The 576716-nt window shown below is 41.6% G+C and overlaps 18 protein-coding genes and 22 non-coding genes across 50 annotated transcripts in view; 21 read left to right on the top strand and 19 right to left on the bottom strand.

The window, feature by feature from the left end:
• Positions 1–9094, top strand: part of LOC119735276 (adhesion G protein-coupled receptor E3-like) — a 20090-nt gene extending 10996 nt beyond the window's left edge. Inside the window, exons 9-21 of the mRNA XM_038208976.1 lie at positions 936–1126; positions 1486–1541; positions 2243–2369; positions 2645–2751; positions 3260–3362; positions 3779–3929; positions 4108–4174; positions 5019–5085; positions 6307–6392; positions 6721–6850; positions 7236–7277; positions 7438–7567; positions 8740–9094. Coding sequence (XP_038064904.1) covers positions 936–1126; positions 1486–1541; positions 2243–2369; positions 2645–2751; positions 3260–3362; positions 3779–3929; positions 4108–4174; positions 5019–5085; positions 6307–6392; positions 6721–6850; positions 7236–7277; positions 7438–7567; positions 8740–8804 — 1322 coding nt within the window. The 3' untranslated portion in view covers positions 8805–9094. The remainder of the gene's footprint in view (positions 1–935; positions 1127–1485; positions 1542–2242; positions 2370–2644; positions 2752–3259; positions 3363–3778; positions 3930–4107; positions 4175–5018; positions 5086–6306; positions 6393–6720; positions 6851–7235; positions 7278–7437; positions 7568–8739) is intronic.
• Positions 9095–15909: 6815 nt separating this feature from the next.
• Positions 15910–50816, top strand: LOC119735924 (sushi domain-containing protein 2-like). Of its 2 annotated transcripts, none has more exons than XM_038209878.1 (20): positions 15910–16154; positions 22407–22534; positions 22965–23048; positions 23871–24128; positions 25548–25655; positions 27478–27649; positions 28286–28570; positions 29301–29637; positions 30159–30260; positions 30988–31200; positions 32112–32377; positions 32846–33004; positions 34844–35014; positions 35866–35990; positions 37615–37750; positions 38815–39084; positions 40252–40452; positions 41213–41374; positions 47981–48090; positions 49823–50816. In XM_038209878.1, the coding sequence occupies exons 1-20, from the start codon at positions 16073–16075 to the stop codon at positions 50369–50371; spliced, it is 3918 nt and encodes a 1305-aa protein (XP_038065806.1). In that variant the 5' UTR covers positions 15910–16072; the 3' UTR covers positions 50372–50816. The 2 variants fall into 2 exon arrangements, with proteins under 2 accessions (XP_038065806.1, XP_038065807.1); XM_038209879.1 differs by lacking the exons at positions 47981–48090; positions 49823–50816 and adding exons at positions 44057–44195; positions 45018–45142 and having other exon boundaries at positions 15913–16154.
• On the top strand, positions 48890–48971 carry Trnas-aga. The gene has a single exon. It is a non-coding gene; the product is annotated as a tRNA-Ser (tRNA).
• On the top strand, positions 49059–49140 carry Trnas-aga. Its single transcript has one exon. It is a non-coding gene; the product is annotated as a tRNA-Ser (tRNA).
• Positions 49227–49308, top strand: Trnas-aga. Its single transcript has one exon. It is a non-coding gene; the product is annotated as a tRNA-Ser (tRNA).
• Positions 49396–49477, top strand: Trnas-aga. Its single transcript has one exon. It is a non-coding gene; the product is annotated as a tRNA-Ser (tRNA).
• A 5272-nt stretch (positions 50817–56088) lies between the features above and the next one.
• On the top strand, positions 56089–94099 carry LOC119735715 (sushi domain-containing protein 2-like). Of its 2 annotated transcripts, XM_038209611.1 has the most exons (22): positions 56089–56312; positions 69398–69522; positions 69649–69726; positions 70559–70783; positions 71139–71273; positions 71734–71908; positions 72898–73170; positions 73903–74090; positions 75049–75170; positions 76634–76942; positions 77407–77427; positions 79507–79754; positions 81038–81193; positions 82035–82202; positions 83108–83253; positions 84343–84472; positions 85608–85758; positions 86740–86834; positions 87153–87341; positions 89031–89207; positions 89376–89485; positions 90742–94099. In XM_038209611.1, the coding sequence occupies exons 1-22, from the start codon at positions 56249–56251 to the stop codon at positions 90979–90981; spliced, it is 3525 nt and encodes a 1174-aa protein (XP_038065539.1). In that variant the 5' UTR covers positions 56089–56248; the 3' UTR covers positions 90982–94099. The 2 variants fall into 2 exon arrangements, with proteins under 2 accessions (XP_038065539.1, XP_038065540.1); XM_038209612.1 differs by lacking the exon at positions 77407–77427.
• Positions 94100–95565: 1466 nt separating this feature from the next.
• LOC119735121 (sushi domain-containing protein 2-like) lies at positions 95566–118069 on the bottom strand. Its single transcript, XM_038208814.1, has 19 exons — positions 117845–118069; positions 116964–117101; positions 116227–116389; positions 115585–115851; positions 115076–115281; positions 113650–113762; positions 112797–113111; positions 112151–112280; positions 111110–111242; positions 109660–109812; positions 108763–108918; positions 107952–108097; positions 106799–106925; positions 106218–106475; positions 105587–105669; positions 104182–104314; positions 101292–101567; positions 100358–100461; positions 95566–96303 (listed from the first exon to the last, which is right to left on the bottom strand). Exons 1-19 carry the CDS (start codon positions 118055–118057, stop codon positions 96028–96030), a joined length of 3390 nt encoding a protein of 1129 aa, XP_038064742.1. The 5' UTR covers positions 118058–118069; the 3' UTR covers positions 95566–96027.
• Positions 102359–102430, top strand: Trnam-cau. Its single transcript has one exon. It is a non-coding gene; the product is annotated as a tRNA-Met (tRNA).
• Positions 102525–102596, top strand: Trnam-cau. Its single transcript has one exon. It is a non-coding gene; the product is annotated as a tRNA-Met (tRNA).
• Trnam-cau lies at positions 102856–102927 on the top strand. The gene has a single exon. It is a non-coding gene; the product is annotated as a tRNA-Met (tRNA).
• Positions 118070–124724: 6655 nt separating the features above from the next.
• Trnam-cau lies at positions 124725–124796 on the bottom strand. Its single transcript has one exon. It is a non-coding gene; the product is annotated as a tRNA-Met (tRNA).
• Positions 124797–124887: 91 nt separating this feature from the next.
• Trnam-cau lies at positions 124888–124959 on the bottom strand. The gene has a single exon. It is a non-coding gene; the product is annotated as a tRNA-Met (tRNA).
• A 96-nt stretch (positions 124960–125055) lies between these two features.
• On the bottom strand, positions 125056–125127 carry Trnam-cau. The gene has a single exon. It is a non-coding gene; the product is annotated as a tRNA-Met (tRNA).
• A 93-nt stretch (positions 125128–125220) lies between these two features.
• Positions 125221–125292, bottom strand: Trnam-cau. The gene has a single exon. It is a non-coding gene; the product is annotated as a tRNA-Met (tRNA).
• A 93-nt stretch (positions 125293–125385) lies between these two features.
• Trnam-cau lies at positions 125386–125457 on the bottom strand. Its single transcript has one exon. It is a non-coding gene; the product is annotated as a tRNA-Met (tRNA).
• Positions 125458–125550: 93 nt separating this feature from the next.
• Trnam-cau lies at positions 125551–125622 on the bottom strand. The gene has a single exon. It is a non-coding gene; the product is annotated as a tRNA-Met (tRNA).
• Positions 125623–125715: 93 nt separating this feature from the next.
• On the bottom strand, positions 125716–125787 carry Trnam-cau. Its single transcript has one exon. It is a non-coding gene; the product is annotated as a tRNA-Met (tRNA).
• Positions 125788–125880: 93 nt separating this feature from the next.
• Positions 125881–125952, bottom strand: Trnam-cau. Its single transcript has one exon. It is a non-coding gene; the product is annotated as a tRNA-Met (tRNA).
• A 257-nt stretch (positions 125953–126209) lies between these two features.
• Positions 126210–126281, bottom strand: Trnam-cau. Its single transcript has one exon. It is a non-coding gene; the product is annotated as a tRNA-Met (tRNA).
• Positions 126282–126372: 91 nt separating this feature from the next.
• Trnam-cau lies at positions 126373–126444 on the bottom strand. Its single transcript has one exon. It is a non-coding gene; the product is annotated as a tRNA-Met (tRNA).
• Positions 126445–126540: 96 nt separating this feature from the next.
• On the bottom strand, positions 126541–126612 carry Trnam-cau. Its single transcript has one exon. It is a non-coding gene; the product is annotated as a tRNA-Met (tRNA).
• Positions 126613–126709: 97 nt separating this feature from the next.
• Positions 126710–126781, bottom strand: Trnam-cau. Its single transcript has one exon. It is a non-coding gene; the product is annotated as a tRNA-Met (tRNA).
• Positions 126782–126876: 95 nt separating this feature from the next.
• Trnam-cau lies at positions 126877–126948 on the bottom strand. Its single transcript has one exon. It is a non-coding gene; the product is annotated as a tRNA-Met (tRNA).
• A 90-nt stretch (positions 126949–127038) lies between these two features.
• On the bottom strand, positions 127039–127110 carry Trnam-cau. Its single transcript has one exon. It is a non-coding gene; the product is annotated as a tRNA-Met (tRNA).
• Positions 127111–138850: 11740 nt separating this feature from the next.
• On the top strand, positions 138851–168003 carry LOC119735275 (protein mesh-like). The gene is made up of 26 exons (XM_038208975.1): positions 138851–138863; positions 139036–139134; positions 140039–140163; positions 140807–140905; positions 142878–143108; positions 143539–143676; positions 144593–144758; positions 145297–145563; positions 146142–146347; positions 147146–147258; positions 148385–148699; positions 150212–150344; positions 151124–151256; positions 154018–154170; positions 154367–154522; positions 154905–155050; positions 155796–155922; positions 156894–157151; positions 158363–158445; positions 159688–159820; positions 160776–160955; positions 161949–162079; positions 162326–162559; positions 163678–163728; positions 164182–164336; positions 165311–168003. The coding sequence occupies exons 1-26, from the start codon at positions 138851–138853 to the stop codon at positions 165372–165374; spliced, it is 3909 nt and encodes a 1302-aa protein (XP_038064903.1). The 3' UTR covers positions 165375–168003.
• Positions 168004–170678: 2675 nt separating this feature from the next.
• LOC119735475 (helix-loop-helix protein 1-like) lies at positions 170679–185733 on the bottom strand. Its single transcript, XM_038209176.1, has 2 exons — positions 185340–185733; positions 170679–171639 (listed from the first exon to the last, which is right to left on the bottom strand). Exon 2 carries the CDS (start codon positions 171329–171331, stop codon positions 170894–170896), a length of 438 nt encoding a protein of 145 aa, XP_038065104.1. The 5' UTR covers positions 171332–171639; positions 185340–185733; the 3' UTR covers positions 170679–170893.
• A 14896-nt stretch (positions 185734–200629) lies between these two features.
• On the bottom strand, positions 200630–321781 carry LOC119735649 (dynein beta chain, flagellar outer arm-like). Its single transcript, XM_038209442.1, has 94 exons — positions 321651–321781; positions 319830–319998; positions 316692–316932; positions 315313–315435; positions 314405–314530; positions 312377–312598; positions 311181–311329; positions 308536–308647; positions 307791–307912; positions 307041–307244; positions 305815–306046; positions 304329–304616; positions 304005–304187; positions 302819–303109; positions 301714–301949; positions 301287–301365; positions 298821–298964; positions 297685–297867; positions 296470–296565; positions 294486–294670; positions 293321–293465; positions 292330–292470; positions 291284–291619; positions 290623–290772; positions 288223–288284; positions 286876–287095; positions 285760–285913; positions 284336–284499; positions 282275–282451; positions 281156–281182; positions 279193–279402; positions 277058–277193; positions 276690–276833; positions 275474–275628; positions 274264–274459; positions 272462–272691; positions 270287–270401; positions 269199–269411; positions 268388–268565; positions 267171–267279; positions 265617–265760; positions 263733–263862; positions 261531–261875; positions 261212–261316; positions 259979–260101; positions 259263–259322; positions 257348–257539; positions 256242–256453; positions 254864–255021; positions 253899–254124; positions 253041–253370; positions 251652–251822; positions 250822–250950; positions 249754–249914; positions 248839–248965; positions 248109–248317; positions 247111–247201; positions 245784–245947; positions 244101–244272; positions 243508–243744; positions 242584–242826; positions 241169–241374; positions 239740–239906; positions 238487–238637; positions 237630–237786; positions 237060–237164; positions 236232–236406; positions 235717–235783; positions 235324–235491; positions 234912–235026; positions 233933–234058; positions 231463–231682; positions 230313–230630; positions 229622–229828; positions 228817–228967; positions 224170–224318; positions 223448–223704; positions 221707–221811; positions 221308–221532; positions 219953–220115; positions 218744–218933; positions 217965–218074; positions 217103–217342; positions 216417–216742; positions 215911–216091; positions 214981–215199; positions 213776–214047; positions 212501–212754; positions 211471–211762; positions 210275–210476; positions 208464–208663; positions 208019–208158; positions 205584–205855; positions 200630–204099 (listed from the first exon to the last, which is right to left on the bottom strand). Exons 2-94 carry the CDS (start codon positions 319931–319933, stop codon positions 202025–202027), a joined length of 18516 nt encoding a protein of 6171 aa, XP_038065370.1. The 5' UTR covers positions 319934–319998; positions 321651–321781; the 3' UTR covers positions 200630–202024.
• Positions 321782–322016: 235 nt separating this feature from the next.
• LOC119735978 lies at positions 322017–337755 on the top strand. The gene is made up of 9 exons (XM_038209955.1): positions 322017–322154; positions 324509–324593; positions 325729–326026; positions 326811–326958; positions 327628–327954; positions 328260–328563; positions 330346–331341; positions 332737–332866; positions 335854–337755. The coding sequence occupies exons 1-9, from the start codon at positions 322123–322125 to the stop codon at positions 336018–336020; spliced, it is 2487 nt and encodes an 828-aa protein (XP_038065883.1). The 5' UTR covers positions 322017–322122; the 3' UTR covers positions 336021–337755.
• A 575-nt stretch (positions 337756–338330) lies between these two features.
• On the top strand, positions 338331–344666 carry LOC119735389 (homeobox protein Nkx-6.1-like). Its single transcript, XM_038209087.1, has 3 exons — positions 338331–339456; positions 342791–342984; positions 343953–344666. Exons 1-3 carry the CDS (start codon positions 339003–339005, stop codon positions 344109–344111), a joined length of 807 nt encoding a protein of 268 aa, XP_038065015.1. The 5' UTR covers positions 338331–339002; the 3' UTR covers positions 344112–344666.
• A 7969-nt stretch (positions 344667–352635) lies between these two features.
• Positions 352636–372989, top strand: LOC119735445. Its single transcript, XM_038209143.1, has 4 exons — positions 352636–353203; positions 363379–366267; positions 369444–370607; positions 370866–372989. The coding sequence occupies exons 1-3, from the start codon at positions 353050–353052 to the stop codon at positions 369893–369895; spliced, it is 3495 nt and encodes a 1164-aa protein (XP_038065071.1). The 5' UTR covers positions 352636–353049; the 3' UTR covers positions 369896–370607; positions 370866–372989.
• A 3314-nt stretch (positions 372990–376303) lies between these two features.
• LOC119736110 (transcription factor Ovo-like 2) lies at positions 376304–378835 on the top strand. Its single transcript, XM_038210124.1, has 3 exons — positions 376304–376383; positions 376828–377091; positions 377949–378835. The coding sequence occupies exons 2-3, from the start codon at positions 376908–376910 to the stop codon at positions 378308–378310; spliced, it is 546 nt and encodes a 181-aa protein (XP_038066052.1). The 5' UTR covers positions 376304–376383; positions 376828–376907; the 3' UTR covers positions 378311–378835.
• A 5651-nt stretch (positions 378836–384486) lies between these two features.
• Positions 384487–433415, bottom strand: LOC119735274. Its single transcript, XM_038208974.1, has 3 exons — positions 431805–433415; positions 389606–389855; positions 384487–386239 (listed from the first exon to the last, which is right to left on the bottom strand). The coding sequence occupies exons 1-3, from the start codon at positions 432955–432957 to the stop codon at positions 385876–385878; spliced, it is 1767 nt and encodes a 588-aa protein (XP_038064902.1). The 5' UTR covers positions 432958–433415; the 3' UTR covers positions 384487–385875.
• On the top strand, positions 406360–406431 carry Trnaa-ggc. The gene has a single exon. It is a non-coding gene; the product is annotated as a tRNA-Ala (tRNA).
• A 4471-nt stretch (positions 433416–437886) lies between the features above and the next one.
• LOC119736253 (sodium-dependent phosphate transporter 2-like) lies at positions 437887–460115 on the top strand. The gene is made up of 11 exons (XM_038210297.1): positions 437887–438331; positions 440852–441271; positions 448731–448871; positions 449956–450041; positions 453221–453317; positions 454302–454421; positions 455718–455819; positions 457008–457124; positions 457820–458123; positions 458950–459135; positions 459686–460115. The coding sequence occupies exons 2-11, from the start codon at positions 440908–440910 to the stop codon at positions 459921–459923; spliced, it is 1755 nt and encodes a 584-aa protein (XP_038066225.1). The 5' UTR covers positions 437887–438331; positions 440852–440907; the 3' UTR covers positions 459924–460115.
• Positions 460116–466717: 6602 nt separating this feature from the next.
• LOC119736252 (glucose-6-phosphate exchanger SLC37A2-like) lies at positions 466718–506810 on the top strand. Of its 7 annotated transcripts, none has more exons than XM_038210291.1 (18): positions 466729–466825; positions 468471–468591; positions 473672–473896; positions 475104–475185; positions 477956–478061; positions 479269–479347; positions 484981–485116; positions 487275–487351; positions 488954–489120; positions 491779–491822; positions 492172–492285; positions 495811–495901; positions 496856–497004; positions 497146–497194; positions 497458–497531; positions 498276–498461; positions 499149–499249; positions 502763–502933. In XM_038210291.1, exons 3-18 carry the CDS (start codon positions 473829–473831, stop codon positions 502800–502802), a joined length of 1563 nt encoding a protein of 520 aa, XP_038066219.1. In that variant the 5' UTR covers positions 466729–466825; positions 468471–468591; positions 473672–473828; the 3' UTR covers positions 502803–502933. The 7 variants fall into 7 exon arrangements, with proteins under 7 accessions (XP_038066221.1, XP_038066219.1, XP_038066220.1 ...); XM_038210292.1 differs by having other exon boundaries at positions 466737–466825; positions 468537–468591; XM_038210294.1 differs by lacking the exon at positions 466729–466825 and adding an exon at positions 505140–506810 and having other exon boundaries at positions 468370–468591; positions 499149–499218; positions 502763–502815.
• A 274-nt stretch (positions 506811–507084) lies between these two features.
• Positions 507085–514962, top strand: LOC119736251. Its single transcript, XM_038210289.1, has 4 exons — positions 507085–512434; positions 512832–513008; positions 513536–513757; positions 514186–514962. The coding sequence occupies exons 1-4, from the start codon at positions 510366–510368 to the stop codon at positions 514745–514747; spliced, it is 3030 nt and encodes a 1009-aa protein (XP_038066217.1). The 5' UTR covers positions 507085–510365; the 3' UTR covers positions 514748–514962.
• A 9593-nt stretch (positions 514963–524555) lies between these two features.
• Positions 524556–525999, top strand: LOC119735273 (E3 ubiquitin-protein ligase TRIM71-like). Its single transcript, XM_038208973.1, has 2 exons — positions 524556–525829; positions 525933–525999. The coding sequence occupies exons 1-2, from the start codon at positions 524556–524558 to the stop codon at positions 525997–525999; spliced, it is 1341 nt and encodes a 446-aa protein (XP_038064901.1).
• A 137-nt stretch (positions 526000–526136) lies between these two features.
• LOC119736103 lies at positions 526137–534898 on the top strand. Its single transcript, XM_038210114.1, has 4 exons — positions 526137–526345; positions 532551–532727; positions 533215–533442; positions 534125–534898. Exons 1-4 carry the CDS (start codon positions 526146–526148, stop codon positions 534654–534656), a joined length of 1137 nt encoding a protein of 378 aa, XP_038066042.1. The 5' UTR covers positions 526137–526145; the 3' UTR covers positions 534657–534898.
• An 11503-nt stretch (positions 534899–546401) lies between these two features.
• On the bottom strand, positions 546402–573884 carry LOC119736102 (igLON family member 5-like). Of its 3 annotated transcripts, none has more exons than XM_038210110.1 (13): positions 573732–573884; positions 567361–567501; positions 566250–566429; positions 565203–565332; positions 563520–563674; positions 562184–562352; positions 555017–555114; positions 553917–554074; positions 552836–553040; positions 552079–552105; positions 548641–548697; positions 547971–547997; positions 546402–546840 (listed from the first exon to the last, which is right to left on the bottom strand). In XM_038210110.1, the coding sequence occupies exons 1-13, from the start codon at positions 573862–573864 to the stop codon at positions 546722–546724; spliced, it is 1599 nt and encodes a 532-aa protein (XP_038066038.1). In that variant the 5' UTR covers positions 573865–573884; the 3' UTR covers positions 546402–546721. The 3 variants fall into 3 exon arrangements, with proteins under 3 accessions (XP_038066038.1, XP_038066040.1, XP_038066039.1); XM_038210112.1 differs by lacking the exon at positions 573732–573884 and adding an exon at positions 572524–572943; XM_038210111.1 differs by lacking the exon at positions 552079–552105.
• Positions 573885–576716: the final 2832 nt, after the last annotated feature.

The raw sequence follows: 576716 nt of genomic DNA, 5'->3' as shown, positions 1-576716 counted from the left end.
CCAGAATAAGACCCCATAAGTTTCCCGCAAAAGATAAAAACAATATTTAAATTTTCAAAACAAAAGCAAGCAAAGTTCTTTTCGAGGATTCCTTTGAAAACGCTGTCGAATACTCGAAGTACCTTAACAGATCCTGATAAAATATGAGTCCCATACGTGTTTTCAACCCTCGGTGTTTCGTATGCAGCGAAAACAAATTACTCTACTCTTCACCGTGAGGATAAGATGTCCCATTTTGGCATCTAACAAATCGAGGACACACACGTGCAACATCATCGGTGAATCGAGGACAGGAACCAAATCGAGGACTCCTCGGTTGGAAAACGTGTACAAAACCAATGAGAGCTGTTGCGAAAAAAAGTTAATAAGTACAAACAAAGGAAAAGGGAAGAGTAACAAAAGAAAATCCTCGATTTACACCATAAACAAACGTGTCTGTACGTGTGAATGTACTTGGGCTTTAGACGATGTGACATGTGTTTGCAAACATTGGTGTTGTGGTCACGTGATGCCAACATTCAGCAATCACTTCTCTTCTGCACTGCATGTATATCTCTTGAAATTCTGAATGGTTTAAATGTGTTGCCATAACAGTGTTTAATGTGGGCCAAATAACATGGAAACGATGCTTAAAATGTTTGGACTGCCCAGTGGTTACATATCGGCATGACGTCACAGGGAACATGGCCGATAGACCAATCCAGTCACGCGATCAGTTCTATCAAGAAGGCCCCCTTCAACGGCGAAAACCTTGTGTTAGCTATCGTTCAGATAATCCGTCACGAAGCAGTTGCTCTGTGCAGATGCTTTCTCCATTGAAAGGGGCCTCGGGAGTGTAGGGTGATCCCGTTCTCGGATTCGTCTATAGGGAAAACAAAAACGCCGCAGAGACATTTAAATTCATCGCCATGTCCGAATTTGTGTCGTGTATCTAGGAGGGTACATCGGTGTTGGTATTGCCTGCGTTCCGGACGACACCATCATGTTCCCCCTCGGTGCTGATGAGCTGGACGGACCAGAGTCTCAGCTGACCAGTTGTGTGGTCACCTTGAATGCCGTGGAGGGAGAGAACCACACAGTGGTCGAAGAGGGAATCAATGCAACCATGATCATCGCAAGGACGGAGGTGAGTGTAGTTCACTCATACCAAACTATCTCTCCAATGGCGCTCTCGGGGGACGGCATTGGTTCCAAGAGATCTCATCGAATGGGGCCTGCATCACGATTAATTACGTGACTCGGAGTCGAATTACTTCAGTTTGATTTTGTGATTTATAGGACGTTTCCCCATGCGTATTTCTTTGCTTTAACCGTTTAAAGGCAAATGGGAAAAGAGCGCCCCTGGCGTAAAATGAGGCCGAGCTCACCTCCCCAGACCCCCCCCCCTCCCCGGGCGTTTTAGGATTTTTCAAAGGCCCCCTAGAAAATGTAGTTCTGGGTCCGCCTAAATTGTCTCCTCTGTGTCTTTCCAAATTACACTCACAGACACCTGTTAATGACGGTCAGCGGCCTGTTTGTGCATTTTGGAGGAAATCCACGAAGTAAGTTTATTAAAGTTGAATTTTGGATACTCTTTCTATTTGATGAGACAATTTCTTGTTGACAGAGAAAATAATTAACCCCATGGGCCCGGGAAGCGGTCATGGCCGCGGCCGCTAATCCTCATTGGAATGCAGTTGCCAGCTGTGGTATGTCGTGGCACACGGCTAGTGGGTAGTTCCACAGCTGCTGTTTTTGTGCAGTCCCGCTACCACACAAAGGCTGTGCAGTCATGCGGGCCACTTGCTCTATGTGTGGAGGAATGTCCCCATTATAACCCGTGCTTAAGGGGTTAAATTAAGACTCAATTTAAGAAAAACAAATAGAATCCAATGTTTGTTTAAATACTAGTTTAAAGTTTATTAGAGAAATGTTTAGGCGTGACACGCTATGGCAGTTGGACGTCTGGTCACGAGTAGGTCGTGGTAGTAGGTCGATTTTCCTCAGACTATTCACATAGCTACTAGGAAAGATGTTCCAGTATTCTACTCAAGAAAACACTGGTTCAAAATAAACTTTGCAGATTTGGTTAGAATCTTAAACTTTCTTGAAGGAGTTAAGGGTTGTTTTGTGGGTTTTCATTTTACGTGTTTTTGGGAGACCTGATGTTTTGCCTCACTTTTGCAAATACGGGCGGGAAAGTCATTAACGATTCCTCTCACTACAATGATTGTTTTCTCTCACTTCATCGTCACAACAATAGCGTATCGATGGGTTCGTGGTCCGATGACGGATGTCACCTGGTCGGCAGTAACGAGAGTCACGTGATCTGTTCCTGTAACCACCTGACCAATTTTGCCGTACTTGTGCGGGTCGTGCCCGGTGTGGAGGTAAAAATCACAAAATCATACATTACTCCTTACAGCTTTCTGTTCGAAATCACTCTTGCCCCAAAGCGAGGCAACATTATTGCAAATGTACTCATGTTTTTAAGGATGATTCTTAATTGGGTTTTATTGCGAATCAGTAAAATAATACCTTCTATGGCGTATTTCGCGGATTCAGGTTTGAGCGAGCCATTGAAGATGCCACCAGACTTGACTAGAATTACATTCCCCATGTGGAAATATACGGAATTTGAAACGTTGAAATTTAATTTCTTTAGCCATTGCCCGATGTTCACACCAATATCCTGAAAATCCTGAGCATTGTGGGCGGAGTTACGTCGGTCACGTGCCTCAGCATCACGTTGATCGTGTACATCTGGTTAAAGTAAGTGACGTCTTTGATCTTGAGATCAATCAGGGCCTAATTTCAGCTTGATGTGCTTATAGCGCTGCTAAGCACACGATGTTCTGCTAATAGAGCCTCCGTCTATTTCATGGAAACTGTAAGCAGTTAGCACAGCAAAAAACATGCTTATACCTAAGAGAAAATAGTGCTTAAGGTTAGCCTTTGTGCTAACTGATAAGCAGCGCATTGAAATTGGGCCCAGGTCGTTTTATGCATAGTATCAAAATGTATTATTTTAATTCACTCCTCTTGTTACCTCTGTTGTTACGAAATACATGCAACATTATAATATTTTCCACGTTTGTCACATATGCATATTCCAATTTTTAATCGAAGTACTGCAGCTCAGGTTATTTCTGCATGTTCCCCCCCCCCAAAAAAAATGAAAAATTACAAAAATAAAAATAATAAATACAAAACACGAGCCAGGCTATCAGACGAATCATAAACAGGTGTAATTCATTTTGTGTTTTTTTTTACTTCAAAGAGTCTACCGAAGTCAGACGCTCGTCATCCATGCCAATCTAGCAGTCAGTATCCTGATTTCACAGATCATCTTTCTCGTGGGGATCGATGCTACAAGTAGCAAGGTACCAGACCCACACAGGGTATTATATGCATGTCCTGCTAATGGATTAATACATTACACACGGAGGGCTGAAACGTAGGGCTAATCTCAAGACTGGCAAAATGCAATATATCCCGTCAACGCAACATGGTGATAGGACGTTGATACCAACTTAAATCCTGCGGCCATGTGATTTTTTCCCAAATGACGTATTTTTTAAGGTAGATAATTATTGTTGGCCTGCAAAAACAAATACAACATTGCCGATTTTTCCCCGTTTTTCTTGTTTCCCAAAATGTACTGTTTGTTTGATTTTTGACAGATCCCGTCCATTCACGTGGCTCTATTTTGCGCATGCGTTATGCCGTTCGACACATCCTTCTCTCCGTCCATTGCCGCCATCTGCTTGAGGTCTTAACATTTTCGTTTAATTCACAGGCGGTATGCAAAGTCGTTGCGGCGCTGTTGCACTATTCCCTGCTGGCTTCCTTTTCCTGGATGATGGTAGAGGGCGCCAATCTGTACCTCAAATCAACAAACATTTTCCGAACCACCATCCACGTGGGGCTCCTATTTGCATTAGGATGGGGTAAGATGGCAGTAATCAATTTTACAAATATTCTTCTAACTGTTAAACAAGTTAGTTAAATTCTACGAAATGCTAATGCAATAGTACACATTGATACATATTCGTGGTTTGTCAGCTGAGAAAACCAATAAAACTATTCAGTTAACGGTTAACTCTTTTCTCCATTATGTAATTCCAGTGACTCCGTTGCCCATTGTCGGACTTTCTCTTGGAGTGCTATTCAACACCTACGTGTCTGAATCCTAGTAAGTCTTTGGTAAATTGAGATAGGCATCTGCTTTGACTGCCACCACGGAATGTAGGCATGCACACAGGCACAAGAGACGAGAAACACGACTTAACCGCAGAGTCCGTTAAATAGTACATGTATTGCAAATCTGCGCCTCACCATTACTTTTTACACCCACGGTACTCAGCAGCGTAGCCAGAGTTCTCATCCTAAGGAGGGGGGGGGGAGTGGGGGAGGCTGGATGTTACAGCGGAGGGGCGCTAAATTTCATCCGTTCTGAAGGGTAGACAGGTCTTTTCACCGGACACCCGGCCTCTGTAAAATGCAAAAAGGAAAGTGAGGGGAAGGTGGGGGAAAAGGGGCTCGACACCATCTTCCCATGGGGGAATTTTCAAAACCGACAACATTGCTTCTCACGGGACGTTAAAATAAATAGCCCCCTTTCACGAAAAACACATTTTACCTTAAGAAATAAACAGAAAACGTGGCCAAAAAAGACACTTTATGTTAAACTCGCTAATCATACTTACTTTTAGGACGGTACTTTTCTCCAGTTGCCAAATTTCCGTGGGAGGGGGGCGACGATTATCTTTTTATGGGGGCGTGTCCCCTTCTTCCCCCTCTAATCTAACAAGTCTAATAGTGGACCAGTCAGTCCTCTTAAGACAGCTTGGTAACGACTAACCAACAGACCAACTAACACGAATCTAGCCATTCCAAAGACCGACACAATTCCTACCTAAAACGTACCACGGACTGACAGACGTTCTTACACCGCATGCAAACTGAGCAAGCAGAACGATGGAAACAATAATCTTTGTTTCGAATCTGTTAGTGTCGTTGTTTCTTTACCCTAACAGTTGTTGGTTGTCAAACGAGAACGGCTTGATTTGGGCGTTCGTGGCTCCCGTCATAATCGTGATATTGGTAAGTTTGCCTCACAAATGGTGTTGACATCAAACCAAGGCTCGGAGACTCCGGAGAAAACCGATTCAGGGAAAGTGGTGCGAAAGTGCTTTTCCTGATTTGTTTGTTTAACTATCTCCCGATGCGAAGAGAGAGAGAGAGAGAGAGGACGAAGTTGAAGTATGTCAACACCGCAGGACCAGTGATTTCGCAGAAACCTTTCCGAAATAAGCCATGTTGTCTTTGCTTTATAACACCTCATCCATACTAAGCTCCAAAATTTGACAATATTCCGTTGAAAATCTCTCCTACGGAATGTGTTTAATAAGTCATCTATAGTATAGGTTTAAGAAATTAAACTTCTAGCTGCAGTCACTATAGTTGCATAGTTGGGAGTCAAGGAGTCGCACTTGCGGTACTATTGTCCTAGTACCTGGTTCCTGGTACTAGATTCCTATTGAGGGATAGTAGGTGCCTTGGTCGCACGGATCTATTGAGGACTGTGCTCGAACTTCTTTAATTGATGGCTTTTTGCACGAATTAACATTTTGAGGGGACAGAAGTGAGGTTCCACAGCAAGACAAGGGCATATGTATTTGGTACCAATGAAGGCTGCTAAGCAATTACACACACAAAAAACACATTAACATGGGGACTGGCCTCACTTTCAACTCAGCTGGGCATCAAAGTGTTTTACTGCAGACAAAGTCATTTACCATAATACGCATGCGTGAAACATAACGTAATTGAATAAATATGTCATGCGATCTGAAATAACTTTCTACAGCTTAGATTCCACGGCGGATGGCGTGGCATCATGTGGGCTGCTACGCTATGTCGGCATTCAATTGCTGCTGGTTCATTGTGGGTTCAAATCCTCGAAAATTGCATTTTTTTAATTTTTGGTCCCCAAAAGTGCATCACATTGTGTTTAATGTAATTGTGTTTGTAATTGTGTTTGTTGTTATTCATTTGAAATATTTTTCTTTTACCAATATGCGATTTGGAGGATTTTTTTTTTCAAGGGAAAATAAAGTCCGAGAACCTGACTTGCAAATCAACGTACTTCGAAATACGCCCATGCGTACGGAAAAAATATCACAACCGGGCATGGGCCCATACTGATCTCACATGTTTATTGCTGTCAGTCGTATGACGTCAGAGAATGCGACGTTGAATTCTGCCTCCCTCGGTGGCGCAATCTAATTGAAAAGGTGACTTCGTTTGTGTTTTCTCGAGCAGTTGAATTCCTGTGTTCTTCTCAATGTTATCCGCGTGTTTCTGTCACTGGAGGCAATGGCGGACAAGCCGAAGTTGAAAAGAATCAAGTACGTCATCAATAAACTTACTGTGTAAAACAAACCTATTAAAGCACTATAAATCCCCGAAATAACATGACTGACATACTTTATTTGAGCTTGTTCAGTTTTATTATTATGTAAACTGCTGACAAGTTCAGCCATATTCTGTTCATATCCCACCACAGGATATTACATGTTTCCAATGTGTTTTAAAAAAAAACCAATTCGGTATTCCAATTTTGAATGAGTCCAGTTTGAAGATGAAACGTTTGATTACATATCAAGAGGTTTCTATTGTTTGACTAAAATTGTCATTGTCATTGGTGTGGCTCTTTTCCCATGATGCACTACCAAGGGCCGGCGCACGCGCAGTTCTGTTGCTGACGCCCCTGCTTGGGATCACGTGGCTGATAGGTCTGTTCGTTAACGTGGATGGAGCGGACGTAGTGGTGTCTTACATCTTTGTCATACTGAACTCCTCACAGGTATGTCCACTGTTAAAACTCAGGCCGCCGCCATCTTTGAGTAGAGGGTTTTTCTAACGATTGGTGGCATGCATATTTTCCCCCAATTCAATATGTAGTCTCATTCATGCAAATTACTCATTTTTTTGTGATAAATTCAGTACAATGCTTTGTCGGATTCTTGAAAGCAGCTGAAGGGACTTGCTAAAACACACCTTTTTTAATGATGTTAATCGCTGTGGTCCCTGCGTTATAGTAATGCACACCAACTACATCCAATCCCAATCAGGCTATATCACCAACCTTTATTTCTGTGGCACCTTGATTTCTGTGACCTCATAATACATTGAAATCGAATGATACTTATGCCTTAATACTGTTTTCCTCCTGTCTGTCCTCACCATAGGGCGTGTTTATCTTCGTTCTCCATTGCGCTCTCAACGAAGAGGTGAGATAAATTCCACCAAGTAGTCTAGATATTAACGCAATCCTTCTTTTACCGAATAAGTCAAAGAAAAGGTTATACTTGACACACAGCTTCCACAACATGGTTCAGTGCAATATATCAAGGCCAAAGCCTTCAAGTTCCTCTGGTATAATGTTGTCAGGTCGGGAAGGCGTTCAAGCTGAAACGTGACAAACTGCGCAAACTCCACTCGTCCAAGGTCCACCCCAACACGGCCGGCCGGACTAGCAAAACCAGCACAGACTCCCAGCAGAGCAAACCGGGGAAGAAAGGTAAAATTTAACACCCTTTTAAGAAAACGCCAGTAATGACCTGCGTGATGCGCAAGCACGCCCTCAATCGTATACGCATAGGCCTATAGCCCATCAGTGTCGTCCTTCGTGAGGCGTTTAGTCCTACGTGCTTCGTCCATGTGCCACACAGGGATCTCTCATGTGGTGTAACTACGTGGGAAAGGTGTGGGGATCGTGCGTCCTCCAGCGGATGTAGGTACCCCGGGTAGCCCCCATTTGATATCTTGAATTGATAAAAAAAAACAAGATTTAAAATGTAACCAACAACTTAAATGGAGACGTCAGTGTTATGACATGCTAAACAAAAATCCGGAGTGTCCAAAGTGGAAGAACGCAGAGCAATTTAGGAAGCTACCTACAATCTGACTACATTCATAGACAAGTTATACCGAATCCAAAATTAACACCAGATTCTTCCTTCATCCCACTTCAAACCAGAAAGGATTGTTATAAACATTATTCCGTCATCAAGGAAACAGCAACTGTCGCCGGCTTCAAATCTGGATTACGAATCTTGCACATGTATCGGATCTTCTCAACTGCGCTATAACCCTATTTTGCTGTTTGGTGCCAGCACTGCACCTGTGTGTTGATAACCCTTTATAGGATGTTTGCATACTATGAGATCAGAACCAGAACCTGATCGTACTGCACCGTTGAAATGATTTTATTTGCCTTTTAGTGCCCCCTTAAAAAAATGATGCGCCCTCCAATGATCATGAAGCGTCATCTGCTGTTCATGAACAGAATCAATATAGCACAAACAAAACCGTCATGCAGCTACTAGTTCGTTATTAGCATAATTGCTTCTGTAATGCTTAGCAATATTTCAGTTAAAATGCAATTGTGGACCTTTTGAAAGTGCAGGGACAGTCGAGAGTGCTGTGTGCGCAAGTTACGATGACAACCATTTTTTCCTTTAAATCTGAATTTTATATATCATGAAATGACAAATTATTAAGCTAATAGTTTCATTTGATGGTGTCAATCCGTTGCCGTTTTCACAAGCGAAGGCACGGGTATCTCAAAAATGACATTTTTTCCGTGTTTTGGTTGCTTTTTTTTTGTTGCTTTAAAACATCGTACCCAACAGCTCAGGCATATCTTGTTTAATTTAAACTTCAATGTCGCTTGTTTTTTTTTCGCCCCAGAGGTTGCGTGGGGACCCAGTCTGTCAACCGACAAGACTGGAGTTAATTCCGATGCGACCAAGTGAAGTCAAGAGCGCCACCACGAGACAAAGGGGTCGGAGTGAATAGCGCCGCCACGAAACATAGGGGGACGGATGGAAAAGTCTGATTATTTTTTAAATATCTTTCTATTTCTCTTACAAATTAAAGTAAAATTTCTAGCAAATACTTTCCCATTGCTATAACGTTAGTTGAAGTCCACGTAGCTAAACGATGAAAATATTTAATGACGGTATTGAAATAAGGGAAGTTTTCATTTTTCCTTGGTAAGCAGTTGCGTAGCCACGGGGGGCTTGAGCAGTGCCCGCCCCCGCCCCCCCCCCCCCCCCCCCCAAAAAAAAGAAAGAATCGTCTCCCCCAGTCTCCCCCTACTGAAACTTTGTAAGTCCTATAAGTGACCATGGTTAACGGGTTTAACATAAATTGCCTCCCCCTTCCCAACTTTAACATCTTTGTAAGAGCGAGTATCCATTTCTAATGCTTCAAATTAGAAGTTTTCATGATAAAAGAAATACGTTTGGTATATAAAAAGGGCTAATTAGGTGAACTGTATATTAAACGTTTTGTAAAGTTTGATTTGACTTGAAATTATTTTGCTGCACAAAGTGGATATGCGAAATACAGAAATTATTTATTATCATTATTATAAATAAAGTAACAAGTAGCGAGGTTTGTCCTAAGCATGTATTGTTCTAGTTGGTGATTATTTAAAAATTGCAAAGTAAGTACATTAACAATTTTAGGATCACTTTAACTCCATACTAGGATACTCAAACCTACTGAATTTAGCGGGGTTTGAATCTGGAACCACCAATAATCCGTATTTGCGCTCCGAGCACTAAGCTACCAATAAGTGGGCTCTCTGATGGCTGTCTACAGTGACTTGTATCCAATACCATTAAATTCATAAGCCGCCAAATAAGCTCAGTTAAGCCCGCCGCACATGAGAACTACGTTGCCGAGCAAAAAGTCATTCGAGGCCGTTTGCTCAGCACGTAGCTCATTGTGCGGTGAGTTATCTGCCTCGCGAGGCCGTGATGTAAATATCTCGCCTGTTTGGTATATTTTGCCACGCGAGGAGAAAAACTCACTGTGTGCTCAACCTGAGATACGTGCTGAGCTAAAAAGATTAACCAGCCAAAGAAAGCACATTAATCGTCTTTGTCAGTCGCCTGTTTTAAAAAAAAAATGGGGACAAACGCCTTTGCACAAAAATATCTTAAAATCAAGCGTGCAGAGTACGTGAATTCATCGGCTAGTAAGTCTTTTTTTACTCTGCACGTAGCTCACATTGACCGCACACGGTGAGTTTTTAGTTTCACGAGGCGAAAAAAAAATAAGCAGGATAGACGTTTGCCTAACGGCCTTGCGAGGCAGAAAACTCGGCAAAAAATTATTTTGTGTGCTACGTGCTGAGCAGACAGCCTCGAATGACGTTTTGCTCAGCACGTAGCTCTCGACGTGTGCGGCGGGCTTACGTCTCTCACCGGGGCGGACGGGTGATCGAATGTCGCAGGTTCCAGTCCCACTTCAGTCAGTTCATTGCTCAAAAATGGCCGTGTCAGAAACGAGTTCCAGAGCTACGGCTCTGTCTATTCTATACATTTCACCGCGTAGTTGTAATGGAAGAGGACCTAGACAGCATGGACGTCAATCGCTTCTCAAGAGATTGAGGGTAAATACCTTATATGTCAATGATACCCTTACCTAATTGGAAATGGAACAAAGAAAGGGGGATTCCCCTACCCAAGAATTTAAATCTGAAGTTTATTTTAATGAAGTGTACATACGGGTTCAAATATTTTGTAGGATAGTGACGTCATTTAACTTCATACGCATGCGTGAAACAAATACATAGTCCCCAGGGAGCTGAAATGGTATTCGGAATGACATATTGGCCCAATAAGCAGGGTAATGTTTATGTACCCTTCCCTTTTGGATCTCTCCTAAAAGACAGCATAGTATGTCTTGCACTGTAAGCTATATGATATAATTCTGGGTTAACTGAGCTGCTCTCATCCAATTGCCGCAAAAAAATGACCGATTAAACCTTATTTACTAATTGTTTGAACCTGCAGGCGGTGGCCTATGTCGGCCCCCATCCCAAATTAGTAGTGTGAGATATTGAGTGGGTTCTGACATATAATTCGGAACGAGCTCACCTGGTTTATTCAGCCATGTTGGAAACTGGATTGTAACTGTGTAACCTCACTTAAATATGGAACTGCAATAAGGTCCATAAATCGTCACCGACACCACGAACTGACACCCAGTGGTCAGCGTTGCAGAAATACAAATCGGAGAAAAACGCTTTTAAAGGTTTGACACGAATTTACTCAGTAAAATATTCCATCTATCTTGGAGGTTTTAGTATCACATAACGTAAAAATGCTTTCACTACTCAATTATAAACGTTATATTGTAAAAATCTGCTTAGTTAATTAGCAATTAAATGATTAAGATGGGTGTCAGTTCGTGAAAACCAAAATTTACGTGTTTTCGGAGAGTGCGCGCATGCAATAGCGTTAGTGAGTGTCAGTTCGTGAAAACAAAAATTGATGCGTTTTGGGAGAGTGCGCACACACACTGCGCATGCGTGCGCGCACTCTCCCAAAACGCGTCAATTTTTGTTTTCACGAACTGACACTCACTAACGCTATTGCATGCGCGCACTCTCCGAAAACACGTACATTTTGGTTTCACGAACTGACACCCTGTGCAGGGTCACTTCGTGGTAACCAAAAATACCAGAATTGACAAATTTCTTGAAAATTCATTAGTAAAATTTGCTTATTTAAAATGATTTCAGCAATTATAACCTCGTCATGTTAAACTTCATGATACAAACTGCTAATATGTGCCAAAAAAAAAGAAAATTTGGATTTTTAATTTTGTTTGTACCTGTGATGCAGAGGGTGTCAGTTCGTGGTGTCGGTGACGAAATGTTTACATTATAATTAGAGTTCAATTTCCAGTTCAAAATTGTCCAATTCAAAGTTCACATGAGATATTACTTGCAATAGCTTTTGGCATATCAAAACAATTACCAATGTTTTTTTGTTCGTAATAAACTGCAAATTTCTTTTTGATCTGGAATTATTTGACTAGTGAAGTGTCATTTTTCTGTTGTCTTTTGGACTCATGAAAAGTGAGTGTTTGGGTTGTTCCTTTTTTTCTCTTTCTTTTAATGAACACATGCTCTGAACACTAAACTACAAGTCTAATAACTTGAACACTAACTACTAAACACAAGTATAGAACACAAGTATAGTGGCTACCCAAGCCCTTTGGGACCTTATGTGTGGCAGTGTAAAGGGTTTAGAGATCCAGTCTATCCGGTGGTTTCCGCTTCCTCTGGGGGTAGCGTCTCTCAGTGCTAGGTGGTTCTGTTGCTGTCTCGGGTACAACAGATGGTTGCTCTGCGCTGGGCTGGATGTCGGTAGGTGTATGTGTTGGTGAAGTAGGTACTGGACGATTGGGAGTCATCTGGTCACTGGTATCAGGGACAAGTGGGGGTACAGGATCTGGCTGCTGGTTGAAGAAGAAAGGCTTTCCAGTGTCAACATCAAGAAGTTGGTCGATGTGTCTGCGCCAGATGGAGTCGGGGCCAACTCGAACTTCGTATGCGAGTGGGCCAGTTTGGGAGTGGATTATGCCTGGAATCCACTTCTGACTGTCTCGGTAGTTGCGAGCGAGCACAGATTGGCCTGTGTGTAGGTTCCGAGTCGTCTTCCCGGATTTGTGATAGATTGACTGTTCCAGTTGTTTACGAGCGACTCGTTGGCGGATATCTGGTTTGATGATGTCAAGTCTGGATCGGAGGTTTCGTCCCATGAGAAGGAACGCCGGAGAATGACCAGTGGTAGCATGTGGTGCATTGCGGTAAGCAACGAGAAAGCTGCACAATTTTTGATTTACTGACCCTTTCTCCCCTTCCATCGATTTCAGTAATTAAGACCGGCCAAGCACATTTGTATTCCCTTATTATTTGCATACTAATGGCAGTTTTATGAGTTGGTTTTCCCGTATTCTTCTTGCAGGACGAATGGGAAAGTACCGGCTCAAAATTGGGGTTTGGACGAGGAGGCGACGACCGCGGAACCCGACATTCCATTATCTCCCATCAATTGAAAAAAATCAAACCGAAAAGTTAAAATCCTAATGAAGAAAAAACCGACTACCGGTAATGTGCAATCCAGGTTTGACAAAGCAAAGATTTTTCTGTCTTAGAATTGGTTCATTTGTAGAAGCTAACGCTTTTGCTCTGAATTCATGATGCCTAGAGATTGTATCTAAAAGCAGATAATCCCGGTTCGTTTAGTTGTTAAAAAAATTTGTAAGGGGAAATGTTCATGCAACTGCAAAGTTTTTTTTATATACGCCTATATCTCGAAATCGCAATTCACTTCAACCTTATTTTCGTTATGTAAATATAGACTACTTCTTAATGTATAAAGGTAATACGTACAAAAACCAAAGTAAGTACATTGTATTTGCCCATTTGGTAGGAAATTTTTATACCTTTTACAGTTACTGTAACTTTAATTGAGTTATCTTTCCTACTCTGAAAACCTCTAGTTATAGAATATAGCCTGTGTGATATCAATCAAAAATAGCGCTGAAATTCAGGTTGAATAACGTGAAAAAAAAGTATTATCCTCTGATATGCAGGTGGTACGTAACAAGGGTGCATTCGCTGAAAACGTATTGAGGGGAGGTGAATAACTTTTTGGAAAACGTGTTGGTAATTATTTATTTTAGCGTTCTGAAGATAGTCGGATTTTTTTAACTTAGGCAATTTTGAGTAGGCCTACACTATTTTCTCAGCGCCGTTTTAGGATTCACTTTGAAAAAAATCGGTGCTTATTTGCAATTCTTTATCGGGCGCATGGTTCGATATTTTTTCCCACGTGATGATACCATACACTACATTGTTGCAGTTTAGGAAATGAATAAATGAATATAGTGAGAACCATTTCTTTTTTTAAAGTGTTTTTCATTTTGTCTGATGAACACTTTCCAATATTTCTTAATATAGCATTTGGACCCTTTTTGCGATTATTTCGCCTTTGCACGGAATAACACGGTGCATGATACACGTACTGGCTTACATAATAAGCAGCACAGCGCCATCTACAGTTTATGTGGATCTCAAATAGTGCAGCTGAATTTTCGCGACCAACAAAATCACCGAGTCCACACTGCTTATCTTGATATGTGTGCGTACTGGCCAAAGGTAAACAGATATCCTTAAACAACTTCCTCCTTTACACACACCCTGAAAAATACGACACTGCCTTCAAAATAGTTCAGTTAATGATTAATAAAAATAGGCGGGCTGGGCATTGCACGCCAAATTCCTGGCCACCGATTCATCTGAAGGCGATAGTGCACCCTGGTACACACTATGCATATATAATTATGCAAACATCCCATAGAGTGCAGTTGTCCCTGTGAATGATTAACCAGCCAAGTTTCTATTCACACTGGTGGTACAGAGATATAGTGGTTATGGTTTCGGGTCTGTGAACGGTCAATGCTTAATTCCAGGAACAGCCAAATCACCATGTTCTTTGTTTTTCCTTGTAGGACGTAAACTGATGACAATGCAGCCGTGACTAATGTTATGATACTAGTAAATTGGGACCGAATTTTTATTGGATTGCTTAAGTTCCAAAAATTTATATTGAAAGTGCCTTAGAATGAAGGAGAACGCAACGTTGGGTTCAAAAGTTTCCGGGGCATGCTCCCGGCATGATCCCCAAGCAGAACGTGCCTTCATTCTACACCCGGCCTTCATATCCCCCGTGTCCCAAAAGCTAGCTCCGCCCACGGATGAGATATCGTAAATCAAGAGATTATCGTAAACCAAATGTCGGTACTAGTGTTTAGTGAAGTATTGCATGTAGCACTTTCAAAATCTAGGATATGAAAGCCGAATTCATAAGCTTTCTTTTAGTACAAGAATCATTCAAATCACTTATGTGCTTTCTAAGTTCACAAAAGGAAAACAATTCACACACATTATTCGTATTTGAATGATTTCGTTTTTGCTGAAAGAGTACTTACCTTCTTGCGATCCATGGACAGAAACTTAAAACGGTGCTTGTGTTTAAAATTCCGTAACTTGAAAAGTACATAAGTGGTTTTAATTATACTTGTACTAAAAGAAAGCTTATGAATTCGGCTTTCATATCCTAGATTTTAAAAGTGCTACATGCAAAATTTCACTAAAGCAATGGTCCCGACATTTGGGTCTCTTTTTTTTTTTTTTTTTTTTTTTTACTCGCCCTGTATGTCACTGCCCTTGGTATTCGGATAATGCGAACTGTGCACCTGTTCGGATTAAAGAAAGCTCAAAACTACATTATTTTGATTTATGTTGTTTTGGGTCTTTGCCCATTTTTTTTTTTTGAAAAGGCTATTTGCAGCTATGAAAAGCAAGCTTAACTTTGATTGCAATGTCGGTACTTGGCCCAAGCGCCTTAACGTTTCCGGGAAATCGAAGGTGAGGGGGGACTTTGTAAAGGTTATTTGAAATAATGCGCAGTAACAGAGAGCAACCACGGTCGTAAATAAATTTCCCAGTGGAAATGGATTTCAGTTCCCAATGGGATGCTTTGGTGTGTTTACTCCTTGTACTATTTATAATTTCTAGATATAAAGTAAATTTGGAACGGACGAAGGGAAATCGAATTGTTATACTTAAGGGAAGTTAATCGGTAGATTGGGATAAAACTTGGGTTCTACGTTACTCAGATGAAGTTTAAGGGAGGCATCGGAAGTTGTTGGCTGACCCCTCCCATTCTGTGTAGCTCAACAAAAATTCAGATATAAAGAGGTGACGCGTAACAGTCTAAACATGTGCGGGCCCGACTGTGGCATTATTCATAATGAAACTAATTCTTTTCTAATGACACGTTTGTGCGCGGGGTTATAATTCAACGACCATACAGCAAAGTTAGTTAATAAGTTGCAACAGAGACCTTTGTCACTCATTCCCTTTTTATAAAATGGTACGGACCACCCACCTGCTTCGTGCGCCTTGCCAGCCACATACGTCGGGTGACCCCATTACGTCGGGACAGGTGAGGCCGTTGATATCTTTTACGATGTTTGCACTTCTTCGATAAAATAACTGTGGCGAACCTTTGGACTCTCCGCAACCGTCCATATTGAAATGTGACCGATTTGAAATGCACATTTTTTGGATAGTGATTTTACGCGCGTCTTTTTTTTAGTGATTTTGTCTGATGATGGTCGGTTGCTGATTTCAGAGGGAAACCGAAAATTCATGGATTATTGTAAGATGTCTGTCAGATGGATTTATGCTGTTTTGGCGTGGTTGCTGATAGCGACCAGGGAAGGCGCCGCATGTGAGTACACTCTCTTGTTGTCTTCACTAATCGTGGGGTGTTGTTTAACCAAAATATTATGAATAAATATAATGGCGGTTGCAATCCACGTTTGAATTTGGGGGTGTATTCGATTATTCATCATATTTCAGTGATTGTGGTACCTTTTTGCCGTTTCCAGTGATGACTAGATTTCAAGAAGCATTGCATGATACCGCTGGCATTTGCTGTCTGTTTCTGTGAATGCGTGACCCAATTTGTGACGCCACCATTGCCGTCTGTAGGGGTGTGGCGGTTTTCGTAGGAACAAATGTACGTGCCGCGCAGTGTATGCAACTCAAAATTTAAACGGATACTCTGAAATATGCAGATATACTGAATGTTTGTCAATCTTTGTATTTTTAAACTCGTGTATTTAGATTATTTAAAAAATGAAACCTTGCAAGTGACTTTGGATACATGCAAAAGAGGGACAGCCTTACTAATTGCAATATGCATCGCCCTCCAACATGAGGAAATATATATATTTAATTGAAGGATTGTGTTTTTGATATCTATTTGGGTTGATGACTTCAACTCATTCCATGATTCCAATATCGTACACATTTATATAAAAAAAAGGTTTTACTACAGCCACGTCTCAATATGTTTCAGCGTATATTCAAAATTAGTGTTTGTGAATGACAGAATGATCTTAATGTTTACAAACAACATTCACGGAAAATATACATGTACAAATTTGTAATGCCTCTGAAAATATTGCTGAACTGAAATCCGCCTCAATATTTATAATAGTGCGAAGCGTTATATACCAATTGGAGTCGGATAGGCATATATGTTAAAAAAAAAATCCCCTGTCAATGAAAATGAAATAGTATTGCTCGGGAAAAGTTTTCCGATTAAAAACAACTACGTATGTTTTGATTTGTGACGCATCCAAAACGAATGTTAAAGGCTAATAAAAAAAAACTAGTTTCTCGCCCCTACCTGCTTCCTTTTTTTCCACCCGCCTCCTTTTTAAAGATGTGTTCCAGTGCTATTTTCGAGTTTCACCTCGAAAAAAAAACCCGATTTTTTTTTCAATTGCCTAGTTAGGCCTATATAGGTTTTCCCGGCTATGTTAAAATGTTTATCATTCGAATTCACCGGTTCTAATATTCAAATTCGTCCATCAGCATCGATTTAGTGCACTTCCAATGTTTAATTTCGCCTTTTGTCAGACAATTTCAAATTCACTTCAAGCAAATTCAAACAATGAGCACACGTTTTCGTCCCAGAGTATTCGATTTCGTCTTGTCTATCCCAAACCTTGTCATTTCAGTTTAAGAAAACTGCTTTCCAAAGGAGCTCTCACAAAATTGATTGATTCATATAAGACGATCTCTGAATGCTGCCACTGGGCAACAGTTTAGACGAATTTGATCTGTAATGACGACTATTCTCGTCCCTGTGACTAAAGATTACTATAGAGGGTGACCAAACTTTGAAATTGAATGGTAAATGGCTAAGATGGCTTTTTTTAAAGCGTGTGAAATTTTTCTCGGACGAAATTGAATGCTACAGTTGGTGAATTTGAATGAAAAATGATTTAAAATAGCCGGGAAAACCTATATATTATTAAGAAATACTGAAATATTTCCTAGTAATAAAAAACGTAAATTTACTTTGGAATGAGACATCGAGCAAAGAAAAAATCCACCTGCGGTTAGTTATTGAAATTGTTTCTTCACAAAATTCGATTTATTGGCTGGCAGAATGTATTATTGTATGCAAAATGAAAGCCGGTTTTCAAAGGGTTGCAGATGCCCAAAATTGGAATTAAGTAGTTTTTGTTAAAACAAAACATACACATTGAAAAATTGTAAGCCAGAGGAATTGTATACCCCAATTATTCAGTAGCGAGTTGTTTATTTGTTTTACCCTGCTGCCCATGTTTTTAAATCAGTTGTCACTATTTCATATTTTTCTTTAATAAGACAGAAGCAAAATAAATGCTCTTCTTATGCGTTATTCTGTCGTTTCGTGAGCTTGTTATATACTGCAGCATATTTTCAGTTTTTCCCCGACGCTATCTTCGACCTTTGAACGATTCCATCCGCCATATTTGTTTTGAACATGTCTGTGTTCATCACCGCATTTTCTGCATGGCATTTGAAACAAGAAAGAATACAAATAGTGCTAAGAATTTTAAGGAATGTGAGCTTAGCACGGTTTGATAATTTTACCCCTGTTTTGTTCAGACCCTTCTCAAAGCTGGGGTTATGATGTTGCTGTTTTTTGTTACAAAGTACATTTTAAAGGCGTGTCAATGGTATTGCGTGGTAGAGTTCCATTAGCATCTGGGTACAAAGTCTAAACTGTTTTATATCAACGACATCGTCAACTGCCGCACTATAATAGTAGGTTTTTAATGGCCAACGAAAATCCTCCATTGACTATGGAGGTCAAGGTATTGGGTCGCTCTGTTATCATGTTTCATTAAAAAAAAAAAGTACTGTAGCGTCGAGTTTCACCCCGAAAAATATGTTTTGTTTTCAAATAGCTATTTTCTAGTACAATATAAAAGTAACTCACCGGGGAATGAGACAACTACTGAAAAAAGTCTGCCTACGTTAAGTTGTGAAGTAAGAACATTAGAAATATCCACTTATTTGCGGCCCTGCCCACAATAATTAAGTTCTCACAGTATATACTGGTTGCAGAGCGTATCTGTTTGTGCAAAGAAGAAACCCAAAATATTTCCTTTCCGTAAAAATAGAACAAGCATGATGAAAAATCAAATCAGAGCTCAGACAGTATATTTTTTTCTGTAAAATATTTCACACGAAGACAAAAGCCAGTCTCTTTTCTTGCACAGAGAAGAAAAGTTACCCCGGGCCGACGACATTTTTTAAAACATGATTTACATTCGCCGATATTTTGCTCAACACTCTCGGCTGCCTACAAGCAATAAAGATAGCCGGCATAGAATTCCAGGGAACGCGGATATTTTCGGGTAAAACCCGGTGAGTCTTTCTGCATGCTTAGGGTCGAGACGGCAATGTATCTCAGAAGTTTAGCTTTTTTTGTGCAACCAATCATCGTCACCGTAATATGCATGTCTGAAAGATATCACGTGATTGGAATAATCATGTATTTTGAGATTTAGATTTCGAGTAAATAACAACTCGACACCATGGCCTAGTAGTTATTTTTTTCTCCAACACGTGGATGTCTTTCTTTAATCTTGTTTAATTAAAGGGAATGTACATCATTGGCTTTTGCTGGTGTTTTTTTTCAAAAATGAACTATTTGAGGGGTTCAAGTGTAACAGATCAAATATTGTTACACTGACATGTTTGAAGTTTTGTGTTCGAAAATGCTGGAAAAGCCAAGAAAAACAAAAATGTTCAAGTAGTCTGGTTCCCTGACCCCACTAAAGATGACATGGATCAATTTATAGATGACGGAAAATTGTAAGGTAAGGCAACCAGTCTAGCTGGCCTGCACCCGTTCATGAACATGTAACCAATAGCAAACACAATTTCGACTAAAAAAATTGTAAATTTGGAGCAGTATTTTAAAAAAAGTTAAGTTTTTCCAACGGTGGTCGGCCGACCACCGTTGGAAATGTATACAAAAATACCATTTTCTTGAAAATGACTTCACACCAGGTGCCATAATTTTACAGGATGCTTTAGTCTGTCATTAACCAACATCCTAGTAAGGTATGTCGTAAATACTTGGTAGTTTTATTTGTTCATGTTTGCAAATGTTGTATATTCCCTTTAAGTCCAAGATTTCAGTGAAATGAATTTCAATTCCGTTGACAACTGACACATGCGCAGTATGCTCAGTGACTATACTTGGTTGGAGAAAAACAACTTATCTCACAACCCACGCACTGTGTCCTCAATTTCATGGGTCACCTCACACATTGATATCCATCTGAATGTGTGTATTCGGGGTTTTTTTTTTGTTGTGTGTTTTTTAGTATTTGTTCAGTTTGTGTCCTTAACGTCAGGAAATCAGCTGTTTGTCTCGGACACTGAAGACTATTATCTGCGTCACTTTGGTGCGCAGATTGCCGGTGTATAGTGTAATGTCCTCACGTTATTACCTTGTAAATGACGGACTCGTAGTCTAAAGTTTAAGTAAGACTGTGATTTTGTGTTGTTCTGTGCACTGAGACACATACTTTACGGTTAGTAAGTTGGTATAATTTGCAACCTCCGATACCACTGGGATTTTTTTTATTACTAAATATTTATTGACATTCTGCACTGGGGAATACGACGCATAACCGAAGAACGCTCTCTTGTGATCTTAAACTGAAGTATTTCTTTAAGCCCCTCAGGGGCCGATTCAAATTATCACTGTTTTCAAACTCCCATATATTTTTTTGAAAATATGGGCGCGTGGTCCAGATAAATAATTAATAATCGGAGTTCACTTTTCAATTAACAAACAAACAAAACACCCTGAAAAACTTACTATATCGACTCGCCAGTATCGCGCGAATGCGTTTCGATTCGTTCCCCCAACCCTTCCCCAAAATATATAGAGACAGGGTAGAGTTTGCGACACTTAGAGCATCATGGAGACGAGGTTGTATATGGTTGCAGACCAGTAAATAAACTTCCATAGACCCCAATGGTAAATGTTCACACTTCAGAAATTCGGGAAAAATACTCACAACTCTCCAAGGTGTTCGAGACACACATCAAATTAAAGCTTATTTCATCATTTTTCATTTTCTTTTCAATTTTTGGGGGGTTAACTGACGACTTTTAAGAGAAATTTCCATTCGAAGATGATCACCCCTGAAAATAGTCCTAACGCCCATCGCCATGTTGAAAAACGATGCCTACACTCCATTGCAAAATAGAGCGCTTTAAGGTCCCCAATTTCATCCAAATTGAACGGAACTACAAGCTCAAAGTCCTGTGCACGGCTTCCACCCATATTTTTTTACAAACCCTCACGTTCATGGCCCGCAGCATTCTCAAATACTGAAGATTTCGAGGGCATGCAAATCGTGATTTGGCCGGCGCAGGCAATTTCGGACCGATTTAATACTGGTCTGCAACCATTGATATCAAGCTAGGCGATATGATGTAAATTGTTGGAAACGATTGTAACCAGTCATTTGCAACATCTTACCAACTGCATGGTGAAACGCGAACAGTTTTGGAATGCATTGAATAGCAACTCATTTCTTAAGATCGAACATTTTGGGCTGGTGGATGGGTCAAAACAATTTTGAAAATAAAATGAAATTTAAAAAAACATTGATCACTTTGAATTGCCCCAAGTGTTCAGCTGGGCTCGAAACATTTGTACGTAAAGAGACCTACTGGACTACATAACATTCTTTCCTCCATTTCTTGGGGAAGTATAGCTCAGATAAGGAACACATAAAAACAATACAGCATTTAACAGTCAATATGTAGGTTGTAAGGATAAGGCCTAAAAAATAAATAAGTCGGTCTCTGGTCAGCGCGCGCGTCGATTTTAATCATGCGCGTCAACCTTTTTTATTCCTTCAAATTATCCGCGGTAGATACAGCAGCGCCCTCTATTGCCGCACCTCCTCAAATTTTTGTACCAAGGAATGGGGAAATTGCACCAAGGCAAATGATGGAGATCACCGAGGCAAATTATGGAGGTCCCCAATGTATATGAGGACACAACAAAAGCAAACTAGTACCCACCTTGTCTGTACAATCCAAGCTTCAAAAAAAAAAAAAAAGGCCCCCCCCCAAAAAAAAAAAACCGCATCGCCACATCAATTCCGGAACTTTGGTCTGACCAGAGACCGACTATTAGTTTTGGTCCAAAGCTGCGTGCAAACGAAAAAATGAACCGGCCAAAAACAGATATTTTTTGGGAAAATTTGCTTTTAATGGAGGGCGCTGTTTCAAAGAATAGAGTGCGCTGTTGCTCTTTAATGCAACATGTATTTCTGTCGTCATATTAAATGAGTTGTTGTGAAACTGCTGTAATAATGTACCACGAACACGTAACATTAAAATAATTTGCTGAACTTAAATCTTTCACTGAATTTGTTGAGACGTGACAAGGAAATTTAATTTGAAGAAAATTATTTCGAGAGGGACAAAAACCATGTAGGCCTTTACAGGGGCTGAAAAATCCAATCCAATTCGAGCCCGAGTCACAAGAGGTAGAAAATGCCAGAAAAATTGTGCAATAATTTTTTTCCATAAATAAACAAAACAATGACCCAACAAAATAACATAAAATAACCCTTCGACAATTATTATCATTTTCCAGATATGTCAGGTTTCGACCCCGTTACCGATTTATCGTCTTCGGCACTGGAGGCAACTGACGAAGTCAGTTTGGAGGTCCCACTGACTGAACCTTTTCCATTTTACAATAGGAAATATGACAGCATTTTCGTAAGTATACAGAGTAGAGTTATGTAACAAAGTATCAGGTTGAGTCCCCGGGAAAGAGACTTGATTGTAACTCATTCATTCTTTCATATTTAATTTCCACTTAATCATTTTGAAAAAAGAAAGTTCAGACAATAATTTAGATAAAGTGATGGGCTTCTCCGAAAAGCAAGCTTGTCAAGTGGGGAAGTTCATTATGTGTAGGAAAAAATTATGATCAATACATACATTTGTTCCGTTAACTAAGCTACAGAATGAAGTACGCTTTTGCTCATTGCTTCTCCCCGCCTAGAATCAGATCAATCCTCTGTCAGGCTTTCCAATTGTTCTTTTTTCCACTGTTGAGGTGATACTTTTGCACGGATGCCCAAGTAAAACCACACACGCGTATGCAAGTTTTACACATTTCCCCCCTATTTTTTCTTTATCATAGGTAAACGATGATGGTATCCTAACACTAGGAGCACCGCTACCCGCCTCATTGCCTGGCCCCGTTGCGCTCCCCATGGGAGATGTGGTGAGTCAAATCAGTGCCAATTAAAATACTTCAATGACAAGACGTTATATTTGTTATACGTGATACTTATTATGCTTCATTATCACGTTTGACACAATTTCATGACATCCCTGTCACTCGAATAGTGAATCCTCTGCCGTGAACGTTTTAAGGTGGTACTAGCAGCAAACTGGTCTGCGGTCACTGCTCAGTGTTGTTCAGTTAAGTTGGGAGCCGGAGTTAATCTTGGCTTGCTACTTTTACTTTCTTGACGCGGTAGTAGTAGTACGAAAGCCCACAAGTGCCAAGAAGTATACATTTGATAAAAGTGAAGTACATTTTTGTCTCTAAAAGAATTTCGGGATATATTTTTCCAAGTTGGTTTTTACGACATATATCTTTTCAAGTTCGTTTTGACGAGATATTTTTTAAGCTCGTTTTGACAAGATACATGTGCGCACAGTCGCGTCTGATAAGTTTGAACAGTCATGTTTCAAGAATAGTTGCGCGACAAAGCCCAATATTTCGAAGAATACTTTGTGATAAAAGCATGAGTCAACCTCGCGTGCCATAAACAACTTTTTTTCAGATGTTCGGTGACCTTTGAGAAGACTATGAGTTATTACCCTATTTGTAACATTTTATCCATCAAAACTTCTCTTTAATTTAGTCTATGTTTACCACAAAAAAGTACACAAACTTACCAGTGCGCTTGAAAATCTTGCGTGCACGCTTGGTTAAAAGCAAACGTTTACAGGAAGTTTCAGTATGCGGTGAAAGCCTCAAAGGAACAGTGAAAACGCGGTTCTCGATCACTACTATATGTATCATGCTGATCTGCAGGACTTCTCAGGAGACGCCAACTTGGACAGGGAGAAGGCAGTGGTGATAGCGCCCCTGTGGAGCGAGGTCAACACGGCAGACTCATCCAGCGCAGGGACCGTCTACTACCGAGTCGGCTTGACCAGGAACAGCCAGGCAGTGCAGAACGCTGAAACCATGGTCAAGTCATGCTACATCAACCAGGAGGGCTTCACTGCGACAGCTGGTGCAGTGTTCACATGGGATAAGGTCTCAGACGTGCCGGATGGCAATGTGCAGGTATACAGCCTTGGATGTATCATGGCAGTTATCATACACTTGTTAAGGAAGGGGGACTTCTATTGTGTTTATCCCTTAAGCAGTGGCGTAGCAAGGTCATTTTTATTGGGAGGTAAGGGGTTAGTACCATCTGTCGATGGGGGCGCTGTTCAAAACCGCATAGGGGTGCAGACCAGTAAATCGGTCCGAAATTGCCTGCGCCGGCCAAATCACGATTTGCATGCCCTCAAAATCTTCGGTATTTGAGCTTGCTGTGGGCCATGAACTTGAGGGTTTGTAAAAAATATGGGTGGAAACCGTGCACAGGACTGTGAGCTTGCAGTTCTGTGTAATTTTGATGTAATTTGGACCCTAAAAGCGCTCTACTTTGCAATGGAGTGTAGGCATCGTTTTTCAAAATGGCGATGGGCTTCAGGACTATTTTCAGGGGTGTTCATCTTCAGATGGAAATGTCTCCTAAAAGTCATCAGTTGACCCCCCCGAAAATTGAAAAGAAAATGAAAGATGATGAAATAAGCTTTAATTTGATGTGTGTCTCGAACACCTTGGAGAGTCGTGAGTATTTTTCCCGCCTTTTTGAAGTGGGAGAATTTACCATTGGGGTCTATGGAAGTTTATTTACTGGTCTGCTACCATAGTAATGCAATAATATTGTTCGTTGGTATGCTTACTACATATTATAGTATATCATAGGTTTCTGTTAAGTACACGAAAACAAGGGAATGTCCACACAACGTATGTAACGTAAACATGACGTCACCGACACCACGAAGTAACACAGCACGTGTTAAACCATTTTTTTATTTTTTTTATTTTAAGTTTTTTACATTTTTAAACATTATTCATCAAGACCTACCATTAGTTGCACGAAGTGACAATTTTCGTTTTCACGAAGTAACACTCAGGTTCCATTTACCATTGCAATGCATGGCGCGCACTTTGCTCAAATGTAAGCAAAATTGTTTTCAAGAAGTAACACTCTCCTTGTAATAAGTTGTATGAGCGCGAAACTAAGAGTGTAACTTCGTGAATACGAAAATTTACAGTTTCGCTGCTTTTTCGGTTTCACGAACTAACACTCACCTTTTTTCTCTTATTTCTTGTGGTGATAAACAGCAGATTTAATAAGTTCAATTCATCAAGTGTCCACAACGAGAAACCCAACTGAAAATACTCTGTCGTTTTGACGCAAAGTGTTGTTTTAGAAGGCGTTCAACTTTAGGTGCCGTTTTCTCCGATTGCTAGTTTTTACTGGTATGTACATGAGTGTTACTTTGTCGTGTTGCTGACGGTGTGTGATATTATGTAGGTGCAGGGAACGTATACGGTACCCGAGTCGGTGGTAGTTTCTGTGGTGACGTTGTAGATGGCAAGGCGACATTAATGAATTTATTTTCCCTTGTCGTTCTCTGTCCACAGCCAAATAGCTTTCAGGCTATACTCGTCTACGACTCGCTGCGTTCCTTTGTCATATTCTACTACAGTGAGCTGAACTACCTCAGTTCTACGGTGACTGGCGGAACTCAAGTAAGATCAGTAATTTTCAAGACAAGTAATGTAATACAAGGAGTGATCCTTTCCCAGTGTGCTGATTGCTCCGGACTCCTTGCAGAGTATGCCCTGAGTGGTCAATGTGCTAGAAACGATTACTGTAATTGGAGGAGAACATAGGGGTGCACCCCTGTATTAAAATTCCCATAGACACCAGTGCTTAATGCCCATACTTCAAAATTATTTTTAAAATACTCAAAACTCTCACAGATATTTAAGCTGCCCCGGAAAAATGACGATCAATGTGTCATCTGTCATTTTCTTTTCATTTTTGGTGGGTTGACCGTTTAACTTTTCGAGGAATTCTTACCCAAAGAAGACAACCCATAATTTTTCCAAAGTGGACAAAGTAGTCATCTTGAAAACGATCCCTCCACAACATGGCAGAATAGTGCCACTTTCGAGCCGAAGTGCATCCAAAATGTTCAGGATTCGAATTCAATTTCATTGCCATATTTCTTCAATTCCCCAATGTTATGGCTCTCAGAACTCTCTAGTATAGAATATTTTGGGAGTGTAACTTTTATTCAAGAGCTCGGCGGACGGATTTTTGGCCTTTTTACAAGCGTGCGCCCATAGACCCCTCTTATAGACAGCTAGTTTCGTAGGAACATTAATACAACTGCGTCTTCAACGCCATTAGGTACGTGTGCGCGCAGTGTGCGAAATGTTCTAAACACGCGTGCATGTTGCTCGCAAGATCTTGCTCAAATTTCGGCAAAGCCGATGCGCGTCACGAAAAAATAATGTGATGCCTAAATTGCCGTTGCACGTGACAATCTGTAGGAAGTAACGTCATTTTGAGAGAGACCTATATCTTCAATGTGTGCATAACGTCTTACGTGTCCTTCTTTCATTCACGGTCACGATAAGACCACACGAGGTGGATTGCAGTTCCTGAAGGAGATAAAAACTGTTGAAAGTGTGTTTATCACCTAGCATCAAATACAAAGGTGTGTATTGCAAGGGTGCCAATTGGCTTCCTTGAGTTCCACTGTCTACTTAATCACGACTTGTTACAAAACAAATGAAATCGTAAGCAGCTTCATTGGGTGATACCTATAACCTATTATCTGGTGGTGTTGATATGTCATTCTTTGAACCCTCATTGAATGCAATTTGTTCAGCATGCGACGACCGACCTGGGCGCACGACCTATGTGCAGCCCGCGAAAGGCATGCGTACACTTTTCGGCGATAATACCCTGCGACGCCTTCGTTTTCTTTCACAAGACTTTGTGATTGAAGTGAGCAACCACCTCCGCTCATGAAAACGACGGAAGCGGTTTCAATTCTTCATGGGCTGTGTTGGGCGTGTGTTTTATCGAGTCAGTACCAAGAGGAAAGTGTGTTGGACACGCAGGGACGTTCGTCCATTCACAATGGTGTTCCGGTGTTGCTCCAAAACAATGTGAGTGAGTCAGTCGACTCCAACCAAATTTTGCGTCAAACAAGCGAGCTTAATGTACTTTGTTCCCATCGCGACTGTACTACCGAGTCTTCGAATAACTGAAACGCTTGGTCTGTCACATTGTAGTCGCTCCTAATGGCTTTAGCATTGGTACAGATGCAAGGAGTGTGTACAACGTTCGCTTCTCTCGCGAAGCCTGTATACTAATCAGCGACATAAGTGGAAGGTCATTTCTGAGGTGGAACCACGCTCTCTCCCTCAGGTGGCACGCACTCACTCGCGAGCCTCAATTTAAAGCACGCGTGCGACATCCACGAGAGTGTTGTACCTCAAATAACCCAAAACGAATGTGCGATTCTACAGTAGTATTCCTTTCTTGTTGCGTTAGGTGGGTTTCAATGCTGGTGATGTCTGGGGAGGGTTTTCATATCCGTACCCAAACAACGACTTCCAGAAGCTAGTGGATAACACCAACTGTGAAGCTGCCAATGAGAACGGTGCCTACGTGTTCCGAGTGGATACGGAGATCATGACCAGTCCTGGCTGCAGTGTCAATCAAGGTGAATTATTGCCCTATCCATATCCCTAACCTTAACTCTAAATATTAAACCAACCCGACTCTTTACCCTCACATGGGAAGCAAATGGGCTACAATAATTATGCCAGAAACTTCTAAGATGGTCGTACATAATGTGGTATCCTGGGAACAACTTTCTTGTACAGACATATGAGAGTAACTTACGGAGGAAGAAGTTGCCGCATGGAACAAAGTAACCTTCTAAAAAGATGTTATCTTTTTAAAGGATGGATCTAACACCGTGAAGAGAGTGAAACTTTATATTGGAGAATGCAACGTGCCGAATAAGTAAATTCAATGCCATTTAAAAGTTAATCCTCTCATTATGTGGAAAAAATTTCAAGATAAGCAAGTTGAGTAAGATACAGCCACAGATATAGTCAATTAAAACCCAACTAAATATCAAACCTCATAAAGAAATTCGACTCACAGTGAAAGGAAGACTTTACTGTCAAAATACCCTCCAGAAGAGTAACAATCTGGACTTTAAAAAAAATGGCTCAGATTTACGATTTTGTGCGCAAGCTTCAAAGTTAAGAAACTGATTGGAGATCTAATCTAATTTATCTAATGGTAATGGTAAATTGTCAGTCAAAACGTCTTGTTGTTTATTTTCCAGGGTTTTATGCTTCGCAAGTGTGGCCCACCTCGGGCCCCATGATGGGCGGCAACAGAATCAGCCTCGCCCCAACCTGCGGCCTGGGCGTCACCACGGCTAACTGCGTCTTCAAGCAAGGAGACACCGTGCTTCAGGTCGCGACGGAGCAGCAGATCGTCGGGACTGTGCTGGTCTGCATCCCCAGCCCGTTCTTCGTAACTGGGGACGTGTCCATTTTGGTTTATAGGATCGGTGACGATACCGATGTTCCCGACGATGCCGTCTATACGCACAAGTACACAGTCGGTAAGCCACGGCCAATGATCTGCTTAGCACAGACTTTTTTGTAGTTAGCAGCATGTATACTGATATTGGATTCCACCACGTTGATAAGAAATGGTTAGATTTTTTTGAGTTTTTTAGTTTTTTGATATTTATAAAACAGTACCCTTATACCATTACGATTTATCTTTCAAATACCACTGCCAGCTAACGCGTGTAGAGGTGAAACTTCAGAGACCGCGAGACCACTTCAATTAGCCGACAAGCGTAACGCATTCGTTATGCTTTGTAATGTACATGTAGATGTATAGTACATGTACACCGGGAACGTAGAGTGAACATGTATCCTTTTTGGATTGCTTAGGTGGAGGGGGGGGGGGGTCGCAACCACTGCGTATGCCATGCATGCAGGGAGAGAAGGTCTAAAACTGTGACGTCGGGATTTCGTGTCTACGTACTTTATGAACAGCCACACAGTCTTTCGAACTTTTTCCAATGGGGTCCCTTGGTAGAATATGTGGAAGGAAATTGCAGTTCGGGAAGAAAACCAAGGATGATATTCCAGGAAAAACCCACGGAATCAGGCAGGGACTGAAATCCGATCCACATATTGGCCCAGGCCGGAATCGAAACTGGTTTACAACGGTGGAAGGCCGATAATGTGCTGCTGCAACACCAAACAGATCCCCGTTGATTCAGGACTTCAAAATTCGGATCGACCCTGCTTTCACACTGTTCCGTATCTTACCCACAGAACACCCGGACGACAGTACAGTCACCGTCGACCGCGCCTCCTCGACATCCTCTTCCTGGACAACAGCTGGCTCACCGCTGACCATCACCTGGCTCCAGAGTCTCTTCAATAAGCCGTCGACGCTACCAACTACAGCCAATCCAGGTGCCGAAAACCTGCGAATCTCGGTCATGCAGTACGACGAGGCTGTGGCCAACCAGGAGCCGACCTGGAAGGATGTCTACGATCTTGGGACGAACATCCCGAACACGGGGAGGTTCTCCTTTACCCCGGGACCCCTGGAGAACATCACGCAGGACAACCCATGGGGAGTAATCCGTGTGCAGCGAATGGACGGGTGAGTTTCTATAGGTCCTTTTTTTCTGAAAAGGACTTAGTTGTTCACGACTTAGCCTTCGTCAAGGCGTTGTCATTATCCGTCTGTAGAGTATTGTGGCGAAATGAGCTATACATCCTTTGTGGCGGAAATAACTAGGTAACATGACAGGCTGAACTGATCGCAGGATGGAATTGGACCTGGCCTTTACCCACAAAAATATATTAACCTCGCGCAAGGATGAGCGGCTACCCAGACGCAAAAGGATATAGTTAACGAACGGCGGACTAAGCCTAGGGGCTGTTCGTTTGGCGGAAATATACCACCGATCTGCGATTAAGTATTAAACTGACTTATTTGACAAGAGAGCGATATAATTAACTCCAATATACCTCACAGTGAACCTCAATAAACCTCACAGTGAACCTCAATAAACCTCACAGTGAACCTCAATAAACCTCACAGTGACAGGTGATTCCAATAGTGTTTACGTGCCCAGATTCTTGTACATTAACAGAACGGTATTTTTCTCTGCGTTTTAGATACCCAGTGGCACTGTACAGTGATGCCCATATGCTAGGATACCTGCTTGACCAGGATTATCAGGACGACCCGACACAGTGGGCTGATGCCGAGTGTAAAAGGTATAAGTGCTTCCCACCCAAGGGGGAACATTCACGAGCACCCTCGCATCCCCACCCACCCGACCCTTAATCCCACCCCACCTACCCCACCCAACCCCACCCCCACGTTTATTATTATTTCACAACCATCCCAAAAGTAGTGTAACAAATATATTTGGGTATAGTCTTTGGGATGTTTGACTATACTATATGTTAGGGTACGGTAGCTCTAAGAGCGGGATAAACGATGACTACGACGAATACAAAGACACACTGGTAACGACTATGAGTTCAGCTTTGTGGAAAACTATTTTATTTTCAAGAACTCAATATTCTACCGGTATTGTGTATGTAGAGAACTATAACCTCAGACCATACGGCTGAGGTGAAGGCGAACGCGAGTATTCGCGCTGCGAATTAGCAAAAGTAAACCACGTTTTAACTTTGTTGTCAGTTTCCAATACCAATGTATTGTGACGTCAATTTCGCTTCACATTCGTATCAGTGATTCGCATTGGCGCCTACTATGAATCGGCGGTATTCAGTCGCACGTGTGCGTACTCAAGTTCTCTTTTACCAATGAAGCATGTACAACTTGCCAAAAAGGCACGCCTTTCTCAATTTTGAAAACATACATGGGACATGCGTTTGGACGTGGTTACACGTGTGTTGCCCGGAGAAACGGTCAGAAACAATCTCTGGTCATTGATGTCAACTTTTTTTTCTTTTTCTATTGCTTCTCTCGAAGATGGGACGTTGAGGAGGACAAGTCCAACGACAACGACGATCTGCCGTCCTATCTAGCCAACGTGCCGCCGTGTCCATGCACGTTGGAGCAGGCGCTGATCGACACCAGCCACTTCATGCGGCAGCGGGGAGGCTGTGCGATCAACGCCGACTACCAGTCCTGTACAAGGCAAGGGGACAGCAGAAGGACATGCTTCATGAGCGTAGGTTCAGCGTAAGTATCTATAATTTTCCCTCAGTAAGGATCACTTGCAGTTACCCAGAAAGTTAGCTCCCATTAAACGTTAATAACAAAAAGCTTGCTCAAAGTGAAAAAAAAGGACTGAAACAAAAAATGCCCTGTGAAATTATTCCGCCTGAAATGGTTCGTTTAGAAGACAAACTATAGCATTGGAAGGTGTTTCTTAATAGGCTACCCGTCAAGGGCGGATCCAGAACGAAATTCTTATTTGGAGGAGGCCCAAAACAAATTTGGGTCCCCCAAAAAGTGAGTCCAAAAAATTACGGCGTGTGGATTCTAGATCTGTGGTGCGATCTGAGGCCATTCCTGGTCACTTTGACCAGATCTTCTTGAGGAAAACATGGTGTACGCAGTGCCTGCCTTAACTGCGACGTCACTTAACAAATATAAATAATTGGGTTCTTTTATTGGGGGCGGGGCATCGCCCCGTCCCCCCCCCCCCGATCCCTCGTTGGTGTCCGTGGGCACACGTTTGACAAATATTGTGCATTCCTTTTCTCTATTGACTCAATATTTAGAGTACCAAAAGAGGGTTAAACTCCAACGTGTTACGATTTTCAGCCAGTTTGTTACTTCGACCGAAAACAATGCACAAAAGCATGTGATTCTACGAACCTTTAATTGTATCCATCCCCCTACCCACGGTCGGTTATGACCTCAAGTTTCTTTGAGTATCGATAACCACATGATTTTATTCAATACATTTTTGTTTTTTTATTGAAATATACGAAATAAAAAGAAATCTGGGCAAAAAAAAAGGACATGGGGAAAATTTTGAAATAATAATGAAGAGTATACAATGTTCGGAAATTCCACTCAAAAGTTGTCATATCATTTTAATACTAATGATGTGAATAAGATTATCGTTTTTGTGTGTGAAACAGTTCAGGTGCCGAATGTTGTTACGACGTTGACAACAGTAACCTAGTCTTCTCTCTGGACGACCGAACGGGCGGCTCCTCGGACAAAGCGGCTATGTTGGGAGTTCCCCCTTACGGCCTACCGGGCCGCACCCCGTACTTTTCCCACTGGACGGTGGATGTCATGCCGTACCAGGTGTGCTGCCGTTGGGGCGACGACGACGCTTGCCGGCTGTACCTGGAGAACCGACGGCCCAAGGGCTGCGCCGATTACGGCGAGCGACAGTCGGGTAAGTTGGAAAGGCTATGTTTTCGAGCGTTGTAAAGACGCCATACTATTGTTACCATTACTAGGCTGATCTTCAAAATTATTCGATAGCAGTTTGCATCAAAGCTATTGATGTAAGTCTCAAAGTGTTTGGTCACTACCAACGATTCCAGGCATACATGAGAATGCAGAGGCGTGAAGTTTGGCAGACCTTGAGCTTGAGGTCAAGATGAATTTGGGGGTATTTAGGAGAACATGTATTTACAAATACTAAATGATATTGACATAAGATTTCTTGATTTCATCGTTCAAACATTACAGCTTTACAACTTACAAGTTCTTGACTGACTATATCCGAGTTATGGAATGTCTTAAATAAAAGCGATATTTTTATGGTTTGTACACAGAAAATGGTTTCGTTATAGCGCCCTCATTCGCTCACAAACTTAAACATACCACGTTCTAATTTTTTTGTTCTTATATCTCACAGGTTTTATCTTTGGCGATCCCCATTTTATCACCTTTGATCAAAGGCGCTACACCTTCAACGGCATTGGAGAGTACCGGATGATGGAGGTCAGCGGCCCGGAATTCAAGTTGTTTGGCCGCACCACGGTGGCCACCGACAATTTAAAGGAAGATGCCCCAGGTATGCGCCCCCTAAACGGTGACAAAAAAAGCAAGGCGAGGGCGAGGGCCGGGTCTGTGCGAGCGATGCGGCGTGATTAGGTACTTAGAGACTGACACGACGGGCAAATGTGACTGCAGTAGAATTACGTGGCTGCGGTTTCACATGCGCTTATGGAAATGGTTTAAAGCTACTCATGCAAGTTTGTATTTTCCTGCAATCGAGGACCCACAATTGTCCCTCTTTTTAGGCCATCAGCGTCGGTCCAAAATATTGGCCACCGGTATCAAATGAGGGAAATAATCGTCATAACAATTTTGGGCAAGGTATACAGCTCCAGAGTTGGAAAATATGTGATAGCATTGCAGCGGTGGCAGCTTTTTGTGTGTTATCACCCTTTTTCAAAATGTCCATCAAAACGCTTGTTACCACTCTATGGGCGGTTTACCTTGCGCATGCGCACTATGATCATTTATGGCCTAATTTGATACTGACCAAACCCCCAAGCTGATGGCCTATTTCTGTGTACTGCATTTTTTAAGAAAGACCTCCCATATGTTTTGAACACGATCGCCAAACTGGGGACCTTCAGGAATGGGGACCCGATTGGACTCTATTGTTTAAAGGCCCCTCCTGAATGCAGACACAAACTCTCCATGTGTATGTGTGATACCTTCGGCCGTCCCGAGTAATTCCGAAGCAGCCTAATCGGCTCTTATATCACCACTCTGGAGAGGTTCTCACCTTCACAGTCAGAACCATAATTAATGGAAGGGGAACCAGACCAACCGCCCTGGTTGGTAAACATGGATTTGATATATGCGAAAGCGTTGAACAGCGTGCGAGTGCCAGCGAATGAAGTGCAAGTGTCCTTCCCACAGCGTATCAATGCATGGGCTACTACTGCACACTTCCCTGTTTTTGGAAGGAAATTTCATCAACTGACGTAGTTTTGTCGGAAAAAGTAGTTCGCCTTTTGTTAACATCTTCAAAAGCTTGGGTTTTTTTCCGAATTAAATATACTGAAGGAAAAAAACACCTTTTCATATGTAATGAGCAAAATGTTAAGGGCGTGATAATTCCGTGGGCTTTCAGTGTGACTTTTTAAAATGGATTCTTATAACATGCACGATAATTTGGTCGTATGGGGGCGCTCTCCAAAAATGATGTATACATTTTTTTGGTATTACAAGATGGAATTTTTGCATCGGGGTGATAAATCAAATTATAGGTTTTGCCCTTCAAAACCTACATCAGATTCCTACATCAGATTCCTACATCAATTCTTTCAAACCTACATTAGATTCGAACCGTAAGCTCGGTGGTCGAGTGGTAAAACATCTGCACTAAAAAGCAGGAGGTCGTGGGTTCGAGTCCCACCCGAGTGATTTTTTCCAACTTTCACTCGGGAGGGAACACACTGAGTATAAAGTGTTTAAACATCGGTGAAGGGCAAAACCTATAATTTGATTTATCACCCCGACGCAAAAAATCCATCTTATAATAGTTTATGCGGTACCCGCTGCTATGTACATCAGATTCGAACCAGCCAACCGATCCTGTTAGCTCGGTGGTCGAGTGGTAAGACATCTGCACTAGAAAGCAGGAGGTCGTGGGTACGAGTCCCACCCGAGTGATTTTTTCCAACTTTCACCCGGGAGGTAACATACTTGATATATTTTTTTTGAATTAAGCAGCCATTTTTAAGGTAATTTCAATCCAGTAACAAACACTATGTACAAAATCTACACATGCAAATGGCTGTAGAATAAAAAATAGTTCAAATCCTCACAAAAATGAAACTATGGCCAATATCATCAGTGACCTTTGACCTCAGTTCAAGATTTTACGTCCCTACAGTTGCGAGCTTCCTGAACGCCGTCGTGATGCAAGAGACCGGAAGTGACATCGTCCACGTCGAGCTGGGTAATCTGCGATCACTGAACCTCTACGTCCACCAGGGAAATGCCTTCACACAGCCCGACCTGTTCTTGAATACTGACATCGAATATGACCCGCTGTATCTAAAAGGTATCTAGCTTTGATGAGCTGATCTCCAGACATGACCGAAGCCCGAATCAACATCTAAATCTAAACCCAGATAAATTTTCAGTCCAAACTCAAAGTTCATGTAAGATCAAGCATAATCTCCCAGGTCTGGAACCCAAACTCAAGCCCAGCGAATTCCATACATCTGTTCGAGAACCTGAAACAGATGTTAAATGAAGAAGCCAATTCTTAACCTCAATCTCAATGAAATCGCCAAACACAAACTAACAAGACAAGCCTAGACAAACTAAAAGACAAGGTAAAAGTGGTCTATGTAGCCATCTGAATCAATATTTCAGTGCCAAGGTGAGGCCATAAGCAAGTCCAATTCACAACCGACAGTCAGTCAGTGAGGCCGTGAGATACAGAGAGGATTGTAATTTGGTCCTTAACCCCTAAACACGGATATAAATCCATATCAAAACAGAACCTTAAAACGAAACCAAGCCCTGAACACAACTTTCTGTAATACCCACAACCTAAACCAATACTCCATCCTAAAGTCCAAATAAAATCGCAAAGAATTCATAAGCAAAACTCAAGACCAACACTGTACTCATTGCAAACGAAACTCCATATGCGATGGGTCTCTAAAAATGAAAAATTGGTCCCACGGTCAATTTGACCTCTCTTTTTAAATTACTCATAACTCTGTCATAAAGTATGAGATTTTGACGTTTGACGTCTCATTTTAAAGTGGAAAGGTGTATCTTTCAAACCATTCCTACATAAGGCCTACCTCACTTAGTTACTCATTCTCAGTCTGGCATTCCGTTGTATTTTGTTTGCATTTTTGTTGATACACACTGTAAAATTCTCGTTGTTATACGCAGGGGTCACCGTGTTTGTCAATTCGCAATTCAGCCGGATCCTGGTTGCCTTTCAAACATCCAAGATACTCGTCGACGTGGCCGCGTGGACTCAGGGCATATCGGCCGAGGTCATTGCGCTCAAGACGGTAAGCTTCGGCATGAAATCCTCGGTCGCATCAAAGACGCTGACCGCTGAGCAAAAGTGATACTGTCAGCCAAGTATTTATTTAATAAGACATGTCATATAAGGCCAAAAAAAAAATAAGTCGGTCTGTGGTCAGCGCGCGCGTCGATTTTAATCATGCGCGTCAATCTTTTTTGTTCCAAAATGTTCCGCGGTAGCTCCAACAGCGCCCTCTATTGCAGCACTTCCTCAATTTTTTTTTTACCAAAGAGCACCAAGGAATGGGAAATTGCACCAAGGCAAATGATCGAGAGCACCAAGGCAAATTATGGAGGACACCAATGTACATGAGGACACCCAAAAAGCAAAATAGTACCCCACCTTGTCTGTACAATCCAAGCTTGAAGAAGAAAAAAAAGTTAAAAAAAAAGAAAAAAGCCGCGTCCCCGCGTCAATTCCGGAACTTTGGTCTGACCAGAGACCGAATATTTTTTTTTTTTTGGCCTTAGGGGAAATTCTTCCCAGACAGGAGCAATCTGCATAGAATGCCTTGGTTGGCCTGATATGTGGTAAATAATGTAAAAATTTGCCGCTCCTTAAGGAGCGCCAGAAGAGTGCCGTGGTCTTATGGATACAGTGTCCGACCCCTTTGAAAGGTTTACATTGGTTTGAACGCTGACTGTGCAGTGTTCTAAGGTAATATAATGTACTACGATTGCCCCTTTCCGATCCATCAGAAGTATAAATTGGTATCTGCGATGGTAAAGATCTGATTGCGCTGATCTCAGCTACATGCTGGACACAGGGCCCTATTTTACGGCGCTGCTAAGCAAAAAAAAAAGTCTGGCTCATAAAAGCAGGTTATCAGCCAAAACTCCATGTAATCTTCATGCTAAGCAAACAACAACTGAATACTACTCACGAGCAATGTACATCACGTGGAGTATTGGCCAGTAACATGCTTTTTATAAGAAAGACTATTTTTGTGCTAAGCAAATGTTTGGACCCTGGTCTCGTAGTCTGATAAACAGAGGTGATAATTGTGAGGCCCTTTGCGATATTCGGTGTGAACCACGCTCCTTAAGGGACACTGCCGCCAGCGCGTCCTGGAATACGCCCAATTGGGCTACAAAACGCGCTTTGAACGAAGTGATGTTGATCGGAAAGAACATTTTAAAGTAGGATCCACACAACGATCCTTAAAAAACCTTGGCGTGTTCGTGTTATTCTTGTGTTATTCGTGCGAGAACGAATTTCGGGGTCCAATCTGCGATTGGTCATGCTATTTGTGGTTCCATCCGTGTAAGAAACTGCGGACGTAAAAAACCTTATTTATGCATTGGTGCTGTTTGTAATTAAACACAACTTGTATCGTACATTGACTAAAAACGACAGCAAAAACCGGTATGTGTACTCCATGGTGTCCGATATAAATGACCGGTGTTTTGTGGTATTTTCTCGGGAACGGTAAGACATATTAGGTTGGGTTCCTTTCAACCACATGTTTGAACATTCAAAAACATAAAATTTCAGAAATTAGTGCCCCTTCAACCAATAAATTAAACAACAAGAATAGGCATTTTAATCGCGAAGTTTGATAAAGCTGAGTTTTGATTCAGACGATTGTTTGCTTGTTTCATATCCAGGACTTTCCCGCCTCTGCAATAGTGACTGGTCTGCTGGGTGACATGGACAATGATCCGGATAATGATATCAGACAGGTCAATAATGCCGTCTATACCGGGGACGATCCACAGCAAATATTCGATGTCGTGAAAGAATGTAAGCATGACCTTTGTTACACATGACTGTTAGCCTGTCTCAAAAAAGAAATATTGAATGAGCAACAGTGAGTGATAAATTATAAAGTTTGCGGGTAACACCATGTGGACAGAAATCTCTTCTTGTAAGAAGTGTGGTTCTGAAAAGAATCGGTTGATTGAGTGTAGAACTCGACGTGTCGGAAAGTGTGCTCTGTCCGAAACGTCGACTTCTATACACTCAACCAACCGGTTCTTTTCAGAACCACACTTCTTTAATACAAGAAGAGTTTTTTTCACACATGGTGTTACCCACGAACTTTATATTTTATCTCATCCGCCATGCAAAACTTCAAGTCCTATATAACCGTGAATGACATAAGTGCATGATGTAATCGTTGATATGAAATCACGGCTTGATTCTGACCTGATTATGAGGAAGCCATAAAATCAGCAAACATCGGTGACCTCAGTTACATAATTGTCTGGCTTTTTTTTTTAACAATCCCCGATCATTCAAAATCTAACAAGAGACGTGCGAGGACGTCGAATGATCACGAGAGGAGATTCCATCCACAGTTACACTGCACATGTTTATTACACAAATTTCACAAAGTGGAAAAACAAATAATGTGCATTTTGTTTTCTATGAATGCAGAATTTTTGTTTACGAACCCAGAAGGTTTAAGCAAACACCCCAGGACTGACGCTATTTTTTTTGGAGCTTTGGTGGATACAAATACACTGTAAACAAAGTTGGGTAAACTGCTATTAAGCAGTGTTATTTGCCCGACTTAGAAGTTACATCAATTGTTAGTCAATTTGGGTAACATGTGGACGTTTCCCGCAGAGTGTACGCAGTTTAGTGCATAATTATGTTGACCAACTTGGGGAAAAATGCAATCCATTTACCCAATTCTTTTACAGTTAACTTAAAGGAGCGTGCTAATTTGGAGTGGAAAGTCCTTTGTAATTGCCAAAATTTACCAAATCCGAAATGGGCCCTCTTGTTGTGGCCGCCATATCTAAAAAAAAAAAAAAAAAAAAAAGCTAATTATTTTTCTTGGTTTTTTTTCATTCTTTTAGGGGTCACCACGAGCGCAAGTGAACCCTCTTTCCACTATGACGGGAAAACGAAGCACAAGAACTACCAGAACACAACATTTGTGCCCGTCCTCGTGACACCCGACTCTAGCACCCTGGACCCAGCGATAGCACCACTGCTCGAGACCACGTGTAAGGGTCTGGAGGAGTGCATCTACGATATGTCTGTCACCCAGACCGTGGTGGCCGGGCAGAACTGCTACACGGAAAATCTGGAGTATGAGGAACGGCGTGACCAAGTCCTGGCAAAAAGTAGGTGGATTGAGCAACCTCGTTCCAATGTCGTTCGGGTGGTACGCTTCCCTCTCACCTTAGTTTGCATCAATCGCGCGTCCAAAACTTGGGATGTAGGCCTAGTGCGGACTAAAATAATATTTTAGTCAGCCTATGGTACTGCATTGACTTAAGGTACTGCACATATCTTGGTCAATTCCGCACCAACTTATAAACTGCAAGTTTTTGATGCAACAGACAACAGTACGTAAGACTTGAGGCTTTGCAAGGTAGAGATACTAATGGATGCAACTTCATTCTTCATCGATTTTGCTTTTGCTACTTAAGTGTTTACTTTCTTAGAGTTTAGGCACTCTCCTGAAGACGGTCAGAGCATATTAACCAGAACGGCGAGTTTATACCTCTGGTTCTTTTTCAGAGCCATACTGTTAGTTGAGAAATTATTCGCACATGGTGTTTCCGCAAACCTTTCGTTCATTAGACAAAAGTACACCAAAACAAATCGCATTTTGGTCTTCGTCAACTGGCCAGTGACTCCCTTTGACACAATATCGCCTTAGGGATAACAATTATCCAGCCCGAATCGGCCTGCCTTGCAAATTGAGGTCATAGGTCCTACGCAATGAGAGGCTTCGCAACCACCGCGTTTGTTTTCCAAAAGCTTGCCGTCAAAATTTAAGCTAGAGAAAATGAAATGAACCACTCCAGTTTTCTTGACGCACAACTAAAGAAATTAGAGAAGGTTTTCGGTTTCACCGCGCACAAGAAAACTGCTCAAGCGGAGCCATGATAAGTAGAGGTTGAACAGTTTACTGATGTACTTGGTTCCTGTAAGTATGACGTGACTCCTTCCAGTTCGGAGCAGCAAACTATCTGGGAAATGTGAAACAGGTGTTTAATTTAATGTATGAGAACACCTATAGGACCCAAGATTTTCCATGTTTCGTATGTACATGTGTGGACGAAAGTCTCAAGATTTTGGGATGGGGATTTTTTCCATGTCGTGCTAGGTGAAAAAAAACGGTTTTCTGATGTGCGGATTTGGGCACTTCTTTAACGCGCAAGGACTTCACCCATATTGGCCAAAGTTTTGGTCTCACGTATTCAAATTTTTTCTCAGGAAAAACCGAGGATTTTATCTTGTTCCCCGTTTTAGTTTTTGCATTCCTGTATTTTGTTGTTTAGTCGAGACCTGTGCGTACATACCGAGTCCTGCGAAGGGGAAGGTCGAGTACTCAAATCCGAGCGAGAAATACGCCGTGGGAACCTCCATCACTTTCTCCTGTGTCGACACTAAATCCATCCTGATTGGACCTTCAACCCGTACCTGCGAGACAAGCGAGAGCGGTCCTACCTGGTCGGACGCAACCATGCCCGAGTGCTCAGGTAAAAACCAGAAATATCTAGATTATTTTTATTACATGCCACGTCCATGCACGGAATTTTCTCAGGCCCAGCACCCGAAATCTATTTGTTATGGTCCAGTGGTTACGGTTTTGACTAATGTACGATGGTGCATGGGTTCGAACCTTACCAGGAACAATGTGTTTGTGCCTTTGTGCCCTTGAGCAAGACACTTTACTACAATTGACTCTCTCCATCCAGGAGTATAAATGGGTACCTGTGAGAGTCGAGGACCGATTGAGCGCTGATATCGGCTGCTGCGTGGTCCCATGGCCCGATGAACGGGGGAATAATTGTAAAGCGCTTTGAGATCGTTGATACCATGGATGGAAAGCGCTACGGAGGCACAATTACTAAATTATTATTATTATGCTTCCTATGTATTCACTTCGAATCAATAATGTTCAGGATATACGAAGTGCATGAGATTTTATGCCCTTACCAGTCGCCGTGCACTCTCTTTTGGGCAACTACTTTCCCGACATTGGGATAAATATGAACTCCCTGAATTATGTTTCGAAAGAGGCGCTGGGTTTTTTTGTTAAGCCTATTATGACAAAAACAATTGTGGCAAATCAGTATTAACCAACTTTCTTTTACCAACCACAAGCGCATTTCTCCTCTCAAAAAAAAGAAATCTCAGAGAAATCACTCTTCGAAAGCTATATTTCACATCATCCCTGCCAAAAATCTTCCATTCAAAATGTTTTTTTCATCAATTCGGGGTTTACTCCACTCTCAGAAACAAACTGCAACACTGACGAAGTGGGTGGAGCCGACGTCATCAGCACGAGCTACGTGGATGGCAATCTGCAGGTCGTCTTCGGCTGTCCGGGCACATCAGTGCGTTACACGCTGACCTGCATAGGGGGCAGCTGGGAAGGCGCCAGGATCGACTGCTTGGGTAAGACGACCGTCTGTTTCTTCCTTATAGGGCTCGTTCACTGACGGCCATTTCTGTAGGAAAAGTGCAACTGCGTATTTTACGCAATCGAGCAAGCATTGCACAGTGTTGAAAATGTTTCAAACACGCGCGCTTGTTGCTCGAAATGTGTTCGAAATACGACGCAGCTGACATGGGCGTCGCCAGGATTTTTTTCTAGAGAGGGCAACATTTTTTGTTGCCAAAAAATGCTTGTATTTCTCAACACATTCTCGATTTATCAGTTTTAGAGGGGGGCAGGGACATTTTGACCCCCCCCCAACTCATTAAATTTTCACCACTTTGTCTTCGCGCCTCTTTTTCTTTTCTTTTCTTTTCTTCCTTTTGTTTTGTTTTTGTTTTTTTGTTTTTTGTTTTTTTTGCCTTTCCCTTGCCCCCCCCCCTCGCGACGCCCATGGCAGCTGATGCCCATTATGCAAGTTGTCGCACACAATGCCGATGCATGTGGATGGTCTGTAGGAAATGACGTCATTTGAACGAGACCTATTGGAATGGGGTTTGAAGCTGTGACCTTTTGATTGCCGGAACGGTGCTCTACCAACTGAGCTATCCAGCGCTATGTTGGCAGTTCCTCAATTTGTCAATGTCGTTGTTATGGTGACGGAAGTAAAATAAAATCCAATTAAACTTTTTTCAATCAAAAAGATTAATTTTCCCTGTGTATTGTCTTGCCCCTAATTTCCACTTTTTTTTAATCAATGCTTTCGCCACCATAACAAATTGATTATTTCAATGTTTACATTGGCCTTGGTATGTGTAATTTGAAGGGGGAAAAGTGAATACCAATAACTGTAAGAAGGCTTGCAACAAATAAGAATCAAGTTTGGTCCTTTGAAATGAACGCAAGGGTTTAAACCCCGGTGAAATAGGAGATTAAATCAAACCATATTTTTATACTGAGTTGGGGGGATTGTATGGTTCTCCTTTCCAATATTAAGGTTAAACAAAGAATGTCGATCGCGACAACCTTGTCAACATGAGCACACGAAATGTTCAGGTATTTTTTGAAAATATGAAAACTAACAATTGAATATCCAGGCCACTAATAACTTAAAGTTTAACTGACATGCAAATCGCCGGTAATGGACGTAATTTGATGGTATGAACACAACCGTCTTGTGCCTGACGATTTTTAAAAAAAAAGAGCCTCCGTGCCGCCACTGTCGTCGAAGATGAAAAGTGTTCATCGATTCGCGAAAGCTTGCCTGTACAAAACACGTTGGCGTGATAGTAAAAACAAGTATGTATGTTTGCATTTATTTTTCATGATTAGTATATACCAGGCAAAATGCCTAATTGGTTTTTTTTTTTGGTTTTTTTTTTAGAACAACTTTGGAGGAGTATAAATTGTTCTAATATCTTCGGTTATGTTTGCATTTATTTTTCATGATTAGTATATACCAGGCATTCTTCGGTTATCGTTTTGTTTGCAAGGCCCGTGTGTTCTTACCTTGATCCAGTTTCAAACTTTAAGGTATACATGAGATGTAGTAAACCGATAGTGGTTAACAAAAAGGCAAAGGCATCGGCAGATTAAAGGGAATGACACGCGATACAGTCCATCACAAGTCCCCACAAGTCCACACAAGTCCTAACAAATCCTCTCCAATCCTCACAAGTCCTCACAAGTCCTCCCGAGTCCCACAAGTCCCCACACGTCCATTCCGAGTTATTCAACGATAAGTCAATTCAATAACTATTCAAGATGTAATAATTCCTTCGTTATTGTACATCGTTTGTGTTTGTGACCGAGCTATAGAGACCGGTTTTGTGAATGGACTTGTGATTTACTTGTGACATAACTTGTGATGTCCTCGGCGACAACACATAGGTTGACGATAATTGAACATGAGTCCAGGCATAGCTTCATGCTGTATTGAATACAAGGCCAATTCCGTAGCTATGGACTCTGTGATTTGTTTTTGTGCAATATGATCAACACCCGATCAGTAGGGTGCAACAGCCGTAGGGTGAATTCCAACACTGCCCAGTCGCTTCGCATTATGTGAATGTAAGATGAGGCTCGCCAGACGACTGTTTTCTCGTTCAAACCGGAGTGTTTATGAAGAAAAGTAGAACACTGGCAGTCTGCGCTCTCAAATCGCAAAAATTGTGTGGAAATCATGTAGCGAGAACAGACATGGAACACTTTGTGCCTTGTTCGCCATTATCAGAGGCGTAGCGAGGTCATTTTCATTGGGGGATAAAAGGTTTGTGAAAAGGTCACTCGAACATCCGTGCTGAAAAGTAGACAGTGTTTTTCTCTCAGGACGCTTGGCCTCCGTAAAATCAAATGGGGGGGGGGGGGGGAACTTCTTCCTATGGGGCGTTGTTCAAACCGGACAATTATGCACACTATCGGACAATAAATGGCGCTTTTCAGGGCGGCACAATTGCAGCCGGTCGAGCGTAATTCCAAAAAAGGGCACTCCAATAAAGGCGGCTGTTAAAAACTGGCACTTTTTTTCCAAGGGCACTTGTTTACAAGAAAAGGGCACTTTTTACAAAAAAAAATGGGGGGGGGGGCGGAGAAAACGCTTGTGAAAAAAGGGTAATTGAATGGAATAGGGCAGTCCTTACAAAATATTGGGGTTTTTTTTAATCTGCTTTGCCTTGCCTTTTTGTCATCCATGTTATGAACAGCGGGTGCTGGGGGGCTAAGCGGAGGGGCGATCGCCGGGATCGTCATCGGTTCCCTGGTCGGGGTGGCTCTGATCGTTCTCGTCGTGGTGTTCTTTCTGAGACGGGGAGGTTTTGGCGAAAAGGACTTGGAGCAAAGCGGGTAGGTCACTTTTTTGATGATAAATGTCATAAAATTTCACCGCGAGATAATCAAATAAATAAAATTAATACAAACTTCTTTACTGAATGGATTGACTAGGGTAAAGAAACGAACGAAGAGGAGACACAGACATGCATGGGTGAAATGAAAAAAACAAACAAACAAACAAACATTGCTGTTGGATCACCCAGTTTGTTCCAAACTTGATTGCTGCTTCTAGCGCTATACTATAATTTAAACAGAACAAACAACAAATGAGTGCGCAGAAGAGCCACAACATAGTAAAGCAGCCTGATTTGCATGAGCAACTGATGAATGCACACACCCTACAAAATCCGAGTGTAGAACATTGCAGTGATATCACACTTGTTGACACAGTTGCACGTTGTCAAATGATGATGATTATAGAGAAAAGGCATTTCGTTCTATTCTATGGTTTGTGTTTTAATTGCTTAAATCCAAATGTTGGTGGAATTGGAAATTATGACTGGAACTGTTCAATTTATGTACAATCTGAGAAAGACGCTTTGGCGTTTTTGTTTTTGTCTTCGGCGTCATAGTTGACATTGTCTGTAGTCTTGGTAATTTTGCCCCATTCTATTTTGATTAACTCCTGTACATGTCCAGGCATTAATTTTTAACCACGCCCATGCACAGTCAATGATTTTCTAAGACAGATTTCTCAAACTGTAATTTCTGTAGAATACCAACTATAATGTTATCAAGATCCCCACGAATGAATCATCCACGAACATGAATGCCATGCTAACGGCTGTTTTATGAATTGCATATTTTTCAAATTTTTTTTAATTTTTTTTTTAGGACGAAAGTGAACGCGCCGGCCGAAAATTGGGGAATGGAAGAGGAAGGGAAGAACGCCTCGGCCTCCTTAGGAGGCGTAGCGGGTCATGCCTCGGAGGTCTAACGGCTCGGAGATTATTGACAAATGAAATAGTCGTCGAGGTTTGGACAACAACCCTTTACTTTAATATCTTTGGGAAGTTACGTTTCTGTGCTTCAAAATTGACAGTGGGCATTGTGGCATTGACTTTATAAAGAAATAAATTCAGTTTCAGTTTAGCTACACTATAATTTTATGAATTTGGGGAAGCGAAAGGGAAATAGAGACTCATTACTTACTCTCTAAATTCCAAAGAGTGAAATTAGGGACTATACGTTGTAGAGTAAAAATCACTCTCATTTTCGATTAACATAGTCTGAAAAATGACCCACTTCAGTCGAAGCTCGAGTGAAACCTCGATCTTTACGATTGAAGGAATTTCACTTTAAAACGTCTAGTCCCTAGTTTCCGACTGTGGGAGTGAATCTTCACTCGAATGGAGTGAATTTTCACTCTTTAGAATTTAGAGATATATATATATATACACTGAAAACCAGAATTTGGGATAAACAACCCCCCATAAATGGGGTTTAGATTACCGACAGCAAACATACCACTGTCTTCCATCCAATGAAAGTAAAACGTGAAGTCAAAATGCGAAGTCAAAATGTACACATAAATACAGGATTTGTTTGTTTTCCAATTACATAATTCATAGAAATGCCGCTTTTGCTTTGTATTCATGATGTCTAGAGATTCTTTTTCCATAGAGATATTCCCGCCTCATTTAGTTGTTTAGGATGAAGTACAAAATAGTTCAGATTAAAAACGTGTACCCAACAGCAAAGCATTTTTATATATCTGATAACCATAGTGCACTTGAATATACTATTCTTTATGTAAATGTAGACTTACTTCTTTATGTATATAAGGTAATAATTTACCTACCGAAACCAAATTGAGAGCACTGTGTTTGCCCATTTGGTGTAAAGTTTTATACTTTTTAAAGTCATTATTCTTTAGTTTTGTTTCTTAATCTGAAACTTCTAGTGTTATGAAATGTAGACTGTGTGATATGAGTCTGTCCTATAAGCCATCTAATAACGTGCAAAATAATCCTTGCTCTTATTATGCAGACGATCATGTACGTACCAAGGGGTCACACGCTGAAAATGTATTGAGTGGTTTACCAAAAAAGTAAATGTTTGTAAGTGCAATGGTAAGAATAATTTAATGAGTTGACAGATGGAATGTTCCATTCAACGAGGCGAAGACGAGTGGATGGAACATTCCATCTGTCACCGAATAAAATTATTCCTTCGATTGCGCGAATGTTTAACATTCATTATTGGTTTGATACAACGCCTGAATAGTATGACCGTGGAATGGAACTTTTATTTGTGCGGTGCGACCGGACCATGGTTTGGGACAGTTACTTGAATGCCACGTGATCAACGAATCACCAATCAGATGACGGTGATGTATTTTGGCATTTTACATGAATGAATTAACATTTTGAAAAAAAATCGTATTTGTTATTGTTGGTAATTGTATTTTGTACGTTCAGAGAATACTCTGTATGCGTGCTGAAGATAGAAAGTCGGATTTTTTTTTTTAAATTATGCAATTCTGAGTACATTCTCATTCTCTAAAATTCACTTCAAAAACGTCGGTGCTAATTTGCATGTTTTTATTGGGGGATTTGTTCCATATTGTTCACTGCATTTTGCAGTATGTGAATTCATGACTTTATGAAATTATTTAACTAAAAAAGATGCAGTCGGAATAATTTCATTTAATGTTTGGAAAACAGAGATATGCAATGATTTTTTTCCCTAATAAACCGGTTCCAGTGTTTTTCCCAATATAGCATTTGGACTTGTTGATAGAAATTCAAATTTAATTTCGCAACATCCAGTTATATTCCTCATAATTCATGTTAACGTCATCACAAACACCATTGCAAGCTCATTTTATTCACGATCGATCTGCTAAGCCGGCTAAGCATGTAAATACGCTGTTTGTATTATCCCTCCTTGTGTTCATTGGGAATGATATTTCAATAAATAAATTTGAGAACCACATATTAATGTTGTAATAAAGAAAAGTGAACTCTCTAATGTATCAAACCTGAGATTCCACTTGTCTTCTTTTCTTCTGTACTTTGTTTCTCAGAATACTTGCAAAATATGTCAAAAAATAAGGCACCTCGCTTTTTTTAATCATGGGACGGGAATGGAACGCGTATATATTAATATCATTTTCTATGAACTATGAATTATTTTATTATTTTCAATTTTAGGATATAAATGAAAAATTTGCGCATCTCCCTCGCACGCCGTCAGCTACACTTACCTTTAAGTGTTAATATTGCAAAGTGGAAATAGCACATGCATATATGCTTAATCTCCCTCACCTGTTTGCGAAGAAAAGAAATCGACCCATGCAGCCCTGCCCCCCCCCCCCCCGAAAAATTGGTTCTGGACCCGCCCTTGAATGTAGTGCAGCTGTTAGTAGTTAATGAATTCAAATGAGTCTTAATAACACTTAATTGTGTCTTTGAAGTGTAAATTAATATTGTTACAACATTACTTTGGATGGTTCGACATTATGAGTTGTCTAGTTTTCATGCATTTTTGCAGGATATTTTGATTCGTTATCAAAAATCCTTCAAAAATTACATGGAATCTACACGAATTTCTAACTCAGATTTTTAGTTTTAAGAAGCAGATAAAGTGCTTCAAACCCAAATATGAAGTAGTAAAACAGTCAAGGGTTCGACCGGCACTCAACCCCCCAAAAAGTTAAGTTTTAGTAGTTTCCCAACTGGTGGAAGTTGGTCCCAAGATACAGAGGCGGTCCGGTATCTTAACCCTATTTACGAGGCGTACTTACCCGTACCTTTAAAAAATGTTAAATACAAACCTTTTTTTGTTTTTGGCAGATGACGGTAGTCGCGGTAGGACCATTGGAATCAGCATCGGTCTAGTCCTGGCGGTTCTCGTCTGTCTGGGCGCCATATTGTGCGGCATCATGTGCTACAAGAGAAAACCGGTAAGGCTATACGCATAGTTATCAGTTGCGGCGCCAGACTCTAAAATTGGGGAGGGGGAAGCAAAGTAGGGGAGGGGGAAGCAAATTCCCCATGCCCTCCCGTAGTGCCGCAACTGAATATGTCTCAAACTGTCCAAGTTGGCTGCAGAGATTGGCCGCGGCCTCGAGCGAAAGCAAATCGATTTCTATTGGCCATTATTTTGACGAGCGAGGGCGCTGTTGGCGGGTTCAAATCCCGGGTTAATAATGACGTTATTTTACATGCTGCAGTGGCGGAGGGGGAGGGGGGTGGGTGTTATAACACCCTCGAGCCGCAAACAAGGAAAATCATGCAGCAAAACCTAGCACCTATCTTCTTCTCCCCCCCCCCGACGCCCCCCCCCCTCCAGCGGTTACAGCCTACGTGCCACTGTAATCCATAAAATAATTGTTCCTATCTTTGATTTTAAGATTTCAATCAAGTGAGAGCTTCCCCATTAATTTTGCTGTGTGACCCATATCTGGAAACAACATTCTCTCATATAAAAAATATTGTGTTTATGGGCAAGACAATTATAGCTAAGCCTATTTAATCATCCGTCGTTCAACTGTCATTGCGAGCACTGATCTCATATTCTGGACTAGGAATTTTCAAATACCGAGAATGTCAAATCCCGTTCGAGTCATTTTTTTCAGTTGAATACTTTTCTTAAGGATGACACGTGTGATATGGATAAAGAAAGACTAACCGAAAAAGCTGACATTCATCAGCTTTTACTAAATTACTGTTTACAAGTGTTTCGGGAAGGGTAATTACCGCGTAGTCGTGGCCGAGCGGTTAAGGCGATAGACTAGAAATCTGTTGGGGTCTCCCCGCGCAGGTTCGAATCCTGCCGACTACGAATTTCTTTTATCAATTACTGGAATAACTTCAAATATTACCTAAACTAGAGTTTCATCTACAAACCTTAGGAATTAAAGATCGCGCAGTAGTCGTGGCCGAGCGGTTAAGGCGACAGACTAGAAATCTGTTGGGGTCTCCCCGCGCAGGTTCGAATCCTGCCGACTACGAATTTCTTTTATCAATGACTGGATTAACTTCAAATATACCTAAACTAGAGTTTCATCTACACACTTTTGAAATGAAAGACCGCGCAGTAGTCGTGGCCAAGCGGTTAAGGCGACAGACTAGAAATCTTTTGAAGTGTCTCCGCGCAGGTTCGAATCCTGCCGACTACGGATTTTTTTTATCAATTACTTGACTCACTTCAAATATTACCTAAACTAAAGTTTCATCTACAAACCTGTGATAACATTGATCGAGAAGTAGTCGTGGCCGAGCGGTTAAGGCGACAGACTAGAAATCTGTTGGGGTCTCCCCGCGCAGGTTCGAATCCTGCCGACTACGAATTTCTTTTTATTAATTGCTGGACGCACCTATTAGATTTCAAAAGCTTCAACAATTTGGACCGCGCAGTAGTCGTGGCCGAGCGGTTAAGGCGAAGTTATTATCTCGATCAATTTTTATTCAATCTAAATGTACTTGTATTCACTTCAAAATATCATCTTTGATAGAAATGTGTTTTGATATCTACAGGGCCTATGTGCTTTGTTAATTGTCTTGATGTTATTCGTGGATATCATTTAGCCAGTCGCTGTAATTGTTTTGTCTGATTGGGTCATTTGAGGTTCAGTTTTACTTTGTAAGGTAACTTTTTGATTCCAATACTTTGTTGCTCTTTGATTCTTGCAGCGAGGGTGGTCACCCTGGTCGAGACAATCGTATGACGTCGTGGCAATGACCGAGAATCTGGGCATCGAGAAGGCAGAGGTCGGGGAAACAACTATCGCCGACCCCGAGGCTGCGCATCGGTCGAAATCCGCCTCAGGTGCACCGGCTGACGGCCCGGAGGCCCCCATGCCGGACGTGGTTGCGCGCGGTGCTGGTGACGCCGGCACTGATGACAATCCGGCCGGGATCTGGCAGGGGCCGGACGTCAATTCAACGCAAGGATATGACGAGCCCGATGACCTGGCCAATGACTCCGCTGATGACAAGCCAACAATGTCAGATGGCCAGAAGGTACCGGCGGAGGGCGCCAGTGCCAAGCCTACCCCTCCCACCAAACCGTCCAGAAAGGACCGGCCGGCCTCCCGGATCGGTGCCGGTAACACACAACAGGGAATGAGCAAGGGAGCCAGACCAGGCCAGGAGGAGGGCGACATGCCTTCTTGGAGCGATGGCGGAGATATTGCCGATCTCGGAGATGACAAACCTCCCGTAAGGGAATTATTCATCTGAGTCAAGATGAATTTCGGGTACAAACCATAAGTCCTGACTTGCAGCTTCAACGGTAAGCAAATCCGAAACAAACATGCAAACCCACCCAATACCTATTTTGACAAAGAACAAACAGCCCACAACTTAAAAATAACCCATATTATTCGTTATTTCTTATCTATGTCTGAGGGAACTTCGCTTGAAAACATTTGACAAGAACAAGTACTGGACGAGTCTGTAATAACCGTACTATATAACTATCTATCGAACTTTTCTTTGGTTTTATAAGACTTTTAAGGTTTTTGTCATATCAAACATAAAGTGTTTGCATTAAAAAAAAAAATAAAAAAATACTGATGTGACTGCACTGTTTGAAATGCAGTCACATCAGTACGCGGTTTCAATAAATTTGGGGCCGTGGTCAGATTCTTTTTATTGTGTGTTCTTTGCTAGTGCTTTTCTTCAGTAGTACAATGGATATACATGAAACTTTCACCAAATATGTCCAAAATACCAGCTTGTAACATATCTGATTTGCACTTGTTTTGATAATTGCTACATATTTTTAATATTTTCTTTAATTTGGGTCCAGATCATTCTGATTCACCCTGAAGATATGTTCAATCAAAATGTAAGATCAATGAAAACAAGTTTGACAGAAAGAAAATGTTGAAGAAACTTAGTGTGTTGACTCAACAAGTGCACTCTTTATCAATGGAACGTTTCTTTGCTTTTATTCCGAGATGGTTTCTAAGTTATGTTGTCTTAATGTAAAATGTGTGTATAACGAGAACAAGGAAATGTATTGTAATAAATAGACTTTTACTTGTATGAAAAATCAGTTTGTTAATTTAGTTTGCTTTTGAATATTTCGTCACCATTTTCACGAAGAGCCACATATGTCAAAATTTCCATTTTTTCGATTTTGATTTTTTTTTCAATATTATGCTTTAAAACAATGTACTTAACCATTTTGACATGTTTTTGTAAGCAAAACATCATTAATTTCCAAGTTACATTAATGTTGCAAGGGGCCAAAATCTCGATAAATGAATTTTGCGTTTTCACGAAGAGCCACATACATTTTGGCCCTTTGAACGCGTACAAAACCCATTGCACGGAAATACGTAAAAGTAGGTCAAATGAGATTTGCGTTTTCACGAAGAGCCACATATCTTTGTTACATTTTCAGCTGCGCGCGCGTACTCACGCGCGCCTATGGAAATACACATTGAACAGAAAGGGCCAATAGACCGCTTGCAGACGCGTTCGATAATCGACGCGCGAAGGCGTGCGACGCCATGTTGTGGGACAAGCGCATATCTATCCATGCACATTTTGTCCCACAACATGGCGTCGCGCACCTTCGCGCGTCAATTATCGAACGCGTCTGCAAGCGGTCTATATGTCGGAAACCTGAATTTGCGTTTTCACGAAGAGCCACATATCTTTACTAATTAATTTTCACTAATTAACTGCTGAATTAAGTCTTATTACTGGGTTCATGTAAAAATCCAGCTCACACAGAATAGTGTGATGGTTTCCTTGCTTCACAAAGTTGTTGCAAAGTGGTATTGTTTTGCAGTTTTAAAATATGAGAAACTTCTTTTGCGATTATCTCGAAAACACTTTTTCTTCAAAATCGACATATGTTGCTCTTCGTGAAAACGGTGACGATTTGTGCCCCTTTTTTTCAATTTTGTTTAGTAAATTGTTCTTGTCTCATAGGAAACGTATACTTACCTTATCCATTTTGTTTACGTTCAGGCTACTACTTAAAATCGCCGAATACTCAGTTTTCACTTTATTCTTTAGAAGAAGGTTCTTTATTTTACATATTTATCAGCATTATCGTCAACAGATTCTGAATTATTGTACATTTGTTTGATTCACATTAAATAAAGCAACGCTTATTAATATGTCGTTAATATATTTTTTGCGATAGTTTTAAGTATCATAGCTTTTCATAATTTTGAATTTGTTTTAAACGGTTTTTCGTGCTTTCGATTCTTTGGATGATATTCAGTGTTCAATCCTGATTATGCAAGTAAACCAATCAATGCAACGTTTGTTAATAAACCTTACAGTAATTTATATTTAATTTTGTAAATGAATGCTGAAATGATTATAAAATGCATAAATGTCATAAAGATTAGGGTGTATTTTTAAGGGTTTTGCTTTCCCCTTTTCAATCTAATGATTGATGTTTGTGCCTTAATGATGAAAGAACGTAATATCTATCAATTCGCTAATCAATTGCAGTTACAAGTGAAGCTCTGTAATGTATGTTGAAGAAAACCAATGAGGACAGTCAATAATATTAATTTACGGGGGTTTTGGGTTCAATTTGGATGTTGTAACCAAGAGGTATATTTTGTTATAGACTACGTTACTTTACATTGTGCTTTATACTCCATCATCAATAGACTACAACTTGCCCTTGCTCTCCCTTTATACTGCTGTATTTAAAAAAAAAAATAAAAAAAAAAAATAAAACAGATATCAAGTCTTCCTGAAGAAATTTTCACTCTTCGTATTCATAATGAAATCTCATTTTGTGTAAATCAGTGGCTGTCATATGTAATTATATCAACAACGTCGAATGCGGTCTGTTGCTTGAGTTGCAACAAAACAAAAGACAACCCTGCCCGGGCCTGACGCCGCGCCATGATGTTTCAAATCCAAAGCTGAGCAGATACTCGGTGTTCTCCTCATATTTTTATTGGAACCCCGAGCTTGGCTTGACTGAGGCCCTCTGTCCTGTTATCAATTAGTCAGCTTCTAGAAAAAAATCGTTTGGTACAAAATGCAAAGGTTAAAGGGCAAAGTTAGGAGATATTGTTTGATCACGGGGCTGGGGGTGTGCCTTCGCGGTAATAGCGCCATCACTCGCTTTGCGGCCAATCACGATGCAGCAATCAATCAGGTCCCGGCAGTTAAGAAATTCTGTCCGATGCGGGCGCTCTAAAGACCAGCCGGCCATGGTGGCGTTTATGAAGTTGCGATTGCGCAGTACACCAAACCCTTCACCCAATGCAAGTCATCCATTTGGCATTTCTCAAAACCCGATTTGTCTCCAGATGCGTCTTCAACTCGACACCGAAACAATGCGTGGCCAATAATATATGCAAATACTGGAAGACGCAAAACAGTGGCTGCTTTCGTGGGACTCAAGTCGGTTGCCACAAATCACGAAGCTGCAGAATGTAGCCTCAGTCTGAGGTGAGGTCGGGGTTTCAAACAATGGCCCTTAATTGTGCTCAGCGCCTCTGCGGCAATGCAATGAACTTTGCCCGGTTGGGCGCGTGGGTAGCTTGCATCAACATCGTACCATAAGTCAATCATTAACTCCGAAACAATAACTGATCGGACATGGACGCTTAGGTGACAAAACAAGCCTTAATGTTAATCGCCGCTCCGCCTTCAACGATCAGCTCTAAGTTCTCTTTCGCTTTGTAATTCCGGTGTAATCAACAGAATAATAATTGATTGGAATAAATGGAATACCAGAGGGATAGTGCGTTAATTGAATTCCTTTTAGATTATGTCACAACTGCTATTTGCCCATGACTCACCGCTTACTCCACTCGACATATCTTCATTTATTCAAAAATGATTAAAAACATGGGCATGTACACACTTTGTACTTAAACAAAACATGAGAAATAAACAAAATTCCAGTGGTTATTACTCATGCCACGTTTTATATTTGTTTTTCAAAAAAACAAGAATATGAGTCAGAAAATTATCAGAAATTAAAAACTAGTTAAAACAATATAGTTTAGTTCAAGCAAGAAGATGAGTCAAACTTTAATGAAAGTCGACCTTTAGCGTCAAGGCGGATTCGAGGGGCCATAGTATTGCATCGCTTGTACATGCATGTGTGAATATCCGGACGCGTGGTCGCTGCACACACACGGGCCCCTTTCAATGGACAAACCATTGTGCATGATTATGATTATACAAAGCAACTGCCCCTTGACAGATTTATCTGAACAATAGCTAACACAATACTTTCGCCATCGAAGGGGGCCTTCGTGATAGAATTGATACCGTGCCCTGATTGGTCTATATTAAGCCTACCCTCGGAGAAACTTGAAACGTATTATGCGGTCTATTCAGACGTAAACCTCACGTATCACATGCCACATTCAAGGGTTGGGGCGGGGGGAGGGGGGGGGGGGGTAAACGCTGTTAAAAAAGGGCACTTGAATAGAAAAGTGCAGTCTTTACAAAAACATTGGGGGGGGGGGGGACACGTCACAATAAGCAAACCTAAATACCCCTCTTAAATCCCCCTCCCGCTTGATACACCCCTGTGCATGATGTTCTCAAACCATACGTGTAATGTTTATATCTAATACATGTATTATATAATTTTAGGTTTTTGTTTTTAATGACTAATGTGACAACTATTAACCTTTTTATATACTTATTTAATTGCACATCGAACCACAATTCGGCCTTTTGGTCGCGAGAGTTTGATAATAAAAACAATAATAATAAAAAATTACTAATTATACATCTACATGATTTTTTTCTGGGTGTTTCAGTTCACGGGTATAATGTTTAGTATCAAGAAATCATCGTCATTGTCACCATCTTCACCACTGTCACCACCATGGCCGGACTATCATCACCACATCACCACGCTCACCTTCCCTTCAAGACCAAATATAACGGGATTCAGTGCATCACTACTGCGCATGCTTGGAACGTGTGTTGCCAAAAGAGATGACAACGAAACTTTCTGTCCATTGATAAACATGTTTATCCACAACCTTGCGATGGAAGGACAATTGTTTTATTGCATTCAAATAACCTTGTCAATTTGTGTTAATTTTTTTTTTTTAAGCAAAGAATCCTGAGAAACACATTATTTTATCGTTCCGGTTTGCGGTAATATGTGGTTATAACTACTGCTTAAAAAAATATTATTTCTGAAAATAACTTATCCTGCTTATTATCATTTTTCGCTATGTAGTTTTTGTTCTGATTAGAACAGTCCTGCTTTAAATTCTAAAAGAACTTGTCTTGGTCTCCATTAGTTTAGTTGATTCTTTGTTTTCTTTTACAAAGAGCATGCGTCTAAAATGTCTGTAAATTCAATTTCGCGAGTATTACATCACATAATGCATAAGAGAATACCTTTATACCTGAGATATTTAATAAAAAAAATTATCACGAACTTAAAAACAAAATTGTATCAACACCTTAATGACTAACACTTTAGTCGAATAATATGTCCCCCCCCCCCCCTCCCCATCTCGAATCTGAATGAATACTGCAACACACACACACACCCAATCCTGTATATTGATATTCTAGAAACAAAATTGTATTCAGGGTTTTTCCAGATAAGCTGTGTACACGTAGGAGGGGAATTACGCGCTCAAATCTGTTTGTCCGATAATAATGCGAGTGGTTGTTGCAATATTAATAATGTTCCACGTTGTCTGCCGCGAACGTGGAATTTGAACCGTGGGTCTGGCCCGTTCCACTTTGGGAACAGGGGTGTGGTTATTGTGCTCCAAAACCATACTTTCTTTCCAAGCATTGTAAAGTCTCATTCATGCGAATTTATGGAATAATCTTCATGCGGAGCTTGTGTGTGAGTTGAACCAGATTCGCCAATCTGGCAACTTTGCTAGTATTTGGATGCTTTTACCTAATGGGGAATTAATTTGCATAAAACGCCCCCACCGCCGGCCGTCTCACCGCGCCCAAAACCAACCGATTTAAGTTCAAAGTCGACGCGTCGTTTCCCAATCAGCCAACGCTATTACTCTGAGTAAGCCTGTTCCTCCCGCTCTTTTGCAAGGCGGGAACGTTAGCTAACGTGGATATTTTTTCTGACTTCTCTCTTCAAAGAAGAAATCTGTTGTGAGATTTCACAGGATGGAGACGACATTCGTAACAGTATTGCTCGTGCTTGCCCTGGCTGTTGTGGCAACAGTAAACGGTGAGTTTAAGCTCGTCTTTGTGTGGTTAATTTGTCCAAAGAAAAATGGGAGGGGCAGTACTCCCTATCATGAACTTACGTGTAAGCCCAATCGTATATCAAGAACCAAAAACTGCATTATTATTTTGAGAAAACGACCAAATACAAATTATGGTTGTCATGACTTGTTCGGCAGTAAGATCCGCCATGGTACCCAGCTTTACAGAAGTGGAACAAATCCATTTCCTTACGAGGATACAGCCGACATTTTTCCCCATTATGTCTAGGTCCGTAATTTATGATTAATGTGTAACGTAACCGCGTAAATGGTTAATTCCTATAATTCATTTAGTTTTGCCATTCGAATATAATATTTTTTTATACAATTTGTAGTCATTATTGCTTCCCTATATCTTTTTATCGTTTGTATCTTCAAATTTGAATGCTTGATATGATATATGTGTTCTTTCACATTAAACAAAAAAATGTCATTTTTTCTTAATAATTTCACGAAAACTAGCGAAAACATGTCCACAATGGCTGTAAAAAAAATTCATTATTGCTTCCTTATATCTTTTTATCGTTTGTATCTTCAAATTTGAATGCTCGATATGATATATGTGTTCTTTCACAATAAACACAAAAATGCCATTTTTTTTCTTAATAATTTCACGAAAACTAGCGAAAACATGTCCACAATGGCTGTAAAAAAAATTTGGGGGATATTTCGTGAGAGTACAAAGAAACCAAATCAGGCTAAAATTTTCCAGACAACAAAAAGGAAACGCGGGGCTGGCCACCTGCAGTCTGGAAACTACTGCACCTATTTGTAGTTTCATTCAACTTGTCACGAAGGTATTATGTTTTCCCGCCTTTTGTGTGCCAAAAAATACCTTTTGGGTTTCCATTCACCTGCCTACAGCAGGTGAGAAAGGTTGAGAGTTACTTGTTACTCCTAGTACAGTAATGCTAGAATTATTGGTCGGCGGGCTGGGATTTATCGGGATATGCATATAGTCAGTTTGGGGATCAAACATGGATTAGCCTCACCAAAGACTGACGCCCTCCAGTGAAGTAGGCATTGATAAAGATGAAATTAAACTGACATGAGCCTGCCACTTAGGCCTCATATTGTATCTTAAATCTCGATGTGAAACATTGCCCAATTCACGTGGAAATGTTCCATATCAATTTAATGACTAACATAATGAAAAGTTTGAATTAGCTTTCATAGCAGCAACGTCTTCGTCCGATACAACCTCATCTTTGCATCTTGTTAAGTAATTGTAGCTACCCCAAGTTAATAAGTGTATGTACATTTTCCACGTGTATTGTAATAAGTAATTGAAGCTACCCCAAGCTAATTAAAGTATATGTACACTTTCCACGTGTATTTACCTGACTAACACGGTTGCCAACCAACTTCAGTCAACCATGGCTTATCTGCATCATGTTAATCGTAAATACAAGGCAATTTATATTGCCCCACTACGACACAGTGCAAGTGAGCTTAAGTTAAAGCGCGTGTATGTTGGGCAGTAAATATACTCAGCCCTATACCCACTACAGCTCTATTAGCAGCGGGAATGTGCGCCAGTAATTGGTTAAAGCTCACAATGGGTTAAAGAAATTAATCAATATCCTTTAAAACAATCTCAAATTCAACCTGCTTTGTTCAGCTTAATATTTTTTAACAAAACTTCACGTTCCAGCCTTAAAGAGTTCAAAAACACGAATAATTATCCATGCCACTTTTTCATGACGAACTTCGTGGTTTTGCGCGTCAAGTTTAGATAACAAAGTACTGTAACAAATTAACCTTTACCATATAGTGCGTCCCTCACAATTTGATTCGCTATACCCATTATTGTAGCGGTTTCCAGAACACACTTTAAGTGTTCAAACAGCGTATATTTGCTTAGGGTCGCGATACAAAAGGTGTCGGTTGGTGAATTTTGAATGGGGTGTTTACTGTCTGAACTTGAAGCGATGTGCAAGGCTTGTACTGGGCTTGAATACCGCTGGCTGTGAACCTGCACTGCGTGGCATTGCCGGAAGTTTAAGCTTTTTATCTCGAAAGCAGCGGGGTTAATGGGGCACGTGACGCGGTGCGCGGTGGCTGCAATCTTGCAGGTGTCATGTTAAACTTTTTCCACCTTTTGTTCTCATCAAATGCGTTGTAATTTGCCAACCAGCACTAACAAATACAAACCTGTTGGATAATTTGCTTTAGGCTATGTTGAGTGGTGTTTTGAGAGATTTAACAAAAATCACTTGGTTTTCCAACAGCGCAGGCACATATGTGATGCGATCAAGCTAAATGAGTCGTTTGTCTGGAATTTTTATTTGGAGATGCAGGCCAAAATAGGGCCACTTCATCACATCACTTCATCACATCTCTTGGTGTCCCGACTTCCATCATTTTTGAACTAAAGATGGTATCAGCATGCAGTGTTCACAGCAGTAATGCTGAGATTGTACCCTTTTGAAATCTGTAATAATTTGTTTAACCAGTGTTGACAAACGACTCATGTAGCTTGATCGCATCACATAATTATAAAAATTATGCCCCTTTTTTCTTGTTGGGGTAAAGAGCAATTCACGTTAGTTACACTTAAAAAGTCACGAAGGGCAGCAATAGACGTGAAGAAGATTGATTGGTTTTAATTACTAATATTCAAAGAGTTTGAACGACACCATGTTTGAAAGAGTTATTGCCGTCCTTTTTTAACATTCGATAACTGCTGTCTCGAATAGACTAATACATGTGTATTTTCCATGTTTATCCCTGTGTGGTAATCGTCAGATCTTGATGCTGAAATACAGACAGCGGAAATCAGATCGATACGTCGAAATATTCAATTATATCGTCAAGGTTGACGACATCCTTATAACAATAGTGGCCACAAAGGAATCACAGCTCATGGTATTCTGTTTAACTTTCGATTGGTAATCCAATTTTGATGACATCTACATGTAAAACAAGGGATTATCCTAAGACACTGAGGAACGCGTAAACATTCTCCGTGACACGTACACTAGAATCAATTAATAATTATCAAATTATTAGTACCTGAAGTGTTACCGGAAGTCAGATAAATGGCCACTTTATTAACTCGCGCCTCTTGAGATTTTGGCGCGAAACCACGGTGTCCGTTCATCTTTAACGTTTGGTTTGATAAATAAATCGACAGTAACAAATATTTATGACCATGAACAGATAGGAAAACCACAAGGTAAACCGCAGCGGTAAATATTATCTTTGATGATTAAAAGGTTACCAATGTTTGACCTGATAGCGAGGTTATTGCAAAATGTTTGCGGTGGCGAAGGGCTAAGATTGTAGGTTTAAACAGAAACGCACACGAGAATCGGAAACACCATCTACATGAAGGCCGAGTGATTTATTAAACAGGGAATGAAACGAGTTGTAGACGTCAGAGCCATTACGTGTGGGGTAAAACGTTATCAGCAGCCGTAGTTTACGAGTATTTTCAGAATTTTGAACAATTTCAGACAATGATTGACGCTGAACAATGTACTGTGCCACACTATTGCCATTGATATTGAAAATATTTACTTGGAAGAAACATACAGTTAAATACCACACTCTGCCAATAACGCGGTGTCAAAATAACACCATGACGGATCTGTAATTATTTTTTTTTAACGATAAACGACGTTGGCAATTTACTAAAACAGGTTGAGCAGGACAGTATAATCAGACTAACACAAGAGTAAAAAAGATGGCAATTGTAACCTATTGTTTGTGAATATGTATGAACTCCAGTCACGTTTTTTTTTTTTTTACTCAAGTCGTGGTTGTTACTGCTGAAGTCCTTCAAGAATTGAGAAACTTGAGTACGTTTTAATTTATCATTTGTTAAATAAAGAGATTATTTTACAATATCATTCAGATACAACAGAGTAATAAAAAAAAAATTATAACGAGGCTGCATGTATAGAGTTTAGTTTCAAAATGCGATATATCCATCTTTAAAAAAAAAGTGGGGAAAAAAAGATGCACGGTTATGCAGACTTATAAAACATTCACCTGATAACTTTGTATTCTCAAATAATATTATGATTAACCATAATTAAAACCGTTGAATATACAGACCCTTAACATGAGTTTGGACATGTGTACACGGTTGTGGGCAAAATGACAATATGTACTTAGATGTACTATATTATGTGTAGGTGTTTGGGCCGATGTGGTTGATTGTAATCACGCTCATTAGCATAATTAATATTTGCATTTTCGGAGAGTCCGTAAAATTACGCCAAAAATATGGAATATTTCACTTTACGGAGTCCGTAAATTTACGGGCATTTTTAACAGTGTGTGATAACTATAAAAACCACATAGAAATTGTAAAATGAGTCATCTACAGTTTATCTCAACCCTGGAAATTTACATTGATAAAACATTAATCTTGCGTTCAATGCTGCGGAGCATTCATTACGCAGTTTATGATTAACGACAGTGTTGATTCTGTGAGTGCCGTGTTAATCATTAGCATAAATCCAAATTCACCGTGAAAACATCTGGTGTTGGGCAGTCCCTTTTTTTTTAAGTGTCATACAAATGTTTTTTGAAAAGAGACCAAAACTATTTCTGTTCTGGGAAAAACCAGTTTCTTATCTGCAATTGGTTCGGAATTCCCCTCGAATGAGTCACATTATTGCAGGTGTAGGCCTATACATTTATTAAAATTTTGCATTTTGAATTTGAAGACGGTTATTTTCATTTGTTGTTTATCAAATTCTGAAGGAAGGAGTAACAATTTGTAATTACATGTCACATTTGTAAGGCGAAATAGAGATGATTTTGATTTTGACGACTGTTTTTTTCGTGTCCGTTGTTTCTGTAACAATATGTACTATGCACCCTTTAGCCAACAGAGGGCGCTGTGTATTGTCAATCTGTGAAACATGGCTGCTTCCACAAAGTTATGATCTGTGTCAAACTCGTGTCATTATTTATGCTCTACCCGCGCTTGAAACATGCTGGCAGCGGTGGTAAGCTTCATGAACATTTATAGAAGTTTCTGCAATTAATGTTTGTTTGCTGTTGACAACATTATTGGCACAAATGACAAGATTTCTGACTGTTTTATGCCGAACTGCGTGAGTCTCATTTTCACTGCATACTGCGGCATTGTACTGCATGTACTGTACTGTACACATGAACATGTTGAACAGTGACATTCCCGTGTGACTACTGCTGGAAGATTTGTCATCTCTCTCTCATTTCAACTTGGATAAACTGTCCACCGTTCCAAAGTGTGATTCTGCACTGTGTTTTTGCTCATAGAATACATGTACTTTTGCCTACACCATTAACTGAATAACTGACAATCTACTGTCAAAATGCCAACTACTCCTGGAGCCACCCAAACTGCTTCAAGCTCTAATGTTTCGGAGCAATATAAAAAGCCACACATCAATCCACCAGCTCATTTTAATGCAAGTGCTAAGGATGCAGCCGAAGAGTGGAAGATGTGGCGTCAAATGTGGGACAACTACTGTGTCCTCACAAACCTTGCAAGCCAACCTGAGGCTTACCAAACTGCTCTGCTGCTCCACAGTATTGGCACGGAGGGTGTACGCATATACAATGGGATGAAATTTGATAATCCTGCGGACAATCAGATCTGCTCAAAGATTCTCGAGAAATTTGACTCTCATTTTCTCGGCCAACGTCAAGAATTTTTTGAGCGCTTCAAATTCAACCGTCGCAACCAAGACGAAGGTGAGCCTATTGAGCAATACATCTCTATACTCCGCACCATGAGCAAAACATGTGGACTCTGTGCCTGCATGAAGGACAAACTCCTAATGGACCGCCTCCTAATGGGAGTACTAGACGACAAAATGAGAGAGAAAATGATGGCAACTCACGACCTCACACTGACAAAGGCCATTGAGATCTGCAAAGCTGTTGAGGTTGCAACCGTGCAGATGAAGGCGATGAAGAAGGAGGAAACTGTGCACAAAGTGAGGCCAAAGAAAACTGACAAAAAGCCACGACAGCCGAAGCAGCGTCCTCCTCGTAAAGCCCCAGTGAACGAAGGCGGGAAGCCTATCTCTAAGCGATGCAAGTTCTGCAGTGGGAACCACCCCATGAAAAAGGAACTCTGTCCAGCCTGGGGCCGCACCTGTGATTCATGCGGTGTAAAGAATCACTTCAAGAAATCCAGAGTTTGCAAAAATCACCGTGTCCATGCAGTAGATGAAGACGGCTACACTTCGTCTTCAGGAGAGAGCGTGAGCTGTGTCACCACTGACATTAACTCAGTAACAGACGACAGCAAGCCAGTATACTGCACCATGGAGATCAAGGGTGAACCTGTGAAGTTTCAGGTTGACTGTGGCGCAACTATCAATCTGATTCCCAAGAAATATGCCATGGAGATCTCTCCAGCGCGAATTGAGCTCAAGATGTGGAACAACTCCTGTATGACTGCTGTCGGCAGAAGCACCATAAAACTTCGCAATCCAGTGACGCTGAAGAAGTACAAAGTCAACTTCGTGATCGTGGACAAGGACCTCACACCTCTCATAGGTCGTAAGGCCGCCGAACAGATGGGTCTCATTACCATCAACTACGACAAGTTCTCACAAGTCCATGGTGTTACCCCAACTCATGCTGATTTCGTCAGTGAGTACCCTGATGTTTTCAATGCGTCCGTCACTGGCATTCTGCCTGGCCAAAGAGTGCACCTTACGGTCAGCTCGGATGCCGAACCTGTCATACGCCCTGCACGTACAGTTCCAGAAGCACTCAAGCCTGCTGTCAAGGCCGAGCTCGAGAAATTGACAGACCGAGATGTGTTAGCAGAAGTGGATGAGCCAACTAACTGGGTCAGCCAAATGTCTGTAGCCAAGAAGAAATCCGGCTCTGTCAGAATCTGCATTGATCCTGGTCCCCTGAATAAATACCTCATGAGGGAGCACTACACTCTCCCAGTACTGAACGACATCCTGCCAGAGCTAAATGAGGCTACTCATTTCTCCATCTGTGATCTGAAAGATGGCTACCTGCACTGCGAGCTTGACGAAGAGTCCAGTAAGCTGACTACTTTCGCCACTCCTTGGGGCAGATACCGTTGGAAACGGTTACCATTTGGCCTGAAGGTGAGCAGCGAGATCTTTCAGAAGAGACTGCATCAAGCCCTTGATGGTCTTGAAGGCGTCCGCTGCGTAGCAGACGACATCATCATATGGGGCAGAGATGTCGAAGAGCACAATCGTCGTGTTCGAAAATTGCTGCAACGATGCAAAGAGGTGGGAATCATCCTCAACAGAGAGAAGTCTCGCTTCACTGTGCACGAAGTGCACTTCCTGGGCCATATAATCTCTCACGATGGCCTAAAAGCTGATCCTTCTAAGATAGAGGCTATAATCAACATGAAGCCCCCGACGAGCAAAGATGACGTTGACAGGCTTAGAGGTATGGTGAATTACCTGTCCAAATTTCTCCCTAGTCTGTCACAGGTGATGGAGCCTATAAATGCACTAACCCGCAAAGGTGTCGAGTGGTCATGGAATGTCTGCCATGACAAAGCATTTGGTAAGCTGAAACAGTTGCTGACCGAAGCTCCAGTCCTGACCTACTTCAACCCTGAGAAGGAGCTCGTTATTCACACTGATGCTAGTGATAGAGGAATTGGGGCTGCTCTTCTTCAAAATGGAAAACCCCTTGCTTATGCCAGCCGAGCCCTGAGCGATACCGAAACCAGGTACGCAGTCATTGAGAAGGAGATGCTAGCTGTGGTGTTTGCACTTGAGAAGTGGCACCAATACACATTTGGACGACATGTGACTGTCTACTCTGACCACAAGCCACTGGAGAGCATCGTGAAGAAACCCCTTGACAAGGCACCCCGTCGCCTACAGGGAATGCTCTTGCGAGCATTGGCCTATAACGCTGATGTAAACTATCTTCAGGGAAAGAAGAATCTAATAGCTGATCCCCTCAGTAGATCGTTCCTACCCTATGAGTCTAGCCAAAAGGAGTTCGAAACGGTGAATGCACTCCAGTACCTGACCCTACCTGAGGAGCGGATATATGACATCAAACAGATGACTGCGAGTGATGATGTTCTTCAACTCTTGAAGAAATCCATTCAGGAGGGATGGCCAGAACATAAGAATCTGCTTCCTGCGCAGATTACTCCATATTTCTCCGTCCGTGATGAGCTCTGCGTCCATGATGGCCTAGTGTTTCGGGGTGAGCGACTTGTGATCCCGAAAGCCATGAGACAGGTCATCAAGCAAGATCTGCATCTGGGCCATATCGGTGTGGAAGGCACTTTGCGAAGAGCAAGAGAATACGTCTTCTGGCCTGGTATGACAGATGAAATCCGTCAGTGGATCGAGTGCTGTGAGACATGCAGAGAATACGAGGTGTCCCAAGCTCCACTTCCACTGATGTCCCATGACATACCCGAACGACCCTGGGAAAAACTTGGCATTGATCTTTTCCACCATGATGGGAAAGATTACCTCATCACTGTGTGCTACAAGTCAAACTTCTGGGAGGTGGATCGTCTGCACAGCACAACTGCCAGATCAGTCATTGGCAAGCTCAAACATCATTTTGGCAGATACGGCATACCAGACATCATAGTCAGCGATAATGGTCCACCATTCTCTTCAAAGGACTTTGGTGATTTCACACGAAAGTGGGGAATCAAACACAACACCATCTCCCCATACAACAGCAAGGCAAATGGAAAGGCTGAGTCTGCAGTCAAGTCTGCAAAAAAGATGCTGAAGAAATGCCTTGCCACAGGTGAAGATGAAGACCTTGCCCTGTTGAACATCAGGAACACACCAACTCAAGGCGTTGACTCCAGCCCTGCTCAACGATTCCTTGGGCGGAGAACAAAGACACTGATACCAACATCACGACGCCTACTCCAAGCCAGAGGTTCCGAGGGCAAACGCGAGATGAAACAGTTGGAGCTGAACCAGAGGAGACAAGCGAAATACTACAACCAATCCACAAAAGACCTGCCCTCACTGATACAAGGTGACACTGTGCGCATGAAACCGTTCCGGCAAGGAGAAGACCGTTGGAAGAAGGCACTCGTTCTGCGCAAACTTGATGAGAGATCCTATGAGGTGCTTCAAGATGACCAGGTTTACAGACGAAACCGAGAACACCTGAGGAAGTCAAAGGAACCACCCCCAAAACAACATAAGCCTAGTACTGGAAACACACTGCACGTCCCAGAAGGATGTCCCAGAACCACTGACTCCCAGAAGGAAGTCTCCATCAAACCAGACATGACTCCAGTACCACCCAATCCTGTCCCAGCCGCACCACCTACTAACTCCAAAATCCCAACATCGTACGATCCGACAACCACCCCCACTGAACAGCCCACACTGCGAAGATCCACTCGCACTCGATGTGAACCAGTTAAATTCCAAGATTATGTTCGATTCTAATCACTAGTCCAACAACTACCAAAAAAAAGCACACACAAAAACACCAATCTTTCCACTCCGTTTTCAATCCTTTTCCCTCTGGAACCAAAAACAACCATCTTCAGGAAAAGTGATTTTCTATTCAAGTTTGGAAACCAAAAGCAAAAAAACAAATAGTGAAAGTTCGTTTTTGCGTTTTCAAGTGTTACTCATGTTGCATTTACTCTAAAGTTTTTTAGATGTTGTTGCCTAATCATATTACTCTTTAAGCCATCTAGTTCAAATTGTTGATTCAGACATGGAAGCCTGCATTTTGAAAGCCTTTTGAAAAGAAAAAAAAAATCTCGGCACTATTGTTGAAAGACAGCTAATATCCACTCAGCACGTGAACTCTTGAACTTTGAACTCAAAGTTAATGGACTATTGTAACCATCAGACTGTTAAATGTATAAGGAAATCAATGTTTTACATGTAATTTGTGAAAAAAACCCAAATTGTATGCATTTTTCCACAAACTCAAAAAGGGGAGGATGTAACAATATGTACTATGCACCCTTTAGCCAACAGAGGGCGCTGTGTATTGTCAATCTGTGAAACATGGCTGCTTCCACAAAGTTATGATCTGTGTCAAACTCGTGTCATTATTTATGCTCTACCCGCGCTTGAAACAGTTTCATTAGGCCTACTGTCCTTATGTTCTTCTAATGTTGCTAAAACTTAAGAAAAAACAAAGTGGTGCAAAAAGAAGGAAACTCATTTTTTTACAGGAATTTTAACATACTTACTTAACGTATTCGAACATTTGTTTTTAATGCAGTGAAGTATAGCTCTTCAACCACGCGATGTGAACAAAAATATATAAAAGAAAATCGCAAGAATAGTGTTATAATGCTTATTTGAATGCAAGTCACCAAAATCACTGTTGTCTACGTGTAAGTCTAGTGCAGTGGTTTTTGTCTTCAAATCAAGCTCCGGAGCTCAGTCAAGCGGATGGAAAAAAGCCGTCCGTAGACGAACAGGTCTGGCATATGAAATTTTAAAACTACCATATCTCAGAGACAAAATATTCATTTGCAATCATTTTTTTTTGGTCACTTATATTAAGGATCAATATTTTTATTACCATTAAATCAAATTTCTTCAATGTGCTTAAGTAGGGAAAAATTGCTGTTAAAGTGCGTTTCCTTCTTTTTGCACGACCCTGTAGCATGTGACATTTGTCCTTCCAGGCCGAAAAGCCCGTTCTAAACCGTAATCCGCAAAGTTTCATATTTATAACATCAAACTGTTTTAAATCTCATTGTGTTGAATCGATATTTGAGTGCGTTGTTCATATAACACACATTTCTGTAAAATTTAACTTCAGTGCCAGTCTTTGTCGGAATAGACGAGCGGGACTATTTTTAATGTTTGTCCTTAATGCTTTGTACAATATTTCCTCATGGTAATATCGCAAAAGTTTGGTAGGCATTTTCATTGCAAAAGCGTTAAGCTGGTCCGCCGGAATGCGGGGTATGAGTGTAGCAACTCACCGAAATCCAAAGTCCACGTTAAAGTACTCACTTATGCGAACAGTTTAATTCTGATACAAAGAAAATGGAAGTGTGACGTATGTATCGAAATATGTTAATTAGCGGGGAATTTCCTGTTCATTATTGGCCTTCCGAGAATGACGCATATAGAACCAACCAAACACTTGAACGTGGCAGTTAGTTACTCACTATCTTTAGGTGTTTGAACTTATTGATGCGGTGCATGTGAAATAAGCTTTTGTAGATGGGCACAGTAATAGGTAGCTCAACCTAACGGAAGGAATTCATCACAAACATGTTGTTCAAAACCTTTTTAAGAAAAGGGGTAAAAAACACCCACAACATTGTGTCTTTCTTTATTCAGATCAGTGCTCAACAATATTTGTGTGTGTTCGACGTCGTTTATCACATTGTTTAAAAATAAGTTATGTGCTACTCCGATTCGACATCAAGCAATACGAATGTAATCATCCGAATAAAAATTGAAGGGTTCAATACCAGGCTAATAAGCAACAAGGGCGTAAATCACGCGCGTTTCAGTGGGTATGATATCGACACCCCCGCCCCCCAATTTTGACCTGGGGATTTTCCTTTAGATCACCCCCCTCCTTTAGAGTTTTGAGAGGTACAAACAGCCCATTTTGAGGTCATCTTGTTACTTTACACTGCTCAAACTTTATCACACATTTTGAAAACTGTGAAAAGACAGTGCGGAAGCTTTCAGTGCACTGTTTTTAAGTGAGGTGAAGGATCGAAAGTATGCCTTTGCATTTGCTTTACATGAACAATTGCATCATGAACAGCGACCTGGTATCATGACGTGAGGCCCCCCCCCCTCGAATTTCCAGGGCTAGGCCTTTTTCATCCTTCCACCCCAACACTAACCAACACGGACTAACGCAAATGTAAAGCAACCTTGGTAGCGTTACTGGTCGACGCCATAGAAACGAGGTTGTGGCTCATAAATGATTGACTTTTCTGGGAAGGACGGCTCATAAAATCCGTAGAATTGTAACGACCTGTTCACAATGCACCCTCTTTATGAAAATGTGACCCACTCAACAAAAACGAGTCTGATTCACTGATCTCTATTATACTGATAGTCAGTATAATTGAGATCAGTGGTGTGATGTCGCATAATTTGAATGCAAACTTCCGCCATTTTGAAATGGAACCGGTGAAAATTTAATGCAAACTTTTAATTTTTATTTTTATTTTGGTTGTTTGAGAGTTACATGTGGTTGTTATGTGTTACAGAGAAAAAAATATTGTTTAAAAAACGAGTGACAAAATTATGATTTGTTTTGCTTTTCCTGGTTAGTTGAAGTATAGGGTTGTTAGTCATTTTTTAAACCCTTTTTTACTCCATACATTGAGACGTTTCTAGCTAAGCGAAAACATGGACAGAAAGAAACAAGTACAGCAATGTACCCAAATGTCCCAGAGAGGTCCATAGTACCAACTATTTCATTCCTGTTTCATTAATGTAGTTAAATCAAGATGTCAGTTTTGCTACAACAGATTCATTTTTGCTGAGCAGATCGCAAATATCTTTGTCCCTCAGTGATGTTACACGCAGCGGTAGACATTTCGTACTTTCAGTGTGACTGAATGTTCACTGTAAAACGGTGCTTCGAGTTTAAACACTTTTTACATTCACTGTTTAAATATGTTTAATCTACATGTTTAGATTTCTATTGCACATTATAACTTGTAAAAACCACATTTATATTGTAAAGTTCTGGGCGTTTACTCCGAGGCGGGTAATAAAAAGAGTGATAAGTTATTTTTGTTCACTTTTACAATTTATTCTAATATGATTTCGTCGTGTACCTAACTTAACAGTTCACACACCCATCCATAATGTCGTACTACCCACCCAAACATGTCGTAGATTCAAACATGTGAAAAAAATACAGATCAGTGTTTAGAAATGTGTTTGAACTCTAAACATAGTTTTTATAGTGTAGATGAAAACCGTAAATAGTGAGGGCGCTCAAAAAAAAGAAGATAAAAAGTACACGTTATCAGTGAGGGCGCATTAAACGGTTATTGGACCCCCCGGGTCTATAAATTGATCCTTTATTATATCTTCATCTTCCACTATCATTTTTCTTTTTCACTGGACTCTAGGCCAAAAGCTCTTCCCGTTTGGGCAAGAAATTGATTCTCGGTTCCCAACGGAGAACGACGTCAGTGTCAAGGTAGACTTGGGCAGTCCCTTCACCTACTACGGGAAGAAATACTCGTCAGTGTTTGTGAGTAGAAACACATAATAATTAAGAATTTCCTTTTATTGTACATGAAGTCAACGAAACGGATGTTAGTGAGGTTCCTATATTTGGGGTTGGTGTTCATAATTTTACTGTCTCTCATTGAAACAGGTCAACGACAATGGTGTTCTATCATTCGTAAATGACCTTGCCCAGTTCGGTCAATGGGAGCAATTGCCGCTTAGCACAGTGAGTAACCAAGCTTTTTGTTTTGAAGATAAACTAGATTTACGAGTTCCAACTAAATAGCAATATACAAGTACATAGACATGTTTAATAGTTGGTATTATGTTCAACAAATCATGGTAAATAGACTGGTTTTTCACCGGTTATTAGAAGATCCATAAATATGTTTAAACTGGACCTGGCCTGGTTGACTGAATCTAAGCAGTCCAAACAGATAATTCAGGAAACCGGACTTGGAGGGAAAAAAATAATATTTGACAAATGTTAGGTTTTTCCCTTCAATTTTTAATAAATATTTCATTTTTAAGTGGCCGTGACACCAAAAATGCCTAGCAAATTTTACAACAGTAAAATGTAATATGTTGGGCCGACGTGATGTGATCAAGTGAAATGAGTCGTTTCTCGGCTCTGATCGATTTGTTTTCATGACATTTTTGAATAGAGATATCTTTCCATTTATATGGTGAAAACCCCGTGTAAATTAAAACTTAAAACACAGGCAGATCAGAAAGAAGAGAGCAGAGAAATCGACGATTCAAAATAGAAGTGTTTATAAAACAACAATAAACACGAAAAACTCCCTTGCAAACAAGTCACATTGCAACTATTTTATCATTATTTTTACTTGGAAAAAAAGTTGACATGAAAGAGGACATAATTATGTAGCCTTCCGATTTTATAAAAAAAAAGGCAATTTTGAAATGGCAAACCCCACAAACCAATTTTTGGCTGTATTTTAAAGTCATTAATGCTGACAAACGACTCATTTAGCTTGATCGCAACATTGACCTCTATTAACTATGATCATTTGTTGATTTTTTTGACGAACATTTAGCCGGGCGAGCAGCACATTCTAATTGCTCCGTTTCTAGCCGACGTGGATTTGACAGTAAGGGGCGCTATCTTCTACCGGGAGGCGACAGATGAGGCCACCAAGCAAAAGGCGAAGGACAAGGTCACCGAGTACTTCGTCCGGCACAGCGATTTTAAGCCCAAGAACGTGTTCATTGTCACCTGGGACAATGTTGGATTTCAGGGGTCGACGGCTGACATACCACAGGTGAAAACATCATTAATTTGACAGTATGTTCTGCATCAGGAGCATCAATAGGCCCTAACTGTGGAATGTCATGGCTTAGCGGTTAAGAGCACCGGGCTCATGTTCTGGTGTTTCAGAGGCATTAGTGACGTGGGTTCAAGCCCGCCGGTGGACACTTGGGCATATTCAGACTACAGGCAAAAGGCGATTTCCACTAGGTCTATTCGATAGGGGAAAAGGAAGTTGTGTATCAAAACCTTAGTCTCTTTATTGTCATGTAAATAGTTGCGTAGAAAAAAAAACATTCCTGTAAAATTAGCGCCGTAGTCTTCATAAGAGCCTTCGCTTGATTTTTCTTCTCCATCTTGTCATTCAGACCAACACGTTTCAGTGTGTGGTGACGTCTGATGCTGTCAACACGTTTGTGTTCTTTGTCTACCAAAACATCGCTTGGTACGCATCAGTTTCGGCCGGCGGCAACGAGGCGGGCATTGGAAGCAACATGCCACAGGTAGGACGAATTGAAAAACCCCAGTCCTGATTAGCGCCCCCAACGGTGGACATTGTGCACCGAGCTGTGACCTTGAGTATCGAAGCTTCACTCATTTGTTGCATTATGTCTGAAGAAACATCTGTGTCCAATTTGAAAGCATTTTGAATGTTAATTGAACAAATCAAAGTCACAAATACCGTTTTCAGCCAATATTTGGTGGCACTGATGTCAGAACGCCCTCTCGTGAGGGCTCAGCGACGTCAAATGACGTCATCTCATAGAATATTTGCCCACCAACATTCCTGGTAAGTTTTTGGAAACTAAACGCCTGCAGCATTTGGTAGATATCACCATGGGGGACACAATGATGTGTTCTGACCATCACGGACCTCGTCAGGCTCGACATATGATAAATCGAACACTGCGTATTTCTTTTATCATTGTCCTGAATCTAACGCCTTCCTCTCTGCTCTTGAAGGTCGGCTTCGAATCCGGCGACGGTAAAAACAACGAGATAATCAACGTGGAACGCGAGTACGGCAATCCCACCGAACTCCCTAAGGTGTCAAACGTCGATCCCGCAGACCCACCAGGCTTTTTCATTTACCAAGTGTCCGGGTCATCTGTCAGCGCTCCGCAGTGCACAAAGTTTGGTAAGTGCTTCTTGTTTCTTTTTAAAGAAAAATCAGCAAAGGCGTGATCGAAAGCCAACGAACGTTGGTGCAAAAGTGAGAAATGAGGAGTCTGACGAATTTAAAATACGTCTCTATGCGTTTAAATACAGACATTTTTACATCCCGTTTTCATCTTAACTCTAAAGGGGCGGGTCATTTTGACCATCTCACAGCCGGTGGAGGGGGTAGACTTGTCAAAAAGTTGCGCAAGACTCTAGGTTAAAAAAGCAGGAAAGCTCGGATCGGAACAACTTCTTCTTCTTTTTTTGTTTGGGTATCGCGGAAAAGGTTGAGGGGGGGGATTCCGCCCCGGACCTTTTGGCGCTCCCCATAGAAAATATGACATGAGCCCCCCCCCCCCCCCCCCCTCCATTGATTTTCGGAGGCCTAAGTGTCTGGAAAAAATAAGCGGTCAACATTTTAGCACGCCTCCCTGAAAAAATTCTGGATCCACCGTACTAGCCCCCCCCCCCCCCCCCCAAAAAAAAAAAAAATATTGGTTCTAGAACCGCGCCTGCTAACACCTATCCATAAGATGTGACAAAGCACTCCGTTGTCATTGCTTACCCCTCGTTCGTGACTCGGCATGGGACGCTTTAATAGACATTTTATCATGCTGCCACCATATCAGCCATATTTCCAAAATATACAATGACAGTACTGAGTGAACATTTTGGGGGGCAAAGAGAAACCAGACTATTTTTTACACCATTGTTATGTCGGGGCCATCTTGATTTCCCCCATTCAAATCAACGTAACCAAAGCGAGGCAGGAAGAAAAATAGTCTGGTTCCTCTTTGCACTCAAAAACATTATCTGTCAGTACTGTTATTGGATACAGGGAACATGACTGAAATGGTGGAACATGATAAAGGTCTATTGACTCGACACTGGACTTGCAATGGACTGGACTACAATGTATGGTCCGTGGACAATAGAAATAATTTGTTTTAAATCACCTTCACGCAGCTGCTCCGCAGGTCTACCCAAACCACGCAAGCATGCTGGGCGGTTCCAAGCTCACCTTCGGCGGCCTGTGCTTCGGTGAGAACGACGACATCCGCTTCCGGTTCAGCGACAAGGACGTTGTCAGCCTGGCCCTGTCGGAGGTCGTGGGCTGTGATTACGTCAGCGCCTACCAGGCCACCTGCGTCATGCCCCTGATGGACAAGATCGGCGACGTCAAGGCCTCGCTCTCCACTGACGGTGGCAGTACCTTCAAAGACGTGGACTTCACATTGAGTGAGTCTCATCGGGTCTACCCGATGTTCCCCAATACCTATGTTCCCAGAAATCCTTAGGATTAGGGTTAGGGTTATATGGTAAGGATTTCGGGGAAACATCGGTATTGGGGAACATTATAGTATTGGGCAACATAGGTATGCACCCAAACTCATCACTCGTCAAACAACATTGTCAACAATGCTGACACGTTTATGTACTTCGTGATATTGCTTGCAAATTTCATCGTTAGCGATTATTCGCTGTAGATTTTCCGGTCTAGAAACCTGCTCAAAAACATACTCATTTACAACGACTTTTTAATGACACAAACCGACGACAAATGACAAGTTTAATCTTTCTCCAGTTCATCTATAACAATAAATCTTTTTAGAGTGTATATATAAATAGGTAGTGCTATATGTTTGAGTTCAAAAATACTGAGTCCTGCAACATGGATTCAGACTGGGCTGTTGTCCCCCAAACTGACAAAATGAATAAATTCCAGTAAATCTGTGGTATATCTTTATCAACAAATCATTTAAATCAAGTCCCACACGTAAAAACAGTTGTTGGGACAATGCCAAACTTGGAGTTCTGTTATCTATTGTTTGTGGCCGGGAGTATCGTTTGCGGTCAGGAAGCGTTATAGAGAGAAACTGCAGAGCTCTCATCAAAAACAACTAATCATAGGTATAGCCCCACGTGGATGAATCCACCTAAACTATAATGTGTTCACTTATTCCTCTCCAGTGCCTATTGACTCAGTTGCTCCTGGAGTGCTACAGAAAGACGCATGGACTATGAAATGGCTCAAAGCCATCGAACCCTTAGAAATCTCGTGGGACAAATCCATGTTCAATGATACCAAAGTGAATATCACTATCATGAGCTACAGGGAGGAGAACCAGACAACGAACGAAGGAGCATATGAATGGGTGGTGAGTATATCCCCTGTGTCGACAGGGTCTTGCAGCTATCAATGAGCTCTCGCAAGTGCTGACTAGCTCTCGCGAGTGTCGACAGGCTTTCGCGACTGTCGATGAGCTCTTGTGAGTGTCGACGAGCTCTTGCGAGGGTCGAGCGGTCTTGAGAGTATTCACAACCTCGCGCAAGTGTCAAACAGCTCTGGCGAATGTCGACGGGTATTTGCAAGTGTTGACGGGCTCCTAAGAGTGTCGACGAGCTCTTGCGACTGTCGACGGGCCTGCACATGCCCTCGCAAGAGCTCTTGCAAGGGCACTCGCGTTCTGCTGTTATGCACGAAAACCATTACATTTACATACACAAGACAACAACAAAAATTATTCTGATATGGAAGGTAACATTTCAAGACACTTCCCTTTCTGATAAAAACGGGAATCGCAGACGTTGCACCTTCAAATTCATTTGACCGTCTCAAATGGAAAGATTAGAGTAATGTGTTTAGTAGCAACATACGGTTTTTGAGCCATATCAAGCACAGACAGAAGAGCACTGTAAAATGCGATGCAATCGAAAGTGATTTTTAAGTTGTATTTACGTTTAACAATATGACCTCTTTTTCAATTTTGTCGATTTCGTTCTGCATGAGGTGCATGGTGGTAAACCCCGAAAGATTAACATGAAATTTCGATATGTGCAAGAGCGGTTGAATTACCAAAGTGGCTTTTCTGAGTCAAATTCTTTTCCAGCTGTATATTGTTGCTGTTCTTTAGTTTTGGTGTGTTTTTCCAGGAAAAGTACAGTTGGACAAAGTTTCAAAAATTTAATCGTTTTTTCCCCCTGCACTTCAAGTAAAATCTATAAATACCACTGGGTCTTACAATTTGCGACTTTATCTTGAAGTTATGAGAATATGGTCTTTGTTATTTCGTGGAAAACTAAAACTCCTTGTTATTATGGTCATTATTTCCTTAGAATACAGTGATTGCAGCTAATGTCGCCAACAGCGGAGAATATACCATCACTGTCGGCCCCAATCCCGCCATTACTAAAAATAATGTCATGGGCGTCATACGGGTGACTGCTGCCTCAAAACCGTAAGCCTTTTTGTTGTTCATTTCAACTCATGACGCAATGTACAGTTACTTCCACACAACTTGGTTGCTCAAACATATGCAGGGGAACTTTCCAATTGACATTAATATTTGATAGAGTTATTCTAAGCATTCAACATTGTAAATAAAACATTTCTTATATTTTAACAAACAAAACCTAAAACCGTAGTGCAGCTATGGTTTGGGTAATTCCTCCATTAGGGTATCCCTTTAAAGTTATTTGGTTCTCATGTCGGACCAACCCTTTTTAGGGATCTCAACCCAATAAAAAAACACCTTTTTTTGTGCTGCTGCCAACACTGTTCGGAGCACCATTTCCGACCAACCCTATTTAGGGATCCCGACCCAATAAAAAAAACACCTTTTTTGTGCTGCTGCCAACCCTGTTCGGAGCCCCATTAACAAAAAAAAAACAAGTAATACATGGAGAAACAGTCAACAAAAATTCAAGCGAACGGGCTCTGAGTTTCTGGTAAAGCTGTTGAAAATGATTACAAACTATTTAAGCGAAGTATGGCATACAACGATGGAATACAGAAGGTGAGCGGATGGTGCCTCTCATCATATTAATTGTCTATTGTGCACAATTACTGCTATGTCATGTCTGTCACTACGGTAATGAGCTGCTGGGTGCAAATATATTCAGAATATTTTAAGCCAAGTACATCTTGCCAAATATGGATATCCTATCTTGCCCTGGTCGATTCATTTCTTTTAGCAAAACTAGAGACCTACGCACTTGGCATCATTTAACCCTAAAAGGGCCGGGTTATTTTGACCATCTCTCAGCCGGGGGCGAATTTCCCCTAAGATCTCGGCCATCGAGTGACGAAAAAATTGAAACTCGTTAAATGCATAGAGCAACTCATCATGAACATACCCAAGAAGTTATATTACTATAGGTTAAATGGTTTTGGAATTATGGCTTATTAATTATTCATATATACGAATAGTAATTCTGCTCTGTGTACACGACGTATTTGGGAAAGTTCAGTTTTCATTGCGCGCAGCGCCGGAAAACCTTCGCTTCGCGGCAACCCGTGGTCCAGTTTTTATGTTTTTGGTATCAAAAGATGCGCAAGGCTCGAGGCTAAAACGTCATAACAGCTCGGATCGCGAAAAAAAACATTTAAGGCTATCGCAGAAAAAGTTGAGGGGGGGGGGGCAGATTCTGCCCCAGCCCTATTAGGGTTTATTAAGCCATCTCTGTGGGTGCAACTGCATTTTTATTCCGATTTCGTCTTCGACCGATCGACCCAGCTCAGAGGCAAACAAATATGAGAACCATAGAAATAAAAAAAATAAAAATGACGCTCTTAGCGAAAAGAAGGTAGAACACTTTTAAACATTGGCCTAAAAAAAGTACCATACTCAACTTCTCTGAATAAAAGAAACACAAAGCAAATCAATCAAACAAAACTCCTGGTACCATGTACTTAATACAGGAATGGGATGACGCTCACCAGTGGGATGCATTTCCTTGGCTACCTGCTGGGCGAAGACGGTTACCAGACGGACTCCCAGACGTGGTCCGACAACTACTGCAAAGCGTGGTATGAGAAGGACAAGCTGAAGGAAGACTTCATTGACGACCTGAACGCCTGCCCCTGCTCACTGGAGCAGGCACTGGCAGACCAGGCCCGCTTCGTGGCCAACCCGTACTGTGACTCCACCAAGCAGCCCGCAGGCAGCCCCCTAAATTACTGCTTTGCCCGGCCTGAGATCAAGCACTGTGTACTGGGCATTGTTAGAAAGTAAGTTCTTGGTACTTAGTGGCTAGCCTGAGTATACAACCATTACCGCCGGGCATATAGTTAGATATAGACAAGCTTGTGCGTTTCGCGTAACAAGAGCGCGTGATCACAGCCTTTGTTGCTGTGTCTAGGTTTTTTTTTATCCATGTCTATGACGCGACAACCGGGTGAATGACTGAAGAGCCGATATAGAAAGCGTTCGCTGATTGGTCAAAATTTAGAGGTCATGAAGCGGTTATATCTTGCATAATTAAGCAGCAAATCTGCTCACATATTGTAGACCATGGCCTTTGCCATTTTTTTACGTAGACTACTTAGTGGCTTGTATAGACTATAACAAATTTACATTATTATTGGTTAATCCCTCGCATGTGACCAGACGTTCTCCTAATTATCATACTTACGCATGCGCAATACTATCAAAGATATAGAAATACTGTTTTTACTCATTTCCCTTCGTTTAGATCAAACGGAGACTCCACCAGGTAAAACACCTCCGATGTTCCTTCATGCTACCGCTGCTTTAACATGAAATTCGAGTTCTGTTTCAGGGCCAGCTTTTTCTTCCAAATAATTATCATTTTTTGTCTCCTTTGCGGCTTTGTGCTCTAAATTCGGCTTGTACACGCTCTTCGATGCATATTTCCTTTTTTTAGTCACCTGAGAACAAAATTCAGAAATTACAAACCAGGCTAGGCTCCTGATATCGACCCTTATCGATTACCGTGAGATGTGTTATCTTTGGTCAGTAGGGTAACTTTGGTCAGCACCTATATTTTAGTTACAAGTGAATATTAATCTCGGTGGAACAAGATTTCTTCAGTAAATTTTATATGATTAGTTTCAGAAAATGCCCATGCAAAGTTGAATGCACTTGTGGATTTGAAGTGGATAATTATGTCAGGTCAAATTTCAAGAGATCAAAGGTCAAGGAACAAGAAGGTCAAAGGTCAAATGGCATTAAGGAGGCCTTTGGAAAAAAATGGGTTTTATTAGGAATCTAGGGTCGAATGTTCATTTTATCTACTTTTTACCTGGAAGGAAACAATTTTTTTAAATTTTTAAAAATGTGATATTTTGTGTCCATAGGAATTATTAGGGCTGGCTAATGTTGCCCCATATAACGGAGGTAACTTGGTCACATCTTTTTGGGGCCCCACCCCCTTGTTAAATACTATTTTCTGCAACCAAACACCACCATGGTGTAGAGTTTAGTCTAAACGTTCTAAATATTAGGGAAAATCCAATTCACCAAGTTTGTTATAAAAGCAATAGCTAAATATGGCTAAAAAATGACCGAAATTATCCCATTTGACGGGGGATTAAATTTTTATATTTTTTTATTTTATCTAAAATACCATTTTCATCGTATTATGGCATTTGCTTGTTTCTTACGTTTTTTCTGCGTAGATTATGGTATATTCCTTCTTGTAACATTGACCAAACCACGAGATTCACTTATACTGTTCTTACGACAGGCAATGTATACTTGAACCTTTCAACATTATTGATAATATTAGCATGGAAAAACTGCTGCAAACTGCTTTCTGACGGGAGTGACCTAGCTGAAGTATACTAACTAAATATTCGACTCATTATCGTAAAATAATTAGTCATTTTGTCCGTATAGTGACACACTTTGGCTAAAAGTGTCTCACTACACGGACAAAATGACTCAATTATCATGATATCGAGCCTTTGTTCTTCCTTCCATCGAGTTCCCTGTTATCTTCGCCCACACTGGTGTACGACAGCCCCCCCCCCATGAAACCTTGTCGCCCCCCCCCCAGTCGCCCCCCCCCCCACTAAGATTTTGAGTTTCTAAAAAAATTATCATTGATCTACGTGACGCCCTACCCCATGAAATGTTCCAGCCCCCCCCCCCCCCCCCCAGCGCCCCCTTCCCACTGAAAAATTCCTGGCTACGCCACTGTGTGCCCCCTCCCCCTGAATTAATCCCCCTTGGTATGTCCCCCATTTAACATGTCTTTTGTTTGTTCTGTGGGCTTGTTAGTCGCTTCATGTTTGTTTCTTGTACCTCTGTCATTTTGCCTCTGCAGCAGAACTTGTTAAGTTAGAAAAGTCAGACCGCTTTAATTGTTTAGATTTATAATATTACAACAATATTGCTGTTCAGCTGTTAACATGAAATGGTGAGCATGATAAGATTCATTATAATGCTGAAAATCACGTCCGTTTTAATATTAATTATAATTTTTTTTTTTTTTTTTTTTTTTTTAATTTCTTGATCATTCATTCCTTTAAGGTACGTTGTTTTACTATTTCTGTTTAATTAATGCTCACAGTCCAAAATAGAACAAGGTAAAGTCTGTAAAAAATACACCAAATTGCTCTCGACAATCCAAACATTAAAACTTACAAGGAAGTCAAACTTCTCGATATTGAACTCGTAGTGCTACGCAAAAGTATGAGCTCAAAATATGCAATCACTTATATGTTGCCCTGAATGCTTTTTAAAAAAGATTGCATTATGTTTTCATTGTCACATTTCGATCTAATGAAGGACATCAGTAGCTTAGCAAACCACTTTTTTACCACTTCAGCCCAAGCAAGGCCGACAGCGAGTGCTGCTATGACGGCGACGGTAACCTTGTATACGCCCAGGACAGCGACTATGGTAGCTTCTCCAACAGAATCAGCCGGTTCTCAGGGGCCGTACCCGGGCTGTCTGGAGCGACTACCGATCTCGTGCCCTACATCTTCTGCATTGTTGTGGGTGATGACCACTTTCACTACTTCCGGGAGCAGAGACCCACCAAGGACTGTAGGGAGTATGAGCCGGTTCGACCCGGTGAGTGGTTTCTTGTGTATCTCGTAAAAACCTGGAATTTCTTTTGATCTCTGTCTTATTCAAAAGTGAATAATGTAATATTACTAGGAAATAGCCATGACAAAAAAGCGAATCGACTTTCGAGGTGAATCTCGGAAATAACACGCGGAGCGCATCTTTAATTTGAGTGATTCAGCAAACGTTTTTCAATCCAAATTTTTTTTTTAATACAAAGGGACAAGAAAATTAACCTTGGATTCATGTGTGTTTGCCCCCCCCCCCTCCCCGGTCTGCTACACGTACAACCATGTAATGTTAGCGCTCCTATTAGGCTCAAGGGCGGATCCAGAACACAATTTGGGGGGGGGGGCCGAAAAAAATTTTGGTCCCCCAAAACAAATTTTGGTCCCCCCAAAAAGTGGGTCAAAAAAATTACGGCGTGGGGTTCGGGGCCCGCTTAAGGGCCCCGAAAAATTTTTGGATTCTAGATGCTCTGTGGTGCGATCTGAGGCAATTTCTGACCACTTTAACCAATGTTTTTTTTTGAGGAAAAGATGGTGGTGTACTCATTGCCTGCCTTTATTGCGATGTCACATAAAAAAAAAAATTGGTTTCGTTTTTTTTTTGGGGGGGGGGGGCCATGGCCCCCTTTGGCCCCCCCCCCTGGATCCGCCCTTGATTAGGCTATTTAAAATATAGCCTATTACAATGTTCAGAGGTAGGGTACTCTTCTTTTGGGGGGGGTTTGAATCAATCACTGGGCAAGATGCACAAAATTAGAGCAGAAAACTTTTAAACTGAACAGTGTCTTCCTGAAATGAAATCACCATAACATATACAGTGCCCTCATTTCAAGGGCGGATTCAGAACACAAATTTTAGGGGGCCAAATTGTTGGTCCCTACAAAAATGGGTCCAAAAATTATGGCGAGGGATTAGGGGCCCGCTATGCTCTGTGGTGCGATCTGAGGCTATTATTGACCACTTTAACTAAATCAATTTGAGGAAAAGATGGTGGTGTACGCAGTGCCTGCCTATATTGCGACGTCACTTTAAAAAATAATAATAAATGGGTTCGTTTTGGGGGGGCCATGGCCCCCGTTGAGAAAAGCATGGACAATTTGAAATATTAAAAAAAAGTGCACTTTCCAATATACTTAAAGGGATGTCAACAGTTTTCAAGCATTTAAAAGGAGTAGAAAATGCACAAAACATGAGCCCAAGTAAAACTCATGTCATGGTCCTTTTAACCGAGCAAAACAACTCCGTCTGTTCACGTCTGTCTCATTCTTTGGTTGCCCGTAGCAATGATCTATGGTGATCCGCACTTTGAGACTTTTGACGGCACTGGCTACACCTTCAACGGACTCGGCGAGTACGTCCTGGTCAGGACCGTCACGGGCGCTGGAGCCACGGCCATCCGCGTGCAGGGACGCTTTGAAAGGGTCGACGATGAAAATGGTACGTATACCTGATGGGAGTTGGCTAACATTTCTATCCTAACATGGCCTTTATTCATAATTGATGATAAATGCTACGTTTCAAAAGTGTACATTTGAGAAACCGTTCATTGCGATCCCGGGGGTAGCTTTTAAGGATATCTTTTGCCGTATATCTCAAATAGGAAGATGTTAAAAAACAGTTTACGAGGCATCGTATGCAAGCATGCAACAGAATTCGAAAATGGATATTATATGAATTACGCAAAAATACTAAATCTCTCTGACCTTCAATCGATATTAAAGTTGAAACCTTACCATCAGAAGCGCATACTATTGAACTATTACAAAATCAATTAAATTTAGGTTGCGTGTAATGCTAATATGGGTGAAAACCATTTAAGAAATTACACAACATCTTCTGGTTAATAGAGGGCCGATGTCCGGTGACGTAGCGGTACTTTCTTCGCCTTCCACCGGTTTGACCCGGGTTCAAATCCCGCCTGGGCCAATGTGGATTGGGTTTTCAGTCCCTACCTGATTCCATGGGTTTTCCCAAGAATATTCTTTTGGGATTTTCCTCCCACCTCTAAAAAAAAATTGTAACTATTGTCTTATCCCACAGGTTTCTTCATAACAAGGCCTGCTCTACCGTTCACATGACGCTTTTGAGGAATTATTGGTTTCATTGCCAGAAATGATTAATAATAGTAATTCCGTGTGGTATGATGACTCAACGAAAGATTGACCTGAATGGCTTTTTGCACATGTCTCAGTGCACTCAAAAATCAGAACGCGTCGGTGCCCATGGGGCTGATATTTAGTCCATTTTTTCATACAACACTGGATTTTACCCTTGGCAGGTGTTAAGCGTAACGCCACCGTGCTGACCACTCTAGTGATCATGGAGAATAACAACCCCCAGAATAAGATCCAGATCGAGCGGGACGACATCACCCTGATGACGCTGAAGGTGGGCCCGTCAGCCACGCCGCAGGACATCGGCAGAAGCGCCTACCAACAGTACCCAGGTATGCGTCTTTTGCATTGCCATCAAGGAACTAGTGGCGGCGCTGGCATTCCCCATGCCCCCCCCCCTTGCCCCCTCCCCGATTTCTCCCAACATGTTATCAACATATAGATTAATTTTGTTTATTTTCTCCGCTGTTAAGGTTCATGAAACGTGGACACATTTGGGGCAAATAACAGCGTTATAAACATTGGCACTTTAGACGGAACACGCCACACATGCATTTATGCTGCCGTAGGTAGTATGCAGCCAACGTCTTTGTACATTTGTCATACATTAACATCTCATTCGAATAAATGAATTCTGCGGTTTGATACATTTCATTAAAACACTGCACTTCTAACTTGCTCTATTTGATTATTTTCGGACCATTGACAATGGGCACGCGCGCGTACACAGGCTTAAGATTGTATTTTTACTCCCCCCCCCCATCGGTCCTTGCCCCCCAATTGCTCCCCCCCCCCCAAAAAAAAGGGGAACTTTATTTCACCTGCCTGAAACTATACAAACAAGCCAGTTAAAAAAAACAGTCAGTCGATTTGATCAAGTTTTACTTTTAATTGAATTGATAACTCTTTTAAAGTATCGTTCTAAAATTGGTGTGGTTTTGACTCTAAGTCGTTTGATCTCTTATGTAACTTTTAATCTTTAAAATGAAACATTTAAACTCATTTTGCCGCCAAACACGACAGGGCAGTACCGTGGCCACCGTTTTTTCTCTAAAACTTTCCAGTTGCAAGAGACTCGAGGCCTTCCATTTTTTTATTACCAATGAGTGAAACTAGGGACCACACGATTTACAGTGCCAATCAATTTGGTTTTAGCATGACGCACTTTGAATTAGATTCACACCGTGGCCTACCATTTAAATAATCTTGTTTGATTTGCTTTGCTGTGGTCTGGTAGACTTCTTCGTGAGTTTCCCAGAGAACACCGGCAACGGTGTCGTGCCCAAGATGATCTTCCTGTTCAGGATGTCTAAAATCGGGCTGATGGTGGAGGCTACGGAAGGCATGCTGTCTGCCATGATTCTCCTTCCATCAGAGTACAAGGTAACTTGCGTCCCTCTTCATTTTGTCTGTTTTGCATTTTAGGATCTAAAGTCCACAGTAGGATGTATCCCTTTCCCAAGTTCCCTCTTCTACATTCCAGTTATCCCTTGCTTGATGTTTCCAATCTTTCTTGAAGTCGCTTTAGCTCGCCTCTCTACCTCTTCGTTGGTCTACCTCCACTTCTCTAGCTGTTTCTTGACTACAAGTCTACCAACCTCCATGCCGATTCTGTTTTCATACGATCTGACCACGTGGCCCTGCCACAGTCACTTCCACTTGTTCTTCACGATATAAAAGCCCACCATTTTCCATCTTTGCTTTATTATAACCTTTTCTTCTATCACAGTTTACAAATCACGGCAGCTTCAGAAACTAGATGTTAAATAAGTCAATGGAATTGTTGATATTGGAAAACGCAAGTTTCATTGCGAACTCTCATCTGACATTCATTGTCCTAAATCATTGGTAGGGACATAACTATTTCAATGGGAAAATGGCAGTGTGATGTAAAAGAGGGGTACAATGTGTTTCAGGGACAGTGCTTCCGTAAATGCTTACAACATTCAACTGGGTATTTTTACCAGAAAAAAAATACAGCGTTCAAACGTTTGATAGGCCCTCAGTCATAATTATATTGGCTTATAGTGGTTTTTTTTCCATATTGAAGTGGAAAAATGATCGGCTGGTTAGATTTATGCATGCGTTTGGCGCAACTACAAATAGTAAAGAGAGATATTTTTAGGCCTGTTGCTACCAGAAGTTGTCCAAATGTGAAGTGGTTTGAGAGGGATTGCTTGTTAGATCATGTCGTAGTTGAGACACACAGCTTATCATCTGTACGACTTGATTAAGCAAACAAGTCACTCTGCCACTGAACAATCTCAGATACGTGCCATGCGCATGCGTGCTTAAGGTACCGAGGATATAGAAACATAACTCCAAATTTGACAGACAGAGTGACAGACAGACACAAAGAGAGATTCCTGGCATTACACAGTAAGATAGAGTACACCTCAGGTCCCAATGTGTGGGTCAACAACCTCCAATAAAAGAAGCTAAACCTGGATATCTGTGTATGTTTATCCACAGGGGAAGACCAAGATGGAAGGTCTCTTTGGTAATTGGGACGAAGACGAGTCGGACGACCTGAAGACACCCAGTGGCACCGTGATAGACGACACATCAACCGAGGCCATCTACAGAGACTTTGGACAACAATGTAAGTCCTCACAAGTCTCAATTACGAGCTCAGTTCAAGTGGTTGAAAGGTAATACGCACCTATGTTCCGACACCCCTATGTTCCGACACACCTATGTTCTAACACACCTATTGTTCTGACACGCCTATGTTCCGACACCCCTTATGTTCCGACTGATCATATTTCTATCCCTTAACCTAACCCTTGCCCTAACCCTTAACCTAACCCTTAACCTAACCCTTAACCTAACCCTTAACCTAACCCTAACCCTAACCCCAACCGGGAGTAACTCAGTGTTATGTGTGGGTTTTCGGAACATAGAGGTGTCGGAATATAGAGCAGTCACCGTTCAAGTCGTCTGGTGCCAAGTCAAGTCACAAACTATTCAAATGAACCACGACAAAAAAAACATTCACTGGTTATTGATCATCCACTGGACGTGTGAAATGACAAGGAATGTCTTTAATGTGAACAGACTTAGTACTCGTTATGCACAACACTGCTTATCTCACCAACGCCACTAAATCGACAGTGGCTGCTAGTGTATCACTGTAAAAAGTGACTCCACGTTATGCACGTGAATGCAACAAGTTGATGCATGTGAAGTGTCCACGTTGTGTAACACACGCTTGAGGTACAGCCGACTGTCACCCCATATGCTTCAAGTACACCATGTGATAGATAACTGGCAACTTCCTGACACTTCATGCACTTGAGCTTCACTTTTGTGTTGTTGCAATTATAACCTCAACTGCCTCAGTTTCCTGTCAAGAGCCTCGAGTGTTCATGATTTTGGGACAAACATGTGCTAGTGCACAGGTGCATGAGGTGCAGTCAGTTTTTACAGTTTTGACCGCAGATCTTCCTACGAAATGTGGTGTAAGCTTTTCCATTGTTTTATAGTTTTCGTATGACCATGGAGGAATAAGAACGATTCCTACATGGCATGCCATAACAACTCTTGTTGAAGTCTAAACATTTGAAGCTACACATTAATCAGGAATAAAAATCGTTATCAAACTTGTGCGAGTATACTCCAGCGGAGGTTTTGCACAGTATAGGAAGATGATGAGATGAACTTGACCAATGGTATTACATAAAGCATTGGTTAATCGTTTTTGTTTTATTCTCTGGACCGATCCACTTTGTTCGTAGGGGAAGCCGACGATCCTATATTTGTCTATTACGGTAGCGCCACCCACCAAACTTACCAAGACAACAGCTTCCGGCCTATCCTCGAGCCGCCGACAGGGGGCGTCTCCGAACGAGAGCTGGAACGTGTCTGCGGCGATGACAAATTTTGCCGGTAAGTCCCAGGCCAAAGAGGGCGCACTCTTTGATATCTGCCTGTTACAGAATTTCTGAGGAAGAACCGTTGTTAACCGTATTTTTTATAAATATATTCATTTCGCAAGTACAGCAGTTCAGCAATGGTTTATTGCATCACTACACAAACATTACATCATTACAAAAATACGTTTGTTTTTTAAAGGGAACATACAACATTTGCAAACATCAAAAAATAAAACTACCAAATCATTTTGAAATACCTTGCTGGACTTTTAGTGAATGACAGTGTTAAGCATCCTGTAAAATCATGGCACCTGGTAAACTGTCATTTTCAAGAAAAGTGTATTTTGGTATCAATTTCCAACGCTGGTCGGCCGACCAGCGTAGGAAAAAAACTGGCTTTTTTTCAAATACTGGCCCCAATTGACCATCGCACTTGTTTGCAATCGATTACACACCTATGAACGGGTACAAGCCAGCTAGACTGGTTCCCTGACCTTACAATTCCCCAATGTTTGTAAACTGATCTGTTTCTTCTTATATGGAGTCAGGGAACCAGACAACAGGAAAATGATTGTTTTTCTTGGTTTTTGTAGCATTTTCGAACCCAAAACCTCAAAAAAGTCAGTGTAACTATAATTGCTATATATTTCCAACCCCCCAATTCCATCCATTTCTGAAAATTACAGCAAAAGCAAATGATGTATATTCCCTTTAATACAACACACACATTAAACTGCTTATGTCAATCACACTTCTAGTGAAACACATGCGTTGAAAAAAAAAACAGTTTGCTAAAAAGCATAACGTCACCAAACATCTAATTTTTAAAAGAAATGCAACATGGTCTATACACCAACAGGAACTTTTCGAAACAATGGTATTATAAGACCGTTGAACAAAAGGATATTATTTTGACTAAAATCGTAATATATTACGAATTTTTCGTTTAATCATAATTAATAGTGACCGTAATTTTTATTAATTTCCTTGAAAGGTTTGACTACGCCGTAACAGAGAGAGAGGCCGTTGCTGCTCAGACAGCCAAGGACTCGAAGGCCATGGAAAAGACAATGTTGGCCTCAGACAAATGTAGGTCTTGTAAAAAAAAAATTAAAAATTAAAAAAGGGATTATAATGAAACACATGTGATTTGAGATTTCATCGGACGGTCCTTTGTTCCCGGGAAACATGCAGGTTAAAAATTGCATGACAAAATCTAAATATTGTTGGGCTGAACAAAATTTAAAGACTTTTTTTTATTCAGTACTAACTGTCGGCCGACCTTATCCATTTAATACAAGAGATGGAGCCTTTGCATTGCAGTAATCAGTTTTAGCTTTGAAGCTATTAAATTTGTTTTCACTAATTGAATTATTGTCTAATGTTTCATTCTTTGTGTTTGTTCAGTACTGATGTGTCCATTCCCACCGACCCCATCACACGGCGAAAAGGAATTCGTGGGCGAGGCCAGGCACCACGCCCCGGGGTCAGTCATCCGCTACACCTGCGGCGACGGCTACATCTTCTTCGGCAACTCGCAGCGGGTGTGCGACGAGCGCGGTGTATGGTCAGACACCACAGAGCCCTCTTGTGAGGGTGAGTTTTACAGCTATCGCCGCAGCCTGGGGCAATTTCGCGCAAGAACTCAGTGGCGTAAATCTGTGCCGGCGAGTGGGTGGGGGGGGGGTACGGGGATGATCCAAATAATAATGATCCACTTTGCAGTGGTACTGAATACATTTTGGTTGTTGGGATATTCGAACTTTTTTTCTTATCAAGTAAAAAGGGGGATTCAATAGCCCATCCCCCCCCCCGGTCAAAGAGTTTTGGGGATATATACCCCCATCCCCCGGGATTTACGCCCCTGGCAAGAACTATTGCTGACCAATGGTTAACCATAGTTCGACTAAAGTTAGCCTCAGCTTCGTCTCGTCGACTCTAGTCGACTATTTGGAACCAGCATACTGGTTCTGGTTGCATCGCTGGTAACCATAGCGGCGCGCACTCATAACGTACAGCGGGGAGTCAGGACCCAGAAATGTTGCTATTACATTCGCAATGGTTATGAAGTTCGCAAGTTGCTTTAGTGCGTAGGCGTGAATGACGTCACAAGTCAACCGCTAGTCGACTAATGGTCCTTGCCCTGATTGTTTTTCTGAACACAGACTAGCCGGCAGGCGCGTCGATTATAAGAGTTGATCTATAGAGTACCAAAGTGTGACGTCAATTTTAGAACCAAGAAGTGTAGTAGTGCAAACGAATGGAGTACGCGCGCGCGCGGGTTAGTTCACCGGCTGAATCACGCGCTACTGTCTTTTACACACATTTTGCGCGTGATGTATTCACTTCAGTAATCATGACGTAGGGGTCAACATAACTTATCAATGCGTGTAATGTCGTCAATAAATATCAACGCGTGTACCGATAGCGTCCTGGGTTCACATACGTCACGATTATATCGTGAAGCATCAGTGTCCAGGAGAAGTCGCCAATCAAACTGAACGGCAAATATCCGAAGCCGAAGCACGATACCGTTCCTGTCCTCCATGGGCGTCGCGAGGGGGGGGGGGGCAAGGGGGGGCACTTGCCCCCCCCCCCTGGAAAAGCAAAAAAAAAAAAAAAAAAAAAAAAGGAAGAAAAAGAAAAGAAAAAAAAGAAAAGAAAAAGAGGAGCGAAGACAAAGTGGTGTAAATTTAATGAGTTGGGGGGGGGGCAAAATGTCCCTGCCCCCCTCTAAAACTGATAAATCGAGAATGTGTTGAGAAATACAAGCATTTTTTGGCAAAATTTTTTTGCCCCCTCTACAAAAAATCCTGGCGACGCCCATGCTGTCCTCATGTACACACGGTTAAGACGTTAGGTCTCCGTTGCACAAAATGGTGCCAGGCACGAATAAAACTACAGTGCTGTCAAAAATAACATCGGAAATACACACTTACATTCAGTGACACAAACGTCTATCAAACACGTTTCGAAGCTCCTGTAAAGTGTCAACAAAATTGACCCTATTTATCACCGGATGTTACTATCAAGGCAGTGATATAGGTGTTGAGACAAGATTTAGTGATCGAGTCACCGAATTATTAGTTTGTGTGGTACCGTCCATGCGTCATTACAAATTTACCTGAAGGTATGGCGAGTAACTGAGGAATCGTGGCTACGTATTGGACTCAAACGCCACCTGTATACAACAGCTTAAGAAAACAATTAGTAATTGTGCAAGTGTTGCAATTAAGTTTGACATCTTTATGTTCATTTTCCTGGTTGTTTGGGTTTTTTCCTCAGAGGCCAAATGTGGTAACCTGAATGCTCCAGAACATGGCAGTATGGATGTGACACAGGATGGGGACGTGATAACAGCCACTTTTAAGTGTGACGAAGGCGCCCGGCTTGAAGGCAGCGAGACCAGAACTTGCGGAGAGGACAACAAGTGGACAGGACAGGAGACTAAGTGTATAAGAGGTAATCACGTATAAGAAATACTATACCTTGAGTGGCATTTCTTTCCATTCCTTTGAGATACAGGCCTACCATACAACCTGTTTTTGATAGGCTTAATACCACCCTACTGAAAAGTACAGTACAATCCCGAACTGTGAAAAAGAGTGTTATCATGATTTTTTTCAACAGGTGACCCACGGGGTGGAAACAACAATACTGCCGTCATTGTCATCGTTGTCATTGTTGTTATTATCGTCCTCGTCGCTCTAGCCGGTGGAATTTACTATTTCTACAAAAAGGTAAGAACAAGCTTTATGGAGGTGATCGACTTTTAACATTATATATTTGCATAGTAATATTATGTCAATTTCTCCGAGTATGAACTCTAAATTAACCATAGTTGTAATTATGGATCCCTCAAGTCATAATGAATACAGGATTAAATTGATGTGGAGGACGCTGTGGTCCAAAGGTTACGATGTGCGACTTAGATGACGTGGTGCGTGGGGTCGAACCCTGACGGGGAGCATGGTGCTTGTGTTCTTGGGAAAGACACTTACTAACAATTGCCTCTCTCCACCCAGGAGTATAAAGGGTAGAGACCAGAATGCGCTGATCTCGAGCTGCTGCAAAAACTGGTCTCGTGGCCTGATGACCAGGGGTAGTAATTGTAAAGCGCTTCTTTGTGACCTTTTGTCTAAAGCACTATTATAAGCACCACGTTTCTTTTTATTATTATTAATTGTGTCAATCACAAGTCAGTCCTTGTAGGTTTCCACGACTACATTACAAGGCATCTTATCTCCAGTCAAGTCCCAAGCTAGTCAAATAAACTGAGAAAAAAAAGCAATCTTTTTTTTATCATCTGTTAGTTTCGATTTTGATATTAAACATATGTCTGTTTTTTTTTATGGGCTTGTGCTGGCCTCAACTACAACGCTTGAAAAAATGGCGTGCAAATTTAACACTTAATCCCAAAATAGAGATATCTCTAATTTTAGACTTGCAAATGTACCATTGGTTTCCCCAAAATAGATATATCTTTATTGTAATAGAGATATATCTATTTTTAGACTTGCTAATTAGCATATTATTCCGAAATAGAGATATCAAGATTCAAAATAGAGATATTTCAAAAAGAGATAAAACTATGTTTAAAAGACTGAGGTATTCCTGTTTCCACTGGAGATGTCCCTATTACAAATATAAAAATCTCAATATATCTTGATCTTAGGATTAAATGTTAACCCTTTCCTGACCACATTGACTTGGCTCTCCTCCTTATTTATTGACTTGGCTCTCTCCAGGACCAAATTGTTTGCTCTTAAATTTGCAAGCCGTCGAAAATAGCAACGTGAAATAAGCAACCCAGTGGAGGATCTGCGTGAGGTTGGGGTCTAAAAAAAAAAATGGGCAACCCCCCCCCAAAAAATAGTAAAATCATACAGTAAAAAGGGAGCACATTTCTGCTAACCCCTCCCCCCGCAAAAGCTAACAAAAGAGTCAAAGTTCGATTCCCTCTGAAACCCCTCTTTATTTGTGGATGGTTCAACAGAGGTCTAGCAGCGGGGCCGGGAAGGTGACGCGACCACCAGACAGCGCCTACCAGCCCGTCTCGGGGGAAGTAGCCGATGTGGAGTTGGGAACCAAGAAGGACAAATCCTCGGAAGAGGACGAGGGAGGGTTCAAAGACAAAGATACAGACAAGGACAAGGACAAGGACAAAGAGAAGGAGAAGCTGAAGGATGAAGCAGATGAGAAGGTAGACAAAGACATAGAGAAGGATTCTGATTAGGAGTTTATCGATAGTTGGTAGCAGCAGCTGATTACCACCTTGTTATTCTAGAGGACGGCAATGAAAAATGCAACGTGGTTTGAATTATTTTCTCTGTTGTGTGATACAAAGTTTGATAATAAAAAGATGAGAGAACAACAGAAAGATGGTAATAAAAGCATGGTTGCCACGTAATAGATGACAAAGATGAGGCAAATAGAAAAAAAAATGAACAGAAATTGCCAACCTTTCCTTTAAGGAGTTTTGGTACGAAAGGTTCAGCCCTTAATTACGTACACTATCAAAGGTTACTAAACTTAAGGCTATGCTGTGTTGAAAGATTACAATCGTAGCCAACGAAATTGTTGGAAAGTTCGCTATATGATTTGTTTTATGGGGGAATATTGCTTCGTAGCAGTAGCGTATCCAGCTTTGAAATTCGGGGGGGGGGGGGCAACCGCACATCCGCGCCGAAATGTAGATAGGATTTTTTTTCTCCGGACACTTGGCCTCCGTAAAATCAAAAAGCAGGGGGAGGGATGGTACTAACCTTCCAAATTGGGGCGATCTTCAAAACTGACTATTATTATGCATACTGTAAATCATCCATTTTCACGGCGCATTGTAATGGTTTTTTTGAGCGGGTTCTCTTTTTTGGGATTGATGAAAGAACTCTCTAACCATTTATTGAAATGATTGCCGATCAAAAAATGTTATGAAAAAAATCTGCCGGGGAGGGGGAAAAGTGCCCCCTCTGCCTCTGCCTGGATACGCCACTGCTTCGTATGAATTTCGTTTACCTGTTTGGTGCATAACTTTCCAATGTCCTTATTGTGCATTCGTTTTCAAGTTTTAGGTTTTTTTCTCAATTTGTTTATTTGTTGAGGTAATTATTTTAAGCAAGGGTTTTTATTGTGCTCGTTAGAGTTATCTATAAACCTTATTTGTAAATAATCGTATCTGTTGTGCTTAAAGCTTATCGAGAAATATTCTCCGGTTTAATGCCAAAAAAAAATGTAGGGCTAGTAGTAGCAGTTATACATGTTCTTAAATATATTGTGGTAATGTAAACTCCGAACAGAAATGGTTTTCAAACTATCTAGCCATCGGCCTATTTTGCATGCTGACTGCTTCGTGTGCTGGCCAGTGTTGTGGTTTACGATCAGGACAATGTGACCAATGAGATATATTGCCCTTGCGATGTTGGCTGCAGCCTGCAGGCAAATTCTGCCAAAAGTGACCAGGCAGTTGAGGGAAAAGTATACAGGCCAATGTGGCCTTGGGGGGGGGGAAATTAATTGCTTCGTCGCCACTGCTACCACCAAGTGATAATATTGGCCACATTGGTCAGGCATACACGTTCTCGGCGGCCATGTTGGAGGTGCATCTGAAAATGGCTTCTAGCACAGGTGTTATTGTCTCCGGTCCAATCCGGCCCTGTGCTAATGACCTACTGACCAATGCAGCCGACTGAAGTATAGAATACATATATTAATCTTCAATCTTCATACCGTTTGGCGTTGACGCTTATGCAATTCTCGCCAGAATTCCAAGATTGCCAAATGACAGACTTTGTTTAACCACAAAAAGGGCCCTTTCTCAGATCCCATCTGGCAATTTTTGATGTGTCGAAAACCTAATGGCACGATTTGAAACCTCTTATTTCGGCCTCAATTGTAGGCTTCTTTTAAATTAGTGCTTGGCTTAGTTGTATATTGCATTATTCACGTAGACTATAGCTATTCAAAAGGAAGATTTTTACTCACTTAAATGCCAAACTAATTTCAAACTACTCTATTATTCTTTAAAAAAAAAAATTGAGTTGGTTACTCCAAATGTCTGATTTTAAGCAACCTTACTGTACTGTTAATCATTACGATCGCATTGTATACCATGTTGTATTTGTTTGCACATTGGATGTTGTGGTAACGTGATTCCAGCTTTCAGCAAACTGTCCTCTTTTACACTGCATGTGCATCTCTTGAAATGTGATTGGTGTAAAATGGTGACGTCAATTTTTAGCGTGAGCAAAATAGCATTCAAAATTTGCTTAACTGCTTGGATTTCCTGTCGGTTGGCCGTTAGTCTATAGTCACATGTAGCATGGTGTCCATGTATTTATACACGAAACAGATTGTGAATTTACGGTGATGGTCCTGATAGCCATTACTGGGACGCTTCCATGCCTGAACGCCCATCACATGTGGGTTTTGTATAGGTCTGTACACGTCACTAAAGAAGAGTGCATTGAGTGGAATACCGCAGCGCGCTTTGGAGCGTCCCAGTGTGGTGGGTAGCCATACCAGTAAATCACACAAATGGGCAACTCAAGTTGGTAAATACCCCAGTTAGTGTTTCAATTTGCGTGTAAAATAGCTTATATTTGCCTTTAAACATGTTAACATTTTTGGAAGTCACGAATTTGTATTTAGGACCAAAAATATTGATTCTACTAATCATATCATAATCATTAAAAACAAAGATTTGAATTTCCATTTGGTTAAACATTTTACAAATCTATTTATATTAATATTCATTGCACAATTTCTTGATTTTGTCATGTAATGCAGTTCGTTTGGGTGACACAAATCGCGAATTCCTAATGTTTCAGTCTTTTCTCAATACATTTCTTTATTGATGTGAAAAACCGTCGACGGTCTAACTCATTTCGTTTACATCGTGTTAAAGTAAGTCATGATAGCTTAATGTACCAATAAGGATTTTGTTAACACACCATTTTTTGCATATTTTTTTGTTTTAATTATTCGCTATACTCCGTTTAACCACCTGAGCTCTGAACAAAACTGAAATCTTTGATGAAAACTCTTGGAAACATATGTTAAATCAGTTTGATCGAGATTATGAATAAAAAAACCCAGAATGAGGCAAGATGATTGATTTCTAAAGAGTACAAAATGAAATATTTATTTGTGTTAACTTGGACCCATACACCATTGTTCACTTTACTCTATTTACTTATTTTAATTTTGTTTTCTCTTTTCAATACCGTCATTCCAATTTTCCAATTTTCGTTTGGTGTTTTTTTATAAACATTTGTCAAACATAAACTAAACAGTGTGAATCCTCAGCCACTTTGTAGCTGAAAGTTTATACTATCCATCCTATTTATATATTATTTTTTAAAAAAGTACAGGTGTTATTATGGCATGCACTTTCACTCTGATACATCAATGTTATTAACAATAAGCTGCTTTAAAATTGCAAAATACGAAAACACAACATCACTACGAAAATAAAGAGTGGTTAAAAGCAAGATAGATTGCAAATGTCAACAGCATGTGGCATTACCATCGATGCTAACGATTTCCTTAGAATTATCACTTTAAAACTGCTCAAGCATGTTTTTGAAATAATAAATTCTGTACAATGTTTAACGTACTGTCGCTTCAAAAAATACGCAACATTGATTTAAAAAGTACTGATAATGAGCTTTACATCTAAAAAGCTTTTGCAAACCAAAGCCTATACCATACCTGCATCTGCGATGCATTAAGAAGAATATTGACCGACGTACTAAGTAAATCTACATTTAAAGCCTTTTCTCTTTATGTCCAGGGCTTCTCTGCTAACTAAAATATGGCATTTACATTAACCTCATGATACTTCCTATAATTTAGCAAACGATACTCCCCACAAATATCTCTACCAGGCAGAGGTGGCATCCCCCCCCCCCAAAAAAAATCAACTAAGTCATGCCCCCTCACACTTTTCGACTTTTCCACGGCTAGTGAGTTTTGTATGTTGCCCCCCCCCCCCAAAAAAAAACCCAGACATACAAGCAAATACAAATAAAAATTGAGTCCGGCGCCGCCACTGCCACCTGCCTCAATCTGCACTGCATTTTGAGATAGCATTTCCCTTACAAAAAAAACCTAACTATTTGCCACATATCCCGAATTACGACAGAAATTAAAATACACACGTCTATTTTTCACTGAGATCAGGATATTATGGGGATGAATTATCATCGGTCCCCCATGGGTTTTAAGGTTCTTGATTTTGTTTTAAAGATTTTTAATAAATCTATATTTATTTAGAATAAAAGAATGCACACAATACATCAGAACACGGTTTTGAAAACCAAACAAACATGCAGGCTGGGCACACAACGACTAAACAAAATACACATACTATACAATGAAATTACTACGTTGACCAAAAAGGTTCTGAAAAATTATTCTGTATAACCAGCTTTACAGCATGTCTACTCTTGACTAAATGTAACCTGCCATAGCATAACGAGGAATAACCCCCACCTTTGACTTTTCAAGCTATATATATCATGTTAAAGCACAAATCATTGGCTTTTCAATGATACCCAATTTATTTCTGTAGCTGAATTTATTCCAAAGATATGCCTCAGGAACTTCAACAGTGTCCCGCCAATCTTCGCCAACCTCATTTCGAGAAAAACGGCTTTGAAAAATAAAAAATACGCATTGCGCCGCCAACGGCAGTGATAAGCATTCTTCAGTGTTTCCACTTTTGGGGATAATTATGTTTCCCCAATAAAAGGCATAGTGTGAATCTTGGATACCTTGACTACTCAAAAATACAAGGGTTTGGTGTTTTTTTTTTGGGGGGGGGCATTCTTCATTTTGGCACAAGACCCTTGCATACAAGCAGCCATCTTTCAAATGTTTTCTTGTTCAATTCGGCAACAACTGTACGCACATGAAATCTAGATGCGCGTTTCCCTACACAAAAAACAGACACTTTAAGAAGAGTTCAATGCAAATAATACCAATCATTTTACATTTGGTTGCATATCGAATGTTGTGATCACGTGATTCGATCTTTCAGCGGAGGGTTCTCTTATGCACTGCACGTTCATCTTTTGAAATAATTTTTATGGATGGTTTGAAATTGTTGACATATACTCTAAAGTAATGGCTGTAAAAGATGCTTAAATGTTTGGGTTGCCCAGTGGTTGCCTGTCGGCGTGACGTCACAGTTAAACAAGTCATGGTCTAAAGTCTATCGAATCCGAAACAGCGTTAAATCAAGTCTATGAACATAACTTCCTTCGGTTTTTCTTTACCGAATTTATTCACTATCACTGTCGGAGGTCGAGGATTCCTCATCCTCCGACTTTTCTTTCTTTTCGAACACACCGACGATGTCTTTTAGATCCAATGCCTCGACCACGTTCACAGCGTCCGTCGAGTCAGGCTCGATGTAATTATGCTCCCCTGTCCCTGTGTATTGAGACTCCCCAAAATTCATGTATCGAGGCTCCCCCAGGGCAATGGAGTCGCCCGGCTGGACGGGGGCGTCCTCGGGCTGCGGGATCGTGAAACTGTGAGGCGTTGACGAACGGTTCTATAAGGAATGCAAGAAAATTGGGTGAAAATAATGGCCGGACTTTTTTTCTTGAGCATGGCTATGGGACTATTAGACATGCGTGCGACTCAAAATAGGTTGCGGATGACACCACTATGTTGTGAGCACTCTTAAAAGTCCAGGTGTCAAATGGAATTTGGACTCCTTTGAAATCTGGGTTTTTTTACGTAACATTGATTCTAACCCTGTTACTGTCCTAATTATCTTCACTTAGGCATGCAGAATACAGCCAAGGAGTCCGCATTTCATTTAGTCCGATTATAACACTACACCAGGTCATTCGACCAGGATCCGAGTCAGATTTGACCTGCCAGTTATCGGGTCAAAATGACATATGTCTGAGTCCCCTTTCTGGGCCATTAGATTTTGTCCGGAACATATGTCATTGTGACATGAAATCATTGTCATTTCGACCGACGAAAGTGCCGATTTGACTAGGCAAATTGGCATCTAGACCAGTACAGTGTCACGTCAAATCAAACCCTGATTCACAATCGAATCTGACGTGGGACTTGATTATTTTACCAGGCCAAATGATCTACTCGTTTGCAGTTTGAAGTGAGACGCACATTGCCCATTAGTCTATGAGTGCGTTCGATTACTTCCCCGAGCTTACTCGCGCCTGGCTCCTCGCGTGATGACAGACATGCGCAGTGTAGCTTAATAAACGATTCGCTCGTACCCCCCCCCCCCCCCCGCCCTGCAAACAGGACGCTGGGATACTCTGATGAGCTTCACAGAATTTTCTGAAGGAAATGGACTATGACCTATGTATAAAGCATCTGGCTGCAGCTGTTCAAGACCGCATTTAGACAATGTGCGCAAATGTTATCCGAAAACTTCCCATAGAAATACGCACATTCCATACCGGATGTGATTTCTGTTTCATTGCGGACCATGTGGACAAAATTTTGAGCGTCGCATGATGCAATCCGTCCGTTCGTGATCCGAAACGGAGCCTGAGCAAGTGACGGGAATTGTAAATTTACAACACAGATAAGTTTTACAGAATTTCCTACATAGTTACGCTTTTCAACGAGAAAAAAATCTCTAAACTGGAATAAAAAAGCAATGAATCAGTCTTAACGGCCGTTTCAAACCTTGCAGAGTCATGACCTTGATGACGCGCAGGTCGCTGGTCACCCAAAATCCGACCAATCAGAGCGTGACTTCATCAGAGTATCCCAGCGTCCTGTTTGCAGGGCGGGGGTACCAGCGAAAATAAACGAACGGTTCGGGTAAAGTTTCGTGCAAGAGCTGGAAAGTTGAACTTTGACATGACACTGAAGCTGCATCCGAATCAACTGTCTACAGCTAGGGCTATGTCCATGCCAATTGAAAATACGTGACAATAGACATAGCCGTAGCTCTGGAAGCTCTTGATGCGCTCGCCAAACGCGATTTTTTTCCATACCACACGCTCTCTAGTATATATAGAACTGTGCAGGAGGGCGCTATATACGCAATGATATAATGTTTAAAACAACCACATCGTTCGAGTCACTCCTGTCGTGTAGTGGATACCACGTTGAATTATGAATCCGGTGTTGTGAGTTCGATTCCCAGTGATTTTTTTTTATTTCTTCTTCTTTACTTCTTTTTTTCTCTTAAAAAGGTTTGTTATTCATTTGGAAAATTTTTCTTTGACCAGTATGTGGTTTGGAGGATTTTTTTTCAAGGGAAAATAAAGTCCGAGAACCTGACTTGCAACACAACGTACTTCGAATTAAAGAGGTTGTGGAATGCTCGAAGACATTTCCGTCATTTTTCGGGTATATGTAGCCTAAGGTGTGATGAAATAAAAACGACTATTGTTTCTGTCATGAAATGAGTACAAAAGGTACTTTTGAGAGCTGTTTTTTCAGGTCCAGTTTCGACCCGAACGTGCAACTGTGTAAAAGTCGTCGTTGCGGGCAGCAAACAAAACACAGTAAATCGTGACGTAATAAACAGGACTCGTGTATGCTACTGTGCATCGGGAGTCCTGTTTATTACGTCACGATTTACTGTGTTTTGTTTGCTGCCCGCAACGACGACTTTTACACAGTTGCACGTTCGGGTCGAAACTGGACCTAAAAAACAGCTCTCAAAAGTACCTTTTGTACTCATTTCATAACAGAAACAATAGTCGTTTTTATTTCATCACACCTTAGGCTACATATACCCGAAAAATGACGGAAATGTCTTCGAGCATTCCACAACCTCTTTAACAGCGTGTGGTACGGAAAAAATAAGCGCTCACCGGACGTCACGTTGGCAGCCATGTTTATTGCATGGCCTTATGGGATACTTACCCAAGTAACCAGCTCGCCGAGTCGATTACTTGGGCCAGGTCGAGTAAGCGCGAGAAGTCACGTGAGAGGTCAATCGAACGCTGTCGAGCATGCACGAGTAAGCGTGGGGGAAGTAATCGAACGCACTCTTAGTAATATACCCTGGCCCTGGCGAAGCTGACCATGGTCTATTGTACGTAAACAGATTGGGCGATTAATAATGCAACTAGACTGCGTATCACCTCGAGAAACTGACCAATCAGCATGCGCCTTCTATACGCACGTAATTCAAGCTCCCCGCGTGCGTAAACATTACGCCCACGATGAGTACCTTTTGGTACAGGTTGTTGTATAACAAAAGCGCCGCATCGAAATTGACCAATCACAATCTTAGTCCAGAGTTGGGAATAAAATGACGTCAAGCATGCTTAGATACGACAGACGTTATACAGGAGACTTGGCTCCGTGGATAATGGGTGATACTCAGACTAATTGCCCATTATACCAAACGGAATTACCACGAAACAAAAAAAGGAACATTTCCCGAACAGCACACAATAAAAATCCCCGGGTCAGATTTGAACCGGAATCCAGGTTCTATTTGCCCCTGATAGTTTTCAGTGTCAAAATTACACTTTTCTGGAGAGCTGTGGGCATGGTCTCGTGGATAAGGGCTATGGATTCGTGGTCTGCGGGTAAAGCTGCAGGTTGTTGGTTCGAGTCCAGCCGTGGGTCATGGTGCGTGTGCCCTTGGGCAAGGCACTTTGTCACTCATTGCTTCTCTCCACCCAGGAGTAAATGGGTACCTGTGAGGGCAGAGATGGTTATTGTGATTGAATTAGCTTCCTTGCGCCTAGCTAACAGGCTGCATGGAGCTGTATACTCCCCAGGAAGCTGAGATGGTAATTGGAATGTTTAATTGGCCCAATGTTCAGGGGTAATAATAACGTAAAGCGCTTTGATCTTAGTAAAAAGCGCTATATAAGATAAAAGACATTTTTTTTCCAACTATTGCCGGGTCAAATTAACCTGAAAAGGGTATCAGAACAAATAGAACCAGGATCCCAGGTCATATCAGAGTGCATACGTTTCCCGCACGCGCACGAGTTCTAATGGTCCCTATTGGTCCCTGATGTGCCAGGGTCTCGCACTGGTCATATGCGTGCACTAAATTTTCCTCTGGCCAAAACCGCACGCGGACCTTCCCCCAACTTTAGAAACGCGTGTGGCACGCGCACAAACACTCAACAACAACAAAAAACTGTTCCCTTTCCAAACCTCTTTGTCCAACTCAAAAACTACCGAGCACCTCTCGCTCAAATAACGACTGAACAGGACAGAAATTCCTTAGCAATTTAGCCATACCCTTTATTTGGCCCAAAACAGTGATAATGTGTACGAATGTATGCAAGTTATGACCAACGATACCTGAAACAATTGCACTTTTGTCTACGTGCAAGTTGTGGTTCACATTACCTCGCACGTATACAAAAGTGCAACTCTTTTCGTACCATTTGTCATCAATTGCATAATTTTGTACACAACAACACTGGCTTGAGCCAAATAAAGAGTATGGCTGGATCGCTAAGGTATATCTTTGCTGATTAGTCGTTATTTGAGCAAGATGTGCCTAGTAGTTTTTGAGTTAGACAAAAAAAGTATTCAGGGGGACTTTCGTTTTTGGTTGAGTGTATGCGGTTCTACATTAGTAAGGGCCTCTATTTTTGTACGTCAGATATGTCTATCTTGGAAAGTCTTACCACCAGGAGGAAGTACATCCCGGCAGCTAGGAGGATGGCCAAGATGATAGCTCCGATGACCGAGCACACAATAATGACCACCCTGTTATCGTCTCCAACGGGTTCTACAATCAAAGAAAACATGGAATGTAAAGCGTTAAAGTCACAATGCAATAAAAGGCGCGACCTATTTCTTTAGTATGAGGCGAATATATTTATTCTCTCGTATTCACGGCAGCTATAGATCATTATCATGTTGCGGTCATCTTGATTTTTCCCAATTCAAATTAACGTAACCAAAGTGAGGCTGGAAGGAAAAATAGTCTGGTTCCTTTTTGCACACAAAAAAATCATTCAGTACTGTTATTGGATACAGGGAACATGACTGAAATGGTGGCAGGATGATAAGGGTCTATGGGCTATTCTGAGACAGAATATGGCGTAGGAAACACAAAGCACTGTGGGTATAAACAAAATTCACGTGCGCTTCACGTGCACACAAAGTGCGTGAACACCTTCGACCCGTGGGCTTCCTACTGTCCTTTTTGTTTATACTCATTCAAAACTAAGGATACTATTCAAAACTAAGGGCTTCATTCCAATCGTGGACCAGACTCGTGTCCTATATGTTGTTAAAGTCCACGGATGAATGCTTATACATAATATCAATTAAACGAACACTTTCGTGGTAAACAAAAAAACCGTAAACAATGCACTTGAATAGGACGGCGGATTAAAATGTATCCGGGCACGTTATCACTGTACACGCACGTGGCCCCCTTCAATGGAGAAACCACTGCGCACACTATTGTACAAAGCAACTACTACCCTATGACGGATTTTCTGCACAATAACTAGCACAATGCTTTGGCCACAGAAGGGGGCCTTCGTGATAGAAATGAGAGTGTGACCGTGTTGGTCTATAGACAAGTATTAACCACTACAAAGATCGTACTTTCTTTAGTTGTTTGGGGGTTTTTCGTTGGCGTGAATACTTCATCCGTCGTGTGTGCCGCGCTCTCAGTGTGTGCCGTGCTCTGCTCCGGCGTAGTGATCGCGACGCACCAGGCCTCCCTTCCAGTCCATGTCATATTCTCTGTACATATTCTGGACGCACTCCCTTCCAGCCAGTAGCCTTTTTCACACTCAAAGACGGCTGTTATCACGCCATCATTTAATGTGTACACTCTGGTTCCGTGGTGTGGAGCTGGGAGCTCCTCGCACTTGATCTCTGTACACATGGAAAGAAAGTCTTTAAAAATATGGAGAGGTCATGATTCACCAAAGGTCACTACCGTTGAGGGCGCTGCACAACGCTAAGTGATGCAGGTTTGTTGTCAAACCTTATGTCATCTCATCTTCACAAATTATTTAATGAAAACGACAATGAGGCTGTTTCGCTGAAGTAGACAGGCACCCACTGATTCACACACACTTAATCAGTTTCACCGATTAGGCTTCTACATGTACTTGTTTATTTTTGTGGTGCTAAAATATTTAGTAAGGGAATACCATCCCATTTACAGTGTTCTTATAACAAAAAGGGTTCTTTCTAACAAGAAAGAAAAGTGGCGCGTTGGAAGCGTCTTTGGTCCATAACACAACGATCCAAAACCTCGCTCTGCTCATGAGGGATTTTTGTATTTACCTTGAATTGGACGCAATAAACATGTACGCTCAAATGGCTCAAATTTCCAATAATCAATGAAAGCAGAGTGGCGCAGTGGAAGCGTGCTAACCCAGAGGTCCGAGGATCGAAACCTCGCTCTGCTAACGAGGATGTTTTTGTGTCTACTATTTTATTTCCTTGAATTTTGTCACAACATACACTTTATAATTTCTTCAGGGGCTAACCAATGAAAGCAGAGTGGTGCAGTGGAAGCGTGATAGGCCCATAACCCAGAGGTCCGAGGATCGAAACCTCGCTCTGCTAGCGAAGTTTTTTGTTTGCTATTTCATTTCATTTTCCTGAAATATGTCACAACGTACTCTTTATTATTTCTTCAGCAGTGAACCGACGAAAGCAGAGTGGCGCAGTGGACGCGTGCTGGGCCCATAACCCAGAGGTCCGAGGATCGAAACCTCGCTCTGCTAACGAAGTTATTTTTTTTGTTTACTATCTCAATTCATTTTCCTGAAATATGTAACAGTGTACACTATATTATTTCTCCAGCGGTGAACCGACGCAAGCAGAGTGGCGCAGTGGAAGCGTGCTGGGCCCATAACCCAGAGGTCCGAGGATCGAAACCTCGCTCTGCTAACGAAGTTTTTTGTTTTATTTACTATCTCATTTCATTTTCCTGAAATATGTAACAATGTACACTATATTATTTCTCCAGCGGTAAACCGACGCAAGCAGAGTGGCGCAGTGGAACGTGCTGGGCCCATAACCCAGAGGTCCGAGGATCGAAACCTCGCTCTGCTAACGAAGTTATTTTTTTTGTTTACTATCTCATTTCATTTTCCTGAAATATGTAACAATGTACACTATATTATTTCTCCAGCGTTGAACCGACGCAAGCAGAGCGGCGCAGTGGAAGCGTGCTGGGCCCATAACCCAGAGGTCCGAGGATCGAAACCTCGCTCTGCTAACGAAGTTATTTTTTTGTTTACTATCTCATTTCATTTTCCTGAAATATGTAACAATGTACACTATATTATTTCTCCAGCGTTGAACCGACGCAAGCAGAGCGGCGCAGTGGAAGCGTGCTAAGCCCATAACCCAGAGGTCCGAGATCCGCGTTCAGAATATCCAAAGACATCTACATTGCACTATACAGGGTGGATAAAAAAAATTAAACAGAGGTAGGGCACACGTGAATCAATGGGAGATATCCTCTGTTTAAGGTTAAATCAATCTCCTCTTCACAATGAGACCCTGATCACGTCATTACATTCATTATTGACTGAGCAGGGACCAATTTTATGAAAGTGTCTATTTAGAGAATAGCGCCACTTTTCAATCGGTTGCCAATTAAGGCAGTTGGGGACAAAAAGAGATTTCACCATGAAAAGTGGCGCAATTCTCTAAATAGAGCCTTTCATAAAATTGATTACTGCTCAGTCAACCGTGAATGTAAGGACATGATCAGGGTGGCATTTTAAAGAGGAGGTTCAACCCTAACCAAGGATATCTCTCCTTGATTCACATGTGCCCTACTTCTGTTCCATTTAGCAATAATATCTCGGTTTCGTTGTTTTAACCAGCCTGTATAACACGGAGTCGCTTGGTCATCTGAAATCACGTGATACAATGTTCAATGACGTGATATGTTTCACACATGCTTAATTTTGGCAAGATACCATTTGGGTGCAAAACGCTTAGTAAAAAATGACGAAAGCCATTTTCACGTGTTCTTCTCAGTTTGCCTATGATCGTCTGGCTTCTAAATGTTTTCAGAGTAAAAAAAAAAAGAGCTACTCGCTTTTTCAGTTATAAATCTTTATAATAATTTGTTAAATTGGGTTTGCCCTTCACCGACGTTTAAACACTGTATACTCAGTGTGTTACCTCCCGAGTGAAAGATGGAAAAAATCACTCGGATTGGACTCGAACCCACGACCTCCTGCTTTCTAGTGCAGATGTCTTACCACTCGACCACCGAGCTAACGGGATCGGGTGGCTGGTTCGAATCTCATGTACATAGCAGCGGGTAGCGCATAAACTATTATAAGATGGAAAGATGGGGAAAAAAATCTTTTTTTTCCATCTTTCACTCGGGAGGTAACACACTGAGTATACAGTGTTTAAACGTCGGTGAAGGGCAAAACCTAATTTTATTTATATCACCCTGACGCAAAATTCCATCTTATTATAATAATTTGATTGGCCGTCCATAGCTTACCGATACATTCGTTGACGATTGAGTTGCTACTCCAATTACCCTGGAGGAACTCTCCTTGGCTGTCCTGGGGTGGCTCACACACCCGGTGTGGGGAACCGATTAGGAAAAACTTATCTCCGCAGGAAAATTCCACCTGGATTATTCAGAGTTGCATAGAAAAGATTTAGGCTTTTGTTTTATACCGAATACCCAAAGTTTTAAAGATTTTTTTTTCACCACGTACGGTGGAAGAGCTATACTTCCCTACATTATAAAAAAAAGTTTTAATAAGTGAAGTAAGTAGGTTAAAATTCCTGTCAAATGTGGGTTTCCTTTCTTTTCAATTCAATTCAATTTGCTAGACATTTATTCAACGTTGTTCATTAATACACAAAATTAATGTTACAATTATAAATCAACAATAATGCGTGGTTCTGAAAAAGACAGGTTGGAGTAAGTTATTAAGCCAGTGAGTATGTCAGTGAGGTACAAAGATGACAAAAATCATACGTTCGTTAAGATCAGCCCCTAATATAGGAATGGATAAACAAGTACCAAGTGGTATAACCCACGACGGGCGGGTGACGTGTGAAGACGGCTTTAATACGGCACGGTGACCCGAATGAGTCGTGATCTAATATGCAAAAATGTGCAAATTAGACACATGCGCATCAGTGTTTTCAAAAGCGGTCTTCGAATACAAAGCTGGAAGACTCGAGTTGCATGAATACAAAGCATGGCCGAGTAAACTGTCCACCAACCAACCTACCCACCCACCTACCCACCACACCCGTCGTGGGAAAACAGCATGAATGTAACGGTGTAGTAAGAACAACCTGCTAAGTTTTTCAATTGGGGTAATTCCGTGGTTTTGTCAGAAGAGCCAGATGTCACGCTTTGCACCCTAGATTCATAGAATGACCAGTTTGTGGTCTCTTCCGTCCACGCGCATGATCGATGGACGGAAACCCAATTACAGAAGCAAACACAGCTGATTTTATTGTTCGTTTTTTAGTTGCCTCACAGTCGTGATGAAAATAAGCATTAGGCCAAAAAAAAGTCTCCGGTTTCTGGTATGGAGCTTGCCCCAAAAGTGGTGCGGCGACGCGGCTTTTTTTTTTTTTTTACCTGTTTTTTTTTTTTTTGGCTTCAAATGTCGGCTGATGACTGCAAATGGTGCCTGACTAAACTTAGTGCAAATATATGGGAGTCCAGAGAGGCCACATAAAGTTTATTCTCGATCATAACCCCATCTAAAAACACGTTAAAATTGTGCAGCAGCAGAATTCCAGTCAAACCAGTGAGTTTGGCGGTTTCAAGACATCATCTTGTATTGAAAAAAAAACTTTTTCATTTTGCCGACGCGCATGGCTACGGCGACGCGCGCGCATACCAGAAACCGGAGACTTTTTTTTTTTGGCCTTACCTCCGATCCCAGCTGATTGTGTGCATTGCCCAGGAACGTCTTGTTGCCGTTTTTAGGAGTCTCAAGATTGGCACAGGTGATTACTGTAGGACAACCACAATTAATTTCTCATTAGGTGACAATGGAAAGTTTTATTTTTGAAAAGCTGGGGTAAATTTTCTCAGTCCGCACTGCTGGTTAATACATGACAACTTTAATCCTCAAGACAATCAGGCTACGTCCATTTGAAAGATGTGCTCAACTTCAAGCCGTGCCAACAATATCAAAGGGACAATACGTCCCGGAAAGCAACCAATTTGGCTACAAAACGCGTTTTAAACTAATTGATAATGATTAGTCAGAACATTTGAAAAGACAATGTAAACGTCCACACAACCATCCTTTTAAAATTGGCGGTTTTTGTGTTATTCATGCGAGAATGAATTTTGGGGGTCAACATTTTGACTCAGAAACGAACTGTTTGGGTGTTAGTCGTTATTGCAGTCGCACATGTTCCAATTGTGCACAGTTGCAAACATCATGGCCAAGATTAAACTCTGAAACAAAGTGTGAATAGATTACAAAACACTTTTGAATTTGAACCGAAATATGGCTGTGGATATAATATCCCATACATCAAGACAGTACTTACAATCGAAGGAAGCTCCGTAGGCTATCCAGTACTGCTCATAGGCCAGCATGGTGACTTTAGCCAGCTCGGTGATCCCCGTGGTCAGGAAGTCATACTCGCAGTACGGATTGGCCTGGCAGATCCGGTCCAGTTCCTCCGTCCCATTCCACTCCGAGTCCGTCGGTGGGAAGAAATCTGGCACGAAGCTAGGGTCCTGGTAGTAGTCGTGGCCAAGACCCTTATCGTAGTGAAACAAGGATTGGTCGGGAACTATCTCCCCTGAAAAGTGGACGGAATAGTGTCATCAAGGAGAGGTGTGAGAGAGAGTCGGTGGCCTAAATTTATCTCAATCGTGTCAATCATTCTCGACGCAAATTGCAAGGTAAACTATGTCACACTATAAACTGTCCTGGTTCATATTTTGATTTGTCAAAATGACCTCGAAAATTTTGACTCGACAATGTGTGATTTTTTTACCCTGAAAGCATCCTGCCAAACAGAACCCGGATTTTTTTGTCACACTGAACGTCACTGAACGTTTTATATTGAACGTTTGGATTGACGAGTTCGGGTAACAGCAGTTTCCTAAACATGGCACCTACAGGATTGACCAAAGTCGCTGTAGAGGGTCTCCGGTGGGTCGTCGGGATCGAACAGCGTCCCGGACCTGGAGCGAAGATCGTTGTCCCTGTTGTCGTCCCACGAGCCGAAGAGTCCCGTCGAGCAGTTCTATACCAAAGAGACGACAGAACGGAGACGACAACATGACGATGACGCAGAACATGTTAAATATCGATTATATACATGTTTGTGGTCAGTATATAGCACAGTTTGCTTAGAATGAATTCAATACGTGTTGGAATAATTAGCTTGATTTACCAGAGGATGACGCAATGGAGGCGCCCTTGCTGCATGTGATGTCACTTCAGGCACACATTCGTCAGTTGAAAGATTGTATTACATGTATACACATTGTGAACATAAGATGTGGCTTTTTGTAAACATTCTTTGTACCCAATGTTTGGGGAAAAAAGTCCGGGAAAAAAACCGGCAAGACAAACATCAGAAGTAAAGTGAAACAGAACACAAGGAAGTGTTTTCAGGACTGCAGTAAAATGTAAGCATGAGCGCTATCAATCCTTATTCTTCCCTTCTCTTTGTTGGTGTCCCAAGGTTTCTCTACGAATACGTCACTGTTTGTCAAAAATATGGACGGATAATTGAAGGATGGTTTTACTTAGAATAATGACGTTAATGTGACAGTTGTCTGCGATTAGAACACGGATGACCAAGGTTCTCCTACGAATAAAGCATACATAATCGTAGTTCAACCTAAGCAGAATCCCAGCATATCCGGCCATATCCGTAGAGATTTCTACCACAAATGAGCTACGAATCTCCACGAATATGTACGAATAGAAACGAATAACAAAAAACGAGTTGGTACGGTTGTCCTACGGATGTCCTACGGTTGCACTACGATTGATTTTCATGACGATTCTCAACTGAATTTTGGAACAGTTTAAAACTTCCGTAGCCCCTCCACGAATACCCAAGGAGGATGACGGATAACCACTGATGTACTAAGGATGATTACGGTACTCCAGTTTACCACGAATTTTAAACCGTGGATATCCGTAGCTCCAAACCGTGAATATGTGACCAGAAGCTTACATCTCAACCAGCATTTGCCTTCCGACTTCGTGTTTATTAGGGTTTTTTTTTTGCGGGGGGGGTTGACTGTTAAAATCCTACCTTGAATCGGTAAGGCACCAGGACCTGCGCGGTCAGCATTTCCTGTGTGCCGTCGACGACCACCGCAAACTCCGAGTCGATAAATGTCACGATGATCTGGGTCAAGTTCCCCGTCTGCTTCTCCTGGGGGAAGGTTAGAAAGAAAGCTGTGGAAGAAATGACAAACAGGAAAGATGAGCGGAGACAAAAAAACAAGGTTATAATCGTTAAATGTCTATGATGGCAGAAAACGGTTTGGGGACTGGGTCAAGAAGCTTTGCGCCGAAATGGCAGCATCGAGATATCACTTCCTACGGAGCTGAGATGGTCTTTGGAATGTTTTATGTGCGTCAATGAGAAGGGGGAAATGCTGCACAGTGCCATTAGCAGTATTCGTACCCTTTCTAAACACCATGTTATAATTCTTACTTTTTTTTGGCTGGGGTGATTCCAACTAAACATGTATTTGGGACTGTCTTAACCTATGTTGGGGACATAGTTGGGGCGTATCATTATCAAAGGTCATGGGCGTCGCGAGGGGGGGGGCAAGGGGGGGCACTTGCCCCCCCCTGGAAAAGCAAAAAAAAAAAAAAAAAAAAAAAGGAAGAAAAAAAAAGAAAAAAAAAAAAGAAAAAGAGGCGCGACGACAAAGTGGTGTAAATTTAATGAGTTGGGGGGGGGGCAAAATGTCCCTGCCCCCTCTTAAACTGATAAATCGAGAATGTGTTGAGAAAACCACGCATTTTTGGGCAAAATTTTTTTTTGCCCCCCTCTAGAAAAAATCCTGGCGACGCCCATGTCAAAGGTGCTGGATATACAAAAAGATACCCACGGCCATCGCGTATGGTGGTCTGGTCGTCGATCTCCAGGAGCTCGGTGTCGATAAAAATCTCCAGGACGGTCCGATCGGACTTGCGGATCATGATCTTTTCCTTGTCGTCTTGCTGCATCCCCACAGCTGTCAGTACAGTTGCATTCCTACGTACGCCTTTTGAAATGAGAGTCAAATTTACGAGTGAAGTCCTTATGTTCGATTGGTTTGTTTTTATCAGGGCTCGCACTCGTTTTTGTTATAACGTCTGGAAAAACTGTCTAGTACAAATATTTATTGGACACAAGGTGATTAGTTAAGAGCAGTAACTGCAAATAAAATTGTTAGAGCGAGTCGCCATGTTGGACAGTTACACTACATTCTACATCTTACTCTGCAGACTAGGGTTCAGAACCTGTCTGGAATTGAATTTATCGGTCCCAACTTGATCGACTAGATCTTCTCACGTAAGGTGTCAATAGATTTGTTGCCCCGTGCCAAATTGACATCTACAGGGATGGGAGTCTCGGAAGAAATCATTCATTGAAGGTGTTTTTTAAAAGTGTGCCCGGGGCCAATTTTTTTTTGTTGCGTGCGTTAGCAACCTTAACGGATCCAATTACGAGAGACTCCCCAAACATGTCGTCAGCAACAACACGAAGTAACACCCTTGTTCATAGCATTAAAAACTAGCAATCGGAGAAAACGGTAACTAAATTTTCTCGTTTTGGACACTTGATGTATTGAATTTATTAAATCTGCTGTTTTTCACCAGTTTGTATATAGAATCAACAAGAAATCAGAGAAAAAAGGTGAGTCTTAGTTCGTGCAACCGAAAAAGCTGCGAAACTGTAAATTTTCGTTTTAACGAAGTAGTATACTTCGGGTCCCTGATATATCACGGAGCGATGAATTTACCATTTCGGTCGAGGATTTCCTCGAACCGTCCCTGAAGTCTGAATTGTGTCTGGGATGCCGACGTGGTGTCCAATAGCGTGTACTCGCCCTTAGCATTAAAGGTGTACTCAACACCGTCGAAGGTCGCAAAGTGAGGGTCTCCGTACACAGTCGCTACAATTAAAGACAAATAAACAAAAACAAAAGCAAAAGAAATTAAACACACTTTTACGTCACAACACAGGTATCCTCGGCTTTTCGGGTAATGAACCCAAACTTTTTTTTTTTAATCCACATCAAAACATATTGCACCAATCCAATCGGTTAGCAGTCTTCAAAAGTCGTCTTGAGTATATGAATACTCTCATTGATATTCTGATACCCAAGTCGGTGAGTCGGTGAGTCGGTGAGTCGGTGAGAGCGATTCTGGAGTGCTTTGGCCTCGTGGTCTGGATTATTAAATTTGCGGTCTGCGGGTAATTCCGTGGGTTCTGGGTTCGAGTCCAGCCTGCGGCTACGTTGCGTGTGCCCTTAGACAAGGCACTTTGTCACTCATTGCTTCTCTCCACCCAGGAGTAAATTGGTACCAGTGAGTGCAGAGATGGTTATTGTGGTTGATTAAGCTGCTTTGCGCCGAAATGGCATCATGGAGCTTTATACTACCCAGGGGGCTGAGATGGTATATGGAATGTTTCATTGGCCCAATGAGCAGAGTAATAATAAGCGCCTTGTATCTTTTGGCAATTTGGCGCTCTATATGTCCAGTTATTTTTATTATATTGATATCCTCGCACGACTTATAATATGCAGGCCCTCTTCTCTTATATATATACACATATAAATGCTACCGGTTTTGTATAAGTTAAACATTCCTTTAAATTAAGTCCACCTGACTTAAATAATGGAAATTCGTTAAAGGAAATATCATCATTCTATTCATACTGTATAAACATTTATGTATTTTAATTACAACAAAACATGGATTGAAAGGTCCATTTTAATGACAACAGATGATAGACTTTTCAGACTTATGTTTTTCATTAGCAAAATGAACCGGCCGGTTCTGGTTCTCTAGGCAACCAGTTCAAATGAGGTCGGTTTAGTATTGTTTTAGGGATAAAAACCCTAAGGTTAATTGTTTTTCTTTAAGGATAACAAAGTTGTGAGTGAATACTATCCGTTGTTTTCAGTTAATCACAGTATTTTGTAATGCATGATGCGCTGTTTAGCGATGCTACCTTTTGGGACCCGCACTACCAAAATTCAATTCATTTAAGCTTTTATCAACTTATCGTAAATCTTGAAAAACCAAACTAAAAAAAATGAAATGTTTCACTTGCAGCCACATGTAATACATGTAACCTTAAATTCTAGTCTCTTTGTATTCCTCAATGGCTCAATTATGGTATATTGACTTCCGAGGGCGGTGATGAAGGGCGTACCGCACGATGCGGTGCTGCTGTCTACCTACCTGGCCGGACATTACGGTACCACGCGCAGTCACGAGTAGGTCTGACCTTCTGGTAATAGTCGCAGTGGTCGCCCCATATGCAGCACATGTAGTATGGGGCGAGGTCGGCGATCCCCGAGGACAACTCGGGCACCTGCAGGGATGAAATATGTGTGAACCTGAGTCTGTAGAGTTCTTGGCGTGCGCTCCAAAAAGTCTCTAGTCAGATTGTTGACCCCTATTCCGGGTCAGACTTTTTGATTCAATCTGATATATAATGACTCAATAAAGGGTTACTTTGTTGACCCAGTGTTGTGTCAGATAGTCTCTGGGTCAAGAGTGACCCGCTTTCCGGTTCACATGTAGATTAAACCTTCTACCGGGTGAATTTGACCTGTTTTGGGGGGGTTACCTGTGGTTTATCGGTGTATGATCCGGTATATGGTCAAATACAAAAAAAATATTTCCGATTCAGAAATGGTTAATATATTAAACATTATAAAGATGATCCAGGAAATGTACTTGAGCGGGATTTGAACATCCGACCGCCGGCGCTCTATGAGGAGCTATCAGGCCAAAATGTGATGCTTATTTACACTCTGAAAAGTCCTATAGGCATATCGACGTGGAATCCGAGTTCTATTGGGCCTGACACTTTCCGGGTTTTCTGCAGATGACCCTGATCAGGTTTTTTTTTTCTTCAGGCGACCCAGATACGTTGTGTTCAGGCGATTGGGGTTATGTTTTGGCAAACCAGATACGGGTCCAAAAAATCTGACAAGCTCTCCGGGTCAAACGGACCCGTAAAGAGTGTGAAACCCTAGGACTCTTCTCCTGCATGAAAAGATCTGACCCAAATTGGGTCGGATCTGACTCAGATTGGGTTAGATCTGACCCGCAACTTTTTAGAGTCTAGAGCCGATAAACTGCTTCTACTTCTGTATGATTGCCGGAAACCTGTTGTTGCTGATCATAACTTGTCTTTGGGAAATGCTCTTTTTAACAGGAAAAACGAGTTACTTCAAATAAAATTAGACGAAGGAAATCTTAAAGATATTATACCTTTCCAGATTCGTTATAGAGCGGAATGCCCTCCACGGTGACCCTTCGCGAGAAGCTCCCTGATGAGCTGTCTCCTGCGTAGACTAGATTCTCCCACTCATCGTAGCAGCAGGTCGAGTCGTGGCCATCGCTTTGTTATGACATACAAAGAATACGCAGGAAGAGATGACATTCCAATGCACAGGGATATTACAAGGAAAATGTCGACTTCGACTGAACCAAATGAACTTATACGTCTGCAAAGACATCCATAGTTTAAGTCGTGGAAAACCTAAACCATTATGAAAAAAAAAGAGTTTAAATTGTCCAAAACAAGAACCATTATGAAATGGGTCATTGGGGAGGCTCCCAGATTTTTACAGGTCGCTGACATCTTGATTTGGTGCAAATGACAAAAAAAAAGAGTTGAACGTCATCAGCATAGCAAACGAGAACCATTGTGAAAAAAAAAGAGTTACGTTGATGAAAACAAGATCCATTAGAAATCAAACAGAGATAGATTATCTTTTGACAATTCTCTGCATTTTTTTTTGGGGGGGGGGATATAATATTCCAGGTCAAAGAACAAACAAAAAAGAACTACCCAATATTTAGTGAAATAAATAGTAGTTGTCCTTCTTTGAAAAACACTGTTGACAACACTCACGAAGGGACGATGCTGGTGACGCAGTGAACCACGTCGTCTTTGAAACGACAATACTCCTGGGTACGGTTTTGCACGGTGTCGTCCATGTTGCACATGGGGTCGGGCTTGAAGCGCCCCCTGTCGGCCAGTGCCTGGGTCAGGTTGCAGGGGCAGGGACGCAGGCTGTTGAGGAGTTCCTTATCGACTCCAGCCGCCTTCTCCCGTTCGTAGAACTCGTCACAGCGGAGGTTGGAGTAGGTCGATGTGTCGTTCTGGAACATGCCGTTCATGATGTAGCCAAGGAAGTGCAGGTCGCTCCAGAGTGCCAGGTCGTCACTGCACAAAGTGGATGGAAAATGACATCATAATCGAAAGCTTTAGGCTACTGAGAGTCATGGTAGCCTCTCGCCGGCGAAAATGGGAACAATGCAGTCGATTGTGGCGATTACTCTGACTGATTGCAATAACGCCGCAAACCAGCCGAAGTGCTCTCCACTGGTTTGCGTTGTTCCTTCATAAGGCTAGAATGTTATCCAGACGGGGGACCTCCACTATCCCCTCGCAAGGCTAAACAGCGCCCCTGTTAAGCCTGCCATCAGAAGCGAATTTTCTTACAGTTAGACTTAACAACAAGCCCTGGTAACTCGGAAAAGATACCCAAAACTTAGGTCCGTGTTGTCTAACAAATTGTCAAATCAGCCTTTTTTGAGAAAAGTGGTTGCAATAGGAGGGCGATGTTTTTATCCACAAATTTACCCAAAACCACAAAGCGCCAAACCTCGAAAAGCCAATGTAGTCTGATGAGCAATAATACAAATATCAGTTCGTTTTCCTTTTTTTCCCCCAGCCTCACATCAATGTGCCTGCAACCTACCGTTGAAAGCTTGGCGTGACCCTGATGATACCGATGCAGTTCTTGTCGCTCACCTGGGAAGCTGCCCGCGATGTCCACGTGTACATGCCGGTGTTCGGCACAGTATAGGACACCTGACAATTAAAGTTGATTAATTAATGGATTAACTGAAACTTGACGGCTTTTCATTACACATTGCAAACGTCGCTCGAACCTGTAACCTCACAGTTTACCACACTCCTTTGCAGTGAAGAAACATTACTTGATCTTAACAAGAAACGCATAGCAGATCCAGTTCAACGAAGAACTGCTTAGTCAACAACCTCGTCCCCAGTGCTTATTTTATTTCCAACCTCGTTTCCAATAGTACCAGGAAACTTTCTTACTGTATCCTGATTCGATACCGCCCTTGGCCAGTAATGGATTCATATCGTGTAGTTGTTGTTATTATTTACGTGCAGTACGTGTTTTCACGATCATTGCAATGATAACATCCTTCTCAAAAATACCCCTGTCCTCTCCAATTCCAATATGAAATGCGATACTGCATATTGGCAGGATAATATTGTAACATTTTAACTTCGAAAACAATCATGTTTTCGTAACTCACGGCGCGAATTGATTGTTTTTACCCCAGACACCGCATGCAAAAACAAACGCTAATGTAGCGCACTGGTAGGCACCAGACTATTCCTCATTTGCATACTAGTTCAAAAATCTTGCACATGCAAATGATCCAATACCAGGATAAGAGAGCAGGTAGTGGTGGGCGCGTACCGCTTGACATCCTGAAGACGAGGCTGTTTAGTCAATGACAAAGTGATCAGAACAGATAATTTTTGAACCTGTTCTACCCCTGGAACACACTTTTTCAGATAATCGGATGCAGGAGGTAATGGGGAGATTAGTAAAGATCCTAACACTCGTAAGACAAAAACAAATAAATCTTAATTGCTTTGAGAGTTATAATTGTTCACGTTGGCGAGACACCTGTCGCTAAACGTAAACCTGTCTTCAAATAGTTTGTGCTTGTCCTCATTTGTACGATTTTGTCAAGATCCATGAAGTCCATTTGTGCGACGTTAGTCCATCACCTATCAGTATGAGGACTTTCAAAGTTTGCACACTATTTCATGAGTAGACCATCTCGCACTAGTCATGGGTAGTTTTGAGTCACTCTCCAACCTCGAAAACCGCATGCTGCTTCACCATCTTTCCCCCATGGATTAGTCTGCTTGCGCGCAAGTAGAGCAGATCTGAGATCATTCTTGCGAACAACTTCACAAGTTCTCACAAGTCTTCCAGATGTTTCAACAATCCCCAAGTCGAGTCACAAGCCATCAAATGATCTGAGACAAAGGCATTTTTTATACTGCTTGATATACTTGTACGACGTATTCGACAAATACACACTGCTCTGGGGTTTTACAAAACGATAATTGTGTACCTCGTCAATCTCTTCCCAGGTAGGCGGTCCGGGCAGGCCAGTATCAGGGTCTATTGGCTCGCCGTAAGCCAACACGTCAATGCGGACCTGGGTGAAGTTGATTAACTTGGGGTTCCACTCGATGGTGACTGGTCGGTCGGCGCGAAGCCACGCCTCGCTGTCCGGGTTCACACGGGTCACGCGCTGTGGCGTATCTCCAATTTTCACTGGGTGCAATAAGAGGATTACAAAATGTCGACATAGTTTCTATAGTGCAGCCAGTTTGGTCATCCCTGCGATAACTAGATAGTATCATCATTTTTAACACTCGATGGAAAGTTGTTTCAGTTACAGTTTACGTTAGGGAAAGATTATAAGTCGTGACAGCATGGGAATATTGGGTACCAAAATAGGTAACACCCATCACCCCACTGAAACAAAAATTACAGTGATAGATCAAGAGGGGGTTTGGGGTTGGAACACCCCCCCCCCCTTCTGTGCCCGAGGAATGAGTGAGTAAGTTTACTCACCTATTTCAAACAGGCCGGTGTAGGCCCAGTCCACGCCTTCATTGTCGGACAGTTGAATTGGCATCCGGCGGTTCACCTCAAATAAGGTCGGTGTGAAGCAGTACACCATCCACTTGGTGTGGTAGGTACAGTTCTGGATGGCCTTGGGCTCGTTCACGTCACCGAAGAGTAACGTGTAGTTGCCTGACGGAAGGAAGCAGGGTCCGGCCACGAGGAGCAACGATTGACCCAGCATGGAATCGTAGCGAGGGAAGGTTTTAATCTCACCTAAGGTGCGATATAGTAAAACGTTGGTCATTTTGTAAAATAGTTTTACCGGATGGCAGACAAGATTCATCTATATTTAATGACAATTGACCCAAGACATTACGAGTCATGCTTTTTTATAATGACTCTCGACTCCACCTGGCTCTCATAGGCAAGCGCAAATGTAAAACAAACCATGACGCAATTCAGATCCATGCCATCATCCAGGTGTGCTGTTTTTACCGAGAAATCGTCCCCCATGTCAACATTTTAAAAAGCCCCCAGTCTCCCCCATGGTGAAAATGCTGCCTACGCCGCTGTGCCCACCTCAGGCACGTGGCTTCCCTCTAGGATCAGCCCCCCCCCCAAAAAAAAAAACTTTTCTTAATTTCTGACCTCTGCAGACCGGGTACTGCACGTTGATGCGACTGATTTGATACACGAACATGCCTGTCTCGTCGTTGTTGGTGTTCTGCGGCAGTTTCTTCAGTTCTTGTGATTGGCCGCTGTACAGATTCTCTATGTAGTAATTGTCGTCATCTCCCGCATTGAAACCCATCTGTAATGTCATATTTGTTTTCTTTGAAATTGAAATTGTTCATTGCATTTTCTTGTCTTAATTACATTCTTGTGCGGTCATTTAGTTTGAAACAAAACACCTGGTGTTTTGAAATAACATAGATGTCTCAAACTGTGACAAAGAATTTCAAAAATAATGGAACCAAAATGTGCCCACTGTTTGTATAACCCAGTACGAGCACTAACACACACGGTGGCCCCCTGCAATGGCGTAATCATTTTGCCAGCTATTGCTTAGTTTTTCTGCCATTCAGCAGTTGCTTTTTGCTTAAGCTGGCTGATAGATGCTTCCACCATAGAAGGGGCCCCTTGCATACACGACAGCGTGCATGTATAAAACAGATATACGGATGTCAGTGATTCAAATCCCGTTCCCAGTCATGTTTGTTTTTAAAACCAAATTCTTACACAATTTGTTTTTCTTTGAATTCATTTCTTAGCTCGATAGTTTCCAAAGGCGTCGTTGCACATTTTGTGCACAAATTTACAAGCAAATTCAAGGATTTAAAAAGCTACGGAATCGTTTAAAAACGACGGAAAACGATAAGACTCACGATCGCAGCATTCCCACCGAGACCAGTGCTGGCTGATCCTCCACTTTCGACACCGGTAGTCCACTGAATACTTTTATAACGGAAAAAGGCGAACGTTTCAAACTCATCGGTTGCCAAGACAACCTGGAATGTATTCACCTACATAAAGTAATCAATTGTTAACGATAAATGACAACATTTTGATAATCAGTATAATAAATGTTCTTATCGATCAATCGATACGTTTCTGTCATTGTGCTGATTTGTAAATCGTTTATCTAGCCGGTTAGTCTCCACGTTAGGTCCTAGTAATCTGGTCGGTTTTTCGTCGGTTAGTCGATCAGTTAGTTGATTGATTAATCGGCTTACCAGTGTTCAATCAGTTCTTTGAAATTGTCGGTGTCTCGGTGTTTTGTTTGCTTGGTTGATTGCTTGGTGGGTTATTTAACAGGTGAATCGGTCAGTGGCTGAAGCTGGTTCATAGGTAGGTCGGTTGCTCGGTCGGTAGGTATGTCGGTTGACTGGTCGGTTATAGTCTAGATTTGTTAGGTCAGTTGGTTTAACACAGAGGAATTCCTCCTCATTTCTCACCGGGTCAGCACCGGCTGTGTAGCCGTAGAAACTAACATTGACCTCGGTTTTTTTTAGTTTACATGTAAGTCGATCAGGCAGTTGTTCGGAATGTCGGCTTGCCAGCCGTCAACCGGTTCGTTGGTCTGTCGGTAGGCTTGTACGTTTGTGAGTTGATAAGTTTGCTGATCATTTAGCAGGTGAATCGGTCAGTGGCTGGAGTAGGTCGGTTAGTCGGTGATCGGTCGGTAAGTAAGTTAGTTGGCCAGTCAGTTTTAGCCTGTTTTTGCTAGGTCAGTTGGTTGAAAACAGAGGCCTTTCAAATTACTTACCGGGGCAGAACCGCCTTGGTAGCCGAAAAAGCTGACCCCATCCCAGGTAGCGATGACCATCAATTTGGTCCTGAAGTCAGCGTGGTAGATGAAGTACTGGTTGATTGCTCGATCGCACCGGTCCATCAGATCCTTCTCAGTGCTCTGCCGGTAGAAGATCTGTCCGCTCTCCATGATGTCCACGTTGGCGTAGAAAGGAGCTATCAGGATCATTTGTTGAGGGACTTCACCCTGCGTAGAGATATGATACGTGGATCGTGGCTTGGTCAAAATCAAGGACTTTCGGTAAAGAATCTGGTGAAGCATACAAACAACTGGGTACCAGGTAATCTCCTATGATTGATAAAATTTTAACTGATGCGGTAGTTAATGTGACTGAAGTTTGTGTCTGCTTTTGCTGCTGTGAGTTGCTGCTGCTGCTGTTGTTGGTGTTGTTGTTGTCGCTGTTGTCGCTGTAGTCGCTGTTGTCGCTGTCGCCGCTTTCGTCGCTGTCGCCGCTGTCGCCGCTGTCGCCGTCGTCGCCGTCGTGTTGTGTTGTTGTTGTTGTTGTTGTTGTTGTTGTTGTTGTTGTTGTTGTTGTTGTTGTTGTTGTTGTTGTTGTTGTTGTTGTTGTTGTTGTTGTTGTTGTTGTTGTTGTTGTTGTTGTTGTTGTTGTTGTTGTTGTTGTTGTTGTTGTTGTTGTTGTTGTTGTTGTTGACGACGACGATGGGTACATTAGAGTAAAAATACATTCTTACGGGATTATTCGCTGGAATTGGTCCGACTGGGAAAGATTCCTGTGGCTTGGAGTGATCGTTGACGCCATTTTCAAAAGACAAAACGCCGTTGTCATTTACCTTTAAAAGATATTCATTGAGTACACTTTTTATATCTAAACATTATTCATAAAAATGAATCAAATAAAAATTGTTCTAACTAACCATTAATCATGGAAGGTAACAGTGGGGCTGAATGACGATTTTTTTTATCTAAATAATTATAAAGGGAAAAATAAAAATTATTTATTGAAGAAAAATTACATCAGCGAAGTTAGCACAAATTGTCACGATTTAAAAGTACGTGGAGTGTTCAAGAATATGAGGAACATATCCACGCTTAACGCAATTGAAAACGATTCCATGTTAAATCAATCCCGGGACATTCCGTTATTTCGTTTTACCGTTTTGGATTTCCTCAAAAACAAAAACAGTAAACGAGCCATTGACCTTGTTGTCGTTTTACAGTTTTGTAAAACGGTCAAACGGTATTAAGTCACAAAAAGCAATTACCTCTTTATTGTTTTTGTAAAGCGTAAAAAGCGATAAACGGTTAGTTGCTTTATTTTTAGAGTGTTGTTTTACAAAAACATGACAATGTCAAAACGGTCAATAGTCTTGTCGACCATTTTTTTTATTCAGGTTTAAGTTGGCAATTATAGCAATGCACCTTGGAATGTTAATGTGTCCTTGGGAAGGTCACTGCCTGTGAAATTGCCCTCCTTCCATTTATGTCGTTCTAGTTCTCGCGACAGAATTTGAGAATATTGGCTATTGAAGAGCCGCGCTGGACTCCAATTTCCTTCAACATAATATCTGCAACCTCTTCATACGTCTTACCATCCTGTATCCATTGTGAAATGTCCCCCTTGAAATTTTCCAGCGCCATTTTTGCTTGCAACTCTTCAAGCCGGCCCCACAAACTGAATCGCAGTAGATGGGGTCAGGGTCACGCCAGGAATCACACCACGCACGATTTATGCCGAGGTAACACTTCTTCGTGCACGGCATGGTCCCCTTCCACCCCCGGCCGGCCTTGCCCACCATAAGTACCGCCACAAAATGCACTACGGACTGTTAACTATGACACTGAAGTAAAAGAAAAAAACAGTCTGTATTGAATACTGACCGTTTTGCTGTTTTTCAAAGTTATTTGTGTAAAACTGTAAAACAAAAATCGTTGATCGCTGTAATGAAATTTATGAAACTAAATAAAACGGAATAACTGTATTTATCTTACAAAACTGTAAAACGACAAACCGGTCATTGGTTCGTTTACTGTTTTCGTTTTTGAGGAAATACAAAACGGTAAAACGAAATAACGGTCTGTCCTGGGATTTAAATCCCCACGATTGACTTAGTATTTAAAGCCACAATTCACATGACCCACGGGTGCCGGTATCGACATTGATAACATCTACATTTTTTGCTGGTGCCCAGCAACGTCCACTTCTGCATGTTATCACTGAGGTGAATTCAATGTCAATTTATTTTAGAAAAGTAATTTAAATTGACGGTATGTTTTTTCACATCTCATTTCGTTTACATTTATTTGCTTGTTATATTTAGTTAGAATTGCATCAAAAATTGGGGTGTTTTTTATTTGATTGTAAGGAAGATAAAATATCCTGATCGAGAATTGCAAAAACTACCCGCTACGTTAAATCAACATATTAACATGGGGATCTGTTATTCATGCAGATATACCATGCGATGTGAAACCAACACCAGAGGTTTTTTTTCATTTTCCCCACAAATGCAGCTGTGTGGTTGCGAAGGCTTTAGCGTCCCCGTTGTTAAACAAAGTTTATCCGATTACGTACTTAGACGCTGTAACAGAGCAGTGAGATTCATGCATCCTAAAAAAAATGTCCTTTTGAAAGTTGGGTTTGTCAGAAAATATGCTCAGTGTAAATGTTAAATTATAGCGGAAGAAGAAATGCTAAACTTTATGTCAGAAATAACAAATCGTCGTCATCGATGCCGTAAGGTCAATACTGGTTTACTGGTACAGCTGACCTTAAAGTCCGGAGAAAATCGTTCAAAAAAAGTCCCGAGATCTAAGTACTTATCTTAATCTCTAGGAATCTCCTCGAGTTGTTATTTCACGAGAAGTTGAACACTTATATCGTCTAAGTATATCGGAATAACAAAAATTATGTTAGCATTTTCATTAGCGTCACTCGGTGTGATTTCTCGTGGTTCTCGATATCGACCAATGGAAGCCAGCAAAAAGGGTGATATTTATTAATTAATAACTCGTGAAAGATGGTATTCTGCCAATTTTCAATGCAAACCATAAGGGATAGGAACCTTATGATTATTCATAAGGCTTGTAAAGATTGACAGATATTGCAAACACCAGTGTTGAAACTTTGAAAATACACATAATCAGGCCTATTTTTTTCAATTTACATGAAAAGTTCTGAACAAAAATCATATTTTTAGCAGAATTTTGGATCACAATAAGGGGAAAAAAACCTAAAAGTTGCAGGGAGATATGGTCTTCCAAACGGGAGAAATTAATTTTCACAGATTTCGTCCTCCAACGTGAACATGTCTGTGTATATGTTGTTTCATTCAAAATAAAGTATTACATAACCTTTATAAATCGGCCTTTGCAACCACACGGTTGAATGAGCTGAAGATGGGACTCACGTAAATGCTCCAGAATTTCCTGTTGTAGAAGGGCAGGCCCCACAGTAGCCCCAGGGGCGGCGCGCTGATGTCGTTCCCCATCGGGAGTGATTGGTCGTTGTTATCCAATCCATATCGGAAGAATCCTGTTGAAAAGTTACCCAAAGTTGAAAAGTTTCCAAGACAAATGCTGCTCACACAAAACGCCCGATATTTTCTTCGTTTAAGACTACAGAATATATGTGAAGAAATTACATTGAAGAGGTTGGAGGAAAACCTTAGAATTATGTTCTAAGGAAACCCACAGAATCAGGTAGGACCGAAACCCAATCCACAGATTGGCCCAGGCGGGATTAGAACACCTAAATAAGCCTACCTGTTTCATAATATGGTGGGGGTGGTTGCGCATGCACTGCTATCAGGGTTACCAAAAGTAGGATTCCTACCGAAAGCGAAAATCTAATATCCATTTCGGTTTTAAAAATAAAATATCCAAAGTAAACATCCAAGATGGCGGTTGTCTATCGAATCAAATTCTAATCTGTACACAAACTGATCGACGCTAAACCCATTGGTTCGCTGCGATATGTAGTAAGCCTACAGAAAGTAGAGTCCAGTCTGAAGGGCGCGTATCATCGCTTAGCTTTTGGTGTTAATTATTAACCGGTGGACTATGTATAGTACGGAAGCCCGTTAGTACGGAAGCCCGTTAGGGACAGGTACGTCTTTCTCTTTCACAACGTGTGTCTCCCTCTTTCATGGTAGCTAGCCTCTCTTTTAGGAGGTGCGTCTCTCTCAGTCCATTTTCACAGGGGTGTATTACTCTGAAAGTGTGATTATGTTGCGTGATTATGTGCGAGATAAATAAGTCGCGGCCGCGAAATAAATAAGTCGCGGCCGCGAGTTAATCACACTTAGAGAGAAATACAACCCTGTAAAAATGGACTTGCCCCCTCGAAAGAGCTAGAGAGAGACACACATTATGAAAGAGAGAGACACACGCTGTGAAAGAGAGTTGTTAGCTGCCATGAAAGAGAAACACACCACCGTGAAAGAGAAGCGCACCGATGTGAAAGAGAAAGACGTACCTGGCCCTGACGGGCTTACTTAAAGATAGGACAGATTACTTAAATTTAATAAAAACATCGGATTTTACTTATCGAGAACTTGATACAACCAGGATTATTATTCTTGCACGCCAAAAGGTGTCCCTCGTTGAATATACATGCACTGATTTTCCTGCATCCTGGGCAATGATGTTTTTCTTGAATGCAGTATAAAAAAAAAAAACATTTCACACTGAATTACAGCAGTATAGGCAATCAGTTAGCGTACTGAAATCAGCAGCCTTACCCATATAATCGGTATCACAGGGACATATTTATCAGACTACCGTGCCGTTGGGAACAAATGAATGAATGATTGTATTATTTCGACGTAGAAACCTCGATTAACAACGGTGGTAGTCCAATGGGCTGGATCGACGCTTATGAGGCCATTTAAATAAGAAACATTAATTCTGAACATAGATCTATATATTGGGTTTCAAAGACCAATTTGGGAATTAATTTCCGCTCTTTTTATTTTCTTTTGGTTACTGCTATGATTAGGGAGATCATACAATACAACTACCGGTACTTTGCCCTGCTCCAATAAATTGCGATTGAATTGTGCTTCAGGAAACAGGAAAAGTGCTTAACCTGACAACAGACTAACCTACATGACAGTACATGTAGTATTAGAATGATTGCTACAGGATGGAGTCGATTTTTGAATTCAGCCTTTTGGCAACAGGAAAGACGAATTCAAACGGTGTTGACGAATATTTGATGAGCAGGTGCTTAAAGGGCTCATGAAGTGAATATTTCTTAGGAACATATTTTTGTGTTAATTTCTAATCCATAGTGAACCGAAAAAAATGCTCATTGAAAACATTTGTGAGAAAAATTGCCCTGTGGCTTACTGCCATGAACTGACACGACAACGAATCATTAATGAAAAGAAATGTTACGACAGCGAAATATCAAACATTTTGGCAACTTTTTGTGCATAAACTAATTGCAACTTTGAGGTTGTTGCCAATGTGACATCACACTTTTGCTCATGAATATGGAAATTTGCATTAGCATAAAAACCAAAAAGGCACCAGAATACCCTTGAAAATGGCAAAATGGAAATTGAAAATAAGGTTATAAGGGACACAAAGGTGCATTTTTAAGGATTGCATTAAACAAATTACATTTCATGGGCTCTTTAAAAAAGGTTGACCAAATTTTACAATAAAATGATAAAGAGAGTGATTTTAGCAACTGTATCTAAATGTGTTAATTGTTCAATTAATCGAACAGGAATACTGGAGTAGATGAATTTTATCGTAACTCTGAAAACGAATTAGCCAGTTAAACCTTAACTTGCAGGTTGTTGACCTTACAAATGTATATAAATCCTTCGAGGCAAAAGCTTGCTTGAGCGCCAAACTGGGATTCGTTCAATTTGCGCAATTAAGATCGTTCTAATGCAGCATTCGCTAAAAAAAATGTTTCCCACTACTTTCAGAACAAGACGTCATGGGCCAATTTCACGGCGCTGCTAAGCACAAAAATTTGCTCAGCACAAAAAAGTCTGGCTTATAAAAGCAGATTACCAGCCTAAACTCCATGTGATGTATATTGCTCGTGATTAGTATTCAGCTGTTGTTTGCTTAGCATGAAAATTACATGGAGTCTTGGCCGATAACCTGCTTTTTTGTGCTAAGCAAATTTGTATGCAGGTCTTCTCGGTATCTGGGATGATGACGACACGAATGACCAGCAACAGTTGGGGCCAGTCACGCCAACTCCATCTAACATCGACCCGGAAGTATTTTCTTCTGACCCGGACGTATTTTCTTCTGCTTACAGACCGTCGAGTAGACCCACGTCTTGCTTGCTTTTTAAACTAACCTCGCTTTATAGCATCCCGACTTTCCCTTCTTATTGACATCTTGTGGTACTTGGGGCATGGGGATTAAATTGGAGTGTCGGAACGGCTACATTCTGCGGGGTGAGACGGAACGGATCTGCCAAGACAACGGCGAATGATCCGACAACTCTTGCGAGGCAGGTGAAGCAATGGATTCTCGCCATTGTATCTGTTCATATATAACCGGCAATGCCTTATCAAAGGCCGATGATGGCCGCCGATGGCAGCCAATGTCGTCAACTTGATTTTGGCAAAGGAAATGCAAGGCACTCTTGGTAGTCTCATACCACTGTGATTAACGCATGCGCACACAGCGTGCGCGCTCGGATGTGTTAACTCCAAGTCACCGATTATGAAAAATTAGTCCAATTCAATTTAATATAACATTTATTTATATCTAACCATGAACAAAATACAATTCATATAGCATGTACATTAACGTAAAATAAATATAAATTTTGCATTGGAAAAACAAATAAGTAAAATTGCGCTACTCTGCTTACCTTGAATGGCTATTGAAGAAACGTTAGCAGAGCGAGGTTTCGATCCTCGGACCTCTGGGTTATGGGCCCAGCACGCTTCCACTGCGCCACTCTGCTTTCATTGAATCGCTATTGAAAAAAATCAGAGAGTGTACATTGTATCATATTTAAGGAAAATGAAATAGCAATAATAGAAAACAAAAATCGTTAGCAGAGCGAGGTTTCGATCCTCGGACCTCTGGGTTATGGGCCCAGCACGCTTCCACTGCGCCACTCTGCTTTCATTGACTGCTTACGTAACACAAGAAATATTGAGAGTGTACGTTGTGACCAATATCAGAAAAAAGATATAGCAATGACAGAAAAAAATCCTCGTTAGCAGAGCGAGGTTTCGATCCTCGGACCTCTGGGTTATGGGCCCAGCACGCTTCCACTGCGCCACTCTGCTTTCATTGATTACTTACGTAACACAAGAAATATTGAGAATGTACATGGTGACATAGTCAGGAAAATGAAATAGCAATAACAAAAAAATTATCGTTAGCAGAGCGAGGTTTCGATCCTCGGACCTCTGGGTTATGGGCCCAGCACGCTTCCACTGCGCCACTCTGCTTTCCTTGATTACTTACGTAACACAAGAAATATTGAGAATGTACATGGTGACATAGTCAGGAAAATGAAATAGCAATAACAAAACAAATCTCGTTAGCAGAGCGAGGTTTCGATCCTCGGACCTCTGGGTTATGGGCCCAGCACGCTTCCACTGCGCCACTCTGCTTTCATTGATTACTTACGTAACACAAGAAATATTGAGAATGTACATGGTGACATAGTCAGGAAAATGAAACAGCAATAACAAAAAAATTCTCGTTAGCAGAGCGAGGTTTCGATCCTCGGACCTCTGGGTTATGGGCCCAGCACGCTTCCACTGCGCCACTCTGCTTTCCTTGATTACTTACGTAACACAAGAAATATTGAGAATGTACATGGTGACATAGTCAGGAAAATGAAATAGCAATAACAAAAAAATTCTCGTTAGCAGAGCGAGGTTTCGATCCTCGGACCTCTGGGTTATGGGCCCAGCACGCTTCCACTGCGCCACTCTGCTTTCCTTGATCACTTACGTAACACAAGAAATATTGAGAATGTACTTGGTGACATATTCAGGAAAATGAAATAGCAATAACAAAAAAATTCTCGTTAGCAGAGCGAGGTTTCGATCCTCGGACCTCTGGGTTATGGGCCCAGCACGCTTCCACTGCGCCACTCTGCTTTCCTTGATTACTTACGTAACACAAGAAATATTGAGAGTGTACGTTGTGACCAAGATCAGGAAAAAGATATAGCAAAGACAGAAAAAAAATCCTCGTTAGCAGAGCGATGTTTCGATCCTCGGACCTCTGGGTTATGGGCGCAGCACGCTTCCACTGCGCCACTCTGCTTTCATCGAGTGATTACACAAGAAATATTGAGAATGTACATGGTGACATAGTCAGGAAAATGAAATAGCAATAACAAAAAAAATCTCGTTAGCAGAGCGAGGTTTCGATCCTCGGACCTCTGGGTTATGGGCCCAGCACGCTTCCACTGCGCCACTCTGCTTGCATTGAATCGCTATGGAAAAAAATCTGAGAGTGTACATTGTATCATATTTAAGGAAAATGAAATAGCAATGATAGAAAACAAAACTCGTTAGCAGAGCGAGGTTTCGATCCTCGGACCTCTGGGTTATGGGCCCAGCACGCTTCCACTGCGCCACTCTGCTTTCATTGATTACTTACGTAACACAACATATATTGAGAGTGTACGTTGTGACCAATATCAGGTAAAAAATATAGCAATGACAGAAAAAAATTCTCGTTAGCAGAGCGAGGTTTCGATCCTCGGACCTCTGGGTTATGGGCCCAGCACGCTTCCACTGCGCCACTCTGCTTTCCTTGATTACTTACGTAACACAAGAAATATTGAGAGTGTACGTTGTGACCAAGATCAGGAAAAAGATATAGCAATGACAGAAAAAAAATCCTCGTTAGCAGAGCGAGGTTTCGATCCTCGGACCTCTGGGTTATGGGCCCAGCACGCTTCCACTGCGCCACTCTGCTTTCATTGATTACTTACGTAACACAAGAAATATTGAGAATGTACATGGTGACATAGTCAGGAAAATAAAAAATAGCAATAACAAAAAAATTTTCGTTAGCAGAGCGAGGTTTCGATCCTCGGACCTCTGGGTTATGGGCCCAGCACGCTTCCACTGCGCCACTCTGCTTGCATTGAATCGCTATGGAAAAAATCTGAGAGTGTACATTGTATCATATATAAGGAAAATGAAATAGCAATGATAGAAAACAAAACTCGTTAGCAGAGCGAGGTTTCGATCCTCGGACCTCTGGGTTATGGGCCCAGCACGCTTCCACTGCGCCACTCTGCTTTCGTCCAATGAAATAGGTTTTTGTTATTTAGGGCACATTAAACAGGAGCAAGCAATGCTCGGGTACGGTTGACAAGCTACCTTTGACATGCTAACAGGTATTGTCACAGTGACGATAAAATTGCTGCACCATCAAATTGAACAGGTAGTAATAGTAAGGTGTGGTAGTTTTTCTTCTGAAATATATCACTGCGCTATTCATAATGTGTGTGTATATATTATGTGCCTGCCTACTTCAGCGATACAGCGTCCTCATCGTTGTCATTAAATCTTTAGTAAAGTTGAGATACCGTACGACGACATCTGACAACAAAGTTTTTGACAACATGAAGTTTTTAATTTTTCCATCGGCTTTTTACACAATGATATTGACCAGATTAGGAATCATTCACAAACAGCTTATTTCGAGACAAAACATTGTACTTTGTTTTAACTGTTGAGCCTCTTTTCACGAAAAGGGGCTATTTTATTCACGCCTCTTTTTTTCACGACTCAACAGAGACGTAGAGCGCAGCCCAAGAAGGTGACTCAACCGCCGGCTAGCGCTTATCAACCCGTTGAGACTACGGCTACGGAGGAGCCCGCAGACACTGAGATGAAAACGGACAAGGTGTAGGCACGCGATGAAGGATGCATGCAGAACGAAAGGGGAAAATAACAATAAAGAGCGCCACCTAGTGCTAGACGGTATCCAGTCCTGATCACATGACCAGAGCCCCATGGTGACGGATAATGTCTAATTGGTCACAAGTAAAATCACATGTCAGGTCGTAGGTAATACGACACAAGAAAAACGATAAACAAGAACATTGTGTCACAATTCACAATGCAGTGCACAACCAAGAGTTTGCCACGGAGAGTTTCTTCTTCCCAGTGCATTGTGGGAGATGGTCCACAAAATAGTTCGCAGCGTATGATTCGAGTATCTGCTTGCAGTGCCCTTTTCTGTTCTTTTATCGATATGGTGTTTTTTGTAAGGCGACAGAATGCTATGCCCCAATCTCTAACAAATTAGCTCAAGTTGTCTACTGACACTCATTCAAATGGGCAATATTTTGTCGACCGTAAACTTGAAAAATGGACTCTCCATGGCAAACTCCTGGCGGCGCACTGCATTAATAATCGCCCGAGACTCGTTAAAGCGAATTTTGTCGCTTGACTTGAGGCTAGATGACTACTTTACTGATAAGTGATTTGTGATTTAAATGGGTTTAACTAGGCATGATTAGATTACCAAATTATTTTTAATCTAATCAGTTGAAATCATTTTTATCCAATCAATTGAAATTAAATACAACAATTGAATTCAAACAGTTTTACGATAAAATATGTTGATTTTTCCCCGGTGATTGCGCATAAGTGAATAGTTTTCTCTCAGCTCACCGGTCCTTTTTCTGCATGCTCCGTCATAACATTTGTAAGTTTTTTTTATCTTGTTGGTCTAAGGAAACCTATTCTGCGTTTGTACATGTACTTTGATGCCTTGTTTTCTTGTTTTAATACCACATGGACCCTTGTTATGAATATGATTGGTTACGCGGTTAATTACTTGGTTAGCCTAATTAACTTGGTTAATTTTATTATTTAACATTTTAACTAATCGAGAATGAACTTGTAAATACTAATTGAATTTTTTCACGGGTTTATCTTATTTGGGATGCATCTCAGGCTCGCAATATGTATAACAGCGTGGATTACAGCCTCTATACTGCCTGAACTAGCATTAATTATCAGTTTTAGTGTTGCATGAAATAAAGAAACCAGAACCTAGTGAAAAAAAATGTAATGGGCTACCGAAGTAAAATAAAGAGGGCGCTATTTATCCTTACTGGGGCCTGTAGTTAATCCGTTTGCATTCCTAAAGGGTGCACACCGGTAAATAGGCTTAAACCCATCTGCCGAGCTCATGAATAAAAGTTTTACCCTCAAAAGATTCTATATTAGAGAGTTCTGAGAGGCATAACATTGGGGAATTGAAGAGATATGGCAATGAACCTCTGACCCGGACTTGGGGCTTCATATTCTGAGCATTTTGGATGCAATTGGGCTCGAAAGTGGCACTATTTTGGCATGTTGTGGAGGGATCGTTTTTCAAGATGGCTACTTTTCCACTTGGGAAAAATAGGGGTCATCTTCTTTGAGTGAGAATCCCTCGAAAGGCCAATGGTCATCCCACCACAAAATGAAAAGAAAATGAAAGATGACATGTTGGTCATCATTTTACTGTGCAGCTGAAATACCTGTGAGAGTTCTGAGTTTTTTTAAAAGAATCATAAAGTATGGGCATTAAGCACTAGTGCATATGTCTATGGGAATTTTATTGCATTGTTGCACCCAGAAACCGTATATTTAGTGAAGGCGTGGTTTAGAACAACGGCGAGAGGGGGAATAGGCTGGTCTTGGAATGAGCGGTGGGAACGAGTTTAGCCTCGACAGGGAGGCACCGCTTGCATGCTCAGCATACAGAATCGGTGCATAATACAAGGCTAGTTCACATTGGCAACAAAGATACACATTTTGGCTTAAAATAACACAAAGTTCAGTACATAAATATGCTCGATTGCCCCCCCCCCCCTTATCCTTCTTTACAATGGCACGTCACTTAGTCCGTGCACAGGTACTTGAAGGGTTTGTTGAAATGGAGGAACCCAGCTCTGGATCAGACTTTTGGCATGTGTGAAATACTACCTCCGAGTGTGGGGTTCAAATCGTGCAGGAAAGTCGCTCTCGGATTTGTTTTTGCAATTGGGGATCAGGTACGTGTCAATGGCGAGGGGCTTCAGGGAATACATAAAGGAGTGATTTTCTCAATGGTGGGAAAATTTACCCCTTTGAATAACAAGTAGAAGAGAGCAAATCAAGCTTTAATGTGATGTTTGTCTGGAGCACATTAGAACGTTAGGTTGTGAATTGTTCCTTTTTTGAGTGAGACTATTATCAATGCTGTCTATGCCAATTCATTGAATGGTCTGCACCCACAGTTTCAGTTAATAATTTATGACGATGCCTTTGCATTGTCCGTGGAAGACCCCCCCCCCCTGCAAACATCACACTGCGCGGTATTGGTTGCGCACTAGTGATGAATACAGGACGTTGTGCAAACATACAGCAGGCGAGATAACGGGTACACAAAGCCCGCCCAATAATGCCCGTCCGGTTAATATTCAACCTAATGCAAACAACGCATCATGCCAATGGAATGAGTGGCGCAGAAAAATAAGGGTGCGCTTTTAAACATGTTTCAGTTATATTCTAACTAAAATGTTTTGAAAGGCGTCGGGATAGTACCGCTGACATAATGGAGACCCTGTTTTTCACAATACCCTCGGGAGTGGGCGGGCTAAAAGTTCACGGCAACCATCACAATTTCGTCGTATGCGTGTTGTTATATTTTCTCATGCTAAAACCTCAATCTGACTTCAATTGTCTGACTTCAAGAGCAACAGCTTCACAATACGAATTCTTCTAAGTATTGTTTTTCATCAAGGTTTCTTAGCTTGGGGATTGGGATATTGGAGACCGTTTTTTGCTAAGTTGCTAAAATGCTACTTAGAATTTAAACACTTTGCACCCACTTTTTCACCAGTTTAGTATTAGCAATGTTTAGGTTTTGTGCAAAGTATGACAGTCCGTTATAGACCGGAATATTTGCAGAAATAAAGGATTATTTACGAGTTCGTTTTCTGAGACGTTTGAGACGTTTAGTAATAAACGTTTTTCACAATACCCTCGGGAGTGGGCGGGCTAAAAGTTCACGGCAACCATCACAATTTCGTCGTATGCGTGTTGTTATATTTTCTCATGCTAAAACCTCAATCTGACTTCAATTGTCTGACTTCAAGAGCAACAGCTTCACAATACGAATTCTTATAAGTATTGTTTTTCATCAAGGTTTCTTAGTTTGGGGATTGGGATATTGGAGACCGTTTTTTGCTAAGTTGCTAAAATGCTACTTAGAATTTAAACACTTTGCACCCACTTTTTCACCAGTTTAGTATTAGCAATGTTTAGGTTTTGTGCAAAGTATGACAGTCCGTTATAGACCGGAATATTTGCAGAAATAAAGGATTATTTACGAGTTCGTTTTCTGAGACGTTTGAGACGTTTAGTAATAAACGTTTTTCACAATACCCTCGGGAGTGGGCGGGCTAAAAGTTCACGGCAACCATCACAATTTCGTCGTATGCGTGTTCATATAAAACATATAAATTGTGATGGTTGCCGTGAACTTTTAGCCCGCCCACTCCCGAGGGTATTGTGAAAAACAGGGTCTCCATTATGTCAGCGGTACTATCCCGACGCCTTTCAAAACATTTTAGTTAGAATATAACTGAAACATGTTTAAAAGCGCACCCTTATTTTTCTGCGCCACTCATTCCATTGGCATGATGCGTTGTTTGCATTAGGTTGAATATTAACCGGACGGGCATTATTGGGCGGGCTTTGTGTACCCGTTATCTCGCCTGCTGTATGTTTGCACAACGTCCTGTATTCATCACTAGTCTGTGCGCAAGCAATACCGCGCGGAGTGTGATGTTTGCAGGGGGGGGGGGGTCGTCCACGGACAATGCAAAGGCACTGTCATAAATTATTAACAGAAACTGTGGGTGCAGACCAGTCAATGAATTGGCATAGACACCATTGATAATAGTCTCACTTAATAAAGAAACAATTCACAACCTAACGTTCTAACGTGCTCCAGACAAACTAAACTGTGACGTTTAGTTTGCAAACAACGCATCATGCCAATGGAATGAGTGGCGCAGAAAAATAAGGGTGCGCTTTTAAACATGTTTCAGTTATATTCTAACTAAAATGTTTTGAAAGGCGTCGGGATAGTACCGCTGACATAATGGAGACCCTGTTTTTCACAATACCCTCGGGAGTGGGCGGGCTAAAAGTTCACGGCAACCATCACAATTTCGTCGTATGCGTGTTGTTATATTTTCTCATGCTAAAACCTCAATCTGACTTCAATTGTCTGACTTCAAGAGCAACAGCTTCACAATACGAATTCTTATAAGTATTGTTTTTCATCAAGGTTTCTTAGTTTGGGGATTGGGATATTGGAGACCGTTTTTTGCTAAGTTGCTAAAATGCTACTTAGAATTTAAACACTTTGCACCCACTTTTTCACCAGTTTAGTATTAGCAATGTTTAGGTTTTGTGCAAAGTATGACAGTCCGTTATAGACCGGAATATTTGCAGAAATAAAGGATTATTTACGAGTTCGTTTTCTGAGACGTTTGAGACGTTTAGTAATAAACTCAACAAAGTTGGGGAAATTGTAATTACCGTCTTTCGACCTGAATCTATACTAAGAAGTTTTCTTCTGCCTGAACAGGTCACGCACATCCACAAACTTAAGCTCGTCACGGATTCACACATGGGGATAAAAGTGTTTGGAAATGCTGTGTTATATGATAAACATATAATATGATGGAAAAGAAAAAATATAGTGTGTGGTTATATTTTGAAAAGAAAACAAAGTTATCGAGTCATGGATCCGATCCTCAACACTGACACAGATACTGGCGAATTCTATCAGCATGAATCAACACAACACACGAAATATTATCCATTGTATAATGATCGTCTACCGACAATACTTATAAAAACCTAATCCACCGGTTAATGATTAACACCAAATACCAAGCGAAGATATCGCGCCCTTCAGACTGGACTTTGGAATATTTTTCCAGTTACTGCAGGCTTACTACGTGCGCGGCCAGACCGCATATTGCAGCGCATACCAAATGGGCCAACATTGAGTAGCGTCAGTTTGTGCGCAGGGCGGGATTTGATTCGGCGGCCCACCGCCATCTTGGATTTTTACTCCGGATAGTATATTGTTTGTAACCGAAATGGATGTGAGATTCTCGCTTTCGGTAGGAATCCTGCTTTTAGTAACCCTGATAGCAGTACATGCGCAACCACCCCCACCATATGATGAATCAGGTAGGGTTGTAAAATTATAACGTAGGCCTATAGTTTTGATAAATTCAGGACTTAATACTGAATCATGCATACTGCGGTGTTGTAAGTTTATATTGGAGGGGTAGCGGGACTCAGAGGAGATTGAGTCGAACTAAGTTAGATCCGATTGAAAGGTTCGGACGACTTTTTTTATTGTTTTCGATGGGCCGTTCAATTATGTCTTCACTGAAAATGGAATAGGGCTAAGCCTGAAATTCGTTTTCTGCTAAGCGACTATAGTTTATACGGCACAACTGAATGACATCTCTCATCGGCTTTTTGAAATCGAGTACCGGTCGAATTCATTCGGTTCAGCGTGTGGGTAGTTCAATAGATGATACTCACGCAAAATGCCTAATATAATCAGCAATTTGTTTGTTTGTTTTCTTCGAACGGCATACTATTCCGTACGTGAACCATTGATTTTATGTTATTGTACGTATAATTTTGCCACACAGGGTGTCTCAAAGTAAAATATACCCCTTTTTAAATGTAAATGATCAGAAATGTACTCAATATTTCAGAAAGAGGCAACTACAATGAAAAGCCTAGGATGTCCTTTATCCAATTATATTAAGTTCATTACGTGATTGTCATGGATGAATGGGTAAACACGGCCTTTATGAGAGGTCAAAATCAGCACTGTAACAAGTCAATATCCAATGGAAAAGTGGCAATAGGGACAATGCTAGTGCTTCATTGAAGGAATAAAATGTGACAATCAATGATCACTCAATCTTTTAATTGATTGTGTGGTAAGTTAGAGGATAAAGGTATGGCCCTGTGGCCTTAACATGACCGCCATTTCTGGTAATGCACATCTCACATCGTCGCATCATGTCTCCGACTGCACGTCTTACCATTCCGTGGTATTGACGCTGGTTCACCTCATCCACTATCTCAGTTCTTAACTCCTGAATTTTAGCTGGGGGCGTGGAATAAACGTCGTCTTTCAAGTGACATCACAAGAAACAGTCACCTGGGGATCTTGCGATGGGGCCATTCAACTCGGTGGAAAAAATAAATCACCATATCACCAAATGCTCTGCCAAACGATGCCACACAGCCAGGGCCGGATTAAGTGTTCCATAGGTCCGGGTGAGGCACCAGTGTTCGTAAGCCCTACTCCGCACTAGGCACCCGCACCAATTTCATGTTGATGTACTAAACAAGACATGCCAAACTGATAGTTCTAAAAAAGCATGTTGGCATACTGTGGTGTTTTGTAGGCAATCAAAGTTTTCGTACGCCCAAATGTTTTCGTAGGCCCTAGGCACAGTGCCTACATTTGGATAAACCGGGCCTGTACACAGCAACAAGTCTGTGTGGCGGTGCCTGAGCCCACCACACCCACCGTGAAGCACCAAGTGGCTGTCTTTGGATGATCAGCTTCATCCGTGGTACCATCAAGTAATTGGTCATATCCTACATTAGGCGGGCCTTTGTGCCATAAATTCGTAAATAACAAAAGAGCAACGTACACCTGTCCGCAATTTGTCACCCTGGTAAAAACTTGTCTCAGTGCTGATTTTGATCTTTTTCGTAGAGGCCATTTTGCTCAGTCATCCATGGCAATAACATAATAAAATTAATACCATCGGAGGACATCCTGGCCTTGTTCCTTGTAGTTGTCTCTTTTTGAAATATGCAATATATTTCTTATCATTTACTTTATACTGTATTTTGAGACATTCTGTGCTGTTGCAAAAACTTTTTTTTTCTTTTTTTTTTCAGGATTTATTATAATACAGGCGATAAAAAGGGCATGAAAATGTCTTTCAAACATTTAAAAATCATCAATCATTAACATTTTGCCCTCACTTTAAAGTTCATTTCCATACTTGATGATCCTTACAGAAAAAAAATTGTAGTATAAACATTCAGTAATTATTTATTTGAATGCCAGCCACTATTGTAGACATTTTTGCTGGTCATAGTGACATAAACTTGTGTAGACCTCTAATATTATTAAACACAAGTCAGTGTTTGAATTTCTTAATCTAAATCTGTTCAATTAAGTTTAGCCGGTCAATAAGCGGATGGCGGGGACAAACTCATTCTGCAAACGCAGGAGGGCATGTCATGCGCTCTCAATGGAATAAATCGCTTTGAACGTTGGATATTTTAGTCGTACTGTTTTGTCCCTCCTAAATTGCAAAGAATTATACACGACAGCATTCTGACTTTGTCCCTTTTCCTTATTACAGTATTACATATTTACATGTATTTTTGTCCTGAAATGATTTTCATTCCGGTGTTGGTAGATTGCTTTAGTTCAAAGCTACATTTAACAACGTAGTGTGTAGGGTATGAACATTTGGAGTTCTGCTGTGCTTTTGTAGTCATGTCCTGCTGTAATTTTGTATTGTATTCTCCGTGATTATAAGCAGGGACAAGTTCGAACCAGCTGTGTGTTCTTTCAGCAAAACGAAAACTATTCACACACATATCTATCTGAAGTGCTTTCCTTTTGCTGAAAGAACGCACACCTTTTTTTTGTGATCCGTGGAAAAAACGTTGAACGGTGGTTGTGTTTAAAATTCCGTAACTTGAAAAGTACTCAAGTGATTTGAATGATTCTTGTACTAAAAGGAAGCTTAATAATTGGGCTTTTATATCTTAGATTTTGATAATGCTACATGCAGAACTTCATTAAGACATTGGTCCTGCCATTTGGGTTTACTTTTTTTTTTTACTCACCCTGTATAGTAGCGACTGCAACTGCTATGCAGAACTTCATTAAAATATTGGTCTTGCCATTTGGGGTTTCTCTTTTTTTTTACTCACCCTATATAGTAGCGACTATGTATGTGGTATGGACAAAAAAATCTCACGGGTCAATGTTCCATCGCTGGTTACCAATAGCCGTGCACATCGCAATGCACAGTAGGGAGCCAGGATGAAGTACTTACGTTATGGCGTTCGACTAGATGCGTTCGCACGTTGCTGTTAGTGCGCATGCGCAAGTTTAACTCCACGAATCAACCACTAGTCGACTAGTGGCACTCCCTTGAACTGGCTACAGTTTGCAAGTTTGCAAAGGCCTACAGTTGGCCTTAGTCGATTTAAAGAAACTATCGTGGGTTGTTTGGTTGTTGATATTTTGGAAGTCAGTAATTTATAATAACTTTTCAACCCCGCCGGCAGGATTCTTCCGATATGGAGTGGAGAACCGCGACCAAAAATTAACGAAGGGGAATGACATCAGCTCCCCGCCCCTTTGGCTACGGTGGGGCCTGCCCTTCTTCACCAAGAAATTCTAGAGCATTTATGTGTGTGCAATGGGGCGATTCAACTCGGTGGAAAAAAATAAATCACCATATCACCAAACGCTCTGCCAAACGATGTCACAGCCGGATTAAATGTTCCGTATGCCCGAGGTACCAGTGTTCGTAGGCCCTACTCCGCACTAGGCCCCAGCACCAATTTCATGTTGATGTACTAAACAAGACATGCCAAACTGATGGTTCTAAAAAAAGCATGTTGGCGTACTGTGGTGTTTTGTAGGCAATACATTTTTTCGTAGGCCCCAAATGTTTTCGTAGGCCTTAGGCACAGTGCCTACATTTGGATAAACCGGGCCTGTACACAGCAACAAGTATGTGTGGCGGTGCCTGAGCCCACCACACCCACCGTGAAGCACCAAGTGGCTGTCTTTGGATGATCAGCTTCATCCGTGGTACCATCAAGTAATTGGTCATATCCTACATTAGGCGGGCCTTTGTGCCATAAATTCGTAAATAACAAAAGAACAACGTACACCTGTCCGCAATTTGTCACCCTGGTAAAAACTTGTCTCAGTGCTGATTTTGATCTTTTTCGTAGAGGCCATTTTGCTCAGTCATCCATGGCAATAACATATTAAAATTAATACCATCGGAGGACATCCTGGCCTTGTTCCTTGTAGTTGTCTCTTTTTGAAATATGCAATATATTTCTTATCATTTACTTTATACTGTATTTTGAGACATTCTGTGCTGTTGCAAAAACTTTTTTTTTCTTTTTTTTTCAGGATTTATTATAATACAGGCGATAACAAGGGCATGAAAATGTCTTTCAAACATTTAAAAATCATCAATCATTAACATTTTGCCCTCACTTTAAAGTTCATTTCCATACTTGATGATCCTTACAGAAAAAAAATTGTAGTATAAACATTCAGTAATTATTTATTTGAATGCCAGCCACTATTCCCACTTGATCCACCAATTGGTGGATCTGATCCACCTTTTGCCAAATTGCCGGATCAGATCCCCCAATTGGTGGATCAGATCCGGCAATTGTGTGTAGTGGGAACGCTAACCGTTATAAGGTGGATCAGGATCAGATCCACCTTTTCTGATCCACCTCTGGACCAGGATACAGATCCCCCAATTGGTGGATCAGATCCGGCAATTGCCGGATCACGATCAGATGGGAACGCAAAAGGTGGATCTGATCCGGCAATTTGACCTGTTAACATCCGCCCGGTGCACGAGTGGCGCGAAAATGTTGCGGTCTCATGAACGAAGAAACACGTTTTCAGGCGTGTAGCTCATGTGAACATTTCCAGCGTATACAACATGCACAATAAACAACCGCTGAACTACGGGCTAGCACCGCGCATGCAAAAGCGCACGTGGTATCCTAAAACTACACTATAGGCCTTATTTTTGTTGCGTGTTCGTCCATTACTAAACCTTTTTCATTCCTGAAATTTTACTTATTTTTCCATCCATAAATGACTCTGAGTCCGCACTCACCAAAAGACTTCACTTTGGCACAGAATCATGGAAAAGCTTACGAGTATGCGATGAGAATAGTGCCGATAACGCGGTACGTACGGAGGTGACAAATCTGAAGTATTGATTATAGAAAATTGGAAAATGATGTCGTAGTACATCATGTGACCGTTTCTAACCAATGAGAAGCTTCAGAACCAGGGAATCCCTTATCGATGCATTGGTTTCTGCCGTGATGTCACACAATGAGCGGCTCTGTTGGATTTCACCTGTTAATTTATGCACGCACGGATCCTCTACGGATCCGTGATTTATGTAGGTAAATTCGCGTAATTTTTGTCTGTGAATTCTGATAGTGCTGTTTGAAAACTGACCCATCCTGGCCTAGCATGCAACCATGCAACAATGGCACTCACACAGAGCGCGCGTAATTCCGAACTCAGTGACCTTTCGGACCCAACATTTCCGTACGAAAAGGTGGATCAAGCATAAGTGGGAACGCGACTTGCGGTTTCGTTGCGGTAAGATAACGATCACATCAAAATGCCGGATCTTGATCCACCTTTTTCCAATTCAAGTGGGAACGCGGTGATTTTTGCTGGTCATAGTGACATAAACTTGTGTAGACCTCTAATATTATTAAACACAAGTCAGTGTTTGAATTTCTTAATCTAAATCTGTTCAATTAAGTTTAGCCGGTCAATAAGCGGATGGCGGGGACAAACTCATTCTGCAAACGCAGGAGGGCATGTCATGCGCTCTCAATGGAATAAATCGCTTTGAACGTTGGATATTTTAGTCGTACTGTTTTGTCCCTCCTAAATTGCAAAGAATTATACACGACAGCAATCTGACTTTGTCCCTTTTCCTTATTACAGTATTACATATTTACATGTATTTTTGTCCTGAAATGATTTTCATTCCGGTGTTGGTAGATTGCTTTAGGCGGGCGGGCTAAATACCCCCTGTTCATTTACCGTGGGACGGTATTGTTATTGAGGAAGTGTGGGACCCTTCAAGCCAAAGCGGGAGACGGTCCACGCATGAACGCACACGGTACAGCCGTGCATGGTGACGGTTTGCAGTGGGGCTTGTATGTTTAGGGCAGACAAAAGATCAGAGGATTAGCAATGTACCAGGTCTTTGCGGTCGGTGAGTAGAAGCCGCCACTGATGGGTATGAAACCGCAGGATTCATTGTTACAAAAATGGTTATTTGTAGCGGGAGCCGGGAGTGCCAACCGTGGGACGGTTTGTAGAAACAGGTCACCCGCTTTCTTTTCAAGCGGGAGCCGATAAAAGAGGGGCTCCATTGAAAGCGGCTCCCGGTAAGTGAACAGGGGGTATTTAGCCTGTCCGCCTTAGTTCAAAGCTACATTTAACAACGTAGTGTGTAGGGTATGAACATTTGGAGTTCTGCTGTGCTTTTGTAGTCATGTCCTGCTGTAATTTTGTATTGTATTCTCCGTGATTATAAGCAGGGACAAGTTCGAACCAGCTGTGTGTTCTTTCAGCAAAACGAAAACAATTCACACACATATCTATCTGAAGTGCTTTCCTTTTGCTGAAAGAACGCACACCTTTTTTTTGTGATCCGTGGAAAAAACGTTGAACGGTGGTTGTGTTTAAAATTCCGTAACTTGAAAAGTACTCAAGTGATTTGAATGATTCTTGTACTAAAAGAAAGCTTAATAATTGGGCTTTTATATCTTATATTTTGATAATGTTACATGCAGAACTCCATTAAGACATTGGTCCTGCCATTTGGGTTTACTTTTTTTTTACTCACCCTGTATAGTAGCGACTGCAACTGCTATGCAGAACTTCATTAAAATATTGGTCTTGCCATTTGGGGTTTCTCTATTTTTTTACTCACCCTATATAGTAGCGACTATGTGGTATGGACAAAAAAATCTCACGGGTCAATGTTCCATCGCTGGTTACCAATAGCCGTGCACATCGCAATGCACAGTAGGGAGCCAGGATGAAGTACTTACGTTATGGCGTTCGACTAGATGCGTTCGCACGTTGCTGTTAGTGCGCATGCGCAAGTTTAACTCCACGAATCAACCACTAGTCGACTAGTGGCACTCCCTTGAACTGGCTACAGTTTGCAAGTTTGCAAAGGCCTACAGTTGGCCTTAGTCGATTTAAAGAAACTATCGTGGGTTGTTTGGTTGTTGATATTTTGGAAGTCAGTAATTTATAATAACTTTTCAACCCCGCCGGCAGGATTCTTCCGATATGGAGTGGAGAACCGCGACCAAAAATTAACGAAGGGGAATGACATCAGCTCCCCGCCCCTTTGGCTACGGTGGGGCCTGCCCTTCTTCACCAAGAAATTCTGGAGCATATATGTGAGTTTCTTCTTTGAACCACTAGTGGGTGAAACATATCAAAGACAAAAGTGTTGGTTTAAATCTCGTGGTATTTACATGCACTTTGATTTACATCTCATTTTAATCTAGCAGGCGTTATTGCAGTTCGGTTTTACAAGATATGTAAACCATCCTTGGAACCAAATCAAATCCAATATGCAATTCTAGCTAAACACAGTAACAAAATAAATGTAAACTAGAAGATGAGGTAAGTAATATAATATACCGCCAAATTTAAATCACTTTTCTAAAAGAAATCGACAATGAATTCATTTCGTTGTCAATATTGATAAAAGCACCATGTCTCTCGGTTGTGAGAATGGTTCTGAGTCAATGGTGGGGATAACATACTCGTTTTAACCAAGTGGGATTGGGACATGCCCCCTACTTTCTTGATCAGTACATGATTGTGTTTACAGTTCGTGACAATTGGTGTTACATTGGCTGATGCAATTTTACTTCAAAACAATTAAATGTAACAAAAATACACATCATATTCAGCCCTTTTGTAACATTCAATGACCGATGGTTAGGTAAATAACGATTTCTATATGTTTAATTTTATGCACGATGGTTTTGATATAATATTATAAAGTGTATACACAACTTATATCTTCTCCAGGTGAATGACAACGGCGTTTTGTCTTTTGATAATGCCGTCAACGATCACTCCGAGCCACAGGAAACTTTCCCAGTAGGACCAATTCCTGCCAATTCTCCTGTAAGAATTATTTTTTTTCTTCTATCTTCCAATCATCATTATCAACAACATCATCACCAACAACACCAACAACGCCAACAACAGTACCAACAGTAACAGCAACAAAAACACCTACACGAACACCACCAACAACAACACCAACACCAGCAAAAAAAGGAGTTTAAACAAGGAGATAGTGTACGACATACATTTATAAATCAATACACACATTTTCCTAGATTAAAATAGTACAGGTCGATGAATTGTAATTCACTCAGATTCGCTTATAAAGGAACGGAATGCAAAATGTACAGTTTGTTGCATTTGGATGGTGAGCAGCCCCAGGTCAAAAATGAATAATTTAAATATGGCAAAACAAAACAATTATTCAAAGTTAATAAGATTCTACTGGGGAGATAATATTATTTTAAACGATTCATTAGGCCAAAAAAAAACACAAGTTGCAGGTGTGCGTGCGTCGCCGTAGCCATGCACGTCGGTAATATTAAAAAGTTTTTTATTCAAAGAAAGATGATGTCTCAAAACCGCCAAACTCACTGGTTTGAATGGAATCCTGCTGCTGCACAAGTTTAACGTGTTTTTAGATGGAGTTACAATCGAGTATGAGCTTTATGTGTCCTCTCTGGGTTCCCATACATTTTGTACTAAATTTAGTCGGACACCATTTGCAGTCATCAGCCGACATTTGAAGGAAAAAAACAAGTTAACATAAAACAAACAAAAACGCGGTCCGGCACCACTTTTGGGGAAAGCTCCATACCAGAGACCGAAGACTTTTTTTTCGCCTTAGGCCAAAAATAAAAATAAGTCGGTCTCTGGTCAGCGCGCGCGTCGATTTTAATCATGCGCGTCGATCATTTTTTTTTCCAAAATGTTCCGCGGTAGCTCCAACAGCGCCCTCAATTTCCGCACATCCTCAATTTTTTTTTTACCAAAGAGCACCAAGGAATGGGAAATTGCACCAAGGCAAATGATCGAAAGCAACAAGGCAAATTATGGAGGACACCAATGTACATGAGGACACCAAAAAAGCAAAATAGTACCCCACCTTGTCTGTACAATCCAAGCTTGAAAAAAAAAAGCCGCGTCGCCGCGTCAATTCCGGAACTTTGGTCTGACCAGAGACCGAATCTTTTTTTTTTGGCCTTATGCCAATTTTTTTTTTTTTTTTTTATGGTCGCTATATTGTCAATATGTTTTTTTCCAGGTGAGGTTCTTGTCAAAAGGAAATTTAGTAATTTTTACTTGACTTAGACTTGAGTCATTAAAATTAAAGGAACCGATCCAGAGTAATTATACTAAAGGGCATACAAAAATCATATTGTTCGATTTCAACAAGTTAATACATAGTTTGTTGCGAGATTCAAGACAAAATCTAGAGGAAGAAACAATAACAGCAGCAACAACAATATCAGCTAAACACTATCATCATCAACAACAACAACAAAATCAACAACAATATATCATAAGCTATATGATCCAACATGTGCAAGAATTAAAAACAATAAAGACAAAAACAACAAGAGGAAACAACAATAGCAGCAACGACAACAGCATCAATACCACCCACAACAACAACATATCACAAGCTATGTGATCCAACACGTGCAAAAATCAAAAACCAAACATTCAAGATAAATACAACAAGAGGAAACAACGATAGCAGCAACGACAACACCATCAACACCACACACAGCAACAACAGCAAAAACAACAACATATCACAAGCTTATATGCTACAACACGTGCAACAATCAAGTAAGAAACAATCAAGTCAGAAACAACAACATCAACAACAACTACAGTTACAGCAACAACAAACTTCAGTCACATTAACTACCGCATAGGCCTACAAATGTATGAATCACAAGAGATTCCCTTTTCCCCAGTTGTTGTTATACTTCACCGGATTCATTACTGAAAGTCCTCGATTTTGACCAAGCTACGATCCACGTATCATATCTCTACGCAGGGTGAGGTCCCACAACAAATGATGCTGATAGCTCCTTTCTACGCCAACGTGGACATCATGGAGAGCGGACAGATCTTCTACCGGCAGAGCACTGAAAAGGATCTGATGGACAGGTGCGATCGGGCAATCCACCAGTACTTCATCTACCACGCTGACTTCAGGACCAAATTCATGGTCATCGCTACCTGGGATGGGGTCAGCTTCTTCGGCTACCAAGGCGGCTCTGCCCCGGTAAGTAATTTGAAAGGCCTCCGTTTTCAAACAACCGACCTAGCAAAAACAGGCTAAAACTGACAGGCCAACTAACTTACTTACCGACCGATTACCGACCGATCACCTAGCAACCGACCTACCCCAACCACTGACCGATTCACCTGCTAAATGATCAACTCACAAATGTACAAGCCTACCGACAGACCAACAAACCGGTTGACGGCTGTCAAGCCGACGTTCCGAACAACTAACTGATCGACTTGCGTGTAAACTAAAAAAAAAACGACCGGACCACTGACGGTGAGCTAACGTGGGGACTATTAAATTGCCACGAAACATGATTTACATATCAACTTAATAGTAATTGGTTGAGTGATCGATCGAAACAATAATTACTGCTCATTCAAATTTAATTATTGATCATTTACACATGGTTTATTGTTTGCAGACGAATACATTCCAGGTTGTCTTGGCAACCGATGAGTTTGAAACGTTCGCCTTTTACCGGTATAGAAGTATTCAGTGGACTACCGGTACCGAAAGTGGAGGATCGGCCAGCACTGGTAACGGTGGGAATGCAGCGATCGTGAGTCTTATCGTTTTCCCTTTTTAAATGATTCCAGCTTTTAAAAATTTGTTGATGAATGTGTGTCCAAAATGTAGAGTGACGCCACGAAAGAGTATCGGTCTATCCATGAAAGGAATTTAAAAGGAAATACGAATCGGTTTGGAAACAAACATTCACTAGGATCGGGACTTGAACCAGACTGTGACATTGAGTGGTGAAAAACATGCAAAACGAAATCAGGCTTACTCACTCTTTATAGCCAGCACATATTCTGCAAAATGTTCATTGAGCAAAGAAAACGCCTTCAGTATTTCATCAACCAAGTTTAAAGACTCAATTCAGTTATTAAAGGAAACTTTTCTTCAAAATTTTGCACATGAGTGGGCGGTCAAGTGATTTCAGCTCTTTGAAAAGACTGACCTCTTCATTGTCATCAGTCTGGCGGATGACTGTGGAGTAATGTGTAGAAATAGAGAAGAGTACCACAGGTGCCTAATGTTTCTTTTGGCACATTGATGCAGTACTGAAGGGTTGTTGAACTGGTTTTTTTTAGGTGCCAGTCTATTTTCTTGTATTTCATGTTTTTAATACCTAAAGTTTTATTTATTTATTTATTTATTTATTTATTTATTTATTTATTTCAAAATCTGTATACAGGATACAAAATATCAGCACAAAGGCTGTTTTACATTGTGGTCCTGTAATGAAATAAAAACATTTGAAAATAGTAAGAGAAAAAAACAGCACTTAAAAATGATGGAAAAATAAAATTAACAATTAACAATGAAGATAATATGAATAAAGAATAAACCATTATGATGGTAAAAGTGTACATTAAAAATGTATTAAAAAAAATATTCACAGTGTATACTCCTGCATGCATGTTATTTCAAAAAGTTGTAATTTAAAAAGAAAAACATGTATGACATTACAGATGGGTTTCAATGCGGGAGATGACGACAATTACTACATAGAGAATCTGTACAGCGGCCAATCACAAGAACTGAAGAAACTGCCGCAGAACACCAACAACGGCGAGACAGGCATGTTCGTGTATCAAATCAGTCGCATCAACGTGCAGTACCCGGTCTGCAGAGAAGGTCAGAATTAAAATATATATATATTAATTTTGGGGGCTTGTCAAAGAGGGCAAGCCTGACAGACTGACTGACAGACTGACAGACTGTCACTTGTGAGTTACCTATCTCACTGACTGACATTCGCTTGTGACGTGAGGCAGGTCTAGGACCAACTTTGCGAGGTTTACCTATTCTTGATTTGATTTAGCACTCACATCACAATTATGCATTTAGTCTGGCGCCGCTTGTTCATATCTCCATGCGAACGTCAAAAGTGGATTTCCACCACTACAGCTGCGATTTTTTAGCCATCAATTGAAGCAATTTAATATAATCTGGAATCATCTGTCTTTGGCTTGTCTTGTCTTCTTTACTCGTTTTCTCTCATTGCAAAATTGTAGCATAGCACTGGGTATCGTAAAATCCAAGCGTGATTCATACCGTCTTGGATCTATTGTCACAAAAGAAAGTTAGGCTACATCTTGTCCGCCTCCTCGTAAAAAAGACTTGTTTTACGAAATGACCATTATTTTTATTTTTTTACTCTATCCTACCTTAGGTGAGTTTAAAACCTACCCCCGCTACGATTCCATGCTTGGTCATTCCTGGCTGCTCTTGGCAGGACCCTGCTTCGACCGGACCAGAGAGCATTGGATCCTCTTCGGCGACGTGGATGAGCCCAAGGCCATCCAGAACTGCACCTACCACACCAAGTGGATGGTGTACTGCTTCTCGCCTACCTTGTTTGAGGTGAAGCGCCAGATGGACGTTCACCTGTCCACCAATGACGGCGTGGACTGGGCCTACCGAGGCAACTTCGATATAGGTGAGTATTGCAGTGTAAACAGGAATCACTGACGCATCCATGAATGGCCTTGGTCCAAGACTCGATATTGGATAGTTTCCCCTAATACAGCCGGTCCCTGACAATAGACCTTGATCATGCTGCCACCATTTCAGTCATGTTTTCTGTGTCCAATAACAGTACTGAATGATATTTTTTGTGCGAAAAGGACCCAGACTATTTTTCCCGTCCAGTCTCGCTTTGGTTACGTTGATTTGAACGGGAAAAATCCAAATGGCTGCAACATGATAATGGTCTATTAGGACAAATCCGCCACGGTGGAAGTCGCTATCAAAAAAAGGGTGAATCAAATGCAGTCTTGGGGATTTCGGCAGCGCTACCCAGGGAATTCCGAGCATACGTCAAGCTCGCTGACGCACGCGCATGGGGTATGCTCAGTATATCCCAAATTTTCTTTTAGCTCTGACGACCAAATCTCTCTTCCTAAAGTAAATCATAATTCTAACGTAACTGTTATATTCATGCAGATTAGCGAAATGAGCCCAAATTGCTGCACTGGGACCTTTTTACACATTTTTTAACCGTCCTATTTCACGCAGTGAAAATCGGAGACGGACCCCAGCTCGTGAACCGAGTGAACCCGGACAGCGAGTCGTGGCTTCGCGCCGACCGACCAGTCACCATCGAGTGGGACCCCAAGTTAATCAACTTCACCCAGGTCCGCATTGACGTGTTGGCTTACGGCGAGCCAATAGACCCTGATACTGGCCTGCCCGGGCCGCCTACCTGGGAAGAGATTGACGAGGTACAAACTTTACGTCTGTTAAACAAAACAAAACGAAAATCAGCAGACTGTAGTTGTCGGGTCCATCCCATTGATTGAATGACTTGCCAGGACTTGTGATTGGCTCAACCACAATACTGCCCCACAGACACCTCAGGAGTGACTACATTACTCTAGCTAGCATCTCCGTGGAACGATCTGTTGGAAAAAATGATGGTGAAGCAGCGAAGGCCTACGTTTTACACGTGTAGATTTACTCAAAACCACACCCAGTGAATTCTGTGTTCCAAAAAAACAGCTCTCAAACTTATAGCAGATGGTTTACCAAAAAGACTCCAAAATCATGACAAAATCGTACAAATGAGTACAGCGCATAGTATTCGAAGGCAGACTTACCGACATGTGTCTGATCAACGAGAACAGAAAAAATTCTAGGAATTAGGATTTTCCTCCAGGTTTTAGACTCTTTACCAATCCCCTTTACCAACGACCCTTGTGCTCGCTTTTGTAGCCCTTGGTGAGTGGCTTTTAGCCTTATAATAGGCGATTTCCCTAGCATGATTTACTAGGAACATACCCATCCTGGCAAATTCCAACACCGTATGGGAAACTGCACACACATATTTCTGACTTTGATTCTGGAGGTGTGCCATCCCAATGTAAAAGTCAGTTTAGCGTACCTTTCCTGACAGATTCCAACAAAACATGCCGTTGGGGTTCCGATGCGTTGAGTTCTGGAAGGGTTAAGAATAAACCTGTCAAGTACCAATATGATGACATTTTTTTCCTTTAATTAATTGATGAACTTTCATTTATAAGGTGTCCTATACTGTGCCAAACACCGGCCGGTACACGTGGACTTCGCGGGCCGTCTACCAGGTGAACGACCGGAACTGCATCGGTGTCATCAGGGTCACGCGACGCTTTAAACGGTAGGTTGCGGGCACATCGAGGAGAGGCTTCAAAACATTAAACAAAATACCGAAAAACGACTGATGTTTTGTATTGATGCTAATCAGGCTACATTGGCGGTTTGGTTTGGGTAAATTTATTGGTAAAAACAGATTTGCTGTATAGCAAGGGCTAAACCTTAGAGCAGTTAACAGTACTTATGCAATAAGCCTAAAGATGGAAAGATTTGTTTCCGAGCGCGGACTTAACAGGTCGCTGTGCAGCCTAACTTTCGGCAAAGGGCAATTCAATGATACCTGCGCAATGTTTGCTTGTTTGTTTTTGAAATCAATACACGCTGTAAAGAAAGCAAACAGGTTGACCTGAAAACGAAGCGCGAGGGAGTCGGGTTGTTCATCGTCTCTAGATTGCATTTTAATCGTGTATAATAGATTACATTTTAATCTAGATTGCATTTTAATCGAAACGGGAACAAGACTCAGTTTGAGCACATTCGCTGGTTTGTGATGTTGTGCGCTACTGCTCAGATACAAGGAATTGCCCATGTTGACGGCAATCATTGTTACTGTTGCCGCCGCACTGCCAAAACTGTATCTTGCAATTAAACACTTTTCTATACACTTTCGTGCTATCGATTTATAAACATGTTAAAATTCTTAATATGTTTATTAGAGTATTGATGGATAGTCATTGAACATTGATATCTAGGAATTGGACACCCAATGTTTAGTTTCCAAGGGTGGATCCAGAACACAATTTTTGGGGGGCCAAAAAGTGGGTCCCAACAATTACGGCTAGGGGTTCGGTGCCTGCTTAAGGGCCCTGAGAAATTTTTGGATACTAGATGCTCTGTAGTGCGATCTGAGGCAATTTCTGACCACTTTAACCACCACTTTAAAGCTGGTGGTGCACGCAGTGCCTGCCTTTATTGCGACGTCACTTTAAAAAAATATTTGGTTCGCCTTTTTTGGGGGGCCCTCCCCCCGGATATCGCCCATGTTACCTTCTAAACATGTTTACAAAGTGATAGCAACTTGTGTTTAACTGCTAAACACAGTTTTTAGAGTGCAACGAGGGGATACCATGTTGCTCATTGGCCTTAACTTGTTCGATAATGAATTCCCATTTTCTCTGTGTGTTGTACAGTGACGACCTGGCACTCTGGAGCGACCTGCATTTCCTTGGCTACATCATGAACGACAAGTTCCAGAACGACCCGTCGACCTACTCCAACCTCCGCTGTGACGAGTTCTACGAACGGGAGGTAGAGGCTAAAGTCGAAGAGGAACTCCTCAACAGCCTGCGTCACTGCCCCTGCAACATGACTCAGGCACTGGCCGACAGGGGGCGCTTCAAGCCTGACCCCATGTGCAACATGGACGACGCCGTGCAAGACCGTACCCAGGAGTATTGTCGTTTCAGGGATGACGTGGTCCACTGCGTCGCCAGCATCGTTCCTTCGTAAGTACTGTCAAGACAGATGTCCCTTAACTATCCGGCACGTACGTGTCTGCGTCAGACACGCGCGTGCACCACTGATTAACAGCGCCTATTTGCTAAATGCGCCACTTCACAGACACTCTTGTTTTACTATACTCCCGAGGACAATGCTTTGTGTTTTCCTTTGTCCCAGTAATATAACACTCTCCCATAGACTAAGCACACAAACAGAGGACCGTTTTGAACAAAAGACCCAACTCCCGACGACTGAAAGGATCTGTTGTTCTCCCTTTGTGTTTTTGTCCTCGGGGGTAATGTAGAACAAGTCCACTATTTCCGGTCCCATTGGTTCCACAGCTACATGTTTGTATGCAGTGCGCATGGTTAAATTGAAATGATGCCACACTTACAAATTGGAATGGGCAGCTGCGGGTATCGTTTAATTATCAGGTGCTATGTGTTACCATTTAGGACTCCAGACTCCACAACCGTTCAGTTTTATGAAAATGGGTCTGGGAACGAGATATGATTGCAGAAGTTCCTGGATGTCCGCGCAAAACTATTCCACAATATGTTGTACTATATGTAACTGGTAAAAAACAGCAACATTTAGTTTCTTTTTCAAACAATGAAAAATACTGATTGCTTTAATATTGCTTAGAATACCGGCCTGGAATCGGTAGTATTTGCTGAGTAGTAGAGATTTCTCAATGGATCGTCCATTGTCCATGGTTCATCAATTTTTTCCGCAATGAGTGTTGGTTTACACAACTTAAACACGTCACCGACACAAGCATACTCTGCATATCAACGCAGACGTTTATTGAAGTCGGTTATAAATATGTTACATTTTTTCCCCAGTAATATCTCTGTACATTGAAATGCCATTCCTTCCTTTCTTCCAAAAAGTGCAAACTTCTGCGATGAGAAGAAGAATCTCAACAAATTGTACTCCAAAAACAATACACGCACTTGACTCACTGTGCCAAAAATATAATATTATATACAGTGCAGGGGTGCAGGTTAAAAAGAAAAATCTTGAAGCTGGTGAATAACATCCCTCAACGCTGATTTGAATGTATCAAGGGAGGGTATAGCTGGCTGGGTTCATCTGCAGGGAGTTCCAGTCCCTGCAAGTTTGTGGCAAGTGCCCTGCATTGGGACACGAGAAACCGTGAACTGTGATCTCTAGTACTGCATGTAGCTTCAGTGAAGAAGGAACTGTAGTCTATGTCGACCAAGTTTTACGGATCCAATCGCTAGAAGGTTTTAGAGACGTCTGGTCTTGAGTGAACTCCAGTGCAAGTCATAGCATGGATGTTACACGGCAGGTGCGGTCAAAGTTACCAGTGACATAGTGGCCGCTGCTGCGCTGAGCTTGCTCCACATTTATGGTTTTCTTTGTGTGTGGATCCTAGCTAGGCTGGAGCGGCGTAATCAACAATGAGGCGAACGTATACCTGGGGATCGTTATGTCATTAAATAACGTCATTAAATTAATAACTTGGTTCTTTATCGTTTCCACCTGCAAAGACCCGCCGGCCATGACTCAACCTGCTGCTACGATGAGTGGGAGAATCTAGTCTACGCAGGAGACAGCTCGTCTGGGAGCTTCTCACGAAGGGTCACCGTGGAGGGCATTCTGCCGTATAACGAAGCTGGAAAGGTAGATTAGAATTTAGAACTCCACACTATAATCTCTTTCAGTGCCCGCGAAATTTGAAAAGTTTAACCCTAAAGTACCCAACTTCAAGCATTTTTTTTAATTGTTCAAAATTCTGTAAAAAAAAAAAGGAAAAAAAGGTAAATATGTTTTACTCACTAAGTTTCTTATTGTTGCTCTCTGGTATATCCTTGGTACAATGGAATTTTAATAGTAGTCACGCACATAGTGATACACCCTAAAACACTGTCCTGCACACAGGGGAATTCCGCACTTTTTGCCGAAAATGGGCTGTAAGTGCTGCGCCCTCTCGCAAGAACTCGAATGAAACAAATAAATACAGGTCGTACCTGAATGAAAATGCTATTATTAGAAAGAGTGAGAGCGCCCCCTTGGATAACATGCTTACTCTACCTCGTATATGTACGAGGTTTGGCGATTTTAAGTACGAACATTACCTCGTACATGTGCGAGGTTGGCAATTTCGAACTGACAAATGTATCTCGTACATGTACGACCTTTGGCATTGAAAGAGTTTACGAACGCTGCAACTTGCAATTCATGTTAAAATTACAGTTTCAGCCAAAGAACTTCGTGGAATTGATACAATCACAAAATGTATAAAGGCAAGTTACGCTCATCAGGTTTCCGGCAATCATACGGAAGTACACACAGTTTAGCAGCTTTAGGCCAGGTACAGGCTCAAAATCAGTGTTCATTTGAAAGACGAAACTAAAAGGGCCAGATCTTTTCTATATCCAACACACCTTTATTCCCTACAGGTGCCCGAGTTGTCCTCGGGGATCGCCGACCTGGCCCCATACTACATGTGCTGCATATGGGGCGACCACTGCGACTATTACCAGGAAGTCAGACCGACGCGTGACTGCAGGGGGTACCGTACTGTCCGGCCAGGTAGGTAGATAGCAGCACTGCGTCGTGCGGTAGCGTACGCCCTTCATAACTGGCCCCTTGGCGAAGGCCTTAATAATCTTCAGCCAATAACGATGCCATTTTGGGTGTCTAGGGTTGCAGGCCAATGAATGGAACAAAAATTGCCAGCAACGCTGGCCAAATCAAGATGTGCATGCCTTCAAAGTCTCTAGAGCATTTTGAGGGCCATGAACTTGAGGGTTGTTAAAAAAAAAAAAAGAACGGTGGAAACAGGACAGTGCATTTCTGTGAAATTTGGCCCTGAAATTGCACTGGAATGCAAGCATCATTTCTCAATGGCGAAGGGAGTATCGTTATAGCTCAGTTAGAATTTTGAGGAACTGCAAACCGATTGGATTGTTGCAATTTTATCTTCATTTTAATTGTATTGTATTGTATTAGTTTATTTCCATTTGTCACAAATTAATATAATGCAAATGCAACAGTTTATTTACTACAACAATAACTAAACTTAATAGAATGCTAATACATGTACAACACTTTGATCAATTAAAAATAAATGGTGACAGATGGGGAAACTAGGAAAAAAGCCTAAGCTTATACAGAGCCTGGTCCCGTTTGTGAATAACTTAAGAAATAAACAACAATTAAAGCTATAGTTTAAATCAGTGGTCAATAAATTAATTAATTAATTACTTGGCATAATAGTAGAAAAACTGAAGGAAATTGAAATGTACATGGGATTGTACTAAGTTACAATATAACATTTGATTATGATGGAGTGTGACTTATACAAATGTGAATTATGGGTGCACGTCTTATATAATACCGGAAATAAGTAGATTTTTTAGATATCTTTTGAATTTATGCACAGTCCGGAAGAAGGGTATAGGGGTAAGCTGATTCCAAAGAAGAGGGCCTTGGTGTCTAACTGTTTTCATGAATGATGCGGTCCTAGCCTTGCCAATGTGAATTTTTTTGGCTGATCTTGTGTTATATAGATGGACATCTAGATTCCTCACAAACTTGGACCTGATATGTGTAGGTAGAAGTTTACCTTCGAATTAAAACATAAGGATTCCTAGATGGTATTTGTACAGTTCAAAAATATTCAGTGTTTTATATTGTCTAAAAAGGGGCGCAGAGTGTTCTCTGAAACCGGAGTCTGTGATGATTCTCATCAGCTTCTTCTGTACTATTAATAATTTATTCAAATAAGTACTATGGGTATTTCCCCATGCTAGAATTCCATATTGAAGATGGGGTAATGCAATTGTATTATAAATAGAGAAGAGGACATTTCTAGGTAGTATATGTCGAAGTTTACGTAGTACACCCAATAACTGGGAATGGATGTGTGAACCTTTTGGCACTGTAATTTCCATGAAAGGTTACAGTCAATTATGACACTTAAAAATTTGGATTGATTTACTTGGCTTATCTAAGATTTATTAATATAAGGATTAATGTCAACATCATTGTACTTTTTTGAAAATAACATAAAACATGTTTTCTTTTCATTTACCGACAATTTGTTACATTCAAACCACATGGAGACATTCTTAAGTTCTTTGTCTATAATTAAAACAAGCTCATTTAAATTAGAGTGACTACGGTTGTGTCATCCGCAAATAAAATAAAAGATAACAATTTCGAAGAGTTACAAATATCGTTTACATATATAAGGAAGAGTAATGGACCTAAGATTGAGCCTTGTGGTACGCCACAAGTAACTGACTTAAGGGTTGATTTATTATTTTTCCATTCAACAAACTGTTTCCTGTCACAAAGATAATTTCTAAACCAGTCCAGGGTCTTTCCCCTAACACCATACCTATTAACTTGTCAACAAGGTCAATAAGGGCCATCTGAGTTGAGAAATTAGCGCGGAAACCGTACTGAGAGTCACATAGAATATTGTACTTAGTTATAAAGATTTCGAGGCGATTTGCAACTAGTCTCTCAAGTACCTTGGAGAGACATGGTAATATTGAAATAGGGCGGTAGTTGCAAATTAACTGAGGGTCACCGTTTTTGAATACAGGCATTACTTTTGCAATTTTAAATTCATTTAGTACAATTCCAGTCGATAAAGATAAATTAAAAACTTTCAACAAGGGCTCAGCAATAAAAGCGCAAATTTGTTGAATGAGGTAAGTGTCTCAATTGTCGTGACCTGGACTTTTTTTAGCGGGCAACCCGTTGATACACTTCAAAAGTTCATCGTTTGTTATTGGAGTCATAAAGAAAAGAATTTGGGAAATCACCTTCAATAAAATCAGTAGGGTTTAATTGGGAATTAGGAATCTTGGATGCTAAATTAGGACCAGTGTTTGTAAAGAATTCGTTAAAATGTTCAGCAATTTGTTCTGGATCATCTAGTACAATATTATTTATAAGAAATGAATCGGGACCCAACGACTTCTTTTTGTTTTTGTTTAATACATTGTTAATAATTTTCCAGGTATTTTGAATATTATATTCTACATTTTCGAATGAAGCAGAGTAGTAGTTTTTCTTTGCTATCCGTATGAGTTTTGTTAACCTGTTCCTAAAGTTATTATATTTCTTTATATTGCTTTCGTTTGGGTTATGTAAATAACACTTATAAAGTTTGTTTTTTCGCCTAATGGATCTCAGTAATCCCTTTTAATAATGTATCTAAAGCCCGATGTTTAAGATTCATTACCCAACAAGCTGACGAAACTTTGTATTGTGACGTTGGATTGTGTCTAATTGCTTTTGTCATTTTGTTTTTGTTTATTTTTCTTTTTTATTGTAGCGTCTGTGTACGGAGACCCTCACTTTGCGACCTTCGACGGTGTTGAGTACACCTTTAATGCTAAGGGCGAGTACACGCTATTCGAAACCACGTCGGCATCCCAGACACAATTCACACTTCAGGGTCGGTTCGAGGACATCCTCGATCGAAAGGGTAAATTAATCGCTCCGTGATTAATCAGGGTCAATACGAGAAGCTTAACATCGTTTCGTGGTTTTTTTTTTTCAAGTGAGTCGAATACATTTAAAACGTGCTTCGGTATAGGCCTATGTTAACGTCATCGAAACATCTGTATTAAAGGTACTTAGATCATTTTCTTATCTTTCGACGTTTCTTCTCGTTCCCAAAGGCATACGTAGGAAGGCAACTGTACTGACGGCTGTGGGGATGCAGCAAGATGACAAGGAAAAGATCATGATCCGCAAGTCCGATCGGACCGTCCTGGAAGTTTACGTCGAAACCGAGCTCCTGGAGATCGATGACCAGACCACCATACGGGAAGAAAGTGGGTATCTTTTTGTATATCCAGCACCTTTCACAACAAAGTTACGCCCCGACGAGAGCAATGGCACCAACCTAAGCCAATGGCCCCAACAGTTGGAATCATCACAAGTGCAGTTTGTAAATAAGAATAAGAACACGGTTGTTAGAAAGAGCTGCTGATGGCACTGTGCAGCATTTTCCCCTACTCAATGAGGCACATAAAATATCGATTCCAAAGACCACCTCAGCTCCGTGGGAAGTGATGACTCGATGCTGCCATTTCGGCGCAAAGCCTCTGAGCACAATCCCAGCGAACCATTTTCTGCCATCGTAGATATTCACAGTAATTGTAAACTCCTTGCTCTCCGCTCACCACTCGTGTGTGTTATTTCTTTCCCGTTCAGATTTCTTCCTAACCTTTCCCCAGAAGAAGGAGAAGGGGAACTTGACCCAGGTCATCGTGACATTCATCAACTCGGAGATGTCGGTGGTCGTCAACGGCACACAGGAAATGCTGACTGCGCAGATCCTGGTGCCTTACCTATTCAGGGTTGGTTTCCAACGTGTAGTTGGTGACTTTTTCTTACTTTTTTTCTTACTCCCAAGTCCTGATAAAAAAAAATGAATCCAATTCTATAAAGCCAATTACTACTGGTTGTAAGTGTAGAATACTCCAGTGAGTTTGGTTTCAACCATGGTTTCAACCATCGTTCGAGTGGCTTTGTAATGATACCGAGTTCCTAAATCTAACACTGCAGTATTTTAATGCAATCCTCGAGAGGCGTTCTTTTGTTCAATTTAACTTAATTTTCAATTTATGTTTTGTCTGCTAATACAAATTTGCACTATGAGCAAAATCATATTTTTTATTTCCCGCATCTCAGCCACGTTCACTATTTTTTCGGTGATAATTAACCATCGTATCCCGCACGGGGCTAGAGAACGGCACTGTGTGACAGGGGCTACAGCGTTGGTATCTCTACTCGCCCCTTTTTCAAGTTCATGCACATAAAGAGGTGACATTCAGACAATTTCACTCCGAATGAGTCAGGGATACGTTCTGGGTATTTTTAATCAGAAAAGCGTTCTTCGTACCTTTTTTTCATCCAATGCATATTTAAAGCTGTATCTATGCCAACACGTACCGATTTCATTCTATGCAAACTATGGTGACCACACACTTGTAATTTAATGACTCGTAACATGTTTTGCATCATCGTCAATTTGTCAATCATCGACGATGTTTTGCATCATCGTCAATTTGTCCTCTCCGTTTTGTCGTCTCTTTGGTATAGAACTGGGTGACAGGACTCTTCGGCTCGTGGGACGACAACAGGGAAAACGATCTCCGCTCCAGGTCCGGGAAAGTGTTCGATCCCGACGACCCACCGGAGACCCTCTACAACGACTTTGGTCAATCCTGTAGGTGCCATGTATACATGTTTAAAAGCTGGGTGTGTTTGTAGCAGATATTCTGGGGTTTCTGAATTGTGTGACGAGGTATCGCGAAGTATGCAGAGTGAAATACTTCACAATATATTTGCCCAACCTTTCACAATTAGATAGAATATTGATTTTTAGTTCTTAAAGGTATATGGACACCATTACATTCGAGAATGAAACTACCGAAATACTAAGGGTCAAAATGTCAATTTTTTTTGCCGAGGGTTCCAGGGTCAAAATGTCGCGGAAAATGATCCGAAGAGATGACTTTTTTACCCGGAAGAGTGGCACTTTGTCCCTGAAATGTAGGTTATGACGCGGATTGAAATATGACGCGGATTCCGAGCATGGGCCTCAATTCTGGGGGGGGGGGGGGGAGGGGACAGGGGGACATCCCCCCCCCACACTTTTTGAAGGGTGGGGGACACAATATCAAATGTCCCCCCAGATTTTTGAACTTGTGTCTGATTTACAGGGCCCTACTACTATGTATCTTTTGCTTAGAAAATAGTGGTTAAAGTGGGCTCTGAACCACACGCCTATAGCTCAGAATGCCGGTAGCTGATTCAACGACTCGAAAACAATGTTAAAATAATTATCTTTTGCTAAGAAATAGTAGTTAAAGCATGGAAGAAAGCGGTAAGTAATTGCCTCAGATCACACAACAGAGCACCTAGAATCCAAATTTTAGCGGGCCCCTAACCCCACGCTGTAAGGGCTTAGCGCTTCGCGCTCGCATCAGTTCTGATCAAGGTATGTCCCCCTACTTTTGGGAAGCGATTGACGCCCCTGATTCCGCGGTTCAAATCGGACCCGGGACATGTCAGAGCGTGACTTGGTTTTCCTTGCAATTTGCCTCGAGATTGGCTTGCGATTGAAATTATCTTACATCACTGACTCTCTTACACCTGTTCTTGACGGGAATGTACATGTTACCATCCATTTTTCAGGGGAGATAGTTTCCGACCAATCCTTGTTTCACTACGAAAAGGGGCTGGGCCACGACTACTACCAGGACCCTACCTTCGTGCCGGATTTCACCCCGCCGACAGACGTGGAGTTGGACCGGCCGGAGGACCTGGTCCGGATCTGCCAAGGCAATCAGTTCTGCGAGTATGACCTGCAGACCACAGGGAACATCGAGGTGGCCAAAGCCACCATGCTGGCCTATGATCGGTACTGGCTCGCCTACGGAGCTTCCTTCGACTGTGAGTACTGTCTCGATAGGGTACATACCTATATGTTCCCCAATTCTATCCCTAACCCTAATCCTAAGGATTTCGGGGAACATTGGTATTGGGGAATATAGGTTTGGGGAACATCGGGTAGACCCGGTATCGATATACGGGATATTAAATCCACAGCCACATGTAACAAAAGTGTTTCAAATCAAAACACCTTTAGAATTCAATACCCACTTTCTTTCACATGTTTCATCTTAGCCATGTTTAATTTTTTTGCACAGTTTGAGAGTCCGTTAGTGGGTTCAGGAATCATGTGGAATAAAGTCAAGTTTAATATTTTGGAGCGTTTGAGACATTTGGTGATAAAGACAAGAGTTTGAGTCATTGTTTTGTTTACTTGTACAATACTTCCTGCTGTACTTATAGGCTTAAGGTCAAAATACACCTGGTTCACCAATCATTCCTGATAGAAAAACGATAAGCCCCCCCACACGCTTCTGAGTGAAGCGGGCAACAATACAGAATGGCCACCAAAAACCCTTCGCGGTTGGGTGCACTCAACTCCTCATGGACTTCGCTCAACAATAGAGAGCTTTTAGAACGATGCCTGAATAATGACACAGACATCCACACATCAGAACATGTCGTAGCTTCATATAAAAATTATGTAAAAGGTGGATGCAATTCAAGTGTTAAGAAATGTAAAAAGCAAACACAATTAGACGGGCTAATGTTTGGATCCTAACCAAAATCGTGGTCAAGGGAAAAATGTGTTAAAGTCTGAAACAGTTGTACTCGCATGATATTTTGTTCTTACTCATCATTTGCTGGTAACGTTATCAGTCTGTTTGATAAGAACAATAATTGCAAACGTCTTTGAAACTGAACTAGTGTTTTGGTGATGATGTTAATTCAACAAAATGTATTGAGGCCGAAATGACATTTTGCCGATGATAACCTTGAGTAATAGCCATTCAAACATGGGAATGGACAGGGATATGCCATTTCTTTTTTTAATTTCATATACTACTCAGCTCCAGACTTGTGTGTTGTATGTTTACTATCGTTGTGGCGGCTTGAAGCGGCGCACAGTTTTGAAAGGATGGCGGAATTCAGTTAAGGCTTGAGCATTTTAACTAACAATGCTGATCAGGAAAATCTAACCAAGCTGCATGACTAAAAAATAAATCTTCCCATCGTTGCTCATTGAAAAATTAATTGTGTTTTTCTTGCAGTAATCACCTGTGACTATCTTAAGACTCCCAAAAACGGCACCAAGACGTTCCTGAGGAATAAAAACCACCAGATAGGATCGGAGGTAAGAATTCATTGTCATCTAGACTGTTTGTAAGAAAGCTGGAAAATGAACAATAAAATCAGCTGGGTTTGTTTTTTGAATCGGTTTCCGTCAAACGATCATTCGCGTAGATGGAGGAGATCACATACGGGTCATTCAGTACATGTAGGTTCCAAAGTTTGACATCTTGTCCTGTCCCTGTTACCTTGGTACTTTGTCATTTACAATTCAGGCTTCCTTAGGAATGACTTCAAACGATTTCTTTTTTTCATTTGTTGGATAGGTATAGTTTGCTATTCAGAATTACTCCTGTATGGAGGACGACTGCTTTAATTAAGGAGTGCAAAAGAATTATATAATATAGACGTCAGATGTAACAGGGACAAGAAAAAAAGCGGACCCCAAATTCATGGCATGGCCCATATAAAAATAGTCAGCAACAACAGTGACTGCATTTGTGCACTTCTCTGAAGGATCCCTATTATACTGCACATTTCATACGCACCTGATGCAGCGAAACGCATGCTGAGTGCTTGCTTTTCCGACAAAACCACGGAATGATACTCCGTTGGAAGCCTGAGTACGTTGTCATGAGTACACCGGTTGCTTTCATGCTTTCTATAAAGCTCTGTTTTTCCTTCCCTTCTTTTTGTTTGAGCTAGTCCATGAGACGGCCGGTTGATAGACCTCATTCACAAAGAAGCCATTTGTATAAATTGCAAACTGTTGAATAGGATGGTGCCAGACTGTTTATGCGTTACACTGAGCCTCACTTTCATTTTTTTTGGTTTAAATGTGCCTTAAAACATTTGGTTATATTTAATCACATATCATAAATTATTCATCAGAGCAGATTGGTATTAATTTGTAATTTACTTTATTTCATTGCTATCATTTTTATTCGCTTTCGATTAAATATGGCCAACTCGTGAACTTAAAAAGCATATTTCTCCTCGTTGTACGTCACTGACTAACTTCAACTGACTCATTCTCGCTTGTGAATTAGGCTGGTCACCAATCCCACTGATTTTTGTTGTCAGTAAATATGCGAAAATGCGAAAAATGTCTAATGCGAAAAATGTCTACTGATTGTGTTTATTCACAGCGTATCTCTGTTTTAAAGGAAAACTGTTTGATTAAAACTCCTACAAGTTTTCTCCTACATTCCATTTTCTACAGTCTACTCTGAAAATTAACAGAGAATATTATGTAACATAATTAAGAAGCTTCAAAGACTTTTCTTTGCCACTCTGAATTATCCAGGTTGAATTTTCCTGCGAAGATAGTTTCATCCTCATCGGCTCCCCATACCGGGTGTGTGAGCCACCCCAAGTGAACCAAGGAGAGTTCCGTCAGGGCCAATGGAGTGGCAACTCCATCGACAACGACTGTATCGGTAAGCTATGGACGGCCAATCAATTTAAAAAAAATATATAGCCACAGATTGTCAGTCTTTGAGGGCACGTGTGGTCTACCAGTATAGAGAGCGTATAGGATTCACGGTCGAGAGGTTGTGGGTTCGAGCCCTACCGTGGCCATGCGTGTTGTGCCTTGAGTAAGGCGCTTTACCTCAATAACTTCTCTCAACCCAGGTGTTAAATGAGTACCGGCATTATTCAATGCTGGGACGGTAACAGACTCGCTGTGGGGGAGGTGTGGCGATCCCCCCACAGCAGCATTTCATAAAATACGCTAATGTCTCTTAAAATATACGGCAGCAAAAAGACAGTAGGCTAACAGAGACGAACACGTGAAATTGAAGAGTCTTTTCTTCCATTTCTGACCAATTGTTTTTGCTGGACTCGATAAGGGCCAGCCTGAGTCACTGAGGGAGTGACTGACTGACCGACTGACTGACCGACTGACTCTCCGTCTGACTGACCATCACTAGCCCGGTTGTTGGTTGGTGAAGGAATGTCCCGCAATGGGATCAATCTGACCCATTGTGCACACCAGACGCACGAAAAGACTTCCAGAGAGCCATTCTGAATCAAGGGCGGATCCCAGTACATATTTTTTTTGGGGGGGGGACCCAAATTTGGCCCCCCAAAAAGTGGGTCGAAAAAATTACGGCGTGGGGTTCGGGGCCTGCCCAAGAGCCCCGAAAAATGCTCTGTTGTGCGACCCGGAGGCAGCTGACCACGTTAACTTTTTTTTTTTTAGGAAAAGATGATGGTGTACGCAATGCCTGCCTTTATTGTGACGTCACTTTAAAAAAAAAGGGGGGCGGGGGGTCGTTTTCTTCTTTTTTGGGGTTGCCGCCCCCACCGGATCCGCCCTTGTTCTGAATCGAGTGTGCGGTCGAAAAACCAACCTTGCCAGACATTTCATGTTCTTTTTGGTTGATTCAGAGAGTCAAATTTGTGGCGGACTTCCAACCCCAAAGCACGGCAGCATCGATGTGCAGGGTCCCCCAGAAAACATGAAGGTGATCTACTCCTGCGACGAGAACTACGACTTGTACGGGCGAACCGAGCGCTACTGTGATACCGAGCGGGAGAACTGGCTGAACATCGAGCCGTACTGCTACCGTGAGTACTGACATTATGAAAGCTACAATCCCGGCCAAAAATGGTTGGGACACTCCTTAGCCTCCCACGGTCACCCACTCCCCCGCTCCCCCGGTCAAGATTGTTCTCTCCTGTTGATGGAGCACACACTGCGCAATGAGCTAGAGACAACATTGAGCGGTGGCCTGGGGGTCGGGGGCCCAGCGAGATTAGACCAGGATTGTATACTCCTGTTGTGTAATGTGGGAGGGTATACTGAAGAACTTTGTTACCTAGACGCTCCTAGACGCCGAAAGCCAGTTCAGACGGTTGTTCAGTTATATATCACAATTTAAGAAAACATTAAAGGGGAAAATGTACCGTTTGGGAAATAAGATTTATACTGTACATGTTCTGTACGTTTTCACAACCGCACAACTATTTTTTTTTCATTATTAAATGGATGTATAACATTTTGGAAATTAACTCTTCAATCGTTAATTTTGCAATACTGCGATTGCACGGCTACGTGTTTGTTGTAAATCCTTGTTCATGTTTTCCCACACACTTGGGTCATTTTGTTAAACGTGTACCACTTTTAGGGATAATGTGGATGTAACTAATTAATATTTTATTGATTTGAGTTTATCAGTAAGCCTGCTCTATAACTTATATCCTATATTTCGGGTGTAAATGTATGTGGATTTACTGTACATTATGACTGAGGTATATGCGTCAAGGTTCAATCGACGGATTTACAATTAATCCCGACCGAGATAGCAGGAACTGAAATGGAATACTAATAATTTGGATAATAAGTTCGTATATACCCTTTATATCAGTGTATAATAATTGTGTGTGTGTTCTAACCGAATTGACATACAAACTAAACCCTACCGAGATAGCGGGAACTTTCATAATGTTAATAATTCGGATAGAATTATGCCGAGCTCATAATATCGTGATAGGTGCATAATCAGTTCATATGCCCCGATCAGCGTATAACAATTGTACGTGTCTTGATCCAATCGACAGATAAACTGAACCCGCTCGAGATAGCAGGAGCTGTGATAGGAGGCATCGCTGCCCTGGTCGTCTTCATTGTCCTCATCGGTATCTGCTGCGTCCTGCAGTTTCGGTCTCGCAAAAGGAAAGCCCAATTCCCGGTAAGAGCCCAAGTACATTTTGTTCACATCAAGCTGCCATTAGGGAGCGCTTTGTCATCGACCTAATTATGTGTCCTAAATAGCAACATCAGCAGCCACAACAACAACAACATAACATCATAACACTGCTGACAAATGAGGAAAACCAAAAACAAGTTCAGCAGTAAAAACTGCAGAAAAGAAACGGCATCTCACGCAGCCAATTTTACTCCCCTGACCTGCTCCCTTCCCTTAAACAATCACCAGGGAAGCAAGAAAAGCAAGAAGCAGCAGAAACGGCAGCAGCACAAGGATGACATGCCGGACATTGGTGGTCGTGAGCCCGCGTATCAGGTCAGAGACACACCCGTGGAGGTCCAGCGTAGCCATGAGAAGACTGCTGCCGAGCCGCTGCACAGCGAGGACCCGTACGCCAGACAGATGCGCCAGCAGCTGCAGTCGCGTCCTCAGTACACCAACGTGCCGGAGAAGGCATACAGGGTAAGCAAGACGGGACGCCATGACATAAATTAAACAACCCCCCCCCCCCCACACACACACACACACACACACATTTTCAACACCAAGGGCGGATCCGGGGGGCCAACGGGGGCCATAGCCCCTCTCAAAACGAACCCATTATTTTTAAAGGTATAGTCCATCATTTGTAATTTGTGCATTTTGTTCGTTTGAAGCAACAAAAGTGCACAAATTCTAAAGAAGGGTACTGAACAACTAACCTGACGACGTTTCAGCTTAGCTTCAGCTGTATATTCCGAGAAAAACTGCATTCTAGGATCTCAATTTCAAATCAAACGTTGCTGAATCATGTTTTGAAGTGGGCCTGAATTCAGCATCCGAGACACGTTCTCACTGAGCCGATTGCAGCTACGCCGATTGCAGTGCGCGAGCACTGATCCGACGAATTATAGCAACCACGCGCACGTGTGCGTCGTGCAAATGCTGGCGCGCACTTCGCCGACTAACAAAACGAACTACTAATTTGAATTTTCCTACGGTGCGTCTTAAGAAGCACCGTTGGAAAGGCCTTCTTTTGTTGGTTTCTTCAAAATGACAGCTTGCCAGAAAGAATAATTTCACAGGGAGTTTAGTCCCCTTTCTATCTTTCAACCAAGTATGTTTTTCTACAATAATTACGCCAGTTAGTTTTCGGGTAGCTGCAAATGATGGACTCTAGCTTTAAGTGACGTCGCAGTAAAGGCAGGCACTGTGTACGCCATCTTTTCCTCCAAAGATTTGGTTAAAGTGGTCAGAAATTGCCTCAGATCGCACCACAGAGCATCTAGAATCCAAAAACATTTCGGGGCCCTTAAATGGGCCCCGAACCCTACGCCGTAATTTTTGGGGCCCACTTTTGGGGGATAAATTTGTTTGCCCCCCCCCTCCCGAAAATGTGTTCTCGATCCGCCCTTGTCGAACACCCCAGCAAACAGACGCACCATTTCTTGTACAAGGTAAGAGCTGCACAATGTAATATTAATCTGGCGACCTAACTCTATCAAAATTCTTTCTTGTTGTCCTTTTTCTCATTTTAGCCCATTTCTTACCTTTGGACCTTACGTTTCTGGTTATTTGTCTTTTCTCCCTCCCCAATCCAGCCAAGTCCCCACTCCTCTCAGACCCTGGCTTACCAGGAGAAAGCCTACAGGGTAAGCAAGATGGGACGCCATGACATAAATTAAACAATCCCCCACATTTTCAACACCCTCTCAAAACGAACCCATTTTGTTTAAGTGACGTCGCAGTAAAGGCAGGCACTGCGTACGCCATCTTTTCCTCAAAAGATTTGGTTAAAGTGGTCAGAAATTGCCTCAGATCGCACCACAGAGCATCTAGAATCCAAAAACATGTCGGGGCCCTTACATGGGTCCCGAACCCCACGCCGTAATTTTTGGGGCTCACTTTTGGGGGGATACATTTTTTTGCCTCCCCCCCCCCCCCCCCCTCGCGAAAATATGTTCTGGAGCTGCACAATTAAATATTAATCTGGCGACCTAACTCTTTCAAAATTCTTTCTTGTTGTCCTTTTTCTCATTTAGCCCATTTCTCACCTTTGGACCTTACGTTTCTGGTTATTTGTCATTTCTCCCTCCCCAATCCAGCCAAGTCCCCACTCCTCTCAGACCCTGCCTTACGATGAGAAGGACCCGTACAATGCGCCCAGCAGGATGCCACCGCCTGAGATGATCTCACCGGCCGAGCCTCGCTACGGCTACACCGACCCTGACAGTGACTTCCCTCCACCACCAACCACACCGTAAGTTTGATAACTTGATAAAGTTGATCCAATTAAAGCAAAAAATAATCTTATGCCGTCGCTTTGCGTACATTGTAAGCTCTGTGTATATTGCTAATACTTTAGAAATATTGAAAAGTTATGAAGAGACGCATGCTTGGTTGGTGCTTTTGCCTGTCAGAACCAACAGGCATGGCACCACTAGGTATGGGAGGGCGCCCTCAAGTTTGGAAATGTCAAACGGTGAAAAAATGGTTCATTTAAACAAAATACTTGCACCAAGTGTAAGACTATGCTATCAATCTCAGTGCACACCTTTATTTTGAAACGGGAATATAATGCATGACATATGACTTATACTTGGATTGACAGACAGATAGATAACGACAGATGTGTGTTTCAATGGGACATTTTCTAATCTGGGCCATGTTTTGGTCGACTTCGTCTCTGGCGCTGCTTAACAGTTAGCAGAAAAGTTGTGCTTAGCATAGCAAAAAGAATTACGAACCTTAAGCACTATTTCACGGCGTGGACGTGCTAACGGTCGCGCGTGCATGGCGATTTATATTGTTACGTCACTAAGTTAGGCAAATATTTCCTCTGAAGTAAGCGTGCCTTTTGCTGTGCTTATGCTTAATGTCTCCATGAAATAGACGGACGCTCTGTTAGCAGAAAATCGTGTGCTTAGCAAGGCCGTGAAATTGGCCCCTGTTCTAAGTGCGCGTTTGCCGTAATATTGAAAGTAAATAAAGGACTTCAAACGTTGGCTTTCTATTGTAAAATCTGATGTGCCTGTTCTAGCAGATGGGTCATATTTGGCCAAAAACCTCATATCTCAGAGGGAAGAGGCCTAAACTCGAGATAGCCGAGGTTTAGAAAAAAAAATGATAAATCTGCCCTGGCACAAATTGGTCTCATGAGGGCGCTAGCTATTAAATTTCACAATAAATCGGCACTTATCATGAACACATTTCTCTGCTGCTTTGTTTACCTAGGATGGTTGGCGAGGAGATCGAGTTGGAGCTGCAGCCCGGGAAAAGCCTGGAGAGCTGGGCCTAGACTGGCCACAAGTCCTCCCATCGTGTACCAACCATCCGTTTAATCACCTGGGTCTTGACTGGCCATTCGTCCTTCCATCGTGCGTCAACCATCCACGGTGACTCCTTTACCTTGGTCTGAACTGGCCACTAGTCCTTCCATCATTATGTCCATGATACTCTTTTGGTTTGGAAGCAATGCATTGTAGAAATATTAGGCTTTTCAGTTTAGAAGTCATTTAGCCAATGAAGCGGCTTGTAATTCAAAATACAAAATAACAAAGCTAAAATCATTGAGGGCACACTCTGATTATGATTGATTTCAGAAGCCTTGCTGCGGGACCTTAGATTGTTTACAGTCGTACAGATCTCTATATATATTTGAAATATCCCATCATAATTTTTGTCACTGAGTGGAATTAAACAAAAAGATAAACATTATTTGCTGGCTAATCTATGCAAAATATTGATCAACTTCATATATACATTAGTGTCACATTTGAATCATTTTTGTTTTATTTCGTTAAACTTTCCAAAATTATAGTAAACTTTCATTTAATTGCCTAACTCATAACAGTATAGGAAATGCGTATCCGAAGTTTTGTTATTTTCGTTATTTTTCTTTCATTGTGTAAAACGTGTCCATTTTTCCCAGTTTATACCGTAGGCCAAACGTGTATATATTTTGCTACTTTTAAAGTTCATCAAGAGTTCATTTAGAGTGGAAAATGGGGATTTTTTTCCCGTTTTTGGAAGTATAGTTAGCAGACCTATACAATATTAAACATCCTTAGAGTAGCCTAACCACAAAGTAAAGTTTGCCTTTGAGAAAGGGTTTGGTCCTTGAGTTCTGCCCGGACCGAAATGTTAGCCATAATTGTTTTATTTCTACATTCAAGTCAATCCAATCAGTGCAGTAGGCAGTTTGCAGAAGTTTTATTCAGTTTCGTGTTTAAAGGCTCAGCCTTGAAGTATGATGGGTAGGCCTTTAGTTAGGTTGAACATAAGTTGGGTGTTATTAGAACTTTAATGTTATTAGAACCGCGCTTCCGGAGATTCAGTGGTTCATTAAAAAAGTTCAGTGAGTACTCGAAACATGCGATTCAAACTATTTAAAAACGTGTGCGCCTGCCAGTACTTTTGAAGTAAGTCTAGTAACTTGTTTGCCACACAATAGATCTATTAGCTTTGTATTTGAAGTCATGGCACCATTCGCGAAATAGATGGTCGTACATGTACAGCATGTTAGTTCACTGTTCTCCATGGGATTATGTAGTCTGAGGATCGGACGGTCACGTGTGCAGAGCCACACTTCAAACTTGTAATAAATCCGTCCACCGCGCGCCAGCCAAACAGAGTTGCGACCGTATTTAGAGCAGAATTCGGCCAATGTTGTTGATTGGTCAAAAGCTGCTATTTTTGTTTCGTCATACAAATTCGGGTAACCGAAGACACGATAGAAGGAGCCCGCTGAAAGGTCAGAATCTGCAGGTCAGGACGTGTTGTTTTGCATAATCTGCTCGAATGTCGTAGACTATTGATTTAGTTTAGGTTCTGATATTTTGTTGCGAGCTTTTTGAAGAAGCACGTATTCATTGCAGACTTTTGAATATTTTGTGCAAAAAATGAAGAACAAATATTATATTTTAGAAAGAGAATGCATCCTCGTTTCTCATGGATGGATTGGATTTTCGTCATCAGCTTCTTTCTTAGTGGAATGGAGCAGAAGATTTTGGGTAGGCTACTCGCGTACATAAACTGACATTGATTTTTTCCCCTGTTTCTTGTTTGGTTTCTTCTCTGAGTTTTTGATTTTGTTGCTTTGCTTGTTTTCTAGCCGGCTGTAGTTGATAGCGTTACAATAGCATTACTTGCAATTAAAAATAGCTTTGTTAACGGTTTGACTTGGCTAATTGACATCTTCGCCTAATTTGAAATGATGCATAAAACAGCCGTATACCATTCTGAACTCTCACGGGTGATTTGTCATGACCTGATACGCGGGCTTGCGACTACGTCACTGTTTGGCATTTATATTATTACGTCAACCACTAGACTTATATGATTAGCAGTTAGATTTTCGCATTTGTTTTTTAAAAAAGAAGTTGTAAATACTCGCATTTCTTAGCGCATTCCTAGAGGAGAGAAACTAGTCGCTCAGTTTCAAATGCTTGTGTTATTAATTTTTGCCTCGAATTTTGATTTTTAATGTTATTTTTGCTCACCAGATTCATTTTTGTATATGGTTAAATCAACATTAATTAATAGGGATTCGGACTTTTTGCGCATGCGCACAAGTCAGCACACGTGATGACTGATTACACATGCGCTACTTTGGGTGACCAATAAGGGTTGATATTGCCATGGTATCAAAGATACTGAAAACTCAGTTGTACCAAGTGCCTAAGTAAATCTTACAATGGTGTCAATGTTTCTCATTAATATGATATGATTTTCGTTACTAGATGTAAAAAAGAATAGAGACTTGAGGATTAATTTCGTATACTTACATAAATAATGGATGTGCGGAATGAAATATTTTGATAAGTCAGTTTTTTTTTATTTGGATGTAATTTTGTGTATATTTCAATACAAATGATAAGTAATGCATCATAATGAATAAAGGTTTTGAAATACCCCAAAAATTGCAATCACGAGTTTTTTAACATATTGTAATCGAACGGCTATTCAGTCAAAAAGGGACAGTGAGGTCTGTATTTTTTTTCCATTATATCGTATTTAATGTGATGCTTCTTTTTCCTTGTATCTTTCTTTGGGGGGCGTGGTTAAGGATAAAGGAGACTGATGAAAAATGCTTTCAAATATTGACGAATAGCTAACATAATAAACAGCGAACTATAGAATTTTAAAAGATGTGACAACAACAATATTACCATACTACGTTCATTCATTGTTTTTGTTTGTTCATATATGCATCTGATACATGACATTTTATTTACACTCGGCTGCATGTCAACAGTTCCGGAATGATGTCATATTCCATGCTGTGCATTCATACACGAAATATGCGATGCAAAATGCTTTCGTTGGAAGAAATAAAGTTATACATGTGTCAATTTGAGCTGAAGTAAGTTCCATTTGTGGTGCCTTCTGCCAAAATCAGACTTAATTAAAATGTGACGTTGAATACAAAACAGTGCACACCAAACAGTCAAATTGTTGGGGGAAACGAAACAAAACGAACTTCGAGTTAAAAACAGTTCTTTTTAAAATGTGAAACAGCACTTTCAATAAATTCATCATTTGAGGTTTATCATTATGAAGATTTCGAACTAAATAATCTTAAACATTTTGCCTTCCTTTTTAGGACTCTTTAATTACAAAAAAACACTGTTACAAAGTAAGAAACTTAATGGAAATCCTTCTTGTTGTTTAGTTTACTTTTGAACCTAAGACGACCAGCAATGTAGATTTTCAACAGAAAGCACCGCCTGCCCCAAAAGAATAAAATCCTTTTTTTAATGGTATAACTTTAAACATAACTGTAAAACACGTCCACTGAATTTACTTGTAACAGTTGAACCATAAACAAAATCATAAAGTTGGACCCTGCAAAGACAATACTTAGAAGTGTATCACATATCAAAACACAAATCGTGGTCTGGGGGTTTGAGTAGAAGGAATAACGACTCATAGTCAATCGTCAGTGCTAAGTTGTTGAAGGCGTTTTTGTAAACCTACATGTGGTCATACATTTTTAAAGCAACTCCCGCCGCATTGATTTATGCATAAACCAACCGAGAACAGGTTGCCAACCTATTGCTCTTGCACACGTCCTCGGTGTTTACCATGAGAACATGCATTATAAACACAGCGAGAATTCGCCTCTGAGGACTCGGAGTTCCGGGAACTCGGAACAACGGTTACCTGAGATAATCATTAGTTCGAGTCCTCGGTATTTTTCCTGTACAAACCTGATGGGATATGTCGAGAAAGTTTTGTCTCAACAATAGGAACAAAATAAGGCAAAAGAATGGGTCCTCAGAATTACAGACTATTAAAACCAGACTATGTGTGAGGACTTGAGCCCAAGGAATGGGGGGGGGGACTCCGTGTGTAACGAAAGCCTGGATTCTTAAACGAGCACAGAATGTCTGATAACAGGATGTCGGTGACAAATTATAAAGACAGTTTGCGTTATGGAATTAAATTGTTAATAAATGAAGACTCCTCAAACTCAAATTCTGGGTGCATGATCTGGGTTGCCACTTTCTCCATCCTGTATAACACCATGAATAATTGTGGTGAGCATTTGTACATGGAGGGGGGCCCGAAAATGTGGAAAACTCCGGATTTGTTGCACCATGTACCGTCAAAGTATTTTCTTTCCGTTGGGCAAACCCGCTTCGTAGACATTTTAACATCACTATTGTGCATTTATAAAAATTAACAGGCAAGACTAGGCATTACATTTTGGTGTCAATTACATTGGAGCCATCTTTTCAATGATTTGAACACCAGACATACGATAAATCTTAAAAGGTTTGTACAACTTTTTGAATGCATGAACGCAAAAACTTTTCAGAATATATATCTCTAAAAATTCAGACACAAAAGTAGCCACACACGTGGCATTGCCTTGAGCACAAGCTTAAAGACCCAACAACATTAACTTTACCTGGCAGGTATGGCATGCAAAGAACAAGAAACCAATTTTTGTGTAACTCGAAGGGAAAAAAAACTACCAAAACTTTCCGAGCATACTTTTTTCTGTGTGTTTCAATAGCTGGGAAGATTTTTTTCTCACACGCTCCACAAAACTGAATCGAATACTTAACAGTGTCAAACACACGTAGCGTGTTGTATATAAGCGAACAAAACATCAAGTTAAACAGAAATTGCCTATGTGAGAAGCCCCCCCAAAAAAAAAAAACAAAAAAAAAACGTAATCTACTAGCCAAGTCAACACAATTAAAGATAGTTTAAAGAGGTTTTGGAATGCTGAAAGTCGTTTTTTTTACATTTTTTTTTTATTGTAGAGTAGACCCATATATATCAAAATGACAAAGTCCCATTCTTTTGTAATGTGCGTTTATATGTTTATAAAACTGAAATTCATCGAGTAATTTGTTGGTCGGCGAGCGCATAATTGAAATCAACAGTCGTCGGGTTCTTCGTAAAATGAGAAAAATCGTGACGTAATAAACAGGTCCTGTTTATTACGTCACGATTTACTATGTTTTGTTTGCTGCCCCCAACGACGATTTTTACACAAATTGCACGTTCGGGTCGAAACAGGACCTGAAAAACAGCTCTCAAATGTACCTTTTGTATTCATTTCATGACAGACACAATAGTCGTTTTTATTTCATCACACCTTAGGCTACATATACCCTAAAAATGACGGAAATGTCTTCGAGCATTCCACAACCTCTTCAATGGATATAACTGACTTGTTCATTTTAGTGGAATACTGTTTACGCTTGGATAAATACACAATGTGTTTAGGACACGAATCTTGTGATGTGCTGCGTCAAAGTCATTGCATAATGTGGTTCATTCCTCGTACAATAGTGAGGGTCATACATCAAGCACATGGTTAAGGTATGATATATAGCAAATGGCGAGTCTAAGAATCTCGATTTTGGAGAGTTTCTTGTCTGGGGGAAGCGTTGGGAGTAGTTTGCGAAGCTCACCAAACGCTACGTTGAAGGCCTCGACCCGGATGCGTTCCCGGGTGGCGTGGGCCGTGCGGTACTTGGTAGTGGCTCGCCGTCTACGGCGTCGCTCCTCCCGGGATAAGTGAGCGTCGGCCCGCTGCTGCTGCTGGACCACCCCGCCCCGGCAAGTAGTGGTGGTGGTGGCGGCTGTAGCATGGTTCAACAACGTACTCGCTTTCATGTTCTCGTTCTGCTCGGCTCCTAGCTCAGCCCCGCACGAGAACTCGCGTGGCTCCTCCTTGACGGCCGCCGGTAGAGGGAGCACGATGCTAGGGATGGAGGACCGTGTGGCTCGCATTACAACGGTGGCTTTCTAATGAATATGCAAATCCTTCGTGACGTATAAGAAAATTTCTTCCTGATGAATATGCAAAGTCCGTTCGAGGAACCCTTCCTGATGATAATCGATTGAACATCAACAAAATTGATAAAATAGATGTCAAACCACCAAACAGCTCGGCCACTTTGGGTGAATCTACTGATTTTGTTCTCTCCAAAGTGCTCTCAACTCTAACTGAGGATTCCTGCGTCTTTTATGGTACTTCGTGCCAATTCGTCACTCCGTTCATTTCTGTCGTGAGATAGGGCTGAAGTGAAGGGTCCGAACTGTAACAATAAAAGAGAGGGAGAAAAAAAACCTTATAAATCACAGATAATCAAGAGGGCGGCATATATAGTTCACAGTTGTACCAAACTGGCTTCAGTGTTGGTAATTAGCACTTTTGTGAACTAAGCAGTTTTATTAAATTGGCTTCGAGTGTTTGTGACAAGTTCTCTATTAGCGTGTTACAATTTGTTTGCCACCCAGAGGAAAATATGACACACTTAAATCGTTCAATATTTATTTTATTTAGGCAGGTATAGGCCTACCTTACTTTATTTCCAGGAAGCACAACACAATCGAGGATGGATTTATGAGAGTCCTCAGTTATACCCTCAGGCCAAAAAAATGAAGCTAACATCATCCAACAAAACAGATAACCAATCATCCACTTCGTTAATATCAATAACAATATCAATAGTGAATGGCGAGATGTTTGCATTATCTCTAATAATTCATCATCTCTACACCGGGCCGAAAATACAAAAATCTATTATGCATATATGGAGCGCGCCTGCGGCAAAATTGACAGTTTTCGGTTTCGCTGTTTTTACATTTTGCAGAGCCGAGCGGGCCCGGCCGAGTTACCCGGGCCGTGCGTCTCGGGGGCCTTGCTCCTGATTTCCCCCCGCCGCACGGGACTCGATCAGCAAGAGTTAATCCGATGTAATATCATACACCTCCGCCTTGCGTCCCCTTGGAGGAATCGGCAACATGGAGATTAATGTATATGGTAAAATGATATTGAGTCTGTCGACGGCTGTTGCATGTCTTGATAATTACTGGTGGTGTACACAAAGTGGTGGGCAGCCGTGTTAGTCAGGCAAAATCAAATGGAAAAGTAACGTAGCATTTTTAAAATTACAAACTAAGTTTGCATAAGCTTTGGTGTGCAGTAAGCCTTTAAACATAACATGTCATATATAAGACTTGCCACAATTTCAAATTGGTGATAATAACAGTGAACTTGACAGACATATACTTGGATGGTGCTTGAATTTGCACATCAGTCTGACCCCTATTCGCCAGGCAATTAAATGGACCCAGAGCATTGTCAACCTATAAAGACAAATTGCTTTAATTGTATTTGTAAGTTGTATTTGAAGAAAGGTAACTACAGAAAACAAGCTTGACCGCTGTTATAACGCTGATGAAGTTACTTACTACATGCATACGTAGTTTAACTAGTTGTGCACGGAATTAGTAGCGAAGCTTTAGGAACTCCATGTTACGCGTAATTTAATAATAATAATAATAATAATTTGGGAGGCTAATCATCCTTACTCGCAGCTGGGATGCTGAATTGCGAAGGACGCGGCTACAACGTGGTCGGGCCGCTGGCACGTAAAGGCGCCTCTGGCTGCCGGCCACAATGAAAATCCCCCCCCCCCCCCTACCGCACATCACGACCAAAAAGGTTTTGACTTCACTCTGGGCAGATTTGACGGTAAAACGGTTAAATTTCACCCGACATTTTGGCCCATTGTAGGGTGCATCTGAAATCAGTCGATGTAACTTTTCGAGGAAAGAGTTACGACTGGTAACCTATACGCTGTCGTTGGAGAGGAATCTAATCCAAAGCTAAAACCAGAGAAACTAGACAAACAACTCGGTATTTTGACTTGGTTGGTCAGGTGTTGCATGCTACACCTGTCGGGAAAAAAAGTGCAGGGACGGCAGGGGAGGGCATATTCTTGCACACAAAAAATTAATCACCGTGGTGATGATACCCACTGACTCATCAAAAGAATGGGATTGAACGAGATGTGGCGTTGATGTCTTTTCGTCCCCTCGCTCCCCAGTGCAGCAGTGTCATTTCATTAAAGTTTCATGGGTGAATTATTGCACAGCGGGCATATAGTACATTATATAGTGGCGGTATTCTATTCCCAAGTGTGTCTTTTACATAATATTCATATACCCCGGATGATTATACAGTGAAGTTCAGTGTCGTCGTGGGTCCGGTGGGCGATTAATAAAGTCCCGTGTAGTCATTATGATAGGGGTAGGTACGGTTGATTATACAGAGGGAGGGGCCAAACACACTAGGGGAGTTCACGAAACCTCGGTTGGTTTCCAGGTTCGGTTCCAACTTCATGATTTTAGGGACCCTGTATTTGGGGATGCCGGCTTGGTACAGAAACACCGAATCTTACAACATATAGCCAAAGTTTAGAATATTTTCATTAAGTCTTAGATGCAATTAAGGTTTCTGAATGATTTATGAACCAGAGCAGGAGAACATCCAAGGTTTGGCAAACACCCTAGGACTAAAAAAAAATCGAATCGTCGATCATGTTCAGAAATGTAGGGCTCAAGGCAAATCGAGGGCCCAATTTCACAATTTTCAGGGTCCTCCGTCAATTTCTCTCAGACAAACATAAAAGGAACGAGCAGTGCACGCAAACTTCGAAGGAAGAATTTTGTTCGAAATATTGAAGTAAATTAAAGTAATCAGCATGTCTATGTTTGTACATAAATTTTGTGCATCTATATACGCCTATACTATTATAGCAGATTTTTTTGGCCAACGGAAATAAGCTTTCAGGATACTACTGGCCCAGGGTTGGATTTCGACAACGTTTCTGATATAAAGATGGCTCCGTCAATGCCCAGTGTAAGTCAAAGACAGCTCGCTATGAGAAGGGCACATGGCGTTTCAGATGGCGATCTATTGTTGCTATCTTGAGAAAGTGACTTTCTTAAGAAAGTGACTTGTTGTCTGTGTAAGCAATTTTGTTGGAAAGTAGTGCTCTAGTGAAAGATCATCACTACTAATTAACACAGAAAACCAATCGAACCAATACAACGACGTTTATATCAAAAGTGCATATACATTTACCTTTTGTAATGGCCACAATGTTATCCTTCACACTGTTTTTGGATGTTCATTTTTAGTGGATAATGTTTAAAATCTAGTACATCATATCAAATCATTTGGCTAGAGACAAAAAAGTCCGAACACAATACGAGAACTTGGGAACGTGAATTTGTGAAAATCATGTCTATCCCTTTCACAAAAGGCAAACGACTTTAAAATCTGAAGAAACAAAAATCCTAAAAAAAGAAAAATCTACCGGCCATTCTGGTAAACCATTGCTTCACTCATGCCTATCAATGCCAACTGTCAGTCATCCCGGGGGAGGAACTCTCTGAACCAACACGGGTAACCCCGGGGGCCCACCTCTCCAAACTCGATACAAGCGCGTGCCGCCCGCGAGACGTGCCGCCGGGGTCTCGCGTTGTTGACGATCCGCTGTCAGCACCATTTACTTTCGTCGTTTAAACTGACTGCCGCGTCGGCTCGGCTGCCGTAGACTTCTTACGAGCCGGCGGTATGTCCGCAGGCAGGCTACTCGATCGAAACTAACTTGAGAATTGTGGGGAGGTTAAGTTCATCTCACCTATAGACTGTTAAATTCCGCTGGAGGTAAGATCCGTGATTTCGAGGGGGGACAAGTTGACTTTCCTTTGATGATTTCTGTTTGGTGCATGTGTACAAAGAATCGCCCCGTGCTGCAATACTTGACTTGTAAATTCCCTATAGTTCCCTTAAAAAATGCTTTCTTTTCTTTCCGGCTTATAGTGAAGATGTCATGACTATTTCCCTTTGTTCACACGCAGATTAATATTCACTTTAAGCAATGATAAAGGGCTGTTTCTGACACATACAACAGGTCCCTATATACGGAAGCATAAGCCGATCAACCTGTTCATTTTCTGAGCAAGTTACGCTATCCTTTTTTGTTCTTTTCTTTTTTTTAATCATATTGTTCGCCTAACCAGGGTTGTTAATAAATATATTGTGTTCTACAGTTGTTGACAGTTGTTGAAACAAGTATTCTGTGTCATTTCTTCGTTGTTCCAAACAGTCAGAATACACAATAAATTGCTTCTTTTGGACAAGACAGGTTTTAGGGTCATTGCGTTTAAATGGTGATATTCTTTGAACGGATTGAGCAATTTCTGTATTAAAAAAAAAAGTAGCTGATGAAATTGGCTTTCCAGTCATTATTAATTTTGGTGCGACATATTTTTTAGAATATATAATATATTTTATGGGGATTGGGTTCCGCTGTTTTGACTCACCCTGTACAATGACAATCAGCATCCGTTATTGCGGAATACTCTGCAAATTGTGTTGGTTTCGTCTTCTTTTCATTTAAAAAAGAAAAAGTAAAAGGTAAAATACAGGGGAAAAATACCCCAATCAAAGTTGTTTCTGAGATTCTGATTAGAAATGTAACGAATTAGGTCAGCGATTTCTAGACTGGAATCGAGTCTAACCCTCCATCGTCGGTGGTGCGACACAAGCAGCGGTGTACGGTATACGGTTCCTTGCCCAACGAAAACAAAGATCATCGGGGAAAACATTGTCTGATATTACGGGCTGTGGACGCGCGTCTTGTCGTCGGGGGTCGGTTTGCAAAAGATGTCATGGGGATTGGGGAGGTTTCGCGCAATTGGTTTCAGGGTCGCGCGTAATGACGATTTGAGTGTTGATGTTTCAACAGTGTCGAATTACTTTTGCCAAACATCATGTCACACGTGAATTATCGTTCATGTAATTGACTCCTGTGAAAAGAATTAAGTCAAGTTACGTAGGTGTAGCTTCTGAGGAAAAAAAATCTTAGATTTCTTCTTCTTTTAAAACATTTAGGGGTCAAACTGTGATCAAACATTAAAATGTAAGGGAACCTGAATAATGAAGTCGTGAAATATGGAACATGTTCAGGCAAGGAAGTAAGTGAAATATTCATGAAATGTAACGCTGCATCACGTTATTTGACACAGTGACGTAATTAGGGTTAAACTTCTGGAATTGGGGGGGGGGACACCTGTGGTTGCACCATTTTTTCAAGGGGGAACTCTAGGCAAACTATAGATTATTTTTGTTCGATTCAAGATTTTAAATTGGGGAGTCGGGGTACCGACATCCACGGGGGGGGGGGGGGGGCACGTGCCCCCCGGGCCCGCCGTAGTTACGACACTGTTTCAGGCCTATATTTTCGGGGGCGAAGGATCGTAGTTGAAAATTCCTGAAACAGTGATTACTTGTTTGGCATTCGTTTGCAATTTTTTTTTCTGAAAGAGAACACATGCCAGAACAATGGATCATATAAATTCAAATTAGTTTCCAACCTTTTTCATGTCATTAATGATTTTCAAGTTTTCGGACAAGTTCTTGAATAATTAGGCCCCATTTCAAAATTTGATTGATCTTTTTAAAAAAAAAAATGAAAAATGAAGCATGCCGTAAAAAAAAAGAGAAGAAATGCATTCAAGAGGAATAATAATGAGACTGATCTACTTTACTGGAAAGAAACCGTTTAAAATATCGAGAAATAAATTGTACTAAATTTGAGAGAAGCATATTTTCTATATACAGTTTATCCTGGTTCTATATTATACAGGAAAAAAGAAGAAACCAAATCTTACAATCTCTAGTTAAGTAACCCCATTAAAAATCGCATAATTACTCGACTCGCCCGACTATTAACTACGCGGCCTTGAAGGGGTAAAGTTTAATTAGGACAGAAGGCTTATTAACACGGGCCAACAGACGAAAACATTTTGCACTTTTATAACAACACGGATGCAGCGGGAGCGGGACATCGGGTACCGCCGTTCGAGGTCGCCTACTTACGGCCATCTGTCGCGGCCGAGCCCGCTGAAGAAACCAATTACGGGCCCCGCGATATCGCGCAGTACATTATGAAGTTTTTGCGCGTCCGGGTGCCTTATAGACTTTATTATTCATTGGTTTATGACAAGTCGTTTCTGTATACTCCTTTAAAAGTCAGGATTATCGTACGATAAAAGAGGAAAAATGAATGATTGATTAAGTAGGTGAAAAACTATATAAAGAGATCGTTTGAAATAGTCAAATTACTCCCTGATATCTCGATTTAAGCAGTCTGCTGGGCGATTTGCATTTTTGTACTGATTCCGCTCATGTTGTTGAATTCATTTTAAAATTGGGCCACCGAATAAAAGCTGAAAAGCGATAAAATTCTTTAACTACTTGTCAGTAAAGGAGTAGACTGTGCTGTTTAAAAGTGCAAATGCACGCTCTTTTAATTATGAAGTGCAATAAATAAGAATAAATAGCGTAACGATTAAGAAGAAAAAGGTTCAAGGCTTAATTAAAAATTTCCAACTTTTCAAATAATCATCGAGAAAAAAGTGGGAAATGTGCTCTTTTCCGTATTTTTGTATCGTAGACTCCCCACTCCCCCACTCCTCCCCCCCCCCCTCCAAAAAAAGATGAGCGTTAACAAAAATGTTAAAGAAAAGAGCAAATAGTGACTATCCCCACGAGGGGAAAAACACGCGTTCCGAGTTATCCCGTGAGCAAATTCAATTTGGCACTGTGTATACAGTCAAAAAGTCAGACGTCTGCACAGCGATTACACCCGCGGACACCGACCGTGTCCGTACGGGCCACGGGGCCCGGCTCGACCCGGTGGCTGACGGCGGGACCGGGCTCGCGTCTCGCGGCACGATACACCGGAGAGACCGCGGTACGGTCTTGTTCAAACCTAATTTCCCCCCAGTTTTTGATTCAATTACGCTCATTTCCCCACCACTCATTTTATTTGATAAGGGGTGAATTGTCAGCGAGAATATGTGTGATTTTTTTTGTTTTTCCTGTTGGAACAGTACCCCCTGGTGGATAGGACTGTTGCCACAAATTGGAGGTTTTTATACTGAAAGTGGTAAAAAAAAAATATATGGTCAAATACACAAATAGAAAGCATTAAGAAAAGAAGAGATTGAGAGAAAATGGAAAAGTGCCAAAAGGAGACAAAAAGGCCCTTCTTCGTTGCCTGGCGGTTCTTATACATTGCTTAATTTTCTTAAGATTTTTTTTTGGGGGGGGGGAAATTCACTGTTTTTGTTTAAATTATACAAAAGGTGATGACAGAGAAATGCCATTTCTACAAATCAGTTGACCAGAAAAGGGCATTAATTTGCATTACAGCGAATGATTTTAATAGACAGGATTTTTTTTCTTCGTACTGCAACGACCTGAAACATTTAGAATAACTCAAATACAAAAACACCACTCCTCATTCAATAGACCGATGTGAGTCCGGGTACTCGGGAGCACACTTGGCCGTAAATAAGACCAGATTGCCCCTCTTTTCCGCGGCAGATTACACATTTCAGTTTTCTTGAGCGACATCTGTCACGAAATCGTTGTCCGGCCGAACGCGGCGATCAGCGGGCGCGTGCTGCCCATACTGGCGGGGACTACGGGTACAATAGACGGCACGTGTGCCCTGCGCGTGGCACGGTGAACTGAGTACACGAGTATCCAACTGCTAAGCTATGCACTGCCTGAATGCATTGCCACACACGGTGCACTTTTTATGCGCAACGTAACAAAAATAGAGCCTTGAGAATTATGCATAGGGGGTAATTTATATCCCAAGACTTGAAATACCAATGTGTCGTTCCAATGAAGAATTTTGCGTACTAATGTTGCAGAGTGGATTTGCCATTGTGAAAACTGATGTAGTTTCCTCCAAGTAATTTTGGCGCTGACATTCATGCGTTGGCAGATACAGCTAGCTAGCAAAAACTGCATGAGTATTTATTCATTACTAAACAATGCAAAATAGTCAATTGAGAGCGTTGTCGGTTTTTTTGTAAAATCTATTTTATTATCATTTTTTTAAATGTTTTTTTTTTCATGAGAACGCTGATATCAGATTTCTATCTGTTCATAAGGTCGGAAACGAGTTTGCTTAAATTATTATTGAAACTAACGTGCTATAAGCGGTGAACTGGGATTCTTCCAATGCTTCCATTTTACCGCGCGACCGGCGCAAGTTTACACTCAGTTGTAGCTACGAAAGTTGGCCTGTTGGATTCGTGAAGCGAGAATTAAAGTGATAGGGAAGATTTCAAGTTTTTCCAAAAGACTTAATTCAGCTAAGTATTCTGTTCTTTCGATATTAAAAAAAAATCGTCAGAAACGTTTTCACATGCAGAGCCTACGCAAAATGTGGTGCCATTCTTGAAATGAGAAGTCACAATGTAAACCTATAAAACATCGGCTGCGGAAACGGAGAGGGCTCTGTTTCAAAGCCGAAGGGGTTTCAGCTCTGACTCTATGATGCGTGAGTTGTATCTTCCCTGATTTACAGCCGTAGCTGCCTATTACATCCCGGGGCTTCAAATCAATGAAGTCATAGCCTGAAACCGAATCCGAGGTTTCAGAAATGTCCCCCTTCTATTTTTTTTTCCTGCCATGATGTATTGCACTCTGTAAAATTTCCAATCTTCAGTCGAGCATGCACCGCTGTAGTTCGTTAACCACAGATATCATGAAAGTTTAATCATGCCAGGGGCCGAGGCAGCCCCCCCCCCCCCTCAAGTGGCCGACACGTCGTTCCTTATTCACAACCAACCGGCTAAGAAATAATGAAGAAATTAATAAAATAAATTCGCCGTCTTGTGGCGTTTACCCGTCGCGCGTATCGCATGACGGGCATGCCTTGACAGCGCAGACGTGTTTGACATGTTAATTAGCCACAGGGACGAGAAATAAAAACAGTTTATCCCTTTCGTAGAGTGCGATAAAAACCACTGTTTCTTTTTAATCAAGTGTGTGCGTTTGAAAGTGAGTGCATCGCATCTGATTTCCTCTGTGAATACAAAATCAATTCACGTGTCAACACTGGGACCTGACCCCTAGTATGTGATCTGGGGGGGGGGCAACCCTCCCGTTCAGTGGAATGTTAAAGTTCCTAAATATATAAATATATTCTCAAATTGCCTTCGAATGTAGGAGAAAGCACCATAGATTTCAAAATTTGCCGGGGACCATCCCCCATCAGACCCCCCCTCCCCTAGCAGGCCGCACTCAACCGACCCCCAACCCCCTTTCATATCATCCCCTCCATCCACCCCACCCCCGTTTCTTGAAATTTAGATCCGCCCCCGAACCCGGCAACATTTGGATTTACTTCCAGAGTGAGTCCATTATGCCATATTTTCCGTTTCCGGCCTTACTTGGAAACGTACGCACAACAAAATGAAGACTTTTTCAAAGTTACATGATTAATAACTAATTAACTAATATCAAGCGAAACCTATCTATAATATTATTCTCACAGGTTCCAAGTGTAGATAAAGACACACCGCTGACCCATACTGGCTCCGTGATTATTTGAGATGGTATATAAACTCTTTCCTCACATCATCTTGTCCACAAGATATATTGGTTTCTACGCACTGACAAATTGGCTCTGATTTTACAAAACCATTTTTCGATCAGCCTTTGCCAGTATGAAAGCGAGGAAACGTTTAACTACGGGGATGCAAAATGTAAGCGTTTATTGTCACATCCAAAACGAGGCTCTCAGTGCTAAGCTACTGTAGCACCTTGAAGACCATTTCATTTTGAATTCTCTCGACAAAGATGAGCGCTGTGACCCTCGATGTCGATACTAATATTTGAAATTCGTAACCAGTAACTCTGGAGTCACCGCCCAAAGATAACTGGTCGCATAATGTTCGCAATAGAATTATCCAAGAAAACAAATAAGAACCCTACTCCGAATTGTCAGCCTACGTCCTACAAGAAACAGAGTTTTATTTGTGGAGGGCCGTGTGAGCTTTGTCTACAGCATACTTTCACGGTTGGCGGATCACCCCCGAGGGTAAAAAGATAAGGAGGCTGTAATTCCAGGATAATAATGTTACACCATAAAAAGTAATTAACATGCAGGCGGACGTGAAACAGATCATCATTATTAAGACATGCATAATTGTGAGTCTTTTGGTATGAGTATGTTAATTTCTGGGAATGTATCCATTAATTTTCTTCTTCAAGGGAGTCAGGTTGGCGTAGCGGTACTTTCCTCGCCTTCCACCGCTGTGATTCGGGTTCGAATCCCGCCTGGTCCTATATGTGGATTGGGTTTTCAGTCACTGCCTGATTCCGTGGGTTTTACCCAGAATTTTCTTCTGGGGTTTTCTTCCCACCTCTAAAACTGTAATTGCGTCTCATTGTCTTCTCATGTTTCTTCAGGCTAGCGAACTACAATGCCAAGGGCGCTTTTGAGGAATCCTTGGTTTCATTACCAAAAATAATTAAGAATAATAATAATAATATTCACAATTTAATTCATTATAAACATTTCATTGATGTATTTACTTATTTGATTGCAACATTTTGGTCAGTTTCAAGTTGAGTAACCTCGGATATCTTTTTTTTTCAAATTAAGTAAACATCAAAATGTGCTTATTTTAAAGAATATATACATATACACAAAACCAAAACAAAACAAAACGTGATAAAAATTATTATACTTTGTCGTAGTTCTACAAGTTGCACTTTTTCTTAAATCTTATCTTCAATTGTATTTCCAGCAGTAGACATAGCGATCTCTATTTTAACAACGCGTGCCAACAAAGATTTACTCCGTTCACTATACTTGAAGAGATTATTATTTAGTGTTCCTTTTATCCTAAATATTGTTTATTTATGCGCGCGTCCTCTGAAAAGGTTCAATTATTCAACAGAAAAAGTGCATCGCGGCCTGCGATTTTTTTTCCTCCGAATGAAGTTGCTTCTGGCAAAATGAAGATGCGGTAGATAGATAACGTGCCAGCTTCTACGCACACTTTCTGTGACTAGTAACAGAGGATTTAAAGATGCAAGTCGAATTTCATCCAAATGTTCGTTGTAACTACTAAAATCGACACAGACCCCAAACTCACAATAGATGGATGGATTGATTGATTGATTGAGGATTTTTTTCAGGTTCAGATTTCTTCAACGATTGACGTACGGTTGTTTCTTCTTTTGGGGGAAAGGGGGTGCTTGACGTTAGCAGACGCCACGGAAAATGTCAGCCCATGTCAGTTACTGACAAAATAAAATACATTTCTTCATGCAAACAGTGGCCCGGGAAGAGCAAACTTACGAAAACTATAGAAAAAGCAAATGTTGTATACTGCCTTTAAGTTGTGTTATGAATTTATTAGCTCCTTGAAATTGACCCCGGATGTTTTGAAGTTCCGAATGAGTCTTATTCAAATCAGTTTCCTCAAAATTAAACATTATACTTGTCTGGTTGGGTTTCTAAGGTAAGCCCACGACTTAATCCCAAGCAGACGAGCATGGGAAGCTGGAGGGGGGTCAGGTTGGCGCCGTGGCATCCCCTCCTTCCACCTCATAGGCCATGGTTCGAACCCCGCTTAGGTGGGTAAGTGAATTCAGTTTTTCAGTCCCTGCCTGATTTCTTGAGGTTTCCCCCTCTTTTAAAAATGAACGTTTCTCACAATGTGGTTCTTCGAACTCGCGAGCTACTACGCCACACTACTTTTGATGAATTGAATCCATTCCCCATATACCAGATAGTGTTATCATTAACAATAACTGAGAGATTTTAATATTCATACTTCGGAGAATCATCTATTGATTCTGTTGAAGACACTCAAAAAAATCATCAAAGTGGTACTGATTCGCCGTTGATTGCTATCCGTCGTTGGATCAACGCTAGCTTAATGCAATTAGCGACTATCACCATGCCAGATCGCATTACCCACACACCGGTCGACGCACGATATGATCTCCGCTCTGGCTGACGATGGCAGCTAGGCATTTCACAGGTTGTACTGTTGGGGGTCTGTCGAGGCTACAATCCCGGCCAAAATGGATGGGACACTTGGAAATAATCTTAGCCTTCCACGGTCACCCACTCCCCCGCTCCCCCGGTCAATGTTGTTCTCTCCAGCTGATGGAGCACACACCGCACAATGACACAACATTGACAGGGGGCCGGGGGGTGGGGGCCCAGCAAGATTTGGCCAGGATTGTAGTCTTCAGAAAACGTGAGCTCAAGAGAAAATCTTGAAGTAACTACAGCTACGTTGTACTCTCTAAATTCCGGTGACTGCTCTGTCGAAGTTCCGACACCCCTATGTTCCGACAACCCGCACATAAGAATGTATAACTCCCAGTTAGGGTTAGGGTTAGTGTTAGGGTTAGTGATAGGGGTAGGGATAGGGGTAAGGACAGGAATATGTGCAGTTGGAACATATAGGGTGTCAGAAGATTGGTGTGAAACCCTACATTCCAATGAGTGAATCTAACATACGATTTACTCTCATTTTGACTCAAGGGGTTGAGGGTTGGATGTGAACGGGTGCCACTGCCAGAGGAACTCGCGGGCCACCAAGGCACGCCCCAGCTAGCTAGGCGCGTCTGGAAACTGCTCCCCTGGAAATATTTGAATTGTAGATATTTTTCCTGCGTTCTTGGGCATAATTTAGAGAATTCATATGAGCGGATAATTTTTGACTCACTTATTTTTGCCCTTTTTTGGCCGCCAAAGAGGGGGTCCTATACCCCCTCCCCCTTCACTCACATCATATCCGCAATTGAAGTAAATAATTTTCAAAAATAAGTTTACCGATACTGATAGTACCGTGATAATTATTGCCGTAATCTGTTTTGTTTGCCACCGAGTACACAATCAAGTTTGGTATATCTTGCAATGCAAGTATTGCATGATGAACGATATTAAGTACCGGTAGCTCGGAAGAGCTCTAGATTATGTTGTGCGTTACGTTCATGTTCGGGCCCAAAAATGTTGGAGAGCCCCATTTTCCCAAATGCCTAACAAACTTCGATGGATCAACGTGTTTGGTGACTGAAATTTTGTCGGACAAACAAATCTGAAAATTCTCAACTCTAAACCACTTTGGTATGGCTTCTATCATTATGCTTATACTTCAACTCCAAGAAAGTTTCCATCTGAAACTTAACAAGGTATCTTACCAGTCGTTTCCATGGGGAAGCTATTAAGCCTCATACTATAAAGGCAGAACAAACCATGTTGCTCACAGCTTGTTACAACTGATACCAACGGATAACATATCACCAACCGATAATGTAACAACAATTGACTGATACTGTATCACTAACCGATAATGTAACAAATATTAACCGATAATGGAGTAGAATGTACTACACTATCAGTCAAGACTGTTGTTAACAGAAATTGGCTGATGGTGTAGTAAAATTTACTACACCATCGGTCAATAATGTGTTACATTAGTGATACAGTATCGGTCAATTGTTAGTACATTATCGGTTGGTGCTACGTCATCCGTTGATTACTACATTATCAGTAACAAAGTTCACACCGCGTACGATGAACGTCCTTATTACAAAAAACGAAATTGCGTATTTCATCGCCTTGTTGCCATTTGAAAATGCAATATCTGAGATTCTAAGATTCGGAAAGTCCTCATTTATTTGCATTAAACTTACTGTTTTATTGGTCCCTCCTTATTGGCTTTGGTAGATTAGTGTGTTTTCACCTTTTGCATAAAACAAGTGCGAGTGCACAATAAGCTCTGGCCGTTTGCAAGAAGTTTTGCATGAAAGTCTTGCATCGATCAAAATGATCCCTGCCAGAGCTGGAAAATGCGACGCCGAAAAATGTGAAGCCGGTGGCACATATGGAACACCATACTTTTGGTCAATTTCCCGGGGACAGACACACCGACCACCAAGTCCCATGTATAAAAGCTCCTGCCAGGGCTTAAAAAAACCAACGCAGCATTCAACGGAAGTAAAATATTGAACCATGTCTTGTTCGCTGATGGTAAAAGATGAAGTTATTTTAGTTTAGGAAACAGGACTCGTAAAGCAGAAAAAGTAGTCGGACACACTTACCTTAGTTTTCAGGAGTCCGCAAACGGTTATACTCCATAGCGAGCGTTCACGACCCAGGTTTGACGCGGGAAAGATCAAATGATCACCGACGAAACAGACCCGCAGTGTCCCGGTGAAGATGGATAGTTGTATACCACGCTGAAGACAACACAAATGACTGGATGGCGTGCAACGAGTACTCCGTAACATAAAGCCCTTGCCCACGAGTATTAGTGACGATAAATGCTACACCGATAAAACACATTCTCATCAAAAATTTAACGGTAGAGGGAACATCTCCGTGCTTTTGTGGAGACAGAGCATTGTGTATGATCTACCGGAGATGAAACACTACTCTTCACGAAACACGTGGTGGACCGAACATGCTTCAACCTTAACTGCTACTCCCGTTGCTTCCACTAATCTCCTCTCCTACAAAATACGCGCAGAATCTTATAAGAAAAATTGTCCATGTTTTAGTGTGCGTGTTTTATGCGGCCGATATGTAACGCGTGCTGCCATTGGTTGACACGGAGCCTGTGCGCGTGAGTGACGATGTTTGATTGGCCGGTCATGCGAGCCCCCAAAAAGTGTTGTTTGGTGGGGGGTTTTACGCGCGGTATATGCACGCAGGCTTGCTTGCATATAGCGCACCGAGGTGCGGTGAAAAATGCGCATTTTTGGTCTCACGGGGTTCAGGCTGACCCGGCCGCGCCATCTGTCGGTTAAAATCTCCAACTCGTCACCCAAGAAAAAAAGGGTTACTTTTGGCTTGAACAACAGGCCCGGATAATCACACTGTTGAATCAGACTGTAGTAAAACGAACCTTGCGTTAAAAAAGTGGAAATTTTCTATTGTAATCGTCATTGCATCTACCAGGCAGAGGGAACAATAATTGTCACCAAATTATCTCAAAAATGTATGAGGGGAAAATGTATCTCTGTATGCATCTGCTACTGTTGACTGCACAGATGCCGGGAGGGGAAAAATGACGCGAAAAAGCCATCAACCATTAGCTAATTGCTGACGTGCATTTTTGAGTAGTGTCGTTTGGTATGAACCTGTTGTTTTTCTTTCTGGTTTTTTTTTGTCTCCAAGAAGAACAAATTTATCTGAAAAAATTACGGCAGGGAAAGACAGAAAGACAAACACAACGAATACAGTCACAGTGTGGAGATGGTTCGGGTAAATGGCGGGAAAATATTCTTGCATTGTTGTTTTTTGCATATGGTAAAGGAAATATTAATCAAGTCTCTGTGAATTTTTTTCTGTGGCTGATTCCTGGACAGCGATACCGACAGTTCGAAGACATAGAATGGAGTACTTTGGTCGTTTCCAACGGGCTTATAAGAGATGTAAACTAGATGTAGACTTCCTTGTCTATTTCGAGATATGCACTGTCTGTATCAACTCCAACATATTTTTTTTTCATCGTGAAGCTGATAAGAAACTCTACAGAACTGGATTAAAATAAAGGATGTCGGCGTATGAAATTGAAAGAAACTGATAGTTGAATATAACTGATGAGCAAGGGCGGATCCAGGGGGCCAACCATGGGGCCATGCCCCACCCCAAAAAAAGACCCAATTTTTTTTAAGAGACGTCGCAATGAAGGAAGGCACTGCATACACCACCATCTTTTCCTTAGATCGCAACACAGAGCATCTAAAATCCCCCCCCCCCCCTAAAGCGGAATTCGTTCAGTCGAAAAAGATCAAGTTTTCACTAGATTTTTCCACTGAAATTATCCTTTATAAACGTCTTTGCATCTTATTTTTAAAGTGATCTTCGACCTAAACCGGCTGATTCTCATGTTCACTCTTTAACCATAGTGGGGTCTGTACGCGTCTTGTTTCGCTTACACAGAAAAGCCAACAGCCCGACAGACAGACGGACGCAGAGCTAACTAAAATCCCACCTATTCACTGAACTACTCCTATAAGACTATAAACTCTAGCGTTTGCAGACAGATGGGGGATTAGTACAGTACGGCATTGGTCGTATATAGAGTAAAAAACCGCGCAGGCTGGATGGCAGAAACGGACAACTGTTCTATGACAGAATGCTGGCTGTTGAGTGGCCCGGCGCGCGGTAATCATCCGCCGTAATTACGCTCCACTCAGACCCAGGAAAGAGCTTTTCTGGATCGTAAGTGCTCGAGCTAAGAGGCTTGATGCGTCGTTCACTGAGCAATTCTACCCAACGGCTGATTCCATAGTCAATGCGGACTTCATTCATCAGGACCTGTAAAACTGAATAGAATGAGGGTTGGTCTTTCTAAAAAGGCTTCCTAAAGATTAATAATAGCTTCAACAGGGTTGCGTTGTATAGAGAGAGAAACTAAGGAAAACAAAATAAGACTCGTGTTAAGCGCCATAAATACGTAGGCAAGAGTCTCCATAATTGTTTGGGGAAACAACCTATTTTTTTTTTTAATAATGAATTCTTAAAATCAAATTATCTTTTAATATATGATATTTTTATAAAGAACATTATGGTTTGCGTTTTCAAGAGGCCTATGGTAGTGTCCCATTATAAGTGCATAGTAAAAAGACTGTGCATTACATGCATTCGGTATAACGAATAATATCCCCAACGTCTGATTTCACCTACTTATTCTCAAATATCGACGTTTACTGTATCTTTATGGAAGGCTTTGGACAGGCATTGCCTTCCTGGAAACTATGCGATTAGCAAAACGGGTTTTTTAAAAGGGATAGTAAAGAATGTTCCATTACATCTCCTTTAAAGGGACCGTGACATGAATTTTACCTACATTTTGTGCAACTTTCTACTCCTCTTAGTGCCTAAATGTAAGAAAACTGTCATCCTCTTTGGGTTTATCTTATGGAAAGGTGCACTTCCTTATTAACATTAATTTTAAACATTTTCCATGCTTTTCCTGACAACTGAGGGCGCTGTTGCTGTGATGTCATATCGGGAAGACACTGTTCAGTTTAGGCCTTTTTGTGCTCAAATTGTGAACCCACAAATCTGCTCATGGACAACATTTTGTTAGAAAAGTTTGCTCATTGACTTACTGTCATGTACTAAAACAACCAATCACCAAAGAAAAGAAAAGAGCTGAAATAGCTGTAATAGCTGTAACAGCTAATAGCTGTAGTCAGAGGTTTCTGACTTAAATGACATCACGCTTTTGCTCATAAATATGGAAATTCGTATCAGCAGAAAAACCAACAAAGGTACCAAAATACCGTTCAAAGTGGCGAAATGAAAATTGAAAAATGAGACACTCGGGTGCATTTTCAAGGAATGCATTAAGAAAAATACAATACATGGCTACTTTGAAGGTTTTGTGATTGTAACGTCAAATTTAATCATCACCTCGTTCCTGGAAACCGTTATCCAAGGGCCCTGTTTTGTTTTGTATTTTTCATCAAATAATATAAAAGGACTCCAAAGCATTGTGGGTAAAACCACTGAAAATGTTGACCCTGGGTCACATGTTAAAAAACCCATCCAATCAGAGCTCGAAGAATTTGGTGGTAACTTGATAGGGGGCAGTGGTGGGTACTGATGAGCGAGTAATCATTACACGCAACAGCCGTCGTGCGCTTGCCCATTCGTAAATCGCGGGAGCTAATATTTGGACTGGTCCCCAACAATGTCATGCTTCGCCACGCATCCGCTACATGTGGGTGTGTGGCAACATTTGCCATGATACCCACGGCATGAAATAGTGACAGACTGCCGCCTTGCGTCGCACAATATGGCGCGTGCAAACCTGGCTATTCCATTCATAAAGTGGAAAGGTTGGACTGGGGTGACAATAATATATTGTTATCTGTTTTAGTGCTGGTATTAAGTTAAAAAAAAAAACTATTATTTTTTTTCAATGAAATATACGAACCAAATATGCTAGTCAATTGGTCGACCGCCATTCAATCATGGCATATATTGCGATATGTCGGGAAATAAAGCTAGGTTAAAGATGCATTCCTCGTGCTAGTTTCGAGTTTCATCCCGAAAAATAGATTCATTTTTTCAAAGTCGTATCATACTTGATAAGTGACGATCATCCTAACACGGTGCAGTTACCGCGAGAGGGCGTTGTGGATCAAATGCTAATGAACCTTGACGAGATTCATCTTTAAAAAAAATGACGAACGCGTGCACAGTAGTGTTGAAAGTGAGCAGCATCTAGTACCCGAGACCTGCTGGCATGGCCACACTATACAATTATACCCAGCACGATATGTGAAAGGGGGGTCCCCCGTCTCCCTATCAGTAGACTATTGTTACCTAACACATCCCCTAGATATCTCAAAAGATTTCCTGAGATTCTGGTATCACAATAGCCACCACAAAAGAGGGGGGGGGGTCCCTCTGTCACATATCGTGTTACATAATTATGACACTATAGAGTCACAGTAATGAGATGTGCAGTCTTTAATACATTAATTACCAGCGAGCGCGTACAATTAGTCGGCTAATTTTAATGAATGCTCACCGGGTATTCGCGTGTAGCACAATAGCCTTTATTCACGAGTTGGCAAAATTAAATTGAAAGCGAGGTAAACTCTTCATTTTTTTGGAACTTGCGAGTAGAAATGAAAGTAATGACATACAGTTCATTACAAATTAATACCAGCCTGCTCTAATAAACAATTCAACAAATACGCCCTTGTGTTTTAAGTCACATTTGAAAAACAAACTTGAAAGTGAGGCTTGGAATGCACCCCAATCACAAAATAGTCTGGCACCATCCCATTCGACACTTTACAATTTATAAAATAGATTCAGGGAACACGATCGAAAATGGCTTCCTGGTGACTATTTGGGCGAGTGTGTGGACAGCCGACGACTGCGTTAATTGCTTCACTATGACAGGCTAATCTGCAGGCTGGCGTTACGGAAGGCACACATCATTCTCGGTGATATGCGGTTAATCAGGTTGTTGTCATGATGTCATCCCAAAATGAGAAGCCGTAACAAGTCAGGCGAGGTACCTATTTCGTTTCGGCCAAGAGCCGAAAACGAAGAAGAGAGATGAAGACATCAGTGTTGCTGCAATACAGCCAGGTGTTTTTTTTTAAGAATCCAATGATAAGGCATGGGCGTCGCTAGGATTTTTCTAGAGGGGGGCAAAGCACATTCCCCCCCCCCAAAAAAAATCCCTGTTCTTTTCCAACATATTCTCCATGTTATCATTTTTTGAGGGTGAACAGGGACATTTGCCCCCCCCCCCCCACCCCACCCCACCCACTCATTAAATTAACAGCAATACGACTTCGCGCCTCTTTTCCTTTCTTTCTTTCTGTTTTTTTCTCTCCTTTTTTTCGGGTGGCTTTTCCGGGGGGCGCCTCCCTCGCCGACCCCTCCCCCCTCATCCCTCGCGACGCCCATGCGATTAAGTGCTAGGTCGAAGTCCAAGAAGTGATCTATCAGAAAGAAGCAAGTACTGCGTTTAGCCTCAGAGATACAAAGAAAACTCAATGTGATTGGAAACACTTTACAGAAAACTAAAATATTTCTGCTAAACTATGTATGATGTTTAGTTACAGACGGTGCTGTAGTCCAGACAATCACAAATCCCTGCCAGTGCTCACAAGCCCATCACATGTCACCCGGTCCCTAGTCAAATCACAAGTTATTCGTAGGAACTTTTACAAAAGCATTGCGTTGCTATTGCTCATTCCCTGTTGCTGGTGTGTAACTGGACTTGTGAATGGACGTGTGACTTGCTAGCGACTGGACTTGTGATGGACTCGACAACGGCACAGTTTCAGAGGAGCAGGAGGCAAACTAGTTTCGTCGAGAAGAAAATCCGGCGTGGCATGCTATAAACAATCAAACCCCATTACTCATACTAGGTAGCCTTTTCAACTATTTAAACTGCTATTCTTAAGTGCCCTGATAACATTACAATAAGTTATTGAACGAAGTTAAAAATGTATACAGAAACCAATAAAAACAGTAAACAGACCAAAATTCTTAAAATAAATCAAAAAATAATAAAAAGAATGCTTGTAACCAAATCTGAGCCGATCAGCTAAGGAATACAACTAGTTAAACCCGTGGTTAAGCAAATTAAGTGTTGAATTTGAGTCCTGTCCTTGAGCAGGACACTTTGCCGTGATCGGTATTTTGATCAACAAACCTCCTTGCCGCACATGGTACATGATATTTAAGCTTGATTTGTGGTTGATGTGAGTGTGACTGCAGTAGCACATTAACTTATAAGGTCTTAGAACTGACCATTCAATCATGGGTAATGCAGTATATAATCACTGAGTAAAACTCCAATGGGTTCTAGCCAAGGAACCGATCTTATTCTTCATTTCACTTCCCCCCCCCCCCCAAAAAAAAGGAGGGATCACAGCCTCTGACCAAAGGAGAGACTTTTTAGGTCTCCTTATCAGCATTGCGGCTAAAACGGGCCCAGTCGGGGAAAGACACAGTTGGTCTTCAAAAAGAATATTAAGTTTATGATGGCCTGTCTAGCGCCCAGTATACATTCACCTTTGTATATTTAAATTTAGTCATTTGCACACAGCGAGAAAAACCGCACAATTTGCTTATTAATTGGATATTCCAAACTCAACCCACCCCCTCCTTCCACCAACGCAAGGAAACGAATTAACCAAGTCTTGACAGCAATTATATCCTAACGCGTGTGGACGATATCTCGGCAGCGTGCATACGGATCGAAAGGTGTCTCACCCCCTCGCGCATCGACACGCGCGGCCCGTCATGTGCAATTACCGATACACCTCGCTACCCCATACCGTGGCTCGGCGCTAAATGACGGCAGGGTGAGCCCTCGGATTTACGCCTCGACACCGGAGCCGGAACGATCCTACCGTTTGTTTATGTTGTAATAAATAGTACAGGTTGGCTTACGGACTTAAAGGTGTTAGCTTGGGGCTTCTCGCTTGCTAGTACTTCCCTGGCAAGTGTAAGAAGTAATAGGAGAAAACTGTCAGTGACCTTCTCATAGGTTTTCATGACGCTCAAGTTAAAGTCTTGGAACGCTGAATGGAATTGCAGTTGATTGGATGCCACACAGGCTAATTACCATAATTGTAACAGCAAAAAGCGCAGCAGCACAAGAAGGAACTGTTTGTACAATTTGCATTTTCTTCAATTGCTTATTGTTTTATTTTCATAAATGCTTTTTTTTCTCGAAGCAATTTATAAGATGCAATTCTTCATCAACCCCTTCCCCGTTTTTGTCCTTTCTCATTAAAAACTGTGGGTTTTTTTATTAGATAGTATTGTTCCCAAGTGACCTCTCAAAAAATTAACATCGGAAAAATTTGTTATTCGCAGTTCCAGCTCAACAGGCATTGAACAAAATCTTAAACGGAATTTTTTCATTTGTTTTTGTAATTTTAAATGTCTTATTTTTTGAACTTCTAAAAAACGTCTTATCCTTTTTTTGTAATTTCAAATGTCTTATTTGTGAACTTCTCAAAAACATCTTATTTCGTCTTTGAAATTATACAACCGTTAAACTTCACTTACCATTCAATTAAATAAGATACATAATCAGATCATTAAAAAAAGTTACAAGGAAACAGGAGAAATCCTAATTGCTATACCGGAGCGGAAAAGTCACCGAACTCTTTTCTAATCGGATGTGATCGGCCACCTGCGTAACAATTAAATCATCTAATGAGGGACGCAACTTCCGAAGTCCGGACACCAAATTGCAACAAACCCACGTTTTCCCGATTTTCATGTTTTTCCGTTGATTGACATATATTTTTTTTATTACCAAATCCTGCGCACGTGCGAACTATTCTTCGAGCAAGGTCGAGATGGGGCTAATTACACGGCTATCACCGGGGTCATCTTCCGATCTGTCCCATTGTGTCGTCTCGTTTTCTCCAATCACTTCAGGTCTCTCTCTCTCTTCCAATTTCCCCGCATCCCGTCCTGGGTTCTGTAAGCACAACGAGCCTCCTTGAGGGGGAAAATGCCCGGGTAGCAGATGCGATTTGTGCCCGTGAGCTAAGCGACGCGACTTGGTTAATAGCGCGGCCGGAGCGGAGTGGATTTTTTTCAGCCTGTGTTTGTGATTGGAGGCAGGCAGCGCGCTCGTGCCTTGAGTTTGCATCCTCAGAACAATTGTCACTTGCTTAAACAGCCAGCTCGGACTACATCATTAGCTCTCCTACTAACAGATACGGAAGGGACAAGGTTGCAAACTGCCATTCCTTTACCGGCGGGTTACTTTACCGGTCATTATATAAGATGACGTGTGGCTCCACAAGTTCTGGGCGCACAGTTACTCGGGTGAAGTGTATTTTTTTCCAAACATGTTCAAGATTTGTTTTGAAATGTATGTTTGCAATGAGCCGTAGACACAATTGTTATTTAATTTCTGACAAGGCCAGGAAAAACGTGTACGGGCTCATACGAGGTCATTAGCCTTTTGGGATTTGATAGCACAAAACAAGAGTGTATTTTCAAAACGCGATATATCCATTTAAAAAGAACCAATATAACAGCTGTTTCTAAATTGTTTTTATTTTATTGTCGCCATTGTGGTCAACTATAAAACCCGTCGAAACTGAAGTTTGAGCAGCCAGGGGAGAGCGGGGTGCTGAAAGAAAACAAAATAGCGGCGTTTTGGAAATCAGGTGCTACAGACCTTTCTACGCTTGGTTGGCAAAGTGCACTTTTGCCAACCAAGGGTTACAAAACTATGGAAGGTCCAACACTGCAAAAATGAAGGAGTGTTATTACAAATAACCAAAATATTATTTAATTGTTGGAATTACAACATTGTCAACAAAGCTACAACACAATTCCTACACATGCCTTTTTACTATGAATTGATGGCGTTATGAGGACCGTTTTGGGAAAAATATGTTGCCAACCACGGCTTCAATAAATGTGCTTGCAGCTGCCCATATAAAATGGCGCCAATGTTTACAAACAAAAGAAAGGTCTATTCGGTTTGGGTAAATTATTGTAGCGCCCCAACCAAAGCGCCCTCAGGTTATTGTGTCCGCCAACATTTCAAAAAGATATGGAGGAGAGTTGTTTTTAAAATATGTAAGTTCGGATTCGCTGACAGTCTCAAGAAATTGTATCATCTACCGGCGGATTTCTTGTTGGCTTGAACTGCTCTTTTAACTGAAATAAAAAAAATATACAACTTAAAACTCGCAATATAGAATGCCATGGGCCAGTGCCTGGTTATTGGGTTTGACTCGCGTACGATGGTGCGTGGGTTCGAACCCTGCCTGGAACATGGTGTTTGTGCCCTTGGGTAAGACACTTCTCTCTCCACCCATACAGGAGTATAAATGGGTACACATGTAGGCCAAAGGGTAGAGGACCGAATGTGCGTTGATATCGGTTGCCGCGTGGTCTCGTGGACTGATGAACGGGGAATTGTAAAGCGCTTGGAGACTGTTGATAGTGATGGGAAGCTTTTTAATAAACGTTACAGTTTATTTATTTTTACAAATATTTAAAACAAAACAGTATGGGACTATGGGAGATTTACCCACCAAAAGTGTCATGCGATGTATGCTGGTTATGATCGTTTCTGTTTTACTCGGCGCTTTATGCTTATCTGATCAATTAATGCAGTGTAGAAAACACCCCTATCGGTAAAAGAACAGCCAAACTTTCTACCATCTGATGAGCTATATGGTGCCCCATATGGCTATGGGTTGATCAAATTACTATGAGCTACCGTAGATGATGATAATGATGCAAGCGATGAAGATGAAGACGACGTAAAAAGCCATGACGAGTGGAAGTATCGCGCAGTGAGATTTGTACGGATGCCCGCACAGGACGATAATGTGATTTTTTTTTTAATGCCCTCGAGTTAGGCACTCGAGTTGGACATTAAGAAAAAAATATATATATTGTTTTCTCTTTTTCTCCTCGGGAGAAACTTTTCTTTATTTAGAAGAAATGATTCTCTTGGTTTTACAATAAGTATAAACAAACACGAAAGTAGTCATCACATAAAAGAGAAAATGGATCCCATTTCTACAAAATTACCATTGAAATACATTTTTTTTTTTTCAAATATACGTTTTAACTCGTTTTTAAATACATGTACTATAAAAGATGGGTTACTACCATTCGTCTTCACTTTATAAATATGGTAACGGCACTGGAGAAGACTTTAGTTAAGGGCGCTCCATTTTTTGCTAAGTATGCATACCAAATAAAATCGTCTCGTAAGAAATATTGTGACAAAGAAAATAATCCGAAAAAAATGCGATTTTTTTTTTTAAATAGCACAGGACAGCAACCTGGAAGAAAGACAAGTTAAAGGCGACTAGAGACCTTCCCTTTGTGGTTTATTTGTGGGAAAAATATCACACAGAATCAGTGCTGAGTTCTTGATAAAAGTCGCATTTGAACATTCATTGAACCATCCAAATTTCACAAATTTCCCTTTTCCCTACCCGTTCCGTAGTTAGGTCAGTTTCCCGTCCTGCAGGACTCTCCTGACAAGTTCAATGATTGAGTGGATGCGTTTACCGTCAAGCGCTCAGTAATCTGACCTGCTCGACCTTTCAGTCGATTATTCGCGCCGATTTGTTTAAGAACGGTTGACAGTGGCTGTGATAGGGATACAGCGGCTGCAGACATGACACATCTTTAAAGCGATCTGTAAAGGATTTTAAAAGCGGGCACAAAAAGTGGACAAAAATCAGACATCACTGCGCAACTTCGCGCAGGCGTATCTTGCCAAATTTAACATACTGGAACATCATTCCACGGGCTTATTCCATTCAGACGTATGTCCGTTCAGGGACACTGTACCCAAGAGCTATAATGACGGGCCGCACGTGGCGACACAAATCAGTCACGGGTCGGTATATAGACTCATACAATGAACGACACCAGACTAATTCGATCAAACCATGGAAATCCCAACCCGTCGACCGCAATTAGATATAGATTTGATACAAACACGCCCCGTTGCATGGACATGCCAGAAATTGGAATAACATGTTTTTGTAGGGACGGTATAACGAGCAAATTCAATTTGGTTTCACTTACACTGCGCGTGTACATGTTTCTTACGCGGTGCGTGGTTGGCTGTTTCGCTTACTGGGACGTCACTGCATGCTTGTTGTTTTTGTGCATTGATCATAATTGTCAGTTAATTGTCGTCGTGGACTTGACGGCACACTTGATTTGCGGTTCGCAAATTGTCGGGTAGGCTTTTCTGTTTAATAATTTGATTTAAATTATTTTTTTTGAAAGAGAACATTTTACTGGGCCTCTTTTGTTTTCTCGCAGGTCAAAGTAATAGTAGGCCGACATTCAAATTATCTTACATTGTAAAGTAAGGTAATTCGAATCTTGCATTCTTAGACACGAACTGGACAACGATGTTACGTCGCTATGATGTGGTTTCTATACTGAATTTAAAAAGAAATAAGTCGACCGACCAACATGCCCAAGCAATGTCAGGTTAGACTTGAAGGTTTGCATGGTGGTCATGATAGCAATAAGGTTAAGTTTACGGGCAGAGCCGCACTGTCCGAAACGTTGAGTTCCCGGGTTCTTTTTTCAGAACGGCACAAAAAAGATATTTGTCACACGACGCTACCGTAATAATACCGGAGTCTTATATAGCGCACGTATTTACCAACAATTAGGTACTCAAGGCGCTGGAAATTATGTCTATTAGTAAAGACAGGTAAACGAAGTTTATGAGAAATAAGAGACCCATTTTGTAGCACTTTATAAGGGTTAACAAGGTGCTGCGGCGCATATTGCAGCCACTGCCAGAAACACTGGGGCAAACTCCTTCTTTTAGCGATAAGTGTTACTGGGTTCTTTAACCCTAAAGGGGCCGGGGGGCGGAATCCGCCCCCCCCCCCTCAACATTTTCCGTGATAGCTTCTAAAAAAAATTTTTTCGCTACTCGAGCTGTTATGACTTTTTAGCCTCGAGCTTTGCGCATCTTTTGATACCAAAAACATAAAAATCGGACAACGGGTTGCCGCGTAGCGAAAATTTTTTCCGGCGCTACGCGCCGTGAAAACTGAATTTTCGCATATACGTCGTGTACACAGAGCAGAATTGCCATTCGTACATATGAATAATTAATTAGCCATAATTCCAAAACCCTTTGACCTATAGTCATGAAATTTCTTGGGTATGTTTAGGAAGAGTTGCTCTATGCATGTGCGAGTTTCAAATTTTTCCGTCACTCGATGGCCGAGATCTTAGGGGGGGGGCGGAATCCGCCCCCCCCCCCCCCCGGCTGAGAGATGGTCAAAATAACCCGGCCCCTTTAGGGTTAACGTGCATTACACAACACACATGACCCACGGCTTTTACGTCCCATCCGAAGGATGAAGCAATAATGGTAAAGTGCCTTGCTCAAGAGCACAAGCACCATGTTCCCACGGTCAGGATTCGAACCAATGTACCACGGCACACGAGTCGAACACCGTAACCATTGGACCACAGCACCCCAAACTTAACCTTATTCCCAAGCAACCTTCTCAATTCTCAACCAAGCAAGCAAAACACAAACTAACAATCACCTTCGCTGAAAACCAACGAACACAAACTCACAGAAAAGACCACAACAGTCGTCTTCAAAGTACTAAACGACTAAGTTGGTAGACTGAGCACATTTTGATGCTCCGGAGGTCGCAGGTTCAAATCCCCACTCCGGTCCGTTGTTCTTAAAGGGGCACTCACGATGTTATTTGGCTGTGTTTGAATGGGGAACGAAAATCGACCGAAAATTTTCGGAGTAATTGAACAATTATTATGAAAACCGGACTGTTACTTACAGCACGATATCACAACGGAGGGAATCTAAATAAGTTAAAATATTTATTTAATTAATTAACCCCTAATTGATTAAAAACACAAATTAAAAAAAAACCACATTGATTGAATCACAGAGCAATGATTGAATTAAAAGTGAACCTAGTAATTTTTCTCACTTCGGTTTGTTGGATGAAAGAGTAACCCCCCCCCCCCAAGAAAAGAAGGTGAAGAAGGAATCACAAAACACTCAGCAGCGGAAACAAAATCAGATTCCAATTTAAAACCCTGCGGCGGTAACTTAGAGGGAGCCAACTTGAGTACAATCTGCGACATCGTGTGCAACATGTGCGCACCAAGACACCGCCGTGGGAGTAGCCCGTGCCTGACGGGAGTCAACATCAATTTTACGCTCACGTAGTCTCTGTAGCGTCTTCACTCTACTTCGGTGTATCTTCTTGGACCGGCGATCTCGAGAAAACAATCCCCTCTCGTCAGTTTGCCACGGGTTTTGCACGGCCTGCGGGCATCGTCTCGCGATCGACGTTGAGCGTGATGACTGAAGGCGAGATGACGGGATGTCGCTGGCAGTGTTCTTGGGTGGTTCTATACGGTGTATTTCTGGTCATGTCCGTGTTAGGCCAATGTCACGGGGCCTCCGAAAGGTTGAAAGAGAGGGGGAACTACCAAGCTACGGCTAGCTGAATGAGTACAGGCCATAATATAGACCATTATGCCTATAGCGGTCGTCTTCAGAGGGCATATTTTGTTATTTTAATTCAGTAACAATGAATGCACAAAAACGTTCACTCATGCGTATCCCAACAAAGGCATTGCCCTTTGAGATGGCTGAAAGGCATGAAGTCTACAGCTTGGCAACAATTGAACTACTCCAAGTTGAGTATAAGATCAGCTTATTTTCTCACACGGCATGGAAAAATTTGAAAGTGCACGTATAGTCATCAAATCGTGCAAGCATAGGGAGGGGTACTACATTATTTGGATATGGCCTAGGTGTTTATTTAAATTCTTCCAACATTTATTCAGCAGAGGACTTTCTATGGCAAGAATAACACTAACGAAGGAAAAGAAATGTAGCTGACGCGCAAAATAAAACACAACGTTGCAAATACGTGCATGCGAAGCTTTCAAGCTAATGACAATACATTTAAGTTGGCAGCCTTTCTGCGCTATACATTTGTCATGTCAGCCTCTGATCTTAGAGCAGCACCTTGGGGTAAATTAATCATGAAGGCATTGTGCATTGCGATGTGAGGTGTGAAGCTAGGTCTAATGTTTGACTAGGTTGGTGGGGGCGGGGCCGCTGAAAACGGGAATCGATGCACAGGTTAGTGCACTAATGCGAGATTACAAATATGAAAGTTGCAAGTTTACTTCGGGGTTGGGCTTGCCTGGCTTTAAATATCACAGTAGCTGCGCTGCATGTATCATTCATGCATAATCCCTACACCTATACTTCTTGATCCACCGTGACACAATAGCTCCCCCTCGCCCGGCGCAAGCGTTCGCGACACGGCGCAGCTCATGAAGAATTTACCGCTGCTCGCGGTTTCATAATATCGTGCGGCGGACTTGGCGGCGCCGACTAATTAATACGTTTGGTTCCAGGAGAGCGCGCGCGGGCCGGTGTCCCGGGGGAGAACTAGCCGGGGTATACCGGGGGAGAGAGCTCGGTTGGGCCTGGTCGGTGCGGTATAATGACCGGAATGGAGTCTCCGAACACGGACGGCGAGTCCGAGGTAAACATGGATTTGTTTTGACAGTAATTGGATGACGAGGTCCGCCAGGAAATGGAATAAGAGAGACGGGGCTGGAAAGGACGTGTGCAGTGGATGCCGAGGGACTCGCGGAGAAATAATTAAAACAATTCGGAAGCAGGGAAGGGTGTTTTAGTTTCTCTTAATTAGTGATGGAATGAGCAGTAGGACTATAGAGATACATGTAGTTGGTACAGAGATGTCAGGATGAAACAGTTCACTGGAGTAGGCGTGTCACAAGACGTACTCGCCAAATCGCGATACACTCAGGATGTTTGCATGCAATGGGGCCAATTTCATAGAGCTGCTTAAGCACAAAATTTGCTTAAGCACAAAAACGTCTTGCTTAATAAAATCAGGTTACCAGCCAAAACTCCATGCGATTGTTATGCTAAGTAAACAACAGCTAAATACCAATCACAAGCAATGTACATCACATGGAGTTTTGGCCGGTAACCTAATTTTACTAAGCAATGTTTTTTCGTGCTTAAGCAAATTCTATGAAAATGGGCCCTGGAAAGTTTTTTCTGCAACGGAAATCCAGTGCGTTCGTCTGAAACAGGCAAGCGTGCTGCAAACACATTCGAATGGTATCCAGCTTTGGCCATGATTCTTGGTAGAATATTAACAGGTAAAATCCGGTCTAAAATGATTCACGGTTGTCAAACTTTAATGAAATTCTTAACAGAATTGAACTGCGAGGAAAAAAATAATCAAATGTATAAGTAAATTAAGTCATATACCAAACCCTATATCAAAACAGATCAGCGAGAAAACCATAAAAAAACCCATTTTTTTTAGATCCAAACCTTTTATTTACACCTTTGCTTTCACGGAAGTTAACAATCCTTAGAATTTCTTTAACATGGACGGCATATGTAGGAAAATAAAACTAAGTACAATTGTTAGTTGAACGTACACAACCTTTTAAGCTTTTCTATGCAACACACATACAAAGCTCCACAGTGGTGTTTTACCATTGGCCGAGGATGAGACATTGTGTTTCCCTTTGTCCCTATAATTTAACACTCTCACATAGACCATGGAGCCATAAAACACATAGCTCCATGCATAAACTGAGCACACAGACTTAGGCCTACATTCGAGGACTTTTCAACAAAAGATGTACGCTCGAGGACAACAAAGAATCTGTTGTTCTCTCTTTATGCTGCTGTCCTCGGGATGTATGTAATACAAAAGCATATTAATGCCCACAGTTCGTGACATATTTCAATTATTCAACATCATATCACTCATCTCAATCAAACCATATCATACAAAATTGACAAACAATTTGAGATCTGACAAACTAATCAGTTCGATTAGTAAGAAACATCAGATTAGAAAAATGTATTTCCAATACCCAAACTAAGCATTTTTAAAATAAAATCTTAATGAGTGCCTAACAAGGCGATAAGCATTCAAAATTGAAGTATTCATTTTCATAATGAAACAATTCGCAATGAAGCTTTTCTAGTGCAGATAAACAAATCCGAACTGTTTTTTGCTCTAAACGTATGACGAATCATTACCGCTCAATATATACAAACTCTAACTTTCGATTCATCAATACAATCTTTGGCAGTGAATGTATAGACCTTATGCGGTACAGCCATCTTAGAGGGCAATGTCTTTGTTTTGCTGCGATATGCGTGTGTGAACCATTTGTGCATTAATTACTACGAAATTGAAATAACAAAAGATGCACTCTAAGATGGCCGCTACGGATAAGGTCTATTACACTATTAAAACTATACATACACACCCAATAACAATTAAAAATCATTTCAATAACAAAACAGATTTGTTGATTTGAATAAATGGACGGAATCCTTTGGAAGAAATCCTTTGGACGGAATGTAGAAAGGCACAATTGGCTGTAAATATCATTTTAGTATTTTACACAATCGTTTTTGATCAGATTATTATAAATCAGTAAAGTTTGTGAATACACAAACAATAACAGTATTTTTGTTACGAAGGTAAAACTTCAAGCTCAAAGGAATGTATATAATACAAAATAACTGTACAAAAATCAACTCCAAGCATGGCAGATAACTACTGTGCTCTGGAACCCTCTCTTTGACTACAACTTCAAACAAAATCGATATTGGCACGGACACCTTTGTGGAATCATAAAAGACAGATGAATGTCATTTAGATGAATAAACATTTGTTTTGTGGCATTAATACTGAGGTTCATCTTTGTTGGCAACTCCAGTCCCAAAGAAATCATCATCATCTGGAATGTTCTCCTTTTCAACGTCTCCATTTACTGGAGGATCTTCCATTGCTCCCTGGGGATCTTGGTTAACGTCTTGATTGGTCTGCTCATCGTCCACACTTCTGCTAGGTTCTGCATTTTCTTCTTTCAGACTCGCTACACTTCCTTTGACTGATGCAGTTTTAATGTCTTGATGAGCCTCTGCTGAAGCGTCCTCTTGGACGGATCTGTGAGAGGTTTGGCTATGGGGACGGCTGCCAAAGGGTTCTTGCGACTCTTCACCTGCATTTTGGTCGTTAAATAATCTGCTCCCTTCCTGATTCGAAGGGTCTGCTTCCACAGATCTTAGAGACGTTTTGCTTTGAGGACGGCTTCTAGTGGCTTCTTTGACATCGACTTTGCTACCTCTGTTGCTCTCTCTGTCCTTCGAAAGATTACTAGGGGACTGTCTAGGAGAGGACCTTTGAAGATCCTTCTCTGTTACGACAGATCTTCGTGAGGAAGGTCTACTGCCTTGTTTAGAGTCTGGTGGAGATGGACTCTCATGGCCATCACCTTGAACAGATCTCTGAGAGTTAACAGACGGACTTCTGGCAGGTTGAGGAGCTGCATCTCTAGTGGAGTTCAGTGTTGGACTTGGCGACTTCTCTCTTTGGGACTTGATGGAGCCAACAGGTGAAGGTTGCTCCCTTGCAACAGATACCCTGGAGGACCTAGAGTTAGCAGCTGGCGATGACGGTTTCTCTCCATGTCCTTGCGAGGACCGGTAGGAGTTTGCAGATGATTTCCGACTTCCTTCTTTATTAGCAGACCCTGCAGACCGAAGGGATGCTTGTGACTGGTTCTGTTGAGGCCGATCGGCTGTTCTGGTTGTACTGTAAAGGGAGTGAGCAGATTTCAAGCTCTGTTGTGAATTCCTAACACTGCTGTTTTTACTAGTTACAGATCTGTTGGATTTTCCAGACTGTAAGCTTGTCCTGGACTGTCCAGTGCCAGTCTTTTGCTTCTTGTCATCGAGGCTTTTATGCAAGGAGCCAAAGCTTGAAGATCTGTAAGCCGTCCCTTGATTTGCAGCAGCTGTTGATTTCTGTGAGGAGGCTGACACTGTGCGGTTAGATCTTGCTGAAACTTGACTCTGTCTGGTGTGACTTGCAGCAGTTGATGTCCTGCTTTTTGCCGAATACTTGGACCTCTCAGAAGCTGCAGAACTTTTCCTTGATGTCTCTTTTAATGGTTGCTCATGCTCCTTATTGTCCATCTCATCCTGATCAGAGAAGCTGTCTGAGTTATACGAATGATGGGAAGCAGAGGAGTGGCTGTGAAGGGAGTCTTGGTCATCATTCTGCTTTATCTTACTTCTTCCATCGTCACTGATCCCACTTCTGCCACCTTCGCTGGCTGCATCATCCTCCTTTCCTTCAGGATCTTGCCTGCCGTTAGCAATGACCAAATCTTGCCGGCTGTCACCAACACTGTAGTCTTCATTCTCGCCTTTCATCGAACCTTCCATGTGTTGGCTAACAGCATCATCCTCTTCCCTGCCTGATGGGTCTGCATTTTGATTGACATTATTGCTGTCTGTCTGTGGCCCAGTCTCAGACAGTTCCCGGTAATCGAAAGCTGAGAGTTGGTGCCTCTCACGCTCAAGATGAGCAGAGCGAGCCGTCATCTTCAACTCCAGATCCTCTTTGGCTTCCTGGCTCCCTTCTTCCTGTCCATTTTGGTCATCCTCACCAGGACCCTGGTCGGAACCATTCTCTTGTTCTGGGAGTTCCAAGAGTTGCTCAGAAGTAGGCAGTAGAGGTGTGTGTTGCTGGTCGGACTTGAATGACTGCCTGGAGCGCAGCGAGCGCTGAGACTGAGACGAGTGTTGGCCTCGGGGGTCTAGGGGATCCTGGCCATGCGCAGCTGCTGAGAGTTTGGAGATGACGGAGGCTGAGCGATCACTCTGAGTGTCATCCTTTATCTGGGGCTGGGATTCCTCGAGTTTGCGTGGGGATGGCTTGGGCCACTTCTTCCCACCATCTTCTGGGGCCCCTGCATAGGAAAACAAAATATTGAAACTTAACTAAATTACACAAAAAGTAAGCACTTCACTCCAGATTCTATTTGTTTTTTTCATTCATAAAAATGTTGCTTTAATAGTCATTTCATTTTAACGGCTCAAGCGAGACAAGTGCTATTTATTTTGAATAAACTAATACAAATAAAAAGGTCATCCATCCATTTTCAACTCTTCAGGAAAAAAAACACTTAAAAATTGTCCACTTTTCTCATGCAGTGGGCTCGTATCAATTGACAGTGTACAGAAAGTGCATAATTATAGCTGGGGGGGGGGGGGAGGGGGGGGGGGGAATGGACCAAGGCAAGCATCTATGTATCTGTTCCTTCATGCAGAAGTCTACCTGAGCTGCTGCCACATTTATTTCTAAGCACACACTGTAAAAAGGGAAAATATTCTGGGCAGGAAACATTGGGGCCACATTGCTTGCCAAAGATGGAGCATAAACATGTACACAAAGGGAACACATTTAGGTATATTATAAAGAAACTGGTGAGCCACAGTCTGTAATCATGCAATTATTTTGCAATGCAGTGCGCCACCAAGAGTTTGCCACAGACAGTTCATTTTTCCTAGTGCACTGTTGGAGATTCGCAGCGCGGCACATTTGAAATTGTTAGTTTTTCCGGTCAGTAGTTTCGTAAGCGTATGATTCTAGTATATGTTTGCCCTTTTTTAAATGATTAAATATGGTGTTTTTGTAAGGCGGCAGAACGCTATGCCCCAATCTATAACAAATTAGCTCAAATTGTCTACTGACACTCATTCAAATGGGCCGATTTTGTCGACCGCAAACTTGAAAAATGGACTCTCCATGGCAAACTCTTAGTGCACACTGCATTGTGAATCCCCCGATTAGGCCATCACAAATTGAATTGGGTTGGAGTTGGGTGCAGTTGGGTGGCAGGACAGTTTTCAGTTATACATACTTAATACCTACCACGCAAATATAGTAGTTTTGTTTTAATCCCAAACTGTGTGCAATGTCAGGACAAACACAGATTATTAACATTAGTATGAAGAGAGGATGATCACGTTATACAGCTAGTATACAATAACAGTTTGAGAGGGACATCAATGTTTAATGAGGGAAAAGTGCCAGGCGTATATCCCCTTCCGCAAACCAAAAAAACTTGGCAATCTGTTTTGTTCAACACAAAAAATTAAACAAAATAGGGGGGGGGGGGGTTCTATGCACGACAGATTCAGCAAGCTGCACTTTCACAGTTTTAATAACAATGACCAGCGTTGTTTTCATGTTTTTCTAGCACCAGTGGACACAAAACATTGAACAGTCAGTGGAACGAAGTCTGCTGTAAAATACAAGCACTAATAAATAGGTCCATTTCGTATCTAGTAAAAGTGGCAGATTTTGGAGGATTCAGGAGAAAAGAAGTTGAGAGAAAAGCATCTTGCAGAGAAAGAGAAGAAAGTAATACATCAAAGAAGAATAACCCACCAGGATCAAGGACGAGTGCTGCACCGGCCATGATCCAGTCCTCCACAGGGGCGGGGCAAGGCAGCTCCAGCGTAAAGGCGGAGATCTGACGGGACCGGTTCATGAACACAGGGCAGGTGAACCTCAGAGACGCTGACGAGTCGGAGCTTGGCTCCTCCCCTGCTGGCTTGGTAGAGCTGCCACTGGCTGGCCGGCTCGGGTCAGAGTTAGGGTCAGGGTTGCTGAGCCGAACCGGCCGGATGTAGATGCTTGGCATCTTGGCAAGACAGGACCTTCAAGTTAATAAAAAAAATAATTGGAAGTGTTGTTATCAGCTGTTGGTACTTGTAATGTTTTTCACTTAGTGCTGGCATTGACTCTATGCATGAACAGTATGGTGCTGTGTGGCAACTCAGGAAGGGCTGTCCATTTTAGAATAATTTACTATTCGATTACTCGAAACTGCGTTGGACTGAATATTTGGATATTCGAAACTGCCAGCTGCAACTGCATGCTGCGCTGGTCAAAAATTGCATGGAGACTATGCCAGTTACAATTTGTGTGCGGTGATTGATATGGGGATTTGATACACGGTGCCCTCTGGAGACATGCACACAATAGGGAACAAAAGATTGTATACGTCTCCACAGGGCAATTTCTATAGATGAATACGTCTCCACAAGATTTTCACGAAATAGATATATGGATTTTACTCAAAAACTAGGAATTTCCAAGGTGGGTTGATCTGTCGCAAATGGAAGAGTTTTAGAAAAGGGATATTAAATAAGTCCAAATTTTAGCCAAGGAAATTAATTCTGGGTAAAATAAAAGCATTTTGAAACTTCACTTTCAAACTTGAAAACTTTACTACACGAGAACAAAGAAATGTCTCTACAAGGATACAAATTTCAGTATGTGTGCGCTGGAGTGTTTTGCAGTAAGTATTTTAAAACTCTTTAGGGCCCTGTCACACTTCTGCGTATCCTAATTCCTTATGAGTTGCGCATTGACATTTTTTTCATACGCAGTCGTACGCACAATACGCACCTCATATGCATCTCTATCGTTTTGTGTATGTGTTATGTACGCAGGCATATGCATGGTACGGCCCAGTACGCTGGATAGTTTTGGGCATGCACAAAACTACGCTGCGTACGCTGTTACGCAGGTCATAAGTTATAAATACGCAGCGCATCGGTCACGCGTCTGTCGAGCGCGGTACGAATATGCTATGTGTTCATGGGGAATAAGCCGTTCATACGCGGTTAAACGCTGACCTCCTATATACATAGCGTACTTGCAGCGCAGATACAACGCACGCTGAACGAACTCATATCAAATGCCGATGTATTGCACAAATTAGTACCACTCGTCCTTCGAGCGGGCAGCGCATTGTACTTATTCGTATCTTATCTTAAGTCAAAGAAATCACAAAATTTCGATGTTTTTTATCATACGGCTGCGTATTGAAAAATTTTGATAAGGAACTCATAAGGAATTGGGATACGCAAAAGTGTGACAGGGGCTTAAAGGGCTTTAATCTGCTAAAAGTTTTTTATCAAAATGCACGTGGAAGATCCAAATGGAATTTTTGTCCGAGCAGTTCATCTCTATCGCATGTCTGAATTACTTGGCTAGAGTTGACGGTAACACACACACCCATGGAAGTCAATTCAACTGCTGTCATATAGCGCCATGGTTCAAGGGTGTTTGATCCACGTGCCATGGTACCTGGGATCGAAACCCTGAAGAGGAACATTGTCCTTGGGCAAGACACTTTACTACAATTGCCCTTCTCTGCCCAGGGGTATAATGGCTACCTGCAGGCATGCAACTGGGAATTTAGAAAAAACGAGGAAATTTAACTCCAAACCACACAAGACTTGGTACACGTGTTTTTCAATTTGTAATGGTATTCATGAGAAGTAAAAATCGAGGAAATCAGCGGATCCGAGGAAAAGTTGCATGCCTGTACCCGTGAGGGTAGAAGCCAGATTTTGCTGATCTCGGCTGCAGAAATATGTGATCCGATCAAGATACATGAATCGTTTGTTGACCCTGGTCAACAATTTTTTTATTGCAGATTTGAAAAGAGCACAATCTCAGCATTACTGCTGTGAAAACCGCATGCTGATGCCATCTTTATCTCCAAATCAAAATTCCCGACAAACGACTCATGTAGCTTGATCGCATCACATATGGTCTCATGGCCTGATGAACAGGATAAACAATTTGGAAGAGCTTTGAGATCTACTTTAGCAAAAAGCGATATGTAAACTCTAGACATTATTATTATCATTATGTGTAATTGCCGTCTGAAGCCAAGTAATTTGAATGTGGCCGAATTTCACCCTCTGGATGTGGTGTGCAAGCAAGTGCTGTAAAAAGCCACTCAAATCTGACGTCAGAAAATGCTGTCTACTGTTTCCAAATTTCAGTTCAGATAAGCAATTTACCCAGCAGGAGCGAGGCAGCCGTTTTCAAGGTCCCAGGATGCACCCTCCAGGAGGATGTCACGGAGGTACATGCCACCCTCATGGGCGATCTCAAAGGTGTCTTCATCCAAGGATGAGGAAATGTCGCAGGCAATGCCGATCTGTAGAGTCAAGACACAAGTAAAGTTGAAGGATTTTTTTAATGTTGATTCTTGCTTTGCCCTGCAGTTCCCAGATTCACAATTTCATTTAATGTATTTTTTGAGTTTCATCCAGAAAATAGATTTCTTTACTAAATTGCTATTTTCCAAGCAATGCAAAGGTTATTCACTTTTGAATGAGACATCGAGCAAACAAATTTGTACCTTATTAGGTATTGAAATAGTACTTTACAATTTCAATTATTAGCTGCCAGACAATAATTCCTTGCAAAGTTAATATCGTGGGAAAGTCTTCAAAATCTTACCTCTGAGATGAGGCATCCTTCCAGCGCCGATTTCTCCTGTCTGAGAGCCGTGATGACGGCTGTGGGATTGGCCAGTCCTCCCATCCACACCGACAGCAGGTTGCCCTTGGGTGGGGAGGGTCTGTCAGGGTCATGGGAGGAGCTGGGCACCTTGCCTTCCTTGATCCAGGCCCGGAGCTGGCTATAACGCTTTAATATATCTGTCAAAATATAAAACAAAAAGCGATAATTTGGTTAGAGTGGTGATCTGTGACAAATTTCATCGAGCTTCTTGGAGCAAAAACTTGCAACGCACTTGAAGTAGGTGCTTAGGCGAGCCCTCAGATTAGAATCCCTCCCCGGACCGTTCGGGGTTGAGCCCGCCCAGTATGTTGAAGGGATTGGGACCTTGCATGGAACCGATCGGCCTGGATTAACTCCACCAGGCTTCTGCACCATGGCTCTGGCTCATCACAAAGGAACCAATTTGCGACGCACTAAACCTCCAGTAGGCAACAATGACTGTGATGAGCTTCATAGAAGTTGCCGCTGGTAATCCCAGCAGGCCGAATAATCCTCCAATAATGGCCAGACTTCAATTTATGTTGCCTATTGTGAAACCCTGAGTCACCAGTTTGGACCGATTGGGGCGTCACGCTTCAGTGACCGGGTGGCTTCTGGCTTCGTACCGATTGGGGTGAAAGAAATTAGCATACCGGACCCGGTACCCGAACGGTCTGTTATCTGATGGCTCGCCTTAAAGAAAAGAAAGATCACCTTTTTTTGTGTTCAGTTCAGTTCAAACATACTGAAATTTGTATCCTTGTGGAGACATTTCTTTGTTCTCGTGTAGTAAAGTTTTCGAGATTGAAAGTGTAGTTTCAAAATGCTTTTATTTTAACCAGAATTAATTTCCTTGGCTGAAATTCGGACTTAATATCCCTTTTCTAAAACTCTTCCATTTGCGACAAATCAACGCACCCTGGAAATTTCTAGTTTTTGAGTAAATTCCATATATCTATTTCGTGAAAACCTTGTGGAGACGTATTCATCTATAGAAATTGCCCTGTGGAGACGGATACAATCTTTTGTTCCCTATTGTGTTCATGTCTCCAGAGGGCACGGTGCATCAGATCAGTTCAGTTCTTTAATAATATTTTCCACACATAACAAATTATACAAAATGAAAATATGCAAGTACAACAATAACCTTATGAGGGTTACATAACAAATAAATGCAAATAAGCAAAGTAATAAGATGGAGAGAAATTAAATGCGTGTGGAAGGAGGCCCTTAAGAAGCAATGCTCGTCTAGGAAGGACCACCCAAATAAATGAAGAAAAAAAATGGTGAATAATTAGGCCTATATATGGAGTTAGATATAAACAAACAAACAAAACATTGTGAATTAACTCCCTAAATAGATCACTGCAAACGATGGTTTTTTTTTTCTACGTGGTTGTCAATATTAAAGTGCTTCTGTTATAAGCCTAATTGCCACTGTGGGCCCAGCGTTGTAAACTGGTTCCTGGTCTTTCATTTAATGTTCTGGCTATTGTCTTTATAATAGTGGGAACCAGTCACCAGAACTGCTAAATAGATTTTGATAAACTTTTTGACATCCAAAGGTAGTTGAGAAGCTTTTTGGTTTAGACAAAATGGACAAAAAGGATGCACTTTCAAGAAATTCAGAAATTTTAAATATTTATTTGGACATAAAATGTGGGACCCAGAGGGAAAGTTCTGTGTTAAGGATTTGACGTTTAAATATTGAAACATTTCAACGGAATGCTTTATAGGCCTAACAATCAGGGGTAATACTTTCCACCCACCCGTGACCCAGGAATGCAGCGTGTGGCCCAGGGGCTGTCGATTGGGATGCACCCAGGAGACTGGCACCAGTTCACTCTGTAACGCCCTGGCGCATTCGGCGAGGCAGGGCACCATACCTCTCTCCCCTCCCAGCAGGTGGGACTGCAGCTCATGTAGGGTCTGACGGACGTGGCACAGGAGGGAGTTGAACCAGTGACACTCCTGTCAGGGGTTACAGAAAAATAATCCACCCTTTCAATTATCATTAAAGGCATAATTCACGCAGCAAAATTGCTCAGATTCGTAAGAAGGGTGCATAACAAGAAACTTGTTGAAGTTTCAGCTCAGTGGATTTTCAGAAAACAGAGAAAACTATTCATATTTTTGGGTTTCATAATGGATTCAGTTGCTAATGTACCTAAAAACTGTGCGCACAGGCACACTTTCTAAACCAGTTCGCGCCGGGATTATTTTTGCTGAAAATTTTTGATTTTCGAAAAAGGCAAACTATAGCAGCAAACTTTTGATATACAGCCAAACGTTTCACATACTGATTCATTTAACAGTATTTGTATGATATTTCTTGCCAAAACCTGATATGTTTCAATACTCTAGGGTGTGGCCATGAAGTGTAAATTGTACCACAACAGGCCGTGCACAGCGGCCTTGTTCAAGTACAACACACGGTCTGCCTCCACAGACTTCTTGTACTTTGTGTGTGTGTGTGTGAGTATGTAAACACCGGCAATCGTGGACGTAGGACAAAAGAATTGGGGCGCAAACAATACGTCCACGATTGACCGAACGTCCACGATCTCAAATCGTGTACAAAACCAATGAGAGCTGTTGCTAAAAAGTTCGAGTACAAACAAAGGAAAGAGGATTAGGGACAATGGGGCGTCCACGATTGCCGGCATTTGCACACGTGGGTGTGCGTGTGCGTGTGTGTGTACAAAACAAATACGGGATTAGAGTGTTTGGACGTCACCCGGAGGCGAGTCGAGGCAATCTTGACGTTTTAACCCGTCAGCCGTGTCTGTGAATAAAAACAGCCAGATCGTGTTAACACGTCATCTGACCAAAACTGGTTTAACCACCTTCAATGATCCTTTTCTTCCAACTTATACCATTTCAGGTGGAATAGGGCATTTTACAGGGTCTTTGGTACCAGTTCTATCTAAACTTGAGCAAGGAGTTTTGATCCAAAGGTTCTAACCTGCAGCAAGACGTATCCGATAGACTGCGGCATCTCCGCACTAGCCGCGCTCAGTAAAGACATCAGCGACGGGGCGTGGTACGGGAACGTGTAGCGTTCCTTCTCGTTGACCACGTGCAGCGGCAGCTCGCCAAGGTCCAGCATCGGGGGCAGCTGCTCTGAGACGCCGTCCATGGCCGACTGGACCTTGGTCATGTTGAGGGCGCCCTTTGTGGACTCGGCGTTGTACGCGACCAGGCCCGTGTGCTGGAGTTCGTAGAGGGTGTCCAGGTGGCGCAGAAACTCATCTCCACTGTCAATGAAAGCAACAAATAATGAAAACTGTCTAGATTTTCAGTATGGTATAAACCCAAGTAGTAAGGTGCGATTTCTGAGTAGGATTTGGTTTCTGAGATTGTTCCTTGGTTGTGTACCTCAGGCAATTCAGAGGAGCCAGCTGAGCTGATCCAGCCAAAATTCAAATTCCCAATCCCTTCAACATGATCATTAGGGCCATCCCCTAACAGTCTTGAAAGGCGTCTAATCTGAGGTCATGCCAAGAGGAAGAGCAATTCCTGTTTTGTCAAAATTACGGTAGCTATAATCACAAAACTAATTACAAGCAAAAGAAGAAACGTTTAACAGCTTAGAACATCATCTAGTCAGTCAGTTTGTCAACAGTAAATCAGTGACTCTCTCAGTCGGAAGATAAAAGGCCAAATTGGAGTGTCATGGCCTAGCGGTTAAGAGCACCGGACTCATGTTCTGGTGTTTCAGAGGCAACAGTGGCGTGGGTTTGAACCCGGGTAGACACTTGTGCCCTTAAGCAAGACACTTAACTATTATTGCTTCGTCCTTCGGATGGGACGTAAAGCCGTAGGTCCTGTGTGCTGTGTAATGATGCACTTAAAAGAACCCAGTAACACTTATCGCTAAGAGAAGGGGTTCACGCCGGTGTTTCTGGCAAGTGCATTTATCCTCATACACATGAGGCTGCACTTTCAGGGAAGGAAGGAAAGAACCAGGCAAAACAAAACTCCCCAGCACCAACCTGATCTTATTGACCACTTTCTGGATCCCCTCGTCCAAGCTCATCGCTGCCACCGTCACCCCACCGTCCTCCCACTTCTCCTCAAACCAGCGGGCGTAGTCCGTGGGGTCCACGTTGGCCGGGGGTGTGGGCAGGGGCACGCCCCCGAGGCTCAGCGTCCCTGATTGGCTGGTGGTGGTCAGGAGGACGTGCCGGACCAGGGTGGCGAGGTAGAGGTGGTCCCAGTCGCTGGTCAGGCTGTTGCCGTATACAACCTGAGCCAGATTGGAAGACAAATATTGTACTTAACCTTTTAGTGACTTTTGCACCAAAAACCGCCCCGCCTATCACTCACTGTAGTGCCAACACCTGCCTGATAAGTCTATGGTTTTATTTAGTCTTCAGTGAATAAACACAATGTAATACAATGCACTACAGTACAGGTGCTAATTGGTTACTGACATGACAAGAAGTACAATCTGTCGCTCGTCGCGTCAGTGCAACAAAGTCGTATCTCGTGCGAAGACGCTCCTAGCAACAAGGTCATATCTCGACGTCCATTGACTTTGCGTGTACATCAGGGTTATTTTAAGCGAGATACAACCTTTTGACACTCTAAAACTCGCGTTTTGCGTTCATGCCATTTTAGGAGATACGACCTTGTTGCATTGAAGCGTCGATATGGCTGATCAGGTCAGCATTTATCTTTGGTTTTCTTGGCATGAAATGACTGAGAACTTTTCCATGCCCCCTGGACGGGATGCCAGTCCATCACAGGACACTCTGCAGCTAATGCTCGAACCCATTCATACTGGGGGGAGGCAAGCATGGTAGAGTGGCTTGCCCAAGGACACATCCTGTAGCAAGTGGCAGGATACAAACCCCTGATCCTTTAATCATGAGTTCCAAACCCTAACCTTTAGCCGACGCTGCCGGGCAATGTCACGAGGAGTCTAAGGAGTCTAACTATCAGTAGTGTGAACTGAAAGTAGTCTGGTTCACAGATCAAAATATTCTGTCTACTCTGAGGAATCTAATGTCAGGCAGGCTTCAGTATCATGCAACCAAAAACAGGCAGGATTCTTCCTTCTTCAAAAATCATTTTGAAGATTCCTTTCACTATTTTAGATCATATTCCATTTTATACTAAAACATTCTGTGCAAATATCTATGCCCTGTAGCGTGTAGAAAGCTTTACAATAACATCAACCAAAACAATCGGACCACAATAAGTTTTAAGCAAACCAAATGGGTTTCAAATTTAGAAGTCGTCAGCATCCTGACAAATCCACTTACCTCTGTCAAGAGAGTGCAAAGTTCATCCACCCCAACCTCCTTGCTTCCTTGACCCTCCACCTTTGACCCCAAGATAACCTCGACAGCATGGTTGGGCTGGACGGCGGAGAACGCGTACCAGCGCGACAGGCCGCGGGTGCCAAACAACTGGCGCGCCGATAGCACACCGTGGACGACGCAAGCACCGAACGCAGCCCCCCGCACGTAGGTGGACATCTCTTGGATTCTCTTCCAGTTTTGAGGAGTGACGGCATTAAGAGCCGATACAATTGCTGTTGGAGAGTACGGTAGGTTTAGAAAATAAGGCTTGCAGAATGATCAATACAAGATGGAAATAAATAGCATGGGCGTCTTAGCCATACTGGCACCACTGCTACTCACTAAAATTTGTCAGTAAATTAAGAACCACAGTTTTTTTCATCAGAGTTGAATATAAAATTACAAAAAACAGAGCAAAATAAACAAAAACAAACAAATAAACACCCCAACAAACACCCCAACAAACACCCAAAACAAACAACAACACCTATACTCTGACACCCCCCAAACCCCCCCCCCCAAAAAAAAAAACCCCACAAAAGCAAAAAAGCAGAAAATTATGTACCAAACTCAGAAAGTCCCTTGGAAATTCCATGATTTTTATGAAAGAGGCTCAGAAGCAGAGACTTTTAGAACACATTTCTCTCAGAAGAATTAGTACCTGCATTTTTATTCTTCTTTCAATTTTGTAAATCATAGTTGGAAGAGACCCGAGAGACTAGAAGTGAATTCAGAGTAACTTAAAGCAGTATGGGGAAAAACAAAAACTAAACTAAAAATTGAACATTATTTTGTTCTGCACGTCTTCTATTAAAACCCTCCTTTTGTTTGATCAGTCACAGACGGTCAAAAATTCAATCCTGTTCCTCCGCCATGTCTTTTTTACACAGGCTAGTCACCAACAGTCAGATCATATTTCGTGTAGGCACTGTGACAGTCAAAATTCCATCAACAGACAAAAGCAGGTGACTGGTAGGCACAGCTGGCTTATCAATCTCCTGCAGTCAAAGCATAGCTATATCTGGTTTCATAACAATCACAGCCAGTCAATCCTGCTTTATGAAGGCAGGGAGCACTCAACTGTTAGAAAACAGTCACTTGATTTAATTTGACTGCTGGGCTGGCCTTGTTGAAATTGCCAGCCAGAGAGGGAGGACTAGACCTACCTGTCTTCAACACATCATCCAGTGAGGCGTCACTAGCAGGCACTTCGGCTCCGGCCGAAGCGTCGTCTGCATTCAGCAGTTGCTCCGTCAGGTTGTCCCATGAGACGACACGCAGCGAGTGCAGCAGGGCGTCCGAGAGCTTGGCGCTGGGCTCGCTGGTCAGCCAGACGCAGAAGCGGGACTCAGAGTCTCGGTTGATGGGGTTGAGTCCCAGGGGTCCTATGTGGATTACAAAATGCGAACAAGACAAAGGTAATGGGCTGGGCCTAGTTTTCTTGCTGCAAGTTGGTAAAGTTTTAGGTTAGAAAAATTTCAGAGGGGTGGAAGGTGGAATTAAGTAATTCTTGAGGAAGTATTTTCTTAAAATAGCTGAAACTATTATTCCCCCCCCCCCAATAAAAACAAACAAACTTGATTTGAGAATTGAGCTTTGGAGAAAAAAAATGGAGACGTTTTTGGTAAATTACGACCAAAGGAATATATTAATGACTGGAAAAGAGCACAAATTTAAGGATCCTTGATAAACGATAGTACATTGAAAGGGGCTCTCCCTCAATCTTATTTACCATCTTTCTTATTTCAAAGTTGAACAAACAATTGACCGTAGCTGGGTTTGAGCCTGCGCTCTCCTAACAATGGTTCCGGTGTTACACTGAACACCTCCACACTTCTAGAAATGCCAACTTGTTTCAGCAGATGTCACAGACAAGTGACCTGGACAAAAGCTCCTATAGTCCCGAAAACCAGTCACAAATACCAATAATTGGTATATTTCTGATATTCACACCTCAAATGATCAGATTTCTGATATACACCTCCAGACAGATCAACTCATATCAACTGGTAATGGAAAGCACCCAGCAGAACAAAACGATAAATGTCTCAGAACCAGTCACACATACTCGTTAACACGTAATTTCTGATACACACCTCCAGTATTGCCGACTCGTATCAGCTGGTGTCGGAGGCCATTCAGCAGGTTATCGGATGCCAGGTGCAGATCTTCGATGACTAGCCATCCGTCGTTGTCAGCGGCCGTGTCGATGGCGATGTTGACTCGTGATTCCGCCCCGTCGCCCAGTGTGATACAGTCAAAGGTGATGTTTTTACTCTGAAAAAAATTACCAGAACAGTAACAAATTGAATAACAACAAAAGTACACAGATAAAAGAATCTTGGTTTCAGGCAATGCCCATTAAATTGATGTTTCAGTTTCTGTGATGGAGTTTCATCGAGTTAGAAGTACACAACCCAGGACCTAAAATCTTGAAGCTGAAGCCTAATGCCAGAATCCAAGCCAAGCTTCCCCCACTCCCCCTGTTGGCACCCCTCCCTACCACCTCTCTCCCCCCATCCACTTTCCACTGCAACATCTCCTTTACTATAATCATTGTCAGGGTATACTAAAGATCTGACATTGCCATCAAGGTCAGTACCTGCGCTATTGCCCTGAGCACGTCCACGGGCCTGGCTTTCATCTTCATCCCGCTGCCCAGCTGCTGGTTCCCAAACGCCGGTGTGGGAGGCAGTAGTACCAGCACTCCCAGCAAGCTTGCCGCACTGCCCAGCAGGCTGCCCACTGAGCTGGCCAGGGGCTTGACTGAGGTCAGGTGTCGCCGGACGTAGCGGGCCACGGCCGCTGGGAAGCGGTCGGGACGGAGCAGGCGCAACAGGATGAGCTGATGGAACTCGGTCAGGCTTCCGAGGTCGGGGCTGGACTGGGCTGAGGTCTGGCCCTCAGCATCCACTGGACGGGGTTGATCTGATGGGAACAGATATGACATACATGTCGATTAAAAATGGTTGCAGAAGTGGGATAACAGTTTAGTTAACACGTCTTGACTAGACTGGCTTACTCTCGGCACTGGGAGAAGATGTGACAAAACGGTTTCAGAAGTGGGATAGAGGTCCAATTGTGGGTTGATTTACAAATTCCCGCAAATTTTGATCTTACTTAATTTAGCTATTTCTTAATCTCATGTGATTGTATTTATTTTGTAAACATTGCCAGAAACGGGTGCTAGAATCAAAATCTAAAGTAACACAATGGTATCGGTAAGGGAAAATTCATTTAGGAAGACTTCAGAATTGTTTGGAGAAAAGCACCGTTCAGATAACTGACCTTCTCCTGAGGTCGCCGGCCTATAAGGCAATGGCTCATCTTCAGGGTTAGCAGTCTTGTACCACGCCTCCCAATCACCAGGCTGCTGAGCGAACTGAACACACAGCCCATCCAGGGGACCGGGCAGGACAGACACGGCCATCAGGTCTTCCCACTTATCATGGGTCAGGAAGGTGGGAGCCGGTGTATCGCACTCAAAGTCGGCCAGGGAAAGCTCCATGTTCCCAAGGCCTGGGTTGCCTGTAGGTAATAAGGATGAAAAGTCATGTTGCACAAAACTTTGATGCACTGTTTAACCCATTAGCCCTCCTATGCAAACATACATTCCGTGCCCTGTGTAAAAGGCATGACAGGTAAGTGGATGGAACTTTTGACTGTATGTGACTGTTAAAACAGTAGGAGGGTTAGTGTTTGTGTTACATTGCACTACACTGTATTTACTCCTTAATGAGCCCAAGAACCCATATAATGCTGGGTGGTTTTCGGTAATCAAGAACGTAACATGAAGGTGGTTTGGGGCAGCACTTTACAAAGGCTGCTGCCTGCACTAATGTGTGCATTTATGGAAACTGAAAAAATCAGAATCAATTTAAATGTCTGTGAACATAGAAAAATTTGTGAACATAGTGTGATTTTAATTCAGTAAAACATTCAACATCTGATCCACAGTGGGGAAAAACGATCTTTGAGAAAATGATTTGCAGCTTTGGAAATGAATTCTTTTCTTAGGACGCCACAGTGCAAATGTTAATCTTTTGAATGGAAAGTCCTATAAAACTCTCCAGAGTATGAGACTTTGCACATCCTTTCAATAGAAATGTGAGATGTTTTATTTCTTCAGTTATTTGGGATGTCCACAAACCTTGGAGGAGCAGCGCCAGTTCTTCCTCGGAGAAGAGCTCGGTGGTTTCATACTGGATGTTGAGACAGAGCAAGGAGGAGAACAGCAGGCGATGCTTCTCATACAGAGACCTGCAAAAGACGTAATCAAAAGATACCACAATAAGATGACATAAAGTAATCATGGCAGCTGGCACAAGTGTTAAAAGGTAATATACTTTTTTTTTTAAATTTTGCTCCAATTTCCAGAAATGGATGGATTTGGGGTTAATATTTTTATAGCAAATATGTAACAATATTTGCTATCAAATACTGACCTGTTTAAAGTTTTGTGTTCATATATGATGGAAAAAAAAAACCAAGAAAAAAATGTTGTTCCCGTGGTCTGGTTCCCTGACCCTATTCTTGATGAAGCGAAGCATTGTCAGGTCAGGGAACCAGACTAGCTGGCTTGCAACCGTTCACGGATTGAACTGATTGCAAACAAAATGTGTACTAACTGAATTTGGTACACTGGGGCAGTATTAGAAAAAAGTCAGTTTATTTTCCAACAATGGTTGGCAATTGATACAAAAATTCCACTTTTCTTGAAAATGACGGCACACCAGGTGCCATGATTTCACAGGATACTTGAGATTATCATTCATTTACAGTCCAGTAAGGTATTTCATAATAATTTGGCAGTGTGGTTTTTTGATGTTTGCAAATGTTGTATATTATCTTTAAGGGATACCAATAACTACTATCCAATGAAAGCAGAAACAAATTTAGGGAGATGGGTATGTGAGTTATGGTACTCACTGCCTAACGTTCTGGAAGATGGTCTGCGTCAGGCAGTCCACCAGCTGCTTGACCTGATTGGCTGACAGATTGGAATATTCCACTCCAGGGGAGGGGAGGTCTGGGAGGTCCGGTACGGCAATCTGTGCCATGATGCGCTGCTGCAGACTGGCTTCTTGTGATGGCGTGGCTGGGTTGGCAGGCTCCTCACCTTAAAAAGAAAAAGACATTCAAGAAATTGTAGGATAAGTCAAATTTGACAATATTTTCTTGTACTGCATGGTTACAATACTCATTTAAAGCTACAGTCGGTTATTTGCAGCTATCCAAAACGTAACTGACGTAATTATTGTTGGATAGCATAGAGGGACTGAACTTCCTGTGAAATGATTCTTTTTGGCAAGCTGTCATTTTCAATAAAACAATGAAAGAAGGCCTTTCCACGATGCATAGATGCATCGTTAGAAATTTCCGTTACTAGGTTGATTATAATTTAGCGAAGCGCGGGCAACCGCTGACACGAAGCACACGTGCGCATGGTTCAATTTCAATTTCAATTTAAATTTTGACTTTATTATCCCTGACGGGAAAATTCCATTGGCCTTTTACATTTAAACACGTTAATGAAAAAAGTTACAAAATTATAAATAATCACAATACAGTACTCCACAAAGAAGAGAGATACAAAAAGTTATTAAAATTCAATACAGATAAAATACTGCACATAGCCTAAAAAAGGCCCGTTTAAAATTCCATGTGGTTACAAATTAAAATCCAGACTACTCGAACAAATGTTCGTGTAATTAAAAAGACCCTTCATATACACTATTTCAATCCCATAAATTGTGTTAAAACATAAAAATACTGCACAAAACCTAAAAAATGCTATTTGTTGGTTCAGTGTGCGACATCGCGTAGTTGCAATTGCCTGGATGAGAACATGTCCCGGACTCTGAATTCGGGCGCAATTCAAAACATGACTTTTGATTTGAAATCAAGATCCTAGAATATTGTGTTCTCGGAATATACAGCATTCACTGAGCTAAGGTTAGTTGTACAGCACCCTTGTTTAGATTTTGAGCACTTTTGTTGCTTCAAAGAACATAATGCACAAATTACAAATGATGGACGCTACCTTTAATCTCAAATCAGGGCCTAAAATTATCTATAAAAACAAAGCTGATGCTTTGAACACCCCCCCCCCCCAGCCAACATGACTCTGCAACTCACCTGTAGAGTTCTGGGTCTCAGTGCCTTCCTGAGTGATACTGCTATCCTGTGCATCTTGGTCCACCTGTTGGGGCGCGGTCTCCTTGAAGCGGGTGCTTGCGCTGGTACCGATGCCACGCAACGGGGAGGTGTGGCTACCTGCCTCGGTGGCGCTATCATCGTCCTTGGATAACAAAAACATCGTCAACAAATAAGCAGCATTGACCGATAGACTCTGTTCATTCAGCTGCCATCTTCGAGGCTTTTGTTATTGTAATTCAGTAACGTTTAATTACCGTAACGCATTGCCAAATGTAGTTATATCCAGAAAGTATTATCCACAGAATGAAAGCCAGAATGTTCTATCTATTACATTATCAACAAAGTATTATAAGAAAGTAAATTGCAAAATGCAGTATTATCACGATATTATTACCCAGATGTTATTTTCCAGAAATAACGATGAAGTCATGAAGACAGTATCATTTTCCAGGGAGCATACATTTAAAGGATCATTTGCATTTGTCATAATTTCATGAAATGGACCGCTATTAATTTACAGCAGACATCGTTCCACTGAGCTGTTCAATGGTCTGTGTCCATTGGTGCTGGAAAAACATGAAAAATGCCGGTTGAATTTCAACTGTCAAAGTGCAGCTCAAGGAATCTGTGGTGCATAGAACCCATAGGCCACAGGGAGTGCCGGAGTGCCAGCTCTGTCATGGCAAAGTAATACATGCATAGACCTACGGTAGCGTACCTGAGCGTACACATGAAGTCAACAGCTGGCTTGTGGCCGTTTTACGGATGTTGTATTTGACAAGACCGTTTGTTCTCAGCGATGGTTAGGTCCTAGTACTGATACAAAATTCCTCTTTTCTTGAGAATGACAGCATACCAGGCTCAACGATTTCACAGGATGTTTTATAGTATTATTTACTTTCAATCAAATGGGCAGTTTGATAATATTTGGGCAGTTTCGTTTTTTTTTTTTTAAGTGTTTGGCAAGTTATCCCATATGCCTTTATAAAAAAATTAATAAAATACACGCATGTCCTACAAATATGAACTCAAAAATCTTTGAGTACCACCCGAGTGATTTTTTCCAACTTTCACTCGGGAGGTTACACACTGAGTATACAGTGTTTATACGTCGGTGAAGGGCAAAACCTAATTTGATTTACATCACCCCGACGCAAAATTCCATCTTATGAATACTAAGTTAAAAATGTCATTGAAAATCTTACAAAATTACTTCATCTGAACAACACAAAGTTAACTTTTAGGAAACAAGGCTGAACACCTATTCCACCATACCTGTATTGAATACCCCCCTCCCCTCAAACCCCCCCCCCCCATTTATTTTACTGACTCACCTGTCCCTCGTCCTCATCTTCTCCATCTTTCTGGTCCTCCCCGACGGCCTGGTCAAACATCCACAGGAAGAACGGCAGTGAGAACTGGTACTCATGCCGGACACCAACCAGGCTGGCTACGATGCTGAACAGCATAGCGCCCCGCTTGGCTACCGGGAGGAGCTCCTCACGAATGTTCTCAAGGGTCTCCAAGATGCGCTCTGCATCCAACAGCTTAGCATACACCTGACAGCGAGAAAAATAAACAATGTGTACATACGGACTCCTTGGACAAGTACCCCTTCAACGGTTACAAGGGGAGAGTTGGGGAGACCACTGGGAGAGACTTGAAAACATGACTTGAAAAAGTCATTTGCTGACCATGTTTCATTCAAAATAAAAGTAAACTTGAAGCTATACCTGTTCCTTGTTGTCTACGATAGCTGAGACGTACTCAGTGTGAGCGGTGATGTCTCCTGACCCATCCTCTCCTTCTAGGGTTTGTAGCAGCTGCTCCTCAAGCACCTAAACACAGACAAATATAGCAGTGCTGTTGTCAAGTCCATCACAAGAAAATCACAAGTCCATCACAAGTCCAACACAAGTCCAACACAAGTCAATCACAAGTCTAGTCACAAGAAAATCACGAGTCAATTACATGTCTGTTCACAAGAAAATCACAAGTCAATCACATGTCTGTTCACAAGAAAATCACAAGTCAATCATATGTCTGTTCACAAGAAAAATCACAAGACCATCACAAGTCCATCACAAGTCTAATCGAAAGAAAATCACGAGTCAATCACATGTCTGTTCACAAGAAAATCACAAGTCAATCACATGTCTGTTCACAAGAAAATCACAAGTCGTTTCACAAGTCCAGTCACAAGTGAATGAAGGAAACGAAATGAACGATAACAAAGGAATGTCACGGTTCATTTGAATAGCTTGTGATATGACTCAGGATTAGATGACTTGTGACTGACTTTTGATAGACTTATGGGGACTTGTGATGGACTAACAACACTGATGTGTAATGGAGGCACGTTCCGGATGATTTCCAGCACAAAATAATTTGCAAGTGCAAACTGTTTACGTTAAAGTTTTGTGCGAAGAGAGGCAGGAGTTTATATTTTGTAGTAGAACCAATTTACAAAAAAATGGAAGGATTAGTGCTCCTTGCTGACTAATAGATTGCGGCGTAATTATAATTAACAAAAATAGGGAGATACATGTAAAAGTGTTATGGAACTTTCATAAACTAGAGGTTTATAATTGTCAATAGGAATCTGGTGCAATGAAATGATTGCATCAAAGATTGACAGACTCTTGACTAATCAGAGTAGTGGACCTGTCTGAGGTATTCACAATGCTCCAGAAAATAAATTGTAACGATTAATAATTTAGGTATATAACTCCTGCATATTTATATTAACTCTTTCAGTGCCAAAATCGTACATGTACGAGGTATTTTTGTTAGTACAAAAGCGCCAACCTCGTACATGTACGAGGTAATGTTCGTAAATGTTCGTACTTAAAATTGCCAAACCTTGTACATGTACGAGGTAGAGTAAATATGTTATCAAAAGCGGGCGCTCTTGCTCTTTCTAATGGTACCATTTTCATGCATGTACGACCTGTATTTATTTTTTCATTTGAGTTCTTGCGAGAGGGCGCAGCACCAAATCTCGTATTTTCTGCAAAAAGTGCGGAATTCCCCTGTGTTCAGGCCAGTGTTTCAGGGTGTATCACTATGTTTGTGACTACTTTTGACTTTCCAATATATCAAGGATATACCAGAGAGCAACAACAACAAATTTAGTGAGTAAAACTTATTTACTTTTTTTTTTACAGAATTTCGAACAATTAACAAATACGCTCGAAGTTGGGCACTTTAGGGTTAAACTTTTCAAATTTCGCGGGCTCTGAAAGAGTTAATGTATAATAATAATAATAATTTATGAATAAGTATTTATGAATATTGCTCCAGAATACAAATAGTAATGAGTAATTAATTATGAATAGTACCAAATATTAATATCAATGAATAATAATGTAATAAAAGTACTCAAATATGAAAGTAATGAACAATTTAAATCTATGATTTGTACTGATGAATATTTATATCGATGAATAATAAATAAGGAATAATAGTATCTACCTGCAGAGTGGCCCTGTGTTGCTGTATGGCCCTAAGCACCTTGCGTCGCTCAGCGTGCAGCTGGGGAACCACCCTCTGGAATGCCCTGGCTAGCAACTCTTCCTTCAGACCCTCGGGGGAGGGGCTGTAGTTGACCAGGGTTGTGGTGGAGGCGATGCGGGGCGAGAACTTGGGATTGGGCAAGGAGGTTGTCATGGAGACGCAGAAGTCCTGGTGGCCCAGGAGTCGGCGGCCGCAGTACTTGATCAGTCTGGCGTCTAATTGGTTGGTTAAGTTGGGGGAGATGAGGAATAGCGTTAGAAATGCAGTGATGACAATAGGACTGAATGCCAATATACATGTATTGATCCACTTTGAGGGCAATAGTATTTTGTGTGTATATTTAGGGAATTCAGGATTGCATAAAACTGCAGTGACAACACAACTACATGTTAGTGACATGTTTTTTAATGTTTCAGGTTTTCCTGAGGTTTTAACATTTCTGAGGTTTGAGGCTTTGCTGCGGTTTGATATTTTCCTGAGATTTCAGGTTTTCCTGGGGTTTGAGGTTTTCCAGACATGAGAGATTTACCCTGGGTTTAAAGTTTTTCTGAGGTTTTAAGTTTTTTTGAGTTTCACTGTATTCCTGAGGTTTGAGGATATTCCTGAGGTTTAATTTTTCCCAAGAATTTAGGTTTTCCTGACATGTGAGGTTTTCCTGAGGTTTGAGGTTTTTACCCTACCTTCAGCCGTACTATGCTCATTGCCGTGGTTGGCGTGGTGGATCAGCGGCATGACCATGCTGTCCAGTCTCTCATCACAGTTGACCAGCAGTAGGGGCAGGCCAGACAGTATGGCCTTCTCTATCTGGACCACAATGGACGGGTCAAACCTACAGAGTGAGAATAGGGTGACAAAATCCACAGAGGTCAATTTCTACAACTAGAAACCTGTCATTGAGAGAGGAGACTGTTTCTATGTACTTGCAAGTAGGGTCTAGTAAGTCTCTGTAAACCTCCAAATCTTATGATTTGAAGATTCATTCGTGAGTAAGTGTGAAGAACTGATTACAACTCTCGCATAGGAGGTCTTTCATTAGGGGTGAATCATGGATAGCGTCAGGTGTGTACTACACCTGTAGTTAAATGGTTTTTCACACTTATGAGTAAAATGTTCATCTTTATCAAAAACTGTCACTCACATTGCTTCAATGCATATCAATGAACAAGGATTTTTACACCACTCAGCTACAGCCTTTCTGTATAAACATTACCTCTTTGTATACACATTCTTCATTGTTTCTAATGTTTTTTTTTTCATTTTGCTGCTGGTGTAAAACACTTCCAGTCCTAAAACTCTGTTTGAGCTGATAGCCATGTACCTGTACTCTAGTGCATTTAACCTGAAAGTCCAGCCCTTTAAGGGGACTGGTGAAGCTGAGTATACCATCATTTAAACCACCTTGCCCTAGATTCCATCATCATTTGTCATGTGTTACAATTAAAAGCAGGTTGAGGTCATGGGCGTCGCCAGGATTTTTTTCGGGGGGGGGGGCAAAGCAAATTTTCCTCCCAAATTCCTTAACTTTTTAGAGATTCTTGAAAAGCACTGAATGCATGTCTCAATTATAACCTTTCGGTGATTTACGGAACCTGCGGGAATCGATTTTACATCAACCAATATTTTTAGCCTAAAAAACAAAACAATGGTGAGCTTGAGAAAAGTATATTAAACCTGTGTACTTATACCGTACACCACCATCACACCTTCTACATACCCTAGTTTATCCTCCATGCGACTGATGTATGAAGCATGCATGCAAACAAATCAATGCAAAATAAGAACAATAAAGGCGGTAAGAAAAGCTGCATTGGGTTGTTTGACATTCTGTGCAAATTCAACAATTCAAATGTTCATCTTTAAAAATGTGTTCCTCTACCCCTCCCCCTCCCCGCCCCTTTCATGAGATGGGGAATAAAAGGCATGAGTAATGACCAGGGATTAGCTCAAAAAGTTTCCAGTCACAACATATACTACACTTTTATATCAGGATGCTTATGAAAGGTTTCACAAATTCTTTTGTTAACTTTCAAAAGCTGCTACATGTATCTTTATTTTGTGTTCAATGTTGCACAGTGCACCCATAAATAGCCTGAAATAGCCTTAAAATGAAATGTCTGGAACTTCCACATTAGTGATCATTTGCGGTGTTGTACAACTGTTGTCTCAAAGACAGACTTTCTGAATGTTTCTGTGATCACAGTGTTTGGGCATGCACTTTGGTCCTTTTTGTAGAATGTCGTCTTTTTAAAGTAACCCAACTCTTTGTTTGGGGACGAAGGAGAGGTTCCCAAAATGATGGCAATGATTACAAGCTGACAATTTGCACAAAATGTATTACATTGAGTCACACATATACCCTGCTGGGCCACACAAAATGATGCAGTGTTAGGCTGTTCACTCTGGCAAGGTTAATGCAAAAAATCTTTTTTAAATAAAAAAAAAAAAATTCCATAATAATAAGAATATCATAAAATATCAACAGAAATGGTAAAACAAGTTTAGATACATCAATATTGGTTTGAGATACATATAATGTGGGTGAAGAATAAGCCTTTGTACTGATGACGTCACACTTTGTTTACATGTGTACTTTCCTATCCTACCCGTTCCGTTCACAAGTACCCCCCTCACCAGCAAAGAAAGTACAGTTGGGGGTGACCGACCGACGCCATCTTGTCTGACTGCAATTTTGCCGCGACGCACAGCCGGGCCGTACCACTGCGAGTACAAATCACCTGATGTACATGTACGTGCATCACACACAAGGAACGGTGCGCGTCAACCAGCTAAATGTCCCGCCCATGGGACGTCATTGCTAGGTAAAAGGGCGCCCTCTTTGGTTGGCACACGGAGCCCATGAAGCCATTGGGGGCCAACGGTCCACTGAGCACCATAGGAAATTGCACATGTAAACAAAGTGTGACGTCATCAGTACAGAGGCTTATTGCAAATATTAACCAAACAGTTTTATAATTATTTTTAAAAGGTGAACAAAGACATTGGCGAGGGCAGGGCTAGAACCTGCGACCTCTGTATTGCCGTTCCAGTGCTCTACCAACTGAGCTATCCAGCCCTATGTTGGCAGTTCCCCAATTTGCCAATGTCACTTTTCAAGGGGCGCTAGATATCTAATAAAATGTCCAATCTGGGTGGGGGAGGAAGGAAGCTGTTATTAAGTGGGTTGCAACACTTCAAAGAAGAAGAAAAACAAGTAAAAGAAGCGTAGTTCTGCAGTCTAAGGATCACTTTTCTAGTCAATTCAAACTGTTATCAAAATGGCAACACAACGTGACTGCATTAAAATGTGCCTGCAAAATACCCCAAAAAAAGCAAGTGATTTGAAGCCCACACGAGACACAGCACACAAAGCACACCACCTTACAATTCAAATGTCTCTTTAGAATACACAGTGATTTGCTGATGGCGCCTGCACAATAAACAAAAGGTCCACGGTATTGAGGTTAATTGCAGATATATTATGCAAATTAATTCAGGAAGCGACATGAATATTCATACATGAATCTGTATTTGAGACATGCAAATTTAAGCAGCCCATCACCAATACGAGATCATTTCATTTTTAAAGACGAGTTTAAAAGCACAAATAAAGCTGCCCCACGGCCCAAAATCATGCCATAAATGAGAAATGCAGTAACTTTCATACATTGTAACCAAAACGAGTAACACAAATTTAAGTAACTAGCTTTCTACGTTTTGAAAATGTCAAATTCTCCTCTTTCATGAAGTTACGTGTACCCTGTACCTGGAAAAAAGGAATACGAAAAGACCCATTGAAAACCCCTTGATGCCCCCTTTTATTAAAAATATAAAAAAAAGCGTATCACTGAACAAAGACTTCAAAATACTTCAAAAAATTGCCAAAGCCAATTGTCAAACCAGTTTACACGATTTGTTCTGTTCACTGAAATTTTCAAAGAATTTTTAAAGGCATAGGATCGTTTGCTTTTCATGCGTTTTGTTCATTTCTAATAATTATTCCACTCAAAATCCAAAGATGAATGTTCAAAGCCTAACCTGTTGAACTTTTCGCTCAGTGGATATTACACTTTTCAAGAACAGTGAAAAATATGCAAAACCCTTTGATCATGAAACACGATTATATCAGTAACACTCTTTATTTCCAATAATTGGTCAATTGACAGATCGTTGGAAATCACCTACATTTCTTGATTTCTCATAAATGACAGCAAGCGAGACGAAATAAATTCACGGGATGTTTAGTACCAGTATGATAATCCAAGTAAGCTTAGTGATAATATTTTGGAAATTTACTTTGGAATAAATGTAAATGATCTTACATGCCTTTAAATATCATAATTGAACTTTATAAGCTGTTCAAGATCACAGAGGTTCAGATTAGTAGCCTCAGCTTTTCACCATAGCGGCAACTCTTTCACCAGCGATATTCCCAAATCAAAACAACAAAATGAAAAAGTCAAAACCCCCAAAATGCTGGGATTCTGAGAAACACTGCAAACAACATACCATCTGTTGTGTTGTGAAAGCATGCAATCCATTCAGGGAAGTGTGTTAGAATGGAGAAAAGAAATAAATAAATAAAGCAATTGTCATTAGTAAAAAAAAAAAAGTTGATTTCAGATCACTGGGAAAAGAAGAGGATGCATTTCAAAGTATAAGTTTTAAAATGCGACAAATTCTCCTCTGTAATAAAGATCCGTATAGAAATCAAACACAGAAAGGGGGAGAAAATACTGTGAAAGTTACAAGGAATTGGGGAATATGGACTCAATCCACAAAAGCAGGCAAAGTGTTTCAGTTTGTACCAAAGACACCACATTCCAAATAAATGACAATATTAACTCGTGAGCCTCTGTACCACCCAAACTGTTCTGCCTGTTACTTTCTCTCCTTCCCACAACTCACCTCCAAGCAATGTATGGTTTTATGAATTCATATGGGAATAAATACAATGTAATACAATGTAATACAAGGTAGTACAATGTAGTACTGGTGCTGAGGATGTAAATTGAATAATTGTGTTTTTTTGCCTTTCACGGACCTAAGGGCAAAAGATCGTAACAAATTTAGACCTCCAAGACAACTATGGTATATATATGGTACCCGCTGCTACGTCAGATTCAAAGCAGCCAGCCGACTCTGGCAAGCTCGGTGTTCCAGTGGTAAGACATCTGCACTAGTAAACAAGAGTCAGCTTGTGAATTCTTTCAGGCAAGTCCTTGGAAAGTGCTTACAAACGTACGTAAGTGAAGTGCAAAAAACCTAAATTGACTATTGGAAGATTTGTTTGGGGTTGCATGCGTCCGAAAAGCAGTGATTGCTTATACCTTGTGTGCATGTCGATGTTGGTCAGCTTGTTCCTATGGATCATACGGCGCAGCCAGCGTACGCCCTCCATGTGGGGGTCAATCAGGAAAGGAGGTCGTTGCCATGACGACTTCTGAATGGCCAGATTCTCCATCTGCTGCAGGCAGAGACCTGAACAACAAAAGAAAAAAAATAGTCAAAACCAACAAAATAAGAAGACAAAAATTGCTAAATATCAATTTTAATTGATGAATTTTGCATCTAGGTGTTAAAAAAATTGTCAAGAACATGAAGCATGTTGTAAAATTTTAAAAGCAAATTTTTTTGGTGTCAGTTAAACTGTCAGTTCTATGGACTGGCCCAACAAAAGTTGGAGTTAAACATTTTCGCGATGTTGTTTACGCTTCTTTGTGACTGTTTCGGCAGCGTTCTCTATGGACAGGCCGAACAAAAGTTGGAGTTTAGCATTTTCGCGATGTTATTAACCCTTCTTTGTGACTGTTTTGACAGCGTTTTCTATGGACAGGATGAATTAAAGTTGGAGTTAAACGGAGGTACCGGTGGGGGCATTTCGAGTTACAGGGGTACTGGCGAGTCAAGTAGTTGCTAAGAAAAATTGTCCCGGAACATGTCCAGGACAAATGCAGAGTTTCTTCCGGACGGAGTGAATGATTCTACCCGCAACTTTTCTAGAATTCGTCCCAGATATGAATCGAGATGGGCTCAAGGCAAATATTATTCTGTACTCATAAAAATCTGTATTTAGTAGCTCGATGAACATGACCCCAGGTCACAATTTAAGGGTCAAGGTTCATGTCTCCTGACCTTTGGTCATCCATTCCTGCAAGGTCCTCTCTCCGACAAGCAGCTTGACCAGCGCCTGGACGTAGCGGTTGAAATCGCTGCTGCTGATCTGGGGGAAGTTGTCCACGGTGTAGTTGTACTGGCTCTCGGTGGCCGTGTGCAGGTCCGGAGACTGGGCACCGGTGTCACCTGCTGGTACTTCATTCCTGGGTGTGTCTTGAACTGGACCTTTAAAATGGTAAATAAATCAGGACGGTATTAACAATTGCCTAAATTGGAATTAGATCTTTTTTAGTCAAGAGGCAAAAGGTCTTTTGCTTAGAAAACAATAAAAAAAAATCCAGCCAAATATTTTGAAATTTGAGATGAATTTGACAGAAGTGAAAAGGGATAGTTTAACTTGCTGTACAGAAAAATACTGGCTTTGAAATAACTTGTAAACATAGCCCCAATAAAATGTTACTTTAAGTTTCATAACTGGTTAAGGCCTTCAAAAGACAAAATGTAATGAAGCAATTTCAACTCCGTGCTTTCCAAGAACTTGTCAATTGTTCTGTGCAAAGCTGTAGTCTCTGTTTTGGGACTCAAAACCCCAAACCGGCAGCTTACTACTGCAGATGTCAAACAGCATTGAGGATACATACAGCTTTCGGTGAAGCCTAAAACCTAATTTTCAAAAAGCAGGCCAAGGTTCCAACAAAAGACATCTCACCTTTGTCTTCAGCAACAGCCACTTGCTGGTCTGCCTCGGTCCCAGTCTCCGCCTCCTCCATGATTGTCTCATTGGCCCCGCCCACTGCTTGCGATTCCTCCGCCCCTTCCTCCTCCCCTCCTCCAACTTCCTCTTCACCTGCCTCCTGATGTGTGTCTTGCTGGGCTTCTTCGTCTTGTGGCTGCTGCTGTGGCTGTGGCTGCTCTGCCGGGGCGTCCCTCGGTGTGAGGCCGACCTCCCCCTCATTGCTGTGGACCGAGCTGGTGACTGTGTTGGAGCGGGTGCGGTTGGTGTGGATGGCCCATTCCACTATCCAGCCTGAGGGGGGGAAGGGGGTTGAAGAGGGTGAGGTGCAGAGGTTAACAAATGTTATTAACATTGATTTTCCATATATTTGTGCCGCACATGACTGCCTGAAAACGATGAGTTATTTCCAAAATGTGATAACTGCCATTTTGTAAGAATCCAGCTCTCTCCTGGCTGCCCAGAGTTAGCTCGACAGGTTTTATATAGTTAAACATAATTTAAGAAGACAACAAAGCAAACAAACGAGTTTTAGAAACAGCTATTATTTTGTTAATATTCTTCAAACTATGATAAACGTGTACATTTTTCACTTGTTTTCAAATGGATATATCACGTTTTGGACATAAACTCTTTTTGGTCTTTAAGTACATTTTCACACACATATTAACTTCAAATAATCATGTTGAACTGAAAGATATTTTGACACATCATGCTGATAGGCCAAAAAAGCCAAAAAAAAAAAAAAAATTCAACAAAATATTTCTCAACTGATTTTCCTCACATTGAACAGCACTACCTGCAGTCAAGTTCCAGACACCACCGTTTACTTTTTTGAAGTTCCGTCCACAAAGTTGAGGCATAGCCGACTTTAATCGAATCCAGACCCAGAATGTCAACACTTTCAAACCACCCATATTTCAAGAGGAATTTACAGTTGAATAGCTTGTATGGTAGAATAGTTGATGAAAGGCAGCATCATGTGACCACAACATCCAACTTTTTAAGCAAGTGTATTAAACATTGTCTTGTTGCCTTTTCCAGCACATATGACAAACCAATAAGAAAATAAAAGCCTTAAGACTGACTTTGTAGGATCTTGTCACAAGCTTGCAAACAACTCTACCTTTCATTGGGTCGACGGCGTCAATCAACAGCGGCACGCCTCGCTCCTGCAGACACATCGGCCACTGGATGGTCAACATGACCCGACGGAACTTGGGGTCGTAAGCCCCGAGGTAGGAGGCAAAGGCCGCTGCCATGGCTATGGCCCCCGGGATAGCAAAGAGACGCTGGGGTAGGGAGCGACAGATCTGGATGCAGTGCTTGTGCTCTGTCTCCAGGATCTAGAGAGGAGAAACAGAAATGGATTGAAAATGAGTAAATTAGCTAGTCAATCCCACGACCTCCTGCTTTCTAGTGCAGATGTCTTACCACTCGACCACCGAGCTAACGGGATCGGCCAACCGATCCCGTTAGCTCGGTGGTCGAGTGGTAAGACATCTGCACTAGAAAGCAGGAGGTCGTGGGTTCGAGTCCCACCCGAGTGATTTTTCCAACTCTCACTCGGGAGGTAACGCACTGAGTATACAGTGTTTAAAAATGTCGGTGAAGGGCAAAACTCATTTGATTTATATCACCCCGGCGCAAAAATTCCATCTTATAATAGTTTATGCGGTACCCGCTGCTATGTACATCAGATTCGAACCGGCCAACCGATCCCGTTAGCTCGGTGGTCGAGTGGTAAGACATCTGCACTAGAAAGCAGGAGGTCGTGGGTTCGAGTCCCACCCGAGTGATTTTTCCAACTCTCACTCGGGAGGTAACGCACTGAGTATACAGTGTTTAAAAACGTCGGTGAAGGGCAAAACTCATTTGATTTATATCACCCCGGCGCAAAAATTCCATCTTATATTAGCTAGTCAATGTCGGAAACGGCTGTGCTCTGAAACATTGGGTGAGTAGAGGTATAATTACAACACCTGTGCTAATCAGCCCACCCTTGGCCAAATGGTTCTTCATTGATCATGATCTGGTGCGAGTCCCTTGTGCGTGCTTTCAGATTACACCATGCACTGCACACACCTCTACCGCACAGCTTTGTTGAGCTTTTAGGGTAGCAACCCCTGTACCCATCATATGTGACCTGTTCTGTCAAAATCAGACTTTACTGGGCATAAGGTCGAAAATCATATTTTTACATATTGTTAACATATGTTCTTTTTCCTTTTAATAGGTGGTTTAATTTTGGAAACCGGTCATTCCTGGGCAGAGTTATGCTATTTTTAAGTTCATTGTGTCGAAAAGTAGAAAAAGTAGAAAACGGAGAAAATGGCCACAAACGTCACAAAACAGTTATTTCTTTAACTGATTTACCTTATCAAAATCATCATAAATAGTATATGTAGAGTTCAAATTAGGGTTTCAAACTTTTATAATATATTTAAGACATGTTCAGGATTACAAATTTGCAAAAATTTGAAAATCAATAAAAATCACCTTTGCGTTTTTTGGCCCTATCTCAATTTCAACCTCTGCCCAGAAGCGTCTGCTTTTGACAGAACAGGTCACATATGTTAACAGCAATTTACTTCGAGTGGTTCCAGCCTTGTAATGAGAGACTGCTATTAAAGAAACAAAACGCCACGTTCCAAACTGAACATGCATTCCAAATTTGGGGTAGTCTGACCCGATACTGAAACATTACTGCGATAGTACACAATATCTTCTCAATACATAGTTTTGAATATTAAATAGTAAAACACAAATATAGGAATTTGATCATGACATGCAGCTATAGCCAGAGTATTGTCTCAACTACTGGTTTATAAAAAAAACTCAACTTTGCATACAACGTCCAAAGAGTTCACTTAAAGGGAATATACAACATTTGCAAACATCGAAAAATTAAACTACCAAGTTTTCACGAAATACCTTTCTACCATGTTGGTAAATGACAGTCTAAAGCATCCTGTAAAAGCATCCTGTGTGAAGTCATTTTCAAGAAAATTGTATTTTTGTATTCATTTCCAACGGTGGTCGGCTATTTTTTCAACTACTGCTCCAAATTTACCTTTTCTTCAGTCCAAATTATGTTAGCTATTGGTTACATGTTCATGAATGGGTGCAGGCCAGCTAGACTGGTTCCCTTACCCTACAATTTTCTGGCATCTATAAATTGATCCATTTTATCTTGAGTGGAGTCAGGGAACCAGACTACTTGAACATTTTTGTTTTTCTTGGTTTTTCCAGCATTTTCAAACACAAGCTTTCAAACATGTCAGCGTAACAATATTTGATCTATTATACTAACCCCTCAAATAGTTCATTTCTGAAAATTACAGCAAAATCCAATGATGTACATTCCCTTTAAAGTGAACTAAAAATGTTCAAACCCTCAAAAAGTAGCCCATAATCAACTGTTCCATATTTGGCCACAAACCCCGCCCACCTTTGGTTTGTTTGACTGAGCTACCATGATCACCTGACCAAATCTCATCATCTGATTGGTCAATGCACGCCATTTGATTGACGGGCAGGGAAAGGTTCATTATGAAATTAAAGACTTTGCTTTCGATTTTACTTTTGCACTTTACCTCTCTGAATTTGTTAGCGGTTTTGAGCTCTCTGCTCATCTTCTTGGATAAGTCTTCCTGGTTGTTCTTGTCCACCGTCGCTTCCTCAAAGCTCTGGGATAAGTCTTGAAGGCGCATCTCTAGAGCCTGGCGGAGAGGACGACAGATTAAAACAACTTTTCAAATAAGACTAAATTCTCTTTTTTTTTCAAGATTACGTATTCCTGGAAAAATTATTTGGAAAAATTATTTGAGTGTTCTGATCAGCAAAACGAACACAAATCTCATAGGGATGTGTGTGAATTGTTTTCGTTTTGCTGAAAGAACGCACACATTTTTGTGATCCGTGGACAGAACTTTAAAACGGTGGTTGTGTTTAACATTACGTAACTTTAAAAGTACAGGAGTGATTTGAATGATTCTTGTACTAAAGGAAAGCTTATAAATTGGGCTTTCACATCCTAGATCATGAAAGTGCTACATGCAGAACGTCACTGAAACAATAGTCCCGACATTTGGGTTTCGCTTTTTTTGACTCACCCTGTATTTTCCTTTCATACGTGAGAATTTCTCTGGGTTTTTTTCTTGTGTTGTGGAATAAAAGTGTATTTAAGGAAAAACAACTGGCATCTTTCATTTTCACGACTACAAAACTCGGAACTTTAACGGCCTTTTTCTCAGCGATGTGTTCTTTGATGTGTCGATAAATGCAAACTTTAAACAGCCATAACTTATCGGCGTTCAATTGTTCAATTGAAGTGCAACAAACTTTACTGCAAAGAGAATTTCACTCTTTCCTAATACCCAGAAACCCTCATCTTGACCTCTGCCCAGTTCTGTCTCATTGTGCCAGAACGCCTCACATTTTTCCTCTATGAACCTGAAAATCAAATCCTCACAAATGTATTTACCATCCTGAAAATGTGAAGAGGTCCACCAAGGTTGTGATTGATCAAAACAAAGTTTCGACATCATGTCTTTTACTGTCACTGCCACTTACCTTCTTTTTGTTCTCCAACGTTGCCAGTCTGTGCTCGGCTTCTTCCATGGCGGCCGTGGTCTCCTCCACCTTGGTGTGTAGAGGCTTGACTTTGGAGATCATCAGACGATGGTACCTAGGTAAAGAGAGAACCATATACTTCTACAGACTTCACGCACTGGGAAAGTTGATTTTATACATTGTTCAGAGAAGTCACCTCTTGTCATGAACACAGAAAACTGATTTTGGTTGAAAACCTTTGGAATAATTTAGTTGCGCACGACTCTCAAACATCAGTCTAAAATGGGTGGAACAGGAAGTATAAAGTTTGGGCTGGAACAAAAACTAAAGAGTTTAGTCAACAAAGAAGCTGCTTGAGTGAGCACGAGACTTTGTAAAGCACTGGGGTTGGGACTGCAAAACTCTTACATACCTGACTACACCCCGGACCCATTTACAGAGCGACGCGGCGGCCAGGTTGTTGGTCTTACGCTGCATGTTCTGTGGCTGAAAGGAGGCTTTCTTGAGGTATGGCTCTACCAGGTTCAGAGTGCTCTCCGGCAGCTCGCTGTCATCAAACTGCATCATCTCCTCAAGAAACCTGAAGAGAGAAAGATAAGAAAGAAGAAGTACATCAAAAATAAGTTTCCATGAGGAAAAACCGCAATGTAAGACCTTCAGCAAGTACTTTCTATAATTTCTTCACAACCCCTCAGCCTAAGGTATTGCCACATTTCCGCAATTGTTCATCTTGTTACAATTACTGCGTCAGGTTCCAGAAGGCAAAGATAAAATTTATTTTTTCATCTTCTGGGATATGTCTTACCTTTCAATGTTGGCCATCTGTCTCTTGGCACCCTTGCTCCAGGTCAGGTCTGATGACGGACTCTTCACTGTAAGGAAAGCAAGGAATGGAAAACAACATTTAACCCTAAAAGGTAACTGAAATGTCAACAACAAAAAAATACTCTTTGAATGGTAATAGGTATAAATAAGTGGCATTACTCATGATTTGCCAGTAATTTTTCCCCCAATTTCAGCTTTTCCTCCCTAAATCTCATTCAGGACATTCATGAAGCAGATCACAGCTACAAATATATCAATTTACTTCATGTTAACATCTTGTTGGGAAAATGTAAAAAAAAAAAAAAAAAAAACATTGGATAAAAAACCCAAACAATCAAAACAAAAACACAATAAAAATATCTGTAAAATGTAATTGCTTGTTTTAGCATTAATGGCAAAATAAAACGCCACATATGGCAACCTATCTACAGGCTGTCAAAGCCAACAGCTAATGAAATGTCAACTTATAATCAAGCAATCATTACAATCCCTTACATATCATGATGATAGAGGCCATCAGATCCTCGATATCCACGTCAGGCTTCTGCATTCCTCTCAGCTCCCCCAGGGAGTTGATGTCCAGCTCTTGAACAATCTTCTTGGTGTCTTGCACCACAGCGACCGTCTTGTAGACGGCACGGGCGTGGGCCAGCGTGTACTGGGGCAGGGCCTATGATATCCAGTAAACGGAACACAAGTTTTAGATATTTTGTGAGAGCAACATGAACATTGTTTCTGCTGCATCTGAAGTGTCATAGCCTATGGGCTCTGTGCACAAGTACCCTCTTAACGATAAGAAAGAGAGAATTGGGGGAGACCACTTGGAGAGACAATTCGAACGCCTGATGCACACACGAAGACGCTATAGGCTTTGTGAACATTCAGAATAAGATTAACCCGCTCTTCTTTTTTTCTGCAAGGAACCCATTCTCACTGACTGACTGACTCACACACTCACCGACTATAACTTATGGTGTAAACTGAGACGTTCTGATACAGCTCGCTTGAGCAACCTAGACTGGATTCGAACCCGAGCCCACTGAAAATGCAGACAAGCACTATTATTTTCTGAATCTTGTATTTGCATATTATTTCCTTGTTTCTAGATGGCATAATATCTATATCTATGAAAACCTAGACCAGATTCAAACCCTAGCCCACTGATAATGAAGTCAAGCACAACCACCATACCTTCTTCAATTTCTGCATACTATTTCTTCACTACTATTGCTTCAAGAAGACATATTATCTACATGTAATGCAAACCTAAACTAGATTCAAATCCATGCCAAATGATAATGTAGTGAAGCACAACCACCATACCTTCTTCAGTTTTTGTATCTTCTCCATCTGCTTGTGCACTATCTTGATCTGTTGCTCAGCGATTGCTTTGTCCTGTCCAATCTGCGACAGAAGCTTGACTGTACCCTGTAAAAAAACACAGAAATACACAAGAATTTATGTTTGATAAACGCTAACCACGTAGCAGGGAAAATTTCAACTCTTTGCACAGCGTCAATTTTCAAAAAACTCTTCTTAGAAAGGAAATGGGACAAGTACAATTTCATGAAAGTTTCATAGTGCGTACGTCTGTGACTTGCGCGACAAATTATTGTATAACTTGCTCAATCATTTTAGGTGGCGTAGGCCGTGGGGTAGTGATTGAAAATTACCTATTTTACCAGCAAATCGTGATCGTCGTGGAGCTTTTATTGCACAACTTATCAACGTTGATACAAGACACTCACAACTTTTTGTTTGAAGTAAAAGAAATACTTTTCTACTCATGAAAGAGTTTTTAGAGTTGCCGCAAGATTCCGAAGAAGGTTGAACAAACGTTTCGCAAAATCTGCTGCTGGTGCTTCATGAGAAATGAGTAGCATCATTCGTTACCTCTTTTCTCTCTTCCAGCACCACCAGTTCATGTTCGAGCTGTTTCTGCAGCTTGCTGGCCAGCTTGTTCTCCTTGTTGATGTGTTTCAGAGCTCTGGTCACCGTCACGTGTTCCTCATTGATCTTCTGTTGCCGCTGATGGTACATCGACAAGAACCTGCATAGCGAACGTCATCAATTTAAGCCGTTCAATATTTCAATTGATAAACATGAGGGAAACGCTCCACTAGAACAAGAGGCCAGATTACCACTGCCTTTTTGCTATTGACATTTCAATACTCTTGCCAGTCTTTTATCTTTGAAATACCTTCATCGAATTCGATGAACAATAGTACACCGCACTAATGACGTCAATTTTTGCTCTGCGCCGTACGTGCGCATGTTGGACAAACTTTGGAACAATCACACACGCACATGCATGCACACCTGGCCACATACATTCGCATAGAAACGGCACTGCAAGCATGCGCGCAATCTTCACACGAGAAGTTTGTACAGCATGCTTGTCTGAGATCCCGGTACTTGCTTCTATTTTGAACAATAGTGTGGAGTGCTATTGCTTGTAATCCTTAACCAACCGGTATCTGTAGGCACTACTTGCAAGAGGGACATTACCGTGTGCGCACAGTGGTTCGTGCGCATAAAGCGAAGTATACACCAGTTTATTCTGAATGTGCACACATCTATAGGGTCTTTGTATAAGCACCAGGTGCCATAGGCAATGCGTTCCTATGCCCCTCTGATTTGGTGTCCCCCAACTCTGTATTTGTAGCCATGAGAGGAACATGTGCACGGAGTCCGTACTTAACCCCAAATCTTTACAATGTAAATTATAGGTCATACTGCAATTGACTGACCTCTCCACAAACTTCTCATAGGTTGTATTGGTCAGGTGGTTGTATTGTCCAGCTCCTTTCTCTTCTCCATCCAGCTGTCTGATGGCCAGGTGCATGGTGGCCAACAGGTGGGCTAGGTTCTCCTTCTGGACGTGGTTTAGTGTTGCTACATCTGTGGGCAGAGAGAGTAGTGGATGAACAAATAGTCAACAAATGTGAAAAGTGGAGATTAAAAGTGAACACAGATAGTCCAGCTGCCTGATGGCCAGGTGCATGGTCGCCAACAGGTGGGCTAGGTTCTCCTTCTGGACGTGGTTCAGTGTTGCTACATCTGTGGTGAGAGAGAGTAGTGGATGAACAAATAGTCAACAAATGTGAAAAGTGGAGATTAAAAGTGAACACAGATAGTCCAGCTGCCTGATGGCCAGGTGCATGGTGGCCAACAGGTGGGCTAGGTTCTCCTTCTGGACGTGGTTTAGTGTTGCTACATCTGTGGGCAGAGAGAGTTGTGGATGAACAAATAGTCAACAAATGTGAAAAGTGGAGATTAAAAGTGAACACAGATAGTCCAGCTGCCTGATGGCCAGGTGCATGGTCGCCAACAGGTGGGCTAGGTTCTCCTTCTGGACGTGGTTCAGTGTTGCTACATCTGTGGGGAGAGAGAGTAGTGGATGAACAAATAGTCAACAAATGTGAAAAGTGGAGATTAAAAGTGAACACAGATAGTCCAGCTGCCTGATGGCCAGGTGCATGGTGGCCAACAGGTGGGCTAGGTTCTCCTTCTGGACGTGGTTCAGTGTTGCTACATCTGTGGGGAGAGAGAGTTGTGGATGAACAAATAGTCAACAAATGTGAGGAGTTGAGCTTTAAAAAATTAAGATGTAAGAAGGTAGCAGTAGCAACTAGCTAAACTACAAGGTTCAGCTAAGTTTTCTGGCTTGTGTATAAGATTATTCAACTAATCAACTAAACTATCAGCTTACTGTTGAGATGGAACAGCGCGTGGTCCACTAATCTCTCCCTGGACCAGTGTTGATACCAATATCAACTTAAACCACAAGGTTTGATTAAGTTTTCTGGCTTGTGTATTAAGGTTATTCAACTAATCAACTAAACTATCAGCTTACTGTTGAGATGGAATAGCGCGTGGTCCACTAATCTCTCCCTGGACCAGTGTTGATACGAGTAGCAACTTAGCTAAACTACCAGGTTTGGCTAAGTTTTCTGGCTTGTGTATAAGGTTATTCAACTAATCAACTAAACTATCAGCTTACTGTTGAGATGAAACAGTGCGTGGTCCACTAATCTCTCCCTGGACCAGTGTTGATACCAGCAGCAGCTCAGGTGGGCAGTCAGTGCTGGATACTGACGGCACCTATCTTGGAATGCTGCACCACTCGAGGAAGACACCAAGACGACTCGGAAATTGCTGCTGACAGCTCTGAGAACAGATAACATAATGATGATAACTTTAATAATTGATGCATGAAAATGCAAATTCTTAGCAAATACTCAGTAAACGAAACTGAATGTGAATGGTCTCAATCTTAAAAGGAGTATATAAATCTCTTAACAATGCTACCGGTTTTTGGACGTACAGTGGAACTCCACTATAACGAATATCGCGGGATCCACAGAAAATGTTCATAATAGTGATCGTTCGGTATAGCGATTTTAAGCTGCCAGTGCTCCGGTACTCACTTTCCAATATATGGCACCCTTCATAACTTCACCCTGCACGCCCTGGTAGTTACTGAAAGACGACTTCGAACACGTCCCGACTACTGAATTATGTAATTACACAGTTTTGAGCTTTCTACCTACATCGATGGGTGGCTTTCCCCTCCTATGCCTTGGGGAAATAATAGCCACTTGTCGCTCTTCTGTTGACGGTTTTCTACAACAATGTTCTGTTGGTTTTGTATACAAAAATCGGGAGCCAAGGACAATGTTCGGTATAGCCGAATGTTCGGTATAGCGGTGTTCGGTATAGCGACGTTCCACTGTAATATTAAAAACCTAATAAGATTCTTTTCGTGATGTTGTAATTAAAAATACTATAGTAAAAGGCGTCTAAAGTTTAGCCCCATTAACAGAAATGAAAATAAAATTACGTTTTTTTTCCTTTTAAACTGTCTTCAAAAGATTGTAATACAGGGTGCATGGAAAAGGGTAATTTAAAAACAATGGGTAAATATGTAAAAGTTATTGTAACTTTTAGACTGTAAAAGTGGCACCATCTTAAAGGGTAGTTCATTAACTTTTCATTGATATCTTATTTGCATCTCTTTAGTCACAGATGACCGAGCAACACTGATTTCAAAACAAAAGCGAAAGAAACCTCTTTTCCAAGTTTTCTGAATAACTGGTGAGTCAAGCTGTCTAAAGAATGTGCTGTCTCTGTGGGCCATTGAGCTAACAGGGTCGTTGCTTAAAATGGTACATCATGTTGTCCATGAATAATTAATCAATCCTGATTTTGTATAAAGGGTAACACTGATTTTTTTTCATATTAAAACAGTCTTTTTTCCACCAAATGGTTTGTTTGCAAACCTGGTGTGTGGCCATTTTGGTCTGAATTCATGAAAACTCATCACATTTGCCACCGAAGTGGAATAAACTGCTGCGGAAAGTAGTGAAAAACTCTTACAAGTCAAGGATTAAGGGAAAAAGAAAATCAGAATGTAAAGTGTCTAGACTCACTTGAGGAAGAACTCCCAAGCGGTTTCTCTAGTGTAGGTCAGACCGGCTGCAGTCACCTCAGTACGAATGGAGTTGATGATCGACGTCTGCTCCTCCGCGGTGAAGAGATGTGTGATTGCACCGGTCACCACAAACTCACCCACGTAGACTAGGAAGTCTTCGTTTAACAACTCCTCGTCAGTCAGGAGCAGAAGGATCTTCTCTCCCTTGGAATGAGAAGGAATTGTTTTTATGAATTAAAATAAATTGGAACTGTAACAGTTCAGGTGGTAAGTTAAGTACTTTGGAGGGGTACAGTAACTGAACGGATTACTAGAAATACAGGGTGAGTAAAAAAAACGAAACCCAACTGTCGGGACTATTGTTTTATTGAAGTTCTGCATGTAGCACTTTCAAAATGTAGGATATGAAAGCCCAATTCATAAGCTTTATTTTAGTACAAGAATCATTCAAATCACTCATGTACTTTTCAAAACGAAACCCAAATGTCGGGACTATTGTTTTATTGAAGTTCTGTATGTAGCACTTTCAAAATGTAGGATATGAAAGCCCAATTCATAAGCTTTATTTTAGTACAAGAATCATTCAAATCACTCATGTACTTTTCAAGTTACGGAATTTTAAACACAACCACCATTTTAAGGTTCTGTCCACGGATCACAAAAAAGGTGTGCGTTCTTTTAGCAAAACAAAAACAATTCACACACATCCCTATGTGATTTGTTTTCGTTCGCTGAAAGAACACTGAACTTTTTTGTGATCCGTGGACAGAACCTTAAAACGGTGGTTGTGTTTAAAATTCCGTAACTTGGAAAGTGCATGAGTGATTTGAATGATTCTTGTACTAAAAGAAAGCTCATGAATTGGGCTTTTATATCCCTGATTTTTGGGTTTCAGTTTTCTTTACTCACTCTGTATTTGGGTACAGAATGACTTCTGCCTTAATTGTTGGCAAAATAACAACACACTAAAATGTTCAGGCCAGAATATTGGCTTGTTATTTCAATATCTTGGCTTCCTGTACACAAAGATCAAACCAATGTTGGGTATTGCAATAAACTAAAGGAATTTGGCTGGGGGGGGGGGAGAGATCAGCAGTATTTTTCAAGGGGGGGGGAGGGGGAGAGTGAGAGTGTTGATGTTACTGTTATTGATGCTAGAGGCGTTGTTAATACATATTACATACAATACGTTGCCACATTTGATCTCCTTTCTGGTAATTTCTTAATGCATCTTATACTGGATAAGGGTCTCCTCTTTGTCACCTTTTTTTTGTATTTTTTGGGGGCTGGGGGGAGGAGGGGGAGGGGGAAATCAAGCCCCGAGGGCCACACCCCCTGCCACTGTATCCCCACTCCCGCGGCACCCCTGGGCACAAATGTAAATGCATTTGAGGTAACTAGACTGCAGTATACCTTGACTCCAGCCTTGGTATACGCAGCCACCAGGTCAGCCTTGAACTGATCCAGCTTGTAAGACACGGAGGCTGACATGGGCGAAGGGTTGACCTCAAAGACGCTGAAGCCACACAGGTGGGCTGCCAAGCGAGCAAAGAGGTTACTCAGGCCCGGGTTGCCCTCAGCGATGAGGGTAGCATGGCCGACGTCGTGGGGGGACATGATGTTACGAGCCAGACGACAGACGCGCTGGATGGTTTCCTGATGAAAGAAAATAATCGCATTTTAGAATTTTTGAGAAAAAAAGTACAGGTTAAACAAAATAAAGTGACTGAAGCAGGGTTCAAACCTTGGACCTTTGGTTTATCGTATCAGTGCGCTACCTGAATCCCAAGCCATATGTTGGCAGTCTCTAAATCTTATATCACTGTTTTTGTTAGAAGGGTACTGGTCAGACATTTTGGCTTCAAATGCTGCTCAGGACTTATTTGTTCAACTGTTTTACATTGATTTAAAAGTGAACCCAGTAGGTTTTCCATTGGTTTATCTGACTTTCCGAGAATCAAATTCTTTTGAGAAGACCTTTCCAAGCATTGAACTAACCTGTAACCTTAATTTGCAGGAGAAAATAAAACGTGGTAGACATGTCTCAGTAGGCAAGTCACGACAGGAGTGAATGCCAAGAGCAGATTGGGTTTATTTATTTATTTTTTTTTTAATTTTTAACATTTCTTTTTTTGGGGGTGCATATTTGTTTCTGTTTACAAAAAAATACCAACATTTTTTATCAATCTTGAATGAAAATGGAAATACAGATGGAAAAGTTGACAGTGCCTATTACCACTGTGTCACATTTGTTCAAGGACCTGCAACTCAAAACTTGCTCCAGCACAATCATGACTCATTTTGTATGGTTTGGCAACAAATTCCTTATCGACTTACTCTGTAGAGAGCCAGCTTGATCTTGGCATGAGACTTGTTGTATTCCTCCACCGCGTCCTGAAGAAGAGTCCTGACTCCCTCCACGTCCTCACAGGGACGGTACTGGTCGGTGGGATCGTCTTCTCCGATACTACTGCCCGTGGACGTGGTGCGGTACCCGCCGGCCGTCACGATGCCGGAATCCTGCTGGACTAGGTTGCTGAAGAGTGGCTGGGAGGGGTTGATGACCAGCTGGAGCTGTTGGAGCGGCAAAAAAAGGTTTTTGGCAGAGCTTACTTGAAGGAACATTTGAGTTGTCTTTTTCTCACCCTGTTTCAACGTGTTCCCATTTTTTTAATTTGATGGTAAAAACGAATGGATTTCATGACCTGTGCTCAGTTCAGTGTATGTTGAGTAGCTATATCCCAAAGAAGAAAAGGAACAGCGGTAAATTCATGAGACCTTGGCAGACAGTGAAAAGGCACTGTTAAGGCAACATTCTAAAGGGTAAATTATACTATAATATCCAATACAAACTAAGCATTTATGTTGTTTTTATAGTTAACGTGTTTTTCCGGCCATGGAGTAAACATTCGAGTGTGAAGACATCTTACCAGTTCCTCACTGGAGAACTCTTTTCTGGCGGCCGTCACAAACGCCTGCTGGTAGCGGTCAAAGTCGACCGGACTGACCAGCCGCTGGCCGTAGATGAACTCGCACTCGTGTCGCCATAGCAACAGCAGGTTCTCCCGGATCGTATTGGGCCGCAGCGACAGACATATGTTCCTGTATCGGTAAAAGATTATATGTTTATAAAAAGTCCTCGTAAAGACGGTTCTGTACAACTTTTACTTAGGTGGAATTACACTGGGGCGCTGGTTGCACGAAATCTTACAGTTGAGGCTAGGGCCCAATTCCATTGCTCTGCTTACCGTTAGCGGGAAATCCCTGCTTACAGTAGAAACAAATTGTGTTTACGGTAAGCGTGTTTCACAGGTTAGCGAGGAATTTAATGTGCAAATTTTTGGCAAGATCTTTTGCCGGCCAATGGTGCTCAAAGCTTACAAACAAAGGAAAGGTCTATATTATTAGTATTATTATTTATTCAACCAGGATAAATCTTACAAACAAATATGACAAATAAAAAACAAGCACATGAACATTAAGGAAAACAAAAAAAGAACCAATAAAGAAGTAAACAAACAAACCATCAAACAAATCAATAAGTAGACAATAAAAAAAATTTAAAAAACCATTAAAGGGAATATACATCATTTGCTTTTGCTGTAATTTTCAGAAATGGATGGAATTGGGGGGTTGGAAATATATAGCAAATATAGTTACACTGACTTTTTTGAAAATGCTATAAAAACCAAGAAAAACAATCATTTTCCTGTAGTCTGGTTCCCTGACTCCATTTAAGAAGAAACAGAGCAGATTACATATATTGGGGAATTGTAAGGTCAGGGAACCAGTCTAGCTGGCTTGTACCCGTTCATAGGTGTGTAATCGATTGCAAACAAGTGCGATGGTCAACTGGGGCCAGTATTTGAAAAAATACGCTGATCGGCCGATCAGCGTTGGAAATTGATACAAAAATACCACTTTTCTTGAAAATGACAGTATACCAGGTGCCATGATTTTACAGGATGCTTTACACTGTCGTTCACTAACAGTCCAGCAAGGTATTTCAAAATGGTTTGATAGTTTTATTTTTTGATGTTTGCAAATGTTGTATTTTCCCTTTAAATAACATATTAAATACCAAAAAAACCCAATAGTACAGAGCAACTAGGGGCCGACTCTGACTGGCTGAATAAATGAATGAACGAATGAATGAACGAATGAGGGTGGTGTATGCAGGAGGGGAGCTAGACCATGAAAGGGGAAAGTATTAACAAACAAAGGACAAAACTAACGAGGAAACATACGGGCCAGGGACAACAAAAGTAAACTGAATTACTGTTGCTCGGAAGCATGCTGCCCCACGTATGATGAACGATGAAAAGCGGACTAAATCAAACACAAAAGACAGGGACTGGGAGCATAACAAGGCCTATATAATCACGACTTGCATACACCAAAACTGAACACCTAGGAAGCAACGGTGTTTAAACAGTCGTCTTTTAGTTATTCAGTGTCGTCCAAGAGCTTGAGAACAAATTTTATCACACAAACTATTCATGTCTTCTTGGTCTACTTTCACCAAGTTCTTCCCAACTACTTCCTCTGTGCACATTTTGAATAACCTTTCCTGATTTTATGGGAACACAAATCAACCAAAAGATAGGTGGTACCTGAATATTTTCCTCATGTCTCGGAGAGTGAAGATGTAGTGGCATCTCTCTGCTGTAGGGAGATACATGGCTCGCATCCTGTCCTGCACTTCGATGGTAACGTTGACTACCATGGACATCAGGGCACGTAGCTGCTCCTCCTCCTTGTCAACGATGTGATGACGCTGCAAGAAAGACAAATACCCACAACTACATATCTCTGTGTTTGTTTTTTTTGTTGAGTATCATGTGATGTAATTGTGACCAAAAAAGGAATCTGGCGTTCGATTGTCTCTCCCAGTGGTCTCTCCCAACTCTCCATTTCTTTTAGTTGAGAGGGTATTTGTGACCTATTCTGTCAAAATCAGACTTTTCTGGGCAAAAGGTCAAAAATGAGATTTTTGCATATTGTTAAAACATGTTCTTTTTCTTTTTAATAGGTGGTTTAATTTTTGAAACCGGTCATTCCTGGGCAGAGTTATGCTATTTTGAAGTTCATTGTGTCGAAAAGTAGAAAACGGAGAAAATTGCCACGAACGTTACAAAACAGTAATTTCTTTAACTGATACACCTTAACAAATCATCAAAAATACTATATTTAGAGTTCAAATTAGGGTTTCAAACTTTAATAGTATATTTTAGACATGTTCAGGATTACAAATATGCAAAAATTTGAAAATCGAACAAAATCACCCCTACAGCATTTTTTGGCCCTATCTTAATTTCAACCTCTGCCCAGAAGCGTCTGCTTTTGACAACACAGGTCACATTTGTGCACGGAGCCCATCCCAGAAAAAAAAATATCCGAATTTTTGAGAACAGATATTAAACTATTGTTATCCCCCATTTTAGTTCTTGATGTCACAAAGGTAGAGGATATTCATAAGATGGAATTTTGCGTCGGGGTGATGTAAATCAATATTAGGTTTTGCCCTTCACCGACGTTTAAACACTGTATACTCAGTGTGTTACCTCCCGAGTGAAAGTTCAAAAAATCATTCGGGGACTCGAACCACCCTTAAGGTAGAGGGGTCGCGCATTTGTTGATCTACTGGGAATACACCTCTAAAAATAACTTTTAAAAACCTTAAGAGGTAAAACTACAGTCTAAACATTTTACAGTATACTTTAGTTGTCTTTAGGATCACAATTAAGGAAACAAACTAAAAAAAAAAAAAATTATAAAATAACCTCCAGAACTGTCTCTATTCCAAGCTCTGCCTAATTGGTTTTGAACATGTCATGTCAAGTGCAATTCCCTGTGCATAAATTGTTTGGTTTGACACCTAAAACATTTGTAACTGTTGTGTTTTTACCAATCCATCCTGTATAAAAACTCAAATCTCACCTTGTCTCTTGCTGAAGTGGAAGAGGTCGTGGCTGGGGTCAGGAAGTGGGTGTTCAGTAAGGTGGTGAAGATGCTGTGAATCTCACTGGACCTGCAAAGATATGGACAGTTCACACAATTCATGCTTTGTAATTGAAGACAGGTGTTGTATGTGTTGACTTCACTTTGACTAAAGGGTACAGGCAATCACATGGGCGTCAATCGGTGGGGGATGGGGGGGAAGTCCAAGTGGGGGGGGGGGGGATATCATATTGTTTGTTCCCCCCCCCCACTTTTTCGTCCCCGAATAAAAGTTGTAGCCTATTATAATGATTCTATAGCTCAGAATAGCTGATTCAATGACTCCAAACTCAAAAATGATGTTTAAAGATGATCTTTTAGTTTAAAAGATGATCACAGTGGTCAGAAATTGCCTCAGATTGCACCACAGAGCGTCTAGAATCCAAAATTTTTCGGGGCCCTTAAGCGGGCCCCGAACCCCACACCGTTAGGGCTTCGCGCTCGCATTAGTACTAATCAAGGTATGTCCCCCCCCCCCACTTTTGAGAAGTGATTGACGCCATTGGGCAATCATGAGTATTCAAAGGATTGACAGGTCAACACCCCTCTAGATCATACGTACTGATGAGATATCGCAAAAGTTTGTTTTATACCAAATTAGATCCAAGGCCCGATTTCATGACACCACTTTAAGGTTTAAATCTTGTGCTAACTACACCTGAAAAGTTGTGCCAATCTTGAAGATAGTGTGCTTGGAGATTTCCATTCTTGTGTCAATGTTAAAATGCTGAAAAACTTGGTTTTGACAATCATGACTTGGACTTGATGTCAAGACTCGTGAGTCACGTATTTTTGTACGATAAGTTACCTTTGAAAACTATAACTCCAATGTTTATTTTCCAAAACTAATGTTACAACAATGCTAAGAACATTAAGCACAAGAACCGTAACAGTGGCTAAAGCTGGAGACAAGGCCTAGATTTCGAAAGAAACCTTACTTGGGGTATGGTACTCCAAAGACCGAGAAGTGTCGGATGAGTCGTGGGCTGGGCCTAGGCACGCTGGCCGGGGAGTTAGGGTTGATGGTGGTGACGTAGGTCACATTCTTGACTTCTCGTAGTCTGTGAGTGTCAGGCTCATACATGCCTCCGGAGTCTAGGTGCTGCCGGATCATCTCACAGGCAGACTGTCGACCGTATTCATCCACCTGATAAACAAAAGCAATTAAACAACAAAGAAAGCGTAGATGAGGATTGATGAAATGAACATCAAATCTAGACCTGCGGCCAGTTTGGCGCATTATGGCAATGCGTGGCATGTGAAATTGGCAGGAGTAAGTTTGAGTTGCGTTCGGAACGTTTGTGAATTCCCTGTGCATTCACTTGTCAGCTCAGAATGCAGATGGTCAATTTTCACCTGATTGGCAAGTGCGTTGTGGCCAAGTCCAACACAAGTCTTCATAAATTCATCGCAGGTCAATCACACTAGTCATCCAGTCCTCAGTGCCAAGTCAATTCACAACTCCATGTGCAATGTGAAAAAGGCATTTCTATGTCTCGGTTTGTGCCCTGTTTCTCGCTGTCTCAAGATGGACCAGTGATTGACTTGTGATGGACTTCAGCATAACACTCATGTGTGCATACCCAGGCTGCTTTGAATAGCAAGACTGCACCAAGGCATTGTCCCCTGTTAACAACAGTATGTTCATTTTTGTCCCTATAAACTCACATGTGCAAGGTTGAGATCGTCCACATGACACATTAGCTTCTTGCTTCCTTTGGGTACGTAGGTGCGGCCATGTTTCCATTCCAAACGCTCCTCAAGTCGCTGCCAGAGCACTCGACTTGTGGTAAACCTGAAAAAAAATGAGGAGTCAAGAAGGATAGAAAATAAGAAATCACCTTATTGAAACATAACACCATTTCTTGCATAAGACAACTTCTCACATACAGACTCAAACAAATAGACACATTCCCAGTTATCAGCATCATCGCGGCGCGCGGAGGGGGGGGGGGGAATTGACGACAAGCACAGTAGTAGCAAGTGCAATTAACGGCGCATAGCAAAGGAGCAAATTGAGCTGATGTGCCGTGGTTGCGCTTGCGTTCACTAGTGCTGCGCGTCAATTTTGCCCCCTGGTCAAGGTGGTGCCGATGACCGTGAACAGGTCTATTCAAGGTTGAAAATGTTTTTGTGTCGGTGCCAACATTGGAGAAATAAGAGAGTCAGGTTGGCGTAGCGGTACTTTCCTCGCCTTCCATCGCTGTGACCCGGGTTCGAATCCTGCCTGGGCCTACATGTAGATTGGGTTTTCAGTCCCTACCTGATTCCGTGGGTTTTTCCCAGAATATTCTTCTGGGGTTTTCCTCCCACCTCTAAAACTGTAATTTTCTTCTCATTGTCTCCTGCTCATGGAGATTTCTATGTTATATCACTAATTTAAGGAACTTTTTCTTCTGAGGTAAGCATAATTTTCGCTGTGCTTAGTGCTTACGGTCTCCATGAAATAGACGGAGGCTCTGTGAGCAGAAAATCGTGTGCTCAGGTGCACCATGAAATTGGGCCCTGTTTTTGCAGATAAAATATTATCTGCGTTTAAAAAACTCCTTGTTTTTGTTTTTGCAGAATGTGTTTTCAACTGACCTGTTGGTTGTAACAGACAAGGATAGCACCTCAGCTACCTCCCCAGAGCAGACGGTTCGAATCCTGTCATTGACGATGGCCGTCTTGCCGCAGCCTCCTTCCCCAGTGAACAGCACTGGCCTGCCGGCGTCGGACAACAGACTCAGCAAGTAGGAGGTTTGCTGTTAACAAAAAAGAAAACTTTATCAGAGATGCCAACTTTACAGACTACAAAATAGTAATGATTCTTCCTGCAAAGAGTAATGCTAATGTAAATACATAAGACAACAGTCAAGTTTAAGAGTAACCACAGTACTTGTCACAGTAACCACAATGTTGGCGTATAGGACAGCTGGAAATTTCAAGAGTAGTAACATGCCTCAAAATCCTAATAATTACTCCACAAGAGTAATGGTTGGCATCTCTGCTTTATGCTTAAAAAGGAAAAAAATTGATTTGTACATTAACAATCAATTTGTCTACTGCACCCCCAAAGTGAGGAATACGATAGTTTTGCAGCACCATGAAACGACAGAGTGTGAATATGCTTTTGTTTGCAGTTTGTCACCGAGTGAAATTTATTGAGTCAAAAGTCACAACCAAACAAAACATGTATGAAACAAACGATGAGATATTGAGTAAAAAATATGCCCACATTAAATTATGGAAGATTAATGCACAAATACTGAATTAAGAGGCTTTGTTCGCCCGCTTCTTGGGGAGTTGGTTTCGCTTGGTGAACACCGGCGCAATCGCGTAAAAAAGAGCGGGATCAACCATGACCGTGGACACACACATACACGCACACACCCTTTGCGCTTTACAGTTTAGTTGTTATTAACGGCCTTGCAATAATTTAGACAGATCTTTTTATGCCCTGAGGCACAATAACAAGCACTAATAGAGGCCCTCTTTTTCAGAGAGTTGCAGTTGCCCCCCAAAAATTATTTTTTTTTTTTTAAATAAAACACTTTGAAAATGTGTGTCGCGATAAAATGTGAATTGGCTCAAGAGCATGAAGAAGCAACCTGGTTTGTCAAAGGGATTGAACAAAGAGTGGACCAACATGGCAAACGAATGAACACGAACCTCCACGCTGACAGTGTGCACAAACGCATCAGGTGGGATGCCCTCGTGTGGCGGCATGCTGTAAGGCGGTACGGCCTCGTTCCAATGCACAAACTGCTGGGTCTCACCGTCTACAAAATACTCAAACACCTGCAAAAGGACAAATTTTTATAAAAATAAGACAGCAAGCAAGGGCAAGCAAAAACAACAAAAGAAATTATTTTTTTTTACATTTTTAGGAAAATTATGGGGACATGACACTTTTAGACAAATTTAAGGAGTTGCTTTATGGTTTGCAGAAAATTTTGCTGACAAACAAAAAATCTTTTCATTTCAGTTTTTATTTTGTTATACTTGGATTTGCATTGAGATTTCTATTGTAGTATCCTTATTTTATTAGAAATTCTGCACATAAAGATCTCTGCAGTGTTAATTGTTGTACTATAATTGCTTACAGTCTAACAGTGACGGTTGAAATTTCTGTTTGTAGGAAATCCCTTGAGTTCTACTACATGACCTAAGTACATGCATATTGTAAATTCTTTGATAAAAAAACACTTGTACAAAGGCTTATTCTGTAATTTGGGGTCCACTTTTTCCTGTCCCTGCTACATCTGACATCTATGAATTTCTAATTCTAATGCACTCCTTAATGCAGTCATCCTCCAAGAGTGATTATGAATAGCAAACTACCTACGTAACAAAAAAAAACTTGTTTGAAGTCATTCTTAATGATACTTGAATGGCAAAGTACCAAGGTAACAGAGACAGGAAAAAAGTCACACTTTGGACACTAAATTTATAGAATGATTCATAAATGATACTGCAAATAAAATTTTTATGACACGTACATCTGCTCCCTCCGGGTAGTCGATGGACTCCCCCCACTGGTTGAGCCACCAGGTGCTGAAGGCAGCCCGGTAACCCTCCTCCAGGGTACCAGCGAAGGCCCAGATACAGGCAAAGTTGACGTAGCGCTCGTACTGGGTCTCCTCCAACTCCGAGCTTTGGGAAATTAGGGCCTTCACAAATGTAAAAAAAACGATAAACAAAAAACGATGAAATGTGGCAATACTGATATTTCTCACAGCACTTCTATTCTCCAAGGCTTATGGGTAATTACAAAGATGAGAGTCTGTAACTAGACTAGTTGAGTGGCCTCGTGGAGCATTGAATTTGTGGTCTGCGGGTAATTCTGCCGGTTGTGGGTTCGAGTCCAGCCTGCGGCTTATGGTGCATGTGCCCTTGGGCAAGGCACTTTGTCACTCATTGATTCTCTCCACCCAGGAGTAAATTGGTACCTGAGAGGGCAGAGATGGTTATTGTGATTGATTTAAGCGGCTTTGTGCCAAAATGGCAGCATGGAGCTGTATACTCCCAGGGAGCTGAGATGGTATATGTGACCGGCTCAACAATTAAAAAAGGGTATTATGTCGCAAAAAACTGAAATTGAGTTATATCTGGTTCGTATTAAAAACGTCATACAAGCGGGCAAGCTGCGCACCACTGATTATTCGCGCCCATTGGATATAAAGTTGCGTTAACTTCCGGTTCCATTCATGCTATGCTACACCATGTGAAGTATGCATGGTTGAATTGAGTTGACGTCAGACTAACGAACCCGATACATGGTTGGAAAGCCCACAATGTAAGCTTTCATTTGGTATATAACAGAGCTCCATGGCCCTCCCGTTCTGGAGATATGACGTATTTGCATATTAATTACTTCGTTGGAGTTGAAATTACACAACTGAGAAAACAGGCTTTGAAATAGCTGGCTTTGTTGTAGAACAACAGAATGATGTACACAAAATGGTTGTTTTTTCCACATTGTTCATCAAAATCGACATTTCTGTGAATGAAACCTGAAACTGTAGGTATTAAAGATGTCATTCATGACAAAAAAGAAAATCACATTTTGACGGAATTTTCACCCTCTCAATGTTGAGCGGGCCATTACACAATGATGCACAGCGCGACTTAATACCTGTTTTTGTGGAGCCGGTCACATATGGAATGTTTCATTGGCCCAATGAGCAGGGTAATAATGATGTAGCGCCTTGAGCACTGATGGTGGATATATGCGCTTTATAAATGCCCATTATTATTATTTTTATTACTAGCCAGTGTTTTGTGCCAAGAGCCTCACAAATTATAAAAATAAATGACTTGCATGTTCTATCGCTCCCAACAAGAGATTCAGACGTGGCCTTATTCTTCTTAAAAACCTACTTATTTACCTCCAGCAGACTACAGAAGGTCATGACCATGCTCATCTCGGACACATCGATCACTCTCCTCATCCGCCCCTTGTTCTTACTAGCCCCGCCCCCTCCTGCCTTCTCCCTGTTCCTTGCCACCATCATCTCTGGCTTGGTGCAGCGGTCCAGGTACTCCAGGGTGGGCCCCACGTAGCGGTCAGTCAGGGCGGTCAGTATCTCCTGGTCTCGCTCGGGACAGCGGTCAAGCCAGGACGCTAGGACCAGACGCCAGGACACGTCCGAGGTGTCCATTGAGAGAAGACCGGCCTGGGAGAGGACTGCTGGACTCAAGTTGGCTGCGGACTCCATCTGCCAAAAAATGGAACGAAATGTTCCTTCATCACAAATTCCTAGGGAAGCTTGCTAGCATTATTTAGAATGTAGCATCAGAGAGTGCATTGTACGAGATGTCCAAAGCCCCTATAGGATTCCAAATTTAACAGAAACAAAACAAAATTCCAAGTTTGTTTTACACTTTCCGTCTTAAACAATCATTTAAATTCACATACACGTACATGTACAAGATTTATTTTTTCAAAAAGGGGTAACACATTTTTGATTCAGGGCTGTATATACAAAAAGTACGACATGAAGGGTTATGGGATGCCATTTTTATTCTAAGAATGAGGTTATTCAAATTGTATTGTCAATGGTGAGAATTGAATTGTCAATAGTGATACTTCGAAAAAATGGTAACTGGGTAAAAAAATCCCACAGTACTACATACACTATACAGACCGAGTCCCCCCCCCCCCCCCCCAAAAAATAGAGTTCAAATCAATAGTTGTCGCAACTCTCTCTATATACAGTTTTGACCAATATTGCAGCGCCCCCTACCTCCCAAAAGATGCGCAGGTTGTCCGGTATATGGATGCGCTCGTTGTTAGCCAGCACGAGGGCGCTATCACTGTGGAAGACGGAGCTAAAGATCTCCATCTGGACCGGATCGATGCGGCCGTCCAGGTGTAAGGTCTTCATGACGGGCTTGCTTTGGGTGAAGTCGGTGTTGTGGACCAGACAGAGCTTGCGGAGCAGCGAGGTGAACAGACCGTCTCTCCATTCCCTGAGGGGGGAGAAATTGAAAATATAATTTGGCTATTATTCATAAACCCTTAATAATAATAATAATATCGGAGTCTTATATAGCGCACGTATCTACCAACTATTAGGTACTCAAGGCGCTGGAGATATGTCTATTATTAAAGACAGGTAAATAAAGTTTATGAGAAACATGAGACTCATTATGTAGCACCTTATAAGGGTTGACAAGGTGCTGCGGCGCATATTGCAGCCACTGCCAGAAACACCGGGGCAAAACCCTTCTCTTAGCGATAAGTGTTACTGGGTTCTTTAACGTGCATTATAGAACACACGGGACCTACGGCTTTACGTCCCATCCGAAGGACGAAGCAATAATGGTAAAGTGCCTTGCTCAAGAGCACAAGCACCATGTTCCCACGGTCAGGATTCGAACCCATGTACCACGGCACACGAGTCGAACACCGTAACCATTGAACCACAGCACCCCGCAGAATTTTGTAACAATGCGGAATTTTGTAACCCATTCGCACCTGTACTTCTTTGTATTACATTGTATCTAATTCTTGATGAAGCCATAAAACTATACCATGCCTGGGGCTGATTTCACGAAACTCATCTCATCTTGCAACTCATCTTAGGACTAAAGACAAGTACCCCCTAGCTAAGACGCATTATAAGCAAGACTCATCAAAAGTGCCAAAGTCTGATGGACTTGACTACAAAAGTCGACTACAACATTAGAGTTGAACATTGCAACGTACTTGGTCTTAGGGTCTGCGTATCCCAGCAGTTCTTGTGACTCCACTGCCTGGGTGAAGACTCGCTGTGCACTGACGACGTTACCCATCTCCCTCTGGGCACCGACTAACGTCTTGATGCACTCGCTCTTGCCGCATCCTGCTGGACCAACGATGACGACCTAGAGACAATATAAAGACAAGGTCCAATTGTCGTGAAACTTGGTGGGTGCATAGTTTGTGAATTACGAAGTGCTGTAATGATGACATCACCACGTGTTTTTATCTATTCTTAAATTGTTTTCCTTAGAAAATCCCTGAAAAACAAACAAATGCAAACGAGTCTCAAAATATACAGGCACAATTTTGAGCACTGAAAAACTATTTTTTTAAATCATGATGACTGTACAGACATATCCGCTGCCCATGGCCAGAAATTATTCTTGAGGTGGCATCACACATATGGATGCATGGAAAATGTGAGGCACACGCCCATTTTGGCAATTTGTTAGGGAGCACATGTCTGGGAGAATGTGGTTTCTTTATAATTTATAATTTATAATTTAGGAGGCTAATCATCCTTACTCGCAGCTCGTATGCTGAATTGCGAAGAACGCGGCTACAACGTGGTCGGGACGCTGGCACGTAAAGGCGCCTATGGCTGCCGGCCACATCGACCCATATATGACCACGGAGCACAGCCTGAGAATGAAAGTGTTTGATTTTTCCGGAGGGAGGAAAACCGGAGGGCCTGGAGAAAAACCCTTGTGGCACAGGAGAGAACCAACGCACAACTCTACTCACATGTGATCCGCGGCCAGAATTTGAACCGTGGTCACCTTGGTGAGAGGCGAGCGCTTTACGCACAAGCCACCCATGCCACCCATGTATGCTGTGCTGGTACTCTGGCGTTAATCCCCTAAGGTAGTTGGCTCATTCTTAATGAGCCCGTAGGCCAGGACGGATGACCACTTGCATATACAAATATTCATGACATGAGGTCAGTCTTTTCAAAATGCTCAGACACTTGAAACCTGTCAAAAACCACCAGGAACTGTCGGTTGGATATATCTGTACTCCGTTAACGCCCTATCAACCAAAGCAGAGTAGAAGTAGTGGCAACAGTGGCGCAAATTCCAAGCAAACCTCACGTGAGGTATGCTGAGGTGTAATTTGTGGGGTCCCAGTGCCAAAGTTCTCAAGACTCCATTTAATCCTGTTGATAGTACCCTCCAGTAAGGGACGGCTTGCAAAAGGTAAAGAAAATCAAAATCCAGTAATTTGAAAAAGACTATAGGTTGGGCTCGACTTTCAATTTTAAATTTTTTTGGGGGGGGGGGGGGTGGTTTAAATAAAATGTAACAAAAGCTATGGAAAATACAGATTAGATCATCCAACATACTGTTTGATGAGTGTCCGTAAGTTGAGCCAGCTGTGCGACACGGGCCTGGAACGCAGTCCCCGGTAGCAACCCAAGCTCGTTGGTTGCCACGGCGATGGCAGAGTGGATATCGTCCAATGGCTGTTTGTCCTGGCCTCCGGCGGGGCTGACGAGCTGGGTGGCGGTGGAGGCTGGGTGGGTGCTGACCACTGGCGTGTTCAGGCTCATCTCAGCTACAAGTGGGAGAAAGAAAAAAATAGCTCAAACTTCTCGTTTCTCATTATAGAGATGTTTTGTACACATCAGGCCATTCGATGCAAATACTCAGACATTCCTAATCAATTCTGCACTGTACTAATTATGTACTAATTCTACTGATAGTCTGAGAAGTGTGTCTTTTCTGTGTAAAAACATCCTTTCCAAACTTCTCTACACTCCTGATACCCCTCCCAACAAATATTCTTTAAACATGACCTAGAATGTCTTAAACCTGAGAAGGGCTGTTGGGCATGTTGGGAGGGGTTGACAGAAGGGGGCCCTCATTCACTAACAGAAGCGTGGAATATTAACCCTCCTACTGTTGAACAGTCAAAGACTGTCAAAAATTCCATCCACTTCCTCTGCCATGCCTTTTACACAGCCTGGTCACCAAAAGTCAGATCATATTTTGCTCAAGTACTCTGACAGTCAAATTCAGTCAACAGACTAGGGCAAGAAACTGGTGGGCACAGCTGGCTTATCAATTCCCTTGAGTCAAAGCCTAGCTGCGTCAAGCTACATAAACAGTCACAGCCAGTCAATCCTGCTTTATGACAGGGAGCAATTTAACCGCTTAAAACGTTTGACTGATTTTGACTGAAAGGACAACTTTGCAAAGAATTAAATGAAACTACAAATTTGCATTTTTACAGAACATGAAGTATTCTGCAAGCCTACCAAATTTCATTAAAAAAAATTGGTCGTTGCACTTCTGAGTTCAGAGGGGAAGGGGGAAGGGGGAGGAGGGAGGGGGAGGGGGCAGAACACCCCCCTCCCCCATTTTCCCATCCATTACATTCAGATAGCAAAAAAACCCAGCAATACGTTTAACAAGATGCCTGTGTCAAATCTCAAACAAGAACCCTCACCTTTGGTGTTTCCTATTTCATCCTGTCCGGCGAATCCCATGGGGACATGGACATCAGGGAAGACGTCTTCCACCATACTGACAAACATCTCGGCATCGCTTCCGTGCAGACGAGGCATGAAGTTATTCCGCAAGGCCGTCACCACGGCCTCCATCTCGTACTTGGTCAGGCTCTCGGGTAGCTCATTGGCACCTGGTAGGGAAAAAGTTAACATGATACATTCTATTTGTTTAAATTGATACTGTTTATTGATCATATGATTATTTTGGGAGATTAAGTTATTGCTAATTGGCAGACTTGTATTCGAGTCACGAAACATGGAGTCCAAGTCCGAGTCCGAGTCACATTTCTCGAGTCCAAGTCCGAGTCCCGAGTCCTCCAGGTCGAGTCCGAGTCCGAGTCACGAGTCACAAAGGTCGAGTCCAAGTCCGAGTCACGAGTCACCTCTAACATTGTATTGGAAAAACGTACGTTTTTGGGAATTCAGAGATTCAGAGTCACCTTTGATATAGTAAAAGGTGGCGGTCGAAGTTTGACGTAGTGCCGGTTTTCTCCTCTATTTTCCTCTTGCAGAACGTGCATTCTGCACTTGATCTTCCATTGGCATTTCTCTTGAAGTTAAGATACCCAAAATTGACAATTTTTGGAGTGGATGCCATCATGATCTACGTTGCAACTTGCATGTAACGTTACCGAAACGGGCAGATCAGCAGACTATTCATATAGCGTTATCGCGATGCGACAGCAATACACGTGTGAACGACAGGACGTCTGACAAGAAAAGTCTGCTACCTTACCCTATCAATCTTGCACCAATGCAGTATTACGTGCGGATGGCGGGGTACAAGTTTCGGTACATTGATTTCTTTAATCAATATATCGGTAACCGGCCACGGCCACGCACGCACCGCATCAAGCGCCCTGTATGTGTATTGCACAGTAAAGAAAACGATCGACTTACGTATGAGCGCGTGTGCAGTGCGGTAATTTCCGTCGAGTCACAAGTCAGTTCGAGTCCGTAGCCCCGAGTCCGAGTTGTAAGTCAAAGTGACTCGAGTCCGAGTCCGAGTCATTAAAAATGTGACTCGAGTCGGACTCGAGTCGGAGTCTGAGTCACACAAGTCTGCTAATTGGTTCCAATCGTATGACATCAAAGTACCAGGTGAGCATCCCCGTGATCGGCCACCGTTGCAGTAGGCAAGCGTTTGGTTGGCAACCACGTCGTGCGATGTAAACCGGACAGTAGTGCTCATTTTCACATAAAATAACCGCAGATTCTTATATCAAATGACATAAAGGCTTGTTCATATCCGGCGCAAAAGTGAACGCAAACACAAATTTCTGACATAACGGCAAGTTTTATCTCAAAAGTTGAACACATTCGAACTCTGACAAATTTCGCTGCGAATGTTTTGTGACGTCAAGTTTGCTTCATATTCGCATTCGCTTGAAGTATGAACCCACCATAATGGTCACAACGTCTGCTGTGTCTGGTTGTCATAAATCGTGCCGACGTAGCATGTGTTGGCTTTCCGTTTCTGGAACAGTTTTTGCCTTTCATCACAGCTGTGAAGTCTTGCCCACTACGTACTGCAGGGTGCGCTACAGCATCTATGACTATAGACCATTATCATGTTGCGGCCATCTTGATTTTTTCCCCATTCAAATCAACGTAACCAAAGCAAGGCTGGAAGGAAAAATAGTCTGGTTCCTTTTTGCACAGAATATAGTATCATTCAGTACTGTTATTGGATACAGGGAACATGACTGAAATGGTGGCAGGATGATAAAGGTCTATTACAATGGTAATGCTGACTTCTGGTATCTGGATATACACCGGTTTGTGAGAGAACACTATGAATTTTTTTCTTGTCAAATGAATGGCGTAGACAACTGAAGTTTCTGAACAACTCACCTTTTTCAGGCATGTTGCTTTCAACTTCCTCAATGTTTTCCAAGGACTCTGCGTTAAGAGCTGAATAAAAAGAAAACAGACATTTATATTTCTCGGTAGGCTGGCCTGAAGTTAAACCATTTGGAAAATGTACCCCTTAATCAACACCTAAATTGGGACCCAATTCCCTAAATTACAGCCTATTACTTCCATCAAGAGACAAAATCCTTGATTGGGAGACAATATCCTGTGTCTCAGTCACTAACCCAATATGGAAGCAAATTCCCTTACTGAGTAACTACCCTTATTCGGGGCATAATAACCATTATACCCCGAGTTGAGCTAACTACCCTTTATTAGGAGACAACATCTTCAATCTTGGTTGTTACCCTTATTAGAAGGCACTATTCTAAAAACGCATAACTACCCTCATCAGGAGACGATACCCTCAATCTTGGTCACTACCTCCATTAGAAAACAATATGCTCATCCAAGGCCACAATCCTTAAATGTGCAACGATACCTTCAATTGAGGTCACTGCTCTCAATCTTGTACAGGAGACAATATAGCTTAAAGTACCATCAATTGGGAGACAATACCCAATGTCACCCAATATAGGTCACTGCCCTTGAACAGAATACGATAGCCTTAAACTAATACCCTCCATGGGGTATTACACCAGCAACCAAGACTAACACCTCCATCAAGAGAAAATATCCCCCAATCCAACCCCTACCTGCTTCGTGATCCTCGGCTAGTTGAAGCACAAGCAACTGATCCAAGATGGCTCCTGCCTCTGTGATGATGCATCGAGTGCTCTGGATGCTCCAACCACGGGAATCCTCACAGAGATCGCTCCCTTGATGATGAAAAAGAAAAGACTGACAGTGTTAGCTTATAGCAGAAAGCTTTGTTTTATCCACAAACGGTAAACAGAAACTACAGTTGGCGAAAACTGTAGAACAACTAGATACGAGTCTGTGCTCAGAAAAGACCGATCTATTTAAGCCCTGCCCCATGACGACCCGTCCCAGCTGTGATAAAGTCTGAAATGTGTGCACGTGCGTGGGACATGCAGTTTTGCATTGAAGAGGCACACGTGTTGTTTGCCATGTGCATAGTGGGTAGGGGCTTAATTGATCGGTCTACTGAAATGGGATTATCCCTTCTGTGCATGAGCTGTAGATGGTACTGGTGACCTACTAATGGGAGCCCAGGAAGGATGAATCATGTATATGCACTAGTTCATGTTATATAAATGACATACAGATCCTTGTCATTTGATTGGTGGAACTCACATCACGTGACATTCGTTATTGCTCCCATTCATGCCACGGCTCAAAAAGTACTATCTACCCATGGGGATATGGGAAATACTATTGAACAGTTAGGATCACGACGCGGTATTTGTGTGCAAATGCATGCTGGTGTGTACGTTCAGCGTTGCACGTAGCGCGTATTGTTCCAAAGAGCCAGCGCTACAACGTTGGGTTCAAACATTTTCGTGAAGGGGTGGTTTGGAAGAGAGAAATACATTTTCCTCCAGTTTTGTGTTGAAATAAAAGTTAAAATATATCAAATGATAAGGATCTATATGTCAGTTATATAAAACAAATATTGAGTGGCTTTAAATTGTGAAATGGGAGGAATATTATCGCTTGGTAAAATCTGGACTTTTCCAGTTCACTCGTCTTCGCCTCGTGAAATGGAAAAGTCCAGATTTTACCTTGCGATAATATTCCTCCCATTCCACGCTGAGCCACTCAATATTTGTATACTGGTATATTTTGCAGAGTACTTGTGACAAAATTTAAACTGAATGCGTATAAAACCGCAAGAGAGCATGACAAAAATGGGCACATTGTAGAATATCTGTGCAAGTGATGTAAGTACAGAATGGCATACATGTAAGCACAAAAATTCCATGGTTAGTAAAGCCGTGAAATTGGACCCAAGTTTATTTTAATACCGAGTTTGACATCCTGCGTTGCGAGGGACGTGTTGGGGATCATCTGAGTGTACATCTCCCTCAGTGACATCACCTTGTGGGATAGCTCAACAGCTTTAGTGAAGCCTGGAGAAAAAAAAGAAATACAAGTCATTCTGTAGAACTAAGATTTGAGTTCCAGCCCATAATGGGAATTAGACTTGTAACACAGTAACTTGAGCTTTACTTTCAAGGTTTTATGTTTTTAGGGTTTTTTTTGGTTTTGTTTTTTTACATGAGATAGCCTTATGAATTTTCATTTTGCACAGCCTTCGTGTGCGTTTTTAATGGCAATGCCTACCTTGACTAAGCAGCAGAGACTCCAGAGCCACTCTGAAGTCCACGTTGACCACCGCCACTGTCCTGAACAGCTTGGTCAGCTCGCTGGGCAGCAAGGCAACGGCCGAGTTCAGCAAGACCCGCCCCTCTACCGCTGCAGGCGACGCGCCCGGGAGGGAGATGGAACTGTCCAGGGTGGCCAGGCATGCCCCGTTGGCGTTGACTGCTACCTCTTCTGTCTGGAAGGGGAAGACGGTGGCCGACTTGCCCTGCCGAAGGGCGTCCAGGTAGTTTTGGAGGAGCTGGGCGAAGATGCTGAGGACCGGGGGCGTGATGTGGGCCAGGTTGTTGAAGCAGACCCAGGCACCTGTGAGAGAATAATAATAATATCGGAGTCCTATATAGCACACGTATCTACCAACAATTAGGTACTCAAGGCGCTGGAGATTATGTCAATTATTAAAGAAAGGCAAATAAAGTTTATGAGAAATATGAGACCCATTATGTAGCATCTTATAATGGTTTACAAGATGCTGCGGTGCATATTGCAGCCACTGCCAGAAACACTGGGGCAAACCCCTTCTCTTAGCGATAAGTGTTACTGGGTTCTTTAACGCGCATTACACAACACACGGGACCTACGGCTTTATGTCCCATTCGAAGGACGAAGCAATAATGGTAAAGTGCCTTGCTCAAGAGCACAAGCACCATGTTCCCACAGTCAGGATTCGAACCCATGTAATCGGGAAAAGAGTGGACCACACCAACAGGTTTGGTTGGTGTTGAACCCTTTACTGCCATTTTACCACTAGATACCCGCAGTTATAAATATGTGGCATCCTTGGGCAAGCCACTTTACCACAATGGCCGCATTTCATTAAGGCGAGTACTGGCAACCGGGGAGCAACCTGCAAAAGACTAGCAACCCATGCATAGGCAATGGAAATATTCTCAATTTTATGCCTTCGGTACCGAAGATAGCCATTGGCCTGGTCAGCAATACTTTGTTTCTTTATATAGTACAAAGTTTTGAGAAGTGCATGTATGTTTTTATCCATATTTTACCAAGGTAAATGGTAGAGTGTCATGGCCTAGCGGTTAAGAGCACCGGACTCATGCTCTGGTATTTAGAGGCAACAGTAGCGTGGGTCCGAGCCCGCCGGCGAACACTTGTGCCCTTAAGCCAGGTACTTAACCATTCTTGCTTCGTCCTTCGGATGGGACGTAAAGCCATAGGTCCCGTGTGTTGTATAAGGCCTAACGCATGTAACAGAACCCAGTAATGCTTATCACTAAGAGAAGGGGTTCGCCCTGGTGTTTCTCCAGCGGAGGTTTCTGCACAGTATAGGAAGATGATGATGATGGTAGTACAGATGAACATTACTTTGGAGGTACGAGCAAATTTCTGGTATGCTGTCAGTAAAGCAGGTCAATTTTAGGTCACACTATCACATGTCCAGGGTTAAATGTATTAATTGTATAAAAGTTGTTGCACTGTTTTGTAGAATTTTATTTGTTTTTTTGGCCACTGGCATTGGAACTGAAGGCCATATGTGACTGGCTCCACAAAAAAGCGTATTAAGTCGCGCTGAGCATTATTGTGTAATGGCCTGCTCAACATTGAGAGGGTGGAAATTTTGTCAAAATGTGATTTTCATTTTTTTTAAATCATGAATGACATCTTTACTACCTACAGTTTCAGGTTTCATTCACAGAATGAAACCTGTATTTTAAAGCCTGTTTTCTCAGTTGTTTAATTTGAACTCCAAGGAAGTATTTAATATGCAGATACATCATATCTCAAGAACAGGAGGGGCTATGAAGCTATATTATATACCAAGTGAAAGCTTACATTGTGGGCTTTCCAACAACGTATATAACTCTCCTGAAGACGGTCAGAGCATACTGACCGGAACGTCGAGTTTATACCTCTGGTTCTTTTCAGAACCATTCTCTTAGTTGAGAAATTATTCGCACATGGTGTTTCCGCAAACCGTTCATTATTTAGTATATAACTCAATTTCACTTTTTTGCAACAAAATACCCTTTTTTGTGGAGCCGGTCACATATGGTCACAGTCATTGAGTTAACTTGTTCAATTCCTGGCATTTGCTGCTGGCTTTTGTCAGTTTCAATTGTATCGAACCATCCTGTATATTTGTGTCTTTTTAATGCCGAACAAATAATAGTAATAATAATAATTCTTTTGACCTAAACATCTTACCTGTTGAGGCAAGTCCTCTGAAGATATCAGCCAACATCTGTGAGTCGGTGGTGTTGGAGCAATTGAAGAGATACAAGGGCTGGCCTAGGGTCCGCGCCATCTCCTGAACAAGCTCCAATCGACCATTCCACTTTAAGGAAAAAAACAACAGGTTTCTGATAACTGATAGAATTCGATCCTGGCAGAACTTTTGACCAAGATTCTGTCAGGATCAAAACGTTAGGATCAAAACATTACACCGTCTAATTTTGTTTGATTTGTAGATTTCGGGTCAATCCCGACAACAAGCAATTTGCAGCAGTTTTATTCATTTTTATTATAAACTGGTAGGATTAAAGGAAAGATACAACATTTGCAAACATCAAAAAACGAAATGATCAAATTATCACGAAATACCTTACTTAATTATTAGGAAATGACAGTCTAAAGCATCCTGTGAAATCGTGTCTCCTGGTGTGCTGGCATTTTTAAGAAAAACTGTATTTTTCCATCGCTGGTCAGCCGACCAGCGTTGGAGAAAACTTGCTTTTTTCAAAAACTGCTCCTAATGTTTCATATTTACTTATTCCACTTTTTCTTTGCAATTGATTACACACCTGTGAAGGGTACAAACCTGCTAGACTGGTTCTCTGACCCTACAATTCCCCAACGTCTATTAATTGCTCCGTTTCATCTTAAGTGGGGTCAGGGAACCAGACTTCAAGAACATAATAGGTTTTCTTGGTTTTTCCAGCATCTACAAGCCCAAACCATGAAACAAGTCAGTTTAACAATATTTGCTAACATATCAATCCTCCAAATCAATTTATTTCTGAAAATTGCAGCAAAAGCAAATGTTGTACATTCCCTTTAAGAGCAAAAGACAACAATTTTGGGGCAGATGAGCACATATTTCTGAGACAAAATGATGAGGCATGTATAAGTTGTTCAGTTCAATTAAAAGGTAATATACAACATTTGCTTTTGCTGTAGTTTTCAGAATTGGATGGATTTGGGGGTTAGCATTTAATAGCAAATATTGTTACACTGACTTTGTGTTCATAGATGCTGGAAAAACATTGTTCTTGTAGTTTGGTTCCCTGACCCTACTTCAAACAAAATGGAGCACTTTATAGACGTCAGGGAATTGTCAGGTCAGGGAACCAGACTAGCTGGCTCTCGTCTGTTCACGGATGTGTAACCGATCGCAAACAAAATGTGAACTAACTAAATTTGGCATTAAAATTGGGAGAAGTATTTGAAAAAAGTCAGGGTTTTTTTTTCAAACGATGGTCGGGTGACCTTCCAAGACTTGTAAAATAAAAAGACAGCTACTGGAAGAGTTCTAATTTGTTTAATAGTCCCATCTGAATAGATTGTTAATCCTGCGCGGAAAGATACAATTAGGGATAAAGTGTCTTGCCCATGGACAAACCCCAATGATGTAAATTCGGGCAATTCACAATGCAGTGCGCCACCAAGAGTTTGCCATGAAGAGTCCACTTTTCAAGTTTACTGTCGACAAACCATGGCCCATTTGAATGAGTGCCAGTAGACAACTTGAGCTAATATGTCATAGATTGGGGCATACCATTCTGCCGCCTTACAAAAAAACACCCTATTGATAAAAGGAAAAGAAAAGGGCAAACATATTCTCGAATCATACGCTTAGGAAACTACTGACCGGAAAAAATAACATTTTCAAACGTCCCGCGCTGCGAATTTGTCGACCATCTCCCACAAGGCAATGGGAAAAATTAACTCTCCATGGCAAACTTTTGGTGGCACACTGCATTGTGAACGTCCAAATTGTCAGTTAGGGAATTATTCAAACTTTAAGCAAGTGATGGTCTTTTCGAAAATTTTTTTTTGTTATCCACGAGAAAGGAAGTGCACATTACTAACCGAAGGTCCGACGCACAACCCTGCCATATGTGCCTTGATGGACTGAGCCATACTCAGGAATACTCTCTCAGTGCCTGGAGTCAAGACTAGTCGACTGGCAGAGCCCATGTACTCAAAGCCGTAGTCAAAGGTCGTATCCAGCAACTGCCAGGAGGGAAGAATATCAAACTTTGTGAATAATTCCGCTATGAAAGAGATTGAATCACCAGTTTATGCTTGAGTGAATGTGAGTACCAAGCAACTTTGATGCCATGAACAGGGTGAGTAAAAAAAAAAAACCAAATGTCGGGACCACTGTTTTAGTGAAGTTCTGCATGTAGCACTTTCAAAATCTAGGAAATGAAAGCCGAATTCATAAGCTTTCTTTAAGTACAAGAATCATTGAAATCACTCATTTAAATTTCAAGTTACGGAGTTTTAAACACAACCACCGTTTTAAGGTTCTGTCCACGGATCACAAAAAAGTTCAGTGTTCTTGAGGCTAGACGGAAACAAATCACATAAGGATGTGTGTGCATTGTTTTCGTTTTGCTGAAAGAACGCACACTTTTTTGTGATCCGTGGAAAGAACTTTAAACCGGTGGTTGTGTTTAAAACTTCCTAACTTGAAAAGTACATGAGCGATTTGAATGATATTTGCACTAAAAGAAAGCTTATGAATTGGGCTTTCATATCCTAGATTTTGAAAGTGCAACATGCAGAAATTTACTAAAACAATGGTCCCGACATTTGGGTTTCGTTTTTTTTAACTCACCCTGTATTATTAAACACACGTGGCAAACATTTGCCAGATTGGATGTGTTCAACCATTGTGTGGATTTCTAGTGTGCTTATAAAGACCTGTTTTCATACACTGCGGAGGGTAACAGGATTCAACATGGGGGAAAACCATGAGAACAGGATGGTGTCGATAGGCAAGTTACAATGTGGCTTACATGCTGAATGGTAGAGCGAAAAACTGCAATTCTTTAGAACCCTGATTGATTTTTTTCAAAATATCGCACAGTGTTTCCCTTGAAACCTTTCACTAATTTGCATACATTAGCATAACACCATGTAGTTTCTGACCATGTGTACATTTTTATTACTGCATACATTCTGGAATTTGTATCCTTGTGGAGTCATTTCTTTGTTCTCGTGTACTAAAGTTTTCGAGTTTGAAAGTGTACTTTCAAAATGCTCCTATTTTAACCAGAATTAATTTCCTGGGTTGAAATTTGGACTTAATACCCCTTACATAAAATACTTCAATTTGCGATGGATCAACACACCTTGGAAATACCTAATTTTTGAGTAAAATCCATGTATCTATTTCGTGATAACCTTGGTGAGACGTATTCATCTATAGAAATTGCTCTGTGGAGACATATACAATCTTCTGGTCCCTACAGTTTACATGTCTTCCAGAGGGTATCGTGTACTAGATCAAAAGAGTTGTTACTTTTCGTTTCCGCTTTCCATTACCACCCATCCTGTGACAAGGATTGTACAAATTCAAACCAATGCCACTGTCTAAAGTTGAGGCATGAACAAAATACATCAGTAGATGAATACCTTGATGGAGAGGCTGCTGGAGGTCTCATTCCAGACGTAGCGGAGATGAGAACGCCAATCAAAGGACTCCAGCAGAGATCCCTTGATCTCATCTTGCCTGTCAATCAGTCTATACACAAGTTTTTTGGGGGAAAAAAGAAGAAAACATTATCATTTTTGAATGGGGGAAATTTGAACATTACAGACGGTTCAAAATTAGCAATAAAACCTTAGATAATAGCTGAAGGCTGTGATCACGAGGCACTGTCACTAAACCTGACCTGATTTGACCTGATATGACCCGACCTGGCCTGCCGTAGACACAATTGTCAGAGTTCATACTGCAATTACAGCAGCAGGAGCAGTGTGATTATCTGCAGGATCTGGTGTCAGCAGTGTAAAGGTCTTATCTGACATGGCATGACCGGACTTGGCCTGGTCTGGTCTGATCTGACCCGACCCCGCAGTGAGTGAGGAAGACAACCAATCCCTACCTTAGCAAGAGGTACCTCTGATAAGTCAACGGCGTGATCAGGTTACTGATTTTCTGGAACTGTCCTGATCCAATACGACCAGACCAGACCTGACCTGATCTGACCCGACCTGACCCTGCAGTGTCTGAGGATGTCAACCAATCACTGACTCTGCAAGAGGTCCCTCTGGAGTGCTAGCAGCATGATCAGGTTACTGATTTTCTGATTCTTTCCTGACCTGACCTGACCTGACCTGACCTGACGGTGACCTGACCTGATGACCCTTCCCAAACTCTACCTTTGCAAGAGGTCCCTTTTGGTGTGCCACAACGTGATCAGGTTGCTGATTTTCTGAGTCTTTCCTAACCGGACTGGACCTGACTTGACCTGACCCGAATTTGACCTGACCTGACCCAACCTAGCAGTGAGTGAGGAAGTCAACCGATCCCTACCTTTGCAAGAGGTCTCTCTGGTGTGCAAGCAGCGTGATCAGGTTGCTGGTTTTCTGAATCTTGCCTGACCTGACCTGACCTAGCTGACCTGACCTGACCTGACCCGACCCGACCTAGCAGTGAGTGAGGAAGTCAACCGATCCCTACCTTTGCAAGAGGTCCCTCTGGTGTGCCAGCAGTGTGATCAGGTTGCTGATGTTCTGAATCTTGCCTGACCTGACCTGGCCTGACCTGACCTGACCTGACCTGACCCAACCTGACCTGACTTGACCCGACCTAGCAATGAGTGAGGAAGTCAACCGATGATCCCTACCTTTGCAAGAGGTCCCTCTGGTGTGCCAGCAGCGTGATCAGGTTGCTGATTTTCTGGATCTGTCCAGGGAACAGCATCAGCTGCAACTCGCTCTTGTCAATCTTCTCCTCAACTTTGACCTTGACCTTTGGCCTCTCGGGAGGCAGCACCACCTTCATGGTGTCCATGGGTTTATCAGCTACAAAAGGTGGGGAAAAAAATAGCTTTAATATGGCTCCCTTGATGAAACAGATTAGATTTATAGTTTTGTTTTCCATATGAAGACTTGTATAAAGGGGAATAACAAAGTGGAAAAAAACCCAAATAGGTGGACATTATGACTCCCAATAGCTTTTTTTGGGGGGGGGGAATTTTGTACAATTCCCATTTTTTGGACATTCGCTTAGCTTCATTTGTGAGAGGTTCTAGCACAATGAGACAAAACTGGGCAGAGGTCAAAATGAGGGTATGCAGGTATTAGAAAAGAGAATAAAATTTCCTTACAACACTGTTTGTTGCACTTCAATCGGACATTCCATTGACAAGTTATGGCTGTTTATAGTTAGCATTTATTGACACGTCAATAAAACACTGAGAAAAAGGCCTTTCAAGTTTCGAATTTTGTAGTCTGAAATGAAAGATTCCCATTTTTATTACACGATTTTTATACTTAAACATATGTGTGGTAGACATATCAATGATTACAAACATCAATAAATCTGGAAATCAAAACAATTTCACCCCCTTCTTTTTTGTTGTTAATTTTCCCAGCTACGGCCTACAACCAGTTCCCTCTCATTCTGCCTAAACGCCTCACATTTACTGCACATACCTGGTTCCGTAGCTTCCCCGTTCTCCCCCTGCTGTCCAGACAGCGTGCTGCCCTCCTCAGCGATGGTAGGCTGGTTGACTGGGGCCGCGTTGTTCTCATTGTTCAGAGACCAGTGGGAGCCCTTGTGGGATTGGGAGCTCTGGCGTCCTGTGTGGGAGATGACGGTGCCGGTGTCCATGACGCTGGTCTGCTCTGATTCCCTCATCGCTGCCGCTGAATGGATGCAAAGATAGATGAGGCATTAATCATTAGCACCATTTTTCTCACGATCACTCGGGACAACGCTGAGTATACAATATTTATAAAACATAAGTCGGTGAAGTGCAAAAGCCAATATTGAATTTCCATCTTATGAATAGTTTGGTTGCAGTACCCGCTGCCATATCAAATTCGAACCAGCCAGCCTACACCGAAAAACTTGGTGGTCGAGTGGTAAGACGTCTGCAGCAGCAAGCAAGTCGTGGGTTTGAGTCCCACCCGAGAAGTATGTGAATTTTTTTCTCGCAATCATCCCCACGCAATTTCCATCTTATGAATAAGTTTGGTTGCGGTACCCGCTGCTATATCAGATTTGAACCAGCCAAACAACCCGGTAAGCTCGGTGGTCGAGTGGTTTGACGTCATCCTGACACCAACTCCATCTTATGAATTATTACCACCTGATTACATTGTCTTACATTGTATTTATTTCCTGATGAATCCATACAACCATACACAGGCATGCAACTGGGAATTTAGAAAAAAAACAAGGAAACTCCAAGCCACACAAGACTTTGTTCGGTGTTTTTCAATTTGTAATGGCATTCATGAGAAGTAAAAAACGCGGAAATCAACAGATCCAAGGAAAAGTTGCATGCCTGCCATACAGTGCTGGCTGGGGGTGCTTTGGGGTGATACAGGGAGTAACAAGCAGGGCAGTTTTGGGCAGCACAGGGCCTAATGTATGAAATTGGTTTACTGAGTTCTATGGACTTGTCTTTACTACAGTAAAAAAGAAAACAGTTTAGGCAGACTCATGGCGTCATATGCCAGCTGCCGACCTCAGTTTGTATAGACTGTCTATAAAAGTACAAGGATTTTTGTTTAACCTTCTTTCTTTTTCTTTTCTTTCTCCAGGCGTGCTCGTCTCTCGTTCTCATCCTCCACGCCCTTCAGCATCACCACGGCTGCCTGGATGCTGGCCTTCACCTTCTCAAGAGTCTCCTGCAATCAAAAAAAAGAAAACTAAATATTGCTTAGTCCATCACATACTCAGTGGCAATTCGAAATGGAAGGGATGAGAGCAAGTGTGCTTGCCATCAGGGCCAAATAGAAATTGTGTCGCCGACTTTTCTGTGTAAAAACAGACTGCTCCATTTTTTAAAGAAATAGTCCATCATTTGTAATTTGTGCATTTTGTTCGTTTAAAGCAACAAAAGTGCTCAAAATCTAAAGAAGGGTACTTAACAACTAACCTGATGAAGTTTCAGCTCAGCTTCAGCTGTATATTCCGAGAAAAACAGCATTCTAGGATCTCAATTTCAATCAAAAGTTGCTGAATCATGTTTTGAATTGGGCCTGAATTCAGCGTCCGAGATACATTCTCACTGAGCCGATTGCATTTACGCGATGTCGCGCACTGATCCGACGAATTATAGCAACCGCGCATGCGTGTGCGTCGTGCCAATGCATGCGCGCTTCGCCTAATAACAAAACGAACTCCTAATTTAAATTTCCTACGGTGCGTCTGAAGAAGCACCGTTGGAAAGGCCTTCTTTTGTTGATTACTTCAAAATGACAGCTTGCCAGAAAGAATAATTTCACAGGGAGTTTAGTCCCCTTACTATCTTTCAACCAAGTATGTTTTTCAACAATAATTACGCCAGTTACTTTTCGGATGGCTGCAAATGATGGACTGTAGCTTTAATGTGGACATGAGCAACAACAAGTGTGCTTCTCTATTGCCACACCAATAATGCATGTTTTGGACGCATTCGTCATTTGCAAGTGGACGCATGTCAGACTACTGTTGAACATTAAACCTCCTGGTGGGAAGTCCATTTTCAGCGCAATATGTAAAACCCTATAAAACCCTGCAGGTCAGTTTCAAGTGAAGGGATACGAAGTGTTAAAGTAACTATGTCACACAGAGAAACACTGCACACAAAAAAACAGCACTGATATGGAGATTGTTACATGGTACCCTGTGGAGACATGTGCACAATAGGGAACAAAAGATTGTATACGTCTCCACAGGGCAAATTTTATAGGTGAATACGTCTCCACAAGGTTATCACGAAATAGATATATGGATTTTACTCAAAAACTAGGAATTTCCAAGGTGTGTTGATCCGTCGCAAATTGAAGTATTTTATGTAAAGGGGTATTAAGTCCAAATTTCAGCCCAGGAAATTTATTCTGGTTAAAAAAGGAGCATTTTGAAGGTACACTTTCAAACTCGATAACTTTAGTACACAAGAACAAAGAAATGACCCTACAAGGATACAAATTTCAGTTTGCGTGAGCAGTAAAGTGTGACCAAATCTAATTCCTTTTTGCACTGAGCTTAACCACATACATGTACAATAATTGTCCAGGGACTTAAAGTGTTATTCATACTCCACAGAAGATTACCTCAAAGGAATTTTGAAGTGTGCTTGCTTACTTTCTGGACAAAAGTGGTTTGGCAAAACTGAAGGGGTGTGAAGTGCAGAAGACTTCAGAAGGGTTAAAGGGGCACAAGGTCCTGAAATCCTCAAAAATTTCATGTTTTGGATTGTTTACTTATCCTATTTCAAACATCTGGTTGAAAGGAAACCAACCTAATGTCTTACCATTCCCGAGAAAAGAAAAAAAAAACCTGCTTGTTTACATCGGACACGACGCAGCACGAATACGTTTTTCATGTCGTTCTCAGTGTACAATATACATGTTGTGTGTCTCGGGAACAGTGGTGACCAATCACCAATGCAAAAATAGTGGTTTCTTCAACGTCCGCAAAAGACGAACACTTCACGAATGAAATCACAACAAAGTGGACCCCGAAATTCGTTCTCGCACGCATAATACAGGAATTACACAGTAAAGTTCAGTTTTGAAAGGATAGTTGTGTGGATGTTTATATCCTACTTTTAAATGTTATTTCCGATTAAAATCATTTCGTTCGAAGCGCGTTTTGTAGCCCAATTGGGCTGTTCCAGGACCTAGTGTCCCTTTAAGTATCGCTGTGTTTGGTCAAAATAACACGGAGCAGGTTTTAATAGCTCAGTCTATTTCTCGCATACCTTCATTGCGTTCTTGTCACCACCTTCCAGTAGCTTGAGGCACTTCTCCGTCTGCTCAGTGATCTGTATCTGAGTGGCTAAGTGGACCACCTCTGTCACATGATCCAGCATCCATGACGAGGGGCCGTGCCTGCCGTCGTAACCATGACCACGGCTGTCCTGGGAGTCCCTGGTACCCGGCCGGTGGGTGCGGCTACCGGTGCGACTGCCTGCACGGCTACGTGCTGTGCCTACAACATTACGCAATCAAGTGTAAATGTTTCGGGTTTTCCTGAGGTTTTAAGTTTTCTGAGGTTTGAGGTTTTGCTGCGGTTTGAGGTTTTCCAGAGATGAGAGATTTACCCTGGGTGTAAAGTTTTTCTGAGGTTTTTTTTTTTTTGAGTTTCTATGTTTTCCCGAGGTGTGAGGTTTTTCTGAGGTTCAATATTTCCCGAGAATTAAGGTTTTCCTGAGATTTGAGGTTTTCTTGAGATTTCACATTTTCCTGAGATTTGAGGTTTCCCTGCGGTTTGAGCGAGTTTTCCTGAGGTTTGAGGTTTTTCCGAGGTTTTACCCTACCTTCATCAGCTTGAAATAGTGCCCATTAGATATGAGGAGTTGACACATCGACTCAACATAAACTTAATGTTAATCATATTCTAAAAGTTTCCCCTCACACCCAAAAAGAGAAATGTGTTTCTGATCTCATCGGTCTTCTATCGGTCTATACAAAGTTCTAAGATTCCCATGGGTCTGATTTAAGACGAAAGTGTAATTTGGGGGGGGGGGGAGAGAAGGTTTGTGACTCATGATCAGAGGATTGGGGGTTCGAATATTTTGTGTCCTTGGGCAAGCCACTTTACTCTACTCAGGAGTAAAAATAGCTCCTGGCTTTAGCTGGGGAGTAACTCTCAATGGACTGGCATCCAATTCAGGGGGAATAGATATAAATGTATTGCATTCTCAATCAGGCAAGTCATTGGATCATACGAAGATCTCCTGACCACAGTGAAAAAGCGCAAGCTGAAGTGGTATGGGCACATTTAACGATCATCAGGACTTGCGAAGACGATCCTGCAAGGCACTGTACGAGGAGGAAGAAAGAGAGGCAGGCAGAGAAAGAAGTGGGAGGACAACATCTCGGAGTGGACAGGCCTGACGCTGAGTGACTCCCTGAGAAAGTCTGAGGATCGAGAGGGATGGAGGAAGCTGGTGGACAGGTCTTCAAGGGGTGCCCCCACGGTCAGACGACTACGGGATAGGTAACAGGTAACAGGTAACAGGTAATCTCATTCATTTCTTGCCAACGGGAGTGAAACAGTTTGAGGAGGAAGAAAGAGAGGCAGATAGAGAAAGAGGTGGGAGGACAACATCTCGGAGTGGACAGGCCTGACGCTGAGCGACTCCCTGAGAAAGTCTGAGGATCGAGAGGGATGGAGGAAGCTGGTGGACAGGTCTTCAAGGGGTGCCCCCACGGTCAGACGACTACGGGATAGGTAACAGGTAACAGGTAACAGGTAATCTCATTCATTTCTTGCCAACGGGAGTGAAACAGTTTGAGGAGGAAGAAAGAGAGGCAGATAGAGAAAGAGGTGGGAGGACAACATCTCGGAGTGGACAGGCCTGACGCTGAGCGACTCCCTTAGAAAGTCTGAGGATCGAGGAATGGAGTAAGCTGGTTGACAGGTCTTCTAGGGGTGCCCCAACGGTCAGACGACTACGGGATAGGTAACAGGTAACAGGTATTCTCATTCATTTCTTGCCAACGGGAGTTAAACACCGGCCTGATGAGCCGTATTGGCCGGGAAACCGAATCTACTTACCTTTTCTCTCCTCTTTGCCTACAGTGACCCGCCGGGCCCCAGCGCTGTGTATCTCTCTCTCCGTCCTGCGCGGTGTGCCGGGGGGTTCCAGGGTCTCGTTGCCCAGGGCAGAGGACAGCTGGGTCTGTAAGGACAGCTTGATCATGGGAAGGAGGTTGCACAGCCAGTTCTCAATAGGGCCGTCACACGAGACAATCTGAAAAATGGAAATGGAGGTGAGATACTCATGGTGATACTTTGATATGCAAAACGCTGAAAAGACTATTAACAAAGCCTATTACAAAATGTAGCTTTCATAGCAAAACAGAAATCAGCATATTTCAGTGAAGATGTCAAGTCTAGAGTGGATTTGTATACTACAAAAGTCAACCTACATTGTGTAATACAGTAGAACTTCTTCAAAAGGAATACAAAGGAATCTAAAAAGATATTTGTTGGTATAGGAGTCATTCGTTACACTGCTTTTTTGGCCACCAATAAAAATCAGTGTCAAATGACCTGAGAGGCATAATGGAAAAGTTGACATCTGGTCGTGGAAATTACTGGTTGATGCTAAATAAATAGCCACGTGTACTGCATGCTTTTTGCACAATAATTTGAAAATAAAGGCCATGTAGCAATAAACTTCACACATAAGCCTTTCAGTTCCCACATGTATCCCATAAGGCTGCTAGTTTAGAACTCTGTTGTGCGTCACTTGCACTTTGTAGGGTAATAAATTTGCTTAAAGAGGTTGTGGAATGCTGAAAGTCGTTTTGTTTTTTATATTTTTTTAATTGTAGAGTAGTCCCATATATATCATGACAAAGTCCCATTCTTTTGTAATGTGCGTTTATATGTTTATAAAACTGAAATTCATCGAGTAATTTGTTGGTCGGCGAGCGCATAATTGAAATCAACAGTCGTCGGGTTCTTCGTATAATGAGTAAAATCGTGACGTAATAAACAGGACTCATTTATACTACGCCGCATAGGGAGTCCTGTTTATTACGACACGATTTACTATGCTTTGTCGCCCCCAACGACGACTTTTACACAAATTGCACGTTCGGGTCGAAACAGGACCTGAAAAAAAGCTCTCAAAAGTACCTTTTGTACTCATTTCATGACAGACACAATAGTCGTTTTTATTTCATCAAACCTTGGGCTACATATACCCGAAAAATGACGAAAATGTCTTCGAGCATTCCACAACCTCTTTAATATTTACCTGCTTGAGAGGCATCTTCTCCCCCATGTTGCTGATGAGCCCTGTGATGTTGAAGGTACACTCCGCAGCCTCCGATTGGTTCTCCTCGTACTCCAGACGGCCAAGGTTCTCAAACAGCTTGGGGAGGTACAGGTTGGCCTGATTCAGGTCATAACCTACAGATCAACATGACATTTATATTTTAGATAAGTGGGTGATTGGTAGTCTATCACAAATCCTCACAAGTCCTCACAAGTCATTGCATGTCCTTAAAAATCTTTAAAGGTCCACTGAAAGTCATTCAATCTCAATCCAAGACAGAGAATTTCAACAAGGTGCGATGACTTGTGACTTGACTTGCAATACTAGATGATTTGAGATGGACTCAGGAAATGTCAGGACTTGTGAGGATTTAATTATGATTTACTCGAATAGACTACTGTTGCATCATTGTACACATGGAAAGCAGCAAAATATGAAGCCCACATTAATGATGTGCAAACCCGACCCGAAACTGAACGGGTCGGGTCAGTTTGTCCATCTTTTCAGTCGGGTCAGGTCGGTTTCGGTTTTGCATTTTCATTTTCGGGTCAGGTCGGGTCGGTTTAGCCATCTTTTGAAAAAAATGAAATAAACCGAAATTAACCGAAATAAACCAAAATAAACCGAAACAGTTGTGATGCAATATTATTGACAGTCACTGTGACCGCAGCCCATTGTGTGGTGTGGCCACCGAGTGCACTATCGAGTTCCCATGGTATCAATTTCTCCAGTCGGATGGGACTGACAGTGAAATAGATACATTGTAACAGTTTTCATGATACCGCGTGATGATACCAAGCGTTTGTTCAATTAGTGGAGTTACTCTCGATGAACCCACTGAGTTTGACAGAGAGAGACGATTGTTTTGCAAAAGAATTCTTGCCACGTGGGTAAGGGCAGGCACCAAAAAGTGATCACTTTGTCCAACCAAGGTATTCGGTTTGTTCCCGTTTTTTCGGGTTGGTTTTACCTTATTTTTTGTCGGGTCGGTTTGAGGGAGTTAAGATCAGTTTCGGTTCGGATTTGGTTTATACCTCTAATGTTTCGGGTCGGTTTGGCCTGGTCAACCCGACCCGATGCACATCATTAGCCCACATGTACCAGTCTTTATACTCAGTAATAATTTTTTTTTTCCAGATTTGTACGCTTTTAAGAAAACAGTCCAAAAGAAACAAGAAGTCGAGGGCAAACTGACCGTTGCAGACAATGTGCAGCACATCCTCCATGGACAGGAAGTAGAACCGAGGAAATCTCTGTCGTCTCTTCTCCAGGTACTGAATCAGCGACCGTCGACACATCTCCAGATTACTGTTCATCTTTTCTAGGATGTTCAAGATGCCTGGGGGAGAGGGAAAAAGAAGCGGCTGGTGTGAAAGACTAGTTTTTGAAAAAAAATAAACATAGTATTTGCCGAACATATTTCACATTGTCACTCTTGGTACATTGCAATTTGAGGATTGGACATTTTTTAAAAGGACACTACGATTTCTTTTTAGAACACTCTTCATATTAAAGACAGCTCAAATTGATTGCAGTAGTTCACTCTGTCCCAGCAGTACCCACCTCTTCGCTGGCAGCACTGCAGGACATTAGGGTTCTTCTCTGAGGCTCTCATCAAGAGACGGAAGTCTCGATTGGCTGAGTTGAAGAGACCTGCCTCGTGGCTCAGGGATGCCTTGACATCTGTCCCACTGAAGATCTGTTGAAGACAAAAGTAGCACAAACAACGTTAACGTCTTCACAATGGCAGTGTTTACTTTTCCTCACCGTTTAGTTCAAGGTTCGTTTATTTTCCACAGTATCAAATCAATAAATGACATGAAATAGTTACATAACAGAAAAAGAATTACAAATAATACAACAAAAGTGATATTTTAAGGACACTGCAGAGGGGCCCATTGAGAAGCAGAGCTTTTAAGCATGGGCCCCAGACAGGCATGCTCATTGAGCCCAATCCAAGAGAAGGGAATTAACTTACAATGGACACTATTGACTGGTCAGTCACACGAGGCTCAATGAGCATGCTGTATTTAAAGTAATTACATGTACGTAGAAAAGCAACATACCTAAACACAATACACATTGAGACGTAAACAACGGACAAACAAACAATACAATACAGATCATTTAAACTTGTCAGGTCAGCAAAGAGCAATACAATCATGGATATTTTACAATCTACATGTAACTACATGTACATATTATATCTACTGGCATGAATTAATGATAAGTTTGAATTAATAATAGTTGTTTGTTTGTCTTCTTTAAATGTGATGCGATCAAGCTACATGAGTCGTTTGTCGACCCTGGTCAAAAAAAAAAATTATTACAGATTTGAAAAGAGCTCATTTTCGGCATTACTGCTGTGAAAACCGCATGCTATGGAAGTTGGAACACCAAGAGATGTGATGAAGTGATGTGATGAAGTGGCCCTATTTTGGCCTGTATCTCCAAATAAAAATTCCCGACAAACGACTCATTTAGCTTGATCGCATCACAAATATTTTTGCTTTTAGGTCAATTGCCTGTCCACTGGTATGCATGCAATGTGTATTTCATGATCATCTTCGTGATAAATTTTTGTTGTTGTAATTGACAAGAATTGACACGGGGACAGACACTATTGTTTTTTACCAACGCATCAATGGGTTTTTAATGCCGAGTCCCAATAATCCGGGTTTAAATCTGTAAAAATGGAGAATAAAGTCGGGACTTGAGTGTAATTCAACATTTGTGTCAGGGCATGTGACCTTTTCTGTCCTATTTAGACCTTCCAGGTCCACCCATTTCTTCTGCACTACCAGTCACATTGACAGCAATGTTGTGATCATTTGGTGTCTCAAGTCAAACTGTCTTTTAGCATGTTTCTTTACCAATGTGTCAACGTATGTGCCTGGGTATTTTTTACCCAATCTGTCCTGTTCAGAGCTACCTTTTCCAGATCACCGATTTTTTGACAAGACGGCTTCAACAGTCGAATGTCTCATGTCAACTCTGTAACATGTTCCCCCACCCATGTGTCAACCTATATGTCAGGGTCTCTATTGCCCCATCTGTCAAGACCTATTTCTTCAATTTCCACCCATTTGTCATGCACCTCCATCCTCGTTGACAGCATGACTTCAATTGACGAATCGCCGTTTGCGAGTTAGCCATGCCCCTTGGAACAACCCAATGGAATTTTGTACATTCAGTTTTGTTTGTCTCAGATTTTGCACGTTCCGCGTCCATTTGTATATCATGTTATTGGACAATATTTTACAAGCTGCGTTGACGCAATTCTACTATAGGTCGATAGTATGGCTTCTCTTGTCAATTTGTCAACATCTTTCCCCACCCACGGGCAAACCTGTGTGTCAGGGTATTCGTCACCCCATCTGTCCAGACCTACTAGTAAATTTTTCAATTCTACCCATTTCTCCTGCACTTCCATCCATGTTTCCTACACAGCTTCATGAAAATTGTCAATATGTTTCCCACCCCCCTTCCCCGGCCATGTGACAACCTATGTGTAAGGGTATTCGTCAACCTTACCTCTCCCAGTTACACCCATTTCTCCTGCGCCTTCAGCCAAATTAACAAAAATAATGTTTTCGCTCTGAAATGTTATATCCATCTGTCTATCAGCATGTTCCCTACCCATCAATCAACCTGTGTATCAGGGTATCTGTCACACAATCTGTCCTGTCTAGACCAACCTCTTCCAGCTCCACCCATTTCTCCTGCACCTCCAGCCACGTTGACAGCACGGCCTCGATGGTCTGCAGTCTCTTCTGCCACTTGGTGACTTCGTCCAGGAAGGATCCAGCGGCACTGCTTCCCTGCATGCTCTGCAGGGCTACCTGGTGGGATTCTAGCTCCGTGAAGATGGGGTCGGTCTCGTGAAGGAGAAAGATGGCTCCGGAATCCTGCAGAGAAGTTATCCAAAATAAGCTGGTGTGCTATGTTAACTGTGCACAGTGTTGTAGTCAGTCCACAAGTCCTGGCAAATCCATTACAAGTCATCACAGTCTCAAGTCGAGTCACGTGAATTCTTGACGCATTCCTTTGTTGTTGTTCATCCAATACTCGTGACATAGCTGCCAACATTTGCATCTTGCGATCAGGGAGATTTTGTGCAACAATCAGGGAGATATTTTAATAGAATTACATTCAACATAATAGGGAAAAGGTTTCCACAATCAGGGTTATTTTCAAATTTGTTCATCAGAACATGGAAAGATTGGTTTATTTTCAGGGAATTTTCTGCAGAATCAGGGAGAGTTGGCAGGTCTGTCTGTGACCTTACTTGTGAATCAGACTACTAGTGACTCGCTTTATTTGATGGACTTGATTTTAACACCAATGGTGCAAAACGGTTGACGATTTTTGAGTTCAGGATAAACACAACAGATCAATGTACACAAGTCTATGGTAGACATAATTTGTTTTTTATGGGTTTTTTTCACGTCTGCTTTATTATACCTCTTACCAAAATTATGCCGAGTTACGAATCAGTTATCTCAGCAAAACATTGCTGTGTGTGTTTGCCAACATCTTTTTTATGTAGATAGGGCAATATTTGTACATGCTCACGACCCTTCCATGATTGCTTAATAGTAATTGCATGCATAGTATACCATTGCATGGGATGGTCAACTGTGAATCAATGCGTGATCCTCGCCTGCACGCTTGGTAAACAGAAAAACTAGCAGCTGACATGTGACGGTGAAGTTTGTTATGGACTGTAAGAATTCGGCTCTCACTGGTGGACATGCACGAAGTAAAGTAATACATTTGTAGTTTTTCATGCAATTAGAATCATGCTACAAAAGTAGTTCATACACACGCTACAGCATACAACACTGAAGAAAAAAGGACATCATCATGCAATTTTAGAGCTTGTAGAATTAAGTGCTGAACAAAAAAAGGTTCCTTCAATTTTGTCGGCACCCTTTTGCCTGCAAAATGCAGATTGCATATTTTCACCAAAAGAAAGTTTTGCACGCATACATTTCTGTACATTTCAACATCAATTGAAAGTATAGTTTGGGTACATGCACACTTCTTGCTCAACCCATTTTTCCAGTATACATATGGACTATTATAAGTTCAATTTTGGACCATGTAAAATTCTGTACCATGCAACAGAGTAAAGAGTATTGCAAACATAACACGCGTTAAATGTAAAAAATTTCACTTGGTTTTTTTGTAATGTTTGTAGAATCACTCAGTCCAGAAATACCCTCTTGACCTCATCATCCAAAAAAATCCACTAAATATTCATATTCCCGACTCTGCATGCAAGAATAACACAAAAAACGCCCAGTTTTTAAAGGATGGTTGTGTGGACGTTTATATCCTACATTTTAATGCTCTTTCCAATTAACATGATTTGGTTTAAAATGCGTTTTGTAGCCCAATTGGGTGTATTTCAGGACATAATGTCCCTTTGAAAGCACAACTGCTATGGTGCATTTGTGAAAAGAATATGTACAGCATACTTTTTAGTGTTTTGTGGAAGCAAGTTCTGCAGGTAATTGAAGCAGGCATTCACAGTAAAGGCAGGTTGCAGTGGTGTGTTGGCATGCAGTAGAAATGAAAGAGTTTTTGCGGTGATTTTTTTTTGGCAAGCAAAGGGAAACGGAAGCAATGGAAAAGACTACCCTGTTCTGTACTTACAAAGAGCTCAAAAAGCGCTTCGGTGTCCTTGCAGATGAATGGAGTGAAAATGAAAAGATCCAGAAATTACTTTCATATTAATTTCAAGAAAATTCTTGAGCCTGAATTTACAAGTAATCAGGTAAAATATTACAAAGTTTTCAAAATAGGAGCTTTTACCACCCTAGCGTAAAACAAAAATCAATTTGTTCATCAATTCTCACATGAAAAATAATTTTTTTAGCACCACATACTTTCATAATGAGTCAGAAAAGTTCACTCTTTGAAAGAGAATTTCACCACTGCATGAAAACGAAATGTAACCAAATAGTTAAACAAATAAACACCTTGGTTGGCAGATACCCGAGACAGATGTTCTCAGCATGATGTTGCTTCAAAGGCCGATTTAGTTATTTTGTTTTGGTCGATCTTAATACACTAACTCCTAGTCACAGTGACCCTTTATGGGCTCTGTGCGCCAACAAAAGAGGGCGCGTTTTTACCCCTTCACAGGTATGTAATCAACTGCAAAGAGTTTTTGCAGTTTCTGCAGCAAAGAGTTTGCAAGCAGTTTTTGAAAAAAGCCAGTTTTCTCCCAACGCTGGTCAGCCGACCAGCGTTGGAAAAATACCATTTTGCTTGAAAATGTCAGTACACCAGGACCCACGATTTTCCAGGATGCTTTAGACTGTCATTCCCTAACAATCCAGTAAGGTATTTTGTGGTAATTTGACCACATTACTAGACCAACCCCAGTCTAATGTGGCTTTCTTAGCTGTAGGTAGCTTTCCAGCACCTAACTGGCTCATCACTCGTTACTCAAATTCTGATGGGAGGCAGGCTGGCTCTAAACAACAGACGCACATACATTGGGGATAGCCTGACTGTTTATCAAGGACAAACCACTGCACTCCCACCTGTTTTATTAGTATGTGCGAACATATTTATGGTCGTCAACTGATTAAATTGCCATTATCTTAGTAGGGGGCTCATGAATACGAACCCGGGAATCCCGGGTTCGCGAAAGCCACATTAGACTGGGCTTGGTCCAGTAATGATTTCGTTTTGTGATGTTTGCAAATGTTGTATCTTCCCTTTAACGATATGTAACAATTACAAGTGCTCTGAGTTGCGCCTTACCTCTCCCAGGTTGAGCAGGGATGCTGGGAGTGACGACACGCTAGCTCTCTTGGTCCTACCCCCAGTCCCGATGGTGAACGATGACATCCTACTGTGAGCTCGACGGCCACCGGGCGGGACCCCACCCTTGACTGTCCCGGCATCACTCTGAGAATACTCACTCTTGGTGTCTGTCTCCTAAAAGAGCATTTGTTTTCATCGATGAATGAAAGAAAACCTGTGGTGCGGTCATCTCTCACAATCAGTGAGAAGTATTGGAGCCATTCACATTTATAACAAGATAGGGGTGTGCATCGGAACCCGGTACCCAACACCCGACCGCTGATGTCAGGAACCGGTTCCAGATTATGGGATCGGGTTCCCATCACCAACTCAACAAATGGGACCTGCCATTTCATGAGGAATAACCCCCACCTTTGACTTTTCAAGTTACGTACATCATGTCAAAGCGCAAATCATTGGCTTTCCAATGATACCAAATTTATTTATGTTGCTTAACTTATCCCAAAGATATGATGCAGGAACTTCAACAGTGTCCCATCGAGCTTTGCCAACCTCATTTTGAGAAAAACGGCTTTGATAAACGAAATACACATTGCGCTGCCAACTGCAGTGGAAAACGTTCTTCAGTTTCCAACTTTTGGGGATATTGTTTTCCCAACAAAAATGCATGGTGTGAATCTTGGATACCTTGGCTACTCAAAAATATGTAAAAAACGATATTGATTTTGACATGATTTTTCTAGTGTATCCAACTTCAGGCGTTGATTACTCAAAACATGGTTTTGGGGGACATTCCTCATTTTGCCACAGTAGGTCACAAATTACTTAGCAACTTCTAAGGCAATGTAACAGAAAGATTTGAATGCCATGTGTAGGGAATTTTCAAAATGAAAACCAGCCTACATGGAAACCAAATATTTCACGTTTACTTGCATTTTAGGGCGCAACAGATGACGCTCGCAAAAGTTGCAGTTTACACTGTAAAGCTATAAATTCATTCAGACAACTCCCGGGATTTGAATTTTTGGGTTGGGTTTCTATGACGGGTACCTGGGTAGCTGTGTTTTACTTCAATAGGGTACCCCGTTCCTGTACTACTCTTAAATGCACACCACTAATACAAGTGCAATCATTCAACATTGATATTGTTTCAAACATTCATGTGCACATAGCAATGGGTTGATTTACAAAAAATACGAGTGCATTTGTGTTTGTTATGGGTGCTGTATGAAAACAATGAAAGGCAAGTGAATAACTACAGGAAAACGCACGCAAGATGTCTACCCTGAAGGTGAAAGTTCCATCTTTACAATGTGCCATGACTGGTGGTGTGCTGCACTATGAACGTTTTATATACTGAGAAACTGTCGGTGACCATCAGAGGACCCTACGTTCCATGGCTTTGATTTTCAGAAAGCAAACAATCCACTGTGTGGTAATCTTGGTCAAGACTAGGGTTTTAAATAATGTTCCCCTAACGCAGCTGCTCCCTCCATTGCAATCGCAGTCAAGCCGAAGCATTGGTGGATAGCACTTCAACAAGACTAATCAAATCCAGTCTTAACACTCGACCTGAGAAATTCTGAGCAACATTCATACATTCAGGATATGCATGCGACACAGAAAGATTTGTCAATTTAATCTCCACTTTGTGTGATAATTTTACCAGACCCACGTATCTACCTGTACATCTCAATATATTAGCGTGAAATCCACATTGCTGATAATATACCAGATAAAAAAACAACCCAAAATGGTGATTTAACAGAGGACTTTTTTCCAATCCTTAATACATCATTTCTAATTGTCTCTAATTTCTCGGGTCGAAGTGCCAAGATTCCCAAGATTGGATGTGATACATCTTATTGACAGGGTCCTCCACCACCATGGTGCCTTGGCCTAGCTTGCCATATGCATTAGGGGAAATTAATCTTATTGCAGTCTTGGACCAAGACTAACTTGCAGTCACTTGGGATGTACAGATATGCACCACTGTCCTCAATGCTGTTTATAAAAGTTTAGAATGATTTTAAGTCTCTTGCGGAAAGGGAGGTGTACCTCTTTGTCTGGTTTTTCGCTGCCTGCCCCGCTGATTATCCTGACGTGAGGTCTCAGCTCAAAGATCTTGCTCAGCCAGATCTCTTCGTAGGTCTTCAGGGCGCTCTCGATGGTGACGTCCTTGACGGCCCGCTGGACGATGGCCCGTACCTCGTCCACATGGTCTGAGAAAAAGAAACGACGCAAAAAGGAATTGTCTGGTGATACAATGGGGGAGAAGTTTTTTGATGGCTTACAGTCATTCTAAATCCGGGCACGGCCTCCGTGCGCCAACAAGAGAGGGGACCTTTTGACCACTTTTGAGGGTCCCGTGGACCGGACATACCATGTGCCCGTGCTGGTCCATGCGCTAAGTACACACGACTAATTGCATTCTGAGTGATTGTAGCATAGATAGTCGGCAAAGCATCCCGGGGGTAACATTAACCAACTTGATGTATACACATCCTTCCTGCCAGAAACATCGGGGCGAACCCCTTCTCTTAGCGATAAGCGTTACTGGTGCGTTAGGCCTTATACAACACACGGGACCTACGGCTTTGCACCCCATCCAAAGGACGAAGCAATAATGGTTAAGTGCCTTGCTTAAGGGCACAAGTGTCCGTGCCCGGGCTCGAACCCACGCCACTGTTGCCTCTGAAACACCAGAACATGAGTCCAGTGCTCTTAACCGCTAGGCCATGACACTCCACCAGTGTGTATAAGCCTGTAGCGCCTTCGTGAATGCGTCAATATCTCTCCCAGTGGTCTTCCCTAACTCTCCATTTGTAACCGTAGAGGGGGCTCTTGTGCATGGCGCCCAAGCCCACCAAGAGACCATTTTGCATCTGACTTGGTTACGCTTCAAGGTCTGTGTTTGTCCTTATTCTGATCTCACTGTTGAACAGGCACTCGGGAGTGGGGAAACAAACTTGGTCTTGAATAAAGGCCATCCCCTGGCAGCCATTATTTCAAGACTAAAGGCGTCATGTCAATAATTATGAGAAACCAAAAGAAGCTTGAATGAAGAAACTGAGAATAAAGTAGAAACAAAACAGGACGAAACAAAACAAGACGAGGCAAAACCTAGCATAGCTGACTTCATAGCACACACAATTCCATTTGATATATTGAAAATGGCTATTCACTGGAAGTCTTTTTATGCATCTGGTCTACGCAATGGAACTGATTTAGCCCATTCATTGGCATTACGTGGTAATCCTATACAATAGCACTGCCTGGTTCACAAGTGAGACTCGGTCAGTGAATCAGTCAGCGAGATACAGAGAGGGGTACAGGGAGGACTTAAAGCAGGCACCCTCTGGGACCACAACAAACTGCCCCAATCTTCTCATATTTTTCACTACATGTATTTTTTAAAAGCGCCACTTGAAAGCGTTATTTATAGAATGCTCGAGCAAAGTTTAGACTACAGGGTCACTCACTCTGTAGACCCAGCTGCAGGAGCTGTCCTAGAGTCATTCTCTTCAGGTTCTCGTTGTCGATGAGTAGAGCGCCCCCAGTCACACGCACCAACTGCTTCCAGTGTCTGGTGCGCATCGCAGGGTTGCTGAGATCTTCAATCAGTGGTAGGCATGCCTGAAACATATAAAACAAAATATCAAGAAAGTGATTTTATTTCACCTTCAAGCTCTGATCAAGTATTTAGTAACTGGGAAACCTTTGGAGGCCCGAAATATTCTCAAATTCTCTGCGTCCACCGACCCTCGTCTCATCCATCTGTCGTCCTTCAATCCATCCTCAGCAAACTAGGCTATCCTCCTACCATGCTTTGACATCCTGAAATGTGCTAGCAAGTCTTGATCCACTTTTGTGACCAGTGACAGATCTTTACTCTCCATCCCCCAAAATACTACTACCACCCTCTTTTCCTTCAGTAAACACTACCTTCTTCCATGAAATGTATGATCAGAATGATTCCTGGCGTTGATCTTCCTCTGGTAACCACCTGACCTTCTCAAGCTTGTTGTTGACAACCTCTCAGAGAAACCATCTCTATCTCTGAAACTAACCTTCAAGTACGTACCTACCCTACCCCCCTTCCATCCCCTTACCTGTATGATCAAAATGCTGTTCTCGAACCCCAGGTAGACATCCCAGTAGTGAAACCTCTGACCTTCTCAAGCTTGTTGTTGGTGACCTCTCTAAGATATCTTAACCTCACCCTATACCATCTACCCAACCCCTTTCCATCCACTCCACCTGAATGATCAAGATGCTGTCTTCGAGTCCCAAGTAGACATCCCAGTAGTGAGCTGGGAACCCCCTGAGCTACCTCCGGTAACCCCCTGACCTTCTCAAGCTTGTTGTTGGTGACCTCTCTAAGATATCTTAACCTTACCCTATACCATCTACCCAACCTCTTTCCACCCACCCTACCTGAATGATCAAGATGCTGTCCTCGAGTCCCAAGTAGACATCCCAGTAGTGAGCCTAGTCCGGTAGCCCCCTGACCTTCTCCAGCTGGTCGTTGGTGACCTCTCTCAGATACCTTAATCTTACCCTTTACCGTCTACCCAACCTCTTTCCATCCACCCTACCTGAATGATCAAGATGCTATCCTCGAGTCCCAAGTAGACATCCCAGTAGTGAGCCTCCTCCGGTAACCCCCTGACCTTCTCCAGCTGGTCGTTGGTGACCTCTCTCAGATACTTGGTGTTCATCTTCTGCCAGGACTCCTGCTTCCACTCCTCCTGCTGGCCGTGGATTGTCTCCACCGTGTCCCAGACCTGCTTCAGATTTCGCAGCTCATGTCGACATCTGAAAGAGTAATGCAATCAAATGACATAATTTTTTTTTTGGCTAGTGTATACATTCCATACAAATATTTAACATTACAGTAATCTTTAGATGACTTGTTTTAGTGCTTTTCTTACTTTTTGTTTTACTTCTCTTTGTTATCAATATGTTCTCCCTATGCACTCCCTACACAAGTACCCCATGAGTGGTTACAAAGGGACAGTTAGAGGAGACCACTTTGAACTCTTTAAAGGGAATATACAACAATTGCAAACATCGAAAAATACATCTCCAAGTTTTAACAAAATACCTCACTAGGATGTTGGTAAATGACAGTCTAAAGCACCCTGTAAAATTATGGCACCTGGTGTGAAGTCATTTTCAAGAAAATGGTATTTTTGTATAAATTTCCAACGGTGGTCGGCCAACCACTGTTGGAAAAACCTAACTATTTTTCAACTACTGCTCCAAATTCACCATTTTTTCATTCCAAATTTTATTTGCTATTGGTTACATGTTCATGAACGGGTGCAGGCCAGCTAGACTATTTCTGAAAATTACAGCAAAAGCCAATGATGTATATTCCCTTTAACACATTGCAATATATACAAAGGTGCTGTCATGAGGACGATACAGGATTGTGCAGATTAGAAATAAAATAAATTGAGCAAACTTCCCGCCATACCTTATTTGTGGAATTACCAGAGATGGCTTACTACTACTACTAATAATAATAATGTACAACGCCATAGTCCAGTGGTTACGGTGTTTGACTCATGTACGATGGTGTGTGGGTTCGAACCCTGCCAGGAACATTGTGTTTGTGCCCTTGGGCAAGACACTTTACTACAATTGCCTCTCTCCACCCAGGAGTATAAATGGGTACCTGTGAGGGTAGAGGACCGAATGTGTTCTGATATTGGATGCTGCATGGTCTCTCATGGCCTGATGAATGGGGTACTAGTTGTAAAGCACTTTGAGATTGTTAGTAAGGCCAAAAGCACTACATAAACACTACAATTTACTTTTCAATAACCTCACTGAGTTGAATAACGCATCTCTGCAACAACACCTGGTGATTAGTGGATCACTAGATCTGAGCTTTAAGTTTAAAAACGACAAAGATTGAGAGATATCTCTTGACTTACTCTGGCAGCACAGTAAAGTTGACAACTGCTGTTTCAAGAAGCTCTTGCAACTCAATTAGATCCTAGAAGAAATAAACAATCAGTAAGCATTAGGGACATCTCCAAGCAATTACATCTCACAGCTGAACACGATCACAAAACAAACTCAACCTTTTGAGATTAAAGTTAGCGGCTTTTAGAGGTTGAAGTCTTTACAGAAAAGACAAATTTGGGAAACATTTCCTATATAGTGATGGAGAGTTTTCATTTTCTTCCATGTGTACAAGGCAGTTCTAAAAGTGATACAAGGAAGAAAGTTTCTTCAAAGGTGCTTTATAATAAAAATCAATAAGACATGCAGAAGTCTTTAACTACAATTGCATAATTTACCAACCATTTCTCATCAAACCATGCATTTTTTTTAAATGCAAAGAAAGCATGTACAAGCAAACTAAAATATACAAACTGAAAAAAGGCCAAGAATACAATGTAGATTACTACTCTCTGAAGCAGCGAAAATTAACAAACTTTCAAATGTTCACTTGTTAGCCATGCAGATTATCATCAGACCAGTACAACGCTACAGTACATAACGGTACGTGCAAAGCCAGCTAAACATTCAGCAAGTTTAGGGTCAGAGGGATTGTTTTTGGTATAAATGGAGACTTGCTAGTTCAATATTACTGAAAATGGCCTTCAGACATTAATATTTCATGAAGATGAAGGTGTAGCAATTATTGCTCTTGATTTCTTCTTTTCAAGTTAACAATTTGAGCAAGAACTAATGAAGTAGTGCAGAGCAAATTAGAGCGTACATGCAGACTTTAGTTCAAGACAAAAGCGACCGACATACATGACATAGTCTACGGTGCTACACAGACGGCTATTTGAATGGATACAAAACAGCTCAAACCTACAGACTAAATGACAAACAGTATTTTTCTTTTGCGAATGAAAACTTCCCACTATTTTCCAAAATATAGCAATTCCATGCAAATTGGGAATTCTACAGCTACCGGTAAGGCCACCATATTTTAGTTTAACAATAAACAAGAAAAGGCAAGACGAGTAAAGCTAGTCCCAGAGAGCCCAAAATTTCATTCAATTGATTCAGAATGGCTATTCACTGTTAGTCTTTTCATTGCAGCTGGCCTACACAACGGGCAGCCCATTCATTGACCTTATGGGGTAATCCTATACAACAGCACTGCCCAGCTCACAAGTGACTGTAGACTCAGTGAGATACGTACAATAGGACACTGGGTTGGCCCTCTGAGACCAGCAAATTAGAGGCAACGTGGGCGTGTCTACAAGATTCTGTACTTAATTCTAGAAGCAACGTCACCCCACGCCATTCAATGCAATGCTCGATTCTGTACTTAATTCTAGAAGCAACGTCACCCCACGCCATGCAATGCAATGCTCACCCGCCCTCCTAGAAAGCTATTCATGACCTGCTTGGGGTGAGTGGATGAATATTAATCATGACATCATTAGTATTTCTGAATTATTCATGAGTTCCTTCATGGATATGCATGACCGTGTGGAAACTGCATCTGTGCTTTTGTCACCTATAAAGCTATTCATGACCTGCTTCGGGTTGGGAATGAATATTAATCATGACATCATTAGGACCTCAATTATTTATGAGTTCACTATGAATATGTATGAGCATGTGAAAACTTTATAAATACCTGGTCATTATAAGCTAGGCATTATTACGGGTCATTATGAAAATGTTGTAAGTTGTTATTTAATTTTAATAAGCATAATTATTATCTAAACACATGCTTAAAAATTGAAATGATTGTAGGGGAGAGAAGGTGTTTATGGAGAAGTGTGGAACAAACAAATAATATCATGAGTAGATGAAAACTGAAATAATATAACACTTGTTGGAACACATTGCACACTTCATAAATTCAGGGGGAAAATGCTGTTTTTGTAAAGAAGATATCAGTTCCTCAACTTTTATACATCTTGACTTTACAACGACAATCAAATTAAGACTATCAGTAGTTATTAATTAATTATTGCCTTCAAATTGTAGAATCTCAAAAACAGAGAGTTTCATAATTAGTTTTTGATTGGCAATGTTTTTGCTCACAATTCAATAGCATTTTACAGACATCAAAAACAATCCATTTTTCAACCTATGAAACATCCATAATCCTGAACCTATAGAATTATGCACACATTAGCATATTTGAATTATTAATAAGTGTGATAGCGAGTCACCTGTGCTTCACTGTCCAGTTGTTTAATGTATACATTATGCACAAATTAGCATTAGCATATTTGAATTATTCATGAGGTGTGATGAAAACAGTCACCTGTGCTTCACTGTCCAGCTGCTTAATGTATCATTATGCATAAATTAGCATATTTGAATTATTCATTAGTTGTAATAAAGACAGTCACCTGTGCTTCATTGTCCAGTTTCTCCAGCAGCTGCATGAACCTGCTGATCTCTTTGAAGGCGGCGTTAATCAGGCAGTCGTATGTGTAGATCTCTGAGGAGGACAGCGCCCTCTGGAGGGTCTCCACGCGCTCACCGAAAGACGCAAGGTCCTGGTGGTCGGAAATAGGAATTTGTGAGACAATGTTTCAAATGTCAGGATAGGTGGAACATTCAAAAGAGCCTTTTTCTATGAATAAACATCACAATTGCTCTAGTGGTGCTCGAACCCAAAACCTCCTGCTTTTCAGCGCAGTCATCTTAATAACCACTTAATGTGGAATAACAGAATGGTTCGGCTGAACCGTAGTTGGAAAAAAGGGCTTCTTCTCAAATACTGGCCCAAGTGACTAAATTTGGTAAGTCCACATTTTGTTTGCAATCTGTTTCATATCCTTGAATAGGTGCAAGCCACAGACTGGTTTCTTGACCTGATGTCTATAAATTGTGCCGTTTCGTCTGCAGTGTCAAGTCAGGGAACCAGACTACAAGAACAGCTTTTTTTTCCGGCGTCCAAGAAAACAAAACTTTAAACAGGTCTGTGGAATGATATTTGCTATAAAATTCTAACACCCGAATCTGTCATTTCTGAAAATGACGGCAAAAGCAAATGTTGTATGTTACCTTTGTAATGCTGGCAGATTCTTCTTGTATCCTGGGCCCCAGCCTCTGTTTTGCCAGCGACACTTTGGTCTTGAGGTTATTCCAGCGTCCCGGCGCGGCATCGTAGAGCGCCTTGGTCCGGTCCGGCAGGGCCTGGGCGTACTTCTTGAGCAGCAGGACGGTACGATTCATGGCCGTAAACTGGCCGTCCATCTCTTGCTGCTTGGCGGAGACCTCATTGAAGATGCGCATCATCTTCATGAAGGAGGCCGTGTCGCGCTCCTCGCCCGAGATGCTCTCAATCTCCGGCTCGATGCGTTTTAGGAAGGAGTCTAGGTCAGTCAGCAGCTCGGTAACCTACAAGAGTGAGGAATCAAATTTGAAATACATGATTTTTGAGGCTGGAAATTCAACCAAAATTTGATGCAATGCCCTGTGACTGTTCAATCCTAACTCCTATCAGGAGAGGTTTTTTTTTTTAAACATATTTCTATATACGGCATATCGTCGCGTCAGTGCAACAAGGTCGTAACTCCATTCTGCAACAAAGTCGTATCTTGCGCAAATACGCTCCGTGCAACAAGGTCGTATCTCGGTGTCCATTGACTTTGCGTGTACAGGCCGGGTTATTTTGAGTGACATACGACCTTTTGACATTCTAAAACTCGCATTTTGCGTTCATAACTCCATTTTGCAACAAAGTCGTATCTCGCGTGAATACGCTCCGTGCAACAAGGTCGTATCTCGACGTCCATTGACTTTGTGTGTACATCTGGGTTATTTTAAGCAAGACACGACCTTTTGACATTCTAAAACTCGCGTTTTGCATCGTGAGATACGACCTTGTTGGACTGACACGAAAAAAGCAGAATTATGGCTTATGACTAGTGTCCCTTGAACAAACACAATTGACAAACTGGGGAACTCCAAACATATAAAGACGGATAGCTCAGTTGGTAGAGCACCGGAACGGCAATACAGGGGTCCCAGGTCCAAACCCCGGTCCGGTCAATTTCTTTGTTCAACTGTGAAAATGTCGCTGTGTTTGTTGATTTGTTTTTGTTTACCTGATCAGTGAGGTATTTAGTGAATGTCCACATCCAGCGGCTTGCGTAGGTGGTCAGCACCTGTTTGATAGGCTGCAGGTCCACGCGTATCCAGCCCACGTCTTTGTAGTCAAAGATACTGGCGATCTCGTCCCTTGCCGTCTGTAGAGCAAAATCATTTTTTTTTTCCAATATTACTTTATGGAGACTAAGAACACTATTCTTATGCAAGTTAGTGTTTGTAACAACACATGGAACTCGAAAGTGTTCATGTTCATAAGTTGGGCCCAATTTCACGGCGCTGCTTAACAGTTAGCAGAAAAGTTGTGCTTAGCATAGCAGAAAAATGTGCTAACCTTAAGCACTATTTCACGGCGTGGACGTGCTAACTGTCGCGCGTGCATGGAGATTTCTATTGTTACGTCACTAAGTTAAGCAAATTTTTCCTCTGAGCTTAGCGTGCCTTTTGCTGTGCTTATGCTTACGGTCTCCATGAAATAGACGGAGGCTCTGTAAGCATAAAATTGTGTGCTTAGCAGCGCCGTGAAATTGGGCCCTGCATGGTAGGTTTACAGCCTTCTAAAAAGTTCTTAGTTTATAGTACCAGTATGTTGTTTTGTATGACATGTCAACTCAACAAATAATTCAACAATGATAATGCTCTTATGGAGCGCCTATGTCCAGCAATTAGGGTATTTGACTAGTGTGCCGCGGTCCATAGGTTAGTACCCTGACAGGGAACTTGTGCCCTTGGGCAAGACACTTGCTACAATTGCCTCTCTCCACCCAGGAGTACAAAGGAGTGTGAGGGTAGAGACCAGATTGTGCTGATCTCGGCTGCAGAAAAGTGGTCTCATTACCTGACGAGCAGGGGTAATAACTGTGAAACACTTTTACCAGTACCATATTGCAAAGGCATGAACTGTTTTAACGTCAGCTCTTTCTCCAATGTCAAATTACTCAACATTCATGATTTTTGCAATGTACGATTTACAGCAGATTTGTGTCTTACCCTGTACACGTCAATCTCAGCATCAAACAGGTCCAGCGGCGGCACGTTGTCATACTCATTGGTGTCTTTGGGAGTCAGGAAGTACTTCTCTGCTGTACCCATGGCCCCCTTGGCTCCGATGCTGTACTGGGATGCTGAACTGGCCCTGTGGACAACAGATTATTGTTGTAAGGATCCTCAGCAAAATGTACTCAAGTTCAAATGTGGTCATCTTTTGAGAATTCACAGCACAAATACTTGCTCAGACATCACACATTTGTATTGGGCATTTGCTCCTGCAACAAGTGTGACTAGCCCTTAATTTGTCTTTCGAAGTTGATTATTGACTCAAAAATAACATCACTATTTTTTTTTCTTAAATAATGACACAGAATCGGTTCATTTATATTGAACTTCTTGTGTCTGAAAACTTAAACGTAGAGTAGATCATTTGTCATTTATGCATTTTTTTTTCGTTTGAAGCAACAAAAGTGCTCAAAATCTAAAGAAGGGTGCTGAACAACTAACCTGATGAAGTTTTACCTCACTGAATGCTGTATATTCTGAGAAAACAATATTCTTGGATTTCAATGTCAATTCAAAAGTTGCCGAGTCGTGTTCTGAATTGCGCCCGAAATCAGCGTCTGGGACACGTTCTCATTCAGCTGATTGCAGCTACGCAATGTCACGCACTAAACCGATAAATTATAGCAACCCCACACGCGTGTGCATTGTGTCAACGCTTGTGCGCACCAATTCACGGCTTCGCCGAATTAAAAATGAACATCTAACAGAAATTTCCAAAAATGCTTCTTTAGACGCATCTTTGGAAACGACCTTCTTTTGTTTTCTGACAGCATGCCAGAAAGAATAATTTCACAGGGCGTTTAGTGCTAGTTATTATCTTTAAACCAAGTATGTTTTTTAACAATAATTTCGTCAGTTACTTTTTGGATTGCTGCAAATGATATACTCTACTTTTAAAACGACTGATACAAAATAATGAATTCCCAAAAGTTTTTGACGCAACACTGATTTGTATACTAGTAGCATGGGTCGTTTAAGCGCACAGGCATTTGTGCAAGTTGTAACTGTTTCATTGATGGAATTAATATGTGCATGTGACATGCGCACCACCTCAATTTTGTCTCTTATTGTGGCTGTCAGATATATTCCAATATCTCACCGTCCACTCTGAGCAGACCGCAGGGAGCGTTCCGAAGCAGCCGATCGCATCCCGGCCGAGGGGCCCAGTTTCTCCAAGTCCCTCATGGGGTTGGAGCTCAGCCGACCCTGGAGGAACTCATCAAACGTCTCGTTGATGTTGTGCATCCACAGGAAGGTGTAGTTCTTGAACAACTCCAGTAGCGTCTTTTGGAAAGAAAGGGGGAAAAGAAATGTGTAGTTTCTAATGCTTCGCATGTTGCACAAGTACACGGTGATGTGTTCTGGTAACCCCATGGAAAGCTGTCTCTTCTGGAATAGTAGTAATAACAATAATAATAATAATTTGGGAGGCTAATCATCCTTACTCGCAGCTGGTATGCTGAATTGCGAAGGACGCGGCTACAACGTGGTCGGGCCGCTGGCACGTAAAGGCGCCTATGGCTGCCGGCCACATCGACCCATATATGACCACCGAGCACAGCCTGAGATCGAAAGTGTTTGATTTTTTCGGAGGGAGGAAAACCAGAGGGCCCGGAGAAAAACCTCGTGGCACGGGAGAGAACCAACGCACAACTCTACTCACATGTGATCCGCGGCCAGGATTCGAACCGTGGTCACCTTGGTGAGAGGCGAGCGCTTTACGCACAAGCCACCCATACCACCCAATAACAATAATGATTTCAAGTAATAAGACTGGCTGTAAGACTGTGTACTGATTGTATGGGAATAGAACAATACAGCCTGTCTAAAAAAAATGGTACAATCGAAAACGATTTTTTTTTTTTTACGTTAAATCTCAACATAAGTAAGTCGTTTTGAGCATCACATTAAAGAAAAAAGACCAGGCTTTCCGATACTTTTTGTTTCATCTCATTTGCTTTTGTCAATCCAGAGATAACTCCAGTTTACTGTGGAACACAAAAATCGAGTTTGTGCCACTTTCTGGTTGAGTGAGAACGGTGAAAGAATTAGTTAAACAAAACGTTATTCACACTTGAACAGATTTGAAATTCAAAGAAGGGATTAACTTCATAAAGAAACTATTTATCATTGAACTTATTATGTTGACTATTAAAGCTTGTATCGAGAAAACCAGACTTCCTTTGTGTACTTTAATCTGTGTTTTGTTTCTTTTGCCAAGTTGCAATCTTTTGTGAGCTTCAAGACAGCATGGCACAGTACTCGAAACAACTCTGCCCATGCATGAAAGTGGCACAAAATCGATTTTGGTGTATCGCACTAAATTGATTATATCTCTGAATTGACAAAAGCAAATAAGATAAAACAAACACTATTGGAAAGCCCAGTCTTTGTTCTTTAATATTATGCCAAGTAAGAATGACTTATTTTGAAATTTCATATTTAACCAATTTTTTTTCTGATTGTACCATTTTTTTTTAAACAGGCTGTACAGTGGAACGCCGCTATAACGAACATCGTAGGATCTACAGAACATGTTCGTAATAACGATCGTTCGGTAAAGCGATTTTGAACCGCCGGCCCCCTTTTGACCAATAGTGAACTGGCATTTCTCACATCCCGAAGCCCCACAAGGAGACGCCACGAAACTTTAGCAACGGGTGGTTTTCCCTTTTATTCCCTTTGGAAATAATAGCCATCTATCGCCGTTCAACATTCAAACACGATGTAACTATGGGACGTTTGATGTTCGGGAATTAATAGTGGCCCAAATAGCATTAAATACAAGCGGTAGTTTTTTTGTGAATCTGTTGACTCTTTTCAACAACAATGTTCGGAACGTTTTGTACATTAAAACCGGGAGCCAAGGATGATGTTCGGTATATCCGAGTGTTCGGTATAGCGGTGTTTGGAATAGCAGCGTTCCACTGTACCAGTAGGCTTACCAACACGGTGGGATTTTATGGAATATCCGACTTTTGTGACTAGACTAGTCAGTGTTTGGCACCAAGACTGCCATATAGAAAGTACAGGTGAACTTGCAAGACTTGCACCTTCTACAGAAACATCCAATTTGCCATTACCATGCATTCATCACCGTTCTCCTTGACTAGTTCCACAATCTGCTCACATAGTTGCTGCACCTCGTCATCCAAGCTGATGTAACGCTGATAACCACCCTGGTATAAGGAATCAAAGCAATTTTTTTATTATTCTATTTAAAATTTCCTGATCCCAACGAGTTTTTAATATAAAAATACAAATATATAAAAATATTCTTATATTACTTTACTTTTTATTTCGTTTAATTGAAAGCAATTTTTATTTAGGTTAGGTAGAGTCAAATTGTAGGGTTTTTTGGGCTTGATTGTTACATTTTTTAAGCTCTGGCACCGGCAGGAGCTTCTACATTTCACTTGGTGGTCGGTCGGTCGGTCTGTCTGTCTGTCCCAGAAAATTTACCAAAAGCATGGTGTTCCATATGTGCCATCGGCGTCGCATTTTTCGGCATCGCATTTCTAAGCTCTGGCAGGGATCATTTTGATCGATTTCATACAAGACTCCTTGCAACACCGCTATAGCTTATTGACACTCATACTTTTTCCATCCCTTAGGGAGTACCAATTGCCACTACCCATTTTCTACCAGCTTAGGGGTTCTTAATAACTATTTTTTATCTTCCTAAGGGGTTTCATGATGCCTATTTTTCATTCTCCTAGGGGTTTTTCTCCACAGATTTCATGGATTTCTATTCCTATTTTTAAGCTCTGGCAGGGATCATTTTGATCGATCTCATGCAAGACTTCTTGCAACACGACCAGAGCTTATTGTGCACTCGAACTTGTTTTATGTCAGTTTGCCTTTGAAAACAGATTCAGCTAGGATCTTTAGTGAGTGGCCATCTTAACTTTAAAAAATAATAATTAGTGTAATTTTGATGGAATTTAAAGCAATTTTTATGTTTTGAGGTAATTTTTCTGTCTGAAAAAAAAAGTTAAGGTAAAGCTTGAGTCAACATATATCTGCTGTTTGTTTCTAACACTTATTATCCTTCCCTCCTTCCAGAGAAATCTGAACGAAAATCCCTCAAACCTTAAGAATTTTAGAAATTTTAGAATTTTAGAAATTTAAGAAATTTAAGAAATTTAAGAAATTTTAGAAATTTTAGAAATTTTAGAAATTTTAGAAATTTTAGAAATTTTAAAAAATACTTTTAGAAATTTTAGAAATTTTAGAAATTTTAGAAATTTTAGAATGTTTAGAATGTTTAGAATGTTTTTTGTTTTATCTCTGCTGACCTCTGCGTCATGGTTGAGCATCTTGACCAGCGAGCCTCGGTTCTTGAATTCCTCCAGCCACTGATGGACATTCTCCAGGACGCTAGTGACCGCCGTGCTCTGGTCAAGCGGCGGAGTGACCGAGACAACGTTCTCTATCAGCTCCATGCGGATGGTCAGGATGGGCACCACGGTTCCCTGGGCCTACGGTAAGAAATAAAAAAAATATATTTTCAGATTTTGCATGCCAATTTCTCAATGTTCATGAGACATAAACACAAAATATGAGCCTGATACTGATTGACTTTTAAACGGTGCCACTAACCACTAAGAAGCAGTGCTTTTGATCTGCTAAGAAAGATTTTTTGTGCATGAAATGTCCAAAATGCTCTCTAAGAGGGCCACTCTGTATAACTTCACTGTATTTCATGCCTTCAGACACTGCTCATGTAGTCACAGACTGAAGCCACAATGAAGCCAAGGTTTGTGAAATGGCAACAATGACTTCACTATCTTTTGGCTTCATTTACAGGACCTTGTTTCCTCAGCCTGAAGCTATAGCTACGAATGAAGCCACGGCTTGAGAAATGGCAACAATGACTTCTCTATCTGTTGGCTTCAGTTACAGGATCATGTAGCCTTAGCCTGAAGCCACAAACGAAGCCAAGGTTTGAGAAATGGCAACAATGACTTCACTATCTTTTGGCTTCATTTACAGGATCTTGTAGCCTCAGCCTGAAGCTATAGCTATGAATGAAGCCACGGCTTGAGAAATGGCAACAGTGATCTCAACATCTTATGGCTTCATTCTCAGACTCGTGTAGTCATAGCCTGAAGCCACAAATGAACTCTAGGTTTGAGAAATGGCAACAATGACTTCTCTATCTGTTGCCTTCAGTTAGAGGATCATGTAGCCTTAGCCTGAAGCCACAAATGAAGCCAAGGTTTGAGAAATGGTAACAAAGACATTACTTTCTCATTGCCTCCGTTTCAGCTCATGTAGCCGTAGACTGAAGCCACAAATGGAGCCAAGGTTTGTGAAACGGCAACATAGATTCCAGTTTCTTTAACATGTTGAGGCACTGTCTCATGTAGCCACAACCTGAAGCCATAGTGACACCAAACTTTGAAACATGGCATGATTTAATCCATCTCACCTCCGCCACATTGGAGTGTACCAGCGTATTGAGCATAGATCTGAGACTCTTGAGTGCAGACTGCTTCAGACCGTCCAACACCAAGGCATCGATGTGATCCACATAGTCCTCCCAGGCTGGGGAAGCCCTGCTGATCTGAACAGCCTGGAGGAGCAAAGAAGATGACAGAGGGATGTTAAAGTTTTCCAATTATACAGGGCGAGTCAAAATTATACAGGGTATGTGATCCACATAGTCCTCCCAGGCTGGGGAAGCCCTGCTGATCTGAACAGCCTGGAAGAGCAAAGAAGATGAAAGAGGGATGTTAAAGTTTTCCAATTATACAGGGTGAGTCAAAATTATACAGGGTATGTGATCCACATAGTCCTCCCAGGCTGGGGAAGCCCTGCTGATCTGAACAGCCTGGAAGAGCAAAGAAGATGAAAGAGGGATGTTAAAGTTTTCCAATTATACAGGGCGAGTCAAAATTATACAGGGTATGTGATCCACATAGTCCTCCCAGGCTGGGGAAGCCCTGCTGATCTGAACAGCCTGGAGGAGGAAAAAAGATGAAAGAGGGATGTTAAAGCTATAGTCCATCATTTGCAGCCATCCGAAAAGTAACCGGCGTAAATACTGTTGAAAAACACACTTGGTTGAAAGATAGTAAGTGGACTAAACTCCCTGTGAAATTAATCTTTCTGGCAAGCTGTCATTTTGAAGTAATCAACGAAAGAAGGCCTTTCCAACGGTGCATTCTTAAGACGCACCGTAGGAAAATTTAAATTAGTAGTTCGTTTTGTTATTCGGCGAAGCGCGCGCAAGCATTGGCACGACGCACACGGGGTTGCTATAATTTGTCGGATCAGTGCGGAACGTCGCGTATAGCTGCAATTCAGAACAATTCAAAACATGATTCAGTAACTTTTGATTTGAAATTGAGATCCTAAAATGCTGCTTTTCTCGGAATATACAGCTGAGGCTGAGCTGAAACTTCATCAGGTTAGTTGCTCAGTATCCTTCATTAGATTTTGAACACTTTTGTTGCTTCAAACGAACAAAATGCACACATTACAAATGATGGACTATATCTTTAAAGTTTTTCAATTATACAGGGTGAGTCAAAAAAGCGAAACCAAAATGTCAGGGCTATTGTTTTAGTGACGTTCTGCATGAAGCACTTTCAAAATCTAGGATATGAAAGCCCAATTCATAAGCTTTCTTTTAGTACAGGAATCATTCAAATCACTCATGTACTTTCCAAGTTACGGAATTTTAAACACAACCACCGTTTTAAAGTTCTGTCCACGGATCACAAAAAAGTGTGCGTTCTTTCAGCAAAACAAAAACAATTTGCACACATCCGTATGTGAATTGTTTTCGTTTTGCTGAAAGAATACTTACCTTCTTGTGATCCGTGGACAGAACTTTAAAATGGTGGTTGTGTTTAAAACTCTGTAACTTGAAAAGTACACGAGTGGTTTGAATTATTCTTGTACTAAAAGAAAGCTTATGAATTGGGCTTTCATATCCTAGATTTTGAAAGTGCTACATGCAGAACTTCATTGAAACAATGGTCCCGACATTGTGGTTTGGGTTTTTTTTTACTCACCCTGTATTATGCTGTCAGGGACTTCTTCCTTTTTTTTCTTTTGAAAAGGGATGGGGTTGGCTTTGGGTATGTTGAATTAAGAGTATGGATTTTGTTTTTATTTGGGGATTTAAACTTTGAGGTTGGATGTTAGGGGATCTGAAGTTTGGGATTTGGTTTCAGGTTTCGAGGTTTTAGTTTTTTGTTTTAGTTTGCACTTGAAGTTTGGCTTTGCATTTTTTTGGTTTAGGTTTTGGATTTTGGTTCAGATTAATTCCAGATTTGGGTTTTGGTTTTTTGATTTTGGAATATGGTTGCATTTGGAATTTTGGGTTAACGGTCTGAATATGAGTTTTGGGCTTAGGTTTGGGCTTTGGGTTTTTTCTCGGTTTTGGGATTCAGGTTTGGGTTTAGGATGGGCATTGGAGTTTAGAACTAAGGGTTTAGGTTTGGGGTTTGATTTTTGGTTTGTTTTGGGTCTGGAATTTGAATGAAACGGGTGCAGATAAAGTAAACAGATGACTCATATTGCCATTTATATAAATTTACGAGACAAGTTACTTCAAACGGCTACCAGAGCTATTACAGTTGTGTCCAGACAGTAAAACCTAGTAAGAGCCAGCGGCCAATTTCACGGCGCTGCTAAGCACAACAATTTGCTTAGCACAAAAAAGCAGGTTACCAGCCAAAACTCCACATGATGTATATTGCTCCTGATTAGTATTCAGCTGTTGTTGGCTTCGCATGAAAATCACATGGAGTTTTGGTTGATAACCTGCTTTTTTAAACCAGACTTTTTTGTGTTAAGCAAATTTTTTGCTTAGCAGCGCCGTGAAATTGGGCCCAGGTCGCAATGGTACCGTAGCTCTGGAGATGGCCATCTTTTTTGTTTTTACCTCAAATGAGATTCCCAGTAGGTGGTGGATCCGTTGTCCAGAGGGCTTGACCAGTCGCTCAAGATCCTCATTCAGTTCACTGTTGCAAAAACAGGATCATGGATTGAATGTTTAAAATGAAAAACAATTCTGCACAAAGGGTTTTTTTAGATGGAGTTTGCGTCGAGGAGATATAAGTTTTACATTGGGTTTAACCCTCTGCCCACATTTTGACGAACATGGAAATTGCCATAGGTATATAAAACCAAAAAGGCTCCAAAATGCCTTTAAAAAAAGCAATTTGAAAATACAGTTAAATGGGACACAAAGGTACATTTCAAGGATTGCATTAACACAATTCCATAACATGGGCCCTTCAATTGACTTCACATATGCAACTGCATGCAATATTTAACAGACTTTAGAAAACATGTTATACAACACAGACCTCTGCCAGGCCAGCAGCTTGACCATGTGGTAGCTAGCGTCCGGGTCCCGGCAGGCGAAGACGTCCAGTGAGCCGCTTGACCAGGACTGGGCAATGTCCACCATCTCCTGGCAGTTGCTCTGGACGATGGCCAGAGTCCGGTGCAGGTCAGCCCCAACCAGGGCCGAGGCCAGCTCAATGAAGTCTGCGCTCTCCGTGGTCTTCCAGGTGTAGTGGTTCAGGCCTTGGTCCAGAAGCTGGAGCGAGGAGACACAAAGCATGTCAAATGTCAATCTAAGAGCTAGGCCTGAATTACTTTTGCTCCGGCTGGCAGTTACACACGAGTGCACGAGTACCCCTGCTTCGTCCTTCGGATGGGACGTTAAGCCGGAGGTCCCGTGTGTTGTATAAGGCTTAAACGCACGTAAAAGAACCCAGTAACACTTATCGCTAAAGAGAAGGGGTTTGCCCCGGTGTTTCTGGCCTCCTAGTTATACTCCCTTGTGGAAGTCCTTACAAGAAGAACCAATTAAGTACCCCCTCAACGGTAAGGAAGAGAGAGTTGGGGGAGACCACTGGGAGAGACATTCGAATGCACTGTCGACAACACCTGACGCTCACACAAATACGCTACGGCTACGGTAATTCAGAATAAAATACGTCGTACTCGCATGCTGCGTCCTGTCGACGGGGCTCCCGAAAGTTGGCATTCAGCCCGTGCCCTTGCACACCAAATGATACGTATACTTCGTAACACTCACTATGACGTTGTTATATAATGTCATTCACATTCCATCTTGTGGTAAAAATCTCATCTTGTAGCATGCGATGAATATCAAAAAAAAATTGGAAAAACTACTACGCATGTGTATTTAACCTGTGTGTGAAACCTCGTGTGCGGGCTTGGTAAACAGCAAAACTAGCGGCTGAATCATGATTGTGAATGGACCAATGAGAACTCGGCTCTCGATCATGAATATGTATGAGGTATAGTAATAGTTAGTTATCCCCTGTCACTTCTGAATGGAATTGTGAATTGACTTGTGATATACTTTTGACCAAACTTGTGATGGACTGAACAACACCAAAAGAGTAACAGGTTAATATTTGCAAAAAATTAACTCACGTGATCAATCTTGCCCAGTTTCCTCTCAAACAGCGGCTGCTCAAAGTCCACCAGGGAGCGCATGGCCGAGTTGTACTTGGAGACGATGGTCTCCAAGCGTGCCGCTGTGGTGCGTAACGTCGCGCCGTCCGTGTTACGCAGCAGGTCCCGTACCGTGTCCTGCAGTTTGATGGTGAACGGGGGCTGCTGGAGGTAGTGTACCTCCCTGAGGAGGAGGAGGAGGTCGGGGTCAAGGTTGACGTGGATCACCTGGGGACGATACTCGATTTCTTGGTCGTAGTCATCTGCAACCTGCAGGGGTGGGAAGAAATTAAAATTAAAGTCTAAACATGAGACTTTCAAAAATTTATTGAAGCAGTCTTACCAAAATTATAATAATAATAATTACCCTGGATTGGACATTTGGGAGACATTCCCATAGACTTGTGCACAAAAAATTTCAAACTTAAATGTGCCCTAACCTGATATTCCCTTGGCGTTTTTCCATGAATTTCAGTATGTTTACTAATTAGACCACGCGCAACAAAAATAACCTAATTGTGACAATAAAATTTTGCCTCTAAAGGGGGGCTGTGACATTAGGGAGACATGAAAATGTCTTCCTAATGACCAGTGTCTCCCACACGTATATGGTGCTTATATAAGCACTTTATATCTAAGGTCTCAAAGCGCTTCACGATTATTACCCCTGTTCATCAGGCCATGAGACCAGTTTTTGCAGCAGCTCGAGACCAGCGCATTCTGGTCTCTACCTTCACAGGTACCCAATTACACTCCTTGGTGGAGAGAGGCAATTGGAGTAGAGTGTCTTGCCCAAGAACACAAGCATTATGTTCCCTGTCAGGGTTCGAACCTAGATACCATGGCACATGAGTCAAACACCGTCGAACCATCGACCATTATCATGTTGCAGCCATTTGATTTTTTCCCATTAAAATCAATGTAATCAAAGCAAGGCTGGAAGGATAAATAGGCTGGTTCCTTTTTTCACAAAACAATTATCATTCAGTACTGTTACTGGATACAGGGAACATGACTGAAATGGTGGCAGCATGATAAAGGCCTATTGGACCACCGTGCTCCACATCATGCAGTTGGCTTAAATACTTGTGCATCTTCAAACTTGCATTTTTACACATTTAGGCCTGCTTGTTTTGTGTAAGGTTTAACTGTGTGTTTAATTTACCAGTAGCGGTTGTTTTAGCCGGTCCCTGAGCTCATCATGCAGTTGGCCCTGCCATTTGGCAATGGTGGTCTGCTGGTAGCCGTCAAAGTCTTTCAGGGTGTCGGCGAAGACGTCTCGCAGGTGCCAGCCAGCGTCGCCCTCTAGAGAGTGGGGGCTGATGCGCTTCAATTTCTCCATTGGTTGCTGAAAATCAAACCACAGTTAAAATGAAATATACTTTATAAGATCTTTGAAGAACGGCTTTTTTTTTCCCCCTTGAATCGGAAGCCGAAAATAGAGTCGATGGGAAATGAGAACCAAAGAATAAAAAAGGGATGCCATTACCTGGATCCGCTTCTTGAGAGCCCCCACCCATGTCAGCCGGCTGACCACAGGCGGCAGATTGACATGGTTCGGCGGATCATTGCGCTTGTCTAGGAACATGGAGCGGACGGCGATCAGCTCCTTAGTGAAGGAGCTGATGAGCTGCTGGTCCTTGTCTCGCAGGTACTCCTGGACCATCTCCCGGCCGCTGACTCCCTCGAAGACTTCCAGGAGGCGCAGCTGGGCACCGATGGTGGGACACTGCTGGAAGCTCTGGCGTAGAACGGTGGCTAGTCGCCTCTCCAAGTCCTTGAAAGGTTTTTTTTTAAAAGAAGAAAATTGTATGATGGAATGTTTGGATGGAACCATGAATGGAAATTTGTTGTGGAGCCAACTGCTATATCAGATTTCAACCAAACCAGTCGACCCCGGCAATCTCACTGGTCAAGATGTCCAATTATAAGTAGTTTGTGAATTTTTTTACATAAATATAAATGAAAAATGACCTTTCGCGAGGTCAGCGAAGTTCGCGAACTAAATTTGGTCCTTAATATACCAGCCAACAGCGAGCTCGGCAGGCTCATTTGCATCACATTGTCGTGTCAGTGCAACAAGGTTGTAACTCAATTCTGCAACAAAGTCATTTCTCGCACGAATACGCTCCGTGCAACAAGGTTGTATCTCAACGTCCATTGACTTTATGTGTACATCCGGGTTATTTTAAGTGAGATACAACCTTTCGAAATTCTGAAACTCGCGTTTCACATACGGCCCATTTTAGGAGATACAACCTTGTTGCACGGACACGACGACATTACAATGCACCTTTGTTATGCTACTTCAACGCTAATTTGCTTCAGTTGCTTGAGTTCATTGAGTACGCGTACCTACCGTATGCAGAGTATGGCAGCTATGGGCTCAGTGCGATGACAAAGAGGGCGCCCTTTCACCTAGCAACGACGTCCCATGGGCGGGACATTTCACTGGTTGACGCGCACCGTTCCTTGTGTGTGACGCACGTACACCATGGGATTCGTACTATGTACACGCAGTGGTCACGCTTCGCGGCAAATGAATTGCAGTCAGGCAAGATGGCGTCGAGCGGTGAGGGGGTACTTGTGAACAGAGCGATTGGCGCTCCAGTAATAATGTTCAGACGTGAATTGTGGCTGCAAGGTGGCTGCATTCCAAAATATTTTCCCGAGGTTTGTTGTTTCATAGGTTTCACGTAAATTTTCCGACACAGCGTTTGTTAAATTTTGACAAGTGGAAATCAAGTTGCTGAAATCGGAAAGACGATTCCTTACTGCAAGTTTCTTGGCCCTTGGGAAATATATTTAACTTGATCAAAAGACACACTGCAGTATTTATAAATATTTGTAAATTATTGTGGGGAACTAAAGCACTATTAACAGTAAGCAGAGTCTTGAAATTGGGCCCCTAGGTCCTTTCAATATTACATTCAAAGCAAAATTGGTGTCCATATTTGATCCTATTAAGTTTGTACCTTGACAATGGACCTGAAGTTAAAGAACGCCCTCTCAAACGCCTGGCTCTCTGTGATGTCCAAGATGTCCATGACGTTGCCTCCGAAGCGTTCCATGGCGTTGGAGAATTCATCATGGATCTCTCGGACCAGGGCGTCTAGGCTCTTGGTGCCGGCCCCGCCCACCTCTGCAGCCATCTGCAGCAGGTTGAAGTGCCTGGTGGTCTGGACCAGCTCCAAGAGATCGTTACATCTGCGCAGACAAAATGGGTCAAATGAATGACTCACCGGATTCTACACAGACTCTGACTAAACGCATTCCAAAAGGATTCTGAATGGATTCCGACCAGATTCTGACCAGATTCTGACTAGATTTTGACTGGATTCTGACCAGATTCTGACCGGATTCCAACCAGATTCCAATCAGATTCGGACCAGATTCTGACAAGATTCTGACTGGATTCCAATCAGATTCTGACCAGATTCTGACTGGGTTTTGACTGGATTCTGACCGGATTTTGCCTGGATTCTGACCAGATTCCAATCAGATTCTGCCCGGATTCCGATCAGATTCCAATCAGATTCTGACTGGATTCTGACTAGATTCTGACCAGATTCTAATCAGATTCTGACTGGATTCTGACTGGATTCTGACCGGATTCTGACCAGATTCCAATCAGATTCCAATCAGATTCTGACCGGATTTCGATAGATTCCAATCAGATTCTGACCAGATTCTGACTGGATTCTCACCGGATTCTGATCAGACTCCAGTCAGATTATGACTGGATTCCAATCAGATTCTGACTGGATTTTCACCAGATTCTAATCAGACTCCAAACAGACTCCAATCAGATTCTGACTGGATTCCAATCAGATTTTCACTGGATTCTCACTGGATTCTGACTGGATTCTAACCGGATTCTGATAAGACTCCAATCAGATTCTGACTGGATTCCAATCAGATTCTGACTGGATTCTGACTGGATTCTCACCGGATTCTGATCAGACTCCAATCAGATTCTGACTGGATTCTGACTGGATTCTCACCGGATTCTGATCAGACTCCAATCAGATTCTGACTGGATTCTGACTGGATTCTCACCGGATTCTGATCAGACTCCAATCAGATTCTGACTGGATTCTGACTGGATTCTGACCGGATTACACTAATGGTGGAAAAAAGTTCAGAAGTGCCCTGTGCCAACCTGAATCCTAAAAAAACTGAATTTGAGACAGCCACTAACCTTTCCATGAATCCATTCATGAGATTGAAGCAGGGAGCGTTGCGCGGTGGCCACTGCGAGTCCGTCCATTCATCCTCTTGTATCACACCCACATCCGAGGAGCTTGTATCGCGCCATATGCCGTGGGACGACCGCACCCTGCGACGCTGGCTGGTGTTGTACAACTTGCTGCTATACAGGACGCCCTTGGGTGGATGCAGGGTCCTGTCGAGAAAAAAGAAAGAAACAACATCAAGAGTGGTTAAAGATATAGCTTCACTGTGTCTGTCTATCTGTGGATGGGCAATAGAAGAGTGTTTGATCATAAATATGAATGAGGTATAATGGCACGAGTACCCTCAAAGAAACAGGAGGACCCCAAAACAAATGTGTAAACAAGTAAAGTCTGTCACGAGCCAATGTGGCCCATTAGGCCGGGTTTATCTCCGGTTTCAGTAGCATGAAACGACTGAGAATATTTCTACTCCCCCTGGATGGGATGCCAGTCCATCACAGGTTATTCACCAGCTAAATGCCGGTACCCATTTATACTCCTGGGTGGAGAGAGGCAAGTGGGAGTGAAGTGGCTTGCCCACGGACACAAAATATGACCAGCAGCTGGATTTGAACCCCTGACACTCTGATCAGGAGACACGAAGCCTAACCACTAGGCCACACTCCCCCTAAAACAAATATGCCCAATTACAAAAGACTGGACGACCTATCATGGAATAGACTACAATACTTCGATTGTCTTCGTGCAATACGTACATTGCTTCTGCTGTCTCGGATACTTTCTCTGCGTTGATATCGTCCGCTTTGTCTTTCATGTCTAGGTAGGTTCCCCGGTAGGCAGCACAGACCTTCAGTGCGTCCTTCAAGCCAGCATAAGACTGCAACATTAAAAAAGACAAAATGTTGAATAAAAATAGCACAACTGACATGCAATTGTTTTATTTTTCTGGAGTAAAAAATGCCCATAGAGTATGCACAAAAAAAGATTTATGATATTCAACATTTTATGATTGAAACAGAATTTGTGACCTACTGTGGCAAAATGAGGAGAGTCCCCGAAAACCTTGTTTTGAGTAATCATCGCCTCAAGTCGGACATACTAGAAAAATCATGTCAAAATCAATTTTGACTTTTTGGGGTTTTTGAGTAGCCAAGGTATCCAAGATTCACACTATGCATTTAAGTTCGGAAAAAAAATCCCCAAAAGCAGAAAAACTGAAGAATTTTTCACTGCCGTTGGCAGCACAATGCGTATCTTTTTTTTTCAAAGCTGTTTTTCTCGAAATGAAGTCGGCGAAGTTTGGCGGAACACTGATGACATTCCTACGGCGTATCTTTGGAATAAATGAAGCTACAGAAATAAACTTGGTTACATTGGAAAGCCAATGATTTGCGCCTTAACAAGATATACTTGAAAAGTCGAAGGTGAGGGTTATTCCTTATTATGCCATGGCAGGTCACATTCTTAAAATGGAAAATCGGTGACCCTGAAAATTCATACCTGTAGTGTGTTCTTGAGGATGTTTTCTCCCACCAGACTCTGTGCTCTCAGCACTACCTCGTTGGATACCAGTTCCAGGAGATTCTGAAACTTGTCCGTATTGTGGTAATACCTGCGACCAAAAATAAATATAAAATGTTATTCTCAGTATAGTTGAACAAAGAAATTGACTTGAGCGGGGTTTGAACCTGTGACCTCCGGATTGCCGTTCCGGTGCTCTACCAACTGAGCTATCCAGCCCTATGATGGGGGTTCCCCATTTTGTCAATGTCTTTGTTCAAGGGGCACTACAGTAAACTCCAGCTAAGTCGGCACTCTCTGGACCCGAGAATTTGTGACGACTTACGCGAATGCCGACATCTGCTATTAGTCGTCATTTTGCCGGCTTACATCATGTACATGAATGGTCTTTTGCACACATGCTTCATTGCACTAATTGGTTTCAATTTACCCTGGATTATCTCCTTGAATGCTCGAGTTGAATCCAGCAAATTAATCCTCGAATTGTATCATCACGTTTGGGGTATTGATAGTGGAGACCACGATACATATGAACGTGCACAGTAACAAATTAAATGCGTGCGTGGTACGGTCCGGTATATACCACGCACGCATTGACTGCAGCTAGCTAGCACTAGTCATTCATTAAGACTACCCCAAAAATGGACAGAGCGCATGCATACAGACTAGAGGGGGTACTGGTATTGATATGCTCATGATGCATATGCGATGTATGCAGTAGGACACCCTTTTTCGACACCGATACACTTTTCACTCGACACTTTGCCAACAGCAGTACAGGAAGTCGATGCCAATGCGTGATTTGTTGAATGCCGACTTACACAAAGGATTTTGTAATGCTTTTTATGGAAAGGGGACCGAGAGTAACACGACGACTTGAGCGAAATGGCGATTTATAAAAGCCGACTTAGAAATAAACAAGTCAGGTGTGTTTACAAACACAAATGCCCCGCAACCGTGACTGTTCCCATGACATAACACCACTCTTTTAACATCAACTTACATGTACCTTGGTCACATGGAACGTTCATTAATTGACAGCATTAGTGTCTTCTGTAGGTTTTATATGAATTAATCCCTAATCCCTATGATCTCAGAATAAATACAAGATTTCTATTGTTTTAGCCACTGTGACCTTGACCCTTGACCTTTCGGCCCCAAATGCAATAGGCTTCTTAGGACTGCCAAGGACAATCCACAAACCAAATTTGAAGTTCATATGTAAAGTATATCTCAAGTTATCACGCTGACAAAATTTCTATTGTTTCAGCCACTGTGACCTTGACCCTTGACCTTTCGGCCCCAAATGCAATAGGCTTCTTAGGATTACCAAGAACAATACACAAACCAAATTTGAAGTTCATATGTAAAGTATTTCTCAAGTTATCGCGCTGACAAAATTTCTTTTGTTTTAGCCACTGTGAACTTGACCCTTGACCTTTTGGCCCCAAATGCAATAGGCTTCTTAGGATTACCAAGAACAATCCACAAACCAAATTTGAAGTTCATATGTTAAGTATTTCTCAAGTTATCGCGCTGACAAGATTTCTATTGTTTTAGCCACTGTGAACTTGACCCTTGACCTTTTGGCCCCAAATGCAATAGGCTTCTTAGGATTACCAAGAACAATCCACAAACCAAATTTGAAGTTCATATGTTAAGTATTTCTCAAGTTATCGCGCTGACAAGATTTCTATTGTTTTAGCCACTGTGAACTTGACCCTTGACCTTTCGGCCCCAAATGCAATAGGCTTCTTAGGATTACCAAGAACAATCCACAAACCAAATTTGAAGTTCATATGTTAAGTATTTCTCAAGTTATCGCGCTGACACGATTTATCCGGACACACACACCCACACACCCACCCACACACCCATTCCAAAATTTGTATCCTTGTGGAGACATTTCTTTGTTCCCGTGTAGTAAAGTGTTCAATTTTGAAGGTGAATTTTCAAAATGCTCTTATTTTAACCAGAATAAGTTTCCTGGGCTGAAATTTGGAATTAATATCCCTTTTCTAAAACTCTTCCATTTGCGACAAATAAACATACCTTGGAAATTCCTAGTTTTTGAGTAAAACCCATATATCTATTTCGTGAAAACCTTGTGGAGACCTATTCATCTATAGAAATTGCCCTGTGGAGACCTTTACAATGTTTTGTTCACTATTGTGTGTGAGTCTCCACAAGGCAGCGAATTTGTGGTCACCCACACACCCACCCACACACCCACCCACCCACCCACCCACGGAAAGACAAGGCGGAAACAGTATGCCCCTTCGGCTTCACCGCGGGGCATAAAAATTCAATTGAAATGCATTACGGACAATCGGGACTTTAGTCAGACGGCCGACTTCAGCGATTTGACGAGTTGTACGATGTCGATTTAGCCGGAGTTTATATTGTAGTTAGAAGTCGTAAACTGTATGCTATGTAGCCAGGGATCACGCCCAAAGTCACGATACTAGCAACATTAGCAATGCTGCAAACCCGGGAAATAGCAAATGAGGATCCACAAGCTGGACGGGCACAAATAATGCCAAAATCAAATACCGTCTCAGAAGTACTTTAGTAATCATAACTTTCATGAATACCTCTATTTTTCTTTTTTCTTTTCTGTTTACCTTGAGTGTGACCAGACCAGCAGCATGGTATGTATGAGCGGAGCAAACAACCTCAGCATGTCTTTGGTCGTGTAGGAGTTGTGAAGTTTCTCAAACCAGGGAAGCAGGGTACCGAGGAAGCGAAGATTCTCGTTGGTTTCGGCCAAGGCCTAAAAAGAGAAGACAGCATTTGAACATATATGAGTAGAAAATAGATGACTACTGAATATATCAAAATGTGAGAAATTCCATTGTCATATGTAATATATTCCCACATTGCTTAGAATTAATAGAGACACAAAACCGCTCGGCAAGATAAATGAAAAATGAACCAGCCCGTCATTTTGTTAGTTGGGCTCACAAACATGATTATTTCTTGGCAAAATTAGTTCCAATTAAAAAGCGTTGCCATTATTTGAAACATAGCAGAAATTTTGTTCAGGGTTGATACAAGAGTTAGAAATTGTTTTGCTCAATTTTCTGATCTTTCAAAATTCCACTTTCCCAGTTAACCCATTTAGCCCTGTACCGCCCCAAACCGCCCTGCCTGGGACTCCCTGTGCTGCCCAAAACGGCCCAAGTGCCCTATGGTTTTATGGCTTCATCGGTGAATAAATACAATGTAATACAATGTAGTACATGAGCTAATTGGTTAAAGGAAATGTACATCATTGGCTTTTGCTGTAATTTTCAGAAATGAACTAGTTGAAGGGTTAGTATAATAGCTCAAAAAACACTGACATGTTTGAAGTTTTGTGTTCGAAAGTGCTGGAAAAACTAAGAAAAACAAAAATGTTCAAGTAGTCTGGTTCCTTGACTCCACTAAAGATAAAATGGATCAATTTATAGATGCTGAAAAATTGTAAGGTAAGGGAACCAGTCTAGCTGGCCTGCACCTGTTCATGAACATGTAACCAATAGCAAACAAAATTTGGACTGAAAAAAAAGTAAATTTGGAGCAGTATATAGTTAAAAATAGTTAGGTTTTCCCAACGGTGGTTGGCCGACCACCATTGGCAATGTATACAAAAATATTATTTTCTTGAAAATGACTTCACACCAGGTGCCATAATTTTACAGGATGCCTTAGACTGTCATTTACCAATATCCTAGTAAAGTATTTGGTAAAAAATTTGGTAGTTTTATTTTTCGATGTTTGCAAATGTTGTATATTCTCTTTAAATCTGTTTTCTGCAAACAATATATGGCTGACCAACCTGTGCAATGTCTTTGCGGACGTTGTGGAAGGAGTGTGAGTAGGTGCTATTGGCCTCGTCCAGGTTCAGTAGTATGTCGCTGGCTACCGGCGACTCTAGCTGGGAAACGATGGACTGGAGCTGGATCTGACGAGCTTGCCACATGGTCACCTCGTCTAGGGGTAAAGGTCGTAGGCCAAAGCATTGTCGTAGGTCACTCAGCGGCTCGTGCTTCAAAAGCAGCTGTGAAACAAGCAAAGAGGTTCATTTTTTTTTCAGAGATGAAACTGGCCTTGGCCAAAAAAAAATTTGAAATTGAACTTGGGTCCGAGCTGCCACAGCATCGCGCAGTGCAGTGCATCAACGTGGGACCCAGTGAATTTTTTCTATGTCACAGGTCAGAATTTAACTTTTTGTCCAGCCGGAAAAGGTTCTGATTTTTTCGATGCCATAGGTCAGTATTTAACCTTTTCTCCAGCCGGAAAAGGATCGGATCAGTGTTGGCCTAGGTGTGTTTCTACCGTAGAATCACTCCATTCATGAAAGAGATTAAAACTACTACTTGTACACTTTTAAAATTTGTATGTGCACTTTTCATCAACTTTCATGAACTTGTTTTGGAAATGATAATGAAAAAAAAATAATAATTTGTGGACAAATCTTTAAATAATCATTTTTGTGGGATCGTTAAAAAATCTGAAACTTCATTGGAAAAGTTAAAAAAAATCTGATTTCAGATTAAAATTTGAAAAGTTTCATCTCTGTTTGTTTCAGTGAGTGTCCCATTAATCCCTGTACCGCCACAAACCACCCTGCCTATTACTCCCTGTGCACAGAACCCATCCCTGTGCAAAGTACAACAGGAGCTAAAGATTTAAGGGCGGTGCTTCCAACTTGAGTCTGGGCCAAAAACTGAAGCACACATGTATTGGCATATCCTTAGGGTTCTATATTGCAAATGTCGTTTTTAACTTTTTGAATTTGATTTACATACTGAGATGTGTTTACGATGCAGATCTGAGGTCGGCGTTTATCTCCGGTTTCAGTAGCATGAAATGACTGAGACTATTTCTACTCCCCCTGGATGGGATGCTAGTCCATCGCAGGTTACTCCCCAGCTAATGCCGGTACCCATTTATACTCCTGGGTGGAGAGGGGCAAGTGGGGGTGAAGTGGCTTGCCCAAGGACACAACATAAAACCAGCAGCTGGATTCGAACCCCTGACCCTCTGATCATGAGTCACGAACCCTAACCACTAGGCCACACTTCCCCGATTTGAGGACTGAGGTATTATTGTTATTAATAATCATTTCTGGCAATGACAAGGATTCCTCAAAAGCGCCCTAAGGCACTATAGCTCGCAAGCCTGAAGAAACCTGAAGAGAGAAGACAGTGAGAAGAAATTACAGTTTTAGAGGCGTAGGAAAACCCCAGGAGAATATTCTGGGAAAACCCCACGGAATCAGGTAGGGACTGAAAACCAATCCACATGCTGGCCCAGGCAGGAATCGAACCCAGGTCGCAGTTCTGGAAGGCGAAGGAAGTGCCACTATCGATAAGGCCAAAAAAAAAATATATTCGGTCTCTGGTCAGACCAAAGTTCCGGAATTGATGCGGCCACGCGGCTTCTTTTTTTTTTTTTGCTTTTTTTTTTTTTCTTCAAGCTTGGATTGTACAGACAAGGTGGGTACTATCATGGAGCTATAAAAAGTACTATTTTGCTTTTTTGGTGTCCTCATGTACATTGGTGTCCTCCAAAATTTGCCTTGGTGCTTTCGATCATTTGCCTTGGTGCAATTTCCCATTCCTTGGTGCTCTTTGGTAAAAAAAAATTGAGGAGGTGCGGAAATAGAGGGCGCTGTTGGAGCTACCGCGGAACATTTTGGAAAAAAAAAAGATCGACGCGCATGATTAAAATCGACACGCGCGCTGACCAGAGACCGACTTATTTTTTTTTTTGGCCTAACACTATCTATTCATAAACTGCATGTATCCACTAGCTCTAGACAAAAGACTTTGACACAGCCTAAGACTGTCAATCGACTGACCTTTATTTGTTTGATCCAGCCAATGACAGAGGATTCCAGTACATGGATGACAGCTGTTCTCCTTGTAGGTAAGGCAGCAGCCTCCGCTAGGACCTCAATGGATGGGAGGGGTAAGATGATATCACCCTGGTTGGGATGGGAAGAGATGGGTCACGATGAGTTAGGTTTAGGTATCGTTTCGGTTTGCGGTAACACCATGTGGTAATAACTACTGCTTAGAAGATATTAGTTCTGAAAAGAACTTGTCCTGCTTATTATCAACTTTTGTTAAGTAGTTTTTTTTGTTCTGATAAGAACAGTCCTGCTTTAAGTTCTAAAAGAACTTGTCTTTGGTCTCAACGTTTCGACTAGCCTGCTCTAGTCATCGTCAGGAGACTTAAGAGAGTTGGAGATGCTACTCCTTAAGTAGGCTGTGTTAGGATTGGAAGTGCTTGTATTGGTGGATTCTGATTGGTTGTCTGTTGGGCATTGTGTTAGAGTGGGTTGCCCTGCGCGCTCGAGTGTGTCAGTTGGCTGTGAGCCCTAGGCATTGTGTTGAACTGCGATGCCCGCTGAGTGTCCTGCTCGCTCAGGTGTGTCAGTTGTTAGGTTTGAGTTAGGTTTATTCAAAATACTTGAGCAGATATGCCAGAAAAAAATTGACATGATCGCAATTCACCATACACATTCACATCACAATGCCATGCAAGTGTTGAAAGGCTGAGTATACTCTTTGTAATGCATGCGAACATGTATTTAGTGAAAAAGTTCTCTCATGTTTCATTTTTATTCAGTTTCAAGACGTTTCCTTACGGGGACAAAAAGGGGAGAAACAATTCTTAATCAGCCAAAGAAAACAGAAAACTAGTAGTTTTTTCACATTTATAATAAACATTATGTTTACCGATAGGCAAAGATTAGGGTATTACCTCAACATGACCTTCAGTGACCTCCACATTTCCCATCATCCTGTGCAGTATGTCCATCAGCTTATCAGCGCTGACTCCTCCGTATGTCATCAAGCCATCTGTGCACAAGAGGGGCAGGTAAACCTAGCGGGGAGAGTGGTTTCACAAAGAAAGTTAGTTTCACAGCTGTTGAGGGAAACAGAGGTTACATTCAAACACTGTGGCCCGGTGTCACATGAAATTTGGACTCCTATGAAATCTGGAAGTCTTTTACCTCATATGGACTGTAACCCTCACAACTGACCTTTCACTGTCCCAATTATCTTCACTTGGGCATTTAGTGGAGTGTCATGGCCTAGCAGTTAAGAGAACCGGACTCATGCTCTGGTGTTTCAGAGGCAACAGTGGCGTGGGTTCGAGCCCGGGCCCGGACACTTGTGCCCTTGAGCAAGGCACTTAACCATTATTGCTTCGTCCTTCGGATGGGACGTAAAGCCGTAGGTCCCGTGTGTTGTGTAATGCACGTTAAAGAACCCAGTAACACTTATCGCTAAGACAAGGGGTTTGCCCCGGTGTTTCTGGCAGTGGCTGCAATATGCGCCGCAGCACCTTGTAACCCTTAAAGGTGCTACATAATGGGTCTCATATCTCTCATATTGAGGGCCTCCATGGAAAGCAGTGCCCTGCACTGATCGGAGTTACCCTCACTAAAGATGACGTAAATAAAATAAAATAAATAAATAAAAATGAGAAATATAACCCAAAATTGCACCTAAACCTGTCTCGAGAGAGAGGGAAACCTTGTGTGGACCTGGCTTAGTCCACAGAAAGTTCACACAACCTCCACTGCATGGAAGTGTTTTGTTTTCAGGTGTTTCAACCTCCACACAAAAGTGGGAATATTTGAACACCATAGCCTTTCAGTCAGTCAATGGACACAACTGGCACAGATGGAACAACACACACATACGCCAAACTAGGGAAAACCTTTCTGAGTCACTGTCAAATTCCCTGAGTTTTCCCCAATTGTTGGTGTTTTTTGTCCAATCCTTGTGAGTTTCCCCTGACTGGAAACTCATTTTCAGGGTTTTCCTTGATTTCCAGAATGGCTGGGAACCCTAATTTATTCATAAGATGGAATTTTGCGTCGGGATGCTATAAATCAAATTAGGTTTTGCCCTTCACCGACGTTTAAACACTGTATACTCAGTGTGTTACCTCCCGAGTGAAACTACGACCTCCTGCTTTCTAGTGCAGATGTCTTACCACTCGACCACCGAGCTATTGATCGGTTGGCTGGTCCCCTAATTTAGGGAAACAAAATCCAAAACCCATTCTTGTACCAAGGACTATAGAATTAGATGATTGAAGACAAAACCCGAAACTGAAACTTTGCATACCTCTTTTGCCAGCAGATCCAGCTGTGTCAGGGCAGTAGTGTCGCAGTCCGTGTATACCACATCTGTCTTGATGTTCTCTTTCGTCAGCTTGGAGGCTTGATTTGTCTTGAGAAAGAAGACAGCCTTGGTGCGCACCCCTGTGGGGGGAGACAGGGAAGCCACCAGGGTGTTCTTGGGCTCTCGGGTGAAGACAAAGAGGCGACGGACGTCTTCATTGTTGCAAAACTCCAGAAAGGCGTGGCTGTGCGAGACAGAAAAAGAAGTCAATTCAAGGGCAATATACAGGGTGGTGCTTTTCTGGAGAAGCCATGCGAATCAACACGGTTTTGTGCATTCGAGATGCATCGTTGTGATGGCCATTTATATTTCCGTGTTGGTTTTGTCATCTGGGCAATTCCACGGTAACGGAAGGACGTTTTCACTCATTAAACAAAATTTCAAATGTGTGTATCACAGACACTGTTCATAGTTACAGTAAACAAATGTCACAATTGTATTGCTATAATGCTACTTTCATTTTCCACACTTTTGGGGGGCATGAATGCCTCCCGTTTATGAATTATGAATATTAATGAGGTCGGTAACGGAAGGACGGTAAAACGGACAAGGGTTTTCCAACTTACTCGCGTTTTGCGTAAACTCTGTGAATTTTATGGGGCAATTATATTTTAAAGGTAGGAAATGGAATCCCTGAAGCTTTATCTATACTATACCGCCTTTCATTTGACTTTAAGTGTTTCGGTAATATAATTACAACGTTTTAAGCAGATTATAATTTGGTAACGGAAGGACGGTAACGGAAGGACAAAAGGTTTACTCAATTATAGCATGAACAAAATGTGAATTTACACTAATTATACAAGTGAAACAAATTGCTGAAATGTGTAACTGAATGTGAAATCAACAATATGCAGACCTGGCATAAATAATTATACCCAAGAAACTATTGAGATAAAGATAAAAGCCTGCTAATTAATGATAACAAAAGAAAAACGAAAACAACCCAAAACACATAATTCACGAACACAGGACTACTACAGAAATAGACTTCAAACCCATCACCTCAATCCTTAAAAGTTGAAATACACAGTATTTGAACTCTTGAGTATATTGGTTACATGTTCACCAACAACTTTTAATAATAATACCAGTAGGTTCAAAGGTTTACCTAAAGGGTGGGGGGGCGACCAGCCTACATGTACATTTAAGGTAAAAACATCTACCGATAGAACTGATGGCTTCAGTTAGGTGTTGCTTTTAATTGAACTCTAAAATCAATGTTTGAAATCAAATTACAATGATTTAGAGTAGTAACAGTTAATTTTTAAACATCCAAACTGAAATTGTTAACTTGGGCATAATTTGTCAAAGATTGCACCTCACATGTCTTACACATGTAAATTGAATGAAAGTGCCCCAAAGTACCGGTACTTTCTGCCATCTCATTTTTGACTTAATTTGCTTCTGGAATGGCTTCACAGAATTCGTATCTTTCTCTATTGTCCATGAATGCTGATGGCAGCAACTTTATGATTTGATTTTCTGCAACAACTCCATACATGTACAAGTACTGGTACATCGGCATATATGTACATGTACATTGTACATGTTGTACATGCCTGTGCCTTCCTTTGTAATAAACACCTTGCCCTGCTTATCCCGCTTTTGTGAAGGTGGGTCACATGAATGTCCTTTCAATGCTCATTATACATGCATGTATTTGCAGTGATTTTCATTTTTCAAACATGAGCGCAAATGTCGTAACATTTGATAAAAATACGATTTGTCCTTCCGTTACCGTCCTTCCGTTACCAATTTGGTAACGGAAGGACGTGATTTAATTAATTGTAATTAAAAAACGAGAAGTACAGCAGTGTCAGTTATAATGTCATATTGAAGGCCTACCTAAACTTGCTTTGCACAATAACTTTCAATGCATTCATACTGCAAGTTTTAAAAATAAATTAAAAATATGTATTTTTTCAGTAACGGAAGGACATTTTCGAAGGCTGAAATATTAGAAGTCACTGAAGCGAAACAAATTACGCAAAATGCTAAAAACAAGTTTTAGTCGGTTTTTCAAGACCAATACATTCTCATGACAGAAACTGATGGCATTAGTACATATTTTTGTGTGTCTATTGGTAGAATACTTTCATATCACTATTAATCACATTTTTAGGCTTAAAACAGGATTATTACATAATCCTATTTTTTGGTACCGAAATGTATAAAAAATAAAATTCCGACTTCAAATCTTGAAAATATAGACTTTTACCTTTCATTTGATGCCAAATTTGTTTAAGTCACATGTATTTGAATTTTTTGGTGTCATGTCCACTTTGGTGTGGAATTGCCCATCTTCATCCTCATTTTACTCCAAAACTTCCCTCAAAAACAAATCAAACTCCCCACCCGGAACTACACAATCGTCCATGTTTTGAGTCACTTGTTCCAAGACAAGCATAGTGACCGTTTTAGCCGATTTTTGGCTAACTTTGACAGATTTTTTGTTAAAAACACGAGTTTGACAGAAAATTTGACAGAATGGATTTTTTTGGGCAGATTTCTGGCAGAATTCTGCAAAAATGGTTATTTGACAGATAAACATAGGAAATTGGAAAAAAGGTAGATTTGTTTAAAAAAGCCAAAATCTTAAATAAGCTTAAATCGTTTCAAACAATCGCTTGCAAAATAGGACAGGTTGCCTTGTCTATGTGCTGAGGTTCACTGGGAATCGGATTTCGTCGTGACGCAACCAGTCGTTTGACTGAAATTGACGCAATTTCATAACACCTTCATATGACTATAGATTGTTTATAATGTAATTTGAACCTTAATTAAGGCAATATTACAACATTTGCATTTGATTTTAAGTGTTTATAGTGTATTTCCAGTAATTCATGGGAATTTGGCAGATTTTTGATAAATCTGACAGATTTTTGATAAATCTGACAGATTTTTGATAAATCTGACAGATTTTTGATAAATCTGACAGATTTTTGAAGTGCATATATAGCAGAATTTGGCCATGATGTTACAGTCACCCTGAAGACAAGCCACATTAAGTTTTGGAGTCCAAGTTAAAGCCTTAAAACAATAATGAACAGTTACACAGGAAAAAGGGATAAAACTGACCGGTTTTCATCACTGGCAAAGAGTGCCTTGAGGTCGTCATTGCGAGGCCTCAGGCTGGACGTGATACGTGTCTCCAGGAATCGTAATCTCTCGTCTACTTCCATACTGCGGGCCAGTGAGCAGCTCACTTCTTTAGCAGGCTATTCAGCTGACTTAAGATTTGGCATTTCTGAAAAGCAAAGAACAAATATAACTGTTAAACTTAAAGTGTTATTATTCTCTTATATGGTGGGGTTATTAATTGGTGGAAGCATATAATGACGGCGTTATTTGGAGTGTGCAAACTGCTTAGCATTTACCCACTCTCGCTCTGAATAATGCCATCATGTTCATTCGTTCTTCTCAGTGATCCGTGGTTTTGGAGGTGTTTTTTTTAAAGGAAATGAAGTCTGAAAAAAACGTTCTGTTGATAGTCTGGTTCTGAGAGTCAAGGATCCTGACATCGAATATTGACGGGTCTGACTGTCGAAACGATAGCCACTGCGTTGAAATAAAAATGTGTTTCACGTCTGACCACTTTTTTCTCCAAATTCCAACCTTCTTTGACCATGGTGACGGGTTGGGCTTTACCAGTCGTTAGACCTATCAAGTATCATGTCTATCAAAATAAAGTTTTATGTAGGACTAACAATACTACAGACCAAATTAGTATAAACAGACCAAACAAATTATCCAAATCCTAAATAAATAAGGAACTTAGGAAGTGTATATTTAGCTGGCTTTCTTTCAGTAAACTATATTTAGCCGGCTAGATTGTACAGCGCCCTCTTTGACACGTATGCATGTACGAGTAGGCCTACAATATATAAAGTATTGAATTACCACTATCGTTTGTGCAGCACCTGTGGCCGAGTGGATAACGTGTGTATATCATGAGTGAGAGATCAACAAATGATAACCCCGGTTCAACTCCCCAGGGTTGCCAACTTTGAGTAAGAGGTATTAGAGTGAGAATTTGGTGATGGAGCTTGATCAAAACTAATCATGCTAATGTGAGCGCGAAGCCCTAATGGCGTAAGGGTCGAGCGCGAAGCCCTATAATAGTAATGGCTCTGTGGTGCGATCTATTAAGGCAATTTCTAACCACTTTGACAATTTTCGTCATTTAAACATCATTATTGGAATATTGAGTTTAGAGTCAATTATTTATTTACTTTTTTTTGTGCTTGAGAAATCCTGTGTGACGTGAGAGCATGAGAATTACATGAGATTCTTGAGTCTTATGCTCAATATATGAGAATTGGCAGGCCCGACTCCCGGCTAGTGACATTAAAAAAAAAATTAGAATAGGCCTAAGGCTAAGCCTATACATGTTTAATAAGGCCTATTTTACATGTTTTAAATTGACTCCAACATTTAATTAGAGTTTTACATTTTCTTTTTTTAAGGGGAACTGAAAGTCCAAAATTGTAAAATGGTCTGATTCCTGTCTCGTGAATACGAAGTCACAAAGACATGAAAGACAGTGTGTGTCTGCGGAACCAGACTAAGATTTGTCAGGGTAAACATTAATTTTTAAGTCCCCAAAAAAGTAAAGTTTTATGTGTAAGAATAGGCCCTACTAGTACTACAGACCAAAAAATGAATCCAAATAAATTTAAAAAATAAAAATCATAAAAAAAGTTTAAACAAACTTGATATGTTTGATACCCAATCGTCAACTAGGCGTTCTGCTGTATTTGCCAATGACAGGTACCAGACTAAGTAAGTCTTTCTGCTCAACAGATGAGCGGACACCGTCGTGAAAACACAAATGATTATGGGAATATGGGGTTCGATCATCAACAGTTACACATACGACCAAATTTAACAATCCATTACCTCTTTATTTCGTTCAATCGATCAATTTGTACCTCATCCGTTTAAGTATTCCAATAATTACAAGGTTTTTCTCAAGTTTTGTAACTTTCCGATGCTCCAAAAACCGCCATGTTGTTGATTTCACGGTTGCCAGTGACACTAATTTGCATATGTAATTTGATTCAATTAGTCCAACATAATAAAAACAAAACAATCAAATATTAGTTTATTTTTTATTTTATTGATCAAATTATATCTAAATAACTATATTTTAATAAAAATATATTATTATAGGTACCTTTGTTTAAATCTGTGCTAAAAATAGAATATACACTCATACAATATTGAAATATATTTTGAGTGAGGTTGTTATTGGAGTAGGGAATTCACCACAAACAAATATACAAACTTAAAAATGGCGGCGCGCACGAAAAAAAATAAATAATGAAAATTTGTGGTGAAAGATGTGACTGTTATTGAGAAACTATATAATATGGATACGCTTTTCTTTAAAACAAGGCAAGGGTAAGAGTATTTGTAGATGCTTCAACTATTGTAATCCTAAAAGCAACATTATCCAGGTTTCCAAAACGAAAATTCGGTCGCTGAATAAAAACCAATAAAACACTGCGCCAGTGTAGCTGGAGTTACCCAGCCCTGAGTTTTATCATTGGGTTGTCTATTAGGGCTGGAGCGCATTTTTCTCAAAACTTGTAGTATTTGCAAAAAAAAATTGGAAAATGTTCAATTTTGTCCCCGTTACACATTAATTGCAACTGCAACTCACCCCAAACTTGCCTGGAATAACCATTACACAGGTCCTTGAAGTAAAAAACGATCCACGATGAAGATTCAGCCTACAATTGCAGTGAAAACAGGAGGAATAACCGCTAACTTGACAACCTTGCTGGATTGGCCAGGACCGCTATTGGTTTGTGCACAAACAAATTGTGTACAATGAATGGCGGTCGATTAACAGGCACAGAGAGCGATCGCTGTCAACTAATCGTTTTGCCGGCTGCGCTGGCTGTTGGCGCGTGACGTCACGCGGAAGCGTAACACCCGATGACTGTTTCATGCACTAGTATAAGGTTTACCACTCGCATCACAGCTTTGGTACTGGAACCGCAACCAATAGTGCATGAAACAGTCATCGGGTGTTACGCTTCCGCGTGACGTCACGCGCCAACAGCCAGCGCAGCCGGCAAAACGATTAGTTGACAGCGATCGCTCTCTGTGCCTGTTAATCGACCGCCATTCATTGTACACAATTTGTTTGTGCACAAACCAATAGCGGTCCTGGCCAATCCAGCAAGGTTGTCAAGTTAGCGGTTATTCCTCCTGTTTTCACTGCAATTGTAGGCTGAATCTTCATCGTGGATCGTTTTTTACTTCAAGGACCTGTGTAATGGTTATTCCAGGCAAGTTTGGGGTGAGTTGCCATGGTTGCAGTTGCAATTAATGTGTAACGGGGACAAAATTGAACATTTTCCAATTTTTTTTTGCAAATACTACAAGTTTTGAGAAAAATGCGCTCCAGCCCTAATAGACAACCCAATGATAAAACTCAGGGCTGGGTAACTCCAGCTAGCGCCAGTGGCGGCAGTGCGCGTTTAATATTGTCGAGCGCAATTTGAGTCCCCCCGCGCAAGTTTAAACTTGCGCACGCAAGTTTAAACTTGCGCGAGGGACTCCCGAAGCACGCAAATTACACCGCGCCATTTTAATTTGCGTGCGCACGTTACAACTTGCGCAAACATGGCAAAGGCGATCGCAATTCGAGAACCTTGCGGGCGGGATTTTCGTTGATGGAGAAAAATAAATGTTCGAAACACAACTTCACAAGTACATGGAGAAATAAATTAATAAATAATGGAATAAATTAATGAACAAAGAAATAAATAAAAAGTGGAATTCGATTAGCGTCAACATGGTCAATGAAAACATTGAGATTTAGCAGTGCTTACAAACATGTATCAGAGAAGTTTTTAGGGGGCGGGGGCGGGAAGGGGACCAGGCAAGCAATCAGTAAGCACGGTGATTGCTTGGAGAGAGTACTGAAGTTGTTCGAAAATGGAGAAAAGCTTCAAGGTTTTTTGCCTTGCATATAGTAAAACTAATTAGCATTTTATTTATATTCTTAAATGTAAATAAATCATAATTTCCTAGGGGTAACCCGTTGTTAACGTAAAAGAATGATTATCATCCCTTCAATTGTTCAAAATTTTTGACGTTATAGTAATCATTTACATTATTTTTTAAATGCTTTAAATTATATTACATGTACTGTACAATTATTCTTTAAAAAAATACTAATTTTATTAATTTAGCAATTTAATAATTAATTGAATTTTTTTTAATACTTTGCATAACATTTCGAGCGCTGTGTAGGCCTACACTTCAAAAATGCATAATTTGAAAAAAAAATTAATGAACTCATTACTAGTTTAATTAATTAATTAAATTTATTACTTTAAACAATTATTTTACTTGCAGGCTCAATAATTCATACTAATGTTTACATGCTTTAACTTTAAAACGCTATGCATATAAAATGGTAAAAAAAAATTAAAAGTAAATACATTTATTAATGATTTAATTAATTAATTTAATTTATTAATTTAATTAATAAATTCGAATTATTGAATAAATATGTTGCTTATTTAACAAAAATCCTAATGAGCCATAAACAATAATACACATCATGAAAGTTGCCAAAATTGCTCATAACTCATTTTAATAACTGTAAAATTATCACTGGTTTTGTCAGTTTGTTAATTAATTGTTCGGTATGCACCATTGATTGGCAATTGAAAACGAACAAACCTCTAAATTGATTTAAAAATTAATGCATTGTACTTTTTAAACTATTTTTTTAGGTCAAATCCCTTTGAAGATGAGCCTCTGCCAGCAGCCCACTACCATCCTAGTCTACAGAAACACATTTCAGATACTGAGAAAAAGGTAACAATGTCTAATTCTATCATTATTTTCACATTAAAAGTGTACAGGTGCCTTGATTGAGTGAAGCGATGAATGATAAGGGGCCAGATGGGCCTGCAGTTGCACAGAATTATAATAATGTGTATTTACAAAGCGCACGTATCCACCAGTATTGGTGTTCAAGGCGCTATATTATTATTACCCTGCTCATTTGGTCAATGAAACATTCCACAGACAATCTCAACTCCTGGAAACATCAACCTGTTAAAACCACTTACGTTTCAGGTGTACATTCTGTTAACGGCAAAATATTTGAAGCGTAAAATAGATAAAATGTAATGCATATATAGCGCTTTCCATCCTTTCAACAATCTAAAGCGCTTTACAATTATTCCCCCGTTCATCAGGCCATGAGACCACACGGCAGCCGATATCAGCGCTCAATCGGTCCTCTACCCTCACAGGTACCCATTCATACTCCTGGGTGGAGAGAGGCATTGTAGTTAAGTGTCTTAAGTGCTAAGTGTACAAGGACTCAAACACCAACTTCCTGGCAGGGTTCGAACCCACGTACCATCGTACATGAGTCAAACACCGTAACCACTGGACCATGGCGTTCTATCAAGAAACTGGCCATGTTAACATGGTTAAGTTTCAGACATGTCCAGGTGACTGACAGGCCAGTTTCTTGGAAGGCCTACGTTTCAATTATTTTGAGGTGAACAGGATGTTTGAAACATAAGTGGCTTTGACAATTTGCTTAAAATGTCTAAAACATAATGGCCATTGTTCACGTTTCAGACTTTTCGTTTGGAACAAGAGCTTTTCAGACATTTCTGATTCATAGTGCCTGTGAATTGACTTGTGATTTACTTTTGACCCAACTTGTGGTGTACTTGTGATGAACTGGACTATGAAAACACTGGAACAAATATGCATGTTGTCAACTTCGTAAAAAAAAAAGTCTCACCAAAATCTTGTCGCCCGTTTCAAGAAGATTTCAGCATAACTATCAATTTCACATTTTGCCTGAATTTTCTAAATTAAATGATTAAACGTTGTTTTATTACTCTTAAATATAACTCTTATGTACTCAATGCATGTTTAAATTTTAAAGAAAAGAGTAACCAAATGTCTCACTGAATTTGTCTTGCAGATAAACCTAAGCCCAGAGAGATTGTCCAAGCATGATGTCATCGGGTCATCAGCCTCTCAAGGAAAAGATAAACCCTTTGAAAAACCCAGCCCAGCGGAGAGAGAATTCCTTGCGAGGGCCAACACCATGTTAGCCAAGGAGCTGCCCACCCATGACACCCCTAGCCCTGGTAACGCCTCCTCCAAATTTGACGAGTCTTGGCCCACCAGTGAGCGGCCGTCGACCATTGAGAGCCCTGGAGAGTACAGACCACCTTCTCAAGGGACGACTGTATCTTTGAGAAGCACAGCACGTGAAGGTAACTTGGAAGATTTCACTCTCATACCCGACCACTTATGGTCAGAAATCGGGTAGGAGAAATTGTAAATTTCAAAATGTGGTTCTCCAATCGTTTTTTTTTTTTTTCCATTCTATAACATATCTGGTTCGTAAGTGTGAGGTCATCTCAACTTATCACACTTACTGCACGCGGTGTAGCATTGCGCTAGGAACCGGAAGTTTACGCAACTTGAATGTTTATCCGATGGGCGCTTGCTCGTGTACGATAAAGTCACTTACAAACTGGTAATGATTTCAGTGGAAGTTCCCATGAATTTCACAACTAGGGATGTAGTCGAGTCCTTCAGAAGTCCATTCACAAGTCCAGTCACAAGTAAGAGTGGATGAACAACAACAAAGGAATGCCTTTGTCAAAGCTCGTTTGAATAGTTTGTGAGCTGAATTGGGACTGGAGGACTTGTGATGGACTTGCGATGGACTCGACTATACATCCCTGCTAACAGCCACACCAACAAAAGTGACCATTGAGGTACTACAAGGACCTCCACCAAGTGGGTTTCAATGCGAGACTCTTAAAGCTAATCACAACCAAAAGATTTCACTGATAGTATTTTAGCAACCTGCTTTGACGTTTTAATGATATATTAATGTACTGAACAGAGCCATGAAACTTGGTGCTGGGATTTCAAATCTATCATTTTGTAAAATAAAATTATCTGCATGGTGTCTTTCAAAAAGTTTACGAAAGTATTTTTCAGTCATGCACAATTTTTCAGCACAGCCTTTTGATATTTTATCTCAAGAACCAGGAGCCACAGTGAAAACACAGCTGTCCGAGTCCAGTGCTTCTACATCAGGGACTGACTACCTAGCCCAGTGGAGAAATAGGTACAACAAGGGAGGGAGGCAGCCGCAACAAAAGCAACCAGCTGAGGGGTCAACTCTTGCCAAGTGAGTCATGGCCGTTTGCTTCTCATTCTCTGCTAAAGGCCACATCCTTATTACTCGGCTATGGCTGCAAATAACACACAGGTCTATGGAAGTGGCTGCAGCCGCTTCCATAAACATGCACATAATTTTCAGCCATAGCCATGTCATACTGACACAGCCTAACTAGTCATATTTTGACCAAAATGAGGGCGCTGTACTGCCGCCATTATCTAGGTACAAACAGTAGAAATATTAAACCTTAAAGATTGAAAAAGAATATAATTTTGTGTTTGTTCCCCCAATATGAAGTCTTTCCAGCACCCTAAAAAAAATATGGCCTATTTCAGCAGCGACATGATACCTTTCAACTTTATACCTTTTGTATGTATTTGATTGAATTCTTTTTGGTAATAAAAATCAAGTGATACTCAGAGTACACAGGCAATGAAGTTGTAAAGGCTAACAAAATCTTGAGAAAGAAGATGTTGAAGAAATGACCAGTTTTGGAGGTTGGTAGAAAAAAAACAGACGAGTATTCCATGGAACAAAAACAAATCACCATGTACCACAGAAGGCTCTGGAAGGCCTAGATGGGAATCAAACCTAGGTTACAGAGAGTTGGAAGGCAGGGAACGCACCATTGCACAAACCTCACTCACTTATCTTTTACCTTTTTTTTTTTGTGTTCAGATACATTCAGCGCTTCCGCTACAGCGAACCAAGAAGCCGTCTGGAACGGGAACGGGAAAAACAGGCAGCAAGAGGCAATGACTTCTGGTGGCTGGCCCCACCCTCCCGCACCTCAACCCCGTCAGAGGACGACGCAAGAACCCCACCCCAACTCCCCACGCAAGGGGTGGGGACTCGCAGAAGGGGAAGGGGTGGTCTGGTGAGTCCAGGCAGGAGGGATTCAGCTGGGAGTTACGGGAGGAGTCTGTCATCCGTTTCACCCTCCGAGAGGATGGACACGGACACGGACGACCTGCAGACAAGAGCAGAAAGGCTCCTTGAAAGAAGGTGGGCATATCTTAAGTAACGCCAATATATGCGACTAGCTCTTACAAAACTAGGATCTAAAATAAAACAGGAGGCGATGTCTGGAAATTGGGCATGAACTGTATTTTACATACCTACATGTGTAACTGAGATGCGGCACAGATTTCAGACACAGATTTTTGTTAGGCCTATTTTCCGATTGTTTTTCCCATAAGCCGGTCTCATCTCTGTAGGCTGGCCCTCTGGGACCAGCACAAAGGATAGAAGTCATCATTCAAATCCAGATCACAAATGACTTGTTATGCTGTGATGTTAACCTCTTTCAGTGAATCGACAATACTAAGTGAGCCTGCTGTCAGCTCTAATGGAGTCGGGGTGTCATCGACCACAGCAAACTATCAGGAACCAGACTACTTTATCGGGGACGTGCCGAGATCCGCAGCCCAGACGCGGAGCTTCCAGATGCCTCCCCCAATGGGGGAGGGGCAATTGCCAGGAAAGAAGGCGGGGCTTCGTCCGGAGGATGACATCCTGCATCAGTGGAGGGTAAGGAGGCGATTGGAGGAAGCGCGGAGGCAGACCGTCAGGAGGGGACCGTTGACTGATGCATCAAGAGGCGCCAGCTTGGACGTGAGTTTTTGTCAGTAGCCTGGTTTTGTGCTTAACCCTCCTATGCAAACATGCATTCTGTGCCAAGTAGTCCTTCCAGTCAAACTCAAACAAGTGTCTCAAACAGTTAAGAATTCCCAGCGTGCGTAAAGCACGATTGACGGCCTGGAACTGTTTAACTCTTTCGCTACGGCGAGCCGCTGACAGCGGCACACAAAAATTGTACATGTCGTACGGCAAGCCGCTGGCAGTGGCTCGGTGACTTTGCTGTGAATAAACGGGGTATCCCCATGACGTGTGCCTTATCTACATAATTTATATCGTATAACCTCTGACCCTAGTTTGAGCCGCTGCCAGCGGCTCTCCGTCTGGCCGGGGTCTGCTGCAGGTTATTGTGAGCAGTTTGTTTACAGAGATACATTTAAAGATGGCGGCGTCCACATCGACACACGGCGGAATTTCCTGCGGTTTATTACGTCCAAACGGGGGAAAATCGGTAAATTAAATTCCGAAGCGAAAGAGTTAAGTAAATTGATACAGCTACATGTATGCGTGGACTCCCGGTGAGTGGTAAAACAGCTGTGACCACAACTTGCCTGCTTTGTCTGATGACCCAGTTTGACTAGTCACAGTGCTTGCTTGACATGTGATGTGACTGCTGGTGACTAGCCTGCGTTAAAAGTATAGCAGGGGAAGTAATGCCAATTAGTGTCAGTGGAGGTATGAATTGAAATTTTCTTGGGGGGGGGTCCAAACTTCTGGTTGTATATTTAGACTGTTGTCAGATACGACCCAAGTTCAGGATTTTATCCCCAATTTGTTTTTGGACATTAAAGGGAAGGTCCCTTTTGGGTGTGGCACCCTAGAGAAACCAAGTGAAATATATACAAAGTGCTCTTGTAAAGGAATCATTCCCTTTAAATGCAAAAGAACAGTTTAGAAATTCCTTCAAGCACATCATATTCTTTGAAAAATTTGAATAATTTGAAATTTAGAAAACTCATTAGGATACTTACTGAAAGGCTTCTTAATTATTCTGCAGCCTATTTCACGAAACATTACGCAATGGCACAGCTCCACTTACACCACAATTTACTGCGTAAGTTGCTCATCATTTCATGCTGCGCAACATTTCAGTTATAATATATGTGACCTACTGTGGCAAAATGAGGAATGTCCCCCATAACCATGTTTTGAGTAATCAACACCTGAAGTTGGATACACTAGAAAAATCATGTCCAAATCAATATTTTTTTTTCATTTTTTTTGAGTAGCCAAGATATCCAAGATTAACACTGCATTTTTGTTGAAAAAATATATCCCCAAAGCTGAAAACGGAAGAACGCTTTTCACTGCCGTTGGCGGCGCACTGCATATTTATTTATTTCAAAGCCATTTTTCTCGAAATGAGGTTGACGAAGTTCGGCAGAACACTGTTGGATTTCCAGTGGCATAACTTTGGAATAAATTAAGCTACATAAATAAATTTGGTATCCTTGGAAAGCCAATGATTTGCACTTTAACATGATGCATGTAATGTAAAAAGTCAAAGGTGGGGGTTATTTCTCATTATGATATGACAGGTCACATATTTCGCGAAAGGTTCATAGTGTGCAAGTCCAAACTGTTTTTATTTCTTGAAATCTGTTGCTGGAGCCAGAGATGATGCCCAACACGCGGTACCAAAGTTTGGAGCTCCCTCGATCCCCCAACAACAACAAAAACAGGTTTAAGCTCTGAGGTTTCTTTTGTTTCTTTGCACTCTGACAAGGCTATGTTCCCTGTGTTTCGTTTAAATCACAGAAACAGACTGTTGAGGGTTCCTGTCTCAATGACTTTAGGAAACGATTGAGGCAGCACGAGCTTCTTTCACATTCCAGGCTCGATACCCTGCAGACCGAACAATCAAAGCCACTGACCAAAACAACAGGCACCAGTCCGATGCCTCAAACCATTGCAACCCAGACCAACGGTGTGCTGCCCTCTGTTGGTGAAGATGTGCCAGTCAGGGACAAGGGAACCAGGAAAACGTCTCATGATCATGTGCGCAGGGAACCAGCGGTGACCTCAAGGTCACACGTTCACGACCTCCATGATATCTATGCAAGGCCCGTACAGGCTGCGGATTACCAGTCAGGTAAAAAATATAAAGAGCGCCCTCATGCATCAGAAATGGACGAGAACGAGAGAAGGGTTGAGCCAATCATAGCAAGCCCCAGCGTACGACCAACCGCCGGTCCCATTGTTCCTCATTTGCATATGGCCTGTGACATCATACCTTGCCCCGATGATCGCAACCCAGACGAAGCATTGCATCGCAACAGTGAGCGAATCAGAAGTGACACTGCAGATGCCCCTGAGCGCCTAGCAACAGGAGTGTCAAGGGCATCGGTAACCCGGCAACAAGCATCTCTGCATCCCGCTTCTTCGGGAGGAGACCTCCCTCCTAGAGACGATGCTCAAGATCATCAGAAGCATCTCAGGGAGCAACCTGCTCCTTACTTGTCCACTATCCCAGATCTCTCCCAACCTACAAAACCAACAATCAAAAACAAAAGTGATGATGACAACAGGATTCCCCAAAGAGGACACTCCAAAGACGATTCTCCTCGACAGAGACTTGACTTTGAAGAGCAGGCAAGGCACAAAATGGGACAGCGGCTTAGAGATTCAGATGGCGAATTTGAGGGAGAGGTGGAACAGGAAATTAGAAGCGAGGGTATGCAAACTCCTCCAACTAGAGGCCGGGAAAGCGGGCGCGTCCATGCCTCATCACCCATCGGTGCAGCAGTCGGCCAGGTAGGGGCAAGATCATTTTCTAAAATCAAAATACCAGTTGGTTATTTGGGATGTATAACATTGGTTTTTGCAGTCCATCAACATAATTTGTTTATGAACACTGTATATTCAGTATTGTGTTGAGAACAAATTTCACAAGTTTCTCGGGTAGGACACGAACCCACGACCTACTTACCCGAGTTTGCCGGGTATGGCTAGTTGGTTCCAATCTGATTCAGCAGTGAGTACCACAACCAATCATAAAAACAGTGATTATTTGGAATTATTCAGTTACATGTTTGCATTTTTTTAACCTAATCCCGCTCCCCCTACCCCTACCCTTGTACTAGATTCGAATCCTGTTAAGGGTCTTCCCAAGATTTTAAATGCTTCGTCAGTCCTTGCATTAGTCTGAGAGACCTAAATTTCAGAAACGCTTTTAAACAATTTTTTGTTGTTGCAATTTTTGCCTCTCCTGCCCTCAGCAGATGTCCTCTAACATCCTTATGGCAAATTTGAGGTTATGAGTATGTTGACTATCCAACTTTACATTAATTAATCTTGAAACTTCACGAGTGAAACCAAACTTAAACCTAACCTGGCACATGTCCAACTTTTTGAAGAGGAGGACCACTTAATGGTGTAGTGAGCGGCATGTATAGAACAGAAGAGTCTCTGCGCCAGGGGGCAATGTTATGGGGCTCAGGTCAACTTGGTCCCAAGTCAACTCAATTCCAGGTCAACACAGTCCTAGGTCAACTCAGTGTCAGGTCAACTCAGTCCCAAGTCTACTCAGTTCCTGGTTCCAGGTCAACACGGTTCCAGGTCAATTCAGTCCCAGGTCAACTCGGTCCCAAGTCAACTTGATTCTAGGCTTCCAGGTCAACATTGTCGCGGGTCAACTCAGTCCCAGGTCAACTCAGTCCCAGGTCAACTCGGTCCCAAGTCAACTCGATTCTAGGGGTCCAGGTCAACATGGTTCCAGGTCAACTCAGTCCCAGGTCAACTCAGTCCCAAGTCAACTCAGTTCCAGGGTTCCAGGTCAACATGGTCGCAGGTCAACTCAGTCCCAGGTCAACTCAGTCCCAAGTCAATTCAATTCTAGGGTTCCAGGTCAACATGGTCACAGGTCAACTCGGTCCCAGGTCAACTCGGTCCCAGGTCAACTCGGTCCCAAGTCAACTCGGTTCCAGGTCAACTCGGTCCCAAGTCTACTCAGTTCCTGGTTCCAGGTCAACACGGTTCCAGGTCAACTCAGTCCCAGGGTTCCAGGTCAACATGGTCGCAGGTCAACTCGGTTCCAAGTCAACTCGGTCCCAACTCAACTCAGTTTTAGTATAAATAGAAAAATCAGGTTTAAACTGACAAATATCAGAATTAAAAAGAACTTCAAGCGCTGTCTTTTAAACAACCCAGGTCATTTCCGATCGTCTCTTCACAACACCTGATCAGTCAGTGTGGACACCCAAGTCAAGCATTGACAGCCTTCCCAGCATGCACTCCTCTATGATGTCACATACGTCTCAGAGTTCTGCTCCATTCCAAGGTGAGTGTTATAATGTATGGCTCGTACCCACAATTCACTGGTTTCTGTTCAATTGTGTTTGAGGTGCTGGATGTTTTCTGACGTTCTTTTTTTTTTGACAGAGGTTCAGCTCCTTTCAAGGTGAATTGTGCCTATTTGAATATTTTACAATAAAAAAGTGTACATATAAATAGATTCACTGTTCAAAATGCAATCACGGATTGATGCATTTTGTAACAAGGCAAATAAAAATGCATTGTATTCCACGTAAAACTAACTCATAATAATCATTTGTAAATCCCGTTCTTGACAATAAAGCACACTTCCAAAGTCTCACTGTGTTCAGGTTTAAAACCTCTATGATATTATTCATCTTTGCTGATTGTCGGATTTCCTGAAACAATTCGCCAACCTTCCGGTAATAATGAATGCTGCACGAGTAATATCTAATCACAACTGTCTTTATTACTTTATAAATTGTAGCAGTAGTCACTCACACAAGATCAGTTCTGAGGAGACTCTCAATATGAAACCAATTATACAATTGAATTAATCCCCATCATCTGATTGGTGGTTCGTTGATCACATGTCTTTGATAATTTATTTGTCCCAACCCATGGCCCAGCCACACCACAAAAATAGAAGTTCTATTCCAAGGTTAATAAAAGTTCCATTGCACGGTCACACTATGCTCTGACCAATCAGATAACGAGGATTTATTCAGCTAAACAAATAATGAATGTTTTACATTTGTGCAATGGAAAAAAGAATATTCATGAGGTGACAGATGAAAGGTTCCATTCCCCTTGGCTTCGCCTCGTGGAATGGAGCATTCCATCTGACACCTCATGAAATTATTCTTACCTTTGCACTCATAAACATTCGTTATTTGTATACTAACTAATCTTTCAAATCCGTACATAAAGGTTATGTAAACATACAATAATTTCACATTCTCTCCAAACCACAACTTTAAAATTCGCATTAAAAAATATGGTTAAGGTTCATGTATAATCCTCACCCATTAATAGTCACTTAGCAGCTCTCAGATTTGTTTTCACTATGTTTATCTTCATCTAAATGTTTATGTTTATCTTCATCAACATCAGCATTAAAGCAATTTCATCCCACTCAAGGCCCCCACCCCCCTTGAAAAAAAACGTAAATCCACTCAAAAATCCAACTTGTTGATTAAGATAACCCCCTGTGGCGTCACAATCGTTATTTCAGCACTTGTCCTATTTGTGATTGAAACGATCTGGCGGTGGGTGATCTCTGTAAGAACTTAGTTTATATTAAAGGATAGGTTACTAATCCCACGCCTAGGGCAGTTGGAAAGGGTTGCTCGGGAACGGTGCGCTGAAGGTGAAAGGGATTAGCGTGGGCCTAGTGACCCCCTCCCCTGCTCAAGCCGCTGCCAGTCAGCAGTGGGCTGCAGGGCAGTGGGAGAAGGAAAAATGTGGGATGATTGTTAGAGTTTGTGTATAGTTGTTGCTGTATTTTGTAATTCTGTGTAGCTACTTGATTTATTTAACTCCCTATCCCTTAACTTCTCAATTTCTCATACCAAGAGCAGGATATCCCCACCCCAATTTTTGAACGGTGGGGTGGGGGGGGGGGGCATTTTCGCCCTCCCCCAACCCTATTTTTGTGGTGAGAAATGTAACGTTTTGACAAGATTGCATCTAAGATGTGCAATTGTATCTTGAACCGGGCCTTCTAGTGTCATTTAGTTTCCAGCCCCCCCCCCCCCCCCTCGAATTTTCACAGGCGGGCAATTTAGGATTTTGGGTCAACCCTCCCCCCACTCACTGCCATGGATTTATGCCACTACCAGGCATCCAAACTGCGTGCCAGTGTATGCTTTTTTTAATTCTCCAAGGAAATGGTACATGTATGTTCCATTCCTCGAAAGATGTAGTTTGTGGCTAATTGTAAAAAGAACAGGGAAGGCAACTTAAACAACGAAGATCAGAATACACACAAGTTTTAATTAGGAAACAATAAATGGTTAGATTAGCAAGATGGGGAGGCGTAATGAAGAGAAATTGTTTAAAACAGACTTCTGGTGAGCCAAGTAGAGTTAGGAAGCCCCCAAAAAAACATGTTCAGCTCTGTCCATATCCTGATTTGTTGTTTAGATTAGAAAAATGACTCGACAATTTTCCATGTATGCTTTGATGGCTACACATATAGTGCCACAATGCCAAGGGGTTTTGTTCCTGTATAGTTATCTCAAAGTGTTGTGGCAGGGATGCAGTGTTTTAGGGATGTTTAGAAAAGAAAACACATCTACCATCACTAGCCAAACATCAGATTGCCGCTGGCAGCTGTTACATTTTTACCCAACTCCTGGAAGTGGCTACTTATTTATACTCATCCATTACATGTGGACGGCCGCCTGACTCGTTAGGGTCTCATGGATGCCGGCAAGTTTTGCCTGCCAGTCCTACATGATATAAAACTGTAAATTTGTTGCCATGCATTCATTCTAATCCAGCATCCACAGGGTGCAAAGTTCATAGAGCAGCACAAATACAGTGAAATCTCGATAAGTCAAACCTCAAGGGAACAGGTTCAAAATTTGACATAGGCAGAGTTTTGAGCTAAGCAGGGTTGTATATCATTGTTATACTACTGAAGGCAATGGATTCTTTGTTTGACTTAACAGTTGTTTTGAGTTATCAGAGTTTGACTTATCGAGATTTCACTGGTATGTATCACCCATGTTGCTAAACATAAAAGTCCAGCCCTGCTTTATAGCAAAAGCAGGTTACCAACCAAAATGCCATGCAGTACAACTGCTTGAAACTGGTCCTCATCAACTTTTTTTCTCTTAGCGCTTCAACTTGACCCTGCTCCCTCAAAGTGGCCTTTTTTATAGACAGATGTTACCATCTGTAGAGCTAGCTCAATAATTACACCTCGCCTTGACCATTTTACACTCGAACCAGTCCAATCACTTCCTGATCTGGTCTCCTTACTGCAACCTCTTGTCCCTTGCCCAGGTCGTCTGGACGGTGAAGAGGTCATGTCCTCGGCATCGTCGTCGTCGGACGGCGAGGAGTTTGCGGACGATGAGCTGCTGCAGCTGCTGCGGCGTCGCCGGGCACAGTATGAGAACCAACTACAGAACCTGGATAGGCTGATAGAGATGCAGACAGCGGGGACGTGATGTAGTCTTGGTTGAAGACTCGATTTCGATTCCAAGACTTGATCTTGATTTTTCTCCTAGTACAGCCTGTCCCTTTCAATCCTGGTGAAACCGCAGCGGTAGAGGGCATTATCAACAGGATGAATCAATTCAATGTCTTAGGAACTTTGGCACTCAAACCCAAGACATTCTGAGCATTGCTCGTGTGCATTATATTCAAGCTACATTTTGTAAAGCGTTCTCTACTGCCGTGGGGCAGGTCTTGGCGCAAGACATTCTTAGCAGGGTAATTCTCGATTCAGCCTTTGGACGGCGCAGCAGCGTGCATGTTCCTGGTCCCAAAGGGCCATCCATGATCTTGACTCGGTTGATGAACCGCACCCAAAGAACGCCTTGGGAATCTTGCAAAGCTATAAGGCGTGATTTAATATGCAAAATAACGTCGCGTGCGCAGTGGTTGAAACAAAAGAGCTGTTCTGAAAACTGTTAGTCAGGTGACGCAACGTACAAAAACTGTAGCTGTATGTACAGAAACCAGATATGCAAATGCCAATCAGTTCTGCTTGGAGTTTCACTAGCAGAAAAACAAGATTCCCAAGATATCCTTTGTGGCTTTTAAGCATGTGTGCAGTGCTGCTTCGGTGAATAGCTGCACAGTCCAATAACCTGTGCGCACTGTAAGATCACACTGCTTAGGACGTCTTGGAACCAAGACTACCGTGGGGCTTGAAGGCCTTTGCAAGGGATGGGGACAGGCTGCATTAGGGGAACAAAAACAATTCCAAATCCAATTTTGGTCAAGAATACAGGAAATGAGGGCATTACATGTATGCTGCAAGCATGAATGCAATGTGGGCAGGAGGGACACCTACTTAGGTGTACAACATGTAGGGCAGGCACACAGTAATTGGGGAATTGACAATGGGATGCAAGCATACTAGTCAAGTATATAACAAGTCCAGTCACAGGTAAATCACAAGCAAATTCACAAAATCTTGTCACTGGCTTTGTAGTAGACTTGTGATGACTTGGAATTCTGATGGACTCACCTACAACACTGATACAGATGTGAGGGACTCGCACCTACTGAGGTGGGGACAACATGTGGCACTTAAGGTGTCGTGAAGGCTTTCAGGGAGTAATACAGGAAAGAGGGACACCTACTCAGGTGCTGGGTGACGACACACTCAGTGGGGGATAACATGCAGCATTGAAGATGTGATGCAGGCAGGGATGACTGGATGCAAGGAGTGACATCCGAAGACTGCATGGACACCTACCGAGGTGTATAGTAGTGACATCCACAGGTGTCAAGGAGCAGCAAAGATTAAGGCGTTCAGAATAGGAGGGACACCTACTCAGGTGTAACAGAGTAATAACACACACCAGTACGGATACAGGGTTTTCCTTGGCTGAAGTTCTAAAAGTTTTTCCTCTTGAAACTAAAACTAAGAGTTTCTTCCTCTTTTCTCTTAATAAACTATTCAGTGACTTATAATTTCATTGAGCTGCTGCTTAGCATAACCCAATAAAATGGCCGGTAAAATTTTCCACGAACTATTGTCTGTGTTTATCATATCCAAGATCTTGCTTTACTTGAGGCCTCCTAGGGGAAGTAAAGAAATGAATATAATGAATAATTTATACATACCTCTCAGGACATGTGTGTATACAGATATGCTGACTCTTTTTTAAATTGACTGTTAAAATATTTGAACCTTGAAGTTGAAATAAAACAAAAATATGTACATTGGTATCTGAATGTGGTTTAATTATCAAAAAAAGATTGAGCTTGTTTTCAAAACAGGAGTACATGCATTCATCGCATAGACTTATATTGGATTATAGTCACAGCAGTTATAAACTCAGAGGGTGTTTTTGGTAATTTTAATTTAGTAACAATGCACAACAGGTTTGACCATGCCTGTCCAAGCGATGCAAAACCTCTATCCAGCTTCCCCACGACAATTCCAGACGATGTAATTGTCTTGTAAACAAAAGACAGTCTAATTGGATTGGAACATAGCGGTGATCCCGTTACAGCAGCAAACTCTTGCGTAAAGCAGTCTGGCAAAACAATCATTTACGTATGAGGTCACGTCTGGTGGGTCAATGGCTGGCTAATTTGCATATTTTTCCTGCGAATTGCGAGACACCAAGATCGTATATTTGGAATATAGAATATCGTGTTTCTGCAGTTATTGCAAAAGTGGCTTCATATCTTAACGCTTGTCTACAATTGAAGTTATTACAGTTGCTCATTGTTAATGTACCAGGAGCTATTTTTTTCAGCGGCAGCATATATTTTTTTGTTAAAGTTGGACAAGCAGACACACTCAGATACGTTTTCACTTCGGGCGGATGGATACTGGAGGTGTTTTGAATGTGAAAAGGTCTATCTGTCCTTGAAATTAGGTCGTCTGCATTTAAACCGAGTCATCATGTGCGCACGTCCTTGTTTGAAAAAAAGGTCATCCCCGTGACGATGTTACGTTAGGTCCTTGGACAAACCAGTACATCAAGTTCGACTCTGGAGGAGTCTTCTAGAAATCTGAGTGACGTGTTCAGGCCAAGTTCGCGATGTCTTTGAAGTCATGCGTGGCTTGCCACGAGTGGGCTAATTTCTAAACTCTGTCAAGCGGTCTGTCTGCGTTTAAGCCCGACCTTCACTCATTTTTGTTATCGTCGACAACTTTTTTTTCGGTGGAGAGTGTGTCAGACCCCAGCCACACAAGTTGACAGGTTAACGGGTCAAGACTGAACCGCCGCCACGTCCAAAGGGGGAGAAGATGACTTCTCAATCGCTGTGCCTCGTGGTCGACAGATGCGGGAATATAAAAGGAACTGGGCGGCCGATCGCTTAACTTGTCATCGTCTTAAACTTGGACTTAGACATTAGATTGTTACCGTGCTCGTAAAGAGGTTCTCGTGCCTTTCGAACTGCTCGAAATCAAGGTTTAGAAAATTAAGGCGGCTTTAATCATCAAAACGCCTTGTGAAACGATGGAGTTCGTTCACGCCATAGGACGCCCAGTATTACCGGACTTCACTGCTGGGATCCATGCCGGGAAAGGATCCATTTTACCGGCGCCGCTGCAGCCAACGCACGGTGCGACGCCTTTCTTGATCGAGGACATTCTCAATCGCCGCACTCCAAACTTCCCACCAGTTCTACCGACCCGAGCCCCGCCGTGCAAACCCGCACAATCCCCCACGAGCTCGGCTCCGCAGACCGGTGCGACCACCTCACCGAAACCGGCAGATTGTGACGATTCTGTGAGTGAAAACAAGCAGAAAATGCCGTCATCGGAGAGTTGTTTTTCGTTCACCGCTATTCCCACTGTTCCGAAATGTTTGGGGTTCGCCACGTGCACGGCCGCCGTGTGTGTCTGCAGGGAGCGCGGGAGCCTAGCCGACGGCGACCCGGACCGATGGCCGTTCCTTATTCGTACCTCCGGTAAGTTGGAATTATCATTGGAAAATTGTGTGTGAAGTTGCCATAACTTCAATTTATTTATTCTCTATCGTCCACTTTAAATGGTAAAGCAAATTGTTTCATTTATACATGTTTTAAAGGCCCGTTTGTGAAAGTTAGGCCTATTTGAAGTTTAAAAGAAATCACGTTAAGAAATTTGTGAAATATCCGGAGAATTTGCTCGGCAAAAAAAGATTACCAGTCTGTTCTATGTTCTTTGACAAATTTCTGGAAAATTTTCAACTTGAATAGCTCCGGGAAAATGAAGACAATTCCTCCATTCAAACAGCTTGTCAAGCATTACCCCTGACATTGTTAACGTTTGATTAAACGTTATTGCTTTCGTGGATTCATGGGGGCGAGTCAAAAAGAAAGTGGCCTAATCAGAAGAAAATGTGTTAAAAATATGTGGCTGGCTCCATTTGTTAAAAACAACACGGGGATAAAGTACATATTATTGACTAGTGACTGAAAATTTCACGTCACATGGGCTTACTCCATTCGCAATTTATGTCTGTTTTAATACAAACTGCACAAAATGTAGCTGTCCACCGCTGATCGTTCACCATTCTACGCAAAATTGATGAGTACCCTTTAAATCCAATGAAACATAACGTTTTCCTACCTCCATGAATAAAGAAAAATTTGCACAGGAAAACAGACACAAATCATCATTATTTCAGGAAAAAACCTTAATTTTTTTCCTCATATTAAAAATCCAAAATCTGACAGTAAAAATAATGTTTCAGTCTTGACTCAAATGTTAAAAGTCTAATTTGTATTTGAATGCCTTTGTGTAATCTCACTCAGTTAATATCTTCAAATGGCATTCCATGGACATCTTTAGAAATGGGTTATTTTCTTTTAATATGCATAGCTTCTCATAGCATGGATCAATTTCAGTAATTCTTTTTTTTAATGAGCGGAATAACATGCTCATTTATATATGCTTCGTTGGCGCGTCAAATTTAATTGCTTTTTTTTAGCGGAAAAATCATTAATTCAGGTAAATTTCTTTTTGACTCGCCATCCAGCCCATGCCGTAAGGGTCTCTCGAATGATTGTTTACTGATTACATGATCAGCGTGTTGTATTCTATTCTTGAGTTCTCTTACACCGAAGCCCTTCCGACCGACAAAATTTGTGTATATACCTTGCAACAACAAAAATGTATTCAAGGTTCGAAGAAAACGTAGTGATTTGTTGTTTTGTAAACCTGTCACGACTTGATACATTATAATAATTAATATTTATTAATGATTAAATACCCGCAGAAGCGTTTAAGCGTTACAGCAGAACTTGCCACAATATTTATAATGCTGATAAGGCAGTGATACGGTTGAAAGTTTAAAATAAACATTCAAGTTTGGCAAGGACGAACACGCAATAACTAAACGGACCAAAAAAATGGAAAATTTTTCAGCCTAAGATATCGCAAAACAATTATCCTCTGATTTGTGGACATGCAGAACTTGTATTTTAATGTGAGAGCAAAGAAAACGTCTTGAAGGAATTCCCATAATTCTTTCCTTAACAATGGATGTTTACTAACCTAATGTGTGGAGATTTATTGTTTTGTGGAAACGGTGCTTCAATTAATTAAGATCGAAATAAAAAATATTTTCATTGAATAATTTTTTGTCAACGGTTACTCTATAGGCCTAATGGCCTTTCCTAAAATGTTTTATAGCTACGATGGAGTATTGACAATATACAGAGATAACAAAATTCTAAAAGCACACAATGTTTGTTTGTTCCCGTTACCATAAAAGCGGTTTTTCTGTCAAACAAAGTATCAATTTCGTAAGAGTTTCCGGCGTCAGAATTTCAGCATGCGCGTGGCAGAACAGCGACCGCCTTGGAAGATGTCACAAGTCGACCCATGCGAACCGTGGCGACCCTCGCTTCACTTAAAAAGCACTGGCCGTAAATGGGTTGTCAATGAGGGTGGCCCAGGAAAATGGAAGAGGTTTTTTTTTGGGGGGGGGGGTTCTATCTTGTGGACCGATTATAAAATGTCTGAGCTATAATGTTTATTGTATTTGGGAGACTTTTTTCAAGTAAAATTGAGATTTGATGGTCTTTACATTTGACGTGTTTATGGGCTGGATAAAGACTGTCTGATTTTAATCGCATGCCTATAGGGCCTATGAGGCTAAACACAGAATTACCGCAGTGGGCATTGTAATGTAATGTGGTAATAAAACCAAATCTCATCGGTGGTTTTCGCCTTAACAAATATTATTTCCTGCCATTTAATTTTCAAACACAAATATGCAAACTCTTCTACTTTGGCGTATTCTTCTCGAGGAGTTATAAATTAACGATTCGTTTAACGCCTTTCAAATGTTGATTTTCCCCTTTTGCGAATTCTCCCCAACAATTTCTCTCGAAGAAGGCCTACATTGAGAAAAGTTTCATTTAGAAAATTGTCGGTTATTATAACATACTTCCCAATATTTTCTCCAATTTTGTGATAGGCATACAGGTGTAAGCCACAAGACAAATAGATTTGTGGCTGGATCCAAGGGCGGATCTAGGGAAACAATTTGGGGGGGGGGTGCAAACACAAATTTGCTTCCCCAAAAAGTGGGTCCCAAAAATTACGGCAGGGATTTTTTGGATTCTAGATTAAGAAAAAAAAATGGATTCTAGATGCTCTGTGGTGCGTTCTGAGGCAATTTCTGACCACTTTAACCATTTTTTTTTGTGAGGAAAAGATGGTGGTGTACGCAGTGCCAGTTTTTTTTGCGACGTCACTTAATAAAAAAAAAATTGGGTCCTTTTTTTTGGGGGGGGGGGAAGTATGGCCCCCGTTGCCCCCCCCCCCACCACCCCCCCCCCCCCCCCCCGGATCCGCAACATCTTGGCTGGATCTAAGAAAAAAATTCTCCCGGACCGACAGAACCCAAAAGAATAGATTTTGTTTTGAAATTGCCCAATTTTTTTAGCAATACAAAAGTCATTCACTGTCGATTGAAGCATCGAATATGGAAAGAAACGCCCACACATAGTTAAAATTAATAATTATTTTCCAAAACAAAACACGAGGTTTTTTTACCCAACAATAATTTACTTGTCGCAGAGTATGGTTCCCGACCCCTTTTTAGGACCGATAACATTGGAAACGGGCTGGAAGCAGTCTACTCGCAGGGCGGATCTGAAGTAACCCGAAACAAAACCCTTGCATTCACTCCAAATATACAAAAAGGCAGTTATTTTCGGTAAAGTAAAACAATCAGCAATAATACAACCACGCCGAATGCTAATTTAACTCATGACTAAAAACGTTCTGTGTCTTTTTTTTCTGTGACAGCCGGCTACTGTATCCCCTCGCTTTTTCCATCCGAGACGACCAGCGGCACCCTCCGAAGTAGGAGACGCAAGGCACGCACCGTGTTCGTCGACTCCCAGCTACGGGGGCTGGAGGCGCGATTCCAGGCGCAGAAATACCTGTCCACCCCGGAGAGGATCGAGCTGGCCGTGGGCCTCGGACTGTCTGAAACACAGGTAGGGAGGTCGCATTTGTGAGGGGGTGAGGGGGATCGACAACGCCATTGCCCAGAAATTATTAAGGGGGCATGTCCTCCCCCCCCCCCCCGATCGCCGGCCATGCTTAAGTACTTCTCGATCAACCCTTTTAGTCTTGAGAAATTGAGCTAAAATAACTTTACAAGAGAGAATTGACTTGTACACGTCTGTTTTCATCAGCGTCTTGCAATTACCGTGTCTGTCTCCCGAGCAACGGGGCGCTAATGATCCACTGACCCGTTATAATCGAGCAAAACACGGGGCCGTTATCTAGTCTGGCCCGGTCAGTGGTCCGTTACCTCACGGACTTGCTGGGTCTGAGTATGGCATGTTGGCCACAGTTCTATGTGCACAATAGACATACTAATTGTTCGCACATTAGAAAGAACTTCATGTGGATGTGTAATTGAAATACAATCTACGAAACATTGGATTGTTGTAGTCTTCAGCCAGGCCACGTGTCCATTTTGATACAAGCTTAGCTTACCACCATTCAAGAACGAACATTATAATCGGTTCATTTCCGCAGGAATGTCTATTTTCGAATCAGCCTGAAAAATTGTTTAAGTGCGACTTCTCGGTTTGGCTGTCAATTAATCCTCAATTCCTGTTGCTTATTTTCTAACTTCTCCTGAATTTATGGTATTTTTATTTAAGTTATTTAAATAAGCTCGTGCTTGATGGAAGGTAATGCTCAAGACATAAAGTATAATAATCCTGGGCTGCTGTAAGGACACAACATAATCTCCTTTAACACAGAAAACACAAATGTAGAAGCAAAAACTGATTTCTGTACTAATTTCCCGTGTTTTGGGGTTGATGTTTTGGCTTGAACTATTTTTGTTTAGTTGCCCCATAGAACTCGGTTCAGGATTTTGTTTCCAGCTTTCTGAAGTCACAACAATAATATTTCAAGAAATATAAAGTTTGGCTGTTTTCCCGTTCAGGTAAAAACATGGTTTCAGAACCGCCGCATGAAGCAAAAGAAAGACACCGCAGGACCCCGGGAGCCCCACCACACCAAGCCAGCCGGCACACGGGACGGACGGACGGTTGGGACGGGGACGAGGGACCAGGCGACAGCTGGTGAGACCGTGGGGGAGTAAGCAGCTCTGCGCCCATGAGCTGCCATACTGATGATGGACCCTTCTTTCAGCCGGGACGGACAATTTGGAACCCTCAATTCGTGCTTTTGGGCTGAATAGCAGTGTCATGCCAATATGAAAATGTTATTGACTATTTTCGTAACTTATAAACGATGTTTAGACGGAGAAGTCCCAATAAACATTTTGATGCCGACTCATCTTTTCTACAGGCTTTGCTACAAAGGAAATAAAGAGAAATATGTTAAACATTGGACAAAACAAGCATAAGTTCATTAAGTGTGTTCTGAATGTATACATTCAAAAGTTGACAATAATTATGATTGTCTATAATTTTAGTCTCTAAAAATATAACGATGTGTGCGTCTGCGCCTATAAACAGTTGGCGAAATGACGGAAACGGTACTAAGTAGATGAAAGGTTCAGAGTGTTTCACTGTCTGTAAATAAGTGTAAATAATACCTAAAACTTAATGCTAGAAATAGAAGTTAAGTCTCGTTATAGCTTTTACATATTTGAAATAAATTTTGCCACGTTTGAGCAATGTGGAAGCAATAATTTTAGGCTCTATAAAAAGACGTAAATTATAGTTGGCATAGTTTCTTTTGTCGCCAATTCCCAACATTCGGCAGTCGATGATAACAAATTCAACCACTAGTTGTGACAAATCCTTAGGCTGTAAATTGATGGCAAGTCGTCTACGAACTAATTGAATAAAAAAGAAAATTGTCCTCGGCCTCAAGTTGCTTTGGCTGCATTATCAAGGACACATTTTTAAAATGTTAAAAGTCTACAATATTCACTGTCGGGTTATTTTTAGGTCAAGTTTTACTCGCACGTTTGAAAAAAATAATAATTTCATGAAATTGAAAACGATGTCGTCCCACAGGTGCACGGTCTCAAGACTCAATGCAAGTAATTACCAACTTCCGTGCCGACCGACAGATCGTCATATTTTCCTCGGCTCTTCATAATTGTTTCCTTACAGATTCTCAGAAGAAAAGTGTGAAGTTTGGGTTAAGGTCATCCATCTCTTGACGGTGGGAAGTAATTTTGAAGCCGCCGTAGTTTTTCTTTCTCCTCGGAGTGGAATGGTCTTCATTTATTAACATTTTTAACAGACCCAGAGAGGTTTGTAGACGACTGAATTTAGCCGTACGGTTTTGGTGTACATTGGTTCTGTTGTTGATGTTCAAAAGCGCCCACTTGTTTGTCAAAAGAAAGATGTTTTTATCGCTGCTATAATTATTGACTTTAAAGATCGTTCCCCGTGCTATTTCGAGTTTCACCGTCTCCGAAACTAGATTCGTTTTTTTAATCGCTATTTTCCCAATCTCTAAATTCTAAAGAGTGAGAATTCACTCCATTCGAGTGAAGATTCACTCCCACAGTCGAAAACTAGGGACTAGACGTTTTAGAGTGAAATTTCTTCCATCGTAAAGATCGAGTTTTCACACGAGCTTCGACTGAAGTGGTTCATTTTTCAGACTATGTCAATCGAAAATGAGAGTGATTTTCACTCTAACACGTCTAGTCCCTAATTTCACTCTTTGGAATTTAGAGAGTAATATTGACTTTGAAGATCGTTCCCCGTGCTATTTTCGAGTTTCACCTCGGAATTTAAATTCGTTTGTTTTTTCAATCGCTATTTTCCTAGCAATAACATAAAAGTTATTCACTTTAGAATAAGACCTCGAACAAAATATTCCACCGTGGTTTAGTTACTGAATTATTTCTTCACAAATATCGAGTTGGCCTGCAAGACACTAACTAACTCGGCAATCGCAGGGCGGTTCTTTTTATTTACCAAAATGAAAGCCCTATTTTCAGAGGGTTGCAGACGCCCAAAATCCGAATAAAGTAGGTTTGTTTTCGTTAAAACAAAAAAAAAGGCAAATTGAAAATTCGTTAGTAGAAAAAAAATCCATATTTTGCAGAGCATAGGGTATACATCTGTAATACTTTGTATTGACAATAATCTCACTGAAAGTGGATTTCGTTTTCATGTCTTTCTTAAAAAAAAATGTGAGCGACTCTTTCACTATTGATTGACCGGCGTAACCGTACATGACTTTGTGCAAAACCGTATTAATGAGTGAACTAACTCTCACATGTTGAGTTTTGGTGCCGGTACATAAAATCGTGACTTTCGTGTGTCGTTTTCCTGAGGCAAACATTTATAAATTATAAGACCCATTAAAATGCCCTTTCTCATTGAATTTGAATAATGACTTGATTTCGAGATAAATCATCTGCTGTTAATCAATGAAAAGGTGAATTGACAAAAATAAGTGGGGGAAAATCACATGTTGTACCTAAAGGCACAAATTTAGGATCCCAAAAGTAACTACGGAATTATTATCAAAACGCTTACTTGGAATAAAGATGGTACTAAGCACCCTGTCATTTTAAATCAGGAAATGTAGGCTAGATGATTGCCAACGATAAAGAGTATTATTAACGAAATCGTGTTTCGTGATCAAAAGGTTGTGCATGCATGTTTTTTTACTTTTGTCAATCAGTGTAATATCCACTGAGCTAAATCTTCAACAGATTAGGTTTTGGACATTCTTCTTTGGATTTTGATTGGAGTTATTATTGGAAACGAACAAAATGCACGAAGAAAAAAATATCCTATATGCCTTCCGTCGACCTGGATCGCTTATTTAGGTCTACCTCCACAAAACTCGAAAGTTGTTCTGAAATTTATACTTAAAAAAGGGCCTTTTTTCATTAGTTGATGAAAATGCTCCAACTTCGCGAGCTTTTCCTGTCCGAGATGTTCTTTTCGTTGGCTTCCTGGCTTTCCACATACCCAGGCACGCCACTGTCCCCATCTACCTATCTATTGTATTGAGTGAAAACACTCCATCTCTCTGGAACCGACGAATGAAGCGCGCGATAACAAAAAACTGAAGTTGTGTAAGTGACAAAAAGCCATCAAACGATTACGAAAAAAAGGCAAATTTCTTTTCATCATTGAATACTCAACGACAGCTCACAAAATGAGTTATAGCCTTATTGTGTTCACTTCGGTTTCACGGACTCTTGGCCTTGGGAGCGTTATATTAAATCACAGAGGTTTTCAGTTTTATACTCCCTCTTACTGCTTGGTATAGAATTTCTCATTTTATTTACAGTTCGTGTAGATTTCACGATGACGGGGCTTAACCCCGAATTCCGCCTCTAATCCCATAATCCGTTGAGCGGTGCGGAGTTGCGTAATGTGCTGCCGCAATGCACGAAACACATGTTGCCCCAACCCAAGAATCGTACAGCGGTCTCGGATTCCCCCCCCCCCCCCCCTCGCCATGTGGTTTAGGAACAGTTGAGTCTGCTGTTTATTCTTGTCTTATGCATTTCACCTGAATTACTCACCAAGACAAGCCCGTTCTTCATTTCCAGGCCGATTTGCTTATATTTACCTCTGCCAAGGAGGTTATGTTTTCATCGGATTAGGTTTGTTGGTTGGTTGGTTGGTTGGTCGGTCTGTTAACAAGATAACTCAAAAAGTTATGGACGGATTTGCATGATTTATTTTGGGTGTAATGACAAGCATGTCAATAGATGGCGCCCTTCAACACTCGCTGTCATCGCGCCTTGGTCATTTCCCACCCGGGTATTTCTCACGCCCCACCGAAGGGTAAAGCATTGGGGTTTTTAAAACGGACAGGCAATATAGCGCAAACGTCTCACTTCAACTTTTCAAACGTCGTACTTCAACTTTCAAAACGGTCGTGGTTCAACATTTTAAGCGTCGTGCCCACAAACCAAAATGCGACATAATTAATTTGGTTTCTCACCACAACAAAATGGGGGGTTGGGGTGGAATGATCTAATGGCCCATTCCCCCTGGTCAAAACATTTTTTTTTGGTGGGGGGGGGGGGGTATCCTCCCCATCCTGCCCATCACCCCGGATTTACGCCCCTGTGATAAGCTGTTTTGAGAGCTGAAGTATCACTATAGGATTGCTATAATAGTACATTCATAATGCGTTTGCAATGATGTCAACCCACCAATGCGTGTGCCAGTACAGACGTTTACATTTCGCAAACTTTGTTAAATTACTTTTAAAATTCTTATTGTTACAACATCTTGTAACTGGCAAAATCGTGCTCCCGTCGGCAAAAATGCGCATGGAATAACGCGGCCTTTTTTCCCAATAGTGTCGAAGACCATCCACTTCGAACAGCGCCCCCATTGGCCACTTGGCTTGCAACTTCCCTTCCCTAAAATTTTGCGGCAGCCGGGCGGCGAATTTTTTCTCCCAAAACGACATCCACATATGGGTGTACGTTATGGAGTTTTGGACTTTACTTTTCTAAAAACATGAGAAGAAGATATAAAATTAGAACAAATAAATGATTTCGAACGTTATGAAATTCGGACTTTATTTCCCTTTTAAAAAAAATCCTCCGAAGCTTCAGATTAGAAAAGACAAAAATTCGGGCGCAAAATCACGACTCTGTATCGACTGAGCTACCGCACTGATCGAAAAGTGTGTTGAAAATAATAATCATATACCTGCGTACGTATCATTAAAGTATCGTAGAGGGCGCTAAACAACAGATGTTGTTTCGGAAAAGAACATTTGCAGCCGGCGGACCGGAAAAAAAATCCTGGACTACTCCGCTTGGCACATTTGTTGTGTCTCCCCCCCCCCCCCCCAAGAAAAAAAAGGGGACGAAAATGAAATTGCATGGTCTAATGAGGTCCGTGTACTTCAGAGTCCATTGCAGATCGGGATGGGGGGGGGGGCGGGGATGTCTGAAACCCTCCCCCTTCCTCCATGATGTTGATTGATTACCCCCCCCCCCTCCACCCACCCGGCCCTCACGTACGTATGCCAAAACTGTGGTTTCAGAATACTGGAAGTGATTAAGCTGAACGTCGTGACAAGTAATCCCCCCATTTCTGGACCCCCCCCCCCCCCCCCCCCGTCTTGTGTAATTAACCAAGGGCCATTGCAACTCTATGTTTAGATTTTGGCTTGATGTGAAATCAGTTTGCAACGACCACGTATTCATTAGGGATATTATTTTCTGAGAACACGACCACGTTCCAGTTGTGAATAGCGGCGATGTAGCGGTTTCAGTTTCTGAGAAAGTCTATAACAGCATGTTAATTAATACTGACATTGGACAAAGACCATTACGTAAATACTCAACTAACCGCAATCGTTTGATAAGAGTAGCTACGGGAGAAATTGATGGTTGTCGTATCATCAACGATATCACTGTGTACGTTATTTTTTTTAAGACACTCAAGATGGGTACAAGCATTACATCCAATGCGTGGACTTCCCAACAAAAGAGGTCCACATAAACCAGGTACAGGCGACGTTGTGTGGACTTGCCCACGTCCACACAAGGTTTCCCCCTTTCTAGAACACATGTTTAGAGGCATTTTGGGGTTAGGTTTATCCGTGGCAAAAGGAAGAGAAACACTAAAGGGAAACAATTGGGTTGAAAAAGTTTTCACAGTTTGAGAAAACGAGTTTTTTTCACTTGTTTTTCTTAACTACACGAAACAAAGGAATGTCCACACTAGGTATGTAAAACAAACGTGTATGTGGTTGTGTGCACAATTCGTTCACAACCGATTTATATATTTAGAACCCGTAAGAAAAACCAAAATTCTACAGAGATGTTTTAGAAAATGGAATCTTTCACAAGTTTATTTTAAATGCAAAAATAGATTTTTCTGATTATATTCTTCATATTCGTCAGAGTGCTGGGAAACGCGTTGATTCTAGTCTTGATGTGGACTTGACGATTCTGGATTTCAAAAAATCACGAATTGCAGTCACATTTCACCTTTTAACGTTTAAAAACGAGGGAACCAGCAAATGGTAATACAACCGCACTGCTGCGGACAGAGTTCTTCATTTTATGATGATCAGCGGTGTTAAACTGAACTTGGAAGTAGGATTGTTGTTCATACAGAGTCGGAATTTTGGATTTGGAGGTTAATTGTGTGTGTCGGTAACAATAAACAATGTACAGTTCATTTCAGTTTACGATAAAATCTTATCAGTCTAACTGCAGAACGTATTTCTCCTGTATAAATTGCTTCCGTTTTGCTGAGGGAGATTTTGGTTATGATTATGAAGCCGACGCGCAACAAATTGCTAAGAATCACCCACAAGAGGGCGTTATATTGTGAAGTTGGTCCATTGTTCTTTCACTGTAGGAAAAATATCTCACTTCCGATTCTGACAAGCGTTAATAGTTGAATAAACAAAAAAATCACGGAAGGCTAAAGTTAGAGCCGACATATTCTGATCGAAAAAAAATATCAGACCAAGTTAAGGCATAATAGTATCCTTTGCCTTTCATGCATTTTGTTCGGTTCCATAACGCCACTCAAAATCCAAAAGAAGAATGTTCAAAACCTGACCTGTTGAAGTCTCAGCTCAGTGGATATGAACTTTTTGAGACAACCATGCACCTTTTGATCACGAAACACGACTTGTCCATAACACTCTTTGACTGATCGTTGGAAATCACCTACAAAATGACAGCAAGATAGACCGAATAATTTCACTCGGTGTTTAGTATCAGTGCGATCTTTAATCTAAGTAAGCTGGTTGAAACCATTCATGATAAATGCAAATAATCCTATAGTTTCTTTAAAATCATAGCTTGACTTTTCAAATACACACAGTGGGAAAAACATAACTTTTTTTCCAACTTTGCAACTGTCGCGTGCCAAATTGGCTTTGATGTTTGTCGAACTTTTGTCTGCTTTCTGTTTGAATTGGGAATAAAAGTTGAAAGCTTACGAGAACGAATGAATGAATTTGTAATTCTGCCAGTCATTTTACGGGCCTGGTTTGGAATACCCCCTCAAAGACCGTCAACAAAAGGTGTTTACACCGTTCCCTGTTGTGTACTTCAAAGCGTCCTCGCAGGCACGGTAAGCGACCACTACGGTTGAATGGTATCTCCTTTGCGATGCAATGAGTCAGGTGTAAAAAGCCAACACTTTGGACGAAGTTATTCATCACAGTGGGTGTGTTTTGGTAGCAAGTCTGCCGTGAATGGACCGAATTAACCTAACCTCCCAGGGTTATTTTTCCAGTCCTTTTTTTTCGTTAGAAAGTTTGTCTCAGTGTGGTTGACTTGCAGCTACCTGTCTTACGTGTGGGACACGCTTCTCGGTGACAGAAAAAAAATGACTTAAAAGTAAAAAGGATTTACTGTTGAAATTCCCTGTCAACTAATTAATCTTGCATTTGGTAACTAACGTAAAATGAGTGGTAAGAGTAAGTTGGTTTTCGGGAATTTTTGCAGTCTCTGAAACCGAGAAATGAAAAAAAATAAAAACAGGATAAAAATCAGATGGACAGAAAAACACCGGCATGAGCACTGATTAATTTTTGATTCTTTGAACGTGACTCTTTTCGTCTTCCCTTTACCGCTCTAAATTCCACCATTGTCAAACTTAACCTACCAAGGGGCGGATCCAGATATCGGATGGAGGGTTTGACTTAAGAAACAAGCTCAACAAGACATTTAGCCACATCGAGTCACATTCTGAAACCACAACAGGGGGGGGGGGAGCTTTACAAATCAAAATCAGTGAGGAAGTGTTTTAATTCTCTCAGCAATTTGTTCTGTTTTGCAAAGTCCATCACAAGCCCCACGTCTAGTCCTAATTTAAACCCTGACAAAGGCATTACTTTGTCATAGTTCATCCACTGGTAGGCCTACTTGTGTCCGGTCTTGTGAAACAACTAGCATTTTTATATTTGGCGGCCGGACGTTGTGATGGACTTGACATAGGCTCGGCCACTCTTTTGCTTTTGGTGGCCAGTTCAGTGACCATTTTATTCGCGTGGAAAGCACTATTGTTTTTTCGGGGCAAGTTTTCCATCTTAAGAAGTTATTGTATTATTGCGAAAGGGATATTTGTATTTTGGAGGGGCAGTTTTGCACTGCAAGAGAGGAGAATTTTATTGGTAGCGCGGTCATATGCTTTCATACGTGTGCGTTTGAGGGACAGTTTTGGGTTTTTTTTGGCACATTTATAACCGCGAGAGGGGTACTTTTGTTGGCCGGGGAAAATGGGGGGGGGGGGGGGGGAGTTCCCCCTGCCCCCGGTTCCGCCGCCCCTGTCTCTCAGTAACTGTCTGGCTCCGCCATAGACTCTTAGAGCACAGCAGCCGTCTGGGAGGGTTTTCCCGGTGATTTGGATTCGATAACAATGAATGGGCCTACACAAGAGATCCACCTATGCATCTCCTATCAGAACGAAAGCATGCACGTCAAGGATGACTGCGATACCATGGAGGAATACTAAGCTTCAATGGTACCAAATCGTGAGAAATAGAAGAGTTTGGCAAAAAAAAAAATTGGTGACATTATTATTAAGCTTGCCGCGCAGAAACAAGTTTTATTTTCCTTCTCTGTCTGCGGAAGTGTTACGCGGTGAGAATAACGAACGGTTAACCGTGGCTTTGTGCACGCATGACTGCACCCATTGACTGGTAAATGCCCCGCTGTCTCACTGCACGCATTGTCATCACACACTACCCTGAAATCACCCGCACGAGCACAAACATTATTAGCGAGGAGCGATTATTATACACAAGTTGGATTGATGAGCCCCTGGTGCTAATTCCACTGGTGAATTGAGGTGACCGAGACGCCAAGTCGACGCTCGTGGGAGATGCTCCGGTGGCTTCTTCGACAATTCTCGGTCTTGGAGAAAGGGACAAAGTTCCGATGACAACTATGACTTGGAGTTTAGAGATACTTATGAAACTGTGATCAAATAGGGACTGTAGGTCAAACACTTCTTTCAAGTAGATTTTTTTCTGACGTGAATGGAGTGAGGTGCCAGGGATTCCTTCAATGATACTTTTTCAATGCCATTGGTTGGGAGGACCAGCTAAAATCATTTCTTGGAAGTCCGGAGTACAGCTGACGGACAGTCATGCCAGCGAGTTCTACAGCAACTCTGAGCCCGCCGGCCAGCAACCCCTCAGCGGCCGGGCTCTGCTGGGATAGCCCCGGCCCAGCAGCGGCGCTGGACCCGGACTCACCCGTCTTGTCCAACAGATTGCCAGACTTGGAACGGATGAAAATAGGTGAGGAATCCTTTTCATGGGATCATTAATCATAATTTGTGCTTCTTTTGCAGGAGATGGTTTTTAAAGGGACGAACTCGGAAATACCTGAGTTTACTTCTCAACGCGATTCATATTTTAACAATATCTATTATTTTCCGAGTAGCCTCGAGACGCCTACAGAGCCAAAAGAGGAAGACTTAAAGAGTTTGTCTCGTTGATATTTTATTTGCTATTTTCCGAGTTGTCATTGACTGCGCTACATTTCATAAGTCCAAATTACATATCAATACAATGAACAATATATTGATCTGACATTCGGTAAGGCCAGGCAGCCATCCACTGCAATTTCTGCGATTGAAGTAACTTTTTGTATAAGACTTTAAAAAAATGACTTGTATTATCCTTGCCACATTTTCATCGACAATTTAATAATGGTAAGGCTGAGAATATGCTGTAAACATCCGAGCTCAGAAAACGGCTTGATGAAGGCTCACCTGTTGTATCTAACAATTAAGATTAATGTCATCTGTTGGTATCAAACACGTAATATCCTGACAAATTACCGTGGAAATTCTGATTGATAAAATCCTTCGACTACAGAAGTTTGCTTTGGAACTGAACTCAAACCATAAAACTCAAACTTTGAAAGATTCGAAAAAAAATCAGCGAGATTTTTTGAGACATATTTAGATATTTAGCGTTATGGTCTGACGTTGTATGGACCGGACCTGGTTGCTCTGAACGGAAGAAGATAATGAGTAATACCTATTAACATTTGAATTGTGGTCTATGTAGTTGATAATTCTACCAGCAGCCCAGCCATCCTACAGAAAGACACTCGTTATATCATCCATCCCTTGATTCATCTTTTCTTGGAATTGCGGTTTTTGCCTTCCGCTATTGTGTCGGCCAAACCTTGCGTGCATGGCCTTGTAATTAAAATGTGTCTCGCCATGTCTTCTGTCTGAGAAAGCAGGCTTTGGGCTCGTTGACTTATCGACCGCTACGGTGAGCGTGGTTACTTTTCTTAAATAAGTCGGCCTGAATTACCGTCAATTCCAAAACCATGACGTTCTATATATCACCTTAATCGTAATCAATAACCTTGCTATAGGCCTGACTAAGATGCCGTTTGCTGCCTCGGTCGATCTCTCATAACATGATGGTGCCCCCCCCCCCCCGAAAAAAATCCTGCTACTGCTCGTGCGAGCCTCACGGTTGCCACCTCAGAAAATGGCTGTCGCCGAATAAGTCCATTGGCTTCTTCACCAAAAACGCGCAATGCTCGAGAACTTTTCTCAAGCATGAGGAAACTAACCAAAAATGCCTTCTTGTTAGAAAAACGACCAACATCCCTGACTAGTTTGTAAATCTCCTCAAACATTCTCGTGAGACCATCTTATAAATCCTTTTTAGCACACTGCTTCACCACTTCTTGGAAACTATAGATCTGCCGTTATTATTTCTGATTATTCTTCCTTCAAGATGAAACGAATCTCAAGTACAATCACAAGTGGTATGTACTAGGTTGATGGATAGTCCGAGGCAAGAATTGGTAGCTAATTATCCTCTCAAAGCAATGCTATAGGGTTTTGATGCACAAACTTAGTTCGGAGTTGTGTTTCCGTTGAACTTTTTGCAGATCATTAAATTGTTTCCTTGCCAAGTTGCCAGCCAAATCTTGGCAATTCGCCAGTCCACTGACGTACCTGAATATTTACATTGTATGCTACTATAGGAGTCAACACACATCAAACACATCAAAAGACAAGAAGAGTATAGAAATGACCCTGCAAACAAAACCTTTGCACTTGCAGCGTCTTATACAGAGTTAATTAATTGTCTGTTGTTTGCTCGTTGGATCCACCGCATTTTGCCATGCACATGCAAAAATGGTAGATAAGTGATGTATGGCACGGTATACTATAATTCTTGGCACGGTATACTATACCATTCTTCAACAAGCATGGTATACCATTGTAGAACAAACCATTCTACGGACAATAACTGTTTTGTGTATCCATTTTGGGGATTATCGCCTCTTGGTTAAACTGTACCACCCGTCGCATCAAGCCATGTACAGGGCTTGTTAGAAAGCCCTTGTAATCAGCTGCAGTCAACGGAACAGTTATCAACTAAACCCACGGGAGAATAATGGGACTTAGAACAGCTGGGAACAGCGGAAAACCGCTCCAACGGTCTGCCGCTTTAGCAGCTTGGGGATTAGAGAGGGGGGGGGGGGGGGATGTTAAGACGCTGGCAAACGCGGTTGTCGCTGGCAATAGCAACGAGCGATATTCAATTAATTGTTGTTACTTTTGATGGCCAACTCAATGACCATTTTAATCGCGTGAGGAGGAGCACTATAGTATTATTGTTTAAGGCCAGTTTTGCATGAGAGGGGCACAATATTAATGTTGCGAGCGGGGCACGAATAAAATTGTGCTTTCGAGGGGCAGTTTTCCATCTGGTGAGAGGGGCACTTTTGTTTGCCTGGGAAAATCTGGGGGCAAGTGCCCCTGCCCCCCCCCCCCCCCATTCCGCAGCCCCTGTTTTATGCGTGGTTTTTCATTCGCGAAAGACTCTGTAAACTTCACGTCCCCCAATGATTTTTTTTCAGAGAGAATACGTTCTCCTTTTGAATCACAGATTGCATTAACTACTTCGTTCACGGCTTGTTTAACATTTAAGCCAAGTGCAGCGTATGAATGAATTGTCCATAAAAAGTGCATAGAACAGAACTTGCGAGCAGACGCAAGAACGAAGGCCCAAAATGTCAAACGTTGACCTGATGTTGGCCCCCAAAAATGCCAAATACGGCACAGAATTATGGTCGGATGATCCGTCGTTTTGCCGGTTTGGTAAGGTGTGCTGGATGGACGGAAATCTAGAATCGGACCAATTTGAAGTTTTCGTGATCCCTAAATTAAGTAACGACTACCTTTTAAAACCCAGCAAAGTAGACATCACAATAATAACACACTGTGATCATTCTTGTTATGGAACTTTATTTGCTGCATCATCATGGAGCTCATGCATATTGTATACCATGTATACAATGAACATGTTCCTCTATAGTTTTGTAAGTCAGTAAATCCCCAGTTAACATGCAGCGCTGATACAAGTTTCCCATTCACGCACTTCTAATAGCCAGCCTTGCATATCATTAGCACGTTTTACGAAATGAGCGTCCAGTCGATACAATAAGTCCAAGCCCTTTTAGCGAGTGGGGCTTAATACCCCCCCCCCCCAATAACTGGTCCTGTGATACATTACTACCGTTACTATAGAAATCCTAGAGTTCAAAGGTTAGATGCGATTGTAACAGTTCTTTTATGACTATAGGTTAATCAGAGGTGTTTGTGAATGGTGCAAGCCGCAATGCCAGTGTGGTTTTTCCTGATAATTACGAGAGCGGTACCTCTTTTCCATCTCGTTTTTCTATACATGTACATCATGTACTCCATTTTGCTGTTATGTAAGCCTACATACCATTTCCAAGAAATATGATTGACCAACGGAAGACAACCTGGGACGGGGGGGGGGGGGGGGGGGGGGGGCTTGGGATAGGGGGAGGGGTGATAAACAGCTCGTCCTATCCACTCCCTGTGCCAAAAAAGAGAGTTTTTTTTAACCACTTTTGAAAGCCCTGTGGAAGGAACACAACGCCTGTGCGTACACTGGTTTGCGCAAAATACGCACGACTCATTATATTCTGATTGTGCACAAAGCAACAGCGTCTTCGCGTGAGCGTCAGGCGTCGTCATGCGGCAGTGTGTTCGAATGTCTCTCCCAGTGGTCCCCCCCCCCCCAAACTCTCTCGTTCTTGCCGATGAGGGGTACAGGTGCATGGAGCCTTATGCGCGAATTACCTCACGGAGGAATGGGAATTATGAAGAAAAAAAATTATCTGTGCGTGCTTTGCTTTGGGAGTTCTATTGATTTCTTTTATGCTGTTTGGAAAAACAAGCAAATGATTTAATCCCAACCTAGTTTTGTTGACCAGTGTAACTTAAGGTAGTATTTTCTCTTGTGAGATATTCCATGTGCGCTCCTTATCTTAACCTTATCGTTACAATTATGGACTATTTTAATACCAACTTGTTGGGGAGGGAGGATGTCCCCCAATACTCGGGTCCGCCTTTGCACAAGCTTAGCCCTTAAGGGGCCGGGTTTATAATTTGACGATCTCACAGTCGGGGGGGGGGGCGGATCCCGCCCCGCCCTTCAGTTCTCAGAAAATCGGTGCATGCATAGAACAGCTTAATATAAACACACCCAAGAAATGTCATGACTATAGGTTAAATGGTTTTGGAATTATGGCTAATTCATATGCACCAATAGTAATTCTGCTTTTTTTTTTATGTACATGGGATTCAGTTTTCACGGCGCGTAGCACCGAAAAAAATTCGCTGCGCAGCAGCCCATGGTCGGAATTTTATGTTTTTGGTATCAAAAGATGCTCGAGGTTAAAAAGTCAGGAAAGCTCTTATCGGGAATTTTTTTTTGCAAGGGTATCACAAAAAAAGTTGAGAGGAAATGGTTAAACATTAATGGGAGTCACAAGTTTTCACATTTCTCCATGCTCCGTGAGCCAATCCTTGTACAGAATAATGCCAGTCCCCTCTGCCAGGCTTCTGCGCGCACAATCTCCGCCTGCATCCTTATCTTCCTCGGTATCTAGTCAATTAGCACCTCACGATTATCCTGTAGACTCGCCGGGTGTATTCGAGGTCATTTACCTCAACTCCATTCATTACGGTCAGCTGTATTACGGCTCTGCTGTGTTTACTGCCGCTGATTGTTCAGTTACGTAACATTTCCCGGTAGAGCTTGGCCGCAATTTTATTGTCACAAACACACACAAATAATTCCCGCAGAACGTGAATAATTACCCGGAAAGCGAGGTCTCATTCATTGTGTGGATTGTATGACCTGCTGGTAAATAACTTATGAAGGGCTGACCTTTTTGAAAAATTTTTTTTTTTTAATTTACAGCTTGATTATAATTTATTTTACTACTTTTTATTCTTTCACTCTGTAGACATTTTTGGTGAAATAGTATTTATCTTGCTTTGCTTTTACACGATGCCTCGTCACACATTTCCAAAGAAATGACGTGACTTGCCTTGTCTTTTTATTAACCAAAAATATATATAGCATGTTGCTACATCCGCCATTTCGGAAAAAAAAGAAGAGAATGTTAAGTTTCGCTCAGTCAGCGTTTTCCCGTTTTATTGGTTGCTTTCCCGCACCATTGACGAATGCCCACTCTATAGTTAATACGAAAGAAAACGCTTTAATTTCAAGCGCTCAGTCTGATCAGCAGTACATTTTTAACTAAATACGTTTGGAAAATATGTGGCCATTTTAATTTTTATGGGAAATATTTTGTTATGAAGCTCTTCTCTAGTCTTGTACATTATAAATCTGCTACATGATGAACTCACGTAATATTGACTGTGCAGGAGAATTGTTGTTTTTGTAAATCGTTTTCCACAGTTTTGTTCTTAAAGGGAAGATACAACATTTACAAACATCAAAAAACGAAATGATCCAATTATCACGAAATACCTTACTGGATTGTTAGGGAACGACAGTCTAAAGCATCCTGTAAAATTGTAGCTCCTGGTGTGCTGACATTTTCAAGAAAAATTGTATTTTTTCCAACACTGGTCGGCCGACAAGCGCTGGAGAAAACTGGCTATTTTCAAAAACTACTCCATATTTCTTATATTTAGTTATTCCACATTTTCTTTGCAATTGATTACTTACCTGTGAACGGGTACAAGCCAGCTAAATTGATACTCTGACCGTACAATTCCCCAAAGTCTATAAATTGCTCCATTTCATCTAAGTGGGGTCAGGGAACCAGATTACAAGAATATTACGGTTTTCTTAGTTTTTCCAGCATCTACAAGCCAAAAACGTAAAACAAGTCAGTTTAACAATATTTGCTAAAACATATAAATCCTCCAAATGCACTTATTTCTGAAAATTGCAGCAAAAGCCAATGCTGTGTATTTAAATTCTAAGAAGTCCTTTTCTTTCATGTCAGCACCGTATGCGATCGAACCGATTTCTAATCCTATACATTTCAAAGATTCTGACGTACAAAAACGGAGAATTATTGCCCGTTCAGCCCCGACCAACGGATCGATCTGCACAATGCACGGACACGCTGAGCCGCAACAAAACAGATTATTTCCTTTTTTAGTTGACAATAACCTTTTCTTCCTTGTGGCAAGCCTCAGTGGGCAAAACGCACAAGGGGGTGAATTTGACGTCTATTAAATACTATTTTGACATTTCATAATATAACTGTCTACTTAAAAAAAATACCCGTGTGACCTGTCATTTGCGTGGTGGGTGGTGAGTCGGCAAAGAAAAGCCTCAGGCAAACCTGACCCGCTACCCCCCCCCCCCAAAAAAAAAAACAACCTTGGCATTTACTCAATCAGTCTCGCAGAGAAAGCTAGTTAGATTTGCAAGTAGGTTATTTCAAAGGTTCGAGTACTTTAAATACAAATATTATTATGAGTTTTTGATTGATGGTCATAAAACAGTTAATGTCGTTCTTATGAAATGGGCGGAAGTTTCTTGTCCACTTTGGAAGTTTTTTTTTTTTAATATAATAAAATAAAGTTCGGAATTCCAAATGCGCATGACAACAAAATTTGATGATTTTCGTTTTGAAATGTTAATAGGTTCCACGTCAACGAAAGCTGCAATATACAATTTCTGCAAGAAACAGATAGGGAATAGGGATGGGATCTACCCGATGTTCCCCAATACCGATGTTCCCCAAATCCTTAGGGTTGGGGCTAGGGTTAGGGTATATTGGTAGGGATTTCGGGGAACATCGGTATTGGGGAACATCGGTATTGGGGAACATAGGTATGCACCCATGGGGATCATAGTTCGCACATAATCTGGAGAATTTGACTTTATAACATGGTGCTGTCTGAAGTAGTCAATGGTTTGAAAGAACGTCTTCCGAACTCAGTACCAACTTTGCACTTACTTCAAAAAAACATTCTTCACTTTTAAAGTACCCTCCACACTTTTCAACGCAAGAGGCATGCATTGTTTCCATGAAGATGGTCCAATCATTTTCGAATTCTTATGATCCCCATCTGTTTCTTGCAGAAATTGTATATGGCAGCTTTCGTTGAGAAGGATTCCACACGAAAATGTATGCTCGTGACAGACGGTGTGACGTCGTTCCCGAGTTTGTGGGAACCAAATGGATAATGCACACAATTGAAAACAAAAAAGATAATGTATAAATTTTTTTAAACCATTTATTTGTAATCTTTGGGATTTTGCCAATGTCAAGTCCTTGGCGTGAATGCACGACTCTGCGGGAGGTAGTAATAGTACACAATGCGCAACTGGGTTGAGACGAACACATAAAATACCCATTGTCGCCTATTACCATTGTTAAAATCTATAATTAGGCGGCTGTGCAATGCCTTCGAAATAACACATTGATACTTGAGTGATATTTTCGGCATAAATTCAGTCTGCGCCAAACCATAGGGCTGGCGCAGGGGCTCTACCCAACTTTGGTGACCAGAGTTTGAATCCCGCATGATGCGTCATATGGTTTCGAATTGCGGGCGCATAATTTGAATTTTCCTTGGGCTCATATTTTGTGCAACTTTCTACACCTCTTAAAAGTACAAAAACTATTTGACATCCCTTTATGGTTACTTTCAGTGAAAAGCGCACAATGTAAACATTTCCAATTGTCCATGCGTTCCTTGACAAATGAAAGCGCTGTTGCTGTGGTTTCATTCCAGGTAAACATTGTTCAGTTCAAGGTTTTTCTGTTAAATCTGTGACCCAAAAGTTGCTCATTGACAACATTTGTGGGAAAGCTTTGCTCTTTGGCCAAATGTTATGTTTTGAAACAACAACGAATCACCAAAGAAAAGACAATTTAAGACAGCAAAATATTCAAAATTGTGGCAAATTTTGATGTTGAAATATCTGTCACATTGAGGCTTCTGCATGCCTGAAATGACATCACACTTGTGCTCATGAATATGCAAATTTGCTTTAACATAAAAACCAAAAGGGCACCAATGGAAAATGCCCTTAAAATGGCAAGATGAAAATTGAAAATAAGGTTAAATGAGACACGAAGGTGCACTTACTTAAAAGGATTGCATGAAAACACTTGCATTTCACAAGCCCTTTAAAAATCTCGTGAGATATCTCCAGAATTAGGCTATTTTGCAAGGAATTTTAATGCACGTGTGAGTGGGGACCGCAGACTGACATAGCGTGGATCTAGTGGTTATGGTCTGCGACTCATAGGCAGAGCACCAGGGTTCGAAGCCTGCTGGTGGTCCTGTAGTGTCCTTGGGCGAGCCAATTTACCCAACTTGTCCCCCCCCCTCTTTATGCAGGAAGTTCTGTGGACTGGCATCCCTTTTAGAAATATTCTCAGTCGTTTTGTGCCACATAAACTGGAGATACATGTAAACGCCCACATCTTCAAAAGAGCTCTAAAAATTCATTTGTCCCGAAAACCTTGTGCAATTTTGAACACATTTGTACATTTTTGGGATATCTGCTTATCCCAAACAGTTTTTTCTACGGTTCAGACTAGAATTTTCATTCTCTGCTAACTCCATTATAAGCCAATTTCTTTGGTTGTGAGAACCGCCCGTGAATTAACTGGTGTCAAGTTAAGGTTTATTAATTGTAACTGTCACGCAACAGTAGGGATAGCGAGCTGGGAGGTAGTCGGCAGTTTTGTATTGTCGGCTTTATATCCTGGTCGAACCGTGGAAAAAGGGACACAAATAACAACAATGCTTCGGTACAAAATGATTTTGCGCCCTAGGCGAGGTTGCAGCAGCGTCAATGTTTTGTTCCATTTCCTGACGAGTAGTTAAACTAAATTTAAATGTCAATTTTTTAAAGGGCCCATATACAATGTAATATTGTTAATGCAATTTGCACCTTTGTGTCCCATTTAACCTTATTTTCAACTTTCGTTTTGGCATTTCCCAGGGTATTTTGTTTTTATGCTAATGAAAATGTCCATATTCATTAGCAAAAGTGTGATGTTATTTTAGGGGGAAAGCTCAATGTTAACTATTTCAGCACCACAAGTTGCCAGAATTTTGGATATTTTGCTGTGACTTTTCTTTTCATCGGTGATTCCTTTTTGTGTCAGTACATGGCAGTAAGCCATTGAGCAAACCTTTCTCACAAAGTTAACAATTTGAACAGAAAAGCCCTAAACTGAAACAGTGTCTTCCTGACCTGACCCATAGCAACAGCGACCTCAGTTGTCCGGAAAAGCATGGAAATGAAAAGGGATGTCAAATAGTTTTCATACATTCAGGAGACAGTTGCACAGAATATGTTTCCCAGAAAAATTCATTGCATGAACCCTTTAATGATAAAAAACATGCGACAGTACTGTTGATCATCCGGAAATCAGTACACGTACATGTACATTTATATCAATCAGTTGTTGATGCAGTGAACCTGATTATAATCCCAACTAGGTTGAGATTCGCAACGGGATTTCGGTCCCTGTTTAAAGTCAGTTTGTATTATTCCCAGGGAAAGTTTGTACAATGTATTCCTTTCCCCAATTCTGAAATTTGCCATTTCTTCATCAGATTTTTTGGTTTTCGTATTCAGATTGTGTACTGTTCTTTGACAAACGTTTATTACAATAAAGACGTGTGTCTCCCCCTTACATTACGTTAATTTCATTCATGATAAAATACGGTCTGGCACAATCTTGGCAGCTAATTAAAATTTGAAACTGTGTACCACTAAGAGGCTTTCTTTTCAATCATTTGATTTTAATGCAAAGCACGACCCAGCAAAATGTATCCTTATACATTGTATTAAAAAGTAATTAACATATCATCAACACAACAGACAAAACCCAATGCTCTCACCCGAAGAAAAGTGCAAAATCGTGTGATGACAAATGTTAATAAAGATCTATAAATCTTATTGAGTTTTTGAAGCAGGCAGTTTCAGAATTGTTATTGTGTTGCCCGCTGTACTAGCGGGAATGTGTATATTTTCCCGTGCGCAGAATACAGAAGGAAATCTCCCGTTTCTCTAATTATGGTTGTATGAACGGCTAGAATAAACCTGCGAGGCTATGAGAAACACTTTCAAAAATCTATGTTCTTTCCTATTTTCTGCAGTGAATGGCATTCATAAACACAACGGGATTCATAAGCACCAGCTCTTGGCAAACACCCAGGTCACGGCGCCCTCAACGGTGCACCAGTCTTTCGTCCAATCGCAGACGAGTAGTGCGCCCTCAAGCGGCCTGGAACTGCTGACGGGCGTGTCAGAGTGGTATCGATTGCACCGGCAAAATGGTGCGGGAGGCAGTAGTCGGAGTCCTGCAGCTGGTTCTTCTAGTCTCCCAGGCAGAGAGGATGAGTACTCGCAAAGAAGACTGCCGGGTCTTGAGTCATTCTGCAGGCCGTGGTTGCGGGACAATCACGCTGCTCAGAGTTCTTTCCCTACCCAGGAAAACGGCTGTGCTCTTCCGCAACAGCTCCCTACTACCGAGCCGCAAGGCTCGTCAAATTATCCTGGCAGTTGTCAAATAGTGACGCAAAACTCGATAGCTAAGAATGAAACAGCAACAGCATCTCCGAGAGAAAGTTCAACATCGAATGGCATTCTCAAACAGTCGCTACCCACGACAACAGACTATCAAACGCCTACAAGTTCGGCGTACGGCGAATCACATCAATGGAATGGGCAAACTGAGTCAACAGAGGGCGCAGCGGCACTCTCACAGTGCGGCATCCAGTACCGTGCAAGCTCGAGTGAGGAGGATACCTCGGACACAGAAACCGGCAAGAAAAGAAAACGGGATGTCGCGAGGGACGTTGACCAACACGACGACCGTTGCTGGAAAGTGACCGACATTCAGATAGGCAGGCCCATCAGCCTAGTGGTGAAAATCAACAAAAAGGACCTGCGGATCAGTCAAAGCCAATATCCAGGCACTCCCTGGAGCACGTTCAACAGCGCCCCCATTAGCAATACATTCACCAGTAGTCAAAATGGCGGTTCCTCAAACGGCGCCCTCAACGGAAGGGCCCTCACCAACGATGCACCAAACAACAGAGCTTTTATCAAGAGTGCCGTCGACAACATTGCGTCCATCAACAACACACTCAGTGCCTCAAAACCATTTGGCAGATCAGAGGTCCATCCTGACAATAATAATATCTTTGAGAAGGTCGACCAGGTAAATGTCAGTAAAGACACTGAGAACACAGTGGACACCGAAATCTTTCACAACAGTCTTGGCGAGCGCATTCAGCATGATAAGCGTTACAATGGATCGGTTGAGTTGGTTCACGTTTCGGAATGCACACCAAGAACTTCGGATACTGGAGTTACGGAGAGCGAACAACCGAACAGTGTACACGATCACCGGCGGAACAATGTGACAACGCACGGCGGCATCGCCAGACAGAATTCTGGCGGGAATTCGGAGCTGAGCGGCCTGGCCAACATGCCCACGGAACACCTGCCCCTGCGCAAGCGCCACAAGAGGGCCTCGATCTCGCTAAGTCTTGCTGCCAACGAGGGTTCGGCTTGGGGAGGCCATACGGCCGCGACAAAACCACCCGACCGTGTGAACTTTCCTCCTAACCGCGATGGATGTGATGTAAAGGAACCGGCCAAGCAGAGGAGAAACTTTGCATTGGAGGAACTTTGTAAAAACGAAGAATCACAAAAGTTGACCTCAGTCCAAGTTGAAAACGGCAAGGTCAATTTCATAGGGGAGGGCACCACCAACGGTGAAATCCCATACGATCGTAGACACGATATCTCATCGAGCGAGAAGTCTGCTGAAATAATGACACCTGAGAAGATCGCGCCATCGGAAAGGGCGCCCTCTGCAGACCTCAGCGAGGAGACAAGCGAGTTGTCCCCCTTCACAGCCACACCGAGCAGCGGATCGTTGCGTGGGACCCCTGACCTTTCAGCTAGTCTCGCGGACCAGCCGCAGTCTGTCCAGCCGGAGCAATATGATCGTAACATGGACACGAAGACGCCAAGAGAGGAGACACCTGAAACCCCACCTCCCAATGGTGACATGCTGAACACCAGCTGTTCTGTAAAGGAACCAGCTCGGACTATCGGTAGCGCCCTCTTACGACCCAACGATGCCCCGCCTCCTGCTCATCAGTTTGCCCCACCCACCAACCTTTACCCCCACCATCATCAGCTGCCGTACCCGCTGCCGCCCTTTCCTCACCACCGGTTCACCTACGACCCAAGACTGTCCATGATGCCTCCTCCAACCCACACCACGAACTCCCTTCTGACACCATACCCTTGCCACAGTGACGTACGATCCCAACATGGCGCCGCACGCCCCCATCCATCCCAAGAAGACATCTGTCCACCTCTGCCGTACCATCCACCACATCCAGTAGGACATCACTTCGAGAATTATCCCGTGAATGGTTTACATCCTCTCCCATGCTACCCTTTCCTACCGCGGCCGTACGCCAATCCAACCCTGCCGCCGTCGCATCCCTTACAACCTACCGATGGTCTGCTTCACCCATTGACCTCCGCGCCTTGCCCTGTCCGCCTACAGACGACACACATCTCAGCAGCACCGCACCCATCTCCATACACCCAGCCCATCAACTCTGCCACGGTAGCACCTCAAACAACTCCGACAAACACCGAGACAACTCCGACAAGTCGCAGTGCAGTGATGCAACCATCGATACCGCAAGGGGAAAACGGAACGACGAACTCGTCCACGTCCGCACAGCCGCCAGTGTCAACAATCCAAGCCGAGACCCACTTCGCTCCTCTGAAGCGCGCCCCCGGTCGGTCCAGAAACAGCAACCACCTGTCGAGTGGGGTCGCCCTCGGCGAGACCTCTTTCCTTTGCGACGTATGCAACAAGGTCTTCCCCTTGCAGCGGCTCCTGAATCGACACATGAAGTGCCACAGCGCCAACAAGCGGTACAACTGCGCTTTCTGCAGCAAGGGCTTCAACGATACCTTTGACCTGAAGCGTCACGTGCGAACACACACGGGTAAGTCTAGATTTCTAAACAACGGTGTCGCTTGATAAAATGGGTGTTTTCATCGACAATGGTTAACTTAAGCCATTTGATGTACCGTGCTCAATTCATGCATACAGCTATTCGTTTTTTGTGCATACGGAAATGACACAAAACACGATTGCGCTGCATGGGTACGTTAAAGGTAACAGTCTGATTTAACCCATTGACATTTAACGTCGTTTCATTGCGTTGGTGAACGGCAAAATCTAATATCCAAACCCTACGGGTCCTTCGGTGACGTCATCCAAAGCACATCCGGGTTCTTTTCCTTTTCATTAACTTCACACGCCCTCCCAAAATGTGGTCAGAGTTTGAAAGAGTGTGGCATGGGAGATCTGCTGCCAGCCATGCTACATCACCACTTTAACCGTCCACGTGCGGTCATCTGAAACAAACATCGTAAAAATATAAAGCAAAGTTACATTCATTTATTTCTGCAAACTCAGGACACAAGATTGACTTAAAGGGAAAATACAACATTTGCAAACATCAAAAAATAAAACTACCAAATCATTTTGAAATACCTTGCTGGACTGTTAGTGAATGACAGTGTAAAGCATCCTGTAAAATCATGGCACCTGGTAAAAGTGGGTTTTTTGTATCAATTTCCAACGCTGATCGGCCGATCAGCGTTGGAAAAAACTGGCTTTTTTCAAATACTGGCCCCAATTGACCATCGCACTTGTTTGCAATCGATTACAAACCTATGAACGGGTACGAGCCAGCTAGACTGGTTCCCTGACCGTACAATTCCCCAATGTATGTAAACTGCTCTGTTTCTTCTTATATGGAGTCAAGGAACCAGACTACAGGAAAATGATTGTTTTTCTAGGTTTTTATACCATTTTCGAACCCAAAACCTCAAAAAAGTCAGTGTAACTATATTTGCTATATATTTCCAACCCCCCAATTCCATCCATTTCTGAAAATTACAGCAAAAGCAAATGATGTATATTCCCTTTAATATGACCGCATCGACTGTCTATATGGAATATTCCATAAAATAGATTAGGGGCTAATGTGTGACATTTATTCCGTCCCCTATAAACTTGGTACCATTCAAGTGTCATCAAATATAACTTCAAAATAATGTTTTTTTTATTTGTTGGGTAGGTAGTTTACTATTCATAATCACTCCTGGAGTGCGACTGCATTAAACAGTGCATCAGAATTATAAATTCACAGATGTCAGATGTAACAGGGACAGGGAAATATGGACCCCTAAGTTATAGAATGTCCAAAATGAAATAGAGATATTCCTAGCCAACAATAACCCCATATCCTTGACCTTTGCATGAGAAGCCTTCCCCAGACGAATAGTTTAGACTTTTCAATTTAGATGACAGTCGTTTTGGGCGATTGATGGCGGTACAGATAGGGTCAATCGTCACAACTCATTTCCTCTTGGAAGTGAAAAAAGCAAAATCGTTAGAAAAACGGTTTTGGTCGACTGGTTGTTGGCTGCAGCCAGATAAATTACTGCCGGCTTGAATAGGTGCATTAAAAGAGGTCGCGGCAACTGACACCCAAAGGGAGCTTTGTGTCGCTTTATTTTTCCGTAAGTAGTTGATGTCAGTTGGGCCCACACGCAGTACTTGCAGAGATAGCACCGCTTTTAGAGTGAGTCAAATACAAGTGACCTGGACTAATGATTTTTTCTTGAAAAGCAATCAAATTTAATACACGCATAAAAGATGTCATAAACATTCTTCCACTCATTTGAAGAAAAAGCAATTTCTAAAATTGATCAATGCTATTTGATATGCATGTTTAACTAAAAGAAACTATTATTTATAGCTGTCCAATGCAATGAAAATCTATTGAGCTGACTGGGAATTACAGATTATACACGAGCCTTCAACTACAAAGGGATTGTATTCATTTGAGTCAAGACTGAAACTTTATTTTTACTGTCGGATTTTGTGTTTTGAATATGAGGAAAAAGTCCACTCTTTTTTAATGAAATATTGATTGCGTTTTTGTCTGTTTTCCTTTGCAAGTTTTCGTTCATTCATGAAGATGGGAAACGTTTATTTTTCATTGTATTTATTGGGTATTCATCAGTTCGTAGAACGGTAAATGATCAGTGGTGGACAGCTGAATTTTGTGATCTTTTTTTATTCAAATAGTCATAACTTGGGAATAGAGTACGCAAATTAAGTGATATTTTCACAGTTTCTGGTCAATAACATGTTCTTTATCACTATGTTACTTTTTATGAAATGGAGCGAGCCGCATACATGTATTGTTTGTAAATATTTGTTTCTAATTCGGTCGCTTTTTTTTGACTCACCCTGTATTGAACATCCCCGGTAGCCTGCTGTGGCAAATGGTTATTTTGGGGCTAAATGCAATTGTAGCGACATTATTTTAATGCATGTCGTTCCTTGGTTGTTCTGATATAGCATTTTGTTTTAGAACAGCTTGATGTTTTGTTTCATTGTTCTCGTCGACGTTGTTTTAATCGTTGCTTTTTTTGTCAAGTACACTTGTCATGTTCTTCCGTTGATCTTACTGCAGATATTGTTTGCTTGTTGTTTGTTTGTTGGTGTGTTGGGGTTGGGGTGTTTGTTCGTTTGTTTGTTTGTTTGTTTGTTTCGGAACCGTGAATTGTCTTCGTTGCTGGTTTTACCTTTAAAACAAAACCGCGATTGTGTCGTTCATCTCACATCTCGCGCAGAATTTTACCGCAAATCTTTATTGTTACTGTAAAGTGAAAAGGGAGTTTCGTTGCAATTTCTGAACAGTGAAAATCACGAACGACAGCAACAGAATGATGACAACTTATATACATATTTGTGTTCATTTTTTTCTTCATGGAACTTGTGTCCCTCAAAATGTTCACAACACTGTATAAGCTAGAGACTGAACAATCTATTGACAGAGGACTGATGCAGTGATTGGTAGAGTTTAATAGTTCCAAGGAAGCTTCGGATACAACGTAAGGACTGAAAACATAATCTCTTTCTCGGCTCATTTTGGGACTTAACCAGGGTTGCAGAGGTGACCTGAGCCAACCAGACTTCTCCAATAAAGAGAGCTTACACAGAGCTTGCTCACCGTCGACAGATCTGTATTCCTCCGTGTTACTCATGACATAACTTTTTTAGTTAAATAACAACATTACTCTCTGTTTGCCCTCGTAGGTGTCCGTCCCTACAAGTGCGAGTATTGCAGCAAGGCCTTCACCCAGCGCTGCTCCCTAGAGTCCCATCTCTCCAAGGTTCACCGTTCCCTCCACGACTACAACTTCAAGCAGCGCCGCTCTAAAGTCTTCGTCTGCGAGGAGTGCGGGGAGACCACGGAGCAAGCGGAGGAGCACTACGCGCACATCCGGGACGTGCACCCCAACAGCACCGAGCTGCTCAAGTTTCAGGACAAGATCCAGTTCCAGAAGCTACTACGCAGGTGCGAGGCCACCGCCTCGCCAACTTTCAGCGAATCGTCGGCAGGGTCGGCTTCTGGCTCTTCGTCGCCGGTGGCGGCGCTCTCGGGGTCCACCACGCCCTCTACCGCTGGGCATTTTGCCGAAACGAGTGGCGCACCAGCCTCAGTCGAGCACGGGATTTCTCCTGGTAGTCGCGCTAAATCGCAGTGACAGATGTCCTTATGAATTGTCATAAGGAATGACGCCATTGATTTTCTATTTTGGTTCTTGAACACTGAATTCTCAAAACATAAATTTGAAGTTAAAGTTGATGGTTAATGGATAAATCTCGTGCCAGCTTTTGAGTCACTTTTACTAAACTGAAAATTCTGTTAAACTCTAGCTTTCAATAATTTAAATTAAGTACGAAGTGTCATAAAAATCTTTTGAATCAGCAAAAGAGCGAAATCTCTCGTCTTGTCTCCATTCTGAAATAAATCTCTGGACAATAATAAAAAAAAAAGTGTAATATATTTTTGAAAGTAACAATCAGGACGAGTAGTAATTCTCAGTGAACTGAATAACGTGCCAAATGCATGGGTCGTCTTAAAGAAACTGAACACATGATGCTCACAAGTCTTGCTAAGAACCTATTTACCGATTCCACTCGAACGAACCGGTTCCAATAGATACACATGCTTTATCTGAAATTATAGTATTGCCAAATATTTGTCACGCAAAGAGCTGTATCATAGTTATTTTTATATTACAGTAATATAATGATTAGAGTTTGGTTGCTATTACATTATGATCCACCTGACTGCATGTCATTGATTATACCACAGGCACCAGACTAATTGTACAGACTTAGATCGAGCTTCGTTTTCGATCACTATACGCACTTGTAATAATACGCATCACATTACACTGCACAGATAGACAGGTACAACATGGGCGTCGCCATGATTTTTTCTAGAGGGGGCCAAATTTGTTTTTTGCCAAAAAATGCTTGTATTTCTCAACACATTCTCGATTTATCAGTTTTAGAGGGGGGCAGGGACATCCCCCCCCCAACTCATTAAATTTGCACCACTTTGTCTTCGCGCCTCTTTTTGTTTTGTTTTGTTTTTGGGGGGGCTTTTCCAGGGGGGGGGGGAGGGCAAGTGCAACCCCTTGCCCCCGCCCTCGCGACGCCCATGAGGTACAAGTTGAGTGGTGTTTTGACTTATCCTCGTCTTGCAATGCGCATTTCTAGCAAAGTTTATGAAATATCTGCCAAAAAACAAGGGAGAAATTATTTTTCTAACTGAAGCTGTGAAGAATCGTCACATTTGAAATTGCATTAAAATAAAGGAATTACGCACAATACATTTTGAAATTGTTAAGACATTTGCCTGTGCAATCTGTTACATTCATGTAAGACATTTTATTTTTGGTCACTTTCTTTGTTTTGAATGTAACTGGTATTTATGTGTTTTATTCTTCCTCAGATGTCGATGCATTGAGCTTTGATTTGTATCATTTGCCGTCCAAATTAAAGATATTTCTTTTTTTCAATTGCGAAGCATTTAGATCCAATTTGCTTTTAGTTTGATCACATAACTAGAATTATATGCACGGAGTTTTATGCAAATTATGGGAATGTATAGCCTACGGAATTTATGATGAAAGAAGAACCTGACCGCAAACGAGACAAAATTTAACCGAAAAATACCCATAGTATGTCAAGATAATGAGAAAAATGGATTTGGCAGATGAGATGATTTTAATATCGCTTTTGCTCCCTTAGATGTAAAATTAATCATAACTTCCAAAAAATTCGAACACAGTTTTCTTTCTTTTCCTTTGTTTGTTGAAATTCGATTGCATGTTTGAAAGAACATATTGTGTTGATCTGAGGTTGTACTTGTAGATTTTTATATAGTCTTTTAGAAGTTGACTTTTGTATGGTTTTGTGCGGGAATTTGTCATTTTTTAATTGTATTGTCGTTTTGTACACATAGTTGTAAATGTCTTAAAGTCTTAATTTCTTACTCTTCTGTATGCATGTTTTTCATGAATAAGCCTCTGTACTGATGACGTCACACTTTGTTTACATGTGCACTTTCCCATGGAGCCAGTGGGGGCCCACGGTCCACTGAGCACCACAGGAAAGCACACACGTAAACAAATTGTGACGTCATCAGTACAGAGGCTTAATACGAGTAACTTCATGATTAAATCTTGGAACGAGTCAAAGACAATAGCAATCTTGACCATGAGCAGAAACAAGAATAACCAGCCTGTGTTCTCATCCCGATGTCATATGATATTTGGACTCATATGGAAATCTGGTCTGTTTTACCTTATATGGACTCTGACCCTCGCACGTGACCCGTCACTGTCCTAATAAGCCAGTTCGGTATTCCAAAATAGTCTGGTGCACAGCAAGATTCGACGATTTTTTTCCGGGATAACCGCGGCAGATAAATGCACACAAGGCTATGGGGGACGTGGTAAATCTGCATTCTGTGTAATTTTCGTGCAATCGAAAAGAGATGGAAACTTTCGTTCCCAGAAAAAAAAGTTTTGGATACACAAGACACCTAAAACACTTCGTTGTCCAAATGTTGTTTGCACAATGTTACTTCAGAACACGATGATCTCTTCAAGTTTGCTGGTACCCCGCTATGCTTTTGCACGCATACGATGAAATGTTTATCCCGAAAGAAAAATCGTCAAATCTTGATGTGCACATGCGCAGTTGGAATACCGATCTGGCTTATTATTATCTTCACTTAAATATGCGCAATACCAACCAATGGGTTCGTGTTTCATAAGAGTCCACATTCCTCACTACACCGGACCCAATTCACAAAAGGCGTCAAAGTGATTGTAATGCCCTTTTAATATCACTAATCTGTGTTTATAAATTTCTAAAATGAATTTCTGAAACGTGTTTCCTCTGCAGTAACATACTTTTCTGTTGTCTTTTTACATTATATAGATGTACATGTATAATAGCAGATGTCTATTAACCACATGGGCATCCCCCATTTTGTCGAAAAGAAAAGAAAACAGGGCGCCATCTACCGTTGGATCCTTCTCACCTCCACACCACACGATTACTTCAGATTCGTAACTTTTGGATGAACTTAAAATGTTTGTGTTATGACATACTTATTTTTGTGCAATTTGTGTATTTTGTGTATTGCTCTAAAACCTTTGAAATATTGCGTCTCTGTTCACAGCTAATTTTAATTGGAAATTTGTTTGATTTATTGCGTGTACACCTACGAATAAATTATCCGTCCGATAAAATAAACACTTCTCTGCAAATATTTTAGATCTGTTTACCCCTTGGGTTTTTTTCACTGCATTTTTGTATCGACAAACGGCAGGTCGACCTCATCGGAAACTGGGTCAATTTTATTCACCGCTTCTTCTGGCGCCATCGGGACTTTGATATACACAGCAGACATCGGGCATAGAAAAAAAAGTAATACAATTGAAAAAAAAAATCTGTCGTTATTTATCCGTAAGCTATATATCTCCGGTATCGAACTGTTCCACCTCGGTTGACTTCATACAGACGGCAACAATGCAAAATAAGTGGATAAGCTTGACTTGTGAAGTTGAATCTCTCGATGGATACAAAAGAGAATCTAACTGCGGGCTATGAAAAAAACGCCGGCCCAAAAAAATATACCTGGCAAAGACTGGAACAAAACGGAATCCACGATATGGATGACTTTGGTCCTTGTAACGGTTCCATCGTACTCGTGTGTTGGTCTGTCATGGTTGGGTTGTTATGGTGGTCTTCTCTTTGTGGTTCGCCTGGTAGTAGAGGAATCCTTTGACTTGCGGTGGCCCGGCCATGAATTGTCTGATCGTGAACTGGAATTAAAAAGGGTAAAAGCAACTGGGGTACAGATAGTGTTGAGGGTTATATGGGATGGGGGCAGCCGCTTGCAGGGGCGCTCCGTCGGGTTATCAGTGCATATTTACGGGAGTCCATGAAGTTTGGGGTTACCAGTACAATTGGAGTGTTTCATCGACCAGTTAACGGTAGGAATTTCGATTTATCACCTCCTAGCGGTAAATTGTATATGTAATTTATGCTAAAACATGATGTGCGGTTGTGAAAAGTTTTGACATGTACGCAGGGAACAGTTGTCTCAATGTACGATGCAACTTGCAAAGGTCGTAATCCCGTGACAAACCAGTACCGTGACGTGTGGGTGATGTACATTGTACATGTATATCGTTATTGATGACCACGCATGCTCACATGCAGACAAGCCATTTTCATCACGAAGAAATTGTATCAGAAATTGACTAGGGAATTTTCATGGCATGCGTGTATGCCAGGGGGAGGGGTGGGCGGGGGGCGGGGGGGGGGGAGTTTGCAACCACGCTGTTCAGCAGCTTTCACAATGTTTTCCAGAGGTATGTCCCAAGACAAGGGTGGATCCAGGGGAGGGGCCAAAGGCGGCCATTCCCCCCCTAACAAAAACGAACCCATTAAAGGCACGCACTGCGTACACCACGATCTTTTCCTCAAAATAAATTGGTTAAAGTGTTCAGAGATTGCCTCAATCCAAACATGTTTCGGGGCCTAATTGTCGGTTGTTGTTTCGGTACATTGCAGTAAGCCAATGTGCAAAGTTTTCTCACAAATGTTTTCAATGAGCAAATTTTGGGTTCACAATTCGAACAGAAAACCCCTAAAGTGAACAGTGTCTTCCTGAAATGACATCACAGCAACAGCGCCCTAATTTGTCAGGAAAAGCATGGAACTTTTTTAATGTTAAAAAAAGGGCACTTTCGATAAAATTAACCAAAAAGGGGTGTCATAAAGATTTCATACATTTAAGAGGAGTAGAAACTTGCACAAAATATGTTCCCAAGTAAGATTCATGTCATGGGCCCTTCTAGGCATACTTCGTTCGTGTACCAAATCAACAGAGATTTCTTGTCGCATGATAATAGCGCAAACTTACCCTTAATGCTTACGTGTACGTTTTTGAAAGTAGCCCATCACAACGGTCTGGAAAGACTGCTTAGCGAGGGCTTTACGAGAGGGGGCAGGGGAAAAACTCAGATAAAAAGTCAAAGGAAGCTCAGTAAAAAAAAGTGTTTTACTGTCATGAAATGCCACACTTAATCCAGTCAGATCAGGTCAACATCTACAGTAAACATGCAGAGGCAGCAGGCCGCGACGAGAACAGACATCAAAGAGACACTGCCTATATCAAAGCCATGATGAGACGTCAACCGTATCTATTTTCCCCCATTGTCCTTTTATTCTCTGTTTTGGGTCGGGGCTGCGACTCTTGTCTAGCCTATTTAAAACGCGTTCAAGGCCGCTGGCTCTAGCCCTTTCGGAATGTGTGGCACGGTAGGCCAAGTTTATCCGTGCGTGCACAAGCGCGCCCCTATCGGCTGAAAATGGGGACCTTGGCTGTCTGAGTGACATGGACAGGTTTTCGAAACCACGGCCTCGTTGTCGGTTCGCCTCCATCTCTGGCTTTGGAAACAGTTTTACAAGGAAACCTTGGTCTCATGTTGGAAGATTTGCTATTCCTGAAGTAGAATAAGAACCCACAATATGCCGGTTTAGGTGTTCCTTGCCACTGTTCCAGTCATATTCATGATTGCTCTCCCTATAGCTTTGACATTCGAGTGCGCTCTTCCTCTTAGGCCTAGGCACTCATTTTTTAAGTTATTAACATATTACTTTTTTGCACATAATATAAAACACGTAATATAATAAAAAGTCGAGTTTAAAAAGATGGTGGAATATAAGGTTACATTGTGATGGTTTTAAATAGTTTTACGAAACTATTTGATGTAGGTTTATAATTACTATTATGCCTTATACCTTATTTTCAACAGTGATGCCTAAATCTTTCCTGATCAAGAAACGGGCAAACTCGACAGGGGGAGGGAGAAGAGCCTATAGACCGCTCTTGGATGAAAAAGGTAAGGCCAGGGTCGGCGAGCAGCCATGAATTGTTTTCACATATCTTGCTTTAATTTCTGTCTTTTTTTCCTTCAAAAACATGTTATAGTAAATTTCACTTCTTTTAAAAAGAGCGTTGGATTTTGTTTTTCAAGCTCACCGACCGTGCAGTTGTACCGTAATTTGGTACTTGCTCATCCGTGCTGCTCTTGCATGATCGATTATATCCAATCTGTATATTTCCTTTTCATGAAGGAGACTTGCCAAACGATGAACTTCGACCTTGTACTGCCCTCAACGACGAGAGTGAAGTCATCGAACCGCTGGATCTGATTGTCACCAGGGTAAGTGGCCTGGAACTCAAATTGCGTTATATACATGGCTCTTGAAGATTTTGTTCTTTCACATAATTTGTTTTTTATCTGATTTCTTCTTTAGTTAAAGCAATCCTCCTATATTCTAATTCCATCTGCTTGTGTTAGGATCGAGCCTTGGGCGTCATAAGCGGCATATCGCACTTGATACAAAAACCACCGGGCCAAAATGTGGAAAATCGAAAGTCATTATGTTGGGACTACAATAATAGAAGAAGAAAGATAATTATAGAAGTTTGGGTAATTTTTGTCTATAATTTTTAAGGTTAAAGGTGACGAGCTGGGAGACAAAGAGATCCCGGATAAAGTGGACACCAGCGTATTTTCAGACAGGGGACATGTGAGATTAGAAAGAAGTACCAGCGACCCAACTGGAACCCTTCCCTTCCGTAACCCGTCAGGTAAAAGGCAGTGCAGGGCGGCGGAACGCTTTTCAAACTGGGGGGGGGGGGGGGGGGGGGTGAGCAAAACCAAAAATGGGCACTTATCCGGAAAAAGGGCACCTTCCGTCGGTGTTAAAGTGAGAGCCCTTTTGCCTCCGCAACGGTGGATCCAGAACACCATTTTTTTGGGAGGGGGGGGGCAGACAAATGTGTCCGCAAAGAAGTGGGTCCACAAATTCACGGCGTGGGGTACGGGGCCCGCTTTAAGGCCCACGGGGGGGGGGGGGGATTCTAGATGCTCTGTGGTGCGATCCGAGGCAATTTCTGACCACTTTAACCATTTCGTTTTGTAGGAAAATATGGCGGTGTATGTAGTGGCTGCCCTTTTTCCATTTACAGATTCAATCATTCATTAATCGCTACTATTGAATTTCAAAGTGATCCATGCCTTTCCCTCGGTAGAAATTCCATCGTTAGACTACCCCATTCACCTCCCGACTGCGGCCTACGAAGGTCCGAGCCACGGTTACTATGACGACGACATGCGCCCTCCAGCGGCACTCCACGTCCAGCCAGGGGTCGGCTACTTCAGCCGGCGTCTGCTGGCCTGCAAGCTGCAAGGCAGCCGGAATGTTATTGGACGAATTAAGCGCCACCACTGTCCCTTCTGCGCCAAGGGCTTCAACGACAAGTTCGACCTGAAGCGGCACGTCCGGACGCACACAGGTCAGTGCCGCTTAAGGGTCAAAGTTCGCTGGTCTGGTAACCTGACCTCAGCGTCGTCTTGAGCTGTAAATGTGATATGTTATTAATCCATTTCATTTTTTCTTGGGATAAACTAAGGACTTGTATACATCCAGGAATCATTAGAGAGGGAATGATAAAGGGAATAAATGTTAGTTGAAGGTGGGGGGGGGGGAAACCGAGGAAGCCAACAATTGTTTCTGGGACGTGTGAATAGCTCACGTCAACAATGATGTACTCCATCTAGTCTAGTCTCAAGTTGCACCAAATGAGATTTGAACCATAGGACCCTAGTCATTTCCAGCAAATATGGGGACAACATTATTGTACAAACATCCCCATGCGCACATTTCGGACTTTGTGAAACGTAGGCTCCGTATCCGGTTCGGCTTTGTGCCTGAGCGTGAATGATAATTAAGGCTTTGGTCCCTGAATGTAGATATTCCAATAAAGGGCGAATTTTTGGTTTGTTCTTCTACACCATTCAATTTATACAGGTACATGTAATTGGAATTCGACGTTTTAGTCCTTTAGAATAGAAAATGCCTATTGTCAGGTATTTTACGATGCCAGCGTAACTACCCATCCGCAAAGATGATTATGTACTTGGTGATTGGTTTCCTGTGTTATGTATGCAATTAGATAGGACCTACACTGAAATACTGGGGGGGGGGGGGGAGGGGGGTGATGTGTTTGATTTTGAAAGGGTCTGTGTGCGCTTTGAGTATCTGTGATGATAACGTTGTTGTGGAATATTGAACGACGGGGTGAGGCAAAAAGCCGACCTAACTTGTTTTCCCTGCTCGTCTGAAACTCTGACGTTTCTTTCGTCTTCACAGGGGTGCGACCGTTCAAGTGCGACCAGTGTTTCCGTGCCTTCACCCAGCGCTGCTCCCTGGAGGTGCACCAGCGGAAAGTCCACAACATGATGCTCAACTTCGCCTTCAAGCAGCGCCGGGACAAGGTCTACGTGTGCGAAGACTGCGGCCATTCCACGGACGACATCAACGAGCACTACGCCCACTCGGTGCGGGAGCACCGGGCATCGCTCGACCCCATCGACGTGACCAACGCCGTGCCTGCCGGTAAGCCCACCCAGCTTGCACACCTCTTGGCTCGGGCAAGCATGGTGCCGGCCGGGCCCGCTCCGGGCGTTATGGGTCCTGCCTTGCCCATAGGAACCCATCAGGACTTTATTTAAAGTCTGCGGTGTTGTCAGGAAATGCCGAGGAGGTACGGGCGACTCGAAGATCTATTTTTTAAATGGAAGGTGTATTCAGATGAACGTAAATTTGATGTTTGTATCGAGACGAAATCTTAATTAAGCAATTGCGATGCATTCTCCTGTGTCGCGAAGCACACATCTTATTTGCATACAATTTAACTGTGTGTTTAAGGTTACTGTTGGTTTGCAGTATTTTTTCTGTTGTGAATGTTAATTTCTATAGTGAATTTAAGGGAATAGAAATGTCCGCTTTGTCAAACGGGTTCCACAGTAAAATTTTTAAATTATTTAACCAAGAACGAAATCGGGTTCGTTTATTCCTTGATGTTCGATGCCAGAAGGGGAAAATGTCATTACTTAAATTAATAACGGGTATCACAAACCACGTTACCTAATTATCTTACCTCATAGTGACTAAGTTTCAAACAAATGTATTTCCTATTTCAACTGGGTAGCCCATTCAGTGGAATCCACTGGTCTTCTATAGGGGCCCAGTAAAAATTTGACAATGTGAAGAAATTACACTCTTAGACGTGGGACGAAAACCTCAGAAGAGTATTATGAGGGAAAACCACAAAATCAAGTTGGGACTGAAAACCCAATCCACATGTTGGCCCAGGCAGGAATCGAACCCGGGTCACGGCGGTGGAAGGCGAGGAAAGTACCGCTAAGCCAACCTGACTCCCCCCCCCCAAAAAAAAATGGCACCTGCTAGTCATGCCCCCCCCCCCCAATATTATATCCTGAAAGGAAACCTCATTGGAGAACATTTCTCAGAGGTTTTCTCAACTGGGGTGCCAGGCAGATTTCCCAGAATTGCAAAAGTTAAGAAAAAGGTGGGAGAAGAAAGAAAAAGAGAGACAATGCATAACTGTTGTATGTTTTATAAAATACATTATATAAATGAAATATATTTCAGAGCACTTAAATTGCCATAAAGTTTCAGACTTACATTTTTAGGTTCAAACGGAAAGTAAAGAATGAGTGCTATTTTCAGAGAAACCTTTTCTAATGATTTTTTTAACTTTTGAAGAAAACAAAGTACAATTTTCAACTAATATGGAAGGGGAAAGGCAAGTCTTTAGACCTTTGCACACTTCACTGTCTTCTGTGAAGTTTGTTTTCTCAACTATCTCTATCGGCCTTTCTGTTTGCAAAAGAAAAAAGTTGTACATTTTATATGCTTGTATATTTTTCTAATCATTTTTACCTCAAAGGAATTGTTGTGATTTCTTTTCGGTTGTTGGCTTTTGAAGCCCATTGTGGCACTATTTTATTTTTAAGATCAAATCTGAAATAAGGTTTATGCGGAGCAGCTTGTTATTAAAAGGTTAATCATCTATGCAGGTTATATTTTATAAATAATACTATTATATAGCAAAGTGAATTATTTTTATGTGGGTATTTCTGAAATAAAGATCCAGGGAGTTTACTATAATCAAGGTAACAAGTGCTCTGCTTGACTTCCGTTGATGTACATGTCCATACCTGAAGACAACTTTTAAGCTGATAATCTCTGTAATGATTTCTTCTCTTCCTTATCATCTGTTTTGTTTTGCTTGTTTGTTTGTTTGTTTGTTTGTTTACCTTGTTACACAGCAGGTGCGGCAGCCGCTTTAATGTGTAGGCCTCTTCCACGCAATTGCGATATGCTAATAAAATAAGTACATGTAATCGTTACATTGAAGAAATCCACTTTATTTTGCTGCCTTGGTTAAAATGTCACACAATCTAAGCCCGGAATGTAATTGTTCTCAAACTGCGCGCAAGTCTTGAGCCGAAAAGAAATTTACGCCTGGCACCAAAATGGGTGTGATTATCTTTCATTGTGTTTGGTTGCCCCGTTGGCCCTTCAGATAAATAGGAAGAAATGTTCCATCTCCCGTGTTTTATATTAAGGGTATGATCCAATAATACAATTAAGCACAATGACCATAATTATAAAGTATTGATTGCGGTTCCAGTATTCAAACCGGCCAGCCGACCCCGGCAAGCACGGTGGCCGAGTGGCAAGACGTCTGTACTAGCAAGCAGGAGGTTGTGGGTTCGAGTCCCACCCGAGTGATAGGGCTATCCTTGCAAATCCAACCTGATGACCAGTCAACAGTGTGGAAGTGCAGAAGCTCAATCATCACTCTCCGTTGTACCCTCTTGACTCGTCCGAAGGTATCGGCACTGCCTCAGTTCCCTCATCATCTGTCTCATTCGCACGTCCTCCTCACTGGTATTAACAGCAGCCTTAACGGACGTCTGTCCAGGAAACGATAGCGCCCTCTGTAGTGGCGGCTTCTTGCGCTCTTTACCCTGGATGAGGGCGTCCTGCTCCTCACGGTTCAGGCTCCTCAGCTGAGCGATGGAGCGCGGTCCTCGGGTGGTTGTGGACTGCAGCGGTGTGGCTGCAGCGGTCGACCGCGGTGAAACTTGTGGCTCAAAGGCGGTCGTTGTCGGTGGCAGAGACGGCACAGTCTGCCGGTTGCTCGAAGCTGCCTGAGGTACGAATCTGGTGAAAGGCGTACGGGCGGTTGAACTTGAAGTCACGGTGGCTGAAACCGGTCTTTTGGTTGCGTGCTTTCCTTCCATTTTTGCTGCTGTTATATGTAAACCGTATTGAATATCCTGGCTGGCTCGCCAATGCGTCCGATAGTACCGTATATCAAATGGCAAGCATCGGGTTGCTATGCCTTTAATATGCCACAAGAAATATAACGCGTTGGATTTTGTAAAGCTTGTTACAGAAGAGTTATTGCGATCCTAATTTTCTTGAGAAGTTTTTAGACGAGAAGAGATGACGTACGTTTCGTGCACGATGTAGTGGCTTCTAGAGGTCATAAACGAGAAAATAACGATCCTTTGAGCGGGTGAATAAAAGAAACCCCACAGATAGCGAAATGCAAGTGGCCGATCCTCATCAGTGACTAGATAGGTTGACTTCTAAAAAACGCCATTAACTGCGGATGATATTCACCTATCACTATGCACACAGTCCAGGTGGCAATTTTCAAAGCCTTTCAGCGATCCTCTTTCCCCCAGTAAGGTGAGTACAGAAATGAGGCTGATCTGAAAGTGAGATCTGGCGTCCTGTCGTAGTTTGTCTTTACCAGGCAGGTAACAACAATTTTCGGAGATAGGGGAACCAGTTCATTGTATTGTCCCTATTCACTGTCGACTTCCATTACTGCGAACTGATCACAATCTTTTCCCCTGGCACCTTCGCGCCTTTTCTGTCTCTGCACGGCACATGATGAACACTGGGTGATGTATTATTCACATCATTTCCAAAAGAAGCGAGAGCTGTCTTCCTATTTGCTCGGTCAACAAACCTTGCCTCCGGAGTATCCAATCACTCACGATGTTAGATGGCACGTTCAAGTTCGAATGTCGGGCGCAGTGAGTTAATATAAAACTGATAGTGATTGGCGGCTGCCCAGCACTCTCTCACAATACCATAGCTGCGCTGACTCGTATAGATCTTTTGGTCATCGTACAACTGATCCTCTTTGGACAAATATTAACACAGGACAACAGCGCAGTGTAAGTTTGGCTGTCACATCTCAAATTTGGCTCTGCCGGCCACGAACACTGGTCTCCCGTTCAGCCAACGGCACGCACACACGGTTGCTGTAATACCGCCCGTATTATGTGTGCAGACGATATCTGCAAATTTATGGCGGGAAAAGTTTACACTGCGTGCAGCACGTTGCTTCGTGTTTGTTTCCCTATCTATACCGCTCAGTATATATACGTGGTGTCGATAAGAGGTGTCATGTGGTGATGAAAATGTGGCTGCGAGCATCTGCCACGGTTGCCACGGGCAACACTGGAAGAGCAAACCCTTCAACGTGACAGCAACAATTACCTTGTGCACTACAACCTCGTTGGTTGCCAACGGCTGTTTGACGTCTGATTCCCTCAATTATTAAATACAAAAGTAACTTATTTAGTCAACCGTGTTATACTATGCAATTATTCTGTTCGATTATATTTTGGTAACAAACATATTATTGTAAAAACATTATTTATTTTTTTAGTTTATCTTATATTTACAGAATAACCAGTTTAATGCTGTTTACGAAAACAGAGAGTAAACCTCCAGATTAAAACTAAAAACTAGTGTGGCGGGACTCGAACCTGGAACCTAAGATTGAGAGGCTAGGACATCTGACCATGAAAACCCGTCTATTTCATAGACAATAAAATAGCTATCGATGTGCCAAATCACAGGGGATTCTCAATGGACGGGGCGATCTCAAAAAGCTGATGGGATTATTATTTTTTTTGCACTGAGTGCAATGTATTGTAAATTGGCCTACACGAGGCTCCTGGTACACTGTACTAAACAATTTTGGGTATTTCGGCGGGACAAAAAGTAACGATCAGTACGCCTAGAAGACCTTGAATTTAAACCTGATCCCCATTTAGAAGAACCAGGGGCTTCGCTAGGGGATGTAGGGTACGTCACCCACCTTTATTCGTTTTTGTTGGCAAAAACGTGTACCTATATAACGGCTAACTCGTGGGACTGTTGCCATGATTGCTGTAACGAATAGCGCCACCGATTGTCCGATATTGTCAAGTCTCGTCGGATTTGAACAGCGCCCCTTTTGCCAGCCCTTCGCCACACACACTTTCTGATTTTGATTTGAGGCAGTTTGATGACCCATCCTCCCTCACCCACCCCCCCAAAAAAAATGCTATAGCTACTTTCCAGCAATGAGGATCTATCGGCATATTGCTTTCATCCTCCATTCAAACTGGCGCGTCGACTTTCCTACCTGCTACGGCTGCTCACGACATGCAACAGCCGTCGTGTTTCCGTACACCACCGTTTTTCTTCCACCGGACGAGGGGGAAATTGGATTGGCGTAGTAAATTCGATTTTCAGGCAGGCTGTTGATCCGTTTTTTTAGTCCAGCGTGCGCGCTCTTCAGTTCTCTGTACTGTTTACCCATGTCCTCATCATTTCCGTAGGTTGAGTGCCGCCGCGGGCGGGTCTGTTGCCTTGACTTGCGATATGAAAAAGCAATATGAATCGTCTCGCTTCATGGCGCCGGGGTGAGGCTTGTGGCACGCCCTACCTAGTGATGGAACCATTCCAATTAATATTAACACGTTCGCTGACGTGACGTGTAGACGGTGTCGTATTCAGCAAGTACGGTTCGGCATCAAGGGCGCCCCCATCGAATCAGTGTCACACTCGGCCTCAGTGATGCGAACATTCTTGTTGACGTGTAGTTGGTTTCACGTTTTAGACATCCTAATATTTATTTTATTATATGTCTATGGTTTTAATAAGATGACAACAGTGGCGCCCTCTTTTAGATAATAATTGTCACTCACCTTCATGTGATAGGAGCATTCTAAATTATTTTAACAATAAATGGAGTTACTCGACAGCGTCTTGGTTAAGGAAAAAAAAAAAGGGGGGGGGGGTGCGCTTTCGTTCTTTAAATTAGCAAACGGGTCACACCTAAGAGTGAAAGTACGAAAGAAAGCCGCATTTGCATTAACTTCAGAATAATGCGAAGTACTGTCATTTTTAAAAGAGAGTTTTTAATCGCACATCATTGTGAAGAATGGTTCGTTTGGGTGTTCTTTTTAAGAGATCGGTTTTTCTTTCTAAGAGGTGTTGGAAAATTGTACGTCTTTATCCTCAGACATGCATTTGACCTGAAATGTTCTGACAGCAATCATGCAGTCGAGGGCGCCCTACAATTGCTGGGTTACACCAATACAAAAAATACAGCAAGAATAACGAGATGGTGTCATATGAAGATGTCGTTTTATTCCAAAATATTGAAGATAAAATAACGAATCAAATTGATTGGAATGTCAATGACAACATTGATAAATCCACAACAGCTGACTGTTATGATCGAAGGCGTAACAGACATAACTGAAACATGATTCAGACCAAATCGCGGATATAGAGACATTTTGTTTTAGAGAAGAAAAAAATCACTACGATCACCTATGGTTATAGCGCCACCAACGGAGACGATGTACTCATACTTCTATTATGTAGAGGGCGCTTTAACCGAACAGCGCGTAAAGATGGAAGTTTAACAATAATTATCGGCGTCAAAGAGGGTGCAGACCTGTAAATCGACTCCCATATACCTCAGTGATAATTAAGCGTACTTCTCAAAATTATTGAAAATACTCACAACTCTCCAAGGTGTTTGAGACACCCATCAAATTAACACTTATTTCATCATCTTTTATTAATCTGTTATATTTTCGAGTGGTAATCCAATGGGAGAAAATTCCATCCAAAGATGATCACCCCTAAAGTAGTCCAGAAAGCCCATCGCCATTTTGAAACATGATGCCCACGCTCCACTGCAAAAAAGAGCAATTTTAGGGCCCCATTTCATCGGCATTTCACAGAAATACGAGCTCACACTCCTGTGCACGGCTTCCACCCATCTTGTTTTTACAAACCTTCAAGTTCATGGTCCACAAAATGCTCTAATAGCAAAGAAATTGAGGGCATACAAATCGTGATTTGGCCCGGCCGCGAAGGCAATTCTTGGCCTTTTTACAGGTCTGCATCCTGAAGATATCACAGTACCTGCACAAAATAATGAGTACAGGAACAATTTTGTTCCCGATTCCCGTGTTGCATTATCGCCATTCCGAATACGAGAGTTTGAAAAATGTTTTTAGCGAAGTCTACGTTTCTAGTTGGTTTTATGGTCAGCTATAACGATATTTATTGGCAGTTCGCTCAGTGCACAGTATTCTATGTGCTTGTTACTCGTCCGATATTATAGTCTAGGCTGATATATTCATTTTCCATCTTTTTTTTTTATTGCCATCAATATTTTCTCCCTTTTGCATCAAAGTCAAACGATTGTGATTTCGGGATTATCTTCATTGATTAATTTCAATTATCAATATTCGGTTTCCGTATCGACAGGCACGTTGTAGTCAATCTTCGAATCTCGCAGATTGAATCTCAAAATCGAAAGTCGAAAGTATAGAAAAATATATCAATGTAGTAATTATTTTTTCATTACTTTGTACAAAATCACAAATACATCAAAACAATAATGATTTATTTATATCTCATCCACCTCAAGCACAACAAAACCCCGTTCATTATGTCGAGTCTGGTTCCCAAAACCTAAAGATTTTGACTATCTAAAGTACTTCAGGTACGTTTCGAAATATCTGAATATTTCCGAACACATTTTCGTTGGCATTCGGATGTCTTCGCGATAGTTCGGGTTTTTCCGGGTTTAACACGGTCAAATTTGCCAACAAAATACTTGTCATGCTTGCATGCAGTCCTAAAAGGTTCGTTAAATCGATGCCCGCATTTTCGAAGTTATCGGCGCACTCGGACACGTCGAATTAAGGCAGGGCGTTGCTGGGTCATGCTGCGTTCTAATTTTGAATGCATCGGTTGCTACCCCACTTACGATCTATTACGAGACGTCAGGGTGTCGTCAGGTCAGGGAACCAGACAAGCATCCGTCTCTCAATTTCATCGACGGAGGGCGCTATTCGTTTCCATCGAGGGAAATACCCTTCGGTTATCAAACTCTCGTCGTGGCCTCAACTGGCACACTACCGTTACGGAGAGGGCGCCCTATCCTCCCGCACTGCGAGCAGTGGCAGCAGCAGTGGCAACTTGCCTGCGACGCCGACCTCGCGTAGCCCGCGCTGCTCCATCGCCGATGTGAGGGCGCTATTCTCTCCGAGGCCGATCTGCGCAGTGGTCTGTCGGGTCTGCGCAGTGACCCGTCGGAGATGGTGGCGATCTCCATGCGCACCTTGGTGTCCTTGTTGTTGTTGGTGTTCCTGCTGCTGCTGTGGGTGCTGCTACTGCTGCTGTTGCTGCTGTCCGTTTTGTTGACTCGCTGGAGGGTCTTCTCCACCTGTCGCTCGATGTAAGAACGTCTGAGAAGAGAGGGGAAAAAAGAACTGGGTCAAAAATCTGAATAGGGCTCCGTGCACAAGTACCCCTTCAACGTCCAGAAAGGGAGAGCTGGGGGAGACATATTGTACTGGTTCCCGGTCCATCCACTGCGTATTTCGAATGATCCAAAGCTATAGGGGCGGGGATTAGTCTGAGAGACCAGTGCAATTTAAATTGCAACTCGTCTCGAGGCCCTATCGATAATGACTCGACTCGACTCAACTCGAGTCCCTATGGGTAAATGACTCTACTCGACTCGAGTACCTATGGGTAAATAACTCGACTCGACTGGAGTCACTGTGAGCAAATGACACGATTCGACTCGAGTCCCTCACCTTGTTTGTTCACAAGGGCGGATCGGGGGGGGGGGGGCAACGGGGGCCATGCCCCCCCCCCCCCAAAAAAAAACCCAGAGCCAATTATTTTGGTTTTTAAGCGGCGTCGTAATAAAGGCAGGCACTGCGTACACCACCATCTTTTCCTCCAAAAGATTTGGTTAAAGTGGTCAGAAATGGCCTCAGATCGCACCACAGAGCATCTAGAATCCAATTTTTTTCCGGCCCCTTCAGCGGGTCAGTTTTTGGGGACCAAAAAAACCCAGTGTGTTCTGGATCCGCTCTTGTTTGTTAATGAGAGGAGTTTGTTTACGAAATGGAATTAGATTGACTGAGGAGTTGTGTGATTTGGTTATCAATCACGAACCATTTATCATCCAGGAACTTTGTCATTAGCGCGAAGTATACACAGCACTTTACAATCTGGTCGTAAATTAGTCGTTTCAATATCGGGCTGGAAGAGACTGCTGGCCAATCAAAACGATGACTGCGGCAGCCCGGCCCGTTTTAATTGACCAGCGGACACCGTTAAATTCCCTGGAGTATCGCGAATCGCGAAATAGTTTATGGCCAGTTGCACCGCGCGTGCCGCGTGACGGTTTGTAAATACGAGCAATTCAAAGAAACTAGTTGTGCGTGGGCGTTCCACAACAATAACTGAAATCACTATCGATCACTGACGTCTTGAGCCAAGACCAGTTGTGTCCCTGAGCAAGCAACTTTACCCACATTTCCCTATCTCCAACCAAGAATGTGGGTACCAACATTAGCTGGTAACCTGCGTTTGATTGGCATCCTGTCCATGGCATCAGTAGTTTCATTCCGGGAAATAAGAGGTAAACGCAGGCCTGATGAGCGGTGTTCGTTCCGGTTATCTTCTTTTTTTCCTTTTTTGAATGACATTCAAATTTACCCTATGAACAGAAAATCCGTTAACGAAAAGAGAGCGAACAGTGAATTTACAGCTATAGTCAGGCAGATTGGTACACAATATGACGAAATTGTTCATTTGATGACAATAGCTAGAAATTTGGCACACAGACAGAGTATGTAATGGAAAAGATCTTTAGCTATAGATTTGTCCTTTGAAAAATATCAAAGCATACCATGGCCGCCATTTGGAAAATTCTGAAAATTGCTTGTTTTTCTATGAGATTGTTTTTAAAGGACAAATCTGCGATGGCCCGATAGCCAAAATAATATCTTTCCCATGACACACTCTGACTGTGTGCCACATTTCACGCCTTTATCATCAAACTGAACAGTCTTAACACCAATCTGCTGTGAGTACCGGTAAGTAGACCCATGACATTTGGCTCATAAGCATTTACAAGGACTATGTATGGATCACAACAATGCAAATCAATGGAAAATGGCAACCGATACAAGACTATTATGCAGTCATTCACTAGTTGCATGATCACACACGCACAGTGTGGGCAGGACGCGTCAAATCATCAGTCTTGCACGAGCGTAACGGACCACCCTAACGTCCATAAACGGTGACAAATGTACAGTTTCCTGCATGTGATTTTTCCAGGCGTGCCCAAGCACAAACTCGGTTCGTTAAGTTCATTTTTCGATCCGCATTCGCGCCACAAATAGCTCACCCGGCCTCCACAAAGTTCAATTTTCGCATCAAGGTGTTGTTGCCAAACCCCGGTTTCCATAGCAACCGATAACCAACACGCAAGAAAACATTCTGATCAAAAAGAGTGTGTTTTGTTCTTGGAGTCACGGCATCAACGTTTTCCAGGGCGCCTGAACTTTTCCCCACTTTTAACTGATTTTTGGGTTGCATTAAACTAAGGAAGAAATTTAATCATAGATTTCGATCCTGTGGCAGTGATGGGCTTGAAGCCACGTTTCATCTAGGGCACCAAATTTGATTTCGCTTTTTTTTCCCCATAAATTTTAGTTTGTGAACAGTGAGTGACATGGTTTTTGGTACCGGCCATTATAACCACAAGCACGTTTCCCCATATTTTGGAAAGTTTAGCAAGATTAGCGTGGACAGATCAATTGTCTTTCCAAGTGCCTAATTTAAGCAAATTCTCAATGAGCAGGTAATACCCTGCTGACCAATAGACCTTATACACAAGGAAGCCATATTTAATAGTGCTCCGTGAATGTATGTTATATACTGTAAACTATTGAATGGGAAGGTGCCGTTCCAAGCTAGTCTCACTTTCAATTAATTTTTTTGAAATAAGGGAATAAATGTGTGCTTGGCCGGTTTCAAACATTATGTTTAAGACCGGTTTGGAGTCTGGACGTTGATAGTTATCCTCGCCGAACACATTCATAAATACCTTTTCGGCCAAACTAGTCAAACAGTAGAAACAAGTTAAAAATTATGAATTTCCAACGAGTTTGTTCAACAAGTTACTTCATGTTTTTTAAACACCCCTCTAACTATTTTATAGTATGTGCCTCTCGCGAGCAGTCGTAAACAACTCATTATTTGGAGATTGGCGTGCGCGTTGCGCGTACTGTGCGTACCTTTCAAATACAATAATAGTAACACGCAAAGATCGCTGGATTGCGTTGCGCGTTGCGCGTACTGCGCGTTGCGCGTACTGCGCGATGTGGCGCGTACTGCGCGACGTGGCGCAGAACGCATCTGTCCCAGTGTAGTGTGAATTTAGGATTGTGAAATACAGACTCATTAGTAGTATTGCGCATGCCTACCCGAGGACTGTGAACGTTCAATCAATAAAAGGTTAAAAGGGACCGATGTTTATCGACCGTTTAAGACCAGCATCATGACGGACTCTCGAAAAATATGAATGGGCGGACTGTATTTATGAATGTGGCTTAAAACATTAGGGTATGTTTAATCAAAACATTTAAATTATTCATCAGAGCAGACTGATATTAATTTTTAATATTAACTTTCATTGTTTTCATTTCTATTCGCAAGCTCCAAAAATGAAATTATTGATAATCTAAGGAATGCATGGTGTATATAATAGTCAGGGCCCCATATTACTATCTCTTAGTGAGCCTTACCTGCTTTTGACCATGGGGTTCTCGATCGTGTACCCCTTATCTTCCTTCAACTTTTCCGGGTCCCGGGTCAGCTCCACCATGTGGGCGAGTCGCCAGTGCAGGATGTATCGCTTGATGCCCGCCCCCGCGAGTCCAAGTAGGGCCAGTCCCACCAGACACGGCATGATGATCAGGATAGAAGGCTCAGTGTGGATCTCCGATATGATCGTGTACACGCTGCTCTGCTTGGCGCTCTTGCCCTCGACATTTACTGTGAAAACGATACCAGTAATACAATATTCAAACTAGGTTTTGCCCTTCACCGACGTTTAAACACTGTATACTCAGTGTGTTACCTCCCGAGTGAAAGTTGGAAAAAATCACTCGGGTGGGACTCGAACCCACGACCTCCTGCTTTCTTGTGCAGATGTCTTACCACTCGACCACCCAGCTAACGGGATCGGTTGGCTGGTTCGAATCTGATGTACATAGCAGCGGGTACCGCATAAACTATTATAAGATGGAATTTTGCGTCGGGGTGATATAAATCAAACTAGGTTTTGCCCTTCACCGACGTTTAAACACTGTATACTCAGTGTGTTACCTCCCAAGTGAAAGTTGGAAAAAATCACTCGAGTGGTAAGACATCTGCACTAGAAAGCAGGAGGTCGTGGGTTCGAGTCCCACCCGAGTGATTTTTTTCCAACTTTCACTCGGGAGGTAACACACTGAGTATACAGTGTTTAAACGTCGGTGAAGGGCAAAACCTAGTTTGATTTATATCACCCCGACGCAAAATTCCATCTTATAATAATACAATATTGTTTGTTGTGTACGGTGATAGCGCCCTCAAGAGCCCTCAGTGCGCCATGTTGGCCAATGGGCCAATTTCATAGAGCTGCTTAAGCACAAAATTTGCTTAAGCACAAAAAAAGTCGCTTAATATAATCAAGATACCGGCCAAAACGCCATGCGATGTACATTGCTTGTGACTGGCATTTAGCTGCTGTTTACTCAGATCAGCATAAAAATCGAATGGATTTTTGGTCGGTAACCTGAATATATTAAGCAAAGTTTTTTGTGCTGAAGCAAATTTTGTGCTGAAGCACAAAAATTGCCCCTTAACATAACCGTTTTAACTCTGTTTGGTGTACCTTGATCCCCAAGAACTTAAATCTGATGGAAATTAAAAAAAAAAATGGCCACACGTAGCATTGCTCTTGTAACACGTAGAAGTTGTTGCAATTGTTGTTGTCGCATATGTTGAGTGTGGGGATATTTTATTGACCACTTCGTCTCCGTAAGGCGCAGCTAGAAGAAAATCATTTAGCAATCATTGTTACCAAACATTTCGCCTTCATCGTTTGTTAAGTCAAAAGGGTGCCAGTTGTAAGCTTTTGTTTCAGTTTTTTTCTTCAGTAGATGTATTTTTATGTTTTTTTGCCATCGCAAAACTCTTCGGTTTCAATTTTGTTGCTCTTTAGTATTTTTATGTTGTTTCCAAACTGCCCTTTTGGGGGAGGGGACGAAGTACGTGAGGAATTCGGGCGATTCACAATGCAGTGCGCCACCAAGAGTTTGCCATGGAGAGACTCTATTCTTCAAGTCTACGGTCGACAAAACATGAACAATTTGAATGAGTGTCAGTAGACAACTTGAGTTAATTTGTTATAGATTTGGGCATAGTGTTCTGCCGCCTTACAAAAAACACCATATTGATAAAAAGAAAACAAAAGGGGAAACAGATACTCGAATTATACGCTTACGAAACTGCTGACCGGAAAAAAAACTAACAATTGCAAATGTCCCGCGCTGCGAATTTGTCGACCATCTCCCACAATGCACTGGGGAAAAATGAACTCTCCGTGGCAAACTCTTGGTGGCGCACTGCATTGTGAATCGCCCGAATTCTTTCTTTGTAGTGTGAAATTGTAGAGGCGCTAGTCATCCGTTCATTCTTGCCACTCACTGATTCGGGTTTGAGAGAACTCCTCTGCCCCAATTTGTTTTCAGATTTTAGCAATTTGTATTTTGTCTTCTAATTAATTTGTTTGTACATATACTTGTGTTTCAGTTTTTAAGCTATTTTTGGATATGGCCAGTACTTGAGTAATTGAGATGTATACATAACACGCACGCCCTCGCGACAATAATCAGTTTCTAGTGGGGTCGGTGCACGAAACTGAACAATGTTGCGAACAGAGCCCGGGCTGAAACAAATACAAGTGACGTCACGTTTTACACGGGTTTTCTTCATCTGCACTGTATTCCTGTTAGATTAGGTGAGGGAACCAGCGAGAACTTCGATTGGGGTGCCCGCAGGCGGTATGTTTAGCAAAACGAGAAATGGGACGACAAAAAACCGTGTGCTTTGGTTGTGATTTTGCGAGGTTGGCGCCACAAAAAGTACTTTTGGCGCGAATGGTAACATAATTTACATGTAGATTACAAAGTAGAACAAATGGTTTGGTCTTTCAAATTTGGTTTTACAGAAGCTCTAACTAATCAGAGAACGTCAAAGCATCTATACACAAAAGCGGATGCCTAACTATGTTCCCCAATACCGATGTTCCCCGATATCCTTATCATATAACCCTAACCCTAACCCTAAACCTAACCCCAACCCTAATCCTAAGGATTTCGGGAACAGCGGTATTGAGGAACATCGGTTTCGGGGAACATCGGGTAGGCCCCCACAAAAGCAGCCTTTCTGCAACTAATGTTCGGCACAGTTACACTCTCGCCTGTCAATCTTCTGGTACAGCTGTCCGCAATGTCTACGCTCCTGCGCGCTCCATTAATCCAAACACCGTGTACACATCGCGATACCGATCGAGCAAACGTGACCGTGCCGACGCCGGCATCTCACCCATGAAGAAACGTGTCTGTTCCCGTGGGAAGGACGGCCTCCGGGGGGACGCCGTCAGATAAGGATCTCGGAGATTTCATTCTGTTTTTACCCCGCAGTCACGTTTTTATCTGTATCATTTCGTCCCTGCCGCGTTTTGCTCACGAGTGCGTTTGTCATGGTTGTCAGGTGTGTTACGCGTGAGGGCGTGGTCTCTGGTTTCTGACGTTCCGTTCAAAGTTCACATTTACCCATAGATCTATATTAAATTACACTTCACTGCATGGCAATCCATGTCAAGTCCGCCATATCCTCAACTGATGACTCGGAAGTGTCACTATTTTGCACGCGCATTATTCTTTCTTATTTCAAAAGAGTGAAATTTCCATCAGACGTTTAAGAGTGAAAATCACTCTAATCACTCGTTTCTTTATATAATTTTTGTTTTCGTGCTTTGTTCTTTCATGTATGTGCGTTTGATCCTGCGGAGTTACGGGAGGGGCTAGTTCCTCTTCCGTTCTCTTGTATGGAGTTGTTTTTCTAGCTTTTCAGTGGAATTAGCTTATTTTAATGTTTAATATGCGTAGCCTAAATACTGAAATGAATAAATAAATAATTGAATGTATACGCATGCGTGAAACATATCACGTGATCGAATAAAAATTTCACCTGATTTGCAATAGCTATTCTTATAGCTTATTTTCCTCGACAGCCAGCGTGGTTTCGCCATAGCATGCTGCGCTAAATCGCTGGTCTGAATGATGCAGGTTCCGGGTTAGCCTCTTGGAGGAATTTTACATTTTCTTTTTTTCCCCAAAAAGTGAATGTCTTCCCTAAATTGTGTTTGATCAAGTCCTGATGATCGATACAATCAATATCATCCTTTTATGGTTTTGAACGATTAAAGGGAAGTTAAGTCCAACCATTATGTTACCAACTGACGCACGCGCATTGCGCAGTGTGATCATCAACTATACTTGGTTGGAGTAAAAGTCAGTGTGAGCCTTTTACGAAACTCGAAAAGAATCGAATACGGTTGTTCCCGAGAAACGCAGCAATGGCACTATTTACACAGACGTATTCTAACAAGCTCGTTGACCCGACGAGCTTCATCGGCGGTGTCCTTTGCATGAATTGAACGCGAGATCTGTTTTGTTAGCGCGAGTGATCGGTGTTTTCCCCCCCGCCGCGTTTCCTTGTTCTACGCTGGCCGAGTTGACGGCGCGCATTGCGGCGTCGAGCCTGGTCAAACATGCAAAACACCATTAGCAGGCGGTTTAGGGTTGTCATGGTGTTAGCCGAAAGGCCGGGTCGCTCAGGATGGCAACATCCGTCTGTCATTATTCCCGCTGCGGTAGACGGGTTAATATTAACCTTTCCATGTCTTACACACAAAAATGGTCGTCGCAATTTTTAGTTGTAGTTTGTTTTAAAGATGTAGTCCATCATTTGTAATTTGTGCATTTTGTTCGTTTGAAGCAACAAAAGTGTTCAAAATCTAATGAAGGATACTGAACAACTAACCTGATGAAGTTTCAGCTCAGCTTCAGCTGTATATTCCGAGAAAAACAGCATTCTAGGATCTCAATTTCAAATGAAAAGTTGCTGAATCATGTTTTGAATTGTTTTGAATTGCAGCTATACGCGATGTCGCGCACTGATCAGACGAATTATAGCAACCGCGCGCGCCTGTGCGTCGTGCCAATGCTTGCGCGCGCTGCGCCGAATAACAAAACGCACTACTAATTTAAATTTTCCTACGGTGCGTCTTAAGACGCACCGTTGGAAAGGCCTTCTTTCGTTGATTACTTCAAAATGATAGCTTGCCAGAAAGATTAATTTCACAGGGAGTTTAGTCCACTTACTATCTTTCAACCGAGCATGGTTTTCAACAATAATACGCCAGTTACTTTTTCGGATGGCTGCAATTGATGGACTATAGCTTTAAGCTTCTTCATTGCGTGGCTAGCTTGCGTTGACGTACGCGGCGTACCACAGTTGCTGTGCGTCAGTGTAGCGACACTATTATACTAACGCAACTAGTAACATGAAATATATGTTGTTTTAATTACTGTTGTTATTTTTAGAAATAGGCCTACACATATTATTTTAGCTAAAATTCGATTTTTTTTTAAAGTACATGCAGGACTGAGAGTACATCTTCAAAAGAGCCGGAACGAAATCTTCTAACCTTCCCCCCCAAAAAAAAAAAAAAAATTGCTCCGAGCGCTTGTTTCGTTGATGTTTTACGAACGTTTTGACACCAGAAGTAGGCCTACTGTCCAAGTTGTTTACATTTCCCATTGGCCTCGCATATAAAACATGAAAAATGTGTGGGACTAAAAGTGAAAATAATAAATAAGCATACTTTGTATTTTAATGATTACGATTTGGTGTTATGTGAGGGATTGCGAAAAAAAGTCACAAGCTTACTCGAGTGGGACTCCGACTTACCCCGGGTTCGATTACTTTCCCCGCGCTTACTCGTGCAAGCGCGACTGCATTCGATTTACCTCTCACGTAACCGACCCGTTGAGCCGGTTACTTGCTGGGTAATTATCCCACAATTCCACGCAAAAACATGGTGGTTAAGTCTAACGCTGCGGCAGCGGGGGATTCAATTGTGTCTCAGCTTCACTTCACACTAGACAACGAGAAGAAATTAAAGTTAGTTTTACACATTCCCGGAATGCATTTCTTGTTCACTTTGGAAGAGTAGGCCTATGTTCAGTGGCCACCATGGCGCGCTTTCGATAGCTGGAATCCATTTGCAAAGGGGATTTAATCGCCACATGACCTCTTGACCCTGTCCGGTTGCTAGGGCTCGACCTCGAGTAACCCGAGATCGTTCGTTTATTGTTGCAGATTGCGCATGTGCATCAATACTCAAGACGAAAGTACGGTAAAACGCAAGGGAGGTAATCGAACACGCTTTATATACCCTATCTCCCAGTGCAAATGTACGTTTTACCAGTCGACCATCGAGCTCGCGGGTAACTCAACTAATCACTTTGTAAAACTTATATTGGGCAGCTATGAAAAGCATACAGTGTGTGTTTGGTTTGTGTACACTGATTCTAAAGACAACTCGTCTCAGGACAGTCGAGATATGAGGACGAATTTTTCAATCGGCTGTGAGAAAGTCTCGGCTGTTTTTGCGGCAAACACGATAGGGACTTCTCGTCCGCGCTAATTTTGTAATTACCTAGCTGCGACTGCATGTTGGTAGCATGTTTGGATTGCCAAGAAACACATTGTCGGTAATTCAGGTGTCGCAGCAACTGGAGGTTTTAGCTCCGATGATGTATCAACATTTTGTGTGTATTCCTAATTAGCAGGACCGTGCACCTATTTTATAGATGCAAGGCTATAATTTGAGGTTTCGAGCACTTTCACGTACAGGTATATAGCTCTAATTATATAAGCGGATATGATTGGCACTCTAATACCGTATACAGCCGATGTTTGTTAACGTCAAGTTTAACAAAACAACTAAACAACGTGTAGGTATCTGGGCAGGGAAACGAAAATGACGTTGATATGGTTATAACTAAACAGGCCTATGGGATCCGTGCGCCGACTAAAGAGGGCACCCTTTTACCTAGCAACGACGTCCCGTGGGTGGGACCTTTCGCTGGTTGACGCGCTTTTTGAATAGGTACATACTTGCACGTTGTGAATTCATTTAAGGTGAAGTCTACGTGGATCGAAAAGAATAGGAAACACAGAAAGTAAAGGGCTACGAGATTGTCACATAATGAACATGAACCATTTCCATATTAGAAAAAATGCGCATGATTGTTTTTCCTTGAAATCGGTTGAGTTTGTTTTTGACATGCCTTTATTTGAACAGGAATCATTTCAAAATCCTTTTGAAAATCAAACCAATACCTACCAGGGATGAAGTTAAGATTCCAAGCTAAAACAAAGATATATAAACAATGGCGGTACGTGTTTCAGCGGCGACGCTGGAGCCTCACACACAAAAATATTGCAGGTATTTTTGGACGCTCTGTACTAGACTGATGGTTGGGGTACGATAGGATAAATTACAGTTGGTGAAAGAGACGTTGTTTGATCTGTTAACTGATTAAGCGTCGCCAAGGTGGGTCGTGCTACGAGTCCTAATGCTGCATGAGTGCCTTTCACCAAAAGATTATGACTATTCTGACGAATCTGAGGCCAGGTACGTGCCACGAAATACGTGACCAATTACAACCTCGTCCCCAGGGCTTACTTTATTCCCAACCTCGTTCCAATAGTAAGCCCTGGATAGGAAACTTTCTTCCTGTATTCTGATTCAACATCGCTATTTGCTAATAATGTTTTTTTATTGTGTAGTTGGTGTTGTTATTTTCAACGTGCATTACGTGTTTTCACGATTATTGTAGTTATAACGTCCACCGCCTTCTCAATAATACTCCTTTTCTTTCCAATTTGCTCATATAAATATGAAATGTGATACTGCATATTGGCGGGTCAGACGGTAACATTTCAACTTCCAAAAAAATCATGTTTTATAACTCACGGCGTGACGAATTGCTGTTTTTACCCCCAACACCGCATACAAAAACAAACGCTAATGTAACGCACATGCAGGCACCAGACTATTCCTCATTTGCATACGTGTTCACAAATCTTGCACATGCAAATGATCCAATACCAGCGTGAGAGAGCAGTTACCCTGGGGGACGAGGTTGGACCAATACGGGAAGGATTCTGCCCGTTTCCGGTATTGTCCGCTTTCTTTTACATTTTGTTTTCATCGACGCTCGGATACGTTCGCAATAACTCGGGTATTTTATGGTATAAAGCAGTTTTTATATATACCACCTAAGTACATGTCGTATCCGGTCAATTATGACCAGAACTGTTCCGGAATCTGGGCCAAATCTGACTAGGGAGGAGAGTGTCTATATGATCTCATGATCAGAGGGTCAGGGGTTCAAATCCAGTTACTGGTCATATGTTGTGTCCTTGGTCAAGCCGCTTTACCCCTACTTGCCTCTCTCCACCCAGGAGTATAAAGGGGTGCTGGATTTAGCTGGGAAGTAACCTGCATTGGACTAGCATCCCATCCAGGGGGAATAGACATTATTCTCAGTCGTTTCATGCTACTGAAACCGGAGATAAACGCCGGCCCGATGGGCTACATTGGCTCGTGACAGACTTGACTTACTGTATTTCCTTTTTGAATTCACAAAACTGAAAGATGTAGCAAGAATTGCTGTTAGAAGGGAAGAAATTGGTCTGGCAAGAATTCCCACTTAAAAAGGACAATTCTTATATAGCCTTGTGTAATCTCGCGAATTTCTTGTTTGCCTCTTGGGTCATAGCTATAAAGAAAAAAAGGCCATTGAATAGATTTGATCACAGCACGGATTATCGCGCCCTTGCATCTTTTATAAAATAGCCCCAACACTTTTGCGCACTTCCGGGCTGCCCATATCGAATCCTTAATTAAGTCCCGGAGCTATTCTTGTAATTAGCGCAATATTCCAAGAGAATTTGACAGCTACGTTATAGTTCTTTTGACGTGCATTCTTCTTTTTATTTGTTGTCTGAAATGCCCTTTCTATAGTGATTTAGTTCGCTGCCAGGCAATCCTCGAGCTTGGCTTCATATGCGTTTGTAAGTGTTGTTTTATTGCATGCCTGCAAATAAATAAATAAAAGGTTTCATATTTTCTCGCAAGAAAAAAAAGGAGTAGAACGATAACCTCCAGACAATGGCACACAAGTCATAAACGTGTTGCCACGAGGAGGCTTCGAGTGCCTACGGTTTCTAGGACTCGATGGATGTAGTTTGTACACTGTTTTGACAAACATGTACTTTTTGTGGAAAGCCTCGGGTCTGAAAATGCCGGGCCAATCAGAAAACGTCATTGTGTATAGTGCCGCTTCTGGATAAGACTGTCTACGTTGGGACGAATGTTCGACACCCAAACTGATGCACAGACGGTCCGACAGTGGCACCATTTTGGAGGATAGTTGAACCGTAGGTTGACCAGTCAAAAACATTATTTCCCCAGATGGCCTCTTGAGGTTAATCTCAGGATGTTCAGGTGCACCTTTGTAATCAGGTGAAGCTCTTGATTATAGTGCATAGTTTCTTCCCTGTACTGGCTCTCTGGAAGCAGTGCCGGTATAGTTGGACTGGAAAGGCATTGATTGCCGGACGTCCTAGCAGTGAATCCTGATTAAACAGACTGAATCATGATAATTAAATTCTCTAACGAGGCGGCCTTTTCATTCGTTAAGTTTTAGTTTTGCCATATTGTTTCATTCAGTTTCACCAATGCACTTTTCCCTTATGACTTTTACTTTGCTTAGACCTAACATTATTTAATAATCTGTAACGTATGCAGGGCCCCGCAATGGAAACCAGCTTTAATCTGTTGGGCCATACCCTGGGTAAAGAAGTGGAATAGTAAGTCGCTGCCATATTCGCGACCTCAAACTAACTTATCCAGACAAAGCTACACTCAACCAAAAGAGAAAGTCATCCCTTAATACGTTTTTCTAACTCAAAAACACCTGGGCACATCTTGCTTAAATTACGACTGATCAGTACAGAAATTCCCTAGCAATCCAGCCATACTCTTTGTTTGGCCCAAAACAGTGATAATGTGTACACAATTATGCAATTTACGACAAATGGTACCGAAAAAAGTTGCACTTTTGTATACGTGCCGAGTGAGTGTTAACCACAAACTGGCGTATACAAAAGTGCAACTGTTTTCGGTATCATTTGTCATAAATTGCATATATAAGTACACTAAGTCTTTATCACTGTTTTGGGCCAAATAAAGAGTATGGCTGGATTGCTAAGGAATTTCTGTACTGATCAGTTGTTATTTAAGCAAGATGTGCCCAGTAGTTTTTGAGTTACACAAATAGGTATTGGAAGGGGAACTTTCTTTTTTGGTTGAGTGTATAAGAAGGGACAAGTAGGCACAACTTACGGTGACACAGATCTGTGGAACTGAGATTGAACCTTTAGACGCATGACCGGCGGAACGCATATTTTTTTCCCAACAGGTGGCTGAAGACAATTCATAAATATTCAGTACTTTCATTGGAACCATTGAAAGACACTAAAAGGTTCTCGGTCTCTTTTCCTAAATGATCCCAACGATAAATTTGGAGAAGAAAAAAGTCGAGGAATAAATGGGCATCGGTGGATTCGAATAAGGATTCTTTCAATCCATTGCTCATCTCACTATCCACTAGGAAACCGTGGCAGCTCAACGACAACCACTCATTAAAACGCTGTAATAATTAATGTTGTTGACGTAATTGTTCTTTTCTCGTGAATAAACATAATATTTATCCATCGAAGCTACTGAATTATTCATGATCTTGCTTCACCCGCCTACGGGAAAAAATCGCCAGCCGCGCGTACTACTATGCCTAAAATAGCTCCATGGCCTAATGAACGCCACGCCATTCCAAACTTTGGACTTGTTGTTAGAGCCAATTTTCGGCGGCAGCAAAGTTTAAACAGCACTCCTGCTTGTGTGGACACGCCTCGTTTGCATGACGCAAATCTAATGACAACTCAGTATATAGCGAGAGATAAGGCTTCCGCGATACCAATCTATTTTCATTTCAGTGCCGGGGACTCTAATTACGCGCCGGTCATAAAATAGAGAAGTAATGACGGCCTCATTTCAATCGCTTGGAATATATAGAAGGAAAAAAAGAAGGAAGAGCGAAACCCCACCATATATAGCCTCTCGTCGAGAAGGGACGCCAATTAAAGAGCAGGTGAGAGCGGACTGTGCAAATGTTTACCGAGATTGCACACTAAAGAGAAATGGTCTTATCGAAGAGCAGCGGCGTAGCCGGGGGGGGGGGGGGGGCATTAAAAAAATTCGTCGTCCCCCACCCCAGTCGACCCCACTGAAAATTTGTATCAGTGACCATGCGGTCAACGGGTTTAACAGAAATTGACCCCTCCCCCACCGTAACATCCAGCCCCCCCCCCCCGCACTCTCCCCTAGGGTGAGAACCGTGGCTACACCGGTGTATAAGGGATTGTCCTGAAGGAAATTAAGTGACTCGAAAATGAGGCGAGAATCTATGTAAACTTTATTTCGGGGGCTAAATGGGTAGTATATTCTTCCATACCTTTTCTAAATCGTACAGTCCTGTTCTTCGATCCTTCTATTTAACTCTTCTTTATTATTACTTTGGTTGATGATTTGGGACCGAGTGTTGTGGATGAATGTCAACAACTATTGACCTATCGCGGTAGAATCGCGTCAACGCAGCTTGTGAAATATTGTCCAATTACAATAATATACAAACGGACGCGGAACGCGCAAAATCTGAGACAAACAAAACTTAACGTACGCAATTCCATAGGGTTGTCTAAGGGGCGCGGCCAACTTGCAAACGGCGATAGGTCAGTTTTTATACGTGCTTATGCCAATTGCATTACTTCGTTTGCGTTAATTAACATGCCTATTGCTGATGATAATGGATGTGATGCAAGTGACTTGGAAAATATTCACACTACAAGAACATGAATAAAATCAAAACTTGACAATATCGTGTGTACTAACAAGTCTGCAGATTGTTCTACACCACTTTTGTCCATGGGAAGACTGCCTTACGTTGTCATGTCCAGTTATTTTGGGCACAAAAGGTAACGACGTGCGCAGCTGATAATACGCTATGTTACCAAGCTCCAAAACGTCCTGGGAATTTGTATCGCTATCCAACATTACTATTTGTCTTTGGACTATTAAATGTATTTGGAAAATTCTGATTCTTTTCTTCTCTATACGATTATTGGCAACATTTTAATCGCAAACAAATCAGCAATGTACTTTAAGATTATTTTTTTTACTCTTGTGGCTTATCTAGGATTGTTTGCTCTGTCCATCCGCAAATCTGACTGAGCACGCTATATTAGGGGTAATATTTGACTACGAATCTCCGCCTCGGATGTTTGCCATCCCTCGCCCTTTGTGTACCGACGTCGTCGTGGCTTTGATTGGTGTCTTATTTCTTCGTTAAAGGAGCACGCAGAGACCGCCTTGAACGTGAGTCTAATTCAAGGCTTGAGCGTTCGCGCGTAGGCGTGAAAATGTCACGTGGTCTTTTCCAGTGAGTCTGAATGTTTGAACTGTTTTATTCGATCGCTTGTTTTATGATACCGCTATATGCACACATTGCTTTTGTATTTGCTTACTTAGGCATTATCCATATAAGCAGGAAAAACAGCGCAGTCACTTCACATTTTGGATAATGATAAAGACGAAACAACAGACAGTTGATTAGGAGCGTATACTAGACCGATTCGACGAACTGTTGGACTAATGCAAACATATATAGCTGATAACCTCTAGACTGAGGACCTGACCTCATAAGGAGAGGCAACGCCCTCACAGCTTCTGAAATTGAATTAGTTCTATTATGCACTACGGCGATACTACCTTTGTTGTACTCCGATTGGCTATCAAGTACGCGAACGCGGTACACGGTGCCTATCCGGTTCGTATTTAGTGGCGTCATTTTAACTTAAACCACGCCCACTACGTACGGAGTAGCATTGAAAATCATTGGAACCATCCGGTTTGTAGTGTGACGTCACTTCAGTTTAAACCACGCCCACAAGGCCTTCTTTCCTTGATTTCTTCAAAATGACAGCTTGCCAGAAAGAATAATTTCACAGGGAGTTTAGTCCGCTTACTATATTTCAACCAAGTACGTTTTTCAACAATAATTACGTCAGTTACTTTTTGGATAGCTGCAAATGATGGACTGTAGCTTTAAGTAGCATGGAACCATTTGAATCGGAAGTTAACGAAAGTTGAGTGTTTATCCAATGGGTGCTAGTAATCAGTGGCGCGCGCGTGTCTGACGAAGTCACTATATAACGAACCGGAGAGACCATTCACGTAAGTCCTTCAATGTGGAAACCATGATGCACGCTGATGTACCAAGCATGGAGGAAGGAAAAGAGTCAAAGCAACTGCCCCATGACGGATTATCTGAACAATAGCTACCGCAATGCTTTCGCCATTGAAGGGGGCCTTCGAGATAGAATTGATAGCGTGCCCGGATTGTTGGTCTATTAAACATAATAGAGAGGTTTAGCATGCAAACGGATACGTTTAGTGCGGCGGATACGTCATCAGTTATGACGTCATACGCCACTCACTATCCGCTAAACGTGCAGACGACACGCATATCTCGCTCGCTACACGTAAGTAAAAAACGGATACGGATAGCTAAACGTAAGTGTAAGCGTATCCGTTCGCTTGCGAAACCTCCCTAATACTGAAATATGCCCGTTTTCAAACCTCGGTTTTGAGTTTTAGTCTATCCGTTTTCTTTGAGCCAAAAACTGGAAACAAACCCATGGTTTAGAAAATGGCATCTATAAGTTAAGCCCATCTCTGAATGAGCGTCCTAGTCCCCTTTCGCTTGACAAGTGAACTCCTCTCCATGTCTTAAGCAAACACAACCTGTGGACTCACTCATTAGAAACCGCCGCTAAAAGTGTGTACACTACGGCGGCTTGTCAACACGGGCACTGACAACCTACGGATGGCCGAGCAAAGAGCGTTTTCTTCCGAAGGTAATTGGGTTTCTTTATGAAGATTAAAAGTGCGGACTGTATATCGACACATATTTTCGAGTTGTTTTTTTCCCCCTATTATTTGTTAAAATAAGAGGAGTACATTAAACTAAGCCCGTAAGCTCCTTCTATACTGCACGCAATAACTGCAGAAAAAAAATGCACAATAATAATGATCTGGCCAACATCAAAATGTCATTAATGTTCGGTGAATGTACTAATCATGGCGAAGTGATAACGCCAAGACGTCAGCAATGTGTCGGGCAATGACATTAAGAGTCATACTAATCGGATTGTTTGCAATTCAGCTGCAGTGAATCTTCATTTTCAATTATTGATTCTTCATTTTCTGTGAATAACTATGTGAGATTAGCCAGGATGGCTGATATTTGTTTGAATTTATCGTGATTTTGTCCAGTGAACTTGATTTAAGAATTTTGTAATTATTATTGTTTAGCTTTAACCATTACACATTATACACTCGGACGAAGACAACTCAACACGCGCGTCTTATTCATTTCTTCGTCATTTTACAGCATAAACAAAGACCAGGATCCAAGCCAAGAGAGACCAGCCTTTGTGTATCTACACTTTATTTAAAACCCCTGTCACACCTTTCAAAGCACAATAATAATGGTCTTGCCAACATCAAAATGTCATTATTGTTCGGTGAATGTACCAATCATGGCGAGGTGATAACGCCAAGACGTCAGCAATGTGTCGGGCAATGACATTAAGAGTCACACTAATCGGATTGATTTGCAATTATTCAGCGGAAGTGAGCTATTTTCAGCGTTTCAATATATACGTTTTGGCGACATTAAAGTCAGCGCATCAAAAGTCTACGTCTCTAAATTAGTTCAAAAATCTCGCAAAGTAGACTGGTTCCCGCCCCTATCATAATGGTATCCAGTCTACTCGCAGGTATTTGTTACTTTGTGCGTAAATGCAACGCAAACTGAACGCCCCTTTCCCCAGAGTGTCGCAGACCCCAAATAACTTTTAAAAAACTTTCCATTCAAAATAAGGTTGGAAATTTGTCAGAAGAAAAAAAATTAGTTGAGGAGCACGAGCAGTACATATTTAATATTTCAATTACTGTCGAAATTATTATCATCCATTGCAATAATTCTATATGATATTCATATTAATTCCCGTCGACACACAACGATAATCTATGGTCTCCAATTCAATAAGCAATCGTTCACGAATTTTGTTCACAGTATGGACAACGATTTTTGAGTAAAACATACACTTGGTGTGTACGTACTGTTGCGTATTTTACATGTCGATCTTCCGATGATCATTGCACATGCGCACGGGCAACTAGACATTCATATGGGAAACATCTTAGCAACATGCTTGGCAAGTGCATCCTCCTTTTGGTTCCAGAATGGCGTCTGTGTGTAAAGAGAGCTAATGAGAACCCAAACGAAATCACCCGTAACCATCCCCACGCCTTGTATATACCTTCCGTTCGTTCGTAAACGTTGAGCGCCATTTTGTATGGGCTGCCACATATGAACATAAATTAAAGTCATTCTTGGCAATGGATTTTGCTAACAATTGCATATTAGCATTTTCGTTATGTAAGACAGAGGCTTTTTTACCAGCTTCTTTCGTTGCTTTGTTGGTTATTTTTGTATTTTCAACAATCCTGTGTGAAAACATTAATAACTTCTTTATTTTTGCGACGTTGGCCTTCCATAGTTTCACCCCCGGTTGGCAAAAAAAAAGAAGTACCACCCACGTGTTGGCAAGTAAACGGTCCATGTCACGAACGGTGGGTAGGAGAATTATGGCTGTACAGTTTTTGATGACCTCTGTTCGACCAAAACCAATAATTTGATCGAGTGACAATCGGCGGAAAAAGGACAGGAAACCCATACTTCACGCCGAGTAATTTTCAACGCGGGCAGATAATTCAGGCTGATAATTTTCATTCTCGAAATTTCTTTTTGTCATCAGTCAGCACTGCAGTCGCAGCCTTCATTAAGGCCAAGTCAAACCGCGATAATAACAATCTAGCTCCCACGTCGAATTGGTTTCTCATCTAGCCAAATATGTCACACTCTACAACACAGGCGTTTCATTAACCCATCAAACGCCCTCGACGGCCGATTCATGTATGGACGTTGAAGTCACCAAAAAAAAATAGAACATAATTCACCGAGAGGTTAAAACAGTTATATCTTTCTGTGATCAGATGAGCCACAAAAGGGAAGCTAAGAACGTTCAATCTAAACAAAGAAAACAACCGGAGAGCATTATTGACATATGAATACAGATCGATTACAAAATCACACAAAATCTCTCATGGCTGCGGCTGTTTGTCGCCAAGATTCGATACACCTGATTGGATTCGAACTTGTCAGCTGACCTCGGCAAGCTTGATGGCCAAGTCATGAAGATTTTAGATCCCAGCTTTTTGTATGGCTAAGGTGAATCATCATTGAAGGTGAAAGCATTGGACCTATAGGCCTACACGTAATTTTCTAGACTTGATTCAACTATGGGCGTCAATCCTGGGGGGGGGGGGGGGACAGGGGGACATGTCCCCCCACACACTTTTTGAAGGATGGGAGACACAATATCAAATGTCTCCCCCCCCCCCCCCCGATTTTTGAACTCGTGTGTCTCAGTTACAGGGCCCTATTATATACCATGTATAATTTGCTAAGAAAATATTGTTTAAAGTGGTCAGAAATTGCCTTAGAGATCGCGCCACAGAGCATCTAGAATCCAAAATTTTCGGGGCCTTTTAAGCTGGCCTCGAAGCCAACGCCTTTAGCTCAGAATATAATAGCTGAATCAATGACTTTAACCTCGAAAATGTTGTTTAAATTATTATCTTTAGCTATTAAGAAGATACTGATTATAGTGGTCAGAAATTGCCTCAGGCCGCACCACAGAGCGCGCTGTAAGGGCTTCGCGCTCGAATTAGTTCTGATCAAGGTATGTCCCTCCCCCCACTTTTGAGAAGCGATTGACGCCCTTGGATTCAACTACATTGGAGTACATGTATATTGCGTACGTAGGCTGCAATTTAAGAGGGCACTTTGGGTGCCTCATTTATGTCGGATTTTTCCTTTTCAAATTCCCTTGGGCGGTGGCACAGGGCTAACGGGAGGGGGGGGGGTCAGTTTACGTCACTACCCTTCCGATAACCCCCAGAGTCTCAAATTAGTTGAAGTGAACAGTTAACGATAGTGAGGTGAACAGTACATGGTAATCGTTGCATTCCGGCTAGCAAGCCTGATGAAACGAGAGGAGATATAACGATGTTGCGCCCCTTGAACAAAGCTATTGACGAATTAGGAAATCGCTAACATATGGCTGGATAGCTCAGTTGGTAGAGCACCGGAACGGCAATCCGGAGGCGCAGGTTCAAGCCCCGCTCCAGTCAGTTTCTTGTTCAACTTAAAAAAATTTTTTTTTTATAATTCACCTTGTTAGTTTCCCTTTGTGGTTCATTTAAAAAGATGAAAATTAAAGTAAGGTTTCAGAAAAATTTCAGTTATTCTTATGAGGGGATGTGAACCCAGATCACCGAAGTGGAAGGCGCGAGAATGACCAACTAGACTCAGTTGATACAATTTGAATTTAGAAATGACGTTACGTCGAAATCTATACACAACACATAAAACAGCCGTTGACAAACTGCCACGAATCAGCTCACATTGTTTCCAGCAGCGGGAAAACGGCAGCGCAGCGTGCCACGCGTGACCAAATTGGCTCGCAATCGTGCCCGGGTGACGAAAACTGGGTCCATCGACGTTTATATTCGGTATTTTCCCCACCATTTTCAGGTCAACTATTCACTGAATGGGGTCGCGTTTGCATTCACGTGTGCTCTGAATTTTGTCGATCGAATTTTATTTGTTTTCGACACATTTAGTTGAATAGTTGCTGATTATAATTATGTGCTGAATAATTTCACTTAAAGTCTGGCCTATAGGTGTTTACATTTCATTGATCTTTTTGTTTTGTTCCTTTGTTTTTCCTGATATATTTGCGATCAATTTTTCTAATTGTAGGATGACGACTTTTGATGAAAGTACTTCTTGCGGAAAACAATTTTCAAAGGAGACGGCAGATATCGTGATGCATTTTTACCAACTATGTTGACAAATTTGTTTTTGGACAAGTTGCTATTTTTTTTTAGTGTGTGGACAGTTTTGACGGTGGTTTCTATGTGCTAGATGTACCAAGGTTGTCAAAACAAAAATTAAGCTTTGGCTCTTGGGAAACTATTGCCAAGATTGACTTTTTCCCTTTTTATCATATTTTTTATTTACTTTGTATATACCTTTGTACCCACCCCTTTGGGTAATATACCTTTAATTGTCGAATTGTCAGCCTCTTTGTGTTGTCCTATGTCTCTTTATGTGTAACATTAGCTTCAATCAACCAATTTATTGAGTTCGCTTATTGTCATAATAATTCCGAAAAAGTAATATTTTCAATGTGTGTTACTGCATAATTTAAGGGGATCTCCGGTTCACAAGCTCTACTTTTAGCAGACCTCCTCCACTTATTGTTAAATGAGAGTTTGGTAGTTAGTTTATTGTTATTTCTTATGAATTGAATAAGCGGAAATAAACGAACTGAACTGAACTGAAAGGGTTACGCGAAATGTCTTCTACCAGTAAATCATCCACAGCAAAATAAATGTCACTCTTCGTACCAGTTCGAGGCATTCGCGACCTCCTCAGAAAAAAAATCTATCTTCCGTATTCGTACAGCATCGTCAGTGGCATGCCGCAGCCCACACGCTAAGTACCATCACGCCCACGTGCACATTGCATGTTCAGTACTCCTGCCTTCGTGAAATACCACATTAATAAAAATGTGCACTTACCCACAAATGAGAACCGGATAAGCTTTCCCAAATGAACGATCCTAACTATCGATCTTACAGGATATCATTTGCAGCCAGTTGATTAGTGTAACGTAAAATCCTCATTAGTCTTGCACTTAATTAGGTACCAAGAGAACTGAATCTCATTACTTAGTAAATGACCATATCCTTGATTATTTTGGCGCGCATTGGTATAGGGAAGATTACCCTTGAGGCTTCTAACAAAAACAAAAAACCTCATTACTACTTCCACTTAATTGGCTTCGGAGAAAGTACCAATTAAGGATGATAATCCCTGACTTGTAGCGGGTTTGGGGAAACAGAACTTAATTACCGCGAGCGGCATTTGTTCTTAATTAGGCATGTGTGGGCTCCGCCATATCTTTACGCAATGTAAAGGCGCGGTTGGCATGCACAGAAAGATTGGTTCTGTAGAAATCGTATGCTGGAGCCAATGTGAGACATCGATGGAAACGTTGTCTGAATGGTCCACATTTATTATAACGAGTTCCAAAAATGAGACAACACGGAGCTGCAAATCCAGTCTATTCAACCGTCAAGTCAATTCACGAGTTTAGCTCACTCGTACATTTTATATACACATCTCATTTTAGAAAAGGACATTGATTTACTCTGTGCCTGGCAAAATCGATGGTTGATGAAATTCGATATCAAGAAAAGATTTGCTATGTAAATCAGGTAGTCACCCACAGAAAAAAAATACAAAATGGGTGATCCTCAACTTCAAACGGTGGATAATCACATACCTGCCTTGGGGCACTTTAAATTGTAAGCTTAAATGGAATATAATTTTGAGGCTTTGCATGGTGGAGTATCGGTATTGTTTCGGTTTGCGGTAACACCATGTGGTAATAACTACTGCTTAGAAGATATTTAGTTCTGAAAAGAACTTGTCCTGCTTATTATCAACTTTTGCTAAGTAGTTTTTGTTCTGATAAGAACAGTCCTGCTTTAAGTTCTTACCTGGAATAACCACATTGACAAAACTGTCACCAAAGCCATGGCCAGCGAAACCCTAGGTCTTCTAAGACGTAACTTTTATCATTGCAACCAAGGAGTGAAAGCTACGGCATACAAGACTCTCGTCAGACCCACAGTTAGAGTAATGTTCAACCGTATGGTATCCTCATCACCACACTTTAATACATTGATGCTTTGGAAACTGTTCAAAATCGGTCTGCCAGATCTGTGAAAAGAGACATCAGTCGAAGTACGGTGTTTCTTCAACAGTTGGAGACCTCACATGGAAACGACTCGAAGAGAGAACATCCATCGAGGTAAAACAAGATCTCCGCCAATTCCAGCCAAAATCTCAGGTCTGTCATTCTCTCGTCCTCAAACAAATAAGGGTGTTTTCCTTCTTGCCAAGAGCTGTATCCCAATGGAACACTATAACGGTAGATATAAAGGACTCACCAAGTTTAACTGTCTTCAAATCTAAAATCAACAATACAGCGTGAGTCCAAAAAAGAAAAGAAACCCAAATGTCGGGACCATTGTTTTAGTGAAGTTCTGCATGTAGCACTTTCAATATCTAGCATATAAAAGCCCCATTCCTAAGCTTTCTTTAAGTACAAGAATCATTCAAATCACTCATGTACTTGTCAAGTTAAGAAATTTTAAACACAACCGCCGTTTTAAGGTTCTGTCCACGGATCACAAAAAAGTTCAGTGTTCTTTCAGCAAAACGAAAACAAATCACATAAGGATGTGTGTGAATTATGTTCGTTTTCCTAAAAGAACGCACACCTTTTTGAGATCCGTAGACAGAACTTTAAAACGGCGGTTGTGTTTAAAACTCCTTAACTTGAAAAGTAAATGAGTGATTTGAGTAATTCTTGTACTAAAAATAGCTTATGAATTGGGCTTTCATTTCGTAGATTTTGAAAGTGCTACATGCAGAACTTCATTTAAAAAAACTGGTCCCGACATTTGGGTTTTGTTTTTACTCACCCAGTAGAAATCTGTTCGAACTCACAAAGGTGGCTCTTAATTAATATGCTGCTAGTACCGCGTATGTGCCCTGTGTGGGTTATCCTATCATGGAGTTTGTAGAGTATTTACAGATGCAGATGCACAGTGACGAAATGTGGCAGTCAATCCATCAACATTAAAATACTAGCAATCTCTTTTTGCAAAAGTTACATGTAGAGTCTAAAGGTGTAGTCAATATTCTACACAATGTTTTTCTAATCCAATCTCATTGGGACACCCCAGTCCAGAGATAAAGCTAATTAAATGAAAGGACTAGAATTCCAAGTTGGGCCACTTCGTATCTAATGAAAGGCATCCACATACCAAGAAAGTGAAGAAAGTTGCCCATTATTTTGACATTCTTTACAATCTTTGACGTAACTTTTAAACCAAAGGTTCAAAATCACACAGAACAAAAATCCTTTCAAGGGTACAGAAATACTAAAAAAAAACCGATATAGTTTCTTCAGAAAAAAAGGTGTTTGACTGCTGCATTCTGTTTGCTTTTGTATACGTCACTCTTCCCTTGAGTTTCCCGCCCGTGCATGACTTAAGACGGGACGACTTATATATAACTAAGTTGTGACTGGTCTGAGTGGTCCATCTCTTTCCAACACTATGCTCGACAGGGACAGTTGGGCCCAACTCATCAAGTCATCATGAAAACGAATGAATGAAGAAGAAGAAGTTGTGATGCATTGTTTATCGCATATAAGATTTCTTCGAAAAGGTGTCGGTAAAAGAAAGATGTTGGCCGAACTATACTCATTGTTGGGGCAGGAGTTTGGAACTATGCACGTTCACCCAAACTACTGTTAGAAAAACCTAACCAACCGTGAAATATGACGCTAAAAGCATTAGTTTGCTGAGTTAAAACTGACATTGTCAGAAAGACAAAAATGATGCTGACATTTTTTGCTCAAAGCAGTGACGTTAAGTTAAGTGACAAGCAGCTACGTCTCCATATGCGCGTATGCATGACATGTTTTTCCACTGTACGCTTAACTTAAAAGCGCAGATCAACTCTTACCTTTAGACTCACAATTAAGAATCTTTCCATTAGAAAAACCAGTAAATGGACTCAACCATTTATACTCTTATGTCGCTCAACATTTATGGCTTAGAACACACATTTTATTATTTTAGTAAATAGGGCATTCTGCTTCATTGTAATTATGTACGAATGCACGCATGATGAAAACCTTGGCGTAAATGCCGATGCCGACCTTGGCAGACGACCACGCCGGTTACCAGGGAATCGATTCTCCCGGCCTTGATCAAGAAGGAGCGGCATGAAAGAATCGTTTCTCGCGGCCTTCACGAACGAATCTTGATCGAAATTAAAAGCCGGTTATGCAGTAGTCTTTGCCCAAGACGTCAGTGATCAAGAGCGATAGTTGCAATGTTCTGTAGCGCCCCTGCAATGTACTAGCCCGAATTGCTTTTTACGTTCTCTATCTAACGTCTGGCACGTGTTGTCTAGCGGTGGAGCACAGGATTCATGATCGTGAGATTGTGGGTTCCAGCCCCGCCGTGGCCATTCGTGTTGTGCCCTTGAGTGAGGAGCTTTTACCTCAATTACTCCTCTCAACCCAGGTGTTAAATGGGTACCGGCATTATTCAATGCTAGGAAGGTAACAGACTCGCTGTGGAGGAGGTGTGACGATCCCCCCACAGCAGCATATGAGTCACGCCCAATCGCTAATGAAAGAGAGATGGGCACTCCGTTCCCTACACAGGTTCGGCCTCTTTATCTAACGTCTTGGTCATTTCGTAGCAATGGGGGCGTGGCCATAATTATGTAAAGAGGACCGTCTGTATAAATTCGAACAACTAGTTCCCATTTGCCGCAGTAGTCGCGCCCTCGCGCGGGGGTATCACTGCGTTGCGAATGTTTACAACCGTCGGGCGAGCCATTGAACATTACTCGATCGCTGATTGGTTCCCTAGGAAAGCGATATGATGCTGGGTCACCACACGTATGTTATAGTCCGTATGTTTACAACCGTCAGGCAAACCATGGAAACATTTTCTCGATCGCCGATTGGTTCCCTAGGAAAGCCTAGGGAGAAAATAAAGAAAAAGTTAAACCGCTGATACAAAATGGCCAAGACGTTTAGTGCGAGTAGGCCCGCTGGTCTAATTGTTGTGCCATTAGAGGGCGCACTATGCACTTTCAAATATCGGTCATTAGCGTCTTGGGCCAAGACTAGTCACTTGCGCGAGCCAAAGCCTTGTCCTCGAGAATAAAGAGAGAAGTAATTTGCTCAGTACCATCTGATTTCACAATTCACATCACAATTATGCTAATGTTAGAGTGAATTGTATATAGGTCAGTGTTAATGCACGTATAACCTCGTGAGGTAAAGAATGTATAACTGCATTAAAGGTGCGTACGTGCTAGTTTCGAGTTTCACCTCGAAAAATAGATTAGATTTTTTAAACTAACATTCATTTTTGAATGAGACATCGAACGAAAAAAGAATCAACGACGTTTCGTTATTGAACCATTTCTTTGCAAAAATCGAATTATTGGCTGCCAGACTATAATTAGGCTCTCGCAGGGCGGGTTCGGTTTGCGCAAAAAATCCTTTTGCAGATGGTATCAGACGTCCAAAATCGGTATAACGTATTATTTTAGTTTAAACAAAACATCCAAATTGAAAATTCGTGAGGAGAAAACAATCCACCTTTTGGAAAAGCACTGGGTATGCATCTAACATTGCCCTTTGAAGTACACAAAGGTAAACAATCCCGACTACGTAGAGTGTGTTCTTGACTTCAAACTTCCCCTTCGTCATGTCAGACTTCAGAGGCACACTTATTAGTTTATGAGGGCAAGGACGTTCTGATCTTGTGGCCGGAATAACGCACCGTAGATCCGTCCGCGGAAGGACGCGGCGTAGACTTCATCAATTTGTGCTCACTTTGGAATCAGTCCGCAGAAGGACGCGTCGCAGACTTCATCAATTTGCGCTCCCTTTGGAATGAGCCGTGGCCCTTTCAGACGAATTACCATCAGTGACAAAAGATCACTAAATTCAGATATTAACATCGGGGTGCATCATCTCCCCTCGGCGGAAAATTTGGCAAATAAAATACCGGTCGCCCTGTTTGTTGTCTGCTTGGGCATATTTGGACAAAATCATAATTCAAATTAATAAATAAATATGATGGCATGCTGGTCGAAATGTCACGGGTAAAATTTAAAAAAAAAAGTATGCACCGCCCCCTAGGAAAAGGCGGTTCTTGAAGCAATTCACTTAAGCTCCGCAGAGGGCGCTTTTCTCAAAGTCGTCTAATTTAGTGGTGTGCTTTCTTTGTAATTTTCACTCATTTTAAATAAACATTAACCTCTGAATGTGTCCTTTCAAAGATGAAAGCGACTACATTACCGGCAACCATGCCTTGAACAGTATGTACTGTTTGTGTTGCATGTGAAACTTTGTTTAGGGGTTAGAAAGCCATAAGACATACCCCGTTCGATAGAAAGTTATCACGTGACGTCAGATCGCCGCCATGTTGGATTGTTGCGCGTCTGTCCCATTGTCCGCAAGGTAAAAGCTACCTCTATAGTAGGTCGTGTCTGACTTACTTGGCCACAGCTTGCAATTACACACAAGTCTATGAGAAGTGGCTGCAGCCGCTTTCCATAGACTCGTGTGTAATTTCAAGCCGTATTTCAAACACAGCCGTATACATCAACGATTTTAAGCTTGTGTGCTGCCACCAACCGTCCGAATCCAAAGGACATTGCACGCGTTCTGCACATTGCATTTCCTGGATACAAATGGGGCTGACAGATGTGCATTTTAATACGGTTGGATCATTGGCTCAATGCTAACCTGAATTAACAGGTTTTGAGCTGATTCGGTTTCGAGGCAGATTCTTGCATACATCCACGTCAGACGTGGCTGGCGGGTAATACGATGATCTGATCATGCAACCTTAACAGTAAACCAAGGCCGGCCAATCGACCGCGAGCAAAACCAGTCACTGCCTAATATTAGACCTGAGAAACTATCAGCTGGTTGATAGACCAAGATCCCAACGGGTAGTATTCAGCCATCTCCCAAGGGAAATTAAGCGCGATGAAGCCGAGTACGGTCCCCGGGAATTGCGCTTGTCACCCCGCGGGATCGCGACCGCTTAGCGAGGCCTGAGACCTTGTGCGTTTTGGCGGGACAACGGAAAGGGCAAATTGGGACGTCAATGCATGCGAGCTCTAAACGGGATGCCATACATGACACTTCGGTGGATCATGTTTAATCAAGACAGATTTGAAGAGATAATGGGAAGAAATCACTTATCATATTAGTGTCATATCCTTTGAATGCGAGTTCGTGTCAGGGCTTGTCAGCCTGATACCACGGCTTATGGTACGTCACTGTGTGGTCACGCTGCATGTTTCGGTCTTGCTCAGCAGATGGGATTGCGCCTTTGATGATACAAGTATGGAATTTGGCACACAGTCATAGTATGTCATGAGAAAGATATTTGGCTATAGGGCGATCGCAGAATTATTTTCCTTTGAACAAATATAGGTAGAATAACAAGCAATGGCAGCCATTTTGAAAACTCTTTTGTACTAATCGTCACCGACACCACGAAGTAACACCCATCCACATACCAGTAAAAACTAGCAATCGGAGAAAACGGCAACTTAAGTTGAACGCCTTCTAAAACAACGCTTTGCGTCAAAACGACAGAGTATTTTCAGTTGGGTTTCTCGTTGTGGACACTTGATGAATTGAATTTATTAAATCTACTGTTTTTCACTCGTTTGTGTATTAAATAAACAAGAAATAAGAGAAAAAAGATAAGTGTTAGTTCGTGAAACCAAAAAAGCTGCAAAACTGTAAATTTTCGTTTTCACGAAGTAACACTCTTCAATGTATTTAACACGAGGAAAGTGCAACTTCAGGTCAGCGCGCGCGCGCTCATACAACTTGTTACAAGAAGAGTGTTACTTCGTGAAAACGTTTTTGCTCACTTATATGCAGAGTGCGCGCCATGCATTGCAATGGAAAATAGAACTTGAGTGTTACTTCGTGAAAACGAAAATTGTCACTTTTGCGCAAAAGTTGCCATGGATACTTAGCGTAATTATTAAAGTAAAGCTCTTGAAGCTTTGAAACTTCGTGCAATGGTAGGCCTTGATAAATAATGTTTAAAAATCCAAAAAACTGAAAATCGAAAAAAATATGCTTTAACACGGTAGAGTGTTACTTCGTGGTGTCGGTGACGTAATGTATAATTCATTTTGCGGTAACTTGATAAATTGTTCTCAAAGGCCACCTAGTCAACCAAATTATGAAAGGTCACCTAGAAAAAATATATAATAAATTCTATTTGATCGCTGTTTGCTCTATTTCAACTTTGGTGCTGCCTCGGCAAACGTAGAGATATGGACGACAATGTTTAAATTGTATAGGGGAAGTCTTGTGTTTCTGCACATATGGCTAGTACTGAAAGTAGAACCAGGAGTTTGACGGAGTCCTTAAATAGAACCAGGAGTTTGACGGAGTCTTTAAAGTCCTTGGATTCTGTGAAACATATGCGTATCTAAACATAAATGTTTTACGGCTTTTTTGCCTTTTGTATGAGCATAGCCAACGAAAGAATGGTTCGTGGCTATACAATGTACGGAAGATAAATTATCTGCATCAGGATATGAGATGAAAACTGGTATATCACACGTGTATGCACATCTCTGTATTAGGGTCGATGTTCATACCAAGTTTCAAGTTCAGTGGTTGTTCGTTTTTTTGTAATATTAAAACATTATTTGAATTACACGCGTGCATACCGAGTGACTATCTGTGCTTGTTTTCCAAGCAACGAGCTGCAAATACATGTAAAAGGGTCCTTCTGTTCCTTTAACCGCTCGGTGCTTGCTGTGACATTTGATTCTATGTTTTGTAATTAAATGCTTCGGAGGATATTTTTAGAAAAAAAATATAAATTTTTGGACAAAATGCTGGACGGGAGATTACCACAAAGGTTTCACAGAATGCCTAATGCATGCTCATTAGGGCGGATCTGATGATCTCCCTTTTTTCTCTTTATGCGAAGTAAGTTTGAAACCATTTGGAAAATTAAAATTTCAACCCTCCCTCTATCCCATGGGATTAAGCATCGTGCTGTGCGTAATTGCATCTCGATTTAATTTCGATCTCTATGATGGTAATGACGTAAATGCCTCAATTAGCGGGCCTGTAAACCGCCTATAACCACAGCAGCACCATGTCAGTGTATTACGGCTCATTGTTCTCATGAATGGAGTCGTCCATTTCTATGGAAACAAAGCCCTTTACCGATGATTTCTCTCTACAGCGCGTCCCAAAATACCCGCGCCTTTTTTTGCGGGCTCTAGCTCTAGCTCTGCACAACACACTAGGTAATGCTTAGTGTGAACAAGTGCTCGCTTCGCAAAACCCATGATGTACATTTAACATGGGTGATGTCTATAGGACCAGTTGAACACAGTTGCTTCTATGTATTACAGTACAACTTGGTTAAAATGTAACATGCTATTTTTTGCAGTGTGTGAGTAACGGTTGTCAATATAGTGCCAAGTGTTATAGACCTCTCTTTCGTTTTAAAACACCGAGCGCAATTTTTGGGGGGTTGCCACAAGGGCCGGTCGGCAACAGATTTTGCCAGGAAATGCAAATTAACACCTTTATTCTGTTAGAAAGATGCCTTTTTTTCTTCTTAAGTCTCGGGTATTGTTATTGGCTACATAATTTGAATTTTCGACAATTTAATTGTAATGTTTGGAAGCATTAATAGAATAAATAAGGACGTTGACCTTCCATAGTTTGCCAACTCCTGTCTGACAAACTGGTTGGCAAAGCTTGAGCAATCTGATTACATTTGCTATAGTGCTGACGGCTCCTGGCGATGCAACAGAACAATGCGTGGTACAATGGTCGTTGTGTGGCTGTGTGCTCTTTCTGTCCTCAGGAACTCACCTTCCTGAGGACGGACAGGGCACGCTGTCCGAAACGTCGAGTTCTACACTCTACCAACCGGTTCTTTTCAGAGCCACACTTCTTCAAAGAAGAGATTTCTTCCATATGGTGTTACCAGCAATTATGTCATCCGCCATGCAAAGCTTCATGTCATTTATATCCTTTGAAACTTTTACGCACCTTTGTAAGTATGGCTAGATTGAGGCACGCGGGTACGTAGTGTATTGCTCCACACTGCTCTCCCAAGTTTCTGCCGTTGAAAAGCCCTAGCGATTTTTGGCCACGTTCAGCTAACGCACACCCGATGCGAGCGTCTTTCGCGCGTCACCGACATGATTGATCGGTGCCGAAATACGATCCGTCCTCCTCGAAGCTTAAACGGCAAAAGCCACTTGTGATGTTCAAGCTCGAGCAAGTGGCGTTTTGACAAGTAACAGTGATCGATGATATTGTTGAAATATGTTTTTCAATCCATAGCCCAAGGATGCACTCATGGGTGCCCAAGCAATGGTTGCGCTCATGTATTGAGAGCAAAATTACGGTGTTAAACCTTTGTACCGCAATGCTATAATCTATAAATCTCTTGTGAGTAATAATGTTCTGCAACATTAACATGCCTAATCAAGACATATTTTAGACGGAACAGGGTACTTTAAAACTGAAAAAAATCGCTATAAAAATGAAATGCTTAAAAAATGACACCAACTGGCGAAAGTATAAAGACTGGCTAAAACAGTAACTGCAACCATTTTGGTGACAGCACGTGGGGGCGCTGTAGAGGGCTAGTCTACCGCTTGGTGGCAGCATACATGTACTGGACATGCGAAGGACGTCAAAAAGTAATGTAACAGCGACATAATTGTGATCAACCGTCTGTTTGTCATGAAGTCACTTACTGCATGATTGTGCATGCAGTAAATATTGTTCTCTTTACGTTTGAGGTCTTCTTAATCCCGTGGGCGTGTATTTCTGGACGGGCGCCATTAAGAACGAACGATGTGTCGCAGCTGCTGACGAACGGACCAATGTGGTCTACAAGACCTCCAAACGACCTTTAGCGGCCTCCGTATCAGCCTTAGATATGCAGCCATGACATTCAAGATACAGGTTAAATTCCAAACAGAAATCAATTCCCACTCTCTGCATGCAAAATCGCATTCGAATCTCCAAGGTGTGTAGAAAAAATATTGTCAACTTTCAACTTTTTAAACTGATTTGAAACCGAGGGTCTTGGTTCTCTCTTTGTGATGAGGATTAAATGAAGAACAGTAGGCCCACCCCCGGTGTCATACAAAGACTTTGCACTGGTAGCCTCGGCTTGGCTGGAAAAAAAACAACTAGGATGGTGAGAGTAGTAGCAAGGTATAGTCGCGAATATGACAATTAAGTGATCTACCTTAACATCCCGAAAAAATAAATAGGTTCCCTTTCTTGATAATTCCTCTTTTTCTAGGAATACAAAAGCTATTCCTTTTTGAACGAAACATCAAACGAAAAAAGTGAGCCCACATTTTAGGTATAGAATGATTACTTTACACATTTCGAATTACTTGCTGCCGGACAACAATTCCGCTCTCGTGGGTGGGCTGGTTCCCGCCCCACAATCAGCACCGGTCATGCACGGACCGGAAACCAGTCTGCTAGTAATACAGATCTATTCGTGGCCAAAATGAAACCGTTTTTGAGAGGGTTGCAGGCGTAGCAAAAAAATACAGAATAGTTTTTGGATTGGAATAAAGCATACAAAATGAAAATTTATTAAGGAAATAAAAATCAAATTTTGTTAAAGAGCACGACTTAGGCTCTATATGCATTTTTAACTTCTCGGGTATTACTTTATATTGAATGAGTGACTCATTACATACAAAAAGTTAAAGTGACCATCCGCGCTTCCACGTTTCCGTGATAAATTATCACGGAAAGATGGAATATTGAGATATTTAAGACGTCTTTCCCTGATATCTATCTCGGATAGATATCAGGGATAGATATCAGGGAAAGACGTCTTTCCGAAATCAGATATAAAGACGTCTGTCTATATAGTGAGGAATCTAGAACTGGCGTCTTCAATATCTCAGTATGCCATTATTCCGTGATAATCACTATCATGAAAATGCGGAAACGCCGACGGTCACTTTAAGATTCTATGAACACAGACACCACAAACAAGGACTTAATTAAACACGAAAGTGATTTTGTTGGATTCGGAGACTTTACATTTTGACAGCTACTTTTAATTTTACAGCCTTCACTTTTAACCACGATCGCGACAAACATTGACTTGTCTTGTGTACAGCTGGGCCTTGAGGATGCATCATCGATGAGAGATGTCCTTCGATAGGAACATAAACGGCGACGGTAAGAAAAACACCGAGCAGACGAGGAATTAATTTCGATACTTGGTTAGTGACAGCATTGAGCTCCATGTGTAAAAATCTGAATAGCCCAGCAGGGATGGAGGATATATTCCCCCTATACTTTTCGACCAGAATTGTGTGGTGATCAACCCAGAAATGCCTATTTTAAAGTTGTATTTTAACTCCAAGCGTTCTAAATTTATCAAATAGTTTGAAAAACGGAGAATCAACGGTACAATACTTGAAATGATCCGTTTTTCTGTAAGGTTAGGGGACGTAAGTGCACAAGTGCATAACAACATGGCAAAGTACAAAGCATTCGCTAGAAAAGAAGACCACATTAAATAACTACATGGATATTCTGCAGACTGAAATTGTTTTTCTTCGAAAATGAAACAATTCGATTATGACGCTGACATAATGCATACAATATTAAAAAGCAAATATGTACTGACAATATAAATCAACACCTGGCTATGCACTATGGTATATGGTATATTTGTATTAGATATACATGTCCTTTGGCTTTTTAATAAATGTAGGCGTGTGTACATGCGTAAATCATTAATCGTTGTGCTAACATGAATACTTTGCATTATATATGGACAGCAGACTCTAAAGATCAAACATAGCGTGACATTTTTGTTCCGGCCGTACTTTCATTACCGTCATAAAATATCGACGTGAGTGGGTTTTCCCATTTCTCATTCATTAAGCGCTATTGAATTGCAGATTACTTTTCACGGCCGGTTCTACCGTACATTAATAATCTTCCTTTATACCACATCTCAATTTCTCAACCCGATGTGCTAGACCATAAGGAACCAATTTGAAATTCCATGTTTTGGTACCCTCCCCGAGGGATAATGAGTAGGTCTACTCTATACATATCTTTATTATTAACATCTGCTGCCGTATGTGCTACACAAACGGAGCCTCATTAACGAAACGTAATATTGACAACAACATGAGCGTGAACGGGGGGGGGGGGGGGGATTGAAAAGAAGCGATGTTGATGATATTTCGCGCGGAACAACATTCACCCACCGCACGGCGCGACAGCGTCAGTTCACTTATTGTGTAGAGTTCATCTGGTGTTCAGTGGAGGACGTGCCAACCGCAACAAACGCCCTTGTATACTTCACAATGCACTCGACACAATGGCGCTGGCCGCCTGGATAAAAGTCTACAAGCTGGAAAGGATGAATTGACTTCAGCCAATTAATTCTCTTCCGGATATCTTGACAATCAAAATGCCAATTATCAAAGCTTACTACCTTACAAGGCCCATACACAGCTTTTGCCTTTCTGTAATTAGTTGCAGAAAACATGTTTTTCAGGAATTATATTAAGTTCGAATTCCCAGCCCGTTTTGTTTTCCCCACCCAAAATAACCATGCATTAAATGACAGATTTAAGGAGGGGTTAACAGCTTTTATCCAACTGCCTTGCTCAGCAAAATTTGATAGAGTCCACTTGGAAAATGAGTGCAATATGGTTGTTTCTAAATAAACGGCATGACGCACTGTAAGTGCCAGCCAATATGAATGCACTGCACGATGAGATACCGTGCAGTTGTCGTCTATGATCGTTTATTTGGAAATCTTTCGTGTCTCCTTGAAAACAAATAGTTTTGATTAAATCACCAATTGAAATGAATTCACCTCTTTAGGTCTTATTATCTGCTTTCTGCACAGGAATACATTAACGATCTCAAAAAGGTTTCTTAATTTCGAAAGTCCCTAATTATTTGCACATTCTAATTATCTTAATTGATGAAACGTTGACGTGCAGGTGAACCCAATTTAAGTCTTGGATAGGGGTGCAGCATACCTATGTTCCCCAATACCGATGTTCCCCGAAATCCTTACCCTTTAACCCTAACCCTTACCCTAACCCAAACCCTAATCCTAAGGATTTCGGGAAACATCGGTATTGGGGAACATAGGTATTGGGGAACATCGGGTATACCCCCTTGGATACGGCATACTTGTGGAAAGTTACGTAAGTGGAAATTAACAACTTTGGCGCAGTTACTGGTAGCCCATCTTTATCACTCTAGCGTGAAACTAAATGTTCACAGAACGTGAACCTCCACAACAATTTCTGATAATGTTTTGAGATTAAAATGCATAATTATGACATCAATTTTAAAGAACACGTCAATTCAAAAATTAATAACAAAGGGAGGACCTCAAGAAATGGAATTAAATTTTGTGCCCTTCACCTAGGCCTACTCAATTTCAAATATCAGTGAAACGATTTTAATGTCAGATAAATACCAATGCTTTCGATTGCTTGGAAAACAGCAACAAAATCTAAACATTTAATTCAGTCTTCCCGGAGTCTAATTGACTGTCTCATTTACTGGTGTTTTTTATTTTTTTTATTTAATGAGCGCGATCTGCATGCACTGCAACGCCGAACAATACAATATTAGTCCCACAGGATCACATCAATGCTATCAAAACAGCCATGTTCTCTGTTTTTCAACATGCCACGTTGGGTCTGATCGTCTGCTAGAATCGAGACAGGCTCTTTGCAATGAACATTTTTGTTTTTACTGATTCCCAATAGACCGTTGCACGCGGATACCGCCATCTTTGTGGTCACGTGGTAATCTCAGGGAACATTACATTGAAAATACGTCCCATCATGCATTAGGATCCAATGGCATTATATGGGACGCTTTTTTCAACGACACGCTCCTCTGAGATTACCACGTAGTAACCAAGATGGCGGTATATTCGTGAAACGGTCCATGATTCGATGCTTGCAGGAAATTGCGATATAGCAAATCAGAGCGAGGCTTTACTTTCATAACAAGGATTTTTTGCATTTTTAGCGTATTGCTATTCCCGTAAGTATCTATTTAAGCTTGCCTGTATGTGGGGTCTCTTTCAACATGAAAGTACCAAAAACACAACACAGTTGACCAGACTGAGAGGAAACTAATTTTGTAATAAAAGAAAATACACGGGTAACTCATTCCAAGACGCTTGCATCATTAGTGTAACAATTGACCTTAGCACACAGACAAGGGACGGATTCAGCTTCGGTTGATGTCATGGTTTAGCTGCGGGGAGGGGGGGGGTATACATGTATGTGCTACTTTTTCGGCATGATTTTTCTATTTTTGAAGCCGGTTGGGAGTCAACCCCACCCCCGTAGGTCCGCCATTGCCACATGACCTAATGATATTATCCGTCGTCACTTTCAAGTTTCATTTGATTGATGTTCAAAAAAATGTTATTGACGTATTCAACCTCTATTACTTCACTTAAACCAAAATGTTAAAGTTAAAAAAAAAACACAAAGGGGAACTGACTCGGTGCATTATAATAACAAAAAAAAATCAAGGTTGAACAAAGAAAATGACTGGGGCGGGGTTTGAATCTGAGACATCCGGAATGCCGTTCCGGTGCTCTACCAACTGAGCTATCCAGCCCTATGTTGGCGGTTGCCATTTTGTCAATGTCTATGTTCAAGGGGTGTTGTCAGAAGCCAGAAGCCCGCATATACCATGCCGCGCTGCCAGAAATCACGCCCAAAGTCACGTTGCTATAGCAACATTAGCAATGCTGCAAACCTGGGACTAGCAAACGGGGACCACTGAGAGAGGATACGGCTTTTTATAACAAATGTTCAAATAAACCACAAAGTGAAACTTTGTCAATCTCCTTTTGTGTTTTCTTCTAAATACCTAGTACCTGCGGGGAAGGTACGTCGGATGGCATTCTAGAGCTTCATTATAGGAAGTGGTTGTATTTTACTACATATTTTTTCCAAAGTATTCATCCTCTTATTTCACAAAATCTAAATGTTATAACATTTTGTACATAATAAGCCTATGCCTGTGTAGGCCCTATGATGTCCTTTTTTTTTCAAACAGACATAAACCTTTCACTGTTTAAATTTAACCATTGACATTAACTGCATGCCCTACTGTCAGAAGAGAATGTGTTCAAGGGCCAGAAATTCGGGGCGGAGCATGCACGCCCACGTTCCGGAACCTTGCTTTGTGCCGGGGCCGAACATATAAAGAGCTGTCACATTACGGTACGAGGAGGCAATTCCACTCAAAACCAAGTGATTTATCACACTTATTTTAGGCCCATTAGCAGCGTAAAATGGTCGCAACGTGAGCGCGTGTGGCCGGCAGCGCGGACGCACTCGAGTTAGATGGGGAAAAGGTTATATAGGGGGGGGGGGACATTGGAAAACTCGAGAGCTCTTGAAATAGATTTGGACAACCTTGTGAGTAACGAGCTTTACAATTGACATATCCGGACCGAAGGGCGTTTTTTTTTTTATTGAACACAAAAGAAGAAGACTTTTGTTTGTTTAATTGCTGATAACCACTTTGCGTATATTTCAACTCTATTTTGTTTCACCAAAATAGCATTTTTTTATTTTCACAGTATTAAATTTCAAGAATGTTCAAAGTATGTAAGAAGGTAAGCCTCTGTTGTAATTTATATACATGTAGTCTCTATGAATCTGTGTAAAACAAACACACACGTTTACAGTTGTTGGAAAAAAGTGCGAATGCACGATATAAGCTTTGGCCGTGTGGCAAGTCTTGCATGAAAGTCTTGCATGCAATCGATCAAAATGATTCCTGCCAGAGCTGAAAAATGCGACGCCCAAAAATGCGACGCCGATGGCACACGTGAAACACCGTACTTTTGGTCATATTCTGGGGATAGACAGACCGATCGACCGACATGTAGAAGCTCCTGCAAGAGCTTAAAAAGTGTCTTCCCTGTATGGGCCGCATTCTAACTCCGGTTACAGTGTTGCATTTTACTATTTGTGGGGGCGGATCTAGGTTTGGATCGAGAGGGGGTGGGTTAGCTGCCAAGGGGCGAGGAGGGGAGGGGTAACAGGCATTGGCTGTGTTACTTCCTGCACAATTTTCCTATTTTTTTCGGCCCAGGAGGGTTTAACACCCCCCCCCCCCCCATTCGCCATTATAATGTAAATGATTGAAATGTCTATGATTCCGAAGTCATTTACAAATCAGGCTTTTTGAAACGTTTCGCCCGTGCTGCACGTTCTCCAATTTGAAACGACAAAATCAAAGTTATTATTCATACTCCTCGGGTTAACATCTAACCGCATTAATTTAGCTCGTTCTGTGGCAAGCGAGCGCGCTTTTATCCACTCTGACCTACTAAATTATAGTGTAATGGCCACAACCTAAATCTAGTAATGTATTTCCCGTGCCATCGGGAAAAGAGCTCTTTATACAGAACGATGCAGTTCCAGAAATGAAATTATTGTTCCCTCTCGTCGGACGTATTTTAGGCAGACGTGTTCAGCATTCACGCGAGAACAACATTTTGTGGACTGCAGTATGTAGTTATTGTTAGTGACAGTCTACACGTTCTTCAATGTGCTGCTCATGCGCAGTTGCGGATCTAGAGGGGAGATGGGCCAAAAATAACAAATGGAATGCTAAAGTTCCTAAATTTATTCTTGAATTGCCTGAGATTGCGGGAGAAAGCATCGTAGATTTCAAATATTTCCCTGGGCATACCGCGGCACCATTTGTATCAGAATTGTCAATAATCGATATATCGGAAATCCAATATCGAGAATATTCGATATATCGATAATACCATGTAAATAAAGATGACCCCGGCTTTGATTATAAAACAAAACACAAAACAAAAAATAATTGCAATCTTAAGTCCCAATTTTCCACGGCTTTCTCTGGAGCATATTGCTCAAACTTTTTAAAACAATGTAGCGCGGACAGTTTGACCAGAACGGCGTGTTTTTTTTAAAGGTTTTACATTGGGGGAGACCGCGAACCCAGCGAACACAGAGCACAAAGCGACGCCGCTTGGCATTTTGCGATGTTTTATTTTTGAGTCACAAGCACAGTTTGCCGACGAGTTTTATTTCATTATTCAGCAAAAGTTATTAAAAACCAAGTAGAAGCAGAAACGGGAGATTTATCTTGACGATAATCTGACGCATTTTCTATATTTTCGATATCATTCCTCAATGTCGAAAATTTCGATATTTCGATATGATTAAAAAATTGCTATCGGCGATATCGATATCATGATATCGAATAATCGAGTAATATCGGAGTATCGACGGTGCTCACCTACCAGGGCACGCCTCCGTCACGAATTCACTCACCCCCGCCCCTCCCTTCATATCAACACCCCTCCCCCTCGTTCAGTGAAAGCTAGATCCGCCCCTGTCATGTGACTCTAGTTTGTACACACCTTTTTTTGAAACAGCTAGTCTATAGAAACAAATCTCATCGTTATTTTGTAGTCGTCTGGTGCATGTTCTGATACACTGGTACCAAACCACGACAAAGAGGCAGGGCGCTAGAATACATCATTCATTTATCTAAATATGGTGGGACTCAGAATGTGCCAAGGTGATAAAAGGACCATCAAAGTGTCGGAAGTGTGCAATATGTTGATGAATCAACAACAAAAGAGTATTTTGTCATGAGAACATGCCTTTGTAAGGAATCGTGAGGTTTTTACTTTTAGAAATATACAAGTGTAATAGGATAATATAATCATCCGTATATTATGACTATTAAGATATAGAGAAACTATATTTCTTGCGTATGTAAATGGGGGTGGGTGGGCAAATGTCTCCCACCCATCTCGAAAAATGATAAATTGAGAATATTCCGCAAGTAAATGGATTTTGGGAAATATCATGCTTTGCCCCCTCTCTAAAAAACAAAATCCTGGCGGCGCCCATGTTCTTGCGTGTTTGTTTCCCGTGGGCAGGTGTTCATATTTTACCCATACAAACTAAAAGCAAGCATAAAATAAAACATTTCCAACAATTCAATTTTGAAATTACAGTGACAACTCTGGAAGCCATTACTGGGACGCTTTCATGCCTGAACGTCCATCACACGTGCGTTTGGTATAGCTCTGAAAACGTCACTAAATGGGGTGCATGCCGCATGGTGTGAAATAGCAAAGCGAGCCGAGGAGTGCAGTTCTGGTGGAAAGCCAACCTTGTATAATCACAAAAAGTAGGCAACTCGGATTGGTCTATACGAATCAGGTATGCTTAAATTCTGTGCACAATTGCGTTGAACGCACCGGAGTCAATCTTACATTAAGAGGGATAGCTGTATAACAATGTTAGCTGCACCTTCGCGATTGACATTAGATAAAAAAAAATGGGAAAGTTAATAATCTTCTGTTCAGCAGTTACAAATATTACTTCAGTGAATGCTTATAAATGCTTTTACAGAGACAGGTGCCTTTAACAAGCAAATCTTTTGAAGACGTCATACCGCTCTAAGTTAAAACCTTGCTTGGATATAACAACAATCAATTTTGAAGTCGAATCGGCGAATCGCCGCAACTAACGGTTCCAGTCAATTGTAGAGTCGTTCATGCACGGGACAGCTACGGTAATCATGACCTTCGGGTCGATCTGGCATATCGGCAGAGGAATTACAGACAGGCCCCGCTCGTTTAACAAAATCACCGAGAGTCTAAATATAGAGTTACTGATCAACGTATTACGTATAAATGCTTAATAATGCACATTTTCCGACCGATTCATATATCAGGCGATTAGTTTCCTGCCATAACAAACCTCGCTGTAAGAAGAAACGCATGGTTATACGTATAAATGATCGAAACGTATTATTATTCCAAAACTAACCTTGCGCAGACTTGTCGAATAATCATTTTGAAAGTGAATAATTTTTGTATTGCTAGAGAAACATATTCTTCTATTTTTCTGGGTGAAACTCGAAAATGGCACAGACAGTATTATGTTAATGAGTTAATAACGGTATGGCCAAATGTCGGATTTAATTACTCGATTATTCGCTTGAGGATTATCTCTCAGCAGGGGCGGGCTTAATTGCAATGAAAGATAGGCCTACTGGATGAATATGCTGTATGCTGTCAATTATTACCAAATATCCACAGAAATATATAATAAAGAATACATTATTGCAGCTCGTGTGTCTTCATAATTTAGTCTATAGGGGCCGAGTATAATGTTGAAAAGGGTGATTAATGTGATGGTCTAAAAGGTGATCGTAGATTCTTCGGCGTTAGTGTGCAATAATTTTTAAAAATCCATATTGAGGTTGAACTTTTATACGTATAGTGTCGTATAATAGTTTCGTTGCTGGCAGCGAGACACCAGTGCAATAGACCTTTATCATGCTGCCACCATTTCAGTCATGATCCCTGTATCCAATAACAGTACTGGATGATAATGTTGCTTGTGCAAAAAGGAACCAGACTATTTTTCCTTCCAGCCTCGCTTTGGTTACTTTGATTTGAATGGGAAAACAATCATGATGGCCGCAACACGATCTATTACAAAAAATGGACGATTATGGCGTTTATTAAAGAAATGACTGTGATGGAGCCCGCCTTGCATTAGCTGACACTTCTGTGAAGCATTCAGCAAGGTTTACGTTAAAACCAGGTGTCATATGAAATTTGGACTTCCCCGAAAACCTGTCCCTTTACCATATATGAACTCTAACCCTCACACGTGATCTGTCTCTGTCCTAGTTATGTCCACTTAGGCATGCGCAATACAACCAATCAGTCTGTATTTCGTAGAGTCCAACTTAAATTTCACACTTCACCTGGCCAAAGCAATATGTAAGCATGGAGGAAGGTTTCTATGGACATTTTGATATTATGTATTCTGCTACATTTGCTATAATATTAGTTAAAATTCCAATATAGGCCTATGAGATATTGCTTTTAAAACCATGCGGAGGGCTCGCCACAGAGATAACTAAAAGGTGTAGTTTTTGGCTATTACCTTCTTCTAGGGTTGTGCTCAAAAGTTTACCGACTATAATGGCCCCTAATCCTAGCTATTTTTCCTTGTCCTACCCCACGAATTTTGGTATATATCAGTGTTGTAGTACTCGTACTCGAGTACTACTCGAGTACTTTTTTGGAGTACTCGTACTCGTACTCGTACTCGAATGTCAAAGTACTCGTACTCGAAATGGCGGTACTCGTACTCGGGCAGCAAAGTACTTGTACTCGAATAGCAATACTCGGGGGGGGGGGCGGGAATGGTGTAGCTTGGCTATATACCACAGACTTATTTTTTCGATACTTTCAGTTTGAAATGGTTGACTGACTTGTGGAGAAATCAAAGTTTCCTGATTTTCCTCTGTGCACGTCTGGACAAACACATTTAACAGCTAGCCGTGAGTGGGTCTGTATATCGATTTGACTGGGCCTGGGCCAATTACGCCGCATGAACCATTTGCCGTATGGCCGTATTCAGAAAAACAAGCACTTGTACTCGTACTCGTACTCGGAAGTACAGTACTCGTACTCGTACTCGTACTCGTAAGTACAAGTACTCGTACTCTGAGACCCGTTCTTGTACTCGGAGGTACAGGTACTCGTACTCGTACTCGGCAACCTAAGTACTCGGCAGTACCTCCGTACTCGGAAAAAAGTACTCGACTACAACACTGGTATATATTTTGTTCTGGACCTCGGGCAATCGATCTATAGTCTATTTGCGACATTAAAAGTTTGCCTCTAAATAGTTCTGTATGACATTAGGGAGACATTGAAATGTCTTCCCAATGTGCAGTGTCTCCCTATATCTTATGAAGAAACAATGTCTCCTTAACGGTACATTGAACAGGAATTAAGCTTACACAAACGCCATACAGAGGCACCGTGTATACGTCTCAAAAGATAATACTGATGTGAACGTGCCACCTGACACGATTGTATTTTAATGGCCTGCTCGCTAATGCTCACTGTTTACGATACAATAAGGAAACTCAATATTCTGTAATACAGAATATATATCGTGTATAAAAAAGGCGAGCATCGCAAAGGAAGAATGGTCCTATAGCAGCTGACACGTTCCCATGGAATGTGAAAAGTGGCTGACAATTCCCTCGATGAAAGGTTTCGCGCCAAAAACGCTTTATTATACGATCAATAAAAAATGCAAGCTCGATTGACCCAGATATCAAAAAGGCTCAACATTGCCACTTGAAAAAAACCCATTATAGAATATCTGGTGTGAAAGCCATCAATTTCTCGGTTTTATAATTATCGTTTTCCTGGAGCACTTGATGCTCGGAGCATGCATCTCGAAACACGCTTCGGCCAATTAGCGTTTCCGTTAATACCTTCGCAAAAGGACTGAGTATCTGCATTCTAATCTAAGATGCCGTACCATTGGTCAATTTAATTAAACGCTGTCCAATGTACAGCCTGTACAATTGTCTTTGATTATGAGCATAAAATGAGCCATAGGGCCGATGAATTCTCGTTAATTATTAAACATTTGACCTCATAACTTTTGTTCGCATTTGCTTTTTAAATCGACCTTTATCTTTTAATAATGCTGGTATACAGATATAATATTAATAATTATCATCAACGGGTTGCATTGTGTTTTAATGTTTGTTTTTGATAGAAACGTTCTATCAAATGAAAGGAGTTATAAGGATACAAATGTGACATTGAATTAACGAATTTCGGAATGATGCCTGATGGGGGCATATGGAGCATTGATTAAAGGCATAAGGGATCATTTTCTTTCCATGTAATTTGTTCGTTTCCAATAATGCCTGTAAATGTACCCTTAATGAGACATGTTTTCGTCATACGTCACACATTACGGAGGCAAGGTAGATTAGGGAGACATTTCAATGTCTCCCTAATGTCATAACTCCTATTTAGTGTCGCAAATAAGTTAGATCGATTGTTCGTGGTCCAAAACATAAATGCATTAAAATTCGTGTGGGGGTAGGATGAGGTAAAATGGGGGTTAGGGTCACGAAAGTTTGATTTGTGTGTGTGTGCACAATCCTATGGGAATGTCTTTCTCAAGGTGCCATTCTTATAATTACAGGGTGAGTCAAAAAAAAAGCGGAACCCAAACCCTCAAAATTGTATTTCATATTGAAAAAAATATGTAGCACCAAAAATAATAATGACTGGAAAGCCAATTTCATAAGCTACATTTACTAGAAAAAAATGCTGAAATTGCTCAATCCGTTTAAAGAATATCACCATTTAAAGACAATGACCCTCAAACCTCTTTCGTCCAAAAATGCGATTTCAAGAATCGTCGTCACAATTGTTTTCAAACATCACCAGCGATAAATCCTTAGTTTAAAAGCTAAAAATATTCAACAAAGTCATTTTGAAGGTCCGTCTTTAAAAAAAGTGGATTTTATAAATCATATTGTTTGCCTAAGCAGGGTTGTGAATAAAGATATTGTGTACTACAGTTGTTGGCAGTTGTTGAAACAAGTATTCTGTGTCATTTTCTTTGTTGCTTTTTTTGGACGAAACACGTTTTAGGGTCATTACGTTTAAATAGTGATATTCTTGGAACGGATTGAGCAATTTCAGTAATTTGTTCATCTAAAAGTAGCTTATGAAATTGGCTTTCCACTCATTATTATTTTTGGTGCTATTTGGAAATATTTTGGGGGGGTTTGGGTTCCGCTTTTTTTGACTCACCCTGTATAATAACACCACTCGAAATACAACGACAAAAACTTCACCTGTTGAAGTTTCAGCTCAGTGGATATTACAATTTTCGAGAAAAGATAATAAAAGCAGTGAAAAACCGTGCACAACCTTTTGATCACGAAACACGATTTGGCCAACACAGGACTCTTTATTTCCCCAAAACAGGCCATTGACTGATCATTGGAAAGCACCCACATTTCTCAGTTTCTTCTCAATGACCGCACGCCAGAAAGCATAATTACACATAATATTTAGTATTAGTAATTTGATAATAATTTGGTAGGTTACTTTTGGGATAATGTAAATGATCGTATGCCTTTAAGTTCCTTTTCTCTCTGTTTTTTTTCTTGTTTTTTTTTTGGCAGGCGTTGTCCAGGGATGCTCAAGTTCCCCCACCATAAATCCTTCATCTCTCTCGCGCGAGGTTTCCTGTGATTTTGTTGTCGCGCCAAATCTCTCAATTAATCTGCGAAATAACCGCATATGTTTTTATTTTGGCAGTTCTTGAAAAACCCAGTTTATTTTATGTTACCAATAATTATTATAACAGAAAGCAATTGAAATGTTCAGCTGCAATTTGGCGAACTTTCTGATAGATGATGCGCGAACGCGTGCTTCAATTTGTAGAAAATATTTTAACCGTATTTTTTTTTTTTTTTTTTTTTTTAGCTCACTGCAAAACTTGCGGCGCAAATTTATTAAGACCGGTGGTGTAGGACGGCGGAGTTAACATTTTACACTGGTTGCATATGGTGATAAATTTAAGTGCGGTGACAAAAAATTGATTTATTTCGAGTGATTTATTTTCGAAAGAGACGACAGAAATTTGATGACGTGATTCAATAAGATATTTTCAAAATATAATTGAGTTGACTCGCTACGTTGCACTTGGGTGATTTGAGGGTAACACAGTGAATGCAAATTCTCGGTCAAGTGCGACATCGTCACACGTATTAAAAACCTCTACATTTGGTAACATTTGAGCAAAGATGCATCTATACCTAGCGCAAAAGAGCAACTTTGTGACGTCCATGCATCTGCTTTGCCAACAGACGGAATCAGAAATATCGTTCACTCACGTTTTGAAGGACCCGTGAGGCCGGTGCTAGCTCGTGACGTCGATTCAGCGGAGCTGTTCAAAATCACTCCGGTGGACGGTGAGCGCGAAGCCGGCGACGTTTGCCGCGTTTCCGCTGCCAAGTCTCCCGGGGTAACTGTGTCCGTTTCGGCTTCAGTAAAGCTCGAAATGCCGTCTGTGACGGTTGATGACTGACTGAGTGTACTCGGTTCAGGCGAATTGGAGTCCCGGCGATCGGAGAAGGCGGTTCCTCCCGTGGTTTCCGGGGGAGTTGTGGGGCGGGCGTTGGGATCATCTGGGGCGCTCGGGGAGGTTGGGTTGGGCAGGGTTGACCCGTGTGGTGGGATGAAGGTGGGTGGGAATTGGAATGTCAATGACGCGATTGTGGTACGTTGTGATCCAGTGTCTGAGAGGGACGGGGAGGGAGGAGTAATCGGTCTGGAAAAGCCACCCGGTCGACGATTTGTGGTGGCTTCTAGTTCTACTTCTTGGACGCTGGGCGTCGACTGCAGATAGCTGCTAGTTCTTGCATAACTGGTCCCCATATCGGAACCGGACTGCGCACTTGCCGTGCTTGCATAATCAGGCACTGGGGTGAAAGTACTAACACTTGACGGTGGAAACTCCCCTTGTTCCGTCGGGGTGGGCTGCACAGTCCAATCGGTGGGGGGTACATCTGGCGCGTCAGGGTCCACAACCCCCCGACGATGCCTCCTCGACTTTCTCCGAGTTTTCCTCCAGGAAAATCTTTCAGTCCTGTCATCAGCACCTTTCCCAACGGTGGTTCTTCTGAACATTTCGTGCATATTATTATTGTAATCTGAGTCTTGTCTTAAAGGCACCTTATATGAAACATGCTTGTTGGTCAAACTTGGCAGGGGAAGTCTTTGTCCTACGGGGTTGGCCGGCGGGCCGTACCGTTCCAACTCGCCCCCTCCTCCCGTAGAGTTCTCCTGCAGGTACTCGCTCACCGTGCCCGCAGCACACAACCACAGATACCCCTCGCGGTACTGGGATGGGATACCGAGAAACAACAACAGGATCGGGAGGGCCACCAAATTGCTGGCCGGGTTAGTGGGCCGTTCTCCCCGTCTCCTGCCCCAGGCTAAAGAAAGCTCTTCCGGGTGAAAAGCAGATGTCCACCATTCACGCATTGTACCGTGTATCTACGATCCTCCTACAAAACACAGCGGATATTGAAAAGCCCGCATGAGCGCAAGTGCACGGCGCGTTTTATGTTGCGATACACATTCTGGCCTGACCCTGGCCCTGGCAACATCAACATACACACTCCATGTTGAATGATGACAGCATTATTATTGAACCATCGTTCTCTGTATTGAACCGTACACACCAGTGGTCGTTTGATTGTGATCCTCGTCTATATCCGCATCCTCACTTGTGTTCACTAGCTTCACTGCCTTGTCCGCCTCATCAGCATCACGCATGTCGCGCACACCCAACACTGACTGTAGCACGCACGCGGTCATCAACTATAAGCCACTAAAACTATATGCATTATGCTATGCTACGCCTCCAATAAAACGCATAGGCTAATATTAATACCAGTCAGTAATACAATTGCCCGAGTATTGTCCGCGGTCTCCCACGACTGGCAAACTGTGGCAATAAATGAAAGAGTCGGGAGGGAGATGCTGACAACGAAAGCACTGGTTACCATGGTAACGCATCACTCATCGGCATTGAGAGACGATTATTATACACGGCCGGTCGGGCGCTATACTCGGGCGAAGATGGGCCAGCGCGCCAGCATGTATACGGGTCAAATTGCTCACACTTTTTTGTGTGTGTGACAGGCACACAGAAAACCGAATTATAATTTTGATATTACCCGATGAATTATAAAACAGCATATTAATTATTGATGTCTTCATAAAAGGTTTGGGAACAATACACTTGTGGTTCCATTGTGAAAGAAGGCCGAAATTTATGAGGTTTCCGCCCAGTTGCGCATTATGCATGATTGTATATACGTAAGTTCTCAGTTTTATCGTTGACTTTACTGACGTCATTCCGCAACTAATTGTTGTTTCAGCCACGCGTCATTGAATCATATTACTTTGGAGGCCGGTTGGTCGTCTGACCGTCTGCCGTGCCAGGGACATAGTAATCTGGGCTTTTCGCCAACAGAGGGCGCTGTCCATGATTGCCTACTCTGCAGTGCGTATTATGTATACTGCAGCGCTTCTCGCACCCGGACCCGTCCGGTCCGCTAGCGTATATCAGCTGTCTCATCAATGTGATTGGGTGGGGCAGGGGCAGTGGCAGTTCTAACGACCACCACATAATTTAATAATGCCTATAATGTCTAAAGTGCTATAGTTTGTGGGGTCATAAATTGCTAAAATTAACTTCCTTCGGTTTAATATTATTTTTCAACCTCGTTATCAAAGGTGATGCTGTAAGAGCTAACTATACACATGGTAAACTAAGGTGGTATGGTGAGAAGGAACTATATCAACATGCACGTTTTGGGTCCAAGTCTGTTTTTCATGGACCGGACGCAGTTATGCAGCAAATATGACCACAGAGGCATGACGTCTTCCTTATGGCCGGTATAGGCCCAATGTCTATAGTCTGATCCATTATGTTGAGACAGCAATTTAGAGCGCTCTTAATCATGTGCTGAGATCACTTCACATTATTACAGCAGATCATCTATCCAGGAGGACCGACTCCCTGTGTCTCTCCGGAGAACATCCTGACGGTAGAGGGCGTCATCAAGCACCCATGATAAAGGCCCCCACATCAAAAATCGGGGAAAATACTCGGAAGTCTCACAGCTGATCAAGACATACATCAAAGTAAAGCTGATATACCCTCTTTCACTGTTTTTTTTTTCGTTAGGGGGTGGACGGAAGTGTTAACCGGTGGTCTTTGGAGTCCCTCCACTTAAAATAATCCCCCCTAAAAGCAGTCCTGACGTCGATCGCATTTTTAATGATCCTTTCATTCCACTGCCAAACAGTGCGACTTTTTGGTCCAATTTCATTCACCATTTCGCACAAATCATATATGCCTACACGTTCGAAGACCGGTTCAGAAGAGGAATCATTCATTCCAATCCTCATGTGCACGAGGGACTATGCGCAAAAAAACTTGTAATATGTATACAACACAACGCCAAAGGTATCATTAAAATACAACCCCCTCCCTCCATATTTTTTAACGACAGCCGTTTTTTTTTACGAGTGCCCCCTATAATCAGTGGGCTTGTGGTAGCCCATATGCATTTTCGGGTACATTCTTTGAAACTTTCAGGATCAAAAATAGACAACCACCAGAAAACCACTTGATGCCATTTTTTCTGACCCTTTTATGGCAGGGCTATGATTTTAAAAAGTGGGGGGCATCGTGCGCAAGAAAATGATTCAGATAATTTCACTTGTCTTAAATTTTAGCATTTGGACAGCTCGCCCAAGTGCCACATCACAGAAAAAATCCAGAATGTTTGCTTCCTTGGGGGTGGGGCCTAATTTTAAATAATATCGTTCCCCTTTGGGGCGGGTTTTTTTTACGGGAGCTATTATGCATTTCAGGTACATTCTTCGAAACTTTCAGAATCACCTGTGGACACCTCAATTAACAAGTCCACAAAAAATCGCTTGGCCCCATTTTTCCAGCGCCCCGCCCGGGGTTACCATTTTGAATGTCCAAATGGCAGCCATTTTAAACATCTATACACGTATATATTGACAAAATAATCGACTTTTGAGACATTTATGCTTTGATCTTTTATATTGTATCATGAATGCAATGCTGACCTCCTTGACAGTACATGTACACTCAAACTGTAACAGCCATTTTAAACTTCAAAATGGCCGTGTAGTAGTCTGGTTCTCTGACCCCATTGTCCTTCGGGGTGCACGCCACCATAAACCTTTAAATTAGTGCGCGCGAGCTCATGAATATTTTGTGACCCCACAGTTAATTTGAATAGGGCCTATATGAATTTGTCCGGCACAAACTAATTTTTGTATGACTAAATTTCCCATGTCAAATACATGCACACAGAAACTACATGTATTTTCCCAATGCATGCACACGGCCACAAACGTGTGTGATCAATATACAGGCCGTTGTGCGTTTTAAAGAGAAGTTTTGATTAGACAAGAAATAGTTATTGTCCAAATGCCGGTGGTTAACATTGACCAATCGCAATGTATTTTTGGAACAGTGATAGGCAAATGTTGGTAATGTGTATGCAAGGGCGGATCCAGAACACAATTTTTTGGTCCCCCCAAAAAGTGGGTCAAAAAAATTACGGCGTGGGGTTCGGTTATTTTGGATTCTAGATGCTCTGTGGTGCGATCTGAGGCAATTTCTGACCACTTTAACCAATGTTTTTTTTTAGGAAAAGATGGTGGTGTACTCATTGCCTGCCTTTATTGCGATGTCACATAAAAAAAAAAAAATGGTTTCGTTTTTTTGGGGGGGGGGGGGGTGGGCATGGCCCCCTTTGCCCCCCCCCCTGGATCCGCCCTTGTGTGTATGAGTATAATTATACAGGATAGAGAAAACGCGAAGTTCTTTTAAATTTTCACTAAATGCCGGGGACAAATTTAATTTTAAAAACATCAAATTTATATGATAAAATAATGTACACATCAAACTGTCCGAGGGAGAACGAACGAAAATGTTAGCATAAGTGGTTGATCTGTCGCGATCAGATCTTTTCAAAAAAGTGGCCTATCTTACGTTTCCTTGTCGCAAGGCGCTCGCGTCCTGTGTGTGCGGCCGGCGCGGGCGATTTTATTCGAAAAAAAAAGGCGTACTTGTGGGTCCATTTCGCATATGAAGCGGGGGCTACATTTAGACCTGGGCCCAGAGATTAACAACCGTTTTAGGGGTGGTTTAGGGGGAGGGGAATATAAAAAAAAAACCATTGACCCGGTTCCTACTAATAAAATTGAAAAGAAAAATGTTCCGGGCGTCGCAATCTTTAATTTCCAGGTATATAATATTTAGTGTGGTGAAACTTCGGACTTCAAAAATGGGGTCCGGTTATGTCAGCACACTACTGTTAATGTTGTACTGAAGACTCGCAGCTTAATTTTCTTTGGTAGAGCCGACATCCAGATTTATCTTAGCTGAAGCTCTCCAAGCTAGCCACTTGCTACGCCACTGTGATAGTATAGTACGGACTGGGAGCAAGTTGCTCGCACTCGGATCTGCTTTTGCCCGAACAAAGTGACCTTTTTTCAGAGGGCTAACTTGCAGAAACTGAAAAAAAGAGGTTTTGTTTTGTTTGAAATCAAACAAAATCGAGTTTGTTAACGAGCACGAGTCCGGGGAACGCTACTTTAAACAATGGAAAAGGCCGCCCCTTACCTAAATCCCGTAGCAGCTAGCAGGTATAGTGCATTATTTTGATGATAAGATTTTGTTAAGAGGGGACTTGAACATGAACTGTACGGTCCCAAAACTTTTGTACAAGTTTTGGACTGCTACATTTTCAATAAAAGGAATATAGGAATGATTTATTGTGTGGGATAGATCTGTTACTGTTTCTTTGTTATACGTGCGCGGTGCGCAGATCATTGTGTTCGATTTCGAGGTTATTTCCTGAAGTTTATTTGTTTCCTGAATTGTCAAGTGACCCCGAATGACCCTTGCTATTTATGATGTGAATAAAGACCTTCCAGACTCACGCTTATTATTATTCACATAATCGTCTCGTCCGAAAGCTGTGGTCATATAACGGTACACCTTAGCAACAAAATAAAGAAATCTTGTTACCAAACTTTGAAACATGTGCATATGATTAATGTTATATATTTCATCTTTTGGAATTTTTTTCATACAATTTTGTTTTGAAGAACAATACTGACTTTATTCATGCAAAATTAGATTGGTGTGCTTCGCTACTTTTAAATATAAAGTGTTTTTAATTATTACACGCTCTACTATTTGGTAACATAAGTTTGTTTTGAATGAGCCCAGAATGCCGAGCACAACCGATCAGGCCACACACGTACACGTGCAGCAAGCGTATCGTAGTACAAGTTGAGCACATGGTGATCACATGCACACCCTCATTCCATTCATAAGTGAAAACGGAAGCGTCCATTCGATTCTCGTAGGGGTTAACTTTTCCATCAACAACCCAATATACATAAATTCTAAAAAGTCCAACTTAGTGTTCGCGTTTTCTAATAAAACATGGTCAATATTTATATTTTGCCTTGCAAGATATTGAAAATGCACACGTTCCGACAAATTACTTTGTATTAAGTGACAAAAATACCTGCTTTGTGGAAGAGAATTTGTGGCATTTTCGCGCGTAATTTCGGCGCTCGAACTGAAAAATTGCGCGCCAACCCGGCTCTCACGATCTTAAGGTCCATTATCGTCGTGTTACGTGTAGAAACGACTAAATCTGCCGGCTGGGGAAAATTAGCACGTGTGAAATTTTCGTCAAAATTTGCCAATTTGATCTGTTTTTGTGCCAAAATTCATCCAGGTCTGAAAAGGTGTTGACGATCTTCGTTGAAATCTGCTCGTTAGGTGAGTAAATACATGTGTTATTAACTGATTGATGCCTGATAATTGCTGTCTGATCGATGCTGATGATGCCAGAAATTGGATGTTCAACATGTTCAGCCTGCCATGTGTCAGCCCCATTCATCAAGATGATTCATGTTATTTATTATTTTGTTAACCATGCTAAATCACAAAATTCATGACATTTTTGCAGCTGAAGTTTACCTAGTAGTATTGTAGGCCATAAACTGATAAACTTCAGCATGTTCAGCTGGGAACTTTCATGATCAGTGATGATCAGAGTCGGACTACAGTCACTGCGATTGACGATCCTAATTTAAGGAGAAAAAACCGTCTGTGTCTGACCGTAGGCTAGGCAAAAAGCCCCTAGGCCCACACTCAGTTGGGAAAGATTTCCCTCAGTTGCCTTAGAGGTCGTGGAGGTTAGGCCAAAAAAAAAATATTCGGTCTCTGGTCAGACCAAAGTTCCGGAATTGACGCGGCGACGCGGCTTTTTTTTTTTTTGGCTTTTTTTTTTTTTCTTCAAGCTTGGATTGTACAGACAGGTGGGGTAGGCCTACTATTTTGCTATTTTGGTGTCCTCATGTACATTGGTGTCCTCCATAATTTGCCTTGGTGCTTTCGATCATTTGCCTTGGTGCAATTTCCCATTCCTTGCTGCTCTTTGGTAAAAAAAAATTGAGGAGGTGCGGAAATAGAGGGCGCTGTTGGAGCTACCGCAGAACATTTTGGAAAAAAGATTGACGCGCATGATTAAAATCGACACGCGCGCTGACCAGAGACCGACTTATTTTTTTTTTTGGCCTGAGGCATGTTACTGTTGCCTACTTAAATGTTAGGCCCCTAAAAAGGTGTTTATGATATGTTTCGAATAGGCCCTAGGCCTATGCCTATATTTCCTACATTCGTTTTTGATGTGGTTTTGTAGAAAAAAAACTTCAAAGGAACATTTTATACAAGTTTGGATTTCTTCGGAATCTGCCAAAAAAAAGAAAAGAAAATATGCCTAGATTTAAACCGGAATTTTTTACGAGACACTGAAATGTGAATGCAGAGTAAAATGTGATTATTTACCATATTTAAAAAGGAGTGCAGACAATGGCAGAAATATAATTGAAATGCTCAAAACTCACATTTTCTCAAAATCTTTGCCTTAAAGTTATGGTTATACTTTACTCATCATGTTCATGCTTTATAGATGAGCTATTTCAATAAATTTATTTCTAGGCTACATGTATATCACCTTCAGCATGCCCAGATGGCAATCATGATTTCAAAAATTCTAATATTTGAATTTAAATGAATGTGCAAACAAAACCCCAGAATTTTAATCACAATTTCCTATTCAGACATGTGATAAAAATAAACCTAAAAAATGTACAATGTCCTAAAACATGTGAAAATTTACAAATTATTAGCTAGGTCTATTTACAGCAGATGTAACCAGAAGGGGCTCCGGAGTATCCTCTTATTGGTATCACCAGGGTTTACTATCTAATCTTGCCTGATATTTTAGGCTAATAATAATAAAGTCATATCTTTGCACTTCCTAAAAGATCGAAATACATGTACACAACGTAGTTGATTCGACCTTTGGACATAAACAATAAACACAAAATGTTATCAGTTTTTGAAAGGTCGATGCCTTGTGATCCCTTCGGTAGGGACTGTAGTCTAGACCGATAATGTACCTTTATTGAAAAAGAGTGTTGCCCCAGTCTGGAAGTGAAGAATTATTCATCAACGCATTTAAGTATATTATTATGGTATATTGGTTTTGTTATAAACAAAACTAAATGATGACATCTGCCATCACAATGACGTCACAAATTTTCAAATATGAGGCTATAAAATACCGGCAATTGCATTACCATTTCCTTCACTGAGAAACAATTGTAATTGCTCTCTCTTCTGTAATTAGCTTTTTGAACAGCAACCAACAATCATACCAAATATCAGTAAGAAAAATCGCAAGGTTGCACCTAAAAAAATGCTTTTGGATAATTTTTGTGGAGGTTAAATTTATGTAAGAATCTGTTTAAATACTGAGTAAACCTTGCAAGTACAGCCTTTCTGTCAACCAAACCGCGCAAAGCATCGATCAACCATTTCATGCTTGCCTAAAAAATAGATCCAAATACTATAGCATTGCAGGCGGTTTTTTTTAAGTAGAGTGCCTTTGTTTTCCTGAGAGAGATATGATTGTTAATAAAAAAAAATTGATTATTATTCTCCCGTTCATCAGGCCACGAGTCCACACGGTAGTTGATATCAGCGCACATACGGTCCTCTACCCTCACAGGAACCCATTCATACTCCTGGGTGGAGAGAGGCAATTGTAGTAAAGTGTCTTGCCCAAGGGCACAAACACCATGTTCCTGGCAGGGTTCAAACCTGTACTATCGTACACGAGTCAAACACCGTAACCATTGGACCATGGCATCCTACAAAATTGATGCCATGTTTAGTGAACTTTAGTCTGATGAATAATTATACCATCCCTCTTCTCTTTACATTGTATAGATCCCCTTTGTTAGAGTCAACACGTTACTGTTTCCTTGGCAACTTAATCCATCGGGATGGATATCACAACTGCCGTACCCGACCTCAGCTGGGCGACCTCCATGCTCTCAGGCACCGGAACCGTCGGACCCATGGACATGACCCCGTACGTCTGGACCCTAGTTGTGGGTTTCCTCATCTCTTTCGTCCTGGCTTTCGGTCTGGGCGCCAACGACGTCGCAAACTCCTTCGCCACCTCGGTGGGCTCGCGGGTGCTGACGCTGCGCACGGCATGCATCCTGGCTTCCTTCTTCGAGACGGCGGGGGCGGTGTTGCTGGGGGCGAAGGTCTCGGACACCATCCGCAAGGGCATCTTTGACGTGTCGCTGTACGAGGGCATGACGGAGACCCTGATTGTGGGTCAGATTGCTGCACTGGGAGGTAAGACATTCCCCTCCCCCCCCCCCCCCCCCCCGTCAGATTATTAAGCCCCGCCCACTCTGCACTCGTGCAGCAGCACTACTGCCTCTCGAATGTCACACTACATGTACATTAATAAACAGGACTCGTTATACTGTGCTGCATCGGGAGTCCTTTTTATTACGTCACGATTTACTATGTTTTGTTTGCTGCCCCCAACACGTTCGACACGCTCGGGTCAAAACAGGACCGGAAAAACAGCTCTCAAAAGTACCTTTTGTGCTCATTTCATGACAGACACAATAGTCGTTTTTATTTCATCACACCTCAGGCTTCATAAACCCAAAAAATGACGGAAATGTCTTCGAGCATTCCACAACCTCTTTGAAAGTTGTTCAGTTTTGAAAGAGGCATGGAACAATCGCATCCACCAACGTTTACAAGTGTACAGGTGCAGGTATTGAATTATTTCTTCACAAAATGTGATTTATTGTCTTGCCAGACAATAATCGGGCTCTCGCTGGGGGGTAATCTGTACAAAAAAGTGAAAGCCCCTTTTTTCAGATGGTTGCAGATGCCCCAAATCTGAATGAGGCAAAAAAAAAAAGTCTCCAGTTTCTGGTATGGGGCTTGCCCCAAAAGTGGTGCGGTGACGTTTTATATATTTTTTTTTCAAGAAGAAAAACGTTGTTATTTTGCTGACGCTACGGCAATGCGCGCGCAGACCAGAAACCAGATTCTTTTAATTGAAATTTGCAAGGAGAAAAGAACAATATCAATTTTATTTTTAAGAGTAGGCCTATGGGGTTTGGATTTTATCTTCAATTCAAAGTTGATTTTTCATGCATTGGAGCCCTTGAGGTACATGTACATTATTTACATACATGTACATGTACAACCACGATTAAAAGCAAATCAATCAACCACCAACATATCATTTATGGGCAAGACTACCATATGCGAAGTTCACTAATTTTCCTCTGTATTGACTAACAAGCCCCCAGATAGCAATTTCATGTCATCAAAGTCAATTTGAGCAGTGAGAAAATACAAGCATTTTCTTAGAAAACACTTGGAATTTTTCAGTCCACTCTCATAGGGTTTGTACACAGAGTGTTGAGTGAACTTCTTATATGGAAATCTTTACGATTGAAATAATATCTAAAAGAAAATACCAAAAAACGGAAAACAGTTAGATGTAAATGTTGTACATATTATACCCACATCAAGCATGTAGTCGATATTTCTCTGCTTTCAAACAACTTATTGTCCCCTATTCCCATCTTTCAATCTATACTCCCTCATCCAATCAATAATTCACGGCATGCTTATTCAAGCCGTCAGCAATTTAATCCACGGACTACGGTGCCACAGCATTTCAACCTTTGGCAAGTCGCATCCGTGCCTTTTCTTGGTTTTTGGCTATCACTGCCGAGACGGTTAAACTAGCTAGACTTCAGATTACATGTGATCCACTAGTTGGATCATGTTCTCAAGGATTTTGAGTCATGAATGAGCAGAAACCACAAATAAAAACAAAACAAAATCCAAATCAGGGACTTCAATTAGTATTTTAAAATTGGATCTAAATTTTTCCTAAATTCTTCAACCCTGTTGCTAAAATTCTTAAACCCTGTTGCCTAAATTCTTAAACTCTGTTGCCTAAATTCTTAAACCCTGTTTACAGTGTAAACAGGGTTGTATTTTGGGCCTCCAATTTGGAATTTTTGATGATTGTAGTTTTTGACAATCTTGTATCGCAATTAACAATGTATTCGCTGTGTAAACTTTACACAGCGAATACATTGTTAATTGTGATACAAGATTGTCAAAAACTACAATCATCAAAAATTCCAAATTGGAGGCCCAAAATACATCTCTATTGCCCTGCTTTTGATAATGATAATGATAATAATGATTCTTTATTGTCCGCATCTTATAAATACGGATAATCATATTCTATTGGCAACACAATTACATTAAAACACTAATATTACATGTACATCCAAACCCCTGTTACATAAATCAAAATACAACACACATCTAAGTATAAAAGAAGGAATATAAGACGAAATGAAATTGTTTTCAATTTATACTTACAATTTACTACCAGTTCTTAAAAGTGTATTTTATTATATACACGTACTATGTAAAAGCCAGTACATGCACATGTGATTAAAGTATTGATATTTATTACGTTAAAAATATATTGGCCATTTTATCGCTTGGTTAAGTGATAGTTTAATATTCATTTATTTTTTTATTTTTTAGATATAAAAATAAAGAAGAAAAGCCCCTCAGCGACACCCAAACCTCTGTCGATTATTTAATGTATTTTTCGTCTCACCTCCATCAAGTATAAAACTAAAAGTTAACAAACATCGCAATATGCACCTGCCAATGGTGTGACATGTTTTGATAAATCCAGTGTAATGAGTATGATTTTCTCCACAAATTGCAGACTGATCGCATCAGTTTGGTGCGCACTTGGATGCTCTCCCCTCATCACTGTAGCCTTGAGCAGAAGAGTGCAGATTAATTTCCTGTTTTGTTCTTCGTGCTCTTTCGTCTGATTTGGCATCCCTCTTTATTATAGTTAGGAATAAATCAACATCAGCCTGCATTGGCTGGGTCAATTTGTGATGCCCTGAATGCAGCCACGCGCATATTAGTCTAGGACTGTGTCTCATACAACTGGACAAATTGAGATTTTTGTATTGGGGCGGTTACTGGCTCTTCTAAATAAATTGTCTGAAAATATTTTAAAGTGAAGTGAATGTTCATGTATGGTCATTTATTAACAGTTAATGTTTGGGAAAGAATAGAGAAAAACATAAAAAATTATGAAAGGGGTCACATGGAGAGAGCAGGACCTGCAAGGAAAATTCAAACTTGAATATCCAACGTCTTGCTTTATACAACACCTGATTGGTGGATCGTTGATCACATGTCATTGAATTATTTGTCCCAACACACAGCGCACGCGTGGCGCGCAGCGCACAGTGCAATGGAAGTTCTATTGCACGGTGAATAGAACTTCCATTGCACGGTGTCACTGCTGCTGGTGGTGGCGCTGTTTTAAATCGAGATAAATTGAATATGATTGGTCTCAGCCTGTTGAACAGTTTGCATAAATTAAATATGATGAACTTGTCGAACTTTTAAACAGTTTTTAACCTGAATAAATTGGCTATTAAAAGTCAACCAGTCAGATGACAAGGATTTATTCAGGTGTTATATAACACAAATAATAATAAATGTTTCAAGTTTGTGCAATGGAAAGAATAATTTCATTCGGTGACAGATGAAATGTTCGCCTCATGGAATGGAACATTTTCATCTGTCACCTCATTTTTTTTACCGTTGCACTCACAAACATTCATTATTTGTATTATAGTGACAGGTCTGACCCAATTCACCCTGTAGCCTGATCATAGAGTGTCCCAATTTAAAGGCACGTACATGTACCTGTGCATGTAGGAACGTTTGCAAATACCAGGAAACAATTTAATAATTTCACGAGAAAATCCTTAGGCCAAAAAAAAGAATAGTTCTGCTTCCGGTTACCCGACCGACCCTATTTTTAGGCTGCGACCCTAAAAATTGTATCGGCAATTCCAAAAAAAAATTTAAAAAAAATGATTTAATAAATAAAAATAAAAACCTTATGTCTTGTCTGTCTTCACAAAATACCTCTCAACAACCCTTTTGCATCAAAAAATGCTTGTATTAATTGTTTTCTTACTTACATTCGCTATTTTTTCAAAAGAAACCTCCGTTATTTTTACAAATTCGCTTTGCGATTCAACTACTTCGCAATTCGATGTCTATAATCACGTGCGTAATAAGCGCAATGCGGCGACGACTAGTTCCCGCCGCGCGGCGCAGGGCCCAATGATGAAAATGCGGTAACTAGTCTGTGCACGGCTATGCGATCGATAGCGCTAGCATATGGCTATGCAGGCGCAAACACGTGCTCTGTCAACTGGTCGATTCGACGTCGTAAAAATGCCAAGAAAGACATCGTAAAAATGCCAAGAAAACACCGATGGAGAGAGAACATTTTTGCAAGTTAATTCACAGATTTGATCTAGCTTGTCTGTGTATGTATTTTCCGTGTTCAAGAGTTCATTTTGAGATCGCACTACTCGTATTTGCAGTGATACAATGCAGCGTGTTTCCCGAAATGTTCGACCCGTTGGCCGCGGGCCACACATGTACATGTACAGTGCATCACACACTTCGGAGTTTTGGCCAGCTCCCCTTCTTGACTAGCGTTGTGCATATGGTGCGAACGACCTGAATTTTCCACAATTTTTTTTACGAATTATCGAACGTAAATATATTGACAATAATTAAGGTAGGTTTTATTCACTTTTTGTGGCCATTTTGTGTATAGCTTTTGTGGTGCAATGGAAATAGTTCAGGCTAAAACTTCGCATATAATTGAATACCCCATTCAATCTGCATAAAAAAAATTTGCAAAAAAAAATAAAATTCCGACCGACCGACCCTATTTTTGAAAGGCATGTAATCGGAAGCAGAACTATTTTTTTTTTGGCCTTACTCAAGGTTAAGATATGCTGGTACCAAATACACTGTGAAATTATTTGGCCTAAAAATGGTTTCATTCGGAAGAAAAGAATCATTGAAAGAGGTTTAAGAAAGTGTGCCGGTGGGCACATTTTAATTTTGTTTTTTTTACATGCCTTAGCGACAGAATCCAGTTACAATGTACCCCAAAACTTGTGCTCGCGTTTTCTCAAAATGTATAGTATCCATTGAGCTCAACAAGTTAGTTTTGCACCCTTCTTGAGCAATTTTGTAGATTCAAACCAAAAAAAACACCCGCACAAATCCTAGATGTACGGTAGTAGACCTTTATGCTACACAAAGGACTGTTCATTTATACATTAAATCAAAAAAATGTGGGAACATTAAACCCATTTTCAGGTACTTAAATGTTGAACAGCACATCTAACGACTGCAAAATATTTACATGCCACTTAGAGAAAATGAGGGTCGATTGTTCCGTCGACGTGTCTGTCAAACCTAAAACAAAAAAGGTTATTGGTACTTAAATGTTGAACAGCACATCTAACGACTGCAAAATATTGACATGCCACTTAGACAAAATGAGGGTCGATTGTTCCGTCGACGTGTCTGTCAAACCTAAAACAAAAAAGGTTATTGGTACTTAAATGTTGAACAGCATCTAACGACTGCAAAATATTAACATGCCACTTAGAGAAAATGAGGGTCGATTGTTCCGTCGACGTGTCTGTCAAACCTAAAACAAAAAAAGGTTATTGGGCGGAAACACTCAAAATAAAATGGGCCCATCATGCCTTGATTGTGTGGTTATTACAGGTTATCCCATGTTTATCAAGTTCTTCACGTGAACATGTGTGTACTTCACATTTCTGTCACATGTTCACCGAGTGTTTCAGGTGTTTTTATCACATGGTTCTGTGGAACACCGGGCAGTAACCCTAAAATAGTACGTCCTTTGAACTTCAACGATAATTGGATCGGGCCCAAACAGTCAGATTGCAAGTGTATGAATTCCTGAATCAATACATGTACCTGTACAAAGTGAAATTGAATTGATATGGGTTAAAGATAAAATTGGAAGTTGGGGTGGGGGGGGGGGGGGAGGAGTGTGATTTTTTATTATGACTCTGCAGGGTATCAGCCTCGACTCCATGGGCGCGTGCACGTTCCTAACACTAACCCCTGGCCGTGATGATGACGTAAATGACGCTGATTGGCTATTCACAGCGTCCTGCGCACGCATTTCGAAGATTGCACGCCGGGTGCGCCCATAATGCGCTCGCATGCTTTGCATGTAACGTAACGTACGAAAAAAAATTGTTATTCAAAAGTCGCGATGCCTGTGCGATATGGATTATGGCAGCCTCGTTTTTCGCTAAAAAAACCCCTGTATCTTCGGTTGTAAAGGGACGAAAGGGGTAGGTACATTTAATACAAATCTTTGCTAAATAACTCAATGTCCAAACGTTTTGTTTGAAAGGATTGATTCTTCAAAATCACAACTTTTAACATTTTAAAGATGGCGTCGGCACGTAAAACGGATAAACTGCAGCCTAATTATAATGTGCCATATTTTGACACATTTAAATTACTCAATCCCAGGGGTTAAGATCGTGCAATGCATGATGGGAAACAACATGGCGCAGCACGATCATACCCATGGGGAATGAGGTTGGCTGGGTATGGACTCTGTGTATACACATGGGTTACAAAGAGAGAGTTGGTAAAGACCACTGGGAGGGACCTTCAAACGCATTGCCGATGGCGCCTAACGTTCACCCGAAGACACTGCTGTCTTGTGCTTGAGATTAAGAATAATATTAGTAATTGATTCAGGAACTCATACACTTGCAATCTGACTGTTTGGGGCTGATCAAATTATCACTTCGCCCCGCACACGTGCCAGTGCCAACCATTAAAAGTATGCGCATGCAGTGTTTCCCTCCCCTGAAGCTTTTTTTTTCATTATATAATTTAGCCTGTACTTTTTATTTATACACTTATATTTGATCTTTATCTTTTCGCGTTCCTACTTTTGATAGTTACATGTAACGCTTGATTATTAATTACCTGTTTAACTGCATTGTTTTTGACTGAGTATTATGTGTTTACAATTGTTTTACTAATGAACGTTTCTGTGTTTCATTTATTGCGTTATACATGTAGTGGTCACAGTATGCTTTTAGCGCCTGCCATTGACAAGCTTAGGCTTATTATGGCTTGAATTAATTGCTTTGTCATTTACAATTTTACTTATTTGTTTTTCCAAGACACAATTTATATTTATTTTCCTTTATTGTACATGCTATATGAATTGTATTTTGTTCATGGTTGGATTTAAATAAATGTTATATTGAATTGAATTGAATTGAATTGAAAGCGGTTAAGTGCCATCTACATGTGCACGGACTATTCACGCATGGAGTCCATACACTTATTTAGGGCAAATGGTTTTCCGCAACCAGGAAAATGGACGGAATTTGCAGAATCTGCTCCACGAAACGGACAACGGAGTTCGAATTTAAAGAAAATAACTTCCGCAATTGTATTGATAAAAAACATAATTTTGTAAAATTTAGTGAGTCCAAAACGAATTGTTGATTGATTGAGCAGACGAGTCATAACAATAGTTGGGGGATAAAAACGTTCAAGATCAGAGCAATAAATGTTAAGAGATCATTACCATAGTTGTTGGTCAGCGCACTGGTGTAAATCATCACACACATGGCATGCTCTCGCAGTTCGCTTTTGCTCCAAGATGTGTGTGACGTTATGATGTATGGCTATTGCATGTAACTTGTGTGGTGTTGGCGGTGCAGTATTAATGACTTGACGGTGGTGAAGTTAAATGGTACGTCTGTAAATTGATCGGCCGTTGATAAAAATAGCAATCTTTATGTATCTTATCTCTGTGTTTTATCTGTAGGAGCCTGCATTTGGTTGCTAGTGGCAACCTACTTCAAGCTGCCTGTTTCCGGCACTCACAGCATCGTGGGATCCATGATTGGTTTCCACCTCGTCGTGTTTCAGACGGAGGGCGTTAACTGGAGCAAGTTTGGTCTCATCAGTAAGTCTTACAAGAAACTGCATTCACAAAATTTATTAGATTTGTTACATGGTGTCAAGAACTCAACAAGATAGGTTGCAGTTCTCATTGCACAAAGCTAAGGCCAGTTCCGGAATTGACGCGGCGACGCGGCTTTTTAATTTTTTTTTGCTTTTTTTCTTCAAGCTTGGATTGTACAGACAAGGTGGGGTACTATTTTGCTTTTTTGGTGTCCTCATGTACACGTACATTGGTGTCCTCCATAATTTGCCTTGGTGCTCTCGATCATTTGCCTTGGTGCAATTTCCCATTCCTTGGTGCTCTTTGGTAAAAAAAATTGAGGAGGTGCGGCAATAGAGTGTTGGAGCTACTGCAATAGAGTGTTGGAGCTGTTGGAGCTACTGCGGAACATTTTGAAGAAAAAAAAAGATTGACGTGCATGATTAAAATCGAGGCGCGCGCTGACCAGAGACCGACTTATTATTTTTTTTGGCCTAATCTAGCGCGCCGGCAGGTTCCACACGCACAAGCAACAAGCACAATGAACGCAGTGCGATGTCACCTTCAGTGTGTGACATGAGTTGTGATTGTCCACACACGTGGCCATAATCCTTGACCAATGAAATTACATTATCCAAGCACACGATGTAACTACAGTGGAACGTCGCTATACCCAACACCGCTATACTGAACATTTGGCTATACCGAACATCGTCCTTGGCTCCCGATTTTTGTGTACAAAACCAACCGAACATTGGTGTTGGAAACCGTCAACAGAAGAGCGAAAGTGGCTTTTATTTCCTCAAGGCATAGAAGGGGAAAGCCACCCATCGATGTAGGTAGTAAGCTCAAAACTGTGTAATTACATTATTCAATAGTCGGCACGTGTTCGAAGTCGTCTTTCAGTAACTACCAGGGTGAAGTTCTGAAGGGCGCCGTTTATTGAAAAGTGAGTTTCGGAGCACCAGCAGCTTAAAATCACTATACCGAACGATCGCTATTACGAACGTTTTCTGTGGATCCTGCGATGTTCGTTATAGCGGCGTTCCACTGTAATACTTTGTACATTGATTGTACAACTCTATACTTTATTGCCTCCCTGCAGTTGCATCCTGGTTCATTTCTCCGTTGTTGTCGGGCCTCATGTCTGCCATCATCTTCCTTCTCTACAAGAAGTTTGTTCTGGACAAGGTAAGGTTTTGCAGGCTCTCGTTTGAAGTAACAAATCAATAAATATTAAAACTAAATAAAAAAGTAGATGCATTTCTATTTTGTTACTTTTATTTTATTTATTTGTATTATTTTATAGACATTTTTTTTTAAATTTCTGTAGCTAAAAGTATCGTGGAAGATTTCATTAAAGAGGAGAAAACTATTTTGCCAAAGTTATTTTACCATAATTTCTTTATCTGCCTTGTAGAATTTGTAATGTTTTTATTACATTATTTGAAATAATACCGCGCACTTGGCTTGTTTTTGATGATCTCAGAAAAAAATGGCAATCTTCACATTTGAGTGAATGGCTAACGTTGTATTTTTGAGGGGTAACTAAAGGCCATTTTGTCTTTAATGATAATACTCCTTATATGAAATTCCTATTCCATGGGGACATAATCGGCCTGATTCTCCTCACTAGCCCGAACTTCCCGCCACAAAGACTTAAAAAACCTGAAAACTGTAATACAAAAAGCATAATAGTTTGCAAATCCAGATGACGGAATGTGTAATGCCTTGGACAGATTTGTCTAAACTACATGTACATGTACACGTACAATTTCATGTTGTACACCGGTGCCAAGCTTGTACGTGTTAGTGTGCACAAGTGCACGTGCCGTGTAGTTCAGTCCAAGTTCAAGGAGGATGCTGGGCATTCCTACCTTGTATACAAGATCAGTCTGCAACCTTTAATGACCTACATACTAAGGCATCATAAATTATTGAGCTTGAGTATTTCACCTGTCCAAATCTGGCCAACATCTAATAGTGCAGTTAACTTAATGGATTTTAAACACAAAAAGTATTCAAGACCCATGTGACTTCGATGGCATCAAAATACAATCGTGGGTGTACACGTATGCATTCTGAGTGATTTTATCCTCACTATTCTTCAATCACGTTGGAAATGTAATTGTTTTTGTACAATGTACATGTTCTACTCTGAACGCGAGTCTCTGCTTTCTTGAAAGTTTTCACCGTTAGTAAGGATTTTTTGTGCAATTGTTTTCAGACATGTATTTTGCTCTTGGTGATTCACAAAATGGTTTAATGTTTTCGGTGAGTTGATTTTTAAAACTGAGAACATTTGTAAGTTTTCAAATCATCAGTTACCACAGATACTAAAAAGAGAGAAGAGAAATATAAACATTCAGCTGTGTAACCTCTGACGTTTATTTCCCTATCTTTGTTGTTCCATTTTCACCGACTGTTTGGGCCACACATACATGTAGCCAGTGAAGGAGCCCAAACTATTCTGAAAATCATTTTGAATTGCAAAACTTTGTAGATCTTAAAACATCACAGCTATGGGCTCAGTGCACTTGTGAGTACTCCTTCAACGGCCAGAAAAGGAGAGTTGGGGGAGACCTAGACTGGTTCCCGGTCCATCCACTGCGTATTTCGAATGATCAAAAGTTGTTGGAGGTGGGGATTAGTCTGGGAGACCATTGAAAGTTAAATTCGAACGTATTATAAATCACGCCTACGACGCCTGACGCTCACACGAAGACGCTGTGGCTAATAGCTTTTGCACATTCAGGAAGTCGTGCACACTTTGTGCGCGAACCAGTACAGTACAATACGCACACGCTGTGTGTCCTGTCCACGGGGCTCTCAAAAGTGGTAAAAACTCGCCCTCTTTTGTTGGCGCACGGAGCCCATAGAAAGCAATCTCAAATCATTAACTGCTCATCTACATTTCAGACTTAAGTTTTTGTTACGTTGTCATTCGCTTCCCTTCAAAGTACCAAAACTGCAGAAGCCTTAAATTTATTTGAAAACTTTGCAGTTTTGTTGAATCTAGTTTTTTTTTAACGTGCTTCATGTACCTGTACATGTACAGACGTTGCAAAAAATATAGTTTTATTGCAGGCCTCAAATGAAAAGTACTATACCGTGATTATAATATAAAATTAGCATAAATATATACTTCGGTGAATTTAATTACATTGTAAAACAAATGCAATTAACCTTGGAAGCTAATATTAAAAACCTAGGACAGGTTTTGCAGAAATGCTTTACATATTGGTTACCAGCTAAAATAATGGACAATAGTCATGAGCCTTATTCACGAGTCGGCCATATTCAATTTAAAGTGAGGTAAAATCTTTATTTTTAGAACTTGCGAAGAGAAATGAAAGCAAGGACATAAAGTTGATTACACATTATACCAGTCTGCTCCAATGCATAATTTAAAATTTCTGATTAAACATACCCTAATGTTTTAAGCCACAAAAAAAAGAAGTGACTCTAAGATATTCTAATATCATCGCATTCAACAGTTCACAATTAATAAAATACGTTCAGGGAACCAGACCAAAATGGCTTTCTTATGAATGAGGCTACATTCGAATCAACTGTCTAGAGCTAGGTCTAGGTCTGCGCCCATCGAAAATACGTGGGGACGCGCTGACAATAGACGTAGCCGTAGCTCTGGAAGCCCGTTTCGGACACGGCCTAAGGACTATTGACATTTGGCTGGTTCTTGTTTGTAATTATATGCACAAAAAAAAATTGCTTCCTTTCAAACAGAATTGAAACTGAAGTGTTTTGACAGGGATGGCAGTCCTGCTACTGCCTAATTTCAGCTCTTTTTTTTTCAAATTGTAAAATATTTTCACACCCTATGTGTATACTTTTCCTTTATAACTCAAATTTCAGGCAAAAATGTCCAGAGTCCATGGACATCCCTGGTTTCAAGCCATTCAGTATTGAACATTTTGCACCTTTCAGAGAGTTGTTTCATTAGAATACAAAGTTAAAAAATGAGTTTAGACGCTCGGTTTCTAAATTTTCATTTAAAACGCACATTTCAGGCAAAAATGTGAAGGGCAAAACCTAATTGATTTACATCACCCCAACGCAAAAACTCCACCTAAAGCCCGGTTCATACTGCATGCGAAAGCAAATGCTAAGCGCATTTGACGTCATGGAACAACATTCGCTGCGAAATTCAGGGGAGTTGAAGTATGTTTAACTTTTACGAATTCGCAAAGCGAATACTTGCCATGACGTCACAAATTCGCTTTCGTTTTGCGCCGAGTATGAACCGGGCTTTATGAATAACTTTCATTTGCTCAGTTTATGACTTTTTACAGAAAATTTGGATTGGTATGCCATGAAAGTTGAAGGTGTTTTTTTTATTTCCCACATAGGATGAGCCCTTGGAGCCTGGTCTGAAGGTCCTCCCCATCTGCTACACTCTGGTGCTGCTTGTCAACGTGTTCTCCATTACCTTCGATGGTCCCGAATGTGAGTAGGAATTCAATTTAAGCCCCAATCCATTTTTTTTAAAATTCTGGAAAAAGTGGAACAATCACTATTGTAGTTGTGCACAAATGCAAGGTTGCTAATTTGGTTGTAAAGGTGATAGTTGCATCACTTTATATGTGTCCCACCCAAAAAATACCTCAACCAACCAAACAAACAAACAAACAAACCAAACTATGCCCTGATAAATCCAACTTGATTCCAAAACCCAGCTCAATGCTAATCAACCCAACTCAACCCATCCAAATCCAACACAACCCAACATGCCTAACCCATGCCACCCCAATCCGACCCAACCCAACCCAACCCAACCCAACCCACAGAAGTGTGTATTTGCCTGCAATAAGGACCCCATGTTGTCCCTCTTTTGTTTGTACTTTAATTATTTAGAAAGACCTCCCATATGTTTTGTACACGACCCTATTGTTCTCTATTGTTCAACGTCCCCTGCAGAAACAAGCTCAACCCAACCCAACCCAATTAAACCCAACACAACCTAACACAACCCAACTCAACATGCACAATCAAACCAAACCTAACCCAACCCAACCCAATTAAACCAAACCAAACCCAACCCAACCCAATCAAACCCAACTCAACATGCCCAATCAAACCCAACCTAACCCAAGCCAACCCAACTCAACCCAACCCAACCTAACCCAAGCCAAGCCAACCCAACCCAACATGCCCAATCAAACCCAACCTAACCCAAGCCAAGCCAAGCCAACCCAACCCAACCCAACCCAACATGCCCAATCAAACCCAACCTAACCCAAGCCAAGCCAAGCCAACCCAACTCAACCCAACCCAACCTAACCCAAGCCAAGCCAACCCAACCCAACCCAACCCAACATGCCCAATCAAACCCAACCTAACCCAACCCAACCCAACCCAACCCGCCCAACCCAACATGCCCAATCAAACCAAACCTTACACAAGGATTTTTTTTCAAATTCTCTCACACAGTACTAGGAATGAACAATGTGCCTGTTTGGGGAACCTTCATTATAAGTCTGGGTGTTGGACTCATCACTGGGCTGATTGTGTGGTTTCTGGTCGTCCCGCGATTGAGGAAAAACCTGCAAGGTTTGTAAAAATTACCAGAGTTGCCATTGAGTCAGTCACAAGTCATCACAAGTCATCACAAGTCAATCACAAGTCAATCACAAGTCATCACAAGTCAATCACAAGTCAATCACAAGTCCTCACAAGTCCTCACAAGTCAATCACAAGTCAATCACAAGTCATCACAAGTCAATCACAAGTCATCACAAGTCATCACAAGTCAATCACAAGTCATCACAAGTCGATCACAGGTCATCACAAGTCAATCACAAGTCATCACAAGTCAATCACAAGTCAATCACAAGTCATCACAAGTCAATCACAAGTCATCACAAGTCGATCACAGGTCATCACAAGTCAATCACAAGTCAATCACAAGTCATCACAAGTCAATCACAAGTCAATCACAAGTCATCACAAGTCAATCACAAGTCATCACAAGTCGATCACAGGTCATCACAAGTCAATCACAAGTCATCACAAGTCGATCACATGTCATCACAAGTCAATCACAGGTCATCACAAGTCAATCACAGGTCAATCACAAGTCAATCACAAGTCAATCACAAGTTAATCGCAAGTCATCACAAGTCAATCACAAGTTAATCACAAGTCAATCACAGGTCATCACAAGTCAATCACAGGTCATAACAAGTCAATCACAAGTCATCACAAGTCATCACAAGTCATCACAAGTCAATCACATGTCATCCAGTCTCGAATGAGCTTGTCATTGTTCATCTGTTTGTTTATTTATTTATTACATTTCTTTCTGCCCAAACAGTCAAAAAGTTGTTTCCACTGGGGCCCTGCATAATAAATTATTTAACAATGTTAAGTAAAGTTAAACTCATAAGGAAAAGTACATTGGTGACAAATACAATGGACATACAAGTACATGTATCTCAGAAATATTAAACAAAAGCTATATACATTGTACATATTTTAAACATTCAACTACATGTATATGGAATGAATTACTGATCATGGGATGGGCAAAACCCCACAGAAAAACCTTTTGGAACAAAACTAAATATCACTCTGTTGTGACACGACTTTTGTGATTCGACCAGTGATTGACTTGTGATTGACCCTGTTGCAACACTGAAAAATGTCACGTCAAAGCCTTAATTACATTTAAAAGGCATGCAACTGGGGGTGCAAGTGGGGATGAAGTGGCATGCCCAAGGACACAACATATGACCAGCAGCTGGATTCGAACCCTCTGATCATTGGTCACAAAACCCTAACCACTAGGCCACACTCCACACTTCCTGTACAAAACAGTAATCAGTGATTTTTTCTCCGACATATTAGGGGCTGATAGTAAATTCTCGGCACTACCAAGCGTCAGCCTGGAGGACGTCAAGATTGAACCAGATGTCACCATTGAAATGAAAGAGAGCATCCCTGGAAAAGGTAACGGCACTAGCCCTGACTCCTTCAGAAATTTTGCTTGAGGCCTTCCCAATTTCTACAAAATCCTGCTTTGAGCCTTCCTACACCCGATGGAGTTTGGCGGATTCATAAGGTTTCTAACAAAACCGCTTTGTACCAAGGGCAAAAGCTTTTAGTCCTGCAGCCGATTTCAAGAAGCTATTATTGCACAAGTTGCGTAACATTTCGGTTATGACACATTTCGGTTATGACACATTTCACGAAAGTTGCACAGTACATGTATGTAAGTCCATCTCTTACGCAAGACAATATGGTGTAACTTGCGCATTCACTTTAGGTGGCGTAGTTGTTTGGGTAGCGACTGAAAATTCAAAATGGATTTTTTTTTTTTTAACTAGAGTCTTGCCTGTCCCAACTTTCTTGTCCCAAAAACGTTGCCCAGGTACGCCAAGTCTCGTGAAATCGATAACAAGTTTATTGTGCAGCAGCTGTGCAACAAATTTGTTGCGTAAATCCAACTCTTACGCATGGCGCAAGTTATGCACATTTTTTTACGCACGGTTTTTGTGAAAACAGCTGCTGAACATTTCTCGCGATTGTACAGGGTGAATAAAAAAAACAACGAAACCCAAATGTTGGAACCATTGTTTTAAGGAAGTTCTGCGTGTAGCACTTTCAAAATCTAGGATATGAAAGCCAATTTCATAAGCTTTCTTTTAGTACAAGAATCATTCAAATCACTCCTGTACTTTTCAAGTTACGGAATTTTAAACACAACCACCGTTTTTAGGTTCTGTACACGGATCACAGAAAAGGTGTGCGTTCTTTCAGCAAAACAAAAACAATTCACACACATCCCTATGTGATTTTTTTTCGTTTTGCTGAAAGAACACAAAACTTTTCCGTGGACAGAACCTTAAAACGGTGGTTGTGTTTAAAATTCTGTAACTTGAAAAGTACATGAGTGATTTGAATGATTCCTGTACTAAAAGGAAGCTTATGAATTGGGCTTTCATATCGTAGGTTTTGAAAATGCTACATGCAGAACTTCCCTAAAACAATGGTCCCAATATTTGGGTTTCGTTTTTTTTTTAACTTACCCTGTATTGTACAATCTTAAGAACCAGAGAAAATGAACCCCCGGTAGAAAACAAATAGTTGGATGCAGAAATTGTGACTTCCCTTTTGCTTGTTTCAAAATCTTTTCAGAAGAGCCTTTGAACCCAGAGAAGACGGACATCGCTGCACTTGATGAGAAACTTCGAGTTGTTGACATTGAGAAAGCTGCAGCTGCCAATGTTGAGAAAGAACCAATGATGATAATGAGTATGTCTTGCTGACTGTTTATATTTAAACTATTTAAAGGAAAGGGAGGTTTGCGGTAACACCATGTGAATGATATCTCTTAGGTCACAGAATTAGCCTATTGAATCTGCAAACGTTTACTTGTTTGAGTCTGTGTACTTTATACACAAGAGTTTATGGCACTGATACACCTCAATGATCGAATCTCAATCAAAAGCCAAAGAGATCCCTAAGGCCAAAAAAGAAAGTCTCCGGTTTCTGGTATGGAGCTTGCCTAAAAAGTGGTGCGGCGACGTGGCTCCTTTTTTTTTTTACCTGATTTTTTTGCTTCAAATGTCGGCTGATGACTGCAAATGGTGCCCGACTAAACTTAGTGCAAATATATGGGAGTCCAGAGAGGCCACATAAAGCTTATTCTCGACCATAACCCAATCTAAAAACACGTTAAAATTGTGCAGCAGCAGGATTCCAGTCAAACCAGCGAGTTTGGCGGTTTTGAGACATCATCTTTCATTGGAAAAAAAACTTTTCCATTTTGCCGACGCGCATGGCTACGGCGACGCGCGCGCATACCAGAAATCGGAAGCTTTTTTTTTTTGGCCTAATGGTTTGATGTGGCCACTGTGCATACATGAACATGAAGCCAGAGCAGATTCTGTAAAGCCTGATGAGTGAATCACGCTTGAAATTCCTTTGGTGTATTTTCCACAACGCAGACGCTGAACTGGACTTATCCTGCGACACCAACAACACTTCCCTTCAGTCCTCGCAAGACCTCAGCTTCTTCCAACGGTTCATGCTGCGGACAGGGTGGCGTAAGATTGAGAGCGCTAGCACCACGCCCGGCAGCGCCACGCCCGACTCGCTGCGCTCCTCCACCAGCAGCAGCACCCCTCCCAGGAGAAACCTTGAGGCGTGGAAGAGCGTAGTGGATCCTCCCGAGGTGGCCAAGCTCTGCAGTCCCTTGCAGATTCTGTCGGCTGTCTTCGCTTCGTTTGCCCACGGCGGAAACGACGTGTGGTAAGCATACTAAGGGCCGGTTAATACTCAGGCATGCAACTTTTGCTTGGATCTGCGGATTTCCTCGTTTTTTACTTCCTGTGACTGGCATTACAAATTGAAAACACTGTACAAAGTCTAGTGTGATTTGGAGTTTCCTCGTTTTTTTCTAAATTCTCAGTTGCATGCCTGAATACTCGGTGTTGAGTGGAAATGCAAATGCGAATGCGAATTTGAGGCGTAACATCAACTCTTTCCACTGCGAATTTGCAAGAACTGAACATATAAAATAACAGTTTCGTGTAAACACCCTGACTATAGTCAAATTCCATCGACAGACCAAAGCGGTAACTGGTAGGTACAGCTGGCATACAGTCCTTCTGATTTGAAAATCACAGGCGTGTGGAAAAAGGCACACCTGGATTTTTCTTGGCGTGTGATTTTTCTAGGCGTGTGACTTTTCTTGGCGTGTGATTTTTCGAGGCGTGTGATTTTTCTAGGCGTTCAATTCTGTGGTCAAAGCTGGGACTGAACAATCTGGATTTTTGTTTTATAATCATCAAGGTTAACAGTAAAGCCATTTTCTCTTCACTGACATACTTTTTTCCCCACTAATTATGAAGCATAATTATGCCGAGGTGTGGTGTACAGAGGGATTCAGGCGTGCGATTATTCACAGTTCTCGAGAAGCTTTTAGGCGTGCGATGGCGTGATCACATCAATGGGCATATCAATCACCTCCAGTCAAAGCATGGCTATATCAAATTAACAAGGGAATTCTTTATCCCTCGAGCCAATGTGGTACCAGTGATTACACCTACTGATTTATTTCCTTTCGTCTGTGTAGTAATGCCGTGGGTCCTCTCGTTGCGCTGTGGTCTATCTACCAGTCCGGGGGCGTTGGCCAGAAGCAGAGCACGCCCATTTGGATCCTGTTCTACGGCGGGCTGGGCATCACTATTGGGTTGTGGGTGCTAGGCCGTCGAGTCATTGAGACAGTTGGCGACAGGCTGACCCCCATCACTCCATCCAGGTGGGTCCTCAATGAAATCGAGTTGTTCAAAAACTGTATCCACCTCAGCTCTTAGTGAAAATCTTTACCCTCCCCCCCAAAAATGGTTGCTGGTCCTGGAACACCAGCCTAGCGTCCTCTTTGTACTGACTGACTGACTGACTGACTCCCCGACTGACTGACTGTCACTTGTGGCTTGGGCTGGATACCTATCTCCTGGTTACCGATCTCACTCACCGACTGTCACCTGCTTCATGTCATGTAGCATGTACACCACATATCGTCACCGTTTTCACGAAGGGACGGGCATATCAAAATTGACAATTTTTTTTATTTTAAGTTTTTTTCACTATCTTGCTTCAAAACATGGTACTGAGGACATAATTTAAGCTCTCTACCTATAGCTTCCTGTCTCAAAACTCAAACTATTTCTCCCATTTTCCCTCAGTAGTTCTTAAAAGAACCTGTCAATATATTATTTAGCTAAATCCTGAACAATATGTTCTTTCGTAAACGTTGATATCAAGTACAAATGGGTTAAACTATCAACTCTCTGCCTTTCCTCCTTCAGCGGTTTCACCATCGAGCTGGGCGCTGCCACCACCGTCCTTGCAGCCTCCAAGCTAGGCATCCCCATCAGCACTACCCACTGCAAAGTGGGCTCTGTCTTTGTCATCGGCCTTGTCCGCTCCCGTGCTTCGCTAGAGTGGAAAATGTTCCGTAATATCTTCCTGGCCTGGATAGTCACGCTACCCATCACAGGAGGCATTAGCGCGATACTCATGCTTATTCTGCAAAACGTCGTATGATAAACAGCCCCTTAGCTAGCCCTCCCTGTACAAATTAATTTTTTTTCTCAAGAATTCCTCCAGTTTTAGTCGTTAAAATGCAGGTTTTTAGCAGAACACACTGTAATATTTAAGTGAAACTTTTGTACAGTATTCTTTCTGCAATTTGCTGTGTGTATGATCTATAGATCTCTCTCATAGGACACCATCTTAGGGAAATTACAACTGCATGTTCATGGCAACCGGTGCGCATGCGCGCAGTGTGCAAAATGTTCTAAAACGCGTGTGTGTTGCTCGAAATTTCATCGATGTGCGTCACGAAAATTTGACGCCCAAAATGCTGATGCACGTGGCAATGTGTAGGGAGTGACGTCATTTGAGAGACCTATTGGGGAGATATTTATGAGTTATGTGAACATTTATTTACCTCAGGATTGACAAATGTTGGTCAGATTTTGCAGCGGGCAGTTCGTGACGTAACAAACCTGTTCCCTTGATTGATCTCTAGTTAACAATTGTTGACTGCTGTTATGTGGGATACAAGGGCGGATCCAGGGGGGGGGCCAAAGGGGGCCATGGCCCCCCCCAAAATGTGACATCGCAATAAAGGCAGGCAATGAGTACACCACCATCTTTTCCTCAAAAAAATTGGTTAAAGTGGTCAGAAATTGCCTCAGATCGCACCACAGAGCATCTAGAATCCAAAAAAGTTTCGGGGACCTCACGGGCCCCGAACCCCACCCCGTAATTTTTTAGACCCACTTTTTTTGGGGGCACCAAAATTTTTTTTGGCCCCCCAAAAAATTGTGTTCTGGATCCGCCCTTGGTGGGATATGACATTTTTTAACACCCGAGTGGAGCAGGTGCCATGCGCCCCGAGGAGTCTAAAAATGGCGTATCCCATATTACAGCAGTCAACAATTATTTTGTTAAATCGTGCCAGTAACTGAAAAAAGATAAATGGTTGTCACTTACTGTGTGAGAAATAAATTAAATCACTGCGATGTAACCTTTGATAACTAAAGGTTTTGATGTCCTGCCGGACATAAGACTTAGCGTTTGACGTTGTAGTTCTCATTGGGCAAAGCTAATGCACTGGCAGGTTCCACGCACGCGCACAACACACGCAATGAATGCAGTGCAATATCACCCTCAGTGTGTGACATGCATTTTGTTCAGACACGTGGCAATCCTAGACCAATGAAATTACAGTATTCAAGCAGGAGTTTAATTAACCCTAACCCCGCAGCGTAATTTACTAGGAACCATACCCATTCTGGCAAATTCCAACACCCACATGGGAAATTGTACACACACTGTTGGACTTAGTTTCTGGAGGTATGCCAACCCTAGTGTAAAAGACCATCTGTTTAGGGGTACTGTACCTATCCCAACAGATTTATACACAAACCTGCTGTTGAAGTTTGATGGGTTGTGTTCCGTTAGGGTTAACTTGCATCACAAATCAACCATAAGTCGACTATAAGTCCCTGATTTGAACCTGCTCATTGGTGATAATATCGTTGAGAATTTGAGATATTATGACAAATGTTGGAACGTTAACTCCAACTTGTCAAAATGAATGCTTTTGCGATCAGAACTCATGCAACATTTATGATGAGGGTTGTAACATGAGCTCGGTAAAGACGGGGCAAAAAGTAGTATTACATGCAGAAAGGCTAATGCTAAAGATAATTCTGAAGGCATTAATACAGACTGACATGCATAATCCACTCAAGATACTTCAATCCTTGTAAAAGTAAATACTTGTACATGGCATTTTGTTTTTATTTATGTTTGCCACTAACTTGAATACACCTTGAAATTCAAAGATGTACTATTAGGTATTCTTTCTCTGAAAGTTTTGTAAATTTGAAACTAAAAAATTGCTTTGCAAAAGTTGACATGCCTTTTTTGTCTGCTGTTGAAATTCGAAGCTAGAAATAATTACGTAGGTAATTTTCTTGCAGATTTGGTAAAGAAATTTAATACTGGATGTTTAATTAATACCCTCCCCCCCCCCAAAAAAAAAAAAAAATAATAAAAATACATTGATGCACCCTAAAAAGTAATAAGTAATAATTATATAATAAATGAATAAATAAAGGCAAACTAAAGAACATTTAAAAGAATAGTTCCAGTGGAACAGTCAAACAGAAAAAAACCAGTTGAACAAAAAATCTCAGGGTTATGATTTATTAACAACAAAATGTTATTTGTTGCTTTGGTGTGATTAAGTTGCTTTAGATTTTGCCCTTCAGTGTGTTCAAAGCTGTGTGAGTTTGGGTGTGTCAACCACAAAACCCTTATGGATGATCTAAGCTTAACTAAATGTAGGCTTGCTGAAGAGGGGGGGGGGGGGGGGGAGGAGGAGAATTACAACAGAAGGCGGAACTCTCTTCAGCAGGACTGTCATGTATTTTTTGTGTAAAAAGTGTGAGATCGATCAACATTATATTGCCAAGATGTTTTTAACAAACTGTTCCCTCAAAGTCCATTGTATATTATTTATGAAGTTACATCGTTTTCAGTAATTTATATTATGTACAAAGTACATCTGGGGCATTTTCCAAAGCATGGCCTGTCTTCAGCTTCGCATTCATTTCTGGATCCGGAATAAAATTGCCTGTCACGATTTATGATGTGAAGTTGTGCCGGTGTAGTCCATGTGAGCCGAAGCTGGACACAAAGCCAGTATTTAAAAAGTCCTCTGCATTCAAATTATTTTTACACATTGTCATTGTGTACTTCAGCTGTGGTTGATTGCAGATAGCACTTGACCAAACGGGTAACGTGTGAGTTAATGTAAAACAAAAAAACAATATATCTTCTCAGTTTTACCAATAATGTACACTGTACATACAGTTGTATTTGTACAATTTATATCCATTACAGGAGAGTGATCTCCCTAAGACTGCTTATTTTGTGTGTCCTATTGAACTAGGTATCGGAACTCCCCCCATATTTTCTTTTTATTTTCAAAAACAGCCTGGGATTTCTTGGTCTATGATCAGAATAATCTGTTAAACAATAATTTTGTATTAATAATTTCCTTGTTGTTTGAAACCATTTCCATCCAGTTCTAGTTGGTTACAACATGAATGTAAAACCAAGCCGAATAAATCTGACAGTACCTATGAGAAGTTCATTTCAATTGTTAGACGATGTTTTTAAATTTAATTTAATTAATTTAATATTGAACGGATCGGACGTCTACAACACAATATACTTTCGATCCATTCAGTACTTGAATAATTCGATATGATCATGGAGGAATGTTTATTTCTCCATGATAATGATACACGCAAGGTCTAAAATTCTGCATGCAACCATCGTATGTTCAGGTGCGCGTGCAGCCCTTAATAGACCATGACGTCACGCTTTGTTTAAGCGTCCCGGCCCACCTGGCTCAAGAAAGCAGCGAGACATTATGTCTTGGGTATACATGTATTCGGAAGCGGCACTGGCGTTTCGTGGACGACTACTGTACTGGGGGGGGGGGGGGGGGTTATTTCCCTCTTCCATGTTAATACATGTAAGTCGAGGGGAAATTTAAAACAACTGCACTGCAAACAAAAGGTCAGAGTTTGCCCAACTTTTTACCCAGCGTTGGTACAAAAATAAAGATCCACATCTTTTGAGCAAAAAATACCCATCGGCCGTTGGGCAAACACGTGGCTTAAACGGGGGAAAAATTGCAGACGGAACAGTTGGGTACTTTTGATGAGGTCCGCTCATAAGTCCGACGCCTCATAGGTCCGACGCCTCATGAGTCCGACAAAATCGCATCCCCTTACCAAATAAAGGCCTGTTAGTTCGATGCCGCATAGGTCCGACGCCTCATAAGTTCGACGCCTCATAGCTCTGACGCCTCGTAGGTCCGACAAATTAAATGCCTCGTTTTTCCGACGTCGGACTTATGAGGTGTTGGACCTATGAGGCGGAAGAAATCAATTTTATGCCTCATAAGTCCGACGCCTCAAAAGTCCGAAATTTCGGACTTATGAGGCGTCGGACTTATGATACGGCCCCTTTTGATAATCCATTTTAGTTGGGTAAATGTAACAAACCAATTGTTGGTAAGCCATTAACCGAAAAATTGTCGATAATTTTTGACAGGTTGGTGGTTAGTATTTTCTCAATTATTGGTTACTAAGAAGAGTCATGTTGGATACTATATTGTATAGATTTGCTCAATTTGAGGGCATTTTTTGTTGACCAATGGTTGGTGTTTGCGGAATGCTTCAATAATTAAGGATGCCTAGCGAGGCTTTTTTTTTTGGGTTTTTTTATTACAAACATCATCAAACAGCAAACTTTTGAACACTTTTAAACTTAAAACTTTGAAGAAAAAGCCTTTAAAGAATTTAAAGGGGGTTGATCACGCTACATGATTTTCTTTTTTTCAATAATGATCATTTTAAAATACGATTTTCAAAGAGATGATTAAAATTAAATATGCAAAGTTTCCCTTGATCAACTGACAATAATACGCTGATGACGTGGTGTTCAATTATTTCAAAATTAAATATCCAGACAACATGATATAAAATTATATGTTGGTGACTTAGTTTTCAATAATTTCAGAATGAAATATAACTCAAATCAAGACAACATGCTCTGAAACATAATTATGTCGATGCCATGGTTTTCAATTACTACATAATTAAATATAACTGAAATCAAGCATGTTCTGAAAAAAAATTAAAAACTGTCAACTAACGATGATTGCATTCTGTTACAATTCAAGCTGTTCCAAATTATGTTTGATATTGGAATTTGGTCCTTTATGTGCAAAATGGTAGATGCGTCTCAGGGTAACATGGGTGTCCCCCCCCCCCCCCCCATTTATTTTTGGCTTTGAGTCTGTATTTTTTCTCATATTCATGTAGATAAAATGTTATTAAACATGTCTTTCAATCATAACGCATTTTAACCCTTAACCAATATATCTAGCACTCCTCACTTGTGAAGGATAATATTCATTTGTGGGCTGATTTTATTAAATACGAGTTTGAAAGAGATGTTTAAAATTAAATCCGCAAAGTTTCCCTTGATCATGTGACTGACAATAATAAATATTGATGACTTGGTTTTAGTAAGTTTATCAAACCATCAAATAGATACCCATGGAAAACGTTTGCCCAAATCATAGAAATAATGATTTAACCAAAGTTTGACAACATGCTATTTTACCTAACTCAGCTGAAAATTGTATGTTGTTGCGGTGAAATTGCCCGGTGACTGCTCTATGTTCCGACACCTCTATGTTCCGACTTTCCTATGTTCCGACTATATTATGTTCCGACAACTCTACTTATGTTCCGACACCCCTATATGTTCCGCCAACCTGCGCATAAGATTGTGTTACTCCCGGTACAAGGGCGGATCCAGAACACATTTTTTTTGGGGGGGGGCCAAAAAAAATTTTGGTCCTCCAAAAAAGTGGGTCCAAAAAATTACGGCGTGGGGTTCGGGGCCCGCTTAAGGGCCCCGAAAAAAATTTTGGATTCTAGATGCTCTGTGGTGCGATCTGAGGCAATTTCTGACCACTTTAACCAATGTTTTTTTGAGGAAAAGATGGTGGTGTACTCATTGCCTGCCTTTTTTGCGATGTCACATAAAAAAAAAAAATTGGTTTCGTTTTTTTTTGGGGGGGGGGGGCATGGCCCCCTTTGCCCCCCCCCCCCCCCCCCCTGGATCCGCCCTTGTCCCGGTAAGAGTTAGGTTTAGGGGTTAGGGATAGGGATAAGAATCAGTGCAGTCGGAACATAGGGGTGTCGGAACATAGGTCGAGTAGTGGTGTCGGAACATAGGAATGCCGGAACATAGGTTGATGAGTTGTTGGAATACATGTATAGGGGTATCGAAACGTAGGGGTGTCGAAACATAGATCTAAAAAATCCAGGATCTCCAAAACTTAAAGTTTTCATTTTGTGTTGGCGCGCGCCCCTCCCCTGAACCTGTTTTGTCGCTAGAGGGTGCTCTTTTTTCTCATCCATTCATTCACATTTCATAAAGCCGTATTAAGGTTACGGGAAGTCAAAAAAAAGTCATAGATTCCTCTTCGTTTTTTAATAAGTAAACTTCATTGGTAAGCAGCAATTTTTTTTTATGGGGGGGGGGGGGGGGACTGAGAATTTGTTGGCCCCAGGCCCCCCCCCCCCCCCCCCCCCCCCCCCAACCCGTAATCTGACTGGTCATGTCCGGCAACATATCGATAGACTCTACACTGTAAAAACGGTGCTTAGCATACAAACACATTTCTAAACACTAATTCTGTACCCACTTTTTCCACACGTTTAGCATCATGACATGTTTAGATGTCCTTTTTCTGTGACACGCATTATCCGTTTATTTGACATGTGCAATGAATAATATGTGTAGTATTTAAACACCTTTCTAAGCGCATTTAGATATACAATCCTAAGCACATGTCCAAAACGTAAACACGTTTAGTTTCACAGCATTAAAAAGTGGTAAACGTTTAGAATTGAAACACATTCCTAAACGTATTAAACTCTAAACACCGTCTGATGTGTTTAAATGCTAAACACTGTTTTTACAGTGTATCTTATTTGATTAAATGATGACAACCTGACTATGATGGACATGCTAACAGTATTGCAAGCTGGCGATGACGGTAACAAAAGCCACGCGCGTAGATAATAATAGGAGAATAAAACGATCACGTGGATGGTAACCTATCGAAGCGCGTTTGAAGCTCATGCATTTAGTGTACTGCCTCCTTTGTAAGCAATTAAAGGCTTACTGCCGCGGCATCAAAAGCTTTGCGCATCGCTGATGATCATCACGTGGACATCATGTGTACATGTAGGCGGACACTTCTCCCCATCATTCTGTTGACTATAGTTTAGAGCAGAAAACCACTAGAGGCTGCAAGCACCGTTTTATACATTCTGGTAAGTTTATATTTACGCTGCAAAAAGTGTCCCTAATTATAATTATATTTTCAATACTGTTTTGTTTTTCATGTATTTCCAAATCTCTGCTCTGTTTCGGCTTTATTTTTTATTTTCTACATTATTCAGAACCCTTTAATGTCTTCACGAAATCGGTCATAGGCCTACTCTGTAAAAATGTGGTATTTAGGCAACAACAAAAATAGTCGGTCTCTGGTCAGACCGAAGTTCCGGAATTGATGCGGCGACGCGTTTTTTTTTTTGGGGGGGGGGGGTGGCTTTTTTTCAAGCTTGTATTGTACAGACAAGGTGGGTACTGGTATCGTTTCGGTTTTGCGGTAACACCATGTGGTAATAACTACTGCTTAGAAGATATTAGTTCTGAGAAGAACTTGTCCTGCTTATTATCAACTTGCTAAGTAGTTTTTGTTCTGTTTAGAACAGTCCTGCTGTAAGTTCTAAAAGAACTTGTCTTTGGTCTCAACGTTTCGACTAGCCTGCTCTAGTCATCGTCAGGAGACTGGGTGGGTACTATTTTGCTTTTTTGTGTCCTCATTATACATTGGTGTCCTCCATAATTTGCCTTGGTGCCTTTATCATTTGCCTTGGTGCAATTTCCCCATTCCTTGGTGCTCCTTGGTACAAACATTTGAGGAGGCGCGGCAATAGAGGGCGCTGTTGTAGCTTCCGTGTTAATTTGAAGGAAAAAAAAGGTTGACGCGCATGATTAAAATCGACGCGCGCGCTGACCAGAGACCGAGTATTTTTTTTGGCCTTATAATTATAGGCCTATATAAGAGCAAGTTTTATTCGGCCTTCGAGAAATGTTGGCACTAGTAAGCCGACCGCGACGCCAAAATCGCTCCATGTCCGTGGAAAAATGTGGAGGGTGTCTTCCGCCGGGTCACCGGGTAGTACACAATTCGGGTCGTCCGAATTTTCCCCTACGGACCGGCGATCAGTTTCGTCGATTTTTTCGTGACTGCGTTTTTGCACAGGAATTCCTGTAACTTAATTATCATGGGCATCAATCGGTGGGGGACGGGAACCCCCCCCCCCCCCTCCACACACACACACACACACTCATATTTTGAAGCGGGGAAATTGTTTGCCCCCCCCCCCCCCCCCCCCCACACACACACACACTTTTTCTTCCCTGAATAAAAATTCAATGACTCCAAACTCGAAAATAATGTTTATAAAAGATGATCTTTTGCTAAAAAAAATGGTTTTAGTGGTCAGAAATTGCCTCAGATCGCACCACAGAAATTGCTTTTCTATAACTGTATAACTGTCTACTCCGTCAACTAAATTTACATTTAACTCCCCACATTTTCATCCCAGCTCTACGCCCCACCCGATCTACGATCGGGTAAATCAGCTTGTAAAATATGCGCAGATATATGCGCCGAGTTCTTCTTACTTTTTTTCAGCCGCAGCGGGTAGTGAAGCCGATGTTTGAAAAACCTCGAGCTATTCAAGTCTAGTTCCCACATCATCAGATCGCCAACTCACCAAAAGGTCGGCGTGTAGTTTGATTGACAGACTCTGTTAGTTACTTCCGTAGTTTGTTGCCGTTTGTTGAAGTGTACCGGTATCTCGTGATCAAATTGTTTGTAGTTTTATTGTGAAATTTGTCACACAGGCAAAGGGCTATGGCTATTGATCGTGCTTGTGAGAGATACTGACGATTTAGAAATTACGATTTCAGGTTAAGGAAGGAGTAACAACATGCCGTCTGGACACCGGGATTTCTGCTTGAAGTTGTAAGTTGATCATGTTCACTGTTCATGTGGCCTAGCTTCATGAGCTTGTGTAGCCCTGTCACGCCCCAACTATCGCATCGGTCCCAACTATAGTTGGGCCTGTCCCAACTATAGTTGGGCCTGTCCCAACTGTAGTTCCACAGTTGGGCTGGCCCAACTATAGTTGGGCCTGTCCCAACTATAGTTGGGACGGTCCCAACTGTAAGTTCCACTGTTGGGCTGGCCCATCTATAGTTGGGCCACTCCGATCTTTTTATTTTGCGGTGTCCCAACTATAGTTGACATTGATGTACAACTGTAAAACGTTCCCTACAGCTCTGATACACGTCTGACTTTACTGGGGACCACTGAAATTAGTTATTGATGGGGCGAATCTATAGTTGGGCCACTCCAATCTTTTTATTTTGCGGTCCCAACTATAGTGTACATTGTTGTACGATTATAAAACATTCCCTACAACTCTAATACACATCTGACTTTACTTGGGACCAATGAAATTATCTATGGGTGGGGACCATCTGTAGTTGGGCCACCGCAATATTTTTATTTGGCGGTCCCAACTATAGTTTACATTGATGTACGACTATAAAACATTTCCTACAGCTCTGTTACATACTGTCCGACTTTACTTGGGACCTTTGACATTAGCTATGGGTGGGGCCCATCTATAGTTGGCCTGTCATGGCAATCTTTGAATTTTGCAAAATGTTGCTGGACAATAAAACCCAGCAGCAGCTGGACAACTCATCCAACTAGGCAGTACCACGTGACCGGCCAGCCTTGCGGCATGCATGCACGTCGAATACACGGTGCCAGCGCCGCGGAACATTTAATCCAACAAGATCTATCAAGCATGAAGCATCCGGCGCAACTCCAGTCCTAACTATAGTTGGGCCGACCCAACTGCCGCACTATAGTTGGGACAGTCCCAACTATAGTTGGGACCGATGCGATAGTTGGGGCGTGACAGCCCCACTAGTGTGGCCGTCGGTATGCTGCGCTGAACCTTAGGTTCAGCGCAGCATACCGACGGCCACACTAGTGGGGCTAGAGCTTGAGTAACTCTAGCTGACATGCTCATATTCATTCGATTCACATGTTTAGACAGACGAATTCATTCACGGGTCTAGACAGAAGGGTGGTTTTGTTATGTTTTTGATGGAGGGGTCATTTCAAATATATTTGTCCACAAATTTTTTTAAATGCCAAAACTATGACAAGTTTGTCAATTTAGTTATTAGTATTTGCCGCCAGTATTAGTATTTGCCAATTTTGCGGGGTTCTGAACCTATGTATGGGGTTCTGAACCTATGAGGCTCCACTACGTGGAGCCTCATAGTTCTAGGAGTATTTGCCGCCATCTTGTTCAAGTGAAGCCGAGATCTACATGTGGGCAATTCTTTGGTAACGGAATTACGGAATTTTGTCACTTTGTCAAGGATTATTCTTTCCCAAGAAAATATGTTCAATGCTAGGCAACTAATCTAAATGTGGAAAGGGAGCCAAGACCCAGTAGAATTGATTGACCGCTAAAAAAAAAAAAATTCACAAGATTACCCTTTAAGGGGCGGAGCTTAATATCGGTAACGGAATTACGGACGGAGGACAAGCATATTTGAGTTCTCGCATAAATTAATAAAACTCTCTGAAGTTTTGAAATTTTAAAATTGGACACTACCTGTTATTTGTAGAGTTCAGGGGTGTTGTTAACTACAATGTAGAACAAAGTTGAAAAAATAATCACTCTTTTCATAATTTGCATTTTAATCACGGTAACGGAATTACGCCTGGGCGGTAACGGAATTACGCCATAGGTTTACATGTAATAGGTAAATGCAATACATTAACATTGAATTCAACATAAACTCATCACAATACAAATTTTAGAAGTATATAAAATGCCACAAGGGGAAAGCTCAGTGAAAATTAGCTGATCAAAATGTAAATGTAGGCCTAAACATGTCTGGGCTTCATTTTTTAGGTCAAAGGTCAAGGTCAAATGAAAGCAGTCTGGTGATGGCTGCATTGCCTGTTAGCAATGTACATGTATATTTATTTTTTAACGAAAATCAAATTTTACTGTGAACAATTGTATTATCGTATTTCGCTAGTTTCTCGTGGAAAATACAATAAAACTGTAGGCCTACTGGTTGGCATCTCTGAGCAAGGGAAGATGCTAAGTTATGCCAAGTAGAAGTACAAGTACAGTCTGGTACTCAACTTTCATACTTGTTGTGGAATATATTTTCTCTGGGAACCAGACAACGGCTTTGGCAACATATTTAAAGGGAATGTACATGTACATCATTGGCTTTTGCTGTAATGTTCAGAAATGAACTATTTGAGGGGTTAGTATAATAGATCAAATATTGTTATACTGACATGTTTGAAGTTTTGCGTTCAAATGCTGGAAAACCAAGAAAAACAAAACTGTTCAAGTAGTCTGGTTCCTTGACTCCATTAAAGGTAAAATGGATCAATTTATAGATGCTGGAAAAGTGGAGGGTAAGGGAACCAGACTAGCTGGCCTGCACCCGTTCATAAACATGTAACAAATAACAAACAAAATTTGGACTGGAAAGAGTGTAAAGTTGGAGCAGTAGTTGAAAAATAGTTAGGTTTTTCCAACGGTGGTCGGCCGACCACCGTTGGAAATGTATACAAAAATATCATTTTTTTGAAAATTACTTCACACCAGGTGCCATAATTTTACAGGATGCTTGAGACTGTCATTTACCACAACCTACATGTCCTAGTAAGGTATTTCGTAAAAACTTGGTAGTTTTATTTTCTGATGTTTGTAAATGTATATTCCCTTTAAGCATCCAAACAACTATTAGCATTTTTTAAATAGTAAAAAAAAAAGTAAAAGTAAAAAATATCAATGGAACACCTGATTAATTTTAATTGCATAATAGCAAATTAAAAAGGGAAATGATTTAACAAGTAATTTAGTATTTAAAGTTATTGTTCAAGGTTTACATGCAAATCTCATATTTAATATGTCATGTACATGTACATAATCTGGGGGAAGTGTGCATACTTTGTGCATGCGTAATTCCGTTACCGTAATTCCGTTACCGTTTCGTAATTCCGTTACCACTTAGAAAAATGCCAAGAAATTACTATTTTAAAGTTTTTATTTTTCATTTATGTTTATAGTAGGGTCTTTTCTCAACATACATGATTTGTAGAAAAAAAGCAAGAAAATTTGTGAAATAAGTAACTTTTGCCATTTTTTCGGTAACGGAATTACGTGCTAATTTTGACATTTTTAAATGAAGGCCTACACTATATATATATATATTTATATATATATTTAGATTTTTTTTTAATGACCCTGAGTAATGTTAGTAACTTGTAACATCATAAAATAAATCAAATCTTTTCCCTATCATTCAGAAAGTAATACATACACAAAATTTTATTTTTTTACCAAATCTGAACGTTTTTAATCATAAATTACAAAAATCACTGTTTTTACCAGAAATATGTATTTTTTTTTAATTTCGTTTTTTGAACTGAATTCCCCATTTAATTGAGGTCTGGAAAAAGTACAAAAAAGGTTTAATATGTAAATATTTATTTTTGACATTTTTTGCTCTCCCATGGAGAATCGCCCATGTGCGTGAATAGGAGTACTATTATTGCACGGGGGAATCCCTTGCAAAAACGGCACTTTAACTTTGTTGGGTGTTTGTTTTAGCTTACATATATTTTTTTTACAATTGTTTTATGTTTATTTACATTCGTGATAACAAGTATACTGTGTAATGTGTTACATGATAAATAGTGACCTCATGACAAATCATCACATAATATATCAAAGAGCAATTTCAAAAACAGACAAAGCAGCTTGTGTTTGTACACGAACACATTTTTAGTTTTAACTCACGTTTTGCGTTTGTTTTTATAATTTCTGCGGTAATACTTTCAATGTTCAAAAGTCTTTAAAGTTTGCTGATGCTGGGTTGACGACTGTTGACGCTTGTTGATGCCAGTTGACACATTTTAGTAGGACCAGTAAGAATCATCAACGTAGAAGTACCGGTAGTATCTTAGGCCAAAAAAAAAAGTCTCCGGTTTCTGGTTTGCGCACGCGTTGCCGTAGCCATGCGCGTCGGCAAAAATAATAATAAAAATTTCAATGTAAGATGATGTCTCAAAACCGCCAAACTCAGTGGTTTGATTGGAATCGCTCTGATGCGCAATTTTAACGTGTTTTTAGATGGGCTTTATGGAGTATTACGTGGCCTCTAGAAAATATTGGCGCGGTTTACACATATCGCGTAACATAATAAGAGCGCGTGACCATAGCCTTTGTTTGCTCAATAAACCTATCGCGGTAGAATCGCGTCAACGCAGCGTATGAAGTATTGTCCAATTACATGATATACAAATGGACGCGGAACGCGCAAAATCTGAGACAAACAACAGTTAATGTGCAAAATTCCATAGGGTTGTCTTTGGCGTGGCTAACTCGCAAACGGTGATACATTGTAGGTCAATTCACAGCGTGTTCTTGTCGTGCCTAGGTTTCATTTATCGATGTCTATTACACGACAGCGGGTGAATTACCGAAGACTCAATATAGAAAGCGCCTGCTGATTGGTTCAAATCTTGAGGTCAAAAGGTCTTGCATAATTAATCAGCAAATCTGATCAGATATCCCTCTTGTCCAAAAAAGAAGAAAAAAATTGAAAAAAACAAAATTAATACAAAATTTCTGATTTCTAGATTATGCTGCTCTCATGCTCATGTGACAAATTCAAGTGTTTCCTGAAATACACTTTTTGAAATACTGAATTGCAGGTGTATGATTATATTCATTTTCCTCTTCGCTTTGTTTGCCTTTTGTGTTTTTTTCCCCCCTGCATACTTGAATTTGCACTCTGACCGCACTTGTGTGATAAAGAAAATGTCCAACTGATTGCAGGATTATAGGCCTACTGCACAAAGTGCATTGCGGTAGTCATGCAGATCTGGTAAAGTGCCTAATTGTTTCCCTTCTATCCCTTGACCTTTTGGTAGTGATCTTATAGCAGTTATCTTAATTAATTTATTCATGTATATTTTTCAGGGTCTGATGATTTCTGTAGTCGTATAAAGTAAGCGTACGTACATGTGCAGGTAGCTGTTTGTTCGGGCACTAGTGTGCGATATTTTGCCTCTTTTGATCACCCACGAAGTGAGGTATTCCCATTGAGTTTGCGTGACACAGTTCGTCTGAACCAGCCATGGCCAGGCTACCTGTCATGGCCCCTGTGCTCCATGCTTGCTTCCGGGGAAGACACCAAACGTTGTAGTAAGTATTTGCACCGTCGTTGAATTTGTGTGTATATTTCACGTAAATTGTGCCCTCATGGAGTGAAAATTCTTGGAAAAGAATGAAATCGTTCTCTGTCACAGCCAAGTTATTTTGGTCTTCTTGGGGGACTTGGGGGTGGGGTAAAGCTTAGTCTTTGTGCCCCCGTTCCCGGAACAACCGAACCAAATCATACAGAAACATGTACTGGTCCATACTTTGTCTTAATTGCTACAAGATGTTCTGTGCATATTTTATTACGGCCAAAACCTGCTTATCTTTTTTACTGCGCAGCATGTCACATTTCGTTCAGATAAATGGCATTTTGTTCTAATAAAAAAAAAAAATTTTGCGGTTGGCCTGTTACTTGTTAGTGCGTGTAAAGGCATGCTCGCTATAGCATATAAGGCTTACATTAATACTGACTCTAAGATCTAGATATGGTCTTGCGCCCGATATCGGTGAATCGCTGGACAGTTTACAAACCCCTGCTCCGTGGAGACCATGCCACTAAAGGCCGGTAACGGCAAATGTCACAACGATGCTTCTATTATTTACACCATGAAAGTCACTCCGCTTTGTCTTTTGCATGATGTATGAATCAGCCTTAAAGCTATAGTCCATCATTTTCAGCCATCCGAAAAGTAACTGGCGTAATTATTGTTGAAAAACAAATTTGGTTGAAAGATAGTAAGGGGACTAAGCTCCCTGTGAAATTATTCTTTCTGGCAAGCTGTCATTTTGAAGTAATCAACGAAAGAAGGCCTTTCCAACGGTGCGTCTTAAGACGCACCGTTGGAAAATTTAAATTAGTAGTTTGTTTTGTTCTTCGGCGAACCGCGCGCAAGCATTGGCACGACGCACACGCGCTCGCGGTTGCTATAATTCGTCGGATCAGTGCGCGACGTCGCGTATAGCTGCAATTCAAAACAATTCAAAACATGATTCAGTAACTTTTGATTTGAAATTGAGATCCTAGAATGCTGTTTTTCTCGGAATATACAGCTGAAGTTTAGCTGAAACTTCATCAGGTTAGTTATTGAGTATCCTTCATTAGATTTTGAACACTTTTGTTGCTTCAAACGAACAAAATGCACAAATTACAAATGATGGACTATATCTTTAAGGAGGTCTTGTACATGTACATGTACCTTCATGTAGTACCTAGACTTGTGTATTGATTAACTGTTAACGTTTATTCCCACAGCCATAAGATAGCGGTGTTGGTGTTGACGTTCTTCACCTACATGACCTACCACCTGTCGAGAAGACCAATCAGCATTGCCAAGGTGAGCGGGTGGGCGATAGAGATTGTGCATTCAACTGCATGTCGGTAACAAGCGAAATAAGACATTTGAGCTTCCTTTCAGAAACTTTCATAATACGCTGATATCTATGAGGTGTAACATGATCCATAGTGTGGTGTACATTTTAGCTTAACTTTTCAGCCATTGAATGGAAGGCAGGCTGAGCACCTTTTTATTTGACTAGTAATGTGGGTGTGTACATGTACATTGTATGTGCACTCCATGTAGGGACTGTACGTAGTAACTGGGCAGAAATTAGGTGTGCAGCACCTTTTTATTTGATTAGTGTGTACATGTACCGGTACATGTATGTGCACTCCATGGACTGTAGCAGACAGGGCTCTGGAGTGCTCTGAAACGTGCAAAACTAAATCAGGCCCACTTAACTTTACTCACAGTTTAGCCAGCAAATTTCGCCAAAAAATCCACTGGGGCAAAGAAAATGTCCTCAGTATTTCACCAACCAAGTTTGCAGACTCAGTTCCATTTTTAAGGAGACGTTTCTTCAATATTTTGCACATGAGAGGGAAGTCAAGTGATTTCAAAATGGGGCTAAATACTAGACTGGTACATGTCCAACCATGGTCTAACTATTTGAAAAGACTGACTTCTTCATTCAGTGTCAATAGTCTGGTGGCTTGACCATGGAGAAATGTGTAGTAAATTGAGACTAGTTCCCGCTTCATTCCACGTATCTTAAATTCTTTTGGCATGGTTGATTGATGCAGTACTGAAGCTGTGTTGGACTGGTTGTTTTAGGTGCCAGTCTATTTTCGTGTTTTGCATGTTTTCAGTACCTTAAGTTTTGGGACTCTCATACACAGTATTGAGAGCCCCAAATTTTCGGACTAGACTGTAGTAACTTGGCAGAATTAAGGTGTGTAGGCCAGGCTACGTTTTTCTTTAAATCTACATGCACATAGTGTTATGTCAAGTGCAGTGCTGGTAATACAGTCAAACATTTGTACATGTACATAGTCCCCAAAACCACACATGGCATGCTTACAGAAAAAAATAAGACATTTATGACCCTACATGTATCTCTTTATTAACCATTCCAGATCTGTCAAAAACCTCAAAAGTCCTCAAAATTGAATGTGACAGATGCACAACTTTACAAAAAAAGAAACAATTTTGAAAATAAACCCCCAAAACTGAAGCAAAAGACAAAAGAAAAAAATTAAAAAGGCAAAAAATGAAAGACTAAGTATACAAATTGGAAGATATGTTTTCTTCAGATGTCATGGTCAGACATTGTACTGCCAATTTTAAAAATGGGAAAAATAAATCCTACATTTCCGTTAACAAAGAAACTTCACAATAAACCAGCCCGTCTGTTAGTTTACTTTGGTAATGATTTTTGCAGTTAACTCTTTCAGTGCCCGCGAAATTTGAAAAGTTTAACCCTAAAGTGCCCAACTTCGAGCGTTTTTGTTAATTGTTCGAAATTCTGTAAAAAAAAAAGTAAATAAGTTTTACTCACTAAATTTGTTGTTGCTGCTCTCTGGTATGTATCCTTGATATATGGAAAGTCAAAAGTACCGGTAGTCACAAACATAGTGATACACCCTGAAACACTGGCCTGAACACAGGGGAATTCCGCACTTTTTTGCAAAAAATATGAGATTTAGTGCTGCGCCCTCTCGCAAGAACTCGAATGAAAAAATAAATACAGTTCGTACATGCATGAAAATGGTACCATTAGAAAGAGCGAGAGCGCCCCCTTTTGATAACATATTTACTCTACCTCGTACATGTACGAGGTTTGGCAATTTTAAGTACGAACATTTACGAACATTACCTCATACATACATGTACGAGGTTGGCGCTTTTGTACTAACAAATATACCTCGTACATGTACGAGTTTGGCACTGAAAGAGTTAACCATGTTAACACCTGAGGACGTGTGAACACGATCTGGCAATGTACAAAATGTATATTTGCAGGGGCGGGTGATGGGTTAAATCGTCAAGCTTTCCCTGAGCCTCCGGTGGTGGACGTGTGTGTACACGTCAGTTGTTCGCATTGGTTTTGTACACACCGTGTTTTGAACTTGAACTTGGCCGCTGTACATGCCCTGTCGTCATTGCAAATATGTGACCTGTTCTGTCAAAAGCAGACACTTCTGGGCAGAGGTTGAAATTGAGATAGGGCCAAAACACGCTGTGGGGGTGATTTTTATCAATTTTCAAAATTTTCAAATTTTTGCATATTTGTAATCCTGAACATGTCTAAAATACATTATAAAAGTTTGAAACCCTAATTTGAAGGTATATCAGTTAAAGAAATAACTGTTTTGTGACGTTCGTGGCCATTTTCTCTGTTTTCTACTTTTCAACACAATGAACTTCAAAATAGCATAACTCTGCCCAGGAATGACCGGTATCAAAAATTAAACCACCTATTAAAAGGAAAAAGAACATATGTTAACAATATGTAAAAATATCATTTTTGACCTTATGCCCAGAAAAGTCTGATTTTGACAGAACAGGTCACATATATCGCTCTGTGGCAGGGCCTCGGAGTGTTGCAAAATATGTAAAATATGAAGTTTCGGTGAAAAGTAGCGTACAAATATTGTACAAAATACAATTTGTACAAAAAGTACAAATTGTGATGTTTGACTTGATTTCAAAACTTTGCCAATATATATTTTTGTCTTCTTCAAAAATGGTGTTTTTCGGCCAAACATAATCCCGACGTCAAGTGACTTAATTGTGAAATTTGAAATAAAATGTTATTTTATTCCAGGGCGTTTGGCACCGAAACTGCTCCATACCCATCAACAACTTAGAGTATCCCATCTTCAATGCCTCTGAGGCAGGAAACCCAAACTGGTGCGACTGGAAACCTTTTGGTAAGAAGTTAAAAGTAAATGTTGTTATAGGGTACAATGTACATTATGACTTAATATTACAAACAAAATAACACCAATTCTCGTTTCCCTCCCCTCAAAAAAAAAACCCACACAAATCAGCCCCCCCCCCCAAGAAAAACACATCCAAACAAAATAAAACCAAAAATCAAAATACACCCCTCCCCTAAAATAAACACTTTCCAAAAATAAATTGCAGACCTACTGCAAAGTAGAATTCAATTTAAAAATATCTGTATGTATGTATCTGTTTTGGATTGGTGCGAGTTGCTCCTTATTAGTTTTTTTTTTGGGGGGGGGGGGGAGTTCAGCGCGACGGACACCTCAGTCGTACAATGTAAATTGGTGTTGCATGTGTCTTGCTAACAAAAATTAGGAGCTGAACCAATTTCAAGGAAAATACATCAGATGCAAACTCGGGTCACACTTTGAGCATGCTTTTTGAATAGGTACATACTCGCACGTGAAATTCTAAATTGAACTTGAACAATATTGTGAATTCATCGAAGGTATTGTCTACGTGGATCGAAAAGAATAGGAAACACAGAAAGTAAAAGGCAACGAGATCGTCACATCATGAGCATGATGAAGCATTTCCACATAGAAAACAATGTGCATGATTGATTTTCCTTGAAATCGGTTGAGTTTGTTTTTGACATGCCTTTATTTGAACACGAATCATTTCAAAACCCTTTTGAAAATCAAACTAATAATTACCAGGGATAAAGTTAAGATTCCAAGCATTAAAATGATATAAAAAAATAATGGCGGTATGTGTCTCCGTGGCGACACTAAAGCCTTGCAAGAATTGTTACGAGCAAGTTCGGGTGAGGACTATGGTTAACCATGGTTTGAATAACTTTGCTCGAACACAGTTTAGTCGGACTACTCTAGTCGACTATTTTGGGACGGTTGCAGCACAGATTACCAATTGCTCGCATCATAAGGCACGATGGGGAGCCAGGATGCAAAGGTTTCGTGATGACATTTTGACCATCGTGTGACTAGAGACGTTCGCACGTTGCTAGTGGTGCGCAGGTCTAAAGTCGCGATTCATCCACCAGTTGACTAATTGTCCTCCCCTCGAACTTGCTTTTGGTTGTTGGACTGAATAAATATTGGGTGTTTTTTTTTTCATTACAAACCTCCTTAAATTTTCTGTTGTGCTTCATTTTTTTGCTTTTGTCAGACACGGAAGATGCTGAAACCTTACTAGGATGGCTTGACACCGGGTATTTATTTGCATATGCAGTTGGAATGTTTTTCAGGTCAGTTAAAAGTTACTTAATTATTTAGCCAATTCCAAAATGTTAATGTTTTTTTTTATTTGCTTGGGTATGACTAATTCTTACTCGCACATGTGTAATGAAATATTGAGAAAAATAGGAAAAAATACCCAAGGCAAGCATAGTACAGCTGGTCCAAGACAAGTCTAAGTGACAAGTGAAAGTAAAATAGGTAACCAGTCTAATATATTAACTAGTTCACTTTGGATGAGGTGTATACACGCATAGGTTTTGCAGTATTCGGAACAACAACGTGAAAAACAATCCTGTGTCTGGGTCCGGTCAATGTCAAAATAAACGCGGCGCGAACTGGTTAAAGGTGGAGTGGACCATTTTGTCATTGGTGTATTTTTATTTTCGTTTGAAGCATCAAAAGTGATCAAAATCTAAAGACAGGTGTTTATCAACTAACCTGATGAAGCGTTAGCTCTGTGAATTCTGTGAATTGCGAGGAGAAACAACAGTCTGGATCTCGATTTCAATTCAAAAGTTGCTGAGTCATGACACAATCCCGAAATCAGCATTCGGGACACAATTCTCATTTTTACAATAGCCGATTGTTGAGTACATCTCCGTGATGTCACACACTGAACCAACGATTTCCGCTAATAATTGCAACGGCGCACGTGTTTGCCTCCTGTCAACGCGCTTGCACCCATTCATGGATTCGCCCAATTACTAAGCAACTGCGAATGGAAATTTCCAAAAATGTGTCACTTGACTTAGTTTTGGGAATAGCCTTATTTGATTGTTTTCGTCAAAGTGACAGCAATACCAGAAGGAATAATTTTCACAAGGAGTTATATTAGTGTCATTACTTTCCTTCAAACCCTAACTCCCTAAGGGTTCTTCAGGACTACCCTGCTCAATCCAACAGAGTCCAACGGTTACTTCCTGCTCAATCCAACAGAATCCAACTGTGCCTAATTTTCAGTTGTCTGCTGGATCCAACAGAGTCCAACTTGGCTTCATTTATCAGTACTCAACAGAATCCGACTCTGAATATGTACATTTGTACAAGGGGTTTATTGCTCAATCCAACAGGCTCCAACAGGTTTATGATATAGTTGGATCCTGTTAGTAATACTAATAATAATAATTAAAATTTATAATGCGTCTTTTGCATATAAATGATCAAAAGTTCAGCATGGTTTGGGTTAAACCAAGTAAGCTTTTTAACAATATTAATGTGGTCGTTTTTCTTTCGGAAAGATGCAAATGGTCTATTGTACCTTTAAAGTCACAACTCGGTGAAATACAAAGAGGACCTTGGATAGCCCTCTGGGACCGGCCATCCCCCCCCCCCCCAACAAAAAAAATACCCCTTCCCCTAAAAAAAACACCACCCAACAACTCATTATGGTTAAAAAAGTGACTCAATCCATATTTTTTTTCCAATTATCAATGTGTACTCAAACCTCTGTTTACTATTACGTGCACAAAAACAATGTAATTAGCATACAGAAATGACATTAAGTGTGCGTCACGGACGTATGCACACACGTGTGTACATGTTCCTGTACATGCCAAAAAGCAAATGAAAAAAATTAAAAATGGTAGACTCAAATGAAAAAAAGAATATTACAAAAGAAATAAAGACATCACTGTCAAAATATTCTAACGGTATTGAATGGGTAACATTTTATTGCCTGCCTGGTATTTTTTAGGTGAGTTTGAACATCTGTTCGTGTTGGGTCTGTTTGTACAATATGCAGCCAGTTTTTCATGCCTTGCAACCAGACATGCCAGATGGCCAGATGATAAATGTATATTCCCTGTGACAATAATGTGTTATATTGAAATCAGTAGTAACAATATAATATTGGATAGCATTGACATGTATGTATTGCACAAGCTATTCAACTCGTGCAATATTCATTATTGTTATAGTGAGTGCAATATATTCTTGTATCCCCCCTCCCACCCCCCAAAAAAGAAAGCCATCCAATATTATTATTTATAATAAATCAGGCTGACTTGATCAGAAAGAAAGAAATCTCATGACGCTGTCTTGTAATATAAGTCTACTGGTAAGCTAATCGCTGTCGGAAAGCTTGCGAAAGCTTTTCCAGTGTCTCAAACTCTGTCAGTGGATTCTTCTCAGATGAAGTGCTCACATAATATTGACTGTTATCGTGGTTGCTTTGAAGGGAGTTTCAGCATCTTTGCTTCTCAAGATTCTTCGTCCACCAACAATGACCGAAGCAAATTTCGTGGAAAGATTCCCATATCTGGCCATCACTGATTTTTTCCTTCAGTGACCTATTAGAGCAAGAGCCAGGGGTCATTTTTTGTTGTTGAAATGACCAAGTGTAAAGTGGATATTTTTGGAAAGGTTACACATTGCGGTACTTGAATTGGCTAGTCTTATGGTTACCTGGCGGTGGACTTGGATACCAGGTGCAGATAAGTGACGTCACATACGCAGTGATTAGGACATGCAACAGCCGTCGGGTCGGAAATGGACTGTATACGCAGAACGTACGTATTACTGACCCGGCGGCTGTTAGATGTCGTACTCAACGATGCGCAGCACTGCGAAGAATACAGGCCTGCCTGTTTACGTTTTATTACCTTATCAGATGATTTCACATCAATAGACGAGCATTCAGAGGAGATGTCTGAGTACTCTGAACAGCATATTCGAAATTTGATCACGCTAATGTAGGTGTTTGCCTAGCAACAGCATCCTCCTTAGCAACCACTGCCGCTGGAACAAACTTTTGCCAGGGGGTGCTGGAATTTTTAAAGGACGGAAAAAATTAATACGAAAGCGGAGCGCAAAGCCCTTACGTCGTGGCTTAATTTGGAATATAGATGCTCTGTGGTGCAATCTGAGGCGATTCCTGGCCACTTTCATTTGACTCTTTGAGCACAAGTTTTTTTGAGATTTTAAAGAATTTTGTTTTGAATAAACTGTTGCTCTTAATGTGGAGAACCCTGTATTTTTATCTCCATTTTTGGTTCCATTTAATTCTGGAAAAAGAATTTTATCATTATGCATGACATCGCAGGTAAATATTATTGTTACAAGGCTGCTTTCTCACATTTAGTAAATTCCGGCGTGTATGTTTTGTTTTATTTTCCGAGCCCTTACGGCGTGGGGCCAGGGGCCCGCTTTAAGGCCCCGGAAAATGTTGGATTCCGGATGCACTGTGATGAAATATACTGAAGTATACTGAAACTTATAAAACCCGAAAGGATGTTTTTGGGTTCAAGTTCATACAAATGGTTCCACTGGAAGCGGATGAATTTCTGTTCATAAAAATATTCACATATTCTAACTCACCAAACGATGTAGATCTCAATATATTTCCAGTGTTATGTTTGTTACATGGAATGGCAAATATAAAAGACTAAAACACCAAATGCATTTTTATGTTTATGATCGGTAGATGGTAAGTTTGGGGCTAGGCAAGGATTTATCGGTCTACTGAGTTTTTATGAGGGAAAACTGGCAGAGGGTGAAACATGAATACATGTAGCTTTTTTATTAAAATGAAACTACACTGGAATTGGCGTAAAGGATGACTAGTTTCAATGAAAGCCCATCCCACTCCTATTGGGTTGGGGATGAGTGTGAACCTTGTTATTTGTTAATGCTGAGTACAGAAAATGCTAGCAACGTCAATGAAACTTTTAAATGAAAAGAAAAACCTTCAGGGAAAAGGTATGAACTTGTGCCCCTATTGAAAGATCGAATGAAAAAAATCCTGGCAAGCATACATGTAATCAACTAATTGCCACCATTGTCATGGCCGAGGTTATTGCTTTAGGGTCAAAGCTTCCGTCATGGCGGAAATATCATAGACATTTCATGATTTTAGATACATATACCTTAGGAGAAATATCGATTCTGCACTGCCTGAAGATTTAGAAAATACCTCCTCTTGATATTTTACAGTGTATGTGCTAGACTTTCGAAGCGCCGCGCTAAACTAGACACGAACAAAACGAAGGAGATTTTGTAGAGCAAGCATAATGTATACAGGCATGCAACTTTTCCTCGGATCAGCTGATTTCCTCTTTTTTTTACTTCCCATGTGTGCCATTGAAAATAGAAAAACACTGTACAAAGTCTGGGAAAAATTTGAATTTCCTCCTTTTTTTGTGATTTCCCAGTTGCATGCCTGTTTATAGCGTAGCGGCTTAATTTCATCGTCGTAGAACACTGCTGGCTGGAACACATTTTTGCCCGGCAGTATGGGGGTGCTGTACATGTAGTATATTCCAGCACCCCAATCCAAAAAGTTGGGGGTGCTGCAGTACCCACAGCATCGTGGGCTGCGCTCTATTGACTGGTTGGCATCTGTAAGTTCTACGTTCTTGACGTGAGATACGCAATAACACCTCGTACATGTGGATGGGTTCTTAATGCTAAAGGGTCTATTGCTTGCACTCTGTAACAATCTTGCAGGTCGGTAACGATTTAAGAGTCTTGGCGTACAGAACGAGAAAACTGATTGCTCTGGCTCAACACGGTTCCAACTCAATTTTCCAACTAAATGTCAGTGTAATAAACCCTAAATTCTACCATCTGAACTTTGTTACTGCATAATACTGACCAACTGTGAATTACATCACCTAAGCTTCTCTTTGTTAATGAAAAATTACTGTTGACCGATCAAAACACAGCTAAATGTAAAACGCCGATGTCAATTTCTTTTTAAAAATCACCCCTTGTCAGTTTCAAAGAAATAAAAGTCCTTGAAAAAGGTCAACCTGTACTGTGCATTAACCTCAGCCCCCACATTTTAAAGGACTTGGACTACATTAGTATATCAAATGGCCTTGATGACCATGGGCATTTCCACTGGAAAGTGGACATGGCCGAAAAGTCTAAAAGGTATGAAATCTTCAGAACTACATGTACAAGCATGTATACGAGGACAACAATGCCTTTTATTTCGTCACCGTTTTCACAAAGGGACGGGCATGTCAAAATGGACAATTTTTTTGATTTCAAGTTTTTTCAGTAGTTTGCTTTAAAACATGGTACTGAAGCATTCTGACATGTTTCCGTATGCAAAACATCATTAATTCCTGAATAACGTAAAAAAGTCAGGGCAGGCATCTCGATAATTGCATTTTGCAATTTCACGAAGAGACGCGAACATGCCTGCCCCCGTGAACACGTACTAAACGTATTGCACGGAAAGGCGGTAAAAGTAGGTCAACGGAGATTTTCGTTTTCACGAAGGGACTGGCATCTTTGTAACATTCTCCATGCGCGTAATCGAACACGCGCTCTCTTCCCTATGGAAAAGCACATTAAACAAAAAGGGCGTAAATGTGGAACAGTTGGATTTTCGTTTTCACGAAGGGACGGGCATCTTTACTATGAATTTTGGCTAATTAATCACTGTATAATAATTACTGGGTTCGAATTAAAGTTTACCTATCAAAGACTTACGTCAAGGTTTCCTTATTGCATAAAGTTGTTGCAAAGTAGTAGTTTTTGCTGTTTTAAAAACGGAGAAACTTCTCTTGCGATTATCTTGAAAATGTTTTTCCTTCAAAATCCACATGCCCGTCCCTTCGTGAAACCGGTGATGATTTGAGTAGTGTGCCAGTGAGATGTTAAAAACAATTGTTCTTGTTGCTTGATATTGCAGTGGTCACATTGCGGAGCGCATGAGTCTACGCTATTTCCTGTTCGGTGGCATGTTCCTGAGTGGGCTCTTCACAGCCGCAGTCGGCCTGGCCCAGTTCTTTGACATTCACAACTACGCCTACTTCATCACAATGATGGTGAGTAAATGGCTCTTAGTCTTGTACAGATCAGGTTTGAGCTTCTCGTCTTTTGGCTGCAGTTTCCAAAATATAAGTAGCCTCATACTCCATTTCAGAGTCTGTGTATAGTTTGCATCTGGGTCATTCTTTAAATTTAGGACGTAAAGTGTGACATTTTTTCTGTCCCTGTTACCTGTGCATTTTTTTTCACTTGCCATTCAAGTAACGTTAAGAATGACTTAAAAAATAAATTACCCTCGTCTTCGCCTCGGGTAATTATCAGCATCCAGACTCCAACCGGTCTTAGACAAAGCGTTTAATACCTCCCAATCACACACACAAACTGATGGTCTTTTACACTGGGGTTGGCATACCTTCAGAAACTAAGTTCAACAGTGTGTGTGTCAGGGTAAGCCTTAAGGATTTTTTTTTTGTATAGCAAAACTGCTATGCAAATTTTGATTTGCATAGCAGTTTACCAATTTTGCATAGCAGTTTTGTTATACTCAAATTTAGCCTCGGCTTTGCAATTACTATTTACCTGTCAGTGTCAGACTGTACAAATTACAAAGCAATAAAGAAGTAACCTACGTTAAGCTGTGAACTTAATGACTCATCAGTTGTCTGCTTATTTCAGGAGCTGCATGCTTGCTGGAATAACTTTCGAGTGAAAAAGCAATTTATTAACCCGGGCCATTCCTGGCCCGGGTCTAGATCCGCCTGCCAATTATTGGCAGTATTTGCCTTGATACTGGTAGTTTTCGTAGTAGCCATGTTTTCATCAATATGCTACACAGCGCACAAACGACAACACAGCTGGGATTTTGACGTTTTAGTTCCCACGAATCCCACGTGCGTATCAAGTGATTTACTTGAAGGGGTAAACCCGTTTTCCATGTCGGCAACATGTTTAAGATAAACCGGCAAATATCTAAAGAATAGTGATGAGAAAAGGGCTCGATTTACCCGGGTGCACGCATGCACCATAGCACCAGTGCATGATTTGGGTGAAGAGTTTACCATATGTTGTTGGAATTTGCAGGAGTGAGGAAGGTTCTTCGTAAATCACTCAAGGGGGATGGGGTTAAGAATGACTTCAAACAAGTTTTTTTTTTTCGTTGGGTAGGTAGTTTGGTATCATATTCATAATCACTTCTTGAAAGAACGACTGCATTGACCCTAACTCCCTAGCGTCTTTTACTAGGAACTGGACCAAGTCCATCAAAATCCATCAATCGCTGTGCGTCCAATACAAAACTGTACATGACATTATGGAATCCACCAATGACGCACTGCATTTGACATTCATGGACTTAATTGCTACACATGGCTTTTATCACAATAGCAGTACAGGAAGCTAGGCAAAATCAATCGGATACCACTAGCACTGCTTCAGGCCATTAGGCCCAAGTCCATCATACTCCATCAATATTTAGTCACGCCAGGCCTTCTGGACCAAGTCCCCCAAAATCCAACAAAATGGGAGGGATGGATTTTGATGGAGTTGGGGTGGTTAGGGTTAAGGAGTTCATCCAGAATTATAAAATCACAGATGGTCGATGTAATATGTGACCTGTTCTGTCAAAATCAGACTTTTCTGGGCATAAGGTCGAAAATGATATTTTTACATTTTGTTAACATAGGCCTATATGTTCTTTTTCCTTTTAATAGGTGGTTTAATTTTTGAAACCGGTCATTCCTGGGCAGAGTTATGCAATTTTGAAGTTCATTGTGTCGAAAAGTAGAAAACGGAGAAAATGGCCACGAACGTCACAAAACAGTTATTTCTTTAACTGATATACCTCATCAAAAACATCAAAAATAGTATGTAGAGTTCAAATTAGGGGTTCAAACTTTTATAATATATTTTAGACATGTTCAGGATAACAACTAGATGCGAAAATTTGAAAATCGATAAAAATCACCCCCACAGCGTTTTTTGGCCCTATCTCAATTTCAACCTCTGCCAAGAAGCGTCTGCTTTTGACAGAACAGGTCACATATAGACAGCAAAACGATAGTGAACCCAAAGTTAAAGAATAACTCATCTTTCATTTTTCATTTTCACTCCATCTGGAAGGTACCGTGCCCAGCTGACTGGCCAAATTATTTAGAGTGAAGAGTTAGGTTTCGAAATAGTTTCCATATTTTTTTTTTTTATTTTCTTTTATTTCAGATTGTTGGAGGTTTTTTCCAGGCTACTGGTTGGCCTGCTGTGATTGCCGTGGTAGCCAACTGGTATGGAAAAGGAAGGTCAGTCCAAACAGAGTTCTTATCTCGTTTTTTTTTTACAGACAGAGATTGTTTTAAAAATCTCTGACTTTTTTTGACAGTGGTGAAAGTCTTCCACGCAGCAACTAAAGAATGATGAAATGGGTGCTAAATTGAAGACCAAGTTTTGAACAGGGAACCGGCAATTTAGTTGCATGAAATTTATACTCCCAAAAAATCATAACTTAGGCCAACAAAAAAAAAAGTCTCCGGTTTCTGGTATGCGCGCGCGTCGCTGTAGCCATGCACGTCGGCAAAAAGGTTTTTTTTCAATGAAAGATGATGTCTCAAAACCGCCAAACTCACTGGTTTGACTGGAATCCTGCTGCTGCACAATTTAAACGTGTTTTTAGATCGGGTTATGGTCGAGAATAAGCTTTATGTGGTCTCTCTGGACTCCCATATATTTGCACTAAGTTTAGTCGGGCACCATTTGCAGTCATCAGCCGACATTTGAGGCAAAAAAATTGGGTAAAAAAAAAAAAAGCCGCGTCGCCGCACCACTTTTTAGGCAAGCTCCATACCAGAAACCGGAGACTTTTTTTTTTTGGCCTTAGATTAAAATCAAAAATGCATGATGTACCGGCAGATCATGGTTCGTGCAAGTTCCTTGATTCCTGTATACAGTGAATAACATGTGATTTATTAGTTTGCCAATATTGCTATATGCTGTGTTGCAAGAAATCTTGCATGAAATCAATCAAAACGATCCCTGCCAGAGCTGAAAAATGCGACGCCGAAATATATGACGCTGAGGGCACATATGGAACACCATACTTTTGGACAATTTTCCGGGGACAGACAGACAGACCATCCGACTGACCGACCACAGAGTGACATGTAGAAATCCTGTCGGAGCTTAAAATAACACCCATGGATGTTTACTTACTGGGGGGGGGGGGGGGCTGTGTGGGGGCTGTGACACACCCCTGTTGTTAGATTTTAACGGCAAAATTGTCTCGTCAGCATAGTGGTTTGTCTGTCAGCTTGAGACGGTGCAATGTATTGTCTCGTACATGTAGAGTCCTCTCTTAAAGGGAATATACATCATTTGCTTTTGCTGTAATTTTCAGAAATGGATGGAATTGGGGGGTTGGAAATATATAGCAAATATAGTTACACTGACTATAAAAACCAAGGAAACAATCATTTTTCTGTAGTCTGGTTCCCTGACTCCATATAAGAAGAAACAGAGCAGTTTACATACATTGGGTAATTGTAAGGTCAGGGAACCAGTCTAGCTGGCTTGTACCCGTTCATAGGTGTGTAATCGATTGCAAACAAGTGCGATGGCCAATTGGGGCCAGTATTTGAAAAAAAAGCCAGTGTTTTCCAATGCTGGTCGGCCGACCAGCGTTGGAAATTGATACAAAAATACCACTTTTCTTGAAAATGACAGTATACTAGGTGCCATGATTTTACAGGATGCTTTACACTGTCATTCACTAACAGTCCAGCAAGGTATTTCAAAATGATTTGGTAGTTTTATTTTTTGATGTTTGCAAATGTTGTATTTTCCCTTTAACCGTTTTGAACAGCGCAACCATTAGTAAGACAGTGATTTGTTTTTTGTTTCTTATGTAGGCGTGGCTTCATCATGGGTGTATGGAACACCCACACCAGCCTGGGTAACATCTTGGGCGCGGTCATTGCAGGACTCTTTGTGGATTACAATTGGGCGTGGTCCTTCATCGTGCCCGGCGCCATCATAGCACTGATGGGGTTTGTCGTCTTCCTGTTCCTCATTGAATGTAAGTAAAAGATAAAAGAAGGGGTCGTTCTATGTTGCTTTGATATAGGGCAAAATGAGGAATGACAAAGGGGGTGGGGGCAAGGGTAAGGGAACATCCCCCCCACCCTCCGCTCAATGCCTGTGCCCACTTGTGACACTCCCTCCCCATACCCCCGTCCCATCCCCCCCCCCCACAGAAATTGGAGAAACCTTTGCATTTTTTCAAACAATGAAAAAACCCATTGTGTGCCCCCTGTAACAAATGAACAGCAACATAAGTTCATGCATGGTGCATAAAAATGTTACGATGGAAAACAACATGAAGCTGCATTGCTTTAATAGTCAGTCATGTGCAGGCTAATGAAATGCAGACAGACCCGCCCCATACTGCTGTGCGTTTTTGAATAATTTAGTATTCGATCAGTCAAATTTGGATTTGATGGAATATTCAAATACTTGAAATGCAATTACATGTTAAGTGCATTCCAAGGTCGGCAATCGCACACATGTGCCAGTCAAATGCACAGGTTGACATTTGCGTGCAACCATACACGAATAAAAGGGGCCTATGTGCAGAGGAATTTGCATGCTCCCATAAAAAAATTTTATTGAGCTAATTACAAACATTACAATGAATATGATGATTTTTTTTTTTTTTCGATAGCTGACTTTTTGCTGATATTTAAAGGGAATAAACAACATTTGCAAACATTGAAAAATAAAACTACCGAGTTTTTACGAAATACCTTTAAGCTATAAAACCCTTCAGGCAACTTCTGGGATTTGAATTTTGTGGAAGGGTTTCTTTTCACTTCAGTGAGGTAACCGGTTCCTGCACTACCCTTAAATGTACACCAATTTTTTTTTTAAGAATATTTAATTAGAATAATGTTATTTGGATATTTGGTGGACGATCCAATATTCAAATATTTGATATATTCTCCACTAGCCCTACCCGACAGACATTTTATTCAAGATAAGGTCATCTGGGCAATTCCACGGTTACTCACGTTACATTTTTGATGTACATGTACTTTTGAGTTTCCTTGGGCTGTAATTACCATATTGAAAAGGTTTAATAACTGTTATACCTATGGCAGATAGAGTAGACCTAGACCTACCTAAGCACCAAAGATGACATCCAGAAAAATGTGTTATGTATAATAAACAAGACGCACAAAATCGGTTGCTCATGTTATGTAAATGTAACGTGAGTAACTGATTTTGTGCGTCTTGTTTAAATCATACATAACACATTTTTCTGGATGTCATCTTTGGTGCTTAGGTAGGTCTAGGTCTACTCCATCTGCCATAGGTATAACAGTTATTAAAGCTTTTCAGTATGGTAATTACAGCCCAAGGAAACTCAAAAGTACATCAAAAATGTAACGTGAGTAACCGTGGAATTGCCCATCTGCATAGAGTTATTGTACAAAGTTCATAGGATTAAAATTATTGCTTGCATCAGTCCTGCTACACTGCACAACTTCTAGTTTAATTACCTGCTTACCTCACTGGAGCCCTGCAACTAATAGCTGATGAAGTGGGTCCATGGCACATAAACATTTTTCCACAACTTATCTCAGACGTTTAACGAAATATGACTCCAGCAGATCTTAAACTCTTACGGTTTTGATGACCTTAATTAGATAGATTTGTAACAGGGCACAGACGTTTGAGGTTACAGTATACACGTCTATTTGATGGCCTGTAACGATACAGGCTGTTCGCTAATTTCAAATGTCATTCGACAGACTGGATACTACAAATTGTACAAACTGTGTCACAATGGCAACACGTCAGATTTCGCACCATTATCCTACTTTCTACGAGGCAATCAACTTTCGCTGAATTTTTTAGCACATGCAGCTAGGCTGCATCTTCAATCAAAATCCTCAAAATGCCTCTAAAATATGTAAAATTAGATATTGCCTCAATCTACCAGACCGTCCAGTATTTCTTGAATTTGTTCAGCAGAGGGTTTTGACCACTGCCTCAACCCTTTAAAATCCTCCAAATCACTTCTTGCAACTAAAAGGCTCCGTGCACAAGTACCGGCCCTCAACGGTTACAAAGGGAGAGTTGGGGGAGACCACTGGAAGGGACATTCAAAGGCATGGCTGACAACGCCTGACGCTCACGCGAAGATGCGTACTTTACCGCATATGCTCACGTGAACCAGTACTTGCAACACTGTGTATCCTTATCTTGGCTCTCGAAAGTGGTTAAAAAGCACCATGTACTGTTCTTGCACCTACAATCTGGGCCAATATGGTTGGGACACGTCACAATAAGCGTACCCTCCCCCTGTCCCCCGCTCCCCGGTCCACACCCTCCCTCTCCACATCCAATCCAGGGTACGTACATTCAGACAATCCCGGCCGAAATGGTTGGGACACGTCCGCACAATGAACATACCCTCCCCCGTTCCCCGCTCCCCCAGTCAATGTTGTCACCTCGCGCTTGAGCACAGACCAAGCAATGATGAGAGACCAAGCCCAGCGAGTTTTGCCCAGATTGTAGTCCATAACAGATGCAGTGGGTCTATTTCAGATAAACTTGTCTGTTAATATATCTTGGAAATTTAATGATGTGACTGTGCTATGCATGTGATGAGCTGGAACTACAACTAGAGACACGGGGAAATAATACTTTTCAATCTTTGTGTGTGTTACAGATCCAACAGATATAGGCTGTGATCCACCTGAAGAGCAAAAAACGGTAAATTTTGTCTCGAAATTTCATTGTAACTTTTATAAAGTATGTACGCACGAAAGGGAAGGGGTGGGGGGGGGGGGGCAGTCCAAGCCAATGCGTATACATGTATTCGCAGTGCGATAAATTACTTTTAATAAATTGCCGTGAAATCAATGTACTTTCTCATATTCAATACCTACATGATCGTGTGTTTATTGCTACAGATTGTGCATGGGCATCTAAATCCAAGACAAAAGTACGGGTAGGCGCAAAGGAAGTAATTGAAAGCGCTATACATGCATTTAGTTTGGATTGGAGAACCTTTTAATTTGCTTCTTTTGATCCCTCCGCTTGTTTTTGGTTTTGGTCACAGGATTCTAAGTCCATGGCCGTCAACTCTTCCGATGACGAGGGTGAGGATCTCAGCGAGAGGAAGGTCTTATCTGAGCAGCCGCCTGTTAGCCTAGGGAGAGCCTTAATGATTCCGGTGAGTCAGTGTTGTAGTCGAGACCCTGCACGACCATCACAAGACTATCACAAGACCATCACAAGACCATCACAAGACCATCACAAGACCATCACAAGACCATCACAAGACCAACCCAAGACCTCCAGTCTCAAGTCAAGTCACAAGCTATTCAAATGAACAACTGCATTCCTTTGTCATTCTTCGTGCCCTGTTACTTGTGGCTGGTCTTGTGAAAGGTCTTGTGCTGGTCTTGTGGCTGGTCTTGTGGCTGGTCTTGTGCTGGTCTTGTGGCTGGTCTTGTGGCTGGTCTTGTGCTGGTCTTGTGGCTGGTCTTGTGGCTGGTCTTGTGGCTGGTCTTGTGGCTGGTCTTATGGCTGGTCTTGTGGCTGGTCTTGGGCTGGTCTTGTGGCTGCTCTTGTGGCTGGTCTTGTGCTGGTCTTGTGCTGGTCTTGTGGCTGGTCTTGTGGCTGGTCTTGTGGCTGGTCTTGTGCTGGTCTTGTGGCTGGTCTTGTGGCTGGTCTTGTGGTTGGTCTTGGGCTGGTCTTGTGCTGGTCTTGTGCTGGTCTTGTGGCTGGTCTTGTGGCTGGTCTTGTGCTGGTCTTGTGGCTGGTCTTGTGGCTGGTCTTGTGCTGGTCTTGTGGCTGGTCTTGTGGCTGGTCTTGTGGCTGGTCTTGGGCTGGTCTTGTGCTGGTCTTGTGGCTGGTCTTGTGGCTGGTCTTGTGGCTGGTCTTGTGCTGGTCTTGTGGCTGGTCTTGTGGCTGGTCTTGTGGCTGGTCTTGTGCTGGTCTTGTGGCTGGTCTTGTGGCTGGTCTTGTGGCTGGTCTTGGGCTGGTCTTGTGGCTGGTCTTGTGGCTGGTCTTGTGGCTGGTCTTGTGCTGGTCTTGTGGCTGGTCTTGTGGCTGGTCTTGTGGCTGGTCTTGTGGCTGGTCTTGTGGCTGGTCTTGTGGCTGGTCTTGTGCTGGTCTTGTGGCTGGTCTTGTGGCTGGTCTTGGGCTGGTCTTGTGGCTGGTCTTGTGGCTGGTCTTGTGGCTGGTCTTGTGCTGGTCTTGTGGCTGGTCTTGTGGCTGGTCTTGTGGCTGGTCTTGGGCTGGTCTTGTGGCTGGTCTTGTGTCTGGTCTTGTGATGGTCTTGTGATGGTCTTGTGTCTGGTCTTGTGCTGGTCTTGTGTCTGGTCTTGTGTCTGGTCTTGTGATGGTCTCGACTATACATTGTTAACACTGCGGTGAGTTACTCAAAAATGAGTTTTTTGTCAAAAAAAATTAATTTCACCACGTAGCCACGTCACTGTCACATCACCACGTCACTGTCACACCATTCAAAATAGAAGGTCATGTTGTTCCTTTTAATTTGATACCACATTTGAGCTTGTAATTATTGTTGTTCTGAAGATTTCATAAATTTTCCACTTCTCAGTCATGTCACTTTCGCCTGGAATTGCCCTTTAAAATTGAGTTGGCCTTAGTGCTGGGATTAAAATTCAGAGTTTTACAAATTTAGTTTGAATTTCATTATTTGGTTTGAATTTTGGAAACTGGACATTCGAAACCAACCATGCCAACCTTAAAAAAAAATCAGGTCTTCCGTTTTTGTTTCGCCTGAACTTTGTTCAGGAAAGAGACTATGCAATCATGTTAACTTTTTTGCATTTATACCTCTGCCATTTTTAATATATGTGTTTATTGTTAATAAATTTTTATAGATTTTTATAGATTTATATATATTCTTTGTGTAGCCAGAGTTATTGGAATTGAAGGCCTTCAGGCCACAGTTTTGAGGTAAACTTTTTTAATTCCGGGCATATGCCCCTGGCTTTCGTTTTTGTTTTCTTGGTTTTTGGTTTTTACCCCTCAGCCGAGAGGCTCGAGGGGTATTGTCATCGCCTAGGGCGTCCGTCCGTCCGGATGTATGTATGTCTGTCCGTCCGTCCGTCCGTCCGTCCGTCCGGGTAGCTTGGTTTCCGGATGATAACTTGAGTTAGAAATGTTGTTTGGGGTTGTAACTTCGGTAGGGGGTTGCCCTTGGGAGTAGGCAAGTTGGGATTGGTTTTGAGGTCAAAAGGTCAAAGGTCAAGGTCACCGTGGTGAGTTAAAGGTAAATGGTTTCCGGATGATAACTTGAGCTAGAAATGATATTTTGGTGGCTAACTTTGGTAGAGGGTTGCCCTTGGGAGTAGGCAAGTTGGGATTGGTTTGGGGGTCAAAAGGTCAAAGGTCAAGGTCACCATGGTGAGTTAAAGGTAAATGGTTTCCAGATGATAACTTGAGTTAGAAATGAGATTTTGGTGTCTAACTTTGGTAGTGGGTTGCCCTTGGGTACAGGCAAGCTGGGATTGGTTTTGGGGTCAAAAGGTCAAAGGTCAAGGTCACCATGGTGAGTTAAAGGTAAATGGTTTCCGGATGATAACTTGAGTTAGAAATGGTATTTTGGTGTCTAACTTTGGTAGAGGGTTGCCCTTGGGGGTGGGCAAGTTGGGATTGGTTTGGGGGTCAAAAGGTCAAAGGTCAAGGTCACCATGGTGAGTTAAAGGAAAATGGTTTCCGGATGATAACTTAGGTTAGAAATGAGATTTTGATGTCTAACTTTGGTAGGGGTTGCCCTTGAGAGTAGGCAGGTTGGGAATGGTTTTGGGGTCAAAAGGTCGAAGGTCAAGGTTACCGTGGTGAGTTAAAGGTACATAGTTTCGGGATGATAACTTGAGTTAGAAATGATATTTTGGTGTCTAACTTTGGTAGAGGGTTACCCTTGGGAGTAGGCAAGTTGGGATTGGTTTTGGGGTCAAAAGGTCAAAGGTGAAGGTCAGCATGGTGAGTTAAAGGTAAATGGTTTCCGGATGATAACTTGAGTTAGAAATGAGATTTTGATGTCTAACTTTCGTAGGGGGTTGCCCTTGGGAGTAGGCAAGTTGGGATTGGTTTGGGGGTCAAAAGGTCAAAGGTCAAGGTCACCGTGGTGAGTTAAATGTAAATGGTTTCCGGATGATAACTTGAGTTAGAAATGAGATTTTGGTGTCTAACTTTGGTAGTGGGTTGCCCTTGGGTACAGGCAAGCTGGGATTGGTTTTGGGGTCAAAAGGTCAAAGGTCAAGGTCACCTTGGTGAGTTAAATGTATATGGTTCCGAATGATAACTTGAGTTAGAAATGAAATGTTGGTGTCTAACTTCGGTAGGGGGTTTTCCATCGGTACAGGCATGTTGGGACTGGTTCTGGGGTCAAAGGTCAAGGTCACCATGTTGAGTTATAGGTTAATGGTTTCCGGATGATAACTTGACTCTGGCTGAGGGGTTTCAACAGCAACGCTGTTATTTTTATATTTTGTGAATGTTTATTATTATAAGATGGAATTTTTTTTTTTTTTTCAGTGTGTTACCTCACTCAAGAGGTAACACACTGAGTATACAGTGTTTAAACGTCGGTGAAGGGCAAAACCTAATTTGATGAATGTTTGTTGTTTGTATGTGTTTTTAATGCCGAATAAATAATAATAATAATAATAATGATTACAATATATTTATAAAGCATTCTTGCCTTCCCCTTATCTTGCAGGGCGTCATCGAATTCTCCCTATCCTTGTTTTTCTGCAAGTTAGTCAGCTACACCTTTCTATTCTGGCTGCCCTACTATATCCAGGGTACAAGTAAGTATGAATTCAACAATATTTATTTGCTTTGTAATCAGGATCAAAATTCAAAATAACCCAGCTGTGAACAAAAGTTGTAAAATCCATTAAAAACGCATCATATTGTACTTCAACAAAATCAGGGCGCCAAGCCTAGAGTGCTTTGGTTCAGTGGTTACGGTGTTCGACTCACGTGCCGTGGTATGTGGGTCCGAATCCTGATGGGGAACATGGTGCTTGTGTTCTTGGGCAAGACACTTTACTACAATTGCCTCTCTCCACCCAGGAGTATAAATGGGTACCTGTGAAGGTAGAGACCAGAATGCGCTGATCTCGAGCTGCTGCAAAAACTAGTCTCATGGCCTGATGAACGGGTCAATAATTGTGAAGCGCTTTGAGACCTTTGGTATAAAGCGCTATATATGCACCATGTTATTATTATTATTAACCCTCCTATGCAAACATTGGGTGGCATGGGTGGCTTGTGCGTAAAGCGCTCGCCTCTCACCAAGGTGACCACGGTTCGAATCCTGGCCGCGGATCGCATGTGAGTAGAGTTGTTTGTTGGTTCTCTCCTGTGCCACGAGGGTTTTTCTCCGGGCCCTCCGGTTTTTCTCCCTCCGGAAAAATCAAACACTTTCAATCGGAGGCTGTGCTCCGTGGTCATATATGGGTCGATGTGGCCGGCAGCCATAGGCACCTTTACGTGCCTTTACGTGCCAGTTTATTATTAAACATACATTCTGTGCCAAGTAGTCCTTTCAGTCAAAATCAAACAAGTGACTGTTTTCAACAGTTATTAGAAATCCCAGCCTACATAAAGCAGGATTGACTGGCTGGGACTGTTTAAGTAACTTGATACAGCTATGCTTTGACTCCGGGTGATTGGTAAAACAGTTGTGACCACAACTTGCCTGCTTTGTCTGTTGTTCCTAGTCTTCATTACTTGGAATTTTCTCCTTTTTTTTGTAGCAAACTTATCGGACGAACAATCAGCGGATTTCTCCACCTTGTTTGACGTGGGTGGTGTCCTGGGCGGCATTGTCATTGGGCTTCTGTCGGATCTCTCCGGAGCCAGCGCTACGGTGTCGTTTCTCGCTCTAGTAATATCCGCACCTTTGGTGAGTAACTACAGTGTACACTTCTTGGGTGCAAATTCTTTTTCTTCAGTTTTGAGGGGACATACATATGTACTTGTACCTATGTGCATGTGCGTTGTTTCACTGTGTTAAAACAACAGATTTTTTTCTGTTTTGTTTCAGGTTTATATTTACAATGCATTCGGTTATCTCAGCCTCGCCAAGGGTGTAGGTAAGCTATCATGCTTTTCTTTTTCCTTGAATTTCCTCCTTTTTTGTTGTTGGCATTTTTGTTGTTTGGAGTTCGCTGTTGAAGATTTGTACAATGCACTCATAGGCAGTGTTCCAATCGAAAATTTTGTGGCTAAGGCTTCAGGTTTTGCTACTGTCATAACACAAGATTGTCATAGCCATAGTCACTAATTTCTATTTCACACACGGTCTTAAAATCTCCATTGTCACTCGTATGCTTGGCCTCTGCTTCAAACTGTCTAGGTCTGATGATGTTGACGGCGTTTTTCACCAACGCACCATATGCACTCATTACAACGGCCGTGTCTGCAGATTTGGTAAGTTTTAGAGTAATCATTCTTGACTTTACTCCTTGCAAAACGATTCCTGTCACAGCTTTTTAGCTAATACAGTCGAACCCTGATAAGAAGAGCACTGTTAATACAAGGTCCTGCTTATAACAAGCACAATTTTAGGTCCCAAGTCTTTGCTTTTCTTTGTTTTCCATTACTGATAATACAAGGTACCTGTTATAACATTGTAACTTGTAAAGTCCCAAGGACCTTGTTATAAAGGTGTTCGACTGTAATAACTTAAAGGCAGTGCTTTTTCCCCTCATTTTTGTGAGGCTTTCTGACAAAATGAGACAGAACTGGGCAGAGTTTGAAATTTGACTTTGCAGGTGTGAGGAAAGAGAATACAATTCTCCTTACAATACTGTTTGTTGCAATTCATCAGACATTCCGTCGACAAGTTATTTCTGTTTAAACAATCACATTAATCCGCATTTATCTACATGTCAAAAGGTACCATATTGAGAAAAAGGCCTTTAACCTTTCACGTTTGTAGTCGTGAAACTGAAAGAAAAAAACTGGCGTTCCCTTAAAAACAGTTCTATTCCACAATTTTCATACTTCAAATATGTGAAGTAGACAAATCTGAAAATTGGGGGAAAAAAATGCCCACACAGTTTTTTGCATTTTTTTCCACTACGACTCCATGCCCAGTTCCGTCTCATTTTGCCAGAACACCTAACATTTAACGCCATGTTTATGAGTCTATTTATTTTGCCGACCTAACAGGGTACGCATCCCACCCTCCATGGTAACGCCAAAGCCTTAGCAACAGTCGCTGCTATAATTGACGGGACGGGTACCGTGGGTGCCGCCTTGGGGCCTCTCCTAACAGGCATCATCAACCCGACGGGGAAAACCGGCTGGAATTATGTCTTCATTATGCTAGCAGCGGCCGAGGTTACCTCTGCCTTGGTAAGACTCTGTACTACACGTCAAACTTATATTATGAAAACCTAGCCCAACCCAACCCAAACCAACCCAGCCCAACCCAAGCCAAGCCAAGCCAGGACAACCCAACCCAACCATCCCCAACCCAACCCCACCCAGAACAACCCAACCCCCACCCAACCCCCACCCAACCCAACCCAACCCAACCCAACCCAACCCAACCCAACCCAACCCAGCCCAACCCAAGCCAAGCCAAGCCAGGACAACCCAGCCCAACCATCCTCAACCCAGCCCGACCCAACCCCACCCAGAACAACCCCACCCCACCCAGAACAACCCAACCCCCACCCAACCCAACCCCACCCAACCCAGCCCAACCCAACCCCACCCAGACTAACCCCACCCCACCCAGAAAAACCCAACCCCACCCAGCCCAACCCCACCCAGCCCAACCCCACCCAACCAAACCCAACCAAACCCCTCCCAGCCAAACCCCACCCCACCCCACCCCACCCAACCAATCCCAATCCAACTCAACCCAACCCAACCCCAACCAACCCAACCCCACCCCACCCTGCCCAGCCAAGCCCAACTCAGCCCAACCCAACCAAGCCCAACCCACTCGGTCTCGAGGCTCACGGACTGAAAGGTAGAGGACCTCAACTCTCTTTATCATGTGTCATTTCATTTTTTTTTTCCTCGTGCTCGCAGTGCCTGCTAAGATTGGTGTACAAGGACTTCAAGAGAGCGTGCAGTGGGAACGAGTACCAGCTATTGCCAGGTACCGGTGCAAATGCCGATGATAATGTTGGGTGAGAGCACTATTAATAACTCATTCATGAATACCTTGAATAGAACAACCAATCTGTTCGGTAGATGGTTAAAGTGGCCCCTGAACCAGCACTATGTGAATATGCATTTGAAGGCATCGGCCAATGCTTGAAGATTAATGTGGCCCCCGAACAAGCACTTCATGAATATGCCCATTTAATTGAAGATTACTGTGCCCCAAACATTTAATTTGCATTTAATGTCAGCCAATCAATTAATGATTAGACACAAGCCCCACCCAGCTTTGCTTTGTGTAGGCCTACATTTCTCACAGTGTTTGTCTGACTTTGGTCATGATTGCTGTTTGATTGACAGGCAGGTTGTGTCCATATAAGGTTAATGTGGCCCCTGAACAAACGCAAAAAGCATTAATCGCCAATTTACAAGCAGTTGAAGATTATTGAGCCTCGAACCAGCGCACTTATGCGTGAAATATGCGTGTCATGGCAGCCAATCCGATTAATTAAAGGTTAATATGGCCCCTGAACAAGCGCAATTATAGGCCTATGCATTGATATTGGCCAATTTACAAGTAGTTGCAGGTTAATGTGGCCCCTACATCATATGTCATTTTTTCTTCAAATTATTCACATCAATCCAACCCATGTCTAGGTTTTTGCATAACAACTTTTTATCAGTAATGTTAGGGTTTAACTCTTAAAACCCCAAAACATTTGGATTTTTCCACAACAAATTGGTTGTATTATTCATTGTATTTATGAATTAACACAGTCTGCGGTAATATGAAGACATGTTTTCTTGGTAGCACACCATTGATACTTTTTTGTTTTAAAACTTTACAAAAAAAAATGTACCTCGCCTTTCACCGTCCCTCCCAAATAAAGAAACGAACAAAATGTGAATTCTGGTTTTAAAAGTCACTTGGTTTATTGTAGTTAGAAAAAAAAAGCATGTGCTTGTCCCATCCACCACTAAGGCCAAAAAAAAAAGTCTCCGGTTTCTGGTATGCGCGCGCGTCGCCGTAGCCATGCGCGTCGGCAAAATGAAAAAGTTTTTTTTTCAATACAAGATGATGTTTCAAAACCGCCAAACTCACTGGTTTGACTGGAATTCTGCTGCTGCACAATTTTAACGTGTTTTTAGATGGGGTTATGATCGAGAATAAGATTTATGTGGCCTCTCTGGACTCCCATATATTTGCACTAAGTTTAGTCGGGCACCAATTGCAGTCATCAGCCGACATTTGAAGCAAAAAAAAAAAAAAAACAGGTAAAAAAAAAAAAAAAAGCCGCGTCGCCGCACCACTTTTGGGGCAAGCTCCATACCAGAAACCGGAGACTTTTTTTTTTTGGCCTAATCACTCTTTTGTGATAAACCCTAACTCCCTAGCATGATTTACTAGGAACCATACCCATCCTGGCAAATTCCAACACCATGTGGGAAACTGCACACACATATTTCTGACTTGATTATGGAGGTGTGCCAACCCAATGTAAAAGACTGTCAGTTTAGGGGCACTGTACCCATCCTGACGGATTCCAACAAAACATGCCGTTGGGGTTTGATGGGTTGAGCTCTGTTAGGGTCAATGATCGAGCATCTTTGCAAAAGACAAGGGAAAAAAAGAATCGCTTTCCACGAAGTGTTAAACCTAACCCACCTCACTCCTCCAAAATCCTCCTGGCGGTTTTGGAGGATTCTAGAGGATTGAGGATGAATGGTGATTGAATCAAATGAGGATTCTGGAGGATTGAGGATGAATGGTGATTGAAGCACATGAGGATTTTGGAGGATTGAGGATGAATGGTGATTGAAGCACAAGAGGATTTTGGAGGATTGAGGATGAATGCATTTTGAGGCAGGACTGTCTGATGATTTTGAAGGATTTTGCGTTGGTTATCCTTCATTTAAACACGAGTGCAAAGTTTTGGGATGAGGAGGATTTTGGAGGATTGAGGATGAATGCATTTTAAGGCAGGACTGTCTGACAATTTTGAAAAATTTAGGCGGAGTTGCAAAATTTTGGAGGATTTTGGAGGATTGAGGATGGTTGTAAGCAACAAGGGCCTAGGGGGTTAGGGTTAAGGGTCACATTTTGTCGCTTTGTTTCTGCAGCTAGTATGCCTGTGTGTATTAATTTATACTGACATGTGGCATTTGTATGCACTTTGAATGCATGTTGTTTTTCTCATAGTTTATTTTTCTTCTGTCTGTATTGCGCTTGAAAACCTTTCTATTCTAGCATGCATTCCATAAAACGGTATTTTCCAATTAAAAATTAAATTCATGCCAAAGTACATGTAGATTTGCTTACATATGTGTACATTGTGTAGTGTGTTGTGGTTAGTCAATACTTTCTGTAGTACATGTTTTAACACCTGTAGATAATGTGTGTTAGATGAAATAACTTCTTAATCTTCTACACGTACATTGTACATAACCCAATCATGTTACACAGCTCAAGCCGGGACGATATATACTAACTAATTAGCACCGCCCAACCTACTCCCCCCCCCCTCCCAAACACCCAACCAAAATAAAAACCCAAGCATACACCAAACCCAACCCTACCCAATCCAACCCTACCCAACCTAACCCAACCCAACCCAACCCAGCCCAACTCAACAAAGCCCAACCCAACCCGGCCCAACCCAGCCCAACCCAACCCAACCCAATCCAGCATAACCCAACCCAGCCCAGCCCAACCCACCAAACCCAACCTAACCCATCCCCACCCCACCCAAACCAGCCCCACGCAGCCCAACCAATCCCAACTCAATCCAACTGGGTCCAGCCCAACCCAACCCAACCTAACCCAGCCCAACCCAAACACAACCCAACCTAGCCCAACACAACCCAACCAAACTCAATACAGCCCAGCCCAACCCAAACCAACCCAAACCAGCTCTACCCAATCCAGCTCAACCCAACCCAACTCAACCCAACCCAACCCAACCCAACACCCAACCCAACCGAACCCAACCCTACCCTACCCTACCCTACTTTATCCTACCTTACCCTACCTTATGTAAAAATTTCCTGTAGCTACTTAACCCTGTGCAAATTGACCTGCTACCCTTTGGGCCCCAGGTTACCAAATTTTTTGGAAAAAAAATTGAGGGCCAATAACTTTCACCTCCTATCTAATCCTCATATATATAAATAATAAAGGAAGATCCTGTATCTAAAAGTAACAGGGAATTCATGGATCGATTGTGATTCTGGATTTTGAAAGTCATACATGTATCTGTACCTGTATTGGATACCTGTTGATAACCCTTGCATTTCTTTTATTCCCTGTTTCACTGTGAAAGGGGAAAAAAGGGACAATAACATTCTATTGGTGTGAATGCGCATGTCAAATGGATAGATGCATGTGGTGCCATAAGAATGCCAGTCATCAAAACTTTTCAAAAAAAAGTTGAAACCTGCCATTTTAAAATTTTTTTTAGTGAAGCTGCAGGAAATTTAGTTTAGATAATAGTTGCCATTCAGCCAATTCTTCCTTCGTTTTGGATATTTATGCATCACAGTACACTCACGTACCCTGCCGAAGTACCATTCAATAAGTGATGGCTTTTAAATGGTAAGTAAGAGATTTCCATCTGACATGAATCAAAATTGAGGATCTTTATTTTCAACTCGGCTTTACTTCCCAACTCATCCCATTCCAGCCCAACCCAATCCACACAAGTGTGTATTTGCCTGCAATCGGGGACCCCTTTTGTTTGTACTTAACTTTTTGGGAATACATGTACCTCCCATTTTAGACCTCCCTCCAAAAATTTGCATGCAAAGCCTACTCATTATGTTTAAATATGCTCACAACATGCTCCCTCCAATTTTTAATCATCTATTCTCATTTACTTCCTCTGTTCATTCATATGAAACATGTAGTTCATCGAAAGGTGATCTGTTTGTGAGAAAAAATAGAACTTCCTTTTTTAGAAACAGTCCATTTCAACGTGGTGTCATATACTGGAATGAACTCAACTTTGGTTTAAAAGAGTGTACTAGTGTGGTTTCATTTGCTAAAAAATTGAAAAAATCGATCATCAATACTTATACTTTTACTTAAAAAACATTTTCTTCTCTGCTTTGCTTAGTCATTATTTTACATATTGTACCGGGTCTCACTCTTAAACCTATTGTCCTGTCTTAGTCTGTGTGTGGTTAGTTGTTTAAGTTTTGTCCTGTCCCAGGGAAAGGTACAACGACAGTGCTTCACCTTTTTCCTTTATGTTGACATCATTTGATATTTACACTTAATTACATACTGTCTGTGAAGAATGTTTTGTTTATACATATATATTCGTGCAGTGCCTTACTGTAGACGAGCTATTGCCGCACTCATTTAGCACGGCATACAGAACTGGCCTCACTGGGTTTCAACTCTGCTGTAGGTAAACAGCAAAAAGAAACAAATGAAACCAGGCCAGAGGTTTTTGGAATGCACCTGTATTGCAAATACATGTGCTTGTTTGCCTGCTTGGTTGCTTGCTTGTAAGTTGCCCCTGCATATATGCTTGCTCCTTCATTCGCATGCTTCTTTTGTACCCGCAAGCTTTTACATCTTACTTTATTACTTGCACTCTGCAAATGATAATCCTTTTTGTAGGCAAGCTTGATTTACTTGAATATTTGACATCCATTTTGCAATTATTTTCTGTACTCGCATATCTTTGACAACCTGATTTGAGTTTATTCCCTGTGTGAATGTGAGAGCAACATCTGTGGGAAATATGGCATGATACTTTCCCTGATGCAAGCCTTTTTCAGAATAATAATAAGTATCTATAAAGTGCATGTATCCACCATTATTGGTGCTCATGGCGCTACATCATATTACCCAGCTCATTGGGCCAAGGAAACATTCCAAGTACCATCTCATCTCCCTGGGGAGTATACAGCTTGATGCTGTTGTATCAGCGCAAAGCAGCTTAAATCAACCACAATAACCATCTCTGCCCTCACAGGTACCCATTTACTCCTGGGTGGAGAGAAGCAATGAGTGACAAAGTGCCTTACCCAAGGGCACACGCACCATAGCCGCAGGCTAGACTCGAACCCACAACCTGCAGAATTACCCGCAGACCACAAATTCAATGTTCCAGACCACAAAGCCACGACACTCCATCTTGTGCTCGGCAAAAATCAGCGTAGATACAGTCTGTTATAAATATCTTAATTCAGTCTGCCTGTTTGTGAACAATTTCAGAGAAAAATGTGATGCAAAAACCAATACGAGTATCCAGGAAAAGTGCCATTCAACCACACCGACTCCATCCTCTACCCATTGGAAGAAATTCTGTCCATTTCTTTAGTTGCATAATATTGATTAATTTATGCTGATACTTGTGTGCTTTTTAGGTATAAATTCATCAGAATAAGGTAGATACCATCTCTACTTGCTTGTGGAATCAAAGTCTTGTAATGGATCCCACTTCTGACACCATCGTTGTATGGTTTTGTACAAACATGATCTTGTACATTTTGTACAGACCCTGCCCTAATTTTTTTATGGGTTTTGAGAAAAAAAAACACTCAAAACCATCAATTACTACCTTTACCCTTGACTACACGCAGACGCCCCCATATGATTGTACACAAAAAAAAAATTGCCAAAAAAAATTCCCCTACCTACCTTATTTTCGAATGCCATGTAATCGGAAGCAGAAGTCTTTTTTTTTTGGCCTTAGTGCCTTGCTTAAGGGCACAAGTGTCCAGGCAGGGCTTGAACCCACATTCTGTTGCCTCTGAAACACCAGAACATGAGTCCGGTGTGGTACTCTTAACCGCTAGGCCATGGCACTCCGCTAGGCCATCACTCCGCTAGGCCATGACACCCCTGGTGCGTGTTAACAACACTTTTAACTCTGCTTTACATGACGTTGTTTCTCTTTTGTCCAGGAGGTAAAAGGGAACGCATTCATCTACTTCAGAGGTGGAAAGCTTCCGATGATTCTCCCAAGTAACAGATGCTTTGACAAGGAACAGTATTGTCTGACAGCCAAGATTATATTTTTTATATTGCTAGCGAGAGAGGCTGCTTCAAGTGGAGCCTCCAGTAAGCACACAATTGTTGGTGTGCATGAGGAGTTTGTTAAGCAGGAACAGCTATTACCGGCTGAGGTTATAAGACCAACTTCTTTGCAGCCTTAAGCAGTGATACTTGCTAAGAACAAAAAAACATTGCTTTATAACAAATACAAATCACTATTGCTTGATGGTGGTCATCAGCCGATTTTCGCTTAGCCTGTAAATTTACTAAGCGCTATTTCCTGCTTAATAGCTCCACGATGCTTGGTCCTTGTTCTTAGTTATACAGTCAAGTCTCGTTAATACAAACTAGCCAAATTGTTTGTTATATCAGAATTTTGTATTAAGAGGAACATCAGTCCCATTCCTTGTGCACATAAATGCACAGTCGGGACCAAGGTTTTATGTTTGTTATAACCAGAATTTTGTATTAACAGAGTTTGTACTAACGAGAGTCGACTGTATTTGGCCTTGCATGTATCCTTAATAAGTAGATTTTAAGATGAAATTGAATGCCTAGCAGCTCATTGGAATTGGCACTGTGTCACCGTTGCCTTGGTTTTATACTAGTCTAGGAAATATTTTTTTAAAAAAGGGCTCATTTAAGGCAAGAAGAGGCATTTTCGAGTAGAAGTTGGTAACATAGCTATTTTACTATTTCACCTAATTCGGAGGTGCCGAATCCGAAAATGATGGTTACCAAGCTTGGATTTCTAGTGGAAATGAGCCTTATTTGCATAAATCTTTAATACCTGTCGTGAAATATATTTGTTCCTATATATGTGTATATTTTTTATTATTTTATTTTTTGAAAAGTTTATTTTGGTGATTCTACTTACACTTCCTGACTTCAATAACATAAATATAAAATAATAAAAAATATACCAAGATATGGGAACAACTATATTACACGACAAGTATAAAAGATTTATGCAAATTAGGCATATTTCCACTAAAAATCCAGCTGGGTAACTATCATTTTCGGATTCAGCACCCCAAAATTAGGTGGTACACGTATAGCTATGTTACCAACTTCTACTCGAAAATGCCTCTTCATGTAACAATTTTTGAAATATCGCCTAGTCTATACCCTTTATAAGTTGGGACTTTGAGAATTTAAGTCACAAAAAAACTTGGTTGTACGTACTTTGTTTTGTTTGTATAAAAGTCCATTCTTATTCTCAGGTTTCTTCGTATAAAAAAGGTACAACCAGCTGTGCAGGGAAACATTTTATTTTTGTTGTCCATTTAGTTTTATGTTTGTTTTGACTTAATACTTTTGTGACGATCTAGTCTATTTGTTTTTTAAAATTTCAAATTACTTATGTTAAGGTATAAGTTTTAAAAAAAGGGCTTCTCTTTATTGGGACGTTTTTGAATTGTTTTAGAAAGGGGTGGCGCATATCTGTCAAGGGCCACAAATGGAATTTGTTTTAATGAAGTCCTTAAAAATGACCCTATGTATCCCATTAACGTATTTTCATTCTTCATATTGCCAGGATGTTTGAGGATGTTTGATGACTGTTTGTTTTTTTAACATGAGTTTGGTCATTATTAAAGGGGAGATACAACATTTGCAAACATCAAAAAACGAAATGATCAAATTATCACGAAATACCTTACTGGATTGTTAGGGAATGACAGTCTAAAACATCCTGTAAAATCGTAGGTCCTGGTGTGCTGACATTTTCAAGAAAAATTGTATTTTTCCAACGCTGGTCGGCCGACCAGCATTGGAGAAAACTGGCTTTTTTTTCAAAAACTGCTCTTAATTTTTCATATTTAGTTATTCCGCATTTTCTTTGCAATTGATTACACACCTGTGAAGGAGTACAAGCCTGCTAGACTGATTCCCTGACCTTGCAAATCCCCAAAGTCTATAAATTGCTGTTTCTCTGAAGTGGGGTCAGGGAGCCAGACCACAAGAACATGATTGGTTTACTTGGTTGTTCCATCATCTACAAGTCAGTTTAACAATATTTGCTATAACATACTAATCCTCCAAATCCATTTATTTCTGCAAGTTGCAGCAAAAGCAAATGTTGTACATTCCCTTTAAGGCAGAAAGTTCAGTGTTAGCTGATTCCACGCCCAATGTTCCACAGTGTTTGGATATGTGGCTGTGGTAAATTTTCTGTGATTGGTTATTGATTGTTGTGTCAGTACCTGACAGTAAGTAGTCAGTGTGCAAAGGTTATGCCCAAATGTTTTCAATGAGCAAACTTTGGGGCTCACAGTTAAAACAGAAAACCCCTGAGCTGGCCTTAAAATATATCACAACAACAGCGCCCTCAGTTGTCCCAAAAAACAGTTGCTATCTATGTCGTCATCCATATGATGAGTGCAGTGTGAGTGTTCAACTTGCTTGTTTTTGTTTATTGCTTATTGCTTATTGCACGTCTCTACATTCCAAAACCACTGTGCATCAGTGGATTGCTCCTAATTAAAAGTCGATAAAGCTGTAATGTTATACATTGTACTGCCATATATATATATACAGGGCTGGTTTTCACCCCATACATAAAAAAACTCGACAGCCATGAGCAGCACTCCCCCTTCCGATTGGACGAAGCTCACGCGTGCGGATAGTACGTAGTACAGTTAACTTTCGTTAAAACAAACTCGACCGGACCTAGCCAAACTGTTTACAATGTACGGTGTATACACATGTATCAGCATTTTGCATTAACACGTACGTCTAGAGCTTCGGTCCCATTAATAATTGTACACATCAATACAGAGTCGGGACCAAGGCTTTATGTTCGCTGTAACCAGGATTCGTTTTAACAGAGTTTATAATAACGAGAATCGACTGTACTTTTCTGGCGGTTTTCAAATGTACATGTATTTCGACATGTTTACATTGCAATTTGCTTGGTTGGGTAAATACCACAGTGCCCATAGGTGATTATAGACTTGACCTTGTACCTAAACCAAAGTATGTCATGCGGGTTTTTTTCCCTGTTAAAATTTGCTTTTTGTTTTGTTTTGTATAATACAATGTATTTAAATAAAAAGTGCCCATTGCTTGTAAAATATCCACCCTTCTGCTTCCCAAAGACGTAATAGAGTGAATTATGAGGTGAACTGGGACCGGTCCGCGCCCTTTGGTACCTACATGTAACATTAATTTACTACGGATTACACCGTATAACTGCCAAAGCCTGTTGATGTGGTTTGATAGAAAGGGTGACCATTAATACTGCTACAGCTTGTGTAGCAGCCTTTTAAACCTGTCAATTGTACCAATATGAGGCCGGTTTAGAGACAGTAAAAACTTGTAACCTGATAGATGTTGACCCATATAGGGTTGCTGACTACGGATTGTCACTGAGAGAGGGTTAAATAGATTATCAATGCGGTTTTCAACTGCCTTCTTAGTATTTTAATGTCAGTGATGTTCATTTTAATGACGTAAACATTTATTTTTATACAATGTATATGTGACTTAACGATGTATCGATCTTGTAAGTTCGCTTTTCAAGCCATTGTAATGTTTCATTTTCAAAAATGTAAGTAACTATTAGCACCTGTCGATGTTTTAGAACGATTGAAAATAGCCAATTCTGTGTTTGCATAAAAGGGGGATTTTGCGTGGAAGACATTCCTGTCTTTATTGATGCACGCTTATACACGCACTAAACAAATACATGTATATACTTTTATAATAAATAAATACTTTTAAACGTTTTCTATAATAGTAACTGTGCTTTGTTGTGGAGTTCTTCAACGTAATTTCTGAAACTCTGATGAGACCGAACAAAATAGCATGTAATGCCATTAATCCCTATGTGGTCTACCACACAACAGGCCTGCATTTTGTATACATGTATGTATAATTCGCTCGTACCCCCGCCCTGCAAACAGGGCGCTGGTAAGGGCTGATGAGCTTCACAGAATCTTGTGAAGGAAGTACAGATTGACCTTCGCATGCAGCTAGCGCGCGCTACCCATGATGGGCACCGAAAGCTAATTTGTGTGACGCGTTCTACGTCACAGGTCACGCAAATCTATCCAATGAGAGCTCAAATGACGTCAGCCCTTACCAGCGTCCTGTTTGCAGGGCGTGGGGTATGAGCGAATATGTATAACAGAGTCGGAATTTGGGAAATCCAAGACGACGGGGGCGTGCTGGTGTAAGGTGTAGGTTTCCCATCTTCTGATTGGTCCATTACATGCATATATAATACCTTGTTCTCGACAACACAAACACAAGATAGGCTTTAGGCCTACGTCTAGTGAGAAATGTTCCTTCCTCCCTTTAGTTATTTAAAAGGTAAAATGAGAAGCGAAAAAAGCTCACTGACTCGAACTCGGATCACCTGATTAGAAGTCGGGACTATTTCCCAAACAGTCCACGAATCAGCTGCCAATCGTCGGCAGCTGACACCATGAAAGCCTTGGACATCATGAATATGCATAACGGAGAGGGAACGATAGAGCGCCCTCTCTGATATTGTCCGATCTCGTTTGGGAAAACAAAACTTCGCTGCCTGCCCGCCCGCGCCCGTCGGTGTCTTGCGTCATGGGCTTGAATGCAGTTGGATATGTATACATGTACATGTACACTATTCCAATTAATTGTCTGGAACTTCGAGCTAGAGTGATGGGTCATAATTATTTGAATTAAAAAAAAAAGACCTTGGCCAATGACAAGTCATTTCAAAAATAACTTTTCATGCAGCTGCCAATCGTGATGTCGCCAAAGATATAAAAAAAAACCCAAAGGCTGGGTTACTTTTCTTGTGGAAACTTTTTTTACACACGGTAACATGATACACTACGTTCTCAATACTGAATCGATTCGACTACCTCCACGGCACGCATCACGGCCTTAACGCAATAGCATGAACCGATGTCGGCCCTTATCATATCAAACGCTGACTGATTCGTTTACAATAATGTTGACTGTACAATGATGTCTGCAAACAGTACTTTGTGCTTATAATATAGCTCCATTGAAAATAGAAATGCACAGGTATTTTGTACACAAGACACCATGTCGTAGTTTATGTGCACGAAATCCTATAGGCTTTACGGTTCACCTCAACTTTGAAGTTGATCACTGAACGGATCCCGAATTTACATGGCTCAAAAATGGCAGCAGAAGAGAAAATGTTGTCTGGACGACCGGCGGATATGGCCCGAGAAACGCTTATTACTGATCTACTGACGTGCCAACTGTGCTTTAACAGGTATGACGACGCTAACACGGCGGCTAAATGTCTGCCATGCCAGCACGGTTTCTGCGTCGATTGCCTCGGTCGGTTCACTCGTGGCAAGCCTAAGTTCACATGTCCGGTCTGTCGGCGGGATACCACCGTTCCGGAGGGCGGCGTACAGGCTTTACCGGACAACTTCATCGCGAGACGGCTAAAGGAAGTGGAACACCTTCTGCTTGGGCCTCAGGACGTGACCAGGCCTCACCTCCGCTGTGGATCGTGCATCGCCGACGGAGGCCCAGCTGTTAGTGTCTGCTCGCACGCCGAGTGTGTTACTTTCCTTTGCCAGAACTGCGATCAGGCCCATCGCACGATGCGTAAATTCGACGACCACGTCGTGCACTCGATTGAGGATCTGCAAAAGCGGCCAGAGATTCTGACGTGCAAGGAGCATAGGCAGAAGCCCTTGTCCCTGTACTGTGATGAAGAGAGCTGCCAGAAAGTCATCTGTCTGTCTTGCAAAGCCGCCGCGCACTCTTCTCATCGCGTGGTCGATCTGGACAAGAAATCATTGGAGGTGAAGGGCGAATTGCAGAGCCTTGCTGCAGTTGTCGAAAGTAAAAAAACGTCCACGCACCATATTTCCGGACAACTCCAAACTGAAATCAATCGCACGAGTGAGCTGTTTGACGAAAGATCCGCCCAGGTTTCAGCATTCTTCGACGACCTCCACGAACTGTTAAAGAAAAGACACGACGCAGTCATCGGAGAATTGAAGAAGAGGTGTTTCGACATGACGAGGCACAATAGACATCTAGCTGACCGCGCTGAGTCTCTAGCTTCCCAGTTTGACTCAGCCTGTCAGTTTGCCGAGAGAGCCTGCAACATCGGTAACCCCGTGGATGTACTCAACAAAAGGGCACAAGTCATCTCTAGGCTGCACGAGCTAATTGCTCTCGATCTCGACACGATACTACCGTTTCATCCAACTGGAGACACAAGCTTCCTCTCCTTCGATGAAGATCGAGACCTCCTCATTTCTGATTTTGAGAGGCTCCTTCCGCGCCTTGGGCGGCTCAACGCATCCGGCGGCATTGCCACTGTTTCTTCCAAGGTGGATTTCGTTGAGCGTGCGGCTTCACCCCTGTATGCCAAGATCGTGCACAGAGTTCGTATTACCTCTGAAGATCCCTCTTGCTCCTTCGACAATCTCAGTGGGTGTCTGTATTCGTATTTACAGTCACCAGACGGTACTACCAGAGAGTGCTCAGATGTCGAGCAGTGCGGTGAATCCTTTGAGTTCGAGTTCAAGCCGTTGGAAGCAGGACCTCATCAGCTGAACATCAGCCTGTCAGGAGTTCCAATCAAAGACAGTCCATTCCTAGTAAACATTGAAGAAACCCCTCCCTTGACGTCCAACACTGATGACCAATCGCCTCCTGCAAGCGACATCAAAATGATAACTGATGTGACATGGCCGGATGCGTTTGTTAAATGTGAGCACACAATCGTCGTCAAATTCTCCGGCCTGGTGAGTCCCCAGTTTCGGTCCGACGTAACTGCGCGGTTTTTCATGCCCGATAGTCTCCAGGCAAGCCACGACCCCAAGACCCTCTCAGCTGAGGTCAACAATCACCAATATACCGAGGCACAAGTAATGACAACCGGAGAGATAGCAAACTACCGGGTTGTCTACACTCCACCGGTTGCCGGTAAGCTGATCATGTCTGTCTTCATGGACGGTCAGCCCATCGCCAACAGTCCCTTCGTCATCAATGTTAATCCACTGCACCCAGACTCTACCATAGTGTCCTCTCATTTGCTGGGAAAGTGCCCTCCTGGCACCGCTGTCCTTGACATGCCATACTCACTGACCCTTCAGACCTGCGATCATCATGGTAATGGGCTGACTTCCGGAGGCTACAATATCACAGCCGGTGTTACAACGTCCAGTTCCCAGGAACCGAAGCGACCAGATGCCGTCAAAGACAACCAAGACGGCAGGTGAGAAATGAGTATTTGAACAGTAGCACATACTTTCCGAAATTCTTTTTGGATTTATATTTTCAATCGTGTACTAGACTTTTAACAACACTCCAATTTCCCGGCACATAACATTTCCTGGTGCGCGCTTTTGCTTGTCTGTGGAAAATTTGCCGAGCAAACTATTTACGATTTCATACGAAGTGCGGAAATATTGTTCCATATCATGCGTTTTGTCTATATTATAGTCAGAGTTGATCAGTAAAATGATTAAAACTCCTGCAAAGTGTACACTGACTGGATTGACCTGAAATGCACAAATGACAAGAAACTGTCGCTGTGCAAGTTTGTGTGTTGTCTACTCAACCATGCATTTTTCCCCCAATATAACCGAAAATTTAATTTTCATATTATCCAGCTACACAGTGACCGTCGCGCCTCGTGCACCCGAGCCGCTTATCGTCAACTTTAAGATCTGTGGATACCCGTTGACGTCGGGAATGCCTTTGGTGATACCTGTCCAAGACAGCTTACCGTTTGAAGATCCTCCAGACGGCTACAAGAACCCATCGGGAATGGCTGTAGACATTAACAGGTATGCCTGATGACAACACCATGCGGCCAACATTTTTGTTTGCATATTTTTGCATATTCTCTAGAGGGAGGCGATGTGAAAACAATAGACAATCATCATGCACTTGTTTTGAAAAGGGCACTTGCACATCCGTGCATAATTGTAGACACGTTTTTTTTCCTCCGGACACTTAGCCTTCGTGAAATCAAAAAGCGGGGAGGGGGGGGGGTACCAATCTGTCGACGGGGGCGCTGTTCAAAACCGACGATTATGCAAACGAAGGGACAATGTATGGCGATGCATGCGTGAAATTAAAAAACGGCACCCGGAACGGCAGATGACACGGAAAAGGGCACCACTTCTTTTGAAAAAGGGCGCTTCTTCATAAAAATAAAAATATTAAAAATATTGGGGGGGGGGGGGGAGCGCTGGTGAAAAAAAGGGCACTTGAATGAAAAAAAGGCAATCTTTAGAAAATATTTGGGGTAAATACCCCTCTTGTGACGACTATTCCTGAAATCGCATTTTTTTTTGGCCTCACCCTGTAGGAAGACCGTCTATATCGCAGGCACTGTGCGAGCAGGATGCCACATTCATCAGCTGAAGACCGACGGCAGTTTCATGTCTGCCAAAACGATCAACCTCTCATTGCAATTACTGAAGAAGAGACAGCTGGATTTGGCGGTGACGCAGGATGGGAGTCTTTTGGTGTTGGTCCCTTACTTTAAACGTGTGGTAACCTGCGATTTCGATGGGAAAATCCTAAACAGGTAACCTAAATGTAGTCTATAGTAAAATGACGCTTATCATAAAATCCAGCGGTCGCCCCTGATATTTAGGCGCTATGTACAAACCACGTGCTCTCATTAAAAAGTTTTTTTCCACACCGTTAATTGTCATTTGCTTGGGATACGTAATGTGTGGCGCTGGTCTGCTAAAAATACCTAATGAAAATACCTAATAGCAGGGCCATAAATAGCCTCTACGTCAAAACACATGTTTTCCAACGTTATGAAATGTAAGATTTTATGTTGATTTCCTGTTGCCTTGACCTTCGCTGTGTTTACAACCAGAAACAACATTTTGCCGATCTGCAGACGAATACGTTACCTTTTAAAGGTTGCCACGAAATTCTGTAATTCTTTAAACGCCGTAAAATCTTAGCTACAAATAGCACCCTCTTGTGTTCTCAACCTAGGTGGTCTTGCTCAGAAGACAATCGTAAGCCTGTCAGTATCACCCTCTCTGGGGCGGATCACGTAATCGTTGGTGATGGTGACTCGCACAAGCTCTTCATCCATCAGCGCAAGGGCGAGATCGTGGTTCGCATCCAGCTGCCAGAGGGCGCCCTGTCCGCCGGGACGCACAACGTGTGCGTGGACAGCACACACGATGACATACTCGTGGTCACGCACTCCGAGCCGTACCAGATTCTGCGTTACACCATAAACGAAAATCTGGTCTGCACAATTGACTTGACCGCCAAAATCACCGAACAGGCCATGGCGGCGGAGGCAACGCCGGAGGGCGCCCTTATTCTCAGCTTGCCAAGAAGCATTCTGGTGCTGGCGTTTACTCCCGACCGTAAGGACATTGCGGTGGTCAAGGAGTTCAAGACGGACCACGCCTACACACGATTGGCTGTGATAGGAGATGAGTGCTTTGTTGCATTTGATCCGGCTGCCAAGCATCTGGCCAAGTACAGTTACTACCACGGACCTCTAAACCAACTGGACTTCCTTACAATATGTCACGTGTGAGGTCAGTCTAGTCACCCACGACGCACCTTCATCGCGAAGTAAAGCGAGTTTTTTTTAACACTTCAAGGGCCGGGGGCGGAGTCCTCAACTTTTTCCGTGATACCCTTGCAAAAAATATTCCCGACCAGAGTTTTCCTGACATTTTAGCCTTGAGTCTTGCGCATCCTTTCGATTCTTTTGATACCAAAAACATACACTTTCATAAATGGGTTGCCGCGCAGCGAAAAAAAAAAATCGAAAAAAAAAAATCGTGTACAAACACTGCCTTGTGGGGTACCGGAACAATGGGAGGTACCCCACAAGGAATGCCCACCGACTTGCGGGGTACCGTGTTTTAATTTTTTTTTTTGGGGGGGGGGGGTCCAATAGTCCACCCACACCTGGTCAAAACGGGATTATGACGCACCTGGTGAAAGCATCTATTCATTTGCACACAAGTTTTTATCGGTTGCTACGTGTTACCATTCAGCACTCCAGACTCAGGAATCACCGTGTTTCACAAACATATAGGTCTGGGAGCTGGATACTAAAAAAAGCCATAATGTAAACATTGCCTCGATGTCCGCGGCCATCAATTTGATAGACGTTTTGCTGCGGGGAGACCTAGATTTTATGGCAATATGATGGGGTTGGTTTCCCCTTCCTAGTGAAACGCGAGAACTGTGCCCCAGCTAAAATTAATGGCCACACGTAGGCATATGCAAGTCACACTTCGCTATATAGTTTGACCCGACATCAACAATAAAAGTGAACATTTATTTTATATACCCGACTTACTGGGGTACGTAGAACTTCCACATTTTCCTTTTTATTCCTGACCATTGTATTTTAATCTGTATTTACTGAAATTAAACAAATCGACTCATGTGATGTATGTACGTAATGGCGAATACATGTGGAAAAGTCTTAACTAATTCGTTCTGTATTTTTGTTATGCTATCAAACAGAGACTTTATGTTGAAAAATCATTATCTGCCTATCGTTAATCGTTTTCTCTGTAAAGGGACATCGAGAGATGACTAACAGCACAACAGTCATAGTCAATTATTATTTCACACATAAACCACACACGGTGCATATGTACTAGGTGACCATCAGTAAGATTTGAGGCTTTGCATGTTGGAGATACTAATGAATGAAAGGTTTGCGGAAACACCATGTGGGAATAACTTTTCAACTAAGAGAATGGTTCTGAAAAGAGAATGGTTCTGAAAAGAACCAGATATATAGAGTTTATACCTCTGATTCTTTTCAGAACCATTCTTAAGTAAGTTGAGAAATTATTCGCACACGTTGTTTCCGCAAACCTTTCATTCATTAGGTGACCATCATTGCGGCATGACTATATTGTTAACATGTTAAATTAAATGCACATAATAAGTAAAATAAAGAAGTGTTATAGTGCAAGCCATCTTATTGTTCAACGTGTGCATAAATGATGATTAAGCGCAGTTTAATCAGTTTATGGACGCGCGGACACCTCAGTTGAGAAGATCCCTGATGTGGTTGTTTACGATGGGGCCGTATCATAAGTCCGACGCCTCATAGGTCCGACGCCTCAAAAGTCCGACGCCTCATAAGTCCGACACTGGAAAACGAAGCGTACGAGGCGTCGGACCTATGAGGCGTCGGAGCTCGAGGCATCGGACTTATGAGGCGTCGGAGCTAAGAGGCGTCGGACTTATGGGCCTTTATTTGGTTGGGGGATGCAATTTTGTCGGACTTATGAGGCGTCGGACCTATGAGGCGTCGGACTTATGAGCGGACCCCGTTTACGATTACGACACACGCTGAACGCATGAATAACTGGCGGTCATTGGTGGAAAGATCTTCCGCGTACATGTAAATATCACGCAACAGTTTAGCGTCGCGTCATTCTCGATTCCACCTCTGACCGGAGAAAAGGCAATTTTCTGAAAAATGAAACGCGGATGGCACATTCGGAAAACCATACTTTTGATCAATACCCCATGCCTCCCACGGGACCCATAAAAGTGCCACAGGGCCCAAGGCCAGAGCCCAGGTGATTCATAGTGCAAAGGTGCTTTCGAATTTCCCAGGTCTGTTAGGAAACCAACGAAGAAGCCCCCTAGCCCCTCAAGTTTATGGGGCGTGTATACCACGTGACCATTACATAATAATTTATTATCACACTTTATAATTGAAAAAAAAAATCATAAACTTGTTACAAACAACTTCACGAATATTATTGTTACAGTTATTGTCAACTATTTAATGTATTTGGTTTGCTTTTGGTACTTACAGTTTTATGGGTGAGTTGGGTTTTTTGGGTCAATTTTTGTGTGTGTGTGGGGGGGGGGGACCCACCGACCGACAGACACCAAAGTGACTTGTAGAAGCTCTGTCCGTATGGGTGCAGTAAACTAATTCAAACGATAATTTCTATACGCCAGCAGATTAGCATAAAAAGTGACCCCACAATTTCTTTTAAAAAATGGGACCGTTTGGCTTTAAAACGGGGGAATTGTATTAATATAGCCACAAGGATCAACTCCCTGTATTCAATTGGGCTTGAATTGGTTCAGTGCACAGGTATAGGCCCACCACTTTTTCTGTGAAGAAAGATAATTATTAAGGGAATAATTGTGTGCTCGAAAGGGTTTAATCACTCTGTTTAAGACCGCTTAGAGTCTGGGTGCTGATAATTACCCTCGCCTCCGGCTCGGGTAATTATCAGCACCCAGTCTCTAAGCGGTCTTAAACAGAGTGATTAATACCGACCGAGCACATATTTATTCCCATTCATAAATACCTTTTCGGTCAAAAAAAATCTCCTATATTTCGGTCACAAAATCCCGATTTTGTTCAACAAGTTCACTTCATGCTTTTTGAAACATCCCTCTAGCAAAATAATGGAGTGTTCAGCTGGCGATTAAGATGTAAACAACCCTTTTGTGGAGATTGACGCGCGCGTGGCACGTTCTGTGCGATGTCGCGCAGAACGCACCTGGGGCGTTGTGTTTTGAATTTAGAACTATAAAATTCTGACGCGCTGGTAACCGGTAGTGTTGCGCATGCCTAGGAACTGTGAACGTCTATGCGTTCAACCAATAAAACGGTAAAAGGCACCGGATTTCATGGGAGTCCACATTTTATGTGACACTGGAAAAGTGCTTAAGACCAGCTAGCCATGTCTTTTTTATCCGTTTAAGACCGGCCACGTGACGGGCTCTCGACCAATAAGAATGGCTAAACTGTCTGAGCTATTTATGAAATTGCGTTTTAATGTTTTATGATACCTGCAATAAGAAGTGGTTAACCGTTGTGGTCTCATTAAATACTAAATGTCAAAATACTGGTCAGAATTTACAAATTAGAGATAGGTCAGTCTAATTTATCATGGTTATAACTGTGTTATTTGCCCAAGATATCTCCTGTGTGGTGTATTTTTTTTAATTGGAAAAGACTAAAACGACCCTTTTTGGGACCGTTTTCCACACTCTCGTATTCGTAAGCCAAGTTGGGAGCACAATAAAAACACAGCAGTCGATCAGGCTCGGTTTTGGGAATAGCACCCTGGCGTTGTTTTGAATAGGTGAAGGCATCACGTTATTAATTTGTGTCTGAAGGTCGACCTCAGTCTATAGTCATTAGATTGGTAAAGAATGTACAATGTAGACAGAATACCCAACATAAACGCTGTGGTTAATTGACATGGTTTTACAACATATTCTTATCGAATCCGCAAATCCGTGCAGTGGGTAATATATGATCTCGTGAGGTGCTTAATTGAATCTATTGCCCTCTACAAACACAATACATAAATGCACTTGTGAGACATGGGCATTAACGCCCAGTTTAGCAGTCACACAAAGTTAGTGCATGTGTGGAAGCGCCGAGGTTTTCGTATAGGCCTAACATTCATGTCAGGGAAGGCTGTGTACGTACGTAACCCAGATTGACTTCATCCTGACCAGGATGAAATGGCGTAACAGCATTATCAACTCTTGCACCGACACAGTACCTTCCATCCGGTGGGATCAGATCATAGTGTGCGTCTCCTCAGCCTCCGGGCACCGAAAAGGCAGTCACAAGAAGGGTGAAGTACGAATGGAAGAAGCTCAAGGGAAACAGCGATCTGCAGGAGAGGTATGCCATAGAAGTTCACAATCGGTTCCTTGGTACTGGCTGAGGAAGGGGAGTCTGCAACCGACCGATATGACAAGCTTGTGAAAGGAAACGAGGATGCCGCAATGGTCAGCATGGACATGGTCCTCAAGGTGAAGAAGAGGGTGAAAGCCTCATCGGAACTTTCTATCGTCAGAGCAAGGGAGGAGATGGAAGTGGCCTACAAATCTCTTGTAGCAGAATTCAGCCTCACCAATCGAGTGGTGTACTCAAACAAGAAAAATGACCTATTCGAAACCTATGATCACGTCGAAGAGGAGGTGTACTCAGAAATTCAGTGAGGTGGAAGAAGCAAAGGTCAACCAAATGCATGCGGTGAGCTGGAAGCTGATCAACAAGATTACTGTTAAAAAATCTTCCAAGCTCTCTCAGATCAAGGGAGATACCTATGAACGACGGGTTGAGGCATGGTACATCCACTTCAACTACCTTCTTGGTGATGAACCAGAGATGCTGGATAAACAGGCGGAGGTGGATATAGTGTTTGAGGACCTGGACATCGCGGATATGTCGAGGCAAAGGGGGCGGGGCGCTCAAGGGTGGAAAGTGCTGTGGGGAGGATTATGTTGTCCAATAAATCCTGAAGTATGTCCCCATTGAGGATCTCGTTCTCGACGTGGTGAAAAGTGCAAATGAGAAAGGGGAAATACCAGATCAGTAGAGCATTATCATCCCAGTCGGCAAAAAAATGAACCGGATGGTACACAACAACTGGATTTGGCCCATGCTAGACCCACTTCTTAGAGCACAGAACGGGTTCAGGCAAGAGAGGTCCAGTGTGGGGCTTATCATTGCGTTGATGAGAATGATTGAATGTGTCAAACATAAGCATTCTCCTGCAGTCATCACCTTCATTGATTTCCACAAGGCGTTTGACACTACCACCGGGTCAAGATGATGAACATCCTGACCGATCCCCAGTGTATATTGCAAATCATAGCGGCGACCTACGCAAACACCTAGACCAGGGTCATATCAACGGATGGTGTCTCTGAAAGATCTTTGGCATGCTAACCGGAGTGCTTCAGGATGACATAGTGACCTCGTTGCTCTTCATCATTGTATTCGACTACGTTTACGCCCTGAAGAAGGCCATCAACGGTAGAGAAGAGGAGCAGGGTTTCACCATAGTGTCCCGCAAGAACCGGCGATCGAGTGTGAATCTCATGTGATGATCACTGGCATGGACTTTGCGGATGACATCGCACTGCACTGGTCTCAAATACAGTGGAGCAGGCTTGAGGCTTTAGTCTTTTTTTTTTCTTTTTTTCTTTTTAAAGAAGACCGAGGTGCTCGCCTATAACATCTTTGACACGGCTGTCTGCACGAGAGATGTTACAACTCCCAAGATTGAAGCTGACCTACAAGTACCTTGGAGCTTGGATCAGCTCCAGTGAGAAAAACCTCAAGACCTGAAGAGGACAGGCGTGGTCAGTGCTCCACAGAATGGACAAGATGTGGTCATCGGCACTCAGTGATCAAACTAAGGTTACTGCTTGTGTCAGCTGGGTTTCACCATATTTTGATTTGAATTAACTTTATTCATGCATATTTAGAATTTAAGCCTACAAGAGCATATGTTACCACTAGTGGCGCCTGCTAGGCTGCTGCTATTTTGTTTTAATAAAGTCCTGCTGATCAATGGAATATATAATTGAACTTTTTTTCTAATGGCTCTGAAGCAGTCAGAAGTTGAGTCCGAGAACCATTGGCCACTACCAACACTTTGTTGTCGAAAACTTACTTTTATACGGCTGCTATCGTGAAATAGTTTGTATGACCCAAATATCTCGAAAAGGCAAAGGGCACTAGTGCACGCATGAATGAACGCGTTATAACAATTGCAATGACACGGGGTCATCAGCACGCTGAATTAGGTGAAAGAGAACTGTGGATGGGGTCTCGTAAGTTGTTGCTATTTTTACCATGCATGATTAAATGTACAGCGACGTCTGCTGCAAACTGTACATTGTACGCGTACTATATTCATGCGGTGCCTGAGCTGTGGGCACGTAATGTGTACACGAACACCATGTTGTTAATGTACAAATATTGAATGCTTCGAGTGGTGTAGAAAAACTAGCCTCCCAAGATGATCCATGGACATTCTTTTTTCCCGAGGCGAAGCCGAGGGAAAATAGAATGCTCCATGGATCACCGAGGGAGGCTAATTTACTTCACCACGAGACATAGCATTCAATATTTGTTTTATAACACTTCACCCACAGATTCTGCTTGGTATTAATATTTTAAATTTATTTACATCTGAACACAGTTGAAATAAACTTCAATTTTAATACAAAATAAGTGAAAAATGTATTTCTCTCTTCCAAACTACCCCTTCGCAAATTTTTGAACCCAACTCTGCGGCGCCTTCTCTTTGGAACAAAACGCGCTGCGTGTCACGCGCAACGCGCACTCCAGCATGCATCATGCACACAAATACCGCGCCGTGGAAATAGTACTTTGGTTGCTAATGGTATAGTACTTTGGTTGCTATGGGCATAGTACTTTTGGCTGGGCACAGAAAGATAGCAAAATTAGAAACACATGTGACTCGCTCTCGGCTAACCAAGACACAGAATCTGTGGGCGAGGTGTTATGATATATACTACGAAACGCAAGTTTGTATACCGAGTGTTTGTGTGAGATTTAAATGTTTTACCTTGTAGCAAAACATGGAACAAACCCACCTCCGACATTCATATAGCATTACGGAATCCTCCATTTTTCTAAACGGGGGTGATTTTTTTGACAACAGAGGTGTGTCCCAGAAAACAAAATATCGAAATTTGCACATGTTCACGTCAACAATCGATACAACCGTCGTTTTCATGTAAATGAAATGCAATGTCGAATTTTGACGTGAAAATGTGCAAACTGTGATGTTTTTAAGAGCCATAATATACGTTTCTATAGTCATGGCTTTTAAAACTATGTTCAAATCTGTATATTTTTCCACAGGCAACAAACAACACTCAACAGCAAGGGGGAAAAAAACACAAACAAAATTTAGTCTCATGAATATTTGTTTAGATATGGCCGCTGATTTGTTCGGGCCCGCTTTTTCTGAGACACACTGTACAACAAAAAGATGTATGCACAAAATTATGACAAATGTGTGACGTCATGATGACGTCATGATAAATGAGATTAAAAAAAAACAAAACATACATGTTTACTAGGAAAGCTTGTATATCGGCATGAAACTTGGTGGGAAGCTGGAGAATATTATTAATGTGCACAATCTGAAGAGACGTCAAGATGGCATCTTCACTTGTCTCCTTCCTTAGGAGAATGATTTCTTGAGGATACAACAGGAAGGATGACAAGTTCAAACTAAAGGCTCAGAGAAATGTCGACATCTTGCGAATTTGCAGATGCAACAAGCTTGCCGACGGAAATTTATACGTTCAGTTGTACTTCTGAAAAAAATACACACCAGCCGATCCATTTTTTTCCAAGTCTGTCAGTAACATCCAACTAAATTCATTTATAAATATTTTGTGTGTTTTTTCCCCGTAGAATTAGCCTACTCATCAACTTGCCGACATTTTGAAATGTTTCACTCAGGGTTTAAACATTGTATGAAAATATTGGCAGAAGCAGATTATTAGTTTCGTTGCAACGAAATTAGGAATTTTGGGGTTTTTCTTAGAATGACTCATCATCTGCTCTACATTTTGAAATGTTTAGTGTCATGACATTTAGTAGTGTTATTAAAATTTTTTTAAGAATTGCATGTTCTCATCATGGCCTTTACCGTTTTGAAATGTTTCTCTCATGGTCTTAACATATTGTACGAAAATATTGGCAATCAGCAGTATTGTCATAGATTGACAAAAATAGTATTGTTATTAGTTTTGTTGAAACGAAATTAGGAATTTGTAGTGTTTTTCCCTTGAATTGGACCTTCATGTAATCATTATCATGGACTATATATTATATACATTTTGAAATGTTTCTGTAGGAATCTTAACATTTAATAAAAATATTGGTAAAAGTGTGTTAATTAATGACAAAAATAGGGATTTTTTGTTTCCCTGCGACGAAATTAGGATTTGTGCATTATTTATTTATTTAGGGCCTATATACTTATTGTTTATCCTGGGAACACTGTTTTTTAAAAGTTCCCACAAGCGGTAGTCATTAAATATAGAAAAAATTTAAACATTAGTAAGACATTTCCACTCACATATTGAAATTCATAGAAATACTTGAGAAAAATACAAAACACAACATCTCGATTGGAAACGCAATGCAAAGAATGAAACCACCGAATGAAAGGAAAAATCTTTAACTGTAGCCTATAACTGATTTCATCTCCCCGTTTGAACCGTCGTTTTTTTTTTTTTAAATATGTACGCGTAGACTAGAGAGACTGGCAACAAGTTTAGTCTATCATGGCGGTCCAGTGAGTTGGCCGACTCTATCATATCTATAGTAGTCGTAGCCCCATAAATGTGGCCTATTTACTGGACTGCCTCCGTAAACATAGGCCACACGTCCACATGTACAAAAACGTGTCGACTTTGCCGAATTTTGATTTTCGCATTTAGGCTTAGTTTGTAGTTTATTTTTGCTTTAGAAGCATACTCACCCTCTTTATAGGCTAATCAGAAAGTGCTGCCTTTTTCAGATGTATATTTTTCGTGAAATTTCCAGATTCATTTTTACACGTTTGCGTATCAAAATTTCAACATGAAATTTCACAAAAATTAGACATCTGAAAAAGGCAGCACTTTCTGACTAGCCGACACGTTTTTGTACATGTGGATGTGTGGCCTATGTTTACGGAGGCAGTCCAGTAAATAGGCCACATTTATGGGGCTATGGTAGTCGTTGCTCTATGTGATCAATCAGTCTCAGCGTAGTATTGCTTGAACTATCTACAATTTTTGTAGCAATTTTTGGGGGCCTTCAGTTAATAACTAATGTTGTTTTACAGGCTGCGCAATCGTGAGTGAGACAACACGGTCAACGCATTTACAAATGCGATAACGAAATTGAGATTCCTAGTTTCAGCGCACCGAATTTACAAATCCGTTTATTCCTAGTTTCGTTAAAAACATTATTGCAGGGAATTGTGGGTAATGACGTATGCATTCAATATGGCTGTCCCTAGTAGAAACATTCTTACCGCTATATACTGTACATGTGAAGAAATAATCGCCAACAATCTTTGCCATCGCTGGTGAAAAACGCACACAAGATTTTGGTTGTGTCTAAACGAGTAAAGAGGAGGTGTCATTACGTTTTTTGAGTATTTTCTTGATGAAAAAACTGCCGTTTAATTCAGCACTGTGCTCGTGAAGTTGTTGCTATTTTTACCATGCATGATTAAATGTACAGCGACGTCTGCTGCAAACTGTACATTGTACGCGTACTATATTCATGCGGTGCCTGAGCTGTGGGCACGTAATGTGTACACGAACACCATGTTGTTAATATATACTACGAAACGCAAGTTTGTATTCCGAGTGTGTGAGATTTAAATGTTTTACCTTGTAGCAAAACATGGAACAAACCCACCTCCGACATTCATTTAGCATTACGGAATCCTCCATTTAATTCAGCACTGTGCATTGATACTTGCATAAACTCTATAGGCTACATTGGCCAGTTCACCATCGCTAAACGGAATTCTTATCATTCAAAAATGGCAGCATACACAGCACGGGAAACGCTGACTGATCAACCGACATGTCAATCGTGCATCGCAGATGGAGTCCCAGCTGTAAGTTTCTGCTCCCACGTCGACTGCTTGACTTTCATGTGCCGTAACTGCGATCAAGCTCACCGCACGATGCGTCAATTCAAGGACCACGCCTTGCACTCGATAGAGGATCTGCAAAAGCGGCCAGCGAGCCATACGTCCGGGCAAAGCTTGCTGTGCAAGGAGCATAGGCAGAATCCGTTGTCCCTGTACTGTGATGAAAAGAGCTGCCAGAAGGCCATCTGTGTGTCTTGCGCAGCCACCGCCCACTCTTCTCACCGCGTCGTCGTTCTAGAAACGAAATCATTCGAAGCAAAGAAGGTATTGCAAAGCCTTGTCGCAGAAGTCAGAAGTAAAATAGATCACACACACCTTATTTCCGGACAACTCAACACCGAGAAAAATCTAACGAGTGACTTGTTTAAAAAAAGATCCGCCGAGGTTTCAGCAATCACCAAAGACCTAAAAGAACTGTTGACAAAGAGAAACGACGTTGTCATCCCGGAAATGAAGAAGAAGTGTGTGGACATATCAAGCCACCTTACTTGTCTAGCTGACCACGCCGAGACTTTAGCTTGCCGGTTCAAGTCAGCCTGCCAGGACGCCGAGGGAGCCTGCGACATCGGTAACCCCATCGATCTGCTCAACGCTTTGGCACACCACACCGCAATTTTGCACGAGCTCAATGCTATCGTTGTCGACGAGGCGATCTCGTTCCACACAGACCGAGAGACAAGATTTCCCTCCTTATATGAAGATCGCGATCAGCTTTTTTCTGATTTTGAGAAGTTTGTGTCACGCATTGGGCGGCTCAACGCATCCACCGGCAAAAACGCTGTTTCTTTCAAGATAGACTTCCCTGACCGAGTGGCATCACCCCTGTATGCCAAGGCCATGCACAGAGTTCGTATAACCTCGGAAAATCCCTGTTGCTCCTTTAGTAATCTCAGTGTGTGTCCATATACGTTTTTCCAGTCACCGGATGGTAATACCAGAGATTGCAAGTATGTTCAGCAATGCGGTGACTCCTATGAATTCGAGTTCAAGCCATTGGTAGCAGGACTTCATCAGCTGCACATCGGCATATCAGGAGTGCCAATCAAAGGCAGTCCATTCCCAGTTGACATTGAAGAAACCCCACCCTTGATGGCCAACACTGACGACCTATCGCCTCGTGCAACCAACATCAACAAACCCGACGCAAATTCGGCGGATGCGTTTGTTAAATGCGAGCACACTGTCGTCGTCAAATTATCCGGCCTCGTTAGTCTCCAGTCTTTTCCCGCCGTGAGTGCAAGGTTTTTCATGCTCGATCTGCAGGCAAGCCAAGATTCTGGGACTCCCTCTGATGAGGTCAGAAACCACCAATATACCGAGGCGCAAGTAATGACAACTGGAGATTTAGGACATTACCGGGTTGTCTACACTCCACCGGCTGCCGGTAAGCTGATGATGTCTGTCTTCATGGACGGTCAGCCCATCGCCAATAACCCCTCCGTCATCAACGTTCACCCGCTACATCCAGACTCTACCATGGTGTCCCCTCATCAGCTGGGAAAGTGTCCTCCTGGCACCGCTGTCCTTGACATGCCATACTCACTGACCCTTCAGACCTGCGACCATCACGGTGAACGGCTGACTTCCGGAGGCTACAATATCAGAGCCGACATTACAACGTCGAGTTCCGAGGAACCGAAGCGACAAGGTGACGTACAAGACAACGAGGATGGCAGGTGAGAATTTCATATTTTTAACAGTAGTAAACACTCCTGATTTCTTTCAGGATTTATGTTTTTCAACCATGCTCCAGACCGTCTTAAAGCAGCAACTCCACTATAACATACGACACGCGCTTTGGTTTGTCCGAGGAAGGTGGTTTGACGAGCAAAATGTTTATGGTGTCATCTCTGTCACTGCCGTAATGTCTTGAAGCATGTACGAAACTTTAGTTTCCATATCATTCGGTAGTCAGATTTAACAACATGAATAGAGCTGCTGCAAACTGCTTGATGACTGGATTGAAATAAATCACAAACATGACAAGAAGACATTTAGTCAATGGTATTAGTTAGATAATAATTCACCAAACTATTACATTTTTGGAAGTTTTTTTTTCATTTTTTCATTATCATTCTAGTGCTCTCCCTACAGAGCTATCCATCTAGCAAATATTGGCGGTATCCCAACTTGCCAATGTCTTTGTAAGCTCTGGCAAGAGATTCTACATGTCACTTGGTGGTCGGTCGGTATGTCCTCGAAAAATTGACCAAAACTTATCTGAACAAAAAATAACTGACAAAAAATTACTGACAAAAAAAAAAGACCAAAAATAAAACTATTTTTGTGACGTCACACTATTTTTAAAAGTGCAGATTATTTTCACGAATCAGTAAACTGTAGATTCGTAACGAATCTAGACTGCAAAAAAAGGTGGATACGGAACGAACCACTATATTCCGGATTTTTGCTTTTGCAAAAACGATTAAGTACTGCGGAAATGAGGTAAAATGGAAAACAAATTAAAACGCAAATGTTGCGAACTAGTATATTATACCACACTGTAATTTTGGTAAGATTTTGTAATCGCCATTTAAGGGGTTAAGTGTTTAACAAAATACATCAAAATGGGTGTTAACACAAATAATCCAAAATAAAACAATAGAATGGAATATACACATCAAATTTCTTTTATGCATCTTGATTAAACTCATACATCAAATTTGTTGTTTCATTTTCGTTTATATCGGCCACATTAAGTTTTAACAGGAAATTTGCTGCTTGCGAAGCAATTTCTGTATCACTTGACAGGCTAGAAGATTTGAACGTATTTTTGTTTAAAATCCTGAACTAACTAGCCCGTGATTCAGCCCACAATTTAGCCTTTCGCCAAGGCCATCGTGGCTTAACTTGCCAGCATTAGACAAAGCGGCGAACATTTTAAAGATTTTAATTTGTGAAGAAAAAAAACCCATTTATGCTGGATATTATTTAATATGACGATTTTAGAGAATCTGTTTTCAAGAAAAAAAGCGAGATATCCTGGACAATTGATAGAATATGACCCGAATCAGTATTTGGATCCCTGTACATTTTAAATGGGGCCGTTCATACGTTTACATTATCATTCTCGGGTGCAAAGGTCTCTCCCAGTTCACGAACTGCAGTCTACATGTGTACACAATGTGCATGTACATGTACATTTGTATATAAAAACCATAATGTACACACCAACACGGAACCACATCGCTTGCAACCGGCCTCGTCCCCAGTGCTTACCTAATTTCCAACCTCGTTTCCATTAGTAAGCCCTGGGCCCAATTTCATAGCGATGCTTAACAGCCGACTTTGTGCTTACCGAGCCTCCAACTATTTCATAGGGACCGTTAAGCAGTAAGCATAGCAAAAGCACGCTTAACCCCAAAAGAAAACTTCGCGCTCGCGCAACCGTAAGCTGGCACACATGCAAATGATCCAATACCTGGGGACGAGGTTGCATCGGTTGTACCATGGAGCTCCATGGTTGCACGTACATGTACATGTGCATGCACACGCATGCATGACGTTGCTATGGTTTCATACGCGAACCCTCCGCCGCGAGAAAGCGCTATCACGACCACCCAATGTCCCCAGTGCTTATTTTATTTCCAACCACGTTTCCAATAGTAAGCCCTGGATAGGAATTTTTCTTCCTGTATCCTGATTCGATACCAAAATTTGCTAGAAATGAATTGATATCGTGTACTTGATGTTATTATTCACAACGCGCAGTACGTGTTTTCCGCAATCATTCGTCCACACATTCTCGAAAATATTCATTTCCTTTCTAATTTGTTAATATTAATATGACATGACATGTTTAATTCAAATAAAATCGTGTTTTCGTTACTCACGCCATGCTAGTTCGTGCTGCGACGAATTGATTCTATTTTACCCCAGACACCGCATACAAAAACAAACGCAAATATAACGCACAGGCAGGCTGCAGACTATTCCTCATTTGCATACGTGTTCAAAAATCTTGCACATGCAAATGATCCAATACCAGGGTGAGAGAGCAGGTAGTGGTATGGCGCGTACTGCTCGACACCCTGGGGACGAGGTTGCGTTAAAGCCAATTCGTAGTGGTTGTGTAATGCGTGTGCACCCAGGGGCGGATCCAGGAATTGTCGCAGGGGGGGGGGGGGGGGGAGGGGGGGGGGGTTCATCAGCAAAAAAATCTGGAAAATGTACACAGGTTTTTTTTCTCCGGACACTTGGCCTTCGTAAAATCAAGCAGACATTACACGAGTATATTTTTTGGGAGGTGACATATATAAGGCTGAAACGATACGCCTGTGTCACGATACGATACGTATCACGATACATATCAAACGATACGATATATATCGCGATATATCTTGGTATGAAAAAATTAATAAAATCATAACAGATGAACTTAATCAGGGTCTAAGTCCTCTTTAATCTGTCTCTACTCGTTTCTGATAATACACAAATACAGTAAGGTACTACCGTAATTTTCGAAATATAAGCCGCACCGACCGCAGCGGTTTCAATTTTGTAAGGCCTCCAAATTCTAGTCAAAAAGCTCTGAACCAGTTCCATTTACACTACAGAGCTATAAAAAGGGCCACAAAAGTTATATCAAATCATTTACCATCGAAACTCTAACAAACAAATATGGAAATTGATGATGAGAAATAAACTACGGGAATTGCTGCCGGCTGCCCCGATCCGGTCCCCCGGCCTTAAAAGTTAATGCATGGCCCGGCAGCATGCGCCGGGGAATGACAACATTTTCCCGCTGCACGTGACGTGAGAGAGTGTGCAACCCACTGTGTGTTGTCTGACTGGAGCGTTACAAATCTTGCTTTTGTGGAAACAGTTGCTGATTTGTTTTGCCCTAAGACTAAACAGGTCCCGTTTTACCTCAAAACTTATCAAATTTGTGTGATTACTAGCAAGTAGTTACATTGAAAGTTCAAGTTTCGATCGTAACTTTCTTCAAAAAATCAAAACCAAAGATCTTGTCCTGTAGCGCCTTAGGAAACGATGCTGACATTTTCATGGGCGAATCCATTAATTTTGCAAGGGGTGATTCAGTCCCCTTTTTTAGTTTTACATCGTTTTCTTGAATACATTTCAGGAAAAAACATATATTGTGACGTTGAACAACTTATTATCTAATAAAGAAATATTTCGAACACCGTAACAAGTATTAGTCGTCATTTTTCTTTTTTTAATCAGCGGAAATATTGGTAATTATTGTTCCCAAGAAAGAACACCACCCCTTCATTACCACAAATGGTGTGGTCCGCTGAGGAATTAAGCATGCTGCATGGTAGCAGCTGCACTAGTATCACGATGGAGGAATCCTCCATGGTATCACGTACGGCTGGTCGCAAGCGTCTAAGACAGCTTTCACCGTACTTTTTACCGCTCGGTTTTGGTTTCGGTTTGTTAATAACTTTATTAATTGATAATTCATTTCAGCAACACATATCCTCTTGTACCAGTACATTAAATACACAGGGAGAGTCCGCATGAACTTTTCACGTGCGTGCGCTCGGAAAGGTGAGACTTCAACTCTTCGCATTATTATTTTTACATTTCGTGCTTCTCATGCATCGCAGTTGCTTGCAATTTTCTGTCGGTGCACTGCTGCTGTTATTTATTATATTATCGTATCGTGAACGAATGTATCGCGATGCACCGATATATCGATGTATCGTTTCAGCCTTATCGTAGCGGGGGGGGGGGGGGGTTCAACTTATTTTTTAGGAATTTGTATGACTTTTTTTTTTGACAGAGCTGGGGGGGGGGGGTGGTGGTTTGACCACCAACCCCCCCCCCCCTCTGGATCCGCGCCTGGCACCTGTTTGGCCTAATATATGCAGCGCGTATTCAAACAAATCATAGTAGTTCCGAAGCAAACTCTCAAATTTCTTCCAGCAGATTTTCATATTAAGTTATTCCACATTTTCTTTGTTATAGATTACACATGCACCTGTAAAGGGGTACAAGCCTGCTAAACTGATTCTCTGACCTTACAATGTTATTCCTCAAAGTCTATAAATTGTTTCGTTTCATCTTAAGTGGGGTCAGGGAACCAGACTACAAGAACATGATTGGTTTTCCTGTTTTTTTCCCCAGCATCTACACGCCCGGAAGGTGAAACAAGTCAGTTTAACAATATTTGCTATAACACACTAATCCTCCAAATCCATTTATTTCTCAAAATTGCAGCAAAAGCAAATGTTGTACATTCCCCTTAATATGAAATGTGATACTGCATATTGGTAAGATAAGATTGTAACATGTTAAATACGAAAAAAAAAACATGTTTTCGTAGCTCACGGCGGAACAAATTGATGTTGTTTTTATCCCAGACACCGCATACAAAAACAACCGCTAATGTAACGCCTATGCAGGCACCAGACTACTCCTCATTTGCATACGCGTTCAAAAATCTTGCACATGCAAATGATCCAATCCCAAGGTGAGAGAGTAGGTAGTGGTGGGCGCGTACTGCGCGTCCTGCGTTGGCGGGTTATTGCGTTCAAAATATAACAACGTCTAGCCCCTAGGGTACTCTGTAGGATCATTTCAAGTGCCTCGCCGAGAATATACCAGATTTCACAGTTCATTCCAGGGTTCCCAGGACGATCTACCAAATCATGTCTTCCTGGCCTCCCATTCAAAATGTTAAGTTCCGCCATGGTTATTCCATTGCTGGAGGTCTGGTCCAATTGTGCACCCTGTCACATTGTCATTTCAACAATCGGCTACAAATCGTCTTGTTAGATTAATGATTCTCAATGCTCATCCTAGAACACATATTAGTGATTTACATGAGGCACTCTCATCATTACAATCTCATTGGGAATGTCAATATGTGAGGTTTATAAATGTTTCAATGACCTCGGTCCCTCATACCTCAGTGAAAGTTTGGAAATGCCATCTCATACTGCCATTACTCATTGTAAATCAAACGAGTTCTGCCCATTATTCCCAAAACAAAATGCTGCCAGGAACACTTTTCAGTATTGAGGGATCCTGGGATGTAGAACAACTTCACCATAGCCTAGAACGGCCAACTCTCTAAAGGTTACGCATGGCTATTTTCTCTTTTCAACTTCATTCATTTGTCTTATATGTTTTTTTTATTTATGATTTTATCCAGCTTTTGCTTTCAAATTTTTAAAAAATACTTTGCACATTTTTTATTTATTTTGATGGACAAGGTCCAGTTCCTAGTAAAATACGCTAGGGTGTTAGGATTAAATGAGTTTTGGGGAGGAGAGAAGGGAGGATTTGGGAGGGGGCTGTTATTTATAAAGACAACGTCTTCTTTTTTTTCTTTCAACGTTTGGTATTTAATCGTTTCCCCCTGGTTTTGAATGCCGTTTTTATCACTACATTATATCATTTAATTTGTGTCCAATTCGTATGGACTTTTGTGTTTTCTCTGATTGATGTTTTCACAGTTTTTTTTTATCTCTTGTTATTCATAGTTCGTATTTTTAACTGTATTTTGTTGAACACTGCAGTGACATTTTATTCTGTAAAACTATCGACGATGTTTTCACGAAGTGACAAAAACCTGGAAAGTCGATAATTGTTAGATTTTGAATTTTGCTGGCCAATTTATTTTACTTGACAAAAAGAAAAATTTGACCACATTTCAAAGTGAAATATTGTTTACTTTTATAATTATGTTAAACAAACAATTGACAAAAAACCTGAACTCTGTATTTTTCTGTTTTCACGAAGTGACAAAAACTTACCTCTTTAGTTATATAGGGCAATCAGTGACAGCAGTCCTTAACTGATGAGGCTACCCTCTTTAAATGAGAATATAAATAAATAAATAAATAAATAAATAAATAAACACATAAATAAATAAATTAATTAATTAATTAATGAATACATGTTATCCAGCTACACAGTGACCGTCACGCCTCGTGCACCCGAGCCGCTTATTGTCAACATCAAGATCTGTGGATACCCGTTGAAGTCGGGAATGCCTTTGGTGATACCTGTTCAAGACAGCTTACCGTTTGTAGATCCTCCAGACGGCTACAAGAACCCATCGGGAATGGCTGTAGACATTAACAGGTATGCCTGATGACAACACCATGCGGCCTGCAAGTCATGTGTATATTATACAGGGTGTCCCATAAAAAGTCCATCTGGAGACAAAGGCGCATCCGGGGGTGCATCCCCCCCCCCCCAAAAAAAACTTCTTCTATTTTAACTTTTCAATCATACTGTGCATATTTTCTGAGAAACACAACGTTCAAAAAGGCCATGTTTTTTTGTGGTGCATGAATTTCACTGCTCTGCAATAGCGTCTAAGTACGTAATCGGATTAGCGTTGCCTATCAACGGCAGACGCTTTGCCTTAGCAACCGCACGACTGTAATATCCTAATTGCTCCTATCTCACTGACTGACAGGCTCACTGGCAATCATCTATGAGCCGGGCAGTGCTATCAAAGTATTAACCCTCATGCCAGCGAATTGGAAGAAATAGAATATCAGACTCTCATCTAGCTGTTTTGAAATTCTCAATTTTCGTCCCATTTTGCCATCCACCACGATAGGAAGGCCGTCTATATCACCGACATCATTGAGCGGGTGGGATGCTACGTTCGTCAGCTGAAGACCGACGGCAGTTTCGTGTCTACCAAAATGATCAAAAAGCTCTCGCTGCAACTGAACAACAAGAGTCAGCTTGACTTGGCGGTGGCGCAGGATGGGAGACTTTTTGCGTTGTTCCCTCACTCTAAAGGTGTGGTAACCTGCAATTACAATGGAAAATCGGTTGAATGGTAAGGCTAATGAAAGGACACTAGTCATTTAATGTATTCAGTGGTAGTTCCTTGAAGCCGGTATGCACCGTGTACCAATGCCAACTGATAGCTCTGGTGCTACTTGCTTCAGACTATTTCTTATTGAATTTCAGTTGGGTCCCTGGCGGGTGTCTTGTACTCTGGCCCAGTGAAGATCTATAGGGCCAATTTCAGGGCGCCTCATCGCGGCTATAATACACCGAAGCTTGCTATATAAGCATGTAAAACATATGCAGACTACCAGCTAAACGTGGCAATCAATACGTATTTTTGCGACTGGTTCTTAGCCAATGTTTGCAAAGCACATAACTTTTCTTTAGCAGCTTCATGCGATTGCAACCAGCTGGTTATGGGCACCTGCTGGGCAATTAACATATGTGGGAATGATCCTAATACTGCTGGAAATACATGTACGTATGACTTTAATAAGAAAAATACGTAATAGCTTGCTCTTCAAATGTTAGGAAACAGGTTTTTGCAACATTAAAATGTGAGACATTATGTGGATTTTCTGTTACCCTGACTTCCGATGTGTTTAGTCAAACAATCAGAAACTACATTTCGGCGAACTATATATGAACGTGTCCTTAAGGGTTCCAATAAAAACACTGTGATCATTACCACATCTTTGCTACATATATCACGTGTTCTGTACCTATAGGTGGCCTTGTGCAGAGGACAATCATCAGCCTGTCAGTATCACCCTCTCTCGGGCGGATCACGTGATCGTTGGTGATGGCGACTCGCACAAGCTCTTCATCCATCAGCGCAAGGGCGAGATCGTGGGTCGCATTGAGCTGCCAAAGGGCGCCCTGTCCGCCGGGACGCAAAACGTGTGCGTGGACAGCACACACGATGACATACTCGTGGTCACGCACTCCGAGCCGTACAAGATTCTGCGTTACACCATCAACGGAAATCTGGTCTGCACAATCAACTTGACCGCCAAAACCACCCAACAGGCCATGGCCGCAGAGTCAACGCCGGAGGGCGCCCTTGTCGTCAGCTTGCGAGGACGCATTCTGGTGCTGGCGTTTACTCCCGACCGTAAGGACATTGCGGTGGTCAAGATGTTTAAGACGGACCACACCTACACACGATTGGCTGTAATTGGGGATGAGTGCTTTGTTGCATTTGATCCGGCCGCCAAGCACCTGGCCAAGTACAGTTACCACCACCGACCTCTTCACTAACTGAACTGGCTACTGCGCAATAGTCGTAGCCTTGTTGCCATTTTGTGATTGGACAATTAACGACGTTGAAGTACATGTACGCAAGTGAAGACAGTACATGTACATTTACGCAAGTACGACGTACGGTACCATGTACACGCACGGGCGCCGCATGTACATGTACATGTTCATCGTACGAGACCAGATCCTGCAGGTTTTTCTGTGACACATTTCGTTCACATAATGATACAGAAAGGGGGAAAGGAAAAACTTTATCATTTCACAAAATCCTATTGTGTATAATATATCTCGATATTTAAATGAACATTGCAAGCTATCTGCAATGATTCGTTGGACACCAATTTTGTGCATAAACTTTGGGAAAGGAAGTATTAACACGTTACGAACAATTTTGACATAGTCATGGTTGTCATCACTTTGTTTATGAAGCGTAATATACGCACAATTGAACTAAAAATATATTCTAACATTTTTTGAAGTAAAATCTGAAATGTTTGTCCTATCTTCAAAATGAGCGCAGATTTCTCTTAAAAAACGTATGGTTCTACTTTGATTCTATAATCAAGTCATTTTTGGTGTGAAAAAAACCAACAACTAAAAGTAATGACAACCTCATAAGAAAAAGAAGTCATAACAAAATGAATATCTTTATATTTATGAATAATTGTAATGAAGGGGTGCAAAGTTGCAACCCTCCATTGAATATTGGAGTCGATGGATGTGATTTATTCTTGGAGTCGAAATATGTGAATTGACAACCCGCCATTGAATCTCAAAATGGAAGGATGCGAATTGACAACCGTCCATTCAAACTTAGAATGGAAGGATGCGTGCGAATTGACAACCATCCTTGCAATCGTAGAATGGAAGGATGTGAATTGACAACCCTCCATTGAATGTAAAAATGGAAGATGTGAATTGACAACCCTCCATTCAATCTAAGAATGGAAGGATGTGAATTGACAACCCTCCATTCAAAGTAAGAATGGAAGGATGTGAATTGACAACCCTCCATTCAATCTAAAGATGGAAGAATGCATGCAAATTGACGACCATCCTTCCAATCTTGGAATGGAAGGCCGGGAATTGACAACCCTCCATTCAATGTAAGAATGGAAGGATGCAAATTGACAACCGTCCTTTCAAACTTGGAATAGAAAGATACGTGCGAATTGACAACCATCCTTGCAATCGTAGAATGGAACGATGTGAATTGACAACCCTCCATTCAATCTTAGAATGGAAAGATGTGAATTAACAACCCTTCATTCACGACGCCAACTGAAAACCCTCGATTTCATCGAAGAATGAAAGGATGTGAATTGACACTCCTCCATTTTAATCTTACTGTGGAAGGATTGGCACCCCCCCCCATATAAAGAAGGATGCGAATTCCCAACCCTCCATTCAGTGTAAGGATAGAGCGATGTGAATTGACAACCCTGTATTAAATGAAAGAATGGAAGGATGTAAATTGACGTCCCTCCATTCAATCTAAGAATAGAAGAATGTGATGACAACCCTCCATTCAGTGTAAGAATAGAAGGATGCAAATTGACAACCCTCAACTTAGTGTAAGAATGGAAGGATGTGAATTGACAACCCTCCATTCAATGTAAGAATGGAAATATGCGAATTCACAACTCTTCATTCAATGTAAAAATGGAAGGATGCAAATTGTCAACCCTCCATTCAGTGTCAGAATGGAAATATGTGAATGGAGAACCCTCCATTCAATCAAAGAATAGAAGGATGCGAATTGACAACCCTCCATTCAATGTAAGAATGGAAGGGTGTATATTGACAACCCTTCATTCAGGCCAAGAATAGAAGGATGTTAATTGAGAACCCTCTATCCAATGTAAGAATGGAAGGATGCAAATTGACAACCCTCCATTCAGTGTCAGAATGGAAATATGTAAATTGACAACCCTCCATTCAATGTTAGAATGGAAGGATGTGAATTGACAACCCTCCATTCAATGTAAGAATGGAAGGATGTGAATTGACAACCCTCCATTCAATGTAAGAATGGAAGGATGTGAATTGACAACCCTCCATTCAATGTAAGAATAGAAGGATGTAAATTGACAACTCTCCATTCAATGTAAGAATGGAAGGATGTGAATTGACAACCCTCCATTCAATGTAAGATTGGAAGGATGTGAATTGACAACCCTCCATTCAGTGTAAGATTGGAAGGATGTGAATTGACAACCCTCCATTCAGTGTAAGAATAGAAGGATGTGAATTGACAACCCTCCATTCAATGTAAGAATAGAAGGATGTAAATTGACAACTCTCCATTCAATGTAAGAATGGAAGGATGTGAATTGACAACCCTCCCTTCAATGTAAGAATGGAAGGATGTGAATTGACAACCCTCCATCCAATGTAAGAATAGAAGGATGTGAATTGACAACCCTCCATTCAGTGTCAGAATGGAAATAGGTGAATTGACAACCCTCCCTTCAATGTAAGAATGGAAGGATGCGAATTGACAACCCTCCCTTCAATGTAAGAATGGAACGATGTAAATTGAAAACCCTCCAATTCAATGTAAGAATGGAAGGATGCGAATTGACAACCCTCCCTTCAATGTAAGAATGGAACGATGTAAATTGAAAACCCTCCAATTCAATGTAAGAATGGAAGGGTGTGAATTGACAACCCTCCATTCAATGTAAGAATGGAAGGATGTGAATTGAAAACTCTCCATCCAATGTAAGAATGGAAGATGTGAATTGACAACCCTCCCTTCAATGTAAGAATGGGACGATGTGAATTGACAACCCTCCATTCAATGTAAGAATGGAAGGATGTGAATTGACAACCCTCCATTCAATGTAAGAATGGAACGATGTGAATTGACAACCATGATGAAATGTTTCAGTCATTAGGTATTTATTTCATTTCAACTTGCTTTACATTTATCAGGTTTCTCAACTGTGGAGTGTCATATTTAGGTACAAATATTTCAGTGATAACTCATTCCTCAAATTAAAGGGAAAATACAACATTTGCAAACATCGAAAAATAAAACTACCAAGTTTTTACGAAATACCTTACCAGGATGTTGGTTAATGACAGTCTAAAGCATTCTGTAAAATTATGGGACCTGGTGTGAAGTCATTTTCAAGAAAATGGTATTTTGTATACATTTCCAACGGTTGTCGGCCGACCACCGTTGGAAAAACCTAACTATTTTTCAACTACTGCTCCATATTTACCATTTTTTTTCAGTCCAAATTGTGTTTGCTATTGGTTATATGTTCATGAACGGGTGCAGGCCAGCTAGACTGGTTCCCTTACCTTACAATTTTCCGGCATCTATAAATTGATACATTTCATCTTTAGCGGAGTCAGGGAACCAGACTACTTGAACATTTTTGTTTTTCTTGGTTTTTCCAGCATTTTCGGACACAAAACTTCAAACATGTCTGTGTAACAATATAGCGGGCGGGCTAAATACCCCTGGTTCATTTACCGGGAGACGGTATTGTTATTGAGGGAGTGTGGGACCCTTCAAGCCAAAGCGGGAGACGGTCCACGCATGAACGCACACTGTACGGCCGTGCATGGTGATAGTTTGTAGTGGGACTTTTACGTGGACAGGCAGACAAAAGTTCAATTACAGGATAAGTGATCCTTTGTTGGATGTTTACTGCCCTTCTTAAATCCCTGGCAGTTCAATTCAGTGGCCAGTTGGTTTTACAAAACAAACTGTTACTATATGGGCATTTTTCATTTCTCTCCGCTTTTTCTCATAAGGGTTTGACATAAAATTGAACAAGTGTCTACAGGGTGAGAAGAATAACATCCGCTTTTTCTTTGCCTTTTCAAACTTGTTGATGAGAAAGAATAATTAATCAATGAATGATTTCGTTTACTGGTCTTTTGTCGTTCTTTCATTTTTGTTTCGTCTTTTTTGGGATTTATTTTCATTCATTTGGCTGCTTGAGAGTTGAGAGTAAGGAGTCAAAGATATATATAGGGTTAAGTTGAAAATAATATAAGGGGAGAGGGAGTTTTCTTTTTATTTAATTCTTTATTTCATTAGCACAGGAATATCTCTTTTGTGAACGTGTGTGGCTATGAAAAAAAAACCGTTTGGTTTTTTTTTAGTTTTGAGTTTGAGTTTCTACCTCAGATCTCTACAATTAGTGTTAACATTTTTTTATACATGGGCATACTATGCAACATTTCAGTTCACTAGTATTTCATTTTGAAGTTAATTTTATCTTGCAGGTTATAATAAAATGTTTTCCATATAAACGTACTGTTTCTGTAGGTGCTCATTCACGTGTTTCTTAAGACAAGAGAAATGTAGTTAATAATACAAAGTAAATCTCATTGAAAATAAAAGTAGTGTAATACTTTAAACACATCTCCCCTCGGCCGTTTCCGCACAAACTTCGTCATTTGGATCCTTTCATTGGTTTCGTCCTTTCATTTTTTTTCCTTTCGTTTTTATTCCCTCCCTTTTCGTACGTTCCCTTTAGCTAAGGTGTATATCAAAATTCATGTAAAGCTACAAAAAAAAAAAAAAAAAAAAAACCCAAGTACTGTAATTTATTGTTTAGCGAGTGAAGAACTTTTTTTGTATCGTGGCTTTCTTGGTTTACGACTTGCAGTCCTTCCAAAAACACCTGAGCGAAAAGCAGCAGAGCATTGTGTCAATAGGCCGTCGTATTGATGAACACACTAATTACACGCGAGTTTTTTTTTAAGGAGCTATTGAGAACCAATAGCTCTGTAGAAAAAGTGCTCACCATGAAGTGTGGTATCATTGATACGAAATTTCCATTCCATAGAACCTGAATAAAAGGCCTAAATGTACATTAGGCAAAAAAAAAAGTCTCCGGTTTCTGGTATGCGCGCGCGTCGCCGTAGCCATGCGCGTCGGCAAAATGAAAAAGTTTTTTTTTTCAATGAAAGATGATGTCTCAAAACCGCCAAACTCACTGGTTTGACTGGAATCCTGCTACTGCACAATTTTAACGTGTTTTTAGATGGGGTTATGTTCGAGAATAAGCTTTATGTGGCCTCTCTGGACTCCCATATATTTGCACTAAGTTTAGTTGGGCACCATTTGCAGTCATCAGCCGACATTTGAAGCAAAAAAGTCAGGGGGAAAAAAAAAGCCGCGTCGCCGCACCACTTTTTGGACAAGCTCCATACCAGAAACCGGAGACTTATTTTTTTTGGCCTTACATGCTATCAATGCTGTAGTAGTCACCAATTACAGTGAACAATAGCTCTATGCAGAGGATTAGTGAGGCCCCTGGTCTTTGCGGTCAGTTAGTGGAAGCCCCCACTGCTGGATATAAAAACCACCGGATCACAAACACATTTCTAGTTGTTATTAAAATGGTGATTTGTATCGGGAGCCGGCAGTGCCAACCGTCGGACGGTTTGTAGAAACAAGTCACCCGCTTTCTATGCAAGCGGGAGCCGATTAAAGAGGGGCTCAAATGAAAGCGGCTCCCGGTAAATGAACCGGGGGTATTTAGCCTAGTTCATTTCTGAAAATTACAGCGAAAGCCAATGATGTACATTCCCATTAAGCATATTTAAATCTTTTTAAAGTTGCTGGTCTTCCATTCCTACAGTATAGAAAAAAAAATTAATAAAACTTCTCCGTCATATAAGTCAAAAGCATTTGTCGTTTTCTCAATATAAAAAATATAGACACAAATTGTATCGAAAATGCAATTTTAATGAGCAATTTTCGGTTGCGTGCCACTGCTTGCATGCCGGACATATCTATTATTTTCATTTGTATTTACTTCCATTGACTTTATCGACTTATAATTATAGTTACCACGCTAAATTATTCTTGTTCCCAGTGAAGACATTTCGAGCTGAGAGAGAACCGCATTTTTTTTCTTCAGTTTACAAATTGGCCGGTTTAAAGACAATTTTGTTAAAAATTGGGTACATCAATAATTTCACCAAGTTTTCGTTCCATTTAACGCATGCATCATTACATTTGGATTGAAATTGAAGGATCACGCAGGTCGTCATTTCACAATAACAGAATTTTTCAATTCACTATCAAGCAATATGTCGTCTCTTAGCTTCACTTGTCCAAAGAAAAGTCTGCAAAATTTCAAAATGCTAACAACTATTTTGTATTGATTGCGTGTCTGTGTGTGAGTTTTGTTTGAATGTTTAGTATTGCGTTAATTTGCAGTATTAACATATATCTTTCCTGTACCATTATTGATCCTCAATATTTACATACCCAACGTAATAGAAAGCATAATAATGACCTAAGCTTCGCTGCACACAGGTTGATTATCCCATGAAAATTGTCATGTTGGCATTAATCGTTTCTTGGTACACAAGTTACTAAGCAAGTGTTCTTTAGTTTATTTTCTTAGGATCAAGGAGGCGCAGTCTTATAAGCCACTGATACAGCATGTTTCCACAATTACAGTTTGTCCAATAAGCATTTTATCACTCCAATTATGAAAATGTATTCAGTTCAAATCGTTTGTTTATTAAACTCGCGGCGGTAAAACAGTGCTCAATGTAACTGCCCTATGCAGATGCTTGTGTTTGGCTAAAGCCCGTTCCCCACTTTGCATTGCGTTCGTACACGTCGAGGTCATTGACTTGAGTGTGTAGCCCTCGCATTAGTAGGCTATGCGTATAGCAATGGCAGGAGAGGCACGCACCGCTACGAAACTCTCTGATTTGTCGGATATTGAATTATTGCCTTGTGACGAATCAACTTCACCGAAAAACCAAACGCTTACGGATTCATACTTTGGACTATTGCTCTTCGCATGGACCTGCTGTAACTGATTTGTATCAGACACCGGTAAGGACTCAACCACCGCAATTCACATCGACACCGCTAAAAACAAGGCGAGAAGTTAATGCCGAGGGCTATCTGGCTTGTTTTTCGAATGATTCGAATCTACAAAGAAACGTAACACTGAATGAATCGTATTTCGAACTTTCAGACGAATTGGAGAGTGAGTGGATTGCATCATCTTCACACGGAAATACTAGCCCACTCGCTAAAAGAACACACGTTTCCGTCGAATGACTCAAGCCCTTCGCCGGATAGGACACTGACGGACTCATATTTCGAAATCCCACAATCTGAAAACAAATCAGACGCAGAAATACATGCAGGCGCATGTAATGACATCGTGAGTCAGTCAGTACACTATGCATCAAAACGGAGCAGAAAAGATGTATCATCTGCTCTCTCCATTCTCAAAAAGACATGTCGTTGTGACAAAAATTGTATGAAGAACCTCAGCGTAAATGATATCACCAAGTGTCACGACGAATTTAACAGTTTGAACGAAGCATTGCAACGCAATTTCATATATTAGAGCAGATGAGACGGCATTCGGTTATATCAACAGCGTCAAAGAGTGGACAGCCCTACAAAATCTGTGTTGAGATGAACCTCGTTGTCGGCGGACATACGATTTGTAAAGACGCTTGTATGAAAGTGTACCAAGTGTCCCAATCCCGTTTCAATAGGTGTTTAAAGCTTGCCAAAGAAGGCTGTCACAGCATTACTCACGGCAACTGAATCTGGGTACAAAACATCCTACAGAAAAATCAACGAATGCATCAGCGTGGATGAATGTATTGTTCCACACATTCGGTGACTTTATGCCTCACAAAAGCGTGATAAATCTCTCACCAACATGGAACAAAAAAACAAATGTACGACAAGATGACTGCAGAATTTGAGGCGAGTTTCATTTCCCCTTTCAAAAGGCGCGTGTATTTAAACCCCGCCCGCAGGCTTAATTTTCAAACGATTTATCATTCTCATTTAACAATAGAAATGTGCGAATTGGTCCAGCAAAATCGATCTAGTTAATGTTTACACACTGTTTAATTTTGTTTTTGTCAGTTTCAAATCGAATGCAAACACGCAATCAAACCAATGAGCACATGTTATCCGTCACTGAACATTCGTTTTTGTCTCGTCTGCGCAGAACCATTATTGTATTAACTTAGAAATTTCCAATTTCTCCTTATTTGTGATTAATATATCTTTATAGAAGAAATGGTACAGACCGCCGACAACAATATAATGCGCCCGCAGAGGCGATATAAATCAAAGGCTTTAAAATTGGAGCCAGTTGCCGAGGGGGGGGGGGGGACCCAATATACCCAACCAATTGTTACACTCTCCTCCGCCCCAAATGTAATATATAAATTGATACATCATTGGAAGCGGTCAAACCGTTTTGTTTCTGATATTTTGTTTACGATTGCGACAAGATAATGTCTAAATTCACCGACGATGCCATTGCTGTAACATTTTTTTTTTGAACTCCGCTGTTATTTTTGTATATCGTAGTAATTACTTGAACTTTTTTTAACGGCACAATTTTCAGGCACGTGGGATAGACAAAGAAAGCAGTGAAATAAAGTTAATTACAAATTAATAAAAGTCTGCTCTGATGAATAATTAAAAATGTGTGATTAAACACACCCGAATATTTAAGCCACATTTAAAAAACCCTGAAAGTTAGGCTGGAACACATAAATAGTCGGGCACCATCCCATTCAACGGCTTACAATTTATACGATACATTCAGGGGACAAGATCAAAAATGGCTTCCTCGTGAATAAGGTCTATATTCATTGGCGTTACGGGGTTATCCTTTACGATAGCACTGCCCAGCCCACACGTGAGAGTCAGTTAATGAGTCAGTCAGTCAGATAGGTACAAAGAGGACGCTAGAATTTGGGACCAGCACAAAACCAAATAGGCATAGTAATTTATAAGGGATATAATTTTATAAGGGACCACCATGCGACATACAGCAGTATTGTCCATCCCGTGCATGTTCCAACACTTTATTATTTCTCGTGTTAGGCCAAAAAAAAAAAAACTCGGTCTCTGGTCAGCGCGCGCGTCGATTTTAATCATGCGAGTCAACCTTTTTTTCTTCAAATTAATACGGAGGCTACAACAGCGCCCTCTATTACCGCACCTCCTCAAATTTTTGTACCAAGGAGCACCAAGGAATGGGGAAATTGCACCAAGGCAAACGATAAAGGGCACCAAGGCAAATTATGGAGGACACAAATGTATCATGAGGACACAAAAAAGCAAATTAGTGCCCACCTTGTCTGTACAATTCAAGCTTGAAAAAAAAAAAAGCCACCCCCCAAAAAAAACAAAAAAACCATCAATCAATTCCGGAACTTCGGTCTGACCAGAGACCGACTATTTTTTTTTGGCCTTATGTTACGGCACAAGGTGAAAGCAGTATTACATCCAGTATTATACACTTGTTGAAACGATAAACGCATTAAAAACATGTGGTAAGAGATCTACACCATGAGATGAGGATAATCTTTAATGAACAGCTTTCAATATCGTGCCGGCCGAGGGCTAAAATGCATTACAGGTTTGGGCAGGATTATGTCATCCGGTGAAACATCCATTCATTTTCACACCAGTTTTCATCGGTCGTTTTACCCATTCAGCAGACTCAAGAACCACTCTTCACTATATCTACGGTTGTACCCGATAACATCAACTAATAAAATGTACATTTATTTTACATACCCAACTTAAGGAAACATTGAACTTCCATATTTTCCTGTTTTTTAACCGTTGTACTTTAATCATTATTTGCTGAAATTAAACGACCAGCGACTCTTGTAAAGTACGTAATGGCGATTGTGCAAGTACATGTGCAAAAGTTTCAGATAATTCGTTTTGCCTTTGTGTCGTTCTATCAAACAAAGGCTGTATACTGAAAAATCATTATCTCCATATTGTTAATCGTTTTCTACGTAAACGAACATCGAGAGAAGGTGCTGTCTTTTATTGACCAACAGCACAACAGCCATAGTCAATGCCATTTAAAAGAAACTATCTATATTACAGGTGCCGCTATACATCAATCACACACGGTGCATATAGGTACTAGGTGACCATCATTGCGGCATGACTATTCTGTGACCTACTGAGGCAAAATGAGGAATGTCCCCCAAAACCTTGTTTTGAGTAATCGACGCCTGAAGTCGTATATACTAGAAAAATCATGTGAAAATCGTTTTTGATTGTTTTATATTTTTGAGTAGCCAAGGAATCCAAGATTCACACTAAAACGGTGGAAAAAAAACTGAAGAATATTTTTCATTGCCGTTGGCAGCTCAATGCGTGTCTTTTTTCTTTCAAACCCGTTTTTCTCGAAATGAGGTTAGAGCAGCTTGGCAGGACACTGTTGAAGTTCCTGAGTCATATCTTTAAAATAAATTCAGCTTTAGATATCAATTTGTTATCACTGGAAAGCCCATGATTTGCGCTTTAACATGATGTACATAACGTGAAAAGTCAAAAGTGGGGTTATTCTCGATCATTATGCTATGGCAGTTCACATATTGTTTACATATTAAATTAAAATGCACATGTATACGTAGAGTGAAGTAGTGTTAAAATAATGCAATATCCATCTTATTGTTCAGTATGTACATAAATGTTAACTTCCAAATGCCAACTTTTAAACTGAGGAGTGGCCCAGTCGATCTAATGAGATAATTGTCTGTCAACGCACTGTGATTGGGCGCCACCTAATGACGTCACGCATAAACATCACCAACGCTGGTTGTTGTATTTGCGCGCGTGCGTCTGTTCAGCAAGCTCGTTCAACTCTTTGTTTTCTCGTGAAATATGATGAAGAAGACGTTCAATCAGCCTCCTCCAGCGGTCTTGGTTTTGACCCCTCGACTTGGGAAAACAATCATATAACGTCCACCCCGCTTAACTGTATGGGGTCCAAATATTTGAAGATTGTGCAAAGTTATTCGCATAATTATTTTCAACGAATACATTTTTTACCTTAATATTGTCCACTCATTTTGCATAGCCTATTTAACAATAAAATATTTACAGAGAAGAACCTTTGTTCAGATCCAATAGTTGATAATAAATCTTTAAAATTATGTTCATACATATAGCAATGTGAATGTAAATCTTATAACTACAGTAAATTTATAATTCTAAGAATAGTAAGTGGTACAAAAACAGACACATTTTTTGTTAAAAGAGGCTTGCACTTTAATGCAATAATTCAATTTAAAAAGCCGCTCTTTTATAATATAAATATTTACCGTAGTTTTTTCAACAGGCGTTAAGCTGTAGTCCATTTGCGACTTCAATTTGAATAAAATCTGAAATGCTGACTTAATCCAATGCTTTGCACGTTTTACCTTTGCATTTTCCCGACCAAAGAGACAGTTACTATATCACGTGATTCGGGACAAGCCCGAGTTATGCTAGCAACCCCTAGCTCCGGCATGGTCTGGTGTCTTTGTGCCACTCTCACCCATTGTGTTGGTGCTGAGCGGCTCTTACGTAACTATGAAAGAGCTTGCCCCGAATCATGTGATTAGCAACAGTGTCTTTAGTCTGGAGAATTCAAAGTTAAAATGTGCCAAGTGTGTGAGCAAGTCAGTGTGCCACATGTTTTTCAAATTTAAATCTCAAAGGGTTCAGGACACTCGCAAATGGTTTATAGGCCTTTCTTTTGTTTGTAAACATTGACGCCATTTTGTATGGGCTGCCGTAAGCGCATAAATTGAAGCCGTGGTTGGCAACGTATTTTTCCAAAAAAGTCCTCGTAACGCCATCAACACATAGTAAAAAGACATATGTGGGAATTATTTTGTAGCTTTTTTGAAAATGTCGTGTTTTCAAGTATCAAATAATATTTTGGTGATCTATACTAAGTCTTCTTCATTTTTGCAATGTTAGACGTTCCATAGTTTTGCAGGCCATGGTTGGCAAAAGTGCAGTTTGCCAACCAAGCCCAGAAAGGTCTGTTGCACTCCCTCTGTGACTCTGATTGTTTTTCTTTGACATTTACATGTACATTGGGTGTTTGGTTCTCTCTCTGTTCACTGGGCATCTTGTGATAATTACAAAACTACTGATTTCATTCTGCCGTGCTTTCAGGTGACTGACGTCAGCAGAGGGCGTACTAGCTCCACTCAGTGACCATTCTAACAGGGAACACAAAACACACACCAAAAACCAAAAAAAAAAAACAGGGCCGATGATCTCATTTGTAAACTTCCGTACAATGTAGGCCCAGCGCCAGAGCAATAACCATCGCCAATACTGTTGCCGTAGAGGGCGCACTTGAAGGTGCAATTGAAGGTGCAGTCCATTTGAGTCCCTCTGGAAGGACGAAATCAAACAAGTTTGCCAGTCAGGGGAGGAGTACGGAGCAAGGGGGTAGATAACCATGACCCAACCCTTTTTTAACGTTTTTAACCATTCTTATAAATGAAAGTACCCGAAAGTATAGACCCAAAGCCAGGTTAGGTTACAACATGATGTCATATAATGGTATCTGAATCAAGAAACAGTGGAGAAAAAGCGAATTAGGCAAACAAATGGGGTGGGGAATTTCAACATGTTTCTTGCTGGGGACAGCAGCTCAATAAATCATCGTGTCTCTCCGTTAGTAAGAAATGTTGAAGTATGACAGCCTTGCATGGCTATACATGTCAACTTGTCCCTCACCAATTTAATGCAGGCCTTGGGGTCACTGACGTCACGTCAAAAACCTTCCGTAGCATTTCCAGCTTGTTTTTTTTTTTATGTATACAAGTGATCCCCAAAAACTGTGACCCTAAAACATTTGCCTTTAAAAACAAATCGGTAGGTTTTTTTATGTTTTGGTTATCAGATATATAGCTGATAGCTTTTTCATTCAGATACTGAAAAAAAATCATGAACATAGCACTTTGAGTTGCTGATCTAGAAAAATGTCAATTATGTAAAAGCAGTAATTTGTTATCCTTTACACAAGTACTTCATACAGTGAAACATTTTACTATAAGCATACTGTGTAATTATCCTTCATTTCTGCAATTTCTTTAATATTTTGACATATTTATGATGCTGAAATGTTTAAATAGGACTAAAAAGGATGAGATACCTGTTCAGGTGGAAAATAAAAGGTATTTCCATCAAATTCAAGTACTCTTGTCGCATAATGTGCCGTGTTGTTTACAAGGATCAGGATATGCACAAAAGGTACAGTGAACATCCCTTACGGTAGTAATTTTATGTGTACAGGATGCAAACTGACTAGTTTTACATACATGTATTGGCATTTTCTCGGCAACCCAAAGTTCCATTTTCATGATTTTTTTTTCAGTATTAGAAAGAAAAGCCTCTCTGCTTTAATCTGATACCCAAAACATAAAAATCTAGGATCCCTTTTTTAAGGCAAATGTTTTAGGGTTGCATTTTTTTGGGTCACCCTGTAGAATTAAGCAGCTTTTTGTTGTTTTACTAACCTCTATTTGGATCTTGATTCTCATTTACTGTGGGGAAAGAGAATTATAAGAGACCAGTGAGGACATGTAACAACACTCTAGTCACTGGAACTCCAAAAACATCTTCGATCGGTATCACTGTTAAATGTCCCAATCATAAAGCATTGTTTAAAATACTGCCTTGATTAAAAGAATTCTTATAATAGGCCATCAGCCTGGGGGTTTGGTCGATATCAAAATAAGGGGAATAATGCTCATCGTGATTTTTGGCAAGGTATGCACCCCTGTAGTTAGAAAATATGTGATTGCATTGCAGCGGTTACAGCTTTTTGAATACGGCTGAATACATGCTTGTTTCCACATATAATTTATGGCGGCCATTTTGAAACAAAAATAAAAGCGATTACAGCCAACAAACTGCCACCGCTCACAAGGCAAAGCTGTCACACATTTTCCAACTCTAGATGTGCATACCTTGCCAAAAATCACTATGGGCATTGCTCCTTACGATCATTTGATACCGGTGGCCCAATTTGTGGACCGAAGCTGATAGCCTATAACGCCTGAAATCAACTGTAACAATATTGTCATCAGACCTAATTTACATTATGGAAGTATGCTTTAATACTGATTCATGCATTTTACAAGTAAAACAAAAACAGAGAAGGAATTCAAAAAAAAAGTTATATACTTGATGATAATGAGAGCGGACCTGCAGTGTCTCCGTTAGACGTCGTCACTTCGTCTTCTGTAAGAACACAACAGAAAGGAAACGTTAACGTTGCAAGATGAATTGCTATTTTGCAACTACCTATTCTCCCTTGCAAATGTTAAACCTAATATTCTGTCTTGCTTTGGCAGACGATTACGTCACAAAATTGACTTTTGCATCCAAATGAGGCAGTAGACAGGGTCAACTTTTTGTTGGCCAAAATTAAAGGGGCTTTGCATCCTGAAATCCGCGAAAGTTTCATGCAGCTTTGCATTGTTTACTTATCCTTTGAAAAGACGAAAAAAACGGTTGTTATGGGACACGATGGTGTACGCATACGTTTTTCCTGTCGTTTTTATTTAATGCACGATACACGTTGTGTGTGTCACATAAATATTACACACAACACCAATGCTTTTTGGGTCGCAAAAGTGGACCCGAAAGTCGTTCTCGCACGCATAATACAGGAATAACACAAAAAAAAACTGCCCAGGTTTTAAAGGATAATTGTGTAGATGTTTATATCTTATATTTCGTTTAAAACGCGTTTTGTAGCCCAATTGGGCGCTTTCCATGGAGTAGTTCCCTTTAATGAGTTACGTTTATTTTTATTTGCTTTGGAATGCAAAGTTCTTGCCTCAGGGCTCTTGCCTCGCTTGGATTTCCAGTACATGTATACTCACAGTTTTAAAACCACATAATGACTGTTATTTTAAAAAATGTGCAAAAATGTCTTCTTCATTTATACCACAAATGAAAAATGTTCTGTTAATGGCATGTAATACAAGATTGCAACAAAACAAGACAAGGCTATAGTAAAGCTGGTCTATTCAATTAGAAAGATAGGTAAACAATCCAAAGCATGAAAATTTCGGGGATTTCAGGACGCAGTGCCCCTTTAATTTTGGCTAACATTTTAAAAACTGGTAGTCTTGTCGTGTATCTGGTCTGCACAATTAATCGGATGTAACCCATTCATTGACTTTATTGGGTAATATACGATGGCACTGCTCATCTCCCTTTGCCAGTCTGCAACAAGTTTAAGGTAATATACAACATTTACAAACACCAAAAGCAAAACTCCCAAATTAGTATGAAATACATTACTTGACTGTAAGTGAAGAATAGTCTTAATTAAGCATCCTGCGAAACCATGACACATGCTGTGCTGTCATTTTCAAGGAAAGTCGAATTTTTTGTAACAATTTCCAAAGATGGTTTGCCGACCATTTGAAGAAAAAAAATCCTGACTTTTAGTTTTATCAAAATGTACCAAATAGTTAGTCCACTTTTTGTTTGCAATCGGTTACACATCCATGAACGGGTGCCAGCCAGCTAGTCTTGTTTCCTGACCTAACAATTCCCTGAAGTCTACAAATTGGTCCATTTCGTCTGAAGTAGGGTCAGGGAATAAGACTACCAGAACGGCATTCAGTGTTTTTCCCCAGCATCCGTGAACACAAAACTCTAACAATTTTTGCTATAAAATACAAACCCTCAAATCCATCCATTTCTGATAATCGTAGCAAAAGCAAATGTTGTATATTACCTTTTAGTTACACAAGTGACAGTCAGTTAGGCCTACAATCCCGGCCAAAATGGTTGGGACACTTGCTGAGCCTGCCACGGTCACCCACTCCCCCGCTCCCCGCTCCTCCGGTCAATGTTGTTCTCTCCAGCTGATCGACACACCGCGCAATGAGAGACAACATTGAACGGGGGCCGGGGGGTTGGAGGCCCAGCAGGATTTGGCCAGGATTGTAGCTGGTCAGTCGGTTAGTCACATAGGTACAAAGACGACACTAGGCTGACACGCTGGGACCAACCAGTACTTAGTATGTTAGTAAACACATCATAATCGCATTACATGCCATGTTTCTTGACAGATAAATGCCTAAGATGGCATCACCCATATGCAAAAGATGTTACATTAAAAAATGTATTTCATCACAAGCCTGTATCACTTTAGGCCTTGACGTCGCACAGATTCGGACGTTCTTAGCCTAGGGCTTTTATTTTTTTATCTATGACATATTAGCTTAACTGAGGTGTGAAAGACACAATAGGAGGGCGCTGTTTGATTTGGGTAAGTACAAAAGACCTTACCCCAATCAAACAGCGCCCTCATTGTGACTGCAATATCCTCAAATATGGTCATAAGGTTAGTATTGCAATGTACACAAAAACAATGTGTTATGCCACGTAGAAGATACTATTTTACTATGGCACACTTCTTGTGTGAAGACAGCACTGAATTAGTAATATTTATTTAGTGGTACAAAACAATAATTATGTCAACCTTGCTAGCAGACATCACAAGGGATAGTAACTGAAGCAGAACCCAGTAGTATAAATGCAGGGGCGGATCAGGAAATTTTGCAGGGGGGGGGGGGGTTGTTCATCAGCAAATACATGTTTAAATGTAGGTAAACTCCGGACACTTGGCCTACGTAAAATCAATAGGTGCGGGGGGGGGGGGGGCTTGGCCTACGTAAAATCAATAGGTGGGGGGGGGGGGGCTTGGCCTACGTAAAATCAATAGGTGCGGAGGGGGGGGCTCGTTCCATACTTTCAATAGTGTAGTTCAATAGAATAGTGTACAAATACCCCCGTATTAACCCAGCTGGCTCTGTCCGAATTTTGCACAGGCGAACATTATTACCAGTATAATTTGTTTGGGGTGTCAGAGCGGGGGGGGGGGGGGGGGGGTTAACATTATATTTCATGTATTTCTATGGAAAAACATAATTGAGTCAGAGCAAAGTGAGTTTGACCCGCCGCTCCCCCCCCCCCCCCCGATCCGCGCCTGGAATGGGTTCCTGTACTGTGAGGGTAGAGGACCGAATGTGCGCTGATATTGGCTGCCACGTGGTCTCGTGGTGAACGGGGTAATAAACATCTAATTAACAGGGAATGGAGTACCGAAGTGTGACGTCATTTAGAACTAGAAAGTGTAGTGCAAACGAATGGAGTACGCGCGCGTTGGTTCACGGGCTGAATCACGCGCTAATGTCTTTCACACACATTTTGTGCGCCTGACGTATTCACTTCGGCACTCCATACACATTGTAAAGCGCGTTAAGATTATTGATACAACGAAAAGCGCTTTGTAATAGCTTTACAATTTATTTAAAACAAAGAACGACTAAAATAACATGTGTTAAAAGTTTACGAAGACAGATTGGAGACGTCGCTATAGCATTTGTGTGCAAGTTTGAGTTACTGCTAAACTGCAAAAACGTAAATTTAAAACAACTGCTGCTAAACACGATACAGGCAAAATATCTGGACAGTCTTGCTACTGAAAGGGCTACATGCAAAGTAAACATGCACGTGTCACGTTCAAGCGTGACAAGCGAGACAATCGTGACAGTACAGCGTGACAGTGAGGTGCCATGCGTGACAGTGTAACATTACCTGATGTGGCGTTGTAGTCAGCCCTGGCTGTGTGTGCAATTGTGCATTGGGTGCAGGCAAAGCAAAACGTAATAATAAGGGCAAAGGGTAATTCATATGTGGGAAGAAAAGAAATTGACAATTTTATTGAAAAGACAGATAGGTCTACTCTTGCTCAAAATTAGTGTGTGACCCGAGTCGAAAACACGCATTACGTCACTCTTAAATGTCTCGGGTCAGAGTCGACCGGGAATCTGGGTCGTATTTTCCCTGATACTGTACAGGGACAGCAGGACACTATTCTGGGTCAAAATTACCCGGACAATGATCCAGAGAAGTTTCAGTTTTGACCAGGAAACGTAGGGGGTCAAATTGATGTGACCCGGATTCGTGTCCAAATCTGACACGGGTCTTTTAAAGAGTGCATTTATCACCGCCCTACCGAAGATCACTGCCGACATCTTATTTGAAAGTCTTGGAGTTCTCCTTGGATAGAAATAAGTGACCTGAGGCTAACACCTCCGTCTGCGCATAACAAATGCGCATGGGTTGCTCATGGTAATCTTCCCACAATGCTTTGCGAAGTCTGCATTTCCCCCTCAAAATTAGTGGGATAATCGGCATCGTGTTATGCAGCGCCATTTGATAGCTTGAAGGTACCATAATTCTTGATCGAACGTCCTTTACCCTTCGGAAGGTTGAAACATGAATGTTATCAACACTATAATATTTATGCTAGTTTTTGTCCGTGCGACTTCGCGGACATGTGAACTCTTACCCAGGGCTGTGTAAAACGTGAAATTGACCGGGTCGCTATCGCCCTGGTCGTTGACGGCGTAAAGCTGGAGGTCATAGGTCGCGTTGTGTCGAAGGTCATGCAGGTTGCAGAACTGCTTGATCTTGGAGAAGTCCGGATAGGCGATCTCCTCCATCAGGTTGGTCTCGTCCTCCAAGGAATACACCTTTCTTCTGTCTTGCGTGGACTGAGAACGACAAGTACATGTGGAGAGACTATAGGCCTAATTCAATGAATCCTTAAAAGTAACAGACTACTGAATGGTCAGCATGTAGAGGCGTTGCCCAGTGCACTGCTTATTAGTGGTGGTCAAAGTCGATATTAAAGTTAACTGAGTGTATTTTTTCGAGCACATGAAGCGATGCTGTTGATCTAGACAATGAGATGTTAATTCGGTGATTTTGTTTATGTAGATAACGACTAATTATTATGCTACATGGTGATATACTTTTTGCAATGTGAGACTTATTACGCATGATCAGAAAGCAGTTCCTAAACAAAGCCCCCCCCCAAAAAAAAAAACCCACCCAATACAATCTCTGATATTTACCATTCCAAAGGATAGCTTTAAACATTGGGAGAAAAAAGGGAAAGGATTTTATTCTTTGCCAACCATAATCCACTCAGCTTGAAAAGAAAATGTTCCTCTCAAATTAGGCCCATTAATACTTCACGAGAACGCGAATGCTGACGAGCGATAGGCATATGGACGTTACGAAACATTAACATCGGTGTTAATTCACCGGTGTTGGACAACTTCAACTTTTGAGATATCTAAGCACTTATTCTTTTTATTCGTCGCTTCGCGTTCGCGTCAGCATGAAGCTTAACTACGAACACAATTTGTTCTATAAAGTCGAATGGTATTTGAAGTTTGGAGTTCAAGTTCCATCTGTAATGCATTGTAGTACCAAGAGGCTGATTTTGCTCGATAAGCCACTTTTCTGTCTCATTTGTCTTCCAAAAGAATGCATATTTGTTTGAACTGATTTTTTGTTGTCGAGCTCAGCTTTAAAAGGTCACCCCTTCCATCAGATTTCTGGCTCCGCCCTTCTGGTCTTACCTGCCTCCACCATCCACGGTACAGGATTTTGTAGTAGGTGACTGGGATGGTGCCGGGGTAGTTAGGCGGTTGCTTGCTCTGGTGTTGCCACATCAGCTTGAAGATGTGCCGCCGAGTGCCCACTGGATCGCTCACTATGATCGGTGGCAGCGGTTTGCCTGTTGGATGCCAAAGGTCATCGATCTATTAAGCCCCGCTCAAATGATGCTTTGACCAATCACAGCTGAGACTAATGTCCGACATGCGTGCACAAAAATGTCCCGCATGCGCGCACGTATGACGCGCACGGTTTGAACATGCAGTGTGATGTGGGATTGGAGACGGTGCACGTGTTCGGTTGCCCACGTGCGCAGTGGGTGGGGCTTAATGCATGGCTCGGTCCATATTGACCTAATTTGAGATCTTTCTGCTTGGATTGTCTTGGTACAATTGAAGCTGGTATCGTGTTCTTGTATTTTTTTTTTTTGAGAAAACTTTTTATTTTCGGGGGAGGGGGCGGACCGGTAAATTCGACGTCTCGAGCACTGCGCACTGTTCGTTTTCAGGGTGAATGCTGGGCTAGTGGAGATGCAACGCATGAGTGGAATGTGTTCTAACATTGCTTAACTCCTTGTGGGCTTCAGAACAAAAGAGGTCCACAGGGTGCAGGAATTGTGAACGTTTTGTGGACTTGCCCACGTCCACACACCCACATCTTTGTAAATACCGGCAATCGTGGACCCCTATCGTCCCTAATCCTCATTCCTTTGTACTTTTTAGCAACAGCTCTCATTGGTTTTGTACACGAATTTCAATCGTGGCGTGCCCTAACCCTTTTGTCCCTACTCCACGTTTGCCGGTGTTTACATACTCAAGTTTTTCCCCTCTCTGAAAAACAGGTTTAGAAGTATTTTTTCTTGGGGGGGGGGGGGGGTTAGGTTTATCCGTCGCAAAATGAAGAGGAACACTCAAGGAAATCATGATTGTATTACGCATGCGCATGCGTAGTGAAGATGACTTGAACAGTAACAGATCACGTGTGAGGTGTCGATATACAATAAGGGAGACACATTTCTTAGGAGTTCAAAATTTTATATGACACCGATTTGATGATGTGTTACCATTTAGAGTGATGTTCGCCCGTGAAGTACCCAGGAGGTTGGTGGCTTCGCATGTGTACACACCGTAGTGCTCTGGCTGGATACTCACGATGACCAAGCTGTCGAGAAAATTAACATCTCATGAATAACTAATGTATATGCATACATTTCACCGTTATTTAAAGCTGGGTTGGAGTCCAATAATACGCATGCAACGCGAAGTTCAAAGAATACAATAATGAAGCTAAATTTTGACATTCGATTCACATTGTCGTTAAATCTAAATAGAAAACCATTGAACATCTGCCAAAGATATTTGGTTCGTATAAAGAACGATAAACCACGAGGGACGAAATTGTACTTTTATCAACGACTAAGGAAACAAAGCTGTTACAGTAGCAAGCTGCGCACATTGTGAGCTAGTTGGTTAATAGGGACAATTCAGTCAACCGGTCAATCTATTTAGAATTGCTTAAATTATTTTAGATCATCAAGGCGGCGGAGCGCAGTCTTTATTCCTTTTTTTTCTTCCCCGGGTATCTATATCAGAATCAGGTGTCAAGTTTGCATCATGGAGAGCATTATCATTAGGATGTAGGATTAAAATGAATAGGGAATGAAGAAAAAAGGCTAGCATAATCCTCAGCTCGACACGCACTGTGCACAACATAATCTGTGTGCTGGAAAAGCAAGTTAAACAGACATGCGCTACAACTAATGCGCTTATATATATACCCGCAACCGTTGATAACGTGATATTAACAAGTGTGAAACCCTTTCTTTTCTTATAATTAATCTCACGCTGAAACTACTCGTCAGCCTTGAATATCTTTTTGTGTGAAAGAATCTTTTGACTTGGACTTCTGTTTACAGTGAATAATTATGTCGGATTTTATTCGCACATGTTTTATTCGCACGTGCGGGTTAGTTTTCTGTCTCCGTTTTCTGCTTGCAAATAAGAAGTAGAGAGCAATCAAAATCACACGAGAAAAAAAGGTGAAACAACTTTTGAGGACTGGCTAACCTTCACGAATCGAAAGGCACGAAAGTAGGGTTTCTTTTCGATAATATGCAAGCTTGCTTTGAGGTTTTTATATTCACGAAAATTTGACAAAAATTCAAGAGCTAGGTTGTAAAACTTGGTTTTTTTTTTTTTTTACATACAGACGAAATATAGTTAAGTTCTTGTCAGAGCGACATACTGTATAGACTTTAGATTCAGAACAACAATACACATTTCTATTCATAAGATGGCTTTTTTTGCGTAGGGGTAATGTAAATCAAATTAGGTGTTGCCCTTCACCGACGTATAAACACTGTATACTCAGTGTGTTACCTCGAACCCACGACCTCCTGCTTTCTAGTGGAGATGTCTTACCACTCGACCACCGAGCTAACGGGACCGTTGGCTGGTTCGAATCTGATGTACATAGCAGCGGGTACCGCATTAACTATTAATAAGATGGAATTTTTGCGTCAGGGTGATGTAAATCAAATTAGGTTTTGCCTTTCAATACACATTTCATAAAATGTTTGCCTGCATTTTGAGGCACGCGTATAATTGACTTTAAGTGAACTTGCAGGTTCCAAAGGAGCAATCGCATTGGCTGAAGAGACAACCGGCCGCGGATTAATTAATTGGCAAACCGACTCCGGCATCCGAGCTCATCAAACTTTCAAATCTCGCACGTCTCGCGAGGTTTGGACCCCAGGTGCAACAGCTTGCACCAGCGTCCCTGGGAAGGTGAGTGAATTAGAACGTGTGATTAAATACGTGACTGCGCCATGCCAGGAAGCTCCTCTTTTTTTTAAGCGGGGGAAAACAGAACCGATAAAAAAGCACAGCAAACTTTGCTGAGTGACCCATAGCGATCTAAGTAGGTCAAAGGAGGTGTTTGGCAGGAAAGTTCATTATTTTAGTCTGGTCTCGTGACTATGTTTTTGCCTGTAGACGAAGAAGCTATTTTTCCCCTTCCAATTATCCTTGGCAGAAAGCCAAGGATTGTCATTTTAACACTCTTAAACTGTGGGTGTCTTTGTGCCTTTTGGTGTCTTTGAACGACGGGCTGACAAAAGCTGAATCCCATGCACCCTTTCCCAAATTTGAAGGTTGGGGGTATTGATTTAGTCTAATTCTTCCCAAGTTTCATTGAGTAACCTGAAAGAAAATATCCCCATGGTTATACTGCAGCGCGGGCCGTCAATGTCTACTTTTCTGGCCCCAAAAACCAACAACTGCCAACAGCTCGCAAGGAGAGAATGCCGTACTGGCCAAAACAAACTTATTACAGCGACACTAAAAAAAGTGACAAATGCTCATTACGGTTACACATTATGTTCTGACACCCTTTCGTTTCGACTGCTCATGTTCCTAACCCTAACCCTAACCATAAACGGTCTAACACAATCTTATGTGCGGACTGTTGGAACATAGGGTTGTCGGAACACGGGGTGCGTGTAGGAACATGGAGCAGTCATCCTCAAAACCACACCTTCCCAAATTTGAAAGTTGGGGTAATGATTCAGTGTAACTTTTTCGGAGTTCGATTAAATGACCTGAAAGAAAACATTCTCATCCAGCAAACGCTTTGTTTTAACAGAGGGGGCGGGGAGTTGATAGGGAATCACTCTGACATACTACTATACACGGGTAATTACGAGACAAAGGGGGCGGGGTAACCACAAGCGTCATTTTTGACGCACACGGCATTCCATACATGTTTGAAGTGAGACACTGAGTCTCTTTCATTAAATAAATATTGCATTGGATAAACATAATGGGAAGAGGGAAATGGATCGGGGCTGAACAACGGGGATGCGACAAAACCTCCAGGAATGTTGGCACAAGGCTGGAGGCCGTAACATTTAGCAGGTGGTTAAACTTTGGTAAATAGAGGGGCTTTCTTTCCCCGCTTAATAGCTGCCTCCCAACCTCGTCCCCAGGGATTACTTTATTTTTAACCTCGTTTCCAATAGTAAACCCTGGATATGGAAACTTTCTTGCTGTACCCCGATTCGATACCGCAATTGGCAAGCAATGGATTTTTGTCGTGTACTTGGTGTTGTCATTTCCAACGTGCATAACGTATTTGCACGTTAATTTTAATTATTACATTCACACCATTCCAAAACAATTATCTCCTTCCCAATTTGCTCATATTAATATGAAATGTGAAACCGCATTTTGGCTGAAGAAGATTGTAACATTTAAACTTTGGAAAAAAATCGTGTTTACGTAACTCACGCTGCGACGAATTGATTCTGCTTTTACCCAAGACACCGAATACACTGCATATTTTGGACATGCAAATGATCCAATACCAGGGTGAGAGAGCAGGTACCGGTAGGCGCGTACTACTCGACACCCTGGGGACGAGGTTGCCGCCTCCCCAACCCGGCCCGACTAATTACCTATCTTTAAGTTTCGTGCACTGACCTACCATGGCCATTTTTGACAAGAACCATGACTTCACAAAGTCACTGTATTTCGCTTAATTAGCAAATGCAACAAGACACTTCAGCCACTTTCTTTAGCGCTAAAGCCTGTTGCTTGAGTTTATACTAACTAGTTTGTAAATAGACTCAAAACAACTTTGAAAAGAATGCGACAATTTGGCAACACATTTGGCAGGAAAGCGCAGAATATTTTTGGTCCTTTTCAGTTACGCAAGCTCATGCGGGTGCAACGACGAAAACTAGATGTATAATAATAATATGTTTGGGAAACATGTTGCTAAAAGGGGGGGGGGGGGGAAAGGGATGGGTTTGTCGAAACCTTGAAAGCTAGTAACGAAACATACCATGCTGGAAGGGTTAGTACAATCATGCATAATGCATGCAGGCATGCCGCCAGGTGTGCGCATGCTCTTTTGGAGACGTGAGGGATGATCGAAAAGGACAAACAAACAGACAGACAAACAAACAAACAAACAAAACAAAGAAACGGACTTTTGAAGACTACTTGCCTAGCCGTATCAACATCACAACTTATGTGGATCCTTGGTTAGTAAGCACACATCACATGTCAAGAAAAACAGAGAAATATACAAGTTTCTGAAGATGGCCAGTTAGCGAAGCATCTTAACCATTTCCCGCCTCAAGAACCTCCTGGAACGTTCAGGGAAACTTATAAGAGAAATACACATGCAACACTGGTGTACAGTTTAGAGTTTCAAATCTAACGGGGCCTTCGCTTGTGAATGCTGGAGTTTGATTGGTTTAACATTCTTCATGTGACGAGCTCAACGGGCTCAGATTTGCCTCTGACTGAAGAAGGCGCTTGAATCGTGTTCTTAATCACATGGGCCACAGGGAAGGACGGATTACTGAAGTTGTGAAAATACCGACGTCATAGTGCAAAGACTGTTGTTAGTTACAACAATAGTTATATTGGGTTAGAAATTAGTTATCGCTATTTATAGAAGACATCAGTGCAACGTAAAGTTAGTTTAATTGAAAAAAACAAACAAAACATACTTGCATTGTTAGTAAGGCAACAGATCCAACGGCATTACAACAGAAAGGATAGAAAGTACTCGTTGTACTAGGCCTAAAACACATTTAAACATGTAACAAATCACTCCTTAACTCTATGAAAACTGGATTACATTACAATGTTCGCCTTACTAGTAATTGGATCGCAACACTGACAACAGCCGTGTAGTTATCAAACAAAAAGCGATTAAACAGCTTTAGTCCTCATCAGCCATTGATGTGAAAATAATACAAAACAAATTGCGCTTCTTTGAACAACTGTTACTGCATCGGATTTCAAATGGCGACAGACACAAAAATTTTTTTTAGCCATTCTTGATAAAAAAAGATCACAATTTACAGGGGCGGACCTATCTTTTGCTCAAGGGGGTATTATTTTTGGGGGGAGGGGCGGGTTAGCGGGCATTTGCTACGTTGTTCTTCATGCTTTCCTATTTCTTCTTTAACTCAACGGCAAATCTAGGGGTGTTAGACCCTCCAACCACCCCCAGATCCGCCAATAAGTTAGAGATATAATTAGTTGAAAGAAAAAAAGCAGCAAGCTTATTGCTTTCAAAATCAAGAGCGATAATAGACACGGCTGATGGAAAGACTACGGTAAAGCTTTGTGACCAACATAATCTTTCCCGAAAACGTGTACCGAAATGATGACGTCAAGTTGTCGTGTGGCCGGGGAACCGATTTGAGTGCGGTTTATACGTGTGTGCGTTGGAAAGATTTTCAAATCATCAGTTAATTCGGATAACCATTTATGTTCACAGTGCACGCGGCAGCCATGTTAGAAGCCCTTTCTTTACAACCAGAAGTCGTCAACCTGACGTCTCAATTCGGCACTGCAAAGGATAACAGCAAAGGGCTGGCAGAGGATGTTTCATTCTTCTTTTTTCTGCATTATTGCATGTTAACCAAGCTGCACAAGCATTAGGCCTTTTCACACTATCGTCTCCACTATCCATGTTGAAATCAACACGGGTAGTAGCCTTGGTCAAGGCTCTCGTCCTTATTCGTCCGTACGCGGTAATCAATCTGCGGCATATCCTCGCGCGCTATGCAGTGCATGTAAAAATACAGCGCGAACAGCGACCTCATGCGGCCACTATTTTATGCAAATAAGTTGGACCTGATCGAGCGCCTTGGATCAATCGTCCATGTGAAGTTTTGGGGGTGGTGCCCATTATGGTAATAGCCTAAGCTGAATTTAAATGTCGTTTTCTTATTGGTCGATCGTTGCGTCGAAACTTGCATAGCGGTGAAACGTGGCACCGTACATAATGCATACACTCATGTTGTGTGTCTCTGCACACGGCATCAATGCACAAAAAATGATCGGGTCCAACTGATTTGCATAAAATAGTGGCCGAAAGAGGTCGCTGTTCGCGCTGTATTTTTACATGCACTGCATAGCTTGCGAGGATATTCCGCCGACTGATTATCGCGTACGGACGAATAACGACGAGGGCCTTGACCAAGGCTACACGTAGCGGAACCGAGTTCCATCGAACACGGGTCCGACCTAAAAGTCCAATTGCATTGAAACGTTGTAAGTTTATAGATAGGTATGTGTTATAGATGAAAAATGAGCTGACGTCATGGTGACGTCATCTCCTGATTTTTTATGTAGATTTCTGAAATTTTGAAGATTATCGCCATATTTCACAACCACAACATGCTCAAATCTAAATGCTGTTTGTAATAGGTTAATTTGTTAGGTAAAAAGATATTTGCACAATTTTTTTTTAAATGTGTGACGTCATCATGACGTCATCACGAGATCCGATCGTCATGAAACTTGGTGGGAAGGGAACGGACGTACGCCATACCTACCCCGTGTCCCGATGGGACCTTGCAACGGTCCGTGCACGGGTTGGCTATAGATTTAAATTTTCTACCTTGACCCGTGCAGAAGCCGTGTTAGATTATTTTCTAGTGTGAAAGAGGTTGCCGTAATATCCGTGGGTCCAACACGAATATTGTAGGCAGGGGGAAACGCCTCTTTGTCAGAAAATAAAGTAAACAGAAGACACACAGGGGACGTTCACTGAGGTTCACTCGAATTACATCCAAAACACAAAATATGGAAAGTTCCACAGGTTAAAAAAACACAATGTGTTACACTGTACAATTGACCATTTCGCTTGTGCTCATTTTGAGATATTAATCAAGACCCTGGTGCATGGTCTGCTGAGTTTGTTTTCTTGCATAAAATCTCATATGGAAACCCAAGGGATTGTGGGTGAACGGAACTGAACTGGCGAGGGCAAAGAATGCATGACTTTGGGGGTATTTCAGAAAGATCGGCTTCCTTTTTGGCTTTGGCTTCATTTCTAGCGACATAATCAATGAGAAGACTGTTGATGTCTTCCTGAAAATCTCCCCTAGCCACAACTGGGGCGAAGTCGAAGTTTCATAAACTCAAAAAATGCAATTTTGGCGCAGTTATGCTTGTTTTTTTTGTTTTGTTTTTTAGATGTGAACACAATGAGCAGGCGCTGTTTAGGGCGAATACAAAAGTTTACTACATGAATACCAGATAGCGCCCTCTTGTTGTCCACATAAAAAAAGTCCTAGCCGTGCTTTAAAACTGTCTCTCGAGGGCGCCATAATAGCAGCCTTTACCACTGCCCTCGGGTTTGAGACTTCGGGCACCAGCGAAATTCCCCTTTAGGACTAACGAGCGGAGTGTTGCATTCCTACATTGTCTGCCGGTTGTTGATCCTGCTGGCCGGGGGTACCAGCACACCGTCTTTCCTCCATGTGTAAGTGGCTCGTGGTGAGGCGTCGGCTCGGCACAGCATCTTGACGTATTCACCCACGGCCTTGCGTATCTCAATATCAGTCTGGTACACTCTGATCTCGGGCTTATCTGCAGATTAAAAAAATGGTAAGAACCTCTCCATTTTATCATGTTATCTCTCCTTTTTAAATTTTCATATCCCCAAAATATTTCTCTTTTGGAAGTTAGCCTCAGCACTGCACGATGAATAACACGACCTACTGTTCGAAACGTTGAATTTAAAAGGAGAGATTCGATGTTCCATAATGTAAACGCAACTGACGGCCACTGAATGCTCAAGTAGTCTGGTTCCCTGACTCCACAAAAGATAAAATGGATCAATTTATAGATGATGGAAAATTGTAAGCCAAGGGAACCAGTCTAGCTGGCCTGCACCCATTCATGAACATGTAACCAATAGCAAACAAAATTTGGACTGAAAAAATGGTAAATTCGGTGCAGTAGTTGAAAAATAGTTAGGTTTTTCCAACGCTGGTCGGCCGACCACCGTTGGAAATGTTTACAAAAATACCATTTTCTTGAAAATGACTTCACACCAGGTGCCATAATTTTACAAGATGCTTGAGACTGTCATTTACCAACATCCTAGTAAGGTATTTCGTAAAAACTTGATAGTTTTATTTTTCGACGTTTGCAAATGTATATTCCTTTTAAGCAAGGCACTTATCCATTATTGCTTCATCCTTCGGATGGGACGCAAAAGCCGTAGGTCCCGTGTGTTGTGTAATGCAATGCACCTAAAGGAATCCGGTGACATTATCGCTAAGAGAAGGGGTTTGCCCCGGTGTTTCTTTCCTCCTGTTAAAATTCCCGCGCGGAGTATTGAGGAGAAGAACCAACCAAGAACCAAGGAGTGAAAACAACTCCGGCAAAAAAACTGAAGGTGTGCGTGGGCGTTTCAATGCAATTGTTAACAAGGAGGAATGACACAGGCGAGGAATACAAAACAATGTGATCTGAGGACTTTGGACAATGGGGGATTTTCGATATCAATAACCCCGAGGACCTGAGCCAAGTCCTCGGGAGGTTTTCGTGTACAAACCTTATGGGAACAATAGAGGGAACAATATGAGGCCCTCATAAATGTAGGATGACAGAAAAGCCAAGTCCTCGGGAGGTTTTCGTGTACAAACCTTATGGGAACAATAGAGGGAACAATATGAGGACCTCATAAATGTATAGGATGACAGAACTGTGTATTGGGGGAGTGAAATGTTGTCAGAGAGTGCAACTCACAGTTGACTTTCAAGGTGACCAGCCGAGCATCCGGGATATCGTTGAAGCCATTATCTGCCTCGCATCTGTACTCGCCATACTGGGAGCGCTGGATGCCGTCAATGCGAAGCGTCGAGTTCCCGACCTGATCCCCAGCGGGACCGATCCACGCTAGTCTGGAATCCAACGCAAAATACAAAAAAGGCAAGGTTAAAACACAGGATTGACAGTCTTGCGTGCATAATATGTGACTCGGCAAAGCGGAAGTCGCCAGAGTTAGTTTGTGTTACTAGCTCTTCAGTAAATTTTGCACCATGTAAATTATTTTAGGAACTGTCAACTAAAGTTCCCCATTCATATTTATGTCCACGTTTACGAACTGTCAAACCGTAGCCTTATGGTCAAACTGACTGAGCAAAGGTTGTGTTTCTAATGCCTATGAGTACCGCAGTTTGATGTCATGTGTCTCTGTTCTGATCTAGTTCACGCCCAGGAATAGCGCCCTGAAATATCAACTTAAGCCCGGTTCATGCTCCACGCGAACGCGAATGCGAAGCGAATTCGACGTCATGAAACATTCGCTGCGAAATTCGCCTAAGTTGAAATATGTTCAACTTTTACGAATTCGCAGCACGAATACTTGCCATGACGTCACAAATTCGCGTTCGTTTTCGCTTTCGCGCCGAGTATGAACCGGGCTTTACACTCAAGCTATGCGCGTGAACCAGAGTAGCCTACGCATCATTGGAGACATTTTGCTTAATAAGACTTATTGTCAAAATCAAAATGAATTCTGGATTCTCTCCACGGATAGCAGTCGATTAAAAGTTGGAATCTTTTGAAAATCAAGTTCTGTTGTTATTATATACCAATTCATTAAGCTCAAACTTTTGAGACATTAGTGGCAGCAAACACACCGGTACTTTTAAATCGTTTACGCCATATATGACGCAAACAATGGAAAAGCAAGGACTTTGCTGCCACCAACGTCTCAAAAGTCTCCCATTACAGTCACGATTAACGTGCGACATGCGTCCACACAAGTCCTACATGCGTCAACCTCGTCCCCAGTGCTTACTTTATTTCCAACCTCGTTTCCAATAGTAAACCCTGGATAGGAAACTTTCTTCCTGTATCCTGATTCGATACCGCGATTGGCTAGTAATGGATTATTATCGTGTACTTGGTGCTATTATTCACAACGTGCAGTACGTGTGTTCGCAATCATTCGTCCACGCCTTCTCGAAAATACTAATTTCCTTTCCAATTTGCTCATATTAATATGAAATGTGATACAGCATGATGTCTCGATAAGATCGTAACAGTTTGATTTCAAAAATCGTGTTTTCGTAACTCACGCCGTGCTCGCGCTGCTACGAATTGACTATGTTTTTACCCCAGACACCGCATACAAAAACAAACGCTAATGTGCAACGCATATCCAGGCACCAGACTGTTCCTCATTTGCATACGTGTTCAAAAATCTTGCACTTGCAAATGATCCAATACCAGGGTGAGAGAGCAGGTAGTGGTGGGCGCGTACTGCTCGACACCCTGGGGCCGAGGTTGTACATGCGTGCATCTGCACAGGACGCGCGTGAGCTGGAACATGCTTGCAGTGAGGCATTGGTCAGGCCTAAGTGTAAGGTCTTTTCATTATACGAAGTGGGCGGGGCCGAATGGGTCGGTCTGTTCATTGGTTACCTAGCTTGTGGCGAACCATCACCGTTGCATTTCAGCTCCACGGTATCTGATTCGTTGAAGAAGAACGTGCGCTTCCCGCTATCGGAGACTCCTTGCGACATCTGCACGATGTCTGTGACGGTTGCTGGAGCTGTGAACAAAACAGCAACCAGACGCTACCTTTACCTAGGTTTGAAATTTTGAACCGAAATGTTCAGATGCTCCGCTGACATATCGAGCTACCGAGCGTAGACTCAATGGAGCTTATCATGTAGGTTTACCTAAGGGCAATTCCGAAGAATTGTAAATCGTTATGTCAAAATTTCAAGATGATCCTAATGCCACAATAAAATATGTATATAATTTCCAAGCTTATCGTCTGTATTCTATTGAAACATTGTTTTTTATTGAAACATTGTTTCTATTGAAACGTGGTTTAGTGACAGGGCAAGGTTGGCTAGTAACTAGCACGAACACGAGTAGGTTTACTGTAAAAGAAGGCAACCCACTTTTGACAGGAATTTTAACCTACTTACCTAACTTATTTGAACTGTTTTTTTTGTTATGGTGCAGTGAAGTATTGCTCTTAAATTAATCGCAAGAATAGTGTTAGTATACTAATTTAAATATGTCACCAACATCACTGTTGTCCACGTGTATTAGTCTAGTTTAGTGTTTTTTTGTGTCTTCAAATCAAGCTCCAGAGCTCAGTCTAGCGGATGGAATAAAGCTGTCCGTGGACAAACAGATTTGGCACATGACATTTTTAAACTACCATATCTTAGAGACAAAACATGCATTTGCAATCATTTTTTCGTCAATATGTTTAAATATCAATATTTGAATACCCTTAAATTGAATTGTTGATATATGCTCAACAAATAGGGGAAAATAGCCGTCAAAAGTGGGTTTCCTTCTTTTTGGCGGCCACCCTGTAGGGTATAAAGAATCGCGAAATGTGTGGGTGTTGGGAATACAGTGAAACTAACTGACTGTAATTGGGTGTCTGGTGTTAGTTGCTAGACTAGTGGTTAGGCCACCTGGAAATTTGGAGATGGATGGTTTTACCGACTATCTGGAGTGTGACGTTCCACGATATGACGGGCTTGGTGTTGACAGTGCAGGCGTAGGTCCCGTTGTCAGCGCGGGTCAGTCGCTCGATGCGCAGGTGGAATGTGCGGTTGTTATCCGTGTCAATCTTGTACCTGGGGTCGGAATCGTACATCTCATCCCTCGTGAAGATGATGTCTAGTGAAAGAATCATAACAGTTTTGTTTGGGTGTTTATCTTTGTAACACGATACAGGGAAGAGACGAAATAAAGGCCTACTTTGGTAAAAGGCCTAGGTTAAATTTTGAGTCAAATTCATTATGAAGATATCCATTTACCAAAACAAAGCCTCAAACAGCAGAATGAAGTTGTGTAGATGCTTGTAACTGGAATTTGACTTTCAGGAAAACAACTTGTAAACATTCCGTTTACATAGTTAATGCCTCGCGAAACTTTCAAGTTTTTAATAATGTGGCTTAAAACATTAGGGTATTAGGTTATATTTCTACTCGCAAGTTCCAAAAATGAAGGGTTTACCTCGCTTTCAATGTAATATTGTCAACTCGTGATAAAGTCTATTCACTCTATTCGAGTGAAAATCCACCCCACCGACTGAAACTACAGGGATCAGAGGTTTCAGAGTAAAATGCATTCAATCTAATAATTTTCTCTGGATTGATTCTTTTTCAGAACAATCTAACTTTGGAGTGATTTTACTCTAAATCGTCTGGTTCCTAGTTTCACTCTTTGGAAGAGTAGCATCGCGCCAGCAGCAGCAGTATACAGGGTGGATAGAAAAATCCGAAACCGAGATATTATTGCTAATTGGAACAGAAGTAGGGCACATGTGAATCAAAGGGAAATATCCTCTGTTAGGGTTGAATCTCCTCTTTAAAATGACACCCTGGTCATGTCCTTACACGGTTGACTGAGCAGTGACCAATTTTATGAAAGGGTCTATTTAGAGAAATGTGCCACTTTTCATGGTGAAATCTCTTTTTCCCCACCTGCCTTGATTGGCAACCATAGCCTTTCACTCTGTGACAAATGACACCACAAAAACCACGATTGAAAAGTGGCGCAATTCTCTAAATAGACCCTTTCATAAAATTTGTCCTCGGATACTCACTGGAATGCGGTTCCGTCCTGAGCCAGGCCACATCTCGGTTGCCCTTGTCTTCCACCGTGCACTTGAGGGTCGCTGTGTCTCCTACAAACTTGGACAGGATAACCTGGGCGTCCATGCTGTTGAACCAAGGCATGCCGGGAGCTGTCGGGCAAATTTGGGAGGGAGTTGAAGAATGTTAGCACAAGGTGGTGAGGCTTAGAACTGCCCGTTAGGGACAGGTGGGGAAATATATCTTATTAAGTCTGACAGACACGGCTGAGTTACTTACTGAGGTATAATGATCCAACAGGAAAAAGGGGACACAATCAGGAATACCGCAAAGTACGGTACTGTTTTAATCGCCATCAATTAAAGAGGCTATCGCTAGAACGTTCCATGACAATGTGATAAAATCTATTAAAAATAAAGAGCGATTGCAAATAATGTTCCCCATGAGAATTAGGCATGTGATGAATTTGATAAAACACGGAGAGATGTGGGTGATGGATTGTGAAAAGGCAGTGAGGGATTTTCAAACAATAATGTGGCAGAAAGAAAGGGTTGCAGTAATGGAAATGGTGAGTGATGATATTATGTGCCCTAATTCACGGTGAATTGCAGTTTATGAACACCAAGAACTTACGTGAAGGGCGGCTGTAATAATGAAAAGATGGCCATACCACATTAGATTTACTGACAAGACACAAACAGTTGTGACTGGATGGGTTAATGATGCACATGCAGTGAGCAAGCAATAAACGTGCCAAATGGGAAATGTCAGAAGAAAAAAGGTATCAAAACATTTGGTTGTCCGGCTGAGCAATATTAAAAAACGAATGATTTGTTTGCGGGAAAAGTCATGTTAAGACAAAATGACTATTTTGTACGGCATGGTAAAAAAAAAACTTTACAAGACGGCCGTACGCTTTTAGCAAATGATGGAGAAAAAAACCTAACAATAGACCGGTCAATGACAATTGAGCAGCTTACGAGTTTCGGTATTCATATTGACGACATTGTTTGTAAAACCGGAGAGACGACATAATTATCTCCACTCTGAACGTTAGGCCTAAAAAAAATGTCTCCGGTTTCTGGTATGGAGCTTGCCCAAAAAAAGGTGCGGCGACGCGTTTTTTTTTTTTTTTTTTACCTGACTTTTTTGCTTCAAATGTCGGCTGATGACTGCAAATGGTGCCCGACTAAACTTAGTGCAAATATATGGGAGTCCAGAGAGGCCACATAAAGCTTATTCTCGACCATAACCCAATCTAAAAACACGTTAAAATTGTGCAGCAGCAGGATTCCAGTCAAACCAGTGAGTTTGGCGGTTTTGAGACATCATCTTACATTGAAAAAAACTTGTTCATTTTGCCGACGCGCATGGCTACGGCGACGCGCACGCATACCAGAAACCGGAGATTTTTTTTTGGCCTTATGCATTACACTACCACTCTATCCAGCGAGAGCACGTGGATTATTTTCATGGTTCACGCGCGCGCTATTTGCCGTTTTAATAAGCCTGAATCACACCGTACAAAGCAAAGACCACCAGTGGTTGTTCTTCATTATCGATTCCTAGAACATGTGCAAAGAGAAACGCACGTGGGGCACAAATGCAACACCCTCTGTACTTCATAAATGTCCGCTTTTATCTTCTCCTCTTCAGTGGCGTAGCAAGGCCTTTTTGATTGCGAGGGAGGGGAGGGGGGGGGGTTAAAGTGACGTGCATGAAAAAGGGCACTCGCGAGATCATCCGTGCTGAAAGGTAAACAGGTTTTTTTTCCACCGATCACCAGGCCTCCGTAAAGTCAGAAGGGGGTGGGGTGGGGGTGGGGCTGGACACCATCTTCATATGGGGGCGCTGATCAAAGTGGACGATCATTGGTACAGTCGGACAATATGTGCCGCCCTAAATAGCGGCAAAATTGCCGACATTCGCGTGACGTTTAAAAGGGCACACGCGAGGCTTTGCCGAGGAGTTCCCAGCTGAGGATGTTTAATTTATTTATTGCAAATATTTATTATTATTATTTTTTTTTTTGGGGGGGGGGGGGAGGGGGCATTAAATACTCCCCTTACCCCCCTTCCCCGATGCTACGCCACTGCTCTCAGAGCGGTTGTATTTTGGTAGATGCAATGATTATGCAAAAACATGGATTGAAGTGAGGTAAAAAAAACCCGCGCGTAAAGGGTGTATTATGAATGACAAGAAGAGTAGCATCTTGTGCGTGTGTGTATGAAGCTCATTTCATAAACCGCGTTTATAAGACAGGGAACACATGTAATTGCTAAAAGAGAGAAACTTACCACGTGGACGAAAGAATGTCTCATAGAGTATCATATAATCTCTGGCATATAAAGTTGATCGAGGAGCTTTCCGACCTGACAAAGGGGTTTCATGCACAAACATCAGCAAAACATGCAGGGGGGAGAAACACAAGGTTCGTGAAAACAGTCGTCTCATTCATGCTAGAACTGATGTTGTGTGCGTTCGACTACTTCCCCCGCGCTTACTCGTGCAAGCGCGACAGCGTTCGATTTAGCTCTCACGTGACTTCTCGCGCTTACTCGAGCCTGGCCCAAGTAACCGACTCGCCTGGCCGGTTAGTTGGGTAAGTATCCCACAAGGCCATTCAATAAACATGGCTGCCAACGTGACGTCCAGCGGGCGCCTCAGGCCGCGTGCTTCCAGAGCTACAGCTACGTCTATTGTCAGCCCGTCCCCGCGTATTTTCAATGGGCGCGGACCTAGCCCTAGCTCTAGACAGTTTATTCGGATGCAGCCTCAGTGTCATGTCAATGTTCAACTTTCCAGCTCTTGCACGAAACTTTACCCGAAACCGTTCGTTTATTTAGCTCCACTGCGCATGTCTGTCATCACGCGAGGAGCAGGCGCGAGTAAGCTGGGGGAAGTAATCGAACGCACTCATTAAAACAAAACAACGTATTACCAAAATGCATTCGTTTGCCATGCGTGTAGGTAGTTCAAATAACGATAACTGCATACGGGCGTCTCACCACAAGCTTCTGGGATTCGCTCTCTCCGCTAACCCTCACGGACTAAGTGGATCGACATAAACATTTAACACTTTTCAACCCTGGTGAATGTCGTTATGTCAAGTTCCGCATTTAAGCGAATAATGTTATGGCACGGGGTCCTTAAACTGAATTTTATTTCGTCAAGTGTTATCGTCTCTTATGGAGGCACACAACTCCTCAGTGAAATGACATTATCTATAAATGAGCAATCGCCTTTACTATAACCTTGCTACCAGAAGACGGTAACAATTCCATCATGTCGATTTCTAAGTTTCAACATGAGTTCTACTTCTTCATGCTCCTCAAATACCCATGCTCGCAGGCCAGTGCATTCAGACCATTACATGCAGTGGTATAGTCTACGAAAGATAATGTCTTCTATGCCTTCCTACCCATTATTATACCTTTGTTTATTTAGCGTAGACGACGGTAGTTTTACGAAATAATACAATCTACAAATTACATGAAAACTATTTCAGAATAAATCGATTTATAATAATAAACGGTTAGTCACCAATGTATCAACACTATACTGACACAAAACTAAACATGAATGATGAATCATCGAAAAAAATAATTTCTACTCACTCATGCATAAACGTTTTTGTTACCAAAGACAATACGCTTTAATGATGTGGATACTTTCAAACGCATAATTTTTATATCGGACATAAGATGAGCTGTCCATATCAAATGAATTATCCACCATCTGCGCATGACGTCATCTTCCAATGGACCCTTGACCGAAAGCTATGGACAAAAAAAACTCGCGGCAGGTACTCGCAATATACAGCATGGAATGCAGTTTGTCTTGCCAAAAAAAGAGCAAGCAAGAGTGACGCGATTTTATGCCTCCAACTGAATAATGCACCTTCATACTACAAAGATCTATGTAAGGGTCACAAGATGAAACAACGGAAACGGTTTTAAAAGCCCATGATTGCCATTGATTTCAGCTTATATACGTTACAAAATAACTCGGTGAATGTTTCGAAAAAGCCCTTGCATTTGTAAGGGGAAAGTTGTTAGATTAAAAATAATAATATGTGAATTGAAACACCACGTGAATAATTCACATACCAGTACTGAAACAAACTCTGTTGACACAGTTTAGTTTCCTTGTTGAAACGCGACCAAACAGTGTTAATTTTACACTAGAGGTTTTTCGATGTAAATCGACTACCCTCTGGCCAAACTGGTTTGGGACAAGTTTTTGCCTTGCAAGCCGAGTAACATTCACAGATGGATGACAAGACACATGAAATGTGTCCTGAGATCAATTTTTTTGGTTATTTTGTTATCAGCTGAAAATGAATGACACATCTGGGATGATTTTTTTTATTTTGCAGCAGTAACGATGAAATCTGAACTGTTCCCATTTTTGTAGAAAGCCGTAAACTTTATTAAAACTCTACCAGGAGTACACCTCCACTGTTATATAGTCCCTGGTTGGCTTCAACAGAAATGCAACAAAAACCACTTTGATAGAGCTGTGACCACAGAGAATTGTTCACCATAAAAAACATTCGATTGGCAAAAGCAGGTAACCAGCCAGGATACCATTTAATTCGTATTGTATTTGACTGGTTACCAGTTGACTGGCTAAGCAGACTTCCCCCAGAACACATACCAGTCAAGTCAAACAGCAGTTTAACATGTTGTTTCGAGCATACGCCGGGCACCAGTTCATGCGAACCGAGCAGGGGGAATAAAAGCCCATTCCCAAATGGAACAGTCCACATCCATCACATTACTACTGCACTGTAGATTATGATTTACTAATTGTTTTCATCAACATCAAAAATGAAAGAAGAATATGGAGAAATACCAATTAAAATATTGCATGCTTGATTAACACGAGCAAATACTTGTTAGATGCATGAGTTAGTATGACGTGAGCCAGCAAAGCTGGCGGGTTAATAAGCCGTTGAGCTAAAGCTAGGTGGCAGGCGGGATAAAAAGTAAATACAATTCATGTTAATTGTTAGTAAAATGCTAGCAGAAGTGACGGTATAGCAATTATGTGATGGCTGTTAGTATTACAGGCACGAATGCGGGAGGGACTAGTTCGCCGCAGATCCCATTCCAGGGGGCGGGGTGGGTTGGGGTGGATAGGTAGGGGTCGTTGGGGATGAGGCGCCATACCTACTGTGGTTGTCGACTTTCTGATTTGCCGCATGCACTTCCAAAACTTCTCGGGCTTTGCCGAGGAGATTCCCAGGCAGTGCAGGGAATTCCGGGTTTCTGGAACAGTCGTCGACCCGACCCCGATCACGTTACGGGCTATTCTCTCAGCTGAGGGCGTTAGCGTGCAAGCATGAACATGACAATACCAAGAGGAATTCTTTAAGGGTGCTTGTTTGTTACAATCTCACCGCGAAAAATGGCCTTGATTTTTTTTTCTGCGGTATTTTCCCTTCTAACCACGTTTTTTTCATGTATATTAATCCATTTGTAGCTTGGAGCAATGTCCTCTAACTGCTACCTGACCAGCTATTTCGACAGCTGTCGACAACAGTTGTCATTACTCCCACACTCAACTTAAACTGCACTCATATCCGTAGATACTATCAAATAGACTGCTCTTAATAGGGCCAGCGTGCTTTGATGAAGAATCGGAAATGTTTCAAATAAGACACATCTTGTGAAAATGTCTCGAGCTTACTGGGCATTTCGGATCCCACCCATGGGTGCTCAATCATCAAGCTTATCAAACCAGACATCGTATTGCCGAGGATCCCCCAAAATTTCGACACCTGGACTTATACATGTCATGTAGAAGAAGTACATGAATATGCCATGTACATCTTTACCTTTGAAATAGCTTATGCATGTGCAGATTATGACCTTAAATATTTGGACAAATGTTCAGGAAGTTGTTCGTGAAAGAACTGCTTTGTCTGAAAGGAATACAAAGCTGAGGGCTCTGTGGACCGGAAGTGACGTCCTAAAGGGAAGGGTACCAGTGATCTTGGTTGGTGTCAGGGTGCGCTTAGAATTGGTATGCTGAGGCTCGTGAGGACCATGCTTTGCGGGGTGTGCCACGCTTCCATTCCCAATCATGCCCAGAGGTTTTTTAATAGCAGGACATTTTTAATAAAGCGTTATAAGCGATAACAGCACGGGCCATGTCGCCTCGGTTAAAACTGTTAATGCACTTCAAGAATCGAGAAAACAAGAATCAAAATGTTAGCTGGCTGAAAAAGAAAACAAATTCAGTGTTAGTCGGTTAGAGAAGAAGAAGAAGAAATGAACAAAAGTCAGTGCTTGGAGATAATATGTCAAAAATGACGTCACGCCAAGATGGCGTTTTCGCCGTGCGGGCCATTCTCGTTCCGGTGGGGTTTTCCTACCTCCCTGTGCCGCGGCCGTCGACCCCAAGCACCGCTTAAAGTCTTGGACAAAAATCGGGCTGTTCTGAGTGAGTTTGACGCAGGCCTGCGACTGTTCTGTTTCAATGATGGCGGTGGATCCAATGACGACCATGTCGTGCCTTGGTCGTTTGAGTGGGTCTATATGGAGGGCGAAAGCGTCAAAGTGAACTTTTTATACTGGTACCACCAAATGAGCAACGTAATTTCAGTATTTATTTGTAAATTGGATTGTGAGATTAATTGTACAATACTTCTGACAAAAAAACTAAACAGCTGCATAACAGAAATATGGTACACTGTAAAAATACCTTCTTGACATGAAGGAGGTTTTAATTTATTGTTTATGGAAAAAAAACTCAAACTGTTTTGGTTAATCAGCTACGGATCTACGTCCTAAAAGCCTAGGTTCCTAAAATGAATAAAATCGTATCCCCGTCCCATGGCACTTTATTTATTTTATCAACTCCTATATTACTACAGTGTTGGTATTTCCATCACATTACAATTTTCTGCTACAATAATTCTTAGCTTTAAGACTAATCCAAGCCAGGATAAGTAATGACCCAAGTTTCAAGTGTTGAGTAGGTGGGCAAGTGTAAATAGAATCCCGATGAACTGGTATCTGGCGCACTGCAATTACTTCCAATCTTTGACAGCAGGGTACCACAGAACCAGTTGGCAACGATCGCCTATAGGTGGGCGCGGACATCCGAGATTGTTTTACATTGGCTTATCTAGCTCCTAGACCTATGTTTTTGAAACACAACGGTTCTTGAGCCTGGTGTGCTGAATGGTAACACATAACAACCGATGAAAACTGGTGTCCAAATGAACAGATGTCTGATGACGTCATCCCTCCCCCCTTAACTTTTTGATATAACACACATCTTAAGATACACTTAATAGTAAAATAACGTTCAACCTTTTATGATTCTTTAGGCCATTTCATAATGTCGCCTCGCCTATACCAGTGTTGCAATCAACACAGACCCACCGTAAGTGGAACCAACCGGATCCCATCGAACACAGGTAGGCAAGTTATACCATTCACACTTAACCAGGCTGTATCCGGGGTAGGCTGCACTATGGATTCTCTACCAGGGTAAAGCCTTCCAACCCCCGACCAGGGTTGGAATTTACCCGGGTATAGTGAGAACGCTGGACCCGTGTATGAGTCGTGTACGATCCTTGCTGTATTGTGAAAAGGGTTCATTTTACACAACGTTACAGTACATTAACCCATATACCTGCGGATGAGATTTATATGCCCAATGGGAGCACGTGCATAGGAGTAGGGCGCCGAGGATTCTTGGGATCACAACCATGCATTGCACTAGTCTCATATATACAAGCTTTCATCATTTTAAGATCATGCTTTCACAGCCGTTAATTATGGTTAGCCAGCTGCACAAGGAACTCAAACTCAGTGTTAGTCGCTACACGTTTTGAGACATTGTTAGTATACTCGAGGACGAAACATCGAGAGACGACGTCAACACCACTACGGTTCACCGTGCTGGCCTTTCCCGTTTTCAGTGGGCGTGTCGGCCTACCTCCCTTTGTCGTCGTGGTTGATGACGTCACCATGCAGCGCTTAAAGTCCTTGAGGAAGAGCGGCTTTTCCCGTGCGCGTTTGACGCAGGTCTGCAACTGATCCGTTTCTATGATGGTGGTGGGTCCAATGACGACCATATTTTGTCGGGGCTGGTGGTCTATATGGAGGGCGAAAGTGTCAATGTTCTTTTCATTTCAGAAATTTTTGAAAAAAAAATCCTTTGTTACAAGACCTCAAGTGTAATCTGAAGACATTGTAACAGCATTCTGAAGTGAGCAATAACGAACGTACTGTGTTTATAGTACGGCATATGGATGATGGGATTGTGCCTTTGATGATGCAAGCATGGAATTTGGCACACAGTCAGAGTATGTCATGAGAAAGATAATTTACTATTGGGCCAGCGCAGATTTGTCCTTTGAAAAACATATAGGTAGAATAACAATGCAATGGCAGCCATTTTGAAAATTTTGAAAACTGTTTGTTATTCTACCTATATTTTTTTTCCAAAGGACAAATCTGCGATGGCCCTACAGGCAAATATCTTTCTCGTGACACACTCTGACTGTGTGCCCAATGCCATGCTTGTATCATCAAAGGCACAATTCCTCCAAATATTTCCCCTATCTGTCCTACTATTAAGAAAGGAAAAGACAAAACGCAGTACTATTTTTTATCCACTGGTAATATAACTTTTCTGTCTCTAACATTTCCATAGGTCCTAACAGACTATGGATTATTATAAACAAAAGCTAAACGCACACAGTTTTTGTTATATCCTTTTATCCCGTACATGAATTCACCATTAACTTTAAATTAAGATATGTTTTGTTGGAATCTTTTCGCGAAAACAAAAATGCAATTAAGTACACACGGGTGTCTCCTCCCTTTTGTAACACTTGCTTGACGTCAAATACTGACAAGCATAACACTATAATACAGTAACAGTATTGTGGGAAGTTCAGTATACCGGTTACGAAAACAAAATGGAATTTCCCTTCACTTGTCTTAAAGCAACAATTCGTTATGGGTATTCAAGTTGAGTTGCCCAACCGTGTAATAACGACCAGTATTTTCCTCATAAAAAAGTCCGTGCACCCCGCCTCCACTGCGCACGCGCGTGCTTTCCTTGCCGCGTCAACCTCGAAATAAGGTGCGCGCCTTCTCACACTCTGCCTCATTTAAAATTTATTGGTAATAAATTGACCTACTGAGTCGTTCCCAGGGGGTGCGCTTCACCTACAGCTATGTGGCTGGCCACACCGTTCGGCCATGGTGGCAGTTCGCCAGATACTGTCTATGGGAATTTGTTTAATATAATGAAAGATAATGAAATAGAAGGTGGCACTATTCATTACACCGAGCTGCCAAGTGAAAACTGAAATAATTTTTAAAAGTGGATCAAGTAT

The sequence above is a fragment of the Patiria miniata genome, unplaced genomic scaffold (assembly GCF_015706575.1).
Source record: "Patiria miniata isolate m_02_andy unplaced genomic scaffold, ASM1570657v1 HiC_scaffold_29, whole genome shotgun sequence".
In the NCBI taxonomy this organism is placed as follows: Eukaryota; Metazoa; Echinodermata; class Asteroidea; order Valvatida; family Asterinidae; genus Patiria; species Patiria miniata.
This window is presented reverse-complemented; position numbering and strand designations above follow the sequence as displayed.

Bases quoted from the DNA above. Each gene is read 5' to 3' on its own strand.
- LOC119735924 (XM_038209878.1), top strand. From the start codon at position 16,073: ATGGATTATTGTAAGATGTCTGTCAGATGGATTTATGCTGTTTTGGCG. The intron at 24,129-25,547 runs GTATACAGCCTT...CTCTGTCCACAG, and splicing joins TGCCGGATGGCAATGTGCAG to CCAAATAGCTTTCAGGCTAT. The intron at 41,375-47,980 runs GTAAGACGACCG...TGTTTTTGGCAG, and splicing joins CGCCAGGATCGACTGCTTGG to ATGACGGTAGTCGCGGTAGG.
- LOC119736102 (XM_038210110.1), bottom strand. From the start codon at position 573,864: ATGGTCGTCATTGGATCCACCGCCATCATTGAAACAGAACAGTCGCAG. The intron at 566,430-567,360 runs GTGAGTATCCGA...TTCTTTCACTAG, and splicing joins CAGGACGGAACCGCATTCCA to ACATCATCTTCACGAGGGAT. The intron at 548,698-552,078 runs GTAATGTTACAC...GTGTTCTTACAG, and splicing joins TGACTACAACGCCACATCAG to AAGACGAAGTGACGACGTCT.
- LOC119735275 (XM_038208975.1), top strand. The intron at 160,956-161,948 runs GTGAGTACTGAC...TCCAATCGACAG, and splicing joins CATCGAGCCGTACTGCTACC to ATAAACTGAACCCGCTCGAG. The intron at 163,729-164,181 runs GTAAGCAAGATG...TCCCCAATCCAG, and splicing joins ACCAGGAGAAAGCCTACAGG to CCAAGTCCCCACTCCTCTCA.
- LOC119736110 (XM_038210124.1), top strand. From the start codon at position 376,908: ATGCGCCCTCCAGCGGCACTCCACGTCCAGCCAGGGGTCGGCTACTTC. The intron at 377,092-377,948 runs GTCAGTGCCGCT...TCGTCTTCACAG, and splicing joins GCACGTCCGGACGCACACAG to GGGTGCGACCGTTCAAGTGC.
- LOC119735274 (XM_038208974.1), bottom strand. From the start codon at position 432,957: ATGCGTGAATGGTGGACATCTGCTTTTCACCCGGAAGAGCTTTCTTTA. The intron at 389,856-431,804 runs GTGAGTGAACGA...TCGTTTTCACAG, and splicing joins CCTCACGGGTCCTTCAAAAC to TAAATGTCGAGGGCAAGAGC. The intron at 386,240-389,605 runs GTAAGGCTCACT...CTCTCTTCTCAG, and splicing joins AACCCCATGGTCAAAAGCAG to ACGTTCTTACATCGAGCGAC.
- LOC119735389 (XM_038209087.1), top strand. From the start codon at position 339,003: ATGGAGTTCGTTCACGCCATAGGACGCCCAGTATTACCGGACTTCACT. The intron at 339,457-342,790 runs GTAAGTTGGAAT...TTTCTGTGACAG, and splicing joins GTTCCTTATTCGTACCTCCG to CCGGCTACTGTATCCCCTCG. The intron at 342,985-343,952 runs GTAGGGAGGTCG...TTTCCCGTTCAG, and splicing joins TCGGACTGTCTGAAACACAG to GTAAAAACATGGTTTCAGAA.
- LOC119735649 (XM_038209442.1), bottom strand. From the start codon at position 319,933: ATGGAAGTAGACGAGAGATTACGATTCCTGGAGACACGTATCACGTCC. The intron at 284,500-285,759 runs GTGAGTGACCCT...TCTTTTTCTCAG, and splicing joins CCTGCAGCTGGGTCTACAGA to ACCATGTGGACGAGGTACGG. The intron at 281,183-282,274 runs GTAAGGCGCAAC...TTCATCTGCAAG, and splicing joins CCCTGCTCAACCTGGGAGAG to GACACCGAAGCGCTTTTTGA.
- LOC119735273 (XM_038208973.1), top strand. From the start codon at position 524,556: ATGGCAGCATACACAGCACGGGAAACGCTGACTGATCAACCGACATGT. The intron at 525,830-525,932 runs GTTTGTTAAATG...CTCGATCTGCAG, and splicing joins GACGCAAATTCGGCGGATGC to GCAAGCCAAGATTCTGGGAC.
- LOC119736103 (XM_038210114.1), top strand. From the start codon at position 526,146: ATGGTGTCCCCTCATCAGCTGGGAAAGTGTCCTCCTGGCACCGCTGTC. The intron at 532,728-533,214 runs GTATGCCTGATG...CCACCACGATAG, and splicing joins ATGGCTGTAGACATTAACAG to GAAGGCCGTCTATATCACCG. The intron at 533,443-534,124 runs GTAAGGCTAATG...CTGTACCTATAG, and splicing joins AATGGAAAATCGGTTGAATG to GTGGCCTTGTGCAGAGGACA.
- LOC119735978 (XM_038209955.1), top strand. From the start codon at position 322,123: ATGGATACGCTTTTCTTTAAAACAAGGCAAGG. The intron at 326,027-326,810 runs GTAACTTGGAAG...TTTTATCTCAAG, and splicing joins GAGAAGCACAGCACGTGAAG to AACCAGGAGCCACAGTGAAA. The intron at 331,342-332,736 runs GTAGGGGCAAGA...TAAACAACCCAG, and splicing joins TCGGTGCAGCAGTCGGCCAG to GTCATTTCCGATCGTCTCTT.
- LOC119736253 (XM_038210297.1), top strand. From the start codon at position 440,908: ATGGATATCACAACTGCCGTACCCGACCTCAGCTGGGCGACCTCCATG. The intron at 458,124-458,949 runs GTAAGCATACTA...TCGTCTGTGTAG, and splicing joins CACGGCGGAAACGACGTGTG to TAATGCCGTGGGTCCTCTCG. The intron at 459,136-459,685 runs GTGGGTCCTCAA...TTCCTCCTTCAG, and splicing joins ACCCCCATCACTCCATCCAG to CGGTTTCACCATCGAGCTGG.
- LOC119735121 (XM_038208814.1), bottom strand. From the start codon at position 118,057: ATGATCCTGATAGCTCCTTTCTACGCCAACGTGGACATCATGGAGAGC. The intron at 115,282-115,584 runs GTGAGTAAACTT...TATTGCACCCAG, and splicing joins CACCGGCCTGTTTGAAATAG to TGAAAATTGGAGATACGCCA. The intron at 106,926-107,951 runs GTAGGATTTTAA...TCTTTGGTATAG, and splicing joins TGGTGCCTTACCGATTCAAG to AACTGCTCGACGGGACTCTT.
- LOC119735445 (XM_038209143.1), top strand. From the start codon at position 353,050: ATGCCAGCGAGTTCTACAGCAACTCTGAGCCCGCCGGCCAGCAACCCC. The intron at 353,204-363,378 runs GTGAGGAATCCT...TATTTTCTGCAG, and splicing joins CTTGGAACGGATGAAAATAG to TGAATGGCATTCATAAACAC. The intron at 366,268-369,443 runs GTAAGTCTAGAT...TTGCCCTCGTAG, and splicing joins TCACGTGCGAACACACACGG to GTGTCCGTCCCTACAAGTGC.
- LOC119735475 (XM_038209176.1), bottom strand. From the start codon at position 171,331: ATGCGAGCCACACGGTCCTCCATCCCTAGCATCGTGCTCCCTCTACCG.
- LOC119736252 (XM_038210290.1), top strand. From the start codon at position 473,829: ATGGCCAGGCTACCTGTCATGGCCCCTGTGCTCCATGCTTGCTTCCGG. The intron at 473,897-475,103 runs GTAAGTATTTGC...TTATTCCCACAG, and splicing joins GGAAGACACCAAACGTTGTA to CCATAAGATAGCGGTGTTGG. The intron at 491,823-492,171 runs GTAAATTTTGTC...TTTTGGTCACAG, and splicing joins CACCTGAAGAGCAAAAAACG to GATTCTAAGTCCATGGCCGT.
- LOC119735715 (XM_038209611.1), top strand. From the start codon at position 56,249: ATGGAGACGACATTCGTAACAGTATTGCTCGTGCTTGCCCTGGCTGTT. The intron at 86,835-87,152 runs GTAGGTCTTGTA...GTGTTTGTTCAG, and splicing joins AATGTTGGCCTCAGACAAAT to TACTGATGTGTCCATTCCCA. The intron at 89,486-90,741 runs GTAAGAACAAGC...ATGGTTCAACAG, and splicing joins TTTACTATTTCTACAAAAAG to AGGTCTAGCAGCGGGGCCGG.
- LOC119736251 (XM_038210289.1), top strand. From the start codon at position 510,366: ATGGCAGCAGAAGAGAAAATGTTGTCTGGACGACCGGCGGATATGGCC. The intron at 512,435-512,831 runs GTGAGAAATGAG...CATATTATCCAG, and splicing joins AAAGACAACCAAGACGGCAG to CTACACAGTGACCGTCGCGC. The intron at 513,758-514,185 runs GTAACCTAAATG...TTCTCAACCTAG, and splicing joins GATGGGAAAATCCTAAACAG to GTGGTCTTGCTCAGAAGACA.